At 50.1% G+C, this 526,398-nt stretch overlaps 4 protein-coding genes and 1 long non-coding RNA gene across 11 annotated transcripts in view; 3 read left to right on the top strand and 2 right to left on the bottom strand.

Moving 5' to 3' along the window:
- The window catches only part of LOC144123327 (solute carrier family 22 member 7-like), a 24,553-nt gene extending 11,597 nt beyond the window's left edge, over positions 1–12,956 (bottom strand). The window contains exons 1-2 of the mRNA XM_077656180.1: positions 12,639–12,956; positions 2,965–3,390 (exon numbers count right to left, since the gene is read on the bottom strand). Of these exons, the coding sequence (XP_077512306.1) occupies positions 2,965–3,390; positions 12,639–12,956 (744 nt within the window). The remainder of the gene's footprint in view (positions 1–2,964; positions 3,391–12,638) is intronic.
- A 30,570-nt stretch (positions 12,957–43,526) lies between these two features.
- Positions 43,527–79,700, top strand: LOC144115722 (growth hormone-inducible transmembrane protein-like). 3 transcript variants are annotated; one of them, XM_077650201.1, is made up of 8 exons: positions 43,527–43,623; positions 45,290–45,333; positions 45,771–46,016; positions 46,624–46,735; positions 51,626–51,767; positions 53,185–53,482; positions 66,141–66,312; positions 79,474–79,700. In XM_077650201.1, exons 3-8 carry the CDS (start codon positions 45,803–45,805, stop codon positions 79,556–79,558), a joined length of 1,023 nt encoding a protein of 340 aa, XP_077506327.1. In that variant the 5' UTR covers positions 43,527–43,623; positions 45,290–45,333; positions 45,771–45,802; the 3' UTR covers positions 79,559–79,700. The 3 variants fall into 3 exon arrangements, with proteins under 3 accessions (XP_077506327.1, XP_077506326.1, XP_077506325.1); XM_077650200.1 differs by having other exon boundaries at positions 43,589–43,734; XM_077650199.1 differs by having other exon boundaries at positions 43,608–43,787.
- A 4,172-nt stretch (positions 79,701–83,872) lies between these two features.
- LOC144115717 (SH2 domain-containing protein 4A-like) lies at positions 83,873–420,608 on the bottom strand. 4 transcript variants are annotated; one of them, XM_077650196.1, is made up of 11 exons: positions 420,312–420,608; positions 328,747–329,015; positions 206,061–206,118; positions 105,374–105,568; positions 103,428–103,584; positions 99,668–100,151; positions 91,113–91,251; positions 89,998–90,313; positions 89,637–89,755; positions 87,629–87,858; positions 83,873–85,702 (listed from the first exon to the last, which is right to left on the bottom strand). In XM_077650196.1, exons 4-11 carry the CDS (start codon positions 105,558–105,560, stop codon positions 85,601–85,603), a joined length of 1,734 nt encoding a protein of 577 aa, XP_077506322.1. In that variant the 5' UTR covers positions 105,561–105,568; positions 206,061–206,118; positions 328,747–329,015; positions 420,312–420,608; the 3' UTR covers positions 83,873–85,600. The 4 variants fall into 4 exon arrangements, with proteins under 4 accessions (XP_077506322.1, XP_077506323.1, XP_077506320.1 ...); XM_077650197.1 differs by lacking the exon at positions 328,747–329,015 and having other exon boundaries at positions 420,312–420,577; XM_077650194.1 differs by lacking the exons at positions 206,061–206,118; positions 328,747–329,015; positions 420,312–420,608 and adding an exon at positions 167,137–167,923.
- Positions 297,396–419,709, top strand: LOC144115719 (uncharacterized). 2 transcript variants are annotated; one of them, XR_013311519.1, is made up of 4 exons: positions 297,396–297,526; positions 300,662–300,776; positions 417,245–417,398; positions 418,783–419,709. It is a non-coding gene; the product is annotated as an uncharacterized LOC144115719 (long non-coding RNA). The 2 variants fall into 2 exon arrangements; XR_013311518.1 differs by lacking the exons at positions 297,396–297,526; positions 300,662–300,776 and adding an exon at positions 346,780–346,871.
- On the top strand, positions 409,711–455,339 carry LOC144115718 (uncharacterized). The gene is made up of 8 exons (XM_077650198.1): positions 409,711–409,862; positions 414,723–414,759; positions 427,811–428,138; positions 430,030–430,195; positions 431,786–432,011; positions 446,218–446,500; positions 453,116–453,395; positions 454,371–455,339. Exons 3-7 carry the CDS (start codon positions 427,971–427,973, stop codon positions 453,389–453,391), a joined length of 1,119 nt encoding a protein of 372 aa, XP_077506324.1. The 5' UTR covers positions 409,711–409,862; positions 414,723–414,759; positions 427,811–427,970; the 3' UTR covers positions 453,392–453,395; positions 454,371–455,339.
- The last annotated feature ends 71,059 nt before the right edge of the window (positions 455,340–526,398 follow it).

Here is a 526,398-nt window from a genome sequence, read left to right as displayed (position 1 = left end):
AATGAAAGGTATGAATTCCTTCTGACGAGCAGGCTGTTGCAAGACTGCCTAGAAAACCTTTTTTCTGTGGTTCGGCCCATGAAGCCGGTGCCCACTGCGTACGACTTCAAGTGTGCACTTCGACTCATCAGCGTCAGCCACTTTCTTCATACTCCCAGGTCGACAACTTACGAACTTGATGACCGTGAATACCCTGTCGATCTGCTTGCACACGCCAAGAAGGAAGGTACAGAAAACGAAGTCGATGAAATAAAAGATTCGGAAATCCTGTTCATTGAAGAGCTCTCGTCAACCGATTGCCGTATCTTGTTTTACCTTGCCGGTTTTATTTTGAAAGGAATTCTAAAATTCATAAATTGTGCGCAGTGCAAGGCTGATCTCCTTGGCAACCCTGACGATGAGTATGCTTCCCTCACTGCACTCAAGGAATATGTCAGGGATGGACAAAACCTAATATATCCCAGCAGGGATGTAATGAAAACACTGAAAAACTATGAAGAGCATTTGACAGCCGTCAATTTATGGTGTACCGGCACATTTTTCACCATGAAGTCACCACTTCGTTCTTTGGTCGCATATCTTGAAGAGATAGACAAGCCCTCTGTGAAGACTTGCATGGCTCACAAAGAGCGAATAAGAAAAATGTTGACTGCTGCGTATTCCAGAGTAAGGCTCCGAATTCATCTTCGCCAAATTCCGAGCCCTCATTCTAGTGGCCACGTAAGCAAAACGTGCTGGAGTCAGCCTTGTGTAACCTAGCCAGAATATGAAGTTCCGCGAAAGTTTAGCTTCAAATCCTGAATTCTGCATTTATGCATATATGCAGGCACAACTGTTTTGTCAATTACAGTCATCTATTTAACACAGATGTCTACTTTGAAAAATTCCAATAATGTTCACGTTCCCATTAACAGAAATATTGGTAACTTTATTGTGTTTTCATAACCACTGAACAAATGATTTCATGTTTGCTTGGGTAACAGTTTGTGTTCATCTAGGTATACCGAGATGAACAGGCAAGTGCTTATATTTTATTACCGTTGCTGATAATCGTTGTTTCTTCAAAACGTGCGAAACCAAGACGCTGTGTCATTGACCGCGTCTGCTCAGTTTCTTACCCATCTATTGCACTCACTTGTATTGGGACATTTATAGCTGAAATTTAAAAAAAGAACGCCAAACAAGCTTGGACAGAAATCACCCGTTGCGTTTCAGCAATATATTAAACTTGTTAGTTTGAAATTAACTACGAAAGAAGTTAACAGAAATAATTTCAATTTATGGAGGTGTGCTCTAAAATAAATTTTCAAACTCCCCCCTCCACGCAGTGGTTTGTGCCATTTTTCAAGCATTCTGTTCGCCCAGAGATTAAACATGCGTAGGAAGGACAGCACCAATGGGTCTGCCAATACCCGCGGTGGTATGAAGAGCATGCCTTGACATAACCGTCATCGAGGTTTAACTCATCTTAAAAGCGGCTCAGAACTTTTATTGCATGCTCCTCTGCTTAGTAACGGTTCCCTTCATCCTAATCTATCACAAAACTCGGTAAATAAACGTTTTCAGGAATTTTTTTCTCTCCCCTTCTCTAGGAGGATGGTAGCTTGACGCGAGTAAGCTATAGCTGACGACGCAAATTTATGTTGGGGTTGAGTGCTGTTTAGACGCACCAACGGGGTCAGTGCATAATTAGATATAGGTTTTGAACTATACCGATAGATTCGAGAGAAGCTTCAGTGCCATAATTGGCCCATATCTTGCATACCCGCTTTCCTTGTTACCGTCGACGCCTTGATGTTGGCTGCTTGTCCAGTTTTTAAAAGCAGAAGGCACTCCAACAAAATTTAGTATTCTGTTCTCATGTAAAACAGAAGCGCACCGCAAGACTCCTTATTTTTCTTATTTTAAGCGCCCGCGGCAAGCGAGAAGCGAGCAGCCCTCCCCCCACGAGAACGAAACCTGCATGCCGCGGGAGCGAGAATGGCGGCCGCCGTAGCAGACGACGCAGATGCCCTCACCCTGAGCGGGGGCGCGCGCATCGAGGCACCCTACTTTGTATGTTAAACCAGAGCCACCTTTATTTTTTCAATGTCGGCCAGGTAAGGCTGACTTCGACCCGTCAAGGTTTTCTCTTGTCCTCCTTTCCTACTCTCTCCCGTCGGCTAACCATCGCGCCTGCTCCACGGTTGTTGGACAGAGTAGTCTTTGTGCCGTCCTACGACGGAACGCGTATGAACTGAAGCAGCCGCAAACGCACCATTGGCGGCATGCAGCTTAGAGATCGGTACTATCAGCCGATCGTAGAGTTACTTCATCTGGCTAGCGCCGCATCGCGGAAGCTAACTCAATGGAGACATCCGATAGGCTCCAATTGCGGAGCGAGCGATGCGGCTGCCATTTAAAAAATAGAGGAGGCGCTTGCTAAACTAATGTTTTATATATAACATATAGAGCGTTATTTGTTAATTTTTAGCATTAGCGTAAAATTCCAATGAATCATGTTGATAACATTATTCTGTTCCGTGCAAGCTGGGAGTACGGGGGGTTCTCGTAGCAGGAATGAACTTACGGCCAACTTCTAGCGGCTACACTCAAGTAGTTCCAGCGCAAATCGCAGGCATCTTTTGTCGCAGCACCTTCCCATTATTGCTCAATATAAGCCCAGCGATTCTTGGTAGGACTTTTTAAATATACGTTTGAAGTTAAGATAAGGTGCAGCATTTGTTGCTGGACGAATTGGTTCATCATTGTAATACATACACGACAGAGTTACATTGACGATCATAGAAAGCTTCGTCTGAAAAGTAACGCATCTCTCTGCCTTTGTCAGTGATGACTTGTGTGGCACTGTTCTGTTCATTTATGACTATATTTCTCGTAAAGCTAGTGCACAGCTGGAAGACAAAATTTAGCGATTACGTGCTATCTGGTGCCTGAGGGGCCCGAATAAAGAGAGCGCGTCACCTGCGCCAGCGCCAGAGCAGTGAAGCAGTATAGCGTGCGGCGGCCCGCCGGCGTCGCCTCGTACAGCACCACGAAGGCCACCGTCATAACGGAGACGATGGACGCCGACACCACAGTGCGCAGCGCCACGTAGAACTGGAAGGAGCCGGTCACGCTGCTCGCGAAGCCCGTGATGAGCAGGGCCGGAATGGAGATGTAGACGACGATCTTGCGGCCCACGCGGTCAGCCGCCAGGCCCATCATGGGCAGCCACAGCACCGAGGCGAGGAAGGTGGTGTACAGGGCCAGGTCCAGCAGCCGGCGCCGGTGGCACACCAGCTGCCACTCGCTCACGATGTTGTCACCGTACTCGCTCAGGTCGAAGTCCCAGGAGTCGCACAGCACCGTCTCGGAGCCCCCGTCCGGTGGGTCGCGCCTGCACGTCCGCTGCGCCGGTCACGTACCACTTCTGTATAAAATGCACTTGCGGTTTACTTCGGTTCATGTCCAGGAATTTAAACCCCGGACATTGGCTCAAGGTTTAAAAACACTTTCCAGATTCAAAAGAAAATTGACGGGCGATCATACGTACTGATGCGGCGAAGTTGCAACAGCATGGAGATTTTGCCTTTAGCTTTACATTGGTCGCCTTCCCATTGCATCTTTGAATTTGACTTCGCCGCCACTTTTTCGTTGCGCTACTGCTTGGGCTTCTGGAGGCCACCCAGTAGGGGTGGGCGGTGAGCTCCTCTCGTGAGCTTCTGGTGAGTGGAGGTATACTGCAGGTGGGTGTACTGCAGGTATAGTGCAGGTGGGTGTGTGCGGGGTGGGGGGAGGGTCTAGGCTTCTTTCGTAGGCTTCTGGTGAGTGCACGGAGACCCTCTGGAAAGTGACGTGAGTGGGGGACTCCACTCATGGGTGTTAGATGTGACCCTTGGTTCGATTGGAATCATCTCAGCCAGGTCGTGGTCCATAGGCCCCGTCTCTAAAGGCTGCTGCTGTTATGTGACGAGGAGGGACTGGCTTCGAGGAGAGGAGTTTACAAGGCAGTTATTTTACATATTTGCAGGAGTACGTAAGATGCAAGCAGAAATCAGGAGGCGGCCACAAACATGCTGACCGGCTGCTTAAATAGGGTTGTTCGTCCCCATATCCCTAGCCGAGGAATCTCTCTACATTACCCGTGTCCACTGAAATGGTCACTCTTGAAGTCTTGGGCTTCTGCCCACCGCAGGGAGTGTGCACCGTAGCTATCTCGCTGCTCTTCCGGTGGCGAGGGTCTACACTCTCGGTAGCAATGTCGATTTGTCGCTGCCTCCCAGAAACACCGGTGATGGTGGAGAGAAATGGATGACATGCCCTGGTCACATTGGTTCTTAACCAGGGTTAACTGCAAGTACCTCGCGCAGCAAGGCCACCAACTTCGGACCCCGGTGCTTCCTGACGAAGAGGGTGGATTGCCGCAGTCGTTAATGGCGACTTCAGGAAAAAGGGAAGCTCGGATTCTACCACCGTACCAGTGGGAAGGTTACTCCGCACAGGAGAGAAGACTTCTTTCCCCAGCGACGCAAAGAGCCCCCGAGTGGTCACGCAACGCAGCATCCGCCTCGCGGACTGCTGTTCAGCGAACCCTTTCTCCCGCAGACAAAGGAAGACCCTTGCGTTGCTGACGCCGGCGCCGTGGCACCATTGAGAGGTCTCCCCGATTTGGCTGCACTTTCTGCACCAGTTCAAGAAGTGCAGCACTCTCGCACTCGATTTGACAGTGCAACTAGCGCCACCTGTACTTCGGCACTCGATTTGACTTCGTGCTGCACGACTTCTTCTGCACTGCTGTACTAGCCTCTCGGCGCGTTATCTCCTCGTGCAAGTAGTGCAAGGTGCTTGGCGCGCTTCCTAGCAGAAAGCTCCGCGGCCATGCTTGTTTTGATTTGATCTGATTTATGGGTGTTTAACGTCCCAAAGCGCCTCAGGCTATGAGCGACGCGGTAATTAAGGGCTCCAGAAATTTTGACCACCTGGGGTTCTTTAATGTGTACTTACATCGCACAGTACACGGGCCTCTAGAATTCCGCCTCCATCGAAATTCGACCGCCGCGGCCGGGATCGAACGCGCGTTTTTCGGGCCAGCAGCCGAGCGCCATAACCACTCAGCCACCGCGGCGGCCACCATGCTTGTTTTAGTGAGCGGCGTTGAGACCATGGTTGAGACGGCCGCGTACCCGTGATAGACGCGGCATCTGCGCGGCATCCTCACCAAACAGCTGAAATGACAGGGCCGGCACGTGTGTGTGTGCGTGCGTGTGTGTGCTTGTCTGTGTACGCGCGTAAGCGACTGGCTGGCATCGCGCACTGCGTAAGGGTTCTCATCTTTCTGTCCAGCCTTGCACGTTGCTTTGCACCATTTCTCTTGTGTGTGCAATTATTATTATTACACGCAGCACGATGCAGCGTTTCCACAAGATTCAGATGGTGAGATGTGTTATAATATGTGGGTGATCGCAACGTTTGTGATGACCCGCTGCGACATCAGTAGGCTCCGCTTACGGCAACGACTGGGCTTGACGTCGCCGTCAGCCCACACCTTTGTCTGCCAGTTAGTCTCTGATAGTCACGCCTCCGCCACCGTCCGCCGAAAGTGAACGCGATCGAGCTGAGTTCAAATATAGTCCAAGTTATCAGGCAACTCTTGGTGGGCAACCGCAGTCACTTTTGGATATAACGGAAACAGCCTGACTCACGCGTATGGGCTATCGTCTCGAGCGGAAGTCTGAATAACCTCTCGAATTCAAAGTTTGTTGCCTCTTCAAAGTACTTGTTGAATCAGTGACGGTCGGCCGGCCTGCGCCACTTTGCACAACGCAGCGGAAAGGACGATGTAAAATTCTTCACCACTTTTGGAATTAACAAATTTTATAGCCACTTCGAGCAAATGCCCAGCGTTCACTACAGCTAGCACCGCGCATATGTCAAAACATGCGACAAACACCAACACACGGCCGCAGCAGGCGAACGTTTCTGCACTTTTGCACTCGATTTGGCCACTGCACCGAGAGCACTGGTGTCAGGCTACACTCGCGCCGCAAGAACTAGAGCTGCACTGGCACGGCACTTTCGTGAACTAGTGCAGAAAGTGCAGCTAAATAAAGGAGACCAGAGGATGGTGGCTCCACGCTGAGGCCTCTTTGAAGCGCGTCTGCCGACAGCTCACGGAAAATTCCTCGCAGTTTGGAGGCCTCGGTTCTTAATATGGGCTTCTGGCGAGTGGAGGCATTCTGGAAGGTGGAGATGCGTGGCCGGATGATGGGCTGGCACTTTTGAAAAGTGCAGGCTTCACTCCTTTGATCTCACACGCCAATGGATGCTTCATTCCTTCGCTGTTACACACCGACGGCGGCATTTTGCAGGATGGCACTACTACTGATGTCGCGGTAAATCACTGTGTCATCTTCGTGGTTATCCACAATATTCTGGCATTTCTCTTACAATAGAAATGCCTTTTCTTTGCTTCTTTTGAGGACCCTTTTTTGCTGATCGTTGGTCTACATTTTCTCCCTCGGATTTTACTTTCCTCTCTTTCCCTCTCCCACCCGTGAAAGCATGGACGCCGACCGTCAAGGACCGCTATGCACCTTAATCCTCAGTTTTCTACCTGTTTTTTTTCTTTTTCAGATAACTTTCAAGCATATAATATACGCCTCAGGAAATAAACCATGGGTTGCGCGTCGGAGCATAAGCAGCTGCCTCAACTCCTTCCACTGCCCCGTGTAATCGTACCCAGCAGGTCTGGACAAAAGCATTTTTCAACGGGAAGGAGTTTATCAACGCAATTTTTTCACATATTCCCGGTTTGGTTCCTGCGGGTTTAACGTCCCAAAGCGACTCCGGCTACGAGGGACGCCGTATAGTGAAGAGTTCCGGGAATTTCGACCACCTGGGCTTCTGTAACGTGCGCTGACATCGCACAATACACGGGCCTCTAGAATTTCGTCTCCATCGAAATTCGACCGCCGCGGCCGGGATCGAACCCGCATCTTTCGGGCTGCTGACCCGATTGTTTTAGGCTACATTTGTTTGTAGCACTTGCCTAGATCGATAAAAAGAAGTCGGATATTCGCATCATCTGCGGCGACGACGAAACAAAACAAGCCTTTATCTCAGCGATTGCACCAGTGGCGCCACCTCGTTTGTCGACCGTGGAGATTCGACCATTGATCTCCTCTAGGGGGTTGGGTGACGCATCGGGCACTCAAAAGTGAAGCCACCGGAAGTAAGCAGCCTCGACCAGCGGTACGTATTTGGCAGTGCACGAAATCGGACCTCAGCACGGTACCCCCCCCCCCCCCCGCGTCTCAGTTTTATCCTTCGCATTTCCTCTTTTAGCTGTTCTCGTCTTTCTCCTCGACGATGCCTACCTGTTGCGCCGTCAAATGCATGAGGAGACCAGCAATGTCTTCGGGAAAGGCGTTTAAAAATAAGGGTCCATTGCATTGTATTAGGACGACACTAGCAGACGACACGACGTCGCTTTAAAAAAAAATCAGCCGATTTTCGTGGCTACTCAAACGCGAAGTAGGTGCGCTAGCACTGCTTACCCCTGCTATACTTTGCTATGCATTTTGCACTTTGTTATGCTTTGGTATTAAAGATTCTCGCGAACACGTTGCGGCGAGCGACGCGAAGCCGAGATCTAGGGAGCACCGCACTTATACGTCTGCTGTCCGTGAAGGCTGAGAGGTGAATGACGCGAGGGTAGAGAGGCTGAAATTGAGGGTGCTCGAACGGCAGTCCGGAGTAACATGCGCTTGTACAGTCGTCCACAGACCTGTCTAGAGCGCTCGAACTCCGCGCCGTCTGCGCTCCGCAGCGCGCAGAGTGACGTCTAGGGGCGCACCTGGTTCGAGATAGCGCATCTCTGATTTCAGACGGCACTCAAAGATGCACAACCTCGAACCAGGCGCTGCCGGAGTGTATCAAGTACTGTTTCGTACTGTACCAAATTATGCCTGAATGCGCTTTTATTCGTCATGTTTGGTGCAGTTGACTTTTAACAGCGCTTGTTCTCCTTTCCTCTTTCTAGTGCACAATTTCTGTCGCGCTGTGCACATCGAAAAAGGCATGCGCTGCAGCATTCATCTTTCTCGTCATTTGTTTCTCTCGCGCTGTGCAGCTGTCAAACGTGGCTGTGCTATGGAGTTAGGTTAAAAACATGTGTGGAAAGTAAATGACACCCTAAATTGATAAACATCACCCGCCATCGATGAGACGAGGCATCGGCCGCCTGCAACTCGAAACTGAAACTCCAGCTGCTGTACAACGAGCGGTTTTTCGGGGGACGAGTCTCAGGATTTCCGTCATCGCTCGCCTTTTCTTTGCTACGCGAAAATTAGGTTTTAAGATGGACATAGCCTCATCTTCATTTCGAAAACTGTTCTTTTAAGCTCGGAAGACAAGAACCAGATAAGAATATCGTGTTTTATGCACGTACCCCTATGCCGTGACCGGGTGAAACCTGCATGTCTGTTTTCTTCGGTTTCTTTGCAGGGTTCTCCAAACAATGCTCGCATTTCTCGCGTTCAGCTTGCTTATTTCCTTGATATACCAGCGGACATTACTCGAGAAAAACACAAAAAACTTAGAGCGAAATGACGAAAGACGCGACTTTTTGCACTGAAATACTGAGCAGACACCGGACTTTTGGGACATGCCGTCCAACTTACGATGGCTTCACTAGCGCCCACTTCGGAAAGCGGGCATGCGGCATGCATACACCTAGTGGAGATCAGATTCGACAAAGGAGGGGGGTGGGGGTGTTTTGCGGGAGGTTTGCAGCTGCTTCTTCAACTGCTTTATCAATGATCGCAAAAAACTTGGTTTGACCCTAATTGCACTAAATTTCAAGTTTTTAGTGAAAAACCGTCTTCAAACCTCTCGCAAAACACCACCATCCTGTGCCGAATCTCCATGGCCGACAAGCCAGATGGCGCCCCTTCCGCAATCGCTATGATAGTGGCTTGTTTGTTTCGAATATCCGACCTTTTTTATCGATTCAGGCAAGTGCCCCAAACAAATGTATCATAAAACAATTCTGCCGGCCAAATTCACTTTCTGTGCGAAATTTGAGCTCGAACAATTCACCACTTCAGCTGAAAGAAGTGTTTAATTGCGGAGCGCGCTGTATGTGTGCAATCACGGTGCTATAGTCGTCTGCTCAGGTGCGCAGTTCGTTTATCGTGTTGTTTGAGAACTGTTTTAATGTAAACAGTGCTATCGTTTGAACGACAATATTTGCGATAGACTAGTGTGCTCGGCAAAAATATCAGACTACACGATTCAAGGAAACACCCAGCGGGTAGAGCGTCTCTTGGTGTATGTCCGGCTTCATAACACACATTTAGCTTGCCATTTCAAAAACATAGCTCCGAAATAACTGAGCGTACTTTGTCACATACTTCTTCAAAGCAACCGCCTAATGTTAACGAACGGCCACCTCCATGGGTGCTCAGTCAAACAAGAAATATAATTTGGGAAGTTTTGCTTACACGTGTTTCTGCGAGTCGTGCTACCGCCTCGTGCCCCAGTGGCGGGAGACTCCCATGCGCACGTTTCGCGATGTTTTAAACATACATCGCCTTCGAAATGACGCTCCATACTTTCAGAACCTGTTCTAGGATGTATCTGGTAGTACTTCACGAAGCGATATCAGAGGTGTACTCTGAGATCAGAAAACTGCTTTGAAAACATGTGCGTTCATGTATTCATATAGGCGCTAAGCCTTCACCCTCCCCCCTACACACACACACACACACACAGCCGGACCTGCCCGCCGAAAACCCCCGCTTTGTACGCACGGTGTTGGTTTATACCGTTTGTTGCTGACTTCACTCTTACCAATATTAGAGACATCTAGCCTACCGGAGGTGCATTAGCGTGGACGTATACCGGTTTACTGGAGTCCAGCTACGCACTCGCAGTGGCATATGGGTGCGGCCAGGCGAGGCCACTGCGCGTGCGCAGCATCTTCGTTACGCTAAATATCTCTTAACTGGTATCAACAGCGCAAACCGTTGGAACGCAAATGCAGTTTTTTTAATGGCCTAAAACTTTTTGTATCTGAAGCGAGAGGGCCCGCAGCGATCGCGTAAGCATTTTGGAAAATGGCCAGTGGCCGCGCAAGTGTACGACCCTAGCTCTAAAGATGTTCGTATGCGTCTCGCTGTCTGTTCAACGCCTTTGCAGAAACGACGCAAGCTGGCGCGTGTCAGAAAAGCAGACGGCGTCTGCAGAAACGTCGCTGTTGGGAAAAGGCATATAACAGCGACGTCTACGAACCATAAGGGGAGCCGTCGTGGTGGCTCAGTGGTTATGGTGCTCAACTGCTGACCCGAAAGCCGCAGGTTCGATAACTGCCGCGGCGGTCGCATTTCGATGGAGGCGAAATGCTAAAGGTAATGTCAGTGCACGTTAAAGAACCCCAGGTGGCCGAAATTATTCTCAGCCCTCCACTGCGGCGTCCATCATAGCCTGAGTGGCTTTGGGACTTTAAACAACCAAACCATTAACTAAACCGCGAACCATAAGGAAACACCCAAACGACATTGCGGTTTTCTATCGAAGAGTACATCTGCCAACACTAAGAGATCAGAAGCTGCAGCAGCAAGAGCACAGGTCCCTGTTACGAAAACATCAGCGTGGAAGCCGAGACGGTACGGTCACGTTTGTCACTAAACGCTTATTCTTTGTGTCGCGTGGCAGCAGAAACTAGCGAATGACACGGGTTAAAGCTAATGAGACGATACCGGTGAAGTTCTACGTGAAAGCGAAAGTAAGTGCCATTTTTTCGAAAGCAGAATTACCCTCCCACAGTCCCCCGTTTTGGTTTGCGCATTTTCTGTTCATTGTAATGACCGGTAGAAGGATTACGAAGTAGAAGAGCAATTTTTAAACTTCCTGCTCTTCAGCGAAAAAAATGTCTTGAGAAAGGAATGCCACGCAAATCGCATAAACTCAGTTGGCTTCCCGTGCTTGGTTTCCTGTGTTTGGATATTGGCTCCCCGAAGCCAATGTAATACAGTCGAGCCCACCTATAATGGCCGCAGTTATAATGAACATTCGCTTTTATTACGAACGAGGGCAGCGCGCTATCGCCAAAATGCGCATTATATCAATGGTAGTGCGTCTCAGATACAGCAATAAGCCGTGGCGGTAACTCGGTAAGAGCGAATGAGGAAGCGCCGTAAGCTCTGCTCCACAGTCGGAAAACGCGCGCTTCCTGCATGCCTAAAGATATAGAAGCGCGGCGACAAAGACACGCAGTAAAATAAGGCGACACATTTCAGACAAAACGGCACAGTTCTATCAAATGTAGCAGTCGGAAGCGCATGCCTTGAAAGGCGACACCTGTACAGGTGAAAGACACGGGTACCTAATGTGTTAACATCCTAATGTGCACGAGGAGGAACGACAGCGACCGGCGGCGGCCCATTGTCATCGGCAAGTCTCGTGCCCTGTGATGCTTTCGGAGCTACGTTTTTGTATGCTACAGGCCGAACACAAAGGCCCTCGATGACGCGTGACTTTTTGTTTTCATGCGACGATCAGGCAACGAGGAATAAGTTCCAATGGCGCGATGGGCATTTTGCACGATTTCGTCGCCGAGTGGCTTGTGGAGTTAGAGCATCACATCGAAAACAACGCGAGCTCAAGCTCGTGCTTGATAACTTTGCGACACACCACTTTTTGCAAAGTTCTCTCGATGTGATGACGACGTTCTTCTCGCCACGAAATGCCAAGTACAAGATCCAGCCACCGGCCATGGGCGTCATTCACGTGCTCAAGACATCTAGCTCATGCTGATATCAATTCACACGCCAGATGGCGATGTTCCCATTTGGATATCTTCAGACTGTGTGGATGGGACGGACTGCCTTTGTGGGCCAAGAAACGGCTCAGAACAGGGTTGAAGGTCCGCGTGGTTAGCCGCATGTGAACTTGTTGCGACGTGTTGTTGATGAACAGACATGGTCGGCGCCAGTCCTGGACGTCTCTGTGTTCGTCCTCGTGTCTTCGCGCCAGTTTATATTTGCGCAGTTATGTCGGACATTATTTCGCCTGACAATACTTCGTTGGTGCGAAGCATGACACTCACATCGAAAAGTCATACAATGGCTTCGAAGTATACGACCGCTGCCCGACTGCCGAGAATCTGATGACAGTGATGACGAGGGCGACCTGCCAGTAGTTGCCATGAACGCATTAACCACGATTAACTATATCGCGTTCTCAAATCAGATAGGTGTTGGCACTTAGGGCCTCGGCGAGGTATTAAAGTATGACCGCTATTGAAGGCTTGGAAAGCGCCGTGATATGGTCTCCCTTGGAGAAACCAACGTGCATAACGAAATTTTGTAAGAAATTAAACGCCATTTTCGTTAGACTTCGTATTTCTGGTAGTAAAACGAGAAGTCCACTTAGTGCGAACCTCGGATACAACGAACGCAATCCGCAGGACCGTCAGGTTTGTTATAAATGGGCTTGACTGCACCACTTTTACATAATACGATACCGCAATCACATACGTTCATGCTGGCACTACATATTCCGCAGCGCAAGAACGCCACCTCTGCTAGGAACGTCAGTGCTGCAAGAAACTACCGAGATGGAGCATGCAAATGGGATATGCGGCCGTGCCTCACGCAGTGGCTGTAGGCGCCGTCCTCCGCGCGTGGAATGGCCAACTCCTTCCATTCGGCTGCGCTGAGGTTGGCGAACTCCGGCGGTTGCCGACACCAGTGGTCCATCACGTGAGCCGTGAGCCGCACGCTGAATAGGTGGCACAGGAAAGCGATGCCCGACAGCATGCTGTTGAACAGTGCCAGCAGCTGGTACAGGCCCTCGCCGAACGGCACCGCTGGCTCCTCCTCGCCGGTTGCTTCCTGTCCGATGGCCAGCGCCGGCTGGTCTAGCGCAGCAAGGCCCGGCTGTTTCATCGCGGCCGGGCCCGGCTGGTCCATCGGAGCCAGGCCCACCTGCCTGCCCCCTGCTGCGGACGGCGGGGATGCCGTGCAAGCCTTCATCTGTCAAACGTCTTTCTGCTTCCTCGGCGATATATCGCGCTTGCGCGCGCCATGTGGCGCACACGAGCCGGGACTCGTGACAAGCAACCCCTGGCGGAGAATATTCAGCGCAAAAGAAACAAAAGATGGGCAACGCATTTCCATTCATAAAAATGATATGGAACGGAAAAAGTGATCGCATGAAGCGGAACGAAAGGTTCACGTCACCGAGGGCTAACTAATCAATAAATATTTTTAGCCCCTAGCACTCCTGTGTCTTCGTTGACTTACATGCACACGGCCGACGACACTGGGCAAGGCTCAGAATGAGTAAATATATATGGGTCAGAGCGACATCAAAGAGAGTTCACGATTTATTTTTATTAGGGCACCGCGACGCGCGCGAGGCATCCTAATTTTGAACCAAGTGTTAAGTACCATCTCATTACGACGATAAGCTTGAAAAGCAGAAGTTGAAGAGAGAATGAGAGAATGAGAGAAACCGAAAAAAATGGCAGGCGTTTATGCCAATGGCAATGAGTGATCAGCGCAGCTGGTCCGCGAAATGGTTGGCGAAATGACACTATATTTTAACGCCCGTAATGCAGGGGAGGCTTCGTGGGGTGGAGGTTAGAATAGAAGAAATACATAGTTTAAAATCCACCCTCCCCCCAATCTCCCATCGCCTCTTACAAGAGTGATCCTTTAATCCGCCCCTGCATGTTATAATCAGACAGTCGGCGCACAAAGAGCTTTACAGCGGCTGGCTGAGAGATGCTAGGCCACGAAACACCCACACACACTTTTTCTCCTTCGTTTCTTCCCTTGTTTCCTGCGCCATCGTTGTCACGTCTGTAACGCTTGCCCCCTTCGCAGGCAAAGTTCTCTGGTCAGGCATTATCACGAGAAAGGCAGGGTTTCAACTGGGCAATGTGAGTGACTTTTTGTGCAGAACGCCGACCACTGGCGGTAAGGAGCTGAATCCGTTAATTCAGGCCGCTGATTTGGTCCCCGACAACACAAGGACCAATGTAGCACGCCAGCGTTTTCTGGTGTAAAGCACGCTCTCTGATTGGTCGCAAAGCCGAGCAGTGTAACCGCATCCTCTCCACTTTAGCAGTTTTTTTTTTTACATCCTCCTAGAAGGCACCCTATCCCGCGATTGGCCTCATCCCCCTCTGTCGTGCTGAGCTGCAAGTGCGTTCTTTTATTTTCTGCCAAAACTTATAGGTGGCGTGCGCCACGTTACAGGGGTACGTACGTAAAAATCTAGTGAACTATAATAAATATTCTAGTTCACTGTACTGAAACACTACGTTCTTATCTGGTTCTCGTGTTCTGAGCGTATACGAGCACTAGTGGAATGACGATGGGGTTAAGGTCATCTCAAAGCAGAATTCGCGCGTAGCAATTAAAAGGCGAACAGTGCCGCAAATATCGAGACTCGTTCCTCGAAGAGCCGAGCTATAGTGCCTAGAATATACTGGCTAGTGTGCCGAGCGCCAGCGCTCCGCAATGGGAGATGGTGGCGCCGTTTGCAATGAAAGCCTAGGCTTTATGAAAGCTCACCGATGGCGACAGAGGGCGCTGCCGGTCGGGAGGGCGCTGCCGCAGCAGACGACGCGGTTTTCTCGGTTCGGAAGGCGGCAACCTCCGGTCTTGAGCGTGCGTGATTAACCTGCTTGTGCGCGTATTTTTTTGTGAAGCGAGGTGTATAGTTTGTTGTCCTGTGTGGCTGCTTGCACATGCAAGTCATCGCGTCCGTTCCTGCCTGTAGTCCTGCGTGAATTCGTCGGTTTTGTGCGCGCGTTCTGTGCGCGCGCGTGTCCATTCTGCGCATTTTAGTCGTGTAGTAAAATCATGAACTGAGCTCCAGATTGTTCTTTTCACGTGCCCATCACTAAACGAGCTACATGTGACGGCACAAAAAGATGTCAGAACCAAAGCGACCATCCAAAGAGACTTGCTTTCGAGTGCCGCTGTGTAAAGGCGGTTACCGCTCGAACAAGGAGCGTGTTTTCATGTTTACTGCACCACCTTATGGTACACGGCTTGCAGAATGGGAACGAAACTTCAAAAGCGAAGAGAGAAGGCATAGGCCGGCGAACTCATTCATGAGTCGACTCACTCGGGCTCACTCACGTTCAAATCAGATCATATGACCTGAGCCGTGGAGTGAGTCCAGACTCACATTCAGATCATGTGCTGAGCCGTGAGTGAGCCCGGACTCATGTGCATATCATGATCTGAGTTGCGAGTGAGTTCGGGCTGGCCTTCAGATCATGATGTCAGTCGTGAGTCCGGGCTCGCATTCAGATCATGATGCGAATCGCGAATACGGGCTCATATTCAGATCATGATCTGAGCCGCGGGGAGAATGGGTCCTGTTCAGTCCGGTGCTGAGTGGGCCTGTCAAATCAAACAAGTCCATGATGTAAGGTTGAGCCATCCCATGATCCCAAGTAAATCCATGATGCCGATTCGGCACTCCCAGTTTGTAACGTTCACAAATATGCGTTTCCTGCTCACTCGCAACACTGAATAGCTATTGGTCGAGATTATGATGTAGAGCAATTTTATTGTTTCGTGGTGCTGCACTCCAGAACATTGCTAAAATGCGACAAAAGTTGATTAGTCGCCGCGCTTGGCCTCGTTGGATATTAGCTATAGCTTGCTGTACCGCGGTTGTACTACTAGCAATTCGTTTGCCGTTCTTTTAATTGGCCGCAGAACACATTCAGCGGCCTGAGATTTTTACGACCCGCGAGCGGCAGCAACATGCCTCTGAGGTTGGCAGGGGAGTCACCAGCGAGCTTCCCACGATAAACCGCGTCTGAAACCCGACACGATATTCAGGCATCATCTAAAACACATTGTGCTTAAAATATCAGCAAAGAGCAAAACTAGAAATGTGTGCGAGCAAGAGCCTCCAGCAAAGCGTCACTGCTAGGCGTGCTGTGTCGGAAGCCTCCGAGTTATGCTACCATTGAGAGTGCCAAATCGGTGAGCGTGGAAGGACCTGGTGCCGACAACGGAGCTCTACTAGTTGAAAAATGCACCACACGCTCTGGTTCTGAAGAAGCAAGCGCTGGTGAATTGTGAACGTCTGCGACCACCAGCGAGAGTGCACCGGTCCTACTCTACAACGTCTCTATTCCAGTTGCATGGTTGGAAGTGTCATCTGTGTCAGTGGATTAATTAGCTTACGCCTATTGTGAAGCTGAAGAAAACAACTTTGTTTGATGGGCAATCAGCGGCAGCCGCGGTGTACCTGTGGGGAAGGGAGGAGTCAGAACATGTGCCATCACAATTAACTTGCAAAGAGGCCGAATCCTTGATGAAGGAGGTTTCCTACACAAATGATGGATGCGGCGTATATAAAGCCGGCCTCAGGGAAGCACACTTCCAACAAAGGCAAGTTTTTTGCTGAGAAGTGTTTATTATCTACGAGGTCCGAAGGAGAGTCCTGAGCTTTCTGTAAGTACCAAAGAATTGTGGCTCAAAACCAAGCACGCACAACACCCAAATAAAAGCCCATAAAATTAACTGACGCGTTTCACCTGCTTCGTTAGAGAAAATGTTACCGAAAGAGTACTTTTGCAATCGCTTCTAGAAAACAAATTCCCTGTTCCCTTCGTAAGCACCGGATGTTCGAAGCTTGAAGATGTGCTGAACTTCATAGAAGCTTTCTCGCAAGCGACAAGCACTAAATGTGAAGCTTCTAATCGGAGACTAAAAAGAGACACTGAAACCTGCAATCAGCTGCCTCCATGGCAGCTGTGGTCGCTTACGACTTAAAGAAAACAAATACACAGCGCTCCTTTACCTGATGCATGCCTGATGTCACGACAGCGAGGCGGCGCGGCCCGCACCCTCCTGACTAGCAGCGCTCCACGCGGCGGCCGTCGGCATTCATCGCTCGCCATGCCACCAGGGAGGCCCCGGTCGGCTCACTAGCCAGTATATTCTAGCCTCTAGGCACCGAGCCGATCCTGAAGGCGGCCGATGCCTCGTCTGATCGATGGCGGCTGATGCTTATCGCTTTAGGGCATCATTTACCCTCCAGAAGTGGTTTTAATCTAACTACACAGCACAGCCGCGTTCGACAGCTGCACAACGCGAGAGAAACAAATGACGACAAAGATGAATGCTGCAGCGCGTGCATTTTTTGGTATGCTCAGCGCGAGAGAAATTGTGTACGAGAAAGAGGAACAGAGGACAAGCCAGAGCTATTATCAAAAAGCTCTGGGATAAGCGCTGTTAGAAGTCAAGTACACTAATCATCGCGAATAAAAGCCCATTCAGGCATAATTTGGTACAATACGAAACAGTACATGATACACTCATTTGGAAAAGTAGTACCATACATTTTGGAGGCGCTGATGTAGGACCAGAACACCGTCGGCACTGCCCTCGTTCCGGTTTGATCGAATCATAATTCGGTAAAGTGGTCACTGCAAAGTCGGCTGCCTGGTGAAGGTTTCCGCCTATTCTTTCTTAAATTTGTCCCCTATTGATGTATAACTTGAGTTTAGAGCGCGGGACGCTAGCACAACGGGGCGACACAGGGCTGAGAAGACAAGGATCCGTACGTGCTGTGTGTAGGTGGTCGACGACCTGTCGTCATAGAGCTACTACCTGTCGTCTGCTATGTCGCCCTGTAGACCTCCTCCACCCTGCGGCGTCAAGAAGATGCGGTGGCGCTGATGTCAGCAGCGTCTTTCGCATGGTAGGCAAAACAGGTTCCGCCTTCCCGTGCCTACCGCAGCTACCGGCGGCTGCATCATGCCTGCGCACTGCAGAAGCAGCATGTATTGACCAGCTGCATTACCGTTGGATCCGTGTAGTAGCCCAAAAGGAAATTTAAATTAGCCTCGATAGGTTTCTCGCAGATAAATACCGCATTAGGAAACTGGCTAACATCAGCATAGTGCGCTTATAAATGCGCAAAGAAAAAAAGCACACATGTAGCTGCGCCAAGGTAGAAATCCGCCTTGGCTGCGCACGCATTTATCACCTTGAGCCGGTGTGCACGGGGCGCCAGCAGGTTCACTCGCCCCCAAGGAATGCGTTCTTTTTTTATAGCACAGCGTGTTTTAATGGCGCGTTTTATGGCATTTAATATTTACTTGAAAGTGTTTTCTAATATGACCGACGTAATTATTTGATTCGAGTAGAAAGAAGTCTGGTAAGTTCTTGCGCGGTCACGTTGGTGTGCTTAGAATAGCGTCCCTTAAGTGTGCTAAAAGCCACATGCTTTTTCATTGCATCATACGTGTGTTATGCGTCATGATGTAGTCCATGATCGCGAAAGCTTGTTTGGAAAGAAGCAGCCGCAGGCGTGCTACTAACAGACACGTGGCGAGATTGAGAGGGGACGCGGCAATGAAAAGTGTTTTCGTTATTTATGCACGCGATATGTAACTAAATTTGGTGCAAATATGGAATTGCTACCTAAGTTTCAGTAATGCTCTTTATTTTTAGCTATACCTGGTGCAGTTCTTGGGTAATTATAATTAACACCCTCGTCAAGTCACCTCAAGGTCTTAAATAATTGAGCAGAATGTACACAATTTTTTTTTATGCCAGCATGTTCACAAAGCCCTGTTCTGTATGATGACGCTATTACTTCTTTTTTAGATGATCATGTATCATGTATGATCATGCATAGTTACATGAAAACGTTTCTTACAAAAATAAGTAACATAGTACTGCAAGTGTTGGAAAAAAAATCGGCATATTTATTACACTCCTCAATGTCTCAGGAATTGTTTGCGACAAACAGAATCATTCTATTTTAATGCGTTACGAAATTATGCAGGTGTCAGTGATGCCAATCGCAGAAAATGTGAAAGATCCGAAAACGAACCTTTAACGTTTATTCCCTCGTTTTTGGCCTCTTCGCCAGCGCTTTGGTCAAAGAAATGTGGCGCTTAACTCAAAGAAAGCCTCAAAGAAATCAAAGAAATTACCTCACAATTTTCGACGACCACACATCTAGAAAGCGTAATTTATAGGTTTCTACTGAATATTTTGCTATAATTCTTCGTCACGAAACAGAAGGCCCCAGGGCTAAGAAAATAATTCCAGAAATCAAAAACTTTCACCAAATCGGCCAGTTTAACAAGGGGAGAGAGAAGTCGGCCTGGCTGGTGCGTGATCCTGCGGCTAAAAACAGCGCTTAAGCGAGACGGAGGAAAATGGGGGCACGACGCTGTCCCCACTTTTCGCACAGAGCGACACGTGCGTACGTATGCAACGCCTCCTCTAAAGTTGACGTATGTCAGCAGACGGTGAGCGCATGGTCTGCTCCGCCTAAACAACGCCAGCACTTTCTCTCACTACTGTCCCGAAGTAAAATCAATCTGGCTAGAGCAAAGTGTCAGAAGCTTCCTTTTTTATTCAATGCCTAGCGTAGAAATCAACGGCTGAAACACTTTCTGCTTACTACTAACCGTATATACAATATACACAGTGGCAAACTATTTCTCTGAATACGCCGAACGCGGCCAACGCGAGCTCGTGTACTTCAAGAAATGGTATATTCAGTTGAAAGCATCAAACATTGCTGTGATTCGCAGAAACTGAAAAAGCGCCTACAATGTGTGTGTGTGTGAAAAACTTTATTTCAGGGAGGAAGCTTGAAGTAGCCGGAGCAACCTCTCGCAATCTCTAGGTGGGCTCCTCATTACAGGAGCCCATTGGCGACCGCCGCGACTCGGGCTCGGTGGACCAGGGCCTTCTGGCTTGCTAGGTCCGAGCAGCCGAGCAGGGCTGCCTCCCAGTCCTCCCGGGTGGGGTTGGGTTTGGGGGCGAGGTTCGGGGTTGACTGGCATGCCCACACCATGTGAAAGATGTCCGAAGACTTCTCCGCACAGTGTGGGCATTCTCCTGTATAGGCAGGATCAAAGTGTTTTAAAACTGCCGGGCACAGCAGCGTTTTGGTGTAAAGGCGGAGGAGTGTGCGTTCCTCCACCTTTGTGAGGCCCTTACAAGGCTTGTGATAAATTGCATGGCCGAATTGGAATAATTCAGTAATTTCTCGAAAAGTGAGGGACGGATTGGGTTCGGGACCCGTATCCAAAGGGTCTGAAGGCGTTGCCCGGAGAGTGAGCGCGCGGGCGGCGGCGTCTGCCGTTTCATTGCCTTCGAGGCCCATATGAGCTGGAGCCCATACAATCGTTCGAGACGCGGGGGCCCCGAGGTAGTTACTGTTTTGAAGGATGCGATGCGCAAAGAGAGGAATGTACCCCTGTTTAATATTTCTGCGGGCCCCTCTCGAGTCGGTGACGATCACTCGCGACTCTTGGTCTGCGGCGGCTAACGCGATGGCAACTTCTTCCGCATGTGTTATGTCTTGAGCTCGGAACGTTAGGCCATTCACCACGATTTTTTTGGTGGACGACTGCGGCCGTGTACCACCCCCCATGGTGAGGGCCTGAGGCGTCCACGTAGAAGATGCCATGTTTGTTCCCATAGTGACGGGCCAGTGCCTCCGCCCGCGCAAGGCGCCTGCCACTGTGGTCGTCACGTGTAATGTTGGCCGGAAGAGGGCGTACGTGCAGGGCGTATCTCCAGATTTCATGAATGCGTACGCGCTCTTCCGTAAGTGTTGTGTGGTGGATGTGTAGTCGGGCTAATAGGCGGCGACCCGACGGCGTTTTTGAAAGCCTTGTGTATTGATTTGTCAAGTGCGCCTCCCGGAGCTCCGCGAATGTGTTAACCATCCCCAGGCCCATGAGACGCTGGTTGGATGTGGTGATCGGGAGATCGAGGGCACGCTTGTACATCTTTCTGAGAATCACTTCGAGGGCGTTCTCATCAAACTTGCGCAGGTGGAGGTAAGGAGTCGAGTAGAGGACTCGACTGGTCACGAATGCATGCGCCAGCCGCAAAGCGTCTCTGCACCGTAACCCCCCGCGTTTGTTGGAAACCCGGCGGACCATCCGGCCCACCTGGTCCCCCACCTTGCGCAGTTTTGCTAGTGTGGTATCAGCCCGTCGATGTTTGTGGATAAGGAGACCAAGTACTCTAATCTCATCGTGTTCGGGTATCGGGCCGCTGGCCAGAGATAGTTCCATTTTGGTGGCGCACTGAAGCGACGGGCGAATGTGCACAAATTCGGATTTGGACGGTGAGCACTGAAGGCCGCAGCGCCGCTTGCTGCAGGTTGACCTCAATGTCTCCAACCGATCCGTGTTTGGCCCAGATGGTTATGTCGTTGGCGTACAGCGCGTGCTGGACGCCTTCGGCCTTCGCCAGCTGAGCCGGGAGTTTCATCATGGCCAGATTGAAAAGTAATGGCGAGAGGACCGCACCCTGTGGGGTTCCTCTCGTTCCCAGTTTATATGGGCCGTGTTCTTCGTCTTGTATTCGGATGAAACTTCTTCGATCCGAGAGAAATTGCTTGATGTACTGAAACGTGTTATGTCCACAGTCCGTTTGGGAGAGATGTTGCAGGATGATTTCGTGTGTGACATTGTCGAAAGCCCCCTTCAAGTCAAGGGCGAGTACTGCCTTATCGTTGAAGGGATATTCGACAGGGTTGAGAATTTCTCGGTCGAGTTGAAGCAGAACATCTTGAGCGGACCTCTGCGGGCGGAAACCGAACATGGTGTCTGCGAATGTATGTTCATTTTCCAGAAACCCAGACAGCCTATCCCGCGCCATGGTCTCCATCAGCTTTCCCGCGCAAGACGTGAGGGAGACGGGGCGGAGGTTGTCTGTGTTTATGGCTTTGCCGGCTTTCGGAATGAAAGTTACCAGGGCGGTCTTCCATTCAATTGGTAGAGGTGCCTCACCAAGCCAGATCGAGTTGATGAAAGCGAGGAGGGTTTCGTAGGCGAGATCGGGAAGATTAGCAAGCATTTTCACAGTTATCTTGTCCCTGCCCGGTGCCGTTCCTCGTTTCATTTTAGCTAGGGCCGCCTTGAGGTCATGCAACTGGAACGGTTGATCCAGATTCGCGTTCTCTGAACCTGCATACGAGAACGCGGGTCCTACGGGGTCGTGCTTAATAATAATAATAATAATAATAATAATAATAATAATAATAATAATAATAATAATAATAATAATAATTGGTTTTGGGGGAAAGGAAATGGCGCAGTATCTGTCTCATATATCTTTGGACACCTGAACCGCGCCGTAAGGGAAGGGATAAAGGAGGGAGTGAAAGAAGAAAAGACGAATAGGTGCCGTAGTGGAGGGCTCCGGAATAATTTCGACCACCTGGGGATCTTTAACGTGCACTGACATCGCACAGCACACGGGCGCCTTAGCGTTTTTCCTCCTGCTTAGTGCAAAGATACTGATCGCGCAGTTTGCATGCTAATTTTGATGTATTTCCATCGAAGCTATGAATAGCTCGATGTAGATGTTTTTGTGTCTCGGCGCGGGTTTGAGTCGGGTCAATTAGGGCGCGGAAAAGGCGCCACGTGCTCCGGCTCGACATTTGTCTGGCCGCCGTGTTGCAGCGGTCTACCCAGTTCGAGTCGGCGAGTTGGGCCGCGTACCCTGCCGCTCGCTGGGTGAGCTCGGCGATACGAATTTTGAGCTTTCTGTTACGTTTTTGGCGGCGCCATCTGCGGACGAGGCTGTGCCACGCCTCCCAGAGATGCAGAAGGTGGTTGTCCACCTCCGGAGCGGCCTCCGAGAGCTGAATTTGTGTTTCCACCGAACGAAGGTGTGTAACTAATCCTTGTGCCCACGCGTGGTAGCCTTGTTCGTGGATAGACGTCGAATTGATGTAGTTTTGCCGGAACTTATTCCAGTCTGGAAGCCGAGCTTGTGCGTGGGGTCTTGCCAATGGTTTAGTCCTTACGGTGGTATTGATAAGGCAGTGGTCACTACCGAGGGTTTCCTCGGTGTTGATCCATTCTGCGTGTACAATTTTTTTGGTAAAGGTGAGACCCGGACATGTATCCCGGGTCACGGAATTACCCAGCCGCGTTGGATATGCAGGGTCAGTGTGAAGAGTCAGGCCCAGCGTGGACGCGAGTTCCGCTAGCTTGCGTCCCCGCTTCTCTTCACGCACGTATCCCCATAGTGTACTGTGGGCGTTGAAATCGCCCACAATCACCAGGAGGTCCCTGCCCGCAGCCTTTAGAGCGCGGCTAAAGAGTGCTGCGAGCGTTACATTTTTGAGTTTGGGGGAATAATAATAATAATTGGTTTTTGGGGAAAGGAAATGGCGCAGTATCTGTCTCATATATCATTGGACACCTGAACCACGCCGTAAGGGAAGGGATAAAGAAGGGAGTGAAAGAAGAAAGGAAGGAGGTGCCGTAGTGGAGGGCTCCGGAATAATTTCGACCACCTGGGGATCTTTAACGTGCACTGACATCGCACAGCACACGGGCGCCTTAGCGTTTTTCCTCCATAAAAACGCAGCCGCCGCGGTCGGGTTCGAGCCCGGGAACTCCGGATCAGTAGTCGAGCGCCCTAACCACTGAGCCACCGCGGCGGGGCAAATATGTTGGGGGAACAGTATATGTTGAGTACGTGGAGTGGTGCATCGTGTTTCTTGAGCGGAAGAAGTGTCACCATCGCATAGGAATATTCTGTGTAAAGTTCCCAGTCAACTAGATTAGCCGTATAATTTTTATGCACGCAGACGCAGGAAGAGGGGTCCTGCTGAAAGGGGACGTAATTTGTGAGGGTGACGCCGCTCCCTGGCTCCTGGAGGGCAACCACCGCGGGAAGAGAATCAAAAATTGAAAGGTAAAGTCGGAGATCCGCCCTCTTTGCGCGAGAACGGAAGCCCCGACAGTTCCACTGGACAATTTGGACGGGGGTGGCCGAATTGGTTCTTGGGGAGCGCCCGATCTTAGGGCTGCTCGCCATGGTCATTTAGATTGAGGAGGGGTTGTACTGACACTGCTCCGGAGCCAACACTCGCAGGAAGGGGGGTATCCTCCATACCAGAGAGTGAGCAGTTGTCGTCGTCGGCTACCTCGGGGGTGCGTCTAGAAGTTTTGTGAGGGCGGGCCGGGTAAGGGATCGCCGGGCCTGCGCGAGGGAGCGCAAGGAATTCGCAATTTGTTGGGCAATCATCGCGGGGATTGTCTCTTGCAATTTGGAGATGGCGTTACCATCATTGAAATTTGATTTTCTATAGCGGCGAATCGGGCCTCTGTGGCCCCGAGGCGGGCCTCGAATGCGGGCCTCCAAACTTGTTACCGCCTTCGGTACCACGAGCTCACTCTCCATTACCTCAGCCGCGGGAGGCGAGGGGGGAGAAGAAGACTGGTTGATTTTAGATTCCAAGTCGTTAATTTTCTTTAGCAGCATCCCATTTTGGGCCCTGAGTGCTGCTATTTGATCTTGCTCGGCGCTATGCGCCCTTGGAAAGGGAGTGGAAAGGGGGGGAGAGAGAAGCAGCCCCACCCGAACCGCTCACCTGGTGGCCATTTTTGACTGCGTTGACCCAGGCCCTGGTATCACCGCGCGTTTCTGTCGACTGTTTCGCCAGTCCGCCGTGCGGTGGCGACACCTTGGATGGTTGTTTTGCAGCACCTCCGGTAGGTGGGTTCTCGGTGTTGGAGATTTCCTGGCCATGCTGATCGCCGGGAGGCCCAAGATAGCGGCTTTTCTTCTTGGACGCCGTTTTTTTCTTTTTCGTCTTGGGTGTGCGGAATTTTGCTGCACAGTCACAAGAGTTGGTGGCATGGGAGCCACCGCACAGAGAACACCGGGGAACACAGTTGTGAGGAGCCCGCAACCCCTCCACTAGCGGAGCTTGGAATCCGCAGAAGTCCACAGGTGTTCGATCGCAGGTTTGGACACGCATCAGCGCGATGCCCGACGACCCCACACTGGCCGCACGCCGCGATAGTTTTTGTAGTAGTTTCTCACAGAGACGACCATGTTGTCATAATGTACGTAACGGGGCTTCTCCTTACCCGCGAAAGTGATGCGTGCTTTGTTGGATGTCCCGAACTTCCGTATTTCCAGGATGGTGCCGGCGCGCCAGCACACTCGGTCTTTAAGAGTTTCCGTGGTGTCCGAGTTACGGACCACGATCACGCCGTGGCACATTTTGCCGCCGTCTCTTGTCTTAGGTAACCCCGAAGCGGGATCGACCCATTGTCGGAATTTACTGCGAAGTCCCCGATAAGCTGGTCGGCCGCCTCGATGTCCGGGGTATGCACAATGATGAGGTTTTGCTCTCTTGAGGGTAGAACGGAGATGGCGCGGGCCCGTTTCAACCCGACGTACGCTGATATGGCAGTGCCGTAGCCGGTTTCTGTGAACGCCTCGTGAAGAGAAACGCTTTCTCTGGGCTTTATAACTATGACGTAGTCTTCAGGTGTCGGTTTGGGCATTGGAGGCGGCTTCCACTTCGAGAACGCCTTGTCCTTGCTTCCCGTGGCGCGCGTCGCGGGAGCGTTCACGTTTCCGACCGACGAACCGGCAGCCGGGGCGGCGCCGAACGCCGCCATCTGGGCTTTGTCTTGGGAGCGGCGTGCAGCCGCTTGAAGCAAAGCTTGACTCCGAATTTTGGGAGTAACCGTCGAATTTGAATCTCCGGTGGTGGGCACCGAGGTCCACAACATCGCGCACTTCTTGCGCGGAAGTCGCCATCTTGTCCTCGGAGGGCCAATTCCACCAGGCCAGGCGTTGGCGACGCCGTTAGGCTTAACGATGGCGCCGACGTGGTCGGTCGAAAAACGGCCGTAAATTTAGAGAAAATCGGCCTACCTGGATGAATTCGGAGTCCAGGTGTTCCGCTTCGTTTTGCGGCTCGTTTGACGCCAGTTTTGCCGGGGTAGAATGATTTGGGACGTGGCCGCAGCCGAAAATCGGCGGAGCCGAAGAGACACACGTCTGCTCACGTCGCGCGCTCGCAGCGCCCCCCCAAAGCGCCTACAAGCAGTGTTGCCAAATGTTGGCGAGCAAACGTAGCTAGATGTCAGGTTGAAAGTAGCTAGAAGTAGCTAAAAAATCCAGCAAGGAGCTAAAAGTAGCTAAATGTTTTTCAAGCGATTTTTTAAATATACTCATCATCATCATCTGCCGTTGAGTAGGATGCCATCGTGCCGATTTTTGATACCACGTCACTTGGCAAGCTATATTCATGACATTTTTTTCTTCTGCCTCCGAAGCCCGTCCCGCACACTTAGTAGCGCATTTAGTGTGTCAATGTCTAACCTATTATGACGCTTGTTCTTCACAATGCTCATGTCGCTAAAGCACCTTTCTACTCCAGCGTTTGAGAAAGGCAATGACAGCACTGTCATGGCGAGAGTGGCCAGCTCGGCAAAGAGGTTTTCACCTTGCGCGTCCCTATAGGAACCGACTTCTGCCCAGAAACCATCGGTTGTATTCTTGGAGCACCATTTTACGTGCCGCAAATTCCTCCACTGAGTTTCGCAAGCGGACACGGCTTCCACGGAGAGAAACAATGACGCCAATTCCGTAATTGGCTCACGTGTTGCTCTCAGTGCGTGCTCTACAGAGAGGGGGGAAGCCTTTTGCAAGCACTGAATGTTTTCTGGAAGCCGCTGACGCAGCTGGTTGAAGAGTTCCACAATGAAACGTCGCGAGCGAAGGCGCAGCTCCTTTTCATCGTCGCGTGGCAAGCATGCGTCTCGGAGTGCTGTTTCAAACCGGTGACCAAAGTACGGATTTGGGTCGAGATGCTCGTTGATATTGACCGTTAAGACGTCGTATCGGGAGGTTGGCAAAGATACTTTTGCGGCCGTCGATTTCACAAGGATCATCAGGTCTTCGAACAATTTCATCGGGTCTTATTTTTCCGCTTGATAGGATTTGTTGACACGCTGAACTTCCGCTAAAACCCAGTCCAGCAATAAATACGTAGCATTTGTTCTTGGTGTCACTGTACATTTCATAAAGCATCATTGCCGTGTAGCAATTTTTGTCTGTCTGTGCTTTTTCAAAAACTTCCTTCAGTTCAGTCCACTGGGCAAGTATCCTACTTACTGCCGTGTGTATTGACAGCCAGCGTGTGTCACAGGCTAGCGGTATAGTAAGCGGAGTCTCGCCGTCGTTTATTTCGCGGTATAAGCTTTGGTATTCCAGTTTCCTTGCGGAGGAGTGAGCAAACCATCGGTATGTCTCTCTGACCAGAAATTCTACGTTTCGTGGCAAGGCAACCGACGCATGTGAAACTGCAAGCTGAAGTGAATGGCAGACGCATCGCACCATAACAAGATGGGGCATTTCGTTTCTTAGTCGAGTGTAGACGCCACTATTCACGCCCGTCATGACGCTTGCATTGTCGACTCCAACGCCGACAAGGTTTTGGGGGTTCAAGCCCTTAGACCGCAATCCTTCTAAAAGCGCTGAGGTGATGCCTTCAGCATTGCACTGTTCGAGTTCTTGCAGGGTAAGAAAAGTCGAAACGACCTCACCGTTTGACTGGGAAAAATACCTGATAACGATGCCGAGCACCTTGACGACACTAATGTCGGTCGACTCGTCGATCAGAACGCTGTACTTCTGTTCCGCAATGTCTTCCCGCAACGATTTTTCAAAATGCGGTCCAAGGACGTTCTTAATAAGATTAGTACACTTTGTGCGGTGAATCTTAATCTTAGACGCGACCTGGCTATCTTGAAAAATCCGCTTGCAAGCTTCGCCCAAGTGGTCGATGGTGTTCATCGCGCAATGTTCAGCAACAAAAAGAGCAAGGGTGGCTTCTGCTTGCTACACAGGACTTTGCGTTACACGTGGCATGACATCAGTTAGAGCACGCTGCTGAAATTCTTTGCGTGGCGCACAGGCCAGGTGTTTAGCAGACGTGGAGTGCTTATCGATGCTCGCTTTCTTCGCCTCGATAGAACATTTGCAAAATTTGCAAAAAGCCTTCAAGGGGTCCTCGGACATCGCCATGAGCCAGTCGTTGTACTTATCCTCTTTCAGCCAGCAGTCTCTGAAGCGCTGTTTGTACGTTTTGCTCTTGTCTGCCATGTTGTCCGAATCTCTAACAATCTTGCAAGTATATGTACGCCACGCTCTCAAATTCCTTTTCGCAATCAGAGCAGTGATAAAGAGAAATTACCAGTCACACATAAAAAGGCACAGTGTTCGACAAAGCACTGCGCATGCAAAACAATATCGAGCAGCAGCGACAGTACAGAAAGAGCTGTTGCAACAACTGTGCCCTAACAAGCGAGATAGGCAAACGAAAAATTTTCACATTTTCACCAGTCACTTCAAAAGTGGGATGACCGCTGCAGGATCATGTATGATGTGGCCGCCCCAATAAATGGTGCACGCTCGATCCCCCGTGCTGGCTGGACATCAGCAGCGTCGAAACACCGGAGGTCGCACGGTAGCGCTTCTCGGAAACGAAACTATGGGTGCGAGTTGATATCCGGCACTCATTGCTTCTTATTTATAGGTCATGGCGTGTTTGTCCGTTTGCACAAAAGCATACAGGCGCACAAACATCTAACATCGGCGGTACAAGCGCGTGTTCCCACTGACAGGAAGCCAAGGAAGCCGCAGATCGAAAACGAGCGTGTGGGAACGAAGAGGACACGGCGGAGCACATGGAGGAATGGCGGAGCACATCAGTGCCCACAACTGTCGCCCAAGCCGCAAGAGGGCACCACGATACTCATGGCACTGGGATTTGCTTCGGCGGAAAGCGATGTAGGAGACGGCCAACGGAACAGCGCAGTGTCGGCGATGAAAGCCCGGCTGCGAATGTGGTGGACACTCGCCCGGCGTTAGCAGCAACCCCCCCCCCCTTCGACCTTTTAATTCATTCGGCTCGGGCGCGGACCTGCGCTCACCCGGTACAAAGGGTACAGCCACAAATCATCATCATCGTCTGCAGCTGTAGCAATAAGTTTTTCGAGGTTTTGACAATGTCACTGTACTAAAGCTAGACTTAGCTAAAATATCTAGATTAGGAGCTAGATTTTGAAAAAAAGGAGCTAAAATAGCTACTCGTAGCTAAATTACATTTTTGGTAACTAGTTGAGTCCAAAAGTAGCTAGATCTAGCTACAAAGTAGCTAAATTGGCAACACTACCTACACGCCTTGAAAACCCGCGCTAAACACCTCTCCGCGACGCCACTCCCTGGCCCGCTAGCGACTGCAGCGCCACCTCGTTTGTTTGAAAACATGCAGGAAGTCAATAAAAGGGACCCTTATTTTTTAGACTTCTTTCCCGAAGACATTGCTGTTCTCTTCAAGCAGTTGACGGCTCAACAGGTAGATATTGTGGGAAAAAAACGAGAAGGGCAAAAAGACGAAATACCATGGAAAAAATGGAAACTGAAACTGAAAAATCGTGCTGAGGTCCGATTTCGTGCACTGCCAATGTAGCCAAAGGCTGACGTCTGTGTCGAGGCCGCTTACTCCAAGTGGCTTCACTTTCGGGCGCCCGATGCGCCATCCAGAAACGTTACTAGAATTCTAGTAACGTTGCCATCCAGCCCTCAAGTGGAGATCATGCAGGCAGGAAAATTTCCTTTGTGATTTCCGGGATTTCTTTCCTCCTTGGTGGAGATGGAGATCAATGCATGTGACAGCCATCGTTCGGTTGATAAAAACGAAACCGAAACCGCGTGAGAGAAGAAATTTCGATATAAAGTATTTAGCGGTCGTAGGCGAATACCACGTTAGGGTACGTGGTGATATATGTATTATCTAACGCATCTTTTGAAAGCAGCAAACCTACAACTAAAATGAGCTGTCTGTAGTCATTTTTAATGTGACCGCTTTTTTTTTTTGCTGACGGTTCTGTGCTCTGCCTCTACGGCATCTACGGTCTGGAAGAGTTTGATGTTTTACTGAGACCGGGACATTCCATCCTTTTTGGGAGAACATAGGAAGCACCGTGATATGGAAGTGCGTTGCTTGCTGGTAGTACAATGCCTAGAATATACTGGCTAGTGTGCCGACCGACAGCGCCCCACTGTGGGAAGGAGTGGCGCATTTTCCAATGACTGCCAACAGTCGTCGATAGGGGCGCTGCTCACTGTGAGTGTGCGTCTCTAGCAGCCGCTCTTGCTGTCCGCTGCGTATCGCATCGCTGTAGAAGCTAATTGCTCTATGTCTGCATAACACCTTTGAAGAGCTAAGGGAGGCCCAACTCGTAGCTAAGCTCCAGAGGCTAAAAAAGACCAAAACGGGGACAGAGCTGCTCAAAAGATGCGGCTACGAGGGTGCACTGTCAGAGATAAAAAGATCAAAACGAATACCCGATGAACTGCGGCAAACAATTAGGGTAGCACCAATTCCCCAAAATATGGATCCGAACCTGCAATAAACAGAATCCCGAGTGCGGAGCAGTGGGAGAAGATGCTTTCCAGAGAGGATCCGGCGGTCCAGGCAGGACTGGTCCGGAAAGCCTACCTGGCGGCAAGACAGTGGGGCCCTGAACTAGGGGCTCCAGCCCTACCACAAGAGCCACAGACCACATCAAAATATGTGAAGAGTGGCTCTACACCGAGACCCACCCATATATTTCTATGAATAATGTTATTACTACTACTGTATTCCCGGTCATGCAGTATCGCCGCTTTTGTGTACGCGTGTGCGAATTTTTCGTGCTGCATATCAGTTGTCTTCTGCGTGTCGTTTGCTTGGTGTGTGGATATTGTGACGGTGATTCGCCACGAATGTCGACGGTGAAGCGGCCTTGTAAAGAACGAACATGCTTCGTACCAATGTGCCGGAGTGGATATCGTTCAAGCACCGAAAGCGTTTATTTGTTCATGGCGCCGATGGACCCTGCACGACTTGTGGAGTGGGAGAAGAACATCAAGCGGCTAGACAGGAGGCTGTCATCAACGGCAGTAGTGTGTGAAAAACACTTCGAGAGCAGCTTCATTGAACGCACATTCAAGATCACCGTGAATGACATCGTGAGCGAGATTCCCAGGGATAAACCTCGCCTAAAACCGGACGCGGTACCAACAGTATTTGATGCCTACCCAATGCATTTTGTGCCTCCCAAGTCAGTGAAAAGGAAGACAAGGAATTTGTGCGAGCAAGAGGCGCCTGCGAAACGACCGAAGAAGAAACAACAGCATGATGATGGGGAGCCACGCGATTCGGCCTGAAGAGGCTGTCGAGGCTCAAGTAGGCCCAGCAAACAACGTACCTCCCCAGGAGCGCCCATAAAGGATGGAATGTCCCTGTCCCAGTACAACATTTATCGAACATTTCCAGGCCGTAGAGGCACGACATAGAAACACAAGCAAAAGGAAAGTGCGTCCACTAATGTCCTAGGAACGTTTTTTCGAGAGTGTTAAGCAGAAGCAAGAACAAATCATAGCATCTTGGTCCCAAAAAGGTAACTGGGAGAACGTTTTTGGGACCAATGCTTTTCTACAAAAAATACAAATTGACTCCTCGCTCCCTTTTCTCTCTCCCTCGCGCCAAAAGCTACGGGGAGAGAAGGTTTTGCTCTTGCACTCACCGTTTTGAGAGATCAGACAGTTTTGTAACAGCCGAAGGAAGCGCAGTTCAACCCGCATCTCTCTTGTGGGCCCTCGGCTCGATGCTGCAGGCAGGCAGGCAGGCGACGGCGGTCTGCCTTTTCATCGCATCGCCGGGAGCGGCGGTCACCAACGTGCCCGTCTTCAATAGTGTTTCCAACTTCAGCACGGTGCGGCGGTCCCTGCAGGCATTTCCAACTACCAGCAGTCCTCGTTGCGCCGCTGTCTAGCAGAGGCGCAGTAATAGGCCTCCCGTCACTCGCCCGGCTTCCTCGCTGGACGGAAGCCATCTTGCGCACACGTATTCGCGCAGCCCCTAGCCGCTCGCCGCAAGCCCCAGCGCAACAGCTCTTGCTCTCATCACTGGGCTGTCGTGAACTTCGTAGCTGCGGATTCATGGCAGCTTTCCCGCGCACCTAGGCGTGCCCACATAATTCCTTTTGGAATTTGGAACTGGTGCAGCGGCGCGCGGCGCATCGCAAGTCTTTTGCCCAGCTTCACGGCCCTACACCATAATGGCGCTCTTACAGGCGTCGTTCGCGGCAGCGGATTTGAAGACAATGGGCGACTCCTAGCGCGCACTCTGCATCCCTCAACGCCTCCGACGACTGTGGCGTGTTGTTGGTGGCAGCGTGGCCATCCACTGCGGTCATAGGCGGGAGAGATCTTCGGAAGCCCACCAGACTCTTGCTGTGAGTGCCCATGGATTAACCTGCTCTACCTACATTGCCGTCCTGTCGCAGCGGTATAGTTTGTGTTGTGTTCGCGTCGCTGACTCCCAACCCACCCCCACCGGATTACTTGTGCCTTGATCACCTTGATCTCGCCTCCCACGCCGTATTGTGCCGCACGCGTGGTCTGCTGTACCATGGGTGCGGCGAGCCAGGGCTCCTACCTCAAGACGTCCCCCCCTTTCCATCCGGCTCCAAGCAGCCTTATCTCCACACTTAGTCACAAGAAAATAAAACGGGGGTGTAACGAGGATGTAACGTGTATGTTTGTGCGTTCGCTGTGCCGTGAGAAGGCGCAGGACAGAAGGCTGCGTTGAACTCATTTATATAGTTGCAGCATTTTATTTCATCCCCAGGTTTCTGTTGGCAACGTCGTCAAGGTATGTGGTTTATGCTCGTCTTTTATTTTCGCCTCGTAGAATTAATTTTTCTTGCTGTTTTGATAACACGCTCAAGATTACTCCGAGGCTCGTGCGAGAGGCAAAGCGAGAGGGAGGTTTCACCCTGCAGAATATCCGTAACCTGAAACCGCGTATCTGTATCGTACGCCCATATCGTCTTTTCTTTTGGCACCCAGGTTGCTCTTTACATGCGTTTGCTTTTGCGTGTGCATATGTGCTTTTGTACCCTTTAGAATGTTTGCTTAAGGTGCATCAACTTTCAGCCTGTATTATGTTTTTATTGCTCAATTTTTTTTCAGATTTCTCAGAGCTAGAGAAAATTTTCGCTGTTATTATTTGCTGGTATCGTAGTGCTCCGTACATTGTGTGTTAAATGGTGCATACGTATGCGTCTCCTGTTTGTATTCGTTTAAATGCAAAGAGCACATCTAATAAACTGAAATTACATCTTTATTGCGCTGCTATTTCCTGTTATATGGGCGGGATCTGGTGACTTTTTGAATTAATATTTCCTTTGTGTGTCAAATTCTAGCACATTTCATGTTCTTGTGGCGGGAGCAGCGCAGCACGAAACAAAGAAGAGAGAGGCGGGAATCAACGCTGACTAACAACCAGATTTTAATCCACGTTTGATCGAATATATACATCTCGCTCGTGCAATAAGGAAAATACAGAAGCATGAGAAACGCATAAGATGTACATATGATAAAAGATTAGGACAACGCACACAGATAATCAATTTCGCTGTCACGAAACGCTATCGAAAGTATGCTGACGCATATGCGTCGCCCTTTTGCCCGATGTTGAAGGCTTCTTCAATCTCCCTGGTCCGTTGATTAAAATACGACAGGATTACCATTGTGTTGATAAGCTGCGGAGCGCATTCATGCTCTCTGCAATGTTTTGCTCATTCACTGCTCATGGCGCCCTTTAGGGATATTTTGTGCTCTCGAAGCCATTCATTCAAACAGTGCCCTGTTTTACCAACGCAGGGGCGTCCGCATGACAGGTATTTCCTAAACCCCGCTTTTCACATATTTCACATGCTTTTTCCGGTGCTTTTTCTTGCATTGATTTTTCTTTGCTTGCTGTTGACTTTGGCGCACAGGCTTCTTAATTTGTTGGGTGCTGACATGAGCACTTTTACACCAGCTCTTGCGCCTACCTTTTTGAGACTGTGGGAAATGTCATTAATGTAAGGAATGACCGCGTACGGCTTCCTTTCTTCTGATGTGGTTGTGACATATTTTCTGCCTCTAAGTGCTTGCAGAATCTTTTCTGCGACACTGGATAGCAGTCTCGTCGGGTGAACTGCTGCTTTCAGCCGACTGTTCTGGGCGTCAAAACTTCCTCGAACTTCATGATGACAGGATCTCGCCAATGCGGCTCTCATTACTACTTTTGCTAAGGACTAGAAGGACTAGAAGAACTAGGACTAGAAATAACAAGTGAACTCCCAGAAAAAAACGTTATGAGATTTCTTGACTTGACGCTAGCCTTTCTAGGTGCTCACATATGCTGGCGGTACGGAGGACGAAGCTAGAAGGGGTTGCTCCCCTACAGACCTGCGCACTCCAAGGTCATCAAGCGGGGTAGAAAAAACCGCAATGAGAGCCGCATTGACGAGATCCTGCCATGAGGAAGTTCAAGGAAGATTTGACACCCAGAACCGTCGGCTGAAAGCAGCAGGTTGCCCGACGAGACTGCTATCCAGTGTCGCAGAAGGGATTCTGCAAGCACCTAGAGGCAGAAAATATGTCACAACCACATCAGAATAAAGGAAGCCGTACGCGGTCATTCCTTGCATTAATGGCATTTCCCACAGTCTCAAAAGGGTAAAAGCAAGAGCTGGTGTAAAAGTGCTCATGTCAGCACCCAACAAGTTAAGGAGCCTGTGCGCCAAAGTCAACAGCGAGCAAAGAAAAAAATCAATGCAAGAAAAAACATGTGAAATGTGTGAAAAGCGGGGTTTATGAAATACCTCTGTCATGCGGACGCACATACATTGGTCAAACAGGGCGCTGTTTAAATAAACGGCTTCGAGAGCACAAAAGATCCCCAAAGGGCGCCATCAGCAGTGAATTAGCAAAACATTGCAGAGAGCATGAATGCGCTCCTCAGCTTATCAACACAATGGTCATCCCGTCGTATTTTGGTTAACTGACCAGGGAGATTGAAGAAGCCTTTAACATCCGACCAAAGAGCGACATATGCGTCTGCATACGTTCAATAGCGCTTCGTGACAGAGAAATTTATTATCTGCGTGCGATGTCTTAATATTTCACCACGTGTACATCTTATGCGTTTTTCATGCTTCTTTTTTTTCCTTCTTATACGAGCGAGATGTATATATTCGACGAACGTGCATTAAAATTCTGGTTGTTATTCAGCGTCGTGTCCCGCCTCTCTCTTTGTCTCGTGCTGCGCTGCTCCCGTCACAAGATCATGCAGCAACCAGCCCAAATTTTCACCTTGTTAAAGCACATTTCATGTAAACAGGTAAGTCTGAATGGCCTAGCCAGCAAGCATCCACGCGAGTTGACAGATGTATTACACCACCTGTAACGTAAGCATGTGCCTGAAGTCTGCATGAAAAAGAAGAAATTTTATTCAGCCAGAGAAGAGAAATTTAGCATTAACCTTTTGGGGCTGTCCCTGGGAAGCACAACTTTTTGGACACGGCTAGTTGTGGGGACGTTTTTTGGACGTCTTCGGGAAAAATGAGAACCTCCTGGGGACATTCCAAATGTCCTGATGGGATATTTCTGGGAGATTTTGAGGAGGTTTTGTATTTGTTGGGTGTAGCTCAAGAGACACTGCCAGCTTCGCAGCTTCCAAGCGTCAGTGGAGCTACAACGACTTCATTTCTGACATCGAGCTCCAGCGAGAGTCGTCACCCATTCGATGGCATCTTCATTCCGGCGAGGTGGATGAAAATACCTGCATTGCCAGCTGAAATTTTGGCCTTCGCTTGCTGCGATGTGGAAGAGAATAACTTCGTGAATCTTTTCATTGAAAAAATGGTGATGTTTGGAAAACCTTTGCCTGAGTGGGGCTCCGTCGTAGCCACGGTATATCTGCGAGGAAAAGAGGTGCAAGCAGGTGCTAAAAACCCGCAATGAGGCGGAGTTGCTTATTGCTGAAACTGAGAAGGCAGTCCTTTGCAGTGGTGTAGGCACGAAGCTCATGTCAGGCAAATACAGGTGTTATAGGGAAATGTTTTTTGCAGACAAGCGTTTGTCGGTTACAGACGACCAAGTGGAGAGCTGTGTTCAGTGCAGCTACCAAAGGAGACTTTTGCAAAACAAATTTTCTAGAGACAAGAAGATGGACAGAAGCAATAAAAAATCTAAGCGGAGCATTTCCCGTTCACTTATTAGGACACAAAAAAAAGCTTGCTGCTTCACAGAGGCAAGTTGCGCAGATGAAAGCAGCAAATGAAGTGCTCACCGAGCAGGCCTTAGAGGCAAAGATTATGTCTCTTCCCAAGAAGCAGCAGCTGGCAGTAAAGAACTGTTTTCTTGCTGCGAGAAGAAAGTCTGTGAAAGGGATGCTATATGAGGATGAATGGATTGTTCAGTGCCTCATGATGCGAATGAGGAGCCCAAAGCTTTATGAGTTCCGCAGGACGGAAAATATTATGGTTCTCCCTGGACGAACCTGCTTGCAAAGGTACTTGCAAAGGTTCAAAGGAGGCTTTGGCTTAAATCCAAAGGTCTTCAATGCATTGAAAGAGAAGACGAAAGCCATGGATATCTACAGCCGGCATGGAGGTCTAGCTGTAGATGAGTTGGAACTGTCGGAACACCTCAACGTGAAATCAGCTGGGGAGTTTCAATACTGTCTCAGAGCCAGCCTTGTCTTTGTATTTCGTCATAGCTTATAACAGTGCGTGGTAAAATTATTATCCTAGATTAGAAACCAAGAAGGCATGAACATGTGATAAAAAATTTCTAGACCGTTTTGTTGTCATTGCTTCATTTTTTGTTTGGTGTCCGTATTCAGCACAGGTTTAATGTGCCTGTCATGTTTTTTTTTTCTCAGGTAGCATTGAAGGCTTTGTGGACCTCGCCAATCATACACCTGACGAGCAAAAAGGCGTGCTAGCAGACCACGGAATGGTTGTACTCTTCCAGCCATTCACTGGTAAGCGATTTTCTGCCTGTTAGTATTTTAGATTTCCTCATATCCCAACTGGTTCCTTATCGCGTAATGTTACACTTGTATTTTCCAGGAAACTGGACACAAATCCTTGGAGTATTTGCTTCAAGGGGCAATGTTAAAGAGGCCACATTGTCCAAGATTATTGTGGAGACAACCATTCTTGCCGAACAAGCTGGCTTATTTGTTGACACAGTAACTTGTTATGGTGCCAACTGGAATAAGAGCATGTGACGGCTCTTCAGAATAGAAGATAAGAGTTTTATGTCCCTTAATTGGATTGTATTTCTTCAAAAGAAACAAAGATGTGCTTGCTAACATTCATGCCTAAACATTTTGCTAATTTTTGCCATCTATTTTTTATTTATTAGGTTCTTCCGGCGCCATCAGAAACAGCACGAAGCATCCCGTGGAACCTAAGAGATGGCTGTTTTTTGTGTCAGATTTTCGTCATTTAATTAAGAACACGAGGAATGGGTGTATTGCCAAAGGTTACCTTACTCCTGCCAGGCATGCACATTCCAGAATTATTGAGGCTGCATGGCAAGCAGACCGCGAGAATGTCACACTCAAAGCAATGCATAAAATTACAAATGCACACATAAAACCCAATGCATTCGAAAAAATGAGAGTGGACCTGGCTTTCCAGATGTTTGGTGACGAGGTAATTAAGGGCCTCTTTGTTTACCGAAAACATATAGAGGCTACATACCGCAATGCACAAGCAACTGAGGATTTCATTAAGAAATTCAATCGCCTTATCCGAATAATGACTTCAAGGACAAGTGAGAAAGGACTAAGGCCTGGTAGTGCAAATGCTCAGTTCCTGCAAGATTTCTTGGAGTACCTAAACAAATAGGAAGACCATGCGAAACCAGCAGGAGGAGGATTTTTAACAGGGAACACAGCTGCTGGATTAAGAGTCACAACTAAGAGCACCATAGAGTTGCTGTCCTACTTGAGTTCTACTGTAGGGTTCAGGTATATGATGACGTCTCGTCTCAGTCAGGATAGACTTGAAAACTTGTTCGGCATAATACGACAGTCGTCGGGATGTAATGACCATCCCACTGTGTCGCAGTTCCTTGTAAGTGTTAATTTGTTGTCATTTTACAACTTGGCAAAGCCACCGAAAGGAGGAAACTGCTCAGCGGATGTGATAAGTGTTCTGCTGAGTCCTGCTGACACTCGCAAGACTGCTCAGAAGCAGCCCCTTTCTGATGCTGTAGATTATTTACTTGAGGATGGGCGGATTGATGATGTGGAAGGCATCACGGAGGTTAGTATTGACACTGATCACACAGGTTACTCTGAAAAAAAGAGCAACAGTGCATTAATCTACTATGTTGCTGGATACGTGGCAAGAAAAGCAATTGCCAAAAATGATTGTCCTGCCTGTGCATAGTGCATGTGTGTCACGCAAAATGAAGCTACGGAAAATTCAGACTCCTATTTCACATTGCATTTCGACAATGGTGGCCTCATGTATCCTAGCCATCAACTGCACGACGTAGGGAAACTGCTTGAAGATGCCTTTACAGCGTTCTGTAGCAAAAACCAGCTGCATGAGGAAAGCTTGCTTGAATTTGCAAGCAGTCTGCCGACTATGACGCTGCCGCCAATTGGGTGATCTGACCACGGAAAGAAAAATTTGGGAGACATTATAAAGTTCTATGCCCTGCTTATATTCAGGTTTTTTGTAAAATGCCTTAACAAAGACCGCGATGCACAGAGGCAGCGTATGAAGCTTTTGAAATTAAGTCACTGTCAGTAGATCTACCCATTGTGATTTTTTTCTGCATTACCAACTCTGGCCATATGTGTCTTCATTGGCAGGTTTTGTCATGCTGGAATAAATGCAGTTTCTTGCACTTGACTTTTTTATTGCTTAAACAGGCATGCTAAACCTAAGCGTCTACCTTCACTGTAAACAACGCTCAAGAACTTTGTCTAGGTAAAGAATTAAATCAACAGAGAAGACACGAAAACGTCAGTTTTGTGCTTGTATTTAAAAAGAAGCCCCCCACAGTTGGTGGGCGCGCATGGATGGATGGATGGATGGATGGATGGATGGATGGATGGATGGATGGATGGATGGATGGATGGATGGATGGATGGATGGATGGATGGATGGGATGGACGGACGGACGGACGGACGGACGGACGGACGGACGGACGGACGGACGGATGGATGGATGGATAGATGGATGGATGGATGGATGGATGGATGGATGGATGGATGGATGGATGGATGGATGGATGGATGGATGGATGGATGGATGGATGGATGGATGGATGGATGGATGGATGGATGGATGGATGGATGGATGGATGGATACGGCTGAACCCTTTAAATCGGGCGGTGGCTCAAGCCACCTAGCCATGCCTTGTGAAATTTTACTCCTGTCTTGCTTTTAGCCACCAATCGTATAACCTTCGCTTGGTTACTTCTAACCTCTTAAAATCCACTTTCCCTTCACTATCCCTAAACCCCAATGCCTTGGGTAAGTCAGCCCCGCTGTTTTCCACTGTAGAGTGAAGCCCTTTACAGAAAAGTATCAAGTGTTCAGCCGTTTCCTGCTCCTCTCCGCACACAATGCATAAAGTGTCTATCTCATGTTACCTGACTCTATACGTCTTAGTCCGCAAAACTCCAGTCCTGGCCTCAAACAACAAAGAGCTTCCCCTACAATTATCATAGATATTTTCTTTGACAATTTCCTGTTTAAAGGTCCGGTATGTTGCCAGTGCCGATTTCGTCAGCATCCCTGTTTTCCACAGAGCTCTCTCTGTTTCTTTAACCTTTTTCTTAACCGATAATTGCTGATTTGCCCCCTTACTGCTGTCCAGATATTTGCTTGTCAATTTTCTAGTTCGCTTTCTCCATTTCGTGTCAACATTCCTTATATACAGGTATCTAAAAACTTTCCTAGCCCACTGCTTTTCCTCCATTTTTCTCAATCGTTCCTCAAATGCTATCTTACTGCTAGCCTCTCTGCTCTCGAAAGACGCCCATCCCATATCACCCTGTACCCCCTGATCTGGTGTATTGCCATGTACAAGCTAACCTCCCTACTCCCCGTTGTTTAATTTCTAGCCTTGCTTGAACATTTGGCCTTATACACAGGACCGCATTACCGAAGGTCAGGCTAGGGACCATCACCCCTTTCTAGATCCCTCTTACCACTTCATACCTATTGTAATTCCACAGTGCCCTATTTTTCATGACAGCTGCATTCCTACTAGCTTTATTCATTACATATTTTTCATGCTCTGTCAGATACTCAGAACTGTTATTTATCCGCACCCGAAGATATTTGTACTCATTCACTACATTTAGCACGAACTCCTGTATTCTATGCTCGCCGCCCTCTTCATTAAATATCATGACTGCAGATTTTTCCGTACTCCCAGTCGGCACTCCCATTCGGCAGCGCCCCTATGCGGCCGCCGCGGGTAGTCATTAGTGCCTAGTGTGCACAGCGCACGCGTTTTTAACGGGAGAGCGAGGCCCCCGCCGCGATGACTGCGCGGAGAGGCCGCAAGGGGCGCTGCCGGTCGAGTGGGTGCGCTTGTCGTCGGCTGTCGCGCCGATGCCGCAGCCTCGCGCGACTGCTTAGGGCGTGTAAAATCAATGTTTGACAGGCATCATTTCTTAGATTGTGAAGCTGGAAGACGCTAAACGTGAGCAAAAACGTCCTGAGATGTTAAAGGCTAAGAGGTAGTGCAAAGAGAGGACGTGTTTTGTTCCGTTCTGTCGAAGCGGTTATCGGTCTAACGAAGAAAAGGTGTCTGTTCTCTGCACCGGCGGACCCAGCACGGCTTGCTGAATGGGAAAATAAGATCAAGAGGGCAGACAGAAGGCTGACACCGAAGGCTGTCGTGTGCGAAAAACATTTTGAGAACGAATGTATCGAAAGATCTTTTAAGATTACGGTGAACAGCGTCATGTACGAACCCGCCCGAGAGAAGCCACGCCTGAAGCCCGATGCTGTCCCTACAGTATTTGAAAATTACCCAGCTCATCTTGTGCCTAAAAGGACGGTGAAAAGGAAGGTGCGAAACATTTGCGACCAAGGACCGGCACCTAAACAACGGAAGCGAAATGTCGAGCTGGTGGATCCCGAGTTGTGTTCTGCAGTCGACGGCGATGATACGTGGGTTAATTGGCTCTCATTGCGTCTCTCGTGGAGGCGCATCGGAGGAACTCCAGAAGCCTTCCGATTCCGAGCATACAGACATTGCTACAGGACCGGTGTGTGATAGTCAAGCGATACTGCAGATGAAAAATTCCTAGAAATTTTTTTACATTACCTAGACGCATGGCAGCGGCATGCAGAACCAGCTAACGAAGCGATAGTGCAGATGAAAAATTCCTAGAAAATTTGTTACAATGCCTAGACGCATGGCAGCGGCATGCAGAACCAGCTGGGGGCGGATTTCTTACTGAAAACACGGCTTGTGGACTAAGGGTTACGATAAGAAGTACATTAGACTTGCTATCTTACCTTAATTCCACTGTAGGATACAACCACTTGTTCACATCGCGTTTGAGTCAGGACAAACTGTAAAACGTTTTCGGCATTATAAAGCAGTCGTCCGGTTGTAACGACCACCCTACCGTGTCAAAGTTTCTGGTGACTGTTAACTTAATGCCGTTTTATAACCTGGAAAAACTACTGAGAGGTACGAGCTGCTCACCAGATGTTATCAAAGCACTCTTGAGTGAAGCACCTGTATCACAGTCTAGCACCAAGGCAGCGCCACTTTTGAACATTATTGATGATTTATTTGACTGTGGAAATGTTGATGAAGTCGAGCAGGCAATTGATAGTGTTCTGTTCAGAAATGACCATGCCGGGTACGTAGAAAGGAAAAGTAACGCTGCCTTGATCTACTATGCTGCTGCATATGTGGCGAGGAAGACAATCGGAAAAAACGCATGCCCGCAGTGTGCATCTTGCCTTTGTGTGACACCAAATGACGCAAACATGCATGAGAGTTCTCACTTCACGGCTCATTTTGACAACGGTGGGCTTGTTTACCCTAGTTCCGCCCTGTCCACTGCAGTCAAGCTAATCGAGGGCGAATTCACCGCCTTCTTCAGCAGAAATGTTCTGCATGAAGAGAGTTTGCTAGATTTCTCCAAGTGCTTACGTTCATTCTCACTGTCGCAGCTTGGCTGCTCTAGCCATGAGAGGGAAAATGTGTCCGAAGTGGTCAAGTTTTGGTCTTGTTAGTGTTCAGAATTTTTGTTAAGAACCTGAACAAGGAAAGAGAAGGTCAAAGGCAGCGACAAAAACTCCTTAAGTTGCGCCAGTGCCAGTAGCGTGAAGTATGAATAATTCTACTTTGTCGTCTTTATGTAGCACTTGATTTGTTATATAATACTGTACACTGTTGTGTGAATAAATTACGTACTTTATGTTTCATGTGTGCCGTAAATGGAGGCGACCAGATTTTTGTTTTCATATTTTTATGTTTTCAGATATCCGTAGATCTCATGCACGTAATTGCCAGTGGCTCGACTCGATCCGACGGAGTGCTTAAACAGTGGTATAAAATACAACTTTTTTAGAAGCTTGTTTATTCTGGATGGAAATAAGAAACAGGTTGAATTGGTGGCATGCTTTGGGCATGTCAGTCTTTACGTGCGGCATCGAGCTTCAGTTCTCAACATCTCGCTATCCGGTAAGTGGGCTAGTTGAATTATAAGGAAGCTGTTGAGATCGGTGGTTATTATAAATCGTGGTCGTAATATTCTGGGTTAGGCGCTTCATGAGAAAGAAATAAGAAAATGCTTGTTTTTAATGTTCTGCATTGTGAAGCACAGCGGTTCCAAGATTTTTAACGGAAATATTATTACCTTAATGTATGTCACTATAGTAGTTTTTTTAAAGCAATGCAAGTTTTGTGCATTTCTTAAATTCTCTGATTGGGGAAGTTTATATTAAGTTCATTATTCGCCTTCAACAAAATCAGTCCTTTAAAGTCATTTCCAAATATCAGCGTGTATTTTAAATTAATCGAGGGTGGCTTTTTAAATTTAACTGCCATAATGTTCTCGATTTCAACGTTTTAATTTCCAGTGCAATGAACATATCGCACGTTCCTTCAGCTAGTGTGCAGTTTATTGCTTAACCTTATTGTCATTCTTTATTTTCACTTCAATATGGTCAAATGAAGGCTATGTGGGAAGGGGTTTAAGTCTTTCTGAAATAATTTCGCTCTCGAGAGCTTAGTAAATAAAAAAAACGGTTGCATGGTTAGTATCGTGTTTTTTGCGGGCGAAAGCAAACTGCTAGAATACGTCAACAAATTGATCTATATTTGGTACTGCAAAATGTGCGCACTGTGAACGAGCTCACGTATATTACGTATTACGCGTAGTTACATTACGAAATATTTTTTTAAAAAGGGTGCTCTAAATACAAAAAAAAATAGTTTGCTTCGCGCTCCTCCGAGCGCGCGTATCACGGCGCGAATTCAACGCAGATGCACCCACCCGCACAAAGCGCACCAAGCGGGCGCCGCCGGAAATCATCGACATCGGGCACTTTCGTTACAGTGTACTACTTTCGTGCGGGATCTGGATCTGGATGCGCATCTGGTGCATCAGTTCGGCTCCTTCCTTGCGCAGGATGTTAGTAAATTGCTTGAATAGTTCTTTCTTATATTTTCCTCTGCTAGCAGGAAATTCTCTTAACTGATTAACATCTAGACTTAACGCCTTTGTTTGAATCTTTAATTTAACTCTTCTTTCTCAACTTGTTTTACATTTTCAATACACTAGATCTTTTTATAGAGGGCGCTGACTATTTTATTAACTCAAGCAATGAAAACGCTTCTCATTTACTCTACTGGCTGCATGGCTGCATCCACCGCATCGCCATAAGTAGTCGGCAGGTGAGCAGATAAGCTAAGTTGGTCTTGCTTTTCGCGAACTTTCGGTTCGCTTTGCTAGTGCGTAGCCTTGCCGAATTGCTCGTGTTTCGTCGCTTGCTCAGACTGTTATTGGTGAGAGCTCCGCCTCCTTGATGCTGTGAAAAGAGGTCCATTATCAATTTCCTGTGAGTTTCTTCTGCGTAACGAACGTGCCACCTGATCGTGGAAGCTGCGCCCCTTGCCTGGCTTCAGATTGCTCTCGAAACAAATTTTGTTTTTTTGCTTTCTTAGTACAGTTCTGTGCACTGGGATAGCTTTATTACTTCTTGTACCATTTCAGCTGTGTCTTTTTCTTGTCTGACGAGAATAGCGCCTGATGATTGTTATTGCGTCTTTGCATTGCGCCGTTAGTTGCATCATCTCACGCTTCTTTGGAGCTTGCCGTCTTGGAGAGAAACTTTACAAGAGGTTTTACACCTACTATCTCTGAACAGATTTACACAGGAGCATGCGACGGAGGAGGGCGCCAGCATGAAAAAGTTGCCGCAAACGACTCTCCATCTTTCATGCTCAATTGTGGGTTCTGTGCTGCATGTAGAACTGTATTATTTGGCTCAGGTGTTCATGACTAGAGAAGTGAGCTCTTATACTTTCTTCCGAAGGTGCTTTAGAGCTCCTTTGAAAGACGCGTTTGTTGATGTGTTGTGACGTGCTAATTTATTGCTTACTAACAAAAGAGCCTGTGGAAATAGGGGCATAAGACAGGAACAGTGGGCAGCACTGCCCACTTTTGCAGCCTTATGCTCTTGTGCCTTTTTTGTGTGTTTCTGTTTGCACAACCCACTCATTCGTTTTGCAATCACGTACCAACTCACCCAGCTATCTGTTGATCCATAGCATCATGTAAGATCCTTTAATTGCGAAGAAAGCATGTAGATGACGGTGCCGGCAACAACAGGCACACCATTTGCATAACTAAGTGAACGGTGTTTCAGGTGCTGCAGCATGCTAGTGAAGTGTATCATAATGTGTAAGAAACAGTGCTACTTGTAGATAATTTACATGCAATAAAGTGTGTGAATATAGAGAAAGGTAACGTGGTAAGAAGGTGATGTGAAGTGAGGAAAAGTGTTTACAATGCAACAGAGTTGCTGTAAAAGGCATGTTGAAGACTTCACACTTGACCTCTCTGCAATTTCATCTAAAAAGATAAAGAAACTGGCATTTAACTTCAAATGTTGATTTAGCTGTAAAATGTCGTCAGATGTAAGGCCTTTCCATGCACAGTGTAATGAACTTATTATATGTTGATAATTAGTGCAACAACAGCTTCACTGAAGCAGTTGGAGGAGGAGGGGGGGGGGGGGGGTGTTATAAATGTTGCATCAGAAATTACATCTCATCTGAGGTTACCATCAGACCTTATACATTCATAGCTAGATAAACACCTTGGTGCTGTGCCAACATTGCAAGCTTGAGAATTGTGCTTAGGTGGTCACTAGCATTAGAATTTGAGCGTAATATTTTTTAAAGTTTACAGATTTTAGTTTCAGAACTATGAGAGACATGTCTGTGTGGTCTGTGCAGGTGGATTGTACAGCAAGGCGGTCATTATATACCTGATATGGCCGAATAATTAGATGATCAATGAACTAAAGTTAACTAATCAATTTTTATTTTTGTTTAGGGGCCAAGGTTCTGTTGTGAAATTGAAAGCCATCAACATCACAGGTAAGCCATGTTTTGAAATTTTTAAAATCGGAAATGTAGTTTGAAATATCGCAACGTCAAAAATACGCATTTGAAAGCTTGTTGAGGTAGCTTTCTGGCATTGCATGTGTATAAATTGCATTTGCTTGCATTTTTTATTTTTTATATCTGATTGGCATTACTTTGGGTTATAACTATACAGGTATTGCTCTAGCATTGGTGTGACACTCCACATTTGGCTTGCATAGTCCAAAGGGAGCATTTTTGGCCCTTCTGGGCTCTAAAATGAGTTCACAATTGATCGACTTTACTTTGCCTATAGCATCATGAAAATGGTGGTTTTTTGGGTGGTAATAATTATGAGGAACACGTCTAAACTATTGTGACAGGTTAGCTCTAGTGCACAGTGTCACCAAGTGTTCAGTGTTCAGTGAATCGCCCGACTTGTTTTACTGCAGGCAGGCATTAGCTGCAGCATCAAACAGCGACCATGCTGGTGATGTGGAAGTGCTGCCTTTCGCCGGCAGCCGCACGGGCATCTGCAAAGGCCTTTGCATCAGGGCCAACATCCTCCATTCGATGGCCAACACTGACACAGAAGACGGTGAACATGTCGACCCGGACACGGTCGGCTCGCTTCCAAGCCGCCACAGCCAAGCGGCGTACCCTGCGTGAAATTTTCATGGCCCCTGCTGGCGAATCAGGTGGGTCACTGCTTGCTGTTGTGGAGATGCAGACCTCGTTGAGTGCTGGCATTGAATGCTAAGATGCAAACCCTCTCTGCTGTTAAATGGGGCGCCCAGAGCAAAAGATTTGTTTTTAAAGAAGCACCTGCTGTTCTCTGTAAAAGGCTTGCGTTGCTTACATGTTGTCTTTTGCTGAAAGAAATGAAAATGGTGAAAGAAAGAGTATTCTGGCTCAGCTCAGTGCGCTGGTATGTTCATGTGTTCTAAAAGCAGTTGAGCAAAACTGTGTTGCTGATTACAAACATGCAGGAAAGCTTGGAAAGAATCACCTGGAATGTTGAACTTGCTTGTATCTTGTGTTTAAAATTCTGAAACTGCTCGACAAAATGCTAAGTATTTTCAAGACAGTAGTGGCCTACCTGTTTGTTCTGGGAACTTTTTAGTAGAAGGTGAATGCGGGAATGCGCTAGGGGTTAGTTATGGTGTGCTCTCTCATGGTCTTTTTTTGTGTGCCAGCACTCGGTGTTGGCTGGATGGTATGTTGCTTTCTAGTCTTTATCTTTACTCGTCCTTGGATGGCGCATTCCACTGACATAAATCACTGGCTTTTTTTTTTTTTCTGCAGCATTTACTGTGGGGAAAGGTGTTTTGGCAGGAGCATCGGCCTTTGGTCTAGGAGCCCTGTGCTACTATGGGCTTGGCATGTCCAGTGAGGCAGGGGCCTATGAGAAGTCCATGTGAGTATTTGTTGGGGTGGAGTCAAAACTGATACTCAGCCGCATCTTGTTACTGCTGCTGTGCTGTCTGGTATGACTAAGGACCCTAACTTTCCGCAGCAGAAAATTTCAAATGCCGCAAATTGAGAACACAGAATCTGCGATATTCCACGGGATACTTTAAAAAAATTGCTCTCTTTCTATCTAATATATCTCACATACTCCAAATGCACCTTAATTAACCCTGAAGGTGGCTGTTGTAATTTAACGTCAGGTAGTGCTTGGTATTCTGGTATTCTCTTAATTTAGAGATTGGCACTTGTTTGATACAATGCCCCCATACCAAATGAATGATCTAATAGTGCCTTGGTGCGGAATCATGCACTTGCTGTCGTTGTGACTATGGCTGCAAATGGGACAGAACCCTACAAAAGTTTGGCATCCAATTTATGCTCACTTTCATTCTTGGACAGCCCAATACCTTAAAGGGACTATGCAACGAATAAAAAGTCACTGGTAAATGTTTTCAATGCTTAGAAATGATGCTAAGGAGCATTCACACCAAGTATGAGACTTCAGAACTGAGCCGACAATTTATTATGAACTTTTAAAAACCGTGTTTTTCAAAATTCGCGGGCCGATTGGTGTACTCGTAGTGACCGATTTTGGAACTAAAATCGTGGAACAAAGACGTCACTGTACCATGACGTCGCCAGGCCACCACACGCTCTCATTCGCCTGAGCCACGGCAGCCACGACGTCACGGACACACTTCCAGTAGCCGTGAAAATCGTCTGCTTGTGCCGCCGCACGAGCCTCTCGGGCAAGCGCGAGCCAGGGCATTGCCTTCGCGCATATGGTTTCAATTTTCCTCTGCCGCTTCCTTCTGTCGGGAGTTCCGGAGCCACTCGCACGGCTCTTCGTGGGCACACATAGGACTCGATGCCCATCACGGCGGTAAGAGCGAGCAGTCACACCTCGAGGTCCGGGCTTATTACTGCTAATTACCACAGACGACAAGCAAGGAAACCCGACGCGCGCCGCAATCCAGGAAGGAGAAGAGACCGGAGAGATGCCGCCACGCCGCCGACGCTGCTGCTGGGGGGCTAGGAGCGACTACCGGAAGCTGCAAAATAAACGTCAGCGGATGACGTATTCATGGGCGGGGCCCAGTCCCAGAGCTGTTTTCTTTATTTTTTTCTGGTGCTCCTCGTGTACGAGTTGAGGGGGAAGAGGAGCGTAATTTTTAATCGTCTATATCTTCGCTGTTGTTGATGCTAGCTCAAAAATTCTTGCACTGGGGTGACGAGTGATCGAATGCCTATCTCTCGTCTGCTTTACGTAATCTCAATTAATTTATTGCATAGTCCCTTTAATAAAAGGAAGCCTCCAGAATGAATGTTGGGCCTTAGTTTAGGCTAAAAACGTTTTTTTTGCTGCTAATAGTCATCTTTGCTTTCAAAAGCACAATGCCACCACACTGCTGCAATGCTTGTCAAATGGAAGCATGTCATTAAAGCATCAGCAGAACTTAGTTCATTACCAAAATCTTGCTTTCAAGAGAATTCAAATAAATACTGGCACAAATATAACAAATTTTTTTCCTCAAATCATCTGCTTCAGAACACGTTATTTTGGAACCAAAGTAAAAATTTTTTTTTTTTTCGTGCATATGCAAGATAGCTAAAGCAGCTTTCGCCACCAGACTAGCAATCTGCTAGGAGAATCCAGATTTTCAAAGACCTTGTTGCCGAGCACGCAGCACGCAAGTGCTAAGGAGAATGTGGCTCTACACGTTAGAAGAGCAATACTTGTTGTTGGGCTAGTTGATTAGGATCTATGCTTGCAGTGCACTAAGGACGAGGCACGAAAACAAGCGCCTCGTCCCGTCGTACTTCTTGTTCTTGCGCCTTGTCCTTGGTATGCTGCTAGCATGGACGTTAGAAGAAGGTGGCGTGAGCCATTAAAAAGGAGGAGGCACTGAAAGAGCCTAGTGGAGTAGGTGAAAGAACAGTGAACGGGCATAAGACTGGGTGGCACAAAGCACCCAGTAGTGGCTGTGGGTATTACTGCATTGGAGGCTTTGCTGCTGTCTATGTGTAGCACACATCTAAAGTGTTACCTTATTAACTACACCGAAGTATCTGCTACTTCCGTATCTTACCTGCCATTCCTGTTTTTGTGTGTGTGCGTGTGCGTGCGTGCGTGCTAGGCTACGGCTGGCCTGTGCAGTTTTTGAGACTGGGTTATAATCGCAACAACATTTCTCTGAAAATTTTTATGAAGTCTCAAACTTGCCCATCACATTTTAGTCATGCAAATCCTGTAAATTAGACATTTTCTCATACAGCAGCTGTTTCTACTGACATTCGTAACAACAGTAATAAAAATAAGAGAATGTGGCTGCTAACACACAATTCCACAAAAAAAATGCTCAAATCCACAATTTTTTTCGTGATCACAGAATCTTGGGAAACTAGGGGCCTCAGGTATGGCAGCTTTTCTGCACAATATGAAATGACGGAAACCTTATCGCTAAGAGTGGGTTTGCCTTGTTGTTGTTTAGTTTGCTTGGAACTTCTGTGGATTTTCGGGTGCACATCGCTCAACTCTGTCGAATTTCTGTAAGATGTATCACTTGTGTACTGTGCTGGCGTGAAACGTCCATTTGCTAGTGTTCTTAACGCTGTTACCTGCAGTTTTTACATTAATGATTTTGGTTGGCATGTCATTAAAGGGCCTCTGCAATATTTTTCGAACATTGTAAACACATGCACCCAGTAATTAGATTGTACTGTTGTGAACGTCTCAGCCAAATATGTTTCACCTCCACGCGCAACAGAGAAAGCAGAATCGTGCTTGTAAGTTTGCTTGTGCTTTCCTCCACCTTTTTGAAACCCTCACCCTTTTTGTAACTCTCAAAATCTTTACTATATCAGTTGTTGGTGATGGCATGGCTCTGACTTTGCTGCCTGGCTGCTTACTAAGCACGAAGTGTTGATTTGTAAAACAAACACTCAGAAATACCTGAAATCCTGCTCTTATTGTTCCTTTATGTGATAATTTGTATTTTCAGCTATCATATGTTATTATGGTTACGACATCGTTTAAGTCTTGTGGAAGTACCGCATTTACTCGAATACAGCATGGCTACAAAAATAAAGCTAGTTTGATTCCTTGTGAAAACCAAAGCTTTCCATGATCACAACGTCGTCTTCTGTGGCTTCAGCGTTATTTAAGAGGTAGTAGCTAAGCGCGCTACAAAGTCAAGCGCGGCAGAACCGCCTACACAGTGCCGCCATGCCTCCGCTTCTTGCTGCTGCTTCCCCATGCTTCGCGCTGCCGTGCTACAAACGCACGCCCTTTTCTTCCCGTTTCTACTCCTCACTGCACTTTTACTGGCTTTCCTTTCTCAGCGAACCGCGCCGCCTTCTTTCTGCGTTCATAGCCAGCTTTACTTATTCCGTGCGCGCCACGGGCTTTGCCTCGCAGCCTCTAGAGCTTCGAAAAGTTGGCTGCTTCTCGCGGCTCTCGAGCCTAGTGGTGAAGCCACCTCAAAGAGCGCATTCAGTATCTTCTTGTCTAGCGATCCTTGACTTCGCGTGTGCCACGATGTTATCATTCTGCGGGAAGTACATCGCCACAGTCAGACACTCTTTGCTATTGCAGTTTCCTTGAAAAATGTCTTTACTATAACGGAAAAAAAGTGTACAGTCGTCTTTGGATGGTGAAATGGGACCGCAGCTTCGCTTCACTCTATCCGAGTTTTTACTTTGACCAAGTTTACTATAGCAGGGTTCTACTGTATTCGTCAGATACTTTCAGGTGTGACATGAGCATCTTGCAGCGACTACAGTGAAGCAGAATCCAAAATAATGAGCAGACGAAGTATGGATGTGTAACGTAAGCAGCCGAGCCACTCACGTGTACTGCTACTGAGAGCAGCTTCCTCACGAGGTAGATGAAAAAATTAAAAACAGACGTCATGATCACATCACTCCAAATTGTCAAAGTTAATCCAAAGCCCTCCCATTCTAAGCGTTACAGTGGTATAAACACAGTTTTCAGCTCTCGGTGTTTTCACCTTGAGATTTCTGCAGGCATAGTATTGGTGAAAATGAACTCCAGAAGCCAGAGTGCAGTGTAAAAATTATATTTACTCGAATGTAACGTGACCCTGATTGTAATGCGAGATTCGATTTCCATGTACAAAACAAGAAAAAAGTACATGAATCAAATGCAGGGAACTAGGCTGCGGTGTGCGGAAAGTTGGGTAGAAGTTGTATAGTCGGGAAAGTCGGGTAGTGACTTTCCTGTTGCTCGTTCTCATAGGAAGGCCACGTAAATACGCGATAATGTGCCTTTGTTGCCAGACGATATTCTATTATAAAATGAGGGGTGACTTTGCACTTCTATTTTGGATAAAATAACTTCATTACATTCGAGTAAATGCAGTAATTATGAGCCATTTTTTTAATCATCAGTTTCAGTTTTGATGGCTTTTCTATGACGTCACATTCAAGCTGCTACAGTGTCTGTCGTCACTTGGGCTATATTGAAGTTCATATTAAATTACGTTTGACTTGGTGCTTATGATTGAAATTGCGTGTCTGTAACCCTTGCACGAAAGTTTCTGAATCACATTCACAAAAGATCAGTGTTTCTGGCTTCTGCCATCAGTTAATGCTATTCTTGTGTGTATTTTACTCTGGCCTTGCACATTTTTGTCAGGCCTCTTATTTTAATTGCAAGTCCTGTTCACAGACTAGAGAAACTACATCTTGTGGGACCTCGGAGCATATGAGCCTCTGAGCTGCCACTTTTCTTTCTGCTCCGTACTGCATGCCCCCATTCTGTTCACTTTTTAAGGCTTGCTGATGAGTCTGGCTTGCAAAAAAAAATAAATTGCAGGGTATGGCCCGAATATGTGCGACAGAGAGTGCGCGACACCTACACCTACTTCGGAGGCAGCATTGTGATCACAGCAGCCTCTGCACTGGCCGTCAGCCGACATCCCGCCATGCTCAACTTGGTGATGCGCAACTCGTGGCTGGTAAGTGTGTCTGCTCTGCAGTAGTGCAGGTCAGGCAGTTTTTCTTCATTTCTCTCCTCAGCCCTCTTATACCAACTGTTTTAGTGTGTCAGCAGGGCAGTCAGTGGCCTTGTTAGGCTGTGCTTGGCCACTGGCCATGAATAATCATCGCTGGTAGTGCCACTTCTAGCACTTCCTGGTGGTTGAAGTATATTGGCTGTAAACATGGGGAAATAAATCTGTTGGTAGTAGGCAGGTTAGTTCCTCTCAATATCAAATTTCCATACTAGACCCATGAGTGAGAGTATTGCTCTCATTATTATTGCTGCTTGCCATGCAAACTTGGAAGAATGTACTGTTGATGCTTTCAAGGCTGTAGGTAATTGGAGCAAAACATACTGGGTACATTCTGCATGACATGGAATGTGCCATCTGAAATGTCCCACTCTTATGTAGCTAGGTATGCCAGGCAGGCAGGTACCTGAATCACAGGGTACAGGAACGTCAGAAACTGGTCAAAAACAAGTGCAGTGGCAGCCTTTTCCTGGGTCCCATTCCCACAGTGTTAGCATACTTGACGTGCAGTAATCGAGAGGGTTGTGACCTCCTGCTGGTAATTCAAACAACCCAAACAATCGCACAGTACAGCAGTGATGACGGCACTACACAACTCCTCATTGGTCTACAGCATCGTGACATTGCACGGAGCTGAAATTGATTAAAACATTAGATAAACTATGATTGTAAGTACATAACTACGCTGCAAAGAAGATTGGTGTGAGATGGGAATCGAACCCAGGACCCTTGAGTTGCGAGTCAGACATGGTACTCCAAGTCCATTGAGGCATGTTCGAAGGACTCTGTTGTTAAAGGGAGGCCTTGTGTAGTTTCTGCTCCTTGGTCATGGCTGCATAGGGCGTTGGTGGCATGCTAGCTGCACATGGCAGCGCCAATAAGAGCGCGTGGACAGGTTCTGCTACTCATTCGCAGAAACCACAAAAAGAAAAAGGAAATAAATAAAAGTTAATTAAGTAAAGAGGGTCCAAGACTGATGTGTGCCCGTAGCAAAATGGTGCATGTCGAGTTGCGTAGAGGGCCGCTAAGGGTTTACTTAGGAGTGCCCAAAGTTTATATCCTGTTGCAGTAAGAACTGATTATCTTGTAAATATGTACAGTGAATTATTCGTAGGTCAATGAACTTCTTTACTTAACATTTATGGTTATGTTTTGATCTTTCTTGGTGCTGTGTTATCGTTTTTCTCTTTGTAGCCTTTGCTAGCTGCCTATATATTTCGGAATCATGCTTCAGTGAATTTCATCTGGAATTATTGTCATGTTTATGCCAAAATACTGTGGTCTGTCTTATCTGTCTCACGCTGCCTTCTTTATACAAGTTCTGCATGACGATGACTGTTTCTTTTTTGCCTTGACTGCGCAGGCCATAGGAGCCAGCTTTGCAGCCATGATTGGAACAGGCATGGTTGCCCGGTCGCTGCCATACAGGGAAGGGCTGGGCGCCAAGCAGGCTGCCTGGGCCCTGCACTGCGGGGTCATGGGTGCCCTCGTGGCCCCGCTTTGCCTGCTGGGTGGACCTATACTGACACGCGCTGCCTGCTACACTGCTGGCGTGGTCTCTGGTCTGTCCACCGTGGCTGCTTGTGCCCCAAGCGAGAAGTTCCTCAACATGGGTGGCCCCCTCGCTATTGGACTGGGATTTGTCTTTGCTTCTTCCCTGGGTGAGTACCCGTCGTGGCTCTTACATAAGGTCCTTTGTTTTCAGGTTTTATTTTTTTTTCCAAAATGGGGGGGGGGGGGGGGGTAAAAATTGGGTGATGTTTTTTTAGCTTGAATTCAGGTAGAAATTCAGTTATTCAGCGAAAAGTTCCACAGTTCGGATTTTTTCAAATGAGCTATTGCAGCAAAAGACAAGTTGCTATAAGAGCTTTTTTTACGCCACAGCTGTTGTTAAAATGATGGCGTTAAGACATCTGATCTGTACCTGTGTTTTGGCCTTTCACTTCTAGAATATGCATTTCGAACTTGTCCTCAAACTGAGCCATGTCATGAATAATAAGTGTTAAAATAAGAGGTTTAAAGTCATCAGTCAGCTGAACGCACCTCACTGGCATAGGCACAAGATATCCACTCATTTTCGTGCAGCGTCTTCAGCCTTGTGCAGTAGTAAACTACGCTCTCTAAAGGTGCATTTTCAGGTAAAAATTGGGTAAAACCAGGTTTTTGCCCAAACACGAAGAACCCTACTCCAGCAGTGCACTCAGCAAATGCAGTGTCTTTCTCGTAGTGCATGAAAGCTTCCTTAGCTTTTTCATGTTTGGCTTTAAACTGTGACATACGGTGCATGAAGTTTGTTTCTTTAGTTATGTGGAATGGTGGTGTGTACTACAGGCAAAAGGGGTGAAACTGTGCACAGAAAGGGAAGAGCATTGTAAGTCAGTCGTACAGATTTCTGCTGTACTGGTACAAACTGATTTGTTTGTTTTTTTGTTTTTTTTTCTCCTTCACTGCGGTGTAATGGGGCCACTTTCTCCAGTGTTTTAGGTTAGCTACAGTTTTCAAACTTTCTATCAGTATTACACATTTCAGTAGTCGACTTCTGAGGTGATCAACCTGATGGTGGAGATCTACCAGGCTTTAGTCACCTCTGCCAGCAGAGCTTCCTTGTGTGCCATGATAATGTAGTGTCAGCATGGATTTGTTTTTATTTTGTAAATGTGAAAGCACGGTTGCTCGAGCTGCATAGAAAGAACACTGTACCGTCTTGTGTGCGAGGACATTCGCTATACAAACAGTCACATTTTTTGTGTGTGTGTGTGCATCTACTTTAGCACTTGCTTTTTCTTTCTAATTTCTGCCATGTACAATTGGTATTAATTGCTGCATGTGTTTCCAGGTCAGACTTCATATATATAAAAGGGTGTGCACAGGTTGAAAAGGTCTTATTTTTTTTATGTGGCACCAGGGATGCCGTCACTAAGGAATTCGATGCTTTGGGTCCTAAGTATTTGACCACAGTGCTGAAAACAAGGTCTGAGTTTTGGGTACAGTAACCTGGGCAACCTTGGGATCCATCAAAAGAAACCCTGCTTCTGATGTTCAGAATTTTTGAAGGTATGCAACAAACAAAGCTCATAGGAAGTTTACGGTACTTTTTTTTTGTACTTATGACAGATACGTTGTATCGCACATTAAAACTGCCAGCTGTGCAGTTTTGCACCAAGATCAGCTCACCAGGTGTTCTAGTCTGAAAGAATTCATGGGGCTAGCTCTGCCAGCGTCAAACTACTGTTAATATCGGTTTGGGATATTGTGGTTGATCTGCAAGTAGCTGGGAAGATGGTTAGTCATTTTGCAAACTTGTTTTTTCACATACAGGCAGGAAATGTGTAGTGCCCTTACCTGGCAACTAGTGCAAGTTTTAATGTAACTGGTAAGGGTTAACGTTAGACTCTGCCTTCTCGTGGGGAAGGCAGTTCATCCCTCAACTCTAATAAAAATTGGCCATCTCTAAAAAGCACTCTTTGTACTACTTTCAAAGTGAATGAGCATGATATTATCAGACTCATCCAACTGACTCAGTCCATGCAGGGGGCCGTCCGCAGCTTGCAGGCGTTGGTGAGTGGCAACACCATGGGTTCCCGAGCATCCGCAGGGACATCCCCGCAGGGGGATGATAGTGAACAGTGCATCACCACGGACCCGAGCACCCGCGCCTAGCCGTGCGTGGCATCGCCGTGTCCGGGGTGTGGGATGCCATTCTGTCGAAGGACGAATCCCAACATAAAACATAACAACTGTTTATTAGCGACGGCAGCGGACGAGCATACCCACTCTACGCTCGTCTCGGTAGCGGAAGGAAAACAGCCGCTCTTCCCAGCTGCGCAGCCTGTTTTTGTAGCTGCCGTTGGTGACGCGTGCCTCGGGTGACGCAGCGGTGGCACTGTGCTTTATCGGTAACACAGTCCAGCACATGCCGTGTTACGCTGGGCCAGATGATAACAAGGTGGAGTCTCTGCGGAAATGTGCGCAGAGTGTGTCGCCACAGGAGAAAAGGGGATCCTGGTGGTTGAGCCGATGCCAAGCGTTTGGACCTTTATGGCCCCCCGGCGGAGGCAACACACCACTTTGGCTCCAGCTTCCTGTAGACAGCGCCTCTGGCCTGACCCGACGGGGGGTAAATCGGCAGTTGCCTTTTCCTATCCTCCCTTCCATCTTTCACTTTCCTATCTCTTTCTCACAAGTCTCCTATATCCTACTCACTTTTTGGTTTTTCCTTTTTTTCCTTGCGGCGAGGGTTAACCTTGCGTGACCAACTACCCTGAGTTGCTCATATTTGGTTATAGTTGAGGTGTACAGCTGGCGTGGGCAGGACTTGCTTTCAGGTTCCTGTCGCGTCCCCTTGTTGGACGCCGTGGTGGGTGGCTAGCACCACGACCGAAAAACTAAACTTTTTATGGCTCCCCTCCCTTCAAAACCAGATCGCTCTCTCAAAAGAGGGCGGAACGAGGCAGATAACTTTTTTCAGAAAAGAAAAGTAACTTTCCCCAAATTCCATGTTGTCCATAGTGAAACAGAGGATAAAAAAGTAAGACTCATATCAACATTCCAAGTCTCAAAATGCTTGACGGATGCCTTGGGCATTGGCTATAAAGTGTTAAAAATGGCTAGCGGCGATTTACCTCTCGAAGTGTGCAACAGCATACAACACACAAAATTTGCAACCATCGTATCCATCGGGGACATCAATGTCTCTGGCACTCCACACCGGTCTCCAAGTACTGTGCGAGGCGTTAAGTCTGAAATTGATTTTGTCCGCCTTTCTGAGAAAGAAATGCTTGAAGGGCTTTCTGACCAAGATGTAACTGATGTACACCGGATCGAAATAAGGAAGGATAACAAGGAAATAGACATCAAACACATGATCCTGACCTTCAACACCAGCACATTGCCCGAAACCATTGAAGTTGGATACCTGAAAATCAATGTTCGACCATATGTACCCAATCCTCGCTGATGTTTCAATTGCCAGAGGTTCAGCCACGGCTCACAGAGTTGCCGCGGTCGCAAAACTTGCGCTAAATGTGCTTCAAAGGATCACTCTTCTGATGACTGCGACGACGCCCCACGCTGCGCAGACTGTGAAGGAGACCATGCTGCATATTCCAGGGCGTGTCCGTCCTGGAAGAAAGAAAAAGAAATAATCACGCTCAAAACTACTGAAAACATTTCTTTCAAAGAAGCAAAAAGGCGATGCACACAAACAAGCACATTCTCCTTCACTGCAAAAACAAACTTCGCCGATGTGGCGCGTGGGCGCGGCACACCACACAAGGCTTCAGTACCGGCCCAGGCCACTTGCAGTGAGCCTGTGGCGGGGCCATCCGCACCCCCAGGTGGAGTAGGTAACACTACTCCAGCAACCCCAAAGGAGGCCTCGTAGACCCCCGAGTCAGTGGCCCTCAAGACCTCCTCCCACAGGTCGAGGTCTAACTATAACGTCCACGTGCTCCTCTGGAGAGGTGATGGATACGGCCCAGGGCAGCCCTGTGCTGTCCACATCGGGTGGTTGGCGGAGCTCTCTGGATCGGTAAAAAAAAGACAGGCTCCGAGTTATGGGGCCATAAACAATTTGATCTAGTTTTTCACTCCATAGAGACACAAAATTAATATGGCCTTCATAATTCAATGCAACTGTTGAGGACTTCTGAACAACTACAGAGGCATAAAAGATATCCTTGGAGCACACGCTCTTGTCGCTTTATGTCTACAAGAGACAAATTTAGGGCCTTAAAAAAATAATTTTCTCAAGAATTATACTGTTTTCCGCCGCGAACGAGAGCAAGCGAGCAGGCTGTCAGGAGGTGTAGCCATCATAGTGAAAAACGATGTCCCGGCTCGTGAGCTTAAACTAAAAACAAGACTTGAGGCTGTGGCAGCCACTCTGCTTGTGCATAAAACCATTACAGTGTGCTCTGTATATATTGAGCCACTGCTGAAGGTAACATTCCATTACTTAGAGGTTCTTTTAGAGCAGCTACCAGAGCCATACCTAGTAGTTGGCGACTTTAATGCACATTCTCGTTTTTGGGGAAGCGAGAAAACGAACGCTAGAGGGCAGCACATCGAGGATTTTGTTCTATCCACTAATGTCTGTCTGCTAAACTCGGGTAAACCTACATACTGTTCCCCGACCTCGGGGGAAATGAGTGTTTTAGATTTATCTTTTAGTTCACCGTCTGTTTTTAGTGATTTTAACTGGAGTGTTTTAGATAATTTATATGGAAGTGATCATCTTCCTGTAATAATAAGTCTGTCATCCTTGCCAACAGTTAGTCAAACCGACTTATAACAATACCGCTTTTAGCAATATATCGGATATAGCAATGGACAGCCGCGGCACCGTCACCTTTGCAGTGTGTTCTATGGCAAAATAAACCGCTTATAACAATGCTATCATACTAGATTGTCGGTTATAACAATTAAATGTAATCATTTGGAGCCAACCCTCAAAGGAAAAAACTCGCAAACGCAGCTACCACGCCAGCCAAACTACGCTTACGGCGCAAAAAACGTGCGCGCGTATGCGGAGCCGCCCGCACAGTGGCCATAGCGGCTGCGAAAAAATCGCGTGACGATGCATATGAGGCGAGGGCGCATGGGGTGAGCCGGAGAAGCTTGTATGACTCGGAGGAGGAGAAAAGACGGGCACTTTCCTCTGGGCAGAGGTGGAGAGGGTAGGGAGGCGCTTCCTTTTGTTGCTTTTGTATCCGCGCGGGGAGCAGTCCATTCTGAGGGTGCGCTGTCCGTTGAAAACGCGTCACGGCATTTCAGCGTGGGCTGCCCCATCTTTCCCACTTTCTTTGGCTCCTGCTTCACGAGCTGCACATGTTCCGAGGGCAGCGTACAGCATCAAAGCACGTGCGTTGCCAGCGTGGTTTTTATCATCTGCCATCACCGGCCTCGGTCCTGCTGGTTCTGCAAGCCCATCGGATTCCTCCCCAGAATTTAACAATGGACGATTCTCCTTCAGGAAGCGCGGCCAGCGTGGCTCTACCGGATCAACTGCGGCAGAAGAGAAAGCGAGCGGCAATATCTTTGGAAACAAAGCGGAACATTTTGAGGGAGCACCGAAGTGGTGAAAAAGTGTGCAACTTAGTACGCAAGTATGGCCTGTCACAGCCAATGGTTTCAACCTTTATCCGCAACGCGCTGAAGATGACTGAAAACAAATGCCATGCTAGTGCTGGCCATGCTATGGAGGACGACCGGAAGAGGATTCGGCATGGTGCCTACAAAGACGTGGAGGAGGCACTGTATCAGTGGTTCCTTAGCGCACGTGCTATGAACTTGCCAATTAGTGGCCCGGTTTTAGTGGAGAAGGCGAAGCACTTTGCGTATCTCCTTCAAAACACCGATTTCCAGCCTGGTGGTGGCTAGATTCAGCGCTTCAAGGAGAGGCACGGAATCGTCTAGTCGCTCGATGTCGACGCTAGGCGGAAGTGGTTGGAAGAGACACTGCCGTACATCCGCGAAGCATATGCAGACTGGGACTTGTACAATGGTGACGAGACCGGGCTATTCTTCCAAATGCTTTCGTTGAAGACGCATGCACTCAAAGGCGATCCCTGTAAGGGCGGCAAGCAGAGCAAAGCGGGCGACCGTTTTCCTCTGTGCGAATATGGACGGCAGCGACAAGTGCCCCACATTCGTTATTGGAAAATCTAGGAATTTCCGTTGTTTTCGTGGTGCTGTGAGGATTCCAGTTCGTTACCGTCATAATAAGAAAGCGTGGATGACGCGTGGACTTTTCCGCGAGTGGCTGTGCGAGTTCGATCAGCGGATGCAGCATGAAGGCAGGAAGGTGGCGTTGGTCCTTGATAACTGTACTGCACACCAGAGTGCCCAGAAGCTGTCGCATGTGAAAATTTTCTTCCTGCCGCCGAACACGACTGCAGGCTTGCAGCCCATGGACGCAGGTGTGATTGCGTGCTTCAAGGCATTGTATCGCAGGCATGTGTATCGCAGGCTTGCTCTTAACCTGGACATTGCTGTGCGTGAAGGCCGACCCGCTCCAGACTTTAAGATTTCGCTCCTGGTGGCTGTTCAATTCATTTTTGGGGCATGGGCAGAAGTCAGCTCCTCCACCGTCATGAATTGCTTTCAAAAAGCGGGCTTCGCGCCGGGGATATCAGTGACGCGGAGTGTCGAGAAGCTCCCGCCGATGGAGCGATTACAGAACATTGGTCTACGGTGCGCGGTGATGACGGCGACGCGGAAGGGCTTGAAGAATTCTTGCACGCCGACGATGCAGTCACCACAAACGAATAATTGATTGACGAGGTGATCGTTGCAGCAGTCACTGGCGCGGAAGACGATGACAGCAGCGATGACGAAGATGAACCGGAGCCTGTACAAGTTGTCTCTCATCAGGAGGCCTCAAGAATGATCGAGTCCCTGCGGGACTTCATTTTTGCAAAAAACCTTTCACTCGGACATGTCCAACATTTGGATGCCCTCCAGAACGATGTCAGCAAGACTGCCGCGAAGCAGTCGAAACTCACCGATTACGGGTTTGTTTCAGCAAAGAAGTGAGAAGTGCAAGCTATTTTGCCCTGTTTAAATGCTGTCAAGTTTTCATGTTTTCTTTGGGTTTTTTTCGGGCACTAAGGGATTTTTCAAGCTGAGAGGCAGCCGCAGCAACCTTCTCGTATTTTTTACCGTGCCCCTTTCGGTGCCACCAAAACGATGCCTCGGCAGAGCTCGCATGTCACTTGCCTACCGTGACCCCTCTTTGCAGTTGTTATGCTTTTTTTCGTGCAACCCGTTTATAACAATTATCGGTTATAACAATGGAATTTTCGTGGCACTTGAACATTGTTATAAGTGGACTCGACTGTATTCCGACAAAACCATGGCGTTGGAGACTGCAATTAGCCGACTGGGCATTGTTTACAAAAAAAGCCAGTTTAGAGGATATAATTCAAGAAAATCATAGCATAGATGAGATTAATGAAATGTTCACAACATACATTCTTTCTGCTGCACATGTATCAATTCCGAAATTCACAGGAGTGGTGCGCCAGAACTACAAAGTGTGGTTCTCACGAGAATGTAAGGAGGCAAAAAAACGACAGAATAAAGCCTAGGGAGTCTTTCGGAGATACCCAACACGCGAGAATCTTATTTTTTTCAAAAAGGCGAGAGCACAAGCGCGGACTTTTATACGCAAGGACGAGAAAACATCATGGCAAGCTTGTCTCTTCTATAAAACAGCTCAACCACATCAAAAAAAAAAAAATGTGGGAGCAGGTGAAAAAATTAAATGGCAGCTTCTCACCATTCATAATCCCTCTTTTGACGACACCTGGCACACAGACAAGCATAAGGGAACAGGCAGACATATTAGGGGAACACTTCACTGCAGTCTAGTTTATCACATTATACCCAGTCATTCCTAAAGTACAAAACTATGGCCGAAAAGCAAAGACTGCCCACAAGTGGAGGTGCAAACAAACAGTACAATAGATTAATTACCCTCCAGGAAATCACTAGAGTACTGTCTGCCAGAAAAATAACTGCTCCAGGACCCGCCCAAATACACTATGAAATGCTGGCAAATCTTTCCCAGCCTGCTGTAGAGACACTTTGAAGATCCTTTAACAAAGTATGGGCATCGGGGAAAATACCTGAAGCCTGAAAGAAAGCAAATATTGTGCCATTTCTTAAACCCAGGAAGCCACCAACATCTCCTAGCAGTTATAGACCCACAGCCCTTACCAGTTGCCTCGCCAAATCCTTTGAAAGTGTCCTGAATATAAGATTAACTTTTGTCCTGCAATCCTGCGAACTTCTTGATATCCATCAATGCGGTTTTCAAAAGGGATGCTCCACAACAGATCACCTGGTTCGTCCAGAAAATACTGTCCAAGAGACTTTTGTTCATAAACAACACTGTCTTGCTGTGCTTTTTGATTTGGAGAGGGTATACAACACGGCCTGGAGGTTTGGGATTCTTCATGACCTTGCCGAGCTTGGCATCCGAGGCAGAATGTTGAATTGCTTAAAAGACTTCTTATCCAACTGTTCATTCCATGCCCGCCTAGGTACAACCCTTTCGAGGAATTTCATCCAGGAAAATGGAGCACCTCAGGGGTGCATTTTAAGCACTACCGTCTTTGTTGTAAAAATGAACTCTCTTAGTAAAATAATCCCAAGGTCTGTTATGTACTCAGTCTATGTAGACGACCTTCAAATAGCTTGTACATCCTCAGATATATCAACATGTGAAAGACTAATACAATTAACAATAAATAAACTGGCAACATAAGCGGATAAACATGTTTTCCGGTTTTCCCCACAAAAATGGTGGCAATTCTGTTCTCACTAAAAGGAGGTGTATACATACAGATCCCACCCTTCACCTTAACGAAATAGTTGCCCGTGAAAAATGAACATAAATTTCTAGGTATAACATTTTATAGAAAGCTCACTTTCCTGCCTCACATTAATGCCTTGAAAAAGAAAGTCACTCGATCCCTGTGCATATTCAAAGTACTTTCCCGAAAACACTTGGGTTCTGATAGGACATGTCTTCTACAAATTTATCGCTCCGTATTACACCCTACCTTAGATTATGGAAGTATAGTTTATGGCTCAGCGAGCCCATCATATCTGAAACGGCTGGATCCGATCCATAATTTAGGCTTGCGTCTTTCCACTTGTGCATACAGAACGTCACCTATAAGCAGTCTGTATATAGAAACAAACAAACCATCACTTACAGGCAGAAGAACGATGCTCACGTGTTCCCACATTCTAAAAATCCGTTCACTACCTAAACACATCTGTCACCAAATAGTCACAAAGTTCCCATCCAGAATACTGTTTAACAACAAACCGCAAAGTACCAGGCCACTGCTCTTGCGTTTTGAAGAGATGTGCCAAAATCTCGGTGTGCTGGACACATTGCCTGGCATTGCTGGAAGACTAGATCCACTGCCGCCATGGTACAATTTCCCGGAAATCTATGATCTCACTCTTACACATTTCAGCAAAAAACAAACTCCAAAACAGCATGTATTGCAAGAATTTTTTGCACTCCAGGAGAAATACAGTACTTGCACAGCTTTTTATACAGATGGCTCAAAAACAGATGTTTACGTTGGAAGTGCAGTGATACAAGGGAACTGCCGTCAAATAATAAGGCTTCCTCTGTGTGCATCAATCTTCACTGCCGAATTTTACGCCGTCTATGTAGCCATTGAGCAAATAGTAAAGGAGAACCTCGCAAACAGCATTATTTACACAGACTCCCTAAGTTTACTTACAGCTCTGCTCTCTAGAAATGCAGTCACTCCTATACTTGGTGATAATCATACACAACATAGTAATAGCCACAGCTAAAGGACAAAACCTAAAACTCTGCTGGGTACCAAGTCATATCGGAATTAGAGGAAACGAGAGAGCATACTGCTGGGCTTCTCAAGCACGTGACAAGCAAATCAAGAAAGTAAATATTCCATTAAAAGATTGCATTAACTTAATACACCGTAGCATAAGACAGAAATGGCAGTCCGCATGGGACATCTAAGTAAATAACAAACTACACAATGTACAACCATTTGAAGTCCTGCACTGGAAGTCCTGCACGCACCAGGAGCGTTTTAAGGAAATGATTATCTGCCGTCTTTGTATAGGACGCTCATACCTGACACACAATTTCCTACTGACAAAACAAGATCAACTTGTTTGCGAAGAATACGGAGACGAAGTTACAATTAGCCACATTTTATCGCCTTGTGCGAAACTGGAAAACCTAAGGAAAAAGTGCTTTACTCAATTTTAACCAAATGCATTCCTTTTCATCCTGCACTGCTTTTGGGAGATAATGCAATTATTGATATATCATGTGTTTTTAGCTTTTTCAAAGAAACCGGATTTCTCAACAGACTAAAATTTTTCACCCACTGGTCTGTTTGTATTTTAGTACACCTCAACCACTTTCTCATTCCGGAGAAAAGGGCTGAGGTTGTTTTATTTGATTGGTTAGGGGCCTCCAGTCCTTGCCCAGCCAAGGACGGCCGGTGAGGTTACCCGACCTCCTTTACAACTTTTAATGTTAGCCATTTATAAATCTTGTTTTTACTCTGAATACTGGGTACACGGAAATACCTTTTCAAGCTTTCTACACCGCCATAATATTTTATCTTTGTAAAAATCTGCAGAAAACTAATCCTTATACCTTGAGCTTGGCGCACGATAGCCTTAGTTGCTTATGCACCATTAAACCCAACACAACACCCAACTGACTTGGTAAATTCACCTATAGCGACCGCTCTAGCAGGCATTGTTAAATATGCCAATTCAATCTCAGCATTCGCTGGAGGTGTTGCATACCTGACGTGCCAGTATTTTTACATATTGTAGTTTTCAGTAGCATTGAAAAAGAAATAGTGAAGGTTATATTCATAACATACTTTTGCTCTGCATGTAAATATATTGTTTCACTTTATTTATTCTATTTGGAGAGTTAATGGTTTCTTGTGTACAGTAGCCGACGGGTAATTCGGACTCCAATAATTCGGACTTGTAGGATATTTCGGACCTCGATGAGGCACCGTCAGCCACCCCATAGAAGCGCATACATGTTCGCGATGGATATTTCGAACTTCAAAAGTCCGAAAGTTCGATTTTTTGGACTATATTCAGTCGCCTGCGGGCCAAAATTGGCCATCTTGTCGACTTTTCATTGGCGCAAAAGTTTTGGATTGAGGCGGATTTACGCTGCAGTTAGATTGGCTTGACATACTTTCGGTATCTCATTGTTGCCAGTGAGGTCCCTGCGATCTCTAGCACTTCAAGGTGGCAGTTATCGCTTGTCCCATACGTTGAAAATTGGTTGTTGGGGGAAGGAAATTGTGCAGGAGCTATGTCACATCTCGGCTGGAAGGGATAAAGGAGGGACTGAGAGAAGAAGGGAAGAAAGAGGTGCCGTAATGGAGGGCTCCGGAATAATTTCAACCACCTGGGGATCTTGAACGTGCACTGACATCGCACAGCACACAGGCGCCTTTGCGTTACGCCTCCATCGAAATGCGGCCACCGCGGTCGGGTTCCAATCCGGGTACTCCGGATCAGTAGCTGAGCGCCCTAACCACTGAGCCACCGCGGCGGGTCTCAAACGTTTGCCATTCGGCGTTTCGTCACTTCGGTTTCTCTGACCGCGTCGACCGAGTGGCGCTCAGTCTTCACGAAGTTACATCCGTTCACCGTTTTGTGCTTGCGTCCGGCGGTTCCGCCGCTTTGAACGAAAAGTGCCTTATCTTTGCGTGTGTTTGGCGAGCGGTATGGTGCACACTCGGGTTGTGGACAACATGGCCCCGCCGTGTCCGTCAAAGAAGCGTGGGAAGTATTCCAACTAAATGCGGTGACCTTGCTGTATAGCATGTGCAGTGAAAGCACAACTTTGGCGCAAATACAGGCGCAAATCGTCGCCAACAACAGAAATTTTCCGCAAGGTAAAATCAGTGACATTTTTTAGCCGATTTCATCTCAATAAAGTGATTTTTTGTACTTCACGAATTTTTCAGACTGTTCGATTATTCGGACCATTTTTCGGGTCCCTTCAAGCCTGCAAAATCGGTCGGCGACTGTATATAGAAGGACCACAGTTAAATCTCTCTCTGAAGCTGAACAGAACTTGCAGTCGAAGATATTGTGTAGAACGTTTTCAAGCCATTGTGTTATGAAGGGGTATAGCTGGGGAATGTAGATGTCTAATGAAAGCTTTGCATGCTTCGTGTCGTGCATGCAGGGCTCCAAGACACATAAAGAGTTATAAAAAATTTGCCATGTTAATATATTCTCTAGCTGAAATGGCTGCTATGGGATTATTGACGTTTTGCAAGTGCAAGTTATTGATAAGAACGCCACTGCATAGTTCTTGTTGCTTGTGTATCTGACTGCTTTCATACACTAAGTAGCATCAAAGCAGTGTTGCACAATAACTGGCATTGGTATGATGTCCATGTTTGTAAATTTTAATTTGAATCAGTTGATGGCATGGTTAAAGGCAGTGTGCAAAGTTTTTAATGTGGAAGAATGTCTGTTGTCTTTCGCAGTCATTGGTTGTTTTCGTAAACGCCTGATCATATACACGGCATTTATAAATAGGTGATCATAAGTTTATTTGTTTTGGGAAACCACTGAGTAGACTATTGTTCCTGGATATGATAAGGAATTCCTGCATGCACCGTATACATTCAGGAACACCTGAACTAATAACAAACCAGGCAAGTACCAGGCTGCCAGGTGAGGTGCAGCTTTCATTGCGGTTTATTATGCTTCAGCCTCGGTTTTTTTTCTCTGGCTGCTCAGGCTCCATGTTCCTGCCTCCCACCACGGCTCTGGGCGCTGGCCTTTACTCACTGAGCATGTATGGCGGCTTGGTGCTGTTTGGTGGCTTCTTGCTCTACGACACGCAGCGCATTGTCAAGATGGCAGAGACTTATCCATTATATGCTGCGCAGCCGTATGACCCTGTCAATGCGTGAGTATCAAGGCCATTTTTCGTAACCCAGGAAAAGCAGGTGCAGTTTTGACATTCACCAGTTCCGGCAAAACTCTTAAGCCTGGACTCCATGTGCGCGAAAGAGCGAGCGACGCGACGAGGCGGCGCTCGCTCCGTCACTTGTGGGCAACCTCCATGCAAGCGAAGGCGGCAGGCGACGCGCACCCGCGACGTGCGCAGCGGACTTCGTGCTTTGCGCACTCAAGCTTAGAAACACGCCCGTAACCTTTTCTCTCTTAAAATTTTGTGAGTGTGCCTCATAGTCAGGGCCAAAGGAATATTTCCTCTACTGCAGCGGTGTAACGGCAGTGGAGATAGCCAACGGCGTGCTTGCGGAGACGAAGTCACATCACGGGTTCACGGGGGAGGTGTGCTTTCGTTCAGTGCCTGTGCACTCCGGCATAGTAAAAGCACTCCCATAAACTGTCACCGCAATCTGATTGTAAGTGAGCAAACTATAATTTACCAGTGAGAATGCGCGCCCCGAGTGTTTCTGCACAGTTGGAGCGCAGCGGCACGGTGGATCGAGCGCCGGTACCCACGGCTCGACACGCATCTTTCCCTGCAGTACGCCCGCTCGCGTAGCCCGCTCCAAATGCTGTTAGCCCTCCGCACTCAACAAGTAGATTGTTTTAATTATTTAAATCATGCGTGTCTGCCTCTCAGCTACAAAACTAAATATTTTCTCGATGGTGGCGATGACCTAGACGACGCGCTGGTTTCGTGAGATGTGCCTGTGAGAAACCGTGGACAAACCGGAAACGGCTTTGGGGGGCTCTGATTGGCCAGTCGCGTGGGGGACTTCCGGGCGACAAGCGAAATTTTCTGTGGGTGCAGATCCGAGCGACATGGCAAGCGACACATGCATTTTTCTTCACGCGACGGCGTCTCTTACCGCCGTCGCCTTCGCGTTCGCGTGAGTTTTCGCGTACATGGAGTCCAGGCTTTAAGCAGTCAACAAAATACACTGTGACACTGGAGCACAGATGCACAGAGAACTGATATGCAGCAGATCAGTAGAGCTGTTTGGAATTATTATTATTGGCGGACTTTTATAATTATAATTACTACTTGAATGTGTGGCCGACTCTTGAGTGGTCTTTGCTTACTGGAGAGCCAGCGTCGCCTCTAATAAAGTAATATTGAACTGGTCATTAACGGGGGATGCTAGGCTAAAAGTTAACTTCTGAACTGCTGCACTAATTTTGATAAAATTTTTAGGGGTGGTTTGTCTTGTTGTCATTAGACTATATTTTAAATTTCATCACCCTAGCGCTAACAGGAAAAAGTTATAGCAGTCATATTGAGCAATAAGGCTTGTCAGCTTAGGAAAACTGTCATTTTAAAAATAATAAAGATATGCTAATATTGTTTGGGATTAGATACCTTCTACGTGGTTTACAGTGAAGGACAAGGCCAGTCGCATGTGTGTTGTGTTTTTTCTGTGTTTAAAGAAGTTTATTGTTGTCATTATATGTCGGACATCTGAAAAATTTTCTGTTAGAAAAGATTTAGGGATATAAAAACTACCTCGTCTTGTTCCTGACAAAATTTCTGTCCAGAAACTGCATTGAAAGCAGCTTTTGGAGGAGCAGGTTGGGAATTATAGTTTTCCTCACGGTTTTTTTTTCCCAAAAAGTGCAAACAGAGAAAAGGAGGTTCAAAGATTTCAGAAAAAACATGCTATTTAATTTTATGACCAAAAATAATTAATCAAAGTGCCCTGCTTTGCTGCATAGGTTGAGCCCTCCTTTTCAACACGATGCTGTTCTGTGGCAATTTCTTCAAGTCGTCGTCATCTTTTCTCAGCTTTACTGCTGTCCAGAACCCTTATCTGCACTCCTGAAATGCTTTCTTTGCTTGCTTGCTGGACGTGCTCCAACACAGCAAAAACAATGTCTGGCCTAGTGAGAGACTGGATATCGCAAAAACAACGGTGGAAGGTCACATGCTGTGTTTCAACCAATCCAAGTTTCTGTTTCAGTTTGCCAGCCACTCTGTAGTTGCCACAGCAAAAATATGCCTTTATTTTAGTTTATTATTTTTTTTGCTGTCTGTTGTATTCCTGATAGAAGGTTTCTCATGACTAGAAAGCGAAAAAAAAACATTCCAGCATGGGCATTCACTCCTCATTTGGTTTCTTGCCCCCTCTGCGGCTGCATCTTTAAAAGCACGTTCATAGGTGCACACTTCCAACGAGGAACACATACCACTGTCTGGCGAAAAAACTTTATTTTCTGCAGTGCAGATAACAACAAAACTTAGAAGTTTCTTTAATAAATCAGGAACCAAAAAACCACACAGATTTGAAAACAGAATTTTTTGGTGAAAATTGCCATTTTAGCCCACATCCCTCCTTAAGAAACTTTCCTTCTAGCTTTTGCATTTTTCTGCAATTCAGTTGAGCATTGCGGTTTTCCAGAAACTACTGTAAAAACCCGCGTATAATAAGAGGTTTTTTTCCCCATAATAAGCGTCCTAAATTTCCGCCTCGTACTATTTGCGGATCCGAACAAAAATTTATGAAGGTGCTCGAAGTTTTGGTTTCGTTATTGCGGCGTGGCTGCGGCTTGGATTCGTTACTCTCGACAAACGACATCACGATGTCGTTTCTTTGTTGTTGATCCTTTGGGTGTGCCGGGGGGCTGTGGTGTGCCATGTGCCTGTTGACAACGTGCATGCTCACATGTAAGCCATGCTTCGTGAAGTGGATGTTTTTGGGAGAGCAAGATGTCAGGGTCTCGGCAGTTTGGTCAGGGCAGTTTGGTGTCGTCGAGGGAAGCATTCATGGATGGCGACGACAGAAAGAAGCCCTTTTCGCATGCAGCGGAATGCCACGAAGCTTTCACGGCCCGAATAATGGCACATTCTCAGAAAATGAACTTGCCCTGACGGAGTTCGTACGGCAACAGCAAGCCGCGCATCTAGCGTGGAGCTTATGCAGGCCAAAGCTAGAGAGCTGGGAAAAGAAAAGGGATGCCACGCTCTCCTTCAAAGCAAGCAAGCACTGTATCCATCACTACATGTGTCGTGCTGGCTTTTCACTACGCCGGCGGACCTCGATTTCACAGAAACTGCCTGAAGCGTTCAAAGAGCTGCTTGTGAGCTTTCAGCGCCATGTTATTTCTTTGCGCAAGTCAAAAAACCTTCTGTTGGGCCAAATAGCCAATGCCGATCAGACGCCGCTTTACCTGGACATGCCAACACCCCTCAACATGCACGAGAAGGGGTCTAGACAAGTTAGTGTCCGGGCCACTGGCAACGAGAAGACGCGAGTTACAGTCCTGTTATAGTGCACAGCAGATGGCCGCGAGCTCCCCCCTTTCGTGATCTTCAAGTGGAAAACAATGCCGAAAAGTGAGGTGCTGCCGAAAAATGTCATTGCGGGATGTCATGAGAAAGGGTGTATGAATGAGGATCTAGTCTTGGACTGGGTAAAGTCCGTGTGCTGTAGGCAACCTGGTGCACTGTTGTCTCTGCCATCCGTTCTTGCGCTGGATGCGTTTTGTTTCCATTTGGCCGACTCAGTCAAGAGACTGCTACGTGACTGTGGCACTGAACTCATTGTGATTCCGGGTGGGATGACATCACAACTACAGCCCCTTGATGTTTGTGTAAACAAACCCGTGAAGGACGCAGTCAAGTGGTGCTACACAGAGTGGATTTGCTCAGGTGAGCCTGCAGTGACGCCAACCAGGTGGCTGAAGCGGGCTTCGCCAGCCACGCTGTGCAAATGGATCATGGACACGTGTGCGGCCGTCGCAAAAGATCTTGTGCTTCGTTCTTTTAGAAAGTGCGGCATCTCAAACGCCCTCGATGGCACGGAAGATGAGTACATTTGGGATAATTTGCCGGACAAAGAAATGTCCAGAGAAAGCGCTGGTGAAGAGGAAAGTGACCGAACTGAAGTGCAGGATGCGATTTGAATAAATGTCTTCTCTGAGCTTTCGTCACTCCTATTACACGTGGGTAAAACTTTTTTTTTCCATTTCGCGTCTCTAAAACTTCACCTCATATTATATTCGGGTTTGTATTATACACGGGTTTTTACGGTATCTCATTCACCAATGACAATCAGCTAAGCAGATCAAATTGTAGGGATAGTAGCTGTCACTTGCAGCCTTTTCATTTAACACACTGCAGTGGTAGCCCAGTGGTTTGAGCATCTGCTTCATATGCGGGAGGTGCAACATAAGCAGCATGAGGCGACGTTTTTCCGCTGGACTGCCTACTAAAAGGAGAAAACCATCTACAAGTACAACAACTCAAACAATACAGACTATAAGTCAGCAAAAACTGCTCTACTTGAGCAAAAACAAATCCGGGGAAGTCGCTGCAGAAAAAATTCATCGCCACGGAAGAAAGCTCCTCAACCACCGGACAAAGATAAAGCCAGTCACCTGCACATTAAGGACGTGGTTCAGTTCCCTCCTCTTCCAACAAGCCAAAATGTTGAGCCACCTTCCGTAGCGAGTACACAAGTGAACACTCCACAGCAGCCACGGTATGCTACCTGGAACCGCCCGCACGAAGGATCTGTTCGCCAAAACTCCGATAGTACCAGTTCCCTACTATGCTCACTTGTTGAGGCTGTCCGCACTCTCCTTACAGCACAGTCTTCGCCGGTGGCGAAGGCCATCCTAACAATCCTTGATTTCATCTCACCTTTTCTCGCACAATGGCGGTGGCAGTCAATAGACCAGCTACTCTCCCTAGCGTGCAAAGCATCCGTAACAAGGCCACCATCTTCCAGTGGAATGCCTGCAGCCTTCGTCCACGACTGTCTGATTTCCGACAGTTTGTTTCAAAGCGCCGTTTCTCTATCATTGTCATCTCACAATCCCGTCTGCGTACTACTATCCGTCTTTAAGGCTATACCGTTCTGAACTCGATGACAGGGGCTGACATCAGCAAAGGTCTTTTAGCTGTCCAGAAAGACGTCACCTCCATTCCACAACCCATATCTCCCGACTCACGGAATGAATATGTTGCAGCCTCCGTCAAGATCATGAACCTGTCCTTCACAGTGATCGTCGGGTGTATACCCCCACAAGTCAACTTTGACGTCGACCGCCTTCAGGATATCGTACGCAGTACCCCTGCGCCGCACATCATAACGGGAGACTTCAATTCACATCATCCTGCTTGGGGAGGCATCAGATCAACAGCCAGAGGGCGCCAGTTATTTGATTTCGCACAGTGCAACAATTCCACTTTCCTCAACAACGGCCAGGGAACTTTTTATCAAGGTACAAGATCGAGTGCCCTTGAAATTTTGATGATTTCTGCGCGTCTGTCATCTTCAACCTGGAGTGTCAACATAGAATCTCATGGCAGCGATCATCTACCACGTATATTGAAGTTGGTGGTGCTTTCTTAAGTTCACAGTGGCGGGTGGTACGCCACACGAATTGGGAAACAGCCAGAGGACGACAGTTATTTGATTTCGCACAGTGCAACAATTCCACTTTCCTCAACAACGGCCAGGCAACTTTTTATCAAGGTACAAGATCAAGTGCCCTTGACATTTTGATGATTTCTGCGCATCTGTCATCTTCAACCTGGAGTGTCAACATAGAATCTCATGGCAGCGATCAACTACCACGTACATTTAAGTTGGTGGTGCTTTCTTAAGTTCACAGTGGCGGGTGGTACGCCACACGAATTGGGAAGTTTTCGCTAACACAGTTGAAAAACTGGACCTCTCAAACCTCGATTATGAAAGCTTCATTGCTGCTGTAGCCCGTGCTAGAACGTCCAGCACTGAGGTTACAACTCTATCAAAAGTGCACTCAACTGCAGATGCTGAATATGAACGACTTTGAGCAACTTGCCGCTGAGCAGAGAGACGAGCTCGCAGAACGAATTATAAAGGAGACATTAGCATTGCTAGGCGTGCACAGAAACATGTTTAATGTCATTTGGACAAGCTGGCAAGACGGGAATGGCGATCCTTTTGTGCGAAGCTTGATAGAAGGCCTCTTTCTAAGGTATGGCGCATTGTACACAGCCTCAATAGTCAGCCTGCCCCACTACATCTTTTCGACTGCGTAGCTGTAAATGTGAGTATTTCTCATCTCGATGCAGCGGAGGCTTTCTGTTCCAAGATCACTACTCGATTAACAGCCATATCGGTGCCATTGCCTCTCCAAAGCTTCACCCTTTCACCTAATACTGCCCTCCTTGATGACCTGTTCACTATGGAAGAACTTCATGCGGCTTTGGCAGCTACAAATAAAAGATCGTGCCCAGGACCCAACGGTATAAGCTGCACTGCTCTTTCTCATCTGAAAAGCAAGGCCAAGGTTCAGTTGCTCTCAATTTATAACACCTCCTGGGAGACCGGCAGCCTTGAAATGTGTTGGAAGCATGCACGTGTGTTACCTATCCTCAAGCCTGGAAAACCATCGATTGACTTAAGCGCTTACCGTCTCATTGTGCTTCTAAGTTTTGTCGGAAAACTGATGGAGAAAATGGTACTCTCCCGCCTTACCTGGGACCTGACGAACAGGGGAATATACCCTTCGGCCATGTCTGGTTTCCGAAAAGGACCCAGAAGCATTGACAACATTATTGCCCTTACCAATTGTGTCAAACGCAGCAAAACAGAGCGGTCTATGATCATTGCTGTGTTTCTTGACATGAAGGGAGCCTTTGACAACGTCACACATGAAGCAATTCTCTCAGCGTTAAGCAATTCTCTCAGCCTTACAATCACTTGGCATTGGTGGACTGATGTGTAACTGGCTGTGTGACTATCTGCACAAAAGATAGATTTTCATCTCAAGAAGTGAAGGTGACACAGCTCTGCATCAAATATCTAGCAGAGTGCCTCAGGGGGGGATTTTAAGTCCCACCCTTTTCAATATCTCACTTGTTGTCTTGGAAAAAATGCTTGCCTCCTACAGTTGAAATATCCCTTTACGCCGATGACATCTGTATATGGTGTTCCGGACGCAACAGGCGCATTGTGCATGCCCGATTACAGAGGGCAATAGGCTGCATCGAATCATTTTCACGTAAGTGCGGTCTCGTTGTGTCGCCAGATAAAAGCTCAGCAATTGCATTTTCAAGGCGCGATCTTTCACGCTACATGCTGAAAGTTTCTGGTACCCCAATTCCATACGTTACTAGCTATAAATTCCTAGGGGTGACATTTGACGGGTCACTGTCATGGTCCCCACATGTACAACAGCTTAAAACGAAGCTCTGCTCTTACGCCTCTATCATCTGTATGCTCTCCACCACCAGAAGAGGCTGCTCTACACCTTCATTACTACGGCTGTATGGTGCGCTCTGTGAAAGCCTCCTACGCTACTGTCTCCCAGCTCTTCAGGGTATCTCACAAACAAATATCAAACGCCTTGAAGCTACGCAAGCTAAGGCCTTGAGAATCTGCCTCGGCCTAATGCCTCCACTGTGGGTACTCTAGCAGGGAGCAGACGTCTTATCTGCATCAGTACTGCTAACCCAAGAGTTGCTTCGTGCCCAGATGCGGTTTGTGGCTCGTGCACCTCCCCATCCACTCGGAGCGTACTGCACAGAGGAAGTTTCTGACCTTCTCCCACCACACTACCAGTGCCCTGTTACGACCTCTTCCCCACCTTGGAGGTACACAGTATGGCAAATCAACAAAACAGTTCCTGGCATCAAAAGGAAAACAACCACCCCCGGTCGTGCACTTAAGTATTTTGCTCTTGAACACATTTATGGATGCTACAGTGCACACCGTCACATCTACACCGATGGCATACACTTCATCAGTGATTGGCGTCTGGGTTCCATCAACGCGCACCTCAATTTCGGCAGCTCTCAGCTACTGCACCTCGACTACCGCTACTGAGCTGGCGGCTCTGCGAGCAGCATTTACTTACATTCTCCAACAACTGCCAACAGCGTGGGTTATTTTCAGTGACACTCGTGCTGCATTACAATCTATAAAGTCGTCAGGGAGCCTTCAAGAGCTGATCATCGATGACTTAAACAGATTCCACTCCGAGGCCTGTGAGCTTGGCCATCGTGTTGTGCTGCAGTGCTTACCCGCTCACTGCGGCCTTGCAGGCAATGCTGACGGTGCAGCGAGGCCGGCGCATGGCCACACCTCCTTGCTCCTACCTATACCATTTTCTTGCAGTGATGACGCGAGGCTTCTAGCTCAAAAATCCTGGAAGACGCAACGCTCTCTTTGGTGTGATCTGCAGCATCAATACAGAACCCTTCTTCGTATTGACCCCACTTGTGACTTCCACATGCCACGCAATATAGACAGACGTGATCGAAATTGCCTCCACCGAATTTGCCTGGATGTTGCCTTCACTGAATCCTATTTACATAAAATTGGTGCATCAAGTAGCCCTCTGTGCCCCACTTGTGGTGTGCCCGAGGATATTCCACATTTCATCTCCTGCTGCCAAGTCTTCAACAATCATCGCAAGGCACTTTTGAGTGGTTTAGGACTCCAGGTGGCCTCATGCACCTGGAGCATGTCCTTGGACCCTGGAGGGACGTGCCTTCGGGTGTGCGCGGGACAAAAGCATTTTTATTGTTTTTAAGAGACATGGGTTTGGTGGACATTCTTTGACAATCGTGTGTGTGTGTGAGTGTGCTTTATTTCACCATTCACCCTTCCTTTTTCTCTTTTCCTTTTCTTTTCACCATCCTCTACCTTTCTCTTCTTTCACCCTCACCTGGAGTAGCATGCCAGGTTGACAACCAGGCAGACCTCTCTTGTTCCATTGAAGTCCTGCCTCCTCCTTTCCCCACCCCTGTTGCTGCCAAGTACCCACTGGAAACAAGTGGGTACAAACTTTCCCCTGGCCTGGTGCTTGGCTCCTTATGGGTGAAGTACTTGAAAAATGGATCTTTGAACCCACTTTTGGTAGACTGGAACACCTTGTGTTATGGCGCTCTCTGGCCAAAGCTGCCCTTGCACCATTAAAAGTTATCATAATCATTTTATTTTAACAAAAATGGGGTACAGCTTGTAGTGTGATGTTAGCCGCCTCCCACTCCCCGTTGCCAATGTAGGAGTCTGTGTCCCTGCATGTTGCTCTTCGCCCAGGCTATTTGAGCATCAGTTATCGACTAGTGGCTCTCTCCTTGGTTGTGGTTCAAGCCTATGTGCATCTCCCTTTCTTCCTTTCATTCCTTCTGCTTCTTTCTTGTTTTGTTTTCTGAACGCAAGTTGGGATCCTCGAACTGGGCTAGCTGTTGTCTGTTTTGTTGGCTTCTCCAAAGAGCAACTCTTCGTTTAGGTCAGTGAGCCTTCTGCATCTTGTACTGTGTGCAGCCTTGATTGCAGGTTTCTTACCATAATGACAGCTGGTCCCCACTTACCACGGTCGATGTCTTGGAGGTGGACGCCTAGTCAGGGCTGGAGATGTGGCTTGGCACACTTGCTGCATTGCTGCTGTTGGCACTTTTGTTAATGCATGCAACTGGTATGTAGGTGAGCAGTCTCGAAATGCATTTTTCTAGTTTTTATGAAGGACCAAGGGGGAGGATACAGACCGATGCAACGTACGCTAAACATCAACTGGAATTTTGGAGCGCAGCTCTTAAGCGCCCATTTGGGGGTTGAGTGGCATCCTTCACTGTCGGCCTCGCCATAATGGGCAGAGTGAACAAGCAGCACAGCGGAAAATGAAAGAGACCAAACATAGAGCGCAGTGGAGGATAAAAGTAGGGTGATGGCTAAAAGGGTGCGAAAAGGAAAGCAGAGGAAGAGAGTACAGCGGCAGCCAGAAGACAGGCTCTACAGCGGTGACCCACTAAGAGATGGTGCCAGAGTACACACGTCATTGTCTATTCACCCAAAGAGAGGCTCGGTAGCGGCAGACCATTGCACTGCCCAAGTCAGAACACAGTGCCGCTTCTGTTCGGCACTGCGTGTTCAGTATGCAGTTGCCTACGTTTCAAATACCGCAGCAGCTGCGCTCAAAAAACTCATTATACCAAGAAGCATAATCATCGGCCAATTTTTTTACTTCATAAAAAGTGGGTCTATATACAGAGCTTTTTTCGCACTTGTGCACACAGAATGGTTCAATGAAAAAAATATAGCTATAAACAAAAATATGCTGAATAAAAATTATAGTTGATGTCTAGTGTGTGTTGCATCATCCATCTCCTTGTCCTTGGTCCTTCATAAACTCTGGAAAAATTTCGTTTCGAGGCACTTTTGTTTGTCCCTCAGCCTGTCCTGTATTTCAGCATGGCTTGTTTGGGTTCCCTGCAGGAGTAACGGGTGTATAGGAACTTCAGCCCTTGTGTTTGTGTTCATGAGTCATTCCAAGGCAGTGTTTCTGGGTGTGTTGCACACTCAAGCAATGCATCATAATAGTTGGCAGTCCCAAATCCGCATTTCTTCAGGAGTTTCCTTGCTTCCTACATGGCTGTCTCTACCATCCTGTCTGGCTGTAGGTGATGAGGGCTAGGTGTCGTGCAAGATATCCCTGTGACGCGTAGGAAATCCCAAAACTCCAAACTTAAACTAAATGGTGGATTATTATTAATAACTGCTTTGATTGGCAGGCCATGCACAGGAAAAGTTGTCAGGCAGCGCTTGATAACAGGGCTGGCAGTTGTGCAATGTTAGTTGGCATAATTCATGGAAAAAAAAAAGTAGCAGTTGACTATTGCAGTGTAGTGGTTGGCTTGAGGCTGCAATAAGTCCACCACCACTACCTGCCAAATTGCAGTTGCTACTGGCAGGAAAGCTTTCTTTCTGCTGTCTTAGCTTGTTTTTTTTTCACGATGTAAGAATATAATTAGGTGTTTACGCTTGCCGTCTGCCACGGAGTTGAGCATGCACAGATAGTGTTCACTTTAGCACGGGGGCTCTTTAGCAGCAGAGTGGCAGACACAGCGAAGTGGTGTGTCCAGCTTTTGGTGATGTTTCAAGCTGTTTTTTTATGTGTTTCGTGCTTCCTGAGTGAATCTCAATATGAGTGTTAGCTTCTCAGCTTCTACGTTATGGTGGGCATCGTGCACAAACAAGTTTTGGGAAGAGTTAGGCTTCTGTATTGCGATTTGGTACCACGGTGATAGCTGCGCAAGCTCAAGAGATGGCGCTGGCCAAGCTCGTGGACAGGTGTGGTAGACTATGTGCCTGATGGCTGTAATGTGTTGACTGTTGTTGTGGCATGCATGTGAACTCCAAACGGGCCCTGAAGCTGACTTTAGCATTTAGGAGGGTGTTTCAAAGAGGTCTACATATTCATTGTCCAGATAGATAGACGCAGTGATTGTCTGAACTGCTACAACAGTGTAGGCTCCTGGCTACATGACAGCAGCCCATCAAGCTGCGATTAAATGTGTTGTAAACGCATAGAATCACCTTTCTCAGAAATGCTACCTGCGGTACTAAATTTGTTTGTTACACAGAATTGTTATTCAGGTCAAAGTGGATCCAAAAGTCTGCAGCTGACAACGTCAGTGGACGAAATTGCAGCTGCTGGTGGTAGTATGAATCCTGCATTGTCTATGTGGATGTCTGTTGACTTTTCGAAGAACCACTTACTCAGGCTCAATAGATGCGAAATGGCACAGTACTAGTGCAGCCACTAATTTCGGTTGGCGATTTCATGGCCTCCAGCAGTTTGCATCCATTGTACATTTTGGTGCCACAAAACATGATGGCATGAAAGACAGAAAATACGCTGGCAACATTGTTAAAAATATGCGGCAGCATGTCTTACACTACTTTCGAATGCTCAGTGTAGCGTTTTGTAGCAAAACATTATTTAGGGCGACATATGTCACTTCAGCAGGCCTACTTCAATTCTTCTTATCCCATATATGCCAAAAACTTCAGAAATTCGAAAAATTTTAAATATTTTTCAATGTAAATAGTTTATTTCACTTCACAGTTCAGAATCACCCTTTTATTGAAAATGTTTATCTCAACACCGACTTTTGAGCCATTCTGCAATGTAGGATACAGTGCAATCCACTCATAAGGATATTGTGAAAACCGGAGAACCCAATCCTTATCACCGATTATTGTTATATTTGGGCAGGAAAAGAACACGCCCACATATTCCTACATGCATGTAGGTAATACCCCATACATGTAGCCATGCCACCTTGGCTCCTGTGAAGGGTGCACAGTGTCGTGGCACTCTGCCAAGTTTGCCAAGTGAGCCACACCCACCAAAGCTCTCATAAAAAGATAAACACAGCCTGATGTTATTGGCACACAGTATCTTCGCGCTGCCAAGGTCTGCACCGACAGCCCGAAGCTGAAGAATGCGCTAAGAAAAGCCAGCGTTTAAAAAAAGAAAGTAAATTCTCAATGACAAAACTGGAGGGGGCAGAGATATCTCCTTGCTCTTAGTTGCCATCATTTTTACCCAGTTCATGAACGCACAAACGAGCAGAAATGGCAGAAACTACATTTGTGTGAGAAAGCATTGCGCCAGTTGTGTGGCAGCGGCCAAGCCAACTCTTCCCTCCTCTCTCTAGCGATTGCGACCATGTAGTAAAAAAAACTCTGGAGGAAGCGTCCAGCAATAACCTTGAAGCTTAGTTGGCGTAGTCATAAAAAGTAAAAAAGGAGAGAGTCGGTCCCCCCTTGATCACGCCACATGATAGCATGCAGTGATATCTAGCCCTGCGCGCATGTGTGGATCAGCACAGCAAACTGACCGTAGAGGAACCTCTTGCTGTAGACACCCACACCAAAACATTAGGGGCTGACTGGGAGAGCAAAAAACGGGAGAAAGCGGCTTCACGAGCACTTGGCTTGCGAAGGCTGGCCACTTGGCGTTGTGCTTCCTCGGTTTGTGACAATGATAGCGCTTGGTTCCCAAGGCCGTACACAACTCTCCTCGCGGATTTCGCCACGCCGGTTCATTTGTGAAGTTTTCACGTCGTATCAAACTTTCAGGCAATGGTGCTCTGCTACTGACCCGAAAGATGCAGGTTCGGTCCCAGCCGCAGCGGTCTCATTTCCATGGAGGCGAAATGCTAGAGGCTGGTATGCTGTGTGATGTCAGTGCATGTTCAAGAGCCCCAGGTGGCCGAAATTATCGGAGCCGTCCACTACAGCACCCCTCATAGCCTGAGTCACTTTGGTGTGTTAAACCCCGTAAAACCAAACCATTGGTTGAAACTGCCGTACCTTTTCCGGTCTTGCAGCTCCATCTCCATCTACCTGGATACTCTGAACATCTTCATCAGAATTGCCATGCTGCTGGCTGGCGGCGGTTCTCGAAGAAAGTGAAAGTTTCCGGAGCCGAAAAAAGGCAGCGACTGTTGGGCTGCAGCACACTTCCAGCAAAATTTGGCGCATAGAGCCTTGTGAACGAAGCTATGGCTTAGTCAGCACTAGAGGGTTCTAATAAAAAGCTGAAGTAACCACTTTATTTTTTGTTTGCTTGTTTGTTTGTATTGTATTGTATGTTGACAATCTCTCTGAGGAAGGTGTAGCTCTCTGCTGGACACAAAGCTTACTCTAGGACAGTGCTGTACTAGTGCCTATAGGTGCTCCTTAACCCTTTCAGATGCCATGTTTTGTTTTGATTGAAACCAATTATTTTTTTCACTTCATTGGTAATTCAGGCCTCATGAAAGGGAATTTGTTAGTTTTCCAGCGTGAAAGACCAGCGGGTAAGTTTTCAAAATTCTGTACAAAGCATCAGGTTTGTTAGAAATAGTAATATTAAAATGTTACGATTTGTCAGGTAAGCACTCAAGGGATCGCTTTGTGTTTCGAACATTCACATTACGCTCGAAACTGAGCAAAAACAATCATTGTTTTCACTCTCTGCAAAATCTGTCCGCATAAAAGTGGTGGACAACGTACTACCTAGCTCACTGTTTTGTGAAATATTATTTACTGTGCTTGCTATATGGCACAAAACGAAAAACTTATCTGCAATAAGAACGGTGCTAAATTCAATTGAAACTGTGAAATCGCTGCTAGGTGCAGCACTCAGTCAGAAAAATATGAGTTTGCTGTGTGCTCAATTGTGTAAAAAGTGCCTGAAAGGGTTAAATAGCCATTGAGCCATGCTGGGAAGTACATTGAGTTATTTCCTTCAGATGTTTTCAAGGCTCCAAGTGTTTTGTACTAGGTGACGTGACATACCATATAACATCTTTACCCATCTTACCTTAATTACTTTCTGCACACTTGGTACTTGATTGCTTTCAGAGCTTGAAAACAGTATTTCCCACATAAAATGTAAACAGCTGATGGTTACTGGAGGCTTTGAAATATTTCTGCAATATAATAATATATATCTTGGTATTCATTAACTAAAACCGTAGGATGTCCATTAGTTTTCTTTTTCTATATGAAGTTATGTGGGCATTAATGCAAAATAAACCTTTGAAGTTGCCTGTAAAGAGGCAACATGTAATGTTCATTGTGCTATAAGCAGACCAAAACAAGCAACCAAGTAAACCTGAAACGGTGCATGCCAAGAGAGTGAAAACTGGCCTGTCAAAGCTGGCCCTGCCATGTGTCTGCACTGTGTCAATAGGGGCACCGTCATCACATGCAGCGTCGGGCTACTAGTGCAGAGGCAGTAGTAAATAGAGGTCAGAAATATGTAGTCTGCCTATTTTGTTCCTGGGTCTAGTAGCGTGGCTTGCTTTGAACCTCATGTCTTAGAAATGAACCCCTTGCGCTCCACATTCTTGGAATGGGCTGTACACTCGATTTGCACAGTACTTTTTTCAGTGTGAAGGGAACTGCCATCTTTACCCCTCGGAACGCAAGGTCATTTACTGGTGCCACACGAGCCCAACTACATGGCTTATAAGTGAGCCCCTTGGGGTGCACATTTTTGTAATAGGCTGGCACTTGATTTGCACAGCACTTAAGTGGTGCAGTTTTGGCTGGTAGCAACATTCCTTAGACATCACACATGCTGGTATTCTGGGGTGTTTGCATTGTGCACAGATCTACTTTTTTGTGGCACATGCCTCTGCAAGCCTTGCACAAGCTGTTGGCTGCTGGAGCTAAGCATGCCATCATGTCCAGGGCAAATTCCACCACCTCGCATGTGGAAATGGCGAGAACATCACTAGGTTGTGTGCCAAGCAGTCAAATGCAGCCATACATAGGATGTCTACGAGATCATTTTTTGTACTTCCCTGGTATGTATCCTGATTGCCAATCCAGATATTTGTAGAATATGCCTCGGATTCAGTGCTGAAGACGCAGCACTGATTGTATTACTGATGCTGAAGCACTTTACACTGATGAGGCACTGCGAAGCCTCAATCAATTTGTATTTCAATCACTGGGAAGCTCCTTTGTCAGTTGGAAAACACAGTACACCTTTAAACAGAGGAACATGGTGGGATATTGCAACATGTTTGTGCCAAATGGAATATAAAAGCACAAAAGTAACCGGTGCAGGAGAAACACAAATGCAGATGTCACTTTTAAAAAGCAGTCATCGCACATAATCACGCAAGTATTTGATATCCCTCAGCTAAAATCTCACTTTCTGTTCACATTTCAACAGACGGAGCAGCAATAGGAAGAAGGCTGCTGTCAAAGAGCATTTCTCTCTAGAGGTGCCAGAACTGTAGCACTCTAAAAAACTGGCAAAGCCATTAAAACGAATTAAGATACTAATGCGTGCAGACAGGACAAAATGGTGTGCTTCATGTCAAAGTATCTACCATAAAATGAATTCCCCTGCCAAAGCTTGTCAGCTTTGGGATAACAAGTGCGCACTTAGAAGCGAAGATGGCAGACCAGCATTCAGAAAGGGGGAGGCGGGAGGCATTTTTTCTTAGCAAAATTTGGTGCAGAATATCAGCCAGACACAGAGCTCTATAATCAAACATTGTACAGTAAAAGATCTTTTCACAGGCATAAAATTTCTTGTGTGCTGAGGTGCGACACAAAACTGTCGCTGCAGTGTAGTAATATTTATGAAAGGCAGTAACATAGAATGTTTAATACAGCCATTCATTTTGAAGAGGAAAAAAATCATGCATTTGCAGAAACTGCAACATGAGTGACAACGGACAATCATCTTATGAAAAGTGCGTGGCAAGATCGCAACAACGCTCGGCAGTTGTCGCTATCATGCACATCATATTTGCGCACAAGCCCCATGATTTTTTTTTTCTATTAATTTTTTAGCTTTTTATTTAATGCATTTCTTAGGGCGCACCATCCGCTAAAATATGCCACCCCCCTCACACTTGCACGCTGTGAAACTCTGAAGTGACCGAGACTTTCCTGCCGGCACAGCGATGGCACCCCCAACTACTGCGCTCCATTTTTCCGTTGCAGCAAAAGAGAGTGCAATGGCAAGGGTGACGGAGGGATAGTGTGTACTGCTTTTCACACCTCCCACTTGTAGCCGCTCTAGTCCTAGCTTCTGACCGCTGTGCAAGTCAGTGCAAGTGAACAGCCACCCACACAGTTTCACTGCAACTGCAAGCTCTCGAGGGCAAAGCCAGCATGAATGGTGTGCTCACATAGGTTTTTGCGTGCCTGAAGCTCAGCAGAAAACACTGGACTTGTGCCCTGCATGTCTTACTGTGCAAAGAGAAAGTGAAACCGAACTGGACAAGCATGAAATGGCAGTTTTTAGTGCAAGGCATTACGAAGAGCGCGCCATCATTTTCAGAGTGGGTAGCAATAGCGTCACCAGATTTTTATCTGGCAATTCTGTGCATGCTTGCGTCATTTCATGGACAGCCTTTGTCAAAAATATACAGCTCATGAGGTTGGCTTCTAAACACTGTGGCGGGGCTTTCTAGCACCCCTGGAAGTCCTGGAAGCACCCTTGGGTGAGCATGAGAGTTCCTCTCACCTTTGATAGATTTGGAACACTGCTGATGCAAAATGATCTGCACTGTGTGGTCCTGAAGCAAACCCGAAGGGCTGTACATTTTTGATGAAAGCCATACATTACATACAATGTGCTGCAACTGCCATGCAGGTCCAGGTTCAGTAATTGCTTTATACAGCCCATCTTGCTGCAAAAATTGACCGAGGACAGTGGCACAATAAAATAGGCTGCAAGAGAGATTGCCTCAACTGGGTTAAACAGCGAGCACAAGGAAATGGACCAACCATCCAGTTTGCCTGGAAAAGGTTTATATAGCAGCACAATAGAGTGGAACCTCGTTATAACGAAAGGGTTTATAATAAAATAATGTACATAACGAAGGAATGAGGATTCCCCTTGGAATCTTGGTCAACACAGGCTATAACAAAGCTACAGCTATATAACGAGCTTCAACTGTACTAGCATGTCTTCCTCATCTGCATTTCTGCACTTCTACGAGGTAGACTTCAGTCTTCTGGTAAGGAAAGTTATTTCGCATACTTCAAGCGTTACGAGAAAGGCAAATTTTTCCTTTCAGCTCATTGAAGTGCTCGAAAACTTGTTTCACCGTGTTGGTTCATACTGGCTGGTAAGATTGACGAGGCACGAACAAGAGGAACGCAAGAGTCTGACTGTCCCACCGCTTGCATTGTTCATCTCGTTTGCGCTGGATTGAAATGGTGTCTTAGTGGGATCATTTTCAATCCCCTGCGAAGACAGAACAGTCGTAGTAAAAGTTCAAATAATTTATTTTGGTAAGTATGTACCACAGAAACGCAGTGCACAAGCAGCAACAAGAGTTTCTCCCCTTCTTCCTTTTCTTCAACCCAAACCAGCTGGGAACAGAAGCTTTTGGGGGCAGTGCTTTTACAGGCCAGTCAATGTGCACCGCTGCTCTACAAGGCCTCATTTACTGAAACACACTGCATGGTTAACACGAAAACAATCTCGCAGCTCATTTTTCCACAGCTTTTCAAACAGCCTGGCACAAAAAAAAAAAAAGTCATCCACATCTCAGCCACTACATACATTTGTTCTCGAAACAAATACCGTCTACTGATAAAAAAAGGTACAGAGAGTTACTGCAAACATTGCAGCCATGCACAAGCCTAAAATGAAAATGACACCAGTACGATAGCTGACTGGAGGCAAGTCACAAAAAAAAAACTGCACTGCTCTAAATTAAAATAATTCAACAAAACTTGCATTAAGCATAACCATCAATGTTTTGACTGAATGGGATGGTTGTGTGCACTGTAAAGCCTGCAACCTTCCTGAATGTTGCTGAGCTCATCACAGCATTAACATGTCACATCAACTGTCTCTGGAAAAACTTCAAATCAGGCAGAACCTACAGTGGTTTTCGGCACCAGAATAATTTATGCATTAGAAGCTCCACAAAAGCCAGTCGTCAGCAGTGAGGCACACTTGACGAAGTGACAACAGGGTACAGAAAATAGAACAAATGCAAAATCTCTCACAGCAGTGGACCATGCAATACTAACTGAACAGTTGTTGGTGCTACAAAAACGAGAAAACAGTTGACTGAACAAGGAAAATGCACTTTTTTTGTGCATGCATATCATAGACGTTTTGAAAGACATTTCAATGGATTGCAAAGCAATGCCTACAGCAAGTACAGCAAGGGTACACTGCAATGACTTGAAGTTTTTGCAAAGTACCAAGGATTACAGTGTCAATGTACAATGCCTCCTTGCACTTCATGCCAGGCTCAGATGTTCTGATGCTGCAAACTTCGCACCAATCAAGACACATCAATGTTGTGACCATTCTACAGAGTCATTTACCACACTTTACTAGGTGGAACTTCATTCTACTAAAAAGCACACTCAGCAGCCTTTGCCAACAAACCATCACAAGCTGATACAAAGCCTGGTACACATTGCTCAAAGGAGATGAGTGTTGGCAACACACTAGGAAGCACTGCTGGCGTTCAAGGCAACACACACTGTGTCTATGAAAAAGCTGTAAAATAAAGGGAAAAAAAGTAGACAGTTAAGCTCATGTTGAGAAGAGCCTATTACAGTCATTATGCACTGACTCAAGTTATTTACAGTATATTACAATATCAAAAAGAAAGCAAAAGAAAAAAAAAGGCTATCTGCCCTTGCAACAGTACAACTAGCCACATAAGTGGGCATGCCACCTAGGTAATATTAATCTTTGGACGTGCAAACCAGAGGACAGACAGCGGCAGGCTCACGCAAGCTGCGCTAAGTGCAACTGCAAAGGTGTACACAAGTCGCATGCGACAACTTAAACTAGCCCCTGCCACTGTTCTTCAGTTCAATCACAGGGGCTTGCATAACAAGCAGGGTCGCAGTGGTGGTGCAGAGCAACCCCTGCGACGGCACATAACGCATACACCTCGCACCTCGAGTCACGTCACGATGATGTCATGCTTGGCACTTGTGTTTTGAGAAGTGGGGCTGCGTGCTTCACTGGCCGAGTGTGGGCAGTAGTGAGAACAGGGTGCTGCTGTTGCTACGGGGACAAGGAGTTAGCAGCTGTTCCTGTCCCAGAGCTGTGATGGGGTTTGTCTGCAAGTTGGAAGACAATGCATCAGTGCCCAGTCACAGCACTGCTGCAAAAATTTTAAAGCTATGGGAGAGGTTTTGGCACAATCTGCACAACATTTGCAATTACTGACCAATGTACTCCACAAATGTGTGCCACTTTCAGTGCACCCAAGCAGCAATATACCGATTTGTCAGCGAGCAGTAAAAGTGGCACTTCTGAAGATGCCAACAAGTCGGCAGCTGCCACCATGTGAGCAACCATGGGCAACAACTGGATGAAAGCAGCATTGCATGTTGCCAATAGATTAAAAAGCCTGTCATGAATTTCACCAAAACGAAACTTCAGAAAAGTGGTTCAATATTTCTAGGATGTATATGTGTAGCAGCAAGTCTACTCTTGCTTATGCTAGTTACTGGCAAAACCAGAGCATCAACCAGAAATATTTCATCAGTTTCTGTCTGGTTGGCTGAAAGCGGTTTATGAGCTCCACTTCAGCTGTGCAGTGAAAAACAAACAGTTGACACCAGTTAACTGGCCCATGTACACATGTTGAAGTTAAGCATAATGGTGCGCAAAAATCCAAGCACACGTGTTCTAATAAAAAATTCTGAGTAAAAAGACAACGTGAGAACAATTTCAACTGGTCTCGAAGAAAATAATAAAATGCAGTATGCCTCAGGGTGCATTTCAGGACACAAAAACTGCGTCGTGGAAAACCACCTAAGAAGCAGCATGCCATCAAGCATGTATCAGGTAAGCACATGAAATATACTCAGTGAGGCTTGCAGCCTATGCTAACGTGTGTAAAAAGACACACCAGAGGAATGTCACGATTCACCTTAGGGTTATATATAGGTAATGCTCCTTCATGTCTTCTAATTACTGCATAATGTTGGAGCATAGAAACTGCTGCGCAGCAACATCACTTATCACAATGGGCAACAGTTGTCGAGGCAAGTTCTAACTGATGCCAAAGATTTCGGCTAATATTTGTTGTCACACCTTGAAGACAAGTTTCCCTTAAGCCTCCCAAGGAGCTACTACATAAACAACGGAAATGCTACATAAGGTTGTGGCAGACTGCATCCATTTCCTCAGTGCAAAGGAAAGTTTGCATGATAAATACAGCCAATGCATAAATGAAAATTAAGGCACAAAATGGTAGACTCTTAATAAAATCCGCAATCTTTATTTCGTTGTTCTGGAGCAAATTTGACAATAAGAAAAAGTTCACAAAAAATGTAAACGTTTCTATTGTCAACAGGCTCCAGTTAACATTTTAACATTTTTTTTTTTTCAGTTGTGGATCACTGAGGCAAATAGCATAGGTTACACAGAATGGGCTGCTGCACACTGCAATATGTAAGCAGCACAAAAAAATTTCACTGAAAGAACTAGCTCAATTGGGACAAATGTTCAGAAGGCAATGACGTTTCTGCACCTACGCTGTGCAATATATATTGCCAATGACCGCAAACATTGCACACTAAGTTTGCTCGTGAAAGATGAATTTGGGCAGCCCTGGTAAGAGTGAGCAGGCTTTCAAATTTTAAGAATGAAACGATGCAAAAGGTTTTATAAGTACTGCAAAATACTGCAGGGCAATGTCACAAATATATTAGTGTGAAGAGATGAAGATCACTGCTGTGCAGAGCAGCACATCACTTAACATCGACACAGAAAGACAGCCTCTGCAAAGATGTGGCCCATGGGAAGCCAGCAGTTTTGGCAAGAACATTTTTTTTCTAGCACTTCAAGCACTCATGGGTGCAACGACGTGAAACTTAAAGAATTGAACACCTCTAGGCTGCTGAATGCTCCAACCAGGTGCAAGCAAGCTGATCTGTGCCGAGTCATGCCAAGCCTTCTACACTATTGTCCACACAAGTTGAATGTATTATAAAAATCTCTCAAATCATCAACTGGGCATCAAAACGCATACTCACAGTGTGGTGCCAAATCAGGTCCCTGAGCCGGGGAAAGACGAGCTGGTTGGAGCCAAAGAACTGGCAGTGTCCAAGCGATGCGTCAATGAGGTAGTGCTTGCAGCGGTCTCCAGCCCAGTAAGAGATGACGTAACCCTTGATGCGCTCATGCACACGCACCAGGAACGCGCCTGCTGCTGCCCCACCTTGCTTCTGCAGCAGCTGCTCTGACTCGGCACGTCCAATGAACCCTGCAAGGGTGTGGAAAAAACAACAGCATAGCTGCTCATCGGCAATTATAGCAGTTTGCATGCAGCCCTGCTGTAGCACTGACATAAGCAATGGCCAAACAACCTTCTAGCAAGGACATCCAGTTCTGCCGAATGCAAAAAAACATAACAGGAAGTGGTATCTACATATCCAGCCTGCTCTGCCTTTGGGTCAATTCCCATTTTTTTCTGTCTTTCCACTCTGATTAAATTTTGCTCTTTTTTTCTTGCAGCAAACAAGGCATGCCCCATACATAAGAAGCTCCTTTCCATCTGCAGCTCATTCAATCTCATCCATCATTCCAACTCTCACCAACAATGCACCACCTCAATTCTGATTTAGTTCACACAGTCAATAGTAAATCACTGGGTGGGACTACTGTGACCAAGTAACATCAGTGCGCCACACTCCATATTCAGCTTACACTGCAAAAGCCAGGATACCTCTTAAAGGGTCAGTCTATTAATAGTCTGTTATCGACCATCCCTTTTTTTTTTTTTGCAGCAATCGAAAGCTCCTTGAACAAATAAACGAATACCCGGCTAAGGCGCTAGGAAACACAGCAGAATTTAAAACCTAATTTTTCCATATGGCAGTCTCACTTTCTCGCAGTGATTGGTGTCTGCAAACCCTCACATGAAGTATATGACAACTTTCGTGCCGCACTAGGTGGCATGCAGAGGCCACTAACGAGCACGACATTAACCAAGGCACATAGCTTTCGTCGAAACTATAGTTGAGACCAGCAGTAAGGTGTTTTTTAAAATATGATCAATAAAATAATACTTGATATCTACCACAGATACCACCAACCACTTTTGCCAGCAACACCATTAGCAGCATGGTGGCAGTCTGCATGGTGGTTCAACTGTGCAAGAAATGGGGACTAGTTGCAAGTGAAAAAAAATTGCTGTCTGAATTTTCTTCCACCAAAAATAACACTATGTACAACGCTCGGTCCCCTTCATCAAAGGTAGAGTATCAACTTCAAGCAACGTTGCCCGACTGCTTGGGGAGTCGTGAAGTTTTAACACAGCTCTGCCCCGACTTCTTTTTCAAATTTAAATTATAAATTCCTACCAAAACTCCTAGTCCTGCCTTTGATATTCTCATCACAGGAAAGGATCTACAACAATATGGAAATATATTTATACTCATCTCTGGCAGCTGGTTTAACTGTTCTCCTATCAAAGAGAGGACAATTGCTACATAAAGGCTGTAACATCAAGGACAGCATCCCAGGCAAAAAAGGACCGAGTTTAATGTTCATACAGAATGCTTTAGAAACACATGGAAACCCCATATTTCCACATGGCTGCAGCCAACCTATATCTTAACATTTGAGCCCTTGCAAAGGTATTTCCTGACTGGTATGAGCTGAGCATTATCGTTCCTGATGTCAATGTCAAGTGCAGAAAATTGGAAAAGCCATTTCACACTTTACAGAAATTTCAGTCACCGTTCTGATGCAAGTTCTCATGGTTTTTAGAATTTGCATTTAAGTGTCTTTCCCCCAGATTGACAAATATCAATGCTCAGAACACACACCCACAATCACCAGAAGAAAAAGTAATTGCACAAGTTTCAAGTACCAGTTCTTAGAATGCTTGCATTCCCTTCTACTATTACTGCTAGATGAGCAAAAAAAAAAGCTCCCATATCATTCCCAGACTTTTTGCCACTGCCAGGGTAAATAAGGAGACAAGTAAACGGTGATGAAAGATGTGAAAGACAAAACATGCCAGAATTCAAAACTTACCATGAAACCAGATGGCAGGGTTGTTACCATTGTGGTCTGTCACAGCACCCTGTGGATATTCCTCTCTCAGAAACCACTGGACAATGTCTGCTCGACTGAACAGCTCTGCATCTTTGCTCCTGAAGGGCAAAACAGATGACCAATTAACATGACCCCAATAAAGAGCTCACCAAATGTGATCTGGGATACAAGAACGCCTGCTTCAGATAAATACGTTTCGTGCCGCAAACACACCTACTGTCTTTCCATAGCCCTCTAATGCCGATTTTGCAAGCTGCTTATCAGTTATCACACAAATGATGAAAAGCAACTGGCAATCTGTTTGCCACCTTGGGCTAACCGCCATTTTGTTCTCACTCACCTGGACGTGGCATGGGAGGGCATGCCTGTAGTCACAGTAGTGGCAGTGGTGGTGGTGACAGACATGCCATTCTTGACAGAGCCGTTGCTACCACCATTTATCACCAGGTTGGGTGGGGGTGTGCTGGGCAGGGGTGGAGGCACCACCTTGGGGGGCACTGGGGGCTTGCTATTGGGGCTGACCATGCCCACAGCGTCTCTGCCAGTGACAGGGGTGCCCATATTGCCATTGGTAAGATGTAGTGCCCTTTTGTGCTCTTCGCGGGCAATGCGTGCTATCTCACGGATCTGCTTCTCCACTTCTTTTGCTTTCTTCTCTGCTGGGACAAAAATAAACAGGACCAGGTCACCTTCCACTTGTAGAAACCCAAGGAAAAATTACACACATGCATGCATGGTATGAACAAATGTTTTTGCCAGCTTATTTTTAGCACTCGTTTCATGAGCAAATTTTGAAACAATTAGTAGACAGTAAATCTTGTACGCTTGCTAGAAAGATGTGGCTTCTGATGAGTAACGTAGAAGTTTAAATGATGCCCTTCAGGTAATCAACAAATCTGGCATTCATATTTTTTACGCGTCAATGATGGAACTATCACAAGCATCTCCAAACAAAATGCATACTTTGCCAATCAACACTGCTTCGATATCCGAATTCTGTTAATGTGACAGCACAAGATGACTGCAGGCCCAATTTTTTACAAACTGAATGGAAATTGCAAAACTCTTGAAAATACAGTTAACTGCAGCGTATGTGTACATATGCACACGTATGTGCATGCAAAGGACTTCCACTCTCTAAACCCCGTCTAAAAAGTGGCCATTTCTTGTGCATGTAAAAGAACACTTAAAGATAGACCCTCTCAAACAATACACGGCCAGTCTTTATACGCCTAAAAATCGCAGCTGTAACACTCATGCAGTTTTCCTCCAAACTGCATAGCACCCATGTGGTTCAGCTCGGTATTGCACAATGGAGACAAGCATACAGAGGAAAGGGGTGGTTTATCCACTTTGTTGATCATGCTTGAAATCGCAAATAAAATTTGCCATCATCCCCCCGCACCCATGAGGTGAACAACGAAGAGCTGCTGCCTCCTCAGCAAGATTGCTTACCTTGCTCAATCCACAGCTCCTCTTGGACCATGCTCTCACGTTCAGCAGCTTCAATACTTTTGCGTTGCTGTGCTTTTATTTCCTGATAGATCTCCTGTGACCGCTGCTCCATCAGCTGCTTCAGGCTCTCCTCTCGGTTCTGAAGACAAGAAGGAAGAGAAACACGTTTCATCGATTTTGGAGTAACAAAGCATTTCCCCTGCAGTAGTATACTCCAGCACTACATAAGCTGGGGTATAAGAACCTCAAATGAACCATAACAACACCGCTAGGGTCAGCAAATCTTGAGCTACACAAAGAAGCCCTCACTTTTCTTTTTCAGTGGCTACCTCTCATGGCCAGATGGTATGAGTCATAGCAGCGCCTCCTCTATTCTTACAATGCCTGCCGAATGCGGCCGATCTGACCGTCTAACGCCCTCTCCTATCCTCCTTTCCTACTCTCCCTCGTCGGCTAGCCTTGGCGCCTGCTCTACATTTGTGAGGGAGAGTGACCATCTGAGTGGCGCCTGACGACGGAAAACGGACGAAGACAGTTTTTGAAATGTTTCCTCTTTCTTCGTGAGGCGGCGCTCTGCATCCCTCATAGTAATCAGGCTGCCTGTCAGGTAGGCGACCGGTCTCGAGGAGCGCGCGCCACCACCGCTACTCGAGCCCGGCCGTGTCAGGAATTGACGCATCGAGCGAGCCGTGCGTGGCGCTACTCATCGTGGAGCCACTGCGGGCGCTGGTTTTAAAAGGGGCCACAGAGAGTGGGGTACAGCAGTGTTAGCTACAAAAGATTGTGGCGACTTGTTCGAATCGTGTATCTATTTTAGCTACAGTGCTGAAACATTCCGGAAGAAGTACTGAAACTTCTTGGCGGAAATGTGAAATCACAGGGCAAAGGTAGTTAGTAATAGGTTTGCTATATTGGTTTGTGTTTCAATCATGTTTAGTTACGAATATGAGAGAAGGAAAAAAAACATGTTAAATGTCGTAAATCCTCACGAGAAGGCATTTTTCTAAACTAGCAAGTATAAACAGTTTCAAGCCATCGCTCTAGTTTTCCCAGGGTAAGCTGTCATCGGTACGACGACATTATGTTTTTCTCTGTTCGTGGCATCTGTCCGCAACAACTGTTTTAAGAAGCGAAACGCGCATTCTATTCTCAAATGCATCTCGCCGCAAGTGATGCCAAAGCACTTCCTGGCTGCCATGTTACCGGCTTATCCTCAGTTTTATAATTATGCGATGATGAGATTTATTTGTAGTAGTATTCTGCTTAGCAGCGAATGCTTGTTCAACTCACGACCGTGGTGGCCTCATTTTGGTAAACAGTGAATGGAAAAACGCTCGTGTATTGACACTTAAGCACACGTTAATCTGGAGGCCTGCATTATGACAGGCCTCGAATACGGCATGCCCCAATTAATCAACCTATTATCGCCTAAAATGTTTGAATAAGGTTGTACACATGTAGTAAAGGCGTGCGTGCGTGCCATAGTGCTTCGGCAAATACAACACGCTGCTTCGACGAGAACACGACGCGCTACAGAAATTTTAATAGAGAAGGGCATTCTTGGCCACCACCTCGCACTTTGTGTGATGCTGTGCAAATTGTGAGTATTGTAGCTACGCGCGTCATTGCTAAATAGTCGCTTATAAATTTTCACGAGAAATAAGATAACATGCAGCAGTAGTGGATGTTTCATGCTTCAAAGGCGCGGTGCTTTCCGAAAAGATGTTTTTGCGTTGCTAATTTGAGCTCGTGTGCAGCGTATGCAGTGGCTCAGGTTTTCACATCAATTGAGGTCAGTGCACTCGTCGGCCATGTAACAAAGCTCCTTAAGCATCAAAACAGGGGTTTGCTCTGTTTTCAAGAGTTCAGTTCTTCACCATTGCCGCTTCCAAACAGTCGGCTGAATTCCTTGCAGAAAGGTCATGGAGATTTGTAGGTCTTCCCCTGAAGCACTGCTAGATCAAGATTCACAATGGCAAACGTACTGAACTTCCTACCACGTGGAAGTCTTGGTTACTTTCACCACAAACCAGCTATGGATGATGTGCCCTTTCGGGTATCTGCTCTTCTTCCTGCGCTATTAAATAAAATTTCTCGTCGGGTGTAAAAAACATATTGGCAACTTAGGGAGGCAAGAGGTGGGGGGGAGCTTCGGAAAAACCAGCGCGCCCTCTATTTTTAGAAATAAAGGGCGCGCTGGGAAAAACAGTTACGGGGTGGGTGCGTACGTAGGAAACTCACTTTCTGCGACTCACTGTACGAACGTTCTGCTCGGTGCTGACGGCAACAAACAGCTGAGAAAGCGATACAAAAATGAAAAAGCGCTGGTAGAAGAAGAGGCAAATAAAACAAAAATCATGTCCGCTTCAGCACGAGGTCAGACGCAGTCATCGTAACATCGATGAGTGAGCATGACCAAAGCGAATTTTCATACCGACCGGTTCAGTAACTGCTCGAGATAAGATACGTGTTCACGTCTTCAGCTTCAAAGCTTGGAAGCTAGCTTTTACCTCGTATTCCTTGCTTCTTTTCCTAAGGTGATACAGTGCAGTCTGCGGGATTCCATTTTTTGGTGCACGATGCGTTACTGCTGTGTGCCATCGTGCAGGTCGAGGACAGACAGCATCGATGCTAATGTCTCGTTTCACGAGATATCCAGTGACGATGTGCTGCGTGCGCAATGGCTGAAAGTGATCGGACGCAAGGACTGGCCACCCAACTAAGCGCCGTCTCGCTCCACCGTCTGCAGCAAGCATTTTCTACCTGAGGACTTCAGAGAGGGCTGCAAGAGGCGCACACTGAAAAAAGGGTCGGTTCTGAGTATTCTCACCTCATGTGCCCCGCAAATGCAAGCAGCGAGCTCGCCTGGAAGCTGCAGTTATATTCCGGTCAAACGTCTGTCAGAGGCGGGACACGAACTCGACGAGGACGGCGTAGCAGTCAAAAAGCCTCGCATGGAAGAGCTCCAAACCACTTGTGATGAGCTCTCTGTTGATGCTGCGGGAGGCACGTTTGGTGGTCCTGTTCCTTACATCACCGGTGACCACATGGATGTAACCAGCTCTGTCGCCTCTTCAGTACCATCCTTGCACAACATCTCACAGGATTTTACGTCGATGGCTGAAGGAGCGTCTACAGAGCCAGGAACACTCAACGCTGTGACCGTAGTTACACCTTGCGCAGAAATGACCAGTTCGGCAGATGTACCTCGGCAACACAACCATGCACCCCCAAGCCCGTTGGTCGTAGGATCACCTTCTGTGAACACGCTTTTGAAACCTACCACTTCTCTCATCCCTGCATCCCACCCGCAAGCGATGTATACTGCAACAAACGCGCTTTCACTGCCTGGCAGTGGTCGGAGGGACGCCAACAGAGTGCCCGTGCGCCGAAACGTAACACCGTTACTGAAAAGAAGTTACAGCTGTCAGATGGACCCCATCAAAACAAGTTTCAGAATCGTGGTGGAACGCAGGAAATGGAAACGTAAAGAAAGAGCCCTTCTACAAAAGATAAACACCCTTACGCAAACGATGGTACGTTACAAGGAAGAGGTGCGCAAGTTGAAAGAAGATTCTGGAGTGAGCGCATTCTTGAGAATTGTAGAAGCTTCCATGAAAAACGATCTGCAAGCGTCATTTATGCACGATCAAGTGAAGAACTACGGATGAAAACGGCCGTCATGGTCGGTAGCGACAATCAGATATTCGACCATCCTCCGCAGCCTCTCTGCAAAGGCATATGAATACCTGCGGTCAGAATGCCTCCTTCGTTTGCCTTGCCGAAGCACTTTGCAAAAGTACCTTGGATTCACAGCCGGACAAGTCGGTTTCAGTACTGTCGTAAGCTGCAGGCTGGAGGCAGAATTGCTGACCCTAACTGCTTCTCAGGCAAGAGCATGCAGCTTAATAATAGATGAAATGCGAATCAAGGAATGGCTGCCGTATCATAAGCAGCGTGACGCTTTTTTGGGAGAAGTCGACATGAGCCCAGAATTACAGCACTTGGTGAGCACCGAAAATGATGAACTTGCCAACAGTTTGCTATGTTTTTTGCTATGTGGTCTTAGCGCACGCTTTAAGATTCCTGTCGCCTATTTCTTCACGAAAGTTAGCACCGGAGTCCAGCTTGCTGAGACCATGACGTACGTCATCAAGAAAACTAAAGAAATTGGTTTTGAGATCGTTCGCTTGGTGACAGACAACCATAAAAGCAATGTCGCTGCAATGGGCATCCTCTGCAAAGGGGCTGCCACGGCCATTGCTCCACACCCTTTGGACGAGTCCAGGCGCATTTTCCTTGCATTCGACCAGAGCCACATCATAAAGAATGTAAGGTCGCAGTTCCTGGCAAAGGATATGGGGGGCAACAAACAGATTACAGCGACACCGCTGAAGAAGCTCTACAAAATGCAGTGAGGCTCAACAGTGAAGCCAGTGAAGTTCCTCACGCGTCGCCACTTGTATCCGTCCAACATCGAGAAGATGAGCGTAAAGACTGCTGTACAGATTTTTTCCCCTCCGGTTACAGCAGCCCTGGAATACATGAAAAGTCAGGCCGGACACACATGCGATGCGGAGTTCGTGTTAGTGGGCCCAACGGTCGAATTCATGCTGGTAATGCGCCGGTGGTTCGTCCTCATGGATGTTAGCAATACAATGCAACACATTCACAAGAACGACCCGGACAGCCGACCGTTCACCGACGGCGAGGACCCGAGACTAGAGTGGCTCGAGCAGGAGTTCATTTCTTACCTGTCGAGGCTGAAAGAAGAAAGCAGCCAAGAGAGCTGCCTCAGCAATGAGACACACCACGAACTCTTCCTCACCACCAAATCAAATGTGGAGTGCATACGTTTTTTATTGAAGGACATGGGCTTCAAATTTGTGCTCACTTGAAAGTTTTCCAGTGATCCAATTGAGGCATTATTCGGATTTTTGCAAAGGTCCGCTGGTTGCAACGACACTATGGATGTGGCCAGTGTAATATCAGGACTGGAAAAGATGCTAAAAACACGCATCGTGTCTTCCTCGATGTCAAGCAATGTGAACTGCTCTACATCATTCTGCAGTGTCACTGCCATTTCTGCTAAAGTGACCCCCAACAGTTGTTCGACAAAAGCTTTTTTCCCCACTGCCGCCGAGGAAAAACTATTGCAACTGTGCATATCTCCAAGTCATCGCCTTCCGGGTCCAGAGTTAGCCAGCATCTCGATGATTGACGGATACATCGCTCGAGTTATAACAGAAAACTGGAGCTGCGAACGCTGCATTCAACTTGTACAAAAGCCAGTCGGAGACTCGCCAATCGACTGCCTCATCAAGTACCAAGATCGTGGAGGGCTGAAATACCCTACAAAGGAACTTGTTTCTGTGTTGATGGCGCTTAAGGCCTTTGTGGACGTTGTGCTGCAACACAGAAAGGCCATTACCAAGCCACTCAGAATGAGTGTCGAACACGCCGTTAAAGTTTTGACGAAGGCTCCTGTGCTGGTGTGTGACAACGAGGGCCTTGCTCACAGAAGAATGTTTTTAGAGCTTTTGTGCACGAAGCTTATTAGGCCCCTCCTTAGCAACCATGCCCTTGATATTACGGACCAGAAGTCTGTCGCCAAATTATACGCGAAAAAGCCACTCTCACGCAAAGTGCTCAAACTGTGACTATATGTGATGTTGAGGGTGCATGGATGTTGGTAAAGGTGGCATCACTTTTATTGCTGAGTCCGGCCAGCCATATATAAGAGCTAGATGATGGAGGTAGCCCAGTACAGAGAGATAGCTGCGGCTCCATCCGGGCGTTAGGTGAGTTTTGTTTCGTTCGCTATTGCGATTCGCTCGCGTACGAGGTGCTTCGTCCTGCTCCCGTGTACGAAAGTGGTTGTCCTACACTGAAAATTTCGTTTGACTGTAAATGAAAGTTAATAGACAGGAATTCTGTAAGTGTAAATGGCTGTAGATGCAAAGAGTTGTAATTTATATAGCATCAGACACATGCAAAGTCTTGTATGTGTTATTACTGTATATAGTTGTAAATATATGTAAATAAACGTACGTAAACACCACCTTCTTTTATACATTCTATGCTGTGAATTCTTCAGCTCCACATAGATAAGCTTAAAAACTCCCAGACTTCACGCAAAACTGAAAGCAGCAGACGCAAGGCACATAATTAAATGGTGCCATTTTACTGCTGCTACGATGACAACAGTTTGTCAGCTTTGCGGGCCACATCATCATTTACCCGCACAAAACAATTTTCTTTAACAATGCGGCCACGAAACGAAGTAAAGTAACAGCTTGCAACGCTTTGTTCGTCTGCAAGGAACAGCAAATATTCAGCGAGAGGGGGGGGGGCACTTTGTTGTCCGAAAGTGCGGTGAGGCGAAAACCTTTTGCGCAGTGTTGCTGCTTGTGTCGCTGATGTGTGGTGGAGATGTTGATTAAAGAGTGCGCAATTGTTTATGAATTTTCTAATATCTTTACTTGAATGTAACGTAATCAGCTGGGTGAATGTCTGCTTCTAGGTCATATTTCGAGGTGGGGGGCAAATTTTGGAATGGTCTAGGCCAAATTTGGAGGTCACTATCGTGTTCGTCGTTGTGAAATTAGGTTGAAAATCGATTTTGGTCCAAATCTGTCGAATTTATATTTCGGGGGTGGAGAGGTCAAATTTGGAGGTCACCATCGTGTTGGCCGTAGTGACATTAGGTTGGACATAGATTTGGTCCAAATCGGCCCTGTGGTCATGAGCCTATAGTTGCTTTCGTACTAATAAGTGGCGCAAACACTCCAAGCAGCGCCTCAAATATGCCAGCCGCAATCTTCAAGTGATCAGCGGCGCGAACGCCTCAGCCCGCCTCTGCGAACAGCGAGCAAAGCTCCAGCCGCTGGCGCTGGAAGAAGCGCCGCGCCGCGGATGAAACGAGAGCTACACAAGAAAGGGTACAAAGCCAGAATCTGACAGACGCATGGGGTAGGAGAGGGGCAGAGCGATAACCAGAATGCCAACAGCGCGCGCCTATACGTAAGCATGACGCAAGCAGTCCAACCATCTGGGTAGCGCCGCAGCGTGGCAACTAACTGAAGTGAGGCGTACCGGCGGCTCCCATTGCGAAGCAGGCGATTCGGCTGGCATTGCAAAAATAGAGGAGACACTGGTCGTAGAATACAATCACTGCATATTTTTCACACTGGAAATATTTATTGACATTTTCACAAACCAAGGCAAAACTGTAGGTTGTGAGAAACGCAATATAAATTAAGGCTCCTTAATAAGTTGAGCCTTCTGAGACTCACTAATTTCTCTGAAATATCAGGTCATGGGTCTTTGCACTTCGCCTCAGTTCAAATCCAGCTGCAGCAGCCAGGATTAAAACATTGAACTCGTGCTCAGCAGCCAAAAGCCACAGCCGTTGATCCACTGTGATGAGTACACCATGCAAATATGAGCAACTTGTCAGACCTCAGCATATATTAGAAGCAGATATTTGTTCCAAATGTGCTTGGTCTTAAAACTGCTAGTCTACCATGCTAACAAGAGTGGCTACCAACATGAAACACCAGCAGGAAAGTTGCTGAGCTCCCACCTTCCAGCACTAAACAAAGAAACTTGCTCACAATATACCCACTGTCATGGCTAAGCCCACATTAGAGCTTCCCATAGGGACAGGCACAGCTTTCACGGCTCTTGACACATAGGGTTTCACTGGAAAGTTGGTTTTGATTTTACCAACTTCACTGCTTGATACAATTGCAATGCACTGCCTACGATGGTATAATGTTTGAAAAAATACATTTCTCCGTTGGTATGCAACTTTCTCAGCTGCAGAAAACTGCACTGTTTTCAGCAATGTTACAAGACTGTAAAATTATAAATTGTCAGTTCTAAAGTCCCGAGGCAACACATGGTCTATGAGAGATGCCGTAGACGAGGGCTCAAGATAATTTCGACCATTCAGGGTTCTTTACCAAGCACTGACATCGCACAGTACAAGGGCCTCTAGCATTTTGCCTCCATTGAAATGCAAACTGCTACAGCCGGGATTGAACCCGCGCCAGGTCAACAGCCAAGCACCATAACCACTTAGCCACTGCAGAGGCTACGGATCAATTTAGACTGTCCGGAGTTATCTAATGTGCTCGGACATTGCCTCTTGCGTTACAGCCAGTGCTCAGTTATTTTGTAACTTATGGCCACAGAACAACTAAGCAGTGTTATTATCTTAGGAGGATAGATGTGTAGGCCAGCTGATGAGACATCAGGAGGCTACACACCGCAGCAGAACACAGGACAGAGGGAGGTGTCGTCACCTCCCTGTGTCGTCACCTCTCTCTGTCCTGTGTTCTGCTGCGGTGTATAGCCTCCAGTGTCATTGTGTTCTGGTAGCACTGTACAAGAGATGTCACCTTCTGCACATGCTCCAGAATGAGCCAGAAATTTAGCAGCTCTGCACAAAGATGTCAACTTTTGTATATGTTGCAGAACGAGAAAGAAATTTAGTAGCAGTGTACTAGAGATCCCAAGGATGGCCCTAAGGCGAGAAGGAGCTCACTCACTCTTATCTCCTGCTGCTTCTGGGAAAGCCAAGTGTTGCGGTCCACTGTGGCAACCCGGGAGGTGGCAACCGAGTCTTGCAGCAGAGCTGCCACTTCCCTCTCGAGGGAGAAGCATCCTTCCAGGGGCTTCTTGCGCCGCAGCCGCACCACCTCTTCAATGCCATCTGTGGGGATCTCCGGTGGAGGCGAAGGTGTCGCTGGCACCACAACGATTTCCTTTTGCTGCTGCTGTAACTGCTCCTGCTGCTGCAACTGCTGCTCCTGCTGCTGCTGCAACTGCTGCTCCTGCTGTTGCAACTGCTGCTCCTGCTGCTGCTGCTCCTGCTGCTGCTGTTGCTGCTGCTGCCACTGCTGTAATTGCTGTTGCTGTAATTGCTGTTGCTGCAACAGCTGTTGCTGCTGCTTCTGCTCTTGTAACTGCTGCTGCTTCTGCTGCTGTAACCGTTCCTGCTGTTGCTGTTTTTGCTGCTGCTCTTCTAGCTTCCTGTTCACAGAATATAAGTTTTTTTGTTTTTTTTTGCTTTATTCGGCTCTCAATAGGCTTGCCAAAAAAAAAGGGCACAAGGAATATAGACTTTCTAATGTCATCTGAAGGAAGACATCACAGCACTTCTTTGGTCTGAATAGCTTCCCACGAAATATGGTATAGGTGACAAGAGAGAGTGTGTGCACATGCGCATGCGTGTGCATGCACATGTGCATGTGTGTAATGCCAGCAATGCACAAACACATGCACATGTGCATGTGTACTTTTGACCATAACCATATGTACAGAGGTGAGTAGAAAAGACCAGCGCAAGCGACCAACCACCAGAGCACTGGAATACTAAAGTGCAGTGCCAGCGTTCCCAATGTTCCCCAACATGCTAATAATGAAAATGGCAGGCTGCTCGCACTCCTCAGTTTAAGGGGAGTTCAACACACAGTCATCACCTGGAAACAGTTGTTTTTGATGAATGGCTTACTTCAGAGGGCAACCAACAGGTCAAGCTGGAAAGAACACTTTACTTTAAAGGGACACTGAGGAGAACCCTATCAATTTTTTTTTTTGTTAGCAAAATCTGATAGTTCGGCATTTCATGGCTTTGTTGCCGCTTGTCGGGCAGCGAAAGATGCATTTATTTCAAAGAAATTTGGATTCGAAGTTGAAAAAGTTTTTCCCGCCACTCTGATTCAAACTCGAGAACTCTTATGATGACATGGAGAACTCTTATGACGTCACAGGACAGAGTGACGTGAAACGTGACGTAAACGGAGACTCCGTGATTTCCGACCGCTAGCGGTGCGGTCTAGCAGCTGCCGAAATGAAAGCTACCGCCGCCGCACGTTGAAGGCATCTATCAAGGGTCGCTACCGTCGCTCTGTTTACGTTTGCACCAGCGTCTTGCCAGCGTTGCGATGGATCCCGTTCCCGAACCCGACGACGTAGTTCTCGCAAAATCTCCGGCCTGCATTTCAGCGACCTCAGCCCCACAGAGCGTGCGATGCTTTTGAGGGAGCACGGTTAGGTTAGGCGCCGGCGGGTCGTTTCCCCCTTCCTCAGTGAGCAGCTGTTGCAAACTAAATATCATAACCCCAGTGCAGGGAGTCGCGAGGCACCAGGACAAGGTCGGCGCGTTGCGCCCATCGGAGGCTGGCCGGGGCTTTGGGGCCAACGGATTGGGATTCCTTGAACGGCGCGGTTGCAAGGGGCAGCAGGCGGCGTCGACATCTCCCACGGTTGCAAAGGCCAAGTTATTTATTTATTTTACTGCCACAAAAAACGGATAGGTGCTCAAGGGAGGTCGCATTTAAAGTGGGCGCATTGAAACTAAAGCCGACGCACGACGCTTCAACGGCTTCCGCTAGATCCAACGAGTCCACTGGATCTGGCTCTCTTGCCCACTTGCATGTACCTTCATATGTGTACCGTGAATGGATCAAATTAGCCGAGAGCTCCAAGAGAACAGCTCCGCCCAACTGCCGAAGTTATTGAACTACGTCACAACGTGCACCTCGCCGCGGAGTGGAATCAGTCTGGCCGGGCCGGCGGCGGCTAGCGCACTCGGCGCGAAATAGAGACATGCTCCAAGTCTCCCGCCAGTGCGGTCAGAGTGCGCCGAAGCCGCCGAACGCGTCGGCGGTCAAGCGCTGTTGGTGTATAGAGGGTCTCGCTTTGGCCAACTAACGTCGCCGTGCAGCGCGCGCGCGCGCGTTACGCCGGAGCATAAACGCGCCTTAACATAGCCTGCGCTTAACCGCTAAACAATGTATTCGTTGGCGACATCTATAGGAGCCACTGAAAACCCCCGCCCACTCACTGATTAAAAAAAATCTGTGCCGAAGTTCGGTATTGAACCAGGGCCTTTGGCGCTTGAGGCAGAGACGCTACCACTCCATCACGACGGCTCAAGTAGCAATTGTCAATAAAGGCGCATCCAGTGAATGCACTCTTCCGATGCAGAAATCTCCGCGCTTTCGCTACGCATATCCTGGCCTAACAGAGCTAGGCCATCAGCAATTTTTCTGAACTGCCTTGTACCTTGTCTCCCGTCCCTAATAAATGATTTCTGTTAAGTAGTTTGAAGTTGACTGGCACAGCCGGGAATGTTTCGCCGGGCGAGCGTGCGAAGACACAAGTGCTGCCTTGTACGATCACCGACCATCGTGCCATCATTGTTTTTCATCGACCGTGGCGATCATCTGACAAGCCTTAACAGGCTCCTTCAAAGGTTAACTAGCACTTGAAGCGGCACTTGGAGCTCCTCTGCTGTTCTGCGCTTGTAAATCGAGGCGCGTCAAAAACAAAACCACGGGGCATGCAAAGCCCATAGACGCAAAGCGCTTTAACAAATCGAAACTCTCCTGACCACCTGTGGCGCCGCCAAGCATCGGCTTTCTTTGCTTCCAACATTCAGGTTGCCTTTTGTCTGCCTTCCTTGTGTGATAAAAGTGCACTATCGGTTTTAAAACAAAACTTACTTCAATATTGAACCACGCAATCTTCCTTTGTCAGCCTCAGAGATTCGCACCCCATGTAGGAAGGAAAATTCCTCCAAGGTGGCGTCTCTTGTCCTACGACGTCACCACGCTTGTACTTGCGAGTTTGGCCTGTGGCGGCGATATCTGTATTTTGGTTCTTGCTATTTTCTACCTTACAAGAGCTTTGTTTTCAGTAAGAGCGGTGTTTTTGTGATCAGGAGCTGGTATTGTATCGATACAAGCCAACTTCAATTTCTCCTCTATGTCCCTTTAAGTTCACTTCAGTAAAAAAATTGGTTTCAGCCGCATGACGGAAACACGATTATGAAGAACGAGAGAAAATCCTTCCAAAACAGTGGTTTCATTTGGATGCCACCGAAGAAAATCAAGCCAGCTAATAAAAGTGATGATTAGGTTCGCTGTGCCTGCGTTCAGCGATAACAGGATCTTCAATGAAATGTAATTATTACGAATTAATTCCTAGGAATGAAGATATCAGTCCTCACCAAAACCCAGCAAAAAAAGAAATGCATATGCACAGTGACACACAGCCAGCTAACACTAGAGCAAGTGCTGTGTTTGACTAAGGTTGCTTCCTGCCAGGCCCCCCCCCCCCCGCTCCTGCTCTATCTGGTCATTGGTCATTTGTGGCAATGTTTTTTACTCACCACTGTGCAGAGATTAAGAATACAAAGCCTCAAGTTCCAAACAGAATGTAATGGTATGCCCTTATTACGATCGCATGCACAAGTAATTGCCCCATTTCAAATTTTATCGCAACAAATATCCAGAAGCCCACCTGAGCTGGAGTGCTTCTTGGGCTGCCTGTATGCGAGCCTTCTCCTTAGTCTCCCGTTCAAGGATTTCCTCAATGCTCGAGTCTTCAGGGTGCTCGCCCATCACCCAGGTCCATGGCTTGCCATCAGAACCCAAGAGAAAGTCCACACGCTTGCTCCCTGCATGCATATACATGTGCATCAGCATCACAAACACAGTTGTTTTGGCTAACTTGTAATGTGAAGAGCATGCAAAAACATGCACACACAACAAATTCATGCAAGCTCCCATTTAGTACAAGCAGCCTAAAGTGCACTGAAATATTTTTGCCAACACACTACACGCACCTATTCATAAATGCTGGCTCCTTTTGCCACTGAGTTTTGCAACTATAACTAAAGATGATGCAGTAGCGAGTTCTGTGATGCAAATACGATGCAGCTGTTGCTGCCTTTCTGCCCCTTAAAAGTATACTGATCCAAGCAAGCAAGCACTTAAAACAGTTATAACTACAAAATAACCTTCATACTGTGACTTCCAGGACAGTATAATCAAACCAGAGCAATGATTTCTCAAGTTTGATAACAGTCTCAGAAGCAACATTTTGATTTAAAAAGCCAAGAAGCTGATTCAGCCTGGAACTCTCTTTTAAAAGGCCCCTGAAGTGGTCTGCACTGAGGGAAAGAATAAACTAAAGATAGGTTTTGAATCATCCATCATCCTCCAGCATAACTTTTCGATCTAGCTTATGTAACACGAGTTATCAGTAATTAAAAATTACCCCCTTCCTTTCCTGTCTCGGCTCATACACCGCAAAAAATGAACTAGGACCACGCTCTGCCCCCATGGTTTACTTTTAGGGAGGGGGGGGGCACCCCATCATGGCACAAAATTGGGGGGAAGACGAAGCAAGCAATACGCCAGCCAGCCATTCAACCCCTCAACTTCCTCCTTCGTCCACGGCTGTTCTTCCAGTTATTGGCAAGCCAATGACAGCCTTTCACGACTGACATCACAGGGGCTTCACGTCGCTATATGGCAAGATTTGTGCGAGACCAGCACCAGATCTCATCGTGAGGCATGGGAATGGGCATTTTTAAAAATAATTTGTGAATTATCAGCTTACTTTTGAAGAAGCTTGTATGTGACATGAACGCTCAATGGCATTTATTGTAAATAACGCACACATTTTACAGCCACTTTCAAAATCAGGCCCATAAGGTGTGCATCCTGGCCCACAGTGTTGCTTCTAGCATTCAAACTAATATTCAATGCTATTAAGATTTCGTACCTTATGGCCCACAGCAGACATAGGTGATATAAGTACAGTGGAAAGCTGGGCGAGCTGATATGTATTTGCATGCATAAAACCATGTCCAGCATCATCCTGTGTTTCTTACTGTGTTTGCACCCTTTCCGCTGGTTTTATTCTTGCACATATAAGAAGGGTTTGGTCTTCACACAAGGAATGCATGCCATAAATTGTCTGATCGCAACAGCCTTTAATGAAACCAAAATAGTCGAATAACTGGCCTAATGAAACCAACTATGGAACTTATGTCATTGTGACAAGTGGTTTGCTTTGGTTTATGGGGTTTAACGTCCCACAGCGACTCAGGCTATGAAAGACGCTGTAATAGAGGGCTGCGCATAATTTCAACCGACTGGGGTTCTTTAACATGCATTGACATCGCACAGTACACAGGTCTCTAGGATTTCACCTCCATCGAACTGTGACAGCTGCGACAAGGATCAAATTCACATCTTTCAGGTCAGCAGCCAAGCTCCATAACCACTGAGCTACCACAGCCGGCAGCTTACTGTGACAAGTGGGAATAAACTTATGACAACCATAGCATTCATGGTGCTCACCTGAGTATCACAACAGAACAGAGAGACTCATCACAAAGTAAACAGCAGGCAATAGCAAAAGATTACCACAAAGGGCACAAAAGGCTTATGGCGCACCTGGCTTACTGCTGTTGCTAGTGGTGCCATTCTTTTTGTTGTTGAAGGCGAGCTCTTTCTCCCGCTGCTCCCAACGGCGCACCTGCTCTTCACGCATCTTGCAGAACAGGATGTGCTTCTGCTCATCGTCCAGCTCAGCCAGCAGCTGGGGGTCAATGTACATGTCCCGCAGAATTTGCTGAAGCATCTTGACACCTGCGCATGTCATAGAAACAGGTAAAACACCATAAGTCATATAGTGCCTCACCACAACAGCCCACTCATTACAGGTTTGGCTAAAAGACAGCAACAATATTGCCGCACTAATTATTACAGTGAGGGCTTATGTAGTCTTGCTCATGCCTGCAGTTAGTTTCAACCCAATAAAAAAACTGCTCAGAACAAATTAATCAAGAATCCTTTGTGCATACATCGAGCAGGTCGGACTGATGTCCCACTTGCTCATTGCCAGGTAGAGCACGTGACGTGAATACTCAGTGTGTGCTGCTTCGGATGATAGGCAGACGTGTGCCCCACCCCGGCCACTTGTGCAGTGCACCACACAAACAATCCATTAGCAACAGGGCGCTATGTGTACACAGCTTTGTACATACAGTGTTTCTATGTCGTAAATATGTGCAGTGGACACTCGCGCGCGGTTATAATTCGGACAGTGCCTGGACACTCGCGCGCAAGCAGCACAAACTTATTCCCTTTTTATACTTTCGTAAACATTGTAAACAGTGTATAAACCCCTCCAATGTCCTTTCTCTGTATTACTCCCCTCTGTATTCTCCTTGCTATCCTCTCCCTGTCCCTTTATTTCCTCCGGCCACAGCTCAGGTGCTTAAGGTATTGATAGCAACTGCCACGGCTGGCAACATCTTACTCCCTTTTTTATATTTTTGATTAACACGCCACTACAAATTTAAGAGATGCACATTGTTCTTTGATGCACTGCATTACAGCACAGGGCAGTGATGGAAGGCCCCAAACACCTGGTTCTGATGCTACTCAAAAGAAGCACGAATGGTTGAAAAACAAGAAAACACACTGTGTTAAGACATTTCTGATGTGACATTTGCTCATTACTTGGCAGCTCTAAATATCCTTGTTCAGTCATACTTACACAAATTATTAAGGTGATAGCCTTTAATGGCTCATACTCGCGGTGACTGTCCGTCTGTTACATCGCCACCTAGGTCACGTGACCTTGTGATGTCACGTGTCCTTAAGATCACCGGGAGATCTAGAATTCGGATAAAAATTGCTCAAAAACAAGGAAACGTGGATGATGACGTCACATCAGATGAAGCAGTGTGATCCGCCGCCAAGCAACAACTGCCGACGCGCTGCACATGCGCAGCGTGACGTCACCGCTTCCTCTGCCATGCTCGCGCCAGCTGCTCTTCTCCTCTGTCGCGAAATGAATTCAAGCGCGGCAGATTCAAATCAGTGCAGTGCAATGAGTCGTGAACAGCTTTCGCCTTCCGGAAATTAAGAGATATCTAAGTGCCCCCAATGAATTTTTTTCTCCACACAAGCACTGACCCCAACTGGTATGGTATGCAGGATATAACATCGTGAAGCTACACACGGGCTATGAGGGATGCTGTAGTGGAGAACTCTGGATTAATTTCAGCCAACTGGATTTTTTAACGTACACCAATATTCCACACCGCATGGATGCCTTTACAATTAGCCTCCATCAAAGTGGTTCCATGACAGCAGAGATTTGATACCACAACCATTGGTGCAGCAGTTGCACACCATAGCCAGAGCCAGCACAGCTAGCACAGAGCTCAGCAACTATTACATAACTGCGGACTTTATTATGCTGCGGTTGAATTTTCATTTCCTGAACTGCATCTGGTTGCCCCTTGAAGTTCAATTAACACTACACTAAACCTTTTAAGCTGAGAACAATTGTGGATGACTGCAGGTGGCATGGTATCTGCACAGCGCCAAGAATATTCAGTGCTACTAATTTATCACTGCCGTCGTTATGACCTGGCAACTCCCTGCAAACCTAATTTTGTGTAGCCATTATACATGCACAGGATAAACTATGCTTTTTGACAGCTATGTCATCAATTTAAAATGAATGCTGATGAATGTTGTCCAGCACAGTTAATGTTGTACAGCATGAAACAAATTTCCCTTAAGAATGTTTAGCAAGAACCTGTACTAAATGCCAAATATAACTTTCCTTAGCCATCTGATCTCTATTCAATATAATAGGTTCATATGTGTAGATCATTGACAAGTCTAGTGAAATTTCTGCATGAAAAGTGCATGGACTGGAGAGTGGAAAAGAGCAGCAACCTGCACACCACTGAGCAAAACACACTTATGGACATGGTAGTGTGCGCTTCGGCCAGACAGTTTCGCTGCAACACTATTGGAAAGCCACATTTCCTTGTGCTGCAATACCGAGACTTGTACTTTCGAAGTAAATGATATGGCTGTCACTAACAGCAAGCTATAAATCAATGATTACAATGAGGCACCCTGTTTTTAATTTAACAGCACGCTATTTATGTTTCTTTGATGTTTTCTGATGTCCACCACCAGAGACAAAACTGCGTCAAAGAAAATGGCCTTTTATAAAAAAAAATGGTGTGAGAAACATTCAGTGAAACAGCCAGCATACAGCCATCTCTTTAAAGCAATGCCGTATTGGCCTGCCATCACAAACCACCACAAATAGCAGCAGTAAGTAAGTACTGTAAGAACATCCTAAATGGTATGGAGGTATGAACACCATTAAAGCAATTTTTCTCACAATGGCAGGAGTTTGAAATGGCAATTTAAATAAATATAGCTGATATAATTTAATAGTCAAGTTGTTAGAAATTACACACGCGCTTTCAAGGACAGTTCAGGTGATCAACAGTAGAACTGAACGACAGCTGAGCTAACTGCCGTTGACCTGCCAACAGCAGTTCAGTTATGGCATGGTTCTGAGGTCAGGGATCGCAGTAGAGCGGGCCACCCAAGATGGCCGCGGTCGTCGGACCTGCCCGTATCGTCCGAACCGGCGACATTTCCAGCTGCCGCGTGCCATCAGATCCTCGCTGGTGTAACACCTAGCCTACAATTTCCACTAATTGAATTCCCCTAAACATGCAAACATGTCAAGCGGTGTCATAAAAACTGCGGTTACTGCGGTCAGCAGCTAAGTATACTGGCTAGAGCTCTAAAGCCAAGCATTCTTCTATTGAATTGTCTTGGCTCTGCGCGGTGTTCTGCTTTGGCGTACGCAAATAATAAAGCTTGTACCCTTTTACTACGTACAAAAACTGCAGCTCAATTAAGTAAAGCATGAAAAGAATGCCTAGATTGGCACGTGATTGAAAAGCTTCTCAATCCTTAGATATCACCGTGTTCTTTTGTTATGCGTGAGTCAACTCATCAGTCAAGTGAGCTGCGGCACACTGAGTAGTTTACGGCGATGTCGGCATGCACATGGGTCATGTTCCGAATGCTACATTGCAGGGATTGCGTGAGCGTTCTGAAGTTTCAAGAGGTCGGTGTTGTCCTGAAATACAGCTACATGTTGACTCGAGGACCAGATGACTTGCCAGTTTTCGAATCAGGTGATCAGTGTGTCAGCACGCCTTCAGTTGCTGTCTCTGAGACAGAACTCTTATCTGTCTTCTGGGCACTGGTGACATAAATGATTCATCATTTATTCACATTTAAAAGCACACGACTTCAAATATAAATCAGCTGGTTGTGCAGCAGTGTCCATGTCGTGTTCCTTCGCTAGAGTCTTTGTGCAGTTTCAGTTGCTTCATCTGTGAAGGCAGTCATTGAAAAAAAAAAAAAGCAAAGCAAGCAACTGCCTGGATTACACGTTCACACCACAGGAGAAAAACTACGCTCAGAGAACATCTATTAAAATTGATCGGAGTATACTGAACTTAAAATTAACTGAAGTGCAAAGCGTGAACATAGTAAAGAAAACAAAATTACCACGTTAGTCCAAAAACCTAACTCCAGCCTGAAACACAGCTTATTGAATATTCCGGTCAAAATCAAAAAGCATGCAAAATGTCAAAGCGCTGCCGCCATTTCAACAGGGAAACACAAAAAATGCCAAATTTCAATGAGGTCATAGGTTTCTACGAAAGCTAATTTGAAGCTCTCCCTCCCGCACCTCAAACATGGTCCAGGCTCCATCGCCCCACGGCATACTACCAGGATTGGCATGAGCTGTCAAACTTCCGCCTAGTGCACGCCGCCCATGGCAGCATATCGTGTGATGTCTGAGTGGAGCCCATTTTTGAGGTGCCTGCTGGAAAACATTAAAGCTGCGTCACACCCCTAGTGTTCGAAGACTACAGCTCCTAAAATTCTGGGAGCGAATATAAAAAAAAATGCTGCTCGAAATTTAAAATAGTTTCGAATGCTACAAATCGAACAAGCAGGATACCGATTCGCAAACTTCAAATATTAGCGCGTCTCAAAGAAATGGGAGCCACGTAGAGTAGAGCGCGCAGATGGCTCCCGTCGGGCCTAAGTTCTTCCCCGCTAGATGCACCTGCCTCGTCAAACATGTCGTTCGACAGTTCCAGGTGGTCTCCTGAAGTCGCTAGAAGCATATCAGCGCTGGCAAATTTTCAACAGTTGGGTTCAGCGCTTCTAACAGTGAAGGCTTTATTTTCGAGTGTCCTTCGTGATATGGCATCTTTCAGCACACAAAGTTACGTTGTCCCATCGTGAAGAGCGAAATACCCCTCCCCCCGACCCCTGCCACAAGCAAAGAAGAGCAAGTGCAGCACGTACTGATATTCAACAGGGTTCCCACATCAGTAAAAAAAAATTGCTGGTGGCCTAGCTCTGTTAGGCCAGGATATACGTAGCGAAAGCGCGGAGACTTCTGCATTGGAAGAGTATTCACTAGATGCGCCTTTATTCATGCTTCAAGCTTGAGCCGTCGTGGCGGAGTGGTAGCGTCTCCACCTCCAACGCTAAATGCCCTGGTTCGATTCCGAGCCTCGGCACAGTTTCTTTTTTTTTTATCCAGTGTGTGTGTGTGTGTGTGTGGGGGGGGGGGGGGGTGTTCAGTGGCTCCCATAGATGCCGCCACCGAATATGTTGGTTAACGGTTAAGCGCAGGCTCTGTTAAGGCGTGTTTATACTCCGGCGTAACGAGCGCGCGCTGCGCGCGCTGCATGGCGGCATCACGTCGGCCAAAGCGAGACCCTCTATACTCCAACTGCGCTTGACCACCGACGCGTTCGGCGGCTTCGGCGCACTCTGACCGCACTGGCGGAGACTTGCAGCACGTCTCTTTCTAAAGCCTATTTCGCACCGAGTGCGCCAGCCGCCGCCGGCCCGGCCAGACCGGTTCGGCTGCGCGGCAAGGCGCGCGTTGTGACGTCATGTGCCTCCTCAGAGCACCGCCACGGCGAAATCGCAAGTTCGCGGCCAGTAAAGCTTTCGCTGTAAAATAAAAGCATGCGGCATCTCAAAATGCGCCGGTCAGTGCTTCGGTTTCAGCTCGATCCCGTGGGCCACAGCAGCGCGTTGGAATGACGGTTTCGGCAGACTTGGGGACACTAGTCAAGGTAAACTGGTTTTTCGAAGCTTTGTGTGGGCAGTTCAACCTCATTGGAATCTAAAAGCAGAATTCGAACATTGGTTGCAGTAAGACAAGAGGAACAAATCTTCCGCTCGGCGATCATTGCATGAAATCTGCTTCCGCATGCTCGTGCGTTATTCTTTTATAGTTTGCGCGCTATTGATGAAGTGACACTACTCGGAGGCACCAGTCTTGACGAGAGAGAACTCGTAAGGCACATATGAAGGAACGAAGCCTATGCTGCACACCCAAAAAAGGCAGTGGCCAGTGACTTGGCTTGTTTGGGTGGAACCTGCAAGCGCGCACACCGCGTCAACCTGCGTGGATCGAGTATGCGGGCACCGACCGACCGATCGCTCGGGCATCCTGACAGCGGCAGCGTTATGTCCGACCGCTACTTATGTTGGTTCCGAGCAGCTGTAAATGCAACGAACGTGCAGTGGCGAGCAGCCCTGTTTAGAGCGCGCCGACGGTGCTCTGCGGAGCAAGTCAGCGCCATCTAACGTTATGCGTTAGGCTCTGGGTTCGAGTTACGCGTCTCGTGCGCATGCGCGGCAAAAACGGAGGGATGCCTGCTCATCGCTTCCTTGCCCAGCCCCCACCTTATGATAATAATAATTGGTTTTTGGGGGGAAAGTAAATGGCGCAGTATCTGTCTCATATATCATTGGACACCTGAACGGCGCCGTAAGGGAAGGGATAAAGGAGGGAGCGAAAGAAGGAAGAAAGAAAGAGGTGCCCTAGTGGAGGGCTCCGGAATAATTTCGACCACCTGGGGATCTTTAATGTGCACTGACTGACTGACATTCAGGATTCAGAAGAAGGGGTGCCGGATTTCTGCCATGGCATGACCCATTTCAGCACTCCGCGCCGTTTGCAGTCACTCGGCAAGGCGAACGACGACACACATTCGCCCATTCCTGTATACAGCAGACGCGGCAGCATCCGTCGCCGCGATCGCAAGCAGCTTTCTATTTGCACCACAGAGAAACTATATCGACAACTGCCAGTGCAGGGCAGCTTCCCTTTGTCCGTCTGATGTTCCACTGCGCAGGGAGAGCGTACAAAAGCTCTCCCATATCGTTAAGGGGACTCTGCCGCAAAGCGCCATCAGTGCCAGCGACTATTTCAGCGCGGCTTAGGCGCGCTGTGGTTGCAGACAACACAAAGCTGCCACGCATCGCCAATCGCCGCCCGAAGCAGCTATCTTCCTCACTATGTGACGGCTCCCTGTTTTCCCGGCTCAGCACAATGCACAAGAACAAAACCACGACCTCTCAACTTCGCGGTGCCGCTTCCATCACAGTTTCCCACCTTCGCCCTGCGGAGACTGACGAAGCTATTGACAACAATACACAGTAAACTACCATGAAAAAATGTTGTGTTGTGTTGTGTTGGGTTTAATGGCACATAAGCAGCTAAGGCTATCATGCGCTAGGCTCAAGGTATATGAACACTTTTCTGTAGGTGGGAGGAAACACGGTTGTGTAGAGGACTTAAATTGCTATTTCGTTCTGGTAGTAATAAGAGAAAGAAGAAATTTTATAAATGGCTGAAAATAAACGCTTTCAAGAAGGTCAGATAACCTCAGTAGCCATCCTTGGCTGGGCAAGGATCCTGAGGCTCCCAACCATTCAAATAACCACCTCAGCCCTCTTCTCATGGAATGAGAAAATGGCTGAAATGCATCATATTTTAAAGCAAAGCTGTGAATCAAAGTTTACAGTCTCTGAAGAACATCTGCCTCTTTTAAAAAGCTAAAAACGGAAGATATGTTAACAATGGCATTTTCGCCTAAAAGCAGCGCTGGGTGTAAAGGAATGTATTCATTATAAAACTTCGTAAAGTGCTTATTTCTTAGTTTTTCGAGTTTTGCACAAGAGAATAAAATATGGTTTATTGTTAGTTCGTCTCCACATCTTTCACAACGAGGTTTGTCTTGTTTCGTTAGTAAAAAATTATGTGTAATGTGTGTATGTCCAATGCGGAGACGACATAAAATTACTTCAATAAATCATTCCTGGTGCCTACAGGTCTTCCATTCACCCAGGACAGGTTTTACAAAGTGCAGTTTGTTGTTAATCTCGTTGTCCCAAGAGGCCTGCCATTTTTCTCTCAATTTATTCTGGACTGACTTGATGCAGTCCTTATGTGGTATGTTTACTGGTTTTATTTTTGCGTTAAGGGCAAGTGCGGCGCTTGCATCAGCCCTCTCATTTCCGCTGATGCCCACGTGACTGGGAACCCAACAAAACTTTATTGTCTGTCCTTGTGAATAAGCTCGTATTACATTATGTATTATGTTTCCTATTAAGGGTTCAGTTGCATTTCCGGGGTTTATTGCTGTAATTACGCTGAGAGAGTCACTGTAGATAACACTGTTCTGTATGTTTTTCTTCAATATTTGTTCTACAGCTAGAGCAATGGCGTAGCACTCTGCTGTAAAGATTGAAGCGCACTGAGGCAGCCTGACTACTTTTTCCCATTTCCCTTGCACTATCGCGCTCCCTACATAGAGTGCTGTCTTAGAGCCATCTGTGTAGAAATCTGTGCAATTGTTGTATTTTTCACTTACTCCAAGAAACTCTTGCTGTATATATTCCAGTGGGGTATGTCTTTTTTTAATGTGTGTCAGTGCGAAATCGCATACAACAGGAAACAAGTACCAAGGTGGCAACCTATCGGGTCTCTGGGCAACATCAGGAAGTGCATCTAGTATGTTTATTTCTTGGCATATTTCTTCAAAGCGGAGGAGCAATGGTTTTACAGCTTGAGGTTTGTTGGTGAACAATGTTCTGGATGGGCATTTTGTAACTATGGTGTAACAAAGATGTTTCGGTAGGGACCTTATTTTCAGTACGTATGCACAGGTAAGCATTGTTCTCCTGTTGGTGAGGGTCGGTTCATTTGCTTCTACGTGAAGGCTATTTATGGGTGATGTTCTGTAAGCACCAGTTGAAAGGCGCAACCCGAGGTTTTGTACTGGATCTAGCTTTTTAAGGTATGATGGCCTCGCAGACCCATACACTATGGATCCATAGTCTAACGAAGAGCGTACTAGAGAGCGATAGATGTGCAATAGGCACCTCCTATCGGATCCCCAACGCTTCCGTGAGAGTACTTTAAGTATATTCAGGGATTGGGTGGCTTTCTTTTTTAGGGTGTTTATATGTGGTAGAAACGTAAGCTTTTTGTCAAAAGTTAAGCCTAAAAATTTGTGTTCTTGTTTTACTGGAAGTGTGGTGTCGTGCAAGTGGAGGGTGGGATCAATCTGCAGTCCTCTCTGCAGCGAGAAAAGAACCGCAACAGTTTTCTGTGGAGAAAACCTAAATCCATTTCTGTCCGCCCAAAGTGCTAATTTATTTATTGTGAGTTGTAGTTGTCTCTCACAAGTTGCCAGGCTAGAAGATGTGCACGCAATTTGAAGGTCATCAACGTAGACCGAGTACATAATGGACTGTGGAATTATACTGGTTAAAGAATTCATTTTTACTATGAACAATGTAGTACTTAAAATGCATCCCTGAGGAACGCCGTTTTCCTGAGTAAAATTATTTGAGAGGGTTGCGCCGAGACGAACTTGGAAAGAACGGTTGGATAAAAAGTCGCTCAAATATTTCAGCATCCTCCCGCGGATACCAAGTTCTGCCAGGTCGCGAAGAATCCCGAACCTCCAGGTCGTGTCATATGCCTTCTCCATATCGAAAAAAACTGAAAGGCAGTGTTGTCTGTGTATAAAGGCCTCTCGGATTGTGTTTTCCAGGCGGATTAAATGGTCGACTGTGGAACACGTTTTTTTAAAACCACATTGGTGGACATCAAGAAGCTCTCGGGATTCTAGAATAAACGTTAATCTAATATTTATAACACTCTCAAAAGATTTGGCAAGACAGCTTGTAAGGGTTATAGGCCTGTAACTGTTAGGGGAGGTTGGTGGCTTTCCTGGTTTTAGAAATGGAACAATAATGGCTTTTTTCCAAGCAGCTGGTATTTTCCCTACTACCCATATTTTGTTAAAAAATTTTAACAGAACTTCTACAGATTGCTCAGATAGATGGGATAGCATTTCATAATGAATTTCGTCGGGGCCTGGTGCAGTTTGTTTACCTATAGACAGTACTCTCTGTATTTCTTGAAGTGTAATCAAATTATTGTAAGGCTCGTTTGTGCTGCCTGCCGTAGGGAGTCTGTTTTTCGGTTGTGTTTTTGTATTTTAAGAATGACTGTGTATAGTGGGAAGAACTAGAAACTATAAAAAAATGTTGCCCCAAAATGTCTGCTTGTTCTTTAATACTTGTCTGAATTCCAGGATCCGTCAGCAGAGGAAGGGTGAATGGGGAATAGCTGCCATTTACTTTTCTGACCTGCTCCCACAGTTTTTTTGATGTTACCGAGCTGTTTATGGACGACACATAATTTTGCCAAGACATTTTTTCCGCGTTCCGCCGTATATATCGGGCTTTAGCTTTTGCCTTTTTGAAAGTTATTAGATTTTCGTGAGTAGGATACCTACGAAATACACCCCAGGCCTTATTTTGTTGTTTTTTGGCTTCCCAACATTCTCGCGTCCACCATACCTTGTGGTTCTGGCGCACCACGCCTGTGGACAGGGGAATAGCTAGCCGTGCAGCATCGATGATACGCTTTGTAAGAATTTCATTGATTTCATCTATGCTAAGTGTTTCTGAGTAAATGTCCTCTAATCTGGCCTTTTCTCTAAACAACGCCCAATCAGCTAGATGTAGCTTCCATCGCCGTGGTTTGGTCGGGATGACTGCAGGTGAGGATGATAGGCTTATAAAAACTGGTAGGTGATCACTCCCAAACGGGTTGTCTAAAACGTCCCACTTAAAATCACTAAAAACAGAAGGTGAACAAAAAGACAGGTCTAAACTACTCATTTTCCTAGACGTTGGGGAACAGTATGTGGCCTTTTTCGTATTTAAAAGACATACATTATTCGTCAGGATAAAATCTTCGATTATTTGACCTCTAGCGTCACAGCGTTCGCTTCCCCACAGGGAGGAGTGAGCATTAAAATCCCCAAGTAACAGATATGGCTCCGGAAGTTCTCTGATCAGTTGCTGTAGGTCATAGAGTGTTAACATAAAATGTGGAGGAATGTATACGGAACAGATTGTTAGTGTTTTATAGCTTACGATACTGACTGCAACAGCCTCAAGTTTTGTTTTGAGTTTAATTTCTTGAGCAGGGACACCGCTTTGAACGACTATCGCGACGCCTCCCGATAGCCGATTTGCCTGCTCTCGATCGCGTCTAAAAGTTTTATAATGTTTCAGGATATGTACATGTTGTGGACCAAGATTGGTCTCCTGAAGACATAAAGCTGTGGGTAACATTGACCCTAAAATATGTGTTATATCGCTGTAATTCCGCATAAGTCCTCTACAATTCCAATGGATTAAAAAAGCCATGTTTATGTTTTTGAGAGGAAATGAAAGGGGATTTACTTTAGTAGTGGGCCCGTTATTAGGGGCCTGTCTTTTTTCCGCTCAAGAGAGCTGTTCCGCCTCTGTAGTGGAGGCGGAATGGCAGTTATATCCATCGCCTCACGAGATGCGCTGGAGGACCGCGGGGAAGCCGCGGGTTTGTGGGTTTCAGTCCTCCCCCGGTAGGGGGAAGTCCTGCGGGATGCCGACGCATGGACCGGCGCTCCCTGCTTTGACACTGGCAGGGCAGCTTTCGCTGACCCTGCCTGGGGCGTGAATGGTCCTGCCATTGGCTCGATGGAAGTGGCCTCGGCAGCGACCGGGGTGCTGTGTGGTGCACCGCCCCTGCGCACCACATCAGCAAAGCTGGATTTTGCTGTGAAGGAGAACTGGTTGGTAACGGCAAATCGCCTTCTTGCTTCTCTAAATGAAATGTTTTCCTTGGTTTTTATCGTGATAATCTCTTTTTCCTTCTTCCAGGACGGACAGGCCCTGGAGTATGCAGCATGTTCTCCTTCGCAGTTAGCGCAGCGCAGGGCTGCGTCACATTCCTCAGAAATGTGATCCTTGGAAGCACATTTTGCGCACGTTTTGCGGCCGCGGCAGCTCTGTGAGCCGTGGCCAAACCTTTGACAGTTGAAGCATCTTCGTGGGTTTGGAATGTAGTGTCTGACATTTACTTTCAAGTATCCTACATCGATGGTTTCTGGTAATGTACTTGTATTGAATGTTAAAACCAAGTGTTTCGTCTCTATTTCTTTATTGTCTTTCCGGATTTTGATTCTGTATACATCTGTGACATTTTGGTCAGACAGGCCTTCCAGCAATTCTTTCTCGGTTAGGTGTATGAAGTCGTTTTCTGAGATGACACCACGAACTGAGTTTAGGGATCGGTGCGCTGTTATTGAAACTGGGATTTCTCCGATGGATGCAATGTTTGCGATTTTCGAGTTCTGGGTTTTGTCAAGGAGTTCTAACAATAAGTCTCCGCTGGCCATTTTAGACACCTTGTAGCCAGGGCCCAGGGTATCTGTTAGGCATTTAGATACAAGGAACGGAGAAATTATTCTTGCTTGTTTTTCATTACTTTCGCTGTGGATAACATAGAACTTGGTGAATGTCACTGTCGGTTTCCTTTTTGAAAAAAAGTCTGCTGCTTCGTTCCGCCCTCTCTTGAGAGAGCGATCGGGTTTTGAAAGTGGGGGAGCCATAAAAAATGAAGTTTTTCAGTCATGGTGCCAGCCACCCACCATGGAGTCCAACAAGGGGACGGGACAGGAACTTGAACGCAAGTCCTGCCCACGCCAGCTGTACACCTCAACTATAACCAAATCCGACACAACTCAGGGTGGTTGGCCACACAAGGTTAACCCTCGCCGCCTATGAAAAGTGAAAAAACTAAGAAGTGAGTAGGAGATAGGAGAGTTGTGAGAAAGGGATAGGAAAGTGAAAGACAGTGTGGAGGATAGGAAAAGGCGACTGCCGATTTCCCCCGGTCGGGTCAGGCGGTGCCGTCTACGTGAAGCTGGGGCCAAAGTGGTGTGTTGCCTCCGCCGAGGGGCCTTAAGGGTCCAAACGCTCGGCATCGGCTCAACCACCAGGATCCCCTTTTCCCCGGACACGGCGATGCCACGCACGGCGAGGCGCGGGTGCTCGGGTCCGTGGTGATGCACAGTTCACCATCATCCCCTTGCGGGGACGTCCCTGCGGATGCTCGGGAACCCGCGGTGTCGCCACTCACCGTCGCGACGCCTGCAAGCTGCAGGCGCCCCCCTGCGGGGCTACCATGAAAAAAAGTCACTCCATTGCAAAAAAAAGGGGGGTAAAACAAATTCATTTGCACTAAGTCTGCTTACGAGCGGAAATACGAGAAAGGATAGGGAATCCCTTCTCCCTCTATTTTTTCTTTTCATTTTTAGAATTTGTTCATTTATTGTTTTTATTTTTCATTTTCTTCTATTTTCATTTGTTCTCCATAATTTCTTATTTATTATTTTTATTACGCTTTTTTTCTTTTAATTTCTTTTTATTTCCTACTTAAAATATACCTAAAATTTGATTTCTGCCAGTTTTTTTTTTTAAGCCTTCAATAGCTTCACTTAGTAAAGCAGCTGAATGGGCTAGTTGGTTTTGCATCTTAGTGAAAAACAGCGCACAAGCAAACCCCTTCTTTCTGTCTGTGTTTGCTTGTGCGCTGTTTTTCACTAAGCTTCACTTAACACGGCATATTATTTGACTCCCGCGTTAATAGTAACTCAACACACAACAGCGTAATTTTTTCTGCCTCTAAGGCTCATTGATTGCGCAAGACATACTGCCTACCTTTCATTAACATCATATTGAGATAACCTCTTCGAAGACAACAGTATTCACTGTTTCACGAAAAACTTGCTAGTTGTAAAACTGCAAATTGCGAAGCCTTCCACCTTAGTGGAGGACTCCGGATTAATTTAGACCCCCTGAAGTTCTGTAATGTGCACTAAGAAGGCAAAGCCACGGCCGCTCGATCTACCGGAGATCTACAGGAGATCTAGAGGCCGTGGTGGCACAGCACACCGGTGCTTTCGCATTTCGCCTCCATGGAAATGAGGACGTTGCGGACAGGGTTCTACGGAGAAATTATAAGCACATCTGCGCTATTTTTTCACACTGCGCCCCATATCATATGCCTACCGTATTTACTCGCGTAATGCACGCGCTCGCGCAATCAATGCACGCCCCCCTCTCTGGCTGTCAAAAATTGCAATTTTTTTTGCCCATTCGCGTAATGAACGCACCCCATTATTTTTGCGCGCAGTCCGTTGCCAGTGGTGGTAAACGCTATAGATGGCACCCTTTTTCGGACGCTGAAACAACACTACTACGCAGTACTATAAAGCGCCATCTGTCTAATGTCAATACTATGATATCTCAGCCTGCGGGACGAACGGCGAATAAAAATTGGTAGGATTTTGATGTATTTAAACCGAGTGCGAGAGCATAGCACGGTTTCGCTTTGCTGGGTCGTCGGCACGTCTGGCGATGGTATTAGACACGGGTTAGGCTGTTCGCGCCGCAAATGGAAGTTGATGACGATGTGCATTGCACAGCGCGAGCGTGTGTTGCAGTTCAAATTGAAGCCAACCAACCAACACGAGTCGTCGGCTGCGGTGATAGCATGGTGTTCTCGTGCACTGGCCAGCGAAGCGGTCCTGTTCGCGCCAGTCGCGGTAATCTTTATTTCATTTATTTACTTAGGCGAGGCTTCAGCGCTAAAACAGCTTTTTCAGCTCTGGTCGTGAAGTAGAGCTTTCGCTCTAAAATGTCGGGCGAATAATCCGAGCACCAACAGAAACCGCGGCCAGTCAGTCTCTGTTCGACCGGCAGCCATAACGAGGACCGCCGCAATAGCTAGCAACTTGTAGCGCTTGGTCTTCGCGCATGTGGATCATGTGGGTTGTGCTAGAGTGAGTGACCTAGCTAGCTGTGCTCTCTTTACACAACATTTAAGGAGGAGGGGCGCGACAATATAAACTATTTTCCTTCTTTTCGCATGAAATTTAACCAAATTTGGGGGCAAATAAGTAATATTTATGCTAATTCCAGAACTTTAATTTAGGCTAGATGGTATAGTTGCTGAGTAATTAAGGAGGAATTACTAACAAACAATAAGGAGAAAATTGAGGAAATCCAAAATTTTCTGTACGTCCGTCCGCATGTTCAGAAAGCCCTGCACTGTGCAATACAGCTATCAGTTCATTTTCTAAATGCTTAATGCTTATGCAAATAAAAGTTGAACTCCAGCATGCATATTTACACGAAAACGTTTATTGCAAAATATCTAAACCCGCCGCGGTGGCTCAGTGGTTAGGGCGCTCGACTACTGATCCGGAGTTCCCGGGTTCGAACCCGACCGCGGCGGCTGCGTTTTTATGGAGGAAAAACGCTAAGGCGCCCGTGTGCTGTGCTATGTCAGTGCACGTTAAAGATCCCCAGGTGGTCGAAATTATTCCGGAGCCCTCCACTACGGCACCTCTTCTCCCTTTCTTCTTTCACTCCCTCCTTTATCCCTTCCCTTACGGCGCGGTTCAGGTGTCCAACGATATATGAGACAGATACTGCGCCATTTCCTTTCCCCAAAAACCAATTATTATTATTATTAAAATATCTAAAAACCCGCCGCGGTGGCTCAGTAGCCGCTCGGCTACTGATGCGGAGCTCCCGGGTTCGAACCCGACCGCGGCGGCAGCGATTCGATGGAGGCGAAATGCAAAAGGCGCCCGTGTGCTGTGCGATGTCAGTGCACGTTAAAGATCCCCAGGTGGTCGAAATTATTCCGGAGCCCTCCACTACGGCACCTCTTCCTTCCTATCTTCGCTCAGTCCCTCCTTTATCCCTTCACTTACGGCGCGGTTCATCCTCCGATATGTGAGACATACTGCGCCATTTCCTTTCCCCAAAAACCAATTTTCATTTTCATTTCAGTGCACTACATAAGCACAAGACAGAAAAAAACGTTATAAACACGTGAACATTTTTTTTTTTTCTGTCTTGTGCTTATGTAGTGCACTGAAATGAAAATGAAAAATTGGTTTTTGGGGAAAGGAAATGGCGCAGTATATATGTCTCACATGTCGGAGGATGAACCGCGCCGTAAGTGAAGGGATAAAGGAGGAAAAAAAACGTTATAAACACGTGAACACCCCGCCGCGGTGGCTCAGTGGTTAGGGCGCTCGACTACTGATCCGAAGTTCCCGGGTTCGAACCCGACCGCGGCGGCTGCGTTTTCATGGAGGAAAAACGCTAAGGCGCCCGTGTGCTGTGCGATGTCAGTGCACGTTAAAGATCCCCAGGTGGTCGAAATTATTCCGGAGCCCTCCACTACGGCACCTCTTCCTTTCTTCTTTCACTCCCTTCCTTATCCCTTCCCTTACGGCGCGGTTCAGGTGTCCAACGATATATGAGACAGATACTGCGCCATTTCCTTTCCCCCCAAAACCAATTATTATTATTATTATTATTATTATTATTATTCATCGCACCAACGCATGCCAATTTTCCTTGTAAGTGCGCACGTGTCTGTGCCTCCGAACACAGTTTTTTTTTTAATATCCACACGTCGCTCGCCATGTATGATATTCCCTTTGTTCCAGTTGTCATTTCATCAACGCACGTACGTGCTTGTCATTAAGATAAATCCGGACAGTCAGGCCTGCTGTGCTACTCCCAACGTCACTGTGCGCGTGGGAATCACACAGGAACATAGTGAGCTGAGTTTCTAGCGAAAAGAACGGAGAAGAGTGGCATGGGTTTATTTGAAATTTGTAAACGTTATTCAAGGAGGTACCGTTCGGCGGAAGCTCGTCGGCAAAATAGCCACAAACAACGATATGTGAGACCGATACTGCGCCATTTCCTCTTCCCAAAAAAACAATTATAATTATAACACGTGAACAGATGCGTGTTGAATATGCGGGAAATATGCAGTGAGTATAGGGAACTGATCGATGGATGCCATGGGAGAAATTCCGCACAGACAGTTAAGACTGCGTGCGCGTGGAAATGCAGAAGCTTTATTGTCCCTGGGTGCAATGTTGCATCACAATTCTTATACGAAAGTTTGGGAAGGTACACAATTGAAGGTGCATATGTCGTCGGTTCGAATCCCTGTCGCAAGCTAGCCTCCAACTTGACTAGCACATGTAAGCTATATGCAACGAGAAATCGTATGACACATACGGAACGCTATACAACAAACGGTTGGGCCACAATTTCGGTACGAACACAGTAAAAACTGGCGCCACATGAGAATCGGCCAGCGGCTAGTATATTAGTAGACTTGTCATACTGTATGAGAAGCGGACGCTTCCCGAAGTGCTGCAACTTGACGACATTGTATAGAACGCGTGCAAGTGCACTGCCACGGCAGAAAACTAGTGACAGTGTGCAGTTTTTCCTACGTGCGAAAGTTAATTTGCTGAAGAGCATGAAGCTCCTTTCCTCATACCGCGTAACATTGTTAGACTAAATTTCTTGCTGGCTTTTCCTTTACTGACCTTCGTCATTTCCATCGCTGCGCGGTCCATGTGTCAAGTAACTGAAGTGAGACGGCTAGCCAGTGCACCTCTCCCTTCCTGGTAACGTCTTTCTCTTCCCCCATATTCAATATGTTTAAGGTTGTTCCTCCCTTCTCTTACGGCGCGGTTGAGGTGTCACAAAGAAGTAAGACAGTTCTGCACCTTTCATTTTAAAATGAAAATGAAAATTGGTTTTTGGGGAAAGGAAATGGCGCAATATCTGCCACACATATCGGCGGACACCCGAACCGCGCCCGCTGTAAGGGAAGGGATAAAGAGGGATTGAGAGAAGGAAGGAAGAAAGAGGTGCCGTAGTGGAGGGCTCCAGAATAATTTCGAAAAACCTGGGAATCTTTAACGTGCACTGACATCGCACAGCACACGGGCGCCTTAGTGTTTTTCCTCCATAAAAACGCAGCCGCCGCGGTCGGGGTCGAGCCCGGGAACTCCGGATCAGTAGTCGAGCGCCCTAACCACTGAGCCACCGCGGCGGGGAAAAGGAAGAAATTTATTACGAACTTTTAAAAACCGTGTTTTTCAAAATTCGCGGGCCGATCGGTGTACTCGTAGTGACCGATTTTGGAACTAAAATCGTGGAACAAAGACGTCACTGTACCATGACGTTGCCAGGCCACCACACGCTCTCATTCGCTGGAGCCACGGCAGCCACGACGTCACGGGCACACTTCCGGTAGCCGTGAAAATCGTCTGCTCGTGCCGCCGCGCGACCCTCTCGCGCAAGCGCGAGCCAGGGCATTGCCTTCGCGCATATGGTTTCAATTTTCCTCTGCCGCCTCCTGTCGGGAGGGAATTCCGGAGCCACTCGCACGGCTCTTCGTGGGCACGCATAGGGCTCGATGCCCATCGCGGCCGTAAAAGCGAGCAGTCGCACCTCGAGGTCCGGGTTTATTACTGCTAATTACCACAGACGACAAGCAAAGAAACCCGACGCGCGCCGCAATCCAGGAAGGCGAAGAAACCGGAGAGATGCTGCCGACGCTGCTGCTGGGGGGCTAGGAGCGACAACCGGAAGTTGCAAGATAAACGTCAGCGGATGACGTATTCATGGGCGGTGCCCTGTCCCGGGCTGTTCTCTATTTTTTTCTGGTGCTCCTCGTGTACGACTTGAGGGGGGAGAGGAGGAGCGTAATTTTTAATAGTCTATATCTTCGCTGTTATTGATGCCAGCTCAAAAATTCTTGCACTGGGGTGACGAGTGATCGAATGCCTATCTCTCGTCTGCTTTAAGTAATGTCAATTATTTTATGGCATAGTCCCTTTAAATAGGAGGCGGAATGCAAATACGTATGTATGTGTGTACCCGCCGCGGTGGCTCAGTGGTTAGGGCGCTCGACTACTGATCCGGAGTTCCCGGGTTCGAACCCGACCGCGGCGGCTGCGTTTTTATGGAGGAAAAACGCTAAGGCGCCTGTGTGCTGTGCGATGTCAGTGCACGTTATAGATCCCCAGGTGGTCGAAATTATTCCGGAGCCCTCCACTACGGTACCTAATTCTTCCTTTCTTCTTTCACTCCCTCTCTTATCCCTTCCCTTACGGCGCGATTCAGGTGTCCAACGATATATGAGACAGATACTGCGTCATTTCCTTTCCCCCAAAAACCAATTATTATTACTATTATCTTTAACGTGCATTGACATCGCACAGCACACGGGCGCCTTTGCGTTTTTCCTCCATAAAAACGCAGCCGCCGCGATCGGGTTCGAACCCGGGAACTCCGGATCAGTAGCCTAGCGCCCTAACCAGTGAGCCACCGCGGCGGGTAGGCCGTAAATGGAGACAGCATAATTGTAACTAATTCAGGGCTTTGTGCATCGCGTAGCACTCAGCTTACCGAAGTTTCGCACCTCGGGCAGAAAGCAGCCGGTCAGACGGTTATTATTTCGCAGATGGCTGAGTGGTTACACGTTCGGCTTTTGAGACTAAGGTTAGAGAATCGAACCCAGGTCACGGCGGCTGCATTTCAACAAAGGCCAAAAATGCCGTGCGTTGTCAGGGCACGTTAATTCCGGGTGATAAACATGAACTCGGCCCTCCACAACACGGCGTCACTGATGCTACACGAGCAGCACCGAGACGTTAAACCCCACATACCGCACCATGAAAATTGATTTTGTCCGGAGTACCCGGGTACGATCCCGACCGCGGCGGCTGCATTTCGATGGAGGCGAAACGCAAAGGCGCCCGTGTGCTGTGCGATGTCAGTGCACGTTAAAGATCCCCAGGTGGTCGAAATTACATCCAGAGCCCTCCACTACGGCACCTCTTTCTTCCTTTCTTCTCTCAGTCCCTCCTTTATCATTTCCATTACAACGCGGTTCTGGTGTCCACCGAGATAAGTGAGACAGTTACAGCGCCATTTCCTTTCCTCAAAAAACAATTTTCAATCTTTTCATAACTAATTTTTTTATTGTTTTTTTTGGGGGGGGAGGAAATGGCGCAGTATCTGTCTCATATATCGTTGGACACCTGAACCGCGCCGTAAGGGAAGGGTAAAGGGGGGAGTGAAAGAAGAAAGAAAGAGGTGCCGTAGTATTGGAGGGCTCCGGCATAATTTCGACCACCTGGGGATCTTTAACGTGCACTGACATCGCACAGCACACGGGCGCCTTAGCGTTTTTCCTCCATAAAAACGCAGCCGCCGCGGTCACGTTCGAACCCGAGAACTCCGGATCAGTAGTCGAGCGCCCTAACCACTGAGCCACCGCGGCGGGGCGCTTTCTTTCCATAACTCAAAATTTAGGACGACGCGATAGCGCCTTCTTTTTTTCGCTTTTTATTTATTTTCTCTCATTTCTTACCGATTACCAATCCACAATCACATTATCGATCACGGTAATCGATTACAATCACACTGCAGTTACCGATTCCATTACCAACCACTAAACTTGTCGATTACCAATCGCCCATTTCTAAGTCGCACTGCACGACATACTGCGCCACATACTCATACACACCGGAAGATAACACCGCCTTTTTATTCCGCGTAACTTTTGTCACCTAATTAGTATATTAATATTTGGTTTACTTTTTTTATTCCTCTAACATCAATACACATCCCAAACGCACGTTACTAAGTCACACACATCAGAAGAGTTCATTAGGTGCGCACTTGAACCAACGACCCGTCGCATCCCGTTGTCGGCCCTGTGTGCGGTATTTTCTAGCGAATGTATATGTAAGCTGCGTGACATCCTCAGGAACCAAGGTTTCTGTGATGAAGTCACTGAAGTGATGGATGTTCTTGTGATGGATGTTCTTCTGAAGTGATGGATGTTCTTGAAAGTACGTAAATTTGATGACATACCAATGGACACGGTAGGGGTGCTTCTGTACTTGCCACAACAGGCAATTAAGAGAAAAACCCTTCGCGGCCCATGCGCTGCGTGTCCGCCTGACACAGCGAGGGCCTGGGTTCAAACCCCAATGCCAGGTATTTTTAAAGCGAAAGCTTTACTACGTCAGCCAGCGAGCCATTTCGGCTCGTCGCGCACTTAGCCGTATGCCGTGGCCGACGAACGATGTTGAGCCGCTGTTGCCTAGCACGCCGCAGCCGCGCTCCAACAGATGGCGCCGCCGCCGCTCGCTCCACCAGGTGTGCTCCACTGGGGTACAGGGAGAGGAGGTGGCGCCTCACGGGGGGGGGGGGGGTATTTATATATATATATATATATATATATATATATATATATATATATATATATATATATATTCGACTTAACCCTGATGAAGGACGGTCCACTGTCTGAAACCGTTGGTGAATAAACCTACATAATCTAACCAGTTGTGACCTTTTCACTGTGCAAGTTTTCATTGGCCCGTTGTGCAACCCTGACTGCTCCCACTATATATATATATATATATATTGTCACGTAGTGGTGACGGCAGTCGAAGCAGCGATGAAGACGGACGAAAGGGTCTTCTAAAAGAACTGTTTATTGGGCTGACTTGCACCCAAAATGGACTGAATCACTCGGCGGCGGCGAAGCGACAAGCGTGCTCGGCGGTCGTCGAACAGAATGCCCGCCGCTGTCGGCCGTGCTCAATTTAAAGCTGATAGCGAACATTCGAGATAAAGGGCGCAAAGTTACTAGAACATTCCGGAACAACGTAGAATCAGCTTTGCCTGGCTGCGATCAATCGAGATAAATCTAGTCGCATCTTGCGTCGCAAACAAAGCGATAAGGTGGTGTCGCGGCAGATTTGAAAAACGAACACTGCAAATATTGGCGGCAATATATATATATATATATATATATATATATATATATATATATATATATATATATATATATATATATATATATATATATATATATATATGCGCTTCGCCTCAGTGTATTGTCTTTTCTTTCACTCTTTGCTCTCCTATCCTTTATCCCTCCTACTTTCAGCACGCGGCAGCGAGCGTGGCTCGGCTTGAGCCAGTAGGCAGGCCCGTGCACTTTCCTTTTCCTTCCAGCAACATCAGTCAGTCAGTCAGTCAGTGTATTGTGGTCGTTATGGAGAGCGCAACAACAACAGAACGAAGCGAGGAAGAGAGAACGCGCTCAAGAGGCGCCAGAAGAACGCGCCGCACGACTCGAGAAGCGTCGTAACGAAGATGCGGCTAGAAGAAGTGCCACGTCCCGGAGTGACTCTTCAACTGCGGAAGAGACCGGTTTGAGTTCTCGAGAGCATGGGAACGAGACGCTGCATAGACGACGTGCCGAGGAAACGAAGCTTTCGCAATTTAACTAGGGTTGACCAGAGCTAAACCACAGCCAATTTTTTTTCCTATATTCTGATTTAAGGATTCTGGGATTTTTTCGACTGAGGCGAGCGGCCGCGGTGGCTGAGTGGTTACGGCGCTCGGCTGCTGGCCCGAAAGACGCGGGTTCGATTCCGGTCGCGGCACTCGAATTTCGATGGAGGCGGAATTCTAGAGGCCCGTGTGCTGTGCGATGTCAGTGCACGTTAAAGAACCCCAGGTGGCCGAAATTTCCGGAGCCCTTCACTACGGCGTCTCTCATAGCCTGAGTCGCTATGCGACGTTAAACCCCCATAAACGATAAACCATTTTCCGACTGACGCCGGACGATGGGCGACGCCGTGTTTTCAGCAGAACGAGCTTCCTTAAGGCGCGCTCACACTAGCGGGAAGCTTCCCGCGCCGGCACGGCGTCAACGTCGACGCTGCCTCGCAGCTCCTCAGAATGACGCTCACACTGCGCGCGTTTTCACGCTGCGGTTGTCTTGGAATGTGGAGAGAGGAGGCGCTGAGGGAGGACCCGAACGAGCAGAAAGAGAAGGGGATAGTCACGTGACACTAGAGAAGACTGGAAAGCGCACCCTGCTAGCTCCCCTCCCGTCGCCCTGGCAAAGCAGCCGCCGAGTGCCGGCCGGCCGGCCGGACGCGCGCAGCCTCCGCCGACGGGGTCACTGAACTGGGACCGACGTCACGGTTCACGGTCGGCGCCCATTGGCTGTTCTCGTCAGCGGCACGGGAAAAATAGACCCATCGCTCCGCGGGACGGGAGAGCAGGCTGTCCGCGGGAGAAAAACCGGCTTGGGCGGGAAGCGGCACGCGGGAAACGCCCGGCGTTGCGCGTTTTCCCGCTAATGTGAGCGCGCCTTTAGGCTATCGCGTAACGATTTTCTGTACGTCAGCATGTTCAGAAAGCCCCGTCCTGTGCAATAAAGCTATCAGTGCTCTTTCTAGCTAACTAATACTTATGAAAATTAATGTTGAAGTTGAGCATGCATATTTACATGAAAACATTTTTTACGGAATAACTACAAAACCTATTCAGCGTGTACGTAGAGAAACCGAGAGCTTTACTGCACTCCTCAATGCCCCAGGATTCATGAGCAAAAAAAAATCGTTGTACTGCCTTTCTTTACGAAATTCCGAAGGGATGAGGGACTGCAATCGCACAAAAAGTGAAAGCTGAGAAAATCAACTGTCGGGCATGTCTGCTGGCTCGCCCCCCGGACGCGAGTGAAACAAGCGGTGGTTTTTGTGGAGGTTCGCGCGGCTCGGACGACGGATGGGAGACACCCCAGAGCGGCGTGAAGGGGGGCCGGAAGCCGGCGCCTGGCGGACGGCGAAGGCCCGAAGATGAACGGCAGCCACAAGGACGCCGCGGTTATGTGCGTGTACGCGCGGGCGATCCGGCGCCCCCAAGAGACGGCCGCGTGCACAGACCGAGGTGGCGGCAGTTGGCGCCGGATACGCGGCTGACGGCCGGGGAGCCGACCGAAGGGAGCAGCGGGGAAGCAAGGACGAGAGAGAGCTGGAAAGGAGGACCGGGAAGATAGGAACGAGAAGAACGGTAGAGACGGGTCGTGGATGCCGAGAGGAGAGGCCGCATCCCGACGGCAGGAAAGGGCCAAAATATGTAAATAATGTAGATAAATTCTCCCGTATTGTTCATTCCGTGGTGGTCCGGCTTCGTCGGGAGGAGCGAGGAAGAATCTGACTTCAAAAGTTTATTCCTGTGCTGGCCTCGTTGGTCACCTCGTAAGGTTTTCCGTTTGGCCAGAGAAACGCAGCGCTCAACCGAAGGAAGCTCCGAACTTCTGGCCTCTCTCCTCTTCACGGTGATGCTAAAACGGTGGTGCTCCGTCGTTGGGAAACCCGCGGAATCCGCGATGCACCGCGATCAGAAGAGCCATTCGCTCGCAATTTTCGACGACCACATAAACATGTTATTTCTTGAATTTGTGCTACATATTTCGCGATAATTTTTCCTCGCGGAACAAATGAAGACCTGACGAAGGAATACGAAAAAATATAGAAATAAAAATTTTGATCAAATTCGCCCCTCTTATTTGCCGCGTCCCCCCTTTCAGACAAACTTGCGGACTCTGCTCTAGAGCACGAATTTTTATTTTGAAGGTAAGTCGTACGGAAGAAAGTCCGATTAAAGGACCATATTTTTTTGTGCCGTTTCTGCCACTTCAATTTTTTTTTCTTAGTATTTATACCCCGCGTAATGAACGCACCCCTCAAATTTGGTCATTTTATTTGTTTTTTTAAGGGGGGGGGGCACATTCAGTATGCGTGTAAATACGGTACTGTTCGGTCGCGTGGCACTCAGTCTATGTTCTTTTTCTTTACTGTAATACACTTCATGGTGACATGCAATTTTCGCATGGCTACCTGACATTTTTTCTCTACGGAAAACAACTACCTTAACGACCGAAATCTTGATCTGAAATGTCTGCAAGCTCATTTCAATCATTAGCCAGCAGTACACTCCACATCGGCCACTTAAATGAACCTCAACAATAACACCCCATTATCATCTCGGAAGAATTATACGCCGCTGTTGCGATATGGAGCTTGAATTGTTGAACGCGCGTACGGTAAGTTCAGCCTTTTAATGGTCGCCTGTGCTATCACGTTGGACACCACAAAATAGCCTCGCTGACAATGACCACTCGTGTGCACGCTTGCTCTGCAGGTGCTTCCAAAGAGAGAAACGAGCGCTTCACGAATCACGCGTCAGTCCCTGAAGGAACAATCGCTGGTGAAATGTGCCACCGTGAGCAATACGAGAGGGAACATGAGAGAGAGCGTGGCACACAGCCTCAGACACTACTTACGGTGCTACGCAGCGGCTGCATTTAGCAACAAGGGGGTTCTGCCGCATACCGCTGGGAAGGACGGACGAATGGATGAGAAAAGCGCTGCATTAACAAAAGGAAGGTTAGAAGATTGGTGGAGGATGTCAAGGGAGGGGTGAATTTACAAAAAAGATCGTATTTCAAAAGGGAAAGCCGAAATTCCAAACAAAAAACGGGGGGTGTAACGTAGGCACAAGCTGCCGCGCGGTACTAACAGTAAAGCAATTATCATCCATCCATGCCGGCTGCTAGCACACAGCCAGTCGCACTTTACTCTCCAGTCAGCCGCTTATTACGGGAAACATTAGGAAACATCCCGATTTCGCGCTATCACTACAAACTTCGGGAAGTAAACAAAAAATTGCCGCAAAAATAGCATAAAGAGAAAAAAAAGAGTGCGATATTTATCACAACACTACGACCTGCTGCTGACGAAATGTTCCGCCTACTGTACAAGCGGCAAGAACACTGGTAATCGACAGGACCGCACTTCCCTTTCCTGGGCGCGGCCGCTGCGCACCGTTACACGCATGTGGCTAATCGCCGCCGCGCTTACTGCTCACAACAATCCAATGTCTGCTCGACGACATCAGCTGCACTCCAAAGCCTCCTCGGCCAAACACTCGCCGCACTTCCGCCGGGCGGCCTGCGGGGACATAAGGGTGTGACGCGATAGCGTAATGGGTTAATGCCCATATATGCAGATTGGTCACTGTCCACTTTACATCCATGGATCCCTAGGAGTCCTCAGACAGCTTCGGGCGCAGCGGTTAAGCTATGCGCCATTGCCCTGCGATGGCATGTGCTACCAGCGGTGGGCCTTGTGTGGCCCAAGTTGCTCTGACCGGACAATCTCTCGCGACCAACTACTAATTAACTGCGACCTGCCATGGTGGTCAGTTTGCTCACAACCCGGTGGGCAGGTTGTGATCACGCCGCAAGGTCACGTGACCTCGGTGGCCCACCTGCCTCCTAGGTTGCCTCTCTGGAAATTTTTCGTGGATTTTTCGTTCACGGGCAACGACGGCAGATTTTGTGCGACGCAAGCTCCTTAACGCTATCGCGTTAAAATTGTGTCGAATGATATGGTGCGGTATATGATATTTAACGTCCCAAAATGAGGGACGCTGTGCAGTGCAGGGCTCCGGATTAATTTAGACACCATCCGGGGTCCTAAAACGGCTGCGGACACTGCACAGGACAGGGGCAGGCGTTTGTGCTTTCCGCCTCCATTGGAATGCAGCCCCCATGGTTGAGATTCCATCCCGCGACGTTGGATTCAGCAGCAGAGTTCCAAAACGCCACCGACTCGTAGAGGCGGGTAAAATCGAAAACGCGATTCTTTGTAGTCTGCTCACGGGAGGTGGCGCAATGGCCAAGTTCTACACTAGCACAAGCCGCGCCCATTGCCTCCTACACAGTAGCGATCCGTTTCCAAGAAGGGGCAACCTGCGCATGCACCGGTTGACCCCCAGGTGCACGCCTGCCACTGCGCAGTTCGATCCACGCGCGAGTGGACCGCGGTTGCAGAATGCTAAAACCTCCGTCTGACTCTGCAGCAGGCAGACTGCACACCGCGACCGAACGCCACAGCCACTGCATGAGCCATCGCGGCAGCAGGTCCTTGCACAGCGCGGCCGAGACTTCCAAGCAAAACGGAAACTTTTCGGGTGCCACCGCATATCGTTACGCCGCACAGTCTGGAGGCGGCAGCGGTGGTGAAGCGGGAGCTGCAAAGTTCACACGCTAGACGCGATGCTTCGAAAATAAGTTAATTGGCACAGGAACGCCAGTGGTCAGTTCGGAAATGGCAGGGTGTATGCCGGTGCCAGGGTATGCCATAGCGTAACAGAGGTATCCGAAGAGGTAAGGCACTGTTCTTGCAGAACAGCGGACTGCAGGTGCTGTTGCCCAGTGCGGACGAGTCGGAGGTTCTAGACACACCACGGTCGCCAAAAGAACCTCGGGAGTCCCTGCGCGTGTGCCTAGGCCTGCCCAAAAACTCGCAGTGCGCCGCAACGTTGGCCGAGGCAGGAGCGTGGCCACTTGAGCTCCAAGCAGCGCGCAGGGCTTTGAATCACATCGACCGGCTTCACCGCGCACCGGACGGCGGCTCGCTGCTGCAGCATATGCGCTCGCACCCGCGCTCACGAATGGGCGCGGCGCTGCTCGAGTATGAGCAATTGACCCAAGGCCCACCCCCCTACGGCTCCTGCGCGCCCTGGCCTGCTGCCTCGGAGGTACAGCGAGAGATCGTCGGCATTGCGGGAAAGCGGAGCACACCCCTCTGTGCTGTGCAGCAGCTGGCCAGAGCCGTCATACGCGAGGAGCTCCAGGACCATCTCCTCGTGTATACACCGACGGCTCAGTGGCCCGCGACAGCTGCTCCCTTGCTGCGCCGGCCACCATCCCCGCCCTGCGACTGCACAGCCAGCAACACGCAGCCTTCCTGGACTCCTCCACCACGGCGGAGTTGATGGGGATCCCGCTCGGGCTGGACCTGCTGCTCACCCTCGGCCCTCCGCCGCCCAGGATTGCTCTGCTGTGCGACTCCCGCGGCGCCCTCAGCCGCCTGCAATCTAACGGCCGCGGTACCCCCCTAGTGCGGGAAATTCGCTCGCGCATCGAGCGCCTCGCGCAGAGAGGTTGTGCCGTGCGTGCACAGTGGGTGCCCGGTCACTGCGGCATCGCCGGCAACGAAGAAGCTGACCACCTCGCGACCGCTGCACACCAACTACCTGCCAGCGATCTGCCCCTTGCGCTGGAGGACGTGCTCGCGGCCATGCACGACCATCTCCGAAAGCAGCACCCCGGCCAGCGCATCGACAGTGTCACCGGCGGTAGCGCACTTACAAGGTCACAACGTGCAATGATCCTCCGCGCGCGCATTGGCTGCGTGTGGCCCGGGGAACGACGGGTGCGTCACGGAATCGCGACGAGTGATGTGTGTGACGGATGAGGTGCAGGGGAAACACTAGAACACCTGCTCCTTCACTGCGCCGCGTTCGCCGATGCTCGTCGCGATATGCTCGCGGCCTATAGGGCGCAGGACATACTACCAGACTCCATCAAGACGCTATTGTGGCCGCAGGGCAGTGCGCGCACTCGTGAGCGAACTTTGGTGAGCCTCCGTGCATTCCTCGAACACACGGGCTTGACGTCCCGTCTGTTCTCCGTCAGGTAGTTACACCCAGTGACCGAACGCTCCGCGAGTTCTACCTTGAACGATTAATAACTGGACGCCCCACTCCAGTTGTAACCAACACAGTGTTGTGCGCGTGTGTGATTTAATTCCTCTAAAATGAACTAACCACGCGCATAACCTGGACACATTTCTTATTGTGTAAATAGTTTGCACATATTACTTCTCCCCCTATCCTGTCTTCCTGTCCCCTCACCTCTTTCATTTCATTTCTCCATTCTGCCTACTATCCTTTACTTCCGCTGCCCCAGCTCAGGTGCTTCAGTATCGATGGCAGATGCCGGGGCTAGCAAAAATCTTTTCCTTCCTTTTTACTATTATTTTTAATAAAACCACTACCACCACCCAAGCAGGACCCAGTAGCCCGCAAGTATTCACGTCGCCGTAGGAACGATGCCTACTTTCTCTTCTGTTTTTCTTTTCGGCAAACTCGGCACATCGCAAATTCAATCGCCAAAACGAAACGGCTGCCACAGCCAGCCATCAATTTCTCTGTGCTGGTTGGAACTAAGAAATTGTCGAAATCGGAAGAAAAAAAAAGCCGTTTTCACATAATAGTAGAAAAAAAAGAAGCTGGATAAGAATAAATCTGTTAGATTTATGCGACACTCCAGAACGATTCAAACGAGCCAGCGCAAGGAGCGAAAAGACCAGAAGGATGTGTTGAAAGACTGGCTGGAGCATACGATCTAAATCCTCAACAGCTGCCCTTTCTTGCGACCTGTGGCAGCAGCAAGGTTGCTCAGCGATATGCATTTAACGTCAACAAGTAATAGTACACAGTAATTACCCACCGCGGTGGCTCAGCGGTTTAAGCGTTCGGCTGCTGAGCCCAAGGTCGCCGGCTCGAATCCCGGCGCCGTGGCGGCTGCATTTAAAGGGACTATGCAACGAGTAAAAAGTCACTTGTAAATGTTTTCAATGCTTAGAAATGATGCTAAGAAGCATTCACACCAAGTATGAGTCTTCAGAACTGAGCCGGCAATTTATTAATAATAATAATAATTGGTTTTGGGGGGAAAGGAAATGGCGCAGTATCTGTCTCATATATCGTTGGACACCTGAACCGCGCCGTAAGTGAAGGGATAAGGGAGGGAGTGAAAGAAGAAAGGAAGAGAGAGGTGCCGTAGTGGAGGGTTCCGGAATAATTTCGACCACCTGGGGATCTTTAACGTGCACTGACGTCGCACAGCCCACGGGCGCCTTAGCGTTTTTCCTCCATAAAAATGCAGCCGCCGCGGTCGGGGTCGAACCCGGGAACTCCGGATCCAGTAGTCGAGCGCCGTAACCACTGAGCCACCGCGGCGGGGAAAAAGAAGAAATTTATTAGGAACTTTTAAAAACCGTGTTTTTCAAAATTCGCGGGCCGATCGGTGTACTCGTAGTGACCGATTTTGGAACTAAAATCGTGGAACAAAGACGTCACTGTACCATGACGTCGCCAGGCCACCACACGCTCTCATTCGCTGGAGCCACGGCAGCCACCACGTCACGGGCACACTTCCGGTAGCCGTGAAAATCGTCTGCTCGTGCCGCCGCACGACCCTTTCGGGCAAGCGCTAGCCAGGGCATTGCCTTCGCGCATATGGTTTCAATTTTCCTCTGCCGCCTCCTGTCGGGAGTACCGGAGCCACTCGCACGGCTCTTCGTGGGCACGCATAGGGCTCGATGCCCATCGCGGCCGTAAAAGCGAGCAGTCGCACCTCGAGGTCCGGGTTTATTACTGCTAATTACCACAGATGACAAGCAAAGAAACCCGACGCGCGCCGCAATCCAGGAAGGCGAAGAGACCGGAGAGATGCCGCTGACGCTGCTGCTGGGGGGCTAGGAGCGACAACCGGAAGTAGCAAAATAAACGTCAGCGGATGAGTTGAGGGGGGAGAGGAGCGTAATTTTTAATCGTCTATATCTTCGCTGTTATTGATGCTAGCTCAAAAATTCTTGCACTGGGGTGACGAGTGATCGAATGCCTATCTCTCGTCTGCTTTACGTAATGTCAATTATTTTATAGCCTAGTCCCTTTAAATAGGAGGCGGAATGCAAATACGTATGTATGTGTGCTGAGCGATGTGAACGCACGGTAAGGAACGCCATGAGGCCTGAATCCCCATTGCCCCGTGAAAGTTTCGGGACGTTAAACTCCACATACTAAACATACACAACACGCACCCTGGCCTCGCCACCATTAAAAGCATTCAAAGGTGTTCTTCCATGGCGCGTGAACAATGGGCCTTACGCAGTACAACGTCGCATTTATCGCGCCGCCCCTCATAAGTGTCACCGCAATTTAACTTCCTTCCACGTCAGAAGCAGACTAAAATAGGTGATCTCGGCATCTGTTACGAATCAACACAGTTTCACCGCAACGCCATCACTGCAGTGATTTTGGTTTACAGCTACAGTACTACAAGGCACAGCGAAGCGAATGAACGGTCGGCAAAGCACTTGAACGACCTCGCATCACTGGGGCTGCATAATGCGCAGGTGAAGCGCAACCTCATCCACTGCACCCCATTGTGCAGCTTCCAAAGTGACTGCCAGTTTTTTTTTTTTTATGAGATACGTTTAATCAGCCACTGCCGCCGCCGAAACGACCAAGCAGAATGCGCATTGAAGTGTGTTGGGACGCTGAAATCAAGCCCTCCTAGCTAACTTGTCGCAACTCCAAGCGGTTGAATTTTTTTTTTTGTCAAAACAGGTAAGACCACGGCACATCAAACTAACCTTCGGTAACCAGCACTCCAAATGTATCTCCTTCGCGGCGTTGCAACAGGTCAGGTAGCGCCAGTATGTAATACGAGGCTCAATACGACCTACAACGCATGTGCGCAGTAGCTGGATCACTTCACGGAGTGCGACTTCGGTCGCAGTGCTGAACAGGCCGACAGTGCGAATAGGAGTCCCGATATGCCCGTTTCGCGCTGCGCGGCACATCCATTAGCTTTAAGTTTAAATGTCACAGTGACGTATAGAATACCTCTAGCACTCAGTTGGCACGCCACAACATTCGACAGCTGTTCCTTGCTTATGGACATGCGACCAACAGGCAACCGAAAGTCCCGACAGTTTACAAAAATTGAGCACGATCGCACATGACCGCCAAATAAGCAATAAACGAAAATGGTTATCACCCAAGTCCCATCGAGTTCAACAACCGCTTTGCAGCGAAATGCTGGTCGTGCAGAAAAACAACTGACTGCGCGAGAAAAGCCACGTGACGTTAAACAAAGCGAGCAACACCTGGATCGAGTACACGTGCGGCATTTAAACGCGCGACGGAACATCGCCTGCAACTGCAAAGCGCTGATAAATTCCTGAGGCCAGGCACTGCATGAAAACAAACAGGGAATGGAACGCGGGCTCGAGTGCAAAGCACGCCGCCAGGCTTGGCCTTGGAAGCAGAGCGAAAAACTAATACAAAGAGAGCGGAACTCGGCCACGAAAACTGCACCCAACCAGCGAAGACGCAGCACGAGATGAGGGGAGACGACGCAGAAACCGCGGCGGCGCCGAGAAGCAGTGCCGGCCCTCGGGAAACGGCCGCGCATTCCACGGATGCCACCGACTCCGCGGTGGGGTGGGTTCGACACGCCTCTCCGAAAATTCCACCCTGGCTTTTCTTTTCCAGAGAAGCAGCGACAGGTCGCGACGCCCTTCCACGTGACGGGCTCGTCAACAAGAGTGACGTTTCCTCCGCTGAATGGGTGGACACGGGCACCCAATACGCGACGTTGCGGCAAGGCGTATAAAATTCCCAACGAACGACACGTCGTGAATGTCAGATGTCACAAGCGTAATCAGGGCAGCGCAACGGCGACAGAAGTGAGCATCGGTTGTGCTCATTTCCGTCTGCTGCACGGATCGATTACGCCGATTATTTCGTTTAGCAGGTTAGAAAGGCGCACGTGTGTGGACTACTATTCCCTATTCCTACGCCCACTCTTCACTGTCAGTATGCACTCCGCAAAATCAATGTTGTGACGGCCTGACGTATCAAGTAGGCAAAGAAATCGCCGCATCAGTTGCGGTGAATGACACTTCGAAGCCAAACAAAATCACAATGTGAGACTAGGCGCAACAGGCGGTGACGCGTAGCGTACCAGATATCCTCCGTTCAGACGAAAAACAACGCTAACTTGGGCTTCCCATTGCAACTCCGACTCACGTCAGGCCATATCAGGAGCGGACAAGCGCGGTGATCACGGTGCCAACGCCACCGACGCGCGATGAAGCAATCCTTCCCGCTCAGATACACTCGTGACTCATCCCTTAAGTCCGAGCGGACGGACAGGCGAGCGAGCAGACCCACAACGGGTTCTGTCCCCGCACCATCCTATCACCACCAAGCTGTTCGCGCAGGACATCTCGGCGCCCATTACGCATGCTCCGCGCGGCGTATTTGACTCATCGTTTCTGAGGTGGCGGCTGCCCTGCTCTGGAAGTCGCCTCTCAGAGCAGCGCAACCGGGCCTACACTCCACCACGCCGCGCTCCAGGAAGTTGCGGCACGTTATTCAACTGCAAAGCCGAACCGAGTGATGAGATGAAAATAAAGAAAACTTACGGCGCCGATGGAGCGGCTGACGCTATAAAGACCACATGTAAAGGCACGCCGTTCGTCGGCCCAAACAAGGTGGCGATCCAGTATGCCCACGAAGTATTCTCCGGGCAACGGTGCACAAAACACAGCACAGGCACGCCAAACCGGGCGGGGACGACGATGGACCGCCTGCTCGCGGAGGCGCAGCCACCACCGCCGGCAGAAGCACGCGCCGCAGACCCACGCAGAGCTCGCTGTCCGCCGCTCCCCTCGCGTCTGCTGCTGGCAGACGGCCCTCTGCCCGCCGCTGCAGCTAGCCCTCGCCCAGTGCGTCGAGAGCGGAGGCGCGCTCATGTAGTGGAAAGAGGCGAACCGCACTCAACGCAACTCTCCTCCCTGATAATGTAAAAGGCTTGTGGCGCCACCGTGCGGCTGTTAGTGAAGCGCAATGACAAGGAAATAGCTATGTTCGCGTTCAGTCTTGTACTTGGCCACACGAGGACGCGTCGAGCGGGAGTTTAGTAATGCTTCCGCAAGGGTGTGTAGTTAATGGCGCGCTCTTCGGATTGTCCACTAAGTCTCTTTGGCCTCGACTACTGCTCTATCTCCGAGTTTCTCTCGCCGGCGCATCCTTACCGCCGTTCTCTCTCTCCAACTGGCGTACGAGGGGAAAGTGCTAGGAAGTGCCTCGCCCGCGTAGCTGATGCTGATAGCACTCGTTTCCTACGGGTGATGTTCTTTCGAGTGTGGTAGGCATGCATGCATCTGCGCGGCGGGGTCCGGCAGCCCTCAGCGCTCGTGTGCGCGTCCGGGCGCACTAGTAATGGCGCGCTCTTCGGATTGTCCACTAAGTCTCTTTGGCCTCGACTACTGCTCTATCTCCGAGTTTCTCTCGCCGGCGCATCCTTACCGCCGTTCTCTCTCTCCAACTGGCGTACGAGGGGAAAGTGCTAGGAAGTGCCTCGCCCGCGTAGCTGATGCTGATAGCACTCGTTTCCTACGGGTGATGTTCTTTCGAGTGTGGTAGGCATGCATGCATCTGCGCGGCGGGGTCCGGCAGCCCTCAGCGCTCGTGTGCGCGTCCGGGCGCACAATGGCCGTCTGAGAATCGGACCGGAACGGCCCGGAAATAATCGCGAGCGCGTCCAGTGGCTGGGCTGTCGCGACATGCATCGGCCGCTTGCTTCGCTGCGATCGTGCGTGCATGGTCCGAACGAGTATGCGTGGGCACGCTGCGATTGTGGAGGACATCATTGTCATCATTATTTCATTCCTCTCTCCCCATGCAGACTTCGGCTCCAAATATGGGTGAGAGGGCAAAAGAACCGTTTCTAGAGTGCTTTTGCGGGCCGCTGTAAAGTTTTGACACTGAAAACAGTAACATTAGTGCTTAACGTTCGGGAACGGTGCCAATATCTTCATGAGAGGTGGCAAGTTAAATGTCGGGTATGCATGATCGCTCTGTCGCATTGCTGCTCCTAAACAAAATAAATATGCAGGGTGTTCAAAATTACGCTTTACGAGTTTAAAAAAAAAAACATACCAAAAGCAGTGCACAAAAGTCATTATTGGAAATTTTCAGACAAACATGCACGCTAACTGCAGTGAATAAAAGTTCCTGAATTTCAGTTACTCAGGTTAAGACGACAATTTTTCGCATTCTAGGTGTCCGCCTGGCCGCGTAACCAATTAATTTTTAATTGGTTTTTGGAGAAAGGAAATGGCGCAGTATCTGTCTCATATATCGGCGGTCACCTGAACCGCACCGTAAGAGAAGGGATAAAGGAGAGTGTGAAAGAAGAAAGAAATGCCGCAGTGGAGGTTTTTCTTTCTTCTTTCACTCCTTCCTCTAGCCCTTCCCTTACGGCGCGGTTCAGGTGTCCAACGATATATGAGACATACTGCGCCATTTCCTTTCCCCCCCAAAAAAACAATTAAAAAATAAATTGGTTACGCGTCCAGGCGGACACCTAGAGTGAAGAAAATTATCGTCGTAACCTGAGTAACTGAAATTCAGTAACATTTATTCACTGCAGTTAGCGTGCATGTTTATACTGAAAACTTAGGGGCAGTGGCATTCAACGACTATTCCATTTTGTACAAATTTAGGAACTTGCCAGACACCAGCGTCCTGAGACATACGCATCTAAAATTTCAGCCCAGGACGTGTAATTACACATGCGAGATCACTGCGCTTGGCATGAAGCTCCTCCCCGGTTTGACGCAGATGTTGCGTATGGCGCTTCGCGCCCTGACAAGGTTGGGGAGTTACAGCCGACGGTTACAAATTTTCGCTCCTGGCCAGCTGAGCGGTATATCACTGCGCGCGAAGTCTAGAGCGGCACCTCATCTTATCACCCACTGTGGAAGCAATCGCTTAAAGGAACAGCACTCGCCCTACGGCACAGCGATTCTTTGGCTTCGCCGGCCAAGAGCGAAAAGTTATCACCGTCGCCTACATCTCCACGTTCTTGCTAGGCGGGCGCCATACGCGACAGCTGCGTCAAACCAGGGAGGAGCCTCACGCTGAGTGCCGCAGTCTCGCATGCGTAATTACACGGTTTGGGCTGAAATTTTAGACATTCATATCTCAGGACACAGTCGGGTTACTTAAATTGTACGAAACTGAATAGTCTTTTAATGCCACTTTTCAATGTAAGCATGCATTCTAACTGCAGTGAAAGAAAAGTTAAATAAATTTAGTTAATTACTCATGTTAAGATGACAAATTTTCTTGATGTTTGTGTCCGCCTGACCGCATAACCCATTTACAAATATGACTTTTTTGTACCGTTCTAGGTCTCTTTTTTTAATCCGTAAAGCCTAACTTCGAACAACGTGTGTAAAATGAACAAAGTATCTATAGCTTCACTGACCGGTGAGGGGTCCTAATAAGGTTCATCCTAATCATCAGGGTCCGAAGGAGGCGCTAAGGAAATTTTTGATGGGGGCCGATAACCAGGTTGTGTAACCGGGTTCCATAGAAAATCATGGGTTTCGCAGATGTTTATTTACTGATTATACTTTTTTAATTAAGTGCCCTGTCTCGTCTCCGTCGGTTTGTGCCTTATAAAATTTCAATTTCGCGTCCCGCGCCTTTCCCGTTCAAGCAGCACGCCAGGCAGACCGTCCCCTGACCGTATAGCGTTCGTCCAAGCTAACCGTCCATGAGCCTGGCGAAGTGCAGACCCGACACGATTATCGCCGATTTCTTCGCGGATAGCCACTGTTCTCCTAGTGGAGACGACTGGGAATAACTTGTTCGCTTTGTGTCGGCGCTCTCTCGCACATCTGTCAACTGCTGCGGTGGAAACGAGGCATCTACCTGTGGCGAAGTTGCCACTTGCGAACTTTGGTGAGGAACGAGCGCAGATGCACGAACCATTTTCGTCCTTATCAGTGAAATTTCATTGTACACCTGAAGGCGCGTTTTAAGCCACGACGACTGCGCATACTCTCCGAGCATTCAGTACGGCTTCGCCCGCGACTATTGCATGCAGTACATTTGACGTTTCGTGTAGAATATATATGTTGGCCTTTAGATGCAGCGCCACATCGCTATTAGACGACAGGAACGATTTCGGAGGTGGCGTTCCCGGTCGGCGGTTTCGTTTTACAGCGTAGCTCTTTTCGTGAAAACCGTGAATGAGCGCCGAGATAATCCCCTTCAGGCGATGAGCCATTGGCAATCGAGTCTTTAGGAGCCACTAATTTTATCATTAAATCAATCGCAAACGCTCGTGTCCGAGGTAGATCTTATCGCTGCAGCCGACGCGCCATTATATGAGGACCGTTATTATCCCGCGCCGATCCCTCTGTGCGTCGTTCAGATTATGTTGCTTGCGAAATAGAGTGGCCTTGTGATCCGATTCATACATGTATATTCAGTTCTGCAAAAGATAGTGTGCGATATGTATGATGCAATTACAGGAAATAGCGATGTCAATCAATTGTGAATTGTGTGGTTACACGTCCCCAAGCAACACTATAGGGTACAGGGGAAACCGTAGCGGTGGGCTCCGGATTAATTTAGGCCACCTGGGGTTCTTTAATGTGTGTTGACATCGCGCAGCACATGGGCGTTTTTGTAAATCGCCTTCATCGAAATACGGCCGCCGTGGCCGAGATCGAACCCGCGACCTAGGGGTCAGCAGCCGAACGCAAAGCCACTGGGCCACCGCGACGGGGGAAATCTGAACGAAGCGTTGCAAACTGTCCAGAATAAAACTGGAGGTTTCTATCCGCTGACGCTAGCACCTTGCGAATTCGACGCAGAGCTGACATCAACGCTAGTTAAAAGTTTGACAAACGAAAATTTCAGCCGGTAACGCCATTTGGCTCTCTGTCGTTTAAATCTAGCACAGAAGAAGTGTTGTAGTTTGCTTTCATGTATGGCGGACGCGCATTTTTCACAGATTTTTTTATTATTACTACGAAATCACTTCTAGCCGCCCACCCCGTCTTTCGGCGCCGTTGGAGTGAAGCCTCTGGCCAGCAACTGGGTCAGTGGACACCTCAATCGCGCTGTGTGGGCGTTGTCGTCCACCTACGAATTGAGGCTGTTATATGCGCCTCTCCTTTTCTCAAAACCAGCGGAAGGTTCGGACTCCGTTGATTTTGGGGAATGAAAGGCGCATAACTGCCGCCCTGGGTGAGTGGGTACCTCATTCGCGCTTTGAAGTACAGAGTCCAAATGAACAATATTTCGTACAATTTCGAACAATATTTCGTGTTTAGCAGTGCTAAGCCACCAGCCATTTTCTTTTTTTGGCGACATTCAACGGTGAAGATGGGAGTAATTGTGCTTGCCATATTTCTATGGCCTAAAAGAACACCCGGCGACTGGAAGTTGGCGACTATGACATCGCTTCGTCACCACCCTTGGCGCGTCGGGCCACGAGTGACCAAGCCGAGAATGAGTCTGCGATGAACGCAGATGCCACGTTCTCAACAGACGCCAGGGGTCAGGCATCGCATACGTAGTGGCGAGTAGATGGCGTTTTTAACTGGGAGGGTCTCGCTGTCGTCACGTGGTGGGTTCAGTCAACCGCACCGTGACGCGGCGGCCGGACCAAAGCGCCCTCGATCCACTCAGGCGCGTTCCAAGAAGCGCTTCCGGCGGCTCCTCGGGGACGCAACGCGGGACCCGTGCCAAGGTCGAGTCACCGCGAGCGGTGCGCTACGCGACGATCTCGGTGCGTGCCTTGGCTCTCACCGGCGCGACATGTCAATCGGGCCTAGCTCATCGGAGCCATCCTGCAGGTTCTTGCGTGAGCGCGCAGTGCGCGCTGTTACGTCGAAACGTGCGTGGTATCAGTCGTAATCTGTAGCTGGGTAGAGGCGCATCCGAGTGCAAAGACCTGTGCGTTTCCGGAGTTTTTACCTGAGACGGTGGCGCCCACTTTGGCCGTTTCAGGTCCTCCGTAAACGGAGTCATCGCTCAAAGACAATCCGCATTAGATATCTTTGCCGACCTATAGCACGAAGAGAAGTGACTTTAAAAAGTATGACGTAACGGCTATAGATCCCAGCTATTTCAGAAAAAAATCCCAGAGTTGCCCTTAGTAATCTCTCCACCAGGCTACTCAGCGAAGATATACCTGCATCACTGCTGTTGACATCAAAGACCGGGTCGCCTTGCGCAAACTGTGGCCAGCCAACGCGAGACTCCATCGCCAGCCAGCTGTCCAGGGCCACGAAGGCAAACGAGCAAGAAGACGACGTCGACAAGAACGCGTGTGCTGGCGGCCTGCTCCGACGAGCGCGAGCGAGCACGTGCTAAGCTCGGGGCTACGAGCAGGTGGCCGCCGCGCTGGCTCGATATGCGCGGCGGTGCATTCGAGACACGCGCGCTCGCAGCGGATGGAACAGGGTCTTCGTGGACAGGATCGCTCCTGTCGGCTGCTTACGTAGTGCCCCGTCTCTAGAGAGTTATAGCATATCGTTACCGTGTTTACGTTACCGTGTTACCGGAACCCGGATTTCCCGGTTAGCGCGGCGCACGCAAGAAGACGTTTTGGCATACCGTCTCTCCCGTAGCAAGTTACCGTAAGGCTAAAACGAGTGATGATGATTGCAGATGCCCAGCTTTTAATGATAAAAAAATACGCATGCATTGCAATAATTTCTACGAAGTGAAATGCTACACTTTAATAATCTTTTTCTCTGCATATAAAGACGTACCGACTACACTGCAGCTAACAGCTGACTCAGCGGCTTTTCAAATGTGCCCGTGAAGCTGGACACCTTTGCCTACCCTGCTGGCCAGTAGACAATTTCTTGACGTAGACCTCAGTAAGCTTGCATACACAGCGCACATTGCGTTGCGAGCGCTGTAAAAAAAAAAAAAAAAAAACTACGACACCTGTTTGCCATGCCGCATCGTCGCTTCTTTAACTTCTTTATGTGTTTGGATGTGAACATTGTGGCGCCATCTAGTGGCAGTAAGTTAAAGCGCGCCAACTCCGGGCCGGAGAAACTCTTTATTTTCTGCAATTACTGATGAATATACCACGAGAATTACCAGTCTTTTCTTTTTTCGAGGAAAAAAAATCATGAGAACATAGAGTAATGTTAAATCGGGCACTAAACTGAAGAGCTGCAGTGAAGTCGTTGCTATTTGGCTATGTACACGACATACAGTCAGGCTTAACTGCTCAAAAATCGGCAAATAATCTCAAAAACACGGCCTAGTTGTTACTCAAACCTCAACGTATGAGTGAGAGTTTGCAAATTAAAAGCGAATGCCTTCGTGTATGGCGAGAAATGGCGCCGAAGAACGCGGCGGCGGTGCTGTATTTGGTCCGAAGCGGCCGTGCAGGGCGCCGCCATGTTTGTTTACAAGCGAACGCTAACTCTCCGCAACTTTAAAAGAGACTCCGTAAAGTGCTTGCGGACCGGTAAGTGGCGGCGCATGCGCAGAGGTCGCTTGCCGGGCCCGGTAAACGGTAAGACGGTAACGTAAACACGGTAACGATATGCTATAACTCTCTTCTATCTGGTTCGGCACTACGTTTGAGGATATGTAGTTTTAGCATAGCTGACGAGTCTTTGTCAAGAATGTGTCTGCTGCTCACACTTGCGGGCTGCTGAAGAACAGTCGATCCCGGTTTCACGGAGTGCGTTTGCCGTTTGAGATTGCCTGTGCTTTCTACACCACTAAGCGCCGTCTCAGAGAACGCGCAGTGCGCTTCGAATGCGCGTTAACTCAGCGTTAACGAAACAGAGGGCTGGGAAAATAGTACATTTCAATCGGACGTGTTAATGCGTTTTAAAAGAGGCCATGTGTGGCCATACGTATGACCAAGTGGTCATTTGGCCAGACCGCCACACATAATAAAGCAAAGGAAACGCAATGACAGCCTCAGCGGTGGCTCAGTGGTGATGGCGCTGCTGACCCGAAAGACGCGGGATCGATCCCGGCCGCGGCGGTCGAATTTCGATGGAGGCGAAATTCTAGAGGCCCGTGTACTGTACGTGCGATGCCAGTGCACGTTAAAGAACCCCAGGTGGTCAAAATTTCCGGAGCCCTTCACTACAGCGTCCCTCATAACCTGAGTCGCTTTGGGGCGTTAAACCCCCATAAACAATAAACACAATGGATAGTGAAGGGAAGTGCTGCAGATAGGACGAGCGCTACTAACTACTGTGATAATAATAATAATAATAATAATAATAATAATAATAATAATAATAATAATAATAATAATAATAATAATAATAATAATAATAATAATAATAATAATAATAGGTTTTTGGGGAAAGGAAATGGCGCAATATCTGTCTCATATATCGTTGGACACCTGAACCGCGCCGTTAGGGAAGGGATAAGGGAGGAAGTGAAAGAAGAAAGGAAGAAGGAGGTGCCGTAGTGGAGGGCTCCGGAATAATTTCGACCTCCGGGGGATCTTTAACGTGCACTGACATCGCACAGCACACGGGCGCCTTAGCGTTTTTCCTCCATAAAAACGCAGCCGCCGCGGTCGGGTTCGAAGCCGGGAACTCCGGATCAGTAGTCGAGCGCCCTAACCACTGAGCCACCGCGGCGGGTAACTACTGTGAAGTTTAATCTTTAGCGTTGTTCGCAGGGCCCACCATGACTGCACCACGGCCTTCACATACAATTCATTGTGTTTCTTTTGCTTTAACCGCTTCCCTTGTTTCGGCATCGTTTCTTTTTCGTTGCTTTTATCGTTGTTCTTTCACAACTTATTGCGCCGAAGCTGTACATGTATCCTGAGGGTTTTGTACAGCGCGGGTTTTTTTTTTATTCGACACTAGTTTATCATGCGCGAGCTTCGCCGTGCGGAAGAGAGGCTGTGGCCATTGTGCTGGCGCAAAAACCGTGCAGTTAGATGCACCACTACCGCACTCCCTTTGAAAAGTTCCTGCTCGTCGACAACGATAGGCGGCCTGTTTTGGCCACAGTGTGCGAGCACGAAGAGCGGAAGCACGTAGGGTCCGAAGTGGATTCAAGGCAACGCCTTTTGCTTCGAGACTGCAGGCGTTTACTGATCCGGAGCGTGTGACTGCAGTCGAATGCACGCAACTGGCTCGGCAACAGTTGATGCTGCTAGCGAAGCACGGTTAGTGCTTCGCAAGAGTAGCTAGCGGTGTGGTGGAGGCCTGCTTCTCCAGTACTTACAGCCTGACATTCAAGGATGAGACCTGTCTAGATTACATAGCAGACATAGTATAATCAAATACTGTAAGTATACACCGCGAGTTTACAAGAAAAAAGGCGGATTAGGGGGGGGGGGGGGGGGGTAAGGTGAATTAACTCCGAAACCAACTGCATTAAAGTAATTGGTGGTGATTAGTGGTGAATTAATGTAGTAGAGTGGGTCAGCTTTGTACAAGCCCATATGATAATTCGGGTACCTGAACATTCTAGTCCTCAGATTTTCAAATTTGGCGGTGCTGATTACGTCACAACCCTCTCAACCAACCAGGGAATTTCGTTACGGAGAAACGCGGTGGTTTTGCAAGACGACCGCCTAAATGATATTGCGTTAAAAAAATTGGCGATTACACCTCTGGCAATGTGGATAATAGGCGCTAGCTGATCCGCATTGCAATTTAAAATTGTTGCATTTGATTTGAATGCTGCTGCCACGCAGGAGTGTGTTTATGCTTCGAGAGAGTTAAGAGGAGTACTTTTATGGCGTTAGAAATGTTTTGCCGCGTGCTTAAGTAACGTGTCGTGCAGCACGTTTGCGGGCACAGTCGCGACAGCGTTCGTTCTCTGTTTGACCTGGGGCGTATTACGCAACTGTCACAAATTTTGTCAAAAGTTATTGACAGTGACGTCAAAATGACGAAACGATGAGACGTCACCGCTTGACGCAACGAGGAATCAGCCAATTACAGCAGGGCGGCGCCCCGAGAGCATTTATTTGCACGGCGAGAGGCCGTCTGCTAAATTTTTGTTAAAAGACTTCATAAACAAGGAGCAATAAAAGTAACTAATATTTTATTTTGCCAAAACATTGTGCTTAAAGTTGGCAAAAATTAAGCAAAACAAAAAGCGTTCAGAGATGTACTTTTAAATTTGCTGCTGGATAACAATGGGGCCCGGGGGGTGCGCTGACAGCGGTAAAACCATAGAGAAACATACGTAAGGAGCAGACACTCAAGCCGTCTCGCGGCTGAGCAAAAAAGGGTCTGACCACCCGCCAGGCGGCCTATGTTTACTTCCACTCTACGCCAAAGGTCGACAGCTTATCACACGTCCACCGGGTTGCATCCAAGCGTTCCATTCCCATATGGTGCTGCGCCGGTCATGTGGCGCCGGTTACGCCCACCTCACCGCGCTTTTCAACGCGTCGCCTCGTTTTTCCGGCAAGTTGTTTCCTTTGGCCTGCAGGATTAATTTTGATGTTTCTTGAGCTAAGAACATTGTAGCAACTCGTTTGTTACGCTGCGTGTACGTATTTTGCACGTGTAGCGTATAATATGAGCCGTGAGCCACCCATTTGTTGTCTTTTCCGGAAGAGCATGTGCACTACTTCCAAAGCGTAATTTTCTAAAAGCCACTCGCAACAACTTCGGTTTAAAACACAGAATTTATCGATGGCTAATCCGTATCGTAATGTTCACAAACCTTTTTTCATGGCCTGGGTCGAACAGTGTAATGCACATTTGAACTCGACCACGTGTCACATGGGAAGCGGACAGTTGTGATCGTGATCAGTCAGATCCTGATCGGGCCTCAATATTTCCCGATCGCGTTTGAGCCGCGTTTAGGAATAGTTGACTGCCATCGGAACATTGCAATCGAGCTGCCCGATTGCGTTCGAAACCTACTGTGTGCTTTTTAGGTGTCATAGAGTGCTAGGAAACGAACAGCAAAAGAGAGAAGCCTAAAATATAAACAAAAAAGGTTGTTTTATACTGCAGTACAACAAATGCTAACACGTTTTATTCCCGCATAATCTCCTATATCTGTGTCAATACCACCGACATGATGTGTTTCAGATAATTTCAGGTGATCGGCATTGATAGGTACGTTTTTAAGCCGTAATACCAAATTGAAATATTTTCTTCTGGAAAAGTAATATACAAGGACTTTTTTCAGCCAACTTGGCAAATTTTTTGGGGTGTTTCGGACCCACTTAGTCGCATCTGTTGGGCTAGGGCAATTCTTACTCCCGATCCTTGGACCGCTATCAGCGATCATTTTCCATCGCGATTGAAAGTCGGATCCCAGTCGAGGGCTCGACCACAACCGAAAGTGCCCACGTGAAGGGGTTTGAGAAAATCGTTGGGGATATTTCGATCTACGAAATCTTTACCACAGTGTGCGATCACTGTAAAATGAAAGTTTATCACTGGTCCGTACCGCATATAAATACGGTCTGGAAGAAAACCATAGAGAAGACAGTCACTGCTTTATAGACAAAAAATCAGTTTACATCAGCTCGCTTCCGCAAGAGATTGAAGCTAGTTAGACCGAATTTTTGATGAACAGTATGTTAGCATGCTCGCCTGCAAACATGTTATAAATAGCTGTCATCAGCGAGTTAATTTTTCTTTTCTATCGCTTTTTGCTGCGATATGTTTACCTTTGCCGTTTGATGACTGCAGCAATCTTTAATCTGTACACAAGCCCACACTAATATGCCACGGAGAGGATTAAATTACAGGAGTTACTGCTGCGTTTCATGATGTGGCAACAACGGGCGAAGACAAACGAAGCCGGGGACGAAGTTCTTCCGCATTCCTCGCGACAGCAGGTGATTGACGCCTTATCTGTGTACTTTAATGAAAATATAAAACAGTGCTGCCAATCTCTTGTTAGAACTGGCTACTATGCGCATGTCCCTTTTTTAGCCAGTGAAGCGAATAATTACAGGTTATACTGCGTCATAATTATTTCAGGTCGAAGGCTTGGATCGGGTGTGCCAAGAGGGGCGACCTGTTAGAAAAGTCGCCGACCCAGCTGTATACGCCACGTACCGCATCTGCGGGGACCATTTCACCGCAGATGACTTCATGGTCCCCGGGATGACTTCTCTGACGAAAATGGCTATTCTTACTGTTCAGCCTACAAGATACTGGGATTGTCAGCTCGCTCAATGTGGATTTTTTGCATGGTGTCTACACCTTGACCAAAAAATCGCAATAATCGCCATTTACGAAAAGTGCAAGCTTACTATTGCGTAACTATTATGTATTTAATATGTTGTGCTTGTATTTCTCAAGAGCCTATTAACCTATCGCTCAAAGCTGCTGATGTGCAAGATTCGAGCGTGCTATATACGTGCCTTTTTTAACCCCTTACTTGTGTCTAGTTGTTCACAACTCCTGTTGTGTTGGTCGCACGCACGCGTGATGATTTGGATGGAAAACCCTCGGAGCGTATGTGCAATATTTTTTGTTCGTGACATGGTGACACCGGCTTTACCATAACTTCTTTTTGTTGCTCTTTGTATTATGATGCATTTTATAAATTGTGTGTGATCCAATATTTTTTTCACATTGTGAACAACAAAAAATAAACTCTCTGTGAAACCACTCCCTTCTTTGCAACTGAAAGAGGCGGCTCAATGACGGCACAAAATTAAATTAAGGACAGCTCTGATTACATTATTCCAACCTGCATGAACTAGTTCAGCTTGCGTAGGTTCTTCGAAAAGCTTGGTGGTATTTCCAGTAAAAGTCTGCGATCCTAGAGTTTATTACGTCTATATGTATGACATGCTTAGAAATGAAATATTAAAGCACTTGTGCTCCACTTAAACGATGTAGTTGAATATTTTCATATCCAAAGGTAAATCAGAATCGAAAGCACTGCTATCGAAATCGAAAGTGAAACAGAGCTGAAGCACTGGGCTGAAATCTCGGAGGACAAAATTAGCTGTCTGACCTCCCGCTCGGGGCGCTGGCGGCACTGCAGTAGCTCGGCCGCAGGGCCCTACGGGAGTGTCCGCTCTTTACGCATGTTTCTCTATGGTAAAACGTCAAGCCGCTGTGCTCAAAAACAGGCGATTCCACGCCCTGTTATTGTTTTTACGCGGCGTCTGAAATCAAAGCTACTGTGCAGTTGACCTAAGTGTGCAGAAAAATTTGAACGATTGCAGTGAAGGCTACGTGCCTACCGAGCGAACTTGCAAGAAGCACTTGGTGCGAAGTCGAGGAAGACAACTTGTTGAAGTCTGCGTTTTTCGGCTCTTTCGATCGATGACAAAAATGCCAAAAGTTGAGATGTTGCAGTATGTGATGCGTGGTCGTCTGTTTCTTTTCCCTTGGGAAACAGAAGACGACCACGAAGTGCGATTTCCTGGGACAAATAAAGTGCTTTGCCAGCATAGGCGTGCTTTATTTATTCATCTGTGGCACAGAGGTGTCTTGGTGAAAAAACAGCGCACAAGCAGACACAGACAGAAAGAAGGGACAAGCGCTGTCTGTGTCTGTGTCTGTGTCTGTCTGTGTCTGTGTCTGCTTGTGCGCTGTTTTTTCACCAAGATGCAAAACCAACTAGCCCATTCAGCTGCTTTACGCACAGAGGTGACCGCGGGAGCCCACCCCTTGTGCGCGCTAACTTTGCACATTGCCCCCAACACCTGCCGCACGCATTTGCTTACCATCGGTTGTGCGATGCCGACGTGCGCCTCGTAACTAACGGCAGCTTGAAAGCCGCCCGTAGCAAAGAACCGCAGGGCACACAGCACCTGCCGCCGCACCGACAGCGCACGCAAATCTCCCAGTTCATCGGTCGCACAGCCCCTCCACCGTCTGCTTCTCCAGTCGAAAAAGGCGTTGAAACAGCTCGTCCGGCAAGTCAAACATAGTCAAACGTGTGTTCCTGCGCTCTCATTCACCGCTGCTCGCGCCAGCGCAGCCGCCTCAGTCGTATCGCCGCGTACACCACCGCCATTTTCTGTCAAAAACGCACCGGTAAAATTGACCGCCTCGAGACTGTCACAAAAAAACTGTCAATTAGCGTCTGCATAATTAGGTGTACAATGTCATCACTTCTGCCACATCCATGGAGTAATTTGCAGCCACCCATGACGCAAAAAAGCAAAATGTCCGCCGGACACGACCGACCAATAGGAGCCAGGCTATTTGACACCTTTTTGACAACTTTGCTGATTGACAGTTGCGTAATCCGGCCCCTGATGTGGCCTGCTACATACGTGCAGCGTTCAGAGCGCAACGTTCCGCTTCGGGCGTATCCATGGTCCTCCTGGAACGCGACTGAGACACCACGTCGAAGCTGGAGGCTTCATCATAGCTTGTGCGGCAGTTACTGCACAGGCGCGCAGGATATGCCGCGTTCAGGATGTTATATTGAGCGGCGTTTCACGTCGTTTGGCGCCGCCTTGTTGCTAGCGCCCCGCCTAATAATGACGAAGTTAGCGTGAGGTAACGGCTATGTGCATGATGCAGTCACATGACCGCGGAAGCTGTACGTTGAAAATTCCGAAGCCAACTGACTATGCGGAGGCCCGGAATCTTACCAGATGACCACCAAAGACGGTGCCAGTTTCAGCTGAAATTAGCTTTGGGCCACCCATCTTCCCTGCTATAAATTAACGAGCGAATATGTGACGGCACGCTCACAAGGTCGCCGTGCAATCGACAGACGAAGCACGGTAGAAGTGACGCTGCACTGACGCCAGATCAGGGGATCGCGCGAGGTGTGGCGTGGAACACCACGCCAAAGGTCAACCTACCCTTGGTCTGCACCTGTGCGTATCGTGCGCGCATGCTAGCTCAGTAAAAAAAAAGGAATAAAAGAGCTGGACGGGAGAATACAACTATAAACGCCAGCAGCGGGCACATTATATGCCCGTGCAATGCTTCTGCAATGCTGTGGCGGATTATTCGGGCTCCGAGCAGCTGAATTGGGCAACCTCGACACCGCGAAAACCCACCCAGCTCGTGGTAAGCGCTCGGGTAGAGGGCCCCGAGCAGCGAGTTCCGAAAACCGCCCTTCGAGCGCATGCAAACGTATCGCGTCTTTTTCCGTTGTTTCTGGCGTCAACTGGGAGTGGAAACAACGATTTGGCGACCAGACCAGGCCGCACAAACTGACAGCCTGCTGAGCGATTCACCTTCGGCTCGGCGAGCGTTCCTCAACGTCCGTACAGTCTGCGCATTCCCAAGCACGTTATGTGTGTTCGTGTGTGTGTGGTGTGGGGGGGGGGGGGGGGGTACGATCAAGTGACCCTTCCCGTATGCCTCCCCCACCCCCTCGCTGTCTCACTGGGGGCTTTCCCAGAAATATCTGACGAGCTGCAGGCAGGCGGGGGGAAGACAGTGGAGCTCCGCTGAGCCACGGCGCTGCGGCGGGGCAGGCGAAAATGAGGGCGTTGCACACCGGGCCCGCGCAAGCGAGTGTTCCTGAAATATGGCTGGTATCCTTTGTTCCTGCGTGTTTCTTTTTTTTTCGCGTTACCGTGAGTTGCACTTAAGCCGCTTCATCTTCGTCTCTGCCGAGGAGCCACTCTTGGGCCGATCACGGGCTGCAGCGCGCGTAGGCTCATCTCGAGCCCCGTCGGAACAGGAGAGCATGCTGCAAGAAACGCCGCAGGGGGTGGAGAGGGAGCCAGAACGGGGGAATCGAGTGGTCCTCTTTTTGTCTGCCTGTACCCGGCATAGTTTCCTCGTGGCATAGCGCTGCGCCGTGCCTGTCTGCAGGGGCGGATGCATGACCTTTGCACGGGAAAAGCCCGCTGGGAACTGAGGCACTCACCCGGGGAGATTTGTGCGGTACGCGCTACGGTGCGGTAGGCAGACTTTCACGTTTCGCTTGTTTGCCCGTTCGATCTCGGCGCGCTGCCCGGAGCGCCGCTCGTGAAACAGAGCTTGGCTGCGAGGCTCCGAAGCATCCTTTTTCGTTTCTCGACTGTCCTCTTTATTCGCACATTATTCACGGAAACCGAAATCGTTACTGAACGACGGGGCATTCGTCGGTGAGAGAACGCAGCGCGAAGGCATGTCGCGACCTCCTCGGCATTTACCGCATACAAACGCTGGCTGCAGCCGTGGGTTTCCGCCGTTAACTATCGAGAATTCCTACGCATCGTTTCCTCTCGGCGACCACTCGCAGGCGTTGTTTTTCTCGCTCCGTGATTCCACTTCTTCGGCTCCCCCCAAAAGCGGGTGATCTTCGTGTGCACCTCTTTCGCCTCTCGCAGTCTTTCCACTCTTCCGGCATACTCCCAGCTCTTCGAACAGGGCGCACTAAAACCCGTGCACGGCCCCGCCCGCGTCTCGTCGGGGGCTTTCCCGGGACGGTGCCGCAGTTAACGACGCCCCATCACATAAGGTCAGGCACGGAGGATCGAGGCCCGCATCGCAGACACTGCACGAGCCATGGGCGCCGGGAAAGGGATTCCGCAGCCGCCGGAGGCGACGGCAAGAATGTCGTCGGGTGGCTTCATGCCTCGCAGGAGCAGACGGGGCGCGTGCCCCATCGTGCCCCCGCGCGTGCGAGGCACCAGTGGAACGGGGCTGCGCGCCGCCCGATATGCCCCCTCCCCGCCTTGCCGGTGGCAGAAGAGGGGGCTGTGGGCCACTCGGCCATGATACCGACGCCCTGGTCTGGTGCCGTGTGCGCGCAGTGTTCACATCAGCTAAAAGTGCGTCAGTCCCGGGTGGATCTCAGCAAGGCCGAGCCCACAGCGTTTAGTGAAGCGGCTGTGGACAGGCGTTGCATTAAAAGCAGCGTATTAGAGGGCGCTGAGAGCAAGGTAATTGATGCTTAGCAGCGACAATGAAACGACGCGCGCGGCACGATAGGTACTTATCTTCGTAAGGGCACGAGTCGCGAAGTGCACGCTCAATGGAAGAGAAAAGCAATTCTTACCGGCAACGCGCCAGACACGCTCTCTGACACACTTTTTTTCCTCTTTACAGCCTTAGTAAGGCCTGAAGAAGAGTCAACCGCCTCGAGAATGGCCTTCAGTGGTGACTCATCCGCACAAATTCAAATGCGCTACACCCAAAGAAACCCACGTTCGACAGTCGAAGGGAGTCCCGCACGTCTCCCAGGACACAGCTTATTGTACCAGCGAAGTGGGCAGAATCGCAATGAGCTCTTTCTCCGCGAAAATTGCCGCAACGTCAGCGCAGGCGCCGCCGAAGCGGTCGCGACGACGCCTCGGTCGCTGTGGTGCGGCGGCTCTACGAAGCCGCGCCTGGCCTGCACGATGCCACCGCGGCCTCGGCCGCCGCCCAGCGAAGAACAATGCCGTATAACTCAGGATAGAGGCGCCCCTCAGAGCGGTGCCCTGCTGCCATCCTCGGCGGCGCGTCTTTCGCCAGGGTCCCCTCGCTCGCACTGCGTTTTCTCCGCTCCGGATTCGCCCGGGGTCTGGGGGTCAGGCCAAGCCAGCGTCGGCCGCGTGAAAGTGTCGCCGGCGAGGGAAAGGAGGAGGCGGGTGCAAGGGTGGAGGGGGGCTCTCGAAATAGAGGCCCAAGAGGAGGCGGATCACGGCAGTCTGTCCTCGCGAAGGTGGCAAAAACGAGAGCGCGGCACTCTCTCGGGGGGGAGCCCCGTCGCAACGAGAGCAGGCGGGAGACTCGCCTCCGCCCAAAGCCGAGGCAACGCTCACCGCGGTGTGGCTGCTAGTTGGCGTCGCCGTCGCTGAGCAGCCGCGATGGCGCTCGCACGTGGCGCTGTCTGTCCCTTCCCTCCATTGTTCCGAGGCTTTGGCACTCGCCGTCTTGGCTGCCGAAGACGAGCGCAGGCCCCTCGCGACAGCTATGGCCTCGGTGCCGTCAGCGATGCACGCGCTCGTTATAGCGTCCCGATTTGCAAAGTAAAAAACAAAAAAGCGAAACCAATTCTGTCAACGAAGGCAGTTACAATGGGGAATACAGAACGCCCGACACTGCACGACTATAAATGGTGTGCTGTTTCTTCTTTAAATCACAAGTGGCCCTATCTGAACAGACCACCCAAAGCTTCACTGCTTGAGTCCAGCATAGGGCTCTCCATGGCGCCTATTTCGGCCGTCGTCATGGCGCGCACTGGTTCATACAGCCGCTTTCAGCGCGCATTGCCGCGAATAGCGTCGTTTGGAGGCTTTTGCGCGCTTCCCTAACGCCTTCGGAAAAATGAATAACATGGTGGATACATCCCCTTAAATGCAGAGTAACTGTACCGGTCATTTGCCATTGTACGATTGCATTTTATACGTTATAGAATACGTGGCTGTAAGGGCAGAAGGAAAGTAAAAAGCTTCTATTTTTACCAAATAAGGTAAAACCTGTACGCACGCGTACAGAAATGCGCATTGAAAAAATGATAAATGTCACACTGCCACAGTCCGGCCCTCTAAGCTGTTTTTTTTTTTTTTTGCAGCGTGTGTAAGCAAAGAGACTTTCGGGCCGGTTCTTCGGTAAGCCGCAGACATGCATGGGGGTAAAAACCGTACCGTACCGTACCGAACCGAACCGTACCTCACCGTACCGTAGCTCTCATTCGTGGCTGGGGCCACAGGGTTCAGCACACGTCGAAGGGGTGCTCCATTCATGTGGTTATATGGGTGTTTTTCCTGTCGCAAAACACGAACCGCGCGGCCCGTGTGAGGCAAGATGTCAAACACGCTCCGGCCGCGGCTCGGTGCGAAGGACCTTGAGCAGGAAGAGGTCGCCCCTTGAAATGCATGGTTGAGGGATTGCACGCTTACTGTGGGTTACGCAGACGGGCGGCACCACGTCGCCGCCACCTGAGAGACAGAGGCCCCAACAACGAAGGGCGCCCGACGAGAGACGAGCGCGAGTGAGGGATGTCCGGTTGCGAAAGGCTCCCCGAGCCACGGGCAGTCCGCTGGCACCGGATGGAAGTGTAAATAAGACCCCGCCGAGACGAGCGGGCGAGGAAAGCGGAGACGACAGGGGCAGTTAACCGCACTAGGCGTCGGCCAGAAATAAACAGCAGCAGTGCGCCTTCTTTCTTCGCTTCTTCTACTTTCAAACCATCCCGAGGAAAAGGCGGGGAAGAGAGGCTAGCAGACGCGTTGGGACATCCTCACACCGAGAACGCTGGCCGAACGCCGCTCCAGGTCTGCGCCACGGCACCTCGAGAGGAGACAAGGAACTTCCCGGCGGCGAGTGGTCTAGGCCGAGCACAGGCCGCCGATCGAGCCCCTGCAGTGCGGCACACCGAGACTGCTTGTCTATGGGCGCCTCGGACGACGGCTTTCCGCTCCAGCTGCAGTCCCTTTAACTGGATACCCCTAGTAAATTCTATTTGGTCCTTCCCATACACGCTCAACGTTCAAGCAACGTTGCGAAATGCAATGCTCGCTCTCTGCGTGCTGCTATAATGCGCCGCTGCTGCAGCGAGCCACGTTCAAACCTTGACGCCTAGTATGCTTTTTCCTCTGCAGGTATGGTGCGCAGGTTTAACGCTCCGAAGCGGCACATGAGCTATGAGAGACGCCGTCGAGGATGGCTTCGGACCAATTCCAACCACCGGGAGGAGGAGGAAAAACATTTATTCAGAGCATAAAAACTGGGTGGGTTCAGTACGAGAACCCATTGGTCGCCATCATAATCCGGCCCCTCTCAACCAGCGATTTCTGGTCGAGGGGGCTGTGGCTATGAAGGGTTGCCTCCCAGCGCTCATAAGTCGGATCGGGATTGCTGTCCAAGACTCGGTTTTCTTGACATTCCCAAACCGCGTGAAACAGTGTGCCAACTGCTCCACAGAAGGGGCAGGACGAATCGTAGGTTTCTGGGTACCATTTACTCATTAGGTAAGGATTGGGCAGAGTATTAGTTTGTAGTCGCCTGATTATGTGCTCTTCATATTTACTTAGGGTTTTGTGAGGAAGAGGATATTCCCTTCTTGTGATCTTATAGTACTCCGTAATTTCTGCGTAGCTTAGTAAGGGTGAGGGGTTGTCAACTATGTCAGAGAGAGGCTGCGTGCCAGATGCTCGGAGGAGGAGAGCTCGAGCAGCTGTGTTGGCCGCCTCATTGCCCGTCGTTGAGAGGTGTCCTGGCATCCAGAAGATGTGGATGTTGGAAGGATTAATAATAATTGGTTTTTTGGGGAAAGAAAATGGCGCAGTATCTGTCTCATGTATCGTTGGACACCTGAACCGCGCCGTAAGGGAAGGGATAAAGGAGGGAGTGAAAGAAGAAAGGAAGAATAGGTGCCGTAGTGGAGGGCTCCGGAATAATTTCGACCACATGGGGATCTTTAACGTGCACTGCCATCGCACAGCACACGGGCGCCTTAGCGTTTTTCCTCCATAAAAACGCAGCCGCCGCGGTCGAGTTCGAACCCGGGAACTCCGGATGAGTAGTCGAGCGCCCTAACCACTGAGCCACCGCGGCGGGGATTAGACCTTTCCAAAATTTCCCAACACGGAGCGCCAACGCGGCCTCTGAGGTAATTGCGTACCGCTGCTTGTGAGTCGGACATAACCGTTGCCTCGCTGTTCTTTGATATCGCTAGTGCGATAGCTGCTTCTTCAGCCGATGTGGTATCCACCGCTTGGATAAGGCTGCTTGCAATGATATCCCCCCGGGGTGAAACTGCTGCAATTGCCGCGACTCCGTTAACGGGTCCAGCCGCATCGACGTCGATCGTGTCCTTGTTTCCATCCCAGCGCTTAGAGGGGCGTCTAGCTCTGGCTAGTCTCCGTCCTCTGTTGTATTCCTCATCCATGCGTTTTGGTATGGGGTGAGTCGTGATGTGTGATCTGGGTTTGCCTTAACATGCGCCGGCATCGCAGAGCACACGGGCGTACGTTGTACATATCGCCTCCACTGAAATGCGGCCGCCGAGGCCGGGATTCAATCAGCGATCTTGGGCTCAGCAGCCGAACGCTATCGATACTAAGCCACCACGGCGGGTCTTTTTCATATGCGACATAATCATAAGAGTAATCAGCAGGATTACGTACGTACTACACTGCAGGAAAAAAACCTCTGCCAGTTATCTCTTGTTTTGTTCAGCCACTCTACCCATGAGTGTGTGTATGCGGGGGGGGGGGGGGGGGGGGGGGGGTAGTTTTTTGTTCGACGGACATCATCTGTCGTTGCTACCCCTGTTGTTACACGCCGTTGAGCGCAGTTTCCGCCTGGGGCTCTCTGTCCCGTTCTCTTCCTCGTGTGTGTGTGTGTGTGGGGGGGGGGGGGTGCCTTTAAATTACAATGTTCCGAGTAATCTCCCACTGCAAGCGCCTCGGGAAGCAAACTTCTCGAGGTGGCTTCCCGTGGATCCCATGCTGTGAACAATAGACGTTTTTAGCATACCGGAGACGTGACGTATACCGGTTTACCGGACCCCTCCTGCGCACGCGCAGTGGCATTGTTGGGGTGAGGGGGAGCCACTGCGCGCGCGCAGCCGGCGTCCGGTAAACCGGTATACGTCTACTCTAGTACGTCTCCGGTATGCTAAAAACGTCTAATAGCCACCTTTACCGTACCGTGTACCGCGTTACCGCCACCGCTGCCGGAGTACCGGGAGCCCACCCACCGCCGCTGAGCACGCGCTGATTTCTCACGATGCTGCAGGTGCGCGCGTAGCTGCCGGGCACCCGGCGCTATCTGGAGCCGTCAAGGCGATTTGCGCATGCGCATTGGCTGCGCGCGGGCTCCCTGTACTCCGGTACCGGTACCGGTACCGGTAACGGTAACGCGGTACACGGTATGCAAAAGCAAAGCCTCCTCTATTTCTTCCGTGCCCGGTCGAAGGCTGCTGAAGCGCCGTCTGACTCCGCCGTGTTTCTCCGCGGGGCGGCGCTGCCAGCCCTGGACGGATGGTCGTGCGCGTAGTTGCGCAACACCACCTAGACTTTTAAAAAGTCTAGCCACCTAGACTTTTTAAAAAGTCTAGGTGGTGTTGAGTTGCGGTCGGCTGCAGGGGCTTCGGCGGCCGCGGAATAAACGTGGGCTTTGCCTACTTCGCAAAAGACCAACTCGTCCTAAGCCATTACCAATTCATGGCTACAACAAAGAGGAACGTTCTCTTATGTCATCTGGAAAATAAATGCCAGTTAATTGTGAGTCAGCAGCGCCCAGCGCCTCGACACCAAATTTTTTCTTGTGTGTTTTCTTCTTTCAAATTTTTGCAATACTTCTCTCGAAGTCAGCCTTGTTCATATGCCTCGCAGTGTTGTGCCCTGTTCATTAACAGGGAAAGGAGCGCGATGGCGGAACACTCCCTGGCCGACTCTGAGGGAACATGCATTGTGCTCACTGCCGAGAAATCAACTCATAACAGTCAACGTCACCACACAAAAAAATACGTCACTCTGCCTTATGCCTAAGTGCCAGCGAAACCATCGCCCGAATCCTGGGAAAAGGGTGGTCTCCAGGTTGGGCCCCATTCTACAAGCACTGCTGCGCTTGCTTACCAGGTGTTCCCATAATCGACCACGGAGAAAAAGAGCCCAAGGCATTATCTACAAAATTCCTTGCGCCGTCTGCGACGCAACCGACATCGGCGAAACCAAAAATATATAAAAGAAAGAATTCGGCAACTATGCAAGAAAGCGCAGTCCTGTAACTGAACATTCCTAAGACACACAATCAACTTCGATGAAACCAGGATACTCAGTGCTGGAACAAGTTCGCAAAACACGCTTCCTTGAATCCTGGCACATTCAAACGAACCCGAACAACATCTACAACACAAAGGGAAACCTGCCCAAGACAGACAATCAACTTCGACGAAACCAGCATGCTCGGCGCCGGAACAATTATACACACAAACCTGCAGTCACCCAGCGCGCGGACGACTTTCCACCGGAGGCGAAAAGTCTCACCGAAGACATTCTCAGGACACAAAAAACGTTGCTGCCAGCGCCAGACCCTGCAGAACTTGCGATGTTAGGAGGTTATTTGGCTCGCGTTGTTAAAAAAAAAATGATTGCAGAAGCTGCACTGCTCTTCTAACTCGACCAGCCTCATCTCCGCCCAGTGACAGTTTGATCCGTCATCAGGACAGAGGAGGCCTCTTTTACGCCCTGAAGATCTATACGTCGAGGGGTTGCTCAACAAAGGAAGATTTTTAGCAAAACCCCTGCAAGCTGCAGTCAACAATGCAGTTGATGCTCTTGCAGAACATGGAGCATTGAAATATGAGCTTGCTTGCAGTGATCACCACGGCCAGCTTCTGAAACTCATCTTCACAAAGTTGTTCCGGCCTGTTTTTGTGAACTATATGTGTTATCAGTGACTGACAGGAACGAGATAGTGAAGCCACTCAAAGCTATCTAGAAAGCTGTTAAAGTTGTGAAAACTTTTTTTGCGCATGTATGTTTTATTCTAACTACGACAGTAAAGATTTTTCCATTCACTCATCGCTCACAAAAATGCTTCCTTAATGTTTCTGCTTATACATTGGATCAGATACGACTTGTGCTGAGAATGCGTGTTTTGTACAAAGAAGCACACTAATAATTACCGTCGATAAAGCTGAAAACTGAGGAATTCATCTCGGCACTGCGGCAACGTTCGATCTGTATTGTATGCCCGGCCGCCGCTTTCATAATTTCCTTGATGAGCAGCTTTTATTAAAGTACATGTGCACATGGCTTAACAAAAACAACTTAGCACTTTAACGACCGTGCATATCACTCTTACTAAAAGAAGAGGAGTATACGCAGTAGCAGAATTGTGGCCGCATTTTACGCTGGGTGCAACTCCTGCCGCGTCGTCTGCTCCGATGGATGGATGGAAGGTAGGACGTCCCCTTTGAAACGGGGCAGTGGTTGTTGCCACTATGGTCAGTTTTTTTTCCTTTATTTTTGTTTACTCTGCTGTAAGTTGTTAATACAATTCGCCATTTCCTTTAAAAAAACGTCTTCCTACACTTTAAAACTTGTCACCTCTCTGCTTTTGTGCCACCAATCCTCCAATCGCTTTTTGCTAATTTCCACCGCAGATTTATTTACATGACTATTGTTATCTCTAAACCCTAAGGCCTCAGGAAGAGTGACTGTGCCTGCATCGACATCGGGATGGATACCATCGCATTTTAGGATGAGGTGTTCTATTGTTTCTTCAGATTTACCACACACAGCACACGTGTCATCTTCTTCGTTAATTTTTTTTTCTGTAGCTGCGCGTTCTAAGACACCCTGACCTAGCTTCAGAGAGGATGGCACTGCCTCTTGAGTTATCATAAAACGTTTCCTTCCTGATCTGCCTTTTTCAGCATCGATATAGTTCTACACTATGTTTCTTTCCCATTTGAATCTATCCAATTTTTACCTTCGACGTTTTTAACCTTTCGTTTGATGCTCTTTCTTTCTCCTTCCTCGTCTCTGGCAAAATTACTGGCCAGCTTTCTAGTTCATTTCCGCCACTGTGTGTCAAAGCTCTTTCTGTACAGGTATTTAAATACCTTATCTGCCCACCTGTTATCGTCAAATTTCCTCAGGCGTTCGTCGTATAGTACTTTACTCGGAGCTTCCCGTGCTTCGAACGTTGCCCAGCCCATATCCCCCTGTACTGCCTCGTTTGTGGTTTTCCCGTGGGCACCTAGTGCTAATCTTCCGATACTTCTCTGATTTACTTCTAATCGCGACTGAACTGCAGCCCTTAAGCATAGAACCGCATTCCCGAAGCATAGAACCGCATTCCCGAGGGCTTCGCGCGCCACTCGTCGGCAGCTAAGCGTTCTAGCGCGAACGGCGCCTAACGTAGAGTTTCTTACTATTAACATATTAACATATTACTATTAACATAGAGTTTCTTACTATTAATAGTAAGAAACTCTATGGCGCCTAACAACGGCGTTCCCCGCGGTTGACCGGGCATGCAAAAAAAATAGAGGAGGCTATGGCTAAAGGTGTCTAATGACGAGTGTGTCCGGTCGAGTCGCGAGCAAAGTGAACCAGCTGCCGAACCCGTAGAGCGCCGGCGGTGCATATATATGCCGCGCACCTGCAAAGACGCCTAGCGTTTGTACCTGACTGGTCAAAATCTATTGGGTGTGGCAAGCTCGCAGCTCTGCCCAAACTACCAAGGGTTACTTGAGGATTTTCAAAGAAATGAGTGCCGCGATAGTCGGCCGCTTTCAAAGAGCCACCTTTTTCTCAGCACTGTGTGTGGTTTGAATCAAAGTAACGGTTCTGTTGGACCCCCGACCAGCAACGTTTCGCCGGGCAGCGTAGAGGGCGCCAGCAGTGTGGCGGCTCGGCTTCTTCGTCTCCTTAGTTCTTCCTTATGGACTCTCGAATCCCTGTCGTCCACCCCTAATGTCATCTCGCCACCTATGTTTAGGCCGTAAACGAAGACAGCATATTTATAATTAATTCAGGGCTTTGTGCATCGTGTGGCACTCAGCTTACCGAAGTTTCGCACCTCGGGCAGAAAGCAGCGGGTCAGACGCGTAATTTTTCGCAGATGGCTCAGTGGTTACGCGTTCGGCTCCTGAGATCAAAGTTGTGGAATCGAACCCAGGTCACGGCGGCTGCATTTCGACTAAGGCTAAATGCCAAAAATGCCGTGCGCTGTCAGGGCACGTTAATTCCGGGTGATAAACATGAACTCGGCCCTCCACAACACGGCGTCACTGATGCCCCACGCGCAGCATCGAGACGTTATACCGTATATACCACATCATGAAAATTGATTTTGTCCGGAGCACCCGGGTTCGAACCCGGCCGCGGCGGCTGCGTTTCGATGGAGGCGAAACGCAAAGGCGCCCGTGTGCTGTGCGATGTCAGTGCACGTTAAGATCCCCAGGTGGTCGAAATTACATCCGGAGCTCTCCACTACGACACCTGTTTCTTCCTTTCTTCTTTCACTCCCTGCTTTATCCCTTCCCTTACGGCGCGGCTCAGGTGTCCGCCGATATGTGAGACAGATGCTGCGCCATTTCCTTTCCCCAAAAACCAATTTTCATTTTAAAATGAAAGGTGCAGAACTGTCTTACTTTTTTGTGGACACCTCAACCGCGCTGTAAGAGAAGAGAGGAACAGCCTTGGAATGTGGGGGATAGGATAGGATAGGAAAACTTTTAATATCCAACAGAAAGAGGGTAGCCAGAGGGCTACCCGCCTAGACGACGGCCGAAAGGTCTTGACTCTCGGCGGCGGCTTCGGGGGAAGGGGAAGACGTTACCAGGAAGGGCGAGGTGCACTGGCTAGCCGTCTCACTTGAGTTACTCGACACATGGACCGCGCCGAGAGGGAAATGACGAAGGTCAGTAAAGGAAAAGCCAGCAAGAAATTTAGTCTAACAATGTTACGTGGTATGAGGAAAGGAGCTTCATGCTCTTCAGCAAATTAACTTTCGCACGTAGGAAAAACTGCATACTGTCACTAGTTTTCCGCCGTGGCAGTGCACTTGCACGCGTTCTATACAATGTCGTCAAGTTGCAGCACTTTGGGAAGCGTCCGCTTCTGATGCAGTATGACAAGTCTACTAATATACTAGCCGCCGGCCGATTCTCATGTGGCGCCAGTTTTCTCTATGTTCGCACCGAAATTGTGGCGCAACCGTTTGTTGTATAGCGTTCCGTATGTGTCATACGATTTCTCGTTGCATACAGCTTACATGTGCTAGTCAAGTTGGAGGCTAGCTTGCGACAGGGATTCGAACCGACGACATATGGACCTTCCCAAAATTTAATAATAATTGGTTTTTGGTGGAATGGAAATGGCGCAGTATCTGTCTCATATATCGTTGGACACCTGAACCGCGCCGTAAGGGAAGGGATAAAGGGAGGAGTGAAAGAAGATAGGAACGAATAGGTCCGTAGTGGAGGGCTCCGGAATAATTTCGACCACCTGGGGATCTTTAACGTGCACTGACATCGCACAGCACACGGGCGCCTTTGTATCAAAAATTGTGATGCAACCTTTCGTCGTACAGCGTTCCGCGTGGAGTCATACGCCTCCCTACCAATACGCACACAAACTCGTAGGAAAGCATGTACAAAACTTAAGCGCAAACAATGCCCCAGGGACAATAATTGGGCCATTTTTTTAACTACACTGGCTACACTGGTGTACACTGGCTACACTAGTGTAGCCAGTGTAGCATGGTTTCTTTTTTCTTTTTTGGCAGTATAGCAAAAGTGTAGCTCCGGCCACCTACATGGACGCATTTTTTTTTTATACGCGCAGTGTAGAACGAAAACTACACTTTCTACAGCGCTTTCTTTGGAGGTGAAGGCTAGCAGACGAAAAAAGAAGGCACGCATTTCAAATGCACAACGCCATTCTACGATGGTAAATGCCACCAGCGGTTGCAGCACAGCCTCGCAAGTCCGTGAACTTTGTCCGCGAGGATGACGTTAGTGTTGTGGCGGTGCACCCATGCCTCAAAGACAGTGGTGATCTTACCTTAGACGAAGATGAAATTGCTTGCACGACTGTATTTTAGTCTGCTGAACGCTACTTTGCGTTTAGGTATACGCCGCGTTCGTCCGGTTAGTATCAGCGCTGGGCGACTCAAGTGAAAAATACAAGTATATTTGCATACATAGTAATCTACGTATCTATGAATGTTAGTGAGAGGCTCCCTACGCTTACAGTATCGTCTTTCACGTCTGTGTAGTAATACAGCGGCGTCTCAAAGCGGTCGGTCAGCCCGCTGGCTGAGAGCCGAGAAACAGCCATCGAAAGTCGCACGCCAAATGCCGCTGCGGAACGCCGGTTTCAGTTTCAACGTGGCGTATAACGCTGTAGTCACTTCATCGTTTAAAGACACTTCCACCGTGGTCCTATTGCCAGCTCACTGACAATCGCCCCACTGTTTCCCCGTCGGTATCAGCGGCGTATCTGCCCGAAGGGTGCATATTATACACGGATGCATCACATTCTGCAGAGAGGGGTGTTACTGCTGTGTACAGTCCATCTCATCCGCATCTCAACTCTCGCGCGACGTATACTGCGGATACGTGCACTCCCCTGGCATTGGAACTTCAAGCCATTTATAATGCCATTGCTTCCCTTTCTCTCGTTCCAACATTCAATACAGTTCATATTTACACCGACTCCCGCGCCGCCCTTAAACAGCTTAAACAGCTTTCTTGCGGCGCATTTTCCCGACCGTTCTTTACCGGAAGACCTCCATCGCCAAATGCTATTATAAGATAACGACTTCGTCGATCAGGTTGCATATGCATGTAATTTATGTTACTAATGTTTTGTTTACTTTTTTTCTCTCAAACCACGCGCGCCGCCCACGGCGTCAGTCGTGTCGCACAAATGGGGGGTGTGTAGTAGGCTGCTTAATTGTCCCCAACGTTTGCGCACGTCTTGTGAAACCGGCCTAGGAAAGCGCCGCGGTCCTTGAGCCACCCACGTGTGTATACGTGCCGTATCCACGCGCCTACAGCCTCCGGGCCAGTGGAAGAAGCGATCGGCACGGACGACAGCTCACAGTATTCAAGGCTACAGGCGAAAAGGGAGCAAAAAGAAAAGGCGATAAAGTGACGCCGTGTTTACGCCACAGCCACATGCGGCCATCTTCGACGCATTCGGCGGCAGCTGCAACACCTTTCTTCTGGGCTCCCTTTCTCCTTGCAGCACGGCGATTAACCGCGCTCTTCTCCATGCAGCAGAATGCAAAGCAGAAACCCAAAACCCACAACGAAAAAAAAATGAAAATTGATGTTTGGGGCAAGGAAATGGCGCAGTATCTGTCACGTATATCGTTGGACACCTCAATCGCGCCGTAAGGGAAGGGATAAAGGAGGGACTGAGAGAAGACAGGAAGAAAGAGGTGCCGTATTGGAGGACTCCGGAATAATTTCGACCACCTGGGAATCTTTCGGTCGGGTTCGAACCCGGGAACTCCGGATCAGTAGCCGAGCGCTCTAACCACTCAGCCACCGCGGCGGGTACGATGTGAAACGCAGAGTGCAAATTACACGCGTCCCTTAGCGCATTCGTATACATGCCTCTCCGCGAGAGTGCCGATGGACGGGAATCTGGATGGGGCAGAAACTGCGCGCGTCTGGGCGTTAAGAACCGCGGCGCTGAGGTGAGGGAACTTTGCCGGAGTTGGCGCGCCGGCCGGGCGCCTGCTGGCATGCAGCCGCGAGCGGCCCTTGGACAGCGTTCAACGCACCTGTCGCCCGGTCGTCTCTGCGTTACGTCAATAGCTGGACGCGCTACTCCTCAGCCCTCCATATGGCTTCGCGCAAATAGTTTTTACCAGGGCCCACGGGCAGATTGCACCACACTGGACGTGGCAGCAGCGCCGTTCTACGCACACGTTGAGCTATCTCGTGGTGCAGGATGCACCACGTCATAGTAAGGGCTGAGCTTTACATATAAATGCCTGCTCAGTGTACGACGAAAGAGGAAAAAAAAACTATTTGTCGCCTTTCGATGCGCAGTACAGTGTGTGTCGGCTGAACGATGAACAGTGCAAAAGCTAGTCACGTCGCCGCACAGCGTTCAAAACAGGTGGCGCAACAATCTGTGAACACATCTCCCTGTTCAGCAGCGTCGATATGAGAGTCGCATCTGGTGATTATCTATAATGAGCATGAACCAACATTCGTAAGGGTGGGCAATAAAACTAAATAAGTAATATAGCGCCCTCCGCAAACCGAATATGGACAAAAAACGCGACAAAAAGATGGGACAGAGTCGCAGAGGTGACAATAAATGGAATATGTATAGGTGCTATGTTGTCCCGATTTTACACCTCTGGAGTGCTCACCGGCGCGGAGTGTGGGCTGCTGCATGTCACGGTGACCTCTATAGCGTGCCTCGAGTTTCAAGCACAAGTCACCCCTCTCCTGGTTGGCAGTTTCGTTTCGCCACCGCGGTGGACCTTCCGGCCACACCTAAGGGGAGGGTGGGAGTGGTCTGATCCCCACCGTCCCCCTTCTTCGATGTCTTCCATCCCCTGCTACACAGGCTCGACACTCACCTTTCTTTCGCGTCAGCGGCTTGCCGAAGTGCGTGACCACGATCATGTCGATGCCGCCGTGCACAGAACCACTCCCTGGACGCGCAAAGTGTCAAGACACCGGGAACACCACGCACCGCAGAGAGAACTGTATCTGCGCAAGAATTCGGGATCTCCTTTGCAGGAACACACAAGCGCAAGCTGTGCCAAAGGGTCTCCAGGTCAAGGATCCTGAACGACGCGTATGTGTGTCGACGAGAGGTCGAGGACGGGTGCGGGCCAGGCGGATGCCAACGTGTCGAAGCACCTTCCCGGTGACAGAATAGATCGCGCAACCGTTTTCTGGCCAAAGAACCGTGTGTGAGGACAGGGGTGACAAAATCCGTCCGGTGCCACAAGGCCACCAACACTCGGCAACAGTGCGCGCACAGTGACTAGCGGGTTGGTTGACTGTCCACAGACGAGGAGGAGCGGGTCCGAAACGTCCTTGTCCGACACAGACAGTCCCGGTCGAAGAACGTGGCGCCGCGCTACTGGGAAGCGGCAGGAGATATGCAGATGACCGCAAGCAGAGGGGCTCGTTCCAGAGGTCTTCTCGACGATCAGCCACCGGCGCGGCGAAGAGTTCCTTGCGCAGCAAGCTCAGCAGCAGCCCACAGCACGCCCGTTCCAGGGCCAACAGCGCTTTCGCCAAAGGGGCGACGGGAAGTTCTCCGTGGGACGGATGCGTGGGCCCGTGCACGCACGCACAGACAGGAGAGCGACGCGCCCGCGCACACCCGACCACGCGCCTTTGCGGCCAAGGCGAAGAGCGAGGCCCCGGTCCCAGTCGGTGTCAGGGGCTCCCGGGCCACCAGGGGGCGCGGCCGTTCGCGAAGGCGGCCTCCGAAGCATGGTGCTGGTGCGCGCCGGCCTCAGACGCACGCACAGACCGCGGGAGAGAGTAGGGTGCCAAGGCCAGTTTAGACCCACCGCACAGCCGCGGTTGCAGGGCGATCGTCGAAAGGGAGAGAACGCTGCCCTTTCTCTGAACGCGGTCTGGAATACGGAGACAGCGCCATCGGAACAGAGAGGCGCATGGAAAGACGATGATGTGGTTGTTACAGAGGCGCCGTTCTGGTGCGGTTCTCGCTCTCTGTCCCGCCGACATGTTTTACGAGAACTGCCCTTCTGCCATCCCTGCCGGTGATTTGGTACGTCTGGGTCCCGCCATAGCAATGTCATTTTATTTTCGAAACGTTTAAAAACGTTAATTTGTCATTTCGCTCTCACGTTACGTTTTAATGAATGTGAAACGAACCAGGCTCGGAGCAACGTTCATAACTATAGGGCCCGCGAAAATCTAGGCATTAACGAATCCTAAATAGGCAGGCATGTAGGCCGTAAAAATCACGAAATAGGCTCTTATAAACCCAAAATAGGAGTACTGAATAATACCCTTTATTTATTGGACACAAACAAAAATAGACATCTTGATTATTGCCTGAAAGGCGGGCTTGACCACTTTAAAGTGTCGTGAATGGTATATTGCTATGTGTATCCATGTTCCTTATCAGGTCAAAACAGCCTGTTGCGGCAGAGGAATGTCAATCGCTGTGGCGCAGATGGCAGAATATAATTCTTGTTCCTTATCAGGTCAAAACAGCCTGTTGCGGCAGAGGAATGTCACTCGCTGTGGCGCACATGGCAGAATATAATTCTTGTTCCTTATCAGGCCAAACAGCCTGTTGCGGCAGAGGAATGTCACTCGCTGTGGCGCAGATGGCAGAATATAATTCTTGGCGGGAATTTAAGGAACACATGTTTTGTGCACATTAATATTTGCGCATATTAATGCATCTACTCGGGTAAAAAGTAGCCCGATTTGTTTGACGACACGATGCACTACATAAAGGGAAGTCTATTGACACTCCAAAATCAAATCTACACAATCAAAACCCGTCTGTACATGACCACAACGAGTGTAACAGGCTAATCACCTAAACATCGGGTGGTCACAAAAAGGTACACAATACCTATTTAACATTAATAAGTTCCGTTAAAATGGCGCGGCACTGTGCAAAACAATCAGCCCTTCCCGCGGGGCAAACACTCCCAGGGCCACCCTCAGGACAGCTAAAACAAACCACAATCTTATTGCACAACAATCAGTAACGGGGGGGCTAGCTAATACCGTAGCATCGATGCACTACGCATGCAGGTCAGCCGAACCATCTCGTTATCAAAGAGCGTCAGTCCTTTTCCTGCCTTGCAATTGCAGGACGCCCCATCGATGACGAAAGTACTTTCTCACACTGAATATATTTCCTTGCCACGAAAAGCAAAAAGAGCGGGCTATGGTGGAATGGCTCACCTCTTCCAGAGCGTCTGCCTTCTCTGCAGGTTCATTGTTCCGACGAAGTTGGCGGCACACCGTCCGCGATCGTCAGTGGTTTCGGTGATGTAGTTGTCGCCAATTTGGTTTCTGATCTCGGGGAGAGCGTCCTCTTAGCACTCTGTCGCGTATCTCTTTCTGAGCGTTGATCCGCCTACAACATGCTCCTTAGTGTACTTGTCCACAAAGCTCTGAAGGTCACTGTTCGTTAGTTCCCACAACGGTGTATCCGCCGCCAAAAATGCTTGGCGCAAGTCCCTGTCCCATGACGATTCCTTTGCTGCTGACCCAGCGTTGAAAGACCCCGCCAGGAGGAGCTGTTGCACACCCTCCATCTAGCGCTTCATGTGCGTAATGTGCCTGTTGATGCAGCGACGTGCTGAGCTAAGTGGCGTCATTGCTCATTTGACACGGAAGTTTCGCAAGCCTAGCAGAAAACAACACTTATATGAGTTAAAAAAAAAACAAAAAAAGCATGCTGCCTGCAACGGACTGCTCTCGATGCCTTTTCTTCCGGCATGTCAATGCATGACGAAATGATGACAGCGCTAATGAAGCAAGCGTGGAAGGCCGCTCAAGTCAGTGCACCGCATTCACGAATTAAGCTGCGAGCGCTGACCATTCTCCGCGGAGGCGGCCACGGGCTTGCAGGCGAACGTCCTGTTAATCTGTTTATCATGGAAGTATGATCATGGAAGACAGTTGGGCTAGTTGGTGTGTATTCGTTAGTGACTGCGACATTGCAACTAGCGTGGAAAGCACAATGACAGAGGCAAAAGGAACAGACGAGACAGCACGCTAGACTTCAACTGACGTTTAATGCACACGTAACAGATTTTAACACTTGCTTTCGGCGCATGCTCAGGAGACTCACGAGGCGAACCGAGAACCCTGCTTCCCAAGGAATCCTGGAAACAAAGCCCGTGTGTGCGTGGTTGTCTGCCTCCAAGGGCGTTCCTGTGACTGGCGTTGCGACTAACAAGGGCACCGCCAAGAGAGTCGGCGTAGCGACCAGCTCTCACAGTTGCGACTTTGCGTGTGTGCGAGTCTGGTGCGTATACTGTGACGGCCGTCGCGCGAGCGGCGGTGACGCGTGCGACGCTAATGCGTTACGCGGATGCCGTTGTACCCCCTAACTTGCGCTTGGCTTAAGCTAAGCTAATACCGTGCTCGCTGTAAAACAGCAAAAATGCAGGCGAGTGCGAAAATTTCCCCGTACAGGTGTTTATAGGCCCTTTTAGGCAAACGCCTAAATTTCAGGGCCCTATTCGTACATACATTTCCCACTGTCCGCATAGCAACCACCACCCGCCATGTGGTTTCGGCTGTGGCTTGCACGGCGTCACACCTATGCACGCAGTTTCTGGCGATAGCAGTGTTTCATTATTTGACAGTTTGGGGCCGCCGCGGTGGCTGAGTGGTTACGGCACTCGGCTGCTGACCCGAAAGACGCGGGTTCGATCCCGGCCGCGGCGGTCGAATTTCGATGGAAGCGAAAGTCCAGAGGCCCGTGTACTGTGCGATGTCAGTGCAGGTTAAAGAACCCCAGGTGGCCGAAATTTCCGGAGCCCTTCACTACGGCGTCCTTCATAGCGTGAGTCGTTTTGGGACGTTAAACCCCCATAAAGCATAGACCATTAATTGACAGTTTGTAAGTCACCCCGAACTTCCTGACGATAAGCTTTTTCTGACAGCCTTATGTATTATTTTCCAACAAAAGGTATTACGCTTATCACGCGGGCTCTTCCTGCAAGCAAATTCAAAGTTTGGCTACATCGCGCCAAAATACATGCGCTTTCGAGAAGCTTGCAGGCAGAGCAACCTCTCCAGTAGACATAACTCGTCCAAATAGCCAAAATTTGTTGGGCCACAGCGCCGAGGGTAACAGCGTTTTCAAAATTAAAAAATCTGATATGAATATTACTTATTGTAATAATTAAGGAACATAACAGTAAATGTTAAAACAATGAACTATTCATTATTAGTTAACCAGCCTGCTAGTTAGCACGTCTTAGCTAGCGCTCTTCTAACTCAAAAAGACTATTTTTAAAAATTGTGTGAAGCCTTAGGTGAAACACCCTGTATATGTTTCGGCAAGAGAGAAAATTTTCTACTACGCGACATAATTGCACAAATGCGAACTGGCGCGAAGGCATGGACGAACGCACAGGGACAGGACTGGTGCCAACTACGAACTGAGTTTGTTTTTCAGAAAAAGCCACTAATACGCCGCACAGGAATACACAAAAGCAGCAGAAAAAGACGGTGAATGAAGATAAGATGCATTCGCCAAGTAACATGAGCAGAGATTAAAACGTTGGTAATGATCTGTTCAAAAAAAAAACAATTTCTTAATCTGAAAGTGAAAGAATTTTTTTTTTTTGAGCGGATGGATCGTTGCCCACGTTTTAATCTCTGCTCATGTTACTTGGCGAGTGTATCTTGCCCTCATTCAGTCTCTTTTTTTTTGTTATTGCTTTTGTGCATTCCTGTTTGGTTTATTAGTGGCTTTTTCCGAAAAACAAACTCAGTTGGTAGTTGGCACCAGCCATTCGTCCTCGTGTCTTCGCGCCAAATCTCATTTGTCTCGTTACAACAACTAGCTCAAACTAAAGTATTCCTAGAACGTATTTCTACTACGCATGGCAAGCCAAACACCGCTTCGCATATGTTCCGACGTTTACGAATTGGCAAAGAAGGAAAAAAAGAAAGAAGCTATTTGCCGTTCTTTATTCATATCACGACGGGAGGGACCACATGCATAGCAGTGCGTTAGACTAACGCCGCCTCGCCTCGCCGGCCCGACAGCAATGAGCACGGCGAGTGAGAAGAAGCCGCAGTGAACGCTAACAGCGGGTTTATTTTGGACAGCCGACGGTTCTTTGTGGTTCGCCGACCTGTCCCTCACTCTCTATCGGGGATCGGGCTGAAATACAGCCCTCTTAGCGGCTGGCTTTCCACCCTCGTCCTCCAACACAGTGGTATATGGGTGAAGGCCCCTATATCACTACAGAAATAGGCGCCGATCTATAGCGCAGTGGGTTTGTTGAGATACGCGCGGGCTGTAGCCGCTAAGTGACTACTCGCGATGTCGAATGGAATATGCAGTCAATTACTACGATTTCGTTGCTAAGTAATGAACGTTAGCAGTCCAACCACACCTCACACGCACATTTAAAGAAAACAAGGTGAGAGAGAGACATCCGACATCTAAAATCTGCACTGCGAGGCGCGCCGCAGTGAAGGGCTCGGGCCAAGTGAAATCTCGCAAACGTAGACGATAGGACTGTAGTTGGTGACACATATGTGGCCGAGAAACAGCGTCGCACAAGGACGAAGCTGAGGCACGCGCGCTGACTGCCAACTCCGGCCCATGGCTGTAGAGCCGCTCTGCCCTCTCCGGGAAGTTGGAGCAGGGAGCCGGGTAGAACAGTGAGCGAAATCTCATCCCGCGGGCGCTTCTGCACATCACTTCCGCTCAGATGCGGCCGCCGCGAGACCAACGCGGTAAGAGGGGCAGTGTCATGGCACAGAATTAAAATAGGGCTGTACCTAAGACGAACTCAAGGACGTCGCCATATTGCAACTTGGTTGTATTCTTACGCGCAGCGAAATAATACGACTCGAAAAGGAGGAATAAAATGTACTTTAAAAATCGCTAGTGAACTACTGCAGACAACGTTCATGTAATCTTAGAGTGGATCGTTTATGTAAGCCTACAGCAAGGCCAGCCTGCAGAGAGTCAGCGCGATGATCTTGTCTCCATACTAACAAGGGCGACCAGCCAGAAACTACCCGAAGCCCAGTTCCTGCGAGAAACGACTCAAGCGGTACACACACAGAGAAATATTCTTGTCTCGTCACAGCTGGTGGTGATCGGTATGCCCAAAACGTTGTCTGGCAATTGACATCCGCCATGTTCTCAGGAATCTGACTGGTAAAAGTTCATTTACTCCATCGAATGTCATTTGGCGGCACAATAAGTAGCCCGTATTGTAACAGTTTTGCAAACGCTGGATTGGCGAACTGGCGTCACTTGCAATGCATGGTTCATGGCTGCGCTTATGCCCTTTTCTTTACTTAAATGTCTCTAGCGGCCAGTGTGTAAGAAGGAACGTTGTTCTTGATTTCTTTTCTGCTCTAACTACTGAGCACACACAGGATGTGGGCGCTTTTCCTCTCTCGCATTCTTTTATTTTTTTTTTATTCTGAAGGTCAACACTCCAGCTACTCGCAGTATTGCCGTTTAGCCGCCGGTTCATGAACAAGCGGATGAGCAAAGCTAAATATTACCGGCCCGCGCTCGCTACATGCCATTAATCTCGCTCAAGGGCTGTTGAACTGGGAAGAGGGGGCGGGGGGGGGGGGGTGATCAGCACGAGCTCGGGCCGCGAGGAGATGCCGCGCATGGCTATCTTATTATTTTTTCCATGGCCCCTACTCGCGCTTTCGACGCAAGACAATTGAGCGACGCGCAAACAGAAGGGGGGCGTAAGGGAGGAAGCAACTCGCTAAAAGACAGGCAGCCCGCCGGGTCGGTGTGTCCAGAGAAAGGGAAAGCGCCGATGAACCGGCCGCCACCGTCTACGAACAGGTTCTGCGCCGCTTCAAACCCAAGCCGCTGGCGCTCCAGTCGAGCCGTCTCCGATCCGCTGACGACGCGGCCGGGGGCCTATGGCCAGTTGTATACTGAAGCCCTCAGCCGGGAGTTGTTTAAACTGCAGCACGCCGCTTGGTTTCGTCAGTCACACGCACGCTACCCCCCCCCCCCCCCCCCTCTTGCGACGGGGTGACGACGGCTGGTCTGCTGAAACACGAGCGTTTGCCTGTACTGCTCGCGCGGCCGGGCGACTTCCTTAAAGGGACTATGCAACAAATAAAAAGTCACTTTTAAATGTTTTCAATGCTTAGAAATTATCCTAAGAAGCATTCACGCCAAGTATGAGTCTTCAGAACTGACCCGGCAATTTATTATGAACTTTTAAAAACCGTGTTTTTCAAAATTCGCGGGCCGATTGGTGGGCTCGTAGTGACCGATTTTGGAACTAAAATCGGGGAACAAAGACGTCACACTACCAATGACGTCGCCAGGCCACCACACGCTCTCATTCGCTGGAGCCACGGCAGCCACGACGTCACGGGCACACTTCCGGTAGCCGTGAAAATCGTCTGCTCGTGCCGCCGCGCGACCCTCTCGGGCAAGCGCGAGCCAGGGCATTGCCTTCGCGCATATGGTTTCAATTTTCCTCTGCCGCCTCCTTCTGTCGGGAGTTCCGGAGCCACTCGCACGGCACTTCGCGGGCACGCATAGGGCTCTATGCCCATCGCGGCCGTAAAAGCGAGGAGTCGCACCTCGAGGTCCGGGTCCATTACTGCTAATTACCACAGATGACAAGCAAAGAAACCCGACGCGCGCCGCAATCCAGGAAGGCGAAGAGACCGGAGAGATGCTGCCGACGCTGCTGCTGGGGGGCTAGGAGCGACAACCGGAAGTTGGAAAATAAACGTCAGCGGATGACGTATTCATGGGCGGGGCCCAATCCCAGAGCTGTTTTCTTTATTTTTTTCTGGTGCTCCTCGTGTACGAGTTGAGGGGGAGAGGAGGAGCGTAATATTTAATCGTCTATATCTTCGCTGTTGTTGATGCTAGCTCAAAAATTATTGCACTGGGGTGACGAGTGATCGAATGCCTATCTCTCGTCTGCTTTACGTAATCTCAATTAATTTATTGCATAGTCCCTTTAAATGGACGGCATCCAGCAGCAGCCCTTCCGCCCATACGCAGCGTCAGCAGCGCGGGACAATTTGAAGAGGGAGAAGGGACAAATTAAGACGCACACAACACAGGCGCTTGTCCCGTTTTGCGCTACACTCACACACCGTGGATCACCTGAAGAGGGACCGCACGCCACCACGAGAGAACGATCCCTTAAGACAAAGCAAGCCGGGAGGCTCGGCATAGACATGTCGCTTTAGCCGGAATGCACTTTCTTTTCTGTAAACTATACGTCAGCGTGCGATGCCAGTTTGTTCTTTTCTCTTCACCGCGATGCATATATCTGCGGCGCTCTGCGATGAGGACGAACGCAGGAGTGGAATTCCCGTCCGCAGCGGACATGCAGAGACGATGTCATGGCGAAGTGCAAAAACTGGCACGTACTGAGATTCTTGCTCACGTTAAAAAAAAAAAAAAAACTCGATGTACGGAAATAAATCGGAGTCCTCCAGAACAAAGTATACCAAAACCAAGTTGCAGGTTTAACGCAAAAAAAAAAAAAGCGCAGTATAACTTCAATTCCTGCCATTTTACCCAGGTGGCTGGGGTCAAAGGAATAATCGAGTTTCGGACCTCATAAAAACGTCTAAATGTATTAACGAATGAATCTCTCTACCTATCTGAATAAATAAATAAATAAATAGAGTGGTCCAATCAGAAGCATACTGTGGGGGAAAGGAAACGGGAGCCTGCACGGCTAGACTGCCGAAAGCTGCAGGACACCGCCCACTTTCTCTTCTTAAAATACGGCACTGCCCTTCAAGCCCGGAGAGTAAGCGCGTCAGAATGCGGAACCATTGCGATTCCGTCGTGGAAACTCCCAGGCCGCCAGTTTACATCCGAACCTCCCACTCCTTCGCCTCTCCGCTTCGCGACCGCTCACTCATCCCAGCTGGTGGATTACGACCCGCCACTGCGAGTATATACGAGCGCGTTCTTTACACAGTCCCGCGAGAACAGCGGTTTAGCACGCCACGGAGTCTGAGAGGGGGACAGAAGAGGTGGGAGAGGCCTTCTCTCAAGCAACGCCCTCTAGGGGCCGTTTTCTGCCTCCAGCGCGGAGAGCGCTTGCGTACGAACTGTCCGGAAACAGGCACGCGTATTGTTCCAGCACGCGGCACCCACTCGGCGCCGCGGACGGCCAAGTTGCGCAAACTCGGCGCTATCGAAGCCGCGAGCGTAATTACGCTGACGCGCGGTCGGTGGGGGGACAGAGCGAGTCATTTTTGGTCCTCGAACGGCTCCGCGCATTGGCGGCGGGCGCGCACAAAGCCGCGCTTCTCACGAGCGCGGGCAGAGTGGCTCGAGTGACCAGACGCCTCCTCGGCTGTGAAAATGCGCGGCGCTCTCGCACGAATTCCGGAGCGGGGGTCTATTTCCGGCTCTGCCCGCCCACGCTCGAGCACGATTCTTGTTTGCTTTTCATCGTCCCGTAAGACAAGTGACCGCAACAACAGCGCTTCCCGCTGCTCTAACGTGAGGGTTTACCAAAGTTCACTTAAACGTGTGTTCTGTTTTGTGATTACGGTGCGCGTAACGTGTCCTCCCTATTACATGACGCGACAACACAAAGGCGGAGCACAGAGGTTGTTGCGTCTGCATTCGTGGCAGGCTGAAGATTCGCGATTCAATTTGCGTAGCTATACACTAATGAGCGCGGATGACTACAAAAGGAAGGCGCTATATTGTCGGAGGCGAGGCTTAATTAATGCAGGGCGAAACAGTGCAACAGCTGCCCGTCACCACCTCTTCGAACCACGCCCAGTAATGCTCCGTGCCGTAATTCCCTAAATTATACCTATAGATCCCTACTTCAAGCCCTTTTTCCCTCCAGCAGCTTGAAAACTCTGTCAGTTTGGAAAAAGCGAGAAAGTTTCGGGGCCCTCCAAGTTCCCTGAAACTGGGTAAAGAGTTCCTTTTCGCCAAACTTCACTCCTCAAATTCTCTGAAAAAGGGAAAATTCCCCGTCTGGAGGAACACCATGGGAACCGCCGAGTAACTAGTGGCTCACGCTGTACTCTCAAGCCCGTCTCTGGTGGTGGTGAATTGCGGAGATATCCTCGCAGTTTAATTCATTTTAGACATTTGCGATTTATGGTGCAGTGGTCCCAGCTTTCCCTGCATGCGCAACATTCGGTGGGCGTTCATTGGTTCCTGCACATTCCGGAGGCATTTTTAGGAAGCCCCGTATCGATGAAGCACGTCTTTCACTGTCGGCTTATTGCCTTAGCTTCCCGCGCTAGTGAAGCACTTCCTTCTATAGCTTGAACCAGTCCCAATCCTCCGAGCCAAACGCGGTGCTTGAAAGAGAACAAAATAGCCAAAGTTTTTGCGCATGTGCAGAAGCTTGCGGTGCTATACTCTCCCGCCAAGCATGACGTGCTGGCATGTCAGATGGGTGTTATTCACAGCATCGATTCCTACCGCCCATGCTTCCCCCAAGCAGCTGGAATGAGGATGTATGAAAGCTCGAACTCTGCAACGTCCGATCTGGAAAAAGAGATCGGACCGGGCAGGTGAGTGGCTTCAGCTGCAGCGTCTTATCTCGTTCGCCACAATATCCACGTCTCGGACAAGCGTGGCGGCGGTATATTGTACAGCCCTCAAAACTGGACGGCGTATATGTATATATTAGCGTGCAACTCGAGAGGCCATCCCTGCAAGCCTTTCCGTGACTTTTCCTGCGCGATGCGGTGGAGTGCATGCAGCTGACCGGAATTAGTGATGCGGAGCACACCTCCCACCTGCACTTATCTGAACGCCAACTTTTCAGTTTTTTTTTTTATGATGTGCTCATGCAACAGCTATGCGCGAGCAAAACTTTGTGTGCGGCCTTGTTGAAGGAAGTAAGAAGCCCGAATGTGAATTCTAAACGTATATATACGCAATACGAGCGGCATCGCTCGGTCACCCCCAGCTTTCGGCCATGACGCCTCCCCAGTGCACGGACTAGCACTTCGGCACACTTGGTAGAAAAGTCGGGATTCACTTATCGAATTCTCGGGCTCGTTCATAGCCTCATCCCACTCGCATAAACGGCTGATTGAACGTTGGCTCTCTCGGATAACTGAATGGGTTTGGTGCATTTGTTCGTTTGTGTAGTACACTGCGGACCAAGCTAGGTGGTTCCAATTTCTTTCAAGCCGGGCTCAGGCAGAAGGGGCGGAACTCGCGCGCAATAAAGTGACCCGCAGTGCGTGCCTCGGGAGGAAAAGGCGCGCGGCCGGATCCGTACGGCGCATATGGGCGTCGTTAGCTGGACTGCCAATCGGCGTCGACATCTCCTGGCAGCAAACGCAGCTGACAGGGGTGCTCCCGGGAAGCTGTGTGCCAGCGTGCGTGTGCGACCCGTGGAGGCGAGCCAAACGCCTTTTGCGTAACTTCCTGGGTCGGGCTGACCGTTAGGCCAGCTATAGATCCCGGGACGACGCCACGCAGGCGCTCCTTCGGGCCACTTGGGGTTTCTACCCGCAACGCGCAGTATCTATCACGACAGTTTCAAGCACTTTCCGCCTAAGCACCTCTTCCTTCCGAGCTCGCCCATAACGCATTAAAGATAAGAATTTGCGATAAATTTTCACCAAACGTCACCACGGAGAGCGCGATGACGGCTAGCCCTTCCACTGAACGCGCACCAGTAGCGCGAAGATGAAATCAACGCGGTTCCATGATGCAACCGCGCTGGCGGAAAGGGTATTCGAAACTCTTCGACACTGGCTCGTGTGCTGCAGGCTCGCAAATATGCCGCTGAAACATTCGCTGCTTACACTGGACGCCTCTGAAATCTCGCAAGGTAGCGCGTCAGTGCACTTTGTACGAGAATGGTGTTCCCTGCATGGCACCGCTCGTACCCGCCGCAGATTCAGCGTGTTTCCGCTCCATGCGGAACGCAACTGGAGCAGTTACAATGTGACGGAAAATAAAGTGCGAAAATATAGCCCTTTACGGCAAGTCTGAAGCCCCCGTGGGCGGTCGCCACTGGAGAGCACCGCCTGCTCTGGTCGCAGCCGCGTACGAACTGCGCACCACACTCAGCATATTGCGGAAGAAAACTGGACCTGTTGGCATGCATGAATGGATGAAAAAAAAATCCACCGAAAAAAAAAAGACGCACGGGGCTTTCACGGACTGAGCATGCAGGACGTCGTTGGCCTGAGCAGCGTTCGTCCATGCATTGTACTGTACTGTCGACTCCTGGCACAAGTGCGCTTCCATGTGTTTTCTTCTTTCATTCGCTTTTTTTTTCTCATTCGCTCAATGTTTCGTTGCTGCCGGACAGCTTACAAGTTGTTTTTCGCAGAAATAGGCCGAGAGTGAAGAAAAAATTTCTCCATCTCTGCTGCAGCCGCCAAAATTCTGAGAGAAGGACCATCAGAGCTAATCTCACTGATCTGGTACCCGGCTCGTCAGGGCCTGTGGGGGAACGAGAAGGCGCACGCGACCGCCCGAGGGCTCACTTTCCGGTCGATCGCCGCTGACGTGCCGCCTCCACGCGAGGAACGCCTCCCATCCGGTGACGAACTCACAACATTCCATGAAATCATTTCCCGTTATAAGCTCGGTCGCAAGACCTATCCAGCAGCAGATAAACAGCTCAGTAGGAAAGAGGAAATAATGTGGAGTAAATTGCAAACCGGGCTGTTTCCAAACCTTCAACTGTACAGTAAATGGCATCCAGAAGCCTTTATTCCTAGATGTACGCACTGCAGTAGGATTGCAGATCTAGTCCACAAGGTATGAACCTGGCCTTGCAATAACGACCCGAATAGAAATGTACAATCCTGGGAGACCTTATTGCTCAATTGCGAAGCACAAGAACAACGCAAGGTCATCGGTCTCGCCCTGACCGCCGCCGCGTCCCAAGGGATTCCGTTCGACGGTTAGGGGAATGAATGGGGGTTTAGTATGTAGCTTTCTCCCGCGTCATTTTTGACGGGTGCAAGTTAAAGTTGTTTCTCTCCAGCGTCATTTCACCCTGCTACCACTATGCCGCCGATTTAGCCGTGTCAATCAGGTGCGCAAGATGAGCGGGCAAAATTGACAACGAACCTCGCATTACTTGACTGTACCTCAAGAAAAGAGAAACACGCCCGTCCAAGATTCAAGAGATAGCAGCCGCTGGAAGGGCACCGTGCGTTACCACACGCGTTTCGCCCGGGGACCTGCAGCGCTGTAACCGAAGCTTTAACTGACGCACTCTATGACATATCAAAATAGAATGATTTTGATGCAGGAATGAATGACATCACCGAAAGCTTGTCCTGATGATCTCACGCCGAGAATCAACGATGACAAAAAGTATGGTGGGGCAGCCAGAAAAAGAATGTAAACCAATATGCCCCTGCCTGTGCCACTAAGTATAACAGGCAGTGGGAAGTCGTACCACTTGTGCACCTATGGGCCACCAGACTGAATTATCCTGCTCCAGCAAGAACGCAAAGCGGCAGGCGCTCCGCGGAAGCCCATTACAGCAGCGAAGCCGACATCTAAAACGGAACCGGCACAAACCTTAAATGCGACGCATTTTGCGTGCGTCTGGAAAGTAATAACAACAACAAAAATTATGGGCTCGTATTTACCGTCTGCGTACCGTTTTTAAACCCCCGAATAATATCTGACCTTGAAAGCCCCATTTCACATCAGCGCGCCCGGTAGAGAACGTTCAACACCTTACGCGAGCACCGTAACGAGCTTGCAGTGCGGGAACCGAAAAAAGAGAGCCAACCGTAACGCCGAGTCTGCTTTGAAGTCCCTCCGCGTTCGCGCCGAATTCAGGCACTGCCGAGGAAATCGAGGCCAGTCGGTGGCCGCGTTAAGACAGTCCGCAGGAAGGGAACCCCCTCAGTCCATACACGGCGCCTTTCTACAAGGCGGCCGAACAGCAGCGCGCCCCTCACTTTTCCTCGGCGCACGCCGCGGGTGGCATTGTGCGCGAGCGCCCCCTCGTTGGCGCGCTCTCCGTCGTCCGCCAAGGCGAGAAGCGCGCAGTAAACAAAGCAGCGGGCGCCGGCTGTGGGGCTCTCTTCCCGCGCGGATCGAGTTTCACAACGAGAAAGAACGAGAGAGTGGGGCGCGGCGCACAGAAAAACACTGAGCGGTGTCCTAAATTTAGTGTTGGGGGAGGGAATCAAAAGCGCGCGTCGTGCGAATTCTGCCCGGCTTCCAAAGAGAAGAGGGAAGTATGGATATGTGTGAGTGGGCCGCACAGAGTACTTTCGCAACGCAGTGCGCATGGATGGCTGGGGAGTGAGCGCGAAAACAAGTTTAACACAGCAACGACGACAGCCACAAAAATGTAAACAGGCACAGTGAGGCAAGAATCTTGAACGCGGGTGCGCGAGGGGTTAACGACAGGCGGATTGTCGGCCAAAGCGCGCGACCTCTGGCCCCAAAACACGCCTCGTCAGCGAGCATGAGCCTCGCAGTATCGAAACCTGGGATTGGAGGCCCGATAGCGTAACGCGCAAATATCGAGCACCACCTCGATCGTGCCCCGCATCCCTAATGCGTCGCTATGAATGAACACGAAAGCGCAGGAACGCGGCAAGTGCGCGCTTCTCATGTTCCGAGAGGGCACTCAGAAACAACTGCAGGGTTCCATAAAGGACAGCATAGAACATCCCAGAGTCCACGACTGCGTTGCTTGGCTCTTTATACTCTTAATGTAAGGAGGCTGAAGGCTAGTTCTATTGCGCGCCTAGTCATACAAGCGTGCGCCACCGTTACCTTAACAGGCAGGTCAGTTCCTGCGGTCAGGAACCAAACTCTCTCTGGCAGCGCCTCTACTCGCCACCGTCGGACCACACACGCTCGACCGTCCGACCGCCGGCGGGTGTGCCGCGGGTTCCCCGGGCGGGAGCCGTTCCCCGGCCTCGGCCACTGCCAAGGACGCGCTCGCCAGACGCCAGCAGTGCAGCGGTGCTGCGCGCCGAGCGGGTGGTACTCGCCGAGAGAAAACAGGCTCCGGGGACGCGGCCGAGGCGTTTCCGATTCCGCCGGCGAGAGGCCCCACGAAGAGAGTAAACACGACCTTGGCGCAGATAACGGTGCTCCGCTGTGTCCCACCCTCGCCGCGTGTGACGCGACCACGAGGCGGAGGAGAGAAGGAAGCCGCGCACCAGAGGCGGCAGAGCGACCCCCTTAGCGCGGAGCGATCCGGCTTTGGTGCCCCCTTTCTTTCGCTAAGGACGAACTTGGGTGAGAGCCGAGATCGAAGCCGGCTCGAGATGAATAACGAATAGCACGCGCTGCTAACCTCGAACGCTGCGCCTAGACCGCCACTGCATGCCTCTACTTGGCAGACGGCAGGGCGGAGCTTTGTTGCAGCAGGCTCCCAATGGGTGCAGGCCGGAACATTATGGACTTTCGGATAGCGTAGTAATGGCTGTTACGCGTGCACATGAATTGGAACAAGCGTGACTTGCACTTCTAGGCGCCTACATGACTCGCGTGTATACGGTAAACGTTCACGGTTCGTCACTACGTGATTGCGTCACCCTTGAATTTCCTGATAGCGTAGCGCCGCTACCTATATATATAGGCTTCTTGTTTACGAGAGACGGTATAGTGCGTTAAACTAACAAGAATTAAACAGGCGGTTCACACAAACGGCTAGATGGACCTGAGGATTGCGTTACCACCCTGGTACCCAAAAAAACAAACCTGCAGGAAAGTTCGAGCAAGAAAAAACTGATGGCGCTCGTCTAGTATGCAGAAACTTACCGGTAGCGACTGTCAACAACAGGAAATTGAAAATTGGTTTGCACAGTATCTGCCTCACATATCGGCGGACACCTGAACCGCGCCGTCAGGGAAGGGTGTAAAGGACAGGCTGAGAGAAGATAGGAAGGAATAGGTGCTATAGTGGAGGGCTCCGGAATAATTTCGGCCACCTGGGGATCTTTAACGTGCAATGACATCGCACAGCACACGGGCGCATATATGCGTTTCACCTCCATCGAAACGCGACCGTCGCGGTCGGGTTCGAACCCGCGAACTCCGGATCAGTAGCCGAGCGCCCTTACCACTGAGCCACCGCGGCGGGTTCGCCGTTTGCTCCAGTGCCGCGTTTCTGCCACAACGCAGTCAACGTCAGTAACGCCAGCGGCCTATCGCGCTCCAGGAGGGGTGACGCGATCATTTGTGTGCCGCGTTTCTGCAAATCGAGTCTGCCACGGGTTTCGGATGGAGGCACGGTTTTCGCACAGTGAGCTGTTGGAATTCAGGTAGCAGCATCCCACCGCTGCCACCAGTTGTTAGGATTCAGGTAGCGTGACTCGGCCGGAGAAGAGACGAGGACGATCGGAGGAAGAAAACTTGGAAAACTTTATACAAGGACTATTTATATTATGTACAAGTACGGGCAACTGAGAGTGCTTCTCAGTAAAGAGAGCTTCTTAGGAGTCGGGAGTCTCTGATACCTCTCAAGAAGGGGGCTCTCCCCTGGCATCAAACCAGCAGCTCCTTAAATACACTTCGTATTCCCCAGATCCCTAGCTGGGAATACAGTTCGAAGAATGATGTCCAATCACGCGATGGCACTGATGGTACCACCCACGTTAGGGCGGTCCTGATGCTTCTTCGCAGCTCGGTCGAGGAAAAGGGAACAGGACCCGGTCACGTTGTCGTCCCCGCGGCTTCCAGGTGGCCGCGCGCGTGCGTCCGGAGGGCACCTGCATGACACAGGAATGCAGGTTGTCTCCCAGCAGGTGTCGAAAGAGCTTGACTGGTGACCGGAACGCGGAGGCTCTGTCGCAGGTGTGGCACTCGGGCAATTGTTCAAATCCAGCGTGACTCAAGGGGACCACACTGATACCGCACTTCGTCCTGGCGAGGACCGGAACGAATTCGCTTATGGTCGTCGCTGGCATTCCTGTTGAACGCTATCGTTGCCATGGGGACGCTATCGTCGCTGCTTCCGGCATTCCTGTTCGAACACGTGGGGACGCTATTGTCGTCGTCCCCTCTGGCAGCCCTGCAGTCACGTCCACTTCGCCGAATTCCACAGCAGGAAGGAAGCGGGAGCACAACAGAGCCAGGTAATGCTCTTGCATTAAAAACCGTGCTTTCGCGCAATATCTCGTGCTTATAAATGCTAGACCTATGGCCGTTTTAATGCGAAAGCATCTGTCGTCTCGTGAGTAGCGTGTATACAGGACCTGTCAGCAGAGCATGTCGGCAGAGCGCGTCAAGAGAGCGTGTCCGCACGAAAGTGACTAATTCGAAGAAGAAATTAGCCGGCATTGCGGACCGAACGGGTGGAGGACCTGTGTGTGCCAGGCGGGCGCGCGAAGCATACGCCAAGAAAGGTCGCTGGTTCAAACGTGTTAGAGGGTCATGAAGGAAACGCGTTGTGGTGTCTACGACGGCACAGTGTGTCGAGGATGTGTTGGACAACAACCGATATTATCCAACGTTGCGATGATCGGGCTTTCGCGGCAACTCGAGAGGATACCAGGGATAAAACACGCGATGTATGCCGACGATGTCACGGTATGGGTCACCCAGGGCTCTCTGGGGGAGAAGGAGGACAGACTACAGGAAGCAGCCGCGTGCGTGGAGAAGTACACCAGAGAAAGAGGCCTCAGATGCTCAACCGAGAAATCGGAGCTGCTGAGAGTCGGAAGACATCCCACTAAAGCGGAGCTGGAAGTCTACCTGGAAGGGCAGAGGACCCCAGAGAAAGACATGATAAGGGTGCTTAGGTATGTGGCTGCAAAGAAGCAGGAAATGCAGCCACACCATTAGCCCAATAAGTAAAGCAGCAGAGCAGGTAGGAAGAATGATCAGCAGAGTCTCGCATAGGCGGTACGGCATGAAAGAGGAAGACGCGCTCAGACTCGTGAGCAGACTGATAGTCAGCCGAGTCACCTATTCACTGCCCTACCAGATACCAACCAAAGCCGACATGGAACAGATAGATGTAATATTAAGGAAGGCATATAAGACCGCCCTGCATCTACCTAGGAACACACCGAACGAGAAACTACTCCAGCTAGGGATTAGTAACACCTTCCAAGAGCTGAGGGAGGCCCAAATCAGGGCACAGTATACGAGACTCTGAGGCACGCCAACAGGCCGGGAACTGCTGAAAAGAATAGGGGTGGAAACACAAGAGCGCCTTGACAGGTACAGGGACGTCCCGGATGGAATTAGAAAAGCCATTCGGGTCGCACCCCTGCCCAGGAACATGGATCCGAACCTGCACGAAGGAAGACGGAAAGCAAGAGCCGAGTATATCGAGCGAGGCTTAGCCAATCTGGAAAACACGGTCTTCACGGACGCGGCGCTGTACCTGATGGATAGGAAGCGCACGGCCGCGGCTGTAGTAGTCGACCACCAGGGAGAACTGATCACCTGTGCAGCGGCAGAGGCTGCGGACGCAACAGAAGCCGAGGAGGTTGCCATAGCTCTAGCGGTCGCTTGCGGCTCCCAGGGAAACAAATCTCTAAACATACTTACAGACTCGAAAGAGGCATGTAGGAACTACACTAGGGGAAGGATAGGTGCCGCAGCCATGAACATACTCAGAAAAGCGCGTGTCTCAGACACAAAACACATACACAGCCTGGTTTAGATACCCGGACATGCAGATATTAAGGGAAATGAAAGAGCGGACGGCCATGCTCGAGCGATGAGTTTCCGAGCGGGATTACCGGACGCCTTTTGCACCCGAGCCTGCGACGGGGGGTATGCAGAGCCCCTGGCCCTATACAGGGGCTTAAGGTATACTAAATATCCTCCGCCACACAAGGCACTAACAAAGGAAGAGGCTACCGGGTGGCGCAGACTGCAGACGGGTATTTTTCCAAATTTACACATACTAAACAAGATGTTTCCGACACAATACAGAGCCACATGCCCGTGGTGCGGGGTGGTACCAACGCTATACCACATCACATGGGAGTGTGAGTGAAACATAAAATTCCACCAACACAAACACACAAGTGCGGAGCAATGGGAGAGCCGGCTCGTCAGCAGCGAGCTCAGGGTCCAAAGGACCCTGGTGCAGCACGCTTACGAGGCAGCGCGGCTCAGCGGAGCCCTGGAATGAGGGCCCGACCTTGCGAAGACGGGATCCGGGATCGCCTGATATGAAGACGACGCGGTTCCTGCTGCCGCCGAACTACGCAAATGTTCAATAAAAGTTTTTCACTCACTGGACAACAACAACGACTTGCCAAAGAAAGTGGCTGATGTTCAAACGCAACTGGTTTTGCATTTCTGCAATGCAGCTGACTGCAGTTCTCTACTTTTTTTTTTCGTTTTTACAAATCAATGAAAGTGAGGGTGAGCCCGTCGGAACTTGAAGGTGTCCGCGCCAGACGGATGGGCCAGCGACGGAGAATGTCTGAGCGAGGCCCAGCGTTGAACAAATGTAACGCTTTACGGACGCACACAGGGGTACTATTGACAGGCGCCTTTACATAAATGCGTGCTCGAAGGACACCGGCACATTGCAGTCGTATCGAGAGAGTGACGACGTCTTCATCCGACCGTAATCGGCGCCCTATCGCGCGGCGCAGGCATTAGCAGAGCAGCAAAGGGGCCGAAGAACGCGGCGGCGCATCGAATCCGGGCGACCTTAACGGCCTCTTTTGTCGCCGACATCGCTGCGACGCGGTGGCAGCCAGATGCGATCGCCGCTTCACCGCGAGCGAACGCCGTCGCAAGGCCGCGAACACCCGCCGCCCCGGCGGCCTCGCCATGGCGGCACAGCTTCTCACGCTGCGATGGCTTTGTCACCGCGATGCCCCTACTCTGCCGCCGGGGGCCACAATGAGTCATTAATTAGTGACAAACTTATAATGAGCTCATTAACGACTAACCCGCCCGGAGAGCCGCGCTTATACCCAACGCTCTCTGCGATAACGGGGCCCCGCGAGACAACGGAGGCGCAGCTCAGACAAGGCGAGAGAGCATGACACATGCGCAAGCCTTCGTGTTGCTGGCTGTGTTCGGGGCGATCGTGCGATGTGTCACGTGCCTGACTTCGGTGGTATAAATATGCCACTACACAGTCGGTATAGTGTGCGCAATGCGTCGTGCTCTCTCTTGTGCTGCCGTAGTTGCGCCGCCGTAATCACGCATCATGTGCCAGCTCTCCCAACAATCCGTCATTATGACGGGTTACGTAGCACAAAGCTCACCGACCACACACTGTTTGCTCGCCCTTCGGGCGTGGCCAATTCGTTGAGACTCGGAGAGTGGCTCCTCGAGTGAACCGCGTCACTTACCAGTTTTCTCGTTGGACCGGGTGGTGCGAGCCCATTGAATAGGTTGATGCTACACTACAGGACAACTGCTCACAATTTTTAAATTTAATAAAATAAAGCTTAAAAAAACGTCGTTTTCAGTTAACGCAGCGTCTTTGTCGTTTGAATCCGGCAATCTGTCGATGCAGTTCTACTGCATTTTGCCCTCAGTGTCCACTTAAACGTCAACAATGACTCTTATCAGAAAATAGATTTAATTATTCGCTCACATTGTTCCTTTTTCGTTAAAGAGCTAGCTGTTTGCTACCGTATAGGGGCGTATATACAGTTCACGAAAGCCCGAGGATCTTTTTACGCTCGGGACTCGGTTCATTCCAAGTATATGCGTCAGGTACTGCGTCTTATATGAGGAGACGCAACTTCGATATCGTATGCAAATGAAGGCGCCACCTTTGCATTCAGCATCGTGATGTGATGTTTTCTCCGGGCACAAAATGTATGACGACGCGTAACTGCCGGAACGATGGCTCTGTTAAATAACTGTCCACGTAGCGTGCCCAGAAATTAAGCGCCATCTTTACGTCGTTTATTCCGGTGAACGAGCGAGACGACATGCGCGCCGCGCTTCAGCTCCAAACCTCTGGCGAGCTCAAACAGACGATTAGCTGGAATCGCGAAAACATGTCTGTAGAAGGGAGCAAGAGAGAGAGAAAAACTAATACGCGTTCCAGGTACGGGTCGCTTCTAGTTTACCCACTTAAACTAGAAGAGGTTAGGTCACTTTCAGTTAAGAGCAAAACGTTTGCCAAGAGCTAGGTAGTTCGCTTTCTGGTTTTCAAGAATATCGTCTGCCAGAACGGTTTTTTTCTTGTACTGCGATTTGGAAAGAGCATCGCTGAATACCGAGCGAAGTCTTTAACGTTGCATCTCCAACTCTCGCTTCAGGGAGCCCTGTACATGTTATGCAGCTGGTACGTGGTGCGTACTCGAAACCACAAATTAGCGATAAGAATACATGGGCCACAAAAGATACAAGAATGGACGTCCATTGCTGGCATCTTCAATGATTGATTGCGAGCGCAGCCTTGCCGGTTCTTGTGGGTAGGCCGCGGCGCCCTTATATAGTCAGTGTTGTTGTTTGAAACCGAGCAAAGCCCAGTCCTGCTTGGCTGGTTCCACGCTGTTCCACTCGGCTAGTGTCGCGGCACATACAGCGATTAGTCTGGTAACCGACTCCGCTTTTGTTTTGCGGGTGTACAGTTTAGGTCAAAAGTCCCATTAAGCTGCATAATAGGACACTTAGGGCACTCTCAAGACCCCCCTCCTACAGCAAAAAAAAAAAAAATGGAGGCGACACTTAAGCTACGCCGCAATGGTATGACGCGATAGCGTTAATTAACGGCCATGTATGCGGAATTGGTCGTTCTCGACTTTGCGTTCATAGCTCCCTTGGAGTCGTCATCGCATCATGGCGCAGTCACGCAGCGGTTAAGCAGTGGTCCTTCGATGACAGGTGCTGCCACCGGTCGGGCTTGTGCGCCCCAGGTGGCTGCTGCTGGGCATCGTCTAGCGACCAGTCATTAATTTAGCTGCTGCCTGTCACGGCGGTCAGTTTGCTCACAATCCGGTGGGCAGGTTGTGATGGCGCCACAAGGTCCCGTGACGTATGTTGCTCACTTAGGTAGCTTCTCCGGAGGTTTTTCGCTCACAACGCCGACGACGCCGGATCTCCTGCACAATGGGAGAAAGGGAACTTTATCTGCCACAGGTGTCGGGTAGCAGGGCAGGTGGCCCCCGGGTGGGGGCGACGTCCAGGGCCGCTGCAAGTTGAGTGGTCTCGTCTGGCTGGGTGAGGATTCGGTCCCAGCTTGTGGAAATACGGCGGGGGACAGCCTTCACGCCCCTCCCGCACTCCCACTCCGCGGATGCAGCGTTCGCACACGCTAACCGCGGAGGCGTTCGTGCTCGAGGGACAAAGGGCAGGGACGACACAGCGTGAACACTCTTATGCTATTTATTACACTTGCAATTAATACAAAGAGCGGGCCAGCTAGCTGCAAAACATCAACGAGGCATTCCTTGGAAGTAGAAGGCTACGTAAGAAGGACTTCCGACTTACCGGCTGGGACAGGGGCGCGACTTCGGAGGTATCGGCGGCGAACGTTTGTATGCGCCGATAATGGCGGCCAGGTTTCCCCGTGCGCGCCGCATTCTTGGGGCAAAGCCATTCCCCTATAACATTTGCTGGGGAAGGCGACCAGAGCGCACGTTTGCTGCGCTCGCTTAGCTGCCTGGAACCAGAATTCCAGCGACAAGGCACAACGGATCCCCGTGCGCCTGCCGCGGAAGGTGACGAGAGCGTGCCGCTGCAACCGCTCGTAGCGCTGGACGGATCCCGAAGAGAGACTGTCCGGTCCCGCAGAATCCGCATTTTTTCACGACGCGACTGCGCATGCGCCCATCCCCTGGCGGCGGTGTCGCGAAACATATTGGAAGGGTCGCGCGCTCCACTCGATACCGGCCGTGGAAGTGTAAACAAACCGGCTTCCTAGGCGGGGTGCGTTGCTGCAGCCGTCGGGCGTTAAGCGCGACGCATTTGGCGATACCTACGAAATGTGTTGCATACGGCTGTAATGCCCAATATGTAAAGGGAAGCAAACTCGGATTTTTCGCTTTCCGAGCGCTTCCCGGGACAGCCTTCGACGCGAAGCGTGGGTAAAAGCAGTTCGCCGGCTCGACGATCGTGGCCGCCCTTGGGCACCGTCAAGCACGTCAAGACTGTGCGGGAATCACTTTGTGACAGGTACGGACGAGGTACTGTGGTTAACTGCGTCTGCAGTCTATCACGAAGTGTTTTATTCATGGGCAGGAAATCCTCGAATGTCACCGCGGCACCCAGACTTCGTACCGACGCTCTTTGCTTTCTCAAGCAAGGAGGCCAAATGGGAAAGTGCTGTGAGCCGCTTTCAACGCGCGATGGAGCGGGCAACGAAAAAGATGCTACGAGAGCATTCACGCATGGTGCTAAAACTTTGTCATAATCTCCTACGGAAATTTCCTTGTTTATGCCACTACACCCTGGCCAATCCCCCGTGTGGGTATGTGTCATGTATTACGAGGCAAAAGAAGAAGGTGCGTTATGCGTGTGTTCGAATCATATCCATGATGAAGACATCTGCGTGGTATTGCCGGAATGGATCAATGTGCGCCTCGCGCGCTCGTCTTTATGGACGCGCATGCTTGCTTAACCTATGCAGCGGTGTGCTGTGGGAAAATACAGTGAAATGCTAGCAGAGCTGCTTTGTTGCGAGTACGCTTGTGCTTTTATAGCTCGTGTAGCTATTCTGCAGCGCTTGAGCACAACGATTGCTTGTGAAAACTGTTGTCCCCAGTCGTTTTCTGTGCTACGGCGTGCGCGATGTAGCATCCACCTTTCATGGATGGCAGGCATATACAGCGGAAAACGCCAACCTTACTGATCGGGGATATTTCATTGAACATTATGTTCCGAATGTAGCCTTCATCTCTGAAGCGGCGGCCCTTGCTCAGCTGGTGTTCGCATCGCATGCCGGATGATCGGAGATACTGAAGAATTTGCTCTTCGGTGGGCACTGCAGCCTGCCTCGGACTTCGCACCCAGCCATCAGTCAATCCTAGAAATCCTCCAGGTACCAGGTGCTGCCCAAGACACGCCATCGTCGACAGATTCCAACAAAACGTGCTCCGGAGCGGCACTCAGTCCGGCTCGGCTGGGCGCGCAGTACCCTACCAGTGAGCTTGCAGCGTTGTACGCGAGGTGGCAGCACAGGTGGCGCTCCCGTCGCCCTTCCATTTCCCCCATTAGGGAGACTTCCCTCCTCGCCCAGCCGACGCACACCGATGGAGATGGTCGGTCGCGTCGAAATGGAGGGAGGAAACAGGTTTCCACAAGCTTTCCGCACGGGAAGCTGGCAGGAGCGCCCGTGGGGGCGGGTTATTTTCGCATCCCCAGAGGACGTGCGCTTGAGTCGCGGGTTCTCCGTGGTTGCAATTTGGGCATGTGGGGTCATATTCCCCACTGGTGATTAGTGACCGCCTAGAGTGGCTAAGAACTGAGTGTGTCTGCAATCTGCGAGCAGGGGGGTTGCGCTCCCTCGAGGTCCGAGGTCGGGGTGGGGAGGCCAGAGAGCCACTGACGCCGTCCACACCGTCTGCACAATGGATGCCTTCACGCGCCCGCGTTAAAATGTCTTGGAAGGCGAAGACGTGGGCTTTCTTCCCCTTGCAGATGTTTTAGACCTTCAGGGATGACATTGATTTCCCACTGCACGGCTGAAAAGGAAGCCGTGTGGCCTGGAGGCTTTTTACCGAGACTCACAGATTCACAGCAAAAATTTTGAAGTCTGTAGATATTACTGAATCTCCGTGCTGGGCGACAAGGCCTTTTTCTTTCGTTTTAAAAAAACTTGGCGCAAGAAAAGAGCCGCACACATTCATGAAAAAAAAAAGATGAGCACACAAGCTCTTGAAAAAAGATAAGCACACAAGCCACCGCGGCGGGTGTTATTATTATTATTATTATTATTATTATTATTATTATTATTATTATTATTATTATTATTATTATTATTAATATTATTATTATTAAGCTCTTGAGTGAATTCTTTTATACGGTACTTTTTTTGTTGGGCAAAAGCCCTATGCAGGTTTAAAATTATCCGGTTAAACTCCCGGTTTAGCTTCTGTGCAGTCCTATACGATGCTTTCTTAAGGTTTCAGTCCAAACTAACTCCCTCAGCTTATGATCAAGAACGCCTCTCTTCTCAGTCGCAGCTCTCTCAGGCGCGAATACTGCACCCGGGTTCGAACCCGATTGCGGCGGTTGCGTTTCGATGGAGGCGAAACGCTAAGGCGCCCATGTGCTGTGCGATGTCAGTGCACGGTAAAGATCCGCAGGTGGTCGAAATTATTCCGTAGCCCTCCACTACGGCACCTTTTTCTTCCTTCCTTCTTTCACTCCCTCCTTTATCCCTTCCCTTACGGCGCGGTTCAGGTGTCCAACGATATATGAGACAAATACTGTGCCATTTCCTTTCCCCCAAAACCAATTATTATTATTATTATTATTATTATTATTATTATTATTATTATTATTATTATTATTATTATTATTATTATTATTATTATTATTATTATTATTATACCGCACCGAGGACGAGCAGAAGGAGGAGGAAAGGCGGGAAGTTAATCCGGAGAAGATACCGGTTTGCCACCCTCCTCTGGCGGAAGGGGATGAGGGATGCAAATGTGAAGAAGGAGGAGTAACAGAACTTCAGGCGCGGATAAAGCAGAGTCAAAGGTACCCACCACGGCGGCTATATATACAATGCCGCCACGAACGCAAGGGAATATCGCTTGACCTGCCGCGGTGGCTCAGTGGTTAAGGAACTAGGCTATTGAGGCGCAGTACCCGGGTTCGAACCCGACCGCGGCGGCCGCGTTTCGATGTAGGCGAAGCACAGAGGCACCCGTGTGCTGTGCGATGTCAGTACACGTTAAAGATCCCCAGGTGGTCGAAATTATCCTGGAGCCCTCCACTACGGCACCTCTTTCTTCATTCACTCCCTCCTTTATCCCTTCCTTGCGGCGCGGTTCTGGTACCCACAGAGATAAGTGTGACAGATATTGCGCCATTTCCTTTCCCCCAAAACCAATTTTCATTTTAAAATGAAAGGTGCAAAACTGTCTTCTTTGTGACACCTCAACCGCGCCGTAACAGAAGGGAGGAACAACCTTAAACATATGGAATATGGGGAAAGACGAAGACGTTACCAGTCTGTCTGTCTGTTGTTGCCAGGAAGAAAGAAAAGGTAAGTGCACAGGCCTGCTCACTGACTCAAGCCGAGCCGCCATCGCTACCACGTGCAGATAGTAGGAGAGTTGAAAGATGCGATAGAAAAACAGGATAGAAAAGACGCGCGGTATAATTACCCAGGCCGATCCCGGAGGCAGTGCAATACCGGACCAACCGGTGGCGGAAGTGAAGCAACTTTCAAGCACACCGCCACATTTCCAAAAGGAAGTCCAATTGAGACCCGTATAAGATATTCTACTGGGTACCAATGCACAGCAAGTGGCGATACCAGAAAGGGAGAGGTGTACTGGCTAGCCGTCTCACTTGAGTTACTCGACACATGGACCGCGCCGAGAGGGAAATGACGAAGGTCAGAAAAGCCAGCAAGAAATTTATACCCCTGCCACACGGCAAATCTAATGTCATTCCCATCGAATGACATTTGTTCGACTTAATGTCATTTATTCTGCGTGCTGCTACACGGCCAAAAGTAATGCCATTTGCAAATGATGGCGATTGCGATGGAGAAAAAGTGCAGCATAAAAACATTTCGATCTATGCTTCAATGTGTTTCGAAAAGTATTGTTTTGCGAATGGAAACCGATTTCAAAATTTTAATCCTCGTTTCAATAACGCGTTGATCACTGCTATCCACCAGGAGTCCAAGCCAAGCCAAAGTTCAGCCAGCGGCGGCAGACACTTTGATTAGAGCGTAAGTCTCCGACTCTGTCCACTGAGCTCGGTTTTTTGCTCCGCCCTCGGCCATCGCGGATCCAGCAAGAATAAATAACAAACAACTCCGAGCGCACAACTACCGCAGCAATTGACACAGCCAGCACTCCGGACTCCGGCAACACAACGCACGCGCCTGCCGCTGGCTCATGGGCTGGCTACGGCTGGCTTTGGGTCACGCTACACAAAAAAGCCAAAAAACATGCCTGCTCGTCCATTCCGGTTGGCTGGTAGCGAGAGTGACAGTTTTATTTTTTTCTGGTGCTATTCGGTATTATTATATAAATCAATGAACGACCACAGAATTATACGGGCGTTGAAATATTATAATGCTTGTGTCGCGTTTGAAATTTATGTTCGGTGCATATTCTCACCAAGTCTCTGGTGTCGAGGGAACACATTAGCTCGGAGCTTGCTGGCGAATGAGCTCCCCAAACTCATTCGATACCTAATGTCGTTTTCATCGAATGTCATTATATTTTCTCGTGTGGCAGCAAATTAATGTCGTTTTGAACGAATGTCATTCGATGGAAATGACATTAAATTTGCCGTGTGGCAGGGGTATTAGTCTAACAATGTTATGTGGTATGAGGAAAGGAGCTTCATGCTCTTCAGCAAATTAACTTTCGCACGTAGGAAAAACTGCACACTGTCACTAGTTTTCCGCCGTGGCAGTGCACTTGCACGCGTTCTATACAATGTCGTCAAGTTGCAGCACTTTGGGAAGCGTCCGCTTCTGATGCAGTATGACAAGTCTACTAATATACTAGCCACTGGCCGATTCTCATGTGGCGCCAGTCTTTACTATGTTCGTACCGAAATTGTGGCGCAACCGTTTGTTTCATACGATTTCTCGTAGCATATAGCTTACATGTGCTAGTCAAGTTGGAGGCTAGCTTGCGACAGGGATTCGAACCGACGACATATGCACCTTCAATTGTGTACCTTCCCAAACTTTCGTATAAGAATTGTGATGCAACATTGCACCCAAGGACAATAAAGCTTCTGCATTTCCACGCGCACGCAGTCTTAACTGTCTGTGCGGAATTTCTCCCATGGCATCCATCGATCAGTTCCCTATACTCACTGCATATTTCCCGCATATTCAACACGCATCTGTTCACGTGTTTATAACGTATTTTTTTTCTGTCTCGTGCTTATGTAGTGCACTGAAATGAAAATGAAAAATGGTTTTTGGGGAAAGGAAATGGCGCAGTATGTCTCACATATCGGAGGATGAACCGCGCCGTAAGTGAAGGTAGGAAGGAAGAGGTGCCGTAGTGGAGGGCTCCGGAATAATTTCGACTACCTGGGGATCTTAACGTGCACTGACATCGGACAGCACACGGGCGCCTTTTGCATTTCGCCTACATCGAAACGCTGCCGCCGCGGTCTGGTTCGAACCCGAAAACTCCGCATCAGTAGCCAAGCGGCCACTGCCACCGCGGCGGGTTTTTAGATATTTTGCAATAAACGTTTTCGTGTAAATATGCATGCTGGAGTTCAACTTTTATTTCCATAAGCATTAAGCATTTAGAAAAAGAACTAATAGCTCTATTGCACAGTGCAGGGCTTTCTGAACATGCGGACGGACGTACAGAAAATTTTGGATTTCCTCAATTTTCTCCTTATTGTTTGTTAGTAATTCCTCCTTAATTACTCAGCAACTATACCATCTAGCCTAAATTAAAGTTCTGGAATTAGCATAAATATTACTTATTTGCCCCCAAATTTGGTTAAATTTCATGCGAAAAGAAGGAAAATAGTTTATATTGTCGCGCCCCCTCCTCCTTAAATGTTGTGTAAAGAGAGCACAGCTAGCTAGGTCACTCACTCTAGCACAACCCACATGATCCACATGCGCGAAGACCAATCGCTACAAGTTGCTAGCTATTGCGGCGGTCCTCGTTATGGCTGCCGGTCGAACAGAGACTGACTGGCCGCGGTTTCTGTTGCTGCTCGGATTATTCGCCCGACATTTTAGAGCGAAAGCTCTACTTCACGACCAGGGCTGGAAAAGCCGTTTTAGCGCTGAAGCCTCGCCTAAGTAAATAAATGAAATAAATATTACCGCGACTGGCGCGAACAGGACCGCTTAGCTGGCCAGTGCACGAGAACACCATGCAATCGCCATTTCCTTTTCTCAAAACGAATTTTCAATATCGCTTGAAGGTAGTATGTCGGCTTCGGCATTGCTAATCAACATCGCAGCCGCGCTCGAACAGATGGCGCTGCCGTCGCCGATCGCTCCAACAGATGTGCTCCGCTGGGGTAGAGGGAGAGGAGGTGTCGCCTCATGTGGTATGTATGCATGTATGTATATATATATATATATATATATATATATATATATATGTGTGTGTGTGTGTGTGTGTGTGTGTGTGTGTGTGTGTGTGTGTGTGTGTGTGTGTGTGTGTGTGTGTGTGTGTGTGTGTGTGTGTGTGTGTGCGCGCACTTTGCCTCAGTGTATTGTTGTCGTGATGGAGTTCGCGAAAGAGACGCATCAGCGACAGAACAAAGCGAGGAAGATCCAACGCGCGCAAGAAACGCCAAAAGAACGCGCCGCACGACTCGAGAAGCATCGTAACGAAGATGCGGCTAGAAAAAGTCGCGTCACGTCCCGGAGTGATTCTTCAACCGCGGAAGAGACCGGTTTGAGTTCTCGAGAGCATGGGAACGAGACGCTGCATAGACGACGTGCCGAGGAAACGAAGTTTTAGCAATTCAACTAGGGTTAGCCGGAGCTAAACCACAGTCAATTTTTCTCATAGTGGCTTCGCGTTTCGGCCAGCCCTCGGTTCTTTTGCCATCGCTGCTTGAGACACGGCGCTCCTGTTTAAGCGTTCGTGTACAACCTCACACTGCGCTCGTTAAAGGCAACTCAGTCCCGGACTATTTTCGCGCACTGTGCGCGAGATTGAGAGCGCGCTCTTAGGATTGTAGGTAAGCGGAATCTGGCAGTACAGTATGATTAAAAATTTATTACACCCAAAGAGGGAAATTAACGCCCGAAAGTAGATAGATAGATAAAGAGGAGGAGGGAAAGGTAGGGATGTTAACCAGAAAGGGGCTCCGGTTGGCTACCCTGCACTGGGGAAGAGGGATTAGGGGACTAAAAGGAGGAAGAGAGAGGGGAAAAAGGCATAACACACACACGCACAACGCTGTCACAATTTGTCACTCAATCCAGTCGCTCTCAAGTAGGCAAAGAGTGCCTTGTATGCCTTGAGGGCAGTCGACTGCTGTGGCCGCGGACCGAGGATCTTTTGCTCTGTTAATGGACGAGGATCGAGGCGGTCCAGGGCACAACACAGTGTATGTCTTGCACTCGCAAGTGCAGGGCACTCACAGAGAAGATGAGCGATGGTCTCCTCACAGCCATAGCTTTCACAGGCAGGACTGTCGGCCATCCTCATCCGGAAAGCATAGTAATTGGTAAATGCAACACCGATCAATAAACGGCATAACAATGTTGCTTCTCGACGTGCTAAGTTATGGGGAAAACGAAGGCGCAGTCAAGGGTCCAGTGCCTTGAGGCGGAGGTTGCAAAACTCTCCCGTGTTCCACGCGGAAAGTGTGAGCTCCAGCGCCAAAGGGCGAAGCCCACACGCAGCGTCAGGTCTCGATATTGGGATCCTCACTGGAAGCCCGTCGTTGTGAGCAGAACGCGCAGCCGCATCGGCCTGGTGATTAGCGTTAATACCACAGTGTCCTGGCAGCCTCCAGTGCGGCCTCCAATGCGTGCTCGACGATCCCATGCTGTTGAGCTGGATCGGTGGTGCGTAAAATGGACTCCCACGTCTCATATGTGTGTTAGTCTGCCCCCGAGAAGTGACGAGAGGCTGGAGCACTGGCATCGGAACGGCAGAGTGGTTCATATAGTTGTTTGTGTGATGTTGTGTGTGTGTATATATGTGTGGCATTAAATGTAAAATGCACTTCTACGTTTTCGGCCACCATCGAGGGATAGCGAAACTATACTTCTATTAAGCATTGGAAGCGAAGGGCAACACCCCCGTGTACCGTGCAACGCCAGAAGTGAACTGACTGAGAAATTGAACCACTTTATTAAAGGGCGGCATATTCAGCGCTGAAGGTATCCTGGGCAGGGTGCACAGAGCACACTGGTCTTCTAAGAGCGCGAGCTCTTACGTTTGTCAAGGACGCGTCTGTTTGCAGTGAAGGTCAAATTGACCAAAACAGTAGCAACAGTGGGCGCGTAGCGCGTCAATTGATACCTACACTTTCGATCCGTTATACATGTGCCAGAGAGGGGGTCATCGAAGTGGGAACAACCCACCTCTCCCCCCTCCCAGGGGCCACCATTTGCATAAAATTTGAGGCCACCCGTTGGTCGCAGATGTTAGAAGTGGTGTCAAATGGCTTGGCATGTTCAGGAGGATAAAATTACGATTAGAGATGAAGCCCAAAATGTATGTGGGCTTCGCACCACCGACCTTAATTTCTGCCCCCCATCCGTGAATTCTTAGGACCTTCGGACGGCCACTACAGCCGAACCGTTTGTCGCATGGGTATCCGGATGGTGTGAAACGATTCGTCGTCTGGTGGTGCATATGTTTATAAAATTTATTAACTGATATATAGAGAAAATATACCAGACATAGCGAAGGTGGCTGTAAATAGCATTAGTAGTGCAAAATTGATGAGGTAGATGGCGCGGCTGGTGTCTTAGATGGGATGTTTCCAAAAAAGAAAATGCGTGGATGTTTGGATTTGATCTTCACGTTTTCTGAGCACACCGATGTAAACACTTGAAGATCCCGTGGCTAACGCTCTTATGTCGAACACTGAGACACTGTTGGCGGAGAAATTTTTTAGGAAATGAATCACGCAGTAACTCTCTGACTTCTTAGTGAACGTCTTCGCGACGAGAGAGAAGGGGGGATGGTGGGAGTGAAAGAGGTTCCATTGTGGAGTTCTCGAGAATAATTTGGACAACTTCATTATGTTTAACGTGCCCTGATAACGTACAGCATATGTGTGCGTTTTAATGCGAAAGCATTACATGTCCCATCAGAACAAAAGCCGCCGTCTGTCGTCGTCCACGGCACGAAATTCGAATGATGCCAGAACGCCGGTGTACGATGTCACAACATGTAAGGGAAGATGTATGGTCATTGAAGTCATGACTCATACTCGCGGTAATGACTCATAGTCCACGGCACGAAATTTCGATGATGTCAGAACGTCGGCGTACGATGACACAACATGTAAGCGGGCACTTATACTCATGAAAGTCATGACTAATACTCACGGTTATGACTCATAGGCGTTCTGCAACCTTTCATGACATAGCACTGCACAATTAATGTAATGTAAGGTATATATATAGAGTGCGCAAAGTATGCGTAGTCATCGCGACGAGTGATGTGTGTGAAGGATGCGGTGCAGTGGAAACACTAGAACACCTGCCCCTTCACTGCTCCGTGTTCGCCGATGCTCGTCGCGATATGCTCGCGGCCTATAGGGCGCAGGACATACTACCAGACTCCATCAAGACGCTATTGTGGCCGCAGGGCAGTGTGCGCACTCGTGAGCGAACATTGGATGAGCCTCTGTGCATTCCTCGAACACATGGGCTTGACGTTCCGTCGGTTCTCCGTCAGGTATAGTTACACGCAGTGACCGAACGCTCCGCGAGTTCTACCTTGAACGATTAATAACTGGACGCCCCACTCCAGTTGTAGCCAACACAGTGCTGTGCGCGTGTGCGATTTAATTCCTCTAAAATGAACTAATCACGCGCACATCCTGGACACATTTCTTTTTGTGTAAATAGTTTGTACATATTACTTCTCCCCCTATCCTCTCTTCCTGTCCCCTCACCTCTTTCATTTCATTTCTCCATTCTGCCTGCTGTCCTTTATTTACGCTGCCCCAGCTCAGGTGCTTCAGTATCGATGGCAGATGCCGGGGCTAGCAAAAATCGTTTCCTTCCTTTTTACTATTATTTTAATAAACAACCACTACCACCACCACCAATATCGCTTGAAAGTGAATACCTACTTAAAAATTTGTCTTCGTTATTAATCAAACATTTAGAGCTACATTTTCGTCGACATATTCTTGCTGAACACTCCAATTTAATCGGTTCATTTAAATAACGCTTCCAACAACATTGCCGCGAGTCCTGTGGAGCAGCGAAACTAATCCGGGCCTGAGGTTCCATTTTTAGCGAAATGCGTCATCACGTTCGATGCGGCGCGCGCTTCGAACTATAGTGGATGTGGCAATAAAACATTTCGGGAGTTGCGGTGTATCGCGTTTGGTTTATTGCAGCATGCGCAACTCCAACTCAAGCATCATGCTCCACGCACAGTGTTAAAAAGGCGTGTTTTTATTTATTTATTTATTTATTTATTTATTTATTTATTTATTTATTTATTTATTTATTTATTTATGAACGATGTTCACGCGTTTATAAACGTTACAGCTGGTGCTTTGCAATACCTATAGCCATAGGCGGCTAGGGGCTTACGAATGTCCTCTCCAAGCAGCAAACTGAGGGAAAAAGGCATGCCATGCTACTATACTGAAAGCGCGAAAAATGCTCTATGATCGGGCATTTAAGGTCTGTACACGAGAGTAATACAACGTATACACGGTGATCACGTACGAGCTTTTCCTTTTTCATCAGTAAGAAATGCGTAAAGTGTATGTGGGCGTATATTGCGAAGTGGGCATTGGATCACCTCAATGAAACGCTCTTCGTGTCTGCGTGACTTTCAACATTCCAAGGTTGGCGTCACCGGGTGAAGATTGTTGTCCACTTCATTATCCGACCCAAGTCTGCCATTTGCAATTTGTCTAATCTCGATTAGCTTGAGTGCAGCTGTCAAGCGCCCATTCCGGGGTTGAGCGGCCTTGGTGGCGTAGCGAGAGGAGGAAAGCGGAGGGAGAGGGTAAGGCGAGAGCGTGGGAGAGTGCAGGAGGGGGAGCGGCTCGTGCAACCGTCGTGCTCTTTGCATGTGGCTCAGTGGTTAGGGCGCTCGACTACTGATCCGGAGTTCCCTGGTTCGAACCCGACCGCGGCGGCTGCGTTTTTATGGAGGAAAAACGCTAAGGCGCCCGTGTGCTGTGCGATGTCAGTGCACGTTAAAGATCCCCAGGTGGTCGAAATTATTCCGGAGCCCTCCACTACGGCACCTCTCTCTTCCTTTCTTCTTTCACTCCCTCCTTTATCCCTTCCCTTACGGCGCGGTTCAGGTGTCCAACGATATATGAGACAGATACTGCGCCATTTCCTTTCCACCAAAAACCAATTATTATTATTATGCGCAGTAAAACGGAGAGCTGAGCTGTCCATATCACGGCAGGTGGCGCAGCGGAATGCGGACATGTCTGCGCGGTCTTCGTCTTTCGCCCGTGCTGCGCAGTACCACCTACAGTCTTTGGATATGATAACGTAGGATCTAATGCTGGCACATACCAGAACTTACTGCGATAGGGGCTATAACCGTTCCATTTCGAAACAGCCTAAACCGTCACCCCGCCGAACTAGGCCACAATGGAAGACGATCACTGTCGACTGTGCCCTGTGGTGCGCGGCGGTTGTTGGTCATTTAAGGCAGGTCTTTCGGCCTATAAAACGAGCAGCACCGAAAACAAATGGTCAGCAGTACAAAAAATCGTTTAACGATTTATGAAGAGGCATGGCCGCGTGAACTGCACCAACCCGACTGCACGCGGGACGCTTGAATTCCTTAGCCTGCAGTGCGTTCACAGCGCTGCTGTTTAAGGCCCGTTCTGGCACTGCGCCCGTTCTATGGGTTGGGTGGCGACCGCCACTGAAGGGGAGAGCGGGAAGGGTGAAACACGAGGGGGAGCGGTTCCCATCGAACAAATGGCACCCTGCAAACTAACGCCCGCGAGTGCTACCTTGGGCCAATTCCGCACCTGCAGCAAATCGTGCTTGCAGTCGGTGAGCAGAGGCATACCGCACCTGTCGATGGCCAATAACCGCCCTCAGCTGCGCTGTCCACTCGTATTACCGAGAATCGCAATCGCTGTTTCCGACAGCAGGACAGTTTTCAACGCCAGCTGCAGCACGCCCAACTCCCCAGTTACGCGGCCGCCGGAACTCCCCTCTCTCAGTGGCAGCTAGCGCCGAGCATCCCCGGGCACCGAAGCGGCACACGTGGGAGGCGGACAAGAACGCGAAGCCGCGAGGCTCCTCGGTTCTTTCGAGACAGGAGTACCACCACCGTTCGCTTCATTCTTTCAAATTACAACCGTACGGCAAGCATCACAGCCGTGAAATCTAACGTCTCACTCCCACCGTTGCGATCTCGCCGCAAAATTGGTCGCCTAACGCTATTTCACAAGCTATATCATCACGTTGCGCTTCACAACTATTTCATGTCACCCCCCGAATACATTTCACGTCGCATCGATCACCGCCACAAGGTTGGCATCCCAACATGCCACACCAAATCTTCCTTTCAGTCTTACCTTCCCCGCACATCTGTGGAATGGAACCGCCTTCCCCACGATATTGCAGCCATTCCTGATAATAAAATCTTTCATGACGCTGTAGCTGATATTGTTTATTCTGAAGTAAGTTTATTGTGTGTTTTATCTGTTTCACTGTATTGTATACATTGTTTATATACTATTTACGTTTTCTGGATGTTATTTGTTTTATTCTGGAGGAAATTTCTTTGTAATACCTATTTTCACTGTATTCTATTTAATTGTTGTTTATCCTAAACCCACTCCCCTCTGTAATGCCTTTGGCCCTGAGGGTACAATAAATAAATAAATAAATAAATAAATAAATAAATAAATAAATAAATAAATAAATAAATAAATAAAAGGCTCCGTCCTCTATGTCCAACTGGAACGTCCACGGCAGCTCCAAAACAGTGAGCCATCGCTTGTGAACTGTGGCAGGGCAGAACACATGCGGGGCTGGAGCTCTCCAACAGGTGCATAGATATTTTTACAGCAATGTGTAAATATATATTTTGCGCGTCCTATCATACATACAGAGATACGTGTCATTCATTGTATGTGTGTGTTTACTCATTCACAGCTAGTAAATAGTTGCCATCCTTTTCTGTTCTCACATTCTCCATTATTTCCACCGCTCTTGCCTGTCTGTCGTCATTTCTATGCTGTTCTATACGCCGTAAGAACTATTCCCCTCCAACACACAGTCCAAGTTCATGGTATTCACAGTCCAAGTTCATGGTATTCAGTTCCAAGCATGCAACCACCCCAAGTACTCTTTCGGTCAACTCTCATTCCATACATCCTCCGTATCATCGTACATTTCTTAGTGTAGAACTAGATCGCTGGTTATAGAATTCAACCTGCTCATTCAACAACTCCGAAAAAAAAAAATACCACGTGGGATCACATTTCTCCCAAAGGCAAGACATTACTTGGGTTTGCATACCCTACTCACACTGTACTATGGCATCACTCATTGTCATTTGAATCAATGTATCACATCGTGAGATCAGACATGCTATCCTCATCTCTCCACAATCCAGCTCATAGAGAACCAAGCGGTTCGTATAATTACTTGGTCTGATCGGGATACCTCCATTACACCACTGTACTCTACAGGGTGTTTCATCTAAGACTACACAGCTTTTACGAATAGGCTTTTTGAATTACAAGAGCGCTTTTTTCGGCCGTAGCATTTTCAGCGATGTAATACATCAGAATGCAGCTATGACGTGTTAGCTAGCAGGAGATTAAATAATGAATATTTAAGTGTTTAACTAATACTCTTAGGCTTCTTAATTACTGATATGCGTGTAGCCAGCTGTGAATAACATCCATACGAGTTTTTAGAATTACAAAAAGCGGTTACCCTCGGCGCAGGGGCCCATCAAATTTTGGCTACATCGCGCCAAAATGCATGGGCTTTCGAGAAGCTTGCAGGCAAAGCAACCTCTCCAGTGCACGCAACACGTGGAAATAGCCAAGATAGGTTGGGCCACAGCGCCAAGGGGAACCGCGTTTTCGAAATTCTAAAAACTGATATGGATATTACTTACTGTGGGCAACACGCCTCTCAATAATTAAGGAGCCTATCGATAATAGTTAAAAAGCTATCTATTCAATATTAGTTAACCAGCCTGCTAGTTAGCACTCCTTATCTGTATTCTGATGTACTACACCGCTGACACTGCTATGCCGACAAAAGCGCTCTTCTAGCTAAGTCAAAGAGCCTATTTTTAAAAATTGTGTAAAGTCTTAATGAAGCACCCTGTATACTTAACACCCTTAAGTCCTGGCGTATTTGCTTATCATATGAAAAATATCCGTAACATTCTTCTGTACATACACATTCAAGAACTGAGTAACGATAACCCCACGAGATATGCATTCCACAATAACTTTGCACCACAAAGGTTCGACCTAAATACGGAATTTAAACGGCTGGATTCTATGTAATCAAGATATGGAATTCATTACCTTGTAGTATGAAAACGGTGTCACGTGTGTCCTCATTTAAGTGTAAGCGTCACTCGTTCACCTTTGACTCTTGATTTATCAAGATACTGTTCTATCCACACATCTATTTGATCTATAATCTGCATTTGCAATCTTCAGTGTTTATAGTATGTATTTTTTAAAGTAATTCTATTGTTTTATTTCATATATTGCTAATATTTTTGTATCGACGCATAAGCTACGTCATTTTATTGTTTTCTGCATTTTTATTGCAAGAGGCCAGCTGCAGTGCTCAACTTTCGGACCTCTTCCAGTATTTATCTATCTACATGCAAGTTTTGTATGCGTTTATTTCTTAATGAAGTCTGAATTGTGAATCTCATCCCTTTTATTTTCGCCGGCCGGCGAGCATGTGGCAGTTTCTGCGGACGGCAGCATCTTTTTTATTCGATGTAGTCGAGGGTTCCACGGCATACCGTCTGGTCAGGAATCATGGCTTGATGAGATTCACTGGTCACTGACCAAGGTCAACAAAACATGACGTTTCGGTTATTGTGAACAAGGGAGCCGTAGTGCTCCCGAAACGTCATTATTTTGTTGACCTTGGTCAGTGACCAGTGAACCTCATCAGGTTTTTTATTTCTTTTTCATTTTTTAAATTAACACCCCTGCATCATCAAGTGCATGCGAGCTGTGAGAACATCTGCAGGCCACACCCTTTCCGAATAGCTTTTGGGCCGAGCCGAGTCAGACACACTAGAAACAAAACATCGCTGCATCACTGATCTCTGTTGCCGACAAACGCCAAAGGACATACCAAAATCATGACGCGAAAGATAAATACAGATTATGGTCGTCACATACTGAAAGTTGCAGGCATTACATATTGGAGTAGACTCACTTGATCTGAAAAAGCTATACCTAGACTTCATTCCTGCCAGAGAAAGATAAAACAGGTGCTTTTGAACAAAACGTAACACGTTATTTTCTTTGTAAAGTCGCAATGTGCTATGCATGACATAAAAATCATGTGTTTGGTGTTGGCACGCATTGAATATTCGTTTAGTTGCATGCATGTATATATTTTCGTTTGAATAATAGTGTTTTATTTACAGAAGCAATGCCTTCTTGAATAACAGTGCCAAATCCTCTCCACTCTCGTCACTCTATATATGGCGCAACTCAAATTGTTCAGGCACCCTTGAACAACTTTGTTGGGTCCCAAAAGTTCTATATTCATATATGGAAACTTTTGCACGTGACAATATTTCGTTAATAGGTTCCTCTCGTGTTCATTCTTCCTTGGCAAGAAAAAAACGGTAGATAAATACGGCAACCTGGTAAACGACGAGATTTCTCGTGCTTGTTGGTGCATGATCGTAGCGAGACTGTAGCGCAGCAGGGGACGGGGGGACACACGAAGAAGAAATGAACAAGGCGAACAAACGATTCGAGCAGACGCTGGAAAGTAGTTGCAACGAACTGGGGCATTACAGGCACTTTTCAGCGTTTGCCTCGCGCGCACCGCGAGGCTCGGGAATCCAGATCGCCGTCAAAGCAAAAATGCAATGCGTATGCACTCACGTTACGTCGATGGGCGCTGGCTGGAAAAGAAGTCAGCGGACCGTCAGATCCTCCGCGCCTGCAAGAAACACAAACAGAGATGAGTTCGCTCTCTTCACTGGCCTCATGCGCGAAAAACGAGCCGGGAATTTGCGGTTTTACAAGGAAGGGAAATAACAGGAACGCTAAACCTTACGGTGCTTTCGTTGTTGCTTTCGCGATGTACATCTCTAAGCACACGTGTAGCTGGCTTCTTTCGAGGCACAGGAAGGCCCAATTAAAGTCAAACAGCGCCAGTGCTTTGGTCCCTGTCTTTCGTGGCGAAATCGTCTAAATTAAGAGCACGTACCAACCAGCGCAAACCAAAGTACTACTGATGCAGCGGTATTTTATTTCGCAAAGGAAACCGCTAACGACGCCATTTCACGGAATGCTCTACTTTTATTTGTCTCTTTCGCACAGATCCAAGCAGTTCAGTGCACTGACCCCAACCTCGTATCATCGTTTAGTCTCACTGGCCACTGCTCGATGCTCTTGTGCTCGGAATGTCATCAGCTGCAACAGCGAATCGCTCGCTGCACCCAACCAGCGAGACGAAGCGGAGCGGGAGCAACAAGGAGAGCGCACGCGCGACTCAGTGTTGCGCGGACGCGGCAAGGCGTCACGAGTTTCCATTGTTCCACCGGCTGCGGCAAGAGGTTAAGAAACTCCGGCGGATGCCTCTCGTTCCGCCGACTTCATTGCCCCTCAATCGGGGGGGGGGGGGGGAGGGGGGGGGGAGTGAAAACCATAAAGGTGAAAGAACACACACACTGCGCACAACTCACGCACGCACAGACGTTGTACAAACACTGGCCCTGCTTTCTGCACAAAGCGACTTGAGCAAACGGCGAAAGGAGTACGTGAAAAACCGCGGGAGGGCGCAGCTGTAATCGGGCCTTGTTTGTAGTGCGTGCAGTATCACGCATATATTAAGCACCTGCACGAGGCAAATAATTGTCGAGTGCGCCGAAAAAACAAAAGCTTCGTCTGGCACGTATTATGTTTTGCATGCTCTCTTTCATTTCTTTTTTCCTGAGCCACAGTGGAGGAGCGAGCAGAGAATTGTCGGTTTGCAGTCGGATCATGCACGCTGAAGAAAAGTGCAGGGTCGGCAACCTTGAGCATCGCGTTTAGAGAGCTCGCGGTAAGGGCCAAAATAGAGAAAAGGAAGTAAACAGACTCCATGATGCATGCGCGCGCAAACACCTTCCATTGTGTCGCATTCGCGAGCCCTTGCCGAGGGTGTTTGACACCCTCAGAACAATGCTGCATCCGCGGGCGAGTTGCACAAGAGACCAGAAGGTGGCGCCACAGCATGGATGTGCATGGTGTGCACACCCTCGTCTCGCATTAAGCTAGACGGATGTAAAAAAAAATTGCGCCGCCTTTGTTGTTGTTTCCACATGTAAAAACATTGCCCCGCTTGTGAAACACGCGTTTTAATCTATCTCAGGAAGCGACTAAAAGCCAGGGCCGACATTATGCCCCCTTCATTGCTTATTTGGTCCCATGTCTACCTGTCTCAACCAAGCGTGAGATCAGACTGGGTCACCAAGCAGTGTGCGTCGCCGGTGGCTCAGGTATCGGAGGGAGCGCTAATCAGGGTCCAGGGAACGAAACCGTTTGACTCAGTTTATTTAGTTGGATAAAGGAGTAACAAAATTTAGCCTGAAGGCGCCGTCTGCGTCTCTCTCTCTCTCTCAGTGCGTGAGCAGCAATCCGATGGGTGCGAACCCTGGGCAGAATCATTCGTTGTCTGTTGCTTGTTCGCAGCTGGCCCAGCGCGAGCGCTCCGTCCCGCGGCACTGCCCGTTCCTCGTTGTCTTGTACGTAGCACAAATCCGTGCTTTTGCACCGATTCGAATTTAGTAAACATTCTCTGCAGTTCTTTTTTTATATCCAACACTCAACTCTGCCCTATATCCTCGTCTAAAAATCACTTTCTACGCTGCCTCCCATTGTGTTCTCACTCCCCGTCCATCAGTGCGAGCCGTGGCACTACAGCAACTCGCCGCCACTCCATCAGGCCCCCGTATAACTGCCACAAAATATACGCCGCGCTCGAGAGCACAGCCCTCGAGGTTCGGACTCCGCAGCAGCTGCCTCCTACCGCTCCTTCATCCACGCGCCGTACCATCCCCCGCCCCCCTCCCTGGCCTCCTGTCCCGCTCTCCGGTGCCGAGCGTGAGCCGCGGGGAGCGTGTCTCAATCCTGAGTCCCTCACGCGAGGCCTCCCGGTGGCCCCCCTCGGCGCTGTGTCACTTTATTTTTAGTGCGACCGCCTCCCCGGGGCGGCGACGCTGCAGAGTTCCTTCGCGGCGTCTTCGACGCTCAGTTCGCGGCCAACGCAGCCGAACACGCGGTAGACGGCAGGACACCATGCACGCGCGCCCGTCCTTCGAACGACGGCACTGTTACGCGAGCAAGAAGCAGAAAGAAAAACAACAACTGCTGCATGAGAAAGTACTGCTGCGAAATGCGGATTCATAAGTGATGCCGGGAAAATAAGGCGCGTCATCCCTAGAGTGCATTTCTCCATTAAAATTCTCAGGCCCAGTGGATCGTCGAAATCTTGGCGTGAACTACATGCTGATAGCTACGCACATTCCCCCCCCTCTCTCTCTCTTATATATATATATATATATATATATATATATATATATATATATATATATATATATATATATATATATATATATATATATATATATATATATATATATATATATATATACACCATCGGACGCGATTTCGGAGGTCGTGGGTTCGGATCCCACCGGCGGCATGGTTGTTTTTTCTGCTGCTTAATAAGCAATTTTCTTTAAGCGCTAGATTAATCCAAGTATTATTATCCCACTGATCAGCACTACACACACAAAAAAAATTACACATTCCCCTGTGCACCTTGGTTTCGATGGGTGTTGGCTCCATAAGCTTTTCAAAAAAAAAAAACGAGCCTCTCATTTCCTTTACCTTGTCTGCTAATATATATATATATATATATATATATATATATATATATTAAGGAAGCAACAGTCACCGAAACCAGGGTGCATAGGGGAATGTTTTCTATTTTTTTTTCCAATGCCAATCAATTGGTTTAAAGAAAGTTACTTATAAACCAGCAGAAAAAACAACCATGCCGCCGGTGGGATCCGAGCCCACGATATCTCAATTGTCGCTTACACGCAAAACATAAATACCCACAAAAGCAGCAGATTGGACAGCCGTCGCCGTAGCTCGGTTGGTAAGAGCACCGGACGCGATATTCGGAGGTCGTGGGTTCGGATCCCACCGGCGGCATGGTTGTTTTTACATATATATATATATATATATATATATATATATATATATATATATATATATATATATATATATATATATATATATATATATATATATATATATACAGACAAGGCAAATGAAGTGAGGGGCTCGTTTGACAAACATTAAGGAAGCCAACAGTAACCGAAATCAAGGTGCATAGGGGAATGTTTTCTATTTTTTAATATCTAGTGCCAATCAATTAGTTTTTTTAAAGAAAATTACTTATAAAGCAGCAGAAAAAACAACCATGCCGCCGGTGGGATCCGAACCCACGACCTCCGAATATCGCGTCCGGTGCTCTTACCAACCGAGCTACGGCGACGGCTGTCCAATCTGCTGCTTTCGTGGGTATTTATGTTTTGCGTGTAAGCGACAATTGAGAGTGTTCACCAGCGCCACCCTCGTCCATAGCGGTGGACGTAGCACGCACGCACGCACGCACGCACGCACGCACGCACACACACACACACACACACACACACACACACACACACACACACACACACACACACACACACACACACACACACACACACACACACACACACACACACACACACACACACACACACACAGACACACACACACACACACATATATATATATATATATATATATATATATATATATATATATATATATATATATATATATATATATATATATATATATATATATATATTCTGATGAAGGCCGTTCCTTTATGTGGGCTGCGACGACCACGAGAAATTACGTGTATTAAAAAAGCCAGAGTCGCGCGCAGGTATCCTTTCTCTTCGGCAGTGTGTGATAACATGCATGCTTCTGTCCGTTGGCCAAAAACGCTAGGGAGGCGCCGAAGGCCGATACTTGCTCCTTCTGTATGCGCTCTCTCTCGCTGCTCCCAAAGGGTTTTCGTGTGCAGAGACTGAGGCGTTGAATAGGTTGGATAAAGTTCTACGACGATGGATACTCCACTTTTTATTACTTCGACCCCTTTCTCTAGATGGCAGGAAACTTCCCATTCCGCTCCCTCTCTAGAAGTCCTTAAACAGCTGCAAACAACTAAAACAGAGACAGCCAGAGAAGCACAAAATTCTCTTCGTCTCCCTGTGATGAACAGCCCCGACAAATAGTAGGAGTATTTCGTGCAGGGCGCGCGCACTGAGATCCGTATCCGCTTCCTCAGGCATGAACCGGAAGGGCAGCAGAACCTCGTTGCTCTGTTTTGCTGGGCAGCAGCTGTGCCGCGTACTGTCTCGGGCAAGCTTCCCGGATCTTATGATTTTTTTTTTTTCGTGAAGAGCGCTCCTACATTCATACTAGCAGCAAGGCATGAAACAAAAAATCAGTTGCCAGCCAACGGTAGTCGTATAGACCTCCTTCACCACGCGACGTCACGAAGATACGGTGGCGCTGATGTCAGCAGCGACTTTCGCATGGTAGGCAAAACAGGTTCCGCTTGCCCGTGCATACCGCAGCTGCCGCAGCTACCGGCGGCTGATTCAATCCTGTGCACTGCAGACGCAGCATGTATTGACCAGCTGTGTCACTGCTGGATCCGCGTAGTAGCATAAAAAAGATTAAATTAGCCTCGATAGGTTTCTCGCGCATAGATGCCGCATTCGGAAACTGGCTAACAGGCATTGGGCCGTGGTAGTAAAGCGCGAAGTATGGGAGTCGATAGGCACTTCCACTCAATGCACTTAATAGCATGCAAGTTACTGCGTTCATTCACCTGAACTTCAGGATAGTAGGCTGATAATTGCTCAAGGAAAAAAACGACATATGCAGCTGCACACGTACTTATCACCTTGAGCCGGAGTGCACGGGGCGCCGACAGGTTCACTCGCCCCCAAGGAATGCGTTCTTTTGTTAACAGCACAGCATGTTTCAATGGCGCGTTTTATTGCATTTGATATTTAGTTGAAACTGTTTCTTGATATGACGACGTAATTATTTGATTCGAGTAGAAAGAAGTCTGGTAAGTTGTGCCAATCTTGCGCGGTCACGTTGGCGTGCTTAGAATAGCGTACCTTAAGTGTGCTAAAAGCAGGATGCTTTTTTTATTGCATGCCACATGCATGTGTCATAAGCTGTTTCATGAGGCAGTACATGATCGCGCAGCTTGTTTGGAAAGACGCAGCCGCAGCCGGGCTACTAACAGAGACACGTAGCGAGATTGAGAGGGGACGCAGCAAAGAAAAGTGTTTTCGTGCTGTATGTAACTAAAATGTGCAAATGTGAAATTGCTACGCTAGTTTCAGTAATGCGTTTTATTTTTAGCTATACCTGGTGCAGTTCTTGGGTAATCATAATTAACACCTTCGGCAAGTCGCCCCAAGGCCTTAAATAATTGTGTAGAAAGGGCGCAAATTACTTTTTATGCCAGCATGTTCACAAAGCCCTGTTGTGTATAATGGCGCGATTAGTTCTTTTTTTAGATAATCAGTACTTATGTATGCATGGTTACATGAAAACGTTTCTTACAAAAATAACTAACATAGTACTGCACGTGTAGGATAAAAAATCGAGAGATTTATTACACTCCTCAATGTCTCAGGAACCGTTTGCGACAAACAGAATCATTCTATTTTAATGCGTTACGAAATTACGACGGGGTGAGTAATGCCAATCGCAGAAAATGTGAAAGGTCACAAAACGAGCCTTAAGTTTGTTCCCTCGTTTATGACCTCTTCGCCTTCGCTTTGGTCAAAGAAATGCGGCACTGAAATCAAAGGAAGCCTCAAAGAAATTACCTCATAATTTTCGATGACCACACATCTAAAGAGCGTAATTTATAGATTTCTGTTGCTATTTTGCTATAATTTTTCGTCACGAAAGAGAAGACTCCTGGGCTAGGAAAGAAAATAATTCCAGAAATAAAAATTTTTCACCAAATCGACCAGTTTAACAATGGCAGAAGTCGGCGGGCTAGTGCGTGATCATGCGGCTAAAACAGCGCTTAAGCGAGACAGCTAGAGGAAAATGGGGACACGACGCTGTCCCCACTTTTCGCACAGTGCGACGCGTTTGTCAACAGACGGTGAGCGCACGTCTGCTCCGCCGAAACAACGCCAGCTCACTACTATCCCGAAGTAGAATCATTCCGGCAAGTGCAGAGTGTCAAAAACTTATTTTACTCAATGTCTAGCGTAGAAATCAACGGCTGAAAAGCTGTCTGCTTACTCCTAACCGTATATACAATATACACAGTGGCAAACTATTTCTCTGAATACGCCCCACGTGGCCAACGCGAGCTCGTTGTACTTCGAGAAATTACTAAGTTGAAAGCATCAACCTTTGCTGTGATTGGCAGAAACTGAAAACGTGCGTACAAGCCTTGAAAACCCGCGCTCCACACCTCTCCGCGACGCCACTCCCTGGCCCGCTAGCGACTGCAGCGCCACCTCGTTTGTTTGCAAACATGCAGGAGGTCTATACGTTTCTCAACTGTCGCCTGCGCGCTTATGCAAAGCCAGTGTGAGAGCGCAGCAACTCGCTCAGCTTTCCGTACTGGTATACCGCGCAATCGTGGCTCTAATGTACTTCAGCACGCTATAGCAAGTGGGCGATGGGAGGGAAACGCGGATAAGCCCAGCGGATAAGCCCAGCGGATAAGCCCGTGACCGGAGGGCAGCTGTAACTTAGTACGTCCCGGCCGACAAAACAATCGAAACTGATCCAAGCGACACGAAGCGGACCTTGAAATCGCGGCTGCATGCTGGAAATCATGTCTGCAGGGATCGATTAGTGCGCGTGGGTAGGGAAATAACCAGCCAACGGGATCGAGAGAGCTCTCGCGATACGCGGCTGACGACACTCAGTCTGGCGCTACGAATGGGTGCAAACTCTTCCCAGTTGCAATCCTGTCTTTGTGCTTCCACTGGAGTGCAGGAAAGCACGAGGGCAAGCCCAGGAACCAAAGGCGCGGCACTGGGCCACGTTTAGCAACGCATCTGCAGCCATAATGCGAGTACCGTGGCCGTGGTGCACTGCCAGTGAATTATGACGGTGAATTATGAGTGTGGAGGCATTGTGCGCAAGATTGTCCACAAACATAAATACATATTAGTCACGCGAAGTTGCCAAACTCACCGAGAGCAAGATGTAAACATTGCCTGTTATTTTGTTTTTCTTTTTGTGCGTATGTCTGCCCCTCTGCTTTCGGTAATCGCTTCCATCACAGGCATGGTCCAGGTGACCACCCATCGTAAGAGACGTGTTCTACTATCGTGCATATTATAATCGCTGCACAGACGCTCACAGACTGTTCGAGAGGTGTTTAGAAACAATAGAGCGTCCCACCCGACGACAACGATTGCGGTCAAGAACTCCGCTTTCTGCGAGCTCTAAAAAATTCAAGGCAGACGCCAAGAATACATTTCTTGTTTAATAATGTAACATTTCTGCCCAGAATGAGGATATCGACATAACTTCCTCGTTTAAAACATACTGGTCCAAATGGTCGGTTGTTAGGCAACTGTGGCGCCAGCCAAAGCCACTGAGGGAGAGAAAGTTTAATGAGAGCAAAGGTGGTTGATTATACAGCCGCCTGACAGCCGAGCGTTTTTACAGGTGCCCACTATGTATTAAACGAGGAAGTTATGTCAGCGCTCTCAATCTAGGAAGAAATGTGCTATAAATGCATAAATGTATTCTGGGCTTGTGCATCGCACTTTCTGAGCTTGCACAAAGCGGCCGGCTTTTGTGTTCTTGGTCGCACTCGTTAAAACCTACCGAGAGCAGGGTGGTGGCTGAAGCGTCGTTTTGGTGCCCGGGCTGCATTTGGCAACACCGAACTATATTTGCGGAAATCAGCGTTTTCGCATCTTTGAGGCATGAAGCTCAAATAGTGCCTCCAGGCGCTGAAGTTTAAGATCACGCTGACATCGAGGCACCGTAGCAGCAACGAAATCGCAACGGGGCTCACGCTCCGGATGCGATGCAGTGCCACCCGAGCATCCATGCTCCTCAGCTAGTGAAAAACTGGACAGGTTACGATCGAGTCGAGCTAAACCGACGAGGCCGGAAGGGGGCTGATAGCCGCGTATTACAGATTTCACAGCCTTGCAAGACGAGCTCTGCGGCGTCCAAAGTACCATCTCCGCTGAGCTGGCGCACAGTCGGAGAACCAATCAGCGTGCTTCCTGATGGGAGGCGGGAGAGGACGCGGGTGGAGGAGGCTGGATTCCGTCTTGCGCACGTGAGCGAATGTGCGCCCCCGAAGTACCGGCTTCCTGTCCCCGCGTCTCGTCCGCATATATATATATATATATATATATATATATATATATATATATATATATATATATATATATATATATATATATACGCTCAGCTGCGGGGCCTGTCATGCTTCCCCCCCCCCCCCCCCCCCCAGAAATCAATCTCCCGCCGCCACACACGATCCCAACGAGGATCCGCGAGAGCGCGCGATCATCGCCGCCGCCTAACGGCGTCTTCTCCGGGTGCGCCTCGCGGGTTTCGAAAGGCGCGCACTTTCGCCGTCGTCCATGTGGAGAAACAATGACGCCCGTGACTTCGGTTGTGCTAGCGCGCGCTGCGTCACGCCGACGGCAGCGGCGAAGGGTTGGGAGGGAGTCGTCTTCACACACACGGCGAAAGGAGCCCTACGTGACGCAAACAAAAGCTCGCCGTGACACGTCTTTCGTCGTTGTGTTCTGTTTTTGTTTTGTTCACGGCACTCCTCCCCTCGACAACGTCTTTGAACGAAATGGGGGTTGTTTTTTTCGCGAGTTGCCGTTTTTTTTTTTTGTCGAGGATTTGTCTCCAGATAATATTGTTTCGTTTTCGAAGCAGGGTTAGAAGGGGAGTTGATGCGTGCTTATCTATTTTCAGCACTCCTGGGGGACTCTGTTGCTTTGTTACGTTTTCAAGGCAGCACCTCCTTTGGCGGACGGCGTACAGCCGCTTTGTTCCCTGCGTCGCTCGTGCTTTGAAGCGCGGATGATGGCCTAATGGAAGAGGTTCTTCCATGAATGAAAAGTGCGACGTCATACAGGATAACCAAGCCGTTTCCTCGGAAGTCTATTGGCCGATGACACCGATATGTAAAGCTTTCAAAGCTTTCACGTGCTGATTTGGATGGCCTAACGATGAAACTGTCGTGCTTACAACCTTGTATTATTCTTTCCCGCATTAATTTTCAAATTTCTCTCGATCTAATTTCGTTCTCAAACGCAGCCCATTCATGTCACGACTGCCTTCACTAGAATAAGTCTACTGAGAATTAAAATCCAGCGACTATGAGCTCACACTTGGTGCTCTACTCCGCGCAGAATTGTTGCCACACCTAGCGGGGCCTAAATTAAAGGAGGAGGGTGTCGGTTCGACTGTTGCGCATTTTCGCCGTCACTCCCCCAGGAATCGACAGAAAGGAAATAAAAGAAATGCGCGCATTATTTACGGCTTTCCTGGACGCACATATTGAGGAACAGGAAGGCTGAAATGTTAACTATACTTTCTCGTCTTCCGAGTTTAAAGTTTGTGCCGAGTTTGCACTCTCCTGCAATGCCAGGCAATGCCTGAAGTAAGCGGTGTGCTTTTGAGAGAAAAGGCAGCTGTCGTCGTCACTTGAGAAAAAAAAAATGCATCCCCTCACTTCCAATCCGACCACATTCCTGCGAGCTGGTACGCGGTACTGCGACGGACGACACAGACCACTACCGTGGGCTCTGTACAGGAAGGGAACTTGGTCGTCTGTTTTAACTTTAGTTTGGGTACAACACTGCCACGCGTGTCTCCCGTGCAGCCACGTCCGTCTGCCGCACGCAGCGTTGGTCTGTTAGAGTAAACTGGCGGATGAAACCGCTACAGCAGCAACGGAAACTGGTCGTACAAGGAGGCGTACGTGTGCGACGGGGATATTGCAGGTCGAGCGTAGGACACACGTGGATCCGCAACACTCTTTATGCCGTTGGTGTTTCGAGTGAAAAGCAATAGTATCGAGCGAGGCGCACAGCGCTGTCGCTCGCTCTGTCGCTTACCTCGCGATAGCGGCGGTGACATACGCGACGTGAACAGCGGGGATGTGTGTTCGTTCGCTGCCTACGCACTCCGGCCTTGTGAGCACTCCCGTAAACTGTCAGCTCGACCTGCTTGTAAGTGAGCGAAGTATGCAGGTGAGAATATGCGTCGCGAGCGATTCTGTTCCTACGCTGTGAACACGAAAGGAGTAAAAAGGGAGTAAGTGGTCCTCTAGCGGCCTCCCTTTAAGGGTCAGGTTATTGTGCTCAAGCCATGGGCTAGATTTCCACGACTAAATGTGGGGAGCACTTACTGTTGGCAACGGAAGTGAATTCCCTCCTCAAAACATGCGAGCTTCTAGCAGTTACGAAGATTTTACCTGAGTTTTCAATCTCCTGCATTTGCTAAAGCCAAGGCCTCCGGGGCCGCGTTTAAAAGCCTCCTTCCACTGCTACCGCATCAAGTTACCACGCTTTGCGATCTGTCTCCGTTGCCAAGGGTAAGCATTCCGTATATTTAGTGATCGAACTCTACTCCGGGACTTGGGCAGCACACCCTGCCCCTGAAAGACAGTGCGCTTGATGACCCTTTTCACTCCCATGTAGGTTATTTCGTGTTTAGAGGGCACGCTTGGAGCGTAGCGCCACTGTAGGGGACCGAGCGCCCGTACCCGGCTCGACACGGGTCCGCCCGTGGCCCGCTTCCAAACGTTGTTAGCCCCCTGTAATGTTTCCTTTCTAAAAGTATCGCGGCACTGCCTCCCAGCCACGCCAAAAGGGCAGCCGTGGTGACCACCAAACCGGCGCTAAGACAAAGACAGACCACGGGGCAAGAGTAACGCGACAAACCGGAATCGTGCACGGCAAGCATGCTCCGATTATTTAATAACGCGCGCTCCACAGGGCTACGAGCCAAGTTTTTCGTGGATGCAGAACCGAGCGACGAGACGAGGCAAGCGACACGGGCAAAACACTGCGCACACCGCTGGCCGCTGTCACTCGGGGCTCTATCCCTAATCTCTCTTGCCATTGAACCCTGTCTCTTCTTGTCGGCGGCTTACTTTCCTGGCTCCCCGCCTTGTCTCACACATTTCGCTGTTTGCGGAATAAACGTTCAGTTGTCAGTCAGCGCACTGTCTGTGTCGTCTCTTTCTTCTCCTGCTTGCACCCGCTGCTTTCCGTCGTGTTTGCCATTCACCAACTCCAGAGCGTAATCTCGTGGCAGAGATGAAAGGACAACAAAACAGAGTTGAACACCCTCCACAGCCACCGGCGACTGAAGCTGCCGCTAGTCGAAGGAGCCGACTGGCGACACGCATAAAAGCGCCATCACGGCGCGGATGGAGGGGGAGAGAGGCAGATACATCAAGACACGCGCACGCGGTGGCAAGCATCGGCACGGAACCGCTCTCGCGGCGGGGCATTCCCGGAGCGCGCGCGCGACGTCGCACAAGCGATGAACCGCGACGGCGGGAGGGCCCGAAGGGTTGTTGCTCCTCCCGGTCGCCCCCTTCCCTCTTTGTTCGTGCGCGGCGCCAGCGCGGAATGCGCAGTCCCCCGTGTTTCGCGACGCTGGCACGGTGGCCGCTGGCTGCGCGCCCGCATGTCGACAGCCTCGCGCCGACGGTGACAGAGCGCCGAGGCAGGGGGGGGACCCTTGTCCTGCATGCCTCCTACCATAGGACCCGCGATCATGGCTGTCCTTGGCGACGTGTCTGCTTTCCATCATGCATACCGGGCCGCATTCGATACACTGTAACTTGCGTGTTCGCGGCGCAAGTAAAATGGCTGGTGTAATATCGAGGCGGCGGTTGACGTTTTGACGCGTGGGGGAGCATCACTGGCAGAAAAGTAAGGAGATAAAAATCGCGACGTTATTACTCGCTCCGCTGAATTTGCATACGCGCGCTGCAGGACGCCCGTAGCTGGTTTTGGAACATCTCGTTTATGCAACGCTCTCCCCACCTCTGACGTTGTTGCGAGAGGCTCCCTGCGGGACAACGAGAGGGTGCCGCGGAGCCCTCTTGTTGACAGGAGTCTGAAAGCTTTCCGCGTCGCGCAGGAGTATAGTGAAAACAGAATAAAGTGAGCGATGACTGCCTGTAGCGTTGTCTCTCTGCTAAACCGAGTTTAAGTGGGCTGTGCGTAATTTCGGACAGCGGTGCCGGCTTACAACAGCTAGGGTCTTTTCCGGCTCAGTTTTACGCGACTGCACGAAATTCTTCGTTCACGCTGAACCTTTCGCCACGCGCGCAATGCGCCCAGCACCAAGGCCTTCGCTATCCATCGATCGTCGATGGCGTCACCAGAGTCGGCGTTGTTCGAGCCGGTCATCTATCAGCGAGCGTTGAGGTCACGCGATATTAATAAAGTGGAAATGCTCTGCTGTTCTACCACGGAAGCGCATCGTACGCCGCACAATCCGGATGTCATTCTGCCAAAGCTCTTACACATGCGCACGAACGTGGAACAAAGCGTCAGTACAAGACTACTTACTGGTTCCATTCACTTCGAAGGGCAACTGTGCACGCTCTGGAACTCTCGTGCGTGTTTAAGATTTCAAAGTGTCGGCCTGTGCAGATTCGAATCCTCCTACCCGCCACGGTGGCACAGAGGCTTTGGTGTTTGGCTGCTGACGCCAAGGTCGCTGGTTCGATCCTGCCGCGGCGGCCGTATTTCGATGGAGGCGAAATTCAAAAATGCCCATGTGCTGTGCGATGTCAGCGCACGTTAAAGAGCCTTAGTGGTCTGAATTAATCCGGAGCTCTCCACTACAGCGTCCGTGACAGCCTGGGACGCGTCGGGATGCCAAAACCCCGCAATTCACAATCGAATCCTCCTTGTCGAACAAATGGTAGTGCCGTGAACTCTCATCTTACAAAGTTTCTTGTTTCAGAAACGAATGTGTATTTCTTCCTGGCCTCCTCTTAACGCGCCCCTTTTTCCAGATTTCTCAGTGAGCCTTCATAACTGCACTACATAACACACCCTACAAAAGAGGGAACCCAACCAGGACAGCAGCGGACAGAACGATTTCTCCAGGCTTTAGCTGTGATGATCAAGTGCGTAGAGAGCTCGGTATCGCACGTGGTGCTTTTATCTTTACCGCATAGCGCATCCAATATTCTGACCAGTAAAATCACCCCCTCCCCCCAGTTTTTGCTCTTAGCTGCGTAAGCTCTTCCCCCGCAAAGATAACAGATGCCTGGAACCAAACAAACAAAAACAAAACAGCGCATAGCTTCGACCCACGCGAGGCGCGCGTAACAAGTGTTACGCAAAATGGATGCACGTCGCACAGCGAAGAAATGCACAAAGCAAAAGCGACGCCAGCCCGAGTGCTTCCCGACGCGGGGAGGGAGTAGGCGGCGGCGGAAGGAGGGGACAGCTTCCAGACGAGCCGCCGGCAACAGCAGCAGTGGCAGCGCGTGGCGTTGCTCCAGCCCCCGCCATGCGCGCCTGGTCACAAAGACGACGACGCGGGCCGGAACGCGAGCGTAGCTGTTGCGAATCGCCGGCTGCCTCCGCGGTTTCTTGTTGTTGCCGCATACCGACCCCCCCTCTGCACGCGCTCTCTCCCCCCATACCAATGCGCATGACAGCCCCTGTCCGCATTCCTCGCCGTGGCGTCTTCGTTGGCGATGATGCGAAGCACAGTCGTGGAAGCTGCGGGGACATCGGGTGAAGCACCAGCATATCCGGAATGGTCCCGAAGGAGGCGGACCCGCTCGACTGTCCCGCATTACACCGCCCAGCTACACCCCGCGCTTGTGACACAAGCTCGCGTGGTCGGCCTTGAGCAGAGAACGCTGAAACCGAAACGACGTTTCGCTCACGAATGAAGCGACCGAGTTGTAGTTGATCCGTCAATGATAGCGGCGAGCGCTGCTGAGTGGCACCAGGGGTGCTGTCCTCACGGAGGACTGTGCGCAGCAGCCACTGTGGCTAGTTACACGGACTTCCGGGGACTTCAGCAGAAACTCATGCGGGTGGTAAAACGCCGCATCCAAATTCTTTTTAGAAAGACAAATCACTGTCTACATTTGTGTGTGTTTGCGGCTCTTGCACTAAGCTCTCAGAGTGCAAGAAATGTCTATTAATTCAGTCATGACCCATGGACGTCACTGCGGCCTCAAACCAGAGGAGAACAAGCGCCGCTTTTACTGTTTCAGGGTCAGACAGGCATTCGGACTGATCGTATACCCGGAATGTTGTCGTGCGCAGTATGTGCAGTTTGAAGGACCAAACAGTCGCAAGTTCTCTTGAGTCTCTCTGAATCGCAGGCACCCTTCCGAGAACTCCCATATGAAAGTAATGTTGCTATAGTGTTACAGATGCGGTTTACAAGCGCGCAGGCGTGGGATAAAGACGTTAAGTATTGGCGTCCCACAATAGGGACGACCGATACACCCCACTGCTCGAAGGGCCTGGGACACGCACACGCAGGCCGCCCGGTTATCGAAAGCACACAGCGAAAATCGCGAAGCCTTGGCCAGTAGGTGCGGTCCCTTGCTAGCCCATTTGCCACAGTCGCCATGCATGGTTCAACTTGCCCGCGTACTCGGCATATGCAGAGGTCGTCACGCTCGATTGCACACTGGACCGTTTCTTGGCCTTTTTTATACCTGAGCTCTTGCCTACCTTTCGCCGGTGGCGGCTTCGCTGCAGGGCTCACTACGCGTGTGTTAGCCGGTGACATAAAGGGTTCTCTTGCAGCGAACCGCTGGGTCACCATGCCCGCGAAATTAATAACCGGGCGGCCTCGGTCCCGTAGCCAGATCCAACATAAGCGAAAGACGCCGCATCATACAAAGAGCAAATAGCTGAACACTACCAGAACACCAGGGAAAACCTCACCATTTTACCCCAACGTCACCTGCCACTCAACACGGAACAATCACACCTCCTTCGCAAAGTGCAAACACTCTCCTCTCCCCATTAATGCTGTACATCTTCGAATGGCGTGACACAGCTCACTGTCCCCATTGTCAAGAGATTAAAGCAGGCATAGAACAGATTCTCTATTGATGCAACACTGCCATTGCCTCTCCTTATTTCCCGTGCCACCCCCCTCCTCCCTGGAGTGCTTGGCTTCACTGGGGCTCAGCGTATGACCAGTGGGGCTTAGCAGAGCAAGCGCTCTTTTTCACTGGGGCCTTAGTGCTGGCCTTGAATAAAGTTTTTTTCCCCCTCCTCCTAGTGTTGTTGTTCATACAGTATTTCACGGCTGACTTGCAGAATGGGGACATGTGAACAGAACAAGATCGCTGCCCCGCCAAGACCGGTTAATCGCTGCCGCTGGCTTCGCCTTGCTTTCTTTATTGCGGTGAAGTAGTCCACCACAAGATGCATACACAATAACGCCATTCAGTTATAGTCAAGCCACAGTAAGACTTGTGCAATGTTTTCACGGGCAACCTTACCCATTCATGAGAATGACGAATCTTCTCAACTGGTGTTGGTCACCTGCGGCAAAGCAGTGCCTGTGGTCGCAAGAAGGTGCACAAGCATTATTAGGGCAAGCGCTCACCAATGAACCGGTGATAATGGCTGAATCAAAGTTACCTTTCGGAAACTCCGAATACCTTCCTCACTCGGCCTTAGACGCTGAGAGCTTTCCAGAAGTTAAAATGCCACATTCTTCCTTTATTTCGGCTTTTGAGATCAGCCACAAAGGGCAACGAAGAGGTTTTGGCTGTTTTTTTGTTTTTAGAAACACGATGAGAGCAGCTTTATAGGTAAAAAAAAAAAAGTCGTGTTGCCTTGGACAAAGCTGTATGGACTGCGGATTTTCCCCCTGGAAGAAGCGCAGTGTCCCTTCACCGGCAATATTTCACCGGGAATATGAAACCGGCTGAACTTCCTCTGCACGCTTGCCTTCCGCGGCGAATGTCAGCCGCTATGCTTATTGCAGATTACAGTCGCACTTCACATACAGCCTTTGTCAAAAGTAAAGAGCCCAAAAGGTTCGCTTCTAAGCACTGTAGTCTGGCTTTTGAAGTTCTTCCCACCTTGAAGAGATTTTTGAACGCTGGAGATGAATAACGAGCCACGGCATGGCCGAGAAGCAAACTTCTCTACGCATTGACAAAGGCTGTTCATAGCTCCGCCACCATTTTCTTCGGAGCTCGGTCCCCGTCGAGCAGAAGTACTGTGCCGGTGCAAGAGTAACGGCTTCCCCGCCAGCCGTCCAGAGAACTACGACAAGAGCCACAGCAGCGGATGCATGGGCTGCTTCTTTGTCTCACTCTGAGCGTTACGTTCTCTGGTTGTTTCGCCTTCCTCCGACCAGAAGGAGGCGGCGCCCTGCTCCCTTGGGACCACAGCGGGGCATGCACTGGAATGCGCCCCGCGGTGGGTGATGTCAAGGGGGCGGCGGAGCGGACATTAAAGCGAGCGAGAAGCCTGCGGGGCAGCCGCTTATAGCCGCCTCCTCCGTCCGCAGAGTGCAGTGCTCGTAGCGAAGGCCTTGGCCTTAATGGCTTTCGCTCAGCCCTCCGCGCGGGCGATCTGCGGCGACGCATCGGCGAGAAGATGCGCAGCACAGGCGCGCGCGCGACCGGAACATGCGGCTATATATACAGAGTCGTCGCGCGAACGGTTCGAAACGAGGACGGACGACGATGTCCCCCCACTCGCGACCCCCAACCTCCTTGGCGCCTTCCCCCGCCATGAATGTCCCTGTTGCGCGCGGAACGGACGCTTGGGTGTGCGTGGTGGCCCCCAGGATGCATTCTTCGAAGAGGCCACGCTTATTGTCCCTGCAGAGTCACGAATTCTTGCCCTTTGTTAGCGTACTGTAGTTGCCGGAGAAGCCCGCTTCCTCTAGCTGTCTCTTTTTCCCAGTTAAGCCTTTGTGGACGCGCTGGAGGACAGTGGGCTGGAAGGCAAAAGCTTTAGGTCAGCTGGGATCCTGGGGAGTGCGTTGTGCTTCTACGAACAAACGAGCCAACAATAACGACAAAAATGTGCGGCTAATGTCAGAATTACGGCATCCCGCAGAAGACTGCTCGCGATTCCGAAACAAAGCGCACACTGGCCGGCATTTCTGAACTTGTGCTCTCGGGCACTTGATATGGACACGGTAGCGGCTATAGTGGCAACGTGGAAAACTGCGGGTTAGGAGTGTGCCCATTCGGCCGGAATCAGTGTTGGGCTGTGGAGGTCAATCCGGCTACTGTGTTTCACCGAGGCGGCTCGAGGAAAAAGAATATCGCCGCTGACACCACAGCCTCACTGCCCGTGTTAAGCAGTAGCTCACTCCCTGCATTAAATATATATAAAGAAGGTTAAACTTCTTTCGAGAACTGCTGACCGCGTGCTCGTAAATTGTTGCTTGCGTGGAACAAAAATTTGCTGAATTTCACCCATATCACACGGTGTGGTCCAACGACAGCGTGATGCCATGGCGCAGCGCATCGAATCACATCTGACTACAGCTGCAGTGGCACAAACCCGTTTCGTGGTTTATGAATATTGCCGCCAGACGGTTCGCTAACGCATTGCCAGTCGGTTATAGTGACGGACGAAAATTCATGTTTCCCTTTTTCTTTCTCGCCAAATGGTGGTTTGTCCGACGCTAACCAATGCGCGGCCGACAACGCATTTGCTGAAACGGCGTCAGCGCGCAGAATGAAGGAGGCTGTGGGAGCAGAAAATACAGCGAGCGTCATTCGGTCACCAACGACAAAAAAAAAAAACATTGGCGGAAAAGGGAATATTACTACGAGAAGCACAGAACGGAAGCTTGTGATATATGGCGGACAATAAAAGGTCAGCAATTACAGCATAATACAAATTACTCGCATCCGGTGGTGTCATATCGAGATAAAGGGGCAGGAAAGCTAGCGCGCTTGTATGCTCTGATAACGAGGCTGTCAGTTACGTTTCCACGGAGACTGAAAGGCCAGGGCTGTGCCATGTATACTTCACAGGTTGATGGGATCCTTTTTCAAAGGCCTTTCGAAGATAGCACGTGAAGTGAGTTGCTGAACGACGGACATTTTGAAGGAGAAAAATAACAGACACTCAAACCCAAGTTTGGGAGCGAGAGCACCTCCGTGCCGAGAGGCAGCCCCAACGGCCGTCTCGTTCGCGTTTGGTTCATGTTGTGCCGCTAGTAACAGCAAGCTGCACTCCCGCCGCGGTGCAGCACTCCTGACGGCATGTGAGATCGAATCACGTTCTTCAACGTCGCACCGCACACGAGCGCCCTTTGCGTTTCGCCCGCGTCGAAACGGGGCCAAAGGACGCGATGCCAGTGCAAGTTAAAGAACCTCGGGCGGTCGAAATTAATCCGAAACTCTCCACTGCGGCGCCTCTTTCATACTTCTTTCACTCCCTTCTTCATCCCTTCCCTTACGGCGCGGTTGAGGCGCCGACCGAGAAGTGAGGCGGTTACTGTGCCCTTTCTTTACACCATAACGAGTTTATTTACGCTGAACCGAGTTCCTTTATTCATTCCCGCACACTATGCCTATTTCTTCGTTCTTTCGCAACTGGATACAACTTGGTGCATGAAAATGCCGTGCCAGGCGCTTTTCGAATTTCGTTAAAACGGAACCTAGCCCACAGAGCCGTCCTTCATTGTCTTGAAGACGTAATGAAAACGGCGTGATGAACGAGCACAAAAGTAGAACACACAGGACATGACCAGTGCCTACTTTTGTCTTCGTTCGTCGCGCTGTTTTCATTGCATTCTCAAGCAAGAACCAACTAGACCAAGCAGTTCTTTTTGACCGCATTCCTTCATCGTCAGCCGAGCATGAAGATTTACTTCCAAGAAGAGCTGTGGTGATGGAGGTGGTAGGAGGTTTAATGAATAGATTGGTTTAGTTTTATGGAGTTTGACGTCAAAAAGCGACTAGGCTATGAGGGACGTCGTAGTGGAGAGCTCCTAATAATTTCGGCCACCTGGGGCTCTTTAACGTGCACTGACACCGCACAGTACACGAAACTCTAGCATTTCGCCTCCATCGAAATGCGACCACAGCTGCCGGGAATCCGGGATCGAACCCGTGTCCCTCGGGCCAGCAGCCGAGCACCATAACCACTGAGCCACCGCAGAGGCTACTGAATAAGGTGTCGTGTAATTGTGTCTGTGAGAACTGCTAAAAAAAAAGAAAGTCGCGCCACTAAACAGCAAGCCGAGACTGTCACGGAGCTACGTTTCGCGGTCACGGGTAGAAGCGCTACACAAACTCAGTCCTGTCTGCACTGCAGCCTTCATGTTGGCGCAAGACGAAGCCCGGAACGAGGCGTCGGCCAAGAGTCGGTCACAACGATACGGGGACGGATCAAGGGCCGCAGCGGCTGCGGTCTTCAGCTCCTGGCTCACGCCGGGCCGCTTGCATTGCCGATGGGGGGGGGGCGTCGAAACAGCCCAGCATTACAAGCGACAACTGGCGAGGCCCTGTGGCAAGGCCTCCTCGATCTTGCAGGGCATCAGCTACAGTGGAGCCCTATCTTTTGGCTCCAACCAGGCATCCCGTGTCGAGCGTTTATTCAGTGCAGTGTGACACTTGAAGCTGCGAGGCTGCTCTTTGTCCGATGAACCAGGAGGAAGCATTGGAGCGGCGTGCTGACCTCACTGCCGTTCTTTTTGTACGCACCATTGCGCGAACAGAATCGCCTATTTTGTTCACGAATTATTTTTCGTAAGACAACGTGCCCGCGGTACGTTCAAATAAGCACCCAACCACAAGCTCATTTTTTATTATTACGTTTTTTTTTCTGGTGGCAACAACGGCCGCGTACTTCGTGGCCGCTGCCACTGTGCGCTATAGTCTTTCGTCACCGTCCTGGAACTGTCGGTTGGCGACAAACTAAACCACGGCTCTGCGCTGCACCACGACAGAAAAACAAAAGCTATACTTATTCCGTTATTTCGTCAAGTTTGCGTTTTGGAATTTGTTGATCCTTAATTCCAGCAGGCAGTTAGCGCTCATCTTAAAGGCGTCTTACTGCAGTTGTCCCTCTAATTGTGCCCCTTTTATTTTTTACAGCGATAGCTGTAGTAGCTTTGTTACAAGCCATTTAGTAGGCGCAATTTAGGGGTACAAAGGCAGCAGAGTAACGCGTTAGGCGTAACGCGTTTTTGTAGGTGGACAGCCCCTCCATGTACCTCAAAGTGCGATTGAGGTGCCTACCCACCCAGGGAGGCAGTTATACGCCTTTCCTTCCTCAATATCAACCAAGTCCAAACCTTCCGCTGGTTTTGAGAAAAGGACAGGCGCATATAACTGCCCCAAACTGTAGGTGGACTTCACCCCACTCACAGCGCGATTGAGGTGTCCACTGACCCAGTGAGCCAGTTACACATGCGCCTTTTCGTACGTACCTAAGAACTTACCCCTGCGCAATTAGAACGAACGAATTCTGGTACATATTCCGTGCCCGTATTATGGCAAGCGGATGCTTCGCTATCGAATTTCCCACGCATTAAACCAAAATATTGCAAGTTAATCACACTGACCTCATACGCATAGAATTCATCAGATAGCAATATCTTGTTTCCTTTTTTTACTTTCTCAAAATTTGTTTGTTAAGCTTTCTTTTCTAGCACGTCTTTGGGCAGTTTGTGTAAATGTGTTTAGTGAAATGTACCTAGAAATGTGATAACCTTATTTAAACTCTTAATACTCATGTACCTATTCCTTTCGTTATTTTTGTACTTTTCCAAATTCTTGTAAACACGGTGTACTGTTTTCTTTGTTTCATGTACTGACAGAGGATCATGCAATGAGGTGTGCCGCTCGCCGATGCCGTGTAAAGGTATCACAGTCCCCGTCAAGCCTCTATACTTAGTGTTTTTTACTGTGTCTTCGACCATCTACGATGTTGATGTTTTTACTTCATGTGAATCTCACATTTCAGACTCTCTGTCCTTTCGTAAGGCAAAAAAGTGCGCGTGATTAAGGTCAGCACTTCACATGGGGTACTCTATTACAGAAGGCATGCATTTAGGTCTGAATGTTGTTGTTGTCGATAGTGGCTATTTATTAATAAAATAACAATGGAAGGAAAAGATGTTGCTAGCCGCGGCATCTGCCATCGAAACCTGAAGCGCCTGAGCTGCGGCTACAGCGTGAATCAAAGGACAGGGATAGGGAAAGAAAGGAGGGAGCGGTAGTAAGAAAGGATAGGAGTAGGGCGGCAATATACACTATGTACAAATACAGAATATGGAAATGATCTGAATGCGCATATTACAATTTTACAATAGGCAAATAGCACTTTGTAGCGAGCCGCTGTTTTGAATCTGTTTAGGAAAACAGGCCAGAATGTGCCATGCTTCTACACCAAATCTGCACACTCATCGCGTCCTTTTTCTAGTGGGCGCGGAATACACGTCATGGCCACGTAACGCTGGTTCACCGCGGGGACGGGGCGCAGTAATTACACCAGATGAAGTGGTGCTCCGTGAAAGTGCCTGAACAACTCCCTCGTCGCAGCATTCTGTATGGAGGCGCCTTGAGGAGCGACCACGCCCTCTTCAGGGAAACCATCGCGGGCAGAGGGCGACGAAGGATCGCTGTTCGGCCCGGCACCCGCGCTCGTCCCGCTGGTTTTCGCAGCCGCGAGTCAGCGGGCATAAACGCATGCGCGGCATCTGACATCTGGCAGTCTGCAGCTGCTTGCGAGGGACGTGGGCGCGATGCGTTTATTAGGGGGCCCTTGGCAGGCTGCGCGATCAGTCTACCACTGCGCAATGTATACGCGCACAAATGAGATGGAACAGGTACGGTCCACAGACAGATGATGAGAAGCGTTATTTAGCTGGAAATGCGAGCACAATGAAGTAATGTTCGTCCTCGCGAGATACGGCCTTCGCCGAGACGATGAACTGCACCCCACAAATTTCTATGCCCGCTCTGAACATTCGTACACAGGTTACCTCTTCATCAGCCCATGGTACACATAAGACTTCCCCTTGCACTGTCCCAGCCTACTAAGTGTGTCCTCGGGAAAAAGAAAAGATTGTTCTGAGGAGCGTTTCTTTAGAGGCACCAGAGCTGTGTATAGACCAAATGTTGTGCATGGAAGCGCTGACGTTCGCGGCTCGAGCAGAAAATAACGTGTGCGCCTATCTTTTAAAGATGGTTCCAAACGGTAGAGTGTGTCGTAGCCCTTCTCGTGGACGGCGCGTCACGTGGCACGTGACTGAACGTCACTAAGACGTGCTTCATTGGCAGGCTCGCAGAGTATGAGCCGCACACGGCGAGATTCGGTACCTTGGACCTGACCGTCACCTGACCGCGGCCCACAACCTCCATGTGCTGAGAATGTGCGCTCAGAAAATAAAGTTTTTTAAAGAAAAAAATGCCTAAAGTCATCACAAGTTGTCCCAAGGAGTAATTGGCACTCTGTCTGAATACAAGTGACCTGCTAAGCTTATCGGTTCTGCAGCATTATTTCCAGCCAGTACGAGCCCCCTGAACAACAACGGCACTCAGCGTAATGCTTCCAGTCGATTTTTCTCTCACAGGTACCTGAGTAAAACAGAATTCAAACACCTTTACACATACAATGACACGGCTGTCTCGTCACAGCCCTTTGCTAGTGGAAGGTATCGCCGTACATTGCAGTGAACGCCCTTTCGTCACCAATTCACCCAATTAGAGAACTCGGCCGCCGTGCCAAACGCCGCAGGCTCTCCATCTTCACTCTCCGTCCGTTGCATTGCCTCCACCCTCGCCTCTCGAACACAGTGCCGAATTGCGACGAGGAGGAGGAGGAGAAAACGACGACCCGCGCTTGAGTGACAACAAACGAAAGTGTCCCCTGCCGCCATATTTTTTGGCTACGTGACAGAACGCTAACTGCCCCGCGCGCTTCCTCGACGCAGGAACGCCGCGAGTGCAACGGTACACGACGTGCTCCAAGAAAAATAACTGCCGCCCACGCCCGAACGTATACAGTGACGTCCGCGGGACTCGCGCGCATGCATGCGCGTCAGCGGCGCGTTCGTGTCACGCGCACAGGAATCCCGGAGAGCGGGAGGACTGCGCTCGGCGACTTTAACGACGACCCAATCGGGGGAGGTTCCCTCTGTCTTATTAGGCGTTTTTAGCATGCCGGAGACGTACTACCGGTTTACCGGACCCCGCTTGCGCATGCGCAGTGGCATTGTTGGGGTGAGGGGGAGCCATTGCGCGTGCGCAAGAGGGGTGCAGTAAACCGGTATACGACTCCGGCATGCTAGAAACGTCTATTAGCGTCTCCGTTTTTTCCCTCTTCTCTCTCGTTCGTTCGTTCACTTTCGCTGGTTCGTTGGCCCCGATTCACGCTACGTCGGTTCGTAATTAGCGTGAATTTTAAAATACCGGATACTTACTAGATACTTATGTTGAATTCCAATGGCAGATCGAGAGCGCTCCGCCGGCGCCGGATCACAAACGGAGCGCGTAGTTCACGCGGAGATCACTCCCTCCCATTTTGCCAATGGAATGCATGCGCTCCCGCGGGGGCACTTCAGCGCAAGAATAGCTCGAAGTTCAGGCAACATGGCGGCGCCCATCGAAGCGCGGCCTCTCGCTTCACCAGCGATTCGTCCTTGCCGCCACTCTGTCTCTCGCGTTCACGGCAAACAAAAGGCGCACGAAGCTTTCGCTTTGTGTGATGATGCCCGCACCACAAAATTCCAGTGATGAAACGCGCCAAATTTTCAGATTGCTTCCTTATTTACAGAGCTGCTAGGCTTAGAGAGTACGCGTCGTCTGACGTCAGAGAGCGCGGGAAGTTCAAACAAATCAACGATTTTGGTCTAAAAAGCGGTCACAAAGAATTGACCGCGATGGAATTGACATCCTGTTAAGAAAATTTTTTTGTTTTAACTTGTGCGGACGCGAACAAAACGAAAAATAATTACATTCGGGAGAATTAAATTTTAAAAAAAGTCAAAAATACTGCTTGTACGTTGCCCGGATCACCGCGTAGCGACGACAGGAAGGCAGCAGCCGGTCGTGACCGGAAGTAGACGCGGGAAAGTAAAACGTCGCGCGGGGTTCCGGTCAAATCTGCCGATTTCGGCGGAGCAAATATCGCTGCTCCACGGAGCGATCCGGGATCGACGTCTGATCCCGATCTGCCATTGGAACATACAACTCGCACTCCCATTTTGCCATTGGAATACGATTGCTCCCAACAGAGCAGAAAAACTTGATCCGGATCTGCCATTGGAATTCAACATTACTATACCCGGACCAACCGGGTGCCTGCTGCTCATGCACAGTGACAGGGGCACGCTCCCAGTCGGCCACTGCGCATACATAGCTGGCGCTCAGCTGGCCTGGTGGTTCGAGCATTCGCCTCGCATGCGGGAGGTGCGGAGTTCGATCCCCATTGCTGGCGGGTGCCCATGGGCGATACAATGAGTACAAGCTTTACCCTGGCCTGGCGCTGGGCTTATCAGCGGTGAAATATTTGAAAAAAATATGCCTTTGATCTCACCTTTTGTAAACACAAACAGCTTGTGCCATGGCGCACTTTGAGTGCCCTTGTGCCATATAAAATAATCGTCATCAAACTACGGAGTGCTGTTACGTTGGAGAAGCTGCCGCGAAATTCATCCCTTGCTCGCTTTTGCCTTTAACTCGCTCCGCGCTCTGGAGTATTTCAGACTGCAGGAGTGATCGCTATTTACGAGAGGGAGCGAACTGTGGATCGAGGTCTAATCAATAGAAAGGAGAACACTTTATCATCGAGCAGTCAACGATTACACGCCGAGTGTGAGTCATGAGCACTCTTGCTTTATTTTTTAGCAGTCCTTACTAGACGCAGGATCACTTTCATGATTTTTTTTCTTCATATTTTACACAGAGGCAAAAGTAAAATTGATTAGTGAGTGAGAACTAGTTGGTGCGTCCTTTCGTGCTGCTCCTACGTGTAATTTATTCGGTCATGTTGGCGCGATTGATTTCTCGCTTGGATGAGTGCGCCAGCGGCGATGCATTCGCCAGAAGCTGTAACTTGCTTAAACGTTCCGAGGCAGACACTGACCGTGGTTGCGCACCGGCTATCGAAAGTTATGCTGGCCGATACGCACTGCAGCAGTGGACAGGCTATGGGCTTCGATCGACATACGATCACTCCGTGCATTGCCCGCGGTGCAGTGAAACGACAGAGCAGGACGTGTGCTGGCTCGGTGAGGGTAGCTGCGAGCCGTAATCAGCGCACGGTACGTACTTCTCGTGCGTGTGAGGAATGCAGAAGTAGTGACACTTTCTGCCTCTGGAAGACAAGATAATAAATAACAAGACGAATAATACCAAGTTTCCCCTCCACGGGTATGCACTCTATGCACCTGCGGGGACTGACAATAGTTACTACGTCTCATTACTATTGCTTCTGTAAATACTTTGCTCTCTAAACACGCATGCTGTGAAAAGGAGCCACACGTGTAATTGTTATTTCTTGGTAACTTTTAGGTTCCAGAGAGGAGTAACCTTCTTCCACCCCACTTAATTTTTAAATCCTTACTCGCTCAACGTCTCTCTTACCTATACCGCCCCATTTACTCAATACAGTGTGCCAGTACAAACGCATGGATGTAAGTCCAACTATTACACACAAATTGAATCAAATCGTTATTTGCATCGCCGAGATATTCACGTGACTCCATGCGGCGGCAAATCGAAAAGCTGCAGTCACTGCTGCTCTCCGTTACATCTAATAGCAATATTTGGCTTCGGCACCAAAGAAAGAACCCAGCGGGAGAAGTATCAGTTCGGAACGGAGATGGCGATGTACTTATCTATTATTTTGTGACACCGACCGAGTGGAAGAAGGATGCGAAGATCTGCTTTGGTTGCCGCGCTCTTTGGAAGCTACGTGGGGACTGTTAACGATTGACGCGTGGACTTCCCTAGATAACTATAGACAAAATAAATTAGGATGATAAAAAAGGAGAAAGCCAGAAGGAATAACTGCAGCACATCGGCTGGCCTAACAGCCAAGTAAGAAAAAAAAATATCGCGCAACGAAACACCGAACCCACTGCGCCCTTCACGAATTATCACTCTGTATACAACCAGCGCCCACAGCTGGGCACCCGATAGAGAGAGAAGACAGGCGAAGCTGTTCCTGCGGTGTACCGCTTTTCGCTCGTATGTTGCCGCCTTATTCTTGTCTCTCCGGTTTCTTGGCGACCTCACTGTGGACTTGTGCCAGAAATGCTGACAGAATCTGCACTCGCTCCCCCCATAAACTACCGCCCGTATACACACACGACGCTGACTTGCGGTTTATTTTGCGTCGCCTTTGCTCTGCCCGGCCGGCCCGAGGGAAGCCTTGTCCTCCTTAAACGCCTGGCTAATAATTCACACACAGGCGGCACGGCGATTTCGGGAGAGAAAATACACAAACGCACCAGCAAAAGCAAACTGGGCTCTTCTCAAGTTTCACGCTCCCAGTCTGTCCACGAAAGTGTTCAGCTATCCTGCAATGCAGCGCTCGATGACGAGTACTGTTGGCAGGGCCGAATCGGCGTCTGCTGTTAGCGACCGAAAACGTAGTGGCCAATGAGTGCGTTTGAACAAGACTGGACACGCAGTTACGAGTACTTTGTCTAATGCTATAGTTGGTCGACGTAAAAGTCGCCTGTTCGGTAATAGGGTAAAACCTCGTAGCGGGGAACACACAGAGTAAAAATACTGCCACAGTGCACAGTAAAGCCCTGTTTAATTTACGATGGGTCGCCAAGCATTCTTTTCGTGATGTGATGAAGAAAGGCATACAGATAAGAGACAAATACAGCGGTTTGTGAAGCACCGTGAGTGGTGGTGAAAACATTTATTAATCATAGAGAGAGGTGTTGGGGGTCGTGACCTGAAACCTCACGCCCTTACAACCACTATGTGGGATGCCTAGTCAGGCACCCCATTTGGCGGTTGCCGCAGCCCGGGCGCGCTGCGTTAAGACCCTTTGGGCCTCGAGGGTGCAGCAGCCGGACAGGCTCGCTTGCCAGTCCATTCGGGTGGGATTTGGGATAGGGGGTACGGATGGGTCTGCTGGCAGGCCCACACCATGTGGTTGGTGTCAGACACCTCCCCACAGTGTGATCCACCGCCCGTCGAATTGAGGATTGAAATGCTTTAGAGTTGCCGGGCACAGCATCGTGTTAGTGAGCAGGCGCAGGAGTACCCGCTCGTTGGCCTTCCCCAGCCCTTTGCACGGGGTGGGAAGAGTTTGGTGCGTGGATTTGTAATAATAGCATATTTCCTTAAAGGTGTAAACCGGATTGAAATCGGAGTCCTGGTCAGCGTCGGGTCCCGTGGGAAATGCCCGGAGAGAGAGCGCGCGGGCGTCGGCGTCGGCTGCTTCGTTTCCGCGGAGGCCTTGGTGACCTGGAGCCCAAACGAGAGATCGGTGCGCAGGATCCGAGTCTCGGCTACAATTTTGGTAGATGCGATAAGCCAGGGGAGTAGCCCACCCTTGCTTGACGTTTCGACAAGCCCCTCGCGAGTCGGTGAATATGTATTTGGAGGAGGAGTCGGAGGCTGCCAGGGCGATGGCAACCTCTTCTGCGTGAATTGCTGACTGGGCCTTGAAAGTAAGGCCGTCTACTGTGTTGCCCTCCTTGACGACCGCGGCCGTGTACCATCCCCTGGGGTCCGGGCCGGAGGCGTCCACGTAGAAGACTCCTGGTTTTCTCCCAAAATGGCGGTGCAAGGCTTCCGCCCGCGCCAGGCGCCTGCCATTATGGTCCTCTTTGGACATGTTGGTGGGGAGAGGCCGCACGTGGAGGGCGCGTCTCCAGTGTACGGGAAGGCGGCATCTCTGCTCTGTGAATTGAGTGTGCTGGATGTGAAGACGGGCTAGAAGGCGGCGACCCGACCCTGTCTTTGTGAGACGAGTGTATTGGTTGTTGAGGTGGGCCTCCCGAAGCTCCCTGAAAGTGTTCACCATCCCCAGTGCCAAGAGGTGGCTGGTAGAGGTAGAGACCGGGAGGTCCAGCGCTCGTTTCATGATTTTGCGGAGGATGACCTCAAGGGCATCCTCTTCCTGTTTCCGCAGGTGGAGGTAGGGAGTCGAATGCAAGATTCGACAGGTCAAGAATGCGTTCGCCAGCCGCAAGGCGTCTTTGCATCGTAGCCCACCGCGCTTGTTGGAAACCCGGCGGACTATGCGGCCCACCTGGTCCCCCACCTGCCGGAGCTTAGCGAGTGCATGTGTCGCAGCATCGCTGGTTGTGTATGAAGAGTCCGAGGACTCTGATTTCCTTGGATTCGTGAATGGGACCGCTTTGCAAGGAGAGATGGATTTGTGTCGAGTATGTTCGCGAGGGGCGCAGATGCACGAATTCCGATTTCGGCGGGTAGCATTGCAGACCACAGTCTCGGGCATAGCGGTCCACTATGCTGGCGGCCGTTTGCAGGCTGGTCTCCATGTCCCCTAGGCGTCCTTGCGTAGCCCAGAGGGTGATGTCGTCGGCGTACAGCGCGTGCTGGACCCATTCGACTGCACCCATCAGGGCAGGTAGGCGCATCATGGCTATGTTGAATAGCAGAGGGGACAGCATCGCGCCTTGTGGAGTCCCCCTCGTGCCGAGCAGGACAGGTCCATGCTTTTGGTCCTGTATTCGGATGTAGGACAGTCTGTCCGTGAGAAATTGTTTCACGTAATTGAAGGTATTGGTGCCGCAGTGAGTTTGACTCAAGTGTGAGAGTATGACCTCGTTGGTTACGTTGTCGAACGCTCCTTTCAGGTCGAACGCGAGGACAATTTTTTCGTTTTGGGGGTGTGTGATGGGGGTTCAAGATTTCACGGTCGAGTTGGAGCAGGACATCCTGTGCGGATCTGTATGGGCGAAATCCGAACATGGTGTCCGCGAAGGTGTTGTGTTGTTCGAGGTATTCGGACAGCCGATCCCGCACCATCGTCTCCATCAATTTGCCCACACACGAGATGAGAGAGATGGGGCGGAGGTTGTCCGTGTCGATCGGTTTCCCAGCCTTCGGATGAAGGTGACAGGGCCGTCTTCCAGTCAATGGGGAAGGGGGGTTTCCCCCGTCCAGATCGCATTGATGTATTCTAGAAGGCACTGCATGGTACGCTGAATCAGGAAGGTTCGCCAAAAGTTTGACGGTGATCTTGTCCCGGCCCGGCGCGGTGCTCCTCTTCATTTTGGCCAGACTGGCCCGCAGATCGTGAAACGGAAAGGCTTGTCCGACTCCGAGTTTTCCCTGCCTGCGTAAGAGTAGGCCGATCTGCAGGCATCCTGAGTTGTGTGCAGGTAGCGATCCCGGAGCACCTGTGCGAACTGCGTTGTATTTCCTTGGAATGAGTGCATGGCTTCGTGTAGTTGCTTCTGCGTTTCTGTGCGAGTCTCTGTTGGGTTGATGAGGGCTCGGAAGAGTCACCACGTGTTGCGGCTCGACATTTGCCTCGCCGCCGTGTTGCAGTGGTCCACCCAGTTGGAGTCGGCGAGTTGGGCCGCGCACTCTGCTGCCTGCCGGGTGAGGTCCGCAATGCGCGCTTTGCAATGCGTCCGCAATGCGTGCGGCAACTCAGCTTACAAAGCCTCTCGCCACTGAGGAAAAGCGGGGGGAGGGGGAGTATTAGATGCTTCCATAGAAGCATGGTACATGAAGGAAATTTGAAAATTGGTGTTTGAGGAAAGCAAATTGCGATGTAAATGTATCACGTGTCTCGATGGACACCTAACCGCGCCGTAAGGGAAAGGAGGAATGTAGGAGTGAATACATAAAGAGTGAAAGAGGTGCCGTACTGGAACGCTTCCGGAATAATTTCGACCACCTGGGGATCTTTAACATGCACTGACATCGCACAGCACACGCGCGCCTACGCGCCCGTGGTGGCGCGGCCCGCCGTGCGAACCGCCACAACCGGGTTCGAACCAGGAAAGGCACGGTTACTGTCTCACTCCGGTAGACATGCGAACCGCGCCCCGTAAGCGATGGGGTGGACTGGCTGAAAAGAGTGGAGACTGGCAAGAAAATTAGTTCAGTGCAGGTGTCATCGATTTGGCTGTACTCGCTGCACCAGTGCCGCAAAGTTCCTCGGTGCGGTGATGCCACGAGCGTGCAGCGCCAGTTCAGGCAGTTGAAGTGCAGCATATAGGCAGTGATTGCTTCCCAAACGAATGGCCGAATGCAGGCCTGGTCGTCTGATAGCCTTAGCGTCGCCAAAAAATGGCAGCAAGCAGTGTGCAGCCCACATCAAAGGCCGCCAACAACCATAACAGCGTGAATAATTTTCAAGCAGCAAATTGCAATTAAATGTTGCCATGAGCCGGCCACAGGAAATCGACGTTTTCCTAAAAAAAGTCGTGGCATGCATTAAATACGCATGATTTTTGAATATGCGATGAAATGTTCTGCGCGGGGTTTGATTTGACCGCTCAGGCTTACAACCTTGACGCCACCCATCTCCTCCTTTCGAGAAAGAACTGCCACAATTTCATTGAGACTGCGGTCATATCTTCTGAGGCGCCCAACAGAAGAAACGGCGTGCCGAGATAACGAATGTAAATACATAACTGGAAAATGACTATCGAGGTGTTTTTATTGTTTTTTTGGGGGGGGGGGGGCGGTGAATGAGGGCTGTGAATGCATTTAGGCTTGGTCTTAACGAGTTGTTCTTAGTGAAGTGAAAAAATGCGAGCACGACGCGATAGTTTCCATACATAGATAAGGTGTCCTGCCGCCTTCGTGAGCCAACTGCGCAGATTTTGAGAGCCGCCTCGCGCTCTTTGTGCAAACTCCATTGCGAAGAACTTATGCGACGGAACAATGTTGCAAGCTGAGAACTATTAGGTGCTGCTAGCTTCGTCACTGCGACTGAACAGGGGAAGCGCGTGAAAAAGAAACTGTTGGAACGACATGTGCTCGTAGAGGCGTGCGCCTTTCGATTGTGCTGCTTCAGTGTTTATAGGATATGGTGCTAAAACATTGCCCGTTCAACGTCGCAAACACATACAGTGCTTAGGTTTTTTCAGCAAACGCATCTTCATATGTTATGACTGCACCATCGTGGACCGTTGAAAGGCGAACGACAGAATACAACGTGAAGAGCAGACTGAGGAGCCAGGCTGGCCGACTGAGTGTATAGCCGATTCCAGAGAGGTTAAGTGCGCAGTGAATTATCACTTCGGAAGGGAGGAGATGACCTCTATTAGAAAGCGATAACGCATTCTTTAACAGTACAACAGCGCTGCACAAACGACCACAGCCGACCAGAAGACAGTAGAGTTGATCTCTGTCGTGTCGTCTTTTCGTCGCCTTGTGTTAGTTTGTGTTGCGCTATTTTATTTTTGATGAATGTCCCACCAGCTAGTCCATCACCAAGTTTTAATAACACATGCCATGTTGTAGGTTTAATAACACATGACAGCCGGTGCACAAGTGGGTGTAACGTATACAATGGCGCTGACAGTTGAAAATGCTTCTTGCAGCGTTGAGTGGCCATCCGATGATAATGCGGAGGTCGTTGCGGAGCTACAGACGGTCACGCACAGTGCAACTGTAACCGAAACAAGCTGTTTCTGGCATCGCCGGATAAACGCTTTCGTCGCTCTTGCGGCTTCAGCTTGCCACCGACACTTCCCTGCTCGGCTAGTGCGCACGAACTGTGGGGGCCCAGACGACCGCCTCGGCTTCGGAGGCACGAACCCTTCACTCCTTGTCTTCTTTGCCGCGCTGCGAGGTCCTGACGTCGGAGCCGATTGGCCCCTCATTTTGCGCTGCACGACGTGCAGAGTCCTGACGGGCTGGTCGCTTTGTTTCTCGATCTTCAGCACGTTGTAAGCGCGCCGAGCAGAAGCTTTGTCACCGCCTGCTGTCAAATTCCATCTGAGAAAGAACGCTATGCAGACTGGCCGGCCAGCCTGCCTGTGTTCTCCCGAGAAAGCCAAAGACCATTTCATATATACAGTACGGTCCACTGCTCAAGGGCAATTGCACCACTTTTGAGAATTTCACGATATCCAAGGATTCAATTTCATATTGCCTGTAAGTAAAGCATGCGAAGTTCGTTTTTGCGCTAGCATTTAAAATGATGACCTAAAGGTTTATTAAATATCGGGTTTATCCTCACAGCACCAGAGAAGTGCGAAGGAGCTCGGTGTGACGTCACGGACAAAAAGATTTCAAATTTCTGCTGCCGTCAACCATGCCCTGCTGTGCGTCATTGGATGATGCCAAACAACGATCGGCAGGCTTTGCCTGCGGTGGTGTTGGTTTTCTTGCTTCAAAGCAGGCCTGTATGCGTTGGAAACGTACCGGTGCAGTAGATGACACCATCATGTGTCCCCCGCTTGGCGCTGCGGAGAAGGTTCAAGGCCATATGGATTTTAATGGGCGATTACGTCATCCTTTCAAAGCTAGCCCCCAAAACACTTTGCATGTTTTACCTGCAAGTTTCACACTTTCCATCCCTTTAGGCTCGTCGAATTATAAAACCTCTGCAGCTGCCCTTTAAACGAAACATGCGATTCGAGTAGCCTCCGCGCTTCGCGAAGTCATGCCGCGAGAGACGGCGCAATTGGCGGCACAAGGCGCGGTGCGCAGTAAGCCCGGACGGCTGCTGTTTCTGCGCATGAGCTGATGACGCCCATTCTCGTCGGCTGTTGGTGGGCAGCGCTTCGCGAATCGCGGAGGCCACGAGATCGCATGTTCCCTTTAACAGTGCACCGTACTGTGCGTGGCTTCTAAGCACAACGGCGCGTTTTTCTTCTCTTTTAGGGGGGGGGGGGGGGTGTCTATCGGTGCTAAGCGCTGCGGACGACGACGAGAACAGGGATCTTGGGAGAATTGGGGAGCTAACAGATATCTCCGCAGAAATCGGTCATTGTCCTCTGGAGACGCCACGGGCACGTGCGCTTTGATAAACACGACGGCAGAGCTCTTTAGCTTGGCTTTAGCTGTCGCCATTGATTCATTTGTACGTACGACGAGGTGTCCGCACAGAATTCTTTTATTTAATTTGCGCAGTGCCACAGAGCTTTATTACGTTCGCTGGTTTTCTTCACCTCAAAACGTCACAACATGCAAGTCGCACGTAAGTCCCGTTGCAGTCTTCAGGCGCGGTTTATTTTCACGCCAACGTGTATTTAAACCAGCACCTCACACCATTGCCGCGGCTACATTGCAAAATGACTTGCTTTACAGCAAGACAAAACAGGGCGCGCGTGCGCTGTCCTGAGAACGCACATTAAGGCCCTTACCCTCCGCGGTGGCTCAGTGCTTAGGGCTGTAAGGTTTCTGGCGACAGCCGGTGGTCTCATTCAGCTGCGTATTCGGCCAGGACACCTGCAGCCGGGGTCCCTGCACGGCGATAGGTATCTGGGTTCCCACGGCCGGTCCTCGCGAGGTCTATTGGATTCGAGACGGAGGATTCCACTGCCGTTTGAAAACAACATTGTTCCCGGAAGATCGACCGTGCGGCACGGAGGCAGTTAGCGACCGCCAGAACCGAGCAGGGGGTGACTCACCCCCTTCAACTATGGCCTGCTCGCCGGTGCCTCGCCCATTCGGACTTCCCGGAACACGTGTCCGGCTTGAGCGTGAGAACTGTCGTTCGGAAGCGAAGACACCGCTCTCTCTGGTGGGGGGGGGGGGGGGGGGGGGGCGATTGTCCAGCGGCACCCTCTTTCTCCGGCGAGGCATGTGACGGGGGGCGTGTCCCTATGTGAAGTGGTGTGTCTGTGTGTGTGTACGACAACGCAAGTTAGGCCACGCCCAACCTGGCGAAGACTTCCTCAAACCTGGGGAATCCTAGGGACCGGACCCTTTTTAAACCGGACGACGAGTGCCGTGAGAGAGGAATCCTCGATCATCCTCAGATCTTCTCAGATCCTCCGACCTTCCACCATCACCCTCCAATGGGTTCCAAAATCTTGTAAATAATGTAAAAGAAACCCCTGTACAGTTTCCTTCATAACCAAGTCCGACAACGTCATTCGGAGAAGGCACCTGCGGTGCTGAAAGAGTCAGCTCACCCAAGGACCCCTCGTCCCCAACAGGGCGCTCAGCTACTGAGACGCAGGACCCGTGTTCAATTCCGGCCGCGGCGACCGCGTTCCGATGGAGGCGAAACACAGAAGGCGCCCGTGTGCTGTGCGACGTCAGTGCACATTAAAGAACTCCATGTGGTGCGAAACGATCCGGAGCCCTCCTTGTACGCCGTCCATCATAGCCCATGTGTCGCATCAGGATGTTAAAAGCCCCAATTTACAATTTCGTTTAAGCCGATTGTCACTGAAGTGGAATCAGTGCGTATTGAATTCTTTAAGGTGCACAACATCGTTGAATCTCCGCGTGTCAAAGCTACATTCACAGATGTCAGGTACACCGTAGCCAGGGGTTAAAAAACTGAACGGCCTTTATGTGAACTGATGCAGCGAAGCTGCATCAGCAGGGGGCTTTTTCCTTTCGCATTACATTGGTCACTCTCCCATGGTGGGTGGCGTTTCTGGAGGATGTAAGCTCAGCTCAGTTGCTCTCACACTCCGACACCGGATGACCTAGAGGGCGGAAACCGGTGAAGAGTGCGGGTGCGTGCTGGCTCCTCACCTGGGCTTCGTTGCATTTATTGATTGATTTATATATTTCCACAAACCAGGAGGCACATACATTGGCTGCGGAGGAAACAAAGGCAAAAAGGTGCTCAGAGGCAGCTTGCCTGGCCCCAAGTTCGATTACAATGGCTGCAGCAGGGCGTAGAGAAACAACGAAAAAGAAGAGAAAAACAAAAATAAAAAAACGCCAAAGTAAACTGAGTGGCGGCTTCCAAAGGCTGAAGGCGGGTGGGCGGGTGATGGCTTGCGCTTCTGGTGGGCACAGGCTGCACCTCTTTGCTGTCACACGCCGATAGAGGGGTCTCACTTCTTTTCTGCAACACACCGATAGAGGCTGCACTCCTCTGCTGTCACATGCCAATAGAAGCCTCTCACTCCTTTGCTGTCACACGCCGATAGAGGCTGCACTTCTTTACTGTCATACGCCGATGGAAGCTTTACTCCTTTGCTATCATACCCCGATAGAGGCTGCACTCCTTTGCTGACACACACCGATAGAGGCCTCATTCTTTTGCTGTCACACGCCAATAGAAGCCTCTCACTTCCTTGCTGTCACACGACGATAGAGGCTGCACTCATTTGCTGTCACATGCCCTTAGAGGCTGCACCTCTTCACTGTCACATGTCAATGGAAGCTTTAATCCTTTGCTGCCATACGCCGATAGAGGCTGCACTCCTTTGCTGACACACGCCGATAGAGGCCTCATTCTTTTGCTGTCACACGCCAATAGAAGCCTCTCACTTCCTTGCTGTCACAACGATAGAGGCTGCACTCCTTTGCTGTCACATGCCATTAGAGGCTGCACCTCTTCGCTGTCACACGTCAATGGAAGCTTTAATCCTTTGCTGTCATACGTCGATAGAGGCTGTACTCCTTTGCTGACACACGCCGATAGAGGACTCATTCTTTTGCTGTCACACACCAATAGAAGCCTCTCACTTCCTTGCTGTCACACGACGGTAGAATGTCTGTTACGGGTCCCAATTGGACTTATTTTTGGAAATGTGGCGGAGAGTTGGAAGGTTGCTTCACTTCCGCCACCGGTTGGCCCGGTATTGCACTGCCTCCGGGATCGGCCTTGGTCTTTATACCGCGCGTCTTTACTATCCTGTCTTTCTATCCCATCTTTCAACTCTCCTACTATCTGCACGTGGTAGCGATTGTGGCTCGGCTTGGGCCAGTGGGCAGGCCTGTGCACTTTCCTTTTCTTTCTTCCTGGCAAGAACAACAGACAGAAAGACTCCTTTGCTGTCACATTCCATTAGAGGCTGCACCCCTTCGCTGTCACATGTCAATGGAAGCTTTAATCCTTTGCTGCCATACGCCGATAGAGGCTGCACTCCTTTGCTGACACACGCCGATAGAGGCCTCATTCTTTTGCTGTCACACGCCAATAGAAGCCTCTCACTTCCTTGCTGTCACATGACGATAGTGGCTGCCCTCATTTGCTGTCACATGCCGTTAGAGGCTGCACCCCTTCGCTGTCACATGTCAATGGAAGCTTTAATCCTTTGCTCCCATACACCGATAAAGGCTGCACTCCTTTGCTGACACACGCCGATAGAGGCCTCATTCTTTTGCTGTCACACGCCAATGGAAGCCTCTCACTACCTTGCTGTCACACGACGATAGAGGCTGCCCTCATTTGCTGTCACATGCCGTTAGAGGCTGCACCCCTTCGCTGTCACATGTCAATGGAAGATTTAATCCTTTGCTGCCATACGAGGATAGAGGCTGCACTCTTTTGCTGACACACGCCGATAGAGGCCCCATTCTTTTGCTGTCACACGCCAATAGAAGCCTCTCACTTCCTTGCTGTCACACGACGATAGAGGCTGCACTCATCTGCTGTCACATGCCAATAGAAGCCTCTCACTCATTTGCTCTCACACGCCGATAGAGGCTGCACTTTACTGCCATATGCCCATGGAAGCTTTACTCCTTTGCTGCCACACGCCGATAGAGGCTTAACTCTTTTGCTTTTGCACGCTTATTCAGGCTTCACCCTTTTTGCTGCCACCCGCCGACGCCGCGATTTTGAGGAATGGCACTTGTACTGCTGCCGTAGTAATATAAACCAGTATTATCTTTGGGCTCAGCAGCCGAACTCCACATCCACTGAGACAACGCGGCGAATAACAAGAATGCGTGCGAGCAGACGGCGCGATGAACTTTTGGGCACTGAGAACATGCGAATTTCACGATCACCTGTGAGGTCGATCTTCGTTCGGGGTAATCAGTGTACATGCAGTCTTTAGCGTTACGTGGGTTGCCATCGACGCTTGCAACTCTCGCCTTTCTACCCAGAAAAGATTGGCGGGAGTTCGTAGGAGGCTCAGTAGAAGTCCCTGTCCCGCCCTGCGAATTAGAGCATCGCCATTGATACTGGCGGGGGCCATGACGAGGCAGTACTGCAGGCATCCTGTGCCTGTCTGGTAATAAAAAAAAGGATTTGGAGGAGCGGCATGGACACCGTGTATATATATATATATATATATATATATATATATATATATATATATATATATATATATATATATATATATATATATATATATATATATATATATATATATATATATATATATATATATATATAGAGAGAGAGAGAGAGAGAGAGAGAGAGAGAGAGAGAGAGAGAGTGTCTGCAAGAGTTGTTCTGGCGTGACCATCCTCCGCGTCGAGATGGAAACTCCCATTTCCTGCTGAGAAACGACAGAAGATCAGAATAAAGTAATGATAATACGCGTTCGACTACACAAATGTCTGCCCTTGCCGTGGGTATTTTCCCTGGCTGTTCCGTCCACTTCTGGGAAGAAAAAATGGCTCCTCAGCTTGGAGCGCTCACCGGTGGGCCGTTCCATGTGCAATAGTCTCCATTTAAAAATCTCTTCAGGACTTATGTGGGGCAGCTACGTACTTAAGTACTTGCCGCGGTGGCTCTGCGGCTTTGGCGCTGTGCTTCTGAACACGAGGTCTTGGGTTCGATCCCGGTCGTATTTAGGCTGAGTCAAAGTATGATGTAGGTGTGTCCAGATTGAGGTGTTATCGTTGAAGAACTCCAAGTGATGTGAATTATTCCGCGGTACCTCATTGCGCGACATACCGCATGCGTATGGACACTCTCATCTCCATCATGCTAAATTCGTCAATTATACTGACCGCAGAGTGTTTTCGTCAAGCACTACATTTAAACTCAAAAGGCCTTAGTGTTATTTTCATCTGCCTGTCGATGAATCACGTAATCTAATAAACTGGAACAGTGTCGCACCCGCGCGCACAAACACACCGCAACACGGCTCTGAAGTTTTGAAACGGAAGGAGAGCGTACATAACAGCACAGGAACAACAAACCTTCATGGCATCAGGAGGAAGCTTAGTTTCAGGAAGGGTTTAACTCTGAGGTATAAATTCTGGCGTGGCAGTCCCGTGGCCTGCTGAATATGCTGACGATATCGGTCGGCTATAAACAGTCTGCGTAATTTTAACTTTCGTCATGCCTGATCGCAAACTCTCTTGGAGCCTTCGCTGTTGCAGAAACCAGTTTCGTCGGTATTGTCTGTCACGGAAGGCACGCACGCCGCCTAGCGGGGTGAGCGCAGTCGGCGCCCTTTCTCACACCCTGTCTGTTAGTCCTGGGCGGCGCGTCCAATCTTGTACAATCGTAACCTTGCTTGTAAGGCACCGCAGGCACGTTGTCTTTGCGATGTCCGAGCATGTCCTAGACATCTTCGGGCAATCTGAAGTCAGGCTCAAATGAGTTCGAACACTTCTGAAGAACGTTAACTTTGACGGGGTCGGAGGTTGTGTGGGCAGCGACATGCACAGAGGTACGCGCGCTGCATTGGTGCCGGTTATTTTAGGACGAATCCCAGCTGCGGGCACGCCCGTACACCTCCGCTGTGCGGCGCCCTTTTTCACAGCGGCGTCTCCTGTGCTCGCACAGTGCACAGCGAAGGCCACGGCCGGTCGGACGCCGCTCGCGCGGCCAAGGTAAATAACCGGCAGCGCGATTACCGCCGAGGAGAGTTATTTTCGCACAAATCTTCCCCGCCGTCGCAGCGTCCAAGAGGAAATGACAAAGTGGGAGCCAGCTACCGGCAGGAAGGGGGTTGCTGCTGCCAGAGTAAACAAGACAAAAATAAGAGCGCCGGAGCCGTGGGCTGGCAGCGGCGGCAACTGGGAGGATGCGCCACGAAGCTGGCTGTCACTGCGAGAGCGCAGGCCTCGCTAAGTGCAAGGTCAAGTTTGCCGCGGGTGCTTGATGCCTTTCACCTGGAGCGTCGAAGGGAGACACGCACGGACCGTATAGTTGCAATGTTTACATCGGTTGCGACACAGTGCACTAGAGAAGCGGCAGTGGTTGCGTGTCGCCGCGAATGCGCGGGGAAGAAAGTGTAGGGCTACTCATACGTCACCGCTGATTTCGAAATTCTAATTGCGCTTCTTCTTTATGACAGACCTGTAATGTCAGGAAAGCAGCCATGATGGTGCCTCTGGCGCGAGTTTCAGTGCCCTGAGGTTCTGCCAACGTGTCGTGCTGTTTATATGTACTCAGTGCTGTGAGGTGGAACCTGCAAACGATCTTGCCGCGGAATCTAGCTACTACGCAGCAAAGTCTCGAAAGGTGGGCTGCTGATGTGCAAGCTCTTTGTGACATATTACAAGTCGCGCGGAGTCTACACTCGGCCTCTACGTTGACAACTTATGTAGACGCTTATTTACTAGAAGCGCCTGAGGAGTGCTTATGGGCTGTTTGATACGTAACCTTATAAAAACTGCGCCCTGCAAGTACAGGACGGTGGAAGAAAGAAGAACTATGCTCTGTTATTCCTTTTGTTGACGGAATAAATGCGTCGTGTTAACACCTTCGAGTTGTAGCAGTCATGAGCATGATAACACGAGAGATTGAAACAGCAGTTCGTGCAATGGATGGCGGTTGATCAGAAAAACGAGCAGGCCGTTCAGGTATAGCCTCTTCTTGCATTGTTCCCGGTGTCCTACACGAGGGGTTCGAAGAGTACCCCGAAGGCATACGTTTCGAAGCATTCAAGCAAAAAGAAATAGAGCTTCATTCAGCCTGCCGTTATGCCCCCATGTGCTGCTCAGATACGGCGTTCCCTGTCGTGCAGGCGCGTCGGCCCGCTTCCTCTAGTCGCCGTTCCTTTCAAGTGAGGCTTTGCAACGGCGGTATAACTTCAGCGTTACAACAACAGAATAAGTTCTCCGTGGCGCTCTATAACGGATCTGTTGCTGCCGCGCCGCGTAAATATGCAGACAGATGTGTTTTACTGCCTCAGCAGAGTGTGAGCCGTGAGAGAATGCATAAGGCGACACAGTGACGGTGTGCCCAATATGCAGCACCGACACTGCAATGCAGGGTCGCTCTGCAGAAACGTGACCACGTAGTGTGGACTGGAATCAACACAGGCATCAACAGTGGAACATGTTTTCATAAATTAGCTGCTCCATCGTAGCAGCTACCTTTAGTAAGTATAGCTTCTCTGGTAACAATAAAACCTGAAGTGTTTCCGATATACCGGCCGCTGTGAGCATGGCTTCAGACATCAGACGGCGTAGTGTGTGCGCCCAAGGGCCACTCCGTACGCTCTGGTAGACGACCGGAACCCTCCACTGGAGTCTGCGCCTCTCCCTCTCCACCTCTAAAGTGTGCGCTCGGTGATTAGCCTTGGGCTGGTGAGCCAAGTATTACCAGGTTCATGGCTTGAATAACAGAGTGTTGCTGTTGTTGGCCGAAGAAAAGCTCAGATTGCACCAGGCTGTATTGTTCTTTCTTGATTTTATTGTTGGCAACCGCGACAGTCTGCCTCCCCGGTGCTCGAAAAGCGTCAGCGGCTGCTCACGTGATTCCTCGTTGTCCATGGCGCACTTTAATCTCGACTGAAACTATAAGAGATTACCAGCGAGGCTGCTTAGGTGGCAAGCTGGCAAAGCCAAGCCTGGAGCGAAACCAGCGCTGTCGGTCCTCAGGGTTAGCAGAGGAAGGAATAAGAAGACGGGGGAGGGGGGGGGGGGGGTCAGGAGGAGGCGGATTTCGAGAAAGAACACATTGCACGCAAATGTGCGAGCTTTGTGTCTTCCTCTGCAGTGTTTTTTTTTTAATTGAGCGACAATTCTGTACCAGCCGCTAGGTCATTTTTTGTTTCACAATTTGTTGTCGCAAATGACTTGGAGAATTCAATATTTCAGCAAAAATTCAGTTCCTAAAATAACTGCTTACCCTCGCGCTGTACGACTAAGAAATGGGCTGAAGCCACGGCACTGAAAGAGATGTAAATGCGCTTCACTGCTGCGAGGGAAGATGAGAAGATGATATCCAGGACACGTATACGAACTAGATTCCATCGTAATGCACAGAGCGAACTGTGACAACCATGACAAGCGGTGAATGTTAAATGGGCGTAAAATTAGAAGACCTTGAGTAATTAACCATCAACGACTGGTTCCCGCACATTTGTACCGGGGCCGACACTAAGAGGCGCCAGGTGGCGGTTGTGGGCTGATATCCTGCAATGGTGGCTTCGTTTTGTAAGCCTCGGCTGCGCGCGGTCCGTGGCGGATGTGTGCGCGCGTGTTGCTGAGAGGAAGAGGAAAGTGGAGCAAACCAGGGATGGGCGGCGCTGCGCAGTTCGAAAGCAGCGACGTCAGCGAGGGTGCTGCTGTGCAGTACGTATGCGTCTTCTGCAGCAGCGAGCAGAGGTCACGCGGCTCGGTGTTCGCGCTGCTTTCTCGCTGCGTTGGAGTCCCTCCTGCCAAGGAGACGCCCTCCAGCGAGACGTGTAGGAGAAAGCTTATCCACCGGCGGCCAGATCTCGGGCCAACTGCTTTCGCTGGCGTCGAGCGAGGCGTGCCAGAACACGTACAGGGAGAGTGCTGTTCTACAACGCCAAGTTCGCGGTGGATACAGGAAACGATATATTTCAGGCCGGCATTGAAGAAAACGTGAATGGAAATTCGATACGCGTGAATAACGATGTGGCAGTTACAGCTGAAGAAACAGAGAGAAGCAGGCAGGTTGTGTAAGGAAGGCTCGGCTGAAATTAATACAGACGCAGCTGGTAGCATGGCAATGAAGCTGCACGAGAGCATAACAGCGAGGCGTTTTTCTCTCGACCTAGTGTACGCTAGTCTGTATTAAAAGTGACTGCAGCAGCGCCTCCAGAGCATCCAAATACGTAGCAGCAATGCACCAGCCACCATTCGAGTTCAATGGACCAGTGGAAATGAAGCTGCTAACAGATGCAGCAGCCCCGCGAAGCCAGCCCAACTCAATTACAGCGACGCAATCAGCGTAATTGTTAGACTCACTTAGTCCGCTGATTAAATGTAAGACCCTCCAGAGGGCAGGAGCTCCTCCTCACCGCCCTCCCCCGCTCGGTGGGGAGCGGCAGTCGCCTGCGCCGCTCGGGAAAGGAGGTCCCCCCGTGGCCTTTGTTCCGGGCGGGGTCCTCCGGCGGAGCGCGGCGCAAAGACAAAGCGCGCGAAGAACGTCGTCCGCCTGGCTACGCCTGCCCGCCTGGTCGAGGTTAATCGCTGCCTGCGCCGCCCGCCGGCGTAGGCAGCAGCAGCGGCCGGTGCAACGACCCCGTGCACTGCGTGCTGCCGTGCGCCCTCCGTGCACGACGTCCAAGGAGGACTCCTCGGCGCGGGCGAAAGCGGGGCCTTTTTGAACGGCGCACGCGGTGCAAGGGACAACGGCGCAGGCCTTTCTTGATCGTCAACATCGCTGCAGTGCATGGGAATGCGCGAGATGACTTGGGCATATTGCCCCGGCACCGAGAGCAGGGGACGCGGGCTTTCCTGCCCTCCGGCCGGATTCTCACCGCTGCTCGCATGCGTCTCCGCTCGTGCACTGCTGGGCTGGCCTGGCCGGTCACGACGACTAAGGAGACAGCGCAGCTAGGCAGCGGAACCTTACGAACGATAGGAGCTCTGACAATGGCCCCTCACCTGCTACAGCGATACGAAACATACCAAGGTACTCCGAGCATCCATCCAGATAGCTTGCTCTTCTAAATGCAAGACGACTCGTGTGTGCTCGGGCACCTGTGCAGACCCCATTTGGGGAGGAAGTATTTGAGAAGCACCTGTTATGGGAAACCGCAGCGCACGAGTCAGCGAAAAGAAGGCGGAAAGAACAGCAGAAAAAAAAAGAGACCATGACAGACAACAATAAAGAGGACATTTTCTTTCGGGAACTATAAGATTTAACAGACAGCTCAACCGTGCATGCGGCTGCGGTCACGCCCTATAGAAATCTTCATCGCCGTTCCCTGTTCGCTCATGGCGGGATGTGTTCCATCCGGTAACGTGCACATACCTTAAATGTTTATCCCAACCTTTGTAAGACCTGAAGCGAGTTGTATTATTATTATTATTATTATTATTATTATTATTATTATTATTATTATTATTATTATTATTATTATTATTATAATTATTATTATTATTATTATTATTATTGAACACAGCATGGAGTATGGTTCGTTGCCACAATCGCCCTCTCCATGTGTATTGCGTTTTCAACAACTGCCCTGCGCAGATTGCGAGCTCCAACTCTTATCATAAAGTAGTGCTTCTTTAGGTCGGCAGATAATAGACGCTATAAAGTCTCCTTAGTCGAACCGCTGGAGGACTGAGCGAATTTTGTGGAACATTAGCACATCGACGACGCCGCTTCCCTCCCCGTATATTTTTTTTTTCCTCCAAGAAAAGACCGTTAATACGGAAAAACAGCCCTTATGCAATCCGCTGACATAGCAACGAGCGAAATGCACGTACATGGGTCAGAAATGCGCCTCGTTGCATACCTATCAAGCTAGAGAGAAAATAAAAGGAAAACACCAGGAAACCACTACTGATATGTCCACACTGCTCACGTATGTGCTGCGGCGTCAGAGAACTTCCCAGTGTACTCCCTCCTGCAGGTGATGACAGAGGGGAAGAAAAAAAAAAGAGACTGGACAGAGGGAGCGTACGATAAGGAAAGCTCACATCTCCGCCTCTTCTTAGTAAGAAAAATAACACAAAACAAGGAAGCCTGCAAAGCAACGCAGTGCCTCCAGCTGCCTTCTTTACCCGCGGCATCACAAGAAGCCGCAGCTTCCATCATTTTCTCCCAACACGCGCCAAGCGTGCTTTCTTTCGCCGATCGCCTTCCGAGGCCGCGACCACCTGCTCGGCTGTAGGCGTATAGCATATATGGCGTGGAAACTGCGTTGAAAGCCTTTTCGCGTGGTGGCGCGCCAGCGTTGCCCATTACGCTTTCCCGACACGCGCGAACCCAACGTGTCTGTCTGCGTGTGTATCGACACACACGCGAATAAAGGACCAGCATGCAGCTCTCTTCATCTCCCTCTACTGCGGAAGCCGAGAAGCCGCTATGTTAACGCAAGCGGTGGCTGCGAGGATTGCAGGGTGCGAAAAAGCGTGGTTTGGCGCACGGATACTGGTTTCCCATCGTCTCGAAGCCTTTTGAGGCGGCATTCGGGCTTGTTTTGCGAGACGCTTGCCAAGACGATGATGATGTGGGCTGGCCGCGGAATCGCCTGGTGCAATCCTTGTTATCCCTCTTCCCTGCAATTCTGATGGAACGTACGGAAATGAGAGGACCCGGACGCGACCGCGGAGAGAGGGTGGTTTTCCTTTAGACGAAGGAGACACGAAAACTGCGTGGAAAAGAAAAATATAAATTGATAAAGAGGACGAAAACGTGGCCAAGTGGACCGTTTTCCAGAATCTCGGAGAATACGAAGGGCCAGCCTTAATCGGGGACATATTCCGAAGTGGTGAGGTGAAACGTGCCGAATAGAGTCGTCCCTTATCAATTTCGCGGACCGTGCCCACGCGTATGTGGCTGCACCATGTGTGTGCGTGCGTGAGTTCAAGCTTCTGTACTTCTTTAGAATGACTTGAACCAACCAAAATGTGCTAGTCTTAGCAGTGATGTTTGAATGGTTGACGTAGCGTCGCGTTATCTCGCACACCCAACGCTAGAAGGTTCGAGTTGCAAAACTTCCATCCTCGCAGCTCCTTCATACCATTCGCGTTGCACGGTTAACGGGATAAAATGCAGCACACATCTTGAATGCACGGTGAACCGGAATATTTTCTTCGTGTTTCCAAGGTGTGAAAGTTCCTGCATGCGGCATGCAACGCATGTATGGCCAAACCATACAGTTCATGACTATCAGTTCACTGAACACAGCAATACAAGTTTTAGGTAAAGCGCGCAACGTAGGCAGGGTCTTCATTTTTTAGACGCGACTGTGTAGTAGTACTCTTGCATACTTTTCGCTCCCTTCTGGCATAAACGACATTCATCCCTTTATGCTTTGCACAGACACTTGGAAAGCGCATCTGTAGGGACGGATTCACGAAGATTGTGCAGTCAAGGACGAAAGTTTGCGGTATGCGGACTAGAGGGAAAAAATATTTCTGGGTTGCCTAGCTAGTCGATCAGCTGGTGTGCGTGCGTGTGTGAACACAGCACGGAAGTGCCCCCGTAAGTTAGTACTTTTCATTGACCTGCTTCGCTTGATCGCACAGAATTCTTTGTTTTCAATAACCCGCATCCCGCAAAATTTTATCCACGGCTGCACGTTCTTGACGGATGGGCGTCGTCTCACCGGCTTTGGCGAATGCCGAGCCTGCAATGCGCTGGCCATGGTCGCCAGGCGGCATCGCAAGCTGGCGCAGTATACTGTCCCTGGATATATATATATATATATATATATATATATATATATATATATATATATATATATATATATATATATATATATATATATATATATATATATATGCACCCTAACACCATAGCGCAGAGATGCTGGCCAACCAGGATTCGTATTCAAAAGAAATACTGCATGAACAGACGCGAGAATGGACGAGGCAACTCTGTCCCTCAGTGCGCTTCCAATCGCGCCTTACCCTTTCAGTACAAACTCTACTAACTAGATCATTAGTCCATCGATGTACGACCTTTCTTTGTCAGCTTTCAATGGAATTCTCTCCGCATTTTCCAAAATAAAATAACAAACGCATCGCAACAGAAGGAAACCTGTTCTTCCATTGAATACCAATCGGCTGTTCGTTGCCGGAATAAATTCAGAGCGATTCTCATCAACCCACTTCGAAGGACCCCAGCTTCGAAAGGCTAGCAGCTGCGAATCACGCGCGGGCGGATGAGGGTGATTCGAAACTTATCTGGAAAAACTGAAGCGAGGCCCGCAGGAATGCTGCCTCCACCTGCCCGCCCGTGTGTGCGGCGACCACGCAGGTGCGCTGTTTGGTCACCCGCGGAGCAAATCAGCGGATGACCACTCGCGGCCGGAGGGCAAAAGACGCGAACAGAGTGTCGCTCTGTGTCTGAGGCGCGCCCTCTGGAGTCGTCTCTGTTTGCCGGTTCCGCCGCGGGCTGCTATCTCCGCGCGCACTCTCCTGGTTTCCCTGCCGATAGCGGAGAGCGGGGCAACCTATATAAGCACGGGGGGACGCGGAGAGGTTATCGGCGAAAAAGGCGCTGCTGAGTAAGGGTAAAAAAAATAACAGGGGTGGATTAAGAAGGGCGCATCGGCGCGACAGAGCGAGGCGGCCGCGTACGGTGCGATAAGGGCGCTCGATTGCGCGCCGTATAGAGTGGCGCACGCGACGCGCGCTTCGAGGCGGCACCGCGACCTTCAGATGGCTATCAGCCGTTCTCCGTCAACGGGGCCCTCCGCGGACGCATTCGGCGACTCTGTAGCGCTCTCAGTTTCGGCGCTAAAACGTTTGGGGAAGAATTCACCGCAAGCGAACGGCCTATCTCCGTGTCCATCACCCGGAGGTGCTCGTGGGACAACCGACGCGGCAAAAGCGCGAGGGAGCGCACATCACGCGGCGCGAATCTACGAGTTCGGTGTAATAACCTTTTTCAGTTATCGCTCTCTGTTGCATTCAACAAGTGAAACCCTGCACACACGCTCAGGAAATCAATCAATCAATCATACTTCGCTTACGCGCTGCTATGCTCGTTCTTCTACGCAGTGAACGTTAACAGAGGTGGCCAACTGCCTGGAGTTAATCGTTCTCTACTTGCCTCCCCTCTTACTCAGAAAAAAAAGGGGGGTGGCGGCAAACGATCTGCCCATCCTCACTGCCTCATATCGAAGTGTGTACCAGAACAACAGTCCAGGCAGCGAACCAGTTGCATTTCAATCTCCAGAAATGTAGACACTATATTCGGCCACTGATAGCCATTTTGCTATAGATCCCTACACGCGCGAGATTTGCAGAACGAAAACAAATACGGATGGTGTTGCGAATCGTATGATAACAAGCCGCATGCATGCCATTTTTTTTTTGTCTGAATTTGCGGAGTTCCTCCTTCAAAAAGGCAAGTTGTACCGTTACCTTGACATTCTCACTTCGCACATATTGTTTCTTGGCTTGAAGCCCCGAAGTTCCACAAGGGCTCTGAGAGACGCCATAGTGATCAGGGCTCCAGATTAGTTTCTACCGTTTTCTTCGACTTGCACTGACGTCGCTGAGCACATGGGAGGGCATTTCTGCATTTCCTCTCCGTCGAAACGCTGCCAACACATAGATTTGATCATATGCGATCTTTGACGTAGCGTCCGAACACCGATTCCAGTGAGCCACTGCTGAGTGTGCATCGCAGTAGTATCCCGCCTCGCAGCTGCCAAGTTTGTGGACACTTTACTCATCGGCGTTCACTAACGGATCCCGTGTAATTTCATAGGCGCCTCGTTTCGTTCTGAGCGTATCTAGGTCATTCAGCGCGCAAGCCTCTGTTGAGCAGCGGCACAAATCCGCGCCCCCACGCGTACAGTTACACATGCACGCGGCACTTTGTGCCCGTAATAGTCGCCCACGGAGGACCACTGCACGCTCCTACAGCGAACAGCCTTTATTGCGAATCATGCATCCCCAGCTTCGTGTCGACGGGAGCGGGGAAATAATCGCTCTCCTTCTCTGACACGACTGCGCCGCGCGAGCTACCCCGTCACCGTCCGTTCGCGCGAGAGCCCCAACTGCCTCCAAGTGGCGACCCTCACAGGCGAGCATCCTGGCTCGCGCGCTGTGCTGGCCATTGGACTCTGATTCGGCGCCTGCCACGGAGCCCCCGCTCGTATTTTGAGCGAGGAAACGCCGACAAATCTTCGTGAATAGCCACGGCACAGCAGAGCCCGGACAGACCGCGGCAGTGGCGGATCTCCTGATCCCCATAGAGTCTAACAAGCGGGCTAGAAGGGCACTGCGGCCTCTTTCAAAGCGAAAACAAAGGCGACAACACTAAGCGAGAGCAGTGCATGCGCGGGCTCGTATAATGCCAGTTCAAAGCGGGCCGCGGCTAAGCACACTCAACACCCGCAGCTGCATGCACGCCCCCGCAATTCGCCAACTGACGGCCAAACATCATTTAGGCTCGGGGAGCGTATTGTGCATGCGCGGAAGAAAACGGGCCGAGAGCTGGTCTGCGCCCACAAAAGTGTACTGCACGTGCGACCGGGAGAAGCAAGGGCAGCAGAACAATCGTTCACGACCGCTTTTCACTCTCCCCCCCCTCCCGCTTTGAAGTGGGTGCCTGCCACGCTCTAGAGGCCGGCGCCCGCCAGCGCCGCACGCGAAGAGAGTTTACAAGAGCACGGCGCACACGGGAGGCAAATGAGAGATCAAGCGGTGGGCAGCCAGTCAACGAGGCAGGGGTCAAAGGCTACGCGGCGAGGGCAGCACCCCACGCAGGAATTAGCCTGGATGTATCTCCCTGCTAGGCTCGCGTGCGGCTCTAGTAATGCACGCCTTTCAAAATAGCCCCCACCAGTTCGTTCCTGCAGGTAGTGGCCATTGTTCTGGAGGGCCCACCGCCCGCCTCTTCCATGGGTCACGTGGTGACCGTCCCGACGCACGACGGGCCTGTTTGGCTTTCGTCGCTTGCGTTTTCTTCGTATGCTCGCCAGCGACAGGTGCTAGGATCGTAGCGAGGAGGTGAGCGCCCGTCGGCTGATCTCTGGAAGGCGTTCGAGGCGCACCGTTTGCTTTAAGGCCGGGATACATGGAGCGTTTTCTGGGCGATTTTCGCCCGATGGCGCGCATTTGACGCCCGGCCTCGAAAAACACGCCCGCCGCCGCCCTTCTGGCCCCGCCAGATATTGACGCGCGGCGTCCGGCTTGACCGGAAGCGGCAGCCGAAGCAAGCCAATAGCAGCGCAGAACGCCCGCTCTTCCGGTTTGGCCGCCTCCGCTGCCGCCGCCGCCAACATGGCCGCCATGGCCGACGGGCACTGCTGTGTTTATTGCACGGAAATGTTATTATCGTGAAAATAAACGCTTCACGAGACATGAAATGTCACTTTTTTTGGAGAACACGGCCGAATGTTGGACCGAAATGACCACTTTTCCTCCCTGAAGCGAAGGTGCCGAAGAAAACCGCAGCCGATGGTAGCCACGGCTGAGCGGGCATCGAAAGGTACGCGACCGCACGCATTCGAGCACGCAAAACCTTGTAGATATCTATGCACGCCTGCTGCAATCAGTACAGTGGTGTCTAAATGAACAATTTCGTTATTCTGACAGAGGAGTCAGCGTCGCTGCTCTCACAGAGCTCCTCGTTCAATGGTATTTGCCACTTGTTGATCACATTGCTTTCACGCTGAGATACGCGGCGGCGGGCTGCCGCTTTTTCGCTCCATGTATCTCCGGCCGGGCGTCGCGCCGCCACGACGTTTTCTGCCGCGCGAACATCGCCGGAAAAAACGTCGCATGTATCCCGGGCTTTAAGGCGCGCTCACATTAGCGGGAAAACGCGCAACGCAGGACGTTTTCCGCGTGCCGCTTCTCGCGCAAGCCGGTTTTTCTCCCGCGGACAGCCTGCTGTGCCGTCCCGCAGAGCGATGGGTCCGGTACCTATTTTTCCCGTGCCGCTGACGAGAACAGCCAATGGGCGCCGACCGTGAACCGTGACGTCGGTCCCAGTTCAGTGACGCCGTCGGCGGAGGCGGAGGCTGCGCGCGTCCGGCCGGCCGGCCGGGCACTCGGCGGCTGCTTTGCCAGCATGGACATGCGACTTGAGACGGTGCAGAAGCAGCGAACAAACAAGTACGGTTACCGTAGCCAACAGCTCATCGTTTGAATTAGTCATCCTCGAGACAAAAAGGGCGACGGGAGGAGAGCTAGCAGACGATCAAGACGACGACGCCTGAAAAGGGTGCGCTTTCCAGTCTTCTCTGATGTCACGTGACTATCCCCTTCTCTTTCTGCTCGTTCGGGTCCTCCCTCAGCGTCTCCTCTCTCCACATTCCAAGACAACCGCAGCGAGAAAACGCGCGTAGTGTGAGCGTCATTCTGAGGAGCTGCGAGGCAGCGTCGACGTTGACGCTGTACCGCTGCGGGAAGCTTCCCGCTAGTGTGAGCGCGCCTTTACTCAGAAGGCACTGCTACCGCACCACGGGAATCCGCCGTCAGAGTGAAGTGAAGCCTCGTGTGCCTCGCCCAAGTGATGAAGAGGTGTAAGCGCAAGGCTAGGATAGCGCGGGTAAACTGCAATAAACGTGCGGCGGCACTAGTGTCAGCGATAACACCCCTCTTGAGCGGGGCGCAGCGCCTATAGCGAGGACGATAAGGGAGAAAGCCGCTGCGTCCGTCAGCAGTTGACGTCTGGCGGCGCTCGTGTCAGCGATAGCGTCAATCGAGACGCGCGGTCGCGCTGAGGTAGGTCCCTCCACCGCTCGCGCTGCAAATGCCAGTCACCGTATAGCGCGCTCCCGGCTCTCAGCTCCCGCTCCCCAGGCCAAGCCTTATAGATTGCAGCGAGGAAGGATGCGAGACGCCAGCGAGCGGGTGCTGCAACCCAAACGACCCGAATGCTGTGATGCCATCTCGACCAGCGGAAAATCGTGTTCATCGCCAGCGCTTACGGAAATCATCATTTGGAAAAGATTTCATCATAAAAGCAATCAGGCAAAATCATCACTGTTTACACACACTGCTCGCGTCGCATTGGGAGATCGTCCGTCCAATCTTTTTATTTATTTATTCTGGCGGCAGCAGTCACGCCGGACAGACAGCTCATATGTAGACATTTAGGTTCCCGGCCGATGCGTAGTTGCGGTTGCCGACTGTCAAGCGTTCAATGGACACCTCAACTGCGCCATCAGATAAGCGCGAAAGGAGGGAATTAAAAAAATGAAGAGCCAGAGAGGCGCTGTAGTAGAGGGGATAAATTTTGACCTCCCTGGGGATGTAAAAGCGCAGTGACATCGCAAAGCATACGGGCGTCTATTTGCGCTTCGTCTCCATCGAAACTCGGCCGCCGGGACTGACTTGGCATTGCCTCCGGCCGGAGTCCAGGACGAGAGAGTGCGTTGTGCACGACGAGGGACGCGTGCCAAATGCATATTGCTCATCATGGGCTGCCCTCTTGACTCCTTGCTTCACGGCAAGCTCCGGTTCGAGAGTGCTACTATGGGTCTTTTCTTTCCCTCAGCTCACTGACGAAGGCGCGCATTCTGTGGCGCAATTGAGCGACCCTCGTTCCTTTACATGCCCAGAATTTCTGTACAAACGCATTATTTTTTTTTTTTCAACGGGAAGTTGTTCATGAACGCACTTCTTTTGCATATCGTAAGAGTAAACCATAACATTCAATGTATCCGCAGACTGCTCACCGGGACGCCTGTAGTTTTCTATTTATTGTCAAACACGCACCTCCGTGGTTTTCTACGGCGGTCTTAACTACCGGTGCGAGCTCAGGACATACTTTAAAAGCGAGTTTTAGCCACGACTCCAAAGGTTAGACCATTCCCATCGATCACGACGGCATCTTACAATATTCCCCCAGTTGCCTCACAGTCAAAAGTGATGGACTTGGGGCAACGGACTCAACCTCGGCAGAGGATGTGTCATGCCATAGCCTCGTGTCTTCCCTCGTGTCTCTGTAGCCATGCTATGACTATAGTGGCTTCGCGGCACCGAACTGGGACCTCCTCAGAGTAGCGTTGCCGTCGGCGTGGGCAACTTTGTTGCCAGGGAGCGCTGAGTTTTCGCTGCCAGTCCCACAGTGTTACCCTGTGGGGGCAAAGCTGGCGCCAGTCGCATGGAGGAACAACGTCGCGCAGAAGCTCGGGCGCAGGACGCGGCGCTTAAACGAGCGGCCAGGGCTCGCAAGAGGGAAGGGGAGCGACAGCCACCGTGTCCACTTAAGTGTTCACGGTCGGAGCAACGGGCCGAGAACAAACGTAAGACGCGCGCGATCCCCGAGGTGCGAGCGCGAGAGCTACAATTAAGCCGCCCGTTAAAGAAGGCAAGATATTCAATTACGGGTTGAGCATCCGTCAAAACCGCGCCGGATTGACCACCTGAATCATAAATCCCAAATGTATAAATCTAAAAATAATTATTTGCAAAAGTATAACGGAAAGCATTCTCGGCGCTCACCATCCGCATTGCCAATAATGTAATCGCACTTTAATTTTCTCTCCTTTATATGCAATCTTCATGGAGGTAAAGGTTATCGCGCTCGCTAAACTGGATTTTCTGACACTTCCTCAATGTTTCCGATCCGATTCGACCATGGGCAGCGCACGCTCGTTAATGCGGTGAGTAGCTTTGCTGTTCAGGAGTTGCACTTACAACAGTTCCTATAATGCGCCGCAGGGGTTAGGCAGGAAGGAATGTGGGGGCAGACGACATGGGGGCAACATGGGGCGGACAATGAGGGCGTGCCTGTAACGCTCACATGTTTTGTTCTCCCTTTTGCCGGGTTGCTAGCCGGAGCGCACAAAGATTTACTGAGAGCACGGCGACAAAATTGTGCTGAGGCTTAGTGCACATTCTCTTCTGTGGGCAGAACAACGAAATGTCGTGGACGCAGGTGCACGTGCATACGCTTATTTATTTATTCGTACATACTGCAGCCCCGCACGGGCTATGGCAGCAGTGGGAATATGGGATACACGAAAGGCGCATATATATATTCGTACATGCTAGAGTGCATACATTAAAAGTACAAACAAAATACAATATAAAACGAACAAAACGAGGTGTCAGTGGCATTCAATGGCAGCCAAAAAGTCTCTTCCGATGGAGCATCAAGCGCCACAGAAGTTGTGAGGGAAAAGGAAGCAAAGCACTCGACTGTCTCAAAGAACAGCTAAATCAACATGGCCGGTGCCACAAAGCTTTAATTAAGGTCACCATTCGCCTCTGACGTATCAAATAACGAACTACAAAGGTAACGCAAAAACTCCGAGTTTCGTGACTGCAGCAGGACGCTCAGCATGCATACAGCGTCATCAGTTCTCTCTGACGTTCTCACAAGTGCTGCAGTTGCTACGAGGATTTCCTGAATCATCCGGTGTGCTAGCGGCTGGGCTTTTTGGCTCGCATTGCCGAGAATGTCGGCATATTCAACAAGGTCACATGTCTCATCTTGTCATGCCACGCGACAAGCGCGGGTGGCGAGCAAAAACCTGCAGCGTACGTATGACCCGGACCGTGTAGCGTGGACAGGGGACATGCACTGAATGAGTAATCGTGCGCGCGTGTGTGCGTGTGTGATTAAATAAATGAAAGAATCTCATTCCTCTAATATTGTACTACTATACGGCTCAAATCTACAAATGAAGGGCTAAATCCGCTCGAGAATCTCCAGCAAAAACAAAAAAAAAGGAAACGGAGACACGAGAAAGGACTTTCTCCCCGTGGCCCCAACCCTCGCGCAACTTCCAGAGGGCGCGCGTGCAACAACGGCGGCCGCATACACGTCGATCCACTTCCCGGCAATCGCTCAGCCTCAAAACAAAACAACGGGGCTCGGCCGTCGTTCCGAAGTATATTTAGCGGGCACGGTCACCGCGGCGCCCTGTGCAGCTGAGCTAACCTCCGATGGCGAGCGAGCGCACATGCAAGGCGCCGCTGCTGCTGGCGCCCGGCGATTACGAGCGCTATTATGGGAACAATCGGCCGGGACGACCTCCCCGTCGCTCCCTTCGCACGGCGTCGTTTCCCTCCGTCCGATCACCCCCGACTGGCCGCCTCCGAAGTGGTGCGCGTTGCCCCAATGGCACCACTCCGACGCGAAATGACAAGGGCGCCCCACGGCACGTGCACAGGCATCTTTTCGACCCCGTTGCCTGGCATCATTCGCGCTTCGTCGCCAGGTGTGACGGCTCTCTCGCCAACCGAGTAGCTACTATACACTCCTTTCACAGACGGTGCCGAGATCACGAACTCAGCGAGAGCAGCGATCCACTGCTGCGGCCCGATGGCCGCCCCCTGTGGCGCCATCCACATCCATGGTGCACTGTAAACGCTTGCAGAAAGCTCAATCTGGAACTGCCTTTTGCGAGAGACAATCGACAACGAGGGGGTCTCCGCGAACATTCAAATCGCTTTTCTCTTTCTTGGTCCAATAAGCACCTCCACAAACGCCAATAAAAGTATAAAATCGGGAGAAGCCGCCGCGCCATTTTCACTAGCCAAGATCTCGTTGAATGCTCACCTCTAAAAAAGAAAAAAATGCACCCGATCGCTAATTACGGGAGTGATCGGGGACTGGGAGAGTGGCTTGGACGGGAAATTGGAATCCTCAGATACGAGATGCAATTTTTTTTTTTTTAAAAAGCAAGCTCTTTGTTTACCAGCTGTTCGGTGAATTATACACCGAGCCCTTTCAAGGCCCTCGCTGCAGTTGCCTCGATTGGCTACTATGCGACATGAGCGCCACGGTCGGCCGATGGCAGGTGTTCTGTTCAATGCTGCCTCGCGCATCGTATTGAGCGCACGGCTGCGACAGTGCGCACGACGTGGCAGCGGCTATGCATTCTTCGCGCTGCGAAGACCCAAGAAGCATATTTCTCGCATTAATAGCGGCCGCCGTAGGGATGAAGCCGCTGAAGAGTTTTCGCTCGATATAGAACACACGTGACACCTGCACACGGCACGAGGTGACTCGATGCCAGGCACCGAAGCCTGGCAGAAATTCAGGGACAGATATTCGGCACAAATTCAGAAACTTTATGTTAACATGACACAGGTCTGTGCAATTTTCATCTTTAAAAATGGCGTGTCTCGGTCGGATAATGGCTGTCAACGCCATGTAACGGTGACTGCGAAAATGCATGAGGAGAGACGCAGGCAGCGAGCTCGTTCAGTGCCGACTCTGGCTGAACTTCTGAGGTAAAGGGAGGCACCCACCTTGGGAAAGGGGGGGGGGGGAGGCTCTTGTCTGAGCTCGACTCTTAGTGCGTTTCTATTTTCTGCTGTAGGTGCCTTTGAGGCCGACTCTATAGCTGACCGCAAAGACATGCGCGCACTCCGCACAAGGACCTCACCTCACATGTTTCGCAACGTGTGTTTCGGTCAGATTTCATCTTCGCGCGGAAAGAAACGTAAACAAGCTGCAAAATAGAACGGTCTAAACGCTTTCGAGAAGGCAGTGCCATTCACCGAAAATGTGGTTCACGGCCTCCTGGCGGACGAGGAGGGCGATCCAGTTAGCTGGATACCGAGACCAGAATCAGTGGTACTCCACACAGCGGTGGAACGAAGAACGTCAAGAAAAGATGGCACAAGACGCCAGAAATATTATCATCTGTCGTGGCGAATCACTGCAGCCGTCGCTGCAAATAAGTGCATCAGGAAAAAGAACGCAGTTCTTTTTCTTTTATTCATGAGGGGAGTAATTTGTTTGCAAGAGCCGTAATGCAACGCGGTAACATATTGCTCGACACGTGATAGCGCGTATTAAGCAGCCCGGCCGGGTACACTCTCCAGAGCTTCGTCAGTGCAGAGTGACTGCGAGAAACTCGTGCCCAGCCCCTCACCGAACGTGCAAGTAGAAAATAGGCGAGCGGAACACCGTCTTTCTTTACTTCTCCTCTGATCGCAATGGCGCGCGCCTCGAGCACAACAGCCGACTCACAAAGGAGAGCGGAGCCACGTCCGCTTTCCGCCTGCACCGCTCTTGACACCTCCGGGGAGGCCACACACGGAACGCGATCCGCTTTTGCCCTTTGCGCCTACGCCGTCGACCCCGCCGGGGGAACCCTCCAATTATCCCGCCCTCGCCTTTCCGGTCAAGGGCCCGCACGCAGGGCCATGTGGTCTAGGCTGTGTGTGTGCGGGATGTGCAGCCCCGATGTAGGTCGATGGAACATTTCTGAGGGAGACTTGCTGTACTTGCGCGCTCTCAACTCCTGCTATGTCCCCCAGAAACTGCGCCCAATTATATCTGCTTTCACTTACTCGTAGTCGCTGCATCTTTAGAAGGCATATTTCCGGGGCTCATCGCCGAGTGCCATACGATTCCAGTCACTCTGAGAACGAGTTGCTTCGACGAAAAAAACAGCCCACAAAACGACGAGGACGAGGAAAACATTGCGCGCAGCACCACGATTCGTGATGTTTCTCTCCCAGGCAAGTTGAGAGACCTTGTTTACAAGGCTGACTCAGAAAATTTGCTGTGGAACGTACAAAATCCCCATCAAACCTACTGGCCTTGGTCAGGCGAGTGGCTTGTCGGGCTCTAAACTCTCAACTTGATGCATTTTTCAATAGTATAGTGTTGAGTGCAGTCATTTTCGTGTCCTCGTCTATTTTTAATAAATTTTTTGGTTGATCATGGACCGTCAACAATCCCAAGCCTTTATTGTTGAGATGCATCGTCACGAATCGCCTGGCGGCCGAAATAAGTTGACGCGCTCTGATGATAACTGCTGCTCCCCTTACAAACGGCCAAGACTGACTCGGCTATTTGGTATAGGCAATCGGTTGGCCTTCCGAAACTGTCTGCTGGCCCGACGTCTGCGTGGTGGCCATGCGGAGGAGGCCGTCGCTGGGCAACCATCACCCCGCGTTCTTGTCGTGTCGTTGGTATTAACAACGAAAAACAAACTGAGAGGATGTGATTCTTCTCGAGCACGGTCAAGTCTCAGGCGTTCATGACGCATTCGTTTCGACAGAACAAGCCATGGTGGTGATTCTTCTCGAGCACGGTCAAGTCTCAGGCGTTCATGACGCATTCGTTTCGACAGAACAAGCCATGGTGGCCCGACAGGCCAGCCCCGCGTGGACCGTGCACGATGGTTACTGCGAAGGGGTGCTGTCCGCCCCTGCACATGATGCCCCCCCACCCGGCTGTCACCTCGTCATCCCAAGGAGGCCACCCGCAAACGGGGCTGTTTCTGGCGAGGCTCTTTTACGCGCTAGGGCGGGGACGACAGGCCTTCAATTATCCCGTCCGGTCAGGCATGGTCACGCGCTTGGCGTAGACGGCGGCCCGACGACGGCCGCTTCGTCTAACTCACTGATCACGGTTCACCTCGTGAGTGACTCAGCAAGGCAATGTCACCAGCGAATCGCAGATTATTGAGGTATTCTCCATTCATTCTTATTCCCGACTGTTCCCAATTCGGGCCTCGGAATACCTCCTGTAAACAGAAGCTGAACAGCATTGGCGAGATCGTGTCTCCTCGCCTGACGCCCTTCCTTAGTGGAATTTTATTGCTGAGTTTATGGAGGACTATGGTAGCTGTGCAGTTGCTGTCTATATCTTCCAGTATCTTCCACTTGCCAGAGTTACACGTGCGCACACGCATGCACGTGACCGCGTTTAATGGGGCCCAAATTACAGGTCACGAAGTGCCGGAAAAGGCACGGAGCGGGTGAGGGAGCGAGGATCACGGCGGTCATTGAACAGGAGGCGGAGTGCAGTGTGCAAAAAGATGAGAGGAGCGGCGCTTTTGGGGGAACGACGCGCACGCTTCTCAAGCCAACGGAGGAAGTGGGAAGGTGCCCGACAGCGAGGCAGGGGCGTTCGGGGCCGGAGGTGCGAGTGACGCACCTAATCGGAGAATTGGCAGGCGACCATCGTGGCCACTCTGGGATCCCGCAGCGACAGCGGGGGTGGCCTCCGATTTCGCCGTTCGAAAGGACGCAACAACCCGCCCAAATGAAACGGCGAGTGGGAAGGACGGCCAGCCACGGGGTCAGCAGGGGAGCGCCGCAACGCTGAGCCCGTAGTGTGCACAGGCTCCTCTTCCGGGAACCACTCCTCGAGCGGACAGCGACTGCAGCGCCAGCGCCAGGCGTAGAAACAGAGAGGGGGAGAAAAGCAAGAGACGCTTTGGAGGAAAAGGAAGCGTAACGTATAACGGGCGACCCCGTGGCCAAGGCGCGATCTCAGGCTCGAGCAGGCATCACGTCGGGCGTGGCGCCGCCGCAGTCCCAACGATGGGCGCCGCAATCGTCGCGCGCCGGCGTGCACCACGCACGGGGGGGGGGGGGGGGGGGCTCGATGGACCGTGCCGCGGCTACCGTTCCCGTAAGGCAGGTCGCGCGCGGTCATGGCTCGGAAGGAAGCCGGCGCGGCGAGAAGCCGCCGACGCATGCTCGGTCAGCAGTGTGGACAGCGGACGAAGCGGGGCGCTGGCGCGTGGAGAGCCCCGTGCGCAGGCGACACGCATTCCTGCGCGAGCCGCGTCCATGGAGGACGCGATTGTGTAAAACGCCCCCCCCCCCCCCCCCCCCCCGGGGACGGACAAGTGCGGGGATGACATACTGACGGGGTGCAGCTACACGCTTTGCACTTCCGACGAGGAGATAGTGTGTGTCCCAAAAGGGTGCGATGTGTCCTCCTACCGTGAAAAGGGCCCCTCGAGTGAGCCCGCGATAAAATTTTTACGACCAGGTCAGCGACAGCGATATTCAGGAGTCCCTTCAAGGCGGCGCTGTGGTCGTCAAACGCTTGGCTGCCCACCGTTCCGCATATGCGTCGCTGACACTTAGGCTGACTCCGTACCCGTAGCACAGTGCCATCTTCACCCAACGTCACTCTTTCCCCTTTTACCGCTGCAGAAAGATGGCCTGCTGCTTCTCAACTACGCACATAAAATATCGCCTACTCGTGGCCGCTCCTTTTAGGCGACGCGAGAATAATCGGTTCGGAGGCTTCGTCTCCTGCCTGTGCCGCTGCATTGCAGGTTCGAAAGCGAAAAGAAGCACAACGACATTTCGTAACCATCGCCAATCCTTTCGTCGTCCGCGCACTTTGTAAAACGCGGCACAATTATGCCCGACAGCCGCCAGAGTTCCGAACCAACAGGCGGCCGACGTATATACACGCGGTCAGCGCAGCGTTTCCGCTTTCCAGGCGTCCCGAGTTCCGCGAAAAAGCGCCGGGACCGGACGTTATGCGAGACTCGGCATTCCGGCATTACCATCAGAATGGAGGGGCAAAACCGGTCGCCAGATCAAGGCCGCGCAGAGAAGACTGCCCGCAGGAATGGCGCGGCTCTTCCCCGCCACGCACGCAGTCGACAGCAACGGTGCTGTTGATCTGCTCTGCACAGACCGGACGTGGGTTCGTGCAATGAAATGTGTCACTCGCTAACTGCCTTTGCTTCAATTAACAAGTGGGTCGAAGACGCGACCGCGCTTTTTGTCGTTGCTTTTTAACGGAGAAAATCATTCCACAGATTTCCGCGCCAGAATCCTCCCCACACGCACACACCAAGTGCAATAAAGAGAAGTCATACGCGTACGTTGTGTAGACGGCCACGCGGGCGGAAAGGTCGGCTACCTGAGTCATCCATGGGCGCTTGGGAGATAACGGAGGAGTACTCCAAGAAGGAGAAGATAGCGTCTATGCGCAGTCAATGGCAACGCATATCTGAAGCAGTCGCACCCAGCGTTCAGCGCTTGTAACTGCATTTTTTTCTCCCTTCAACCCCCACCTATGATGAACACCTATGATAAAAAGCACCTGTAAAGTGCGTATAATCACCTCTTCAGTCACGTAAGTTGGAGAAAACGGCCCCCGTCGAAAGCACCACGGACTCCCCTCCCGGCGCTCCTCCCGAAGTTGCAGAACGGGTTGGCAGTCCGGTTGCTCTGTCAACTGCGTTTCTCTGTGCGCAGCGTTACATGCTTAGCTCCGGAAGCGATGCGTGGTCCAGGGCAATTTATTGCGCGGACCACGGAGATGCAATCGCCTCGAAGAGGCTCACAATAAAAGCACCACGAAAGACAGCGCACACGACGAGCAGAAACAACAACAGCCGCAACCGGTAGCATTCGTACTGGACCGCGGAGAGAGGGAAACGTTGTTAAACTGTCGCAGCCTCCTTGGGGGCAATGACACGGCTGCAAGCACTCCGGTCAGGGGCACGTCGCTTCATTCGTGACTTAGAACGCGCTGTAACATTCACTGCGTCCAAATACATGCCCGTGGAAACGGGCAAGATAAACGCCGGACAGTGAGAGAGATCGGCGAAAGCGCTTCCCGCGCGTTTTCTGTTTGCAGCTTCTACTATATATATAGGAGCCTATGCCATCCCGTTTGCCCTACGCACAAAAAGTGCAGACTACAGTAGGGGCGTGGCCTCGACAAAGTAGGCAGGAATAAAGCCTCGACTCCATGTACGCGAAAACTCACGCGAATGCGAAGGAGACGGCGGCAAGCGACGAGCGACGCCGTCGCGCGAAGCAAAATGCATGTGTCGCTTGTCTCGTCGCTCGAATCTGCACCAGCAGAAAATTTCGCTCGTCGCCCGGAAGTCCTCCACGCGATTAGCCAATCACAGACCTCCAGAGAGCCGTTTCCGGTTTGTCACATAGCTTCTCCTCCGAAATCGCCGGTTTGTCTCAAGTAATTATGATTTTAACAGCAGTGTTACTAACATTAAACTAACGCTGGGATGGGAGCTGTTACAGAAACGCCGTACCAACTCCCGGTTAGAAATGCTGTACAGAATCTTTCAGCGAAAAATAAAAATAGATAAAGAAAATTATTTGCTTCCACCGCATTTCAGGTCAAACAGACTTGACCATGGGTGGAAGATTAGAGAAATTAAATGCAAAACTAACACTTATCAAAACGCATTTTTCCCATCTAGCATTCATGACTGGAATCGCCTGCCCCATGAAATTGTTGAGTGCCGTTCCGAGTCTATGTTCCGCGCGTTGCTGTCCGATGTATGAGTGCGCACTTGGCTTTCTTTTGGCTTTTTTAATCACGCGGTCTTCGTTCTTGTTGGTCCAGCATCATTTGGTCAGTTGGCTTTTTTTTCGTCATGTTTTTTTGTTGTTTCAAATTTCATTCATTTTGTACTTGCTGTGTCATGCCTTGTTGTATTGCTTTTTTTTTCTTCCTCTTTTTTTTCTGGCCTATTCTTCTGTTATGTATCCTCCCCCCCTGCAATAATGCCTTCGGGCGCTGCAGGTATTTCCAATAAATAAATAAATAAATAAATAAATAAATAAATAAATAAATAAATAAATAAACAAGCGCGTCGTCTTGGTCATAACCGTCGTCGAGAAAATATTTGGTTTGCTGTGGCTGTGAGGCAAATTCGTATCATTTAAATGATGAGAACAATATGCTTTTTTGCTTACGGAGGGCTAACAACATTTGGAGCGGGCTAAACGAGCGGGCGTACTGCAGCTAGGGAGAGACCAGTGTCGAGCCGCGGGTACCGGCGCTCGATCCACCGTGCCGCTGCGCTCCAACTGTATATAGGTGCAGAAACACTGGCGGCGCGCATTCTCACTGGTATATTATAGTTTGCTCACTTACAAGCAGATTGCAGTGACAGTTTATGAGAGTGTTTTTACTAAGCCGGAGTGCACAGGCACCAAACGAAAGCACACCTCCCCCGTGAACCCGTGATGTGACTTCGTCTCCGCAAGCACGCCGGCTTGCTTTTCTCCACGGCCGCTACACCGCTGCCGTAGAGGAAATATTCCTTTGGCCCTGACTGTGAGGCACACTCCCAAAATTTTAAGAGAGAGAACAAGTTACGGGCGTTTTTATTAAGCTCTTGCGCGCAAGCACGGAGTCCGCTGCGCACGTCGCGGGTGCGCGTCGCCTGCCGCCTTCGCTTGCATGGAAGCTGCCCACAAGCGAAGGAGCGAGCGTCGCACACATGGAGCCCGTGCTTAACTGAACCGCTGACTACGCATGCCGTTTACTTGGTCAAGCCCGCAACGAAAGAAATGAATACGGCGGTACTCCCGATAGAGAACCAAGAGAAAAAAGGGTGACACTGCCGGTGCGAACATTGGAACCGAAAGCTTTGATCGAGTCTTCTCGAAGGCATCTTTTCTTAGGGCGCATCTGCTTCCTTTCTTGAATGAGTGCTTCTTGTTGTCCCATTCTTTCCATGCTCAAGTCGTAGTCTGCCTCCATTTAATTGTCCCTAATTCAAATAATTTATCTACGTGCCCCGCCCATTTGTTATCCTGAAAATAATACGTGTGCATATAATATGTGAGTATTTCTCAACCCAATTGTTTTTATCCGTTAAAATTCTCTTCAGTCGTGTTCATTTCTGTTATCCCCACTCCTGCATAGCCCATAAAAAGTCTGCTAACAAACAAATTGAGGGGCGATCGATTGGGCTGACGCAGAGGAACTGCGAGCCTCCTCATCTTTTTTTCTTTTTTTAGGGAGCCGCCGCGGTGGCTGAGTGGTTATGGCGCTCGGTTGCTGGCCCGAAAGACGCGAGTTCGATCCCGACCGCGGCGGTCAAATTTCGATGGAGGCGAAATTCTAGAGGCCCGTGTACTGTGCGGTGTCAGTGCACGTTAAAGAACCTCAGGTGGACGAAATTTCCGGAGCCCTTCACAACGGCGTCTCTCATAGCCGGAGTCGCTTTGGGACGTCAAACACCCATAAACCATAAACCAATCTTCTTTTCGGTCATCGTTCTGCAGCCTGGAGCTGGAACGGTACCACTAGGAAGCCTACCGCTGCTTGTAGCTTCACTCAGCCGCTACGATCATTAGAAGCCAATCATTATCACCTGACACTGAAGTGTCCTTACCAAGCTGCTATAGCCGGTGCTTCATTATAGGCGGTGTTATAGCAGGGGAGGTTTTAGACAAATGGTTCTCTATAATGGCCTCGCATTAAAATACATAAACAAAAAAAAACAGACGGACAAACAAATCTGGTTGCGCCCAGGGACGGACCTGCGAAACGCGACGGTGGCTCGTCTCTGATCACGCATTGCACAGAACCTTTTGAATTCATCGGTGCTCAAAAATTCGTTGTTATTGCGGTGGTCTCAGCTTCCTGTGTGCAATATTAGACGAGAGTTCATCCGTTCGCGTACGTTCCAGATCTGCACTTATGCAGCTGCATTGCGGTGATGCATAGCGCATTTGTCGTTCATGTTGTAAGTTGTGGGGTTTAACGTCCCGCGTAGCGACACTTAGGCTATGTGGACTCCGAAAGTGGAGGATTCCGGATTAATTTACATGCGCGGGCATTGCCTAGCACACGGTCGTTTTTGTATTTCGCCTCCACCAAAATACGGCCGCAGTGGAGAGGAATCGAACCCCCGGCCTTGTGACCAGCAGCCGAACGTCAGTGCCACTGAGCCACCGCGGCAGGTTACTTGTCTTGCATTCTTAGTTTATATTTCCTTTAAAAAAAATTCCGGAAAATCTGAACCATCAAAGCAGCCCGCAGCGCCTGCTTTTCAAGCAAGCATGAACGAACGACTTTTGAACAATTTCTCCTTTTGTCCCTTCTCTTGAAGGTCACTGATGCTGCGTCTTATCTGCAGCACGTTTTTTCTTTCCCGCTCTGCTCGCCTTCTTTTCCGTGCAACAGCCCCATGGTCCTCGCGCAGAAGCCTCGATGGCCTTCTTTACTTTTCTAGCTGGCTCAAACTTGGGCTGCTCCTTTGCTTTGCCTTCTTTTCCGCCCCCTTTCCCAGTTCGCGACCTACAATTCCGGCGAGCGCAGGCGACTCCTTCCGGTCATGAACGCGAAGCATATGGGCGCGCGCGACAACTACTCGCAGAGGGGCGTGCAGAGCGTCGTCGCCCATGTCTACGCACATCGTCAGCGGAGCGCGACTGCGCTTGCAGAGGGAGAAAGGGGAATAAATAATCACGCACGAATGCGGAGGCCAAGTCATGCCCCTGGTCTGCGCCTGAGCCCGGCGACGCATCTCCGACGCCGCGCTTTTCATTCCACCGCCCAGCGGACCGCGAGGGACGCGGGGGCCGGAGGCGTTCTTTCATTGCTTCCTGCTGCACGAGGAAGTCACCCGGGCGCTTCCGATTTTAGAGATGAGCCAGGACCGTGACGGCCGCTGGCAGCGCGTGGCGAAGAGGCGGCTGGTTACGGTACAGCTGGTTCGAATCGTAACGGCGCGTGGGGCGTACATACGCGGCGGAGAGATAAGGAAAAACGCCGCTACCGACGCAAGGGACGCCTATCTGCGACTGCATCGCGCCTCTCTCTGGAGTCCTTGCCGCTGTTGCGCTGCTCTGCGGCGCGTGCGACGGCGGACAAAACATGGTGCTCCGTGGGTTTACCAGATGTCGGAGCGTTGTTGGCATACGGGCTGTGCTCAGATATGCCGTGTACTCACACACAAACGGGCAGACACAGAAGAAACGAACAAAATAATGGGCATTGCTCATTTGCTTGAATTGGGAGTGAGAGTCAATCTTCGCAGCTGTTAATTTAGGTAATGAAAGCTGCCAACACTGCCGTGACACGAAGGTTCGCTCCAAGATGAATCCAAGGATAACCAAAGTTTGCAAAGTTTGAGTCATGTGCTTTGGAAAAGCGCACGAGGCAATGCTGAAGACATTAGAACCGGGAACGTGCCCAAGGTGGGGCTCCAAGGGACCTGCTCCCCCTCGAGCTCGCCTCCCCCTGCACTGCAGTTTTCTTCGCAGTGCTCTTATTGGGCACGCGCCAAGTTGGCCTGTAGAGAACCAAACGCATGCACGGGCACAAGGGTGAAAAAAAAAAGAAGGAAACAAGTGCTCGCATCTGTGGAAGATCCCTGCCGATGATATGCACAAGTGACATATCTGAAACGCGAATGGCTAGAAACGAATGAGAACGCCTTTTATGCCATGCTACGCAGCTTTGAGAATTCGACCCTAATCCGCCATCAGTTGCTTATCGTGCTATAGCTGTTCACCTAAAAATTCGAACCACTAGAGGTGTGCCCTCGTGGGTGAGGGTAAGCAAAAGAGCGTCTCCTCTGCTAATTGTGCACGATTTAATACAGACCAATGGCGACTGTACGTGCGCGCAGCCGCCCGGCTGCAGGGCTAGGAGCGGATGCGCACTCAGTGACCCCTGGTCGCTTGCGCGCGGAGCCCAGAGAAATGATGTGGTTGCAGCTGAGCGAACTCAACTCCTATTTCAAATAATGAGATGTGGGCGATGTGGCGCTCCCTGGAAGACTGGCACTCAGAAGCGGACAACATACGCTGTGTCTCTGCGTGCAGAATAATTTACGCTTCCTAAAGGAATCCGATGATGAGGTGGTGAAATGGTCTGTTCGCATTATGGTTCTCCGCCTAAGCATAGTCCACCGTCACCATGGAAAGAACAGAAATAAGTGAAAGGAGACACTTAAGCTCCGCCTTAAGGCTATTACGCGATAGCGTTAATGGGTTAATGCCCGTATGCCCGTATTCGTGCCTTACATTCATAGATCCTTGGGAGCCCCCATACCACTCCTGTCGCAGTGGTGCAGCGGCTAAGCGATAAGCCACTACTGCCCTGCGATGGCAGGGGCTGCCTTCGGTGGGCCTTGTGCGACCCACGTTGCTCTTGCCGAACAATCTCCTGCCACCTGTCACGGTGGGTAGTTTACTCATAATCCGGTAGGCAGGTTGTGATGACACAAAAAGGTCACGTGACCTAGGCGGGCAACTGCCACCCAGGTTGTTTCTCGGGTGATTGTTCGTGGATTTTTCGCGCTCACAGTCAACGACGCCAACGCTGACATCGACAACAGACTCCGACGCGGCCTTTTCTGCAGCGCGGTCTCCTTAATGCTCCTGCGCTAAAATAAAATAATAATAATTGGTTTTTGGGGAAAGTAAATGGCGCAGTATCTGTCTCATATATCTTTGGACACCTGAACCGCGCCGTAAGGGAAGGGATAAAGGAGGGAGTGAAAGAAGAAAGGAAGAATAGGTGCCGTAGTGGAGGGCTCCGGAATAATTTCGACCACCTGGGGATCTTTAACGTGCACTGACATCGCACAGCACACGGGCGCCTTAGCGTGTTTCCTCCATAAAAACGCAGCCGCCGCGGTCGGGTTCGAACCCGGGAACTCCGGATCAGTAGTCGAGCGCCGTAACCACTGAGCCACCGCGGCGGTTTCAGGCAGCACAGCAGGCGATCAAGGCTCATGCTTTTTCGCCCTCCGTGCCCGAGAAGAGGAACGAGTGACCTCCAGCAGGGAGAGAAGCCCACTCGCTTGGTCACCGCCGCTGGTCTCGGGCACTCGCGGGAGGAAGGTGACCAGACACAAAATGAAGGGCTTTGGAGAGGGGGGCGAGCCGAATGAAAGCTGCCGCGGACACAGGGTGACCGCGTGTCGTCCGGCCAGCCGCCATCCTCGCCCTTCAGGCCACGAGATGCACGAGAGCGTATCGAACATCAGAGGGGAGGAGGCATGGGGCGCTTCCGGGTCGGGCGCTCCCCGTCGAACGGGGCGCTACTGCGCACCCCGAGCAGTGCCACACTTCCTCCGCTCTCCTTCCGCGCCGACCCCCCTCACCCGGGAGCCGGAGGCCCCCGCTCATTGTCGGAGCGCTGGGTCTCCCACGCGCCCGCATTGTGCGCCGAGCGGACAGCGCGTCTGCGCCGGTCGGCATGAACGAGCGAATGCGCACAACAAAGGCGGCTCGCGCGTCTCGACACCTGCGATTCGCCGCTAACACAAAGCGGCCGCGTGTTCGAACACGCGCATGGCGTGCCTGCTCGCACAGGAGGAGATCGCGCCCGGCATATTCGACCAGTATCGCCGGCAATCGTACACGCGAATCGTGTTGTAAGGGGAACAAAAGCTACTTTTTCGACGCGCGACCCACTACGGTAGAGGCTCAAGAAAGAACGCTGTGCCCACGTGTTGTTCACTTTACATGACTATAGTCATGTCTATAGCCACGTGTGATGTAGTCATGACAATAGGCGTGTAAAGTTAAGAGCACTTGACGTATTGCAGGCACGTGCTGCAGTTCCTTTCTCCTCCTCATTTAGATATATTCGTTCCAGTTTTCTTCCAAGCGTTGAATGTACGGGGAGGGAATTGTTAACAATCCCCGCAGTTCAGCTGACGATCCTGCATGCCGGGAAACGCGCGCACGAACTGCCATATTTTTATACGTTGCTACGTGGTACAAATAGCAATTCTGTACTCGCTAAAGTACGGATTAAAGTGCGGCTGCGCCACAATTCTTCATTTCTCTCTTTTGTGCTTCTGCGCAATCGTAGCTAGGATTTGTTTTCGTGAAGGGCACAAGGCATTTTTTTTAAGCGATAAGGGGTGGCAGCTGTGCTGGGTGATTTGTGACTAACGAGAGCACCATCATGAGAATTAAAGGAGGGGGGGGGGGGCAGTAGTGGACCAGCCCCCCCGGATTTGTGCCTCTTCTTTACATTACATGCACAAAGACGTACTCTGTGACGGCGCTTCACTCCAGTTCACATGTCCCTGTGACGAGCGAGAAAAACAAACGGAAGACAGAACGCCCGCCACGACAGCTAGAAGCCAAGCCAGAATGAACGACGGATACACGCGACGCATGTCAGATGCAACGGCGCCCCGTCACCGTGCTCGCGCAGAGGGCACGAATTATTAACCCCTCCGCCGCCGCTCCACCGTTCGGCACTTTCTCCTGTCTCGCCGCCCTCTTCGACAACGTGACGGAAAACCGCGCGCGAGCGCATAGAAGGCGTGTCCCGCATAAAACACCCCAAAACGACAGGACGCAAATTTAGAGCGCCTCTTCGCGGTTGAGACGGATAAATAACAGGCCGCTTTTACCGCGACCCGGACAAGAGGTTCCCGGTGGCCTTTATTTGTCTCCGTTTATTTCCAGGCGGTTCTTACGCACGCAGCGCCGGCTCTTTAGGCGTCGTGGAGGTGTGCGTCCTCCTCTGCTGCCCAGGATGGACGAGCACTTGGGCATGTCCTTGGCGTTGGCGGCGCGCATGGTTCCACGGGTGTGTCGCGGGCCGTATCGTGCGCCGGCGCCTTCGGGGCGCCCGGAAGCGATGCCGATCGAAATGTGGGGCGACGCACGCGGGCGGTTTCCCCTCCTTTCGAGGCGGGCGGGAGACGACGCCGATGCCCCGGACGGAAGGCGGATGTCTGTGCGCGGGACGATATTTTATTGCGGTCACGCGTGCCTCGCAGTTGCGATACGTCAAGGTCCTGTTGACGCGAACGGAAAGGCGCTGCTGAGTCGCGCTGCGGGGCTATTTCCCGTGTCGTCGCGAAAGCGACGACGACCCGAATGTGAGAGACACGATTTCGAATCGGCCGACACTCTCAGGGGCCCCTCGCCTGGATTCTCCTCTCGTGTAAACACGCTCCGCGACTGACTCCAGGGGTCTTGAGGGTTGTGATTGGTCGGTCGTCTCGTCACAGTGCGCACGAGCACTGGCGAGCCTCTGTCGTCGAGGGGTGGTAGCCGATCGTGGACGCTCCTCAAACGTGTGAGCACTCGAACCTCGCTGAATGAGTGTCGCCCAGCAGCGTATACCTCGGGCTGAGAAGAACTGCAAAAGCGGGCGAGTTTGCAATCCTTAACGAGCGTTTTTTCAACAGCGCAGGATGGCAGGAGATAGAGCGCCTTGTCTGTCTCTTCTTGTTTTATGCGCTTCCCCCCGTAGCACTCGTGAGAACAGCCCGGGGAGAGAGAGCGGTTATGCGCGCTCCCCACCAGTGCGTAGAAAAACAGTCGCGTCACCGGGTCTCCCCGGTGCATTCGGCCGAGAATGGTCGCTGTACGCTTTGCATACACGCTTCGACTGATGGTATCTATTAGCGCGAACACGCCGGCCGTGTAAGCCCTGAGTAATGAGGCGGTGAGTCTGCCCTCAGCCACGCAGCTGCGCCGAGAACGGCCCAGCGCTGCTATGCAGTGCGATGGCACAGAAGAAGAAGAGCGACCAACTGCCACGTCTGCAGGGGCCCAGCAAGTGAGGCGCGTCTCCTCGGTGCGCTCCGGCGCTTGCTTCTTTGTTGGGCCGGATGATTTAGCTACGTGCTAGCCAAAATGCGCAACAAGTCCCGAAGCGAGAGTATAGCTATGTCGAGCGCCAAATGAGCTTGCTGCAGCCACAATGCCGAAAAGGAAGAGAAGTTACGGCGACCGGCCTGATGAGTTAGGGTATAGCGGCATCGATTACCGACCGGCCGCGGTGGCCACATTTCGATGGAATGCGAAATACACAAACGCCCGCGTGTCATGCTTAAAGAAGATAAATACATACATATACCGAATTGTACTACCGAACGACGTACGTAGGAGGGCGTCCATACACAACAGCTTTGTGCCTCTACCGCGCAAAACATAGGGACACATGGTAGAGCGGGCCATAAAAAGAATTACAAGTAATAGTGCCCAGCCCGCATCGCCCTGAGGCTACCGCGCGAGTGATTTGTTCAAGTGTTAACAGCCTCGTAAATGATGGTTTATGATTATGAATGACCTGCGTGCTCATTGCTGCACCTCTCCCCATTGTACGGTCTTCGACATTTGAAGAGTATATGAGTAGTTTATTTTTTGTTTTTAGAAATCAGCCAAATCTACAAAGCGAAACTAAGTGAGATTACACTGTAATTGCAAGGACTTCCATAAATATCTGCCTTACAAAAATTATGATAACGAAAGGTGTCCCCTAATTCTGGTGTTGTACGAATCAAAATGAGCCAAATCCATTCGTGAGAGCCTTCTTTGTCATCTTGAGCATGGACTGCGTCGAGCATGGCTTCATTTATTCCTTCTCTAGCGCTACTTAACGCTAGACTGCGCAGGATATGAAGAGACTGGGGGAAGATGTGAACCCAGCAGACGACGATAAGGAAGGGACCTCTGTCGCCCAGGAAGCAAGTACGCGCCTCTGCTACACTAAAATTTAATACATTTAGTTGGGTCTGCCTTCCTAAATTCATTATTACTAGCGTAAATGGCAGACGCAGACAGGACCAGTGGTCGTCCTGTCCATTTGTGTCCTGTCTGCGTCCACCGTTTCGGCACAAATGTGAATTTAGGGCGCTACAATGAAGTACAATAAATTCTATGCGCTGTACATTCTGCTAGTTTACTTTAGCGCTGCCCAAGTGGAATCACATGAAAATAAGGATGTCACGTCAACGCTTGTTACAGAAGCCTGCTATTCACATTTACCTACTTGTGTTGGGGAAGCACAGAAGCTGTGCCTCTCCCTGATTGCGCACAATGAATTTTCTCATTCTGTTCGAGCTGAATTCGCTGCACAATATTATTTAACCACTGTTGTCATAAACAGACCTTGAATTGCTACTATAAAAATAAAGTTTTCGGACGAAAATTGGGTCAAACCAAGAGTTTCACAACGAAGAAATTGAATACAAAGTTCACGTGCTAATATCGACCAAACTAATTCCATAATATTTACTATATGGTGATGTAGAGTTGCCCTAATTACATATAACGTATATGGTTATAACATCTTGGATAGCGTTGTGGTTTATGCGGATAAGGAACTGTCGTATTTTTCTCAGTTCCTCTTTAGGTGCATGGATTTGGCTCATATAGGAAAAAAATAAATAAATCTCCTCATAGGCGATGCATCCATGAAACATATGCTTAAGTAGAACATGTTGCCGAGCTAGTTGGTGAAGTACTTCTGACACGGTGAAGTTGCGCGAAAAGAGCACACACACACGAGACAGGCTACAGGGCGAGCCCAATGCTGTAGTGTACCCTTTCTCGCGAGTGTGTACTTTTCGCCCAACTTTACCATATCATCCATGAAACAGTGGATGAATGGACGGAAGAAAGAGCCAGCATACTGTCGACTACGCCATAAACGTGTAACAAGCAGAGCATAAGAGGCCTGCTTTCATCTCTGCCTCACGGGTATTCAAACATTTCCCGGCTTGCCCTTTGCAACAACTGCCATAACATCCGAGCCGGAAAGTGCCACCGCAGAGGAAACGCGCACGGCCGAGTGGCGACCTTGCGCAAGGCGACGCAAGCAGCGGGCACGCGCGCCACGTTCCGTGATTCGCGACCGCGCTTGCGTGCACTGCGGCGTGCTTTGCAGGCGCGCGCGCCGCGGGAGACGGGAGCGCAGCGGGACGATTCCGCGACAAGCGCGCATTGCGCAAGGTCGCGCGGAATGCTGCCAAGAACACGCGCACGAGAATAGGGCGTGGCTTTTAAGGACTACGTTTCGGAAATTATGGATAATTCAAGCGGTGTTAAACAGTTTGGACTTTCACCATGCATGCATGTTCGAGCCATCAGTAGCTTCAAAAAACGGTGGAAACAACGACGCCGCGGAGTGCGCGGGCAACGAAAGTCAAGTCGCAACATATTCACGTGTTGGAAATCTCGACTGGATAGATGAATGGATGGATGACAGCTTTTATTTCCGCCGGAAAAGGAGGCCCCTTACCACTCACCGCCCCCGGCACGCAGGCCTGGAGTGCGGGGGCCCAAGCCCCCATGACTAAAGGCTAACAAAGAGATTTTATCTCTTCGCGGCCTCAGCCGCCAGGCGGATTGGCTTGTTTCTGCCGAGCGGGTTCTTCGCTGCGCAGCAGGGCTTCCCAACTTTCTCTGCTATCAGTATCTGCGTCGACTCCGTTGTAGTCAGCTCATTCCCATATTCTCTGCTTCCGGGTAATTGTGAAACCGCCGGACTGTCGGACCTGGACGAGCGCGCGGAAACCTATTCCGAAATCGTTGAGAACTATAGACTAAACCGAAAACTGGTGCCATCGCCGGATAAGAAGCTAAGTAATAGAGAAGCGACCGCATGGCGGCGCCTGCAAGCGGGAAATTTCGTTAACCCAGTATGGGCCTTTCACGTCCTACCAGGGTAATACCCCTGTCACACGGGCACTTTCAATCCTCATTGAGTCAATGCTCATCGAACTCAATGCAGATCGACGGTTGTCACACGGCCACTTTCAAGCGCAATCGAGCTCGATCCTGCTTGACTCGATGCCGATTCCTCAAGAGTGCTTGAGGTTCCAAGTACAATGGAAAACACTCTCGCTCTCATGAAGCTATAAAAATAAACACAAGTTAACGAAACAAAACCGCAATTGTTGTTCTTGTAATTGATTAAAATGTAAGACAGAGCATTTTCAGGTACTATGCCTGCTTATATGCAAACATTTGAAAATAATCTCTACACCACGCTCCAAGCTTCGCCGTCAGTGTAAACAAAGATGGCGTCCTCCTGCTCGCCGGCGCGGAAACTGTGGAGCGAGCGCGAGACAGCCGCTCTCATCGACTGCTGGCAGGACCGCCTAAATGATTTGCGGCGCCAGAAGAGAAACGCCGCAGTCTATGCAGAAATCGCGGAGACGTTGCGGGCCCTCGGGTTCCATCGCACAGCAGGAGAGGTGTGCCACAAGTTTAGAAACCTGACGCAGATACGCAGATGTACCGATTTGGCTATGGATTTGGCTGCCGCTGCCCCCGACTGCACAGTGTTGCCGGACATCGCCATGTTATGACTGTCGGCGGAACATTTGGCGCCACCTAACACACATGAGGGAAACTTCTCAATGAGCATTGAAAATGCCCGTGTAGCACCGGATTTTTCGAGCGTGCTCGAAAATGTCGATGCAGATCGAGTTCAACGAGGATCGAAAGTGCCCGTGTGACAGGGGTATAACACGGAAACCAAATCTCGACTGATACGTATGTTTTGCGTAGGTGCATGCGCGTGCATATATTTTGTGTAGGTGCATGGGCAAGTGGCAATAAAAAAAGGAAATCGCGAGGAAACATTGTTGTGCACCGCTGCTGCATAAAAGCCTGGCCACCAACTTCTTTACGGCGACAGCTAGTCTGTGTGTGTCTTTTCCTGGTCCTGCGTCTTTCTTTCTCTGTTTTTTTTTATCTTGACCAACTTCTTGTAACGCCTGTTAACATAATCTAAATCAGATCACCGGCACGCTTACACGAGTCACGCGACGTAAAGCATTTCTTTGTTCATTTATTTATAGTTACTTGCCTAATTGCTCCCTAATGCCTTTTAGAGCTACAAAAGAATGCCAAACTGGATGAGTTTAAGTGGGTTCACTGCTGTACTGCAGCGCGAAAAGATGAGGAGACCGGGAGGAAGCTCTCGTGTGCGCTATTTCTTCTGTCGCATGTTCGGGCTACTGTTCAACCATGAAACTTCCGCACTTACCCCCGTGCGTTTTTTTTTTTTTTTGCGTGCTGAACATACTTTTGAAGAATAATTATGGCTGCGTCTCGGAGCTCGCAGTGCTACTCATCAAAACTAGTGTGCTGCGAGATATATTTGCTGATGTTGCGCATCGAGATAACCAGCAGAATTACTTGTCGATGATATACATGTATGCGTACCGCGGCTCGACAACTTTGCCGTTCTGACTCAAGGACAAATTAGTATGAATTCTGGCGCCATTGTCGATCGTCAGCCATGACCAAACCAAACGCAAATGTTTGCAAATGAATGCAAATGTTTGCTTTGCTCGAGTATACTAGGCTTACATAATCGCTTTTTTGCTCAGTTAGGTACAGCTGCGTGTGCTGCACGCTGACGAAAGATTAAGATAATTTCTTGTGGTGCCATGAGGTGCAAGCAATCAGGAAAAAGCAAAAAGGCACACAGTGCGTAACGAGCTCAAAGGAGTTCAATACTTTGTGCCTCAAAGACAGTGCTGGAAGTGGCCTTGGCTCAGCATGGATGTGAACCAGCTGGAAAAGGCAAAGAGTTTACAAAGAGGTAACAAAGTAATATAACGAAAAGAGAAATATTGCTGCACATATTTTGTGCAGGCAGTTTCGGCATGCTGCGTACCACCAGATCTGGTGAACGTGGAAGAGGCTGGGGAGAACAACCGAAGGATTCTACCAAGCTGTGTGCTGAGCGCTGTTCGAAAGAAGTGCCATGCCAAAACTGGTTTATATACATGTAGGCTTCAAGCATTGCACAGAACCCCTGAACCAGAGAAAGTGAACGGTACTGGCAGAAGATTACGTTGATCTGTGGTTCGCCAAAGCGCGGGCCGCCGCGGAGCAAGCGCAGCCGGACGGCCGGGCGACTCTCCGTGAATGGCGTCACTTCCGCCAGTTCCCCCTCTCTGCCATCCCCTCACCCGGCGCTTCCGGAAGCGACGAGGGCGTGCCGGCGGCGGGTTTTTAGGAAGGGATTGCAGCTCTGTTTGCGGACAAAAGCGTGAAAAAATTTACACACATGATTTTCAAGCTCCTTTCTTCCCGACCACAGCGTTTCATGCGATTTGAAAACCGCTTCAGCTTCCCCTTAACTACACAGCCCTTCGCGACGGCCCGCTTTCCTTGGCGGCGTTGAATGACATTACATTCGCTCGCAGTAGCTTACCTTGGCGGCGTTTATTGCATTCTGCTAAAGGAACCATGGGCACAGGTGCAGCTGCTGCGACGCGGGGGGTGGCGACAGCAGCGGGGTCGCTGCACTTGTCACATTTGGGCCTGAAGTGCTACAGGTGGCGATCAAAACGCGCTTCTCCCTCACCTTCACGTTATTTACCAGAAAAAAAAAAATTCCTGCGCGTGCCGATAGAAGCGTTTTCACTTGTTCAGACCATGCTCGTGTTTCTGGCAACATTATTTTCCCGGATAATTTTCCAAGTGTCAGTCCGCCATGTTACGAAGCGTTTCTTTTTTATCTAAATTCGTTTGTGCTTCTTTATGTAAAATAAAAAAATGGCTCGCGCTTGCTTTTCTGCTTTTTATTATAGAAACAGCCATAAATATGCTGAAAAATCAAGAGTTTTAACTCCTATGTCTTCCTGAATTATCTGTCATATTGTGCAGAACCGAGCCCCCACTAAACCAGAACAACGGGCATACATGTGCATGATTACGGTAAGTTGTGCTTTTAGTCGCAACTCAAAACGAGAGTGGACACGTTTACGCTGTAGTATTGTTTTACTCTGCATTAGTCACACAATCATGCAATAATCGCTCAGGAATTTTTTGCGACCAAAAGTTCACGCAATGGGTTACCGTCTGCATTTCAGCCGCGTTTGGTAACGAGGCGCAGTTGAGTTTCCCCTTCCGGTGGCGATGAGAGGAAACTACTTGATGATGAAATCCGGGTTTCTTGATGACCCGGTGGTTCTACTCGCAAACATTCACATTACTGAAGGAAAGGAGAAGGTTAACTATTTATTTACAACATAGGTAAAAAAAAACGAGAAGAAACAAAGCAAGGAGAAAACTATTTACACGACTAAATCGTGGATCAGACGAATTCAGCCCCCGCTCAACCCAGAGCGCTTGGTTTTAAACCCTCTGTCTCCGCCCTTAGTGGGGACAGCAACCAATAAGATAACAAACGACCCATCTCGCCAATCAGTGGTTAGGGAAAGGAAAATAAGGTCCGCCCACTGATCAGAGATTGGGGAAAAAGTTCTGATTAAAACATTTGGGAAGGAGGTTTCAAATAACCACACAAACAACACAAATGCGACTTCCGTTCCCCACGCCACCCACGGCACCACAGATGCTAGAAACACGTGCCGACGAGGCGATGACTCAGGTTGTTGACAGCAACAAAGAGAACACAGTCGTTAAGGGAATAATCCGATTCCTGGTCACCCAGCACTCGGTCCCCACCCAGCTGTATCTCTCCCGCATCGCCGAAGTCTCGTCACCCCTTGACGACGCACACATGTCGACAGCTGTATCTGGTTAGGCTTTTCCAAGGCGGATTATGCCCGAGGCGGCGCGGGTAAACAAGGACGTCCGCTGCAAGACGGAGGAAGTAGGGACCAGACGGATCCCTTTGATGCGGCACGCGGCGCCGACACTGGCGCGGCCCTTCTCAGTCTTCGTTCGAAGAACGGTCAGCGAACTCCACAGGCGCCAAAGGTTGAGGTTACGTTTTTCAGGCTACTTAAAACTTCCTGTGCATCTGTATGCTTTAGGCGAGCTTTTATAATACGCGTAGCGTACATCAACAAAAACATTAAAAATATTGAGAGGTCAGCTTCTCTATTTTGCGGCTGAACCCCGATAGAGCTGGGCGGTATAGGAGAAAGTTATGCAGTTTTCTTTAATGAAATCTGTGAGAAGCGCGTGTGTTTTGCGTTAAATCAGATAGGCAGATAAGGCTGGAGATTTTGAGTGCGCTGCATTTCGACTGAATAGTAATTATAATTAGTAATGTAGCATTTAAGTTCACTTTCAAGCTGTCCGCTGCCAGACTGTTTTTCTTTTTAATTTTAGAATCTTATATTAGCCGTCGCAGCAGCTGCCACGCGAGCAGTTACACCTCAGTGCTGGCCTGAACATGCTTGATTACGCCGCAATGGTGCCGTCTCAAGCAAAAAAAAATGTATAATGGGAAGTGTTCAGTAAGATGCCGGCAATACTGCGACAGAATTGCACGCTCAAAAAGGCCAGTATATTTACGCAAGATCAAAGGTGGATGTGCAAGAAAATATCAGGAAAATTTCACATTAACGCACCCTTGTCGAAATCTTCAATACGGTACCTTTGTCCTCTCCTGCCGTACTCATTCCATAAAAAATTGGCGGTGGTCTAGCTCTGGTCAAACCTGGAGTTACGCGATAGCTACAGTTGGCGGAGTGGAACTATCAAAGGTGGATGTGCAAGAAAATATCAGGAAAATTTCACATTAACGCACCCTTGTCGAAATCTTCAATACGGTACCTTTGTCCTCTCCTGCCGTACTCATTCCATAAAAAATTGGCGGTGGTCTAGCTCTGGTCAAACCTGGAGTTACGCGATAGCTACAGTTGGCGGAGTGGAACTATCAAAGGTGGATGTGCAAGAAAATATCAGGAAAATTTCACATTAACGCACCCTTGTCGAAATCTTCAATACGGTACCTTTGTCCTCTCCTGCCGTACTCATTCCATAAAAAATTGGCGGTGGTCTAGCTCTGGTCAAACCTGGAGTTACGCGATAGCTACAGTTGGCGGAGTGGAACTATCAAAGGTGGATGTGCAAGAAAATATCAGGAAAATTTCACATTAACGCACCCTTGTCGAAATCTTCAATACGGTACCTTTGTCCTCTCCTGCCGTACTCATTCCATAAAAAATTGGCGGTGGTCTAGCTCTGGTCAAACCTGGAGTTACGCGATAGCTACAGTTGGCGGAGTGGAACTAGCTCAGTCGAATTGCGAAGTCAGTGTTTCGCTATACGTTCCTTCTTCATCTTCGTCCCTAGACGTGATTCACTCCCCCCCCCCCCCCCCCCCCGCCACCGCCACGCTGAAGGCTCAAAATGCTACCGTCATGTAGCTGTCGCTACAAAAAAAAACATTTTCGCCTGTGTGACACCATAAGTAATGAGCACGGCATACCCGCAGTGAATGCCCACACCTCGTGGAAGACTGAAAATGGCGCTAAACGTTCACTCACTCCATGCCGCGCAGCTTTACACAGCGGGCAGAATGCTGCAGAAACAGCTTCACGAAATGGCACCAGGGTGAAACCGACCGTGTACACAGCGGGCAGAATGCTGCAAAAACAGCTTCACGAAATGGCACCAGGGTGAAACCGACCGTGACCTTTGTTCAGGATTTGACGGCGACTAAAATGCGCTCCTGCATGTAACGCCACGCTTAGACGATGAAAATTCACGCTATGCCAAATTGCGCTGATCTACAGGGACAAGACGCTCAGCGTGCCGAACAGAGCCTCGCCAGCTGCCTGTCTGACCGGCTACTACACGCTCCTGGTGTGGACCATTTTTTCTTTTCCTGGCTACGCGAAATCCGGTGCCATTTGCACGATGCACCTGTTACCGCATATGGCGGTGATCAGAGGAAGCCATCCCTGCTATAAAACTTGAATACGTGAAGCGAAGACCCGTGTAGCGACGCAAACAGTATGTACTGCTTTAGCCGCGCATATATACCGGGTGTTACAAGGAAGATTTCATGTAATTTTCAAAAATAGGATTTTTTTAGGTACGAATATGGCTTTCACAGCATCGTAAAGCCCGGGGTTGGCGGGCACCAGAAAACCGGTGAATCATATTAGCCAGTAGGCTGGTTAACAACTTCCAACAATTAACTTTTTAACTCTTAAGGTTAGGCGTCTAGTTGCAATTAGAGATGAGTAGCCGGTCGTTAGCGATAGCCATATCGGTTTTTAGAATTTCGAAAACGCGATTACCTTGGCGCTGTGGCTCGACAAAATTTGGATTTTTCGACTAGTTACATGCACTGGTTGGTATGCCTGCATGCTTTCGAAAGCGCATGTATTTTCGCGCGATGCAGCCAAATTTTGTCGAGCCACAGCGGCGAGGCTAATCCCGTTTTGGAAATTACCAAAACTGATATGGCGATTGCTAACGGCCGGCTACTCATCTCTAATTGCAACTAGACGCTTAACTCTAATAGTTAAAAAGTTATTGGAAATTAGTTAACCATCTTGCTAGCTAAGATGATTCACCGGTTGTCTGGCGTCCGCCAACGCTGGTAATACCATGCCGCAAAAGTCGTATTTTTGCCTTAAAAATCCTATTTTTGAAAATTACTGAAAGTCTTCCTTGTAACCGCCGGAATACAACGCGCTGCGCCGGCGCGCTCACCGGCCGGAGTACCACAATTCCCAGGGTGCGTCGCGGCGGCGGTGGCGCAACTGCTTGTGAAATCGGTCCAGTACGAAACGGGTTTTGATTCTCGATTAGAATAGGCTGCGACGTGCTTGTGCTCGTCGTCTCGTTCTCTGTGTCGCGGCTGATTAAACATGCACCACCAACTAGCCCGGCAACATGCTATACTGAAGGGGCTTACAACATTCCGAGTGACACACTCGTGAAACCTTTCTATCCTGTAACGCAGCCTTTCAACTGCTTTCACAGTAATGAGCACCGCAACCAAAACTCGCTACCTGAGCTGAGTATTAGTTTGCAGCGAAGCCCAGAAAGGCACATTATTCGGGCCGGCTACTCCTAGACAGGGCAGAGTTTAGCGACGATTGCGTTTCCCAAATACTGATCCATTAGTTGGCCTCATTACCCTGGTCCGCATCAGCGCTCTTGGTGCGCACAACCTGTGACGTCGGGACTGGCGCGAGACGGTGGCTCACATTCATCGGAAGCATCCCTGAGTTCGGGTGACATGCTCCGCACATTTCAACCCCTTGTCCAGCTGCGGGGAGCCGCAGACCAAGCCCAGTCAGAACACAGCGAAATTTGTCTCTTGGAGAAGCCCGTAGTTGGTGCTTCGCTCCGTGCAGCTGACTGCACCCGGCGTTCGGCAGCCGAGGCTTCCGCCACGCGGTGAGGAACCACCGCCGAGAGGAAAGGGATTTCCTTTCGAGTGCCACGCGCTTGTTTGCAGCTGTTCCGTTTGCGAGACGAGCCAGAAACAAGAGGCTGCTGCCGACCAACCAGAGCGCCGCGCCCTTTACTCAGGGGCGGTGAGAAGAAAGAGCGGGGAAATGCTCCCAGGCCGCGCGGCATGACCTCGTGGTCGCTTCCGTCTCGGCGGCGGGTATCGCGTATCCGCCGGCGTCACGCCGCGGGAGTGCCACGCACCACCAGCGCTAGTGAGTGCGGGACGCAGTCAAGGTCCCGCAAATTACGCTACAGCCGCAACCCAACCCCGTCCGAGACTGCTCGCCTGTCGTCGGTGTTTGTACACAGCTGCGCGATTGCGCGAGCCCGTGCTGCGTGACGCGTCCCGCTGAAAGGGTCGCTGCGCGTTGCCGCGGGCGCATGCATGGGTCGTTCGCGAGACTGCAATACGATTTGAAGGTCACTGCTGTCGTTTCGGTCGAACAGGGTCAGTAAACTTTTGGTTTGATTTAATAGGGTCTAACATCAAAGCGACTAATGCTATCAGGGATGCCGTAGCGGAGGGCTCCGGATAAATTCGACCGCCTGGGGTTCCTTAGCGTGCACTGACGTCGCACAGTGCACGGGTCTCTAGCATTTCGCCGCTATCGAAACGCAACCGCCGAGGCCGGGATCGAACCAGCGTCTTTCGGGCCAGCATCCGAGCGCCATAAGCGCTGTGCCACCGCGGTGGCTTTCAGTAAACTTTTGCTGGCGCGATGTTCACTTACTTTCCAATACGGATGGCGATAGAGGAACCAAGCGGCAACCAGCTCATGCACTCCGGTCGGTCTGATCCAGAGCTGTGCGAAACGCGTCACATCTTCTCTTTTAATTATTATATTACTTTTTCAAACGGTAACGTTCTGGGCAGTTAGCGCTAAAAGCCCCGCTAAGCTGAAAATCCGTCGTTGGCGTTGTTGGTGTTGTGAGCGATAAATAGGGTGGCCCAGACAGTCACCCCCGGAGAACCAAACTAGGAGGGCATCCTGGGTCACGTGACCTGGCATGTGGCCGTATTAGCACAGCTTGAGTACGCTATATACGCAAGCACTATGCGCGACGTTACGCTGTGTGTCAGACCGGCGCTTTTAGTTTAACGTACGCAAACAGCAGTAACGACATCAGTTGTCGAAATAAGAAATATGTATACTTTCTTTCTTACACGTAAGCCGGTAGCTAGTTCAGCCCACCTGTGCTTGCGCGTTTCCCTCCCGAAGCAGCGCTAAGTCGTCCGCGAATGCAGACCGTGAACGAGGAGCGGGCTTTCCCTGCGCCGCTGCCACCTTGGAAAGACCAAACTGTCCAAAGCGGAGTGCCGACTACGCAGCAACCACCGAGACGGATAAAACTTCTCTTCACGACCGTATGGGTGTAAGAACCCAAGCTAAGGCGATCCAGTTGAAAACAGCGCATCTTGTTAGGCTTAGGGGCGCCGCAGGTGCGGAACAACATGAAAAACAGGGTAAATTCATCACCAGTTCTTTGTGCTGTAGGTGAGATGAGGCAAAGCGAAAGTATGCGGCATTTATAGGCAGGAACAGGCTAAAAAACGCAGTAAAAACGACGAATTCACCCTGAAGCGGGCGACCTGGGCGCCGCCATCTTGTAAACGCTAATCTCCTAGCGTACATAATGGCCAGGCGCGCTAAACTCAAATTTTAGCGTGCGCTAACCTAACGTACGCAAATGCTCGGTCTCGGTTAGCGTTTAGCGCATGCGCACTGCGCATCACGCTATTTTGAGCGTACGCTTTTCCTTTGTGTATGTCTGCGTACGCCATACTAAAATGATTGATGGCGAGAGGTTGCTCGGTAAGAGCAACTTGAGTCGCACAAGACCCACCAGTGGCACCAGCTGCCATCGCTGGGCAGTGGCGCATGCCTTAACCGCTCCACCATTGCCCAAGGAGCACTCCCAAGGACATACGAATGTAAAGTTGAGAATGACCAATTTCGCAAACAGCCATGGCCATGAACTCATTAACGCTATCGCGTCATACGTAGCCTTCAGGCGGAGCTTAAGTGTCCCCTCCACTTTTTCCGTACCTGATTACTGGTAATCAGTTATCCCCCCCCCCCTCCAAAAAACAACAACAAAGGTTGTAACCAACGGTACAGCTTCGAGAACCTTAACCTGACGACAAGCCCTGCTTCTAGCGGAGATGCTTCCTTCGTGGCAGAGCGACAACAGACCGGCTGCGGGGGAGCATTGCACTTCAAGTGAGTCAACGTCGTCTTGCGTGACCGCTCTCTAGGGACCCCCATCCTGTCAGATGGCGCCACAACTTTTTACCTCCCACTACACCCAGGTTGGAAACTTTCGCGCAAAGAACGGAGCAACAACGAAGCGCGGCGCTTCCTACAAAACTTGAGCATTATCATTGAAGCATTGCGCAACTATAAACTGGTGCGCAATGTGCTTTTACGTTGTAATACCGCCTTCCCTTCCAGCGCACGCATTGAGAACGTGATCATTGTAGCAGCTGATCTCGCGAGGAAATGTGGTAAAATTAGCGGCAACTTCGAAAAACAATTCCTCTTGAAAGTTAACATGTAACAAAATATCAAGCAAGCCGCAGTAGTTCATTGCAGTCTAAGTAAATTAGTGTTATGGCGCTAAAAATGGAAGGAAAATAACGCAATAGTAATCGATTACTTTTCCATATTGTTCAGTGAAAGGCCGCCGCGGTGGCTCAGTGCTCGGCTGCTGGCCCGAAAGACGCGGGATCGATCCCGGCCGCGGCGGTCGAATTTCGATGGAGGCGAAATTCTTGAGGAACGTGTGCTGTGCGATGCCCAGGCGGTAGAAATTATCCGGAGCCCTTCACTCCGGTGTCCCGGCCTCACAGTCGGAGTCGCTTTGGGACGTTACACCCCCGTAAACAAACATACAAACAAACTTTCCCAGGGTTGCAACTGACCACTGTAATCTGTACACTTCAGATGGAGCAAATGTATAGTCGTGATCAGTAACTTATTTTCTGTAAAGTGTACAAGACTGGCCTTATCCCAACTATAAGCCGAGTCGGAGGCGCTATATGACCTTCAAACGGCCGTCGGATGGTACCCATGTTTGGCGCGTCTCATGGACCGTATGTCCAACAGAAGCGGCACTGAGCGGTGTTGTCGACGTGACTGCAGTGCCTCTGCGTGGATCTCGCTGCCATGCATGACCGATCGTAGCGAATGGGCCTTGGCTTCCCAGTGGAGTCAGCATTTATCCCGAAGTCCCCGTGGAAGATGACTCCCCCCTAATCTTAACGGGACAGTGTGCACTCAACTCTGATCAGAATTGCGTTAATCTGCATAACTGCGGAATAAATTATCACCCGGCTATGCTGGGGCTCGGAGATCATTTCGGTGATTAAATGCATAAGCTTGTGTGTCTCGCCGCAGCGTTTGCACTGTGACGTCAGCTGAAACTAGCGTCCGACGCACCACGATTAAGCCAGCCTACTGTGACGCCACCAACGGCTTTTATTTTGCCTGTTTTATGATTTCTGCGCACCGCGTTCTATCATTAAAACATCACTCTGAGCAAACAGATACGTTATAAGCTATGCAGTAGATCATGCGTAATGCCACGCTGCATTAGCTCGCTCACACACACACACACACGAGGGTGCGTTCGATGGAGGCGAAATTCTACTTTACGAGACATAGCCACTTAGCTTGCTCACCGCAAAATCTTCATCTAGCTGCCACTGGCAGCTACACAGTTCCAGCGCCCGATTAGGTGTCATTAGTCGACAGTAATTAGAAAAAAATAATGGCACGAAGAGCAGCGAACGCAAGCTATGCTCGGCACTTAAGCCGCGGCTGATAGTATCGTCTCTCCCCCCTCAACAACAACGCCAGCTAGCTACGTCACAGCTGCGCTCGTCTGGCACATCCTATCACGTGTCACCCTGAGGCGACTGCCGTTGTTCGCACTGTGCCGTGGTAACTTAACAACGCAGTTAATCTACAAAATATCCCAGAAAGTATAGACTCAGCGCTCGCCTCTGCGAGCGTTAATTTGTTTTCAAGCTAAGAGTGTTGGCTAACAACGTCAGCCTACTTTAAGCCAAGGGCTCGCACTCTCTCTTCTAAGATCGGTTCGCCGTAGCAATATAAATTTTGTCGCCCTGGTGACCGAACCTCAGACCTCATAACTCGAAGACTGCTCTTTCATCAGATGAGCCACCAGCACTATGCATGAGGCGCTCGCTGAAGGGCCAACGAAAAACTCACCATTTGCTGCGACTGTTCGCATTAATTTACCCATTTCTCGATGGAGGCGAAACAAAATGGCACCCGTGCGATGTCAGTGCACGTTAAAGATCCCCAGGTGGTCGAGATTTCCGGAGCCCTTCAATACGGGCACCTGTATGTTGCTTTCTTGTTTCACTCCCTCCTTTATCCCTTCCCTTACGACGCGGCTCAGGCGTCCACCGAGATGTGAGACAATTACTGCGCCATTTCCTTTCATCGCCGATGTTCAATGTTCACCTCAACCTTTGGACTACCTTTTTGTCTGATGTGGAGAGCCCAAAGGGTTCGCCTCGGGTCCACGCTGTGTGCCTCGTTATGCATCATCAGCGTCCCAGGTCTGCTGAAGGTGAGGGAAGCTCGCGTCTGCACCGCATCAAAAGTGTGGACCTGCGCGGATTCTGCAAGAGCACCACTACACGGCTCTGAACTCCCCAGACTCCTTGCTTATGTCAAATGCCGTGCAGGCAGCAATCTTGCGGTCCCCTTCTCCCGACATGAGGCAGCTGTGGGTGCACTGGGGACATGTAGCGCGTGCTCGGTGGACAGACGCGGGGCCGATCAATGCGTGGTGTGACGCACACCGCGCACAGCACGTACACCGCTGGCACGCGCGTGCCGCCTGGAAAAGCTCCAAGCGGCCGCGGAGACTCGCGTGACGGCAGACGGCGCAGCGCCAGCTTTCGCGCCCTGCTCGGCCACTCACATGACTCCGCCGCACGGCCGACAGCAGGCTGGCACCCGCGGCCGGCGAAACGAAAGCCGTTCGCAACGCTGCACGCATTTCACCGCCCAGCGCGTCCAGAAAAACACGCCCACGTAGCGCGAACAGCGCGCGAGCTTTTTGTCGCCGTCGCAGCCGACGCTCGACACCGCCGCGCTGCAGTGAGCCGAGAGGGTGTTGGCGGGTGAATTGCCGCGGCGTTGGCGCAACCGAGCTGCGCAGCGCCAAAACGGAAGGTGCCGCCTGGCGACCGCGGATAATAAGCAATGGGGCCCCGCGCACACGTTTGCACAACGGTCCAACGGGGGCAGCAGCCACGTGGGCACGTGCGAGACGCAGCGGCCGAGAGCGCCTTCCAGCCCGACAGACTGTTGCCGTGTCATTGTAGGCTAGGCTGTTCGTAGCAGCCGGCGACAGCGAGCAGGCCGCTTTCCGTGTCGAGCTTCCCGTGTCGAGCGACTGTGCAGGAATGCAGCTCCGTCGTATCCGCCGGTAAAGCGGACGGCGTGGGAGTGTCTCCCATCTTATCAATGCTCCTCTCCCAGCCGCGACGTGTGGCAGCGGTGCGCACGTTTCGCCCGCGACCGACAGCAGGCTCCCGATGCGCTGACGGGAGGCTGACGGCTGATAAGGAGCTCCTGCTCGCACACGAAAGAGAGGCGAGTGCGTCTTAAAGCCGCGACTCCATTGTGACCCCCTATAGGGCACATATCACGCACACTCAGAGCGTTTCTTTGTGCCGGAATGTACTGCGCAGGAGTGAGCGCTCTACATCGCGGTCGGGCCGCGTCAGCAAGGCGCAGACGGAGAGTCGCGCCGTTTTGCGTTTGCATGGAAAACAAATTCGCCAGCACTGATGATACACAACGCTGCAGTGGTCACGATGATCTCAGTCATCATCATCAAAAAAGGAAAAGGGAGCACAAAAAAAAAAACTCGCAAAGTCTTGTGTCCTACTCCAGAGTAAGACTCACAATTGTCTCCGAGTTGAGGAGAGGAGAACAAAAGAATAAAAAAAAAGACGGCCGCGTCGTGCGGTGCCGACGAGAGGAGGCGTTGCGTATCTCCGTGTTCACTCTTCCACATGGTCGTTTCAAGAAAAGATTGTCGAGCAAAATTTTAAACGTGCGGCCACGGGTTCAGCCGGCGAACAATTACATACCCTCCTCGACGAAAAGAGGGGCCTGCCTATTGGGTGGCGGCATGGCTGGAATGTCATAGCCTCATGGGAGCAGTACAGCCGCGAATTTATTTCGCTGGCGCTTGCGAGCTCTTGCCCAAGAAAAGGAGCTCGAAATGAATCCATCCGCGCTCAGCGCACCTTCGGGTTCAGCTCTCGTCGCGGTTGTATGCCGCGGTCGTCCATCACTGCCGGTTCCTTCACCCTCATTCCGCCGAGGCACGTCAATCACACGCCAGCCCAGCCTAAACGAAACACGCAGCGAACCACTGTCGCGTGCATTCGAGGAGTGAGGTAAGGCCAGGTTTACAAACAGGCTCGTCGATCATTCCTGGAGCGCTGAAACCAGCTGCCGTTGATAAAGAAACAAAGGGGGGGGGGGGAAAGGAAAAATTCATTCCGCGAGAGGGACTGTTAACTTGAGCGCGATGCCCCCGATTCTGGAAGCCTATCTGCTATTCCCACCGCGGTGGCTCGCGTGCATTTGGCGTATGGGTGCTGATCCCAGGGGCGCGGGATCAATCCCGGCAGCGGCAGCCGCATTTCGATGGAGGCGAGGTGCAAAAGAAGCCTGTGTGGTGTGCGATGCCAGCGCAGGTCAGAGAACCCCGGTGGTCTCAGTTAATCCACCACCACGGTGTCCCTCATAGTGCGCGTGTAGCTTCCGGACGTTAAATCCCCTCCATGTACGCCCAGTACCACCATTTCGCTGCTACGAGGTCGCGGTTGATTAGTGCATGTGTTATAAACATGGAAATGTTTCAAACTTTGTCCAAATAATACTTAGGAATTAGAAGGCTGAGTTATCGGCACAAATAGAGCCCAGAAGGAACGATGAAAACACACACACACTCAGTGTTGACGCTGCAGGTGAGTGGCATGTTCTTCTTTTCTCCCATTCGCTTTGAGGTTGTAATCGTACCTAACTTACTCATGCGAAACTCAACGAGTTTATTATTATTTATTACTATGATTAGGGTTATTTTGAATAGCGTAGCGCACAACTGCGCCCGCACAAAGGTTGTATCCCTGTTTAAATTCCTTGCAGTAGCTTCTTTTCGCCTTCTTTTTGTGCAGACAGTCATCTCAGGCTACTATTTGGAGCATAGAAGGAAGTCAACAATCACCGAAACCAAGTAAATGGCAGAGGAATTGGTCTTTCTTTTTTTAATCTGTGGTGCATTGATCAGTGAGAAATAAGTAGTGTAATCATAATATGCCTGAAAGATAACTCAGTTTTAAAAATGGCAATGTTCTAAGCCTCACATTAAGAAAATCCTCACGATATATTGTGCTTCGTCACTCTACGCACTGAGCTAAAGGAAACCAAGCGTACATATCGCGACAGTTTCGAATCTCCTTCCAGATGACTACGTCCCAGTTGATTCTAAGACCAAGCTCAAACAATTCGATGAATGCTTAAAACACTACATTTTTTCAATCCTGTGTTATGGCGACCCACACTGTCTGGTAGAACTCCGTTGTCTTATAATAACGAGCTGTACCTTTTGATTGAGTCTCCAGTAAAGCTGTGTTTTGGCTTGGTTGATGGGGGTTTAACGTGCGACTCAGGCCATGAGGGACGCCGTAGTGAAGGGCTCCGGAAATTTCTACCGCATGGGCTTCATTAACGTGCACTAAAAAAAACTGTGCTTTGCACCTTGCATCTCTTTATTGCAAGTTTTGTAATATATCTTGGACTGAATCCTGAACGGCTACATTTTTGGTCCCATGCCCCAAAGCGTCACGCTGTCTTTGACGGGCCCGCTTAACGGTTAAATTGTGGGCGATTTGAGCAGTGAATATTACTATGACAATTATCTGGCACCGACAAACTTGAAACCGCAGCGTGATTCAGACATCGTTCCCGATCGCCGAACGCGACTTGGCAGCAAAGCGTAATTTGCGAAGAATCTCTGAACGGGCGGCATTGCTATGCCCTGTGCAGAGAAGCGGCACTGCTCCAGCCATCTTGCTGTGCTTCGCGTCCAGCGGCTGCTTGTTCGAACTCCCTTGCTGCCGCACTATCGTCTCTGACCTTGCCTAACATTCGAGCTCACCGCGGCCTTTGTCACTGATGCACTTTCGCCATCAAAGGTACGTTAATTGTTCCGGCGGGGTGAACATACTGCTCCGAGGATGCAAACATATACGAAGCGTAGCATAGACGATATGCTTCTCCTAGAAAACTCAGTTGGCGTGCAATAATAAACCGCGAAAGGGAAGCACAGGGTTCATGCGCTCCAGGCTCGGGTTCTCACCCCTTATCGCTCCTGGGAGGCAGAGAGGAACCCGTGTTACCGACAACAAGCAGGCGCCAACCACAGAACAAGGCACTAGCTCACACGAGAGAGTGTCCAGCTGGGCTCCTGCACTGACCGCGACGTGACGTCGATGGCGTTCGAACGTCAGATGCAACCGAACCGCCGCGGCCGTCTCCCCTGTCGGTTCACAGCCTTTACAGGACCGAGTCGGGCTATCGCGTTCGCGATTACTCGAGCCGCTTACTTAGCGAGTGGGGTCAAGGATTTACGACTCTTTCCTCTATATGCGTACGAGCGACGTTGCCAAGACACCGCAGGGGCGCGTGTGCAGGCTCGTTCAGAAAAACCTGCCGAAACAAAAAAAAAAAACACATCCATCAGCTCAGGACGGCTTGCCCCCTCCGCCTTTTCTCCTTCATTATTGTCCTTTGTTTCTTTTCCCACACCACACAATTGTACTGGCATATTGAGAGCTGGGCCACTCTTACCGCGGTCTGCAAAGAAGCCGCACTTCGAGGCCAAATTTAGTTTCCGCGCCTGCACGCACAAACTGGCAGCACGCGAACGCGTGCGCCGCCGCAGCACGTGCGCGCTCCCGTGATTCCCACGGTCGCTTCCCACCGACGGCAAACGAACGCGGCCTGGGACGATCAATATGCGCGCTCCAGACACGGCCGCTTTAGCCGCGCAGTCGCAACAAGTTGTTCCGCTCGCGATGCGGTTATTCTCGCGCCTCGAACGCAGCAGGGGGGAGGCGCACGAAGAAGAAGAGCCAGCCAACAGGGGCGGGGTGCCCTTTGTTTTCCCGGCCGGACAATGCGAAGGAGAGTGCCCGAGATGTTCCCCGAGATGGCCTCGTCGGCACGCACTGCGGGCAGGCCCTCTCAGGCTGCCCCCCCCCCCCCCCCCCCCCCCCACCCGGCGAAACGCGCGTACAGTTCGCCGCGGAGCCCAACTACTTACTGGCTCACGTTTTCGCCACAAACACGCACGCGGAAAGTGCCCGCCGTCGGGTCCGCTGGGAAAAACGGCGAAGGAAAGTGCTGGTCACGCGGTAGTAAGAGATATTCACCCGCTGGAGCGCGATTATATATATACTACCGGCGCTATCGCTCTTGCTTGGGTCGGCGCGCCCTGTATATAAAAGGACCCTCAAACGGTCTTTGATTTCGCTATCGAAGCGTGAGCGCAATGTGGCGTTGTACGTGGTCGCACAAATGGATCCAATAATTCGTCGATCGGCTCTATTCACGCACGAAACTCCCGCCTTTTTCCTCCCGCGCCATTTGCGAAGCACGCGCGAATCTGCTTTAAACGCTGCTAACGAAGAAAGCGTCTTAAAGTCCGCTCGCTTAAAGTCTGCGTTCTTTCGGTGCACTTCCTTGAGAACCGTCAGCGAAGCGTAGCCACCCCGCCTCAGTGTGGACCTTACGGCCAAAGGCGATGGGACTGGCATAATTATATATCCTTAACTGTTCATTTTCCATTTAATCACATCGCAATATTTACAGCCTTGTCCTGTAATTAAATTTTCTTCCTCGAGCAGTCATATAGAGCACACACTACGGAAAGTAATGCCGCTTTTTCACAGAAAGATTCAGCAGCCGTCCATTCCTTTGTACCGCCAGGCTCTGTCGTGCGTAGCTGTGCGAATAAAACAATTACGGCATATAAGTCGCGTTAAGCGGCCCGTGCCGCAGAAAAGACGGCGTCCGTCGTCGGCGTCGTTGGCCGTGAGCGCAAAATCCACGAAAGATATCCTCGGAGGTTGTGGCGTCATCACAACCTGCCCACCGGATTGTGGGCAAACTGCGCACCGTGGCAGGTTGCACTTAATGATTGGTCGCGAGAGGTTGCTCGGGAATAGCAAGGCGGGTTTCACAAGCCCCACCGGTGGCGCGTCAGGAGTGGTGTGAGGACTTCCAGGGATCTATGAATCTAAAGTAGAGCATGAGCAGTCTGCCTTTTTCACAGGATTTGCGCCCTCTGGGGAGTTACGAAAGTTCGTCTGCTACTTTTTGAAAGCAAACGCTCGTGGCACACGCAGGGGCGATCTGTTTCCACGAGGAGCTAGCTGCGCCTGCGAAATGGCAAGTGTGTGCTTGACAGCTGTCGCCATCTGTCGCATGCTCCTGTCACTAACAGGAACTGCGCATGCGCAGTAGCAGCTGGGGATTTAATTTTCAACCAGTGGAGCTGGAGGAGATGAGGCGCGCATGCAGAACGGCTATGTGAAAAAGGCGGATTCCGCAAGTATGGACCTTAAGCCATTAGCGCTGTCGCGGCATACCCTTAAGGCGGAGCTTAAGTATCCCCTCCAGTTTTAAGAGCGTTCGCTCTTACTCATCACGTTTCTCGATTTCTTGGGGTCTGCTACCACCTCCTTTCAGCGTGAAATTTTCAAGTGCATGGAATTCAAGATGGCGGCCACCATAGTAAATCGATATAGCAACCCAATTAGTGATTGATTGGTGACGTCATTAGTATATCGAATTGGTAATTGATTGGTAACGTAACTTGTAAGTGCAAGATGTCGGCCAATAATGATAGTTAATTGATGACGTCATTATTAATCCAAGATGGCGGCCGACTTAGGCCTCCACGTGACTATTACGGCATAATTCAAGATGGTAGCCAAAATCGGGTGCCGATGATGGCGTCAAAATCCAATGTGGCGGACAGAAGTGAAATCACGTGATTATGACGTCATATTTAAAGGTGGCGACATAGTTTCAGAATCTCAAATCGAAAATGGAGACCAAATTCGGCTGCCAATTATGATGTCACAGTCCAGTATGGCGTATAAACGAGGAACCACGCAATTATGACGTCAGGGGACGAAATGGCGGCGTAGTTTGTTTCCCAAATCCAAAATGGCGTTTCTCGTTGTAGCGTTATAGCCAAGATGGCGGCCATTAAAATTAATTGTGCCCGTACAACAATGCCGTACTCCGGAACACGGTGGTTAGGCAGATGTCCACAAGCTATTTATGGCATGAATGAAGTACAGAGACAATAAATAAGCCTTGAGCGATTATCTGCTGAGTCTTTAAAGGACTGGAGATGGCGGATTCTGTTCTTTCAATTTACGCTTAGTGTGCAGAGCGTCACATTGTAATGAAATGCATTCGCCCTCGCTCCTCCTCCCCCTTCCAACTGTACGAAAATTTAAAAAAGTAAACGAAAGCCAAGTTCTCACCTAAAACAAGCACAGTGCGCGTCAGATTGCAGAATAAAGGGGAACTCATTAAAGAACTGCAGCCCGATGCTTTTCATTTGAAACTCCGGCGCTTTCCTGTCACAAGTGTCCAAAACACATTAGCGTTCAAAGGCCTGTAGTCCCCTCTGATAGCGTGATCGTTAATAAAACCCTTGAACAGCGTACGAGGAGCGCCTGAACGCCTATTGGATAAATAATGTTAAGTTAGTAGTCGCGTTTAATAAACCAATGCAGTATATAAAAATCTGGACCGTTCTATGTGATGTGGGGACCTGCCTTGCAGCCCCCTGTGTTTGCTTTCCTGCGAGGCACCGTGCAGCGCCAGTCTCACCTCGAGGATGAGCGCATTCCCTTGTCAGTTACATTAACTGGCAAGAGAGGGCGCCAGCATCGCTGCGCGGGAGACTGCCAAAGCCCGAGCGCGGGAGAGGGGCATGGGGGCTTCGGCTGGGATCGTCGGCGCGAGCGGACGTGTCGCTCGCGGCTCCGCTCTTCGCCGGAGGGGCGAGGAAGCGACGGGGAGACAGGCTCCCGTACTCGTCCCGTCCGGCCTTCGGAGTATATATCCCTTGCCCTAGCGCGGGCGAACATTCGCTCTGAACCTTCCTGGTGAGTCGGACGACCTTGATTCATTAGCGTACCTTGTTGCTAGCTGGCGTTATTGTTGCTGTAGCAATAAATGCCTGTTTGTGTCAGCCAGTGTGTCGTTCCTTTGTTCCCTCAGAGCAAGGCCCGCCGTGGTCGGCGAGCGGTCGGTAGCGTACGCGATCACGGGGTGGGGTCCGGGCGGCTTTGAACCGTGTCAGCCGCGATTGAGTGGGGAGAACATATTTATCTCCCCAATTCAACCCCACAGTGAGAAGCCATTTCCAGCCCGTCCTCTCAGGAGTTCAATCAGGCCTTCGGCGTGAGCTTTTACCCATGCACAAGAACAAGAAACTGATTAAAGCAGATTGGGCAGTCTTCAATACAGCGTGCTTCAGGAGTAGCTCCGCGCACTCATCGCTTCTCACAATGGAGTCGCTTCGCTTCTGACAACAAAGGCGCTAATTACGTGCAGGGTGCAGACGCGCCTGCGCGCGCATGCAGCATCGGCGGCCACCATCGCGCGAAGACCGGACCTTACTCGCCCGGTCCGGTGAGCAGCGAGGAAAAGTGGCGCCCCTCGGACGCGAAAACGAGGGAGCGGCGGCTGATGATGCGGCGATAAACCAATGCGCGAAGCTGAGCCCTCGTGCGCGCCCCGTTAGCGACTCCGGGAGTGGCCGTGACACGCTCCACTTGAGCGCGGAGCCCGAAGCAGCCAGGCGCCGTGGGGCCGCACTGTTGGGCGCCGCGCACGGTAGCTGCTGGCCCGAGTCCGCCCATCCAAGGCAGCGGAGGAATTAAAGACAGTGTATCAGGTGCCCCGCCGCACCCGGCTGGTGCTGCTTCAGTCACCTGCCTATTGGCGATTTTCACTACCCAAAGGAGGCGCCTCAGCTTATCCAGTATGGCGGCGTTACGGAGGACTCCCTACCACGGCAGCATAGGTAGAACCGCGCTTGTTTCAAAGTTTGACGATGAACTCGCGCTTGTTTTCAACAAGTGGCAACCTTGTGCGAGCCTAACTTTCTCTTTTCGCGAGTGTGTAAGAGAAATAAAAGGGAGACAACTTGGGGCCTTTTTAACGGCATTCTCAAAGAAGAAAATGCTAAAGCATTTAGGCTGCCTGCTACACTGTCTGCAATGAGAGTCTAATGTTCCTCTTGAGATCTTGCCGCCATAACACCGGTTGGAGCCGGTTCCATTACCCTTATATGGCATGAATGAGTTATCACCTTCTAGAATGTTCTGAGTACTTTCCATTGCACTACCATATGGGATTATACTAGTCCGACCCACTAATCCATCTTAATATGCATGCTAATCCGTACTAATCCATGAATTTTCTGCAGTGGGCCAACTTGCAAATTGGGGGGGGGGGTCCTCAAATTTTCAAATTTGCGGTGACCTATGATGGTCACGTGTTAACGCCACGGCCCTCTCAACCGCGGGCGTGGATCGCAGAGAATCACACCACTTTTGCGCAGTGGTGCAGCGGTTAGGCAATGCGCCACTGTCCTAGCAGGTGGCTGTTTCAAACACAGGCACCGGTGGGGCTTGTGAGACCCAGGGGCCGTATTCCGAGTTTGTGTCATAAAAAAGCGTCATAATCTGCTGCAGCGGCCACAGCTGATTTTTCGAAACGCCGGAAGCGGATGTCGGTACGGTTGCGACTGTGAGTGGCGGCAGGATGTCACTGCGTTGCGGTTGCCGCAGCGAAACTTCCAGCGGCGCTATTGCTCTTTGCCGGGAAATCGAACGTGACCAAAGCGACCGAAGAAAAATTCAGCCACAAGTTTAGTTCCACATCGGATTCCACTGTAAAAGTGTTACACAAAAGCTGCTTTATTTACCCAATGGACTTCAACAAATAGAAACGATAGTTCAGATACTCTTTTCTACATCCTCCAGAGGTATACTTAAAGAAGAAAATATTGCACGCTACTACGCATGGTTTTACAGTGACAGAAGACGGCCGCTACAGCCACATCGGCAGTGGTAAATAAAAAGCAGCTGTAGCTTGTTCGCACAACACGGCGTTTTACATTTATCTTGAGGGTAAAAGGGAACGGAGAGGAAAATTTGTAGCATGCACTCAATCGCTGCACAATGCGCGCTCCGTGTTGTGCTGAACCAAGACGCCGCGACGACTTGCCGCCTGCGACATCGCTGAACGTAAGTTGGTGCTGTGATCGGACGGTTCTGCAGACGCTAATTTACGTTTTTCATTTTTTTATGCAGGCACTGCAATAACCGCGACATGCCGATTTTAGGGTTTTTTTTTTCTCAGCAAATAAATAAAATGGATGCGCTAAAAAAGTCATTTGCTGTGTTTCTCTTCATATGTGCATTGGGAAACTTCGCAGACGAAGTTTTCACGGGTTCGCCATGATACGAAGCGCACGCACGCCCACACTGACGCCAGAAAACTAACTTCCAGGCTAACCCGCGAGCTGAATGCAGAGCCACACCATAGCGGGTATCGAGAACTGTAAGGGATGCCGAAAAACCACCTCTGGCATGTCAAATGCTCGTTAGGCCTAGGAGCTACCGAACCGTTCAACGAAGTAAAAAAAACGCGCCAAATTTATCCTCCATCCAATTTTTTTTATACGCAAGATAAGATGAAGCGACTCCGTAGCCAGTTTATAGCGAATTCACGTGCCGAAAAACGCAGTAACACTGACGAGTTCACTTCGAAGCGAAAGGCTCCGCTTCAGAGCACACCGCCGTGTTCGCTGTCCTTGAGCATCTGCTGGTATATGTTTGACGTCACCGTCCGGTTTCTTCGACCCTTTTCGCTGCATCCGAACCATCGCATCCGCTTCCGGCGTTTCGACCAATCAGGTGTGGCCGCTGCAGCAGTTTATGACGCTTTTTATTATGACACAAACTCGGAATACGGACCCAGGGTGCTCTTCCCGAGCTTCCGTAAGGCTCATGCGAAGCGCCACAGTGGGTATGTGGCAACTGCATTGAATTTGGCAACGGTGGGCAATTTGCTCCGCAATCCGTTGGGTAGGTACATGACGTCGCAAGGTCACGTTACCTCTCTCAACTAATCAGAGAATTTCATGACTAATAAGCAGGAAATTTGTTGTGAGACGACAACCTAAATGTTATCCCATCAAAAACAAATTCTGGCGTTTCAAAATGCAGCTGGTGCGAAAGCGGAGTCCTAGGTGGTCGACGAGCACTTCCGAGAGAAGTTGAAATCCATGAAGTCGACGATGAAGACTTGCGCAGCGAGTGAACGACAAAACCAGCAGGTCGGGTAAGCAAACCCCAGAGACTGTCAATTTTTCATAAGCTGCTCACAGAAAGCAAGGTAGGAATGTTTGCTACTCAATATCGCTTGAGATTTAATTGACAAATCTGCACATTCTTGTGCTTTTCCGTGCTCATTAGTTTATGAGCCATGTGCTGCTTTAAATATGGATGTGGTTTGGTATGGGTGTTTAACGTCCCGAAGCGACTCAGGCTATGAGAGACGCCGTAGTGAAGGGCTCCGGATAATTTCGACCACCCGGGGTTCTTTAACGTGCACTGACATCATCGCACAGTACACGGGCCTCTAGCATTTCGCCTCCATCGAATTGCGACCACCGCGGTTGGGATCGCGAGCGCCACAATCACTCAGCCATCGCGGCGGCTTAAATTGAGCATCGATTTGGAATCACGTGTACAGGTGGAAAACGAGAACAATGACGTCGCTTTTTTCCGGGCACTGTTTTCTCGGAGCAATTACCTGCGCCTTGTAATCTTGGTTTATTCTTAAGCAGTGGATGAAAGGCGCGCGTTGTATTTAAGGCCGCTGAGGTGCAGTTATTTTCTTCCGATTCTATTCTATTCTTGCCATGCACCCGTCTGTCTGAGTGCAGTGTCAGCGAGGGCATGAGGCAATTAATGTGGCCAAAGAACCAGAATGAAATGAATGAAATCATTACAACAGCCTCTCTCCACCCTCAGTGGATAACAAGGCACCTTATCATCACATACGCATGTTGTAATAACTGTCATCAACAAGGCTCTTCGCGCTTGAAATGTGCCCGTTGGTCATGTGTGCTCAGCGGTGTTTCATAACAAGCAGCACCGCGAATCACGTAGGCCCTTCTAGTCGAGACAGATCACCCTTTGAGATATGTAGGCACGCTGCCTGATAAGAACTGCGGTGTCATATGGTCCTACATGCGTTTCACTACAGCGCGTAAACATCGTATGCCCATGCTCTCTCTCTCTTGTTTGGAAGCTTATGCGGAAACATGAGCTTCCAGGAACCAGGCAAAGGTCGCTGCAAAGCTCTTATAAGGTATATTCTTACAGCAGAGCTCTGACACTAACGTCAGATTATGATGGCGAACCACCCGGGCAACGGAACAAGCGAAGCTGTTCCCTGATCAAGAATGTTTCGGGCGACCCGACAGGCTGAATCGCTCAAATGATTTTGCCTAGAAAAACGCCTCCTGTGAAACTCAGTATGACACTAAAAAATCTATAATTATTGCTTCGCAGTAGTCACTAAGGGCAGTCGCTGTATATATAAAGGCGTTCCATTATAGCTCGACTCTGGTGTAGACTCTTCGAATTTTATTTGTCTTATTTATATGGTGCAGGTAAGAAAAGTTCAGTCACATGATGACAAAGCTGGGGTCGAATATTTCTTATCAAGCTCCAAAACGTGTGATTAAACACCATCGTTAATTTCCACTATATTACAAGTGTGTTAATTGCTCGTTGTCTGTATACTAAACCACATTTCTCGCGCACCCGTAGCGCGCGCGCGCGCGCGCACACACACACACACACACACACACACACACACACACACACACACACACACACACACACACACACACACACACACACACACACACACACACACACACACACACACACACACACACACACACACACACACACACACACACACACACACACACACACACACACACACACACACACACACACACACACACACACACACACACACACACACACACACACACACACACACACACACACACACACACACACACACACACACACACACACACACACACACACAGCGAGCGTTAAAACTTGCGCATTCATCCACGCTAAAATAAACCGTGCCTGGCAAATTAGGACGCACGTCCATAGGAACTATGGACAGGAACGAGGGAAGACAGACGATGCTGAGTCACTTTCACCAGCACGCTGTCTCCCTGCCCTTGATAGCCCCGTCCATATTTCAGGTGGACGCGCTCCCTAATTTCAACGAGAACCACCTCGTTCGGTTTCCATTCACGCTGCGCTGGAAGCCACGCAGAGCAGCGCGCACCCAGTGACCCACAGGAAAGTGCGCGCATATTAACCCTCGGGCACGGAACATGGCCTGAGCGGGGAGAGAAAAAAAATTGCCAACTCAACATTGTGCCGTCGAGGGCACACTGTGCGCCTTATAGTTGATAAAACTCGGACCCACACGGGCGCGCCGCGGATAACGGATAGGCAAAGCGCAGACAGGGGACGCACGTAGGGGCTGACCAGCGCACGGCCCGGTACAGGCGGCTGCCCATAGCTCGCTTAGAACGTCGCGCAATTAACCGCTACAGGACGAAAAAAGAAACGGGCAGGGGACGGCAGAGGGGGGGGGGGGGGGGGATGAGAGATAACGCAAGGCTAAGTGAGTGGGTGCGCCGCGAACACGGTTCGTGTCCCTGGCTATAGTGGGGCCCGCCGTGTTAGGGAAATACATGGGAAAAAAGAAGGCAGCAGCTACATCATCAGCTTGTACACTGACGCATGCACATAAGCTTGTTATCCGGTCAACGTTGGCATCTCAGTTGATGGTAGCGACGCGGGGCATGCGACTGCGAAAAACTACAATTAAAACAGAATGAGTCACAGGAAACCTGCAGGCCGCGCTCTTTCAAAAAAGGCACACCGAGGAAAGCTCCGCACAGTTTTTGTTCCGTTAGTAAAGAGTCCCTACGTTGGCTCTTTGTGGCTACGCTGATGATTTCTCGGCAGCGAAAGGCGCATTTATTGCTGAGAAAAGTGGATTTACAAATGGAGCACTTGTGTTCCCGCCACACGATTTAAACTCATGACGCCAAGACCGAAAGTACATGTACTCCGTGATCGCTTTTGACATAAGAAAAGCAGAGCGAATGAAGGCGAAACGAAGATGAGACAGTAAAGAGCGGGCACCCTCATTCGCGCTGCTGTACTTAAGGCAGAATGGAGCAACTAGTCCAGCGAAAAGTTCTTAAATATCCCTGATCACTGTCTGGAAATTAATGACAGTGTATCCTGGCCTCAGAGATCTGCGCTTAATTCGGCTTCGTCGTCACCACAGCTGCCTCGCGATAACAGCCGGTACCGGCGGTGGCCTTATTTCATTTCCTGGCCTTTTATAGCTTATACAAGCTCCGATTTCAGTGAGAGCCGCCTGTCTCTTGGTACAACGCGGTAATTTATCGGCGCATGCCAACATCAATTTGTCCTCATTGTTCTACCAAGTTTTGTTCGTCTGAGCGTAAAACTAATTGCCATATAGGATGATGCCTGCATAAATTAAACCCTGAAATCACGTGTTGCGCTCGCTGCTTTCCATTTCAAAGGGCACCATTAACTTCCTTAGCTCAGCGCCGTCACTGGCGTAGGTGAGAGCAAGGCAACTAGTTGTATTTTCTGGTGGGAATGAGGTGAAACCAGGCTTCTCGCCAGGCATTGCTTACCTAACGAGCCTTCGCTTGCTGAGCCATTGCTGGCGGCCATTTCGCGCTGGTCCGAAGACGTAATCCGTGCTGTGTCCCACGCGATTATTACCATTTATTTGACGTTGTCATGATCCACATTACACAGGCGTTACGACATCAAACAGCCCATGGAATTCGCGGGCTACGTTTGAACTTTTTTCTTACTTATTCGTAGGACTCCAGCGACGGAAGTCGTTTAATAACGAGTTAGTAACATTTCTGACATCGCGCCCAGAAGGAACTGCTGTAAAGTGCTTTGTTCTACGCAGTGAAACCGCCAGCGCATCATCTTTGGATACCTATGCGACAAAGGCAGCTTAAGACAGATTCGCAGAGCTCTTTCGATGTCCCTCTACAGTCTCCCTAAAAGAGAGAAATCACTACAAGCCACCAGCTTTCCTTGTGGGCCATGCAGAGTGACTCCTTTTCCAAACCACTCGGGGATGAGGGCAACTATTGTCGTAACTCCTACATATAGTTTAGGAATTCCAAGATGGACTGTTTTTGGAGTACTGGGAGACAGGATGCTGCTTGGCCAGCACGGAATCTTCACTATTCTGATTTGTCGACTCTCTGAAGGGCGCCCAAAATAGCTAGGCCGGCCGCTTTTTCTGTAGTACCCGTGACTAGAACAGCAGTTTTTCAGCTGCGGTGGCAGATCTCTAGGCTGGGACCTTTCAGCGAAATGCAGGAAACGGCTGGCTAGCAAACGCCAAGGTTGCTACCGAACGTCTTATGACAAAACAGGCGTTGGCAGGAAGGCGTACTTTTACACGCCGCATGCGCTTTTCTGAACGCAGCGATCACATTCTCAAAATCCGGAGCCCCGTTCCTGTGTACCATTTTGTTCACCGGGTTTGTTTTTTCCAAGCACTACTGCCACTTGGAATAAACTTCCATCTGATGTCGCCAGCTGGCAAACGACGCAGGACTTCTGGTCCCTCCTGCAAGCACGTCCTAATCTGGAGTGCGTGTTATCTTCTGCGTCTGCCTCACGTTTTTGTGACCTTTGCGGGTCTCCCATGTTTAAAATGATTTCGGGAACCATTATTGCGCATACGCGAGACAAATACGAAAGAGAAGAACGACACCAGACACAAGCTAGTAATCGCGTTTGTCTTTCGTATGCGCTACAATGTTTCCTGAAACTATGCACTGTCCCTACAAGTTCTGTTCGGAGTGATGTACCATAGTTCTTAGGTTTATTTGTTATTGCGATTATATTCCTCCTGCTATAATGTTGTTTTTTTCACGAAGATTTTTTTTGCCGCAGGTTTTTCCACGAAGAAACAAGCCAACAAAAACAAAACTAGTAAGTTAACAAAAAGCAAACGGACAAACAAAGTGCTTATGCAGTTAAGCAAATAAGTTAGTGAATAAAAACCTAACAAAATGCCAAACCATATAAATATGAATTAACAACTAAGAACAAGATTTATGACGACAAAGGGTGCACGTCACACCGGTCCGAGCCGTGTCCGCACCTCCAACGCTGGGCAGTGGCTAACGAAGCCATAGCTGAGTCAAATATCGTGACGGCTCCGCGCGCTGGTCAGTCGCGATGACCAATTGAACTATGTCTGAATTGGATCAATCTCATGCGGAAACGCTGTTGCGGATAATAATAATAATAATAATTGGTTTTTTGGGGAAAGGAAATGGCGCAGTATCTGTCTCATATATTGTTAGACACGTGAACCGCGCCGTAAGGGAAGGGATAAAGGAGGGAGTGAAAGAAGAAAGGGAGAAAGAAGTGCCGTAGTGGAGGGCTCCGGAATAATTTCGACCACCTGGGGATCTTTAACGTGCACTGGCATCGCACAGCACACGGGCGCCTTAGCGTGTTTCCTCCATAAAAACGCAGCCGCCGCGGTCGGGTTCGAACCCGGGAGCTCCGGATCAGTAGTCGAGCGCCCTAACCACTGAGCCACCGCGGCGGGTCTCTTGCGGATGCCACAAAGAACTTTTGTTTTGAGAACTTCATAGAAGACAGAGAAAAAAAAAGGAACGACCTGTCAACAGGGCCCTTTCGCAGCTATAGCCCAGATAACCTACCGCGGCAAGGAATCCGGAAAACGTTGCCCGGAAGCCGGGCATTTATTGAACGACAAAAAATTGAACGAAAGAAACAAAACAAATCCTTTTCGTCGAACAACTGAGCCCGAACTGGCGTTTCTTTTTAACATATTTTTTTTTCGACCAGCCCTGTATGTCGTGAGGAATTTCTTGAGCTTAAAGCGGCGGTTTAGGCGGAATAACCCTTGCATGTACTTGAGACACTTACGCAAGACCCGGGCCCGTTTCGCACGGCTGCCGCGGGGCGACGGAAGCGCGCAGAGGCGGGACGCCGCATGTGCGACACGCTGCGGTGAGCACCACCTGCTCACTTCCCGGAAGTTATAGCCAGCACTGGATGGAAAATGCTCTGCTAAGAATACGCAAACCTCTCCGCAAACAAGCGCCACTTTGCGGTGGATTTTCAAGCAATGCGTTTGGTGGCAGAAAATATCTACCTGTCAACCCTATTCAGGGCGGGACCGATACGGAAGCGTTTCATTATTGGTTGAGTTAGCTTTTTCCCATTGCACCTTACCCCAATCATAGCGTAACTGCTCTTCATTAAAACGAGAATAAAGTGCTGAACTTGCTTGTTTCTGCTTCACAGGTAGCCTTGCATGCATGTGAATCACGTGAAAATATCTGCTACATAACACAAACTGGGGCTGTAATATTATGTTTAAGAAAATTGATGTTCCACACTCGGTAGGGCATTGCAACATTGAGGCGAAGTGGACTTAGCATTTATGAAAGAGTCCATTAATAGAGCAATATTGCTGGGAAGTCGCTTGGATCCAGCGGAAATTTTTAAAATTTGCTAACCTAACTGAATAGGTGAAATTAACCGCCTGAAGCGTAGCTAAAGGTGAACGAAAGGTGTCATTGAAAAAGCTGAACAACGTTAGTAGGAACTTAAAAATCTGTGTCAGAAAATACGTTGCTTTTCCGGGAGTTTGGAATTTCTTTCGCTTACAGTTAAGCCCGCGAAAAACTTTATTACAAAGCTACCGTTACTGATATTCCGTCTTAAATATTTTATTTCGTAGCCCTACGGCTTTGTCCAGCCTCACACTAATCTCCACAAGATAAAACGTCAAGGGAAATATATTTAGTTACATTCTGAATAAAGTGCTCCGGCTTCCACTGAGCTACTACCAAAAGAGACGCTTCAAATTTCATTCCAATACCAGTTGCCGTGGCTCAGAGACCACGGCGTTAGAAGCTGGTGCGCTCAAGGTAGCGGCTACGATTCCGGAAATAGCGGCTGCATTTTGATATCAAAAACGCCCATGTGCAGATATTTGGGTTCATGTCTGGTGACCAAAATTAATTCCGAGCTCTACACTGGGGCATCCATCATAGCGCACAGTGCTGTTGTGACACGGAAAATAATTAATCATGTTAATTTGCAACGCGCAGCAGTTCTTTTCATCTTTCCTTCGGGTTAGGAGGGACAGCCGTGCGTGATGCAGTTGAGCGCACACCAAGCAAAAAGGGCAAAGAATGCTTCAACAGTTGTAAGAATAAGGTACAGGTGCGCCCAACACGCACATCGCCTGTACCTGGCATTTCGCTTCTTAAGTGTTAGACGCAAGAACACAGGCGTCAACTGCTATATTGTCCATCGTCTAATCGATGCATATCCAACATTCTCGGACAAAAATTTTGAAAATTGGAAAATTGTAATATACTAGCTGTTATGGAAATATTGAAGGTAATGGTCCATTCTTCTGCTGTGTAGCAAAATCTTTATTTTAAAGTATTTCATTTGATCGCATTGAACAGTTCAGACTTCCATAGAAAACCAATGGGGAACGCTTTTGACGATAGAAAAACGTTAATAGAAAAAAATGCAAGACTGCCATCGGCTGACCTGCGGATATAATAATTGTTATAGTGAATTCTTCCATTCTATGAAAAATTGCGTTCATAAACGGTTTCCTGCTCAAAACCGTTTTTGTCCAGAATTGATGGGTATGAACAGTGGATGCGTAAAAGAGCATCTCAGATGTTCCCACTACCCACATCATTATTCTCAAGATCGCGGGATCGGATTCCTGCCGCAGCAACTGCCTTTCGACACAGGCGAAATGCAAGCGCTCGTGCATTGTGCGACGTCAGTGTACGCTAAATAGGGCCGGGGCATCGAAATTAATTTGGACGCCTCCACTATGGCGTTCTTACAGTCCATGTGCGGCGTCGGGACCACACGTACCACGAACTTCCTCAGCTCGTGACTGGTAGCGACATCTGCCGATAGCGATATGCAAACAAACGGGAGATTAGCAGGAGCGCCCTGTTCAGATCCCGCGTGTGACTCATCTACAGTGAGTGGCGGTGAGTGTGCGTGAGAACGAGTGAGCGCATGTGACGTCAGTAAACAAGACTGAAAGGTCAGTGACTGCGTGCGGTCGCAGCAGAACGCGTTTGACGTGCCTCCGAGTGCGGGCAAGGCCGTTTTCGCATGCAAATTTCCCTCGCGCTGCTTGTGTGACTCCCGACTACCATGTCGACGCTCCTGTCCTTCGAATGGCGAACTTCGCTCGCTTTGCCCTCCCGCGTCACCTTCGTTTTCCTCATGACGTCTTTGCTCGGCCAGGGCGCACTCACTGGGAACACGGACATCACGTATTACGCACACTTCTTTCTCGCGCCCTCACTTCTTCATTCCTTCATTTGTGGTCTCACGCAGACCGAAGCATGGTGGCTTTTCTTTCTCTATAACCTCCTCCTCAGTACCTGGCGCGCTCCTCGGCTTCACTTGAAACCGTGCACGACGGTTGGTTCCCATGGCTGGCATCCGAGTCGCTTGTGCATTCATGCGTACCCACTTTTTTTATTTTCATATAAACCTCGCCTTACGCTTTGTGTCAGGCTTCTGGCCCTGATACCATTTTGGCGCTGTCACCGTTACTTGTGCATTTTTTTTCTGGTCTCGCCGCAATATTTGTCATATTGAACTGTGTTGCTCGAAGGTTAGCAAGAGAAATTTCCTCTTTAGTGATAAGTTTAATACCAAAATTTTTGCCGCTTCGCAACCGTCATGCCCGAACTTGTCCTCGGAAATATGAAAACGACAACAAAAACATACAACAGTGCAAAGCGGGCCGAGCATAAAGCCGTTGGCAGGTTTTCTCGCCAACAGCTACAGCTGGGAAATGCCACGTGGCCCAAATGTTTCCACACAAACAAGCCAGGTAAGTTCGCACGCCTATGTGCAGGGAGCGGCTATGTTAACTTGCTCGCTGCTGCGATAGCGGAAGGGACTAGTTCGAAAAATCACCCCACAAGCGAAGCCTCCTAGGAGCTGTGAGGAGCAGGAAGTCCTGAAGAAGTGAAAGGCGCGGTAGATCCCTCACTCAAGAGTGGACACATCAACCGCGCCATGAAGGAACGGATCGAAGGGGCGAGGGAAATAGCTGAGCCGAGTATCTCAGGTCGGTCTTGTCCGAAATCTGATAGACAATTTTTTATGTTCGTGATCAAACCCAGTAGTGGTGATCACATACGTGCCCAGAAATGCCTCAGGCCGACGATTTTCTCGATGATGCTGACGCGGCGTTTTAAGTGGTGCCGGTGTAGAAGAGATCACGTTTGTTTTATTTCCGGCGTTCACTATGAGACAGAAATGTGCAGTGATTATCTCAGGCATCTTGACAGCGAAAAGAAGAGACGACACCAAGTCTACAAACGCGGCCGAAATTTTTTTGCGTACGGACAGTAACGCTACAGAGAACTACAAGCACGAACAGTGGGTAACAAAGAGCGAGCATCAGGGCCTTCGGCGCGGAGGGCGCTGGCGTAGCCTTCTTGGGCAGTTTCGCTCCGAAAACAGCGACCGCGCCCTGTGATGTTCATTAATTTTTTCTTGCTTTTGTTTCAAAGGGCTAGATAATAAGCGCGGGATTCATGTAATAGGGTTGCTGTCGTAATTAGCTGAACAGCAGCGCACAGCTGGGCACAGAACGTACGGTTACATGAACCAAGACTGCTGCCTTTGCAGCCGAGTTTCGCTTTTTTACTCAAATAGATGCCATGTAGGGTTGTTTCGTCAGCTACCGGTGTAGTTGTGTGTTTAACGGAGAAGCGGATTCGCGGCACGCGTTAATACGCTACGAATGAAACATCAGCGGCCGCCTTTCCCAATGCAAGATGGCGGAGATAAAAAGACGCAACAGGGAGCTCTACATTTTATGCAGTAAGCAGATAACTTTGAGGACGCCGCTATGTCCACACGTTATTTGAAACCGGAAATGATTTTCGGAACGATTGCAGTATTCGCAGAAAACTAAGCCATGCGTCGAAACTGACGGTTGGATATGTTCACGACTGACTGCAGAATAGACAGAGTAGCAGATGCCTATATGACAACTGCCGGAACCCGTTTGGCACATCAAAAAAGGAATAAGACGTGTTAATGTGCATAAGCGAGCGTAACACATCACAACTTGCTGCAAGCGCGAACAGATAGCGCTACTGACAGTGCTCGCGATGCTCGCGTATGCCCACATTCGCATTCCGGTGAATATGCTCGCGTGCTTACGCCAAATACCACCACTGGAGAGCAGCATGCATGTCGCGGTTTGGCACCTTTTTGTTTTTTCATCGGCTATGCCCTTAGAATAATAGAATTATGAGAGGGATGTATCGCTTTCAGAACCTTTAAGAATGGACGTCCTGCCAGAAAAGTATAACTTCAAAACGCAGGCAAGTGTTGGGCGTTATATGGATGCATGAATATATCAATGTGTTCTCTTTTTAGCACCAACGGAGCTCGGCAATGGATTGGTCGGCTTTAGCGGTAGCCGTCATACATCGTTCCGCAAATTGGCACTAAAGGCGTAACGCGTAAGCCTGTTGTGCCATTCTGGGCACTGTATGAGATGTGCACATTTATCCCATATTTGTTACTCCTCATGACTGACTGCTGCAATGTTTTCACATCGACCATTCACTCATAGCAACATCGCGAATTTCTGCTCTTCTAGGCCAACTTCACGCGCACTGACGTTCCGGCATCTAAACGAACTTTTCATTTTCGCTGTTCCTTAACGTTCGCAACTGCGTGTTCGGGTGACAAGCGAGTTGCTATTTTGAGCAATTGCAAGTTTATTGCCGCCGCGGTGGCTCGGTTATGCACGCCATGGTGCCCGGCTGCTGACCCCAAAGACGCGGGTTCGGCCCCGCCCGTAGCGGTCGCATTTCGATGGAGGCGAAATGCTAGAGGCCCATGTACTGTGCGGTGTCAGTGCACGTTAAAAAAGCCCAGGCGGCCGACATTCCAGGAGCCCTCCACTACGGCGCCCCTCATAGCCTGAGTCGCTTTGGAGACGTTAAACACGCATAAAACGGGGGAAAACAAAATCGAACAAGCCCTCTGTGTAAGTAGCACTCAACAATTTCCTGCTCCTTTAGGCTGCGGGTTTCACGCACTCGTGTTCAAGCTAGCGCAAGCCATAGGAATCATTTTGCTGGCGACAGCCCGTTGCAGGGACTTCATTTGGAGCGGCAGCGTCAGCTGTCCTCGCCGTCGTACTTAATCCAAAGCCTTGACAAAATACACGCGCTTCTACGGGAAAGAGTCCCGCGGGGAGAACAGTGGAAGAAAAGTGCGGCAACATCCGCGCACCGTTGTGAAGAGGAAAATGCTACGACGATAGGAAAGGCGTGGTTACTGTGGCCTACAGCGGAAAACTTCCCTCCAGGGAACCCGAGATCAGTGCAGCTGTGGTCCCCAGACACTTCGCTACAGCGCACGAAACTTCCGCGCAAATCTATGGGACAGCTTTCTACGCCGCCCATAGAGCGACCGCGCCACGTCCATTCCAAGACGGAGCCTTCGATTAGAAGAGAGATCGTGCACAACGCTCTCGAAGGCTATCGACATCCTGCTGCTCTGAAAAGCACGCTCGAAACTGCTGGGAAGACAAAGAAGTTATATCTAGTTTACGGTTCTTCTTGCTCGAAAAGTAAATCGACAAAATGTGCGGTCTTGGTCAAAAGTCTTAAGGCCACAGCGTTCCACTGCAGCGAAATGAATGTTCCTGGAATGCTTCGTGTAGCGGATCATTCAAAACACAAGTCAAGCACGAAGCTTCTTTGCCGCAAGAAGACACCTTCTGCTAGCATTTCAAGGTCATTCGCCCTTCAATAGTGCCGTAATGGCCCTGTTATGCGGCTGAAGTGAAAAGCGTTTGGCCTTGAGACTTTTGACCAAAACTGTACATAAGTTCCTATGTGCATTCCACTCTGCACTGCAACGTAGTAAAGCCAACGTTTCCTTCATGACACTCCTAACAGAGCAAACGGTCTCCACGTGCAAGGATTCTTGCATGGCAGAGTGACAGCAGATGGTGGCGCCGCTAATTCGTAGTCATTCCGCCCTTGCGTGAACCTGGGGTAAGTTTGTTGACCTGTGAGGTTGTTGGGGGACCCTGTTTGATTTCACCAACGCACTCCCTACACAGCGTGTCAGTTACCACGCCTTCCTTTTCTTCCGCGGAGGTAATGTCGTAGAAGTAGCAAGTGGCTTCAAGAGTGTGAGGAAGCATGTGCATGGACCTGTCGACTGACACCAACTGTTCACAAAAACACTAATACACACAAAATTGATAGAAAGCAAAACACAAAACAGTAGCTCTGTTTAGCTTCACGACGCCATGCCCCTATGCGTGCGTGTGTCTAAACAGTTCACTGTAACTGCAGCTGTGCGACCAGTCATTGGTTGCGATGCCTAGCGATTTGAAGCGCTGGAAACAGCTGAGGAATTGACACGTTACGTTATTTCAAATTAACCGCCGCGCCTTCACTGCGCAAGCGCGAAGACTTCAAAAATAAAAACAAAGAAACGGCGCTCCCCCTCACAACCACGTTAAAATCTCGAGCATTCTGAGCAATTCCAGCAGGCTGAACATTTCATGCCACGAAGTAAGTCAAGTTAAAGTTCTCTGTAATATATGGGCATCAGGAAACAAATATTCTTTAATTATTTCTCTGCTTGCCCGCTCATGCCGGGCATATGAGTAAGCCGTCGTGCTGAAACGCACTGTCCACACGGTTACAACTTCCCTCTTGGCCTCGCGGGAACACGAGAAGTCCAGAAGTCCTTTATTATTATTCTTTTAAGGAACGCTTGCCATTCATCAATCCAGCCAGCAACGCATACATCCGTTCGGGGCTCCGTCAGGTGTAGCAAACTCCGGCTATAGTTTCGGTTTCAACTGCTTCTGCGCAGCTGGCCACTGGAGATGAACTGACGCTTAAATCTGAATGATTCCTGCCCACATACATAGTGCGATAAGGCTGCGGCCGTGGCCGGATTATCTGAGTGATCGCGACACGAAGCTACTCTTTTTTTTTTCGACGGCGGGGGTTCCAATCACCCGGTCGGGAATGAAGTTTTTTCTGCTCGACACCGTTGTCATGACGTCGATACCGCGCTCTATTTAGTTCTCTTCCGGCGGCTATGGGAGGAATTTGCGCTGACGTCTGTATTTGCTGGACAATGGCGTATATGCAAATTTCCTACACCTGGTTTCGCAACGAAGTGCCGACTTCAGGTTGACAAATCCTCTTGACAGCATATGAGCACTTTTCCAGGTTCCTCTTTCCTAAACGGAACGCCACACGTGCACAGCACTTGCAGCCGATCAGTGAGAGGTCTATATAAACAATGCCCACGCCTCGACGGCTGTTGGCGCGATGAGGGCCCAAAGCCGTGTAGCATCTATGCATGACGTCGGGATACCAAGCGCACACTGTTATGGAATGCGGGCTGATGTGCCATTTCGCGACACTAGCCAATTGCCGATTGTGGACTAATTGCTGCTGCTGTGACACACGTGAACATTTCAATGCTGTAGTTTTCTTCCTTTATCTTAATACCTGTCTCGTCGGATGGGGTGGGAGGAAAACGAATGGGACACCCGATCGGAACGGAACGCGCCTTTTCGCCCAAACAAGACAGAGCGCACTAGTCAGCTCAGAAACCACGCGCTGCTAGTAAGGAGAGGCGCAACACACAGGTGCACAACAAAGGAGTAATCAATCTTATCTGCTGTCAAGTGGTCTGCTTCGCTTCGTGAGCGTTTATTAATAATATCCATTTACGATACCACCGCCAGAGAGGGGTAGAAGACGCGCCAGCAGTGCGCCATCAACTCGCCGCCTGCGCCTGGGCGTTTCAAAAGCAGCCATCACGAATGCTCGCCGTAGTGTACACGCCGTGACTTAATACCTGGTGATAAAAAAGTATTACATCGTACCGCCAGTTCCCTTCTGGCCGGCGTGACGGCGCACTCAGTATTAGTGGCACGAGAACAAAGACCAGCGATCCGCTCACGCGGAACGGATCACCGGGCGGCCGTCTGTGAATGCCCCGGTCAGCAGCATCAGTTCGACCATCGGTCCATTCATCCCGCCCGTCGCAAGCGTCAAAGCCTCCGCACCGAATCGTGGCCCCGTTCAGTTGACGCACTTCCGTATACAGAAGAGGGTGGAAGCAAAAGCGGACGTGTGCCCTTTTTGCGCTTCTGATTGATCACAGTTCCTCTACGAGTGTCTTGACGGCCGAAAGGCGAGAACTGTTTGATTGACGAACGCGCCCAGGCTGCAGAGGCAGCGAGCTGCTATCAGCCCATTTAATCCATAGCTCAGCGCGACGGGCGACGCAACCGGCTCACGCGAGCATGTTCGGGTGCTTTTACCTAAAAAAAAAAGAGGAGGAAGTGGACTGAGCTCTAAATTGCCTTCAGCACCTGCTCCAGCTGAGCATGTGCCTGGGCACGTGCTCAAGACAGACCAGCAGTCAAGAGCGCATGTAGATAGGGTGAATGCGGGAAGCACTATACGCCGTAATTTACTGTACTTGGTTTAATATACAGTCTTTGGCATCGTTACAGCGCATTTGGTTCACCATACCTGCGAAGGTGCCGCCACATGAGCTTTGTATAACGGTTATATTTTACGGCGAGAGCCACTTTACTGAGCCACATCTGAGCCGAGCGTCAACGTAATCCGACGACACAGCTGGGGCGACGCTAGAACCTTCGCGCGGACTAAATTAGGCCTAGGAGGAGGAGGTGCAGTTCTGCTAATGCTAAGGCCCATAACGAAGCCCTGCCGCTGCTGCGCTCAACAGCGCGTAAGTCGTCGCCGCCACAGAGAAGCCCTTGCCGTGCGCAAAAGAAGTGAAGAAAAGTTGCAAAATATCCCCGGTCTTAACTGCATGTAGGTACTTAGCGCAGCATAGCGCGCCTGTGTTTACTGCACCTGCTCACCGCTGCGTACGCAAAAAGCAAAGCAGCACAGCACAGCGCGCAGTAAAACGGCTCCCGCCGGGGATTTATGCGCTAAGCAACGTAACTCAGATTCACTGCCTCGATTTATTTCTCTGGCCCAATGATGAGTGCTGTTCGGAGTGGCTCGTTCGTTAACCGCTGGCGATTACTTCTAGGAACAGCCCCCTTCGCAACAGCAAGTCTCGTGATGTAGGCGATCCTTTCAGGTTCAACCTTTAAATTATGTCATTTGTGTCATGAGCCCCGTATTAGGATGCATGTTTAACATCTGCCTCGATAAAGGAGTATTTCCTAAGTGGATGCGAATAGCGAGAGTAACTGTTTTCGTATAGGGGGCTACAGAAATGACTTCGTCGTCCTATATCCATTACACGCGTCTTTTCGAAATGTTTAGAAAAGGTAATGTATAAATGGATGTCTGACTTTTGTGGACAGCTTAACCTAGTAGCGGCACGCCAGCACGGTTTCAGGATAGGTAGATGGACAGAGAGCGGCCTTCTTCAGCAAAAAGAATTACTTTCACAGTCGCTTGAAAACAGACACCTTGTGTTGAATATATTTTATTGGCTTTTCGAAAGCATTCAGCCGGATTAATCATGACACTTTAATATCCAAGCTTGACAACCATGGTTTTCGTGGCGTCTTCCTTTATTTATCCAGTCTTACTTAGATCCCAGTAGTCAGCCGGTAAAGCTAGATAATGAATTTTCCGATGTGAAATTTGTACTTGCCGATGTCCCCATTGGGTCCACCAGTGTTTAATATTTACGTAGATAATGTTGTTTCTCTAGATTAGAACTGCGCATTCAAAATTTATGCTGACGACACCAGTCTTCTTTTCAAATCAACTTGTATATCCGATCTTGGTGGGCAAGCGAATCAGTTGTAGAAGTAGATCGAGTTGGGCAATTTGGTAGTGATCCTGTATAACAAACAACGCAAAAAACAAAAGGACGTGTGTCCTTCTGTCTTTTAGTCCTCGTGTTTTTTGCGCTGTTTTTTGTAATGAAGCGAATCAGTGTTTGCGTTCGCTGTACTAATGGACAACCTTTCATTATTTAGTAGTCAACACCAATGAAACTAAAGCAGTGCTTTTACAGGGCCGAAACAAGGTTTCTCAATCCCCAATGTTTCCGCTTTTGATGGGTTAAAAAAAAAAAATTGGAGTGTAATTCAAGAGATCTGTCTTGGAATAAACTAATAGAAACTAAGATAAGCAAACTATGAGATCGTCTGTATTTTATCCATACTGCACTACTTTTTTCCGCAATGTGTGAAAGAAATTATTTATCATTCACTGCTCAGTTACGTAATTAGTTACTGTTAATTCGTCTGGGGACGACTCTCCTTTCTAATAATAAAAAAATCATAATATACAAAAATATGCCTCGAGAATAATCGTAATTATTTAACGCTGCGCACCTAAAGAGACAATTTTTGAAACTATGTATAATTACTATTCTGCACTATATAAAGGTATTTTATTAAGACGCTAAAGGGCAGCCGGTGATAACCCAGGCAAATTTTTCAGAGCACTACTCAGGCTGGAGCACAACTTTCAGACAGCTGCGAACAAACACCCATGACAAACACGTTCCCTACTCCTCTCTTCTACTCGTATCTGCACCTCTAGCTTGGTCGCACTCAACTCAACTCAACTCAGTGTCCGCACTGTGGGGACCCTCCATCGCTCTTGTACATGGTATGGCAATGTCAAGCCATTCTCTCTGTTACCCCCATTCCTAACACTTCTCAAACCTCCTGGGCGGAGGGGCTAACTGACCCCACCGCTGCTGGCCAGAAATGGTTGGTGGCTGGCACTTATGGGACCCCGGACTAAATCCACCACCTGGGAGGGACATATATATCGACCATAAATGTGTTCATTCCTCCTCCTCCATGATCATTTTGACATTCTGCAAACGCGAACCAGTTATGGACGTCGGATTATCAGTTACAACCTACTACTTTTTCTGAAGATACGAGAGGATTTAAAGCGTACAAAGTGCATATTATTTGGAGTCTCTTGCCTGAATTGGGTATTGCTCTAAACACAGTTTTTTTTTACAGCGCATGTACATGATGTGTGTGCTCCTTTTTATACACTAGTGTGGCATCTTTCCCCATGTCGCTGTCAAATTTCACATTATAACGCCATCTTCTCCTTCTGTTGTTGTCCGAACAAAATAGATTTTTATATTATACTAAAGATGGCCAAGTTTTGTACAGGGGCGCGAACCCCTCGTCAAGCCTTTCTACGAGCGTTTTGTCTTCGCTCCTGACATCTCTGTGATGTTAAATAAAGGTGACTTGATTTGAGTTGACATGAACGAGAAGGTGCCTACAGTCAGCACGCTGTTGTTGATTATACGCACGTCCATAGCGTACATAACGGTTTCCACTGGCTAACGAACTGGCCGCGGAAGCCAAACGGTTGCGCTCACTTTTCTGCAAGAAATCAGGACAGGAAATTCCATCATATCTTTAATTTTTTTTTTTCCACATGCAGCCCTAGAGGTGAACTGCGTTGGCGGTGAAAAACCGTGAGCTGCAAAGAGGCTGCAGTCGCAGCAACACCGGAGGAAAGGGCTCGCCCGCTATTATGATGCGGATGACCGGGAGGAAGCTCCATTCTTGCGTCGCAAAGCGATGGTTCCGGCATTTCCTGGGCTACGCAACTCGCCTCCCGCCCCTCGCCCATGGCCTTTCTGTTTTGCCCCATCCATTACTCTTCATCCTCACTCTCTAGACTTTGGTTTTCGCGCGCTGAGTTGGCGAGTTTTTCTTATCCTTTTTTTTCTTTTTGTTTGGACGACACAGTTTTGGACGCTAGCTGCGCGGTAATCTGTGTCAATGCTGCCCACTGACTCGCCTCGCTCATCGTGCTGCACCTGCGGTGGGCTACAGCGCTCGTCTCGGCGCGGTGCCGAAACAAACACGGCTTCGCACTGCGCCGCCGCCTGTTGCGCTCCCTTCCCTCACTCATTGTGGCGCCGCGCAGACCTTGAGCCTCCGCGCGTTATTGTCGCGTACGAGTCGACGCCGGGCGAAACAATCGGCGCCCTCTTCGGGGCGCATCATTGTTCTTTCGACCGCGCGTGCGATCCTCGGACGGCACCGCCGCGACCTTCGATGGTCTCGCGCGTTCTTTGATTCTTTCTGTCTGTTCCCGACACCAATCCCGTTTTCGATCGCACACCGGACGAGTGAGCTAGCCCGAGAGAATGTGGCGAGCTTTAACTTTATGACAGTGCGCGCGCTGTATCGAAGGGGCAGCCTCCAATCCTTCATCTCCCACCCTTCTAGGGAGTCCTGGGAGGCGGCGCTGCTCAGCTGCAATGACCTGCAGTCCCAACGGACCTTGGTCGCCAGGGCGCGAGCGGCGCTAGACGCCATTGGGGCTCCGGAATAGGAGCTCCACCTAGATTTGTGAGGACCTGGGCTAAAGGGCCTGTGCCCAAACACGACCTTCGATGGTCTCGCGCGTTCTTTGATTCTTTCTGTCTGTTCCCGACACCAATCCCGTTTTCGATCGCACACCGGACGAGTGAGCTAGCCCGAGAGAATGTGGCGAGCTTTAACTTTATGACAGTGCGCGCGCTGTATCGAAGGGGCAGCCTCCAATCCTTCATCTCCCACCCTTCTAGGGAGGCCTGGGAGGCGGCGCTGCTCAGCTGCAATGACCTGCAGTCCCAACGGACCTTGGTCGCCAGGGCGCGAGCGGCGCTAGACGCCATTGGGGCTCCGGAATAGGAGCTCCACCTAGATTTGTGAGGACCTGGGCTAAAGGGCCTGTGCCCAAACACCTCCTTGTAAATAATAAATGTTTACCACCACCCTGCGTTGTTGAGGTTGCCGGTGAGGGCGCTTCTGCGGCCGCGTTCCGACTGAAACGTTACGTAACTATATGACTTCACTTACGTAGGAATATTTTCATCTCCGTACTCAGAGATCAGAACTGGAATGCATTTCTCTGCGCCCAGCCCCAGAGTGCACCCCATGACTACAGCGTGACGAACGGGACATAGAAGAAAGGAGCACGCCGGGACACAAAGCGCTGTGTACCAGAAATGAAGTTCGACAAGTTCTTGGGCGAGCTGCTGATGGTATATTCCGTAACTACAGCGCGATGAACGGGACAAAAGAAATGAACACACGGGGAACAGCGCTGTGTTGTGTTCCTGCGTGTTCCTTTCTTCTATGTCCCGTTCGTCACGCTTTAGTTAAGGGATATACCGTCAACAGCTCGCCCAACAACTTATCTTATCAAAGTGCATGTTGACATATTACTTCTCCCCCTATCCTTTATTCCTGTCCCCTCACCTCTTTCATTTCATTTCTCCATTCTGCCTGCTATCCTTTATTTCCGCCACTCTCAGCTGTAGCCTCTCCGAGGAGGTTTCTTTCGCGTCCTGAGTGACTAAGGCCTCCGCCAGTGGAATCTTCTCCTTTATTGGGAAAGGCGTAATGCTTCGTCATAAGTACACGCCATGGCCATCGTTTGCGCCGACGCCTGTCGTTGCTTGGACGCGGCGGATAACACTAGCGCACCGTGGGATACTAAAAGAGAGCGATAACAAAGCAGCTGGACAGTGTATAGTAACGCAAAGCAGAAGCCTCACACGTGCAAGTGCATGATGTAAAGCTGTACGTGACGCAAAAAACCACAAAACTACTGAAGTGAAAATTCTACAATAGACCCTTTGTGGCTAAAGTAATTGAAAAAACAAACAAACTCGGAAGACGCTTAACCTACCATTAATAGTAGAATGCGATAGCATTAGAGATCCCTCTCGCGCAAATACTCCTCTTTCATAGATTCATAGATCGCCGGGAGTCCTCATACCACTTCTTGCGCAGTGTAGCAGCGGTTAAGCGATGGGCCACTGTCCCGCCAGGTGGCTGTTTCGAACATAGCCACCGGTGGGGCTTGTGAGACCCTGGTTGCTCTATACTCGAGCTCCCGTGGAGCTCATTTTTTGCATAGATAGTTCTCCAGGAGGGTGTCTATCTCACCACCAGTGACCTGATGCGCTGTGTCACGGTGAGTGGGTGGCAAGTGCATTGCATTTATATGAATTAATTTCTTTGGCACCTGGTGTGGTGGGCAAGCTACCCACAACCCCGTGGAAAGGTTGCCACCTGCTTTTTCGTGGCACGTACGGACGGATGCCGGCTTCCTCGTCAACGTCGGACCTCTAATTCCCTCGCATTGCACATTTGTTTGCAGTGGCTATGAAGACGGCACACGCGACCTGCCTGGTTGGAAAAACATTCGGCGTTGCTGAGACTGCGGTGCAGCAGGTGCGGTGGCTGCTCTGGCCACGCGAGTAAAGGCGGTGTTAAACAATGTGCGGGACACGTGAGGGGACCAAAACGGCCGCTTCTGCCCGCCAGGGGCACTGGACGCTGAGGGCAGGGAGACACCGCGGGCGCATTGGACTGCGTGTCTATGGACTAAACTCGAAACGGAAAGGAGTAAAAATGGGATCCAAACTGTCCTCTAGCGCACACGCTTTTATAAAAGGGAGTGCGCTAGTACTACCTTTTTACTCCCATATAGGAGTTTTTGGGTTCATAGTGACACGGCATTATGACGACAAAAAGACCACTATCACCGAAAATGGAGCTTTTATAAGATATAGAAAAGAGCCAAAAAGGGCCGATTTAGCAAGTAAACTGTTTGCGTATACACCGCATTTTTTCACGGATCCCTGAGGCTGTGCTACATCGTCATTCACTTCAGAACAGCGGAAACCTGTCCGCGGCGTAACCGTCACGATTGTGAATTGCAGTCATTGCAGTGGGAGAAGGGGGGGACTATGAGAATTTAATTTTCTCTCCAATAAATGGGTTTCGTTGCCGGAAAAACGTTACCATAGCTACAAACAGCCCGATAATTTTTATTGAGAACAACAATACGGTGAAATCGTTTACAGTGCCTCCATTTAATGTCACACCGCTTGCAAACTGCGACATACAAAGCGGCTGGAAAGCGATGCTAAAGCTTTTGCGCCTTCAGGTTCGGAAACTGGCAGTGCACAGAAGAGCACGACCGAAAAGCGCAGGCGACCACGCGCCCGTAAATAACGGCGCTTTAGGAAATATCTGTGAGCCACTGACGTAACGCCAAAATGCGTCCGTTCCTTCGGTGGGGGAAGAAAGAGATTGGCGCTGGCCAGATTGTGTTTAAATTTTTAGCATGTTTACGTAGTGCGTGGTTATAATATTCTGCGAAGACGATCGTAACCACTACAATTACAAAATCCACTTGGTAATTTACCATCCGCGAACATGCCTCAGGGTTGCTCTAATCGCAACTTGCCATTTGTTCTGTGTGTAGTTCCTGTACTCAACATCACTCACAGTAATAAATACTGCGAGAAAGGCCCACCGAGAAGTTGGAAGTTCGACTTCTGGGTGTCAGCGTTTTTTTAAATTTTAGGTCACATTCCAGTCTTCTCGCGCTCTTAACAATGCCACAAACCCCGCAAAGTGCACTGCGTACAGTGATCGCCATAACCGACATAAAGTATTGCTCCTAGATTATTTGGGAACTCCTCTTTGAGTTCCCTATTAGAAAGCAACAATTTTGGCGATCATCAGGTAAAGGCACAGCGCGAATGAGACACCATGAAAGAAGTAGACACCTTAACCTGATGTACCGGCAAACTCGAGAAAGTACCCTTTTGCAACTTCGGTGAGAGTGACGCCTAGCCGATACCCAGTGCGCCGTGCCACAATAGGAAGGACCAGGCTCCGCAGGGTATGGCCGACCATGAGCCATGTCCGACTGGTCGCGCTTTCCCGCGCTGGTTCCACGGGCGGGGGAAGAACAGCGCCAATGTGCTGACGGATGAGTAGCTGAGAGCTTTTCCAATTTTCTTCGCTGTTTCCAGAATTCCCGCTGCGATCTGGATTAGTCCGACTGGGCTCTTGTGTACTCGGGGTGTCTCAGGGACGTCTGTGCTTTGGCGAAGGGCGCACGGAAAATCTCGCACCTGCAACGCCTATCTGCGCTTTGCCCGAGTGGCGTCCTACACGGCGCTGCACGAACTCGACAGCGTGGGAATCCATTAGCGGCCTCATTTCCTCCCGTGCATAACAACTGAGCCGCAGGTGGGAAGATGCGTTGCCTTCGTGGCGTCGCCTGCCAACAACTGTGGGCGCACGCCGGTGTAATCTCTGCTCGAGGGTGAGCCAGGCGGCCGCCGCCGCTGCGACCGAGCTGTTTTCTCTCATTCCTCCCCGATCGCTCTCCGCCTGGTTGGTCTCCTCTATATACGCGCGATTTCCGCTTTCGCTCCGTCCCGCTTTTTGCCCGTTTTATCGTCGTCGCATACCTCACGGCCGCGAAGGCGCCGGCCTTTCCCGCCGACAATGTGGGTGTGGCTTAATCTCCCAAGACACGCATTTCTGAACGCGCGCGTGTTTGTTAGAGAGCGCGTGTACCTCGCCCGTAATGTCGGGAAATATGCGTCGTATGTGCATTCGCGCCGATGCGAACAAGTTGCAGTACGCGTAGTAGGCTCCGCAAAGTCCAACTGGCGTCCTGGGCAAAAAGACAGTGGTCATCGCGATCCTCGAACGCACCCTTCTCTTAAACTCGCGACACGGCTCCTATACAGGATCAATTTGTTCGATGACAACTGAGCAAAACTTGCGAACGTTCGCCTTAAGGAGCGAATTCGGTAATGCATCACTGAACACATGGATGATGCGCTGTGTGAGTTTGCGCACACGCTGAGCATGATTTCTCTCAAGCTTAACGCCTGCGACTGTATCAGTGTTGCTCCAACGTTTGTGCTGCGTTCACTACACGTGCTGCAAAACAGATGTGTGAGGCACTGTTCTGTATGCCGCATGCGTGTATCGGAAGCACTCGCCAAAACTGTTAATGCATACTTCTCGGGCATCGAAATGCGTCTCGTACAGCACTTAACGCGGCGTGTTTCCCAGCACTTAACGTGGCTGGAACCCCCGCCATGCATTCAAATGACTTTAGTCCCAGCCTCTCCTCGTACCTCAGCGATAAAGAAAACAAAATCTTGAAATCCTGAAACAAAGCCTGTGCAAAGTCTTGCGGATGATTGGTCAGCGTGTTGGCTTCACCATCGAACGAACCATTACTGACATGGTTGTGTGACGTATGCAAAAGCTTTAGAACACCGCATTTGGTAAGGTACTACTTTACTGGGCCTCTTGGCACAGTGCCGACTGTCTTCGTTAAGCTTCTATAGCAAGACTCGGCGAATACAGTCAGGCCCGGATATATCGAATCCGGATATATCGAACCAGGATATTTTGAATTATTGGCTATATCGAACGCACAGATTATCCCCTTAAAAATCCCGTGTAAAAGTGTAGAAAAGTCGCGCAGTATATCGATATACAATTACGCCGGCCGTTGGATATATCAAACAGCGCACCGCACCCCTGCAAACGGCGCTTCTCCTAACGAGGCCTATGATCACTTTTCGCGCGCGTATATACGGGCCTTGGGCGCGCGCTAGCAGCGCTTGCTCTGCGAAACTGTCTGACCAGGCTAACGTGCTTGAGAGCGGTGTTCGGTTTCTTGTACTCACTTTCCAAGCCACGTCGCTGTGATGCGCCGAAGCTCGCCTGACAAAAGCCTAGCGGTGGCCCCTGCCGAAGGCGCTGCGGAAACTACCTTCATTTCAGTCACTGTTAATTCTATTTATAGTGCACTGGTAGCCAGTGGTTACTTGCAAAGCACCATCCGCAGCGGCTTCGATTCGAAGCAGGTTGGGCTTATTATAAACGCCTATAGGCCTAACCAAAATTTCCCGACCAGCGCTGCCAGCACTCCGGTGAGCGGCACGACTCGGCAATAAGCGCGTCACTATAGCGTGGGTGCCGTGTATTCTGGCTTCTAGGTTGCAGATAAACTTATCTATTGGCATTTTATGCGTCGAATACGCCAGGAAAGCCATCCACATTGTAGACGTTAAAGATAAACTTGTTTTGATTTTGATTATTAATATGTGTAACTATTTTCCGATCCCCTTTGAGTTCGAGATATGCGGGTTCGACAGTAGTACTAGGGAACGGAAACACGACAGTGGAGGCTTCATGCATAGTCTCCGATTCGCAAGTGCATATGATTTAAGCACCCAGAACAAGAGTTCTGCTCAGTAAATTTGTGATCTAGCTCTCTGCGATTGCCCAATGAAAGTGCACAGTGCGTGACATAAACTGATGCCGGTACCGTTAGCAAAGTGCACGTCATTTGTTTCCATGTAAGCGTGGCTTGTTGCGATCCCATATACGGAGTGCCCCGAGGCAAAACCAAGGGAGGACTGCGGCTTAGGCAAGCGGCACTGGAATTTTGCTGGCGTAAGATACGGTACACAGGCGCTTAACTAGCGAGCCTAGATCGTTAAGCAGGCTGCATATATGACCAAGCTGTCCGAGTGGGCGGGTTCGCCGCCTGGCCGCCATAAGACGTGAACGAGGTTAACGAGCCTAAACACGCAATTTTGCGCTATCCTGCGTTCTGTCATGCGCGCCACTGTAGCGCGATTACGCTTCTATGAGAGGAGCCACGCTATACAATGAACGTCGAGCAGCTGGCTACGAGAACAGATGTCCTGACACGAACTTGAATCGTACTGCCATTCCATGGCGACAGTAAGTACAAAGAGAGCGGATCGCGTAAAAGCAGCAGCGCGGGCAAATTTTGTACCCAGCAGTTGACACGAGTGAAGATGGTTATTGTGAAATATTCGAATTGCGTTAAGCCCAAGCATCTTAAAGAATAATGGCTCTCTGAGGTCTTGAGAGACCAGTATTCTTGAAAAGCTGGGACGAGGTCAGCGGATTGTTTACCCCCGTGGAAACGGTATACCTATATAGGAGAGAAATTTCTCGCCTTCTAAAATTCCTCCAGTACACGAATCTGGACTTGGGAATGGTGACAGTGGCAGTTGACGACTACTGTGGGGCGTTTTGTGCGTGGCGGCGGAGAAATGCTTGGTTACAGAACTGTTCTTCAAGTTATCGTATTTAACTAGTATTCAAGTTTCGCTACGATGGAGCAGTTGCTGGCTGAATAATCGCTAACTCCGCCTGTAGCTTACTACAACATCAACCTCTACCTCTTGACACAGCTGTCGCCTGAGTTGCTGCTCTTTCTATCAAGCGCCGTACTCATCATAGGGGTGCGCATGTTGCGGAACATATTAACGCTATCTTGCAAGCGAATATTGAAACAACATCAGCAACAGGAGCAGCAGCAGCAGCAACAACAACAACAACAACAAAAACGCTACCACTTCATTCAAGCTGCGGCTGGGGTTCACTGGTGAGCAGTAGTCCGCACAAATGTGGGCCAAAGAAAAGGCATGCACACGGACACCAGAATGATTCCAGTTGCCAGAAAATTTTTTGCTAGCCAAACCGCAGTTCAGAACCAGCTGCACGAAGTTGACGTGCACGAACGCGCTGGCCACAGGTCACAGGGAAGCAACTTTAATTCAGAAAAAAAGAAACATTCAAATACACGGCGTGTTTCGAGAATTTACTTTACAGACAAGAACGGCTTCATAATAGATTCCTTGCGCCAATGTAACTGAATAGAAGGCTGCTTAGATACCATCGAGGTGAGCCACAAATGAGCCGTCCTTCCCCACCAGCAACTTCTGGTCGCGGATTTAGTTCCCTCCGCGAGTCGTTGAACAGCCGCTCTTCGTAAACTTTATGGTGTCGCACGAGCGGTCACACCACTGCGTCGCTTCCGTGCAGCTCAGGTGGAAGTCGGCACCAGTCGCGCGCGATGTGTTTGTCACTGCTTCGTCCAGGTCAGTACTCGCAACAGCGCGTGTCTAACACAGCCACGTTCATTTGCAGGCCTTAACAACCGCACGCGCTCGCCTATCGCTGTGCACAGCGCTACGGAGGACCGGTCACTGCGCAGTAATGCCGCGGTGAGCCTTTTGGTTTAAGCGAGCGCCGCGAGGCAGACAGGTCAGCCGAGCCTCTTTGAATATGTATGCAGCCGAAGTCATCGGCGCAGGCAGAAGCAAGCGCAAGCGCGCGTTGCGCGCGTCATTCGTCCGTTCGTCGCAGACCCTCGGATGGGGACATGTCATCTTCGCGCCGTTCATTTCGTCTCTCTCTCTCTCTCCCCCCCCCCCCTTTACGCAACACAAAACCCGCGTTCATAAAGCTGCAAAGCTGAAGGGACAAACTCTGAGACGCGCATACACAAACGAAGCTTGTTCCACCGCAGAGAAAGATTGACAGCGTGGAAACCGCCGTGGCTGCGCGGCACGGCCTTACAAACTGTGCCTCCTTTCCCTTCACGGGAAGCGGCGACGAAGAGACGGAGAATGGCGCCAGATGAGACGTGGTTTCGCGCCGACCTGCTCGGATCTATCCACAGCACATAGCTACAGTGTACTGGCTCAAGAACGAAAGCGGTGGCAGCACCTGCCATGCACGCCCTCCCCATATTATTCCTGAACATAAAGACAGACATTGTGGTATTGCCGCTCGACAGCCAACCGAGAAACTAGGTGCAATCTATTTCAGCGACGACAAGCCGTTGATTGTTAGAGTGAAATATCCATGTAAATGAATTTCATCATGCGTATGTCAGCATATTGTGCCCGTTGCTTGCATGCTGGCCACACACCTAATTATCGGCACCGAAAATTGGGCACCTTGCTCAAGTTTCATGGCGGAAGAAAGCGCGAAAAATCTGGAGTCGTAGGTGAGAGATACGCACAACACAGTGCTTGTATTTTGTGTAAGTGTTTAATAGTGAGATGCAATTTTTCGTGCTATTTTTAGCCCTGCACCTGAGTATCGCAGAACACATTCAACAGCATCCTCAGCAGTAAACACAGCTTTATTGATGATAACATTTCTCCAGTGACTGCGCACGGATACCTCAGAAGTAGCGGCCGTGTATCTTACGCAATAGCGTAAGTCCGTTATAAGAGTGAGTATTTTCTTTCAGCAACACTGCATAAACAGCAACGGCCAACAAGAAGCGGATATAGTTATTTAGGTTTCCGCTCCTGTGCCATACAGCCGTTTGCTAAGAATATTCTTGAACGACTATGCAAAACAAACCGCGGCCATGTCAGAGCATGTGTGCCGTATACAAGCACGTTAACGAGACTAACTGAAACATCGCACTAGCTAATGGCCGTCTGCACTAGTGCCGTTTCTCGGAAAAACAACATCAACGCGTGAAAAAAAAAAGGAGTGCTTATTTTCACAATAAAACAATTGCGCATATGGAGCTCAAAACCCCGCGCCATTATATTCATCGTTGTTTTTCATAAGAGACGTTTATGGGTGATGCCCACTTATGCAGCATCACCGCAGTCGGAAGAGCAAGACAAGAAACGAAGGCTCTAATTTTTCTTGCACGGGTCCGGTATGCGCCGTTGTTTTTCACCGTTTTCTGGCTCCCAGCGTACGTAAACGAACAACACAAGGCTGGACCGACTTACTCAGTGAGATTATCAGGCTGAAGACGATGGGCTTTGCGTGGCGGTTCAAATTTTGCACCAAATGAGATTTACGGCCAGTTTAACGCTGTGCCGGGTGGAATTCGTGCGGACAAACGCCCGAGGCCCGTTCAGGAATTTCGGAAGGTTACTTCTGGTGCGAATTCTGGACCGGTATAACTTAATAAAATCTTGTCACTAGATCCTATGGAGACTTACCTTCCGCCACACCGACTGTCCGATCCCGGAGATAACAAGAGCATGGAGAGCGCCTCTCACTGGCGAAGGGCGGAAAACAGCAAAGTTGGATGGAATGGTTACGTCATCCCGGCCCTGCTTCCTATTCTTTTCCGTAGTTAAGAGTAATTTTGGATCAGGCTGTACAGATTTCGCAGCCTGGTTTTCTTTTTCTTCCACTTGCACGGTCTGTGGAAGAGGAGCGCGCTTGAATAATTCACGAGAGCCGGCGCCCACCCAGCAGCACTGGCTTTCTTTCAGATGTGAATGCATACGCATGGTGGACAACGGGAAAAACTGAAAGGCGGCAGCAGTTCGAGGCGCGCCCGAACTCTACCACTCTGCCCATTGCCTCCGCGAGTCATCCATTTGCGTTCAAGGATGAGGGGCGGAGATCAGTGGCACAAACCATGCATCGCACTCACCGCTGAATGGGAGACGTTCGATCTCCGCGCGCGGTAACTAGCTTCTTCGGCCGAAGACAAGCGGAACGTCGTCTACGGGGGCGGTGGCCAGCAAGTGTCGTCCTTGACCCGGTTGCGCGGAGTCGTGCAGCGGGAGAGAAGGGGGCACCGCTGACGGACGGCTGCTCTGCCTCCTCGTCCGGGGGAAGCGGCGGCTGGTCCGAAGGCTAGGCTAGCCTTCCGGCTTCGCTTCGCTCCACGCAGGGATGCGGCGTCGCTTGGCCGGTCACCTGCGGCCATGCGTGAGAAGGGAAAGGGCCCGTTAACGAACACCGAAACGGGGTCGACGACAATGGGCAAAGGAAAGCCCATCGGGTACCTCACTCTCCTATTCCGACTGCGCACAATGTGGATGCAGGTATGGGTAAGCGGCGACTGTCTTCACCGTTTGCGGCTAAGCGAATTCGGATGGACCCATGGGTCCGCACGACGCACCAGGGTCGCTGTCTGGTCCGCGCAACGCGCCTCCTCACTTGGATCCGAGGAATCGAATAAATCGTGCTGCGTTGACCTCGTCCCTGTTGGACGTCGTCCCCTGTCTGTCTTTGCCTAGTCCCTGGCTCGCGCTTTCTCCGAGTCCGATGACGTGCGCTCCTCGGACTACTTACTGATTAAGTGCGTCGTGCGGATCCGCATCAACGACAACAAAGCGAAACAAGGTAGCGTGCCAGCACCAGGCGCTGTCAGCTCGTACTACAGGTCCTTTCGTGCAGATGAACAAGACGGATGCGCTAGAAACGGCCCGGCATAAGCCCATAAACACGGAGGTTTCGTTCGCGTGGTTCAAACGAAGCAAGAAGCAGAGCCTGTAAAGTTCAGATTTGACTGACGGAGACTCTCCCGCTGGACATTCACGAAAATCACTGACACGCCTTCACCTCAGAAGAAAAAAAAATGTTATAAGGAAGTAAAGAGCTGCAGCACGAGGCTACTATGCGCCGGTGGCAAATATTTTCGAGGCTCAAATTCAGAAGCCTAGAACTACCTGTGCCACAGACAACCAATGAATGCAGTGTGTTTGCTTGCATGGCAAGGTTATAGCCTGCCCGCTATAACCTACAACGCCTGAATGATCCAGCAACCAGGTCTTGTTTGCATTTAAAACAATGGTAACGCGTGTGGAACCACCGCAACAAACAAATAAAGAAAAAACGTAAACCACAGGGGAGATATATGTGCAGCAGCAGAGCAAAACGTTCGTTGGGACATAGACTGCCATGTCCATCGCGCTTTCAGCACGGCTCCGTTCTGCTCTTACGTAGCTGTGCTCAGGTCCCGGTGCAACGCTTCGCTTTGCACACTGTCCAAGTGCTGCTGTTCGATTGCAGGGAGTGAGTGAAATCAAAAATCATTTCGAGTTGCGTCCTTTCCCACGGACTGTTCCCCGCCTCCTCGCCCCTCTCCTTGCCCATTAGAGACGGCCCAACGAAGTTAATTCCGAAGAAAGCCGACGCAGTGGACTTTTCTGGTGCCACCGAGGCTGCTCTGGCCGCTATGCCAACGAACATTCCACTCGGGGCTCCATCGCATCAAGGGCAAAACATCAATCCACCTTTCGCTATCCATACTACAGCACGGAATGCAGCTTCGAGGAGCTGGACGCTGGAAGGGCCCGCGGGTGCGCAAGCACGGGACCAACGTTGATGAAAGCCACGCGTGCCATCGGCATAGCCTGGCTGCGTGCCAACGCGCAGGGGAAGAGCGCGGGCACGAAAGAGAAACCGGAGGATGACAGCGGCCGAGGCTAGAGCCGCGCCCTTGATTTCGTCATAGCGAGCGGGTTACCGGGCGGCCATATGGAGGGCACCTCACACACACGTAGCACGCCCGTGCTGCCACGGAGCGCGAGCGGTTAGTTACGCGGCGGCAGCGGGACCACGCTCGCGCGTGCCTTCCGCCGGAGGGGGAAGAAGAAGGCTTTCTCGCTTGGCTCCGCTAGACAGACAAGGCCAGGCCAGCGGATCGTCGGCGAGCAGAGCGGCTGCGAGATGAAGGAATTATGCACACCGCGCTACCGGGAGCGGCGCTGAGCGTGCGCAGATGTAGCCGCGGCTGGAGCGGGAATACGAGAGGCGTGTCGCGTTGCGGGCGTTTGTGTGTTTGCCCGTGTACAGGGACGGCGTGTGTTGTGTCTGGGTAGGCGAGAACGTTGTTGCGTGCGGAGCAGCAGTGACCCGATTGCTGTTGATGCTCAATGTTTCCGGTTGTGGTATGCTATGTGTGCTGGCGAAAAAAAGTAATTATCGAGGCTTTAATTGAAACGGTCGCCCGTGCAATTACAGCGGCTGATTGGAACTGGCTTGCGCGGGACGTGGCATGCTTCGCATCGATCCCACCAGCCGCTCTTATCTGCTCGTATGCTATCGCATTTTGCTTTTGTACGCTCGTTCTCTGCTGGTTAAGGCGTTGTAAATATCCACCAGAATTGTTTCGTTTTTTTTTTCTTTCCTCGCTTATCGCGCTGTTTCCTCGTTCCATTCCCTGGAATAAAACCGCAAACTGACGTGACGCAAATTTCCTCCCTCCAAGGCCACCGAAGCCTGAGTGCAGGCCTAAATCGAAAACAATAACTAATCAGGACCGTGATACAAAGCGGATAGATAATCACTCCTACCAGTCAACGTAATCAGAGTCGCTCCATTTCCCCGATGGGAAGAGTAACCAATAACAAATTTGTAAACAGCTTGACAGCTTTTTCGTCACGATAACTGGGCCGCTGCAAGACTCACAGGAAACCTGAGTCGAGATTTTATCTTCCCCAGAGTTTATGGGGCGGGCTCAGATTGATTTGATTCAAAGTCGGACGCTCCAGTCGAAGGGTGCACATTAATCTGGATGATCGTCGATAGCTATATGCACCTCGGAGCCTCTGAACCCGGTGACGAGCCCAAGGTCATGGCGGAGGACGCGTACCGGGAGTCTCCAATCTGTGCTGGTGACACGATGGAGGCCATCGTGCTCGACGCCTTTTACCGCTCGCTGTTACGCGAAAGCTTTCTGCAATCGATTTGGGACTATGTCATGACACGGATGCTGGTTGAACACAGTCGTTACACTACGGCCGCTCCATACCTTTCGGCAACACTATAATTTGTGCGCCGTGACGGGTAGCCGCTCCGTTTGCGCCTGACATATACTGCTCTGCGTCGAGCGTGCGGAGCAAGGTAGGGAAAAAAGCGCGCCCCGTTCCGCCTTGTGTCAGGGTGCGAGCTGGCCGTCGGTCGCGTTACGGAAGCGAGGTTGGCGAGGCTTCCGACACCGCTACGCGTTCGCACTGCTCACGCCAACGTCGCCGGCCGTTACGCAAGCGCTCCGCGGTTCGCCGTGCCAATGTCGCCATGCGGCTTCCACGCGCACAGCTTTTCCTTGTGCATTATGGCGGCTTTGAAGCTCGTCAGTGCAAGTGGGAGGAGGTCTTTGCTTCCGGTGCCTATTACGCTTTAACTCGCTGCGCGCTTAGGCAAAGAGTCGAGCACTCGGCGTTTGTCGCCCGATCTGAACGCCACTTTGCCGGCCGGGACTGCATTGCGGGCTTTGCAAATAAAGACCCGCGTTTGAATAATGGCTGTCGCTGCCAAGTGCGTGTTTTGCCCCTCAGTTTGTTATCAATAAAAAGGAAGCGGTGCTAAATCATCCACTAATGCTACGCTGTTTATATTTCTTTTTGCCCGTACATGTATGTGAGTGAAAATAGATAAGCGCCAGCTGTTCGCGTCGTAGTAATCCCGCATTACTACGGCGCTTACGTAAATGTTTACTTCGTTACAACCGCGTGCTTCAAAGGCAGAAAAACACCGCCGCTGCGGCTCAGTGGCTACGGCGTTCTGCCACCGAGCACAAGGTCACGGGCTCGATCCCGGCCGCGGGTACCACGCATTTCAACGTGGCGAACGTGCATAAACCTCCTGTACTTGAAGTATGGTGCGTGTTAAGGAATCCTAGGTGGTCGAAACTGAGCCTCAGTCCGCTAGCCAACGTTTCCCATAGGCAAGTTAACTGCGTCTCCCAGGGAGAGACACGTACCTTTTCACACCAGCTTTTCACACCTTCTGGCAGTACTAGAGACCAGAACGCTATCTCTTTGGCTCTGAAGTTTTATCGTTTTTTTCCACAATCAGGGAGGCGCAAGAAAGCCAACAGAAGACTGCGTAAGAGTGAGGACTCGTCCTCATCAAGTACATCCACCGTCATCACGACGCGTGGTGCATCGGCGCATACAGTTCTGTTTGCGCCTGGATCGCCCACCGACAACCTCAACCTGCTGAACAGACAGGCTACGTCGGTGTTCCTCGAGGCTCGCCTCCCGGGGGTGATCAAGGACGTCGGGATCAACAGCCGAAGGAACCTCCTTGCCTTCGATGTAACGGAGCGGAGCGCCTTGAAAAGTCTAGCCACCATCAAGATCGGAGACATCCCCGTCCGCTCTCTTGTTCCGGGAAACAATGGCACAACCGCTGGCGTCATTTACGACATCGATGCGAACATCTCTGACTCCGACCTGCCGATACTCATTAAACCAGCGACGAACAGCATCGAAATAACCAAGGTTCAGCGCATCGGCAAGTCAAGGTGCGTCAAGCTCACTTTTAAGGGCGATTGTATTCCAACGCAAGTGAAGGTTGGCCACTTTCGACATGCAGTTCGCCCATTCGTTCCGAAGCCGCTTCAGTGTCGGAAGTGCATGAAAACTGGGCATGTAAGTGGTGTTTGTAACAACACCATGGCGTGCCCGCGCTGCTATGAAGCACATAGCGGTGACAGTTTCCGCGCTACTGTCTTGAAGTGCGCCAACTGCCGTGGCCCTCATGGCGCTTCTTCGAAAGTCTGTCCCCGCCTGAAGAAAGAACGGGCGGTGTTGAAGCAAATGGTGCGAGACCATTCAACGCACAGAGAGGCCGCAGCTACGGTGCGTCGGCGTCGTCGTCGACGATCTGCTAGACGAAAGGCCGACAGCGGCAGGGAAGCCCCCATCGCTCCTGCTACTTGTCCTCCCCCTCCACCGAGTAATGTGAGCCCGGTGACTGGTGAAGCCGGAACGAGTGCTTCAGAGGTGACATGGCCACCATTGCCGAAGCCACGCTCGACCTTGGTGTCTGGGCAGGCACCACGCCCCCACTGTCCCACGCTTACAGCTGAGCGAGCCCAAGGCAGAGATCCAGCCCTAGGTGAGGAAGTGCAGGTTTTCGCCATCTTGAGGTCCGTTATGAACGCCATGCGTGTGATACTGTCTAGCTTTCCCTCGCCAGCATCACGGAATGCATTGCAGGTACTGGACGCGCTAAATCCAGTCCTTTCTGTCTCCCAGCGTTACCATTTGAAAGCCAGGTCAGAGAAGCATCCATTTTCCAGCGGAATGCCGTGGACTCAATTCCCGCATTTCGGACATTCGCGAATACGTCTATAAGCACAGATTTTCAATTCTTGTGATTTGTGAGCGCAATTTACAAAATCCCATCCGAATTTCTGGCTATGAAGCGTTTGCATCCTCCACGCACAGAGGAAATAGCAAGGTCATCCTCTACATTCCAAGGGAGCTTACTTACGTTCACCACAGGGTTCCGCCTCACAACCATGACCAGTACGTCTGTGTAACGGTGAAAAGGTGCACCCTCACGTTTACGCTCGTGGGCGCGTACTTATTTCCAACAACAAGGTTTGACGCCGACAGACTGAGGGACTTGTTGGCTGTAACACCTGGGCCTTGGATCGTCACTGGTGACTTTAATGCGCATCACGCCATGTGGGAAGGCATCCGGATGAATTCGAAGGGAAGAAGTCTTGTCTGTTTCGCATCTGACCACGACCTGCAATGCCTTAACGACGGTTCTCCAACGTACATTCGCGGGCTGTCTTACAGCAGTTGTCTGGACTTGGCGTTTGTGTCTCGGTGCCTTGCGAGACGCGTCCGGTGGTTTGCCGACGTAGAAACGCATGGAAGTGACCATATCCCCACATATATTATTGCTTCTGGTCTCGCTGGATGCACATCTGCCAAACGTTAGCAACGAATAGACTGGTCTATATTTCAAACCTTTATGGAAGAAGCCTGCAGAGAAGACATTACAACATGCATTGAATAGCGCATCAAGGAGGCTATGAAACACGCGAGATGCTTCTTCACTTTAATGTAAAAGTTCAGAGACTTCGATGTGGAGCTGCAGCGCCTCCGATCACTTCGACGAAGAGCAGAGAGAAGATACAGGCGCACAAAGTCGCTGCACGACTTAAGGGATGCAAGGCGCAAACAGAAGAAAATTTAGCGCAGAATTCAAGTCTTGCAGGCTTACCGTTGGAAAGAATTCTGTGAATCATTGGATCCTCGAAAGCCTCTCTCACGCATCTGGAGTGTGGTGCGTGGTTTGCGAACATCTCCTCAGCAGCTCCAACCATTCAAGTCTCGCACTTCACCAAGGACGTAGCGAAATGGAGATTGGTGAAGATTTTAGCGCAAGAATAGCAGGTCCCAGGAACCAATCCACAACTCTGAATTGCTGCGAAGTGCCTAGATCTAGGGATTCGCGAATGGACCTTCTTTTCTCCATGGAGGAACTAGACGCCGCCATGGCCGGTTGCAGACGGTCTTCATCGCCGGGGCCCGATGGAGTAACATACTCTGCACTTGCAAACCTTGGTCAGGAGGCTCGACGTGTTCTTTTAGACCACTTCAACTCATCACGGTGTGCGGGTACAGTTCCGGACGTGTGGAAATCAATTCCTCTGGTTCCAGTCCTCAAACCTGGAAAATCACCGCTTGACCTAGCATCGTACCGCCCAATCGCATTGGCTAGTTGCGTGGGCAAACTCATGGAAAGGATGATATTACGCGAATTGAGTGGTATCTGGAGCGCTATCAAATATACCCAGATGTAATGTCCGGGTTTCGGCGGGGACGTTCTTCTATTGATAGCGTGATTGACCTGGTGTCATCAATTCAACATCAGAAGCATCTGAAGCGCTCGACCGCGGCGTTGTTTCTGGATGTTAAAGGGGCGTATGATAACGTAACTCATCAAGCTATTTTGGACTCTCTGGAAGCTGCAGAACTTGGTGGTCGCATGTCCTGTTGGATACGCAGTTATCTATCCAACCGATCACTATTTATGCAGACTGAGGACGGACCAACATCTTCAGATTACTCTTCCCGTGGGGTCCCACAGGGTGGAGTACTCAGCCCAACGCTTTTCAATCTTGCGCTTGTCGGCCTTGTCGATGTACTACCACAGTCGGCGAGAGTGTCAGTCTATGCAGACGATATTTGTATCTGGGCATCAGGAGTTACGCGACCACAAGTTCGAGCAAGGCTTCAAAAGGCGACAAGCATTCTTGCGGCCTACCTCCGCCTGCAAGACCTGGAGATTTCTACTGAAAAATGTTCAGTTGTTGCCTTTACACGCAAGAGCATATACCATTACCACGAATGCATAAATGGGTCAACAATACCCTACGAAAGAAGACATCGCTTCCTCGGAGTAATCATCGATCGTAATCTAACATGGAGCCCACATGTCTCGTACATTAAAAGGCGACTGACATCGATCGTTCACGTTCTCGTCTTTCTCGGAGGGAAGTCGTGGGGAGCATCAGTGCAGTCAATGCTCCAGCTGTACACCGCATTATTCATGGGATTCCTTCGGTACAGTATCTCTGCACCAGGAAACTTGAGGAAAACGAACATACGGTGTCTGCAAAGTGTTCAGGCTCAAGCTCTGTGGACGTGTCTAGGACTGCCAAAATGCGTGTCTACAGCCGCAACAGTACTCATCACTCAGGAGAATCCAGTGACTGCCTATGTCACAATCGAAGCCTTGAGAGCGCATATTCGTCGCCTCTCTCGGACTCCTGCACACCATCTTGCCAGTCTTCCTGCTAACCGGCCGAGTGCATCGTTTGCGAAAATAATTGATGCCCATCGCGACTTCCTACCAGCCCAATTTACACCACCCTCTAGACCGTCTTCTCCATTATGGAGTCTGTACCAAACTCGTGTGCTTCTTTCCATACCGGGCATCAAAAGGCTGATCTATCGACGACAGCACTAAAACATACCACTCTAGAATATTTGCATGAGAAACACGGACACCGACTGCACGTTTACACCGATGGCTCAGTGATCCCTTCCAGTTCCTCGGGCTCCGTAGTCATCCCCGTAAGGACCATAGTCAAGAAAGTAAAAACATCACACCGGACTTCGCCGACTGGTGCAGAACTTACTGCTATTCGTGCCGCCATTGAGCATATCAGTGAAGAAACACCCCAGAAATAGTCTGTTCTCCAAACGTTACAATCTGCTCTTCGTCATGGGTCCCACGAACAACTTGTCGCCGAAATCCGAGAGCTCCACCACACAGCCATCAACAAAGGACACGATATTGTTTACCAATGACTTCCAGGACACAGCGGCATTGCAGGCAACCATCGCGCGGACGAGGCCGCGCGAACTGCTCACCATGAAGGTGATTGTGTGTCCATCCCCATCTCGAGAGCCGACGCAGCGGGTAGGCTTAGACCACTGTCCCGGGACATCACGCTTGCCGCGTGGAATTCAGGCCAATTCTCGCATTCGCGTTTAAAAACCTTAGACCCAGATCTGAAGCTTCGGCTTCCATCCGGCCTACCGCGGCGTGAAGCAACTTTGTTGTGTCGCCTGTGGCTTGGCGTAGCTTTCAGCAAGCACTACTCCTTCTCAGTAGGCATGGCTGACAGCCCTGCATGTGCCATCTGCGGGTTGGATGAGACTATAGCCCACCTTCTTTGTGAATGCCCTGCCTACAGCGCCGAAAGACAGTCTCTCTGCCGTGCACTGGAGTATATCGACCTGCGCCCACTGACGGAAACGAAGATTCTCGGCCACTGCCCGGGGCGATCGTCGGCGGTGAAGGCGTCCAAGGCACTGCTCCGCTTTTTGAAGACTTGTGGCCTGCACGATAGGCTGTGATTTTACTTACCGCTGTCACTTTACATAGTGACTAATTTTCTGCAACTGTCTTTTCTCCTTCATCTTTTTATCCCCTCACCCCTTTCCCCCCGTGCAGGGTAGCAAACCGGCTTTTCGTCTGGTGAACCTCCCTGCCTTTCCTCCTCCTCCTGGCCGTAGAAGCCTGCTTCGCGTAGAGCTGAAGATGCTTCCGCGCTATCATTGAAATGTCGCAAAGAAAGAGTGTAAACGGATGAAAGGGATAAATACGTACCACCCCAAGGCAGTTGTGGCTTAAAACTCAAGAACAAACGGGTGTGAATATCACGGCTGCAATATGCAGTTACACTCTAAGTCGGAGCTGCAGAGAAAAGTCATGGAATACAGCGTGCACTGGGTGTGTTCCCCATGTACATTTCTTCCCGAACGCAATCATTGTGATCGGACAGGCGGTGAAAATCACGCTTGCGCCGCATTAAAAAAGAATATCAGCCGAATTGGGCAATTAGCCCAAACGCGGATATGTGCGCTATCATGACGTAAATTTTCGGTTGGATCAACGACCTACTAGACGGTACCGTGCAGGCTACCAACTAATTATCACCCCACTTCTTCCATTTAACTACTGTGCAAGCATCATTCAAATCACATTCTCCTGCTAACCGCTGCAGCTGATTACGCTTAGCTCGGTGCGATCAGGGTGGTGCCGCCCATATTTTCGCCTGGTTACCAGCGACTACACCTTGGCGCAGGTGAGCAGTGGCACAAGGCAGGTGCTATGGTAGGTGTTGCGATGGCAGGTGCTATGGTAGGTGTTGTCTCCCACCGCCTGACACGGTGGGAGGCAGACAGACACACAGACGGACAGACACAGACAGACAGACAGACAGACAGACGGGCGGACGGACGGACGGACAGACGGACGGACAGACAGACGGACGGACAGACGGACGGGCGGACACGCACAATGTCCAAGTGGGGGGAATGGCCACTATAAGTGCTAGCTGCTGCGCTCGGAATCACGGACAACACGAAGGAGACACCACACGCTCTCCTTCGCGTTGTCCGTGATTCCGAGCGCTGCAGTCTTCATAATGAACAACCAACTTTCCCTATCAGATACCCTCAGCACTAAAGCCCGGGATACATGGAGCGTTTTTGTCGGCGATTTTCGCCCGACGGCGCGCATTGGACGCCCGGCCTCGAAAAAAACGCCCGACGCCGCCCATCTAGCCCCGCCAGATATTGACGCGCGGCTTCCGGCGAGACCAGAAGCGGCAGCCGAAGCAAGCCAATAGCAGCGCAGAAAGCCCGCTCTTCCGGTTTGGCTGCCTCCGCCGCCGCCAACATGGCCGCCATGGCCGACGACCACTGCTGTGTTTATTGTACAGAAATGTTATTATCGTGGAAATAAACGCTTCACCAGACCTGAAATGTCACTTTTTTTGGAGAACACGACCGAATTTTGGATCGAAATGCACGCCTTTCCTTCGTGAGGCGAAGGTGCCGAAGAAAACCGCAGCCGATGGTAGCCACGGCTGAGCGGGCATCGAAAGGTACGCGACCGCATGCATTCGAGCACGCAAAACCTTGTAGATATCTATGCATGCGTGCTGCAATCAGTACAGTGGTGTCTAAATGAGCAATTTCGTTATTCTAACGGAGGAGTCAGCGTCACTACTCTCAAAGAGCTCCTCGCTCAATGGTATTTGCCACTTGTTGATCACATTGCTTTCGCGCTGAGAGATACGCGGCGGCGGGCTGCCGCTTATTCGCTCCATGTGTCTCCGGCCGGCCGTCGCGCCGCCAAGACGTTTTCTGCCGCGCGAACATCGTCGAAAAAAACGTCGCATGTATCCCGGACATAAAGCAGTTTTCTTGTCGCGTTTTTCGTCCGGTCACTAAAGCGGGTTCATGTCTTCAGGCTTGCGCGAACTGCAAACCCCAAGTGGAGGCTGACGCCGCTTCGGTACAGCTGCCTTCCGAGCCGCTACTTTCACAACAGCGTTTGTCGGGTCGTCATCGTCACTCTTGAGGGGCCATCGTGGACTCGCTACGAGCGTCGGGCCGACAGCGAGGGTCGCTGTGCGCTGACAAGGCAATAGGGAAGGTGCGTGCGGAACATTGTTACAGTGACTGCAGAGTTGCATGGGCTTAGGCCTCAAGGATGTGTTGAGGCGGAAGCAGATGTACTACTGAACGAAGAGCGCTCACCCTCGCCATTGTTCGGAGCAGCGGTGAGCTACGACAGCCCACGAGAATAGGGCGTCTGTCGATACATCACCGTCGAGTTCAGGGAGGCTCCTGGCTGACTTAGTATAACGCGAAGAAAGTGTACATGACTTCAAAGACAAAGCCTTGAGTGATCTGTGGCCGAAAGCGAAATCATCGATTAGTTTCTGGGAGCAAGAAACTGGCATTAATGGATCGGACCTCGGAAACTTGAGACGCCTGTCGCCACCGTCGTGCCTCAAGCTATGGCACGCAGATCACGCCGAAAAAAAAAAAAAAAACGCGCTGTGCTACAAGCAAAGCCGCTGCTTGCTCTCTCGCTGGGTGGTGTGTTAACGCGCCGTTGTCAGAACGGGAAACTTGATTGCATGCTGCCTGATTGGTTTTGCAGCCTCGTTCTTATCGCCCCGACAGCAATTGGCGCTTCGATGCAACACATATTCCAGAATAGCTATACAATTCCCTTTCCGTAGGCACAAGTCACTGAGAACTACTTCTCAGGTGTTCGTTTGATGGCCTGGGCCAGGATAATTAGAGTATATGTGAGGCCTCCCTCCCAGAGAAATGCGGAATTTAATCGCACCTAGTCGCCACGGTGGCTCACTGGTTATGGTGATCGGCTGCTGACCCGAAAACCGCGACTTAGATCCTGGCCGTGGCGGTAGCATTTCGATAGTGGCGGAATGCTACAGGCCCATGTGTACACTATGCGATACCAGTGCACGTTAAAGAACCCCAGGTGGTCAAGAAATTCCGGAGCCCTCCACTAAGGCGTCCCTCATAGCCGGAGTCGCTTTGGGATATTTAACCCCATAAACCAAATAATCGCACTTAACTTGCACTAAAAAGAAAATATCCCATCGCGTCATCAAACGGCATGCCTGAAAACCTCGAGGTTCGAAGATCAGGCCGTGAACAGACTGGTCACTTTTGCCGCATACTTGGTTTATGGGTTTAATGCCCTAAAGCGACTCAGGCTATGAGGGACGCCGTAGAGGTTCTTTGACGTGCACTGACGTCACACAGTACACGGGCCTCTAGCAATTTGCATCCATCGAAATGCAACCGCCGCGGCCGGTATCGAACCCGCGTCTGTCGAGTCAGCAGCCGAGCACCATAACCACCGAGCACCATAACCCTTGAACGATATAGTTTGTGTCACAATCCTCCCTCCACGCCCCCCCCCCTCAAAAAAAGTATACAAGAGCGATGCAGAGGGCAATTCGATATGCAAATACGATCTGTAAATTTAGCAATGTATGAAAACACTGAAATTGAAAAATAAAAGAATGTTCTTATTGAAGGTCACTTATTGCAGGCATATTCCTGAACGAAAATCACGGGTTCTCTTGTTTAACCATAATCATTTTCTTCGGAGAGAAACAGATTTCATACGTTATAAATGGAATCTGAATAGCATCAGGCCGCATCCACGGAGGGGGAAAAAAAAAGCCAGAATGGAGCATCACGCGATAATTTTGAAGCTTAGTCATAAAAATAAAAGGGAGGAGGTCGGCCCCCACGTGACAGCGCGTGACGTACTTCATTCGGCAGGGTCTGGTATCAGCTTCCATGTGAGACTGAACAACTGCTTCAAGAGGGCTTAGCTGGATGACTCTGGCTGCATGAATTAGAGCTATTTCCCGAGTTTTCGTTTTTCCCTCTATGGCCGCAGCATTCTATAGGCGGGCACTGGCTACGAACCGTACTGAGCGCACGGATCACAGGTTCAGCAGAGTCCTCGTCCCAATTACATTTCTGGTGTGATGGCTATCCGCGACATTGGCAGTGGTGTCTACGTCTGCAAACTCGCCCGTGGTCTCAGTGTCGTCGTTGTCTGCAGACAGAATATTATTTGTTGCTTCTGTCCCACCACAGGTGGCTCCCAGAAATTCGTTCAATTGGTTCCACAAATCATCACGAGCAGCTGCAGTTTCGTGGGGCTCGCGCGATAACGAACTTGAGCCATTCTCCTTGGGAGTACAGATACCAGAATGTCGGAAGGAGTTCTGGATCGTTTCTGTTTTGATGCCGTTCCTTGCAGTAAACATAGAAATGGCACCTATAGAAGATCCAGAGTTAGCTCTCTTTTTGCACTGTCGTTAGGCCCCCCAGAAAGCGCTCTCTGTAACGAGCGTTCAGCACGCAAATTCTCTGCAACACCAGTGTAACGTTCAGCAGCAGGAAGCGAGATTCAGTGCTGCTAAAGGTGACATATCCGCAGCGGTACGCAGCCACTTGGCTCGCTCACCATCCACGTTTTTCCACTTGATCTGGCTCTTGGCCACAAGGAACCCCCGAGAGGTTCTTGCAAGCACCGAGGGCGGCGGAGACTCGCTTTTTGCGATTACCAGCGGTCGAGGATTCTTCGATATATCCCGATACGTTGGGGGCGAGTGACACCGAGCCTTGTAGCCTTGTTCGTTTCCCACTGTGGATTGGCCGTCACGACAAGCCAGCGTGCTATTTGGAAGCATCTGCCAAAGCAACACTGTATATTGCCTCTGCGTTGAAGACATCGGTATTGGCTGGCAGTCATGTCGCGTCAAGTTTGTTCCGCTCATTTGTTCACGCAGTCCACGTCTACGGTATCGCCAGTGACTGCTTTGCCGACAACCAAGGCAGTCGGGTCTGTTCGGAATAAAAGTAAAGCCTCTTGCTCTCCGCTCAGTCATGGGCCTGGAATGTTCTCTGATGGAACACCACTCAGGAAGCATTTGTACACAGCCGTCTCAGCATCATGCGCAGCAGTGCATACAAGGCTGGCATCACGAACGCCGTGCCTGTTCTCTGCCCGAGTCCTGACGTCAGCCGTGCTCTCTATAGAATGTATACTTAGTGTGCTTCTTGGGATTTCGTGCTCTTCGTCGACTTGAGTCTTCTTCTCGTCTCCTTCGGCTCTATTGACAATTTCTAGCTTCGAGGAGAAAAAGAGGCTCTGCCGTTCCACGGCGGGCATCCTCTATAGGTAGCACTCACCGACGTCGCAGCGGCCTCCATTTTGTTGTCTGTGAAGCAATGGGAAAGGCCGCCTGCGTGTCTAATGAGATTACCGTCTCCTGCTCTGGCCAGCACTACTGAAGCCGCGCATTGGACAATAAAATGGCGCCCGTGACGTCATGTGAATACCCCTTATACAACAAGGCGACAAAAGAAGCATGCAAATTGAGCCAATAGGTCACCGACACACCGCACGTGCGACCTGCGTGGTTCCGCTGAGCCAACTGGCGCAAACGTGCTAAAAACGAGTAATCTGCCGGCTAGGTGCGGCGTCACCTACGTCACGCAAAATGCGCGTCGTCAATGGTCAGCGCGCGCCGCGCAGCCCTCGCAGGGCCATGCGGGAAAGCTGACCGGCACAGGCATGTTGAGCGGAAGCCAGCTTCCCGATGTAGCCGTACTTTTGCTGCGCGCTTACACTGTAGCTTCATAGTTTTAAAAAATGGTTTGATAAGCAGGCTAATTTGAGGTAACCGAGAGTGACAGAGACGGATTCGAGTGTACTGAATGCGAGCGGAGACTCCTTTGCTACAACTGTCGTGTTAAAGTGCCCTCTTACAAGTTCTTGGGCATGAAGCATCCCACGAAAATTGTAGTGCGTTCGCTGTTATCTAGTATTTCGTTACATCCCTGGCAATGAAGTCGTGTCGCAAAGCTAACCTGTTATCAGAACAGGGTGGATATGCTTTCACTTCCTGCCCGCCTACACTGGCCATCCTATCCCGTTTCTCTGTTCGAGCCGTCAATGCTTATCGACGCACAGCTCGACGTGGGGAGCCGAAAAGAAGGGCTGCGAACGGCGGAAGTCGCACCGTCCGCGTAACGCGCGCTCGCTTTCGAACGACGTGTCAGCATTTTCGCGTTTGTCTTCCCTCCACAGTTCCCACCATCCGTCAGCCAGGCCAGGCTGGGAGGAAGCAGCGGGTTCGGCTTTCCTCCAAGCCAGCCATCGCGAAGATGGAAGCAGCGGTCATTTTTCACCTCCCTCGTTCGCCACGCAAGCGCAGAGCGGGTCGCGGAAATTCCGGCTCTCGCGGTTTCGGCCAGCGTCTCGTCCCGAGAGCGAAAGCGCTGATGAATCGACGGAGGAGCGGGCGCCGGTGACGCCGGCCGTCCATTAGTCTGCAGTTTCCGCGACTGGCGCGCAGCTCCTCAGACAGCGCCGCAAGCTGGAACAGCTCTGTCCGCGAACTGCCGGCCTGCCTGTCACGTAGATTGTTAGGCGAACGACGTAGGAGAAGATGAGGGGGGCTGCTGGCAGCGCAGAAAGACGAACATGAAAAACTCGGGGCAGGCAAAGAGCCTAAAAAAAAAAAAAGAGGTGGTTGCGCGAGTGGTGTTACGCAGCGGTCGGCCGCCCGTGTCGCTCCTTCGTCGTCCCGCGGTACTTTGCGGACAGATCCCGAAATAGCGACGCGGACGCCTTGTTACGCGACCAGACGAGAACGGCGGCGCCTGGCGGAGGAAAGTGAGCGCGTTGGAGGAAGTCTTTACCACACGCCCGACGGTGACGGCAATAACCCATGCATCATTGACTCTGTTGGCGGCGTCTGGCCCGCCCGCCCACCGTCTAGCGCGGCACAATTACCCTGGCGCTCCCGCCGGCCCGGGTGACAAATTATCGCCGACGAACAGAAAGTTCCACACGCGCGTGTGCATAGATAGACACGTGCTGCTTGTACGATCCCAGCGTGTTCCGCCAGACAGGGGTTTTATTATAGGCTTATGCGCTAGCTGCTACGCGGAATTGGCGTCCCAACTACGATCTCGCGCACGCGCTAAGCTGCGGTGGCCGGCAATGCTAGCGAGAACTCCCTGGTTAATAATGGAGCGCTAATTGCAGCTGACGCCAGGCTCGAAGCCTGGCGTTGCCAACGGCGTTGGCATCTCTCGTTCACTCTCTTTTTATTTTTACATACGAACGTCCCTAAAGCATCGTCATATCATGTCACGTTTGTCCAGACCGGATTTGTGATTGGAAAGTTTTTTTTTTTTTTGTCATGTCCGTTTCTCGGTTGGTACCGTTATGCGTAAGCACTAACTGCGCATGCTCGGGAGCCAGTGTGCGCGGCCTGTGTTGGTGCACAGATGGCACGTTGCGAAGCCTCCAAGAGAAGACATCAAGAATATCGCGTCTTCTCTTTCCCCCGCCGCAGTGGCTACGGCGCTCGGCTACAGAGCCGAAGGTCGCGGGATCGAACCCTGGCCGCTGCGGCCGCATTTAGATGCAGCTGAAGAGCAATGAAGCGCCCGTGAACAGTGGGATGTCAGCGAAAGTTAAAGAGAACCAGATGGCCTGCATATCCCCTGAGTTATCTACCACCGACGCCTCCCATGCCCCACAGGCTAAACTGGAGCGGACACTTAAGCTCCGCATTAAGGGTATGACCAGATAACGCAATGGTTTGATTCCTATAGATGGAGAAGGTCATTCTCTACTTTACATCCATACCTCCATGAGAGCCCTCATACCCCTCCTGGCACAGTGGTGCGGCGATTAAGCGACGCCCCACTGCCCTGAGATGGCAGGTGCTCCCAGCGGTGGGCCTTGTGCGGGCCAGGTTGCTGTTCCTGAGCGACCAAACATTAACTGGCCACCTGCCACGGTGGGCAGTTTGCTCGCTATTCGGTGGGCAGCTTGTGATCAAGCCTCAAGGTCACGTGACCAAGGTGGGCCAACTGCCTCCTAGGTTGCTCTCTGGGCAACTCCTGCCAGAGCCATGCTAGTGATTTTTCGCTCACAACGACGACGCCGACACCGGATTTTCTGGACAACGGGGCCTTTAACGCTCTCGCGTTAATACTTCGGGACGGTAAACCGAACATAACTACTATCTTCATTTCCCCGCTTGCTTTCTGAGCTTTGATACGCATCATTTGCGCGTCAAGAAAAATGTTGCTTTAAGGCGAGTAGCTGTTACAGAACACTTCTGCAGGATCGAGGCCACGTGCTCCGTCACTCCTCGGAGCGGTCACATGAACTAAGCACCGGCGTCAGCTTTTCGCTTAACTATTCGTCGTGTCAAGCCACACGCCTATTTGTCGCAATACTTTCTTGTCGCTTGGTAGTCGTAACCAGGGAAGTGGATAGTATAAAAAATTCGACAGATTTGTTACTATAAGGTATGTACAAATGCAGACCTTGCGCGCTTGCACGCACGCACGCACAGACGTATATATATCGTCAGAGTTCCCTGTGGCGTGTTCTCTATTATTTATTTCTGTCAGGTTATCTGCCATCCCCAAATGATTAATGAAATTCTTTCCTGCTGTAACAGCGTAAAGAAAAAAAGCTGAAAAAAAAAGAGCAAATGCATTCCCCCAGGACTGCTGGCTGCTTTCGTGCCTGTACCTATACCTATTGCTCTAGAGCACGCGCGTACAAAAGTGGAAGTGCACGCAAACCCTTAAGCGCACTCTAATGTCGTCTGCTAACTGCGCAGTCCTGCCGGAACATGTACTCACTGGCACACACCCACGGACACACGTAGACACATACGTACACACGCTTACTTGCTTGCCTGCTTATGTTGTCACACTACAGAGTATACTATGCTTTGTGAATGCCAGGACGTACGCGATCTCAGCACTTATAAGGCGCTTCACAGGAACAGATAAGTCGTTGTATCGAGCTGCGTTAACGCCCAGTCGCTCTGTATCGGGGAAGCTCTCTGCCAAGAGCAAGGCCTGCTGCGCCACTGCACGTGACACTCGGAAGGCCATAGGACCGCCCGCCTTTCGAGAGGCCGCATTAATAACGGCGGGGCAACGCCGATGCAGATAAGATAGCGCCGACAGCGTCGATTAACGGACTGCGGGGGGGGGGGGGGGGGGGGGGAGGCAGCAGAGCCCAAATGACCGCGAACCGGAAACGAGCGGTGCGCACCTCACAGCAACGGGCACGCCATCCGTCATTATGCGCCATCATTCGTCCGTCCAGGTAGGGCGACGGGTGTGGGCGCTTGCTGCGCGGTCATTACAGCTGGACGGGACTCATCCGCTCCGATGGACACGATGTCGCCCGCTAATTGCACGCTGGGTGACTGAGTTGGCTGTGGTGTTTATCATCTGTCCGTGCCTTCCGTTATGTCCAATTTCTTTCGTTTTTTTTTTTCGAGAGAGATAGCTCAGCCGCTTTTCGCGCCGCATATTGTTCTCTTGAACTGCTGGGTTGTAAACGCGGCACAGTCTAAATTATTTTTTTTCCCCTATAGTAAAAAAAGTGCCAACACACCGTTATCCGACGTTTTTCATTAAGGAGTTTTAGCACAGCGTGATCTGCCTCCAGGGCGAGCTATCTACGCGTGAGCAGTTTGTGCATGAGCAGTCCTGTTGTCTTGTGCATGTGAGTCCTTGTCTTTTCGCGCTGCTTCTTATGATTAGGTATAAATTAATCCGGAGCCCTCCACTACGGCGTCCCTCACAGTCTTTGAGTGAATTCGGGAGGTTAAATCCCACACACCACACAACATACCACATGCTGATATTTTGCGCAGCCCAGTCCACTTCCTTTGATCTGGAGAGGTCACCGCTAACAGATGTCATGCACTCCACGCCGCAAACTAACTAATCCGTCATTCAGTTTAATCCGGCTCCCCTGCTTTTGGCCCCAGTGATGAAGATTATACACGTCTCGCACCGTAACGACCATTCGAGAACAGACAGTGGTTCGTCTGTATATCTAAACGTTATTCGTAACATAACGAGCGTTAACAGCGCTCCACAGCAGGACATAGAACAAGAAACATCGTGTTTGTCTGTTCTTGCTCTATGTCCTGCCGTCTAGAGCTGTTGAAATAAGCTCGTTATGGATTAACAGCTCGCCCAATCTGCCGTTCTTCTTCATAACACCTGGCTCTGTGCTATGCATCAGTATATACACCCAATTTTGCCTTCCTCAGCGTTTACCACTTCCAGCATTAAAACCAAAATGAAGAATTCAAAAATTGGCGAATTACCGGCCTTCTTCACTTCCCTGTCCATTCCTCACGACGCTACAGTTAAGCAGATTCCGCTTAGTGTATAGTGTCGTACGGCCGAGCGGTATACGCAAGAATTACTTCTCCATCGCGCCGCTGCATGGGACGAGTGATATCTTTCCTCGTCCATTCAACCGCAAGGGTTTAGTGTGGTGCCTAGTCACTACACCATGGCTATGGTGTTGGTTGCTCAACAAATGCAGAATTCAGGCTCGGAGTGCGTGATAACTTGGACCCAAACGCCAAGAAATCGTAGCTTCGATGAAAGGCCTATGTAACAAAAGAAGACTAGCGCGCGTGCACAGCGCCTGCAGCAACTCAAGCGTCATTCCTGCGTCGTGATCGCTTAAAACAAGCAGAAACCTTCAAGAAATGCGGAGGTGGGGGGGGGGGGGGGGGAGAGAGAGAGAGAGAAGAAGAATGCGCAGTAACGCGAGAAGATGGCGACGCACGTGTCAGCGCAGCAGCAATCCAACCGCGAGACCTTTCTGCCGATAGTCACGCGCGCCAACACCCGCCAGACGTCTTTCGAGGCATAACTCAGATTCCGCCTTTGTTGGCGCGGACGCGATCACGTTCCGTAACAGAACACGGGGCGTGCGGCTGTTCCCGCTGTCGCTACGAGCTCCAGCCACTGCTCTCAGGGCCACACTGTACGGTCCCTGCGCCCATTTACATTCAAATGGCCCCCACGATGGCGCAGCCACCGGTTAGCTGTCGCCTTCAGACACGGCCAGCGCGCACGCGTTGTGGGGAAACCACATCGCGCCACCCCAGTGGGACGCCGGATGGTTCGTCTCTCTCGCCTTAAGGCGTGCCGGTGTGCTCGGCGAGGTTGCGAGCCCTGCCGACCCGCCGCGATAGGTGGGCGGCTGTGGGGTGCCGTTGTTGAGCTCGAGGGTGCATGCAGGTTCGATTCCGGGCCACAGCGCCCACGCATTTCGGCGAAATGCGAAAACAACCGTGAGCCCGGATTTCGGCGCACTGTTATAGAGCCCCGCGAATGGCTGAAATTAACCCGAAGCCCTCCACTCTGCCGCGCCTCGCAGGCTAGACGCAGCTTTGACGCACAAAACTGCATTGTTCGAGAAAGAGCAACACAGCCTCGAGTACAAAGCGACAGCGGCGCAAGCCTCTGGCCGCTGATGGACAAGCTTTCATCGCGTAAGTCCGGTCTCGCGGGAGGTTTGCATGGATCGCGCTTCAAGCACGCAAATAAGTCAAAAGAAAAATATATGGCTAGACAAATTGCAAACTGTGCAAGCTTGTCTATTGCCGAGATTGGTGGCTTGCGAGTGAACGCCTTGCCAGTGTGCTGATCGAGCCTACTTCCTACTTAACTCTAGTTCTAGTAATACTCCCTGGAAAGATGTGTGTTAATGACTGCGCACAAGTGGCGTGCCAGATCTTTTCAGCAGGCGCTTGCACGTACCATGATCGAGAGTCGCCTCTTCAGATTAACTGGTGATGTTAGCGCCGCACTGATGCTAAAAGCAGGGGCGTGTGGATAGCATGCTCGCATGTTTAAAGCATTGACCTGGAGGAAGCAAGCGGTGTGGCACTGCAAAGCTTCGTAGCCGAATCGAGTACGAATAGCGTAGGTTTGCTCGAATAGCCAAAAACAGATTCCAATACGAATCGAATACTTTTACGAACATTCGGTACTTGCGTGAATGCTCGTACTTAACGAATAATCGTGCGCGAGACATCGCTTAGCGCGAGCGCCGACACCTTTAGTTACAACTGCACCGTCAAAAGGCGCAACACTGATCTGCACTAGGTTGTCTGCAAGACGAAGTCAGTGCATGCACTGTGTTACCGTCATGCCATGCATGTGAGGAAATTACCTCTTGCCACTGGTGACATCAGGCAATAATCTAGCGCCACGTCTCAGTAGATGAGAGAGGCAAGAGCTAAGTATGAGTCACAAGGAATCAAGGCAGCGTTTGCTAAACCTGCCTGAGCCCTGCAAAGTAATGAGTTATGACATCAAATATAGTGTTATCTACACTGATTCACTAAGTGTACTCAAGGCACTACACTCCAGAAATACGCAATATAGCAAAGGTCGCGAAACAAGGACACACTGAAATTCTGCTGGTTCCCAAGTCACGTCGTGGCAGATGGCAAACGAGAGAGCAGATGCGTGTACTGCAGGGGTTCGCAGCGGTATGACGAAGAAAATTAATAGTACCCCATAGAGATCGCATGAAAGTAGTGCACGGAAAATTGAGGGATAAGCGGCAGACTTCGTGGGATAATGAAGTGAACAATAAAACTACATCTCGTAGAGCCCATCTTGGCTGAATGGCAATCATGCAGCCATCAAGAAAGTTTTATCGAAGTGATGTGCTGCCTTCGCACTGGACATCTACACCTTACACACAACTTCTTAGTGAAGACAAACCATTATATGAAGTGTTTGTAGGCGATCTCACAGTAAAGCACATTTTATTCTCATGCACAGAACTCGAAGAACTCAGGAAAAAAATATTGTATTCTATTCTGCCCCTTTTCATCCATTGTTGCTCTCAAAGTAAAATTCATTTTTTTATGTTGCCAGGTTTCTCAAAGAAAACGATGTTTGAAACAAACTATATTTCTTAAAGTGCTGTTCATTTAACACAACAAATAGCATTTAAGCAATTTGTATTGGGCATGGTAACCTTAGATACTTATAAAACCCAATACAGCTAACTATAAATACCCGCATCTTGCGTGTTGCAACTTATATGGGGCACGGCAGTGCACGTACAGGATTGGTCAAAAGAGCCCGTGCCACTGGATCTGCTCCTATGGAACTACAAGGGTTCTCAGGGTTGAAGGATGAGACTTCTCACGCAGCAGAAGTGGATTTTGAACTTTGGGTGTTGTAAATGCACCACTACGCCGCCCAAAAACTGCCCCACGGCCGGAAGGCTTTGACCAGCCCTTACATATGCGTTCAGGCGAGGCTTTAATGCGAAACAAATTAGACCAAGTGGTAGCGATTGCAGCGTTGTCAGTAGTGATCTCAAGACGTAATTGGCGACTGAAACGCGCTGCACACAGTCCGCGCTAAACTCCCGAGGCAACTGACCGGCTCGCGCCTTTCGCAGACCCAGTGCGACAGGAGGAAAGCTGGGCAGAGAAACTTAGCAGCGGGAGGAGACCAGTGGGCCGCATTATCCAGAAAAGAGTTAGACTGCACTCAAAAAAGAAGCACTCGTGGGCCGACCTAGTCAACGGCGGATGCACGCTTCACGTCCGGTGTACACACAGAGACAACGTGGTACAGAAAAAAACAAAGCGAAGGCAGGAAAAAGCAAAAAAGGAAAGCAGGCAGTGGGACAAGTGTAGCACAGAGTATTGAGCTATGCTAGGCTCGAACAGCGGGAACAAAGAAAGTGCGGTGAGCCGCGAAGACGCCGCAGCGAGAAACTGGCCCCTAAACATTTGCACCCGCACGAACAAAGGCTTCCGAGACGGGAGTAACGGCCCGGCAAGCAGTGCTCCAATCAGTGACGGGTCCGCCCGCCACTCTCCGGCAACACCGCGCATTTCGAGAGCCAGAGAGCGAAGCCGTCAGGCGTGCGTGAACCGAGCTCAGATTTGAAACCAGACCAGGAGGAGGCAAGGCAGAAAGTCAGACGTATATGTGCAACGGTGGTTGGTGGCAGCTCCGCTGAAAGGCGCAGACACTCGCTCGCTCTCTTTCTTTTTCGCTCTACACCGTTGACACGTGGCGTCGAGCGGGCAGCGTAACTGTCCCAGTCAGCCACGGAACTGCTTTCTCATTGCCCTCCTCTCTTCTTGCTTTTCCGGTTCTTTCGGCAGCGAAAGCACAGTGGGGGAAAAGTAGCAAACTGAACTGGAGGAACGAGTGCGGGTGCAGGGGCTAAGGCACTGCAGGCAACAACGAGTAATAATTAGTTTTGCGGTTCTTTCACCACGACCGCCGTATTCGAGCAGTACGGCCGCGGCGCTGATGGGTTAGTATAGTCCGCTCATGATGCACTACGTCACAGCGGAAGTCTCGACCGGGGCAGCTTGCATGGCGCCCGAGGCACTAGGCGCCAGCCTCTTCCAGAAAATAGGCAACTTTTAAGGAAGGAAAGCCGCCCCCAGAATTGGCACAGTATCATATAGATGTTTGTTGTGGTCCTTATCCGCATTAAAGATGCGCGTAATATTCAACTAGCCAATCAACCATTTTCCGCGTCAAAAAAAAAAAAAGAAAGAAAACCTCTCTGGATAGGAGCGAGTCGAGGAAGAAGGAACGCGTTTGACTTTGTCACATATCCATCACCCTCGTTATACTGTTGGAGCGCAGCCGAGGACAGTTAGTGATAAAGCCATTTTATCACCGATTCCTTATCGCTGGGAGCCTGCACGCGTGTTATGAGACCCGAAACGACCGGCCCATCGCTCTCCGTCTCTAATCATGTGGATGCGCTGGCGATTGGGGACAGGGCTGCCTCCTGACGCGTACCACCAGGTGTCATGCGACGACTGTTGACACATGCTGTGCTCTTCATTTCAGGGCCCAAGTTAGAACAATGAGTTCAGCTGCTCGGAAGCTCTTTTCTTTCCCTTGGTTAGCGTATACAAGCGTTCATTTGTACTAGGAAGAACAGCAGCGGATAAAGCACGGCCTCTGGGAAGTGTTGGTTGGTCAATAACACGCTACCAGTTAACGCTCAGTATCAGCCAATAAGGAATCAATAATGACCGGTTATGGTAAAATTCACCCCCGCACCCCTCCTCCTGCATATCATGTAGGAGCACCAGAAGTTTTCATCTTCGTCACTCACGTACCCAGATATTCTGGAGAAGTGCATTTTTCAACGGGAAGTTGTTATGAACGCTATTTTTTAACATGTCGTAAGATTCCACTATAGCAATCAATATATCCGCAGGTCTCCCCTCGACAGGCCTTTACTTCTTTTGCTTTTAATGTTTTTGCGGTCATCAAAAACGTTTCCTGTCGGTTTTCTACGGCAGTATTAACAATTGCGAGCGCTAGCGAAACTTTAAAAGAATGATTTTTTTACTGTGCATCGGAAGGATGGGCCACTACCTTGAATATTCCCATTACAGTACCTTGCAATATTCCACAATTGCCTCACAATTGAAAATGATGTCCAAGAATCCTGCACTTTATAAATGTCTGTGTCTTAAAGCGGTAATTGATCGAGCTAACTATGATTAGCCTTGCCCGCAGTGAAAAAAAGATGATGCGTTGAGTGCCAGCAACCGTGCGTTAAGAACACTGCAAGTTACACGCTTGCATTGTTAGCGTACAATTCGTCAGCAACCTAGGCGACAAATCGTACAATGGGGCGTGCTCTCATTTTGCCACAATACTGCCATAACTGAACATGCCTTTGCCTCTTTGGAGGATCAGTGCTAAGCTTAATTTCAGGGTCTAACCTAGAACGTCAAACCTGTAGTACATTTCAGTGGAATATTAGGTGCGTGGCTGCCCGCCGGAATGACATCGCTCGCTCGCAGTGGCTTAAAATAATAATACAAAAAAAAACTGGCAGCGTGCCACTGAGTGTCGATCTGCTCCGAAGGTGTTTCCAAAAATATCAGGACCAACCTGAGGTACCTCTAAGCTGTCCCTCCGCCGATAGGAGGAAACGAAGAAAGCAGGGAGGAACCGCGCCCCCTAAGCCTCGCCCGCCAGAGGGAATACAAGAGCGGAGTCCCATGTCGCGCCGAAGAGGACACGCGTTTCGTACGCGGGGGGGGGGGGGGGGGGGGGGGGGGGGGGGGGGGGGGGAGAGAAGAGGTTGCGTTCCGCATGCTCGGCGAACTCGGCTGCGCGCGCTCTCAAAAGGGGCGCACGGGCCTTACCGGGCCGAATGCGTACAAGCAGGCGCAGTCAATGGACTGCGGCCGCGCGGGCACAGCGAGCGACTCGGAAATCGAAACCCACGAGGAAGCTGCCGCCGCAACAAAAGGAGCGGCGCGAAACAAAGTCGAGCGGACGCTCGTTGGACAGCGGGCCGAACAATGAGAGGAGGCCACGATGGAATGAGGAACCACGACCAGCTCCATGGGGTCTCTTCCCGGCCGCACCAGAGCGCGGTCGGCCGTGTACAGCTGTGCGGCGCCGCGGTCCGAGGAAGGCGACACGACTGTCTGAAAAAACTGACGAAACATAGCAGTGCAGCAGTAAAAGATGACACGCAGGGCAACAGCAAACAAACCAGCGGTCGTCCTTCGTGCTCTTCTTCTCCGTCCCATGTTTTACATTGGTGCATGCAAGAAAAATACCATCAAAGGTTATGATTAATATCCCAGGCGTTGCACTCTGCGACACGGAGCAAGAAGTATGCTTTCTTTCTCCGGTCGCTGGTACAACGTAGAAAAAGTCGAATCACCAAATAGTTCACCCCGCCTTCTGCACCGTTGCTTGCTCGCGCTGAGACTGAGCAGCGCCAGCGAAATGCGACATCTGGAGAGGAAGCGTTCGTTGGTGAACATGTCGGTTTTGCAACCTTTCGATCTGTGCAGCAGGCTTTTTCAGCACGCGCTGTGGCTGAGGCGCACGGTTCCCGGGACAGTATACACAGCACCAGGCGTCGCGACGCAACCCTATACTGCGCTTTCTCACGATCGCACGAATTTGAAGATGTGAAAAGGCCCTCCACGAATCGCCACACCGATTGTTGCCACTTGTGATTGTAAGGTTAACTCGTCTACGGAGCGAGTAAGGTGGCGCGTCAGGATTCGCTAGACGGGAGGTATACTCGGACCTTCCAGACTTGTTGCCAAACAACGGAGATGGTTTGCGCAAACTTGAATGACAGAAACCGCGCACGAATATCAACTGTTCGCGGTCGCTGGTGCGTCGATTGGGTCATTTTATTTACCGGCGCTTAATCAGGTGTCTCTCCCGCGGAAGTTGGTGTTTGTGCGCATGCAGCGCGGAAAACTGGAGCCTTTCCGCTATGCTTTAGAACGTGGCGTTTACTTCCCACTCGCTTCTGCGCTTCTTTCCCTCGTTCTCTTTTTCGCACTGAAAACTATACTACAAAACTTTCTGGTGAGACGCGCCGCCCGTTCACAGCATCCTGCAATTTGGCTGCGGCAAGGAGAAAACAATTGGTTTCCGAGCACCTGGAAGAACTGCCCCGGCCAGCGCCATCTATTACTTCCGTTTTTCTTTTTCATATTATAATAAACCCCTACTACTGCATCGGAAAAGGTGGCTTTGAAAGCATTCACAACAGCAGTCTCACTCACCGTTCTAACTCACCGTCAGGTTAAGGTCGGTTATGTACAGATCAGAAGCTACACTCAAGAGCTGTTCGCGCGCCTTTGTACCGGATCGGATCATTATTCTCCGGCTTTTTAGCCATCGCCCCGACCGTGACCGGTCACTGCACGGGCTCCTGGGAATCGCGAGCCTGTCTCGCGTACGCCCGAACAGCCTTGAGTATTGGTTCTCAGATTCTGACCTCGCTGCTATCCGTAAGAGCGTGAGAAAAGGCAGGGCAGAGCAACGATGGCGCCAGTGGCCCTTCGGCTCGCAGCGACTTGCAACTGGCGTCTCGAAGGAGCGCAAGCCCGAAAGCAGAACAAGCAGAATGCGGTTCACTCTGCACCAAGAGATGACAGTTATTCCCGCAAAAGGGCGCCGATACAGCGCAACGTTCCGGCCCGGAGCCACTGCGCAGGCGCTTCTTCCGTGGTGCCAGCGTGGTCAGCAGGGTCATCGGGCGGTGATCGGTCCGGGAACTGTGCTGCCGCGAGAATCGCATACCCCGCGGACGGAAGCTCCCGTTCGCCTCCGTACGCGCGGACTGCGTAAGCGCGTGCAGGGACGGCATCCACGCCCGCAGGGTGGTGCGGGACTGACCGACTGACCGCCGCGGCACCTGGGGAACGCATGCGTACTCGCCGGACACGTGTTCGGGGACGCGCCTCCCGCGGCCGGGAAGGTTACGACAGCGCGGAAGGAGAGAACGGGGCGGGAGTGCTGACGCAGCCTCCGACGACGGCGACCCGCTTTCGCGACGCGGGCGCCGCTCGATGAGCGTTCTCCCTCGCCCACTTTAGTTGCGGACGACCCTGTCGTGACCCTGGCGAGGAAGGAGCGGAACAACGCTGCGCTCTCGCAGATCATCATCCCCGCATGGCCTTTCGGAGAGCACGGCCGAACATTAATCGCATGTACTATACGCACGAGCCCGGTGGCCGCCGTGCGGTGCATCGCCGGGCTTCCCGTGAGAAAGCGCTGCGCTTTCTCCGAGCTCGGCCGGCACAGAGCCATGCCTCGTTGAAGGGGCCCTCCCAGCGCGCATTATTAGCGCTCGCCCCGTGCGACTGCTGCGAGCAGAGAGCACGCGCAGGTGTTCCCATTTGTACGTAGGCGATGTGAAAGCTAAAATGGCGCAGCCTGCCACTGGGCGTCTCGTTGGCGATGGGCAGTGTCACGAGTCGTTGCCAGTCGGCCTACTGCCGGCACATGGTGAACATGCGCATCGAACCACCCACGGTCGGACACATCCAGCGGAGAGGCAGCTCTTCCAGGTTCCCTCCACAGTCAGCATGAAGGCCCAGCTTGGGTGATGCGTCGCGGTGGAGTGCGTCACAGCTTATTCCGATGTAATTTCCCAAGCACGCAGCACAGTTAGGCGGTTCACTGAAGCGCGGCTGGGTATCGTCGTACTGCGGGGTCAGACTACGCTGTCAGTTAGGCAACGACTACTCTTCTTTGTGCGCAAATCCCTGCTATTGTATTGCACTGGGATTTATTTCCCGCACCTGGCGGTTCGATCGCGCTTCAACTTTCTCCTTCTGAAAAGGCACGTCAGATTAGCGGTTGAAGCATAGAAGACCACGTGTGTGGAACGCATTCCATCAGTTTCACGGCCTTGGTTATGCGCGAGGCAGCGTTCAGTACGTGCCAAGAACGTTGTACCGTACTGGAATAAAAAAAACCGCTAAGCCGTCGAAACACGAGCTTCGAGATTAGATCGCCAAGGTGTGATCGTCTCGAGCGCCGTTCGTCCGTTGCGCATTCCGCTGCACGACGCCGGCTCGTCTCATTCTCCTCGGGAGTAGCGAAGGAAGGCAAGAAATTCCTCCGTCCGCAGGATGCTTGAAGCAGCGGCCCCTTCCGGTTGTCTGCATTAACGCTCCCCCGCAACCTCGGCTTTCCACCACAGCTGCATGGAAGTGCAAGCCACGCTCGGAGCACAGCGCGCACGCACCTGGGGCCTGATCAAAGGAGCATACACCCGCTCTACAACCGAGCTGAGAGGCCCATGTACGTATATAGATATTGTTACGACGAAGTGGCAGTGGAAGACGAAGTGGCCTCTCGCGTGAAAGGACGAACGAAGAAGAGGAGGTTAATGCAGCTCCCTGTTCGTGTTGGTGCTCCCTGCTAGGAACTCTTTATTCTAACCTCCAACACTTGTAATTAAATGTAAATAGTATTTCCCCCGTAAGAATATCATGGACGCAGTCAACTGTCATTGGTCACCGCGGGCTGAAGAATCCGTACTAGCTTTTACCGAAGATGGTGACCACTTGAGGAGTGCGAAACGCGAAGCCCGATCCTGCCAGATGTCATGTTCAGTTCCACACGAAATATGTATGTTAGCGGTCGCATTACTTACACGCCACGCGTACCCAACACGCCGGCACAGGACACTCGACGCTCCTGCGCAGCGACCACGAGGCGTCCCTCATCCGGCTCACGACGCCTGGGGAACGACGCCTGGGGGGACTGCTTTAGAGCCACGCTGACTGGGGATCGGCTGCACATCCACTCTGAAGCCTGCCTAAACACAGACCCCGTGGCCCAAGACATTCGACTCCGTGCCACATAAACCACGCGTTCACGAGGGCTGCCCGTACTCCAAACTCCCAAGCCTCGGCACCAAACAAAGCGAAGACCAACGACGTAACGCGAGCCGTCGACGGGCGCGCTGCGAGACTCCGAGCTCCGAGCGAGAGCATTTCCGATGGAGAGACGCCGACGAAACGAGACGCGTCATCCTCCCGGCTCTGCAGATCCTTCGAACCTACTACGTATTAATGGACCACTTCGTTTTGCCCTTGTATCCGTGAGCTCAGATAAACCAGTTGGCTTTTAATCGAGAAGAATCCGGCCACTTCTTCGCTGACATGTAAAAAAAAAGCCAACAAAAGCAAGAACGAATGCCAATGAAGAGCAGCGTGAAATTAAAAAAAAAAAAGAAACACCCCTTGACCTCGGCAAGTATTCCGCTTCCAACCTTTTGGCACAAAAGAGAGAGCACTTCAAAAAAGAGCTCCACTTCCTTTCCTCCATTTCCGACCAGTGCTTGTATATTAATTAAAAAGACCCCTCTCAGCCCATTTGAGCGGAAAAAGGAAAAAAAAAGCCACCCACCAGTTCAACTGCCCACCTAGCCTTACACTGCGAGGTCTGAACACAAGCGCATGCTTTTTTATTTTCTTTTTCTCCTCCGCAAATTCAGAAAACGCTCAACATCTTCCTGTATATGATACGAGCAGCGTCAGCTTCGAGCTCAGTGGTCACTATTCAGGTCGATTCCGCTCGGTATTTCGCTGTCGGAGAATGTAGCGTCACGCGTCAGAGTTGAAGTACGATGATCTCGCTCAAGATGTTCATTGTCCCCCCCTTTGTAGCGTGCTCCAAGGACGAGACATATGCGCGGCGCTGACTGTCGGCGAACATCACCTCGAGGAGCTGGGAAACTTGCGCTTGCCCCTTGGCAATCCCAAATCGATTTAAGACCTTTTGCAGTTTTAGTCGTTCTCTACTTTTTTTTTTGTTTCACGACAGGAAGCTGCGCATGCAAATGCTGGAATCGTGAGCGTGACGCCGACATGTGTCCATTCTGCGACGCATCATTGCAAAATCGTGACTGATGAGAGGCCGTTGCCGGCACCTCTCCAACGGCTTCAAGAAGCCACAAATGCGGAAACTCAGTGCAAGGTTATTATAATCCGTGTGTGCGCGTGTGTGTCCCATCCGATGAGGCTCACTCTGCCGCGTTGAGGCCAGTTCTTGCAACCCCGGTGCTTCTAAATGACAACGAAAAGCGCACTCGCCTCTCCATCTCTTTATTCTTTTTTGTCTCGCCGTGCCTGTCTCCCGTTTTTACGCACAAGCCTGCGTATACGCTGTTCAGCCTTTTGGGTATCGTTTTCTCTGCGCACAGCTGTAATAACGACGACGTACGACTATGTTTTTAGGGGTTTTTTTGTTTCATCGTTCTTAGCCCCGCCCTCCTTGCATTTATGATGCAACGGCGGCATCACCTGGCAGCAGACTGCCTGGAAAGCGTCCATGTTCCGCTCCCCCCCCCCCCCCCCCCCCCTTGCAACCGGTGGAGGAGACCATTTTCTGTACACTGCTTTTACGGCCCACTGTCCAGGCGCATGCAGGCGACACGCGGGTACCGTGCGAGGCGCTCGCCGGTCATCTCCCTTGACTCGCCTTCCGACGCCCGTAGCATTACTCTTCCAGTCTACGGCGCTCGCAGCGTCGTTAACGTAAAGAGCGACGTCCGGAGACGGACGACCACGCTAGGGGCACGCGTGCAGTGGCGCATCGCGCCTGGACAACTCCACTTTTTCCGGGGCACGCCTCTCTCGCTAAAGGCGGGCCACACCGTACATGCGAGGGGATAGAGCGATTCACGCGTGACGGTTTGCCATCTTCTTCCTGTGTGCGCGCGTTTTCTTTCTATCCCTCTTTCTTGATATTTTCGGCTGGCCATCGAGCCCAATGCACCGGTCCCTGCTGGGAACGAAGGCAGGCGCAACTGCGGCACCATTCAGCTCGGAAGGTCGCCGAAAAAAGAGCGCGAATGAAAATAATAATAATAACAACAACAACAACAACAACAACAACAACAACAACAACAACAACAACAACAACAACAACAACAACAACAACAACAACAACAACAAAACGGAAGGTGAAGGGGCTGCGCGACGCTGCTTCATAGCTATGCTGAAAGCTCGGAACCATCGCACACAAAGTGCGGTATCGCTTTGAATGAGGATGTGGCCATTTGTGGTCGCGGTGTCTGCTTATCCGTGGTTCTTTAAGATATCGCAGTCTGGTACTTCTGGAATATTTTTTTACTAATAGTAAAAGAAAAAAACGGGTGCTGAAAGACGACCACTTAATGCTACCACCTATACAGAGGCAGGCTATAGCTATATCGACTCAAATGAAACTGCGATAGTATGGCCCCGACAAAATGTGTCTCGCGTATTGGTTTCCCTAAGTGGCCGCCCAGCTTACACAAAGATAACGATCTCGCATGCACGACCTATAGATAGGCATCGTGCTGCGAACTATTGGGCGCCAAACTATCCTTCCACACATTCAGGCACGTACTACATGACATTTTCAAGCGGTTTCTTACCTCGAAACGCACTGAAGTGCCAGGCTTAGTGTTATTAGTCAATGTCGTCGCCTCAAACTTTAGGAGGGATTTCTGGTGATCAAACTTGTGCAATGACTCCTCCTAACCGGCTCTCTTTTCACGTTACCACAACGTCCTCGCACGCTTTTTGACGAAAAAGCTACAGAGACTGCGAACAAGAGCTTCCAGCCAAATGATCTGCTACCGTCCGAGGTCAAGAGAGGGGCACAGTTCCTCTGGGGCGAGCTGAATTTGTAGGACGTGGCTTAACAGGTTTCCACATTCGTACCCGATGGGTTAAGGAACTTGTTTACCGCCAAAAATCCTTAACGAAACACCATTTCAGGGTGACTGTGACAGGACGAAATAGTTGGCTTATGCTCGTCAGCAAGTTTCCGCAATGATGAAGGCGCTCACATGTGCTGTGTTCCTTCGAGCTGCAGCGCCGAAGTAGCTTTTTTCGAATGGATCACCAGCAGAACTATGCTCAACTTACCTAGAATACGCTATCCGGCATAGAAAAAAAAAAGTCTGGGCGCGGTGAAAGCCAAAGTATATACGGTTGTGGCACTACTGCCTCTGTGGCAAGGATAAACCATGACGCACGCCACCGTGTCACTGGTAATGTACAAGGTGCAAGTGGAGGCGTAATTAAGCGTGAGTGCGTCTTTTGAACATTAATCGCAGGAAAAAATTCCACGCGCCAGTTAAGGTTTATAAATTAGAACTCTGCACTGCTGGTACCAAAATTTACTTCTTCGCAACGCATGGCGGGCATCCTTCAGTCTTTCTATCATATGCAGGCCGCGGTTAGTTAGGACTGGATTGCGGTGAAGCACTATGCAGTCCCCTGTCAATTTCAGCTTAGTGCCGCTATCAGCGCATCGAAAACAGTTGAACGACGCTTACCACAGTGGTGCAAGGAGTGACCAGCGCCAGCTGGATCGTGAAATGTTTAAAGGAACGTTGACCTCACTGGCGTCTACTGTGCTTATTTATGCTACGAGTAGCTTAAAATGGCTGTCATACTATCTATGAATCTTGCGGACAGGGACTAGCGGATTTCATCGAGGCAGCGCGTTTTGCGGGCGGCGTCTTGAGCGCGTGCTCTTTGCGATGCTTCGTCGACTGCGAATTTTTTGCGGTTCATGGCGATGGAGCTGAAGTCACCAGCAAGGACGATTGGCGCAGTACAATCGAAGCCTACAATGAAGGGCTTGACGAATCTGCACATGCATTCCCGAAAGGTGCGTCGAGGTTTCTGGTGGCGTTTTACCACCACGCGCCCCACCCGACGGTTGGACGTAAGCGGGGCAACTGTTTTACAACGTCTAGCGTTGTAAAACAAAAGCGGTTGCTCGCAGAGCTGAATGTCTGCGAAACATCTGAATCCTCTGACTCATATTCGCGGCGCCAGGGGGAAGGAACAAGACATAATGGCCTCTCCCGAGTCGTTGCAGACGCCCACATTCCGCACGGTGCTTGTCGTGGAGGTAGGCATCGTTGGGACGCGTTCACTGGGCTAGCGACGGGCAAGGGGGGGGGGGGGGGGGGGAAGAAGAGAGAGTAAAGATCGGGCGTGTCGATCGAAGCTTCCTTGTCGCTGCTGCCGGGTTTCCACATGTCAGAACGGAGGAAAAAAAGGCACATATGTTGCGGAAGGAATAAAACAGTGCCCCCCCCCCCAAGCCATGACATTTCTGCTATCCAGCCAACATCAAGGAGGAAGCATAAAGATGGCGGGACTCCCCTAAAGTAGACAAAACACGGTGCGCGGACCACTTTCGGCCGATAGTTCCGCCCAGGAAAGCCGGGAAGGCCGGGCCACTCAACGTGAAGCTGCGTGTTTGTTCTTTTCTTTCCAAGCTGGCTCAAAGTCCAGCCCGTTCTGCGGCGCCAAATCGCTTCTTTCTCGCTGGGTGCTTAAGCCGCAGCCCCTTCGCACCACCGGAGCGTGTGCTCATTATACACAGGGACCACGGAGCGGAAAGGTCACAAGGAGGGATGCGGTTATCAGGCGACGGTGCATTTCAAGCTGTGCCGACAGCGAAAATTAGCCCCGCGAATGGATCGCCGATCTCGGTGCCCACGCATCTCGGCGGACACTCGCACCGAGTTGGGCGTGTATCAATGCGTACGGGTGCGCTTTCTTCGTGGGCCAAAGAAGAGCGAGCGTTTGTGTAAGGCGAAGAGATGGGGAGCGCGTGCGAATGTTGGGGGCAGGCAGCGATCTCGGCGCCAATCTCCGGCCGCATCGAATGAGATCACCGCGGGCGCGTGTATTCATATACGTGCGCTGAATGCGACGAGGGGCCACGGTTTGTTAACACCGAGCGCTGACACGGCGGCGGCTGGTGGTAGAAATTGCGAGCGTCTCTTCTTCGTCTCACGAGCCACGCACCGACCGAAGTTGCCTGCAGGGAGAGGTGGTTACGACGATGCCTCGGTAGAGAACAAAAGAAGGGGCGAAAGACAGTTGGCGGAAGCCCGAAAGAAGCCCTTTTAGCTATGAAGAACGGCGAAGTCCATGCGCAGCCCCTGAAGTATATGCGAGACATCTTGAAAAAACGCAGCAGCACGAAACAACGGGCACGCGAGACACCCGCGAAGCTGTCGCACACAAGTATCGCGGACTTTCTGTGACCCAGTTATAGAAAAAGTGCCGATGACGGCATATTGAGGTTATACCGAATAGAATTTATCGGCCCAGACGGGACGTCGAGCTGGGATCTTTTAATGTGAAAAAATTACTATAGTCCCATTATGAGAAAAATCGGCGGCGTGTGTGTGTGTACTCACAGATGGTAGTACAGGAAATCCCAGCGATGGCAAGAAAAATAGGGTGACGACATCAAGTGGCAGTGTGAAGCACACAGCAGCACCGCCACTTCAGACAATCCTGTGCATGTCGTTCGTCTATACGTAGTCGCCACTGGCCGACCTCCATACGGCGCCAGTTTTGCCGACAACATCCGTGTCACATTTGTGGCAGAAACTTTTTTCGCACCATTTGTCGCATTTCTTCTCGCACATAGCTTACATGTGCTAGTCAAGTTGGAGGCTATATCTTGCGACAGGGGTTCGAACCGACGACATATGCACATTGAATTATATGCCTCCGCAGACTCTTTGCCCGATGTGAGACAGTTATTACGCCATTTCCTTTCCTCAAAAACCAGTTTTCTTATCAAAATTTATGCTTCCGTTCGTCGTATAGCGTTTCGGGTGCATGGTGTCATATGCGCGTGTTTGGGTGGTGTATGTGTGTGTGTGCGGGCGGGCGTCAGTGCATGCACAGACCGTAATGCTCGGGCATCCTCAAACGTAAGCTGTTTTAAGTGTTTCGCGGAATTTTTGTCTCCAACTATTATTTGCCTATGGTGCCGTTTGGGTGGCCAAGCGGCTTCCGCTACGGCAGCCTGCAGGCGAGTGGCTTTAGTTTGTTCTGACTTGCGCATTTTGCCGAGACTCGAAACTGATCATGAGGCAGTTAAAAGTGCGCCTTTCGCAGGGGGCTTTCCACCGCTAGCAGTAGTTCTCTTCAAGGAACAGGGGCCGACATGAAGGTCTGCACTTGCTGTTGGGCTAGTTGGACTTGCATGATCTGTTGACGAATAAGCGCTGAAAGACAACGGACAAAGTAGAAGGGCGCTTCCGTCGTCCTTCTTCTACTTGTACCTTGTCTTTTTGCGCGGGTTCATCAAAGATCATGAAGGTCTACGCCCCGCTCCCTCGTCCTTATCCTTGACATGCGCATTGTAGCCTCACTGCACGGCAGCGCTCCAATGATCGTACTTAAAGTGCGAAATAAGCAGGTGAAAGGACGCAGCTAAACCATGTCGTGAAAACGGGACCAAGCATGGCTCTCCGGTCCAGAAGACGGACAACAGTGGCGCCAAGAAGCGAAGCGCAGCAGAGCGAACGCTCATTTAACAATTAACACACTTAGCGGCAGGGAAGTCGCGGCGCGCAATGCCGGAGGGCTCAAGCAGGGCAGCGCCCCGGCGCGCCATCCGCGCGAACTGGGCTGTGACGCACGAGCATGGCCCGAGAATGAGTAGCGGCGCTGCTAAGCTCTGCCTCCCAACCGCACGCGAAGCGCGTGACCGCTGGCTGATGCTTGTTAGGCAGCGCGCACTGAGCACGCAGTGAGAAAGGCCCGCGCATATAGCACTGAGGGACACGATCCGGCAAACAATCGCCGATTGCGGCCTCCCTGGGTCATTTCCGCTCGCACAAGTTCGCCGTTCCTGACGCCAGCAGCGTCGTGGGACCGCGTAACGTCGCGTTACCTCGGGGCGTTGAAAACAGATTCAGTCTGGCATGTATCGACGCGGTATATGCCGAGTTGCAATGAGAAAAGAAGATAATTTCAAGCTACAAAAGGCCAACAAAATGAAATACACGTGTGTCGCCATTGCCGGCAGAATTCGCAAGTGCGATTTTGCGCGTGGATCTCTGAGGCAACACCACGAAAACGCTGGTCGGTGTCCTGATCAGTGTAGACGTCACGAGTCTGAATCGAGTGTCAAGAAAATTTCGCAATGCAGTTTACTCGGAAGTAAATGCGTCTTCTACTGCCCGGGCAAACATCAACATAGCCACCCATGGACACAATATATTTTTACTAAGAACAAAAGCTATACGACGTTGTCCTAACTGTCCTTTTAACATTAACCGTCATCCAGGCAGTAATTTGCGACGTGGTAGTCAAGGAGGTTTCATGCACCCGTACACAGTCGGGCGACGCATGCACATAGCTCAGGCGAATGACTAGTCTATGGTCGGATACAATCGGCCGACGCCATTCGTGCATGACAAAGCAGGGAGTGGTAGATGAAAAGGGATAATCCCTTCCCTGTGTGGTCAGGGATAGACCACTCTCACGCGAGCAGGGTCATGAGAATCGGCCGACGCCATTGGCTGGAAGGGGGCCCTTTGACGGGGAAAAGCCGCTGTGTTCTTGAGTCGTATATCCGACTGTAGAAGTCTGGAGCGATCAACTCCGTGAATGCTGGTTCTCGAGCCGCCTCTGCTGCGCCGACCAAAAGAAAATGCATTAACGGAAGACATCAGGAAGAACCTGAGGACGAAGTAGACGAGTCTGTCAGCGCCGCTATTTGGTGAATATTCGATGCAATGCGTTGCTGGGGTGCTCCGCAGAACAGCGGCAGCAGGCAGCGAAATGCAGGAAGGCAAAAATGGAGTCTCAAAGGACAGCCGTAACCACTGATTCATCGAGAATTCAGCAGCGCATGAAAGTATAGGAAGCAGAGGTGGGCTGTGCCGGACGGTTCTGCCGTGCCACTGCAGCAGTTTCTCCTGGCTCTCTGAACACCCCACGAGGCCAGAGCCGCGCAGCTTTGTTGTGAAGTAGACGGAGCTGTTATCGATAACTCTCGCGGTGCTAAGCTTGCTGATAATCACTCCAGTGTGGCAACACAAAGTCTCCCATGCGATCTCCGTGGAGCGGTCAGAAATGAAGCCCTGCGCGCCACAGCCAGCGAGGTAATCATCGTATGTTGGATCAGCCTACCATATTTCTTCGATCCCGACGTTAACCAGAGGCGTCTGGCATGAAAGCGGTTCCATATATGCTGGTTAAGGCCTAACTTTACGCATTCGAACCTATAGAGAGGTCACACGAATTGGCATTAATTTCTGCAGTTTTTCAGCGGAAATATGCATGCATTGGCTTGAAAACTGGTACATGCACGCGCAACGGCTCCATACACTTATCAACTGTGCACCTCAGACAAGTGTGCGTGTGCGGGTACTCAAACTGGTCTTCAAGGAAGGCCTGGGTTCCTTGAAGCGCTCCTTCAATTCTTCCAGCGCCTATATCTATGCATTCCTGAACCCTCACCTTTGCGTTCCCTATTTATATCGCGAGTAAAATACTGTACATAATTGCTTACAGCAGCCTGTTCTACGTTACATTCACTCAATATTTGATTTCGAGCATTTTATGAGGGGGGGGGGGGGGGGTGCGTCTGCGTGCTCTTCGTCCTGCAGGTATGTTACGGGTCTCTGCACCTCTCGAAAGCCGTTGGGTACGCCGAAGCTAAAAATATTGATGATTTAAAGGTGTACAGACACTTAAATTTTGGGTGCGTGTTTTCTTCTTTGTAATGATGCGTAATGCATCATTATACCTGGATTAACATACGATATTCTTCTACGACGGCTAAATAATTTATAATCGAAATTCTTTCTCGTGCTGCTTCGGTTTCCGCATCCAGCCGATGACTGTGACGCCAAGTCTGCTTATAGGTCACGACATGAAAAAAACAAAAAACCGGGGATATAATCACTGCTTCGTCCCTTTAATTCACTGCAGCGCTGAAAGCAGCCTGCCTCAAGAACCGGAATGACAAGGAATGTAGAAGCAGCGATTATACTGCAGCTTTAATTCTTATGCCTCGCGTGATTTATAAGCACACTTTGACGTCAGACTCATCGTTCGGCTGTTGAAACCGAAACAGCGTGGCAGAAAAATTCAGTTATAAATTATTTAGCGGTCCTAGGCGAACACCGCGTGGCGCTTTATGCACAGTAGTGTCTTCCGCATCGTTGTAGAGAAGAAAACGTGCCACCAAAATTAGACGTGTACGCATAGTCATTTAAGCAAAGAGTCTGAGGAGACACGTTGGCTGCGCTGTTCCATTTTTCTGAAAGATGGAGAGCGCGATTTCGCTCCTGCAAGTGTCTGGGCAGTTACCGGCTGCCGCAGTAGCCAGCGTGGGTCGCCCACTGTGCCGGTGATTTACAGCCACCCAGTGCAGATAGAGTCAACGGCTGGACAAACGAGCGAGGAACGTGGCAGCCGCATGTGTTTGCACTACGCATGACGAAGTGCGTGACAGGTTACCGCCGAGCGGCTGGGAAAGAACGGGGAAGCGAGGCGCGCTACCCATTCGGCGCCCGAGACGAGAACAAAGGGGGCGGCGGCCGCGCTTTCGCACGCACCGCGGAACTCGCCGCCCGACGCGGGAGAAAACGGGCCGTGATTAGCGCGGCCGCGCTCACTCTTCGGAAGAGTCGCGTACAGGGATCGCGGGCCGCCGAGCGCGCGCCTTTAAACCCTTCGAGAGGGGGCCACCACGGCGGCAGCGGACACTCTTGGAGACGTCCAGGGACGAACGCCTACGCGATGAGCCATCGCCGCTGGGGACTGGTATAGATACGGCTGAGACCAAGCGCAGATAGCAGAGTTTGAGCATAGCGCTATCGCGCACTGCTGTTACGGCGAGTCGCCAACAGCGCATGAGCGGGTGGCCACGAGGGGCCAGACACGCCCGCAACTGTCCTACACTCGGCCGCTCGGGGCCCACAGCGCATGCGCTGCTGGCAACACGGTAGTGCTGCATATTTTCACGTTGGTGTGCCGGAGAGTGCGAAGGTTTCTGCTGGTCCGTGGGACGCCTTTTGCGACAGCTAATAATCCCCCGCGTGTGGTCAGTGGTTACGCTCAGCGTACGCGCGAGCACTGTTGAAAGTACGAGCGCAGTACGGGAGATTGCAAACTTCGATTGCGAGCCTCCATATCGCTGCCACGAGGAGAGCAGTAATGCTGCCCCGAAACTGCCATGACCTTATAATCCGCGTCTTAAGCCTAAATAACAAAACACACGAGTGCCTCAGCCCCCCCCCCCCCCCCCCCCGCTTAATTATTAGTCATGACATTGCCTTAATTTTTGCGCATTCCACAAACAAGCAAAGAAAGAAATAAACAGAAAGCAGGCTTCTCACGTTCCTCAGGAGAAAGGAGTGAAACTTACGCAAGCGCTTAATCCTATTCTCACATAAGCCATGCCCCTTATACAGGACCACGTGATGACACACCGACGGGAGCACGTTCTTCCACGGCCGTGCCCAGATTGCGTTCGCCTTGGCCAGCACGCAGGTTGGCACTTTCTTTACTTGTGGCAAATTTGCCTAGTGCGTCAAGTGCCCACCAAACACGAAAGTTGTACTTTAGCGCAAGCGCCCCATACATGAGCGGAGTTTGGTTAGGCGCTCATTGGAAAGGTGACGCGTTATCAGCAGAGTACATTCAGGAGGTCCGTGACAGCTCGCCTGAGCACGGGCAAGGGTCAGCCGCCGATTTATTCGTATGCCTTCACGAACGGTTAAATCTCGGGCCACCAGGCGTAGAAAAGGAGAGAGCATAATGACTCGATCGAGAGCTCTGGTTCATTCACATCAGCTTCTGCCGGTCAGAGAAGGCTAACTACGTCGGCTACTCCAGTTCGCAGCCCATCGCCCGGAACGGGTCGGAAGCATCGGAGGAATGGGTTAGCGATAAATTAAGGGCGACAGCGGCTGCCGGCGGAATGGACCCCGCCACCGCATGGTTCCACACGCATCACTCCGTTCCAGTTCGTACGCCGAAGGACGAAGTCGTCCACAAACGGGGCCACGTGCGCAGACCTTGAACGGAGCTTCGCACTGCAACGCGCTCGTCCCGGGAAGAAAGAGAGAGGGGGAAGAAGGGCGATCCACACGCGCGCATTATTGCGCGGCGCACAGCGGTCGCCACGGGAACTGGAGCACGACGACCGCCGCTGACGGGCGGCCGCACGGCCGGCTGCCCCGCGAGGGCCGAAAAATCGCCGCGACTGCCGACGAGCGAATGCGGTTGCGTCGCCGCCAGTTCCCCTCCTTACGTCACCATGGAATCTGCAGTTGACGACAACGAAGCTGTCTGGACTGAGTCGGCCTTTGAAGGTCTACGAGCGAGGGATACGAACTGGCGCCCAACGTAGGAGCGAGGGCGGGCGTCCCAAATGCGCCTGTGACCACACAGGGAACAGCGCGGACATGGGACATGGAATTGAGACACACCTAGCTCGCATGTGTTTGTTGCACGTCCATGTTCGGTATTCTCGCTCTTTCCTAGACCCTTGCTATTGTTTTTTTCTTTCAATAATTGCTGCAGGACACAGCCCGCTCTCCAGAGGTAGACGGCAGCAGTTCTGTGCACTAGGTCGTCGGCACGGGAAGACGTGCGAAAACTTGTTACCTGTACCAGCCTCGATTGTGAATGAAAGGTGTGAACCGCAACTGTACAAGGGACGATGCTCGAGCTCATCTAGCTGCGACGGGAGCGTCGAAGGGCAGGTGGCCATTGTTAGCAGGTCGACGCGTCACCACCGCTGCTGCATCCCAGCTACTTCCGCTGTGCACCCAGAGCAAGCAACCTGTTCCTGCGGCACTTTTTCCGCATGCATGCCTTCGCGAAGCGCGTGCTGCAAAACCCGCAGATGTGTACTGCAAAAGTGTTACGTGCCGGGTGACCTGTGTTGTACACGCACCTTGCTTGTGCCTATACACGCAGATTATTCGCGCGTTTCGTGACATCCGTGCATCTCTGTGTCACTGTGTGCCAGTATGTCCGGAGATTTGTGGAATAACGTCCAACCCTGTCAGTCCCACTCATACAGTGCGAAACACTTCACCAGAGCCCGGGATTTGTCAATTTGCTGGATACGACGTAACCTGAGCGTGGAGAGTGGACCCGAGAGTCATGAGAGCGGGCGACCAGTTAGGTTCGGCGTTCACCCTCGGATATGACTCTCACATCGGCAGAAGTGCGGCAGCTCAGACTGCACAAGGAAAAAGCCAGAAGCGCAAACGAGTCGAGATATGCCCTGCGTCTTCTTCGTTACTCCAGCTTCGTTCGCACTGCTGCACAGCGAGCTGTGTAGTAGAGCACCACGGGCGGCCGCCGGTTGGGCTTCCCGTCCTCCGCGGCCTCTTCTTTTCCTCCCTCAAAGCGGCGAGCCCTCCCTAATGCGCCCTTCTAATTCAGTTTCGTCGCATCAGGCCTCGTTCTTTCCCCTCAGCGCGCGTTCGCGCCCAGCAGCAGCACGCGCCAGCGCGCTCGTCCCTGGGGCCTCCCACGCGCACCCCGCGCCTGCAGGCTGCTCCGTCGCGTGCATCCCTGGCGTGTCATTACGGCGCGCGCGTGGGCTCTCGCTCGAGCTAATTCGAAGCCTAATGCGCGCACGCCGACCCGGCTGGGCAGTTGGCAGCGCCGGCCCGCGGAGAACGAAAGGAGTGGGCCGCGCGGAGAAAATGCGAGGGTGCTGGGGCGAGACAATGCGTGCGTGGCGAAGCGTCGTTTGTGCGCGAGGAGCAGTGCGAAGGGGGAAGGAATGCGTTCACCTGATTCAAGCAAGGAGCCCCGAGTGAGTTTTAAGAAAAGCGCCGACCAGCTTAGCGCATGTCTCGAGCGGAGCTGCAGGAACGGCAATGCCCCCAGGGCCCCCGGCACTGTTTCCGCGTTAGGAGGAGAAGAATGAGGGCGGTTTGTTCTAGGAGTAACAGACCGGGTGTACAAATTGGCCAGGCTATAAGGGTGGCGCTTTAACACCACGTCTGTCCACGTATGTCGGACAGCGCGGTTCGGCAAGAGCCGCACAAACTGCTCAACGGGGGCCAGCTAGTTGTGCATTTAAAACGTTGTAATAAAACACACTGAAAGGCGAACACAGAGCTTGCCCCGTGCCTTTCTTCATTTGTGCTCGCTCGTCGGTGAACGCGCATGACAGCCTCTTAAATACCATAATTTTCGCTACATCATCCGCAGAGCTCAATTTTGGCAAAAAAAAAATCTTTATTACAATGTGAGCATCCAGTACACAGTCTGCACACGGTACAAATCGTGTTAGGCATTTTATGCGATATATGGCGTTAATTAAAAAAAGCTGTATAGTTCACACCTACAGATAGTCCGCAAAGTCCAAATTTTTAACTTTTGAACATGTATGTCCCGCTGGCTATATACCGAAATCTACAATAACAGCAATAACTCGGCTTTTCCATCCGAAGGTTGTGGTATGCCGCGCAGTACCTTGCAGGAGGAGGCTGCCAAGGATCTGTGCCTTATCAGCTACTGGATCGTAGCGCTCTACTGGGAGAATAGTTTTTTTTTTCGGCCGTACAAACACAGCTCATTAATAGAGGGAAACGCCGTAATAAATGCAGAAAACTTTCACATAACAACGTTTAGCGGACGATCTAGAAGTGGTCTTAACTGCCAGTCCCGAGTCATACTTTCTATAGAGAGCAATGCATTGATAAAATTTCTCTCGCCACCAGCGGGCCCTAACTATTTTGATGCGAGATGAGCAAATCCGCCGGATACACGGCAGACGAAGAGACGGGAAGTATTCTGGCAGGGAGTAGCAGTGTCTGTATCCGCATAGCCCAACGACCGCTGCGACAAACGTACAGCGGTCAGTAATTTCCCGATGATCGGCCGATCCTGCGCAGCGTGTCGTCCGTCGAAGGGACAGCAAGCATAAAAGGCCAGGAACCGGAGGAGACACTTGAGCTCCGCTTCAAGGGTATGACGCGATAGTCGTTATTGGGTTAATGCCCCCATATGCGAAATTGGTCATTCTCTAGTGAACATTCATAGATCCCTGGAAGTCTTCATACCCCTTCTGGTGCAGCGGTTAAGCGATGCCCCGTTGCCCTGCGATGGCAGGTGCTCCCAGCGGTGGGCCTCGTGCGGGACAGGTTGCTCTTCCCGAGCGACCAATCATTCATTTATCTGCCACCTGCCACGGTGGGCAGTTTGCTCACTATCCGGTGGGCAGGGTGTGATTACGCCGCAAAGTCACGTGACCTAGGTGACCCACCTGTTTCCTAGGTTGCTCTACGGGCACCACCTGCCAGTCATGCTCGGGATTTTTCCCTCACAACGCCGACAACGCCGTATTTTCTGTGCAACGGGGCCTTTAACGCTATCGCGTCAACAACGACAACACAGCATAGGAACACGCTACACGAGGCCGTTCCTAGCCCATGTTCGTATTCTTTGCTATCGTTATTTTCTGCCTTTCGCTTCCATTGAAACGCCGGTACTAATTCAGCAATATATTCTTGAGAAGGGGTCAGCACCGCTACTCCATGGGAGACGCGACGCAGGTCCTGGGTCGAAGCTCTCCGCCAGTGCCAAGAGCACGATGAGCGGCTGAGGGCGACAACAGACAAAACACGACCCCAATTTCATCGCTGGTGGTCGTCCCCCGGCTCGAGAGACCGCTGCGCCCTCGAAATGCTCGCACACCCGGCAGCATTCCTCCCCCTACGTCGATGCTGCCGGAAACCCTCCATAGCACACTCTGCGGCCGGCCCCAAAGCGGGGACGGGTTGCGCAGTGGAGCTGCATAGTTAAAAGCTAGGTGAAAAAAACAACTAACAAACTGCGAACACCTGAGCGACGAGGCGAGACAGACGGGACGAGCGATAGTACCTCGCGACAGCCTTTGTGCGTTCAGAGCTCGTTTCTAGCGACTTCAATTATGAGCGCATGGGATAAGTAGCGATTGATGCTACGTTAATTATAGATTAATGCAGCAGTTAGGCCCGTGACTGGCCCCAAGCGGAAAGCCTGTGGTTGGAGATGTATCCTGACGTAACGAGGGCTGACAAATGAGGGCAGAGCAAGCAGGATGAAGTTCTGGCGCTCCGTGGCTGGTGTCAGTCACGGACCTGCCGGTACACATGCGCCGGTCGAGAAATCTGCGATGCCTTGCCATGCTCCTTGAGCGAAGGCCGCTCGAGTTGTCCCCGATGGTGAAGGAGAACGCTGCGAAAGGAGTGATGTCCAGGTAATCCTGAGCCACAGGAGACATGTAGACGGGTACTCATATGGGGGGAGGCGCTGACGGAAGGTCTCATTGCCATTTCTTCATTCCCCGAGAGAAAGAGAATGGGAATACTGTTTTTACACCACGCACATACAACGCACACAAAACTCACTCGGTGCGAGGTGCGCGTGCCTGCATTACGCGTTGTAAGGATCAAAAGCTAGTCGCGTGGAGAGGGTGTCACGCCTTCATTTACTGCGAAGGCTTGCAATGGATAAAGCGATATCACATGCGGGGACGACCTCTGGCGGGGTTTGTGTTGTCAATGAACAGAAACCACCTATGGTAAAATACGCGACTTTCGCCACGTCGGCAGAATCGAGGGCAGCAGGCGCGAAGGGCTGGCCAAGAGACTGGATAACCGAAGCCGTGGTTGTGCGTTTGGTCAAACTCGCCGACCTCGTCGTGCTGACGGGGAAGCATGTATGTCTCGATACTCAACGAAGGATTCAACAACTGAAATCCCACACACTGGAGCGGGTCTGACCTGTATACGTCAGACCTGTGTGATTCCAGCTGTTGAATCCCGCACGTCGCCTCCAATGGGTAAAAAAGTGGCGGCATTCCAAGATTCTCGCGATAAAAGTGTCAAATAAAAATCAAATCTCACATGAGGGCAGATTAAAATGAGTCACAAGTCCGCCTCCTGAACGAAACCACCTAATTACGCTTACGAACTGACAGGATAACGTCTGGGTGTTGCTTATCTCCGAACACATGATTCAACAGTGTTTTGAGTTTACATTTTCCCACCAGATGAGCGTCAAACAGGCGCCTCCATTGCACTGCGAACACTAGCTTTGCACGCGGTGTTTTGTTGACTGCTAGAAAACCGCCACATATTCACTGCCAGCCCCATACGTGATAAAGAATGCGCACAGCGGCGATGTTCAGAAATTCTGCACAAGCCACTATTTCACGTTTCCTTCATCAGGCACGTCAAGTGACTAAGTGACTTGGATGATGCACATGCTCCACAAAAAGTCATGCTGTGCAAGCAACTATTTTCCTTCGCATGAAGCCAGTAGGAGGATCGAGAAATTGGAGCTGAAAGAGTGGTACACTGCGCTACACCGCGTTGCAGCTCTATCACACTCCTCCAGCCTACAGACCTTCACAGCTGTTCAGTGCGCATGGTTTCAGCAGATGAATACCGGGTGCACAAATAGAGAGAGGACTTATCTTTATTCGCTCGGTAAATAAATTCGGCCGCAGTTTACCGCTGGCTGGTAAGGTTAGCGCGAGCGGAAACCCCTTTCTTTGTTAACAGCCGAAGAACTGGAGCAGGGATACGATCGCCACGGTGAATTACTATAACAATACCGGAGGCTCTGCCTTCACGAAATGGCGAGCTGTTGCCGGGAGCTGTGCGCCCAAAATCGCCTTGGAAGCTCCGTGCGGCTTGGTTAAAGGTTATAGACGTTGGCGTGAACATTCAGCCGAGTCGGTTCTTTCGCCGATGGCCTGTTTTTAGGCGAACAAGTCTAACTGCATTCGTTGCGCGTCTTCGAAAGTACGGTATACGATGTGTGTTTGAGAACTCGGCTCACAACAGGGCATCGCTGAAGAATGGCGAAGAGTGCAGACGCGGGGAACTCCTTTGCTCTTTCCCTCGTGTGTACGTGCGGACGCTCAGGACTCGGCTACACCGTTTTGCTGCGCTTACGTTCTATAGGCACGTATTCTGCGTGCCCGATGTTTTGCTTGCGCCCATACTGTATGCATATTACGGCGGTTCCGGCGCGAGAAGACGATGCAAGCAGGATGCGCAAACATGGCCGATTGCTTCCTGCTGACGCGTAATTGCACTTGCGCGGGAGCCTAATTATTTATGTCTCGTCTTTTACCGTCAGAACTGTGGTCACGCAGTAGCGTGTAGCCCAAACTTACACCGCGCCTGTTTGTAGCTTATATCGTCACTTCTTGGAGAGCATGAGTTCTGCATGCTGACGGTATACCTGACCGACTGCTGACACTGACGCCCCGCTACGCGTTGCAGCTAAATGGCACGCGCAATGAAAGCCGCGTTTTCATTCCGCTTGCAGTGCATAGATGCCTCGCACGTAGGAGGCGACGCGGGCGATTCACCTGCTCGCGCAGAATGAAAGACAGCAGCGCATAACGTAGCTACGGGCGCAGGTGCATATGAATTCAAGCGGGGTGAGGACGCTTTCCTTAGGTGAAATAACGGAACGCTTCCGATTCCAATATGTGAACTCCAGTTGGCGAAACGCGCTCCTTGCGCTCGTCCCAGGTGTGCAAACTGCCCTATAGCCAACAGAGAGGAGTAAAAAAAAAAACGCCCCAAGCTTATCCCTACTCCAAAAAGAACCGTACCGCTGCTGCCCCAGTTTGGTTCCGACTGACAGAACGCGTACGTTACAAATGCTGCTAATTTCTGCTGATATGTTATACACCTTCCCGTAGATTCGGCCCCTTCTGTGTGCCCTTCAGGAGCTCTCCGTGCAGTGAGTCGCAGCGGATCCGCCTCACAGTTCTGTCCTTTTAGTGCAGAAATGCATCTGAGGGCTTGCAGGGCAGATTTTTGAGGCACTACTTCAGCGCCGGCGCTGCAGTGCTCACCTGGGTAGCAATAAAAACCACTCGTCTTTTAAGTGTACACTGTACACACACGTCCACGTGTAGCGTACAATGTGTACATTCCTGAGTATGGAGATAGGCTACCCTTGTGGTCAATGTGGGCTTGGAAGAAGCAGTACAGTACGAAGAAAACACGGATTTTAGAATAGTATAAACCTATCGGTTAGCGGGACAGGGGAAAAGCGGGCCCCAGCGCTCACGCGCAGAACCATAACGCCCCTCGGATTTTTGTTCAGCGCCGGCGCACTGGCGCCCCGCTTTTCCCCTACCCCCCTAACTGATAGGGTGCCGCTATTCTAAAACTCCCTAAAGACAGCCTCGATACAGTACAGCGTTTTCCGTGGCACCTCCCGGGAGAAGAAGAGCAGATGAAAAGAGCGGCAATGCGCCACTAATCGCAAGCGCAATCAACGCGAACGCATTCCTTTTAGCAATGTATAACACACAGTGCTTCGCGGGTGTCTGAATGTTTTTCTTGCCGCGAGACCGCTCCATCTCTCAACCACCCCTGATTGCTTCCAGTGCCTCCCGCGCGTAGCCGGGGTTCGCTCTGCTCTGGCCGAGGGCAGCCCTGTCAGCAGCGGGGCCACCAATCCCCGGCGGGCGACAGGACTCGGCGAGTGCCGGGTTAATCGGCGTAAGTGAAGGGTTATAAAAACGTCACTCATCGCCCCTGGCGGGAAGTGCTGCAGCTGGGAAATTGCGACCTCGACGCATAGACGAGACGGTTCTCGGTCGTCTGGAGCGTAACTGACAGGGTTTTTACGAACCGGGTTATAAGCCGGAACTGCCTCGGGATCGTACCACAGCGACGAGCGACCGACGGCATGGCGGTCGAGGCGCAGTTTGGGCCAAACAGTGCATAGGCAAAGCGCGGTTTCGCTTTGCTGCGAGTGTCTCCAGATATTGCCCCGAAAATGCACAGATCAAACAGCCTGAACTAAACACGAACTTGTGGAGGCAAAGGAAGGCGTTAGCGAGGGAGGTTGGAGTCGAGGTACCAAAGCACGAAACTGCCTACTTCGATAAAAGGCAAATGGATTTATTCGGGTCACCGGCAGACATTGCGTTCTTTGAGTAAGGACGATGGTGTCATCAAGAATCTTATCGTGCCACTTGCGCAGTCTCCTGCTAGAGCTAACAATGTTCCATAAGATAAGCTGCCAGGATAGTTGGTGTTGCATCATTTTCTATGCAGCTCGTAGTAGAAGAGGACGGAGACACACGACGACACACAAGAGCTTGTGCATCTTCGTGTGTCTCCGTCCTCGTTTGCTGCGCGCAGAATAGAAAATGTTCCATATGGCTCATGCGAAACGGATGAATAATCACGGATAAAAAATGTCCCATCTTGCTTAATAACAGCGGATGCAGCTGGCGTATCATTTGTACTGCAGCTGACCGCGTTTATTTAGTAGACAGCTTACGACAGCCCTCTGTCCTTGATTCTGTTCAATGCATTATTCGTCAGCTGCCGGGCCTTGGCAATCGCTGACACAGCTCCACACCTTAAACTTTGTTTTCAAAAAAGCCAACGGGAAAAAAACAAATTGAAACGCAAGATCGCAGTTGCAGGCAGAGTGGAAATCAATGGAGCGAATTTTAGTTACCTGCATCGCGGAGGAAATATCGAGAAAGGTAAGCACCGCCCCTCTCAGGGCGCATGAAGTTCAAACAACGGGAGTAATATTCCGGTGTTGGCAGCAGTTACCAAAATCACGGTCCCGAGAGGGATCTTATGGCTGCCAAGTCACTACTTGAGAAGGTGTAGCTCGGGAAACTTCCTACGGTCGTTCGTAGAGCTCGTGCCTTGATAAGCTCTCGAATAATTCTTCCCTGCGGCTGCGAACACCGACGCGCCCGTCGCATAACGGCACTTTTTTTTTCGAAACTCGGCATCTCTTCACCTTTAAGGAAACTCACAAGTACAAGTGACTGAAGGACACTCACTCACTCACTCACTCACTCACTCACTCACTCACTCACTCACTCACTCACTCACTCACTCACTCACTCACTCACTCACTCACTCACTCACTCACTCACTCACTCACTCACTCACTCACTCACTCACTCACTCACTCACTCACTCACTCACTCACTCACTCACTCACTCTGCCACTATGCTCTAGGTGTGCGCTCACATACGCAGAATGCTCTTTTTCGCCCTAGTCGACGAGTGCGCATTCCGTGGTCGCGAAATTGCGAAAAAAGTAAAATCGGGCGCCTCGGGTCGGCGGAACGAGTATAATGATGGCGGGAGGGAATTCGCCAAGGGCGCGTGCCGAGACGATAGAGGCGCGCGCACGCAGTCTCCACCATTGCGCGCTGGCCGTGGAGGAGAAGGCCAGTTTTAGAAAAAAATGCTCAGGTCCTGCCTAATAAAAAAAATGAAGAACGGCCGTTATGTGTCCTTGCCTTTAGTTTTTTTTTTCCTTTTCTATTTCAAGCTTTATTCGCAACGCCAAAATCTGATTTCCTGAAAAACAAATCAATAAAGAATGCTCAGAGTTTCTGCGCGGAGACTGCAATATATTGAAGCGGCTGTGCCCAGCTTTATTTTTATTTTGTTTCGCCCGGCACTCCCGATGTAGTGAGAAGCGCACTTCAAAAGTGATAGTATGCTAGCTATTAATGCGCATCTCGGCTACGAACCCTTTCTGCGAATGTGACCGAGGCACAAGCTTTGTCATATGAACAGCCCGAGGAGTTTTTCTTACAAGTCGCTTACGGGGCCTATTGTGACACACGTAGAAGCCTCGGAGGAGGGAGGCTGAAGGCTCCTCTCATCTTCCAGAGAGCCACTACGCTGCTTGGATGGCCCAGAGGCAAACCCAAGCAGCGGCTGCCATCTTCGCAAACTTGCAACATGGACCGAGTCCTGATGCCCGCTGCCACCTGTGAGAAATGTCTACGTGTTTCAGCTTGCCGTCGGACACTCCCGCCGACATGAGATATTCGGCGCTTAACACGGCCTTCACGGAATTTATGCCGCGGACAAGATGCAACGACCGCAAACCCAGGCGGATACCAAGTGTTTAAATTTGCGTAGCCGGTTTATCACAAAGTAATGTAAGAGCTGGTGCTGTTTAGTTTTTTAGCTCTTGAGGGCCCCCTTCAACGCGAAGTACACAGCCCAGTTTCGACGCTTCCCGGGTGTGCTGCCTCTCACGGGCACGCTCTAGTAATTAAGCGCCCGTATAACACGGCCAGGATCGCGTGGCCGAGTGGCCCTGCTGCACGCACAACGTCAAGTCAGTCACCCAGCAGCGCAGTCGGGAGCACTCTCGCGGAGAAGCAAGCGGAAGATCCACGTGCCCACCAGTGGAGAACACCTAGATCGAGCTTAGCTGATGCCCACCATCCGTACAAGCAGCGCACATATGTCACCCGCGTCCCCCATGCACATTAACTTCTCCGCAGAGTTCAAAAGAATGCGTCTGCTTTGCTGAGTTCAGCTGCAGCACGAATTCGACATCTCGGACGCGAACATCCCACAGAGACGAAGAAAGAATGCTTTTCTCGCAGGCACCGTGGCTTATGAGCGGCCACGATACGGCCTATAGCTTATATTTTTTGTTTCGTCCGAGGGTTGCCCGTAATACAGCGCGCGTGTATGTATATATATATATATATATATATATATATATATATATATATATATATATATATATATATATATATATATATATATATATATATATATATATATATGCGCGCACCTGCGGCGCACAGCGTTACCCCCGCACGCACGCGTGGATGCAAGCGCACATAGAGACACCAGGGCCAGCCATGCGGGTACACCGTATACCTTCGCGCCATTATTCCGCGGGTTGCGCATAATGCGCCGCCCCTTCTCGCGGGTCGCTCGGCTGCCGCTGCGCTGACAGCTTATTCTCGGCAGCTCACGCGTGGTCCGCGAGGCACGTCGCGAGGCGACGGCGGCGACGCCGTGGTTCCGTGATGACGTCTTCATGGACGCAGCGGTGCCATCGCCCAGCGGTGAGGTTCTTTCCCTTTTTTTTTCTCTGCATCAATTCCTACCCCCTGCTGTCACCCGTAGCGGCCCTGATATCCTCATTTTGACACTTGTTATTTTTTGAACGCGTAATAATCGTCGCAACGACCCAGACCAGCGCATTCAATGGGTGAAAAGGAGAGGAACTTTTTTGATTCTAGAAAAAAATATATATATAGTAAATGTGCGGCATCAGTGATCTACGTTTCGGCATGGGTCATGATGTCGGCGTACAGTATGTGTCATACAGGGAGCACGAGAAATGGTTAAACCGGCTCTTAACGCCGGGAAAACTATAGGTTTCACCGCGATGCAGGAGCGCGGCATCAGCTTCGTCGTGCATGTCCAGCTCCCTGCGCCATTTTTCCGCTTCGCGGTGTAACCTACTTGTCTCAAGTTCAGAGCCGGTTTAACCATGCGGTAGCATTGTAGTTAATACTGTTGTTGGCGTCGTGGTTGTGGGCGCGTCGCACAATGCTACCAGCTCCTGCCCGTTTGCCCCCTTGTTGCTTCACTACGGACCTGCATACTGCGGTGTACACACCCACTGCATGCGCCTCTGCTCTGCCAAAGCTGCAGGCGATGAGGCGAGCTTCAGGAGCCTGAAGCTCAGTTCACCGCGCATGACACCGGTCTCGGGCCCAGCGCGCCTCGCGACCGCGTTTCTGGCGCGGCGCTGGAAGCGGGCGAGGCCTGGCGTCAACATTGTGAGCACGCAGCGGACACGAGCAGCCAGCTGCTTGTGCATTGGCGCACACGCCTCGCTTCACCCGATCCACTTCGGCGGCGAGACGCTTGGTATGTGTCGCCCGTGCCGATCTCGCTTGACGGCGTCAGCGCTCCCTCCGCTAGAAACAGCCTCGATTCGTCGGCAGATGTCGACCTCTTAGTTCTTTTTTTCTCTCTTCCACAAATTCATACCCGCTACGTTCCTGATTGCATGAAGCGCTTCTACGATGTCTTGCCCCTAACTGTTAACGGATCAAGAGCAAGGAGAAGAGGGTATTTTCAAATTCTTGCGCCGCGTGTGCTTCCCTGGGAGGGGCGCCCCCGAAATGATGGCGCCACAGAGTTCGTTAAGATGCCGGTGCCCCGGGCTTCGGAACGGTGAGCAGATCTAGTACGCGTGCTTCGCGAAGAGCGAGCTAAGTGGCCGCGCGCGGCTCACCCCTGTTCCCAGCTGTGGCACGCTTGTCTGCGGGCAGGTCTGTTCCTCGGATTCGCAGTGGAGCGTAAACAAACGAACAAAACATCAGAGACCCAGTGCATTACTCATTTCACAGCCAACGTACAAAAGTAGCAACAGAGTCTGTAGCGACCACAACTAACCGCTATTCTTCTGAAAGTTCAGGTCGCGCAACAAAGACACCGTCATTGTCAAGCAGTTAACCCATGTGCTGCAGCTTCGAATTTATCCCCTGTGTACGCATTACATAATACCAAAAGCTATGGAGATTTAGAAGCTTCTACCTAGACAACGCCTGAGTGAAAGAAAATACGAGGAAAGAGCCCTAACTCTGCTGGTGAATGCATACCCAGGAAATCTTTACGCGCCTCCACGACCTTTTCGCGATGAGGCGAAACGGTGACGTGACCCTGTTGAATACGCGGCTGTCTCGTGAATGCAGATGCTGTCAAGAGTGCTGCTTGAAGCTTGCTTATCGATAATGCGCTGCGATGTTGTGGACTGTCCGACCTTGTTGCTCGATGAGTTCCGTTGCATGCCGCCGTATGTGTTGCAGCCAACGCTGTCGAGGAGACCTTTTTTGTACACCGATACTCTTCAGTCAGCCAGTGAATGTGACCGTCCAGTCAGCGAGCGGAGCATCACGCATAAAGGGACTGACTCCATGACTGCGGCCAGGAAAACGTGGAAGAAAGCTGTAGTTTCCCCAAAGAGCCATTACGCCCGACGTGGTTATAGTCTGCACTTGACCTCGACTGCAATACATCCACATCGCCAGGCGCCGCACGGGTTTATTACCGTCTATACCACTGCGGCCTTTTGGTAAGGCGGGGCTCCGAGGGACTTTGATCTGTGCGAAAGACACAGCCAATGCCGAAGCCGTCCACAGCTGGGTCCACCTGTGCAGTGGCAGTTGCGTGGAGGAGATGCATGGCATCCAAAAGGCGCAAGCTACTGCATTATTGCAGCAGTCACACGCAAGCAAAAATTTTCTTTTTTCTGAACCAAATCTCTGAAATTAAATGCATACGCGCATTTGTGCTGATATACCAGGCAGAAAAAAAATTACCAAAGGCCGGTTCATTTTTGGAATGCTAAACAGCACACGCCATGCCATACCGTCAAAAGTCAATTTCGAATAGTGCGCAAAACTCCTCGATCAGGACCAACTTAAAACAAAATTGGATCTGTGCTTAGGCGTCTTCGTCGCGAATTCTCGATAACATGTCCTCCTTCTGCCCTTTAGAATGTGTGTGGTATCTGCTTGCTCTTAGTTCCCTCCCCTCTTTTTCGCTCGCCCCCTTGGTCCGTGTACGCCAAGGCGTGGTTCAGGCGTCCTCCCAAAGTGATACAGTTGTCGCCCCTTTCAATTACTCATCCTCGCTCTCCTCTTCCGGCTCCTCCTCTCCCAGCCACTTGCTCCTTTGCCTTTGGAGTGAAAGCCTTTAGTTTTTATTCCAACCAATCCCGTGGCAACGACCGGGGGCGGCGAGGTGAGCGACTTTATTGTGCGCACACAACATGCAAACGTTTGCTTGTTCTGTAAGTACGATAAACCTGGCCACCTCTCCACCGCCCCACGCCAGAAGGAAACTAACAACAGATGATGCTTTTACAATACGAAAATTCTACTTTCAACCGCGATTCGGACGCAAGAACAACAACGCAAAGCGCGCTCGGTGACTGAGTGTGTTCGGTCGCAGCGCCCTCCGGCGAGCGTGCCGAGTACTGGGCTCAGCGTGAAAGGAAAAGGCGCCTCGCGTGAGTCCGCCTGCTCCTGCGTAGACAAACGTGAAATGCTGAGACGATGTTGTAATATTTGTAGCGCTTTTGATCCGCACGATCACCGCAGGGGTCACTGTGGGGTGAGCGACACCTTCATCGCAGTGGCAGAGAGCATGCCAAGCGGTGTGTACGTACGTACAAGGAGTGACAACAATTACACAGTGACTAACCGATGCAGCACTGTAGCGGAGACCCGCTGAGGACATCCTGGGAGCACCGCAACACATTCCGAACACCGCCCACTTCCTGCAAAAGCAGCCCACTGCTGTTTTTACACAGATTACGCGATAGCGCTAGCAACGGCATGATTGCTGATCGCGCGTGGCTGCAATGCAAACTGATTTTTTGTCTCTACTCTGACTTCTTTGTTTATTTAGAAGCGCCGATGAGCCAACCGTTTCCGCCAATATATATATATATATATATATATATATATATATATATATATATATATATATATATATATATATATATATATATATATATATATATATATATATATATATATATATATATATATATATATATATATATATATATATAAGAAACATTCACCAGGAATTGAAGAAACATAACAGGATTTAATTCACGACGTTCCGGCTGGAGGACCAGCCATTTTCTAGTGTTACTACAGCGTTCACTCTAAGCAAAAGGAGTAAAAAAGGAGTAAAACTGTCCTCTAGCGCACACGCTTTTAGAGGACAGTTTTGCTCCCTCTTTACTCCCATATAGGTGTATTTATGCTTAGAGTGCTGAAACACGCAGCTGTTAAAGAGCGCGTGAGGTACAGGAGCTCCTGCACACATGCAGACGGCATTTGTCGTGCGTAGATGGCAATGCGGATTTCATTTTCTGTCTTAGCACATTTCCACTGGCATGGAAGATAAACGCAGATGCAAATCGGCAGAGAGCAAAGAAACGGCGGCCGTGCACATCGATGTGCGAACGTCGCTACAAAGGCTTCACATACCGCAACAAACAGGTTCGCACCAAAGCCGTTGTTATCAGGTAGAAGCCATTGTAAGATTGGCGATGCGGGGTGTATTATTAAATGGCCAAAAAAAAGGGGGTGGTTCCTAGACTACACCCACACAGTAAAAATAGTTTAACTGGATCAGGTGCCGACGTCGGCATAAATGGAAACAAAGTGCCTCAGAGATCCTTCCTCATCAGGTTTGTAAAGCTGCAAGCCCGGGCACAGACAGCGTCCGCGTAAATACACAAGATGCCGCGGGCACAGGAACAGGCGCTGCGGCGTGCATTCATCATCGCCCACACGCGTGCAGCCCACGACTCGAGCACCGCGAAACGACGCCGGGGCGGGACGGCTTAGCGCGCTCTCAGAACGGGTTGTCTTCTACGACCGGAGGCAGTCAGAGGTGACAGGCATTCGTCACGACGGCGGGGGTGCGAGAGGGTCACAGTTGAACGCTAGCTACGCAGCGCGATATTGAGGCCGCGCTGCCTGGCGGCGACGCTGCGCTATAGGCCACCACTTGTAGACGGCGGCAAGCAGTCCGGCAGCAACACCTCGCACAAGGAACTCTCGAGAGCAACCGCGTATTGGTAACTGCGCGCAGTGTAGTTAGAGCTGCAAATACACGACTGACTTTTTTTTTTTTTGTCTCTTTCTTGACACCCGCCTCTGGTCTGAAGGCCTGCGTTCTCTGTGCTCGTTGCTGGCTGCTGATCAAAGCAAAATAAAACACGCTGAATTTGCAACTCCGATATGTAACACCTCATATATATATATATATATATATATATATATATATATATATATATATATATATATATATATATATATATATATATATATATATATATATATATATATATATATACTGATAATCCCATTTGGGATTGTTGCAGGTGAGCAAAATAGGGTTAGTAATAACAGTTCAAAAATACATCATCTTCGTGAAGATCGTAAAATAAACAACTAACAGTAAGGGTAAAGCAAAGGCACTGGAATTAACTATGGAAATACAATCAAAAATACAACGCAGAATAACAATACAACGAACTGTATCATAACCATATCGAAACAAGGCAAATTAATCTCACAATAGGCGTCATGACAGAAGTTACATCGCAATAGTTCCGAAAACAATACTGGTAGTCTGTGTATACCTAAACAAAGTTAACATTAAAAAGGCACACAGAATAGGAAGCAATATTAGCAACACAGAAAACACACACACAAAAATATTTGCTAATTAAGTACCGAGCTCTCGATATCAGCGCTGAACTTTCCTAACGATGAGCTGCTAGTTATTGAAGGGTTTAGACTGTTCCGTTCACGAGTGGCAAACGGAAAAAATCAGTATTTGAAGCAGTCAGTATGGAAAGGGTACTCGTTAAGTGTATTAGAATGTTTGTGACGCGTCGATCTTGCTTTAGAAAAGGAAATATATTTAGTAACGTCAAGTTTTAATTGCTGGTGAATTAGTTGGTACATCATCTTGTGTCGCGCGAGTTTACTACGTATTTGGAGTGTTTGTATCCCCTCACGTTTCATTATTTCTGTTGGTGAGTTAGTTGTTTGGTATTTGTTAAATATAAATCTGACAGCTTTTCTTTGAACTGCTTCGAGTTTGGCAATATTTTGATTAGTATGAGGGAACCAAACGACGTTACCATGTCTAAGACAGATCGAACCAAAGTGTTGTACGCTAATAGTTTAGTATATATATATATATATATATATATATATATATATATATATATATATATATATATATATATATATATATATATATATATATATATATATATATATATATATATATATATACACCTCAGTTTAGATCAGCATAGGACTGTGGCTTCGGGAACCAGTCAGATGTTGAGCGGTTACTACTTTTAATCTCCGCCACGACATCGCCGGCAAACGATTGTCTTCCAACTTACAGTCGCGAATGATTTCGAGTAAACTACGCGGGGCTGTAAGCGTTTGGTTCTTGGAGGAAATTCACGCCTTCAGATATATTTCTCCACGGGCACGCAACAGGCGACGTCTCGAGCGCTAGTAATGAGCGGGAATTTTTGCAGCGACACTTGTTGATGCGACGATGTTACAGTTGTAGGTGCGTCAGTTGATGAGCGCTGTGGGCCAGTACAATGAGTAGAAGGGGAAGAGAAAAAGACACAAAAATGAAATGGGCCAGCCCGTGGGGGCCAGTGCAGTAGCACGGACACGGTAGTCGCATATTTAACGGCGCGAGTAAGCATGATGGACTCGGGGCTGGCCCGCGACGTCAACGTGTGCCTGCGCCTTCGCCTGACGTAGAGCAGGATTTGCCAAGCAGATTGCTGAGGACGCACAGTACGAGCCACTGCTAGGGTACTTTACCGGCGCACATAACATTGAGCAGCGCCATCGCTTACCGAATGAACAAATGCATACTTTCAACAGCCGATCTCTTTCATAATTGATACTGTGTACATACAAAAATCATCATCATCATCAGCCCGACTACACCCACTGCACGGCAAAGGCCTCTGCCATGTCTCTCCCTTTAACCCTGTCCTTTGCCAGCTGCGCCCACTGTATGCCTGCAAACTTCTTAATCTCATCCGCTCATCTAACTTTCTGCCGCCCCCTGCTACGCTTGCCTTCTCTTGGAATCCACTCCGTTACCCTTAAGAACCAGTGGTTATCTTGTCTTCGCATTGCATGCCCTGCCCAAGCCACTTCTTCCTTTTTATTTCGAATGCGATGTCATAACCCGCGTTTGTTCCCTCACCGACTCCGTCCGCTACCGATCTCTTAACGTTACACCTATAATTTTTCTTTCCATGGCTCGCTGCGTTCTTCTTAACTTGAGCTGAACCCTTTTCGTTAGCCTCCACGCTTCTGCCCCGTTGGTGACTACCGGTAAGATGCAGCTATGGTATACTTTTATCTTGAGGGATATTGGCAACCTGCTATTCATGATCTGAGAGAACCTGCCCATATGCGCTCCACCCCATTCTTTTCCTTCTAGTTATTTCCCTCTCATGATCCGGATCAGCTGACACTAACTGCCCTAAGTATTCCTTTACTCCTTCCAGCACCTCGTTGCCAATTGTGAACTGCTGTTCCCTTGCTAAACTGTTGAACATTACTTTGGTTTTGCGCATGTTAATTTTTGACCCACCGTACCGCTCTGTCTGTCTAACTCACTGATCATGATTTGCAGTTCACCTCCTGAGTGACTCAGCAAGGCAATGTCATCAGCGAATCGCAGATTGTTTAGGTATTCTCCATTTATTCTTATTCCCAACTGTTCCCAATTCGGGCCTCGAAATACCTCCTGTAAACAGAAGCTGAACAGCATTGGCGAGATCGTGTCTCCTTGCCTGACGCCCTTCCTTATTGTAATTTTATTGGTGACTTTATGGAGGACTATAGTAGCTGTGCAGTTGCTATATATATCTTCCAGTATTTTGACATTAGGATCTTCTACCCTCTTATTACGCAATGCCTGTATGACTGCTGAGGTTTCCACTGAGTCGAATGCTTTCTCGTAATCAGTGAAGGCTGTATACTTTCACTTCACTTCACTTTATTTCCTCAAAGACCCTCGTGTGAGGGTATTACATAAGGGGTGGGACACATATAGATTAACAACAGAAAAAGTACACAAAAATTGAACGAGTTATACAAAGAAAAATGATTATCGTGATGCAAGCAAACGCGTAATTTGGTTAAGAAACAGTTTGGCATGTGATGGCAGCAAGTTCATGGGGAAGGCCGTTCCAGTCGCTAGCAGTCCGGGGAAAGAATGATGAAGAAAAAGTTGTTGTGCGTGCTCGTGGCCGAGATACCTGCTGCTGATGTCCGGTGCGAAGAGAAAAGCGCGGTGGGGGAGGGCAAATATAGGGTTCCTGTGATAGCTCGGAATAAAAGAATTTATGAAATAGGAATAAACTAGCAATGTGGCGACCAAGTGCAAGAGTAGGTAGATTGGACTGCGATTTCAGAGCTGATATGCTGATATCAAAAGAGTATGAGGAATGAATGAATCTAGTTGCCCTATTTTGAACTGATTCAAGTGAGTTATTAAGGTATACTTGTTTCGGAGACCAGATGGGCGATGCGTATTCTAATTTTGATCCAACTAGTGATTTGTATGCGAGTAGCTTAGCATGCTGGGGGGCAGAGTGGAGATGACGCTTTAAGAAGCCAAGCGTTTTGTTAGCAGATGAAATATTGTTCGCGATATGGCTATTCCACGTGAGGTCATGACTAAGACAGGGGTTGGTTATATTTTGCGCATTTCTCTATCACCTGATTGATAGTGTGAAAGCACTTGATGAAATACCGTCCTAAAGGCAACCGCATGCAAGATCGTATCGTCCGCCGCTGTCGCTGCGTCAAAGGTTGAGGCTTCACACATACCTCGGGCTTTTCAGCTTTGCTAGTGAAGTAGTGCTATCGCACTAAACATCCGGCGCACATGCATGAACACCCGGCGGCGCGAACATGCAGAGGCGCTCCCGCGCGCACCGTGGAATGTACGAGCAGAACGGAGAAACATCCTGCGAATGTCGGCGGATAGTGATGACTTTGAGCGTGTAAAGTGATGCTCTCTCAACCTTGTTTAGAAGCAGTGGCGTCCAGCTGGAGAAGTGACGACAAGTTCTCAAATTTTCGTTCCTCCTCTAATGACCAATGGCGAAGCGAGCCCTGGAAGGAGGGTGAGAGAGAAGGGAACGAGTGTACTGTCGACGCTAGTGTGCGTGCATGTCGCGCCTCGGCGCGAAGTGACTAAGAGTGCTGGCGCTGTATAGTTTGGAGAATGCGCTACCGTACGACTTCCGGGGTTCAACCGAGTCAGCGCCCCTGACGGCCAGCTCACGGGCCAGCCAGGCGATTCTTCGGTTACGCCCTTTTCTGTGGTCCTTCGGTTGCCGGACTGTCGCAGTGACCGGTGAATGATTCTTGCTGCTTTTGTTTGCCTCTGTCGTGTACTCGTGCACCGTTATTGTAAATCTCCCTCTCTCTGTATAGCAGCCTTTCTCGAGTTTACCTCTTTGCATGTGTTCTGACGGGTGAAGCATAGTTGCGCTATATCGTCTCTCTGTCGTGTAAAGTTTGTTGTGCAGTGAACCTTTGACTTCTTTGTCACTTGACATTCACTCTCCGGCTAAGCTTGGGCATCTCCCATAAGACCGGAACAACTGCCCTAAAACGCACAAAGGGTGTCTGGGCACGCACACCACCAGTGTGTACGGTGACAGTAGATAGTCGTCGACGGATCACCGTTGCCGTTCTCGGTGCTCCATCTTCAAGACCGCGGTGTACCTTTGCCGGGTAACAGTTACGTAGCGCTGAGCGACATGTCACCGTTGCCGCAGTGCATATCTTACGAGGTAGCACAGTGCCCAGCTACTTCTTCATGCGCAACTCTGCGACGGCACAAGGATGAGCAATTTATGGTACGTGCCACCGTTTATTCTTCCCTCAACAGATGTTATTTGATGCCCACAGGTAGCGCAGCCTGAGCACTATAGCAGGATACAACTTCAAAAAAGAAACCGGAGTTGTTAACACTGGGACACGCACGCGGCGTCCTATTACTCGGGATAGCAAGTCACAGCAATAAACGAAATCACCTTTTTAATGTTTGACTTCGTTAAAAAAGCCATACAGCAAAATTCTAGAGCTCATAGATTTTATTGTGATTAGTTTTTCGTTTAGGTAACAAGAAAAGTTTTAACAAGCAACGGACTGCTTTTCTGTCGTGAAGGAATTATGCGCGTTGGCCCTGAATGCGGGCGAAGCTTCACTGCAGACCTAAGTTGTATCCACCATAGCATGAATTCGTAACGTCTAGGGCTTTAGAAGATCACAAAAGGACACAACAGAACAAATGCATGTAGACGGCACATAGTCTTCCACTGCATAGGTTATCTGGTCGAAACAGTGCATACGCACTATAGTCCGATACAGCTCCAGAATGAAGCGGCAAATGCGCCTCAAAAAAGACCCTCAAGATTATGGTGTCGACTGATTCTCGTGACGTCGCGGTTAAACTGCTAATCTGTGGTTAATCTCCTTGCACCTGTCAGCTCCCGACGATTCCTGGGGGTTAACTACGACACCATAAGGAGCGGTCGATGCCACTGGTCTCGTGGAACCGGATGGCGCCTGCGTCTGCGTATGCCACCTGCATTTGTTTTCAACCAGTCGCAGACTAATTTTCGCCACTCCTCAGAGTGGGCCACACGATGTGAAAAAGGCTGATTGTGAAAAAAAAAAAAACGGTTGTTTATACTTTCGGAATGATAATCGTCTTTTCAAGGATGCAAAAAATTTGCATCTGATTTATTCCAAAGCTTTGTACAAAACGCATGCGGCCCTAAATTTGTTGCACTAGCATAATGGAACTAACGCTTTTTGCGAAAGACGGGGTAATCACCGCGGCTTCAATTTTGGAAATTAGCTTTTACTCGCTCTCACCCTCACTCACACACTCGCTCACTCATTCACTCGCTCACTCACTCGCTCACCCACTCACTCGCTCACCCACTCACTCGCCCACCCACTCGCCCACTCGCCCACCCACTCCCCACTCGCCCACTCACTCACCCACCCACCCACCCACTCATGTATGATGGAGAACCAATCTCCATCAACAATTATCTAACTGCCTTGCGCTCTATCGGCGACGCTGTCCTCTTCACCCAACCCTGGCTCGTCGGGAAGCAACTGCCTTTAAGCAGTTGTAGACTGGCGCTTTCCCTACCCCGCTATTTTACGCATACCTTCGTCCCTACCACGAATTCGAGAATCAGGGAATAGCGCTTTTAGTTCCCTTTGGCTGCCACCACGTAATGCATGACATGGAACGTTCAAAAATGGCGCGTTGACATCCCTCCTGACGTAAGAAAGAAAAGTGAATGACCGAATGGCTGCAGAAGGGAATGTGACAGGTCGCTAGGCTTAGCGGCAATGGCTGGTCGCAGTCTCGAATTCCTGGTAACGGTACTTTTTCGGCGACTGCTCCTCGCGCTTCCATGGGTAATGCCAGGCCGCACCTTCTGTCCCAGTCATCCCTCACCCCACACAAGCCTCTTGGGAGGAGCGGCTGGCAAACTCTAGCCTCACAAACCAGCAATGCTGGTTGACCGCGGGCGGACAGGGTGGTCACCACCATTGGGGCCCCTCATTCAGGGTCCCGCCCGCGGGGGTTGTCTTGAACTGCCTAAATAAATGTTTATTAACTCACTCACAAGACCTATGGGTGGCGAACGCACAGCAACCGGCCTCCCACTCGCGCCCCACCCTATTCCCCTTCGACTTGCTCCTACAAGCCGTCCAGTATGGCGTTGCAACCGTGCCACTTGCTACGAACCACGCCAGTTCACGTGAGGCTGTTGGTCGGCCGTGGCGCAGGCGTTTATGCGAATCGGATCCGTTTATGCGTCGCAGCAGAACGTAACAAGTGCACAGCTACTGCATGCATGCGCGCACGGCTACACGCTCGAGCGAACACGCGTGCAAGACAGGAAGGGTGGCACAGTGGAGGCGGCCCGAGTCGACGGTCGCTGGGTTCGTGCGCACGCGGAGTGGGTGCGAACGAAAACACCGACCGGCACGGCGACGCAGAGAGGGAAAAGGGCGATCCCAGAAGCCCGGCGCGAAGAAGTAAAGATCGATTCGCAGTGGTCGTTACTCCATTGAAGACGCATGTCTGCACGAAAACATCTCGGGCCGTCGCATGTTCGGCGCGCTAAAGAGACAGCACCGTTTATGTTCGCGGAAAGTTAAGCAGCAAGGGACTGAGACATGCAGCCATGTGTACTTTGCGCTAGCGGATGCGAGGGACGGTGTAAGCACTCGCAGAGGGCGACGCGACCAACCCAAACTGTATTTTGCATCTCATGCAAGCCTATCTCCAGAAGTGCACTCGTTTACAAGAAGCTCGTCGCAAAACAGCGTTTATCGTGAGCTTATTTATGTACGAGTAGACCTGCGCTCGGGCCATCGTCCCAAAGTAGCCCGCCAAACTAGAACTGGCACGCTTGGGCGGCATCAAGACGTGGCTTTCTGTTTTGGCGACCATCCCATGCTTTCCTTCAGAAAGGCCCCACTGGCAGTCCCATTTGAAGTTAGAAACCCAGCTAGTTAGACGCGAATTGAAGGCGGTGCTTCTCAGGTCGCATCCCATTTATTTATTTATTTATTTATTTATTTATTTATTTATTTATTTATTTATTTACTGCGATAAGGGTAGATATATTACAGAAGGGAATAGACTGAGTACAAGAAATACAAAAACATGCACTGCAAAAAAAATATATACATTCAAATCACATAAATAATAGGTGAAGTCCACATTACGCACAGCAATACTTATTGAGTACACATGAGTTCATATGACAAAAAATCATAACACAAATTGCCGCACTTGATACGACAGAGGCAAGTAGGCAGCTGGTAATGTGGCTACGCTGAGGCGTGATGGGCTGCTGCTAGTTTCGTTCTTGAAAATCCTGAAGAAACAACGCTAAAAGCCGACGCGAACGAAAGGCGACCTGCGTTGGTCGCAACAGAGTGGACCAAATACGCTTGCTTCCACTTGGGTGTTTACTGCCGGAATGCCTGAAGCAAGATGGGAGGCCATTTTGTTTCCTTTGTCCTGCGGCTGCTGCCATTGTTCGCACACACGTTTCCCCGTTGCAGAGCCGCCGATGCGTTTAACCACCTAGAATCGGGTTGTAAAACTTAGTTGCCCCGGTAAGACAGTTCACGGCAGGAGCGACGAAGGGCTTCTATAATAGAGCCTATTGCGTTGCTGAGAGTGATTTCTGCTAGCATCCGTAACGTAGACGAGACAGAATGCGGGTGCAGTTGCAGACGCTGCGAGAAACACGATTTCTTTGAAGCCCACGCGTCTTGTCCCACAGCAATTTTTGTCCTGTCGTACGCATGGCAGAGCTTGGAACGTCACCCCTCGCGGCGAGCAGGAGATGCCGGTGCCGACGGGGGCACGTGCACAGCCCATGAGGGGCGGCTCTACCTCCTCAGGCCTCTCACTCCCACTCACGCTTACATAACATGAATGAGCAGAATTGAGTGCATTTATCAGTAAGCTTGTCGACGTGCAGATTTGCGAGAAGCTACCGCTGTGGCCGTGAAAGAAACAACGCAGACGTGACATGGCGGTGTACATAACGCCAGAGGGGACGTACATGAATCCTCAGCTTCGCTCATACACTTGCGCTCACTGAGCATGCCCGCGCAATGGTACCGACGATGTGCAGGTGCATCGCGGCACCATCGGACGCTCAACGGTAAATATTGGGCCCCTCTCTGCGAAAATAAAAATTTCCGCCCACACTGTGGCAAACTCTAGTCGGATACGAGTCAAGAAAATAGCGGCTTTTTTCCGTCAAAGGACCCCCTTCCAGACAATGGCGTCGGCCGATTCTCATGAACCTGCTAGCGTGAGTAGCGTGACAATGCAAGGGGGAGGGGGAACTATCCCCGACAATGCAGGGAGGGGGACTGTCCCCCTCCATTTGCCACCCCCTGCATTGTCACGCTAGAAGGTTCATGAGAATCGACCGACGCCATTGGCTGGAAGGGGGTCCTATGGAGGAGAAACGCCGTTATTTTTTAGACCTGTACCCGACTATGGTCTCGTGCCCCTTTAGACGCTACACAGTGTAACTCATGTGCAAGTACGATTAAGCGCGCTTTAATCACGGAAGCACCAACCATGACGGGCATGCGCTCTCTCTGGAGACAAATACCTCTTCAGCTGCAAAGTGAGTGTCCCCCAGGCAGCTATCCGTTCTCTGTTCGCTTCACTAAGGGCGTCCCGAACGCACTCGGCTGGATATCAATTAATGCTTCGCGCTGGAAAAAGCCGGCGCTTGCCGAAGCTTAGCACACATCACAAGCCAGGAACGGAAGCCCATTTCGCCTTCGGGCACAGACACCAATGCACATCGCAGAAAGGTGGCCTATGAGTTCCACTTCATCGGGGCCGCGGGCTAAACCCGAAGTAAACCCCGAGACGACGTGAAGAAGCAAAGTCGGCGCAGGAGAACAGGAAAGTCCGAAACAGAGAGTGCTCGCTGGACCGGCGGCTCCCGTGTTAAGGCGGACTCGCGATAAGTAGTAGACGTAACCAACACTGTTACGTCAGATGATTAACGCGGCGGCAGCCAGTACCCCGCCACCAGGAGCACACGTCGAGCCACTGAACAGCGCCCACATCCGCCTGCAGCGTAGAAGGCAGGGCAAGAAAACACTGTATATCGCGACGAGCTGTGCGCGGTTACATACCGGGCGCTTATCGGCGGCAGCGGGAGCCCACCGTGTGTACACGGATCGGCAATTGAGGCCGGCCAGGGTGCGTCAAGTAATGGAACAGCCATATGCGGCTAACCGCTCCGCAGCGCGCATAAATTATCGCGAGAGAGGGGTGCACGCTTAGTGCAGGGCGGCCGTGCGACGGGACGCGTCGGCTCTCAGCGCGCACGAGGCGGGCGCGCACTCTCGCGACGCATGTGCGGGTGCAACTGAAGAACGCGAACAAAAAACTAATGAAACAATAAGCGAAAACGATGAAAGAGAAACCCGCAGCTGGCGCACTCGTCGCGTGCAGCTGCGGTCTAGATGCAGTGACGGGTCCCGATTCGAGATAGTTTTTTTTTTCCTCCCACAGCTCTTTTTGGGCAGGCCGAAAATATCGCGAAGCGTCGTTCAGGTCCCAGCTAAACAGCGAGCGCTCAGCTGGGACTGCCTACGGAGACCCCCCTCCCCTTCCCCTCCATGCTAAACACTGGGCCGGAAAGGAAGCAGAGAGAGAGAGAGAGAGAGAGAGGGAGATGCCATAGTTGAGGGCCTCGGATTAATTCGACTACCACAACGTAGCCCAGCTAGCGATGCGATGCAAAATTTGAAGAATTTTGCAATGCTTTGGGGCGGGGGGCGTGTTTTTCCGAGGTTTTTTTTTCTTCAGAAAAATAAGAAATTTTGGAAAAAGTGAAAACGCAGTTCACTAAGAATATTTACTTTGTAACGCAGAAATAAGTGAAGAATTATATTTCTGAACCAAAACAAAGATGCTGCAAAGCCTTTTCAGGAAAAGACAAAGACATATTGTTTAGAATGCAATTGACGCAAAGCATTGCATCAGTGCGGCTCGTCACTGCTTCATGGGTAAGGAAATGCTTGCTTGTGCGGCGTGGCCCACGTTGAGATTCGAGTGCATGTATTAAAGTTCTGGCACTCGCTCTTGCTCAAGCCTATTGACCAGCTTCGTATGAACATTACAGAACTGCGGCCAGTTTCTTTCACACGACGCAGATGATAGGGGATTGCCGATCGACATGCGACTGATGTAAGCGGTTGGTTGCTACAAAGACCATGCTACCATGTGCACAGCTCCGGATGCTTGGCAAACTCCCAAACAGCTCGTTTATAGCAACGTTTACAGTACGGGTAGGGAGGTGAGGCTGTGCAGATAGCTCGGAAATTTTGCAGTTTTTTTCTGGGCCTTCAAAAAGAAAAAAAAATTCCCCCAAATTTTCAAGGTTTCTTTCAGGCATTCAATTCTCTAAGCCCAGCTCACGGCGGTTTTAGGTTTCGGCCTGACCTCCAATCCGGCGACTCTCTCCCTCTCACCCCTTTCACACCCTTGCAAGGGTAATGCGACAATCATTGGGCCTTTCCTTTCCGTGTAACCGCGCAACCCAATCACTGACAAAGACACCCCATTCCACTCAAGTTTCGCGGCGAGGAGAGGGAACAACCGAAATGAAGCAGCATTTGTAAATGAATTCTTGTTCCCCGAAGTGCCGCCGCTTTGTACAAGTGGCGACAGAAATAACTGAGGCGTTGAGCAGCTTCCGGTAAGCGGAGTAGCCAAGCTTCCAGACATTCTTGGCGAAGCGAGGAAGAAAAAAGATAAAGTGCTCAAAAGTGCCTTTTTTCGACACACTCTGACCGCTGGCGTTCTTGTAATGTTCGGTGCGAACGGTGGAGCATTTCACCTGCTGCATTAGCGAGAGAACAGAGCAGGAGCTTTTCCAGGAATTGATATCAGGGGAGGCGTCTAAATTTTTAGTAAGGGAGGGGGGGGGGGGTATTGTCATGTATGGTAGCCACCAGTGTCAAAAAAAAAAATATATTGGTTGGGGTTTAACGTAGGTGGACCGAGTAGACGTGCGAAAGCAGGTGTTCGCTCTTCAATTGGAGGGGACACGTAAGCTCCGGCTCAAGGGTATGAGCGATATTTCTATGTGTGCAGAACTGGTAATTATCCGCTTGGATAAGATCGGGTTGCTAGGCAACGGCGAAACATCGTACGTACGGTGACAAGATTCTTGGTCGGTGTTGGCGAGCGTATGATTACTTTCGCGATGAAGAAAAAAAAAGCACTGTACGCATCAAGGGGGGGTCTTGAGAAAAACAAGGGGTGGCGTACACCCGTAGCGAGTGCATAGGGAAATAATCGGAATAGAGACTTTCTAAAAGGGGTGCCCTATCGGTTATGGGGAGTTAGTGGGTAGAGGAATAGCGAGGCGCCAGTGCGCAGGCGCAGAATAATAACCCTAAGGGCGTCATTTTTCTGCGCCTGCGCACTTTCACCCCGCTTTTTCTCTACCCCCCCCCCCCCCTCCGCCCTAACCAATAGGGTCCCCCTATAATAAAAGTCTCTAATGAAGCAACTTGGCGTAGCGCGTTCCGCTGTCATGGTCCGCTTCAGCGGGACGCCACTGCCGCGCGAGCTGTGCGTGCGTAGATCGCCCTCAGGGCGTCTGATGGCGCCAGTTGCCGACTAGATGCGGGCACATCTGCTGCGTGGATACGAATCAGCGCATGCGCATTGGCGCCGCGCGGAAGCGGTTCACGATTGCAGATCGCAGAAAGCGCTACGCTAAATCTTTCTGATAAATACTCCTGCCTCGCCCCCCTCCCTTCCTTTTATTTATCTTTGTACCTTATACCGTAAGACTCACGGAGGGCGCTTTGAAATGATGCGTGTCTTGACTGAGTCCTTCACTGTTTCTTCTCATATAAGACGGAAGCCAACAGTCACCTACACCGAGGAGAATAGGGATTTTTTCCCCAATTTGTAGTGTTGATTGATTCGAATTAATAGCGTAAATATTTTTATGGCATAAAGATAATCGATAAAAAAAAACAACCGCATGCCGCCGCTCGGTTTTGAACCTACGACATCCGAATTTCGCGTCCGGTGCTCTACCAACTCAGCTACGCCGATGGCTGTCCAATCGCGTGCTTTCGGGGGTATTTATGGGTAGTGTAAGCGAACCTTTAGCGTGTTCACCAGCGCCACCGTCATCCATAGCGGAGGACGTAGTACGTCCTGCAATACCGTGAGTGCCACGTAGGAACGCGATCCAACAGTGAAGGCGGCATCTGTGTGAGAACCCTCTAATGCTACCCACGGCATCAAGATTGCCAGATTCGAGGCCCTCGTTAAGCTATTGACCAGAAAGTGGAAGCAAAAAGATGGTTTGGTTTATGGGGGTTTAACGTCCCGAAGCGACTCAGGCTATTAGGGACGCCGTAGTGAAGGGCTCCGGAAATTTCGACCACCTGGGGTTCTTTAACCTGCACTGACATCGCACAGTGCACGGGCCTCTAGCATTTCGCCTCCATCGAAATTCGACCGCCGCGGCCGGGATCGAGCCCGCGTGTTTCGTGTCAGCAGCCGAGCGCCATAACCACTCAGCCACAGCGGCGGCAGAAGGGAAAAAGAGGCGCTCGTTATGACATACATGACGGAAGCCAGCAGTCACCGATGTCGCTCATGTAAGGTTGCCTAAATGCTGGGATAGGCAGTTGGAATCAATAGGTGAGGTTCGTTTCCGAAGTGGACGCAAAGAACCATGGGAAAATCGTCTGGCAGCTACTTCCGGTTTCAAATTTCTCATCATACACACTGACTTTTGCACAGCAATCGCCGTGCATGTGCATGCATCGTTTATTCACTGAATTATTTGTGCTGCGACATCGTTTATTGCACAGCAGCACCGTAAGATCGGCGCGTGCAGCGCATGAACGGGTCCTGAGCGCAGAAATTTTCAATAACGAAATGTAGGAGTGTTTTGTCATGGTTATAATATGACTTCGTAGGCTGGCCGCTCTGCGTTTGCACGGCAGTCGGTTGAACTATAGTTTAACGCGTCGGTCATATATTTGTTTATTCACCGCACTACGATGGCAACGAAGGGCTGAAACGTGCTCAGTTTAGCAGACGATAGATGTATTTTCTTTCAGGATGTAAGAGCTGCAAGTGGGCTAGCAAGCTATCCATACAAGTCATTGTGCGCACAGCGCGTCTCAACACATTGCCCTAAAGCCTCCCACCATTTACATTATTTTGGTTGCATTTCGTGCGAAAACACACGACGAAGCATAGCAGAGTCAATGTAATGTTGGTATTGAGATGATGCAATACAATCAGTGGTGTTGCAGTGCAAACAAATTAGTGCAAGGAGCGATATTAACACAGCGACTGCTGTAAAGCCAGCGAGCAGGGGGAGAAATTCAGAACCGGAAGTAGCTGTAGCAGACGACTTTCCCATGATCCTCTGCGCTGAATCAGAAAACGCACCTCACCCATTGTGGAGTGCTTAATTGCGTCACTGATGCAGAATTGGCGCGCCGCGATCAATTTCTAGACAACAGACTCAACTAAATGGAGGACAAACTCAAGAACACAAGAAAGCTAGCTAGCAGCAACCTGATTAGATGAAAAAAAAGTAAGTGGGTAAGCGTGATAAATGTACAATGCTGCCTTCAGCAGCTGGCTGCTAAACCGGTGCAGCAATAGGCCGCTACACAAAGGTGCAGTCACACTACGGCTGTCAAGTATGATCGCGAATGCACGCGCCGTACACGAAGGGGGGGGGGGGGGGGGGGGAGGGGGGAACACTTGACAACTAATGCCCCTGACATCACGCGAATGACGGCAGGAGACGCGGCCTCAGTGCGCAGTGGGTGCCCCCGAAGCGAGTCAGCCGTGACCGCCACGTGGCGACGCAGTTCTCGCCTCCGCAGTGGCCGCCAGACGGGTTGAGCTCAGCCGAAAAACACGCGAGTAGCGAGGTCCCTCAGCCACTTCCAACCCTGCAGGGAGAGATCCTTGTTGTTTAATTTTTGTTCGCAGCGAAATACTGCCCGTACACCGAGTATCCACTCAGTCACACTCCTTTCGGAGAGCGTACGTTACGAAGGTGATGAGCACCACCACTGTGCACAAGGGTGCCAACTGAGGTGTACAGCCCAGAGTGAATCGCTATGCGGGGTTTAACGCTCCGAAGGAGCTAACACGCATGCTACATGTGAGGGACGCCGTAGTGGGGATGTCCTGATAAATTTCGACCACTTGGCGGGCCTTGAGTGCATACCTGACGTTGCAAAGCACACGGGTGCTGCTGCACACAGGAGCAGGCAGCGTCGTCGCGGAAGCCACACGGTCGGTGCTGACAGTTCAGTCGTTGCAGTAATTGTGATTATGGGACGAATTTGCGGTCATTCTATTCAGCTGATTCCTTTCACGTTCCGTCAGCGGCCACACACGTTCGCCCCCTCTTCTTTGTCGCTAACCGGCTGCTCTGAGAGGGGAATGGGATGACACTGGATAGAAGGAGAAGAATGGGTGCATCACACCCGCCCAGTCTACGCGACGAAGCCCATGATTCCGAGCCACAAATATGTGCACACGCATTACTTCCACTTAGATTTTCGAAAGTGTATCGTGTATCACCAACTTGAAATCGCTCGCTTTGCGCCCTGTGCTTTGACATCCGCCATTTGCGTTAAACGGGTCGCGGCCAAGTGGGGAGGAGAAACTCTGGATGACAAAGAAGCGCGCTGCCTACACGTAATCTCGAACGTTCTCAAGATTTTTGTACACGCTTGTGAGCGAAGCTTCTTTATTAGACCATTCAAGGCTAATAGAGTGGATACTAAATCCGAATATGTCGCTTCGCTCTTCTGGCAATACGACAATGGTCCTCAGTGAGCAAAGCAGGCGTGCAAATACCATGTCCTTGTGCTTCGCTTCATGGCGGCAGGTCGACCTCGGTGCCTTTACCATGCAAGCTTCTTTAGCAGAGAACATGTGACTGAACGATAACAACAGGAAGTAAAGAGAGCTGCCCTGCCAGAAACACGCATCAGAAATACTCTTTCCGTTCTTAGCTGAAACCTGTCCTGATTGAGCTGACGTGCGCAGAGAATGTCGAGCAACCGAAGCGGAACTCCATCAAAACAACGCGGCCTCGAGGGAATGACATCTGGCTAACGCCGTATCTCGGGAATCGGCGTCGCGCGGTCGGAGGCAGAGAAAAGAGATGCGCCGTGCTTGCATGCTGTGTAGGAAAAACACACCTAACATCCGAGTAGGCTGCTGGGGGCCCAGAGATAACGATGGAAAGTAAGCCTCCAACAGTTGCGGCATACATTCGCGACAGCGGGTAAACATCTACGCTCTGCTAAGGCTCCACGCACGCGTGAGGGCGACGGCGCATTTACACAGACGCTATTGACGCATTGTTTCCCGTTAGCGTTGAATAGTTGTGACCGAAACCAGGCTGTTTCTGATGGAGACGCCATCACGTTAACGACGCAGTCAAGATGCACTGCTTCTGGCCGTCATGAGGAGGGGCGGGGAGGTCAAGAACAGCTGGCGCAGCACTCTCACCGTTGCACACACAGGGTCGTCCGCTGTTTACGAGAACATGCAGGTGAGCGCGCGCGGGGTGGTTGGTTTGTCAACGGCTTCGTCGTCCGCGGCGAGCTCCCTTATCACTCGTGCAGAATGGACCGCCTGTCCCGAAGGCGAATGTCCCTCAGAATGAAGAACCGAACTGCACATAACACGCGCTACACAGAAACGAAGTTCATTGCGTTGCAGTGCAAGAATTCCACCGTGGCGTATACCAGGCGAAGCGCAGGCGCTCCTCCATTCCCCGCTCTCCGCGCCCTCGCGCGTTAGTTCCCTCGGCGCTCGCATGAGGGGTCCACGGAGGTGAAAAAAGCAGCCACTTTCATTTACTGGGGCAAGGTGGCACTCGCCACTGCCCCGATTCAGAGGGGATGCCAATAGAATCTATCTATGTCTGCTTGGGTCTCGGGAGCGTATACATGTAGCGCCGCCGCCCGGCTCCCTGCACCTTGGTCACATACTCTTCCGTGTCTCCTCAAGCGATGAGGTAACCTGTAGCCCACAAGCTTTTCCAAAGTGCTTTTGCATGCCACCGGCTCTATGGTTTCGCTGTGTTCAACGGCTAAAAAGCAAAAAATGGTGCATCCTTCCAATTTGCTCATATCACCCACGGACATAATCCAGAGCGGTGTTTCAGCGGCTGCCGTCAATCGCTTTTTCAGAGGGAAACAGGAAGCTATCGATAGACTCTGACCCACTGCAGATTTTGTGCCGTCCAACTCCAGAGAAACGCGTTCTTCGTGCTGATTGTGCGCTGTATTCACCCTAAAGTTCAGGCATTGAAGAGATGCTAAAGACGCAACGAAGTTGGCCTGGGTCAATAGTACACTGCGTTATAATCGGAACGAGACCACTTTCGCCAAAACGGAGATTTCATGGGCTAGAAAAGGCGAAAAAAAAATGGAAATAGAGGTACGTGTCAGCAGCCTATTGTGCAAGTAAAGCATTTGCGTCGACCACGATTTGTGTGTGCGGATCTCAGAGGCCACGCTATATCGCCATTTACTTCAACACTAGCCCTTTTCGGTAAGGACATCGCGAGTTTGAATCGACTGGCGGGAAAATGTTTAAATACAATTTTCTCGGGGACAAATACGCCTTTCGCTGCCGTACAGACGTTAGTATAGTCCGAAAGAACCATATAATCAATTTTTATTGAGGACAATAATTGGATGGAGTTGTCCTCAATGCCCCTTTAACGTTTTGTTGGCATCTCAGTGTTGATAAGGTAATCGCGCAAAACAGCACCACCTATAGAGTACACGCGAGTGTGCTGCTCAATCAGCTAAATGCGGCGGTTTCAAAATGATAAAAACTACTTTAATGTACGGAGATACCCTGGCATAGCTTTTATTTATTGCCCAAAAGAAAGAAAGCCTAGCATACGCCACTTTGTTCTGGCCCTGCTGCACGGCACACGACAAGCAGCGAGACGGGGCCCAGCGGTTTGCGCAGCTCCGACTGGAAGTGGGCAGTTGGATGCACACGGGAGCAAGCCATCGTGGCGCCTGACTCTCCATGCTGCAGCCGCATGACTGCATATACGACAGGCGAACGTGCAGCACTTGCTACCGCGCACACAGCCGCAAAAAATGGTCACAGCGCCAACAACGCGCGCGATAAGAGAACTGAAAGGGAAACTTCCATGGGCCACTTAAGATTAGAACCTACTCGGGCAGATTAAGATGCCCATTCGCGTGCAACAATGCAGTTGGATGGAACAGCCGAAAGCGGTTGCGTTCTGCCTGCATGACAGATGACGCACGCCCCTGTACATGTTTCGGGCGCTCGTTGTTCCCGATACATCGCGATAAGAGTAGTGCAACAGATTTTACAGCTGCAGCCATAGGTTGGCATACGCCTGATGCAACAGGCACAGACATCGCAATCCTGCCCTGCTGCTTCAGCTGCAGCCAACGTGCGCTAATGAGTAAACTTCGTGCCGCCATTGGATTTGCTAATCCAGTGCCTCCTGTTGCTCTCCGACAGCACCGGCATTCCAGTTGTTAATTGCAGAATTTCTAATGAATTTTGATTAAGATATGAAAAGCCCAATACAACAAACGTGAACTTCTACTTTAAAACTACTTGGAATGGCGTTAAATGTCCACCTCCTGTCTTTTATATTCCCCTTATGGAGTGCGCGTTCTGCCTTTAATGCTACAGTAAAAAAAAAAATATGATGGTGCTAATTATATTGCACCGTAAGCGCCCCCCGTGATATACGCTTCCATTCTGGAAGGGACACTGAGTTTGTTCAAAGGGCGGTGTACCGTTTTTTTCGGCACACGTAGTCGCCACACGTCGCACAAAGCGCGTGGGCACCGCCAGTAGTAATAAAACTGATAAACTGATGACTGATAAAAAATAGCCGACGCGATACACGAGTTTATCTGCATGACAGCACGGCAGAAGGAGGTCATACAGCGGCGTATACTAAAGCGACACCGCACCATCGACTCCTGCGATGGCAACGACCGCAGCGGGATGCGTCTCCTACAGTACGTGAACCGTACTTTCCAATAGTCCAGAGGCCATCGGGTTCGCGTATGAGCCCTGAAGTACGGCACATATGGCGTCCCCAGCCCTCCAGATCTCAGGAAGGCAAGAACTTTCTCTTTTCAGAGCTGCAAAACAGCAGGAGGGATAAAGCTCCGCTGTATAGGAAGCGTTGTAAAGCAAAACAGAATGTCTTTCAAAGGTGCACTAAGAGGGTTTTGAGCTCGTCTTTTTATCACAGGAACTCGATCTACACGCTCCGAGCATTCTTATAAACTTCGAATTATTGTCCTTTGCGGCCGATTTCTCTATTAAATCGGATTAAACGTCCCAACTCCCGCCTTTACTTCGAACTGACCTCCGCGAAAAAAAGGAGTCAACCAACGCATGGAGTTCTTTTCAGCAACTCGCGCGGTGGCTTCGCTTTTGGTTTTATTTTGTTTCCGAGAATAAAGCTTTCCGAGAATAAATAGTTTCAGTCGCAGAGAAAATACCCGCAAATAAGCCTCACGGAGATAAAAATACGCGTGGAATGTTTGCTTTTACGTATCACTCCGCCGACGGTAGAGCGGCAAGCCGCCACGCGGCTGGCTGAAAGGACAATAATTCGAAACTTTTAAGAATGCTTGGAACGTCTAGATCGAGTTCCCGCGGTAAGACGAGCTCAGAATCCTCTTTAGTGCACATTTAACTCTATAAAACAAATTAATTAATAAGCGTAGGTGACACTCAGGGTAAGTGCGAAAAATGTAAATTAGAAAGTTTTTGAGCGTAAACAAACAGCACAGATGTTGTAATCCACGTTTTTCACACGACCGCTCCGCGCAAGAGCGATTCCCCCCTTTTGACCTCTCCCATGCTCCAGTGGTTGAAAACAAACTGTCTATTGCGCATGCGAAATTCATGATAGCCGCAGGTGCAAGCAAAATATGACGGCGGGCAGCTGTCAGTCACGCACCTGTCATTTCGCACGCGCAGTTTGTGCCTGGTGGAAACGGATTGCGCCTGCGTCACCCGTGTGAGATTCTGTTCAACCTGTTTTCTTGGTATTAAACGGACTTTAGTGCAGATCCGAGAGATCGCCACGTATTTGATAACAGGCGGAGCCGCAGCAGTAAATATATACCAGAATGGGTTCCTCTCGCCTGAATAAGCCGCACAGAATCCTAAATGCTTATAACTGCGGCTTGAGCTCTCTGATCATCCCGCCCTTAGCAGCGCTTCAATGCGGGCCCCTGGCATGGCGCGCTCAAGTTCGCGCAGACACAGTGAGTGTCGGTGAAGCTCCTCAGGTATCGACGCGGACGAAATCGTGCTTCCAACCGCGATTAGGCACGTGCACCACCCATAGCTGTAGTTTCGTCAATTTTACTATTTGAATCTTCTTTATTTATGGCACTTTGGAGCAGTCTAATTGAAATGTTTGCGATATTTCGGAAGTTTAAAATTTGAATAATTTTTACTACTGAGTAAAGAGTTTTTTTTTTTGCTCCAAGCAGCTTTAGGTACAACAATATTGGCCAGTATTTAGTTCTGCCCTTCATTAGCTAAAACATCCTGCACGCGCACGCACCTGCGCCGTTTTTTTTTTTGTGTCCTAGAATACAAATGCAACTCTTCAGCTGGCCTCGAAACTGCGGCAAGAAACAAACTGCGGCAGAAGTTTCACAGGAAAGGAAATAGAATGTTAATGACCTAAATAAAAAAACCTGCCTCTTGAGCATCGAATCAGCTGGGAGGATGAGTGGACCTATAACCTCTACTTGTATTAAAGAAGAAACGACGCAGAGATTCTCTTGTGAAGCTTATTTCAAAAACTAAACTGCACAGCCCACTATGCTCCTCTGGCGTCCATTAACCACTGGAGCATCTCTCTCTATGTCCACAGCAAGAGATCAGCAGCGTTCCGGAACAATTCGCCCCTCCTGTTTCTGTCCTCTTCCTGAATAGCGCGATGAAGAACAGAGCGACCTCCCTTCTTCCGAGTTTCAGTCCGACACTTTACGAACGCGAACAGCGCCTATCCTCTCTCCTCTGCCCAAGAGAGCAGTCACACACCTCCACGGCGACACGCGCGGACGCGGAGTCATGCGCTTGTTAATCGAGTTAATTAGCTAATTGAATCGTTTAAAGTTTAAAACTGTTAACTGGCGAACTGATTAGCGTCCAAAAAGCGACAACTTCTTCTTGGAGTTGATTTTTTCTTCAATCAAGCCGCTCGGACAGACAAGAAATTCGGCAACGCCCGCAGCGACCGTTATCAGCGTCAAAGACTTGCCCTGGAAAAACGTTGGACACTAAGGGCGGCGTAGCAGTCCACGATAAGCGAGCCAGTGTAAATGTTGGACGCAGATAGAGACATCGGTCGTCATAGCTATATAGCGCCTGCAGCGAAAACAAACACAGGCGTGCGCATCCGGTGTATCTCCTCGCAAGGTTTGCATTCCTCGCATTGGCCGTGTTACTGTAGATGGACCATGTGGAGCACACGGTTGCGCTGCGCTGTGCCTGACGATGTGAGAACACAGAGATGCCGGTCAAAAAATTGGAGAGGGAACTCAAGCTCCGCCTTCAAGGCATGACGCGATAGCGTTAATGAGTTAAGGCGCGTATATGCAGAATTGGTCATTCTGTACACATCTGATATATCACTGGGAGCCCTCATACCACTCTTGGCGCAATGGTGCAGCGGTTAAGCGATGCGCCACTGCCTTGCGATGGCAGGTGCTGCCACCGGTGGTGATCGACCCATGTTCCTCTTCTCAAGCAACCTCTCGCGAACAATAATTAATTTAACTGCCACCGGCGGGCAGTTTGCTGACAATCCGGCGGGCAAGCTGTGATGACGCCGCAGGCCCACGTGACCTATGTGTCCCACCTAGGTTGCTTCTCTGGGGATTTTTCGTGGATTTTCGGTGTCCGCGAAGGATGTGGCGAGGTTTGCGGGCGCAAGCGGTATGCGTAGCGCGCCCGAGAAGTCCGAGGTGATTCGGATGCACAGAAGAGGAATCCACAAGTCCTCCGACTCCATAGGCTCCTATCTAGAGGGCCAGAAGGTGCTAAAGAGCAACAAGACCAGGATTCTGGGTTTCTCGGTTCAGAGCAACCAGAAAGCCTCCCACACCATCCAAACCCTAAGGTCCGCCACGAACCAGATCTCGAGGATGATCGAGAGAATAACAAGAAGCCACAAGGGCATGCGAGAAAAGGACACATTCTGCCTCGTCCAGGCACTGCTGATCAGCAGAGTGACGCACGGTGTGCCTTATCCTCACCACTCACTAGACACACGAGACGAAGAACAAACCGCGTCCATTATCTGAGGCGGATACAAAGCGGCGCTGGGTCTCCACGTCACCACGTCAAACGACAAGTTAACGGCTCTCGGGGAACCACGACACCTTCACCGAGCTGCCGGACGCGGTTCTGGTGTCGCAAAAGGCCAGACTGCAGAATATGACGGAAGGCAGAACAATGCTCTACCGGACCGGAACGGTAACGGAGCTCCGCGCCCTCTATGGACAATGGTCACTCCCGCGAGAGGTCAGAAGCAGAATCAAGGCTAACCCCATCTCGAACCACATGAACCACGAGCTCCACGAAGGTCGGCGCAAGGCTCGCGTTGACCGTCAGCGGCGACGTGCCCCGAAGGGGGGCCTCTTTGCGGCAGCCGCCGTAACGGAAGAGACAACTCCTTGACTCTGGCGGCCTTCGGCAGGACAGAGAGCCCACCTGCAGCTGAAACCATAGCCGCAGCGCTAGTCATCAAGCACCACGACAGGGTGGGCAGGGAAGTTCACGTCGCCACCGACTCGCAACAGGCCTGCCGGAACTTTACCAACGGGCGAACACCGCTGCTGGCGGCTCAGATCCTGGGCCCAAATCTGGAAGAATAACATCAATCACGTGGACGCCGGGCCAGGGGGACTGGAGGGGAACGAAAGGGCGAACGCCTTAGCTCTAGCGTTAAGCAACCGAGCTGGGCAAAACCAATAGTACGATCAATATCCCCACCCTTAATTCGGGACCCTATCATTCAATTACGGCGAACGTCTCGAGATACAGCGCTTTAAACGCAGGATTAATCCTCCCCCTGACAAAAAGCTCAGCACTGAAGACGTCGTAGTTATTAGACTCCTTCAAACAAACACATTCCCAAACCTACACAGATACAGCACGATGTACCCAGTAACGTATCGTGGCTTCTGACCTTGGTGCTCCGGCACACGTCCCAGACTCTTGCACATCTCGTGAGGGTGCGGGTGCAAACCCCAACACTTAAATATGCCTAGTACATCATTTGAGCGGTGGGAGGTACAGCTGTCCGGCGATAACATGGCGGGACAAGAAACATTAGTCGAGCAAGGTCGTCCAGTCCTGGAGTGAGGAAGCCACCCACTAGACCACTCGAACGAGATCAATAATCTCATTGATTCTAATAAATGTTTCTCCTCGTGTTCGTGAATTTATCTCTCACGGTCAAGTACGCCGACGCCGGCTTTTCCGCGACACGGGTTCCTTAACGCTGTCGCGCTAACAAACACGCAACGGCTAAATACGGAGAATGGCCAATATAAGTGCCATCGAGCAAAAACACTGCAACAGCAACTGGGTGAACAAGTGGACTCGAGCGTTGACTGTCTTCTCAGCGCCGCCTAACAACGCGAGCCCGTGTGGTGACAGCGATAGGAAAAACACGACCCGAAGCGAAATGTCTCCGGGAAGAGGCGTACGCCGCGAGAAGCAGACCAGTAAACAGCAGGTTCCTGATCCCCAACGCACGTGTTGTGGAGAAGGCAGTCGGGACGAGCGTCGGCCGTTTTTGCAAAACGCATTTGTCGAACGTTATTCTTCGAAGAAGTGGGGACCAATGAAATTGTCCCACGGAAAATTTGTCGCCCTTAAATCCGCCACTTGTCAGGAGGTGAATCCAACGCGAGGCGGAGAAAAAGTTATGAAAAAGTATTTCTGATACGCAGGTACTTTACCCACTCGCATGAAATAGTTAAGCGCGTAAAGCAGCTTCTGTCTTCTGCACTGACGTGCATTTTTTGTCGTCGCGCCATGCATCTATCCCTTGTTCCCATAACCACCCAAAAAGAATAAGAAAAACTTCGCAGTATCGCGCAGGAACCTTGTCCCTTTGTTTACCTAACAAGAAGCTTAGGTTTCAGCTACCTGATGCTAGCGCCACGCGGTGTCAGTGCATTTAAGTGTGCACAGCTTTTGTCAGAAGATTTTGGTTCGCATGGTTTGTTCTTGAGCCCCGCGGTGCGATACACACGGCACCCAGAAAAGCAATGGGCACAGAAAAGTAAATGGCGCGAGAACAAACGACTTGCAGTGAAAGGTGCGACTCTGATATGGCGCCTCTGGTGGGAAATGCAAATGAGATAACGAATCTCGTGCACCGGTTAGGATGACGCCCAGCTTACGTATCGTTCCACCGCGGTTAAGCCCTCAAGGGGCAGCTCCGCCCTTACCATGTTGTCCTCGCAAGACTCCGCGTAAAACCGCAGTGAGAAATCAAGGTATACATTATAAACAGCAACAAGACAAGCCATTGCTCAGCGGCGGCTAAAAACGCATGCGGCTCTCAGGCATTGCTGTGTTAGTTCGCCAAGGTAGTCGAGACGCTGCGAAGCGCACTCATCTCCTCGCCGCCTTCGTGCTGGTTTTCGCAGCTTGCCGTCCATTTTCGTCTCTAGTTATGCGCTTTAATCAGCTGCCACGCTAATCAAAGACTGCTTGGTCTCGAAAAGTTCGACTCTCGGATCGCATTCCGAAGACCGTATCGAAGCAGAAAGCGCGCGTAAGGATCGCGTCCTTCACAGCTCTAAAATTCTCTGGAATGCTTAACATTCTCAGTGATGGTTGTAGATCACATAGTCCCTACGGGATCAGGGCCGTACTGACTTTGCATTCACAGTGATCGTGCAAGTGCCAGAGAGACGAAAATGAGAGTACGAAATCATTGATGACCCACGCTCAACTGCAGCTTTCCGGAACGTTGGTTCGGATTAAAATTTTTACGGTTTGCATTCGTTCTAGTACCGCGCAAGGAGATAATTGGCTCCGATGGTGCTCCATGCTTGCCGGTGCTGTATTTGCAGCTCCTCCGATATACGAAAAGAACAGTCAGCACATGACCGAATATTTTCTCTATAGATATATTATCGTTCCTAATTGTTATTATCTGCACTGAGAGCACTGATACCAGTTCCTAGACCGAATTTGAAAATAACGCATATGGCTATTATTATTATTATTATTATTATTATTATTATTATTATTATTATTATTATTATTATTATTATTATTATTATTATTATTATTATTCAAGTACTTGAGTAAAGAAGGAACAAATAAAAGAGGTACGACAATTTTCCCAACAGCTTTATTGGGTCAAGAACTGCATGGATTACACTGAATTCACTGATCCATACCACTAGATAGCGCGAAGTTATAGCCATTAAGGTCGGCATGGTCAAAGAGCTCCACAGCTAACGTGTTTTTTGTCTGCAGGAGGTGCGGTTAGAGTACCATGCTCCCTAGCACTTCACCCTGCAGAGAAGGCGAGCACCAAGGCTAGGGGACAGCTTAGGCCCATCGGAAAAGGCGGCGAGTCCCCGACTGCCCGGCTCCATCGGGGCAACTCAATCCTTTTCTCCGAGCAGCGAGGCAACGCCTGGCGCTTCGCCGTTTCAGCGCTCCCGCTCTCGATACTGTTGTCCGCAAATAGCGCCAGTTCCTTCCTCTCTCGGTGTGATGCCCTACGCTAAACGGTCTTTCCTTATCGCTGCGGAGCAATCTCCCGCCTTATCTCGGACTCTTGTACATGCTCCGAGACTCTCCTACACCGCCACAGCGGTTCCTGCATAACAATTTTTTTTTATCTGTCCGTGGCCCGTGCGAAGACGGCTAGCTAGCGAGAGCCGAACAAGTGCTTGGACAGCGTCTAATCTACGTGCAAGTGACGAGTGGGTGACTCAGGCGCACTGCGCAGTTTCCGTAGGCACACAAACGACTGCTCCCCCGAGCAACACAACTCCTATCCTGCTCTCTTCTAGAGTGCTCCCGTGAACGCCTCCATAGGTGAGAACTCAAGATAGATCCGTTGCGTACTTTCCTATCAAGAGATATCATTTTGTAACTTGGCAATGTGTGTTGTGTGCTGATCGTTCTTGGTTTAAGATAAGAGAGAGGAAAACCAGGCATTGCACCCACAATGACGGAGACTGGTGTTAGCCAAATACCGATTGCTCTCCGTATGAAAGAGAAATGTAATAAAGATAAAAACCATGCAGTGCTGAGCTTCGCTGCTTAGAGCATAAATTTCCGGCGAGAGCAGGCTTAATGCGCGTTGCGCCACGCTGCTTTGCTTTTTTGTTTGCATAGCGCAGAGCAACTACAGTAAACACATGCGATATGCTGGGCTAAGTATGTACCAAAAGACATGCGTTATTCCGTTACTTTGTTTTTCTTATTGCTGTCGCGCACTACAGAGACTTTTTTGCGGCGACGACGACTTTCACGCTCTTGAGCCCGGCAGCGGGCAAGGGCATATTCGTTGGCCATAGCACTAGCATAGCTACAGCTTGCGAGAGCGCGCAGCGCAACTACCTGCTTCTCTTAGCTCTAGCCGCGCGAAGGTTCTAGCGTCGCACCAACTTTGTCTCCTACCATCTGCTTCTCTTTTTTATTATCTGGGGCCACGCGATGGCTCTGGCGTTTAGGCCGCGGAAAGTTCTGGTGTAGCGCTAAATCTGGTTCCCACCATCTACTTTCCATTTTTAAGGCGAAAGCCATTAATGGCTCATATACTCGCGGTGTCCGTCCGTCCGTGACACTCTTCAACTCGATAAGAGAAAAATTCTTTGTGCACGATGGGATTCGAACCACCATCCTTCCGTTCCGCAGCTGCGCGTGCTAACGACTACGCTGTTTCCTGCCAACGCACATGTAGTTCACCTTGTCTAGGACGCTGGAGAGTGCCGAAAGGCGTCTAATCAGACGTATGCCTCCCAAATGCCCTCCAGTGTCTCCAGCATTTAAAATTCAGAAACAGCTGTGTACTTAATTAACATCTTAACCACACATCAGTGACACAAGCAGCAACACCGCGCTAAAGGTTTTCGCCTCACCGCACTTTAGGCCATCAAAGAGCCCCCCTGAAGTTTTCTGATCTTAGGCCGCATGATCACTGTGGCGTCACGCCACGCGAAAATTTTGGCGTCGCGCCAAATCAGGATCCCACCTGCTTCTGCTACTCTTTAGTTCTGCGTGGCGTCGCGCCAGCTCTGTCGCCGGATTACATTGAATCTCAGCTCGAAGAGGGAAAGGGGCTCCAACACGGCTGTCGCCATAAAAGGAAGTGTCTTCAAAAGAATCTCCTGGCGCAACAGGCACTGCCGCAAGGAATTGGTGGTCGTATATGACTTACGAAACAGACGCAGCAAATGCATGTACGGGGGGCGTTAAAAGTTCCCAGGACACAAGATCTGCTTTTGAGCCGTAAAATGGGGCACTTACGACAACCGCGAAGCTCAAACTCCGATGAAGGCGTAGGAGCAGTATCATTCTCAGCCACGAGAACCTTCACAGGCGTCTCAAGTGCCAGAACATACAGCTGAAAAGCAGAACCTCTGGCTTGCGAACTTTTGGCGCACCCTGCACATGTTACAGAGTGCACAGAGCAAACGGGCGGCTCATATGCGGCAGTCGCCGCCAAGGAAAGCTTTTCTCCCCGTGCAAATGCGCAGGGATGCACATTCAGGCTATGCTTTTCACACCGGCTGTGAGAGCTACAGTTGGAGCGCTAGCTTCGAATGAGTCCGCGTTACCGCTGCGCGCGTATTACGCAGCGATCACGGCGTCTAGACGACCAGCGCTTCCTCTGTGATTTAGGGGTGCTGTCACCGTGGAGAAGCGTAAGCTGCGTGTTCCGAAATTTAGAGTGGATAGAGCAGGGCCCTTCTCGCGGTATGAGCTGGTCACAAACCCCACTGATGGTCAAAGGATTCCCCCGAAGTGGAGTATATTTGTAATATGGCAAGAAATCACTCCCTGGCATCCACCCAGGCACAGCCATACAAGGGAAAACAATACAGTTTCCACAGAAACTTCGCAGTTAAAGAAATATTCGTTCTGGTCTGGGGTTCGAACCAGGGAGCACTGGTTCACCGGAGCAGTCGCTCTACCGACAGAGCTAACCGGAACAGCTTGCATAAGGTAGGGCCAGAGCGAATTGATCAATAACTCGAAGTGGGATCACTCCCCTAAACATCTGAGCAACACTATTCCTACTTCGAGTTACTGATCAGTTCCCTTTCGCCCTACCATATGCTAGCCGTCCAGGTTAGCTCTGTCGTTAGAGCGACTGCTCCGGTGAAGCGGTGGTTCCGGGTTCGAACTCTGGAACAGGATGAACTTCCCTTTAACTACATAGTTTCTGTGGAAGCTGTATAGCTTTCCTCTTATGGCCGCGCTTGGGTGGATGCCAGTGAGTAATTTGCTCCCATCTTACGAACCACACTGATGCCGGTTACACGTTTATTGATGCGAGAAGAGGACTGAAATGCCGTCCACGGCGACTGTCCATCGGCGTCTTCGCCGTGCACTGACAGCGCTTCATCTGGCCGAATCGAGGCATCCCATTAAAGACAACGAAAACCACTGAATACAGAAAAGGAGCGAAGAACACATCCATCATATGGGAAGGCTTCTTCGAAATACAGCCGTTCGCTGTCGTTTGTGCTTAGCACACTTTCCGTCCATTGGTATAGGGATGCTCTTTGCGCGCTACGAAGTGCTGGCTACTTGAACAGGCGCGTGCCGCGTCGCCACAGGAGATTTTTACAGCGCAAGCTGTTATAGCCAGACACAGGGGGATATGAGAATTTGGGGCCAATATCGCAGCCGCTTGCATTCGTTCGATACTTAGCAGAATAAGTATGACACGTTGCTGTTTCTTCTTTTTTTGAGGTTTTATGCCTGTTATGTGGTGCTCGAGACCGAAGATTCTTCTCCTTCGTGTTTTTTGCAGGCCATTTTCATCACTTCCTCTCATTAAAACTTAATTAAATATGTTGCGTTGGTCCAACTACAAACGCTGTTCGATTGTAGCTCAGCTTTACACAAATGAAGGAAAGGTGACCTAAACATGAAGAGTAATTAGTGCTGCTACATATCGGCAACAGCGGAACTTCATTTCGGCCCTGTCGGTTAGATAAGTGCACCTTCCGGCGGATATCTACCGCTGACCTACATTCCAACGTACTATAATGTCAGGTGCGCCGTTTTAGGGAGAGCCGTCTTGCCTGCAATGAATGATTCAAAGCACAATTTTTGTGGCCATTTTGGACCGCGTGAAAAGACTAGGGCGCTTTCCATTTGTAATGATATTTATTTATTGATCATCCTTTTATTAACCTTCCTTATAAAAATGGTTTATAGCAGCCTATAGACTTTTTATAGACTCTATTGCCTTCCAATATATATTTCTTTTTATATTAATAGGCTATAGACTGTCTATAGACAAACGTCTACTAAAAGTGTATAACAATAAATCTATAGATTGTCTATAGACAGTATATAGAATTTCTATTGCCTATAGATTCTCTAGGGTTTGTCTATAGATAGTCTATAGACTTTTAGAGAGAAGTCTATGGACAGTCTATAGACTGTATAAAGAAGTTTTTGTAAGAGCTGTCACCTCTTCATCGCCTAAACACACAGCCTATCCCAGATACGTAAATAAAACTGACGGCAGAATGCGTGGGAATTTAAACAGCAGGCAGCACTCAATGAGAACGCAAGCTTGCGCGCTCATAACCGTCGTCGCTGCCGTCTTTCTAGCTTTCAGGAGTCGACATTTTCATAGTGGGCACGGTGAAGTGAGGGCGTGTTCAGTTACGCAAAACACGCCTGCGGGCTAGCACCCGACTAGCGCTTGCTTTTACCTTCGCGCAATGTATTGTCAGTGGTGTTTGGTTAGTTTTAAGGAATATGCGCCAGTGCTACATCTCTGACACGTATTTAATCTCACTTTATATTGCAATTAGACAACATTGCATGCTATTGCATCCGCGCTTGTTTGACTGTTTCGCACTGCTTTGTTTGCACTCTTGTATTCTGAAAATGCAATGATCGCTATTGGAATGTACCGTATCGTAAGACAATAAAAAAATGACAGGGCGGTTACCATTGGCTGACGCGAGATTCAGCGACAGCTGTTAAGGTGTTTATGCTTTACGATGTGTTGTGGTAGAGAATATGAGAGCGACCTCACATTTGTATAGTTCTAGGGCACTCTTTTTAGTTTTGCACACATAGCCGCTTTTCGTCTAGGTCTGCTCTCCAGTCCGCCGTTCTAGAAGCGCAGCGCCGCTGATGTTCCTCTCCTCGGTTGGCGCCTTTCGCAGCAGCTGCTGCAGATGGACCGTGCTACATTCCTCCGCTATCGCAACACTCTTACGCCTTCTACCGCGTTCCGGATGGTTACCGTGCTTTAGGCCTTCCTACACTCTTGCCATGCCCTCCTTCCACGGCAGCCCACCTTCTCCTTCTGGCATAACTGCCCTCCGGTTGGTTGCCATGGCAACCATGTACCGGTTGCGCGTTCTCACGCTCTCGCCATACCCTCCTCCTTCTACGGTAACCACCTTCCGGGCAATTGTCGTTGTAACCGTCCACTGGTTAAGCCCTCCTACGCTGTCACCATAAAGCCTCCCGTATACCATGGTAACCGTCCTCGTCCTTCCAGGGTGACTACCCTTCGGATGGCTTCCGTGGCAACCGCCGACCGGCTGCGCCTTCTTACGCTCTCGCCATACCATCTTCCTTCCAGAGGAACCACCCTCCGGTTGGGGATTCCTCCGCCCTCCGGATGGTTCCTCTGGTAGCCACCCTCCGGTTACGCATTTCTCCGCTCACGTCGTACCTTCCTCTTTGCAGGGTAGCCACCCTACGAGTACGAGTACGCACCCATCGGGTAAGCCGACAACTACGACGCGAAACCCAGGCATGGGCGCTCAATAGCTGTCGCATGCTCAGGCGAACATACGAGCGACAAATCTACTTCAGCAGTGCTGGTTGTACATTGCACTTTTACATTGATCGCTTTTCCGTTGCGTCTTTCGATCTGTTTTAGCGTCGCTTTTTTCTACTGCTGCTGCGTGGGCTTCTGGTGGGTGGAGTCTTGTAGGTGGGAGGTGCATGCCTTCCGCACTCCCCCCTCCTGCAGACATTACTGCTGAGGGAGTAAGATATGAAACAGTCCTCGAAAACAAAGGTGCTAGAAACTAATACGGAATCTTCACTACGGTGTCCTTTTTTCTCTCCCTCCTTTACACAGGAGATGTACAATTGGTTTTATTTCCGGCTTCTTCAGCGGATAGACTTCTCTGAAGGTACACCCGCACGATTTCACCCTCATCGTTTCCCTGCGTTCCTTAAGGGATATGAGACTACTGTAATTTGGCTCTGAACCTAGATGGCGCAGTCGCAGGGATCCCGCGATAAATAACCGTGAACATTGCTTGCTTGCGCGTCTAACAATGATGTGGCCTGCCACCTATGTGAGGTAGGTAGGCAAGTAGGTAGGTAGGTACGACTTAACGTCCAGATTCTGCAAGTGGGTTGTGTATGAGGGATGCCGTAGTCGAGGCCTCCCGATTAATCCCAGCCCATTGCGTTTATTCAACGTTCACTGACATCGCATAGTACATGGGAGTTTTCGTGCATTGCCTGCTTCAAAAAATCGGGCTGTCGCGGCTGGGATTCGATGCAAAACGAGTGCAAATCGCAGGTCATACAGATATTATGTGCTGCGTGTAACATTTTTTGTATTTAATTTTTTAGCCTCCAAAGTATGGACACCCTTTGTTACCGATCTGGAGTTTCGATAGCAAAGTTTCGATAGATGTCCATTAGTTACACTAGTTTGGAAATGATGATAACCGGCCCTTTCACTTGCCCCGAGTAGAGAGAGCGCAAGAAGTGCCTTTCGCCGCGGTTCTCAAGCGTCACAGCATAGTTACAAATATAGTGACACGCAGAGCAGTACGCGGAACAATGCGTCCTGCAATGCGCACATTGTACATGCCTGCGAAACAAATATCCCTTGGCAGGTGTAGTTCGATTCTGCAACGCGTTTATTCCTTAATCGATGCTTAACCGGCTGAGGTGCCAGCTACCGTCCCCCCGATTCAGGTGCTGGCGGAGTGAGCGGGGCACACGGAAAGTGTCATGTGGCAAGAGTCGGCGACTAGGTATCGTGAATGCGGAGCAGAATGTCTTCGTCTCAGCCACATGACCACAACTTTAGGTCGTCCTGAATTGGGCGCATAAGACAGGCTTTGGCCAAAAAGCGCAAATGTTCGACGTCATATCTTAGATGAGCAAGACTTTGACATACACGAGCGCGCACCGAGACCGAAGAAGTTCACAACAGGATAGAACGCAGTGAATCTGTCGATAGCCGCCGCAGTGGCTACGGCATTCGGCTGCTGTAAGATGGTGGTCGCGGGTTCGATCTTGGTAGGAAACATAGGCGCTAGAAATGCTCTCGGCTAATGCGTGCCCCGTAGCCCCCGCTGTTTTCTGGCGTGCAAAAATGCATTAATTTATGAAATTAGTGAACCTGCTGATGATAGAACTGCCCGAAAGAAGACATAACAAACCATGTCGTAAGTGCAGCGTGAGACGCTTCTCATGAGTAAAACTGGGCTATCTTTAGGCGACCGTGATCTTGATTATAAGGTGTACACAACGGAGCAGCTGACAAGTGGAATTTTGGCAGGGCGTCTGGAAGTCATCCTTCGGAAAAAGACAGAAGCTTTTTTTTTCTTTCGGCAGAAATTAAAACTGCGCACCTGCGCACTTTCTATCTCTCTGTTCCTTTATTCCATCCTTTTTCGTTCATTTCTCATTGTTTTTATAGTTGGTTCGCTCTATTGCGTTTACATGTAGCAATTTTGCGTGAGCCTTGAATATGGCCTACCTGTGTCGTAGTTGGCCATTCTAGGCTCAAGCGAGACTAAATGAACAATACGAATCGTGGTAGACGCGAGCGTCTGGCTGACAAGAGAAGTAGAGAGCAGGTGCGCAGTTTTAATTTAATCTGCGCAGCAGGAATCCGGCAGTAGGGTACGTTTAAGTTAGTACATCCATCCACACGCCTATCTAGAGGGCTCGAACGGCGCACCGGGGAGTACACTTGAGTGACACAGGGCACGAAACCTGCCCATGCGGATTCCCATGAATCGGCCAAGTCAGCGGCAATTATTATAAACGCAAAACAGAGCACACCGTTCGAGTGCTCTATAGCCAGGTGTGTGGACGGCTGTACATCTCCGTTGTGCTAAAACTCCTTTATGTACTGAAACTTTATACGTAGCGCTACAGGGGGTTTCACCAAAGTGTGTAATTTTTCACAGTAAGTTTATTGTGTTGAAATAAGGTTTTGCTCGGTGCAGGAGTTAAGCATTCAAGCCACAGTGGATGCCATTTTGGAGTTCACGGGGCACGGTGAAAGGCCGCCGAGCGCATGTCTAATAGGCTTATTGACATATGCTCCGGCCAGCACCGCCGGAGCGCGCTCTACAACAAAATGGCGCCTGGGACCATCAGGTGAATATTTCCTCTGGTAATGACGCTGCTGGTGGAGGTCACAAAGCAGTCAATGAGTGTTAGCTAGCAAACTGTTTAACTAATAAAATTTTTCTCTCTCTCTCTCTTTAACCAAAATCTAATCGTTAATTGAACTATTGCAGTTATGCACGTAACTTATTCAAAAATTCGTAATTTTACTTTAGTGTGATGCATCTCGGTTTTTGTATCCTCGAAAACGCGATTCTTGTCGGAGCTGCCGAGCAAGGAATTTTGCTCCTATCCACTTGCCAAAACGAAACCACGGAGCAGAGGAGCGCTCGCAGTCACGCCTACAAGCGTGCGTCACCCGGAAGCGCTAAAAAGCCCCAGGCAGCGCATGAAGGTTGACGCTCGACGGTGATGCGTGCTGTGAAGAAGAGCATGTCACATGCGCAACGCCGGATGACGCGTGCTGGTAGGCGTGGCTGCGAGCGCTCCTCTGCTCCATGGTTTAGGTTTGCGCCTGGAAAAGCCCAAATTTTCTTCTGTGCAACTCTGACGAGCATCTCGTTTTCGATGACTGTTGCCCAGACGCTCTTCCTCTCCCCAAGCGGGGGCTAACCATCCAAAACGCGCATACAGGGTGCAGCTAGCAGTACTGGCCCCCTCGTCTGCACCACCTTCATCACAGCTTTTACCCATCTTCTTGGAATAGATTGCTTTCACCATCAGCAGAACCAGTCCGGCAAATCTTATTGCGGCTCCCAATCCAGTATGGCCCCGCGTATGGGTGGATGCCGCATGCACAGGCGACGACGCGGTTGTAGCCATCACGAACCCCTCCCTACAACCGATTGCCACCCTTCACATGTCCCCCACTGCCACTTGGGAGGAGGCTGAAGTGGCCGAAATTGCCCTAGCCATCACGCGCACGGAGGCCCGGTATGTACTATCGGACTCTAAAACTGCCATACTAAATTTCGCCCGCGGGAGAGTTCACGTCCCTGCATTTCGCATAGTGAACTCCCTCGCCGCACACCCGCCCCGCCACATGGAGCTCATATGGGTGCCTGCCCACCCCGGGAATCCCGGAAACGAGGCTTCCAACGCTTTAGCCCGAGGTTTTCTCAACCGGGTACCGGCGGCCTCCGATCTGGGGTTCTCACGGGAGCGCATGCATTCATTCAGTGAACTCACGCAGGCATGCAAAGCCGAGCGTCGGCTGTACCCCCCATCCCATCCGTCCCTCGACAATTATCACCCGACACTTTAGAGGAGGCTCCAAATACGCACCGTACCCTCCCCTTATATACGCTCGCGCTATCATTAAGTCCAGACAAACCCCTCCTGTACACTCTGCCAACACCCCAAAGCCACTCTCGATCATATCCTTTAGCTCTGCCCGGTGGATTCTCCCCCGCAGGGCCTGGGGCACCTTACCACATGGGAGGCTTGGGAGACCCTACTGCGCTCCGAGGACCCAGACAAGCAAGCCATCGCCACAGGCCGGGATGCCAGCGTCGTGAGCCTCCAGGACATGAATGTATGAGTGCAATGAGGCCGCGTGGGGGCCCAAGGAGCTGCGTGTCCTAAACTCCCCTGTCTCAAATAAAGTTTCCACCACCACCACTCCCGCGTACAGAAAGATGTGTAGCAGAAACATGGTTTAGCGAAGGACCGAGCGTGAGGAATAATTTTTTCCTTCGCTCTTGCTTCTTAATCTGGCGGTCAGTCTGCCATGTCGATGGGTGAGCCTGGACTATAATGTGCCTCCTAGAGCAATTCTCGCTACTCCGTGCCGCAAGCAGTTGTTAAGAGGAAATTAACGAGGCCGCGAAAAGTCACCACAGCCTCCTTTCCAGCAACCTGTGGCAGTGTGAAAACGCTCTTTGATACAATTGTCGCCTTCTGTGCTTCACGATATTGTGCAGTTCCATGGTCCACCTGATTTCTGAGCTGCCCTTTTCGGCGACGCTGGGCAGGGAAGAGCTCGTTCACAACGCGTTCAGTGGTCAGAATTTTCCTCGCATCATATTTGCGCCGGACAGCGACGTGCCTCTAATCATTCGCTACATTTGCTGCACCCAGTTTTATTTCAGCGTTCTTATGTGTTCTCGGACGAATGGTAAGCACTGTCAGGGTTGATACGGCGTAAGCCAAGATATGATAATGCAACTTAAACTAGCACTGTATCTTATATCACAGCTTTACTGTTTGCACAGCGTCATTATAAACACCGCACACCTTCGGTGCGCGCCAAATATTCCGACTTCTGGAAGCCGCTGGAAAGTGTTTTTCAGTGTCCTGCATCTTTCATGACCGTGAACAGCCCACTGCGTACCTTAAATAAAGGTGCTGAACACAAAAAAAATTCGTGCAATGTTTTTTAGTAGCTCACTGCGAGTGATGTTTGCAAGGTGTATACTGCAACGTTGGCTCACTTTTCTGGTGTGACTCCTATCGTCCGGCGCAAACAGCCGGCAAAGTGAGCTATTTTGCGCGGCTTTTGCCCGCAGTGAAGTGCCTCCTCTACATATATCTTCTTTGTAAACAGTGCGGTCCGCTATACTACAAAGGTATCAAGTGGGCCCGGTTATGTTTCCCGCTGCAAGACGCGAGGGTCGCTACGGCGTTTGAATATTACGCTGTGGCAACGCTCGCGGTTTTGCATCTTCTTGTGGTAGCGAGGCAGGGTCCTCTCAAGCACATGGCCTTTCCCAAAGGAAAAACAAAATGAGGAAAAGGACCTCAGCAGCCGTTGCAGTAACGCATACCCTTGGTTGCCCGCCGTATATGCAAACGCTTCAAGCTGCGTGCAGGCGTACACATTTATTCCTTCCCACCCCGGAGTCGTTGCCCCCACTGTGATACATGGCGTGCCCACCGCAGTGGAGATGAATCTTCCGCCGCCAGAGGAGGTCTCGAGCAGAAAAGTGCAAAATTCCTCCTCACCTTTCAAAGTCTTCTGGTGCTGCAGACGCTCTTCCTCGCAGATGTGGGACCGTGGGCGGTATCCGATTTCGGTCGCCGCGAGAATAACAACGAAGGACCCCGAGGATAAGCTTCGTCACCGAGGAGGCCGAGCCAAGACTGAGTCGCTTCCAGAGGCAGCCCCGGGCAGACGGTCTCGTCGGTCAGCAGACGACGCCGCGACGGCTCCGGGCGAGAGCCAGACGGGGCCAGGCACAGCCGAGCGAAGCACGCGGCGAAATGAAAGCGACTGGCCGATAGGCGTGCAACGCACACTGCGCTGGCCGCCGCTACTTCTGCTGCCCTCCTCCTCCCCGTGCGCCGCATCTCCTCCCTCCGCGCTGTCATCGCTGGTTGATTCACAACGAGCAGAGGAGGAGAGATAGCCCCAAGCATTGAGAAGGGGGGTCGCAATTTTTGTACTTCTTTCGCCCTCTCCTCTTCCCTGCTTCGGCAGCCGGCGCGCATGCGCACCCGCAAAGCGTAACGTTACGGTTCCCGGGCGCCTGCGTCTGGCACATACACGAGGCTGCACAGAAGCAGACGAGAGAAAAAACACAAGAAGATACAGCCGGAACGATAAAAGAAAAATGAGGGGCACGGACATTGCGCCCGAGCAAACGACGCGGGACGTGTGTGCTGTGTGTGCGGACTGAGGTGCTGTTGTTGCCGCAGCTGGCGTGTCCATTCTGAATGGGCGTGTACGCCGCCAACAGTAAAGCACGCCAGACAGGAAACAGATGAGGCGCCGCCATAATGCAGAGCTGCCACAGTTTGGGGACAAATGGAAGGCGCCTCGCGGTAAGGCGCGGCGCCCAAACAGACGGCCGCACCTCGAGCGACGGGGCGAATGCGTGGGCGAGCTTCAGAGGTAAACGCCTCTGAGCGCGAAATGAGAGAAACTGAGTCACCGAGCTTTGCTTTTACGCCCTGCTTTTAGTGCCCTCCAGTTCAATCCCCTCGATCATGAAACGAAGAAAATAAATTAATCGCCATGGAACCGGAACGCGCGTTAGCATGTTCAGTATGCCGGCAACTAACCATCAACACACAACCAACCGTGAACACGCATAAATACGTGCAACAATACTTGTAAGGAGAACGTCGCATCCGCAAGTATTCTTCTCTGCGTCAATTTACATTCCGTTAATTTACTTCAGTTGTTTACGTTAGTACGCGCTGGGGTAAAAGAATCGGATGTCGGGTGGTACGTATTTGGTGAGCTGGACACTCAAGTTGCGCATGCTGGTCACCCTCCCCCGCCAAGGCACATGGGAGGGGGGTGCGGCGCGCGCTGTGCTTCCCGGCCTACAGTGTATGCATGCACTTCGTTGCTCCGTTACTGCAATTCTCTGGGACTTCGTCGCTACTAGAGACGTTATCATGGTATTTAATGCGCCTGTTGAATTAGGAGTACTTCCCAATGCATTTTTACAAAATTCTCAACTTTTTCCTCTTTTCTTACACCACATATCACGCAATCACGAAATGTATGCTGCGGTGAAAATGCACCCTTCCTCTAAGAGCATCCAGTTAATCCGATTTAAATGCAGAACTACAGTCAGCACAGTAACCTCAAACGATTCAAACTTCAGTTCCCTGTATACGCAGAGGCTCACTTTACCCTCGGTAAATCTCAATAGCAATTAAATTATAGAAAAATGCACAAGGCAAAGAACCGTAGGTAAGCTGGAGCTGAATGGGGATCTATGAAGAGGATGTACGGTAAAGACAAACAAGTTTCGGTTACCAAACAAGCGAAAAATACAACCTGGCGGCTTTCGAGAAACTCTGTTAACGCTCACACTGAATCAAATTTCGAGCCCTCTCGACTACACAGCGCCTCCCAACAAAAGAATACTAAGGACTTCGCAGTTGAATCAAGCGGGTACTTACCCAAAGAACGAAGTTGCAATGAAATTAAGAGCACAAAATTACTGCTGAATATTTCAGTCCAACCTAGCTAGATCAATTGACAAAACTGTTCTCAACACTAATATACCATTCCAACTACACAATATCCCTGCGTGTTTGTGTTCACCCTGCGTGTTTGTGAGTGAGTGAGTGAGAGCGAGTTATTGAGTGAGTGAGCGAGTGAGTAGTGAGTGAGTGAGAGTGAGTGAGTGAGTGAGTGAGTGAACGAGTGAGTGAGTAGTTAGTGAGTGAGTGAGCGAGCGAGCGAGTGAGTAGTTAGTGAGTGAGTGAATGAGTTAGAGAGTGAGTAGTGAGTGAGTGGGCGAGCGAGTGAGTGAGTGAGTGAGTGAGTTAGTGAGCGAGTGAGTGAGTAGTGAGTGAGTGAGTGAGTGAATGAGTTAGTGAGTGAGCAAGTGAGTGAGTGAGTGAGTAGTGAGTGAGAGGGACTGAGAGTGAATGTAGTGAGTCAGTGAGCGAGCGAGTGAGTGATTGAGTGAGTAGTGAGTGAGTGAGTGAATGAGATAGTGAGTGAGCGAGTGAGTGAGTAGTTAATAAGTAGTGAGTGAGCAGTGAGTGAGAGTGAGTGAGCGATGTGAGCTAGCGAGTGAGTGAATGAGTGAGTAGTGAGTGAGTGAGTGAATGAGTTAGTGAGTGAGTGAGTGAGCGAGTGAGTGGGTAGTGAGTGAGTGAATGAGTTAGTTAGTGAGTGAGCGAGTGAGTAGTGAGTGAGTTAGTGAGTGAGTGAGCGAGTGAGTGAGCGAGTGAGCGAGTAGGTAGTGAGTGAGTGAGTGAGTGAGTGAGTGAGTAGGTAGTGAGTGAGTAGTGAGTGAGTAGTGCGTGAGTGAGCTAGTGAGTGAGTGAGCGAGTGAGTGAGTAGTGAGTGAGTGAGTAGTGAGTGAGCGTGTAATGAGTGAGTGAGTAGTGAGTGAGTCAGTGAGCGAGCGAGTGAGTGAGTGCGTGAGTGAGCGAGTGAGTGAGTGAGTAGTGAGTGAGTAGTGAGTGAGCGAGTGAGTAGTGAGTGAGAGTGAGTTAGTGAGTGAGTGAGTTAGTGAGTGAATGAGTAAGTGAGTGAGTTAGTGAGTGAGTGAGCGAGTGAGTAGTGAGTGAGTGAGCTAGTGTATGAGTGAGTAGTGAGCGAGTGAGTGAGTGAGAGCGTCATTTCTCCAGCTGTACACACTAGAAAACGTCGTCTCCACCTCCTTTCTTAAAAGTTACTCGTTATATGCATATTCACGCGTGTTGTTCCGTGGCATTAATGCTGCGGAAAAGCCCTTGCGCTGAGATATCGGTGCTCGTGAAAGAACCTCAGGTAGCAAAAATTAACCGACAGCCTTGCGCTACGGTGCCCCTCGAAGACAAAGGGCTGGCACCTTCGTTGCCCGGCGCGCTCGTTAACAGTGACGGTGCATTGGGTTTTCTCTTCGTATCATCTTCCGTAAGTAGCAAATAATGAACGATAAATATTTGCTACCTCTCAGATCGTTCAGCGAGTCGGGCGTTCCTGAGCCCAACTGGACGTGTATTTTTATTTACATAGTAACGGCAGGGTGGAAGCTTATGCATTGTCTCATTGGAACGCTCTGACGCGTGCAATGGGGATTGCAACGTAACTGTTTGCCGCGTCACAAGTGTGAAGGGCGCAGTAACAGTTGAGTGTTCCTAGTGGGTACGCATTGCAGCCGTAAAGAAAACAAAAAGAACTTATTGCAAAGCCGATGGCAAGCGAATGCACGCACATACTGTCTTGATCTGATGTTTTAATTGAGGGTCGTGGCCTACCAATCTTGCACTGGACCGAAAAGAGAGAGATGATATAGAGATTCCGATATATCGGGCGTTAGCGCTGTTCGCGGTGAAACGGCGGGGCCCATCCGCTTCTGCAATTCCTCGCGTCCATGCCCTCATAATGGTATTGTCAAAGCCACGGGAGATAAGTGCGCCGAGGAATTTTCGGTCAGTGACCGTGCGACAGTTTGTGCCATTTGCTCCATGGTGGCAATGGGACGCGAGCGATGTGTTGGGCAAACACCGGCGTATTGTTCTTCCGATACGGGGCACGCACACTCGAGTTGAACAATTAAGGTCCCTTCCGGGGGGGGGGGGGGGGGTAACCTTTGTGCTCGCCGAAAGATAAAAGACAGGGCGCCAGGAAGGGGCCCCCGCATAAGTAACATTCATGCAGGAGGAAAAATTACGCAAGGATGACTGTAGGCAGTTATCATCAATCATGATAATCTAGATTATCAGCAGCAGGAAGCCCGGCGGCGCCCTCTGCAGGACAGGAGCCCACTGGTGAACAATTAACCCTGTCCTTCGCCACCTGCGGCCACCCTAACTCAGCAGGTTTTTTAATCTCGTTTTCGCACCCCACCCTCTCCCCGTCCCCTGTTACGCTCTTCTCCTATTGGAATCTACTTTTCTGCCGTAACCGACCTTCGGTTACATCTACTCTCCATATCACATATCCCGCCCGAGTCTCTAAGCGACCGCCTGCATCCTTTCTCTATAATAGTTTGATGCGCTTTCGTCAGCTCTGTTTCGAGCCTTTCAGCTAGCCTTCTAGTGCAAGCACCATAGGTGAGCACTGACAAAATGAAACTATTACATACTTTCCTCTTGAGTGATACTGGTTAAACGCTGTGCATAACCCAAAAGTGCGCGCGAAATGCGCTCCGCCCCGTTCATATTTTCCTATTTCCATTTCATGGCCCGTATCTGCGATTACTACTTGCCCTAGACTTACTATTTGCCCTGTATTACTACTTACCCTGGGTTTTCTGTTACCTCTTCCATAACCTCACAGCCTAAGCGGAAATTGTGGTTCCTTTGCAGAGTATCCAATATAATTTTAAAGATAAAAAAATTATATTCTGACCTTTAAATGCCGATGTCTTCAACCCGACAGTACAATTCGTCGTCTGACTTAATTAGCGGGGCAGTGTTGTCTGGAAATGGGAGATTGTTAAGGTGTTCTTCATTATTTTCATCCCCAGATATGCCGAATCGAGCGCTTTGAACATCTAGTGTAAATAGGCGCTGAATAGCACCGGAGAGATTGTGTGACCTCGATTGACATCGGCTCTGGTTGGTGCTATATACCTTTTCCTGCGGAGCATTATAGTCAATTTGCGGTCCCTGAATGTAGCAATAGTGCCTTTCGCTTCGCCTAAAGGCGCTAGAAAATTTCTTGCAGTGCCCGTCCGTTTGGTGGGAAAATGTCCTCGCCGAAAACCTGGGTTAAAGAGAGCAAGGGATGAAAAACGTCACTTCTCCAGAGAGAAAAAAAAAAGTAAACGAAAAAGAAATAGTAGGACACTTAATTATCATTACGTGTGACACTGCAATAGCATTGTCACTCCGTGCTACTGTTCCTGTGCTGCCAATGCACCATACGATATCTAAATGCAATGCACACATATGGGCGCCCTCTCTACTTGCGGGGATTCTTCACAGCGCGCAACGGCCCTTCCGGCTCCATGCCAAAAGAAAGCTTGGCACGTCCGCAGATGGCCAAGCGCCGCCTCGCCCGCCGTGAGCCTCCGCTGATCACGTGGTGTGCAACGTCACGCTCCTCTCAGCCAATAGAAATTAAGTGACTGAAGACGGCCACCTCAATTTTGTGCCGATTAGGTTTCTGTAGCTACTGAAATAAAAAGTTACTGTCGTCACGACAGACAGACAGACAGACAGACAGACAGACAGACAGACAGACAGACAGACAGACAGACAGACAGACAGACAGACAGACAGACAGACAGACAGACAGACAGACAGACAGACAGACAGACAGACAGACAGACAGACAGACAGACAGACAGACAGACAGACAGACAGACAGACAGACAGACAGACAGACAGACGTTTGCTTTAGTAAAACGAGCTTTTGGGCAAGTTGGTTGCCTAGCGTAGACAAACTGCAGCGCGAAAAAAAAAAGCAGTGTTTGTCTGTGTCTTTGGCGCCTTATTCTCTGAGTGGTTGTTTTTTTCGCGCTGTAATTATGTCTCAGAAGGAGCGGGCGCTGCCGCTGACGTGTGATAGAGCGCGTGGGCTGCGCTTTCCTCTTCTCCGCTCCCTTCTCCACTCCACTGGTAGAAGGCAAAGATGGGTGGAGACCTTCTGGAGGGTGCAGGTGCGTGGGTGGTGGTGGGTGAAGCTCCTAGAGCTGATGGTTGCTTGTTTCGTGCTAGGCGATCATTCTGGAGTGTGGAGATGGGTGGAGGGAAAATGTGGGTGGGTAGTGGGCAGAGGCCTCCTGGAGGGTGGTGACGGCGTTGCCCAACAGACGGACAGATTTTGCCAAAGTGAGGGTTGTAATGCTAACGAATTAAAAAATTACTGCCGCTTACACCAAGGATCCAAGTCGATGAAATGATATACTTAAAGATGGCATGCCTAAAATGCGTGCTTTGTGGTGAGTCCTTCACGACGACGAGGACGGTTACGCAAAATCGAAAGGTAAAAGAGGCGCTCAGTCTGCAAGCGAGGACGATCGCTGACCGGCACAAGTGCCTACGGCAGGTGACGACAGTAAATGCTCTGTGACGGACTGTACAGCTAGGTTGCTGCAAGCTGGTGAAGATCACAGCACGTCACACCACTTTCATATGCACCAGAAAGGCAGAACACATATTCGGTTGAGACCATCTAGTTGTTCTTAACACCCGACTGCCTACACCATATCCCGGCTTTTGCAAAACCGCGCAGGTGTGCGCACTGCGGAGATTAGCCGGACAACCAAGACACATTCTGGGCACGTCCTGAGCTTCAGCCACTATTCTCTTTCATCCGCATCCTGTTATCTTCTCTCAACCGCCATACTAGATAGTATATATAACGTCCACTGACTCGAGCGCTCACATGGATTTCACAGGTCAGTGCAGAAGAAAGTAAAACAAAATTCAGGGCATATCTGGTGCCGACAGCAGAGTTCACAGTAAGTTACTTCATAAGAGTATACACATCTCTCTGCAAACACCAACACAGACTACAAACCATCTAACATGCGCTGGAACATGGGATCCAGCGCATACATTCCATACATTCCAGAGCGTACATTCCAGCCAATACATTCCAACTCGCCCAGTTTTCTGTTCTCGTTATCCGCAAAGCGCCTCTGCGAAGCCATGGTCAACATAAATCCTTTGTTTTTGTCATAGGGAATATTTTGAAACCCATAGCTTGGCCCGGAGAGCTAAAGAATCACTTATAATTATTGCATATACGCAAATAAGCTATAAACACGGACAACAAAGAAAGCAGCAACGAGCGCGCTTTCTTCTTCTTTCTTGTCCGTGTTCACAGCTGAACTTTTGTGATGCCAAACTTGTATGCCAAACAACTAGCTCAGAATCATATACCAATATGCTGTTTTTGCATTCTCCATAAGAATCAAACTTTTCTCTTCCTGTTTGCTCAACCTCCTCGACACCTGAAGTATACCTTGGTGTTCCCCATTTTTTTGTCACTAACTTTTCCCTTTATACATGCCAAATAGAGACGCACTGAATGAAAATTAGCCTAAAAATCTTCTTCTTTTGCTTACTCCACTTCTGTCTTGTTCACCAAGGCCACTATGTCAAGGAAGAGAAGCAGAAAAAAAAGAAGCAGGCTGACGCACGCAGCACTGCGCGTGCACGAGCGGCGCGGTCGGGGGGCCTCCTCCTGGAACGTTCCATCAGCCCGTCGCTGCGGTTAGGCCTGCCGGAACCGGCCCGCGGGCTCTCACCATGGACGTCAGCAGCGTCGTCTCCCAGAACTTCGTGGTCGAGAGCGTCCTCAACCACCTGGACACGGAGGACCTGTTCACGTGCGCGGAGGTCAGCCGGCTGTGGCAGTCAGTGGCACTGTCCCTGTTGCGCAGGAAGCTGATCTCAGTATCCGTCTGCTGCGCCCGGGTGAGCGACTCGTCTTCTTTTGACCGTCACTACAGCGCTTTTCTGCGGCGGCAGGAGAGGTCCCCGCCGAGAACTTAAGCTTTAAGTTCCCGTTTCAAGCTAACAGATTTAGTTGCTACGTACCTAACCCTGAAGTGAAAACAGAGGTCTAAAGCTCAGTGAGAGGCTTGACTGATCGAACTCAATCTAGAATAAAGTACGTGTCACAGGTTTTATGGCGAAGGACTCGTGGATTGGTAGTGCCCCAGGAAACAGGCTACCGGTGGCGTAGTCCTTAAACAGGTAGTCTCGTCTACACCACACTGCGTCTACACCACACATGAACCTGTGCACGTAAAATAGGACGCTTTCCGGTAAAAGGCGTAACGGTCGCGTCTCCAGCACTCAACTCTGTCAGCTCTTGTGCACGGCAAAACAAAGAAGCATGAGCTTCCTTCCGCGCACTTTATCACCACTGAGAACGACTGGGGATTGGTGATGAAAATAGTTATCGTTGGCTTTTCTCACTCGTGCCCTGTCATTACCCATTTATGAGACACTTGAAACAGTCTTACTTGACATCTTCCTCAGACTATTCATTTAAAGCTGCTAAACTGCGGCCAAACGTTGCTCTCTCAATGCAAGAGTTATTAGAGCGCCTGAAGCAGCATGCATGCTGAATAGGTGCTCCAGAGAATAAGGACAAGGATGTCTGTTTCAATGGCTTCCTTTCAGATACCTGCGGCTGTACAGCCTTACGTGACACTGCTGCGAGCTCGAACTGCGGCCCTTTGTCGTTGACTTGTGAGCGCGTGAGAACGTGGAAGCTGTCGCCTCGCGCTCGTAGCTTGTACAGCAGTGCCAAAGAATGCCGTCCTTGCTTTCGCGACCAATTTTCGCTTTTGGCGGCTTTTTTGCGAACCTCGATTGGAGCGTACACTTTCCCTGTGCCGCTGTTTCCAAGAATTAGCTTTAAGGATGAAACAGTTCGCTTGCACCTATCAAATATTATCAGCTGACACTAAGCGGCCAAGCACTCAAGTGCCAGCAGTGCATATAGGCGCCATTTGATCTCAAATGAAAGATGGATGCCGGCTGCTACGCTAATCACACACAACATGCTCTTCGTAGCCAGTTTTCGTCGCCAGCCTATATGATTAATGGCTTTCCCGCGCTAGAGCCGAGGTAGTCGCTTTGAGCCACTCCACATTTTAGAGAGGCGTCTCAATTCCAGTCGCCTGGGCTCCTTTAACTTGAGCTTAATCTCACAAGAGCGTTTTTTGCATTCATTTTCCCACCAAAATACGAGGCACCGCGTTCGAACGCGAGCGGCATCATGTGCGGTACCAGCGGATGCGACACCAAGCCAGTGGCGCGAAGTGGTATACTTCTTTGCTATGTGCATGTCTCCACGTGGAAAGCGTGAAGTGACGTGTGTGTGACCAGCGATGATTGTATTCCCCGTTACCCGTTTAAATGTCAGTGCTGTGTTAAGGCTGAACATGGATTTTTTTCAGCCAGTGTCAGATAGCACAAGAAGCGTGCATACGTGACTTTGGACCTGGTATCTGTGTGGCGCGGGCTCCCTCGGGACTATGCTGCACATGGAGTGCTAAGTCTAGGACAGAGTTGTTTAAGCTTTCTGCTCACGACACTATGCGCCTGACTCTGGTGATGACATGTGGCAAATTTATGGAGGTTGGCAGATGAGCTTGGTGGAGCCTTGTAACCTGCCTTCTTTTTTTTGTGTCCTGAGCAGCGCCTAGCAGGGCGGGCGAATGGCGCAAAGACGGGACGTTTAGCGAACCTTCGAGTTCCGAGTGCCGGTTAGTCGCAAGATACTGGAATCGCGTGACGTTTGCGGAACAGCGTCGCTTGTACTGTGCTTATGCACGTGTGTTTCTGTGCGCAGGACCCGGAAGAGCTGCACGTTATGCCACCTGAGCCCAGCATGCACTCATGCGTGGATATATTCTGCACCAAGTTCGCCAGATTCCGCAACATTGGCAGGATGGCCGGCATGCACCCATCACTCGTGTTCGTCTCGTGTCACGCGGACCTCAACGAGGATAAAAGAGGTACGCCTGCAGACTGCTGTATAAAAAGTGGTCACGACCGCTGGCAATGCTATGCCGAAAAACGCTCTTCTAACTCAAAAAACCTATTTTTAAAAATTGTGTAAAGTCTTAAGGGAAACACCCTGTATAGTATAGTGAACAATTAGCTAGCATGCCATTCAGAGCTTTGTTCGTTGCGTTCGCGAGTGCCACCTAAGGCAAAGAGTGCAGCCCGAAGACACACGCACGATAGATGCTGGGTCATCTCTGCAACAACAGCTGAAATACCGCCGCGATGGCGACTGGTTATAGTGCTCGGCTGCTGACCCGAAAGACGCGGGTTCGATCCCGGCCGCGGCTGTCGAATTTCGATGGACGCGAAATTCTAGAGGTCCGTGTACTGGGCGATGTCAGTGCACGTTAAAGAACCCTAGGTGGTCTAAATTTCCGGAACCCTTCATTGCGGCTTCCCCCATAGCCTGAGTCGCTTTGGGGCGTTAAACTCCCCTAAACCATAAACCAAACAACAGTTTATGCCATTTCACCGTCTGCCCTGTGGCGCCTAGGCGTATTAAGCGCTACGACACTGACTCTGCAACGCCTGTTGCGCTCCGCCACGTGTTTCTTCTCATTACAACGGTACACCAAGCCATATAGTTAATGTGGCTCGTTACCAGTACATCCGTTGCTGGGCATCAAAGAACCTATAGACCTCTTCATTGGCGGCACACGGAGATCTCAAAGCACTTGCTCTGTCCACTTCTGCGGACAGCTGCAGAGATCTCGCGCAATGATTTCCGCCGTGCTTGCGCTATAGGTGCACGCAACAGTCCAAAGGGCAATATGGTGACGCTCAGTCAGCAGTTATTGGAAAGGTCTGTATTAAAACAGTGACACCCGAAGGAAAGTCGTTTAGCACGTGAGACATCATGCGAGGATAACCAAACACTCCTGTGTGAAAGTGAAAAGCTTGAGACGCAAAATCGGCGTTGGGCGACGAACCGTCCTGACCTTTTTTAGTATATCGGGCCTTTCAATGATAGTGGCAGCGCCGCCTATGCGGCGTGAGCCCGCTCTAGTTTGGCTGAGGTTTATAGATTGGTCAGGGCGCCAATCCCAGGGTCACGGATTTTCCGAGCGATAATGCTCCTAGGTGTCAACGTCAAAAATTCCTTAAATAAGTCATACTCCAGAACGCCGGTTACGTGCCGCCATTTTTCTTTGGAGGGAAGTATTCATGTCTGGCAACACCTCATTACATGGCCCGCAGACCGCACCGTCACTGGCATACCGACAAAACCCGAAAAGAGGCAGTCGAAAATGTACAAGACAGTAAGGGCTGCAAAAATAGGCCACATTGGATCTGAAGATCTCTCAGGAGTCCTCGCCCCTGACATGCACTCTTCTCCCCGAAGGGTGCGCGTAATTTGAGCTCATTCTTTAAAGCTAACCCGTACCGGGGCATTTCGAAAAAAAAAAGACTACAGCATTAAGACACACGTTCTCCATAACACGAAGTAGTGAAAAATCGGCGAGGGTGATTCCGTAGGAATAACAGCCCTCGAATAACGGCCGGTGATAGCGTGTCATCTTCTGCCGCATTCCGCGCAGTGGTGGAGTGTCTGCGGGAGCTGCTGCCGCCTGATTGCGTGGTGGTGTACTTCAAATTGGAGCTGGTACGCGGCCCGGACTCTGACAGCGAGGAGGTCTCGCACGAGGGCATCTTCGGGGAGTTCCTCTTCCGCCCCGAAGCGCTCCCTCGAGTGCTGTCCTCGCTTGAGGACAGCGACGGTTCGGAGAGCCAGCAGCAGCCGCCGGACGCCCCCACAGCAACTCGGTGAGTAGTTGATACTGGCAGCCAAGTGTACTGGAGTCCCGCTGCCTGCCCAAACTTTCTGCCGATAGACGTGGCTCCAAACCCGGAACATTGGACGAGAGCAGTCGCCTTCCCGGCTCAGCCGAGTTCTGGGCGCATATTGCAACGTCGAGCTGTACTCGACAACTGGAGCACAGCCGCACAGGCCGGGGCGGATTTGTGGGTGGGGGAGGGGGGAAATAGGATGTCGCCCCCCCCCCCCCTTCCTTACCGAGAAACTTTGATCAGGAATAATATTCCGAGCCAATTTCCTTTGCCGAAAAAAGTCCAAGAAATACATGCTTTAAATAAGATCACCCCGTCGCTTTTCACTTTTCATGGTACACTAATACTTTGCCGGCCACAGGGCATTGCTGGCCAAGAAAATAAAATTGGCCAGTAGTTGGCTGCTTAACATTCGACACGTGGAGAATCTGCTCTCTGGCATAAACTGCTCTCGGTTAGCCGGTTTTTTTTCCGCATTCGATGCCTGGCTCTCCGGTGGCAGCTCAATACTGGCGTCGGCGATGAAGCAAAGGAGCCGAGCAGCGCACAGTTCGCATTGCTGCGAGCGGTGTACGGGCCCCGGTAACAGCGGCCGACCTCTGGTCTCGGTTCCCGGGAAGCATGAGCTCTTCGTGCGATGGCCGCGTGTCGCAAGGCTTCCAAGTGGATTGCAGAGCTCTCGGCTGTCGGCCGCGTGGATCGTTTCACGGCTGCCTGAATGCGTATACGGTTGCAGTCGCACTACGCGGAATTTTGGAGGAGGCTGGAATGCGATCGTAACTCTATATAATGTGGACTAGAAGAGACAATGGTGTAGGCAGACGTTTCTTTGCACCGGTGCGGTTTACTTTTGCAAAGTTACTGCGGTCCAGGAACAAATCGAAAAGGCGGTGCGAGAAGGGTGCCAGCCGTTGATTTGGGTGGATGTCCTTAATCGATAACCTTGCACACCTGCCTATCCCACTGATTCAAGTTTCCCTTGTATCTTCCTGTGAGAGGCGCTCGCAGCTCTTGTACCTTACGGTGCCTCGATGCCAGCGCCGCTGTTCAGGGTGGTGCCATCCTTTGACCGCACCCACGCCGCCTTTTCTCGCTGCGACGCCATTTTGAATCACAGCGGGCGGGCGCAGTTTGCCGGTGCAAGCAGCTGTGCTTGCGTTGTTCCAGGCACAGTGGCTGGGAATTACTCATTGATGGTTTTACATGTTTGAGAGTGTTCGACAGCATGACTGAGGAGCTTGTCAAGTCCACCGAGCCATCACGACGGGCTGTTGTGTGCCAATGGGCTCCTGGTCAACCCTTAAAGGCCTGCGTTGTTTTCGCTTCCCCCGGGGCTCGGAGCAGTAATGAAGCTGAAGCAGTAATGAAGCTCAATTTTTAGGTAGCAGTTATTTTAAGCCTAATTTTAAGCCTAATTTTGCAGGCAAAATAGAAATTGCACGCATAGGCATCGTTAAAAAGTGCAGTATTTTTAAAAGTAATCCGTTTCTGGTGTATTCTTTTTCACAAAGCGTTACTTTTCAAAGTCGATCAAAGTCGGGCCTCATTAATATGGACACTTTGGTTCCCGTGAAAAAGTGTCCATAAAGCGAGTCGGCCGTGATCACGAATCACAAAAAAAAACACAAAATATGTTGTGATTAAGACCTGCAACTGTGCATATTGGTGTCCAGCGAAGTGGAACTTAAGATATGATTTTCGGAGCTGCAGGCCTATTATCCTGGTCGCCGTTGTGCTTGAAATAATGTGCACTTTTACGCGCCTAATTGTGTACAGGGTGACAGAAAAATACTTTAACACGAAAAAACAATAACTTTACAATGCACGAATGAAATTTGGTGCTCTTTTCTTATTTGAAAGAACATTCAATTCCATACGACACCTTATATTTGAAGTTGAAAGTGTGCACGTTATGCTTCGATACAGACTCCTAGACACTTGTCGACCTTCTTCAAAATAGCCGCGTCGCCGTCTGGAGTGATTTCGCTCCAAGCCTTCTTAAGAACAGGGTTCACCGATTCTTTGGGTTTGTGCTTGAAAGAGCACGCTTTTGTCTTCACTATACCCTAAACAGCGAAGAAGACCTACAGACTGAGACCGGGGAAACGTGACAGCTTAGCTTTGTTCAGAAGGTGAGGTGGTTTGCCTCATACCGCTCGGGGTCTTCTCCACACTGTGTGCTGGAAGCCAGTCTTGCTGAAACTGCCAGTAAACGTTTCTGGCATTCTCTTGAGCCCCGGGGATGATTAGCTCGGAGAGTGTCTTCGCATTTATTTGGCTCATTTTTTTCACAAAAAGAAGCTCCATCTCTTCATGGCCTGAAATCTCACCAAAAACCATGGTGCTCTCGGTTTAGCAGTTTTTTTTTGCACTCGCACAATTTGCAGAGAACTGTTCGGCAGCAAGCCTCAATGTTTATGCTTATTCCAGGCCAGTTCGAGATTGAAAGTCTTCTAATCGCTGAACAGAATCCAGTTCGGGGCTTCACTGCAGCTTAGCTGCTTCATCATGTGGCAGTTTTCCAGTCTGGAGGCCTTGATCTGGTCACTGGGCAGCTGCCCTTTTGCTAACTTGTGCACTTGGAGCTCTAGGTCCTGTTTGACAAGTAGCTGCATGGTATAGTCGCTGTAACGGATCTCCCCGGAGAACACTCGGACCGAAAGAACGGACTAGGCGACAGGTGTATTCACACAGACGCACATTTAATACAGCCTACGTAACACACGCACTAGCACACAAAACTAACAAACACGGAACACAAAGGCTATAGATACACACGACCCGGGAACACTGCTACCAGCGTCTACTACTAGCGTTCTACAGTTAGTGGTCGGCGTTTGTGCTCACGGTTGGTTCGGTGCGGCTGCGGCGTTGTGTGGGTCCAGTACCCGGCGTCGAGATGGCGTTCGACGTGGTGCGGCGGGCGTCGCTGGCGGCGTCGCTGGCTACAAGCTCCCGGTCCACACGCCCGTGGAGGTAAAGCCGGTGTTGGGGTGGCAACCGCGCTGGAGACACCCCTGGCCGTAGCAGGTGGTAACGTCCTCAGTTAACTTCCCGGAACGGGCTCAAGCACGGCAGGAAGTCCACGATGCGAAGTCGTAGAACGCGAGCTCACCGGAGCAGTAGCCGGCGTCGCTCTCTTCCAGCCGAAGCGTCCCTGACCCTCCGGAGCATACGCTTCTCTGTTCTTTTTCCCCGTGCCTCGCTCTCCCTCGACCTTTTATAGCCTTCGCGTTAGTCCACGTAGGCCTTGTCGTCGGCTTCTCCTTTTTCTCTTCTTCACCAATCATCTCTCTCCACCTCACCGAATGCTTCTTCATCTTCTTTAGTCTTCGGTTAATCCACGTCGTCGTCTTCACACCTCTTTCCTTCATAATTTTAGTTTAGACTCCCTATTATATGTGACACTAACTTTATGCTCCCCAGCGAGTTTTCTCATGTTTTTCAGGAGATTATGCTTGGTTTTTGTGCACACGGCCAATTTCAACTCCCAGATTCTGGTTGTTTGAGGTCTTCCACTCTACTGCTGGTCTTTGATGCCTCCTGTCTTCTCGAATAGGTTTAAGACACAGTGGACTCGCTCTTTCAGCAATTTGAGCATCTCTTGCTCTTCAGAGCCAGGAGAGGTACATTTTGCCCGTCAAAAGAGTCGTTCATCGAAGCCGCGCCCAAGGCTGGAGAAGTGCGATACATGTGGCAGGTGTGGTGGCGAGTCGCACACCGAGGCGGAATGCAAACACCTTCACGCGGTGTGCTACCGGTGCGGCAAACGAGGACATCTGCGCCGAATGTGCCAGTCCAGCACAAGTTTCCTTCGGCACGCATCGCACCCGGGAGGCCAACGACGCCAGGGCTCCTACGCAATGGCAGCAGCAGGGGACACGAGCTCGGACGACAGCGAAGCCCTGTACACTATTGCAGCGGTTCTCCACCAAGAAGCCAGCATCCGCAAGGTTCGGCCAATTTACAAGGACATTAATTGGAATAACGTCCCTCTTACTATGCTGGTGGACACAGGATCACCCGTGAGTGTCATCTCCGTAGCGACGTTCCGGAAGTACGAGGCGCTGTGGCCGCCGTTGCGCAAATCACAGCTTAAGCTATCCTGCCTCTTGGGCGAACTTCCAGTTGTCGGACAGCTCAGTATGACGGCTACATGCGACGGGAAAGGCATTCCGGGTACGGTCGTAGTGGTCGACAGCGTCGGACCATCTTTGTGCGGCAGAGACACAATCAAGGCATTCAACGAGGCTGGGGTGGCAATGCTGTCGCGTGTGGTCGCGAGTGTGCAACCAGTCGAGATAAAAGCTGACAGCACGGAACTGCAAGAGCTGCTCAACGAATATGCTGACGTGTTTGCTCCAGGACTCGGCGTATGCAAGGGACCACCGGTCACATTGCAGCTGAAAGAGAATGCGTGTCCAAAGTTTTTTAAGGCCCGTACGGTTCCCTACGCTTTGAGGGACAAGATGTCTGAAGCGCTGGACCAACTGGTTGCGCAAGATGTCCTGGCGCCTGTGAAAACCGCCGAATGGGCAACACCAGTGGTACCCGTTTTAAAGGGCGATGGGTCTCTCCGAGTGTGCGGAGACTTTCGTATGACAGTGAATGCAGCCACAGTGATGGAACAGTACCCGTTGTCTCGAGTGGACGACATTTTTGCTAAGCTGAATGGCGGAGAAGTATTTACGACGTTGGACTTACGCCAAGCCTACAACCAGCTACCTTTAGACGCGGATGCCAAAAAGATAGCAGTGCTGAACACTCAGAAAGGCCTCTTCTGTTTCAACCGATTACCTTTTGGCATAAGTTCTGCTCCAGCTATATTCCAGAGGCGGATGGACGCGCTGCTGGGCGATATTCCAGGAGTTCAGGTGTACCTGGATGATATTATCATCGCTGAAAAAAAGGACGATGTATCAAGGCTGAAGAGGGTGCTGCAACGCCTGCGGGAGTACTGTCTCCGACTGCACAAGGATAAGTGCAAATTCTGGCACGACGAAGTCACTTTTCTCGGCCATCGGATCGACGCTAAGGGTCTGCGACCAAAGGACGATAACATCAAGGCTGTTATCGAAGCCCCAGAACCTACTTCAGTGAGTGAGCTGAAAGCTTTTCTCGGACTTGTAAATTATTACGGCAAGTTCTTGCCCAATCTGGCCACTGTGCTGGCTCCGCTGTACGCCCTCCTAGCTAAAGGGGCCAAGTGGGAGTGGAACAAGGAACAAGAAAAAGCTGTTCAGAAAGTTAAGCAGGCAATTGTGGCTTCCAAGTTCCTTGCTCATTACGACCCGGATAAGCCACTGCGGCTTGAGTGCGATGCGTCATCAGTAGGCATTGGGGCCGTTTTGTCCCACCGTGTGAACGGTGTTGACTACCCCATCGGATTCCGGTCCAGGACACTCACAAAGGCAGAGCGTAACTACTCTCAGTTAGAAAAAGAAGCACTAGCACTGGTGTTCGGCGTCGCACGGTTCAAGGACTACTTGTATGGACATCGGTTCGTGTTAGTAACCGACCACAAGCCTCTTACTGGTTTATTCAATCCAGGCAAACCAATACCACCGATGGCGGCTGCGAGTATCCAGCGCTGGGCCTTGTTCCTTGGCAACTACAGCTACACATTGCAGTACCGCAAGGGCAGCGAGAATTCCAATGCAGACGCCCTCAGTCGCTTGCCATTGCCGGTTACGGAGCCGCGGGATGTCGCTCCCGACGAGTACGTTTTGTATGCCCAGTGTCTTGAGGAAACGGCGGTCGGCGCCCGGGAGGTTGAACAAATGACAGACCGAGACGCCACTCTTCAACAGGTCAAAAGGTGGATTGCCGACGGGTGGCCTCCGTATCTACCGCAGGATCTTGAGCATCTCCGGGCGTACTTCAACAGAAGAACAGAGCTAACCGTGAGCCACAATTTGGTGTACTGGGGACATCGCATTGTTCTACCTATGGCGGCGGCAAAGCGTTTGTTGGGGCTGCTCCATGAGACGCACCCTGGTATGACGTCCATGAAAAGCACGGCGAGAACGCTGTTTTGGTACCCGGGTCTGGATTCGGACATAGAGCGACTGGTGAAATCTTGCTCTATTTGTGCACAGGCCGCTGCGATGCCACCGGCACAGATACCTTTGGCGTGGCCAGCAACCGGGGAAAGATGGAGCAGACTACACGCAGATTTCGCAGGCCCAATGGACGGACATATGGTATTGGTCGTCGTAGACTCTGAAACAAAATGGATAGAAGCAATTCCAATGAAAATTGCCACATCGCAAACAACGGTGGACGCACTACGGTCAATATTTGCACGCTTCGGCCTTCCAAAAACCTTCGTTTCAGATAACGGTCCACAATTTGTGGGCGCCGTTTTTCGCGAGTTTCTGGCACGAAACAACGTAAAGCAACTCACAACAGCCCCTTATCACCCACAATCGAATGGTTTAGCCGAAAGAGCTGTGCGCACGCTCAAGGAAGGGCTAAAGAAAAACCCTGGAAAAGACTTGGAAATGCGTATAGCTCGGTTTTTGTTCCGATATCGCCGAACGCCTGTTAAGCATGGCAAGTCGCCCGCGGAACACTTATTCGGCTACCAGATAAGAACAAAGATGTATTGCATCACGCCCGGTGAGAAGTCGGCAGAAAGCCAGCGAAGTAGTAGGTGCGGCTAAATTGGATGTGGGAGAACCGGTCTGGATGCGCAGTTTCGGAGCAGGTCGCAGGTGGATTCCAGGAGTAGTGCATGGTCAACAGGGCTCCAGGATGGTCTCCGTTGACTCGGAGCAAGGTCTTCAGCGGCGGCACTTGGACCAACTGAGACGTCGGACTGAATCAGAAGACAGAGCCCCTGGAGAAGTTGGCAAGCGGGAACCTGCGGACGACGCTCCGACCACGTCGCAAGATAGCCCAGAAGCATCCGGGACGGAAACTGGCCCGCCTGGTTTGCGAAGATCAACCAGACAGCGACGGCCACCTGTACGCTTTCCTCTTTAAGGGGGGAGAGATGATTCGTCGTCGGCAAACCTTGGCTTGACCACGTGATCACAACGTCACCTCACCGGCGGGCTATAAAAGGGGCTGCCTGAATAAATCGTTCTTTCTTGTTGTGTCATTCCTGCGTGATAGCATCACGCAGGAACTGCGCAGGAACTCCGAAACTGCGCATCCAGACCGGTTCTCCCACATCCAATTTAGTCGCACCTACTCTTCGCTGGCTTTCTGCCGACTTCTCACCGGGCGTGATGCAATCCATCTTTGTTCTTATCTGGTAGCCGAATAAGTGTTCCGCAGGCGACTTGCCATGCTTAACAGGCGTTCGGCGATATCGGAACAAAAACCGAGCTATACGCATTTCCAGGTCTTTTCCAGGGTTTTTCTTTAGCCCTTCCTTGAGCGCGCGCACAGCTCTTTCGGCTAAACCATTCGATTGTGGGTGATAAGGGGCTGTTGTGAGTTGCTTTACGTTGTTTCGTGCCAGAAACTCGCGAAAAACGGCGCCCACAAATTGTGGACCGTTATCTGAAACGAAGGTTTTTGGAAGGCCGAAGCGTGCAAATATTGACCGTAGTGCGTCCACCGTTGTTTGCGATGTGGCAATTTTCATTGGAATTGCTTCTATCCATTTTGTTTCAGAGTCTACGACGACCAATACCATATGTCCGTCCATTGGGCCTGCGAAATCTGCGTGTAGTCTGCTCCATCTTTCCCCGGTTGCTGGCCACGCCAAAGGTATCTGTGCCGGTGGCATCGCAGCGGCCTGTGCACAAATAGAGCATGATTTCACCAGTCGCTCTATGTCAGAATCCAGACCCGGGTACCAAAACAGCGTTCTCGCCGTGCTTTTCATGGACGTCATACCAGGGTGCGTCTCATGGAGCAGCCCCAACAAACGCTTTGCCGCCGCCATAGGTAGAACAATGCGATGTCCCCAGTACACCAAATTGTGGCTCACGGTTAGCTCTGTTCTTCTGTTGAAGTACGCCCGGAGATGCTCAAGATCCTGCGGTAGATACGGAGGCCATCCGTCGGCAATCCACCTTTTACACCTGTTGAAGAGTGGCGTCTCGGTTTGTCATTTGTTCAACCTCCCGGGCGCCGACCGCCGTTTCCTCAAGACACTGGGCATACAAAACGTACTTGTCGGGAGCGACATCCCGCGGCTCCGTAACCGGCAATGGCAAGCGACTGAGGGCGTCTGCATTGGAATTCTCGCTGCCCTTGCGGTACTGGAATGTGTAGCTGTAGTTGCCAAGGAACAAGGCCCAGCGCTGGATTCTCGCAGCCGCCATCGGTGGTATTGGTTTGCCTGGATTGAATAAACCAGTAAGAGGCTTGTGGTCGGTTACTAACACGAACCGATGTCCATACAAGTAGTCCTTGAACCGTGCGACGCCGAACACCAGTGCTAGTGCTTCTTTTTCTAACTGAGAGTAGTTACGCTCTGCCTTTGTGAGTGTCCTGGACCGGAATCCGATGGGGGGTAGTCAACACCGTTCACACGGTGGGACAAAACGGCCCCAATGCCTACTGATGACGCATCGCACTCAAGCCGCAGTGGCTTATCCGGGTCGTAATGAGCAAGGAACTTGGAAGCCACAATTGCCTGCTTAACTTTCTGAACAGCTTTTTCTTGTTCCTTGTTCCACTCCCACTTGGCCCCTTTAGCTAGGAGGGCGTACAGCGGAGCCAGCACAGTGGCCAGATTGGGCAAGAACTTGCCGTAATAATTTACAAGTCCGAGAAAAGCTTTCAGCTCACTCACTGAAGTAGGTTCTGGGGCTTCGATAACAGCCTTGATGTTATCGTCCTTTGGTCGCAGACCCTTAGCGTCGATCCGATGGCCGAGAAAAGTGACTTCGTCTTGCCGGAATTTGCACTTATCCTTGTGCAGTCGGAGACAGTACTCCCGCAGGCGTTGCAGCACCCTCTTCAGCCTTGATACATCGTCCTTTTTTTCAGCGATGATAATATCATCCAGGTACACCTGAACTCCTGGAATATCGCCCAGCAGCGCGTCCATCCGCCTCTGGAATATAGCTGGAGCAGAACTTATGCCAAAAGGTAATCGGTTGAAACAGAAGAGGCCTTTCTGAGTGTTCAGCACTGCTATCTTTTTGGCACCCGCGTCTAAAGGTAGCTGGTTGTAGGCTTGGCGTAAGTCCAACGTCGTAAATACTTCTCCGCCATTCAGCTTAGCAAAAATGTCGTCCACTCGAGGCAACGGGTACTGTTCCATCACTGTGGCTGCATTCACTGTCATACGAAAGTCTCCGCACACTCGGAGAGACCCATCGCCCTTTAAAACGGGTACCACTGGTGTTGCCCATTCGGCGGTTTTCACAGGCGCCAGGACACCTTGCGCAACCAGTTGGTCCAGCGCTTCAGACATCTTGTCCCTCAAAGCGTAGGGAACCGTACGGGCCTTAAAAAAACTTTGGACACGCATTCTCTTTCAGCTGCAATGTGACCGGTGGTCCCTTGCATACGCCGAGTCCTGGAGCAAACACGTCAGCATATTCGTTGAGCAGCTCTTGCAGTTCCGTGCTGTCAGCTTTTATCTCGACTGGTTGCACACTCGCGACCACACGCGACAGCATTGCCACCCCAGCCTCGTTGAATGCCTTGATTGTGTCTCTGCCGCACAAAGATGGTCCGACGCTGTCGACCACTACGACCGTACCCGGAATGCCTTTCCCGTCGCATGTAGCCGTCATACTGAGCTGTCCGACAACTGGAAGTTCGCCCAAGAGGCAGGATAGCTTAAGCTGTGATTTGCGCAACGGCGGCCACAGCGCCTCGTACTTCCGGAACGTCGCTACGGAGATGACACTCACGGGTGATCCTGTGTCCACCAGCATAGTAAGAGGGACGTTATTCCAATTAATGTCCTTGTAAATTGGCCGAACCTTGCGGATGCTGGCTTCTTGGTGGAGAACCGCTGCAATAGAGTGTACAGGGCTTCGCTGTCGTCCGAGCTCGTGTCCCCTGCTGCTGCCATTGCGTAGGAGCCCTGGCGTCGTTGGCCTCCCGGGTGCGATGCGTGCCGAAGGAAACTTGTGCTGGACTGGCACATTCGGCGCAGATGTCCTCGTTTGCCGCACCGGTAGCACACCGCGTGAAGGTCTTTGCATTCCGCCTCGGTGTGCGACTCGCCACCACACCTGCCACATGTATCGCACATCTCCAGCCTTGGGCGCGGCTTCGATGAACGACTGTTTTGACGGGCAAAATGTACCTCTCCTGGCTCTGAAGAGTGCATGCTTTTGGCGTTATGGGAGGCTTTCTGTGCCGAGACAACAAAGTCTTCCGCCTCTTCTAGTGTAAGCTTCCGTTGAGTCAGTAAGTGTCGCAGGACGTCTTCATCTTGCACACCGCACACAATTCTGTCCCGTAACATGCGCTCCAGTGACGTTCCGAAGTTGCACTTCTCCGCTAGCCGCCTAATTTCCGCAATGAAGTCCTGGGCAGACTCCCCGTCTTTTTGCGAGCGCCTGAAGAAAGCATAACTTGCAGCGATCTCGTTAACTTGCGGAGCATAGTGGTCTTCCAAATGCTGGACGACTTCTTGGTAACTCAGCTCATTCACTTGTTTTGGATGACACCGCCCCTGCACCACTCGCACCGCACTGTCTGTGAGCGAAGCTATGAGCAGCGCTCGCTTCTTCGTTGGTTCCGCGATGCTATGGGCTTCGAAGTAAGCCTCCAGCCGAACACGATACGTAGGCCACGTACCTTCTGCATCCGTGAATTCCGGTGGCCGCCCGGCACTCATTCTTGCGCACGTAAGTTCGCCTAGCGCCGGCGCGCTATCTCGTCGCCACTGCAATATAGTATCACGCAGGAATGACACAACAAGAAAGAACGATTTATTCAGGCAGCCCCTTTTATAGCCCGCCGGTGAGGTGACGTTGTGATCACGTGGTCAAGCCAAGGTTTGCCGACGACGCATCAGGAATCAGCATTGTTTTCCGGTGGCGCCACATAGCCCGTTCCAAAAATTTTTGGTCGCCCTGTATGATAGGCTTGAAGGAGCGTCGTGGCTAAATGACCCAACTACTGCTACTACGAGTGCTGACACCTCAAGAACCGCTACTATACGTATATCAGTACACAGTCGGCCGACAACTGCTGAATGCAGCTTTCTGCGTGGCACAAGCTGGGGAGAGTTTTCGTCGCAGTCGTTCGTGCAGTATGGAAAATAGTGAAGCGCGTCAATTGGGCAACTTTAAAATAAGAAACCACCAAAAAAAAGAAGCCACCACTCAGCCGTTCGCACTTTTTCATTGCATTCCTCTGATGTCATGCGCTCAAAATGAAGAAATCTAAGCACCTTGTCGGGGCAGTGTAGAGATGTTCTCATCTCCGTCCATATTACCGAGACAAAAAAACATGAGCCCTCTTGGGCACTGTGCATTTTCCCCTTGTCCATTGTCCGGACAGCGAGTTTCCATATCAACGAGGCGGAAATACATTGAAAAAGTTCGGTCCCAAAAAAAAACTGTACATAACACTAGTCGTCCATATTAACGGGGGTCGTATTAACGAGGTGCGACTTACTTAGATTTCCGATTTAAAATTTTAAGGAAAGATTACTGCAGTCATTTAATGACCTCAAGTTCACCCTTTTTGTGTAGATTGATATGGAAGGTTTATAATGAGTACAAATGGGCTTGAATAAAATAAATAGAATGAAGGAATATATACAGAAATTGGTTTCTCAAACTGAGGAATCGCGACAGAGCAACCGGTGCTCATGTTCATAGCGCAAGCGAAGTCTGCAGATGAGCGCGCGCAAGAGCATTAGCTCGGTGTTTGTGCGCCTGTCAGAAAAATTCAATGAGTGAAAAATTTGCAGTAATCCTTTTCCCTATTGCCAACGAGGGGCAATCAGTTTTCGTGGGCCTCGACAAAGAAAACACAGGCGTGATGGCAACGTTGGTATACGGTGGCATCGTTTTTATATACCAGCGCCCGCCTGCAAGCAAATCTAATTGCACCCTTCTTAGCAATAAACTGGCGAGCAACGCGCAATTACACTTTTAAAGATTAGAAAGCACACAAACAACAGTCTTTGCGAGCGCAACAAACGGAAACAGCCCGCTCGACGAAAGCGAAACCAGCTGCAGCGCGCGAGCGGCTGATGGCACGCAGCTGTTATCAAAGCGCCGGACTTGAAAAACCAAAAACCACGTAGAAAAAGAAAGAAATCAATTTCTTCCACTCGCACGGAGCGGAAGCACCTGCTGGGCAATGGATCTTTAAAAGCGTGTTTTTCAAACCAACAGGCAGCACACTAATTGTTCAATGTCGACCACTCGGTGCCCTAAAATTAATTAGTACAATTATGTCTTCGACCCTCGGATGTTAAAATGACTATTACGAATAAAAAGATGCTCAGTGCGATACTGACGAAAAAGACTTCAAGTGGAAGCACTCTGAAGCGCCCCGAGGGCATGAACGGCGTCGTAACGCAGCTGATCCCGTGTGATTCAATATGGCGGCGCCGTTGAAGTTGTCTCCACCCTGAACGGCGGCGCTGGCATCGAGGCACCCTATTGTACCTCGTGGAACAGTGTTGGCGAAATCTGCAACCTCAACACGTGGCAGCTTTTCGGGCCTGTGACCATTTTCGCATTCGCAGGTGTCGCCGGGCTGCGCGACTGCAGGACTTGTTAGGATTTCGACTCTGGAGCCGGAATGAGTGTAGCCCACCGTCACCACAAGTATATCTTATGAAGTGGTTGTCTGTCACGTTTTCGTGATACATCAAATTTCTGAATCAAAGTCAGTAGCTATTGGTCAAGCAAAGCGCAACACCATTGGTTAGAACCGAAGCTAGTTGCTAGGGAAAGTTCGATGAAACACGCGGAATATATTAAGTTGTGCAAGGAAGAACGAAGGAGCACTGTCTTCAGCTTACCCTAAGCTCATTTTTCAAGCAAACAACAAGCAAACTTCAGAAAACTGCAGCTTATTTGCCCTCCTACAACAGGAGCACGATTAAAGAAAAATACGTTGCTATCCTGCGAAATGAAAGCATCCATTGGTCTAACTGAGAGTTCGCGGGTTCAGCTTTCTGCTGCTGCTGCAAGCTCCACGTTTGACGAAACTGGTAACTGAACCTGTGACGTCTCAACCAGCGTTGCTATAGGTACGTACCAAGCGCCTGCATAAAAGGTGCACGAAGCGTTAGTCGAAAGTTCATTGCCTTTGTCGCGCCTTCCTTAAAGCTGGACGGATGGCCATGTGCCAGGCCGTGTACTTCGTGTGACGTCGTTAGTTACGATCGTCATCGCCATTAGCCTCGCGAGCACCCCTAGCTGCTGGACAACAGCCACTTCAGAAAATATCCAATCTGAAGGAAGAAATGCGCACGAACAAAGATTTTAAAAGGCGGAAAACACTAAGACACGTGAAGATCACATGCAGTACTTGACTGCACCGCGCCCTCGATTGTAATGAGCACCTGATTTTCATGCTTCGACAACCAACCTCGCATTATTTTAAAGCGCTAGCTTCCCTCATTTCTTCGCGCCCTTGCCGGTGTCCGTAGTGCGGGCAGCGCACCAAGATGCCGCGTTCTGGTAAGATTATGGCGAGTTTTTGGACGGGAGCTCCGATGGCGGCCACGCGCTGATGAACTTGGCGCAGAGCCAAGCCACTGTTCGCCCTGCACGGGAACGTCGGCGACGGTTGCGCGCTCGGCGCTGGGCTGCCCGCCTGAGGGCGCTTAGAAATCCGACGTTTCCATGTTGGCTCAAATTCCAGGTCGGCGCCTTGGTGACAGGGCACTGCAGGTATAGGCTATAGGATATCGGTAATAACGTTGCGCGAGAAATCCCAAACCGTTATTTTGTGATGCCGATGACAATAGGCTGTTGCCGGCGTAGTTCAATTTTCGTACTCGATTCTAACGCGCATGTCATTTTTAGGCGCTTTTCTCGGAAAAAAAGGTGGGCGTTAGAATCGATTAAATACCGTATATACTCATGTGTGTCTCAGGTGGGTTGTTCATTTCTAATTGTCGTCGGCGCCGTTTTGAGTCATGGTTCGGCATGTCCTCTTACGCTTTACGTGCGCCAGCAGAGTCTTTACTCCATTGTGTAACAGTTGCATTGTTTGCCCGCTCCAACAACTCATTCGTTTGCGTGAGCTAACGCCGCTTTTCACCGCTGCGAAACCGGCGCAGACCGTCGTCCCCCCGGCTGCAGGGGCGCCCCGACGACGACGAGACTCCAGCGACTTCCGCGGCCGCTGCCCCGGAGACGGCTGCAGGCGAGCTGGTCCGAGCGGAAGCGGAACCCCTCGTTTGGCCCCGCCTGCCGTCTGTGGGCAGCAACGGTGGCGCCGTCTTCCACAACGTGCTACCTGGCGTCCTCATGTTCCAGGCGCTGCACGTGACGGAGGCTAGCGTAGAGGGAAACGCCACCACCACTCGTTTCATGGAGGAGGCCACGCGCAAGATGATCCAGGTAACTCCCCTTGCCGCGATGAAATATCCTCTGTACCTGTGTACTCCTTGTCGGCTACGAAGCTGCAACAGTTGCAGCTCATATTGGCAATGAAATATTCCCACTAGCTCGAAAGCTCTGACACAAAGGCCCCTTCATTTCTATAAGCAACTTAGCTAGTGACAAATTGAAGGCCTGCACCGATAGGGTACCGCGTTGTAATCAAAGAGAGACCACGCTCACACAGAAAAAGAAGCTCTGATAAGCTATACCAGCAAAAAAAAAAACAAAAAAAACGAAGTACATTCGTCGCCATAAGCAGCCAATTTTGCAAACGAAAGCCTGCGTCGACACCGATTTTTGGGCGCGGATCTCAGAAGCTATGTTAACACATCATTCACTTCAAACTTTAGCAACACGTTCTTTTCGGTAAGGACGTCACTGCTTTCAACCGACTGGCTGGGAAGTTTTTAGATCCGATTTTCTGCACAATGAATGCGTCTCTTTCTGCCGGAAAAACGTCATCTTTACCCAGAGAGTGGCAAGGAATCAATTTTACTGAGAATAACAACTGCGTGAATTGCACTCAGTGTCCCCTGGACATGCGCTCAACCTGCGGTGCCGTGGGTGGCATATTTAGGGTCTGGTAGCAAGATAGTAACCATGCGAGAAAGATATACTTGGTACGCATGTACAGCCTTCGTCAAAGGTATAAAACCCATGCATCACGCAGGTTTGCCTCTGGGTCAAGCTGCGTGCCTCGTTGCAGATCGGCTGCATCCCAAACCTCTCGACTATGAGAGGAATTCTCGCTCTTACCCTTCTGAAACATTGGTCTTCTACGGTTGCTACACACGGCTTAGAAGCAGACCTCTTGTACTGGAAGGAAGCAGAGTTTTCACTGGTAGCTACAGCGTGGCGGTGGTCGAATGAGCAGAGCTCAATATGTGTGATGCCTTCCGGATCTGATTTGATGAAATCAAGGCGCCCCCAGAGAAAGTGTAAGGTGCCGCCCTGCTGTGCGACGCATCGTTTCTATGAGAAGGCACTGGCGCGGAGCCTGCAGTGTGTGATAGTGTACTTTAGCGACTGTCGTTTGTGCAAGCTCGCTAAAGCCCGTCCCTCGCCCGACCGACATACGCTTTAGTATATTTATTCGGCATTCAGACTGTACAAGTACAGATGTGCACAAGTCCTGAAATTTCCTTTTGAAAAACAGCTAATACGGACTGATGGCCGTCTCTGCATAATTAAGGAGGATTAGTCGGACATGGCTTGCGCCTAATTGACTCAGTCGTGTGACATTATTGACTTCGCAATCTTTGGCAGCCTGCTCGAGACGCGTAACCGAACCATGTACTATACCCAGACCAGGTAGTATGCCCAAAAAAGAAGACATGCTAATCGCCTTTCGCACCCCTTTGCCAAGTGCGTAAGTGCCTTCCATCATAACGCAAGGGAAGCGGTGCTGACGTAGAGGTCATCCACAAGGGAAATCATCGAAGCACACAGAATCATAGCTTTGGGTGACCTCTGCGTCAGCACCGCTTCCCTTCCGTTATGAGGGAAGGCACTTACGCACTTGGCAAAGGGGTGCGAAAGACGATTAGCATAAGTTTTGTTGCTTGCCCATCGTGCCTGCTTTCCATCTGTCGTGCATCAAGCGATGTAGGTTATACATGCATGTAATTTCTGAAACCAACGTAGTTGAAAGTCGGCGCCGTGTATGTCCCCTTGTGTCTTCGTCTTCATCTTTTGCGCTGTTTTAAAAAACTTACAAAACGCTTCCTGCGTTAGCGCCGAAGAGTTTTTATGGCCATAGGAAATCAGTGGGGTAAACCAAACATTAAAATGCCACATGACACATGCCACTTTCCATGTGCCCCGTTCACTCCGCCAGCACCTCCATCGGGGGGACGGTAGCTGGCACCTCAGCCGCGTATGCTTCGATTTACGAATAAACGCGTTGCAGAACCGAACAACACCTGCCAAGAGAAATATGACGTGCAGGCATGTGCAATGTGAGCACTGCCGGACGCATTGTTCCGCGTACTGCAGTGCATGTCACTATATTTAACTATGCTGGAACTCTTCAGAATGGCGCCGCAAAGCGTTTCCTGCGCTCTCTCTATTCAGAGCAAGTGAAAGGACCGGTTATTGTCATTTCCTATCGAAACGTCAAATCAGTAACAAGGAGTGCCTTGAAGGATAAAAAATTTAGCATTTAAAATGTCTACCCCGTGTATTGCTTTACTTTGTATTACCATCGTACGCCGCCTTTATTATATCCGTATGGACTACGATTTCCATTCATTACCCCCTCTGGCCTCCTACGGTGGCTCAGTGGCTTTGGCGTTCAAGAGCTGAGGCCAAGGTCAAGGCATTGAATTCCGGCTGAGATGGCTCTATTTTCTGAAGGAGACAAGACGCGAAGACGTCCATGTACTGTGCGATGTCAGTCAGCGCTGAACAAACCCAAGGGGCTGAGATTAATTCAGGGGCGTCCATTACGGCGTCCCTCATACATTGCTTAATTGCAGAGGTAAATCATAATTACCTGCACATACCTCTTCTAGGTGGCAGGACCTCTTGTCGACCACAAAAGTAGTAGGCGTGAGCAAGCAACATTGACAATGATTTATCGCGGCAGCCGTGAGACTGCGGCATCTCGTTTAAGAGCATAAGTACAGCAGTCTCATATCCTTAGCTATCGGTGTATAGCTGGGTACAACTCAAGAACAAAGCGTCAAATGCCTTTCAAAGGAGGCACTCATGCGAATGGCGTCGACCGATTCTCATGACGTCGTGGTTAATCTCCTTCAACCTGCGATTGTGATATGGCGTCATGAAAATCGGTCGACGCCATTGGCCGGAAGGCCTCTTTTGAGAGACACCCACAGCTTCGGTCTTGACTTGTATGCGACTATAGACTGCCTGAGGGAACGCAGAGAAACGACGGTGGCGAAATCGTGCTGATATACGTTAAGAGAAGGCTAGATACGGAAGAAACCGGAAATTAAATCAATTATGACGTTTCCTATGTTAAAGCAGAGAGATAGAAACAGGTGTCGAATCCAAGGGTCCAGATTAATATCGAGCACCTATGGTTCTGAGAACGGTTTAATGTTTGACTGCGTCAGCAGTATATACAGTCTTCTTTCGGCGAAAAGCCCGTGATAAGTTCGTGTGCGTGCGTGCGTGCGTGCGTGTGTGCGTGTGTGTGTGCGTGCGTGTGTGTGTGTGTGTGTGTGTGTGTGCGCGCCCCTAGCGGATGGCGGTTCTTTCCGGGCGCCCACCAGTAAAAATGCACCCCCCATCGATACAAGCCTTTACTCACCACCTACCCCATCGCCATCCTCCAGAATCCTCCACCCTACTAGAAGCCCAATGAGCCGCAGGGCGAAAAAGCGACGGTGAAATAAAATCCAAAGACGCAACGGGAATACGATCTATGTAAGAGCGAAATCCACAGCCCATCAAGTCGAGCATTCTTGGAGATTTTAACTGGGAGGCAAGTGTGGAATATAGTAAGATACTGTTATGGAAATATTGGGGGTCTATTCTTCGGACGCGTAGCAAAAAGTTTCCATTAACGTTCGCCCATCTCTCGCATCATGTAGTTAAGTTTGAAATAGAAAACCAATGGGGAGCGTTTTTTTTTTTACGATAGGAAAAAAATGCAAGCCTGCCTAGGGGAGATCTACGTATATAATGCTATAGCGCAATTTCGCGATATGTGAAAAAATGGCGTTCATGAACTATTTCTCGTTGAAAAATGAGCTTGTCCAGAATTTCTGGGTATGACTGATAACGCAGATTTGTCGCATCACATTGTGTGATAGCCTGTGCATTTTTATTATCTAAAGATACTGTGCACCAGGCGTCAAAAGTTTCCTCCCTTCAGGCTGAGAACTCTGCAGAGATCCTGTCATTGTTAGGCTTAGTGCCTAGCCTATACGAAAATAGCTTTTTTAGGCTACACGTGTGATCGCAGCGGTGGCCAAGTGGTTGAGCGTCCGTATCGCATGTGGGAGGGGCAGGGATCGATCCCCAGTGCCGCCGGGTACCCACCGGTGATACAATGGGTACAAGCTTTCTCCTGGTCTGGTGCTCGGCTTATTTAGAGTGAAATGCTTGGGAAATGGGTCTATGACCCACCTTGAGAAGTCGAAAATACCTTGTGCCACGGCGCTCTTTGGCCATAGATGCCCTTGCGCCATAAAAATCAATAATCATCATCATCGCCATCATCAGTGACAGTGTGCCCTGGAAACTTTTGACGCTGGGTGTACATCTCAACACCGATCATTGCAGCTTCTAAATATAAGAATGAAAATAAAGCAGTGCTATTGTAAGAGCACAAAATTTTCGCTGTTCACAATACGAAATAAGATTAAGGACGTGTCAGATATATGTAGCATTACTGCATATTCTTTCAAGCTAATTAAATACCCTTGATAATCGCTTAGGTAAAACAAGAAAAAACTTAGCGGCCGACATTTTGTGGTGAACAACGTGTCGGCCGGACAGTGTGCTTTCAGCGCCATTAGACGTTTCTAGCATACCGGTACTGACGCCGGCTGCGCATGCTTAGTGGCATGGGTGGGACCAGGCAGGGTCTGCGTGTGCGCAGCCAGCATCCGGTATGCCGGTATAGACCGCTCCGTTGAGGGCTCTGTGGGCGTCTCCAAATCGCTCGCTGGGCGGTCGTGTGCAATTGGCGCTAGTGCGGTGGAAACGGTAGCGGAACCGCTTTTGCAACTGCTCAGGGAAGAGACGTTACCATATCCTCATCGCCCGGTGAAAAGGTTGACACGTCTACGCTAGTACGTCTTCGTTATGCTAAAAGCCTCCAATGAGCGTTCCAGTAGGCAATTGAGTACGTTCAGGAATGAATTGCGGCCAGCTTTTAAAACTTTGCAGCACGTTGAAATGCCAAGAAGGTTTTTGTAATTTTTCTGCCGAAATGGCGGTTTTTAGCTTCGCAAGTACTTTTTAACTAGGCACAGGTTCAAAGGCAGTTAGGGGCGAAAGAAGATCCGGCCGCGGCGGTCGCATTTCGATGGAGGCGAAATTCCATAGGCCTGTGTACTCTGCGGTATCAGTGCACGTTAAAGTACGCCAGGTGATTGCAATTATCCGGAGCCCTCCACTATGGCGTCCCTCATAGCCCGAATCGCTTTCGGACGTAATACCCCTTAAAACCAAAGCAAAACAAATGTCCAATACAGGGCCGGTTTAAATCTCTTCGGACAATGCCACGCACAAAGCGTCTTAGCCGAAATTTCTCGTCTGCAGAACGTGCATCATCGGACGCTTGCTGTGCACGGCAGAGCTTAAAAAACGGACAATTTAACAGAGAAGGCCATACCCGACCAATTCAATTATAACGGAGGTAATTTTCCCATCATTTGTCGATTGCAGAACGGTTTATCCAACCAGATAATATCACGGTCCCGTGCAGAAGGGAGGTTATTTACTTTTGCTAGAAGGTTTTCATGTCCCGCGTCTGCAGGAAGTAAAAAAGTAAAAGCTTGCGTTACACTAGAAGTCTGGCCACACTTGTCGAGACCACTCGAGCAGTGTTCTGTGGAGCTAAGGAAGTGAATTTTTAAAGCACCTATTGTGTTTCACAGGCAATTGTATTGCTCTGCAGCCACATGGACACACAAACGACAAAATAGCAATACTGCCCTTAGCGGAGTTGCGATACTGCGCGCATTGCTCTACCGCTCTAGACAACAAGCCTGTTCACGTCCGTACATTGCTGCTGTCATTCATACCCTATTAGGGTGTATTAATTGGTGTGCTCCTAATACAAAGTCATGAATTAGATATCCTCCGTGAAAGACCTGCAGATCAGGTACCCATTTTTTTTAGTTCCTTTGAGTTAAATTTCTGACAGCAGAATTCCAGTTTTTCTCTGCTGTATCTCTGCGCCTCTCCTCTCATTATTACCCGCTCCTCATGAGTAGCTAGCATGCATGAATGCATCTCAATATTGCGGCCGTTATGTTTGATGAATATGCTCAGGTCAACAGCGATAATTACTGCGGTAACCGAGAGGTAAGAACTGTTAGCACCTCCTATTGGCACAGTCCGCTGCAGTCCTGTAAATACAAGTTCCTGTAAAAAAGTTGTTTACCTCACTGTTTAGTCTTCCAAAAACTATACGTTAGCTTGTATTTTGGAGCGTTCTGTAGGCCGAGATGGACGTGTGCGCGGACGCAGAAAGAGAAAAGCGCTTGAGCGGATTGACTTATTTGTACTGACAGGCTCTAGAGGCGAAGCACGGTACTGGGAGAGTGTTGGAAAATTGTTAGGCTCCAAATAGCAAATTTAATTCAGACTCTCCTCAACGCGTAGGTGCCCCAATAGGATAACCTCTTCGACACATTCATGAAATAGTGTCGAATAAGGATGATAATACCTGTTAAGTGCGTCAGTTCTCTAGTCGTTTCGCGCGACTGCACCCGCTGCCTGTAAACTTGTGCACTGATAATTTTAGATCACGTCTTGAATAATGAACTCCTCTGTTAGTTGAAAATATCCGCCAGGCGAGTTTTAGCAGCCGTTCCCATTCGCGCTTTTAATGGCGAGTGTGCGAACGGAGCCACCCATTCCCTGTACATCCAGGTGACCTCAGCGGCGATGTACAGCACCATGCCGAGCACTAGCCTGCAGCCGTTTATGCGGAACCTGAGCGATGGATTCGGCCCGACGACAAACACCATCGCGGTGGCCTTCCCGCGAAATCAGGACGAGGCAAGGGCTGAGCTGGACGCCTTTGAGCGCGCCTTCCCCAACGTGCCGGCGCTGGCCAACCAGGCCACTGAGTTCAATGTGGACGGCCAGTACGCCCCGTTGGGGCGCCTCAAGCTCATCCTGCTGCTGATCAAGCTGCTTGACTGAGCGGGTACAGCACTTCGCCCTGGCCCTGACTGACTGCATGGCACGCACGGGCGGACTTAACGGGCAACTCGGAAAGGGGGTGGTTGGGCGGAGCAATGCTATTTACGCAATGAATTTCAGGAACTTCGTATTTTCCATGTTGAATTTCTCGCTTGGTGGGAACGGCGGCCTATCCTCCCAACCTGGCCCTCTTAAATCCGTCCCTGCACGGAGGAGGAGAAGGAAAAGAAAGGGCACTTAGCTTCCTCCTCTGTCCAAATGTCGCGATTCAGACAATTTTGGTGGCGATCGGAGGAGAGGCGAAACCAGCACAGAAGAGGGATAAAAGGACGGCATGTGTGGACAATGTAGTATTCGCCCATCGCCCCTTTCCTATTTCTCAATTTCTTCTCGCTCCTCAGCCGCGGTCTATTTCGTGAAGGTAATGTTTTTTGGCGCCAACCAGCCAGTTTCCGAATAAGTTGCGTAGACAGTAAACACAGGGGCTTGTGATGACTATGACGCAAGCTGAGCTCCCTTTTCTCCGAGCACGTTGACCTGTGGAGTTGTGTAAACGATACATACGCAAACCGAACAGGTGGACCAAACACCCAAGCTCAATGACTAAACTTGCACGTGGCTATTCAAGCTGACGATGTTTTTGGTAAGTTATGCTTGCCAAATGACAGTGATATGGGCGTATAAAGGACCCCCAGTCACCATGTGCCAATCATTCCTCACAAAATAGATAGGTAGAGTAAACGTTCGATGAGCAGGTTACAGACTGCAGAGACCGACCACTGATGCCTCTGTGGGTCGGCCTGCTGATATATTGTATGCTAGTTACGCTGCTTGATTGGAGCAACAAGCCGAAACTTTTTGGATGAGTAATTCCCGCGGGAAAGTAGGTGTTACTGAAAGAACATGTACTCTGCTCTCAAGTTTCCTTCAAACTGCATTAAGGTCTTACATTCTCTTTCTGTCTTTATTTCTGCCTCAGGTTCGAGCAGCGGTCAAGGCCTCGGCGGCCAGGTGCACATCGCGACGCTGGCCACGTTATTTTATATTTTTTTTATAAAGAAGCGAAATTACCCGCCCAAACCCCTCGTACACCACGTCTCCACAGCCATGTGACAAGTGCACTGGTTCGCGGAAAAATTAAGGCGTTGATTTTTAATAATGTACGTGACCTTTTGTGGCCATTTCTTTTAGACATGCAGTTACATTCTACAGTGGCAGGCCACCCGCCGCGACGGCGAGAGGTGGTGGGTCCGAAACCAATGAAGCCGGGAACCTTCGGAATGAATGACTGAATGAAAGACTTATTGCTCAATGAGAGGCGTTGGATAGCTGGTGTGTAGTGCATCATCTACAGCAGTGCGGGCTGCAGGAATGGCATCACACACTGGTTGCCAAGGCGGGACGACGTGTCCTTGAAGAACGTCGTGGGCCTACTGGCGCCGACTGTGGCATGAATGGGCATAGTGCATCACTGGCTGGTGGATTTATTGGCGGTCTAAGATCCGGAGCTTCGGATTATGCGGACGATAGTGCTGATTCACTGACTGCTGTGCCAGTATTTTCCGGGACAATTGAAGTCTCCGCTGGGACTTGTTCTGGCTGATGCCTCACCTGTAAAGGCAGAAGATGTCGATGTCTGCGCAGTTCTCTGCCATCCTCTGCGACGACATGGTATGAGCGTGGCGCGACCATGCTTTGAACCTGTTCCTTGGCGTGCCATGAGCCGTTACCCCTGGTGTGAACACAGCATCCAGGACGCAGTGCGGTCAGAGGCGATTCAGAATCGGCTGGCTCACGCCTTTGAACTTTCTTTGGTCGCACAGCACTGAAGCCTGAAAGACACATGCGCTGTCGCCGGCCCAGGAGGAGCTCATTGGGTGATTTCACATCAACTGCAGGAGAAGCTCTGTTGTTCAAGAGAACCAAAAATATGGTTTTATTGGAGCACTTTGTGTTTTTTTTTAGGATGCATTTTAGAATTCGGATGCCCTTTTTGGCGTGACCGTTAGAACGTGGAATATTCGGGCTAGATGTGATGTGGTTAAAATAAGTCTGTTGAAATAGCTATGAACAAGTTGGATGTGAACTGGTGCCCATTGTCAGAGCGCACTTAAACTGGAATCCCCTGGCGTGCAAAAATGGTACTGTTCGAGAACTTCCATCCTCCAAGTATTCAACTTCCGGGTAGGGTGAAGAATGCGTAAAACACGACGACGTATAATTTGCCGGCGTACTGGAACAGATATACACCTACCCGGAACCAGGGATGTCCTGGCTGTGATATCATGAATGTTTCAGCAGGCTGGCGGTAGGCATACTCTTTACAGGCTGGCGCCTTTTAATCATGCCTTCAATGTCCACTGCAATCCCAGGCAAAAACATTAATAGGCGTGCTTTCTGCTTGCATTTTTTCATTCCTATATGGCTGCCAAGCAACTTTTCCAGCATTTCTGTGCGAAGGTTTTAAAGGATAAAACGACTTTACAGCCCCTGGAGCGCACAACTTTCAAAGCATTCAGTTCCGACTCGTATAGCTCACACTCCTTGCACAGCCTCATTATACCGTAGACAGTTCATCACCGAGGATGTGATTGGGTCTTTTGCCGTTTCTGCCGATAGTCGATATGTCGTCTCTGTGACCATATCAAATTAGACTGAGGCAGTGTGAACCTCGGCGTCTTCATGTGGTGATGGGGTTGATGAAGCAGTCACACGTGATCCAGACAAAGCATGCCCGAGCACAACCAAGAACGTACTTGAAGGCGTAGCTACACTTCATGAAGCGAAGAATGAACCTTATGGAGGCGTGGGGGCATGTCGCCGATATTCTTTTTCGATATTGAAATTAGTGGCTGATGGTGACTTTTCATTGAAGCGGGCTTTCCATAAATAAACTCGTCGAAATGTTCACACCCGTTTACACAGCCTAACGAGTCTTCTATCCGTGAGCATTGTCGCTCACAGTTATAGTCAAAGCTCGGGATGCATAAGCAGCAGATCTCCACTCCTGCCTGTGACACCGAAGGAGGGCGGCACCAGGCCAAAGCAAGATGTATCGGTAGATACCCGTGTCTCCAGCTTTGGGTCGTAAAAGGGCAGAAATGGTGCCTTTGCAAATCCTCTAGTGAGGTCCTTCCAGACGTTGGAGAGGCTGCTGTTCCAAGCGAACTCCGCCTTGGTTTTCAGCAGTTCCCAAAGCCAGCATGGGAAGGTACTTCCCGAGTACGTAAGCACAGTCACCGCTCGCTAACCATCTCGTTTAGATGTGAGGTTCAGGCATCGTTAAAATACTTTATAATATGCTTTGATGTGGCCTCAAACCCGGTACATTGACCTGGTCACCCAGTAAAAGGAGTTCTTGCATGCCAAGGCTACATTTCTTCGAATGAAGAGACAGGTCATAAGTTAAGCTCTTTCCAGGGCTTTCCTAAAGCGGTTATGCTCCTCTCCAGTGGCCCCCCACACCTAAGTATTAAAGTATACACATACTCTTTGGCGGCCGTCAAAAATATGGGACATCGCCTTTTGGAAGACCCATGGTGCGCAGCCTATTCCAAAAGGCAGGGGTAGAAATCGATAGCGCCCAAAGGGCATCCTGAAAGTTCTGATCCGGGACGCTTTTTCAGTCAGAGGGATCTGTGGAAAACCAGCCTTAGTGCCTAGGTGCCTAGGTTAGCGAGCTCCGCCTCAATTTCTTTCCCCTTCGGTAGTCCAAAATGATCACGCTTAAGTGATTCATTCACGTGCCGCGGATCCACGCGCACTGTTGTGGCAGTCTTTTTCCCTACTATTAACGTATTTACTCGACTGTAATCCCCACTAGATTTTCATGCTTCGATAAAGAAACGAATTTTTTCACTTGGAGCAGCATATCTTCACTGCATTCTCGTGCCCTCGCTGGCGCCCGCAGTGCAGACCTTGGCAGCGCGCCAAGATGCTGCGCAGGAGCTCCGGCGGCGGTTGCGCGCATGGCGAACAAGGAAAAGCGCCAAGACGTGCGCCCTGGAGGGAACCGTCGGTGACGGTTACGTGCAGCACGGGGCTGCCCAGCTCCGCCAGTAAGTGCTTTGAAAGCCTCCGCACAAAATGTTGCCTTTTAAGAGCGTTAGCTCTTGCTCATCACGTTTCGGGATTTCGTGGGGTCTTGTACCACCCGTAAAGTCCCTTGAGAATTTAAAAGTACCTCCGCTTTTAGAACTTCGCCGCGACCTCCTCGCTTCCTGCTCGCCTCTGCACTGCCGGGCCGCAGGCATTGGCTGCGCGCCAGGTTTTGCTTCACGCTGATTGGTCTCCCTGCTGTTGCCCATGGAAACCCACGCCGCGTGCGGTTTTGCTCGTGATTTTCTTTTCGGCTCGCGCCGTTTCTCGCCTTGCCTGGGTTCAGCGGACGTAGCCAACACCTTTTACAAGTATAGGTGGTGTTGACGTAGCACGCATTGTTTTCTGTGCTGTGCGATCGCGTTATGCCGTGCTGCTGTGCATTTAACTGCGGTAAGAGGTGTGAGGATAGCTTCGCCGTTTTTATGATCCCGCAAGGAAAGCGCGATCACTTGTGGATGAAGCAGTGGCTTCACAACACTCACAGAAAGGACTTCGTTCCGACAACGAACAGCGTAGCAGCATCGTAGATTCTGATTTGTACTGTGAACAGCATGCATCTGAATACATGACCTTGAGCACACCTTTCCAGTACATGTTAGAGGGCCTTTTTTACTAAAACCCAAACAGTGCCTTGCTCTCTGATATCTGCATCCCTCACGAGAAGTAAAGGGATGATAAGCGGTAGGTATTCAACGTTGTACTTCTCCTATTGTTACATTTGCTTTGAATACCGCGGCCGTGCATTTGTGGGTGGTGATTGCGGTTTGATTTTGGCAGAGTTACAGGCTCTGTTGACATGGTTGCTAAGTGATCGTGGATGCTTTAAGTTGATATCTACTACTATGCAGTGTGGCCCGGAGCCTTCCACTCAGGTTGTGAAAGCTTTTATGACCGCTTTTTGGTGCGAAAGCACTACTCCGGAGGCTGCTACCACGAGCATAATCTTGTCTTGCTTACTTGTAAAGTAGCTGCATAGTAGCAGTTGCATAGGAATTGGGTCAGTCATGACTCGACCATGACTTGGACTTTGGTGGCCCGGGCCACCCCCAAGATTCGACACGGTTCACCCAAACATTGACCTTGGCGAAATTGCACAAAAATTGATATACGTGTGCAATAGAACACGCCCATTCCGAAGGTCCAAGAGAAATTTGGACCGGGCCATCCCCAGAATTTGGCACCGGTCACCCAAAAATGGACTTAGGCAAAATTGGACCAAAATTGATATCGAAGTATAATGGGCCACACCCAGTTCGATGGCCGCACCCAAGTTTGGGCCGGGCCACTCCCAAAATTCAGTCATCAGCGCACTGTGGCCTGCAGTTGATGTCCGCTCATTAATCAGTCACTTTTCACTAATAAGGAGCGGTAAATAGGTTGCACTATTTAGTTCTTTACTATATGCAATTGAAGTGCCGGTAATGTGATTACATTCAGATAATTTTGGATATTTAAGACATTATTTACTATTCACTACTTATCGGTCACGAATAAGGTACTGCTACTTGGTCATTTATTACGTCGAGCTCAAGCACTGCTAATTTGACTACATTTGGAGCATTTTTAGTAATTTTATTCACCAATTATCACTAATTAAGGTCAGTAATTAGGTATCACGATTTAGTCCTTGTAAGGTTTCTGGCGACAGCCCGTCTGGTTCGGCTGCCCAGTTGGCCCGGCACACCTGCAGGCGGGGTCACTGCACGGCGATAGGCATCTTGGTTCCCATGGCCAGTCCCCGCTTGGGTTATTGAATTCGAGACGGAGGACTCTGCTGCCGTTTGTAAACAACATTATTCCCGGAAGATCGACAGTGCGGTACGGAGGCAGTTAGCGACCGCCAAAACCGAGCAGGGGTGGCTCACCCCTTCAACTGTGCCTGCTCACCGGCGCCTCGCCCATTCTGCAATATAGCATCACGCAGGAATGACACAACAAGAAGGGACGATTTATTCAGGCAGCCCCTTTTATAGCCCGCCGGTGAGGTGACGTTGTGATCACGTGGTCAAGCCAAGGTTTGCCGACGACGCATCATCTCTCCCCCCTTAAAGAGGAAAGCGTACAGGTGGCCGTCGCTGTCTGGTTGATCTTCGCAAACCAGGCGGGCCAGTTTCCATCCCGGATGCTTCTGGGCTATCTTGCGACGTGGTCGGAGCGTCGTCCGCAGGTTCCCGCTTGCCAACTTCTCCAGGGGCTCTGTCTTCTGATTCAGTCCGACGTCTCAGTTGGTCCAAGTGCCGCCGCTGAAGACCTTGCTCCGAGTCAACGGAGACCATCCTGGAGCCCTGTTGACCATGCACTACTCCTGGAATCCACCTGCGACCTGCTCCGAAACTGCGCATCCAGACCGGTTCTCCCACATCCAATTTAGTCGCACCTACTCTTCGCTGGCTTTCTGCCGACTTCTCACCGGGCGTGATGCAATACATCTTTGTTCTTATCTGGTAGCCGAATAAGTGTTCCGCGGGCGACTTGCCATGCTTAACAGGCGTTCGGCGATATCGGAACAAAAACCGAGCTATACGCATTTCCAGGTCTTTTCCAGGGTTTTTCTTTAGCCCTTCCTTGAGCGCGCGCACAGCTCTTTCGGCTAAACCATTCGATTGTGGGTGATAAGGGGCTGTTGTGAGTTGCTTTACGTTGTTTCGTGCCAGAAACTCGCGAAAAACGGCGCCCACAAATTGTGGACCGTTATCTGAAACGAAGGTTTTTGGAAGGCCGAAGCGTGCAAATATTGACCGTAGTGCGTCCACCGTTGTTTGCGATGTGGCAATTTTCATTGGAATTGCTTCTATCCATTTTGTTTCAGAGTCTACGACGACCAATACCATATGTCCGTCCATTGGGCCTGCGAAATCTGCGTGTAGTCTGCTCCATCTTTCCCCGGTTGCTGGCCACGCCAAAGGTATCTGTGCCGGTGGCATCGCAGCGGCCTGTGCACAAATAGAGCATGATTTCACCAGTCGCTCTATGTCAGAATCCAGACCCGGGTACCAAAACAGCGTTCTCGCCGTGCTTTTCATGGACGTCATACCAGGGTGCGTCTCATGGAGCAGCCCCAACAAACGCTTTGCCGCCGCCATAGGTAGAACAATGCGATGTCCCCAGTACACCAAATTGTGGCTCACGGTTAGCTCTGTTCTTCTGTTGAAGTACGCCCGGAGATGCTCAAGATCCTGCGGTAGATACGGAGGCCATCCGTCGGCAATCCACCTTTTGACCTGTTGAAGAGTGGCGTCTCGGTTTGTCATTTGTTCAACCTCCCGGGCGCCGACCGCCGTTTCCTCAAGACACTGGGCATACAAAACGTACTCGTCGGGAACGACATCCCGTGGCTCCGTAACCGGCAATGGCAAGCGACTGAGGGCGTCTGCATTGGAATTCTCGCTGCCCTTGCGGTACTGAAATGTGTAGCTGTAGTTGCCAAGGAACAAGGCCCAGCGCTGGATTCTCGCAGCCGCCATCGGTGGTATTGGTTTGCCTGGATTGAATAAACCAGTAAGAGGCTTGTGGTCGGTTACTAACACGAACCGATGTCCATACAAGTAGTCCTTGAACCGTGCGACGCCGAACACCAGTGCTAGTGCTTCTTTTTCTAACTGAGAGTAGTTACGCTCTGCCTTTGTGAGTGTCCTGGACCGGAATCCGATGGGGTAGTCAACACCGTTCACACGGTGGGACAAAACGGCCCCAATGCCTACTGATGACGCATCGCACTCAAGCCGCAGTGGCTTATCCGGGTCGTAATGAGCAAGGAACTTGGAAGCCACAATTGCCTGCTTAACTTTCTGAACAGCTTTTTCTTGTTCCTTGTTCCACTCCCACTTGGCCCCTTTAGCCAGGAGGGCGTACAGCGGAGCCAGCACAGTGGCCAGATTGGGCAAGAACTTGCCGTAATAATTTACAAGTCCGAGAAAAGCTTTCAGCTCACTCACTGAAGTAGGTTCTGGGGCTTCGATAACAGCCTTGATGTTATCGTCCTTTGGTCGCAGACCCTTAGCGTCGATCCGATGGCCGAGAAAAGTGATTTCGTCTTGCCAGAATTTGCACTTATCCTTGTGCAGTCGGAGACAGTACTCCCGCAGGCGTTGCAGCACCCTCTTCAGCCTTGATACATCGTCCTTTTTTTCAGCGATGATAATATCATCCAGGTACACCTGAACTCCTGGAATATCGCCCAGCAGCGCGTCCATCCGCCTCTGGAATATAGCTGGAGCAGAACTTATGCCAAAAGGTAATCGGTTGAAACAGAAGAGGCCTTTCTGAGTGTTCAGCACTGCTATCTTTTTGGCATCCGCGTCTAAAGTTAGCTGGTTGTAGGCTTGGCGTAAGTCCAACGTCGTAAATACTTCTCCGCCATTCAGCTTAGCAAAAATGTCGTCCACTCGAGGCAACGGGTACTGTTCCATCACTGTGGCTGCATTCACTGTCATAGGAAAGTCTCCGCACACTCGGAGAGACCCATCGCCCTTTAAAACGGGTACCACTGGTGTTGCCCATTCGGCGGTTTTCACAGGCGCCAGGACATCTTGCGCAACCAGTTGGTCCAGCGCTTCAGACATCTTGTCCCTCAAAGCGTAGGGAACCGTACGGGCCTTAAAAAACTTTGGACACGCATTCTCTTTCAGCTGCAATGTGACCGGTGGTCCCTTGCATACGCCGAGTCCTGGAGCAAACACGTCAGCATATTCGTTGAGCAGCTCTTGCAGTTCCGTGCTGTCAGCTTTTATCTCGACTGGTTGCACACTCGCGACCACACGCGACAGCATTGCCACCCCAGCCTCGTTGAATGCCTTGATTGTGTCTCTGCCGCACAAAGATGGTCCGACGCTGTCGACCACTACGACCGTACCCGGAATGCCTTTCCCGTCGCATGTAGCCGTCATACTGAGCTGTCCGACAACTGGAAGTTCGCCCAAGAGGCAGGATAGCTTAAGCTGTGATTTGCGCAACGGCGGCCACAGCGCCTCGTACTTCCGGAACGTCGCTACGGAGATGACACTCACGGGTGATCCTGTGTCCACCAGCATAGTAAGAGGGACGTTATTCCAATTAATGTCCTTGTAAATTGGCCGAACCTTGCGGATGCTGGCTTCTTGGTGGAGAACCGCTGCAATAGTGTACAGGGCTTCGCTGTCGTCCGAGCTCGTGTCCCCTGCTGCTGCCATTGCGTAGGAGCCCTGGCGTCGTTGGCCTCCCGGGTGCGATGCGTGCCGAAGGAAACTTGTGCTGGACTGGCACATTCGGCGCAGATGTCCTTGTTTGCCGCACCGGTAGCACACCGCGTGAAGGTCTTTGCATTCCGCCTCGGTGTGCGACTCGCCACCACACCTGCCACATGTATCGCACTTCTCCAGCCTTGGGCGCGGCTTCGATGAACGACTCTTTTGACGAGCAAAATGTACCTCTCCTGGCTCTGAAGAGTGCATGCTTTTGGCGTTCTGGGAGGCTTTCTGTGCCGAGACAACAAAGTCTTCCGCCTCTTCTAGTGTAAGCTTCCGTTGAGTCAGTAAGTGTCGCCGGACGTCTTCATCTTGCACACCGCACACAATTCTGTCCCGTAACATGCGCTCCAGTGACGTTCCGAAGTTGCACTTCTCAGCTAGCCGCCTAATTTCCGCAATGAAGTCCTGGGCAGACTCCCCGTCTTTTTGCGAGCGCCTGAAGAAAGCATAACTTGCAGCGATCTCGTTAACTTGCGGAGCATAGTGGTCTTCCAAATGCTGGACGACTTCTTGGTAACTCAGCTCATTCACTTGTTTTGGATGACACCGCCCCTGCACCACTCGCACCGCACTGTCTGTGAGCGAAGCTATGAGCAGCGCTCGCTTCTTCGTTGGTTCCGCGATGCTATGGGCTTCGAAGTAAGCCTCCAGCCGAACACGATACGTAGGCCACGTACCTTCTGCATCCGTGAATTCCGGTGGCCGCCCGGCACTCATTCTTGCGCACGTAAGTTCGCCTAGCGCCGGCGCGCTATCTCGTCGCCACTGCAATATAGCATCACGCAGGAATGACACAACAAGAAGGGACGATTTATTCAGGCAGCCCCTTTTATAGCCCGCCGGTGAGGTGACGTTGTGATCACGTGGTCAAGCCAAGGTTTGCCGACGACGCATCACATTCGGACTTCCCGGAAGACGTGTTCGGCTTGACAGCGTGAGAACTGTCGTTCGGACGCGAAGACAACGCTCTCTCTGGTGGGGGAGATGGTCCAGCGGCACCCTCTCTCTCCGGCGAGACATGTGACGGGGGCGTGTCCCTATGTGAAGTGGTGTGTGTGCACGACAGCGCAAGTTAGGCCACGCCCAACCTGGCTAGGGTCCCTAGAAATACTTGCTAGTCTGTCGTTCGTGCGGAGCTCTCTACGGAACCGGTTGGCTGCCCCTCGGATGAATGCGCAGGGGGCGCTGCTGCACACATTCGGAGCGTCGAGCCTGCAGGGGCGGTCGTGCCGTGGCTGCGGAAGCGATGCGCGCTGCTTCTTGGTCGCGAGCCCATAATACTGGTGTTTTTTTGCCAAATCCATGAACGCTGACTGGCGTATGTGTTGGTGTGTGTGTTCATAAGGACGTGTCATCGCGTCATGTCTAGACAACGTGACAAGCGCCACATCTTGCCAGCTCAATGCTCCATGCATTGAGCATTTGTAGGCAAATGGTTTAACGCACCTGATGGTCGGGTGCACGCTCAAACCGATACGAGAAGCTAGGAAAATGGACAGCCAGAGTGTTTCGCTTAAAGCCATGCCGAAGATCACCAGCATGCACCTGAATCACAATTCTTTTGAGAAAATGGGAGTTGCTCCAGCATTCCAGCTATTTGGTGATGATATGATTAGAGATCTTTTTATTTATCGCACCCAGTTAGGACGCTCTTATGACTTCGTGGAAGGCACTGAATCTTTTGTAAAAAGAATGAATAAGCTTATTAGTATAATGACTGCGCGTGTGCCAAAAGCAGCGTTATACCCTCAGTCACCAAACTTTTTTCAAACGTGTTCCTTGAACACTTCACACAGTGGGAAATTCATGCAAAGGCCACAATGCAAAATTTGATAATGCTGGCTTACTGTATCCGTCTGACCCCTTGAAGAACATTATTATCACCGTCTTGAAGACAACTTCACCACTTATTTTAGTCTGAATAAGTTGCGCTAGAAGAGCATTGTTGAGTTCGCTGATATTTTAACTGCATTAAGGACAGTTGCCGGGCCAGTTGGTACATGATCTCACCGAAAAACAGCGCGCTTACACGGCACACGAGAAAGGAGACACGCACACACACAGCGCTGACTTACAACTGCAGGTTTTATTGCATTCCTCACAATAAATACTAGAAAGGAAAAACAAAAACAGTGGAAGGCGAGGAAGAATTCCTTCTGTCGCATCATGTCGTCATAGTTATTCAAGATATTGAATCTCTTTTCTTGTCAATGCCATCGATGGTGTGCTAACGCATGACGCAGCTTTCCTATCTATGATGAAAGCTTCGTACAGCTCGCGCTTGTACTGGTGATTATATCACCTCAAAATCTGGCTTCGTCCAAAGTTAGGTGTGCAGTGACAGCCAGACACGTGTTTTGCCAGCGTGCTGCCGTATCCCGTGCATATGTTAGTGGCGTGCTCTCGTAAACGGTCGTTTATGCAACGTCCACTTTGACCCACATAAGATGCACCGCATGACAGCGGGATCTCGTAAATTACCTCCGTGTCACAGGTGGTGAACATTTGTTCATGCTTCTTACTGCACCGCGCTGGTTTTGGGGCATCTTCGTTCACCAATCTGCAAAGCAAATTGAGCTTTCTGGGTGCAGTTAGAATCAGATCCACTCCAGCACGCCCTACTATCTTCTTCAACGAGTGGCTGATCCCGTGGAGATACGGCATAAGAGCCCTCTTCTCTTTTTCATTCCGTGGCTTCTTCGGGTGGCCAGATTGGCGGAGATCTTTCAGGAGCTTGAATCCGATCTCTGAAATGAGGGCATCCGGGAAGCCCGTTTCGCGTAGACGTTTCAGCTGGGACTTTGAGCTAGCTTGCTGACGGTGATGGCACGATCTTTTGAGGGCATTCTTCAAGGCGCCCAAGGCTATTGCTCGTTTGACGAGCTTCGTATGCGAGGAAGAGAATGGCAAAAGGCTTTTCTTTGACCTCGGAGCATAGCACCAGCACAGATGGTCCTCACTTGGAAACAACCGCAGGTCAAGGTACTGAAGTTGGCCTTCATCAGGCAGTTCTTTTGTCAATTCAAATTCTCCTAAGTTTTCAGAAAATACCTTGAAAAGTGCCTCAACGTCCTTGCCTGGGTCCTGATCAGACGATCTGTAGACGATGAGGAAGTCCTCAACAAAACGAAAAACCCTTATTACGTGGGTGTTGAGCAACGCTCCTTTTAGCCGACGATCCGCCTTTGCAAGCAGAAGATCGCTGAGTAGAGGTGCGATCTTCTGCTTGCAAAGGCGGATCGTCGGCTAAAAGAAGCGTTGCTCAACACCAACGTAGTAAGAGTTTTTCGTTTTGTCGACAACTTCCTCATCGTCTACAAACCGTCTGATCAGGACCCAGGCAAGGACGTTGAGGCACTTTTCAAGGTATTTTCTGAAAACTTAGGAGAATTTGAATTGACAAAAGAACTGCCTGATGAAGGCCAACTTCAGTACCTTGACCTGCGGTTGTTTCCAAGTGAGGACCATCTGTGCTGGTGCTATGCTCCGAGGTCAAAGAAAAGCCTTTTGCCATTCTCTTCCTCGCATACGAAGCTCGTCAAACGAGCAATAGCCTTGGGCGCCTTGAAGAATGCCCTCAAAAGATCGTGCCATCACCGTCAGCAAGCTAGCTCAGAGTCCCAGCTGAAACGTCTACGCGAAACGGGCTTCCCGGATGCCCTCATTTCAGAGATCGGATTCAAGCTCCTGAAAGATCTCCGCCAATCTGGCCACCCGAAGAAGCCACGGAATGAAAAAGAGAAGAGGGCTGTTATGCCGTATCTCCACGGGATCAGCCACTCGTTGAAGAAGATAGTAGGGCGTGCTGGAGGGGATCTGATTCTAACTGCACCCAGAAAGCTCAATTTGCTTTCGAGATTGGTGAACGAAGATGCCCCAAAACCAGCACGGTGCAGTAAGAAGCATGAACAAATGTTCACCACCTGTGACACGGAGGTAATTTACGAGATCCCGCTGTCATGCGGTGCATCTTATGTGGGTCAAAGTGGACGTTGCATAAACGACCGTTTACGAGAGCACGCCACTAACATATGCACGGGATACGGCAGCACGCTGGCAAAACACGTGTCTGGCTGTCACTGCACACTGTTGCAAATGGGTCGCAAGCCCCAAGGGTAGCGTTGGCCTGGCGGCCTGGGGCACAGCTGGAAACATCCGAAAGTCCTGGCAAAGGATGAGTCGACTGCCAACAGAACAACTTGTTTATTCTAGCATCGCAAAAGAGCAGCCGGTCAGGGCGACCACGTTACTCGACGGAAGAAATCGAAGCCTCTTCTTGGCGTCCGGGGCAGCTGCCTTTATACCCTCGGAGTCGAGGGCAAGAAGGAACGGCTCGGGATGAGGCGCACGAGACGGCGACGCACGGACATGTTGAGACGTGACGTGACGCGTCCGCCGGGCCGGCGCCGGTCAGGCCTCCCGCCTCCCAGTTGGGGAGCTCCTCTCCCCGGCTGCCGCGCTTTGACAAGCGTGGGCACCAACATGCACACACACACACGCACACACGAAGACACGTGGCATTGAAACCTGCCTGGACGCGCTTGGCGGGAGGCGTTGCGGCAGCGCTGAACGGGCCAAAATGACCGCCACTTTGAACGAAGCCCCGGCGTCCGTTGCATCCGCGCCGGCTATACCGCGCGTCGTAGGCGAAACGTAACAGACCGCCCCGCCGGGAGAAGGAGATCCCGATGGTCAGGGGACTGCATCCGCTGTCCGGAGGGATGTCGCTCGATGATGCTCGTAATCGAAATCGGTCGTCCCTCGGCGTTGCTTGAGCGCAGCGCACAGAGAAGGCCTCGTTCTCAGGTTCAGGTTCACACAGGATACTGCAAAGTGACTTCGGGAGAGTTGCCATTTTTGTTCTCGTTCCCAGCAAGCGTTAGAACTACGCCGAAACGCAACCGCTCAGTCAGCAAGCACGACACAACCCTCACTAAGCTCTGCCAGGCTCTTTCCCCTTTTATACTACTGCCTAGTTCCTTACAGTAGTCAAGCAGCACTCAGAACGCGTCCACAAATGGGAAAATTGCACTTGAAAGCACGTCATCACTCTGATACACTAAACAAAAGCAATATGTTAAAAATCATGCCTCAGGAAGAAAACATCAGTAACAAACAACTTTGAGGCGGATTCCTACGTTAGGGGCCTCAACTTAAGCCATCGGCGTTACCGTTGAGACTCCCCTTTTTGTAACGCACCTCAAAGGAATATTGTTGCAAAGCGAGGCTCCAGCGCAGGAGGCGGCCCTTTTTGGGAGAGATGGTCTGCAGCCATTGGAGAGGGCAGTGATCCGTCTCAATGATAAACCTCGAGCCGGCTAGGTAGCATGACAATTTCTGAACGGCCCACACGAGACACGCACACTCTTTCTCGGTGGCGCTGTACGCCTGCTCACGACAGGTCAGCTTACGACTAGCATACAGGACGGGGTGTTCCACTTCTCCATTTTCCCGTTGGCACAGTACAACGCCCATGCCTCGCTCACTAGCATCGCACTGAACAACGAACCCTTTTGTGTAGTCTGGCGATCGTAGCACAGGCTGGCTTGTTAGGGCGCTCTTTAGGGCGCTAAAAGCTCTTTCCTTTGTCTCGCCCCAGACGACTGTTTGGGGCTCTGTTTTTCTTAGAGCATCCGTCAGGGGAGCCGCGATATCGGAGTACCTGGGGATGTACCTCTGATAGTAGCCGGCGACACCTAAGAACGACCGAATATCGGTCTTCGTGCGCGGTTGCGGGAAGTCTCGCACAGCGGCCACCTTTATTTCAGAGGGGCGGCGACGACCCTGTCCAATCACGTGACCGAGGTAGACAACCTCGGCCTGTGCTAATTGGCACTTGGGAGCCTTGACTGTCAAGCCCGCTTCGCGCAGGCGGGTTAGCACTGCCCGCAAGTGTGCCATATGCTCAGACCAGGTTGCGGAGAATATCGCTACGTCGTCTAAATACGGTAAAGCGAATTCTTCCTGTCCCCGCAACACTTTGTCCATGAGGCTTGAAAAGCAGTATGGCGCGTTCTTCAAACCAAAACTCAAAACTTTAGGACGGAATGTTCCCATTGGTGAAATGAACGCCACATACGTACTAGCCTCTACTGTAAGTGGAACCTGCCAATAACCCCTGACAAGATCTAGGGTGGAAATAAACTGAGCGCTACTAACTTTCTCAAGGCGCTCCTCGATGTTAGGGATAGGATAAATTTGATCATTAGTGATGGGATTAAGCCTGCGGTAGTCGACGCAAGGACGAGGTTCCTTGCCCGGTACCTCAACTAAAATCAAAGGGGGGGTATAATCACTCCCACCCGCCTCAATAACACCGAGCTGTAGCATTTTCTTTACCTCAGCCTTCATAATATCGCGCTGGCGGGGTGACACCCGGTACGCCTTGGATCGTACTGGCTCTGGGGAGGTAAGTTCTATTTCATGAGTAAGGAGAGAAGTCCTACCAGGCCTCTCAGAGAACTGACCTTGAAACTCTTGTAAGAGTTGGTGTAGTTCGGTTTTCTGCTCAGGCGACAGCGGTGCTTTACTGATTAAGTCACTAATGACCTGATCGGTGTCTTCCGTGTTCGTCACTGAGTCTAGTCCCGGAAGCTCGACCGGAAGCTCTTCGGGAACGTTTACCATCATACACACCACTGCTTCCCGTTGTCTATAGGGTTTGAGCAGATTACAGTGGTAAACTTGCTGTGCTTTCCGTTTTCCTGGCAGACTCACCACGTAGTTAACATCCGACAGTTTTTGAACAATCCGTGCTGGGCCCTCCCACTGCACGTCGAGTTTGTTTTTCAGCGATGTGCGCAATATCATTACCTCATCGCCCACCTCAAAACGACGGGCCCTGGCTGTCCGATCATAATAAACCTTGGCCCTCTGCTGGGCCTTTGCCATTGCTTCACCTGACAACTCCTGTGCCCTTCTTAAGCGTTCGAGGAGCCTAAGCACGTACTCGACCACGACTGGGTCGTCGCCCCTGCCTTCCCACGAGTCTCGAAGCATGCGAAGCGGAGACCGCAGCGAGCGACCGTACACCAGCTTAGCTGGCGAAAACCCCGTAGCCGCATGTGGCGCGGTCCTTAATGCAAACATCACCCCAGGCAGACACAGCTCCCAATCACTTTGTTGTTCAAAACACAATGCTCTCAACACGCGCTTCATGACGGAGTGGAGCTTCTCAACGGAATTCGACTGTGGGTGGTACACTGAGCTGTGTAACAGCTTTACCCCGCACCTTTCGAGAAAGGCTGTCGTCAAAGCGCTAGTAAACACTGTGCCCTGATCTGACTGGATTTCCGCAGGAAAACCAACTCGCGCAAATATGGACAGTAGTGCATTGACTATCTCAACTGAGCTGAGTTCTTTAAGCAGCACTGCTTCAGGGAACTTTGTCGCTGGGCAGATCACAGTCAAAATGTGTCTGTACCCCGTGGCTGTTACCGGCAGAGGTCCCACTGTATCCATAACGAGCCGTCTAAAAGGCTCCGTAATGATAGGTACCAACTTCAACAGCGCCCTCGATTTGTCCCCTGGTTTGCCAACCCGCTGACAGGTGTCACATGTCCTCACAAAGTGTTCTGCGTCACGAAAACACCCGGGCCAATAGTACTCTTGCAAGAGACGGTCCTTAGTCTTCTTAACTCCTAGGTGTCCGGACCACGAACCCCCATGCGACAAGCGCAACAGATCCTGACGGTAGCACTGAGGCACGATCAGCTGATCGAATTCCACTCCCCTGCGGTCTAGATACTTCCGGTACAGGACCCCACCTCTTTCCACAAAACGAGCATTTTTCTTGGCGATACCTTCCTTGACATTGCAGCGCATGTTTTCTAGGCTGCCATCCTTTTTTTGCTCGGCTATCAAAGCCGACCGGCTGACTTTTAGCAACCTATTAAGTCCATCTGACGTAGGCGCGATGAGCAAATCTGCAGATAGCTCTTCTAACTTTCCCGTGTCGGGCATTTCCTCTCCAGTACCTGGTGCCTTCAACGCTACAGGCTCAATTTTATTCAGTTCGGACGTGCTCTGAATATCAGCTTGCTGCTCCTCCGACCCTTTCTCATTGTTCGACAACGTCGGCCCCGCAACTACCGCCTTTGCAGCGGGCTCCCGAACTCTCGATCTGGTTAAGGCCTGAACGCTAGCCTCACCAAACAAAAGCCCCTTCTCGCGCAGGAGGTGATCGGACCTGTTCGAAAATAGGTACGGGTACTGGGGGGGCAGCATACATGACACTGCGGCCTCCGTCTCAATTGCTCCGAAAGGTCCTTCAAAAAGCACTTTTGCTACGGGCAGACACACGCTATGAGCTTCCACGGCTTGCTCGATCCATGCGCACTCGCCCGTGAACATATCGGGTTCTACGTAAGAGGGGTGAACTACATCCATTGTAGCTGCGGAATCACGAAGCACTCGGCACTCTTTCCCGTTCACGAGGAAGTCTCGCATGTAAGGCTCGAGAAGCTTCATGTTCTCGTCAGTGCTGCATAATGACAAAAACACGACTTTTGTTTTTGTTTCTGGACACTGCGCTGAAAAGTGACCCGGCTTCTGGCACGTATAACACACGCGCGCTTTCCTCGTCTCGAACCGCTTTCTGCGTTCGGCTTCGGCTGCCGCCGTCTCCTTACGTTCGGTCGGACTGCTTTCATTCGCATCCGCACTACGTGTGTCCCCCCTTGCTCTCATGGGTGTGAACTTCGGCCTCTCAGACTTGGAGCCAAATTCACCCTTTTGACCGTCCTTAGCTCCGCGAGCCCGACGCGTCACAAACTCCTCGGCTAGCTCGGCGGCTTTAGCCACTGTACTAACGTCTGGCCTATCCAAGACCCAGTACCGCACGTTCTCAGGTAACCGACTATAAAACTGTTCCAGCCCGAAACACTGCAGAATTTTCTCGTGGTCACCAAACGCTTTCTCTTCTTTGAGCCACTCCTGCATGTTTGACATAAGCCTGTAGGCAAACTCTGTATATGACTCACTTCTGCCTTTTTCATTTTCCCGAAACTTCCGACGGAACGCCTCCGCTGACAGCCTGTACTTTTTTAGCAGACTCGATTTCACTTGGTCGAAATCCTCTGCCTCCTCTCTCTTCAAGCGAGCGACTACGTCGGCCGCCTCGCCGGGTAACAAAGTGAGCAAGCGCTGTGGCCACGTTTCCCGAGAGAACCCCTGCTTCTCGCACGTTCGCTCAAAGTTAACCAGGAACAAACCAATGTCCTCTCCAAGCTTAAACGGCCGCATCAGGTCAGTCATTTTGAACGATACTCGTTCTCCTGCACCGTGTGCCTGACTTCCATTACGAGCGCGTTCCATCTCTACCTCGAGACGCTTCATTTCCAAAGCGTGTTGACGGTCACGCTCTTCTTTATCTTTTTGTTCTTTACGTTCGCGCTCGTCTTTTTCTTTTTGCTCTTTACGTTCGCGCTCGTTTTTTTCTTTTTGCTCCCTCTCCTCAATGGTCTCAAGGCATTCCGACAGCTCGTCATCCTCAGCCTCCAACTCAAGAATAGCCCTTAGCAGTTCTGGTTTTCTGAGTTTGTCTGAGACATCCAGACCCAACTCTCTTGCAAGCTCCAGCAATTTCGGTTTGCGCAACGACTTCAAATCCATGGCTGCTCCGAATGCTGCTTTCTCTACTGCCTACTATTGTCTTGCCGCAAACTAACCCGGCAGCAACGACAACCACAATTACCAGCTCTGTTTCTGACACTAACAAAAGCCTGGCAAAACTCAGAAGAAGAAAGTCCCGCACTCACCAAACCTCGCAGCCAAGAATTCAGCGCAGTCGTTCCGCTGCAGGCAACCAGTCATCACACAGGGCTCGTTGCACTGCTCCCGGATAGTCGTTGTGCTGCTCAGCATACAGTCGACCGCATATCTTCGCTGCTGGCCTCCGTTGTCGCGATCTCACCGCTGGCAACCAGTTGTTGCAAATGGGTCGCAAGCCCCAAGGGTAGCGTTGGCCTGGCGGCCTGGGGCACAGCTGGAAATATCCGAAGGTCCTGGCAAAGGATGAGTCGATTGCCAACAGAACAACTTGTTTATTCTAGCATCGCAAAAGAGCAGCCGGTCAGGGCGACCACGTTACTCGACGGAAGAAATCGAAGCCTCTTCTTGGAGTCCGGGGCAGCTGCCTTTATACCCTCGGAGTCGAGGGCAAGAAGGAACGGCTCGGGATGAGGCGCACGAGACGGCGACGCACGGACATGTTGAGACGTGACGTGACGCGTCCGCCGGGCCGGCGCCGGTCAGACCTCCTCGCCTCCCAGTTGGGGAGCTCCTCTCTCCGGCTGCCGCGCTTTGACAAGCGTGGGCACCAACATGCACACACACACACGCACACACGAAGACACGTGGCATTGAAACCTGCCTGGACGCGCTTGGCGGGAGGCGTTGCGGCAGCGCTGAACGGGCCAAAATGACCGCCACTTTGAACGAAGCCCCGGCGTCCGTTGCATCCGCGCCGGCTATACCGCGCGTCGTAGGCGAAACGTAACAACACCTAACTTTGGACGAAGCCAGATTTTGAGGCGATATAATCACCAGCACAAGCGCGAGCTGTACGAAGCTTTCATCATAGATAGGAAAGCCGCGTCATGCGTTAGCACACCATCGATGGCATTGACAAGAAAAGAGATTCAATATCTTAATAACTATGACGACATGATGCGACCGAAGGAATTCTTCCTCGCCTTCCACTGTTTTTTTTACCTTTCTAGTATTTATTGAGAGCAATGCAATAAAACCTGCAGTTGTAAGTCAGCGCTGTGTGTGTGCGTGTCTCCTTTCTCGTGTCCCGTGTAAGCGCGCTGTTTTTCGGTGAGATATTTTAACACATATACATTTACCGCCTCTGGACTGTGTGAAACATGGACGTGAAATTGTAGATGGCATAATCAATTTCTATATTCTGCTTCGCCTGCGCTTCTACATGAAGTAAATCAATGTTGAGAGGGCTGCAAGAAAGAGCAGTCAAAGCTGTTAAAGATGAGAAGATGCCAGTATGTGGTGCAAACAAAAATGTGGGCAGCCTGAGTGCAAAGTGATGGAAATAAATGTGTTTAACAATGGTTTTATTTTGTGCTATACATTATACTGATCCTTGGGTATCTTTTCCCTGACATTACGTGTAACCTACATAGCATGGGCTAATAATGCCATTTTACCAAGCACGGGCTTCGAAGAACTACTTACAATGCATGCTTGTGTTCATTACTTCTGTAACTAGGTTGCCTAAGCACTATAAGGAATGCGTTCCTGCAGTTTGCCTAGAGCACATGATTTACAAGACTCAGGTTCTCATCTTACATGTTTTACTTGTGTGTGCATCTAGAAGTTTCCAGTGTTCAGTCTTTCTAGCTTCATAGTCCGTAGAAGTTGAGATCGGATCAATAGCATGAATGAAAATGCCGCTGTCAATAGCGCTCTGTTGCGCGCACACACGGTCATGTGGTGTAGAATCGTCGATAATGTTCTTGATGCAAGGATATTTTTATTTAAATTCCTCAGAAGACGGTATATGATACGGCATGGCAGCAGTATTGAGAAAGGAGAATAGGGTGTAAAAATAAGTGGGCTCCTTTCGCCTTCGACTCTGGAGTACACGCACAAAATTTGTTCGCAAGAAAAAAAATAAATCGTTTGCGTTGCTACGCCGATGACTGAACTGCGCATTGAAAAACCGCGGCTAAGCTTAAATAAAAAAATCAGTGCAATCGCATGCGTAAGTCACCTGAAAACGCGCGCGTCTACCGCAGACGCCGTTGCTGGCATGGCACACCGGTTGCTCGCAGCGCCACCGCGGCGGTCATTCATCAGCAGCCCCCGCCGCAGCCGGCGGACGGCAGACTAGCAAGTATTTCTAGGGGCCCTAACCTGGCGAAGACCTCCTCGAACCAGGGGAATCCTAGAGATCGGACCCTTTTAAAACCGGACGACGAGTCCCATGGGACGGAATCCGCGATCATCCTCAGATCCTCCGACCTTCCCCCATTACCCTCCAATGGGTTCCTAAATCTTGTAAATAATGTAAAATAAACCCCCTTTACAGTTACCTTCATAGTCTAGTCCGACAACGTCATTCGGAGAAGGTTCCTGCGGCGCTGAAAGAGACAGCTCACTCAAGGACCCCTCATCACCAACAACTGGTCCCGCTTGCACAAACGCGAGCCTCTAAGTCCAGACTGAAATCCGAATCTCGTCTTATTATAACCTAAGATGAGCCTGGACTTCCCTGCAGACGTAGTGTGCTTGCACGAACCGAAAAATCTGAACTACTGTCCAGACTTATTTCAGACGGTAGGTACTTTTTGTACCTAGGCCGGAAATTTAGCCGCCGACAAGGAACGAGATGGAGAATCGGCCGGAAGTCGTTTGTGAGGGCGACGGACGTTCGCGCTGTCCAATAGATGACCGCTATTTAATGTCAACATCCGGATACACTCCCGCGCTTTTTGAACACTGATAGCTGAACCATGACAATGACCATGACACCTACAATGAACTGAAAGAAGCCCATTTAATGGCTCAAACAGCGCGATTAGCCAATTCCAGAACTGGCAGGAGTATTCTTACCAGGCTCGGAATTAACTTTCAACCTACGAATAACGATGCTAAAGTAGACTTACCCCGCGCCTATAGGACGGCCCTACTAATCAAACCACTCCCCAAAAACATGCACCCCTTACACCATGAGGGTAGAAGACAAGCACGAGCCAAAGCCTTACATAAGAAATACAGACAGTGCGCTGCAACACTATATGTAGATGCGGCAGAATACAAAAATACCAATGCCTTTGCAGTTGTGGTTGTGAACGAGAATGGTGACCACATCGTCTCGGCGACAATCAAAACGAAATCCTCTGAAACGGCAGAAGAGGCGGCTATAGCCCTCGCCCTAGCACATACCCAAGGGAGCATCATCCTCAGCGATTCCAAAATGGGTATCAATAATTTCGCTAAAGGGCGAATTACAAACACCTCCCTTAGAATCCTTAACGCAACCAAATTCTCACCAAATTATTCCGAATTGATATGGGTCCCAGCCCATTCGGGGAATCCGGGGAACGAGGCAGCCCACAATAAAGCCCGAGGTTTCGTCGACCGGGCAGTGGATGAGTCTGGCTCCCTGAATTTCACGAAGGACTCAATGATCACATACATGATCTCACCAATCATTTTAAACTAGAGAGGAGAATTTTCCCCCCTCCAGACAAAAGACTTACTAAAGAACAAGAGGTTACGTGGCGTCGTCTACAGACGAGATCGATACGCACCCCATCACTCCTCGCGCACATTTATCCAGATCTTTACAACCCAAACTGCAAACACTGTGGCCAACGTGCTACCTACGATCACATCCTGTGGGACTGCAAAATAGAGCCACCTCCGGGTGATCTAGTTACAGCTCCTTCTCTCGAGCGGTGGGAGACCGTGCTGGCTAGCTCTGACCCCAGAACGCAAGTTTTGAGGGTGGAGTGGGCTGACAAAGTCGTCGAGGGCTATGTACTCTCGACCACTTAACGCGACCTCTTCCCAAGCTCTTCCCGGCGAATAAAATGTTTTACAATCAACCATGGCGGCTCCCATCAATCTCAACCGAGCCGCTACTGCCGCGAGTAACAAACTACTCGTCTTCGTGAGGATTGTTGACAGGCGTTCCCACAAAACCTGGAAAGCGGTGCCAGCCTGTCGTTGCTGCCTCTGAAAGTGCGTCGGCATCGCCTTTGTACATCTATATGCGTTTCGTTGAGCCGGTCGGCTTTTCGGGACCCGTTGGTATGCCCCGTCCTCTGGCTTCGGCGCCGCCGCGGCTCAGCCATGGCGTCTTCTAGCCGCGCCCGCGCTGACCGTACACTACGCTTAATTCTCAGTCAAGCGCGACCGTCCAGACCCGTCTCGCCTGGCGGTGATGACCCCTCATACCTAGACGAACAAGGGGGGCGGCCGGGGTATGGCGGTTTCGACAGAGTCACTGCTCGTGTCTCCCACGCTCAGCCGCATTAACTGTCGCCGCAAAACGGGGACCTCTGAGAGTTACGGGGAAAATATCCCCTCTCCTTCCCTCTAGCTTTGCCGTCGCCTTGGCCCGCCTGCCTCAGCCTGCATGCACGCTTCTTCCCGACACACCGACGGGGATTAACAAGGAAGTCGCCTCTTCTCGACGCGGGGCCGTCAGAAAAAGACAGATGGTCCGAACAAATCCGCGGGCATCCACCGATCCCTTACAGCGAACAATGCAAAACGCTCAGAAAGTAACCTCTGCACAGGGACTTGGTCGGCAGTTTGCAGAACCAGAAGCAACAGCATGCTGCAGTAATCCCTGCATAGCTCTCGGAAGCCGGTTGACTCACAGTCGCAGGAATTAAGTCCATACCCTTTTCCTACCCTTGGTATCAGTATCACCGCTCTCCGTCCCGAAGCTTCTCCTCCTCCCCACTGGGCCTTTAAATTTAAGCTGCAAACCAAACTGCCCCCTGTCGCCCTTGAAGAAGCAGCGGAGCCGGGTTCAAACGTCGGGATACCCACGCACGAACTTCAAGCATTCGAGATTTTCCAGACGCTTTTGTGCGCACGTGAACGGCCAGCAAGCATGGACAGCCAGCCAGCAAACGCATGAAAAGTACACACTGGTCAGAAGATGAGAAATTGGACTTAGTTCGTCTCGTCGGTGAGCAAAGAACGCCACTATTCGCCAAATTTAATTCCTCCATCACTCGAAAAAAACGCGAACAGGCATGGGCAGGCTTAACTGATATACTGAATTGCAGGCATCGAGTCCGAAGAGACGTTAAAGAATGTAAAAAACAATGGCGAAACCTGAAGCAGCAATTGAAGACTGCACTGCAGTGGGCACGCCAGCACGACCGGCAAACTGGTAAGTAAAAAGTTTACCTGCTCTTTTCTTTGATAGAACAATCGGACTGTGCACTCAGGTGGTTACCAGTTTTGTCCACCTCAGAATATCTCGATGGCAACCGTGAACAGGCGCAATATTTTTTTGGCGCAGCGGCATTTAAAGACAGCGCTCAACTAGGTAGATCAAATGCTCGATGCTTTCTTTAATCATCACGTCCTTTGTAGCACGCACCTTCACCCTTGCCACGAGAACATGCACTGTTAACCGCGACAAATTTGGTTTCAGCGCCGTAAATATACGCGATGCTTGGACAAGGCGTGAAAGAGGGTGGTGTGTCCGGCTGTCACGCGTACAATGTTTTAGCGGAATGTGCAGCAAAAAAGGCAGTAAGCATAACTTCAGCGAAAAGCATGGTTGCTACCATTTCGTATTTTGTTATGTTGCTGTTTCCTATTCAAATGCTTACGCTGCACGCGGACAGCCAGTGATGTATACAGATAGCAACTTGATTGCGTTTTATTTGCCTTGTTCTGCAAGCACATGTCCAGTAGCATCGTGCGTACTCCCATAACATACCTCAAGCGAAAAAACAGAGCATAATAAATACACCTTTAGCAAGAACAGGGAAGGGAAAATTTATTTTGCGTGGAAGCAAGTCCATCAAGCATTCATTGCCAAATATGTCGGTAAGAAAACATTAGAAAACAGTAATACAATGTTTGTATCTGCAATGAATGCAAAAGCAACATGAAGCGTCTGATAATTCACAGAAAATCAATATTTGCAATTTTGGCATGGCAGGCACATCACACAGACAATCAATTACATGGCGCACAGAGTATACTGATAAGAGTACATACTGAATTAACTTTTCGTGACAGTGTTTCAGCTGTATACAAAGTAATGCATTTTTTATAAAGGTGCATTCATGTGCATGTTTTATACTGAATCTCACTGCAGTATTTTGTGATGCAAAAAGATATTACAGCAACTATGCACTGCTTTTCTTGGTGGAAAAAGACTGATGACTGTCTCAATGAATGTTTGCAGGTGCTGGCCGGAATGAGCACGAGATTCCAGCCCTGCTGGAATCAGTCAAGGATATCCTCGGGCCTCAGAACCCCGTGCTTGTGGGCCTGTCAGGCGGCATAGACCTGAGCGAGTGAGAATTCTTTGTTTACTCCAAGCAGCAGTGAACATGGGTGTATTGTTATAATCAAGCAATCACTGTAGAGCACAAAATTCCAGCAGTCATGATAGCAGTCTTCGCAGTTTGCTTGCAAAGAACACTAAGTGGAAGAAACATTCGAGGCCCACATGCTTCCATGTGATGCCTTACGAAACCGCAAGCAGCACACTTGCAAGCTAAGTCTCTGCAAAGTACACAGCCACTGCTTCTGTTATTTAGTGGCGCAAACATGTTGTGATCTCAACGATATTGCCATGCTCTTGTAGAGGTGATATCGTCCGGATGCTGATTATGCTAGGCTCCAGTAGAGGTGACACTACAGTGCAGCTAGCAGACTCCATTTCACAATCTCTAGCTTCGCAGTGAACAGGAGCAAAATCAGCACTGGGAGGATGGTTTACTTGGCTCAGCCGCAGCTCCAGTGCCCCAGGCACTTGTGAGAAAGGGTGTACATCACACTACGTACATACTAATGCTTTGAAAGCTCGATATTTCGAACGGAAGTAATTCAAACTTTTGGATAATTTGAACCATACTGCTTGACCCTTCCTGGCCCTCCTTCATGTTTGATTACAACAAAAGGTAATGGCTGTTGCCTTCTGGAAAGAGAAGCAGAAGGTGAACATTCAACTGGAACTTCGGTTAATTTGAAATGTGGTGGCATCGATGTGTGGTTCTTGATTTAATGTGCTTTTACTTCACATTAGTTATGTTTTATAAAAAAGCTGAAGTTCCTTAATTTTGCTATGTCACACAGTTCAGTAAACAAAGCATAGTCGGTTAATGGCAGAGAATGACGAAGAGTGCAACAACAATCAGCAGACAAGAAGTGGAAAGATGAGGAAATTGCTCTCTCCTGGCTGTTATTGCATTGTTTACCATTCCCTGCTCTGCAAACAGACAGGCAACTTGCTCTAATGACAGAAATATACTAACAACTTAGTCAGCTGGAATTCATATTAGTGAACGTCACCACTAAGAAAGCTTGTCTTATCTGCACAGGGGCACCACAGGCAACCAGCAGGTGCTGTCATGTGATGCAGCTGTGCCAGGGCCATCTGGACAGCAGACCACAAACACTGGCACTGACTCCACAGAGTACTACACCAATTATATGACATGTTCCTGATGCCGTTGACGAGGACACATTTTACGCTGCTGCTGAGGTACCAGCAGAAGACATAGGCACTGTCGTCACAGCTGCTTATGTGCTAGTAAGCCCACTATCCTTCAACAGCACACAGTCAGATGCAGAGGATGGCCAGACAGCCACAGCAGCAGGTGAAGAAGCTTCTACACACAACGGCCACCAGCTGCAGGACCAGCCGACAGTGAACGAGGCTGCACCTATCAGCAGTAGCAGTCACTAGCAGCAACACACCACACCAGTCAGCAGCACACGGCGGCCATCAGCAGCAGCAACAGGACAGCCTGCAGCCCTGCCGGCGGCAGTCACAGTCAATGCAGCAGGCCGGGCACCTACAGGAGGTGATCCAACTTAATCGTGAGAATGTTGAGCTAGAGACAGCTTCTCTACAGGCACAAAAAAGGGCAGCTGAGGCTGTTCAGGCAACAGCACAGACTGCAGCAGATGCAGTAACCAAGATGGTGCATGCAGCCGAACATTTCATTAAGTTTAATGACGCAGCTGTTAAAACAATTGAAAAGTTTGGCTGCCTAGCTGATGCCCTAACAGAACTGACACAGGTCCAGACAGAACGTGCGAAGATAGATTTATAAAACGCCATACAAAAGCACATGGAGCGCCAGAGCTCACAAACTTTCTGTACTTAGAAACTTAGCACTGGGTGCCTTGGCGAGCATCATTGCATTTGAAGTGTTTAGCTATAATGTTTTACTTGTACCTCTCCTATGCATGTCCTTTTTTTAATGTGTGCAGCACTCTGTTCATCATGACTGACCGACTCGCCCAACAATGCATTCTCTTAAGTACTGCATAATGTTTATTGTACAGCATGTGCAACCGAAGCGGTGGCCTTGTGGTAGAGTATCCGCCTCACAATCGGGAGGTGCTGGGTTCGATCCCCTGCGCCGCCGGGTACCCACCAGTCTTTTTACGGTACAAGGATTTCCCCCGGCCTGGTGCTCGGTTCTTCAGGGGTAAGATGCTTGGGAAAAGGGACCTGAACCAAACTGTTGCCTTGACGGATCAGAGATAAGTTCCGCTGTCAAGCAACCCTTAATCGACCTTGTGCGGTAAAAGCCCATTTGTGGCTCTTTTTTTACGGTTTGGTCCAGGACCCTTTTCCCAAGCATCTCACCCCAAAGGAGCCGAGCAGCAGGCCGGGGGAAATCTTGTACTTATTAGAAAACCGGTGGGTACCCGGCGGCACTGGGGATCGAGCCCAGCACCTCCCGAATGCGAGGCAGATGCTCTACCACAAGGTCACCGCTTCGGTTTTACTTGTACCTCTCCTATGCATGTCCTTGTTTATATGTATTGCACACATACAAAAAAGGACGAGAAGGGTACACATCAAGCGCTTGTTGTATATCCTTCTCGTCCTTGTTTACATGTGCGCAGCACCCTTTGTTCATCATGACTGACCGACTCGCCCAACAATGCATTCTCTTAAGTACTGCATAATGTTTATTGTACAGCATGTGCAACCTCAGCAGATATTTTCACCGGTAGTTGCTCTGTGATTTAAGAAGACAAGTTTCCACTGTGCATTTCATGCACAGTATGTGTGATGCGTTTTGACAGCGATACGTTTCTGTGATACGTTTTGACTGATATTTTTGAATGTGATGCATTTTGACTGTGATGCGTTCTGACTATGATATGTTTTCGTTTGGCTTGTGGGGGTTTAACGTCCCAAGGGGACGTTAAACCCCACAAGCCAAACGGGATGCTGGGAGGGATGCTGCAGCGAAAGGCGGCGGAAATTTCGACCGCCTGGGGTTCTTTAACGTGCACTGTCATCGCAGAGTACACGGGCCTCTAGATTTTCGCCTCCATTGAAATTCGACTGCCGCCGCCGGGATTGAACCCTCGTCTTTTGGGTCAGCAGCCGAGCGCTATAACCACTGAGTCACCGCGGCGGCTTGTGATATGTTTTGACAGTAAAATAAGTTACTTACTTGCAATGGGGATCACAGCTTGCTTGGCCCAGCATTGCCATGAAATATACTTCCTTTAAAGAAAAGATATGCAGAGTGAGTTGGGTGGGAAGCATGTGTCAATACTAGCATATTTAATGACCATTACTGCTAGTGTGCATACATAAAATAAAATATTTCACTGAAAGATAGTTCTAAGTTTTTTGTTTTCTCCCATGTATTCATTGCCACCCGATAAATTATTCTCCTCGCGTAACAGCGTATGGTAAATTTAGAATCACTTAGTATAGTATCAGCGTTCGTGATAATGATGGCAAGGGCGATAGACGGCCTGTTCTGCCGTTTCTGAGGCTCGTTTTAGTGGTTCCGGAGACTATCAGTCTGCCTTGCGTGTCCACCGCCGATGGTGTGAACGCTTGTTTCTGTGGGTTTTCTGCGGCATCTGCATATAGCACTTGTTCATGTTAGCTGTACATTCTGTGTAGAGCTTTTGCCGTAGCTTTCCTTCTCTCATCGTGGTGAGCAGATATTCTTAGGTAGTGGCGCGACTAGTATTGCCTGAGCGATGCGTTTAGGCATTTGTGTCCTGATGTCCAGTGGTGGCAGCTTGATGCCTATTCCTAGGCGATGAAATATGGCCCTTCCTGCTTTGATGCGGGAAAGCTGACCTCATTGCATTGTTAAGTGTGCTTCCTTAATCTCATCTTGGGTGTTGTGTACTCCTAGGCCCAGCAGTCTGTCGGCGGAGGTATACTTCGGTAGCCTTAACACAACCGTGTATGAGTGATGAAAAAACAGCGCAAGCAACGAGACGAAAACACGAAGGAAGAAGACACAGACACGGGCGCTTCCTTCGTGTTTTCGTCTCGTTCCTTGCGCTGTTTTTTCATCATGGATTACCAACTAGCCTGGCATCTTGCACTTCCTAACTTGTATGAGTGTCTAATTATACCCTCTAGTTTGGCTTTATCATTGCTAATTTCAGGTATGGGAATGCGCACACAAGCCTGCTTAGTACAAATGTTTGTACTGTTCTGCACAGTTCTTTCTCCTTCACTCGTGTCCTTTTGTTAGCAATTTGTCTTATTAGTCTTACTGTCATGTTGGCGGTTGTCTTTAGTGTTTATATTGTCTCTTGTCCTTCCTGTTTGAGTGAAGCAAGAGTCCAAGGATTCTTATAGTTTGAACTTGCTTTACAGGAAGCCCTTCCACCCAGATGTTAAGTGAGACGGATGTTTGTAATTTCTGTAATTTCTCGCTCGACGGCCTCGTGGTGTGTCTCTGATTCGCTGCTTTACCAGTCAGGTCTTCTATTATTTGAGGACAACGTTACCTAATCCACCAAAACAAACTAAGCTATTAATGTACAAATCCTTAATTCGTCCCGCAACTGAATACGCGTCTCCGGTCTGGAATAATCATTAACAATGTGAAATTATTCAAATTGAGAGCGTCCACAGGAAAGCCAACAGGTTCATATACCGTCAATATGATCGGCATTTTTCACCTTCTTGTGCCTTGCCTGCTTTTAATCTAACCCCCTTGTCCGTTCACCGTCATGTGGATTCACTGCAGTTCTTCCACTGCATCGTCAATTCACTTTATCAAGTCACAACTAGCATTTATCTTACTCGATATTCTCCGATCACCCAGAGGAGTCATCACAGCCTTAATGTTAAGCCATGCTTTGCCCGTACTAATAATTTCAAACACAGCTTTTCTCCTGGTACAGTTGAACATTGACACTTAATTCCTGGCATAACGCAGTCTCTTCCATTGAAGCCATTTTTAACAGCGATCGGTGCCACATGACGTTTCCTTTTGTGTTGTGTTCATTGTGCATTGTATCAATTTATTAGTTAGAGCCTATCACATTGTTCGCACTATGTATTCAAACATGTTAGGTGCAATCTTTTGTGTGTGTGCCCGTGCGTGCGTTTTCGTTGTATGTTGCCGTTTTCACACGAATTGTTAACTCCACTCCTGCAATAGCTCCAATAAAGGTTGCACTATGTGAAAATAAATAAATAAATTTCTACAGCTTGTTGCAGTGTGTCCTCTATCTGACCATTGCTGCCAGTTTTCGTTCATAAAGTGATATCATCTGCATAGAATATGAGTCGCAGCCCCGGGAGAGCAGCTAGTTTAGGAGGAATTTAGATTAGGTAGCGTTGTCAGTTTGCCTAGATGTGCATGTTGAGATGCTTTCACCACACATTTCATCTCAGGATTTCAATGAATTAAGTTGCACTCACAGTGAGAGAAGTGCTGTTGCACAAGAGCACTGCGGAATGCACTGCCATCGTCGTTTCCACAGTTTGGCACAGCCGCAACTTCTGGTGGCACCTGGCACGCTTCGTCATAGTGGCATGCATACTTTTTAGCCACATTGTGCAGCACACAGCACGCCACAATGACGGCAGGGCATCGGTCTGGAGCCATCCGCAGCTCTGCATGCAGGCAGTGGAATCTTCTTTTCAGCTGCCCTATGGTCCTGTAACAGAAGATTGCGGCAGTGCTCTTGTACCAGCGCTAATTGAGCGACGTGTCCTGAGACACTACATGAATCTGGCCACTACGGTCATTGAATGGAAGCCCTATGAAGGACATCAAGTGCAATTATCTGTTGTGCAGATCAAGGTATACCGAGTTTTATTTTTCCTTGTTTATATCACGGCAGAAAATGAGGGCACTCTGAGAGGTCTGGTGACTGATTGGGCAGGCTCGTGCAGAATCACGGCAGAGGGCCCGAGGATGGAACAGGCAAAAAATGATGGGTCGGTACTCATCCTCTTGTTCACCTGTCCCATCCTTTGTGTTGGTTGCCATGAGTTCGAATGAGGACAACACTGGAATGAACACATACAGCAAGTAGGAGGAACACAGCCTTAGTGCTGACTGCACAGTTTTCATGTTCATGAAAAGATGTACTAATATAAAGCCTTTGTGAATGCTTCGGGCTATAACCTCACGCCGTACTTTAATAATAATTGGTTTTTTGGGGAAAGAAAATGGCGCAGTATCTGTCTCATATATCTTTGGACACCTGAACCGAGCCGTAAGGGAAGGGATAAAGGAGGGAGTGAAAGAAGAAAGGAAGAATAGGTGCCGTAGTGGAGGGCTCCGGAATAATTTCGACCACCTGGGGATCTTTAACGCGCACTGACATCGCACAGCACACGGGCGCCTTGGCGTTTTTCCTCCATAAAACGCAGCCGCCGCGGTCGGGTTCGAACCCGGGAACTCCGGATCAGTAGTCGAGCGCCCTAACCACTGAGCCACCGCGGCGGGGCGCCGTACTTTACTGATTCATGTTTTATCATGCGCAATTATAATGTCATGTGAATCAACAAATGACTAAACAAAAGCCTTAAAAATGCGGCAGTACAGTTACACCAATTCAAAAGTCGCCACTTGCTTGCACTGTGACAAAATGATGAATGTCAACCACTGTACATAAACAGCAGAAAAATAACTTGGGAGATAACTGAAGGCTATGAGCAATTGAACTGTACAAATGACTTTGTGCGGACATTTTTTCTGGTGAATCCTCCAACGCACTCATACCATTGCATGATTTTAAGACAACGATATAATCATAGAATGCCTAGCAACGTCTCGGCACGGACTTCTCATTATTTCACTTCTGCGCACGGTGCACTGGGAAAGGCAAAACCGACAGGCAAGACTTTCTCGTATGCTGACTGCGCGTTGACGAACCTTTCCACCACTGCCCTCGTAGTGCCGTGCGCTGCATTGTAGCGCCTCTTCCCAGGAGTGTCTGGCGTCCGGAATGGGGTCATCAGCCATGGCTTGCACGGGTACCCGCTGTCTCCCAACAGCAGGCCGGTGTACAATCCCCTGTCAAAGCGTTCGGCAAGGGTGCTGTTTGCAAGCATCTGCGCATCGTGCGTTCCACCTGCCTACTTGGCGACGACGTCGAGGATCCGGCAGTTAGCGTCGACTACGAGCTGAACGTTGATGGAGTGGTAAAAATGCCTGTTGACGTACGCCTCCTCGTTCAGCCCGGGTGCCTGGATCCTCACGTGCGTGCCGTCTATTGCGCCCACTACGCAGGGGAAGCCGCCCAGAGCATAGAAGCTGCCCTGCAGCTCAGCCAGTTCGTTCCTCACGTGCGTGCCGTCTATTGCACCCACTACGCAGGGGAAGCCGCCCAGAGCATAGAAGCTGCCCTGCAGCTCAGCCAGTTCGTTCCTCACGTGCGTGCCGTCTATTGCACCCACTACGCAGGGGAAGCCGCCCAGAGCATAGAAGCTGCCCTGCAGCTCAGCAAGTTCGTTCCTCACGTGCGTGCCGTCTATTGCACCCACTACGCAGGGGAAGCCGCCCAGAGCATAGAAGCTGCCCTGCAGCTCAGCCAGTTCGTTCCTCACGTGCGTGCCGTCTATTGCACCCATTACGCAGGGGAAGCCGCCCAGAGCATAGAAGCTGCCCTGCAGCTCAGCCAGTTCGTTCGTCGAGGGCCAGCTGGAAAATACAGAACACAAGTAACTTTTGTTCCATATCGATGTCATGCGGGATCACACTGTCACACTTGAGGGCACTTCCGAGCCTTCCTACACAAAAACTTCTAGCTCTAGCGCGCAAATCCCACAGCACTGCAGGCGAAAAGTATCCCACCGCTGGGAACACGACAAACTGCGCAGTTGCTGCCCAAAACGCGATTTTCGCACCTCCGTCTTGCGATCGCAACGTTAACAATTTTATGCAGCGCGCAATAATGCTCTGTTCAAGTGATCATGTTACATCGTTTCTTTACACTGTGCGCTGCTTGTTTTATTGCAACCAAAAGCGATAACTGCTATCGAGCGTTTCTTCCGTACTTTTCCGTGCCGCAATTTCCTTGCGAAAGCGCCTGCATAGAGGCGCCTGCCTGTCTAGGAAGCAGAGGCAGCCGCTGCACACGGCGTCGTAGAAGCAGGCTGCAGGGAGCCGAAACGCCCCCATTAAAGCTAGAAAAAATCGCGAAGGGTTAAAGCGAGGCTTACCGTATCCAAGCGGCGCTGTGGTGGACGAGGGCAAGAGCAACTCACCGAACGGTGCGGCTGGCAGTCGACTCGTGCACGTTGAGCGTATCTCCGGTCGTGATCAGAAAGCCGCCGGTGGCGAAGAACTTCAGCGCGACCAACACTTCAGCTCAACGCTCAAAGCGCAGCTCCGGCAGGTTGGATGCTCGAGGTCGTCGCGCAGCAGCTCGGCGAGGTACGCGATGCCAGCGCTGCCAAACCGAAATCGCCTTCGAAGCTCGCCCCCGTCGAAAATTTCGAAAATGTTGGTCCGGTCCCGAAACACACGTTCACTACCCAACAGGCGCTCGGCGAGCATCTCGAGGCGGACCAAACGCAAGACAGACATGTTGGATATGGCTGGAGAAGATTGAGTCTAGACTGCTCGACTGCAGCTTGGGTTCCAGCCTTTTTCCAAACTTCATTCTAGTCTACTTCCAGTCTACTTTCGTGCAAGCGACTTGTCGGCTAGGGAAGATTAAGCCTCCAATGAGTTACGATTTAGCATGAAGACTAGATTAAGCCTGGACTAAAAAGTTTTGTGCAAGTGGCCCCTGGTTGGCAGCAGCTGGCATGGACCGTGCGACATCGTGCTTTCTCAACCGGTAAGCGTTTCGGCATTTTGCTATAGGATTCGCCAGGCTTCAGATTTTGAGAGAATAATCTAGAATCACTGAGAAGTGTATGTCAATTGAGAAAGGGTAATCTCACGACATTTTGAAGATAGCATTGCCAAAGCGGAGAAAGCGTTGTCATGGACCTTATGAAATTGTCAAAGTCGGACTTGCTGTTGTTATGCGAGGAACTGCCAATAGAAGTACAGGGCAAAATTACAAAACCTTAAATATGCAAGACAATTCAAAAACACGTAGAGGACCATCAGCTGGTAGATACGTGGAATTTGGTAAAGGAGGAAAAAAGAAAAAGGGAAGCGGAATGGGTAAAAGAGAAAGAACGGCAAAAGTGAGAAGCTGAAAAAGAAGAAATCTAAAGCGATTGCAGCTTGAAAGCGAAAATTGAAAAAAGGCGACAGTACGAGAGCCGGGTCTCCTGAAAGAGCAAGCGATGTACAGTGATATAGAATGAACAGATTCATGCAGCCCTATGAAAGTGGAAGGGACATAGGATTGTACCTGGGAAACTGAGAGAACTTGCGAAAGGGAGAACTTTGCTCGCAGTACATGGCCGCAGCGGCTTCTGACCCTCTTGCCATGTGACGTAGCTGAAGTCATAGCGAGACTTAGCACACAAGACGCAGCTGACTACGAAAAAGTCAAAGCCAGCCTGCTAAAAAGGTACCGGTTGTCAGCCGAAGCTTTCCGACAGCGCTTCAGGAACACAATGAAAAACGATAGCGAGGGCTATCCGGATTTCGCATATGGCCTAAAGACGAATCTGCTAGAGTGGCTACAAGGAGCCGATGTTTATGAAAGCCGAGACAAAATCATCGAGTGTTTTTGCCTTGAGCAATTTTACCGAAGCATTCCCCAAGTGGTAAAACTGTAGGTTCAAGACGGAAAAAGTCGAGACAGTTGAAAGGGCCGCTGAGCTAGCAGAGGAGTCCGTTTCGCGCAGAAGGTTGAGCACTGAAGAGGGTGCGTCACACGCTCGAAACGCGATGCGAGATAAAGGGCCTAGCAGAAAGACGCGAAGTGCTAGAAGTTCGGAGCAATTGGAGGCAACGAAGGTGAAAAGCATGAAGAACAGGCAAATAGACAGGGAGAGGACAAAGCCGCGAAAAAAGAGTTTGAGGCTAGTAGGCCATTTCGTTGCTACAACTGCAATGGTGTCGGGCACTTTGCAGCCAAGTGTACAAAGCAACGTTTGGTGTTCTCGTGCGTCGAGGATAACGCCAAGAATCTAGAACTCCTTAAGCCATACCTGCACGAGCTGCACGTTAACGGGAAACCGTGCAGGGTGCTTCGTGATGGCGCCGCGACGATAGACGTTGTCCATCCGCCTTACGTTTCCGCGGACGATTTTACGGGAGAAGTCTCGTGGATAAAGAAGGCAGTAGAAGAACACAGTGTATGGCTTCCCATAGCTAGAGTGAAAATATGTGGACCGTTTGGAGAACTAATCACTGAGGCCGCAGTTGCGAAGGCCGTGTCGCTTCAATATCCTTACCTCTTCTCGAATCGATCAGACCAATTGCTACGCGAGAGAGGCCAGAAGCTCGGAAGCGGGGTGATACAATCTTTGACAAGGTCGAAAACTCGTCAGCTCGCATCTCAACTAAGTCAGATTTCCCGAACCTCAGGTATCCAGAGACGCACCAGCCAGTATATCGTTGCAAACAAATGAGGAGGGAAGGGAACCAACGAGGAATGAAAGCCCGACAGCTGACCGAGCAGATGAGCGACCAGGGACTTCAACCACTAAGTCGGTAGAGGAGGCAGAAAACGCTGAAGGATCGGTTTTATCTCCAACATCGCGTAGTTTTGATCGCCTTCTGCAGGTGAACAGGGAGTCCCTAATAAAACAACAGAAGCAGGATCCCACTTTGGAAAGACTGCACCTTACAGCTAAAGAGGGCATCGCGAGACGCAACATAACGATGCCTGAGAAGGGAGGCTTACTATACCGACACTATAAGGACAGAAAAGGCAAAATATTTGATCAGCTGGTCGTGCCTGAAAAATACAGAGCGGAAATTCTGAGTCTCTGCCACGGAAATAGCTGGACAGGACATCTGGGAATCAATAAAACAAAGGAGCGGCTATTAATAGAATATTATTGGCCGGGTTGTTTCAAAGATGCAGAACGCTACGTAAAATCATGCGATGCGTGCCAGAGCGTGGGCAAGCCGGGAGAGACATGGAAGGCTCCACTGAAAATTGTTCCATTGATCTCGGAACCCTTCCGCCGGCTTGTAATATACACAGTAGGCCCTTTGCCTAAAACGAAATCAGGCTATAAGTACTTGCTTACTATGCTATGTCCCACCACATAATTTCCCGAAGCAATTCCATTGAGGGACTTGAGCTCCACAGAAATAGTTGACGCCCTTTTGTCAGTGTTCGCGAGAATAGGATTTCCAGCCGAAATTCAAGCCGATCAGGCGACGGTCTTTACAAGCGCCTTGACGACCACATTCATAGAAAGATGCGGAATAAAACTGTTACACAGCTCGGTGTATCATCCGCAGTTCAACAGTGTAGAGAAATGGCATTCGGTGCTGAAGCGGGTGCTACGCGCTCTTTGTTATGAGCATAAAGCAGACTGGGAAGATTGTCTGCCGGCCACACTTTTCGCTTTACGAACAGTCCCCCACGAAGCTACGGGGTTTACACCAGCAGAACTCGTATACGGAAGAGCCCTCCGCTCTCCCCTCCGAATGCTGAGAGAAATGTGGGAAGGGACAGAAGAGAACCAGACAGTGGTTGAGTACGTGCTTCAGCTACTGGGCCGCCTTAACAACACGAGGGAATTAGTAAACCGAAATATGAAAGCTGCCCAGGAGGCCGACAAGGTCTATTATGACAAAAACGGGCGCCTTCGAGATTTCACCGCGGGCGATCGCGTGATGATCCTCTGGCCATCGAGAAAAAACAAGCTGGAAGTTCACTGGGATGGTCCAATGGAAGTGTTGCAAAAACTTTCCGAGACGAATTACGCGCTAAGGGTTCCAGGCAGGGGAAAGCAGGTGAGAATATATCACTGCAATCTGATGAAGCCGTTCGTGGAACGCAGCGGGATCGTCAATCTGACTCTAAATGAACCAGAAGAGCTCGACAGCGAGAGTCAGGGTTGAGGGAGGGAGGTGTATTTTTTTCTTGGTTTGTCTCCGCTCCCTTTCCAGAGTCCAGATGCCGCATCCCGCACCTATATAGGTGTCGGTGGGTCCACCGTAATGCTACTTCAACTCGAGCCTACAGGACGCTCCTCCGCTGCTTTTCTGGAAAAGAGCTCTGCTATAGTTTACAACTCAATTCTGCAATGAACCTCCACCCACATTTGAGGCCGCCTAACTGAATTCCTCCGTGAGAGAAATTAGACTGTGAAAGCTCTTCTTGTTACCTAAACAAGAAGCTAATCACGACTCGAAGATATAAGCTCAAGAATTTTGATGCATCTTGTTTGTTTGATAAAGCCAAACATAAGAAAGCTGATTTTGTTTACAGTTGTATTTGACCAGCGGAGTAATACAGCACGCCGCAGACCATGGCCGGTGGTAATAACTGCTGTTTTTAAAGCTGTATCCATAGTATACAGCACGGCACCGAGTGCTACGCTATAGGCATAGAGGCTCCCTGCCGTTTGCCCAACAACCGGTTGCGCGCAAAGTGCATAACTGAGTCAGCTCAGCGCATGATGCTGCGAACAAACGAGCCCAGCCCAACACGCAACGAGGAAGGCTGTCGGCAAGACCTGCCATTTGCTGACGCGCGATCTTGTTTTCTGCGCATGCGCAATGGTGCAGCGTAACAACTTCCGGTTTCGCCTCAAGGCTCGTCTAGCGGCTGGGCCAAGCCAAGACTGTTTCGTCGCGTCATGCATGTCCCCGGCGCTATAGCATCACGGCTGCTGTTTCGGAGATGAGCAAAGAGGAGCCCGCTATCAGTCTACGGAACGTAAACTAGAGCAATCGGCGTCAGCAGATAACGTGATGGCAGCATCCAAGGACGACCCTTGCTGATTGAACGCAAAAGGTGCGAAGAAGTTAGGAAACTTTTAAGACAAACAGTATATTTTGACAGGGGAATAGATTTAAAAATAAAGTGTCCCAGCCCATGAAATTCGGAGCCCCTTACCGGAGTCTTTCCGTAGACTTCCTCTGTCCATTCCCGTTCCGCAAATGTAAATGAGATGTTTACTTTTATCTAAACCGAAACAACTTCTCTCTGATCTCATCCTCATCGCTGCTTGGAATGACACCGCAAACCGCGACAAAACTGAAATACCGGGGCTACGTCCGCGAAACCGGGCAGATACTTTCTGTTCCGTGCATTACGTGGGTTAAATGAACTCCATGCATCAAAATGCGATCTTCCTTTTTTTGGTCTGCTGTTGTTAGGAACGCACTCGTACGCCGGTTCTTGCACTAGCTGCGTATGAGCCAATCGTTGCAGTGCCGCCGCTTTTGCGCCAGTTGCCACGGCACACACCCGCAGTGTGGAAAAACGAGCTCGTGCAATTTGAACTGATGTTTACTTCCGCTCTTCGTCTGTGCGTATGCGAGAGGCAAGAGAACCGACGCAGCGATTTCGCTGTCGTGATATCTGAGCAGAGCGGAGCCGCTGCGTCGGTTTCTTTGACTCATTACGTACGCAGAAAGGTAGAGTGGAAGTAAACATTAGTTTCTGTTACGCGAGCCCGTTGCTCACATCGCGGCTCAGTCCAGAGGTACGAGACGCAAATGCGGCAAAACTGCAGAAAAACGGGCAGAACCAAACAAGAAAAATGAGAATTGATGCCATTATAAAACCACTCAGAGCTACTACCTAACGACAGCGAAGCATAAGTCTGTTCACTGACATGGCGCTTTGAGCTAGTTGGCGTAATAAAGCGAGACGGGACACTGTGAGAGACATGGACGAGCGCTTGTCCGTGTCTGTCCCTGTGTGAGGTCTCCCTGGCGCTGTACTAGTTGTATATACAGTCACTAAATAAAGACTTAGAGTACCGGCACTCTTTTCTCCTATTGTTCTGTGCCGCCGCCACGATCATTGGTCAGTTTGCATCACGTGATATTTGTTTACACTGCGACGGTTCATGGGGGCTGTCATTTTGTGGCTTATGCGTTTTCAGTCGGGCAACTATGGTAGTCCTAGTGCAGCGACGCTGCGAGTGCTGCCGGTGACCGACTCAGTGACCAGGGATTCCGCGCCTCGCAGCATTTCAGCTCCACAAGAGCATACGAGGATGCCGTTTTGCTGCTTTGTTGGCTGTTTCAACTCGCAGAATGATGGAAAACGCTTCATGCGCTTTCCGCTTTCCATGCCGTACGGCTACGATCCCCGCCGCAGCGCAGGGTGGCTAACAGCGTTGTTTACAAAATGGCCGGGCCAAAATTAGCGGAGAGGTCGCCGAAGCGGCAATCTGGCAACAATGATAAACAACAAAATGGCCGCCCCTGCTTACCGCCGTGCTGCAGTGACGGTACTCTAAGTCTTTATTTAGTGACTCTAGTTGTATATAAGCCCGTAGCCAGAGGGGAAATTCGCGGCACGCTTGCGCTGCTCCCCCAACCCCGTATAGGTTTGGTTTTGGTTCGGTTTATGGGGTTTCACGTCCCAAAGCGACTCAGGCTATGAGGGACGCCGTAGTGGAGGGCTCCTGGAAGGTCGGCCACCTAGGCTTTTTTAACGTGTACTGATACCGCACAGTACATGGGCCTCTAGCATTTCGCCTACATCGAAATGCAACCGCCACAGGCGGGACCGAACAAGGGTCATTCGGGCCAGCAGCCGGACACCATAGCCACTGAGCCACCGCGGCGGCGCTAACCGCGTTGTCCCGTCACTAGGCCGTCGAAGTAAGCGCTCTGAATGCCGGCAGCGATGCCATGAAGATACGAACTTCTTCGCGAGTTAACAAGCGTCATTACACGACTGCTCAACAATTAAGGCCCCTCACAGCTGCTTCCGGACATGACTTTGCAGCCTCGCCTTCCCGCACTACAAGCGCACTTTGAGAGCCGAGCGTCAGTCAGTCAGCGCCCCAGCCACCCACGCAACGAGAGGAGAATGCGGTCTTCCTTTTTCCCGGACCTTCTGTCGTTGCGGCCGCGGGCGTGTTTAGTAAATACGCGCGCCTTAATAACTGTTCACGCATCTGGTGCAGGAAGTTTCACAGGCGTGCAAACGCAAGCTCCGCGACTGGCTGGACACCGTCGCCAGCCATCTCGTGAGCGGTCAAGAACACCCGCATGTGGCAGTGTCTCGTTACGTCACGGAGGCGCACGCGAAAAGCAAGCAGCTCGCTCAGGTGGGGTCGCAGCTAGCGGTCCCTCGCCTCCCCTGGCGCGATTTGCGAAATCGGGACGTCCCCTTGGCGACTGCCGAGCGAGGCAGTTTCGCAACGGTGCAAGAGGAGCGGAACTAAGCCGCGCGAACACGAGTGCGCCTTTCCCACGGAACAGTCACATTTTGCACTGTCGCGCCCCTTCTTTCTTTTCCTGCTGCCGTGCAGACGCGCCGCGGCTCTGGGGCGCTGAAGGAAAGTTGTCCGCGCGCGCAACAGGTGACGCCTGCGGGCGATTTCTGCCCTATTGCACTCGGCGGTGCAGAAATCGCTAGAGAACGCAGGGACGATAACTGAGTAGGCATTTGCACAACTGGAGGTACTACCTTTCGCTTGGGGCTATCTCTGCACGTCACGGAACACGGAACCCCTCCCCCGCCATCCTACCCACCCTTGTTTTTTTATTTTTTTTAATAAACTAGTCTGGTTGGTCGTCGCGTGACTCACGTCGAAATGGGCCGGGTGCAGAAGATCGGGTGTGCCAAATCCAAAAACCGAAACTGAGTGAACCTAAACTGTCGTGGCAAGCAAATCGAGTCAACTTCCCTTTGAAAAACTAATCAGAACGGAATGGGTCAAATACCACAACCGAAACCAGTTAGCAGATCACATTTCAAATCGAAAATGAGCCAGATCCTTCTGCTGTATGGATCGAAATGTGCCAAATTCATTCATCCAATAGGAGAGCGACACAGAGACTACGTGATTCAGTAAACATGGCAGCCTGCTTTTGCTTGTAAATTAGCACCTCAAAGCTTCGTCTGCTCAGTCGTGTTTCAGGAGTGTTTTGCCGACTTGTTGCGTTTCCTGAGATGCTTTCCCATGTACTGCGACGGATATGAAGGGGCCGCTGAACGATCTGTTCCCAGACGACGAAAAAATAATCGCAAGCCAAGACGCCGAGAAAACAAGATTGCTTTAAAAATAAATTTAATGAAATGTGAAGCGTGGAGCGAAGAGCATTCATACTGTTGCAGTGCACCCAATCTGCGGTAAAACGTTGTGGGGACCTGCCCTGCTGTCCTCTGTGTTTGCTTTCCCGCGAGGCACCGTGCAGCAGCAGTCTCACGTCGAGGAGGAACGCATTCCCTTGTCAGTTACATTAACTGGCAAGAGAGGGCGCCAGCGTCGCTGCGCGGAAGACTGCTGAAGCCCGCGCGCGGGAGAGGGGGCATGGGGCTCTTTGGCTGGGATCGTCGGCGCGAGCGGACGTGTCGCTCGCAGCTCCGCTCTTCCCCGGCGGGGCGAGGAAGCAACGGGGAGACCCGCTCCCGTATATCGTCCCGTCCGGCCTTCGGAGTATATATCCCTTGCCCTAGTGCGGGCGAACATTCGCTCGGAACCTTGCTGGTGAGTCGGACGACCTCGATTCATTAGCGTACCTTGTTGCTAGCTGGCGTTATTGTTGCTGTATCAATAAATGCCTGTTTGTGTCAGCCAATGTGTCGTTCCTTTGTTCCCTCAGAGCAAAGCGCGCCGTGGTTGGCGTGCGCTCGGTAGCCTACGCGATCACAGGGTGGGGTCCGGGCGGCTTTGAACTGTGTCAGCCGCGATTAAGTGGGGAGAACGTATTTATATCTCCCCAATTCAACCCCACAACGTAGAAGAGGAAAAGGAGAGGAACCTCGTCGGAGCCTCGCTGTTTGTTACGAGGTATGGCTCGAAAGTGGAAAAGAGATTCTTGTTTGTCAAGATATGGTTTGTGCAGTTCTTGGCGTTAGCCACAGCACCGTTACTCGCTATGTTAAGCACAGGCACGAAACGGGCAAACCAAAGGTAGAGATATTCGTGGAGGCGATCAGAAGCTAAAGCGCTATGGTCTAAAGCGGTAAGCTGTTGTGATATTCATAAAGGGACTTCGTGCAAGAGAGTTGTTCTACAGTCGACAGAAGACACGAGAAAGGTATCTCCCGGCAGAGCTCAAGAGGATCAGAAATACATGGCGACCGAAGATGTGCGGGCGAAATGGGGCTTCTTTCATCACATCTTTCCCACAAAGTTCAATTTGTCGTTTGGGACACCGAGGACCGACGTTTGCTCTGGATGCTTGAAAAATGCACATAAGATCAATACTTTTAAATATTCCATACAGAAGCAACGTGTTCTAACAACGGGTGCATAAACTGAAGTACAGGGCTTTTTTTCCCCTGCTGCGTGAAAAGAGAGAATACCTCAAGACATTCTCTTTACACTGCCAACAAAACCAAGGGACGCGTAAAATTCCCGACCAGCAAGCCTACTACAGCCGGCAGTTGTACCAGTATCACCTGTGCGTGGCAGAAAATCCGGCAGGTGGATCCATGCCCAAAGATGCCATCCATTGCTACACATGGAGCTAAGATGAGAGCACCAAGGGAAGCAACCAAGTTGCCAGTGCAGTACACAACACACTTCGATGTGCAAGTTTAGAAGTAATTAGGTGTGGCTGGTGGCTGTGCTGGTCAAAACAAGAACTCTACTATGCTTTGCATGATTCTTTGGTGGATGCAAAACGAAGCTCCAGCAGGCGTCTCATTGGTTTCTTTCGTGTTTCCTGTGACGGGTCACAAATTTTTGCCACCGGACTGTGTATTTAGTAGGACTGAAAAAGATGTCAGAAGACATGAACTTCTGAAACCAGAAGTTCACAAGCGAATTTTTGCAAATCACGACACGGTCTTAGAGCTGGGAAAGCACTCGAATGTCTACGACTGGAAATCCTGCAGTTCGGAAATGATGAGGTAAACTTCGAACTTGGCTTTCAAGAATGCCGAAACCAAGGTTTTTACATTAAAATGAATATAGTGGGACGAAGCCCTGAAATTAGAGCTGAGCCTCACTACAAGGTTTCTGTGTCAAATTTCATAACCGTCCTAAAGAGGGGAGTCTGTTGCACATACACCGGAACAGTGCGAGCTGTACACACACAGCCTTAACGAACTGAAGGTGAGAGATGTAACCAGTCTTCTGGTGAAGCATTTTGTTGGTATGTCATGGCAAGACAATTAAGAACTTGATTATTTTATTACTGCCATCAATTGCGGTCAAGAAAAAAGGCTTTGCAAGAGTGCGAAGAAGGCTGGCTGCTCATACTGCCAGAAAGACAAACCTGCTATAACTTTTAGAGCTGGTAACACCTACCTGTAATGCTTTTTCTGCTGAAATCACAGCACGAACGTTTCGAAGCTTTATTTTGAGTTAAAGGTTGGAATATACTTTAGTAATAACTGTGTCAAATTCAGTGTTTCAATTCGATATGGGTGAAACCCAATGTTTACGACCTCGTGTCGGCCATACTATGCGCGCATTTTTTTTGGCAATTGTCGCTAGTAGATTGCTCTAGGCATCACATGAAACATATGAGGAATTAAGTTGGACATCATTACACTGTGTTCGGGTAAAAAATTGTCATTTTTTCTGTTTCTGTTTTGGTGGATCTGCATCAATTTAAAAAAAATTCCTCACATATTCAGAGATTCTGACCAATTTGTTCCTAGTCTGTCACCGAGAACAGTTGGCCAAGGTCGATTATAGGAAACACCACAGAGGACGGAGAAATTTTGATGACGGTTGCTTGCCGAGGACATCGCCCTGCAGTTGAGTCGCCGGCTGGTCGAGTGCTGTTGGTTTGTCCTCAGATGCGAGGGGATGGCAACGAAGAAATTGACGGATGAAAAGGAACATTATTTGCAGCTCCCCTACAGAAGACCTTGTGAGCTATTTTTAATCATCTAATAAATAAAATAAGGGGATTTGCACACAAGCAAACGAAGGATAACAAGGGTATGCAGTGACATACTTTCAATGGCTGCGGACGGCACACTTCGGCCACCAAGCTGCCGGGAGAATGTAGTTACAGCAGTGCACGAGTGGCCGAAACATGGAAACCTAGAGCCAGCACAGGAAGCGGTGGCCTAGAGAAGACCCGCAGTCGAAGTGGAGATTCCTCCAGCGGGCAGATTGCCCCAGTGCCTCGTAACAGGTTTCCTCCGGCTCCTGAAAGAGGAAGGTCAGTACTCAGTTCCTGGGAAGGGACTCTCCCGATGAAGGCACCATGTGCTCCATGAGCTTGCCCGCACAGGAGGTGAGGGAAATAGGACGGATGTTATTGATCGTGGAGGGCTTATTGGGTCTTGGTATGAATTAGACCAGGGAAGATGTCCAATCCACTGGCAGGGTGCCAGAGGTCCAGGCGTCGTTGATGACAGTAAGAAGAAATGTGTGGGCTTCGCGGGGAGGTTTTCGAGAGTTGTATATGATTTTTTCTGCACCGGAGACAGAGTGTGTTACAACGTGTGAGTGCTCTGTCAAGTTCTGTGTGTGTGAAGGGCTGGCCCATGATATGGGGAGTTTAAAGAGGATTGTGAGGGTGGGAAGTATAGTTGTTGGAGGTTAGTGAAAACCTCTGATGGAGTATGGGAGGTGAAGGGGCGTTCGAGAGTGGGTGTGGGATGAGGTTAAGCTCCGGGAAGGGAGCGGAGAAGGTACTAGGATGATTTTTGATGTAAAGTTCCGTCTAAGCGGTTCCATGTTTGTGTCGAGTGTTCGGTGTCCAGTGTCTCGCAGACGGAGATATCGTTGCAGAGTGACTGCATTCTTTCGCGGAGCTGTGTGTTGTGTGGTTGTCTAGCTAATGCGCTTTGGAGACGTTTTCCCCGCTTCCACAGTCGTAGGACGTGCTTGTCCGCCTGACTTCCCATTTTCAGACCACCGGCTACTTTCCCCCTCACCCTCATTGGCTTTCACAGAGCACTATCCGCCCAAGTCCTTTTCCTTCTCCTTCAACGTACGTTCTTTAATACAAATGCTCCAGACGCTGCGCAGGTCAAAGCCTTAGCCACAGTTCACATACGCAAGGCTTTCGACTACATATTACACGTCCACATCCTCATCATACTAGCTGATACACCGGGCAGACACAGCATCTACAATTACATAAGAGCTTTCTTATCCCACCGCTCCGCCCGCATCCGCTATCTCGACAGACTGTCTCACCCCATCCTACTCACTCGCGGCACCCCGTAAGATGCCGTCTCCTCCCCCATTCTCTTTAACCTAGGCATTGTACCACTCGCCCGAGCCCAGCCAATATTCCCGACCTTCATTTCCTCTTCTATGCAGACTATTTCACCTTGTGGGTCACCACAGGCTCACCGGGACAGGTTCAAACCACACTCCAGCAGGCACTTAACACCATTTCCACACACCTCTCCCAAGTGGGCCTACAACCCGCTCCAGAGAAATCTGAACTTCTACTCATAACACGCAGTAAATATCAACGGACGATGAACCGCCTCCATCTCCCTCACCCGTGACGGAGAGCGCATCCCTCGCGTCTACTCTTGTCGCCTCCTGAGTATGCCACTGACATCCAACACTCTCACCTCTGCCATCACTCACATGCCACTCAATCACACACTTACTTCGCCGCGTAGTCTTAAAACATGCCGGCCTCACTGAGACACACGCCAGCTGCCTTGCTCAAATGCTGGCCCTGAACAAATTCCTATACTACATCCTTTACTGCACGCTTACAGGCACACAACAAGACAACTAATCCCGGCCCTCAATACACTATACAAAACAACCCTAGGACTCCTCCCTCAGACTTCTACATACAGCCGGTACAGAACAGGCCTTTTCCACCCCCTTCAAGCCCTTTTTAACCTACCCCAGGGAGAGACAAATAATCCTCCTTCCCAGTTCACCATCTGGCCGCTGGATGCTATATCTCAAACTCTCTCCGCACCAATCTCTTTCCCGGACCCATCGCAGTCTCCGATCTAACTCCTTAACCTCCGCTTCGCACCCATTCCACTCAACATGTCCGTACATGCACACGCGCATGCCGCTGCCAATCAAACGCATACAATCAAAAGCCACCTTTGGACACTACGGCGGCGGCCTACACAGACGTCTGCCTCACGTAAACTTCGGGCTCCACAGCAGCCGTCTTCCTCCACCCTTCCCTCTCTATAACCAGTACTCAAACAACCGGTCCATACACCTCCCCACCCTCCAGTCTCGCACTAGAAATACACGGGATCGCCGATTCCATCACACACTTCGCCAGCCTACCCCCGCACACGCATACGTAGTCTATGCAGACTCGCCGGCAGCTCTGTCTGCCTTTCATGAAATAGCCCCCTCCCTACCCGATGGGCCTTAGATGCCGCCCTCACAGCATTGAGCCCACGACCGGTGCCCCTTCGGTGGATCCCTGTTCACATTGGCATTCCCGGTAACGAGCTGTCTCAACAGCTTGCCTGCGATATACTATACACCGGCGCCGGGGATCCCATGGACAAGCCCTCCGACGGTGCACGCAGTCAGGGCTTACAAACTCATTGTCGAAGAATACACGGAGCAAAAGTTGGAGCTTGCTGATTTACCAATGCCACACCCATCCTTATCGATCCGTGAAGCTCGCATTCTTCGCAGAATGCAATTTAATCTCCTTCATACACCAGCCAAACTTCTTTTGTGTGGTTACACTTCCACACCTCAGTGCTCATACGGTCCACAGACATATGCAGATATAAAACACTGCCTTACACAGTGACTCTCAGCCTTCCAGTTGCCCACCTATCCTATCCCCCCACCCACATCGTGGCCCATCTGGCTCGCCTTCCGGGACTTGAACCTGCAACGCGCCCTCGACACCTTGGCCCAGGACCTGTTAAACGCCTAACATAAAGGCTGTTTTAATAAACTTGCTACACCACCACCACCACCCGATGAAGGCAAGACCGATGTGAGAGAGCTGTTTCATTTCTAAACTTAGCAAGGCTGTGCTATTTCGTTCTTATCCGCTGAAAGCCTTACGCTGCCCAGCCAGCGCTAGATGTGCGAGGAAATGTGTGGCGAGGGAGATAGCTGACCGGCGGCAATGATCGGCGTCACCGGGGTCGTAACGTAATCGACTGCACAGGATACGCGTTGCGGCATGCCTAGCGATGGAATTCCACTGGCCTAGTGCCGACATCACTGGAGACGGGACAGTGACAAAGATGGCGCGAATACAGCCTTGCACGACTTGAAAATCAAGGTTTATTTAATGTTAAAGACAACAACGTAAAGACATCACGCAGTGGTCAACATGATCGTTATGCATCGTTGGACATGTGCGCCCTTTTGGCCGCGGGCATACAGAAGGCTGACTGAAACCCAGCCTACTCACATGATCTCTCGTCTGTGCTAATCGATTAGTTTGTGCGAAAGTTCATCTATGTTTCTGTCGATCATGCTGCTATCCGAGAACTTCCCAGCATAACCGGCATTATGGTGGAAGAGTTACGCTGTAAGGGGATAAAGAGACAGACAACGGCTTTCAGCAGCCTTCATTTCTTAGGACCTACGCCCCAGAAAGAAAGCGAAACAATGCACAGCGACACGTGTAACAAGACATATAAAAACAGCACAGCCAGAACTACTTAATATTGTTTTAATTTTATGGTGTTTAATGCCCCAAAGCTACTCGGGCTATGAGGGACGCCTGGCTAAAATTTTTTCGTACCTTAAGCTCAATTTGCGCTGTATGACACGGTATATGCACTACAACAAAGTAAGATGTAGAAACTGTTTAATATATTTACTGTGTGTGTGGGGGGGGGGGGGAGCTAAGCGCTAATTTCTTCATATAATTACAGTTTTTTTTCTCTTTATGTTCACCTCCACGTCTTCCGCCGCGGCGCTGCTCGCACGGGCCACATATTATGCTACACACAAAATACTGATCGGAACTTGCTCGGTGCCTCACATTTAGTTGACACTCAAGTCGACCCTACCGCTTGAGTCACCAAACCGGCAGCGAAACTGTGAAAGCGTCGAACATGTAATAGCAGTTCTTGACTGGCTGGCGCCCCTAAATTCGGCGACCGTGGTAGGCCGGCGCGTGGCAACAAATGCACCGGCCTGCGTCATGCCTTGCAACGCGCGAATAGGTTGGAAAATTGGGCCCCAATTTGCGGACGCCAAATTAATATCTCACACTTTATTGTCAAGATAACAGAAAATAAAGTGAACAAGGGTAGAGGAGGCGCCTAAGTTCTCTATCCAACGTTTCGACAAGACGACTTGGCATAGACTAGGCATAGTGCGCATAGATCATAGGCGAATCTCACTAATGCATGGCTCTTCTCTGCGCCAGGAATAGCGTGAGTGCCAAGAGATCCCATCTTGGAAGAACCCAATCGATAAATTCCACCCTCCGCTGCCGTTCGTATACCCGTCACTCGTCCGCACACCACCCGGCAGTCTCCAGTGTCGTGAGGAGAAGTGCGCTTGCTGCGGACAGAGAGCTGTAGACGCGACACTACTCGCTTTCTTGCTACGTCTTATGTGGAATGCCTACTGTAAGCTTTGGGGAAGGTGTTGATGGCAGCGGAACTGCACTCAGTGCAACAGGTAAGGTGTGCCAATACCATGTCTTTCTCGAGATAGGTGGCTGTAACAGAGCGCTTAAGCATGTAGTGCGTAGTCGATACGAAAGAGAACGCTGACTGTCTGAACACGCGGTGTGTGAAGTTTAATGTGCAATGAGAGGAGCCGTCTTGGGAGGCTTTGGGGGGAGACCACCTGGGGTCCTTTAACGCCCGCCGCACAGCACACGGTTGATATTGCATTCCGCCTCCAATGCGGCCGCCGCAGCCAGGATTTGCTCCCGCGCCCTTGGGCTCAGGAGCCCAGCGCCATATCCACTGCGGCAGGTGGGGCAACTAAATAACCAGGCAATATGCGGGAGGGGAGAGATTCGGGGAAAATGGAGAAATTGAAAGGGATAGCTTCCCTAAGAGTAAAACTGAAGGGGGCTACCAGTAATGGGGAAAACAGGGATAATTACTGCGCACCGAAAGATGCAATCCGGGGGGTGGGGGGGGGGGGAGGCCCGTGTGCATCCCGTTTGCACTCTGCTGCACGAACTCGAAATGACTAAGAATACAAGGATGTCTTTCCCGCTCAGTTCGTTCTGGGAAATTTGGCGCAAGACAAGGCTTGGACTACGAGCACTGAGCAGTCACGTGATCACACTCCCGTGGGGTGGTCCTCGTGCGGTGCGCCAGAGCGGGGTGACTGTCCTGACCGTTGCCTGCCGCCTGTTCCTTCATTTCCGTCAGGCTTGGCCGCACCTACGCTTTTGACAACTACGATTTTTGACAAATACGAATCCGCAACTAACGCAACGGGCAAAAAGCAATCGTAGACTAATACCCAGCAATTCTGGACAAAATCATTTTTGAGCGGGAAACCGTTTATGAAAGCAATTTTTTTCATGTAATGTGAGATTTCACTATACCAATCAATATATCCGCAGATCTTCCGATGGCAATCTTTTATATTTTTTTTTCTATTCACGTTATTTGCTATCCTCAAAAGTGTTCCCTATTGGTTTTCTATGGCAGCCTTAACTGTTCGATGCGATCGCTGGAAACTTTTTAAAAGAAATATATTGCTACATATCGAAATAATCGACCATTACCGTCAGTATTTCTATAACAGTCTTACAATTTTTCAATTATCAAAATTTTGCACGAGAGAGCTGGACTTGGTTGATAATGAATTACAAGTAGTACTTTGCGAATGACTAGGTGAGCCTTCAGCTGTGAGTGGTACTCAATACTGAAGGCCTTAGTGGACAGGAGATAGCCTGTCATACTTGTACTCATGCAGCGAATCCGCGCACCAAATTGCGACATTCACATCGCAATATCCGAATCAGGTCAAGTGGAAGAGAGCGCAGTGATAGCTGATGAGCAAGGGTGACCGGTGGAGAGGGCAGGTACGGTGACGTGTGAGGAGGGGAGCCGAAGGAGCGGTGGTAGGTGGCAGCCTGTCAATGTGGCAAAGTGATCTTGAGTTGCTTACTCGAGCAGAGCGGGGATATTGGGCAGGTGGTCGGCTCTACCCATCTGGCTAAATACAGAGAGAGGCCAACGTCTATGCCGGCTCGGAGCGCTACCTGGGCATGCGACACATTTACAGTGCTAGCTGCGCGTGCTCACCGGTTTTCGGCGTTGGTTGAGTCCAGGTATGCGCCCTTATATTCATCTCATTTAGCGCAAAACACATACTAGACAAAAGAAAGGAACACACAAAACAAAACACGGGCGCTACTCACAAGTGATTTATGCATGGAAAGGTCGAAGCCTATATACGTTCGCTGACCTGCGCAGACGCCGCCTTACAAGGGATCTTAGGAATGAGCACGCAGGAAGTCGAGAGATGAAATGTGTTAAAGAAAATTTATCTCCCTGTCGTGGAGACAATGGCAAGTATCCCTTACACAATCTTGTACCGCTTTTCTGATAAAATAGCCTACAATGTTTCGCGGGCGGTTTTATGCCCACTTCTGCCAGGGATTTTTACGCAACAGAAACGCGGTGTATACAATCGATGCAAGCAATGCAATGGTAAGGTGTGTGCGTTCATTATTAGTAATATCCTTCGCGTACTTCCTGAGCCGGTCATTCACACATCGTCCCGTCTGGCCGATGTACGATTTACCATAGGACATGGGTATTTCGTACACGATGTTCACGAGGTTCGAGAGGTTCACCAGAAGTGTAAAAATACTCTCTCCTACGGCTGACGAAAAAGCAGAATCCAAAACTTAAGTACAGCTCTTTTGAAAAATTCTAAATGGCCTTACTTGTGCATATGCAGCCTGGATCGCGCATAAGGGACTATTTCACGCCATAGTTCAAATTCAACCATTTTAACAGGGAGGTAAGGAACAGCCAAAGGTGTTGCGCTTAGATTCAGAAGCAAAGTATCCAAGCACGTGCTTCTTCGTTCGTTTCTCCTCGTATGCAGCAGCTTAATTTTGAGCGCAGGCGTCCAACACGGAGAATATAGCAGCACTCTATTGTTAGTGTCACAGCGCTCGAGTGCCATAGCTAAGTAGGTGTGCATGATGGCCCCTGCTTGGGTACAGCCCTGGGCGGCGATAATTACTTGATTTCAGGTCCTATACTTACAACATGGGTTAAAAGCAATGATGTAGTGGGCAGTTACATCTGATGGCATTGAATACGACAAGCTGGACTCGTGTAGTCTAATTACTGATGATTTTGAGGTCCTATCTGTCTGTACCGGCCGGTTCGTGTTTTCGGTTTGCTATCTTCCTTCGAAGGGAAATATGGTTAAGTTTTTGCAATTTTACGACTGCTTTCTTTCTTTTGCAACAGACGGCAAATACACTCGAGTAGCTGGAGGGGATTTTAATATTGATATGTTGAGGGACAATTCTCTGGTTAGAGACTTTAACACTGTCTTGGCTTCGAACGGCTTAATTAACCTTGTAACCACTCTAACTAGGATTACATAAGAAAGCGAGTCTCTTCTAGATCTGCTGATTACGAGCTCCTCCCAACCAATAGCTGACTGAGGTGTAATATCATGTGCACTCAGTGACCATCTTCCAGTGTTTGTATGTGTATATAGGACTGGACCGCTAAAGTACCGAACGGAAAAAAGCCATGTGGCAATATATAACTAATGCTACCCTCAATTTATTTTATAGTTCAGTGGCACAGTTAAGTGGGATAGCACTGACAATATCAGTGACGTAAATGAAGCTTACAATAAGTTTCTCCAAGTATTTACGCAACTATACCATTCATGCTCCCCATTAAAGGTGCGTGAACAAATCGTAAAACTCGCAAACCCTGGATAACTTCTCAGTTACACCATGAAATTAAACTGAGAGAAAAGCTCTTCAGGATCTTTTTAAACACACGTTGTGCAGATGACTTAAGTTTAAGAAATATAGGAATAGGTTAACAAAAAAGCTACGTCTGGCACGCACAGAATACTACGCGACATTTCTCGAAGTTAAAAATGGTCGCCACGATTTGCTGTAGTCAAGATTAAATTGCTTACAAAGGCGCGAGCAACTGCACCTTGCCCCACGGACATTAAGGCTTGATGATAAAGATATATCTGGAATAGAGCTAGGAGATGCCTTTAAAAACTTTTTTACAACCCTCTCTTATACCAACCCATCACATGATTCCAATAGCTACCATTAGTTCCTACAATAATAATACACTATTTTTGAACCCGGTTACGGCAGAAGAAGTTTTTTATATCAGTCATAGAGAACCTTAATAACAACCATGCCTGTGACATTGATGGCATTAAAATCAGGCCTGTGAAGCATGTTGTAGCAGCTATTGCCCCTGTTCTTGCGAGTATTTTTAAATTGTTTTATTACTGGTATATTTCCGGACAAAATGCAAATAGCCAAACTAACGGTTCGGTATAAGAAAGGTGACCGCAACGATTTAGGACATTATAGACCAGTATCTATACTCCATATCTTTTCGAAGGCTCTTGAAAAAGTGCTACATACAAGGTTGTCTCATTTCATTTACAAGCATAACCTATTGTCACCAAATCAATTTGGATTTTGTAAAAATAAATCAACCGAATTAGCGCTCCTCGAGCAAAAGGAATATATACTAACACAGTTTGAAAAGAAGGCCTTCGTTATTGGTGTCTTCGTTGACTTTCCGAAGGCATTTGATCTAGTGAACCACTGTATACTCCTAAAAAAGCTTTGAGTGTTATGGTATTCGAGGACAGACCGAGATGCTTCTGAAACCATATCTATCGCACAGACAACAAGCTGTATGCATAGACAATATGAAATCTGAACTAAAACGTATTACTTCTGGTGTTCCACAAGGCAGTTTATTGGGACAATTACTCTTTAATATGTATCTAAATAATATCTCTAACATTAACTCCGCTGCGAAATTTATTATCTACGCTGATGACACAAGCATTTTTTTTTTTACTGGAAATGATCTTGATCTCCTTGTTCAGCAATGCAATGAAACCATGACTGAATTACAAAAATGGTCGGAATCGAAATGTATGCGTATAAATGATAAGAAAACACAAGCTGTTATTTTTTGCCCTAAAAATAAAGTGCTTACTTCCTTCATCGAGATTAAACTAAGCTCGCGGTGTATAGATTTGATTGAACAATTTAAATGTCTAGGGGTAGTTTTTTCTTCCAACATGACTTGGGATCACCATGTGGACCATATAGCAGCGAAGCTGGCTCAACTAACCGGGGTCATAAGTCGGCTGAGATATGTTATTCCAAGAAAAATAAAGCTACTCCTCTATAATTACCTTTTCTACTACTATTTAAACTACTGCCACTTAGTGTAGGGTACAGCCACGGATAGCTGTCTTTTACGTATCTATATTCTGCAGAAAAAGTTCCTTCGTCTTATTTACAATGTTCCCTGGGACTCTCCAAGCGCAGATCTCTTTTTACAAAGTGGTGTGGTAAAAATTCACAACTTGCATAAATATCGTCTAAGTATCCGGTTTAAACTTTAAACGCGCAGGAATGTAAACTACATACGTAACCTTGCTGAATTACATATACTAGAAGCCAGCTAGCTACACGACAAGGTATGCGGGGACTTTGGTAGTGCCGACTCCTCGAATAAATTCAGGTAGAGAACCCCTGTCATTTACTCTTCCTTCCCTGTTAAATACATACGCATATAAAAACTTTGACCTCTTTAGTTCGTCAAAAAAATCTTTGCGTGCTATGTACGTTGACATGTAGAATATATTTGTTCTTTTTCTTTGCTATCGATCTGTGTTTATCGAGTGTGAATTTCGTTTCAATATTGTATAATGCTGTTTCACTTTATTTTGTAGTTTCATTATTGTATACCTGTTAATACGTTGACCAATTGTCTTTGTTTTATAAGCCTTCCTGTCAAGTAGCTGCCAAGCGAAAGGGGGCTGCGGCTTTGTCAAGCTGTATATTACAGCTTTTTCTGCGCCTCCGCTCTCTGTACCTTTTAAAGGCAGAAATAAAAAAATAAGAAAAAGTTTTGATTTGATTGCACCCATTCTATCGAAAACTCGGCGCACGAAAGTCTTTGCGCTTTGTATCCATTGAAATACGGCCGAGGAACCCAAGACGGGACCACATGCTCAGCAGCAGAGGGCTACAACCGCTCAGCCACCCAAGTGTGTTACCGGAAAACTCGTAAAGTTAGTTCAACTACAAGCATCCGCAGCATCAGCATATAGACTGAGGGATCGCACAGTGCATGCGAGCTCGTGTTCAAGAGTGAGCGTCGCAAGCAAGAGGAGTCACCTGCTCGGGCCCACTATCTGATTACGTGTTTTTTAAAAATGTGGATCTGGTGTTACATCGGTGCAGCTGTCACACACGACGAACTTGTAAGCGCTGTTGTTATCAGTACACAGCGAGGAATTGTCAGCCCCCGCTGGGTCCTTTGTATGCAGAAAACGAAGCATCAGGTTTCGACCAACTTAGAAGAAGAGAAAGCGACTTTAAGCCAGCAATGCGCGTCCCATAACCGCGATTACAAAACAGTTCATCTTGGCTCATCTTCTATGGTTCTTCTATGACAAAGACTAACGGAAAACCACGTGTTGATTCCTTGGGGCCCTACGCTTGCGCATTTCCCAAGGCCCTTGATCAGCAGCCAAGAATGAAGCCTGCCCAAGACTCGTATACGTATTAAAGCGGATGCCTACGTGCTCCTCAATACAAATGTTGGTCTATGTTTCAGAAAAAGAAAACCGGAAATGAGAAAGCAGAGGAGGAACTCATTTCGTTGAGTCGGCGGCGAGAGGAGAGGCGTGCCGAAGACGCGTTGCCCCAATTTCATTCCTTGGGGAGCGACGAATCTCCATTTCCTCTCGTTATTCTCTCCCCGTGCGAGTGAGCGTGCGGGCCCTCCTCGAGGCGGGTTTCCCGAGCGCGCCGAAAAGCTAGCGCGAGGACGCGTTGCTGGCGAAACCGACACCCAGACAGCCGAGTCAGCCGCGGAGATCCGGAAAGCCGGCGGAATCGCTACTCGCGCAGTTCATGGCGCAAATATTTAGAACAGCAGGACGACGGCGACTAGGCAACGCATTTTCCTTTCGCGCCGTTCCTTTCTCTTTTTTCTTTTCTTCCCAGTAAGGGGGCGACAGCGTAACGCTAGGCGCGTGCGTCTTTGGCGCCATCCATCCTTAGGCGGCGGCGAAGTGTCAAGTCGTTTCACTCCGTGGCACGACCCGGGAACTGAGTCACTACCCTGCGCATTTTATAGTAGTCCTTTTTATAATCCGTAAATTTGGCGACCCCACTTTGCGCTTTGCCATCACCTTTCCGCCCCTGTCAACCAGTAAAATCACAACAACAGGTAAATCAATGCTGCACAGGTGCAAGCGGTTTTATCGCAGGATTCGCGTTGGCATTTTCACGTTCAATAACTGCACAAATTGTGGTTGCATATTAGTTTTAAAGAGTCTGCTGTTCAGCCGTTAGCCGAGAGGAAGCCGGATTAACAATTATAAACAGGGTCGAGACGATCTGTTCACATGGAAATACAAAGGAAGCTGTTATGAGAAGCGCTCCATCAGAACCGCTCAGAAGACAAGTTGCACGACTCAAATGCCCGCGAGACCGGTTTCCCACTTGCTCTTCTGACGACAGCACATCAAGCTCCGCGCGTTGTGAAGTATCGAATGCTCTAGTGCACTTCGAGTGCGCACTCATCGCTGTTTGTTTTTTTCTTAATTTGCGCAGCTGTCTATTCCCAAATTCGCGTTTTCTACAGCGATGTGCCTGTGCCTCAGCCGTTCTCAACGCCAGCAAAGAAGCCCGGACGCAGAGGTGCGGGTACATTTTAGCAGCAGATGCATGGCAGGACAGCTCCTCCGTGAGTACCACATGTATAATAATAAGAAAAATGAAGAGGGAGGTGGGCGTGGGGTAAGTAATGCAGTGAGTTTGGCAGAACCGTAGTTTAACCACTTTTCTGAACTTGGTGGACTGTGTTTTATTTGCAAAAAATGTGATAAAAGTCGTGTGCACCGCATGCAAGAGCATTCTTTCCGGTTTGGGAAAACTGGAATGGCTTTTTTATGGCGTAAATCATGTAACATGGAGAGGGCTCAGTCGGGCTGGTTGGCACATGTTAAACGGTACGACGAAATAGCGCTGACGGACGGGACGGAAGAAGAGACAGACACATGCGATTATTTTTTTTACAAACACCTTGTTTTTGGAGGAAAAGAAAACTATCGTCAACTCTAGCATGCGTAGACTGCAAATAAAAGAGGAGCATTTCTTGGAATATGCTAACATTCGTACCACTAGAGTTCTGGAACTTCCATGACGATCAATGAAACGGCTGATTTCTGCCATCGCCGCGCTTTACGACAGAGGGTAGTACAAGTCCTTGACATATACTGAAAACGCACTAGCATCCATGGGTAGGACACTCGTTTTGAAGGAAATCTGACACGGTCTCAGGCTTTCTGATGAGTAAAGGATCTTCAACCTCAAGGTACAAGAGGCACTTCTGCAGGTACACCTCTACCTTGCGCTGCCACAATCCTCGTTCGGACACCATGACACAGAAATGGAAGCTTACTTTATGCTTCTTGGCGCTGAAGAAGATGGCTAGGCTAGATTAGATTCCTTCAACGCCTTGACAGAAAAGACTAGCCTTGAAAGGCCAGCACGTTCACAAAGCTGTAATGCCTGCTCTTTCACTTTAGACGGCTTGACAGTTTTCACTTGTCTGAAGTTGGCTGCGACTGCGGCTTGAGCCTTGTCCTTGTAGAGGTCGTTTGCCACGACGACAAAGCCACCCTCTTTGTCCGAATGAAGGACCTTGACGCCAGCGTCCTAGAGGGCCGATACTGCAGCAGTGAGACGGCGCGTGCTTCCTTTCTTCACCTCCTGCGAGAGGGATTCCACGCCTTCCTTGATGCATCTCCCAGCTTCATCCGTTCTTGCTCTTCTGGTAGCGGTCCTAACAAGACAGAGGAGCTGCGTTTTGTCGAGTCGCGGATGCTCGCAGTATTTTGGCCCCAGCACGAGCAGGGTATTCACCTTCGGGGGGACACTCGCGTTCCCCAGCATGACAACATCTTGTTGAGGCAAGGCAGGAGTCGCTCTTCGGCGAGGGAGCCAGGGAAGAACCTGTCGCCACATGAACTCCACCGTTTGCGAAACTGCACGCAGGTCTTGACTGAATATTCTATTCCCCAGTTCAGGAGGGATGTTGCTTCTGCACACAGTACTCAGGCACTAGGTGTAGAACTGAACCTCGCTTGCCTCCAGGTCTCGGAGCGTAAGATGCGGCACGTCCACTTGGCATGGCCTTTCGAAGGCATAAGACCTCCGAATAAACGGAGAACTTCCGGAGGCAGAAAGGCATTCTTCTATGAGAACGTGAGGAGACGTGCCCGACACGTATTGGTAGCCAGAAGGTTGACGCATACAACAGATGAGCGTAGGCAAGAGGCAGAAAGGAAAGTGCCCGATGTACAAGAAATGAATCCAAGGATAGGGCTGAGTCGGGCTGGTTGGCTCATGTTGGACGGTACGACGAAACAGTGCTGACGGACGGGGCAGAAGAAGAGACAGAGACATGAGACGAAGACAGACAGTCAGCGCATGTGTCTGTCTCTTCTGCTGTCCCGTCGGTCAGTGCTGTTTCGTCGTACCGTTCATCATGTAACATAACTACAGCATTTTGCGACTACGAAGGATGAACCTTTAACATACTCCGTAAACTTGCTTCTGAGTGGAATTTTTCTACAGTGCACAGTTTTTTTCTGGATTGCCTCTGCAGTCATCGAGATTTGCAAGCTGCGTATCGGTAGTGACTCCTTGAATAACAGTTAGATATAGATCGTTGGACTTTTTAAAATGCATGCAAGGGCTCCCCAGTCCTCAGCCTAAGAGTCAAGCTGACATACTTAAAAAGAGAACCGGCTGTTCCAGCGATAAATCCGGTTCAGTAGCTTCGACGTTCGGCTCCTGATCCCAAGGTCGCGGGTTCTGTCACAGCCGTGTCACGGCCGCGGCGGCCGTATTTCGATGGAGGCGAAACACAAAAACGCCTGTGTACTTCTTTGATGTAAGTGCACGTTAAAGGGTCGCGAAGGGCAGCTCTATCCAATTAATATTGTCACTAAGAACAGAATCCCTGGATCTTTCTGGCTATGTTACGTTTATCCGGCAGGAAAAAAAAAAACACTTATGGGCTGAAAAATTGCATACAAATTTTACCGCAACTTGACTCAAATACGCGCCGTCCACACAGAAAAGGAGTGGTTGCTGGCTTTTTGAACTGAACGGTGGCATAGCATAGACTCTGGAAAGCATGAAAAAAATTGGACATCGACGCACGCGGTTTGCTTGCGAAATTATCCGGCGATGGCTACACCTGCATTTCATTTTTAGTTCTTTTCTAGCTTATAAAAGGTAGGGAAAAGTATACCTTTTTGAATGTTCCAATTGTTATAGGCCAGCTTTAATTTGTCCTCTAAATTAACCAGAGGCCGCGTCCCTCATAGCCCATGCGTCGCTTCGAGGCTTTGAACTCCACAATTTAAATTTAAAATTTAAGTAAACTAATCAAATCAGTTCGTTAAAATTCTTGTAGGAAGCATGCGCTTAAGGGCAGTGCACATTCTCACCACCTAACCGCCGCGGTGGCTCAGTGGTTATGGCACTTGGCTGCTGACCCGAGAGACGCGGGCTCAGCCCCGGCTGCGGCGGTCGAATTTCTATGGACGCGAAATTCTTGAGGCCCGTGTGCTGTGCGATGTCAGTGCTCGTCAAAGAACCCCAGGTGGTCGAAATTTCCGGAGCCCTTCACTATGGCGTCCCTCATAGCCTGAGTCGCTTTGGGATGCTAAACCCCCATAAACGAAACAAAACCAAGCCATTCTCTCTACCTTTAGCGGGGAACATACAGCCTGATATGCTTGGGTATCGGGACCGAGGTCTTCACCGCATGACGATGAACTCTGCAGACGACGGAGGGAAGCCTTCAGGAGGGTTGGTAAACTTGAAGGTTTATTTACATATTTACAAGAGAAGCAGGGAGACCAAAAAGTCAGAGATGAAGTGCTAGATATTTACAACAGAACCAGGGAGACCCAAAAGTCAGAGATGGTGTGCCCTGAAACCAGCCAAATCGCGGCTTAAATACAGTGGATATTCCCTAGGCACCTAGCTAGGGAAACCGGTGGCTGATCAAGCGTCCAATGGGAAGACACACTCTTCATAGTCTCTTCCATAACCCCGTGACCGCTCCGCCCCCACAAACACGTGCACAGGCGATAAGGAATCCTGGCGCCTTGAGGTCCTGGAATTGTTTCCGACCGGTTGAGCAGGTTCACAAGGTCGTAGGCTTAGCAGGCGGTGACCCCCTCCGTGGGAAAGAGGCGTCCTGGAATGTGTTTCCCGACGGGTTGATCATGTGCACCAGGTAGGTTGGCTTAGCAGGCGGTGATCCTCTCCGTGTAAAGATGCGTCCTGACGCCCCCGGGCATTCCCGAGGGTAAGATGAATCAGCCGTGTCTGCCCCCGCTTTGTCTGGCCGCACGTGCAAGCGAGCGAGGCGGGTTCGGCGCCTTTGTTCGCGTCTTTCTGCCGGTCCACGTGAGGGCGCAGTTCGGGAGCAATGCCGCATTCCATACTCCGGACGAAGGGATGAGAGGCCTTTCGTCACAGCTCACCATCGCCAGGAGCCGTTCCTAATTCTCTTCTCAGGACGACAGCACCTTTGGGCCAAGCATAGTTCGATGGCCTCTGCCGGGCTCGTCTGTTCCCGCTGTCGGGGCCTCCGATCACAACAATCCGTCCGCCGCCAAGAAGACGCCACGAAGTGGTTGCAGCTGGTCGGTGCACCACGAATGGGCGTCAGCGTCCCAGTCGGCCTCGTAGTAGTCAGTCCACTTCACCTGCACAGCTGGCAAGGGTCCTTAACGGAGCATTAGCGATCCGATCTGAGCTCAGCCCCTACCTCCGGCTAGGCAGCACGCGGCCAGCCTCAGAACATTGCCAGGTCTTTAATACAGAGCAATATGGCTGCAAATTTTGGACGACTTAACCCTCGCCAACAGCTCACGCCCGGAAGTCTGCTGAACCAAAATTAGTTCCTCTTTGTTTTTCCTTTTTTCGCAAAAGACATGCGTCTGGAATTTGGTAAGAAACTTTTTGTTCAGCAATGAGGTAGGTACGGAGAAGCAAAAAAAAAAACCAAAAATGATAGACGGTAGTCTTTCTCGAGCATTAGGGCATTTTACGCCAGATTATGCAGGAAAGCTACGACTGAGACCGTCGGCATTCCCGTTTTCCCGCCCTTTTCGGTAGTGGTAGCCCGACTGAGTCACTGGTAGAGGACCGACTACTTCCCCCACCAAACGACGGAAGGGTTCGCTAATCACGGGCACTAGCTTCATCGGAGGCTTCCTTAAATCCCCTGGCTTTCCGACACGCTGACAGGTCCCGCAGGACTTTACAAACTGCTTGACATCCCTGACGCAGCCAGGCCAATAAAACTCCTGTAGAAGCCTAGCTTTAGTTTTCTTCACTCCAAGGTGGCAAGACCAACCCCCACCATGGCACAATTTAAGGATGCCTGCGCGGTATTTCTGCGGCACCACGAGCTGATCGAACTGGACCCCCTTTGAGTCCTTGTACTCGGCGTTGCATCTGTTCCTGCCGCGAGCCTCTCCGCTCCTCTCAGAAGCATCGCCTCCTGTTTTTGCCCCTGCCTGACCCGTCGTGGGAGAGCCTTCGTTCTTCCTACGATTTACTTCAGCTGCAATCTCGCGAGCCTTCGCAGGAGTGAGCGCCTGGATGGTTCGATCGCCGAAACTACGACCCTCTTCTTGGAGCATCTGCTCCGACCGATTTGAAAAGAGATACGGAAATTTTTTCCGGCAGATTCGGTGATACCGCTGCCTCCGTTTCCAGAACGCCAAACGGGCCCTCTATTCTAACTCGTGCGATCGGCAAGCACGCGCTATTCTCTTCGGCCACCTGCCTAATCCCTGCACATTCCCTAGTAAAATCAGCTGCGTTCACGTACGTGGGGTGGAGTACGTCCATGGTTGCCGCGGAGTCCCTCAGAACCCGGCACGGTTTTCCATTAACCTGCATGTCTTTCAGGTATGGCTCTAGCAGGCGCATGTTCTCATCGCCCGCCTCCACCAAGGAGAGAACGATTTCCTGCTTCCTGCAAGCGTGGGCGAAGTGACCGGGCTCGTGACAACGGAAACACACTGGTTTCTTTCTGGCTTCAAAAGCCTTATCCCTCTCTTTTTCGGTCGCCCCCTTCGTGGGGTTGCTTGATTCTGCTTTGTGGCCCTCGTTCCGCTCCCAGTTGCGGCTTGCTGCCCCTCCTGTGTGGATCCGTGGAAATTTTTTTTCTACTTTGGGGCTTACGGGGGCACGCGCACCCTCTTCTACGCGTTTGGCATAGAACTCTTCGGCCAGCTCTGCTGCACTTTCTAGGGTTTTATTTCCCGGCCTGTCCTGCACCCACACGCGCATTTCTTCCCTCAAAGAGCCAAAAAACTGCTCCAGGCAGATCACCTCTATTACTTTATCGTGAGTCCCGTAAGCCTGTTCTCCCTTTAGCCATTCCTTCAGGTCTGCCTTAAGGTTATACGCAAAATCCGGAAATGACTGATTAGGCTGTTTTCTGGCTTCCCTGAAGCGGCGCCGAAAGGCCTCTGCGGACAGGCGATACTTTTTTAGGAGTGCTGCCTTTACTTTAGTACAGTCTGCCGCTTCTTCTTTTGCCAGACGAGCGAGTACTTGGGCCGCCTCACATGGAAGAATGGTCAGAAGTTTCTGCGGCCAAGACTCGGTCGGGAACTCGCAACTTTCACATGCCCGCTCAAAGTTCACGAGAAAGAGCCCTATGTCCTCTCCAAGTTTGTACGGTTGCAAGAGGCCCTTTATTTTTATTTTTGATGCTGCCTGGCTTGCCACTGTGTTCGGCACCTCTAGCCTAGTGCGTTCTGCCTGTGCAGCCTGAGCTATCTGTAGATCGAGCCGTTTTTTCTCGATCTCTCTTTCATGCTCTCTTTCCTGCTCTTCGCGCTTCCTTTTTTCTTCATCCTCTCGCTTCTTTTGTTCATCCTCTCGCTTCTTTTGTTCCCTTTCCTTTTACAACTCCTCCTTAATTAGCTCCCAACATTCTACTATCTCCTCCTCGTCCGCACCGAAATCCTCAATTGCCCTAATCAGTTCAGGTTTTCTACGGACCGACCTACAATCAATGCCCAATTCCCCGCATACGAGAACTAGGTCTGGTTTGCGCAGCTTCTTCCAGTCCATGACTATTTAAGCAACGGCAAGTCTCTACTCATGTGGTCAGAGGAGCCCCGGCTGCCTCTTAAACCAACCTTCGATTACCTAGGCTAACAATCTTCCAAAGTTGTAAAACCTGGCAATGCTCCAAGACAAAAGACCGCGCACTTACCATACCAGAGTCAGGACCAGGCGCAGACCATCCCACCGCTGCTAACCAGTTGATATGCTTGGGTATCGGGGCCGAGGTCTTCACCGCATGACGATGAACTCTGCAGACGACGGAGGGAAGCCTTCAGGAGGGTTGGTAAACTTGAAGGTTTATTTACATATTTACAAGAGAAGCAGGGAGACCAAAAAGTCAGAGATGAAGTGCTAGATATTTACAACAGAACCAGGGAGACCCAAAAGTCAGAGATGGTGTGCCCTGAAACCAGCCAAATCGCGGCTTAAATACAGTGGATATTCCCTAGGCACCTAGCTAGGGAAACCGGTGGCTGATCAAGCGACCAATGGGAAGACACACTCTTCATAGTCTCTTCCATAACCCCGTGACCGCTCCGCCCCCACAAACACGTGCACAGGCGATAAGGAATCCTGGCGCCTTGAGGTCCTGGAATTGTTTCCGACCGGTTGAGCAGGTTCACAAGGTCGTAGGCTTAGCAGGCGGTGACCCCCTCCGTGGGAAAGAGGCGTCCTGGAATGTGTTTCCCGACGGGTTGATCATGTGCACCAGGTAGTTGGCTTAGCAGGCGGTGATCCTCTCCGTGTAAAGATGCGTCCTGACGCCCCCGGGCATTCCCGAGGGTAAGATGAATCAGCCGTGTCTGCCCCCGCTTTGTCTGGCCGCACGTGCAAGCGAGCGAGGCGGGTTCGGCGCCTTTGTTCGCGTCTTTCTGCCGGTCCACGTGAGGGCGCAGTTCGGGAGCAATGCCGCATTCCATACTCCGGACGAAGGGATGAGAGGCCTTTCGTCACAGCTCACCATCGCCAGGAGCCGTTCCTAATTCTCTTCTCAGGACGACAGCACCTTTGGGTCAAGCATAGTTCGATGGCCTCTGCCGGGCTCGTCTGTTCCCGCTGTCGGGGCCTCCGATCACAACAAGCCCTACAGGCAAAAAATTGAAAATTGGGTTTAGGAAAGGAAATGACGCAGTAACTGTCTCACGTATCGCGGTGGGCACCCGAACCGCGTCGTAAGGGAATTAATAAAAGGGAGTGAAAGAAGAAAGGACGATAGGGGGTGCCGTAGTGGAGGTCTCCGGAACAATTTCGACTACCTGGGGATCTTTAACGCGCACTGACATTGCACAGCACACGGGCGCCATTTGCGTTTCGCCTCCATCGAAACGTGGCCACCGCGGTCGGGTTCGAACCCGGGTACTCCGGCTCAGTAGACGAGCGCTCTAACTAGTGAGCCACCGCGGCTGGTGTCGCGCATGCAGACTGAGTTTTTATGAAAGCGTCAAAGAATAAGGATAGAAGATGACGCGAGGGGATGCTGCTTCAATAATAAGTATGGAGATAACCCTTACAGTGAAGATGTGCCAGAGAGGGAGATGTGCCTTAGTGCCAGCATATAAAGGAAGCCAACAGGCACCGCGACACAGAGCGTGTGGAATGTTTCTCTATTTTTTTTATTTGTGGTGTTGATCAATGCCAAGTTACTTGTGCAAATATTTGATCTCTGAAAGATAACAGGTTAGAAAGTACACGAAAAAAGAACCACATGCTATCGGTGGGATCCGAACCCACGACCTCCGAATATTTCGTCCGGTGCTCTACCAACCGAGCTACGGCGGCGGCTATCCAATCTTCTACTTTCGCGCGTATTTATGTTCGGTGTAACCTAACCTTGAGAGCGTTCACCAGCGCCACCCTCGTCCCTAGTGGCGGACATAGCACGTCCTGTATAATCGAGAGTGTCACGTAGAATGCTATCGAACGGTGTGGGCGGAGGCTGAGCGAGAAGCCTCTTGAGCTGCCTACGGTATCAAGACAGCCGTAAGCAGCATCAAGGTGTCTTAACCAGCCCCTAATTTCTCTTCTCTTTGCCTGCTTAGTTCCAGCATGTAACAGATAACCGAAAATAAAGAGTATCTCAGCCATTGTCTGGGCATGACCCCACGGAGCACGGTCCCCAAGCATGCGCTGTGTAGCCGGCTGCGTACCAGGAATTTTCGCTCTGCCGTGATTCTTACTGCGGTGGCAGCCATTCTGAGCTAGTATATAAATTACCACTATAATTCTGCTCCCAGTTCGATTTCTTGTCGCCATGCGTCACTGTTCCAGGCTCCAGCACTCCGCTGCGGTACCATGCATCACAGTCGGCATCCGCCAGTAGTAGTGGTGGACGTGAAGGATGAAACGGATAATCTATACAAAGAATAATTGTTGCGCTTCATTGGCCCTGTAAGAAAGTGCGCCTCCTTCTAGCTCCGAGGACGCTACGGCTCTCGACCAGGGGAGTCGTACACCGCTAGCGAAAAGTATGACTCTCAGTGTTCACAGATTGGAAGAATTTTGCGCGGTATATGGGAAGTATTGATCACATTCAAGATTACGTAACAGTTTCAAATAATAATTCGATTATCATAATATTCGTATTATTATTTGATGGTCTATAGACATTCAAACTGTGATAATACAAAAAGCAAATATCTGCACACTCAGCGTTAGTTTTGAATTTTACTGGGGCTGTACTAAGGCTGACGCGTCTGTCGATCTGAACATCTTCAAATAAATTTTTTCCTTTCCAGTACGCCGAAAACGGAAAATTTCCATGACTTTTTTCCCTGCATAAGGGTTAGCAGGGGCAGTGACAGCTGCATGCGCTCTGTGTATCTATGCTGCCTGAAGCCCCTCCTACAATAGCCAAAGGCCTGCGCCTGTGGTGTGAATGCTTAAGCATACTCTACTTTGCAGCGGAAAGGGAAGGGCTCTAGGCAGCTGGTCGTCGAGATAAACATTATTAATGCGTCTTCCAATTTTTGAAGTCCATTGTAGCGAAACAAGGCCCGTGCATGTCTTTCATATAACGACTAAACGTTCCTATAACTGCGCATGGGCGTATTTTCAGAACCGTGTGCGCTCTTTTGCAAGCGCTTCTACGCGATATCGAGTCGAGCCAAGGACGTCCATGTAATATGTGCAGAACAAGGACAAAGGAAGACTGACAAGCGCTGACTACTATAGGGTAGTGACTACTATAAGCAAATGACTAACCAAGGAACTGTCTTTCTTTCCTTTTTCCAGCGCTTTGTTGGCAGCAGCCATGTATGAGCCATATAGTGAAAGAACGACAGGAAATACCGAAAAAATAACCTGCAGTGTCACACAGATGCGCCGATGAAGATGTCTGTCAAACGCCTTAGCTTGAACGTAGTGGGAATACAGGTACTACTCGACTACTGATCCGGAGTTCCCGGGTTCGAACCCGACCGCGGCGGCTGCGTTTTTATGGAGGAAAAACGCTAAGGCGCTCGTGTGCTGTGCTATGTCAGTGCACGTTAAAGATCCCCAGGTGGTCGAAATTATTCCGGAGCCCTCCACTACGGCACCTATCTCTTCCTTTCTTCTTTCACTCCCTCCCTTATCCCTTCCCTTACGGCGCGGTTCAGGTGTCCAACGATATATGAGACAGATACTGCGCCATTTCCTTTCCCCCAAAACCAATTATTATTATTATTAAGGATTTGGCTCTGGGGTGTGCTTTATCTTCGTAACAACTAGGTAGGGGCTGGAGATTGACATGCCATGAACGCGTGCGCCTTGTGGGTGATATGCGTGGTATGTACAGCCTTTGTCAGAAGTCTACAACGTAGGGTTGTTTGCTTCTAAGGCATATAGTTGGGTTCTTGTAGCAACCGTGGAAGTGCTAGCGCAGCGTGGCAGCAGTGTCCTAGTGCTTTGTGCGACAGCCTCGCAAGCGATGGTGCACAGTTCTATCCCCAGTGCCGCCGGGTATACCACCGGTAACACACAGGGTACAAGCTTTCTCCGGGCCTTGTGCCCGTTCTTTTTAATGAAGCTTTGGGAAGACCAACCTTGAGTAGACAAAAAACAACTTGTGCCATGGCATTCTTTGGCCGCAGGGGCCCTTGCGCCATAAATATTTCGCCTCATCATCATTACAATAATGCTTTATTCGACTATCATGAGGTACATGACAGGGAGCCCGGTGTGAAAGCTGCCCATTGACAGCTTGACAGAGCCCTGGACCCCCTACATTTTGGCAACAGCAATGAAGGTCCAAATGAAAGCTTATTGCAGCGGAAATAGCACTTCAAGGTGAAAAAATACACGATCACAAGATCATAACCGTGGAAGTCCCATCCTTGGCAAGGGGGAAGAGCAGAGTTCCTCTTAAAGAGATTCGGAACACTCTAGATGCATAACGAGCCACATGGCATAGTCCAGCAGCAAATACCCTGAGGTCTAAGCTTTTTGCACTGAGCGCGCACACATCACGTGTGCGAAAGGTCTGGATGCGCCACTTCGGGTTTGGGCTACCGTTTTTTTGCGTTTCTTTTCCTACGCATTCATTTATTTACGATACACTGAAAAGCAGGCTTCGACAACGGATGTCAAACTCCCCACATATCACACTGAATTAAAGAAAAGCCAACTATTCTTGGCGGTGGATTGTGTTCAAAGGAGTACATGCACGAAATTTTGGTTGCGTGCTTTCTTCTCTTTAACAATCCGTTAGTAAAGGTTTGTCGGTGGTGTTGGTCCGGTGATTTACAGAAACTGGATGCACCGCTTGAAGGCTCCTCGATGATATGACTTGCAGGCGAAGCGATTTATAGAGAAACGAACTTTTATACAGGCTATTTACAGATGGGTACAAACAAACGTCAGTATACGGCCACAACTATCCGCGGCCGGCCTAGCCGACCGCCTGCACAGAGGCGAGGGACACCGCGTCCCAACAGTCAAACTGGCGCGCCTCGCACCAGCTCTCAACGGTAACTCCCCCCGCACTCGGCCAGACCGAGCGCCTGCCAGCTAGGAGTCACCAGAGACCAAAGCACACGGGCGCGGCTCCCTTCGCGGGTACACCCCGAAGATGCCCGCGCCCCTTTCCACACGTAAAAATTAACTGCTAACTGCGGCTCATCAGTTTTGACAAATAGGAAAGCTCAGAACTGATGTCAGCGTTTTCCCTTACCCGCGAGTTGCTCCCTAGGTGGTCTCGCAATCCTTTGCCAAGGGGACAGGGGTCCAAGGTCGAGGCCGGCAGATAGCCCCGCCGTCCAGAGCGGCGAAGGAAACCGCAAGGACGAATGGGGAGACTAACCAAAAAGGCATGAGTCCCCTTCTAACGGCGTGTATCAAAGCAAAACAAAATAAAACAAAACCGGATGCGCAGCCTAGGTCACTGCCCTCTCGCGGAATATTCGCAACACATGTACAAAAAGATGCGACAGCGCGCCGAACCCTACACCGTTACACGTTAGTATGCTTGGATCACCACGCTTTATTTACCTGAAAAAACTAAAGTAGTTATAATTGAATTTCTGCTCTCATACTCTTTCGGTTTCAGGAGCTGAAGGAAGGCTGTGACGTCAATGTTTAGAATAAGTTACGCCAAGCACGAAAAACTGTGATATAAATATTGTTTCATTTTCTTTTCTCATCCCAGCTTAAGAGCCGGGCTATCTTAAGTCTTGTAGTGAATTCAAACGACGAGCCAATCGAGCAATCGCAACAATATCATGACTTATTCTTAGCTTTTACGTTACAGCCATCGCACGGCTGCTGAGACAGAAACCGAAACAGCATGAGAGACAAAAATTCTGTCAAATTATTTAGCGGTCGTCGACGAGTACCACACCCTGATCCATGTATACTGAAGTCGTGCGCATTGCTATGAATAAGAAAGCATGCAACAGGAAATTTCGTTTGATACTCCTTTAATCGTGCAAGAACCATGCACGCTGAGGCCAAACAATAGCAACTTTTATTGAGCACACGAGCGCTGCCCTCAAAGTGAATGATTTGTTGCAATGAAAACATTCCGAATCACAAGGGTCGGGCGCACCTGTCACTGTGCATTGATAAGGTACATTGCACTAAGGCATGGATGGTGCGTCATATCGTCCGGCTGGTGTTGTCCAGGGTGAAAGCAAACGCCCCCCCCCCCCCCCCCCCCCCCCACCGCCCTGTTATCAACATTAACGGAGCTCAAGCATATGTAGCAACGCAAAAATTAAGAGCCGTGGTGTGTTGACTGATGACTTTATCAGTTATACGGTAAAAAAAAAAGACACCTATTTCACCGCCTATTTCCCACAAGGCAACAGAGCACGCTCATAGCCGATCAGTTCTCAGAGAAACACTAACATCCACTCTTTGTATCGGCATGATTCAAACGTCTCTGTGGAAATGGGATGTCTACTTGGGGCTCTGAATAAAGTTGCGGTATGCCTGGGATGTTAAAGCACGCCGCTCCACGGATATCCTCCAGCAAGAATTTTTTTATGCGTTTTGTAGAAGCTGAGTTATCTGTGGCCAAAATATGAATATCAGTGTCTTCGCGCCATTTTCTCTCCTCTCGTCACTCTCTGCACGGTGAAATGTCGGCGCTTCTCTGCTGGCACCACCGCTGGCTGCCGACGCGCGCGGGAATTCTCCCGTGGGGGGGGGGGGGAACTTTTTGATCTGCCGGGGCGACGCGGCTGATCGGCCATGGCAACTAACGTCATACGCAGAAGAGTGAAACGGAGGAGAGCGCGAACATCAACACGTCGCCGGAAAGGGTTGGCCAACTTTCGCGCGCGACTGCACGTTCTCTGCTGAGTGTAGAAGTGTATTATTTAATGGCTCATGTGTTCACGGCAATACAGTGCAGTGATTGAGCGAGTTTGTGCCCTGCCCAGAAGGTGCTTCATAGCCCTTCTAAATGGCTAATATAAAATTATTGCACATGGGTCCCTGATAACGCGCTCCGGGTTGCGTTGAATGGCTCTGATTGAACACGCAATCGCGTGCGGTGCAAGAGTGGGGACGTTTTGGTTTAATTGGGCGTTAATTCCGCGCAATTAGGCCAGCTCATATCGGGCATTATCTTTGGAGAGACAAGCAGACTTCAACAGTTTCTGTTCTGTACAACACACTGTATTTTTCACACTTTTTTTTTTCGAGCTTGTTCAATCACTTTGGAGGAAGCATTTGTTTTCGAAGCTGGTTGCAGGGCGGGGCCGGCAAGGACTGACTGGGGCAGCATGTGGCGTTCACTGGGTCAAGGATAAGTGTTATCTGCATTCAACCACTTGTTGAAGTCTCTCACTTCTCTCTCAGCTTGAGGTGGTGGGTCTGCAGAGCACTGCTGCGTATCTCTTAAGTGGCAGAGATTATTGTGGTATTGTCCTCCGCCATGTGCCTACGCAAATAACGAGCGTTGCTGCTCCCCATATGCACAGTACTTCCTCATTCCCATTCATCATTGAGCTTCGACCACGTGGGCGACGCACGCATAGTCATCGGGCTAGTGCTGTCGAGCTTGACGGATCCAAGTCCTTATTGCTGGTCTTCAGTTCGCGTTGAGCGAATCGAGAACTGTGTGCGGGCTCGTCTGCCAGGGATGGAAATGTGGGCGTTGGCGTTGCTCAGTAGTTGAGTGGAGACGAGTACAAGTACACTCCTAAATGTTGTGTCTTGCGCAATGCGTTTTAATGCTATAAATTGTTCGCTGTGATTGTTCACTTGGTCCTGGGGTAATATTGGGAACAGTGACAGACGAGGAACTACAGCCTGTAATCACAATTTTCACGAATTCACGTTGCTGCAGCGCCGCGAACTAGTCTAAATTGGATCGGAGCGCGCGGAACCACGTCATTTGCTCCCCTGCGATCGCTTCGCCGGCACATTCAGACATTGTTTTTATAATTTTACCATAAAAAGTATACCTTAGCACCACAGTTACATAGACATTTGCACGTTAATGTGATAGAAGAGCTGCTAAGTGCCACTGCGTAATTTTTCTGGTGCCAGTGATATTGAGCGAACATGGAAAAAGGAAGTTTTCCCGCATTTGTAGAACACTTGCATGACCATGACCCCGCAGATCTTATCACGCACTGCGTCTACATTTCCAAAAAAATGATTTGCCTGCACCATAAGGGCTTGTGGAAATTCGAGGGGCTATTTAATAACAATAATCGCTGAGCACACATGACTAACAGGCAACTTGAAAGCGCAAAGTGTTTTACCCCTGTTTTTCTCTATAATGACAGTGCTTTTTACGGCATATATCTATGGTGATAATCTACTTTGTTATCCACAGAATGGTGGGTATCGTGATGGAATTCGAATGAAATCATATTCATTCGAATTCCATTTCATTCCGAGCGTTTTTTTTTTTTGCTACTACCCCCATCCTGGCCTTGACTGAAACATTCAGAAAGACACGTGGATGATAGGAATCAAATGAAATAGAACGAAAATAATTGCGTAATGGCCGCACATTAAATGCGTGCCTTCCGTCCATTGCTTAAAAAACAGTGCGTCGCAAATAGCCACCCCGTTGTTCTTGGTTCTGTACACACATGATTAAAAACCTGTACTCAGATTTAAAGTATCACGTGACAAGTAAAATTCATGAGCAAGAAGAAACGCAAGAAAGCGCCCCATTATCGATTAAAACTAAAGAGGAAACAACTTGCACCCGATTATAGCTTATATCCTGCGCAAGAGAAAAACGAATCACTTACCATCGCTGGGTCATGGCTATCTGCAGGGCTCAATGCAGATAAATTCGCTTCCAGTTTTGTCATTAACCCCTTTTGTTTACAGGAGTCCTCATCGTCTATGTCATTAATACTAAATTCTCTCCAAAGAGCACGCCGACCGCTTGCCACTTTGTTTTCTTTCCTGCCATTTTCAGAAGGAAGACAGTGATTTCTTCTCTAATTTATTCCTTTACACCCTGGAGAAGCGAGTGCCTGGCTCACACGACGTTGCCGCCAAAGATGGACAAGCGCAAGCTCATCATGAAATTCTAGAACATGCGCGATTCTGCCTAGGCTGCCCGCGGGTCCAGGCTGGGCAAGATACTTCAAATAAGTATTTTCGGTACTAATACCACTTTTATCACACAAAGAAGACAGACAAAAGGCAACCTGAACGTTGGAAGCAAAGAAAACTGATGCTTGGCGGCGCCACAGCCGGTCAGGTGAGTTTCGATTTTTTATGGCGCTTAGCGTCTATGAGCTTTGCACGCCCCGTGGTTTTGTTTTTGACGCGCCTCGATTTACAAGCGCCGAACAGCAGAGGAACTCCAAGTGCCGCTTCAATTGCTAGTTAACCTTTGAAGGAGCCTGTTAAGGCTTATCAGATGATCGCCACGGTCGATGAAAAGCTATGATGGCACGATGGTCGGTAATCGTACAAGGCAGCACTTGTGTCTTCGCACACTCGCCCGGCGAAGCATTCCCGGCTGTGCCAGTCAACTTCAAACTACTTAACGGAAATCGTTTATTAGGGACGGGAGACAAGGTACAAGGCAGTTCAGAAAAATTGCTGATGGCCTAGCTCTGTTAGGCCAGGATATACGTAGCGAAAGCGCGGAGATTTCTGCATTGGAAGAGTGCATTCACTAGATGCGCCTTTATTGACAATTGCTACTTGAGCCGTCGTGATGGAGTGGTAGCGTCTCTGCCTCAAGGGCCCTGGTTCAATTCCGAACTTCGGCACATATTTTTTTTTATTCAGTGAGTGGGCGGGGGTTTTCAGTGGCTCCTATATATGTCGCCAACGAATGCATTGGTTAGCGCTTAAGCGCAGGCTCTGTTAAGGCGCGTTTATGCTCCGGCGCAACACGCGCGCGCGCGCTGCACGGCGACGTTAGTCGGCCAAAGCTAGACCCTCTATACACCAACAGCGCTTGACCGCCGACGCGTTCGGCGGCTTCGGCGCACTCTGACCGCACTGGCGGGGAGTCTTGGAGCATGTCTCTATTTCGCGCCGAGTGCGCCAGCCGCCGGCGGCCCGGCCAGACTGATTCGGCTCCGCGGCGAGGTGCACGTTGTGACGTAGTTCAATAACTTCGGCAGTTGGGCGGAGCTGTTCTTTTCGAGCTCTCGGCTAATTTGATCCATTCACGGTACGCATATGAAGGTACATGCAAGTGGGCGAGAGAGCCCGAGCCAGTGGACCCGTTTGATCTAGTGGAAGCCGTTGAAGCGTCGTGCGTCGGCTTTAGTTTCAAGGCGCCCACTTTAAACGCGACCTCCCTTGAGCTCCTATCCGTTTTTTGTGGCAATAAAATAAATAAACTTGACCCTTGCAACCGTGGGAGACGTCGAAGCCTCCTGCTGCCACGTGCAACCGCGCCGGTCAAGGAATCCCAATCCGTTGGCCCCAAAGCCCCGGCCAGCCTCCGATGGGCGCAACGCGCCGACCCTGTCCTGGCGCCTCGCGACTCCCCGCACTGTGGTTATGATATTTA

This window comes from Amblyomma americanum, chromosome 1 (assembly GCF_052857255.1).
Source record: "Amblyomma americanum isolate KBUSLIRL-KWMA chromosome 1, ASM5285725v1, whole genome shotgun sequence".
NCBI lineage: Eukaryota > Metazoa > Arthropoda > Arachnida > Ixodida > Ixodidae > Amblyomma > Amblyomma americanum.
The sequence above is the reverse complement of the archived record's forward strand: the minus strand, read 5'-3'. Positions and strand labels throughout refer to the sequence as shown.

What these genes read in the sequence shown, in the direction of transcription:
- LOC144115722 (XM_077650201.1), top strand. Translation starts at nt 45,803, where the DNA reads ATGCTGGTGATGTGGAAGTGCTGCCTTTCGCCGGCAGCCGCACGGGCA. An exon ending in TGATGCGCAACTCGTGGCTG is followed by an intron (nt 51,768 to 53,184) that starts GTAAGTGTGTCT and finishes TTGACTGCGCAG; the next exon opens with GCCATAGGAGCCAGCTTTGC. An exon ending in CCGTATGACCCTGTCAATGC is followed by an intron (nt 66,313 to 79,473) that starts GTGAGTATCAAG and finishes CCGGTCTTGCAG; the next exon opens with CTCCATCTCCATCTACCTGG.
- LOC144115717 (XM_077650194.1), bottom strand. Translation starts at nt 167,182, where the DNA reads ATGATCGTGGTCACGCACTTCGGCAAGCCGCTGACGCGAAAGAAAG. An exon ending in AGAAGCAGCAGGAGATAAGA is followed by an intron (nt 91,252 to 99,667) that starts GTGAGTGAGCTC and finishes TCTTGTCTTCAG; the next exon opens with AACCGAGAGGAGAGCCTGAA. An exon ending in ACCTGATTTGGCACCACACT is followed by an intron (nt 85,703 to 87,628) that starts GTGAGTATGCGT and finishes TCCAACTTGCAG; the next exon opens with ACAAACCCCATCACAGCTCT.
- LOC144115718 (XM_077650198.1), top strand. Translation starts at nt 427,971, where the DNA reads ATGGACGTCAGCAGCGTCGTCTCCCAGAACTTCGTGGTCGAGAGCGTC. An exon ending in CCTCAACGAGGATAAAAGAG is followed by an intron (nt 430,196 to 431,785) that starts GTACGCCTGCAG and finishes CATTCCGCGCAG; the next exon opens with TGGTGGAGTGTCTGCGGGAG. An exon ending in CCACGCGCAAGATGATCCAG is followed by an intron (nt 446,501 to 453,115) that starts GTAACTCCCCTT and finishes CTGTACATCCAG; the next exon opens with GTGACCTCAGCGGCGATGTA.